The 473509-nt window shown below is 49.4% G+C and overlaps 4 protein-coding genes, 6 long non-coding RNA genes, 1 other non-coding gene and 1 pseudogene across 27 annotated transcripts; 8 read left to right on the top strand and 4 right to left on the bottom strand.

Annotated features, from left to right (window-relative positions):
* Window positions 1-14365: 14365 nt before the first annotated feature.
* Window positions 14366-26294, top strand: LOC105073354 (uncharacterized). Of its 8 annotated transcripts, none has more exons than XR_012503402.1 (4): window positions 14366-14767; window positions 16980-23233; window positions 23338-24178; window positions 24909-26294. It is a non-coding gene; the product is annotated as an uncharacterized LOC105073354 (long non-coding RNA). The 8 variants fall into 8 exon arrangements; XR_012503403.1 differs by having other exon boundaries at window positions 16980-23830; window positions 23997-24178; XR_012503401.1 differs by having other exon boundaries at window positions 14367-14767; window positions 16980-17171; window positions 18512-24178.
* A 13485-nt stretch (window positions 26295-39779) lies between these two features.
* Window positions 39780-56782, top strand: CBR4 (carbonyl reductase 4). Its single transcript, XM_074355804.1, has 5 exons — window positions 39780-40103; window positions 42123-42243; window positions 43519-43655; window positions 45870-46004; window positions 54869-56782. Exons 1-5 carry the CDS (start codon window positions 39962-39964, stop codon window positions 55045-55047), a joined length of 714 nt encoding a protein of 237 aa, XP_074211905.1. The 5' UTR covers window positions 39780-39961; the 3' UTR covers window positions 55048-56782.
* A 2302-nt stretch (window positions 56783-59084) lies between these two features.
* On the top strand, window positions 59085-93261 carry LOC123618457 (uncharacterized). 4 transcript variants are annotated; one of them, XR_006726888.2, is made up of 4 exons: window positions 87280-87650; window positions 88837-89033; window positions 90177-90384; window positions 92398-93261. It is a non-coding gene; the product is annotated as an uncharacterized LOC123618457 (long non-coding RNA). The 4 variants fall into 4 exon arrangements; XR_012503481.1 differs by lacking the exons at window positions 87280-87650; window positions 88837-89033 and adding an exon at window positions 59085-59277; XR_006726887.2 differs by lacking the exon at window positions 88837-89033.
* LOC105073364 (heterogeneous nuclear ribonucleoprotein A3 pseudogene) lies at window positions 59284-64248 on the bottom strand (annotated as a pseudogene).
* Window positions 75820-359077, bottom strand: PALLD (palladin, cytoskeletal associated protein). 6 transcript variants are annotated; one of them, XM_074355727.1, is made up of 23 exons: window positions 358845-359077; window positions 354376-355344; window positions 239514-239692; window positions 234999-235065; window positions 233638-233743; window positions 231229-231303; window positions 228507-228648; window positions 227991-228014; window positions 217740-217859; window positions 215666-216002; window positions 106525-107070; window positions 102168-102303; window positions 99287-99385; window positions 98505-98555; window positions 97233-97454; window positions 94007-94156; window positions 86559-86653; window positions 83846-83978; window positions 81167-81374; window positions 79445-79610; window positions 78839-78972; window positions 78640-78684; window positions 77644-77783 (listed from the first exon to the last, which is right to left on the bottom strand). In XM_074355727.1, exons 2-22 carry the CDS (start codon window positions 355284-355286, stop codon window positions 78671-78673), a joined length of 3915 nt encoding a protein of 1304 aa, XP_074211828.1. In that variant the 5' UTR covers window positions 355287-355344; window positions 358845-359077; the 3' UTR covers window positions 77644-77783; window positions 78640-78670. The 6 variants fall into 6 exon arrangements, with proteins under 6 accessions (XP_074211825.1, XP_074211826.1, XP_074211829.1 ...); XM_074355724.1 differs by lacking the exon at window positions 78640-78684 and having other exon boundaries at window positions 75820-77783; window positions 358845-359060; XM_074355725.1 differs by lacking the exons at window positions 78640-78684; window positions 98505-98555 and having other exon boundaries at window positions 75820-77783; window positions 358845-359056.
* Window positions 121839-121911, top strand: TRNAC-ACA (transfer RNA cysteine (anticodon ACA)). Its single transcript has one exon. It is a non-coding gene; the product is annotated as a tRNA-Cys (tRNA).
* On the top strand, window positions 147797-149404 carry LOC141575726 (uncharacterized). Its single transcript, XR_012503483.1, has 2 exons — window positions 147797-147915; window positions 149087-149404. It is a non-coding gene; the product is annotated as an uncharacterized LOC141575726 (long non-coding RNA).
* Window positions 270198-273271, top strand: LOC141575725 (uncharacterized). The gene is made up of 3 exons (XR_012503482.1): window positions 270198-270503; window positions 272349-272454; window positions 272919-273271. It is a non-coding gene; the product is annotated as an uncharacterized LOC141575725 (long non-coding RNA).
* Window positions 359078-362625: 3548 nt separating the features above from the next.
* LOC123618463 (uncharacterized) lies at window positions 362626-368827 on the bottom strand. Its single transcript, XR_006726898.2, has 3 exons — window positions 366322-368827; window positions 365794-365853; window positions 362626-363568 (listed from the first exon to the last, which is right to left on the bottom strand). It is a non-coding gene; the product is annotated as an uncharacterized LOC123618463 (long non-coding RNA).
* Window positions 368828-377427: 8600 nt separating this feature from the next.
* On the top strand, window positions 377428-400300 carry DDX60 (DExD/H-box helicase 60). The gene is given in 14 exon segments (XM_074355552.1): window positions 377428-377442; window positions 381725-381883; window positions 385905-386046; window positions 387025-387180; window positions 390618-390723; window positions 391178-391242; window positions 391245-391292; window positions 393809-393831; window positions 394179-394298; window positions 395358-395454; window positions 398390-398504; window positions 399340-399482; window positions 399579-399689; window positions 400215-400300. Coding segments are annotated over 14 exon segments (1386 nt in total).
* Window positions 400301-402470: 2170 nt separating this feature from the next.
* ANXA10 (annexin A10) lies at window positions 402471-453825 on the bottom strand. 2 transcript variants are annotated; one of them, XM_010960585.3, is made up of 12 exons: window positions 453495-453825; window positions 434209-434290; window positions 428842-428936; window positions 418761-418874; window positions 417295-417385; window positions 416082-416161; window positions 409943-409996; window positions 409764-409857; window positions 409013-409108; window positions 407104-407162; window positions 404702-404824; window positions 402471-402758 (listed from the first exon to the last, which is right to left on the bottom strand). In XM_010960585.3, exons 1-12 carry the CDS (start codon window positions 453510-453512, stop codon window positions 402690-402692), a joined length of 975 nt encoding a protein of 324 aa, XP_010958887.3. In that variant the 5' UTR covers window positions 453513-453825; the 3' UTR covers window positions 402471-402689. The 2 variants fall into 2 exon arrangements, with proteins under 2 accessions (XP_010958887.3, XP_045376760.2); XM_045520804.2 differs by lacking the exon at window positions 434209-434290 and having other exon boundaries at window positions 453495-453824.
* Window positions 405643-437506, top strand: LOC141575699 (uncharacterized). The gene is made up of 7 exons (XR_012503412.1): window positions 405643-405988; window positions 415265-415430; window positions 421295-421394; window positions 423663-423845; window positions 424969-425525; window positions 426910-427027; window positions 433159-437506. It is a non-coding gene; the product is annotated as an uncharacterized LOC141575699 (long non-coding RNA).
* Window positions 453826-473509: the final 19684 nt, after the last annotated feature.

Here is a 473509-nt window from a genome sequence, read left to right as displayed (position 1 = left end):
GTCAGTTTAAATACAATGCTCGTATGTAGCTAATGGCTATCACATTCGTGCAGTTTAAGAGAACAAAACTCTATTTTTAAATGACCATTCCAAAAACAGGGAGAAAACCTGCCACACTGTGTCCAGCTTCTCGCACGCGGCACCAGCACGTTAGGCGCGGACTGGATTAGAAACCCTCCCGAGATGTGTGACGTCTTTGTCACTTTGAGCCACAGAGATGGTTCCTTCAACTTGGCTCTTCCTCCCCGGCCCTCGAAGAGTTGGATGGCGTGAGACTCGACCCCAGCAGGGGCCGGGGGACCTACTGAAGGCTTTGGCTATTGGCGGGGACGCTGCTTCCCTGCAGGTGGGGTCTGTGATGCCTCCAAGGTCAGGAGCCCCGTCTTCCAAGCCACGTCTTGTGACCCAGAGTCCACGATGGGCCGTCAGTCATGGTCGAGGCGATGGTCAGAGGCTCTGCCTTCTGTGAACTCGTGAACATCTTCTCAGCAGGTTGGGGTTGGGATTTATAGAGCGAGAAACAGAATTCTAGCCTCTAAGTCAATGAGAGACGACCTCCAGGCTTCCTCCCCGACCCCCAAGCAGGTCTGTTCCTCGAAGGCCAGAACCCTATCTTTCCAACACCGGTCCCCGTCTTCTGTGGACAAAAACTGAAAGCTTAATGAAATTACCTTTTCCCTTTTTCTAAGTGCTCCAGGGTGCTCCAAGACGTAAAGCAAAAACATCCTTTTCCTTCTAACTGCGGTCCCAAGAGCACGCTCAGTAAACTCCCTAGAGGCAGCTGGGAGGGAAGACGCGGCCCCGGCGCCCGCTCAGCAGCCTCGCCACGCCCGGCACCGCCGTTCCCGCGGGGGTAGCAGTTGTGGGCCAGCTCTGATGTGGTGCCGGCTGCCGGGATCAAAGCTGGGCTCGGGTTTCTCCCCTTTGAGCTGAAATGCTCTAGCCTGTGATTTGTTCACCCGCTGAGACAGATGTGGGCGCCTGGCCTGCTGTCATCGGCCCTGTAATCTTGCCGGAGTGAGGGGTGCTCCCAGGAGGGTGTCGCGGTGGAAGCGCCCCACGTCAGCAGAGCTACAGCGGCCTCCCCACCAGCCGGCGCCTGGGGCCTGAGGCACGACGGGAGCAGATGCAGAGCTTTCAGTCAGACTCAGCCTTTGATCCCAAACTACTCCTATGCCAGGGAGTGCGTTTTTATCTTTCCTTAAAAAAAAAAATCCTCTTTTGTATTACTTCTCCTGTCTCACCGTCTCCATCTCTGCCTGCCGTACTCCTTCCCCCCTCGGTGTGGGTGTGGGGTCCCCTCGGTGTGGGTGTGGGCCCCCTCGGTGTGGGTGTGGGGCCCCCTCGGTGTGGGTGTGGGGTCCCCCCTCACTGTAGGTGTGGGGTCATGGAGCTTGGTGTGAGGAGGAATGCCCCGTTAACAGGTGTCCCACCATAGCTGGTCTGAACAACTGTCCTTAAATTTCCATCCGAAGAGCCACTGAGTTTTTTGCTGTCTTTTCTCTTTTCAGCCCGTTGTATTAAGTCATTGCCAGAGTCCTGGGATATAATAAAAGCACAGCTGGACCAGAGTGGGGAAGGAGGCTTAAATGATGCCACTGAAACTCGGGTTCTTAAGGGGTGAGATACACCTGTTAGTTGCCTGAGGCGAAGACACTTACGCCCTCCTGGATCTCAGTGACAGCTTCCCGCTCACAGCGTGGGTCTCCCAGGCCGCTGTGTGTTTAGCCAGCACAGTGACAGGTGTGGTGAAAGACACAGAAGAAGTTATTCTTTCCTCCTGCAAAGGTTTGGAGATCGCTTACCAGGACATACACAATAAAAATGGTAAAAGTGAAAACAGGTGAAACACGGGATCAGGGAAAACAAGTAAGAGGGGTAATTGGAAGAAAGAAACACAAGCCACTGCCCTGCCTCCAGGAGAGCGCGGTCTGGGTGAGGGGAAACGCGCTGATGGGTACGAGGAACGTTGGGAAACAGGGCCTCCCTGTAGTAGTAACTGTGAGGCGGAGACGCTGAGCACAACGCGGGCGGGGAGGAGAGGGAGGCTGCGGGCAGGCGTGAGTCTCAGATGAAAGGGGCTGGGATCCGGGCCTCGAGGTTGGAGGCATTCCCACCACATGTCCGAGTTAGGCCAGGACCACGGCACCACGGCGCAGCGGGAGACGCGAGGCAGCTCCTCTCCAGGAGACGGAGCCCCGGGCTCACGCAGGAAACGTGGGATTTGCTGGGAGCCCAGGGCCAGGTGCCGGCAAGTCGGGAAAGGCAAGCAGGAGGCTCGCCTCGATCCCGCTGGGGGCTTCCTGGTGCGGAGGGCGTGGAGAGGAGCCCCCACCCCCTGGCAGTCGTGTGTGAGATTGGAGTGGGAGCCGGGCGGGGGGCAGAGGGGGTGAAGAGGGACGCCCGGTGGAAGAGACAGGAGAAAGCGCCCATCGGAACTAATGACTGAAGAATATGGAGATGCTGACTATACTTCAATTTACAAAAAGAAAAAAAATACAGAGATGGAGGTCACAGGACAAAAACCACGTGTAAGATCTGTGTCGGGGTGACCCTGGCAGGAATGGAGCCTCTTGGGTGTGCAGAACTCGGGGAGGCAAGCGGTTCCAGGTCTTGATGGGAAGTTTTATTTTGGAAATGTTGAGTTGGAAATGCTAAGTTGGAAATGATGGCAGGCGTTTAAACTAAATTTCTTGCTGAAAACAGGACATTTAAGTTCAAGTAGGGTGACAGTGAGAAAGCCACCAGCCGGATGACTTTGACCTCCTTCAAGGAGAGGGCTGGGTGGGCAGGACCAGCCAGGACCAAGGGCAGTGGTTTGGGAAGGCTCACAGGGACCGTGCTTCCCTCTGGTGATGAGGGCGGGAGGAGGGTCAGGACATGTCCCGGTCACAGCAGCCAGGAGGGCGCTTCCAGTAGGAGAGGCCAAGCGGGAGCCATGGCAGTGGACGGGGTGCCGAGGAGGCGCTCGGTGCTCCCCGGTCTCCCATCTCACGGAGCCCCTGAGTGGGATGCTACATGTGACCTCCTGGGACCTTCTGCTCACAAGGCTTTGGAACCAAACCAAGAAGTTCTTGGCAGCCATCCTGACCCTCTTCCTCCCTCTGTTTAAAAATAAAAAAAAGAAAAAAAGCAATTTCTCTTTGAGAAAAGAACGCAAAGACCTTGTAGACATGATAAAGTCGAGCTGAAATAAATTCCTGTGTTCTTGCTATAATTAGTTGTGCAGTGATGTGTAATTCTGCTGGCGTACAGGGATTGACATACAAAAAGTGTGTCTTTAAAATCGTACAGAAATCTCACTGAACAAAGCCCAAAATCTGATATGCAAATATGACAGTTTCCTTCCATTTTTTTTTTTGTGTTGTGTGCAAAGAAAGAACAGAGCGTTTATGAAACAGTCACCAACCCCACTGTCCACCTTGCTGTTTGTATGATTGCAGAAAGCCCATGTCCCTGGTACAAGTAGCAGTTTGGACTTGCCTCTGTGAACACCTGCAAGCATCCCACTTGCTGTTGGACCCGCTCCATGGCCAGGTGTTCCCTTCGTGGGATTTCTGTCTGTCCGTAATCCTGTTCTCTGCTTCTTGTTACACCTCTCCCTCTGGGTGTGTGGCCACGGAAGAAACACGTTATTGTGGATTCTGTCTGTTAACTCACGATCAAGGACACGGGGTGACGTGAAGATGTGTTTCCTTCGTGACGGGACAGAATGGAGGAGAAGTACCCAGAACTGCGTGTTTCTCCTTCAAGGGAAGGAGATGTCCTGGGACCCAGACCATCCCGCTGATCCTCACAGACCCAGTCCGGACAGTGGGTCCCTGGGCCTCAGACGGCAAAAACGGGCCTGGGGCGTGGTCGCCAGATGCAGTGGGAGACCCTCCGGTGCTTTACAGGCCCCCGTCCTCCTGCCCTGGGCTAACAGGCTCGCACAGAACCCTGACGTGGAAACGGGGAGGGGCAGTCAGATGTCACGGGCCCTGGGCCCCGAGGTGGGGATGGTGGGGATGGTGGGGAGGGGAGGCCAGACAGGCCGGCGGTGATGCCAGGGTCTGGGGGGAAAGCGGCGGGGGCTGAGGGGGCCCTGGAGCGCCTGCTTCTGTGATGACTCCTCAGGAATTCGAGCGGCTCCCTGGCTCTGGGCCGTGCTCTCTGAACGGGCCTGGCTCTGGAAGCAGGCTGACCTCCTGTGCGCTGCACCACCTCTTCCAAGGCCTGGTGACGCTTGTCTGCTATTTTGCTCACACTTGGGGGTGGGGGTGCGTCCTGTGTGTCTCTGACAATGGGAGTTAAGGTGTGTTCTTCTAGACGGGGTGGATTCCGCTGCGAACCTTTGGGAGAAGGAAAACATTTAGATTTGCTGTAGCTTTTATTGGACTTCTTGCAGACAAGGATGAGAGGAGGTGCAGGGTTGTCGGTACCAAAGGCTGCATCTTTGGGGTCTGAAGACTTCTCGTGAGAGTAACAGGACCTGCTCCGTCCCCACGGAGCCAGAGTCCAAGTGCCTGTCACAGGGAGGAATCCAAGCATCAGTGCTCCTGAGACACCCTGCCCCCCATCCCTGACCGTGAGCCTCTGGCCCTGTGGGTGCGGGGATAGGGCCAGGGGGCTGGGTCCCGTGTCACTAAGTTACTGGGGCAGAGAGTTGCTAGTGGCCGAGTGGGGCCTGGAAGTGGCAAGTCACGTGCTGTGGACAAAGCCCTGAGCCGGCCTGGCCAAGCGCGTCAGGAGGAGGCAGGATGGGCCCCAGAGCTCATCACATCTCTCCTCTCACTGGCCCTCAGGTCACCTTCATCTCAGTGAAGGGGGGTCCCAGCCAAACCGACCCAGGGAGTTGGAATTGAATCCCCAATCCCCCCGCAGCTCCTGGGCATAGGGTGTGTGGGGGCAGTGGGCATGCAGCTGAGGGATTGGGGTGTCTTCTCGGTAGAAAGGAGCAGAGTAGGGATTGACTCTGTCCCTGCGTTTCCTGTCCTCTGCCCCCACTGCTCCACCAGCGAGAACAGAGTCCTTTGTAGAAGTTCAAAAAATGGGCAGGAAACCTAAACAGACAGTTCTCCAATGGAGACATACAGGTGGCCAACAGGCACATGAAAAATGCTCAGTATCACTAATTACCAGAGAAATGCAAATCAAAATTACAATGAGGTATAACTTCACATCAGCCAGAATGGCCATCATCAAAAGTCCACAAGTGACAAATGCTGGAGAGGGTGTGGAGAAAAGGGAACCCTCCTACACTGCTGATGGGAATGCAGTTTGGTGCAGCCACTGTGGAAAACAGTATGGAGATTCCTCAAAAAACTAAAAATAGACTTACCATATGACTCAGGAATCCCACTCCTAGGCATGTATCTGGAGAAAAATATAATTTGAAAAGACATTTGCACCCCAATGTTCATAGCAGCACTATTTACAATAGCCAAGACATGGAAACAGCCTAAATGTCCATTGACAGATGACTGGATAAAGAAGCTGTGGTATATTTATACAATGCAACATTACTCAGCCATAAAAAAGAATAAGATAATGCCATTTGCAGCAACATGGTTGGACCTGGAGATCATCATTCTAAGTGCAGTAAGCCAGAAAGAGAAAGAAATACCATTTGATACCACTCATGTGGAATCTTTAAAAAATATATATATATATAAAGGAATGTTTATTTACAAAACAGAAAAAGACTCACAGACAGAAAACAAACTTATGGTTACCAATGGGGAACAGGGTGGGGAGGGATAAATTGGGAGTTCGGGATTAGCAGACACTAACTACTATATATAAAATAGATAAACAACAAGATCCTACTATACAGCACAGGGAGCTATATTCAATATCTTGCAATGGCCTATAATGAAAAATATGAAAAGGAATACACACACACACATACACACACATAACTGAATCACTTTGCTGTACACCTGAAACTAACACAATATTGTAAATCAACTGTACTTCAATTAAAAAATTAAATTTAAATAAAAAATAGAAGTTCCAGAAGCAATGACTCTCTGGGGCCAGGCGTGGTGGTGAGGCCCTCACCAAGCACAGGTCATTCCAGCCCCACGGGGCCCCGGTGGGGACAAAGCCCCCCACTGTGACAACCCCCACCCGCTACCCACGGGAGGCAGATTCTCCTTAAACCCTCGGCGCACAAGGCCTCCTAGGTTGGCTCCTGGCCTCAGGGCCACGGCCTGGGTCCTTGACCCACCCTGCTCTCCTGGGTCAGGCGGGCAGCTGCCCTGCCCTCTCTGGCTCCCGAATCAAAGTTGAGCCTGACGCCCAGGTCAAGTGGCTGGACATGCGCTGCAAAGGACTCTGGGAAACCAGCAGCCGGCATCTTCCCCCTTTCTCTCCCAGAGGTGGTCTTGTCTCCTGAAAGACTCACAAGGTAGGTAATTGCTCCAAATGGGACAGGGGCTTGGATGATGCTGGCCGTGAAGAATGGCTCACTGGGGGAGGGGCGGGTGACTGGGCAGGTTTATAGATGCCGGAAGGATCAGACCAACCGGCTGCTAATTAATGGGTCCTTTTCCATCTGAAAGAAGGCTGTTACAGGCATACCTCGCCACTCTGCATTTTTGTGTGACAGGAGATTTTTTTTTCAATCAGTGGCTTATTTTATCTGCAGGTGACACAGAAGTAGAGGGGACGCTAATACATTCAGGGGCAAAATCAGAATCACAAAAGCTCTCTGAAAGTCCAGATCAGACAGCCCGAATCACAAGACAGAGTCTATCTGTAAGTAAATGGCAGCTCTGTGTTCAGGTTTTCAAAACCCAACCACTCAAATATGTCGTTGCTGCGAAGAAACAAGCCATCGTTTAATGTGGTTCCCAGGACAGCTCATTAAACCCTGGACTGCGTGAATGGACGCATAGTGCTCAGAACAAAGCCGTCTGCCCCGCACGCAGCAGCCACAGCTGAGCCCCAAGCCAGACCCCCCAGCACCACGGTCCTCCAGGGGCCGGCCTATCAGAGATGCTCAGGGAACCTCGGGCAGCGGGCAGCTCAGCGCCTGGGAGGAGGAGGGACCTCGGAGGGAGGGCCAGGGTGTGGTCACCGGCTACCCAAACAGCCTGCACCTGGAGAAGGTGCGGTTTAGCCCACAAGTGTCGAGAGGCAAAACTGAGGCCGATCCAGCGAACTCAGGGCATCCTCAACAGCAGGAGGGCTTCTGCCTCCTCCATCCAGAGCTGGAGGAGCCTGGGGGTGGGGTAGAGGTCACAGGTACCTATCCCTGAAGCTGTTCAGGGGAGAGGTCGCAGCCAGCACACGGGGCACTGTGTTGGGGCCCCAAGCTAAGCTTAGATTAGATTAAGAGTAAGTGAACTTCTAACCTTTTTCTTTAGTGAGATACAGTTGGCACAGGACACCATATTCGTGTCAGGTGTGTGACCTAGTAACTCGTGTGTGTTGTGACCTCGTCACCACATTGTCTAGTTAACATCCTTTCCCACACGGTGGAATTTTTGTCTTGGGATAAGAACTTTTAAGATCCTCTCTCTGAACCACTTTTGAATATGTAAGGATCATTAAAACAGTCCTCACGCAGTGCATCACATCTCAGGACTTACATATTTTATAACTGGAAGTTTGACCCCCTGTCCACTGCCCCTCCACACTGTTGGCACCACCAATCTGTTCTCTGTATCCAAGAGCTGACGGTTTTGTTTGTTTGTTTTTAGATTCCACATGTAAGTGAGATCATATGATATTTGTCTTTCTCTGACTTACTTCACTTAGTATAATAATCTCCAGGTCCACCCATGGTGCTGCAAATGGCATTTCATTCCTTTTTATGGCTGAGTAGTATTCCATTGTATAAATACACCACATCTTTATCCAATCATCTGTGGATGGACACTTAGGTTGTTCCCATGTCTTGGCTATTGTAAATAGTGCTGCTGTGAACACTGGGGTGCATGTGTCTTTTCAAATTAGAGTTTTTATTTCTTCCAAATAAATACCTAGGTGTGGAATTCCTGGGTCACATGGTAGTTTTATTTTTAGTGTTTGAAGGAACCTGCATACTGTTGTCCACAGTGGCTGCAACAATTTACATTCTCACCAGCAGTGTAGGAGGCTCCCTTTTCTCCACACCTCTGCCAACCCTAGCTACTTCTTATCTTTTTGATGATAACCATCTGGCAGACGGGAGAGGATACCTCCTTATTGCTTTGACTTGCGTTTCCCTGCCGATCAGTAATACTGGCCATCTTTTCCTGTGCCTGTTGGCCATCTGTGTGTCTTCTTTGGAAAAATGTCTGTTCAGATCTTCTGCCCGTGTATTCCTTGGGTTGTTTGTTTTTGCTGTTCAGTTGTATGAGTTCTTTATACATCTTGGATAGTAACCCCTTATCTCCCTCATCTTACAGATGTAAAATCTGCAGGTGTTCTCTCCCACTAAGTAGGCTGCCTTTTCATCGTGTTGATGGTTCCCTTTGCTGGGCAGAACCTTTTCGTTTGAGGTATTCCCACTTGTTGATTTTTGTTTATAACTTTCAAGTTTAAGGTTCTACTTTTTACGAAAATATCAGACATTACAAAGGTAATACGACCAGCTCTAATGCACATGTAAGCATTTTAAAAGTTTTTTTAATATAAAAAAAAATGCAGAGATGCTTTGTGGCTGACCCAAGGAAGACAAAGGTTGCTCAGGAGTGTGGGTGGGAGTGGAGCTGCTGCGGGCGGGTTGATGGGGGCTCCTCGCTCAAGGATTCAGGACGGAGCCAAGGCTGTGGCCCCAGGGGCTGCGTGTTTTTCTGGCCGCCACACCAGCCATCAAGCTGTTCCCCAAAACAACCAAAGCAGACGGCCGGCCACCTCTGACTGGCCCTGTGGGACCCGTGGGCCGCGCCAGCTTCCAGTGCGGCCGGGAGAGCGGCCTCATTTCACCTGCGGCGTCGGCCACGCTTTGATGTCAGTGACGCAGGAACCATTCCGGCCACGCAGGCCTGGGAGCCCGGCTTCCCTGGTGGGGCGGGGCCGCGCTGCAGTTTCCCAGAGAAAGAAAACAAGGACGTTTTGCTCCAGGGCACTTGGGGAACGGCGGGCTGGGCCTCTCACCCACACGGAGGCCTAGCTCGGGAGCCAGGCGCCAGCGGAGCACGGGGTGGGCGGAGGCCCCTGCCGGCAGGGGTGGGTCCCGCGGGGGGGCGCCGCAGGACTGGACGGGTGTAGCGCGGTTACGTTGTAGTTTTCTGCTTCCAAGGTGACAGGTGAGGGGGGCGGAATAAAGAAGCAGAGGCTGCACTACTTGCATCATCTCTCATCAGGACACACCGTGGGGACTACCACTGTTAGGATGACGTTGGCGGGCAGTGTTCGTGTCTCCGTGACCCGCAGAAGAGACCGGTGGTTTCTCCCTCCCGAATGTGTCCCCAAAGCGTTCAGGGAGGCCAGAGAAGCACGCCGATGAGGGCGGGTTCCTGGAAGTTCAGAGTACTCGTGTGTGTCTGGGGCAGGTGCCCCGAACCACGCCCCAGCAGGCAGGCGCATCCTCAGCCTGCGAGGCAGCCTCGTGGTCGGCACCTTGCGGGTCGGGGCGGGGGGGGGGGGGTCCGATGTGCACTTGCGCTTCAAACCTATGGAAATTAAGCCCTTGTCGGTCGCATCATTTGCAAATACTTTCTCCCATTCCATAGGTTGCCTTTTTGTTTTTTTGGATGGTTTCCTTTGCTGTGCAAAAGCTTCTAAGTTTAACTGGGTCCCATTTGTTTATTTTTGCTTTCATTTCTTTTGCCGTGGGAGACTGACCTGGGGGAGCGGCGCTGAGATTTAAGTGAGAGAGTTTTGCCTGTGTTTTCTTCTGAGAAGTTATGGTTGGTGTCTTGTCTATTGAGATGATTGTGTCATTTTTTTGTCCTTTCTCTTGTGGGTGTGGTGTCTCACATTGTTGATTTGCGTATGTTGAACCGTCCTTGTGACTCTGGAATGAATCCAACTTGATCACAATGTATGATCCTTTTCATGTGTTGTTGAATGTAGTTTGCTAATATTTTGTTGAGAATTTTTGCATCTGTGTTCATCAAAGATGTCGGCCTATAATATTTTTTCTGGTAGTATCTTTGTCTGGTTTTGGTATCAGGATGATGGTGGCTTCATAGAATGAATTTGGGAGTGTTTCCTCCTCTTTAATCTGTTGGAAGAGTTTGAGGATCTTTGTACTCTTGGTGGACTTCCCCAGCAAAGCCATTGGTCCTGGACTTTTGTTTGAGGGATTTTTTTTATTATTACAGATTCTGTTTCACTTCTAGTGATTGATTTATTCAAATTATCTGCTTCTTCTTGACTCACCTTTGGCAGGCTGTGTGTTTCTAGAAACGTGTCCATTTCTTTTCGGTTGCAGTACGACCTTAAAAATCTCTCTCTGGTCGAGTCTTCCCCCACAGTAAAGCCTGGGACTCCTATGCTTTGATGGAAGGACGTTAGGAGGTCTGGCTTTGGGGTGCTTCGAGAGCCGAATGTTCAGTCTTATTTGTTCCAAAAGTCCTGGCAGCTTGGTACCATGAACTCATTGGCACATTGGCCCAGTCTGTCTCAGGGCTGGCACCGCGTGGTGAGGGTGGCAGGGACAGGCGGTGGGGTGGCGTGGGGACCTGCAGGCACGGGAAGGACTCTCGCAGACTGTCCCTGATGATGCAGCGGGAGGAGGGGGTGCTCCTGACGAAGGGGGAACTGTTGGGGGCCCTCAGACAGCACAGCCCCAGGGAGAGTGGGCTCATTTCTCCCACAGAGAAGTGGGTGGGAGCCATTCCCAAGGGCCTGCGCCGTGGACTGGCTGCTGACCGATTTCAGAGGCTCGAACATCAGAGGCGGGTTTGCTTCGGTTTGTTGAAAGGTGCTTTATTGGGAGGATTTCCACTTCGGGTCTGGCTGCAGGGCAGCGTCCCGTCTTTCCCCGTCTCCTTGCAGAGTCTAAAGCCCACAGGTTCCCAGGCCCTGTCCTTTCAGCGGGATTGCCCGTGTATCTGGTCTTGAGAGCTGGTGCAGCGCAGCATTGCTGTGTGGTGGCTGACACTGTGTTTCCAACATGGGTCTGAGTGCAGGATGTGGCAGGGGGCAGAGGAGATGTCCGTCAGCTTTGGGAAATGCTGGGTTTCCCAGAGCATAAGTCGTAAACAGACTGTCATGAGCTCTCAGAAGGAGGCTCTCGTTGGCTTGTCCGAAGGAGGGGACAGGAAACTGGAAAGCTCTGGGGAGCCGGGAGGGACTGTCACTGGGGACTCTTTCCCACCTCCCTCGGTCCCACAGCCCTGAAGGAGCTGGTGGTGCCCAAGATGCACAGCTGTGGTGTGTTTGCTCGGAAAGGCACCATGGGGTAAGTGACATGGTGGCCCCGTCCTCGGAACCAAGCCAGGCTCAGAGGCACGATGTGGGCTGGATGTGGAGGAGATTCCTCTGTCACCGTGCTGGGTTACACTTCATCGTCGACACGGGAGCGCGTCTGGTGGGCCTGCGGCTTCCCAGGCTGGCGGTGGCCTTGCGAGGACTGTTATAGACACACGGGACCCATATCCTGCAGAGAGAATGCCTACCTCCCCCTCTGTCCCATGACCTCGAACATTCCAGTCACCACCATGGCCTTTTGTTCTTGGAGGAGACTGGAACTTTGGAAAGTGGGGTCACTCCATTGCTTCTTGAAGGTCATCTTCCCAGACTTGCCTGACCCTCAGAATCTCAGTCGTGTTTTGCACATCTGTTTTTTGAAGTTTGTTTTTTTAATTATAAGCTACTGTGTTTCAAGCTTACAGAGTGCAGAAAATAACATAATAGGTCACCAAGTACCCACCATCCAGATTTAACCAATACTAACATTTTGCCCCATCTGTACTGAACATTTTTTAAGATTGCAGGTGGAATTAAAACCCCTGCATATCTGCTTTTGGTAGATGGCAAAGTGTAGTAAGTAAGTTCAATTCTAGTAGGTTGCTGGTTTCACACATCAGCTTCCTCTGAGCCTCCAGGGGATGGACTGCGTGGATCTGCGCAGAGCAGCGAAGCGCAGGGGTGAAGCACTCGCCTTGGTACGGATCCTCTCAGACTTCCATCATGTACGTTCTCCCACCAGCTTGTCGGATGTCTGCACGACAGCGCCCATCCCAAAGGCAGGACCCCCCTGAGTCCAGGAGTTCCAGGGGTAAAAGAATACACCGAGCTGCTCGCAGTGTTGCCCCATTTAATAAAAAGGTCACTAAATATTTTCGGAAAATTAAACAACTCTTTAAACGATGTTCAAAAACTTTCCATGTCCACATCAGCTGAAGTCCTGGAAAGCCAGGGTTCACCTGCCTCTTCTTATGGCCACTGCAGGATCCAGGCTTCACAGGGAGACAGTGCTTCTCGATGCTAGTCCTGGATTTCCTGTTCGATTCATTTCCACCAGGCTGTCCGGGGCATGTTTCAAGCTCCAAAGTTCTGGAGGAAGCTCATGCTCTTCCTGACTAATTGCACCATCTTTGCAGTTTCTCTGTTTTTCCATGGAAGTCATTGCCGTTCTTGCAGCCATGTGACCCGGCCTCAGGTGCCGCCTTTGTCCTCCACATCCGGGTTCTCCCCTCAAAGTGTTTCTCACTTCTCTTTGCTCCTTTCCAGTCCCTCAGCCGCTGTTCAGATTGGGTGTTTCTCACTGTCTGGTGCGGCCACTGCAGCCCGTTTTGCCTTTTCTCCTCCTCCTCCTTTCAACCTGCTTCCAGCGCCAGATTATCCTCCAAAAGAAGCATCCTGGGCCATTCTGCTCAAAATAATTCAGTGGTTCCCCCAGCTTACCAAAGATCAGCTTTCTACCCAGGGCCCCCCGTGTTTGCCATAGTCTTCTGTATCTGCTTGTACATTTCTGTATGTGATGCCTCACAGAAACCTCGGTCCCGGGTGCACAGCACACTTGCCCTCTCTGATCCCCTGAGTCCTCTTCACCCATTTTGTTTGCCTGAGTCTTCCTTTCCCTCCATCATTAAACTAACCATCCTTCATTGGGTACCGACTGTGAACCCAACTCTGTGTCAGGCTCAAAGTACAGCAGTGAACAAGACAGAAATGACCCCTGCCTGTACAAACCTTACAACCCAGTGGAGAAAACAAAAGAATAAATGAAATCTAGAAATCCCACTCCTGGGCATAGATCTGGAGAAAATTCTAATTAGAAAAGACACCTGCACCCCAATGTTCACAGCAGCACTATTTACAGTAGTCAAGACACGGAAACAACCTAAATGTCCATTGACAGATGACTGGATAAAGAGGTTGTGGTATATTTTACAATGGAATACTACTCAGCCATAAAAAAGAATGGGATTTTTGCCATGTGCAGCAACATGGAAGGACCTAGAGATTATCATACCAAGTGAATCAGACAAAGACAAGTTTTGTCACTTACATGATGTCACTTACATATAGACTCTTAAAGAAATGACACAAATGAACTTATTTACAAACCAGAAATAGACTCTCAGACATAGAAAACAAAGTTATGGTCACCAAAGGGGAAAGTAGGGAATGGATAAATTCGGAGTTTAGGATTTGCAGACACTCACTACTGTATATAAAACAGATAAATAACAGGGTCCCCCTGTAGAGCACAGGAACTGTATTCAATACCTTGTAATAACCTATCATGGAAGAATCTGAAGAAAAACACTCATGACTGAATCACTTTGCAATAAGCTGAAACTAATGCAACATTGTAAATCAACTCAACTTCAATCATTTAAGTTATTTACTTAATTTAAAAAGAATCCGCAGGCAGTCAGCTCGCCAGGCCATGCAAGAGGGACCGTGGTGAGGAAGGTGGGGACCCCAGACCCAGACTCCCTCGGGAAGAGGCGCACAGACAGGCTCTGGCTGTTGTTTATGACAGATAGCAGGGGCCGGGGCAGAGGACAGGAGGGTCTGCAGCCCAGAGAGCCGTCCTGCTCGGCCCCACCCGGCCTCTGCTCCCAGGCCTCCTTGTGCAGATGGGCGGTGCACTGTGCCAGCACAGACCCAAATTCTGACCCCGGTCCTGCTCACACGAGTGTGTAAATGACCACACTTTAACTCCCCCGGTCTTGCTAAGCGTCCACCTGGTACTCTGCGCAAACATTAACTCTGCACGAGAGATCACTCACTCAGTGGGTGTTTATTAAGTGTAAGACCCAAGTGCCCTTCTCGGCAATAAGGATGCGAGTGTGAGTGTGGTGGAAGTCCTGGCTCGTAAGGTCTAGTCAGGAAAGGCGGGCCGCCAGCGAAGTGAGTATGTAAACTGTGCACGATACTGTGGGGCGGGGGTGGTGAAGGTCAATCCTACAGAGAAAATAGATCAGAGAGGAGATAGTGTGGAGGGATTATAATTTTATTTATTTTTGTTCACTCTTTAACTCAACTCATGGATTAAGCAGCTTTGCAGGCCCCAGGGATGCGGCAGAGCAGCCTCCTCCATGGAGCTGCGTTCCAGGAGGCAGAGGGACAAGAAACAAGGTGAAAATCGAAAGACAGAGAGATGCCAGTGCAAAGAGGGAGTGATGGGGAAAAGGAGGGGTGTCCAGAGACTAGACAGGAGGCCACTGAGGAGCGACAGCTGGTTAGAGACGGGGGAGATGAGGAAGCAGGCGGTGGGGACACAGCGAGGGAGAGGATTCCAAGAAGCGAAGCTCACAGGCGCCCCCGTGGGACTGCCCGGCTGTGCTGGGGGAGGGAGGGGCAGCCGGGACATAGTGGGCTCTCACCAGGGCTCGGGCTGTCATTTGGAGTGATGCAGAGAGCCGGCTTGGAGCAGAGACGTGACCGGGTCAGACTTTGATTTGAACAGGGTGGCTCTGGTGCTGTGTGGAGAGCAATCTGAGGGGGGCTGGGGCAGAAGCTGGGGCGCCATGGGGAGGGGGCGGCTGCCACTCCAGGCACAGCATTGGGGCTTGGAGGAGCAGAGGGCTCTGGGTACGCCTTGGAGCAGGGCCCGTGGTGGGTCAGGGGTCCGGTGCCAGAGGGAGGGGAGCAGCTAGAAGCAGAGATCTGCTATTCCGGGGCTGGGGGGCACTCTGGGGAACCCAGGAGTTCCTGGGTTCGTGTGAGTTTAATGTAGGGTGATCCAGTGAGGTTTCCATGAAAGGAGTTGCCCAGTAGAGACTTGAAGGAGATGAAGAAAGAAGCTCGGGTGTTTGAGCAGCAGACGCAGTCAGGCGGGCTCAGCACAGCCAAGCCCGCTGTCGTCCTGAGGTCTTCTGCCTCCAGGGCCCGTGGCTGGCGCACACACGTCCTTACCTCCGGTAAGGCGGACCTCCGGTCCTGAGACTTATCCGTTGCTAAATGGTATTTGCTGAACGTATGAGAGAAAGGAAGAAACTTAACCAGTAACGGACTGCTCCAACCACCATCCCTTCCAAGGGGAGCTCCCGGCCAAGACGCTTGGGATCTGGGGGAGGGGCTGGAGGTCTGGGGGCGGTGGGTCTCCAAGGATGGTGCCCCCTGCAGCAGAATCAGCGGGGACGGTGGTAAAATGCGCCTTCCTGGACCCTTCCCCAGACCTCAGTCTGGGTTTCTAGGGGAGAAGCTGGGACCTCTCGGTTACAGACTCATCGAGGATCCTTCTGACGCTGAAATGTAAGAGCTACTGACGCTAAAGGAGATGACACGATGGACACTTTTCCCTGGAGCCGGGTCGTGTCCAGCCGTGAGGTGGGGAGTGACAGCCGCTCGGCGATTCTGTGATCACGCGTGCTCACCACCTAATCAAGTCGCCACGGTTGAGTTAGAACCTGGTGGTTCGCGTCCACACGCGTCGTCCCCACGGTGACAGCATCAGCAGGACGGGCCCCTTGCCGGACACCTCACAGCTGAGCTCTGCAGCTGGGGAAGAGACGGAGGGCACAGAAAGGCCAAGTCCCGTTACTCCCGGGGTTTTCACACTGTGACCACGAGCCCATCCCACTCTCGGCTATAATGGAGGAAAAGCACTTTCTCTTCACACTGTGTTGTAAGCAGGACTGAAAGTCACACGCTAACCTTGGACTCTGTATTTCGTGAGCCTTTATGGCCTGTCTTCCAAGGCCAGGAAACCATCAACCCCAGGAGGGCAGTGCTGGGTGGCTCATGGCTCCCCCCAGTGCCTTCGATGCCCGGCACGCAGTAGTCACTTAAAAGATAACTGGGGATGGACGAATGACCCCACTCCGCCTCCTGACGTGAAGGACCCAGCGTGCACACATCCTGTCTGCCGGCTGTCACTGTTTCCGTGGTTTCCTCCCACCAGGGGGCCACCCCCCAGATAAGTCCATGCAGTTTCCACTTACGATGTAACTTTCTGGTGACCCCATAAAGAATTGGCAGGAATTCTCGGAAAGGAAGATACAGTAATTGTTCTTGTGGGGATCGCGGAAGGATCCGTTTCACATTCTTCATCCTTCCAGATGGGCTTTTGTCCCCAGGGCGGTCATTCCAGAACCGTTCTCAGCCTTAAGTTTGCTCCAAGAAATAAAAATAGTGATTTAGGGCTCGATCGCTCCCACAAGAGACTCCCCTGTTTCAGGGGGCAGAGTGGGGAGGAGGCAGAGGAGAAGGCCACTGGGAAGCAGGGGGCTGCTGCCCACAGGGCCCTTCGGGTCAGTGAGACGCTGTCTGCCGGGTCTCTCTGGAGGGTGAGGGCGTGGAGGGCCGGGGGCCGGGCCGGAGATGGAACCGTCCGCGTGGTCAGGCAGCTCAGGACACTTTGAGCAGCCCCGGATGCTGGATGCCGGCACACTGAGGTTGGAGTGGGTGTGGGCCCATCCCACCCTTCTACCAGGATGGCCTTCAGATGCCAAGGCTCGTGTCCAGGGCTGCTTTGTGAGCTGGTTGGGGCACTGTACTCCTGAGGTTTGATTGTATTTCTTGAGCTTTTACTGGGCTAACATATGAATGCTTTCAGCAAATAGCTACGTGTCTGCCTCTGTGCTGGGTGCTGGAGATGCGGCCGTGAGCACGGGTGGGAAGGAAGGACCACTAATCAGTGGAATCTTGTTTTGCAGCCTCGGATTCCAGACCTGCTGGTCTGTTTCTCCCAGGCCTGTTGTTGTGTTCAAAGCGGGTGCTTTCACGGTCACTGGATCAGAGTGAATTCTTCAGGACGGCTCAGGGCAGCCCCTGTTCTAAGGATGTAATGACCTAACATGCGATTGAAAACCAGCCTGTCAGGCGCACACCAAGCTCACGGATTCCAGGTGAGCTGACGGGATGGGCCCTCCTGTGCAGAGTGATCAGAGTGGCCTGGCCCTTTGTCCCTGCTCTGCGGCCAGGGCCCCACCATGACCCGGCGGGACATCCGCCCTTGGCTCCCACCACGGATGGAGTGAGACCCAGTGCCGCCCCCCAGGGCGCCCGCCTGGGATCCGCTCCTGCTCCGAGTCCTGCCGGCTCCTCTAGACGCTTGTTCTGGCCTCAGAGTCGGCCTGGGACCTGCGCCGACCACGTGGCTGAGGGAGCCCGTTCTCATCCCGCTGGCTGGGGTCCTGCTCTCCAGAGCAGGTGCTGGGAGCGGCTCAGCTCATTGTTCGTTCGATGACAGATTGTTATGCATCTCCCCTGCCAGAATGTCAGTCCCTTGAGACTAGGAAAGGGGTGGCGTCGGTAAATACTCGTGGGGTGAATTAATATGCCCTCTTCCCTAGACACCTGCGGGCTCTCTGGGGCTTCGGCCACTCTTGCCAGGTTGCCAAGGGTCGGACAGCTCTTCTGAGATCCTACCCAGAAACGCGGTCTGGACACAGAGACCAGCACCCAGTCGTAATATTTTATTTAATATTCTTTTGTTAAATTGACTTGAAGGAAATCGGCCCCAGACCAGTAACTGGGAAGATTGCATGTGACCCATGTAATTGAGGGGGCCAGACAGCGGGCCAGGGAGATGCGGTCTCAGCGGCTGCCTCCTGGAAGAGCAGTGTCACCCAGGTCCCCTTTCCTGGGACGGAGGGCTGCGGCGGAGCCCGGGAGCTGCTGGCACCCGGACAACAAGTGTCACGGGCAGGCTGGTGGAGCATGGTGGAGGGACAGCCCGATGACATCGTGCTGAGACAGGATGCCGGCAGCGCTGGGTCCCCCTGCTGTGCGCGTAGTAGCTACACTGGCTCGAGTGACAGCCCCTCTGTTTAAAACTGACAAGGAGAAAACACAAGTTTGTTTTCTGTGCCACACATGACCCCAATGCTTGGCAGCTGGTTAAAATTCCTGTTTCCCTGGTCCAGATTTAGCGCCTGTGAGGATGCGGTGGATAGAAGTCTCTCCACCTCTGCCCTCCGGCTGCTGGCCCTGCTTGCGTTTCTTTTTGTACAGTCTTTCTCTTCTGTCCCTCTGACGCACAGCGTCAGTGACATGTCATTGTCCCTGATGCTCCGAGCTGGAAAGCGTTCGCTCTTCTGTAGCACAGAGACATGAAGGGCCCTTCTGCCTGAGTCCAGTCCTTTTAATGACTTAAGGCTGAAGAGTGTTTTTTCTCTGTGGAATGACCCTCAACAAAAAAGGATTGTCCACGACCAGGAATTTGAGAGCTTTCTAATCCTGCCAGAATGGGGAAATTCTACGTGAGTTTTACATCCGGAGAGAGTCTCTGACGGACACTGAGCTGAACGGTCCTGTCGCCGGCCCATGGGAAGAAGACTGACTGCACTGTGAGAGTGTTTTTCACACGAGTGACACCCCAGTGACAGCGCCCTTCCCCCCGCCCGGGAGAGTGGTCCAGCCCTGCTCTCACCCTCTCCCGCGTCTCTTCCTGATCCACATGGACAGCGACCAGCGGCTGAGCATCCCTGCTGGGCGGCTGTGGCCTCAGAGCCTCTCGCTCGTGCTGAGAAATTGCCTGGAGGGGAACTCAGGGCCACCTGGCTGCTCAGATGCTGCCGTCACCCCGCTCAGGGGTCAGCACCCCAGGCAGGGTGTGAACTTCTCTCACGCCCAACAAACCCCAGAGACACCCCTCCTACGGGTCGTAGGAAAGCTGTTTCTGACCCAAGGGTCACAAAATTACTGTGAATTTTAATTGGCTGCCAAGTCACTGCTAATTCATCCGACTTTGGCAGAAAAAAATTAAGTGTTAAAGAAATGAATTTAGCAGGAAGAATTTTCTTTTTTAACATGAGCACAGTCAATCCTCGGCAGCTGAAAGTCTCACAGAGGGGGTGGTTCTGAAACATGGGGGGTAGGGTGCGTTCATTTCCAGAACCTTCTGCTTGAGGAAGGGTCTGGAAAACTGCAGGATTCATTCTGGATTATCCATCTTTTTTGCTAACAGAGGGGTTATCTACTACTGCCCAAAACAGGCAAAAACAAATTCATGATGCAGTGAGACAAGGCAGAGGGACAGGGCACATAGGCCTGACACCCATTGCACATCCAATGAAACCAACACCAACCTGACCTGGGGCTGAGAAACTGAACCTCAGGTCCCTGACCTTGCTTCTATCCTGCAGTGTCCCTGACCTCCCCTCCTGTCCTGTGGGGTCCCAAACTTCCCTTCCCATCCTCCTGGGGTCCCCAGCCTCCCCTCTGTCCTGTGGGGCCCCCGATCTCCCCTCCTGTCCTCCTGGGGTACCTTCCCTCCCCTCCTGTTGTCCTGGGGTCCCTCCCCTCCTCTCCCATCCTCCTGGGGTCCCTCCCTCCCATCCTCCTGGGCTTCAGAGGAGCCATCTTTGTCCCTGCCCATTCCTCTCATTTCCTCCTTCCCCGGTTTTTCCCTGGCTTTCTCTTCTCATACTCACATTTTCTCTCTTTCTTTTCCTTGATGTCTATTACATATACACATTAGAATATGTTTAAAAATTCACAGTTGCATCATAAACGTCCACATATCTATCATGAAGTCGAGCATCCTTTCTGGGAATTTACGCTGTTTGACAGGTAATGTTGCTCTGTTCCCTCAACATACATTCCGGCCCCTGTACCCCTGTCTTCTTTTATTGTAGAGGTTAGAGAAAAAAATTCTCAGCTTTCCAGCCTCTGCAGTAGCGAGGTGGGGCCTGAGGAGTCCGGCTCCTGGTTGAAAACCTGCCTGCGGTTTCTCTGGCACAACAAGGCCATTTGAAAGGCTTTCCCTGGGAGACCTCGGGTGGGAGCCTCCCAGAGCTTGGTGCACGGCAGGGCTGCAGGCTCTCAGGGAGCCTGGTGCCTCAATTCCTAGGTCTCCTCCAGGGGGAACCTTGAAGACGCTTCCTCTCCAGGACTCAGCACTTCTGCATATCTGGCCCTTCTCCTGCACCTGGCCCCCTCCCTGCCCCATTCCCCAAGTCCTTAACTCCAGCCTCCTGAGTGTGGTAGGTGCTTTCTGCACATCGCCTTGCGCTGGTGTCATTGCACTGGGTGATTGGAGGCTTCACTGTTACTCCTTGTGGCTTTCTTCGGCTGCTCTTTAACCCCTGACTGCTCAGTGCTCTCTCCCAGCCCAGCTGAGCTCCTGGCAGCCATGCCACACAATCTGGGGCCATTAAATCTAAGAGGAAGTCAGCTGAACGGCTTATGAGAAAGCTTTTGCTTTCCCGCTCAAGCAGGGAGTTGGGCATGGGAGACAAACCGCATTCAGCCTTCATCCTGCCTGGATGACAGATGTGATGGCTGGAGAGGCAGCAGCCATTGTGTGAACATAACATGAGAAGCCAACTCCTTAAAGATGCTAAGAAGAAAGGAGGCGAAGGAGCCTGGGTTTTGATCACACAGTTGAGCCACTCAGGTGCCTCTGCTTGTGCTTCTTCTTGTGCAAAGGCCAGAAACGTCTACAGTGATTTGAAAACATACCCACAAACTCTTTGACTCTTTCCCCATCAAAAGGTAAGGTCTAATTCTCCTAATTCACCGCCTTTAGCTTGTTGCTCCTAATAGAATACAGCAAACAGGATGTGGAGGCCAGGCTGTAGGCATGTTATAGCTCCTCTCTCTCTGTCTCTGTGTGTTTTGTGTGTGTGTGTGTGTGTCTCTGTGTCTCTCTGTGTGTGTATGTCTCTCCCTGCCTCTCTGTCTCTGTCTCTCTCCCTCTCTGTGTCTGTATCTGTCTCTCGCCCGCTCTCTCTTTCTCACACACACACACACAGCTGACACAGAAGAAGTCCAGAGACACTGCAGCCTCCTTGCTAGAGAGACTGTTGCAGAAAAAACGTGTTATAGCTCAGCTGTGACAGCAACCTGGATCCAGGGGAGAAACCAAGCAGCACTCAAGAGAGTTGGAGAACTCAGGTTTATTACGCCAGCAGGCACAGAGGAGTTAACACTCCACGCTCTAAAACCCATACATAGCTTTACACAGGCTTTTATAGGCTGCCAGTTTACACTTAGCAACATCATATGCAAATAAGTTATAACAAAAGTTGACTAATTAGGAACAAACTTTGTAGAAATGGACCAATCAAGAGGGAGAGAAATAACCAATCAGGAGTGAGCTCCATGCAAATAAAGTACTACAAATGGACCAATCAGAAGTTAGGGAAATGGGCCAATCAGGAGGAAGAGAAATAACCAATCAGGAGTGAAGGAAATAACCAGTCAGAAGTGAGCTCAGGGAACCAATAGAATTTTAGGGGTAAGTAAGCCGGTTCAGAGGCAAAAAGTGAGATAGAGTCTGTGGGCCAGGGAACCAGATGGTGTTGGCAGGAGAGTAGTGGCCCTGCCTGGGGGTCCTGCGGGTCTTTTTATGGGGCTTCCCGCGTCAAGACCACAGGCTTCCCCAGAGCAGGATGCTGCAGCTGCTGACCGTCTAACGGCGCGGCGGGGCGGGGCGGGGGAGTCGGGGGCACGCACGGGCTGGGGAGAGACGGCGGAATGCTGAGCGCTGGGATTTGGATTACTCGGGATCTAGCATGAAGCACTCTCGTGGGACGGGGGAGAGCAATGAACGCTGCTAATCGGCTCGCTCAGCGTCCTCCGTGACTGCAGGGTGCGGGCTCAGCTAGAAGGCAGAGTTGGTGATCTCTTTATTATGCATGAACCTATTTTTCTGACTCACGTGGGCATCTGTGACCGGTTGGCCCGATGCCCGGACGTCCAGGGCGATGGCGCAGCGCGGGGTCTGGCTCTGCTCTCTCCTGTGCAGTGGGCTCCACCCCTTTTGGGACGCGGTGGCACCAGGTCTGGAAACACCAGTGAAATTATTTCATCATGGAATATTAAACCTTGTATCAGGTATTCATCTGTGTTTCCAGAATTGGGTGGCCACCCTGCAGACGTGCTTTGGGAGCCTCTTTACCAAAACACAGCAACTCCAGCTTTCAGCCCATCCGCCGCCGCTGAGACGTGCCCGCCCCACGTGGGTGGGCTCCCAGGGACGCTGTTGTGTGACCGGCCCGCTGGCCTTGTTGGCTGAGCAGGAGGTGGACACTGGGTTCGTGTAGGATACTTCTCAGTGTCCTGTAGACAAGGATGAATCCGCTGTCACAAGGGGGACACGATCGACAAGCGCCTCCAGGCTGGCGCTAACAGCAGCACTGCCAGAGACACAGGGCGGCGCGTCCGTCCTGGCCAGCAGGCAGACTCCTCCTTCTGCTCCAAAGCTGGCCTTTTTTCTAATAGAAAAGCACTTCCCTGCGATACTGAGAAGAATCAGCTCGTTGAAACATGATTTCAAATCCACACACCCCAGCTGGTCTTCACTAAATGAAAAGCTGTCCTCCGGTGCCACAAGGATGTCGTCATCGGCTGTCCTTTGCCAAAACCAGCACCACCGAGTGTAAGCACGCAGGACGGCTTCCCCCCGCTGGCTCTGGGTACAGAGCCCCCCGACGGCTTTTTATCTGATGTTGTTCCTGGCATTTTCCGTGGCGAGCAGAAGGGGGCAAAACGTGGCTTCTGACTTCCTGTACCTTATTAATGTCCTTTCTTGTTTATAGCTGGTAACTTCATAAAGCTGGGCGAAAAGTAGGAAAAAACGGCAAAAGACTTTAAATCTAAACATTTAAGGAAAGAATGATGGAAAGAGAGAGATTCACAAGAAGAAGAGATTGGGGAGCAGGCGGATGAGCGAGTTCCCTCAGGGTGAGAGAGACCACTTACCCTGGAGCCGAGCCCGCCCCCTAGAATAGAGCAGGAAGCGGAGGGAGCCTGTGGGGCTGATGGAGCCAGGGAACGATGGATTGAAAGGATTTGACGAAACGAAGGCCGGAAAACTGGATTGCCCACTGCGAATGGGACCCGGATCTGCTTCTGTCGAATGTGAAGTATTAAACCTTCCTGGCTGTGTTGGCTCCGTTTGGAATCTGATGCAGCCTCTGGGTATAAAGACCAAAATTCTAAACGCTCGTCGTGTGCCACCGTTAGTGCTCATAATCTATTATAGTTTATTGTGTTTAATAAGGATTGTGTAATACATAACTATAACCGAATTATAGCTCATCCTGTAATCTGTTTTGAACACAGATGTAAGCCGCAACCCTGCCCCCCACCGTATATCTGGGGGGGTCCTTGCACCTCCAGGTAAGTCCTCTCTGAGTGACTACCTCGTGGTCTGACGTTCTGACTCGGGGCCGGCCGCTCGAAAGTCAACTCCTGAGAGGCAAGTGTTGGTGGAAAGGAAAGTTGCTTTTAATCAGAATGCTGGCCATCTGGGGAGAAGGCAGACGTGTGTCCCCAGAAACCGTCCCGAAGGGTCTGCTTGACCATGAAGGGTTTTAAAGGGAAAATGGGAGGCAACCTCAGGTAATCGTGGAGATGGGGGTCAGGCCCGTCGCCACCCCCCACCACATGCAGACTTGTCGACGTCTTGTAATCTTTCCTCAGATGCCCTTTCGTTCATGCAGTCTGTCCGCAAGACCACGAAGGGGAAGCGTAGAAGCGACGTGGTCATCTGTTAAGTACGTACTCTCCATTCCTTCTTCTTTGATCCATGGAAAGAACCAACAGATGAGGCAAGGTATTGTGTGATCAAAGGGCCTGAGAGGTGTGTTTGTGCCCAGCTGAGCAGAGCATGGGGGTGCCTGGTTTAAATGTGGTGACAATGTTGCTGAAGCGACAAGACTGCTGAGGGCGGTTTTCCGCAAAGAGCTGCTGCCACTAATGTCTGCTCTATGGGCCCCCAGGTCTGCGAGGACGGCAGTGGGGGAAGCACCTCTGACCTGGTCTCCAGTGTGGTGCCAGCCCCATCTCGGCCCCGGGAGCCACTGCCACCCCTTCAGTCACCGCCTCTGCGGGGAGAGGCTGAGCTGCACGCCCGCCCCCATCTTCCATCCGCAGAAAGACAGCTTCCTTCGTCTTATTAACGGTAACGCATCCCAGCACTCCATGAACTACAGACCTCATCCTGAAGCAGTCACGTTGCTTATCTGAATGAAAGACTGTTTCCTCCCCCTAATGAATGTGAACAGGGCCCCAGAGCCGTGGGCGAAATGTGGGAGTCCCGCTGGACTGCGCAGGGCGACCGTAGACAGATGACACGGTGACTCTTTTCTCGGGAATCTCCCGTGATCAGTGTGACAGGCGGGCACAGAGGTGGGACTCAGGAGATTTTGGTTTAATTATTCTGCCCGGAGCAGCAGAATACTTTGTTCTTTGCCAGCACCACCGCACGCTGATGCTTAAAGAGGCTTGAAAACGGGACCCTACCCGTGCTTCTCAACCTGTGGCAAACACAGCCTCCCTCATTTTACTTTATTTCTTATTAATTTGTTTTTATGGAAGCATAGTTGATTTACAGCATTGTGTTAGTTCCCGGTGTGCAGTATACTGATTCAATTACACATAGATAAATATTCTTTTTCAGATTCTTTTCCATTATAGGCCATTACAAGATATTGAATATAGGTCCCTGTGCTGCACAGCAGGACCTTGTTTTTTTATCTATTTTGTATGTAGTAGTTTGTATCTGCTAATCTCAAACTCCCAATTTATCCCTCCCCACCTTTCCTCCTTTGGTAACCATAAGTCTGTTTTCTGTGTCTGTGAGTCTGTTTCTGTTTTGTAAATAAGCTCATTTACGTCTTCTTGTTTTTTAGATTCCACATATGAGTGCTGTCCCATATTTGGCCTTCTCTGAGTTACTTCACTGAGTGTGATCCTCTCTGAGTCCATCCCTGTTGCTGCAAATGGCATGATTTCATTCTTTTTTATCAGCTGCCTTCATTTTGCGGGCGGGAAACAGAGACCTAGACAGACGATTGCTCTCAGCAGGCACTCTGAAGGCTCGCACCTCATCACAACTGATAGACCTTCATGTCTCTCCCTCCTCGACTGCTCTGATCATTGTATTTGAAAATCCACCATAAAGGGGAGAAATTCTCAGGAGGCTTTGAAGAAGGGGCCAACATCTTTAAGTTACAGTGAGGAGTGCATGCGTATGTGTGTATGTGCATGTGTGGACGTGAGTTTGAGGTCTGCATGGTTCGGGGTTTGGAGACCTAGGCTTGCAAAGACGGAGGCAGGGAGCATCCATTGCAGGTGCTGGCCCCAGTCAGGTGCCCTGCAAGCTGCAGGCACGTGAGCTGAGCGGCAGAGAGGGGAGCTGGAGGGGGATGGAAGAAAAATCACCTAGAACACAGCTCTGCCTTCCAAGATGCGCTCGGAATATAATCTTTTCAAAGTTAAGGAAAAAGCCTGGCTCCTGGCTGATACAGGGCCCCTGTCTGAGTCCAGCCATTGCCCAGAGTGGCAGTTGAGAGCAAACTTTTCGTTTGGGGGTTTACCGCCAGGAAGCCCTCTGAGACCACAAGGAGGGTCCATGTGTGCCCCTTTGCACTTTCTAAAAAACTAAATTGAGTCCCTTTGAAATCTGTAGATATGAGTCTGCTGAACTCCCCACAGGAAGAACTGAAAATTCTCAGGATTCTGGTTATTTATAGCCCGCTTTCCGTGCCTGCAGCACCAGGTTATCAGCGCTTCCCCGACGGGTGCTGGGTCCTGGACGACGTGCCTTACACTGTTTCTGCACGACTCAGCCACGTGACATCACCAGACTTTGCAGAATCCCCCAAAGTTCAGAGGAGAAAGGGAGGGAGCACCAAAATAACCAGGGAGAGTTCCTGGAATCAAGCTGTCAGTAAGAGTTGATCGTTTTAAGGGAATCCACTTAATTCCCTTAAATCATTTTGACTAACTCACTAGCTAGTTCAGCAAAGCAAGCAGCTTAACCCATTGACGATCGAATTGATTAACTGCTTTTGTTTGCGTTTCTTGTTTTTGTTTTTGTTTTTGACATAGTGTAGGCACAGCTCAAGTTAAGCAAACCCGACCATCTTTTCAATGCTTCCGGAATAGAAGCAAAAATGATTTACGAATGTGACAGTCCATGTGGAAAACAGAGCTTCATTAAAGAATTAGGTGGGATTAAATGGGTTAAGCTCACCAGAAAAAAGTTAAAATAAAAGGCTATTCTTGCCAGGGAATGAAGTCTCTGCAGAAGTGGTGTGGAGGGTCCCTCAGGGCCTCGGAACAATTAGCTCGCAGAAAATTAGAGGCAGCCTCGGTGCTTCTGGGGATTGAGACGTAACAGGTGTCTCCCGTCCCCCGGGAACCCGGTCACCCCTCCAGCCTCTCCGTTGCGGGATGCTTGCCCCTGCAGGCTGAACCCAAACCCTTGGGAGTTAAAGACTTCATGTCAGAGAGAATCTGAGTAATTGGATTCTTGGAAGACATCACCTTTGTAAGATTCTGCTCCAGATGTAATTCCTGAGGTGTTTTCTGTCAACAAAAAAAAAATCCTAAAATAAACTCCCTTCTCCTGACTGAGGAAAGGCAGGAAGGAAGGGGCTGGAGTTGAGGGAGGGGAGACACCTCACTGTCCCTTTTCCTGCGTCGTGCTCGGGACAGAGAGAGCCGGTGAGCAGGCCTTGAGGGCAGCTCCGGGGAAGAGGGAGGCGTGACGGTCCAGGGAGGAGCGGTGTCTCTGCGTCTGGAGGAAGTGGGGGTGAGGGGGGCGGGCCAGGTGGGAGAGCGATGCTCTCCCCGGACCTGCCCGTGTTAGGCCGGTGGGCATCCTGGGCCTGACAGAGGGTGGCCTGACGAGGGCACAGGGGGTGCGGAGTGTGCAGAGCTGGGAGGGAGGACCTGGGGGGCGACAGCCTCCCCACAAGGAGACGGTTCATTCCTCATCCGGGTCGAACACCAGACGTATCCTGGAGCGAGGTTCAGAGCGTGGTCTGCTGGACCAGCTGGTATGACGATTTGTCGTAGGGCGAGCCCCATCTTTGGGGAAATTGTCTCCATAAGCCCCCAGGAGGACCAGAGCCAGGGCCCGGTTGCAGAGGCCGAGCGGGCCGCCTTGTCTCCAGAGGACCAGGCCGGGGCTTCGGGAGAGGCTAGAATGGACCCCACGTGGGGGAGCGGATTTTGTTTTCTTTCTTGGAAATCAGTGAAGGTGGTCCCCAGGTGTGGGACCGGGAGGGCGTGGTTGTGGGGTCAGAAGGCAGGGGGTCCTCTGAGCTGGGAGGCCGAGGTCCGGCCCCCGCAGGACCCCTGAGGCCGGCCTGGTGCCCAGCTTCAGGATGGAGTAGAGCCGGGCATGGAGCGGGTGTGCCTGTTCCATCTTTTATTTCACTGGGACCCGACATCAGCTACACTGCGGAGAAAGCGCCCCACAGGCCCAGTTTCCACGCGTGGTATTTCGGGTTTTCACACGTGGCTAGAGACCACTCACAGCCTCCGGCCTCCCCAGGAGAGAGAACTTTGCAGGATAGAAGCCAGCTTCCTGGGTGACCTTCAGTCCCCAGTGTGCATCCTCTTGAAGGGAGGTTGGGCATCGCCATCAGAGTGGGCACACCTACCCTCGGTAACTTCGCTCCAGGCCTCCCTTAGAAGTGCCTGTGCAGTCAAGGGAGTGCAGGGAGGTTGTTCTGAAGCACGATTTACAGTCACAGAGACTCAGAAACAAGCTGGCTGTCCACAAGTGGAGTTAAAGTCGCGTGGAAAGGTCTCCAAGGTACTGACAACTGATTTTTTTTAATCTGGATGTAAAATTCACATAACAGAACATCAACCATCAGCCGTTTAAAAGCGCCCAGTTCAGTGGCGCCCAGGACACTTGCTGTGCCGTCCGCCAGCTGGTCTAGGTACAGATGGACGCTGCCATCACTGTGGAAGGAAACGCCTTCCCAGTCACAGTCCCTCCCACCACCTGAGAAATGACTTAAATGTCAGCGCAGTACGTGTAGGATTATCCCACGGATGTATAAACCTACCCCACCCCCACCCCTGCCGCCCCAAGCTCTGTCCCGTGAGCCCAGGGCACACAGAGTCATGGTGACCACTCCATGGTTCAGGTCCCACCCCGGCTGGCCGTTCATCTCTGCGCCCCTGTTCCCAGGGTCGGGAAGGGGGAGACAGTGGTCCCTGCAGAGAGGGAGGAACGTCTACTTCTGTGCTATTTGATTTATTTATTTTCTTGGCCACAATCGTGAGCAAATATTCTGCTTCCCCCTCAGGGAGCAGGTGTGCTGAGCACACATCCCAGATTAATGGCTGCCCCATCCCGGGCTCACTGATTCTTCACGCAGAGGCTGTCGGGCGATGCGGGGTCTTGGGCAAACACCCTGACAGTCAGTCCTTTCAGCCTCCTCGTGGGCACAGCAGAAAGGTGGGCCTTAGTAGCAACCAGATTCCGACTATCAAGGCCCATGTGAATATCTGTTTTTGAATGACATCGAAATCAAGGCCCAGGAGGCAATGTGAGAGCAAGACAAGGGTGTCTGCAGAGCTGGGAGACCCACGGGGGAGGGAGGGGAAGGAGGGAGGGACGGGAGGGGGAGGGGGAGGAGAGAGGGAGGAGGAAGGAGGAGAGGAGGAAGGGGAAAGAGGGAGGGGGAGGGAGGGGGAGGGAGGGGAGGAGGGGGAGGGAAGAATGAAGAAAAGAAGAAAGAGACCAGGATAGGGTAAATGGGGACAAAGAAGAAAGGTTGGTGAGGGCGTGCAAAGAGCGGGCAGCGGCGGGGAGACCAGCTTGGGCTTCAGCTCTAAACAGTCCAAGTTCAAACAGAGTGAGTGTAAGGCATTTCAGCCAACAATTAGAAAGAGGAAATTAGGACACTGTGTGTCCCTGTTTCTATGGGGTCCTACTGGCCGTGCCCTCATCTGGGGCTCCTTCTGTGTCCCCATGCAGCCAGCACGGCGGTCCATCCCCATGTCCCTGCAGAGACCCTGAACCACAGCCCCCAGGGAACCTCAGCTTTATTTCTGCATCTGAGCCAGCCCTGAGCAGACCCGGCTGCTGGCCGTCTGTCCAGTTTGGGAAGATTTATTGGGTGTGGAGATGGGAAACAGAGAGCTCTTGTCCAAGCTCCCGATCAGGAGAGGGGGCACCGCAGGCCTTGCAGGACGAGAGGCCAGGATCGCACTGGCACTGCCGTTTCAAAGGGAATATTTTACACCTCAAACGCGGCAGAGCCACCGGAAAACGAGGTCGCTACACTGCATCTCGCGAGCACGGATTTGCACATATTTAAAGAATGTTTTGTAGGCTTCTGTGGCTTTAGTGAAGTGATTCAAAAGGGTTACGCAGGGCTTGGCGTCTTCAAAATGACGGTTCTGCTTCTGATAACTCCCCCGAAAAATTAAATGTGTTGTGAAGGATAAATTACAGCTTGATGTGAGTTGTCTCGTTAAAATGTCATTCCTCTTCCCCAGCAACCTCCTTCCCGTCTCATTAACCCAGCTGACTGGGTCTCTCCAGACAATTATGATGGTGATTTACCACCTTTCTGCTCAGTTGTTCCTGGGAGCTGGGGCGGGGTTGGGAGGGCGGTCCCCTGGTCCACATCTGGTGGAGGGACCGTCAAGTCGCAGCTGCAGCGTTAAACGCAGCAGGCGACGGCAGAGCCAGGAAAGCGTTTGCACTGCTGTTACGCGCGGAGATATAAAACAAGATTTATTTGCCACAATCTGACAGAGAAAATTGAGTCCTGGGAGTCGATGTCCCAGAAGACCTTTCAAGTCAGCCAGGAGTTACCGCGGGACGTGACTCACGGCAGAAGAGGAAGGAATCGGAGGAGAAAAAAACAGCTTTGACAGTTTCTGTGGCCACCGTCAGGATAAAGGGGTGGACCGGTTTGTACAACATGTCTCCCCGGTCCGCTGCTCCGAACAGTTGGATACCTTGGGGTCTTATATTGATGCATGATTCAATTTTTTGCCTTTTTTAAAGATGCACAGATTTGATGCCAGGTAAACAAAACCACCCAGTGGCTCTTTCTTTTTCCCGGAAGGTTTAATCCTAATAAATGATTTCAAATAACTGGGATGGTTCTTCTACAGTTTCACATTTTATTTCTTTGATTTTCTGAAAATTACTACTGAAATTTGAATTTGACGACACAGCCCTTCCCCAGCTGATACTTTAAAATTAGAGCGGAAATTAGAAGTTTCCCCTCAATTCCATTTACTTGGGTGTTGGTTCAGCAGCCAGTGTGTGTCGCCGTTTTCCTGTGCGTCTGGCGTTGCTGTGCTACGTTCAGAGAGATGCTTGTTACTCTCAGCTGGTGCAGCTTGTTCCCACAATACTTCAAGTCTATACATGTTTACAAACTACCAGAGACTGCAGGTAAAGCTTAAAAAAAAAAAAAGTGAAGGTTCATGAATATACGAGGACTTTGCAGAATCAGAGGAGCCCTTTCGCTGCAGGGCTAACTTCTGGGCTTTGAAGAAGCCAGGATCTGAGCCCAGGACGCCAGGGGAGGGAAACCGCACTCCTCCAGGGTCCTCTATGCTCCGCCCAAGATGCTCCCACACCTGCTTCCGCCACTTGGCTGAGAGTGATTTTATTTCGAAAAGTTCTAGCCATCCGGACTCCCTGTTTTGCTCTTGAGATTTTTGTCCCTAATCTACGGCCACTCCCAGGAATAACCAGATGACAACTTTGAGAGGGAAAACTTCTGACAGCTTTACTGCCCGCTCCAGGCAGAAATGAGGGGTGGCCATGGTGCCGAGGGTAGCGGGCACTTAAGTCACCGCCTTGTCTACAGCAACCGAGTGCCTCCCTCCCCTGGAAGAGTTTGTGCAGAATTTTGTGAGCATCTCTTGTCTGCTTGCTGTGAGGTTGTACAACTTATTTTTCTGGAAAAAGCGCATACGGCTTTCGTGTAACTTGCTTAATAGTCACCGTGTGGTAATTTCATCTTTGTTTTCTCAAGAGAGGTGGGAAAAAATGATTGTGTGGCAGATGTCAGAGTCCTTCGTTGCCCCATCAAGGGTAACTGGATTGAGAATTTCTCAAAACAATGGCATTGACTTAACAATTCCCATCTGCACTCTGTTTACATTTTATCTTATTTTTTGACCCATTGCTCTGCTTGAACCAGACTCTCAAGTTCGTTTCTAACTAAAATTCTGAAGATGTTTTCATTGTCAAGTCCGGAGGAGATGTGTTGACAGATTGTTCTCTGCTTCCTCCTCTGCACCCCGAACTCGCCCCCCAAACTCCCCCCCCCCTTTCTGTGGTTGTGCCACCTCGACTTTAATAAGGCAAAGTTTCTGTCCAGCTTAACCCGAATGAGAAATTGTAAGGAAGATGACTGTAGAGTCCATTCAGGAAAAATATCCAGAGAGTCAGTCAATTGTCTCTTTTTCTTTTTATTACGACTGATTTTTTAAGAAGCTTTTATTTTGAAATCATTGTAGGTTCACAGAAAGTACGGAAACTAACACAGAGGCTCCCATGCCCTCCTCCCCCATGTTACCCCGACGGTGACACCTCAGGGAGCCACAGCCCAGCGCCAAGCCGGTGGGCGCTTCATGCGCTGGGAGCCTTACTTGGTTTCCGCCAGTTTGCACAGGCGCTGGTGCACGTGTGTGTGTGTCTACATGTGAGAATGGCCTTTTCACTCAGCCCAGCGTCCTGGGGTCCATCCCATGGAAGTTCCAGAGTCTGGTAACCGCTCACTCTCAGAAAGACGTGTGGGTTGCTTCCAGGTGTTCGCAATTACAAATTGAGCTGCTGTGAACATAGGTTTTTGTGTACGTATTTGGCCACGTCCGGAGATGTCACTGGTTGTCACAACTGGGGGTGTGTGTGCTACCGGCATCCAGCCCAGCACTCTGCGATGCCTGGGGTGGACTGGTACGGGGAGTTACCCCGCCATAACGTCAGCACCACGGTGGAGAATCCCGTCTTGGGGACGGGTCTCCGCAAAGCCCTAGTCCCCTGCGTGCACGCACATGGCCTGCAGCCTGCGTGACGTCATCCCGCAGACAGCATCCTTGTGGCTCGGTCGTAGGAAAGGACAGCGTGAATGGTCCTGCTGTATGGTCAGCTGGGGCTGCCGGGACAGGATCCCACAGATTTGGGGGCTTAAACCACAGAAATGTATTTCCTCGGAGTTCTGGAGCCTAGGGGCATGAGATCCAGGTGCCTTCCCTGGGCTTGGGGACGGCGGCCTCCTCTCTGTGTCACACGGCCTTTCCACCCTGTGTGCCCAGGGGAGGGAGGGAGAGACTGACAGGAGGCTGGCGTCTCTCCTTCTTCTAAAAGGACGCCAGTCCTGTGGGATGAGGGCCACACCCTTGCTGTAGACTGAAGTCTGTCCCCTCCACATTCATGTGGAGAAATCCCAACCCCCCGAGGGATGTTGTGAGGAGGGGCCTCTGGAGATGCTCAGGTCTGGAGAGCAGAGCCCCTGGGGGTGGGATTAGTGCCCTGACACAAGAGACGACAGACAGCCTCCTGCCCCCACGACTGTCTGTGAACTGGAAGTGGATTCTCAGCGGACACTGAATCTGCCTGGATCTCGCTGGCCTACAGAGCTGTGAGAAACACCTCTCTGTGGTTTACAAGACAACTGGTCTGCGATGTTCTCTTGCCGCGGCCCCCACGGACTCCGGCAGCTCTGGTGGCCTGTTTTCACCCTGGTTACCTCCCAAAAGGCCCTGCTCCGAAGACAGCCCCGTGGAAGGCCAGGGCGTCAGCATCTGAACCCAGGGACACAGTTCAGTCCATGCGCCCCTCCACGTTGGAGGCCGGTTCGAGTTCAGAGTTGTGTGTCTGCGAGGTAAGTGCCCAGGGTGGTCCCTGACGCCTGCGGATGAGGGACCACAGGCCGGGACCATTCAAAGAGGTCCGCAGTCACATGGCGCAACCCGGAAATGCAGGAGGCGTGACTTAAGCCCATTGCGGGTGTGGATGCACAGGGTGGAGTCTGCCTGTCCCGGAGCACGTGGAGTCCCCGCGAGTCAGGGCTGCCAGCCGGAGTCCACCAGGGAGGGGGAGCGAGCCACAGACCTGTCAGCCTGAGAAGCGGGGACCAGGCAGGGAAGCTCAGGGGAGTCTGGGAAACTAGGCAGGTGAGCTGAGTCTCCAGCCCGAGGGCGGAGGAAGAAACAGCCTCCAGGCGGAGGGGTCAGAGGACTGAGGCCGGCCTCGGAGCTCCTTCTGGGACACTGAGCTCCGTTCGTGTGGCCTGGCCCTGGGGGCTTAATCTTAAGTATCCAGAGCTGGCCTTACACCATCAGAAAACTCGGAGCAGATTAAAGAAAAACGAATTTCATGAAACTTCAGACATTATACTGTCTCGTGGTACTTCTGGGTGAAACGGCTGAGCTAAGTGATCTCATGGAGGAGAAATACCAACTCTGTCTTCAGTAATGACCTCCTCCATCCATTACAGGGAACTCTGAGACTAGGATTTATATCCTCCAGGTAGAAACAAAGCTGCCTCTTCGTTGACCCCGCAGCACACTGATGGGTGGTAGCTATAGTTAAGCACTTTGTCACATTTCTTCGTCTTTATTCTTTCACTTTATGAACATGTGTCCTCAGAGGAGACTTCTCTGGGCTCAGACCCCCAACACTGGGTCCAAGCCCCCCCTCCCCAGCAGCCTGGACTCCCCTTTGCATGCCTTCCCACTGTTGCAATGAAATAGCAATTGCATGATTCGTGGTTTAATGCCCGTCTTCCTTGCCAGAGTGTTTCCCCAGTGAAAGCAGCCACCAGGTCTGTTTTAACCATAGCTACATCTAACTCTGGTTCTGGCCCACAGCAATAAATTCTTTTTAAGTGAGTTATTTCACTCCCTTGTTTATTCCTCCATTAGCTAATACCCCTAGTGTTCACGAGCCCTAGGAATTGTGCTACTGACAGGGAAACCAAACTCAATGTGATCGTGTCTGCAAAGAGCTCACAGCTGAGTGCAGAGGGTTCTTCGCCCGAGCAGGTGAAACTTCCCCTCGAGAGCCTGATGAGAGAAGCGGTCCCTCTCCCCGGGAACTACTCATTTTAAACGGAGGCAAGATTTCATATGTGGCTTGTGATGGACACAGACCCCTGCAAGTCTATTCACTGTCTTCCTAAAGTTCCCTGAATTCCGAGGTCGGGATCCCTCCAGGCAGCACAGACTTAAAGACACATGCAGGTTAAGGAGAGGGATGAAGGAGGATGTCAGCGGGCCCCGCTGTGTCATGACAGGCGTCCCGTGAGAGATGCTTGAGCCACGTGGTCACCAGAAGTGTGAGCACCGGGGTGGTGCCGACGGCGTCTGGGAAAGCAAGGAGGTGGGGGGCGGACGTGTCTCCATGAAGCTGCGGCACCTTGTCCGCTAGGAAGGCGTGATGGGCAGAGCAGGCGGGCGAGGGGACAGGAGGCTGCGCGGCGGCCGGGTCGGGGGGAGGGGGGGGGGGGACTCGGCTCTGCCCTGCGCTGGGAGGAGCTGCTGCACAGAGAGCCTCGCTCGCGGAGGGAGAGGTCGGGCTCGACTTCCGACGGCGCCCTCTGGCGGGGGCGCGGGGACAGGCTGGAGGGCGTACGGGTCGTTCCGGCCCGGGGCCTGGACGCAGGTCCGGCTGCGGGGCCCAGGAGAGGGCTCAAGCTCAGCGGGGCTTCGGACCGGCTGGTGGCGGAGGGCGTGCGGGAGGGGGAGCAACTCAAGTGTTTGCCCAGAGCGGCAGTGTCCACGGGCGCAGGGTCACACGTCTCCGGGGCGACTGCAGTTCAGCACAAGTGCCCGCAGGACGCACTCCTTTCCCTCAGAAATAAGATAAGCCTTTGCGAGTGATGCAAGCACACTCCTTGCAGCTTGGATGACGCGGCAGATTGGACAGAAGAATGTCAAGAGAAAACCAGCTCGGCTTTTAATCACGAAAGTCGTATCTGCGGCCTCGCCGAGGCCGCCCGCTGACCCTCCTCCCTGACAGCGCGCGGGCTGAGCCGGGAGCCAGGCTGTGCGCGCGCGTCCGGCGCTGCCGGTCCCGCCGCTGCTGACGGCCTGGGAGAAGCTGGGGAGCGGCTGGTTGGAGACGCTTAGTGCAGTGTTGTCATGTAAAGAGGGCTCCCCCAGATATCAAGTCGTTAACTATGAATTTCTTACAAATAAACTTACATAGCTTAGGAATCTCGGGTACTATAAATCTTGACTTACAGTAAAAATACCCATGAAAGAAACCCACTTACAATCAGCTACAGTTTCAAGCTTCATATTCCGGACAGTGGGCTTTCAATGAATTTTTTAAATAACAGCTTTATTGAGATGTAACTCACACACGATATAATTCACCCGTGTGAAGTGTGCGCAGTACTTCCAATTAATTTTTACTTACTTTAAAAAACTATTTTTTTCTAAAATTCTTTTTGCAATGAAAAGGCATTCCTTTTGTAACAAGAGGAAATAATGCAAATTATGTATATTTTAAAAATGTGTAAAATAGTCATTATACACAAGGAATTTTCTCGGGTGTCTCCAATTATTGGAGTCAAGAGAATATACATTCTTATGTTGGTTTAAAGCATAAAATATGGTCAGTATGTTATTACAAAAGTGACAAGTGGGGTGATGACAACAGTCTAGATGAAGGTGTCTCATCCTGGTGGCTTTCTTCCCTGTCCAGCTGCGGAAGGAGACCCGGTTTAATTTACAGACCCTCACTCCCCGGAGGGGAGGGTAGAGTGCGTGCCTAGCATGCACGAGGTCCAGGGTTCAATCCCCAGCACCTCCTCTAAAAAAATAAACAAACCTAATTACCTACCCCACCCCTGCCAAAATAAAATAATTTTTAAAAATACATCCTGAACCTCACTCTACTCTCAAGGGGTCAGGGAGGACCTTTCCCTGCCGCAGCCCTCCCGGCCGATGGTGGATATGCTGCATGAGCCCCTCCCCTGGGACAGAGGAGGCATTGCACTAAGAGGCGGAGGAACTGTCCTGGGGTTTCAGTTGAAGCAGGTGGCAAAAGAAAAGCTCCCACTCCCATGAGTGTGTACACGCACTGAGGAACACTGGAAGGCTTTGAGAATTTGGTTGTCACCTCACATCCTATGTTCGTAATCTTTGTGGTAGATGCAATAGATCTAAAAACTGTGATTTTTGCTAAAACAATGCGGAGAAGAAATATGACCCTTTTCCTACTGAAACTGACAGAAATCTTTACGAGGAAGGAACTTTTCTGGTTTGCCCTACGGTGCTGGATGCCAGGGATATGAGCGGCATTTAGACGGACCCATAGATTGGTAACTTGTCTAAAACAGGTTTTCTAAGATTGCACATGTGTGTATAGAGGCAGAGTGGCTTAGACAATGTGGTCTAACCCATCTGATGTCACTACTAAAGCGTGTTCTTAAATTCAGCTTTTATCTTGTGATTTCTGGGGCTGCAGTCCCTTCCTATTTAATGCCTGCATCTGGTTTTAAAGTCTCTGTAATCCAGCACCATCCCAACTTTCCTGCAATCAGGCATATCTCATCATTGTTTCAAATATACAAAGACCCAATCTCGCACCTGTTTGCTTGTATTGTTTAAATTCCTATTGCGTTCCCTTCTGTTGAAGTCCGTTTTGGTGTTGTGTCCTCTAGATGCTATAAAACAGCCTTACAATGTTTTTTCATGAGGAGTAAAGCCCACTCTAATGCTCAGTGCGACTTTTATGAGGGTCCAGGAGGAGGAATCAGAACTCAGACCTCTTTGTGGTACAACCAGTATACTCATTTCTTATAGAATTACTACATGTAATTAATCGTTTCCTTATTTGCTTTGGCCACTAGGAAACTCGGAATCATATATACATCTCTTCTTTAGTACTAAACAGATTCTTATAACATAGCTTGATTTTTATAACTTGTCCACTGACCCTATGCCATTGTTCTTGCCTGGACGGGTGAGGGTGGTGCCCTTTGCCTTTTAAAATTTACCCACTTTTTTTTTTAAGAGATCACACATTTGTTAATCTGACAGTCCCTGTGGGTCAGGAATCCTCGTGTGTCGCTTGGTTTCTGTGTGTGTCTGGTGCTGAATTCTCATCCAAGGATTGGGTCCTCTTCCAATCTCACTGTTGGCAGAAACCACTTCCTTGCCTCTGTGGAACTGGAGTCCTTGTTCTCTTGCTGATTCTAAGCTGGGGCTTGCTCTCAGCCTCCAATTAGCTGTTCACAGCGTAGCTGTCGGCTTTCTTCCTTGAGGCCAGCAGGAACACAGCTCAGACCCTGGGTCCCCCTCATGCCTCAACGTCTTTGACTTCCTTCTCTGCCACCAGAGAAAATGCCCTGCCTTAATGGCATCGCCTGATTAGAATAGGCTCATCCGGATAATCTATGCATTTTAAAATTAATTGAATTGGGATTTAGTTACATCTTCAAATTCCTCCAGTGGTTCCTAGGTGATTGTTGGATTGAATAGCTGGGCTGGAGGAGGAGGGTCATCTCTAGGATTCCGCTAATCACAACCCCCAGTAGGAGGACGGTCCAGCAGGGGAAGGGAACCAGGAGGGTCTCTGTACACAGCCATGGGGTGATATCCAAGATTTATTATTATCCTGAAAAGAGCAAGGTGTGGAACAATATTTAAATAGTGTCCAAACTTTGTATAACAAAGAGGGTGAAGCAGGAAAGACATGTGCATTTTCCAGTATTTTTTAAAAGAAAGACTGGAAGGATAAATAAATAATTAACCAAAATGACATTTTATAGGGATGGGAAGAGAACAGGAAACAGAGACAAGGGTGAAAGCTATGCTTCACTGAACATATCTACTTTCTTGTTTATACTTAGGAACCATGCAAATGTTTTATATAATTAAAAGACAAAAGCAAATAAAAAGCATAAAGCAATTTCTAAAAATTAAAAACAACCTGGTATAACTTCTCAGAGTAGAAATATTTAAAGTGCTCTTAAGTCACAGTATTTTGACAGTATTGCTATCTACTTTAGGGACAAAAACAACTCCATTTAGAAACCTTAAACTGCATTCTTGTTGTCAATGTTATTACATGTATTGCTGGCATTGTTTTTTCCCCAATTTTAGAAATCGTGGTAAAATACACATAGAATTTACTATCCTAATCAATTTTCCTTTTTTTAAAAAAAAATTGCAGTATAGTCAGTTTACAGTGTTGCGTGAATTCTCTGTTGTGTCAATTTCTGGTGTATAGCTAATCTTAACCATTTTTAAGCCTGCAGCTCAGGAGAATTAACACTCCTATCGTAAAATCCATCATCACCATGCCTCTCTTGAATACTTCTTCTCTTGCAAAACTGAAACATTAGCCCCTTTAAACTCTGCATTCGTCCTCCTCCTCAGCCTCTGGCAATCACCATTCCATTTTGTCTGTATTAAGTCTGTATGACCGACCACTCTGAGTACCTCACATAGGTGGAATCATACAGTATTTGTCATTTCGTGACTGGGCTTATTTCATTTAGCGTAACTTCTGCAAGGTTCATCCATGTTGCAGCACAATGCAGAATCTCCTTTTTAAGGCTGAGTAGTATTCGTGTGTGTGTGTGTGTGTGTGTGTGTGTGTGTGTGTGTACTACATTTTGCTTATCTATCACCCATCAATGGTCCCTTGGGTTGCTTCCACGTTCTAGCTATTATGAATAATGCTGTTATAAACATGGATTTACAAATACTCTTTTTTTACAAATACTATTTTGAGAACCTGCTTTCAGTCCTTTTAAGCATATACCCAGGAGTGGAATTCCTGGATTGTACGGTAATATTTTTGAGGAACCACCATACTGTTTCCAGAGCTACTGTACCAGTTTATATTCCCACCAACAGTGCACAAGGATTCTAGTTTCCCCACATCCTTGTCAACCCTTATTGTTCTTTTAACAGTAGCCATCCAAAGGGGTGTAAGATTTTACCATGTATTTTTGCAGCCATTTTAAATCCCTTTTGGATCTAGGTGGGACAGAAATGATGTTCAATTTGCTTATGTGTTTCGTTTTTTTCCCGTGGCTCTTCCCCTGCCTTCTTTCAGTCTGCAATCCAGTTTCTCTTTGCATTTCTTCATTCTTCCTTGACCTCCCTGTCCTCCGAGCTGTTAATTCTGTTTCAGGTGTAGTTGCCCTGTTTCCCCAGGTGGTCTACGATTTACACTTTTCTGAAACATTTAACATAATGATATGGTATCAAGCAGACTTGTCACAAGCGCTGACCTTCGGCTTGTTGACTCCGAGGGCACGCAGCACATCCTTTTTCATAACTGCAGGAGCCTATCTGTGTGTCTGCAGCAGCCGGCAACGTTCGTGCTGTGGATCCGGCAAGGCTCGTCGCTCAGCTGCCATCCTCGAGCTCCTTCTGTTCTTGACGGAGCACCTGCCTCTGCAACGGCAGCCTTCGAGGTGAACGGTGGGCCCGGGGGGGCGGAGAGGGGCAGGTAGGACGGGCCCGGTCAGCCTTATCTGGTACCCCTCCCTCACGGGGGGGTACCTCGGGTCTCAGGTAGACAGTTTGGAGAGTACGCTGGATACAAATGCGGTGATTGACGTGTCCCGCCTGGCAGGGTCCAGCAGGACGCCCGTGACCCAGGCTACAGGGGCGCCCTCACGGCCTCAAGGGGCTCACCCGGCGGGCACCGCGCCCACGCCGCTTCCGCCCGCGCCGAGACCACAAGTCCCAGCATGCAGCGCAGCCCCTTCCGGCCCAACTGTCACATCGGGTCTCTCAGGCGGGTGCTCGCGTCCGCGGAGGGCGGGGCGCCCAGAGCCCGGCGCGCGCTGACGTCGACTCGCCGACGCGATACTGAGCGCCTTTGTCCGCCCTCGCGGCAGTCCGCGGCGGCGTTGCGGCTGCTTGGAGCCGCGGTGGTGTGAAAGCGCGAGGCCGCTGGAAAGGGCCGCCCCTTGCACGCTCCCCGTCCCAGATGGACAAGGTGTGCGCCGTGTTCGGAGGCTCCCGAGGCATCGGCAGGGCGGTGGCCCGCCTGATGGCCCAGAGAGGCTACCAACTGGCCATCGTCGCCCGGAACCTGCAGGGGGCCAGAGCCGCGGCCGGGGACCTGGGCGGTGGGTACCAACCGGGGACGCCCCGCCCCCTCGCGGCGAGTGTGGGCCGCGGCCGGTGCTGGTCCGAGGGGCGGCCGCCAACGGCCCCTCCAGGAAGCGGCCAGGTCCACCTTGTGGGACAAACGTCGGCGCACGGCCCATGGCGCAGGTGCACTGTGGTCTCGCGAGGCTGCTCGGCCCGCGAGCAAGTGTCCTTGCGCGATGGCGGTGTGCGCACGCGCAGGCGGCATCCGATCCGCTCCCGTGCGTGCGAAGCGCTTACGTCACCACGTTGTCCCGGTGACTCTGGCAGAGGCCTTGAGCTTCGTCCGACCAGGTTCCCTGCTGCTGCACGTGAACACCATCTGTTCCTGTTGTTAGTGACCTCGGGGCAGGGAGGACGGGACGTTTGAGGCCGCGAGCGGCTGCGCTCAGCGAGGAGGGTGGCTGGGGCGCCCGCGGCTGCTGGCGGGCGCCGTGACGGAGCGCCGCCCACGCGGCCCCGAGGGGGTGTGTGTGTGTGTGTGTGTGCGCGCGCGCGCGCGCGCGCGCGGGGCGCGGTGGCGCCTCCGGAGGAAAGTACGCGGGCTCCAGGCCCGGGAGGCGCCCGGGGTGCTCCGTGCCGCTCGGGTGTGCTGCCTCCCGTCGCCCGGACGGAGGTGGAGACGTGGTGGCCCTGTGGGTGACGCCGGGCCGTCGCAGTGGTGGGCCAGATGAGAACTGTCGGGTGGGTGTCTGGGGTCTGGGGCCCAGCACCGCTTCAGGTGGAAGCCAAGAGTGAGGAGGTGCTTGGGGGCCTTGAATTCCCTTGTATTACGTGGTCCAAGAGTGATTGGTTTTCACCCCAACAGTGTCACTTCTTGCATGACTTTACTGTCTCAGGGGTTTGAGGAGTTAATTTTTTTTTCTTTCTCAGGTTTATTAGGTAGAATGACTGCAGTTTGCACATATACATTATATTGCATGTAAATAAATACAATATACTGCATGAATTTTTTTTACTTTACGTATATGATCATTGTTTCTAAGAACAGATTAGAGCTTTAGCTTTTTAAACTTAACATAGTTATCTAAGGAATAAAGCCAGCCACAAAATAAGAATCAACAGAATGCGGTAATCCAATCATAAATGACAAGCACGTGTGCTTACACATATTCAAGAAATCAGTCATCTAAGTTATAAATAATAAGTTCATTTGTCTTTTTTTTTTAAGGTTCCACATGTAAGTGATATCATGTGGCTTTTTTCTTTTGAGGAGGTGATTTTAATGTTAATGTATTAGGCAAGGTTAGCCAGAAGATAAAACAATTGTTTTTTTTTTTTAAATTTCCATTTTAGAGTATTAAAAAAATATATTAAGTTGAGAATGTGAGTAGAGAATGTACACTTTCTTTGAAGTGTAGTTTTTTGGGTATTTAAACATTTCAAAAAAGTGGACATTAAAAAAAACAGTTTTTAGTAAAACAAGTTGTTTTTTTCATGGTTTGTAGTTTTAGCATTTTGTTTTTACAGCTTCCTCCTTTGTCTCATGTCTCCTAATGGTCAGGCTTGAATAATAGTCATTATAATATACATACCACTGTTCAGACACACAAACAAAAAAATCCTAGAGTTTATCTCAGGGCCAGGAAACCAATTCAACAAAAACCTAGCTGAGTTAGACACTAAGTTATGAAAAAAGGAGCAGAAAACCATTGACACTGGGTGGCATGGGGGTCAGTGTCAAAACTATAAATATTATTAGATGACTCAGAGTATTACATAAAAAAGGTCCTCCCCTCACTTTTTGTTGGTTAAAACAAGTTTCAGGATTTACATTCTGTTGGATTGCTTTATTTCTTCTTGTTCCTTTCTCACACTGGTCCAGTTTATTACACTGAGCTCCTTGAAGTCAGGAGTCCGTACCATCATCATCATCTTTCATCTCTAGGTTCCAGATTGAACTGATCTAGTTCATAGCAGATGCTTAACAAACGTGTTTGAATAGTTTTAAAATTCAAGTTAGAACTCATTAGTACTTCGAATCTAATCTTGTGCAGGAGATCATTTGGCATTTAGCTGTGATGTCTCCAAAGAGCATGATGTCCAACGTACATTTGAAGAGATAGAGAAAACTCTAGGTCACGTTAATTTCCTGGTCAATGCAGCTGGAATTAACAGGTTGGTCACAAATTTAAGTACATGTCTAATGTCTTTATTTTCCCCTCATACATCTTTGAAAGTTAACATATTAACTAGTTTTACTTCTAATTGGAAGAAAAACTTTTAAAACCTGCTCTGTCAACCCACACACTCTTTTCATTCTTTTCTTTTATATGGAGATTAGGATCAGGGTGCAGTTTGATTTTAATATCATGGTCAACGTACATATTTAGCTGCAGAACTTTTCCCGAGCTCCAGAAAGCTCCCTCTGTTTCTTCCCAGTTAGAACTTCCTGTAGGCAACCAAGATTGCTGATTTCTGTCCTCATTTCTGTCACCCATGTTTTCTCAGTTAATACTAATGGAATCAAGAGTGGGTATTTTTTTTTTTAAATAAATTTAGGGCAATATTTGGAGTGGTGTAAAACTTTTTTTTCTAAGCACGACCCAGTGTGGCAGTCTCAGTTCACTGGAGCTGTTTTGGCTTTGTGGAGTGGTTTTAGCAGTTAGGGGTACTTGTGGCTCCACCTGAAGGGGTGTCCAGTCCTCCAGATGGACCCTTTCTGGCCTGTCAGTGGTGAGTTCAGTGCCTCCAAGGCTGTGTTTAACACGGGTTCTCTAGGTGTCCCAGCTCACAGTAAGCACTTCTGATACTGTGCTTGCAGGGAAAAGGGCGTATGTTTCTTGATTTTTAAATTTTTTTTTTAAATTCAAGGTTAACTTCTTTTTTTTTAAAGCAGCTAAGTGCCACTGCTTTTTTTTTTTTTTTAATTTTATTTTGTGGAGGGGAGACTTTTTTTTTTTTTAATTTACTTTTCTAACAGAGGTATTGGGGATGGAACCCAGGACCTTGTGCATGGTGAGCATGCACTCCAGTGCAGAGCTGCACCCTCCCCCCCACCAAAGTCAGCTTCTTAACAGATGGAGGGTTGTGTTACCTGCTTCATCTCGAATGAACTTGGTCGTTTATGTCTTTCAGGGAGTTTGTCTATTTCATCTAAGTGGTTGAATTTATTAGCATAAGTTAGTTTGTAATACAGGATCTTCTCATTATTCACTTACTGTCTGTAGAAGTCAGTGGTGATGTCACCTCTTTCTTTTTGTTGTATTTTTATTGTTGCTTTTTTTCTGGGGAGGTAGGGTAATACTTGTTTAATGGCAGCGCTGGGACTGACCCCAGGACCCCGTGCATGCTAGGCATGTGCTCCACCACTGAGCTGTACCCTCCCCCCTTTAGTTTGTTTTGCTTAATCCCATTTTTAAATTTTTTGCTTTTTGGGGTTTTTTTTGGCAGGGATAGCCTCTTAGTAAGGACAAACACTGAAGATATGCTGTCTCAGCTGCACACCAACCTCTTGGGCTCCATGCTGACCTGTAAAGCTGCCGTGAAGACCATGATTAAACAGCAGAGAGGGTCCATCGTGAATGTCGGTGAGTCTTCACCTGCGTGAGTTTGTCATTATCTTGTGGTACCATACAGATGCTTAGTCAGCTAATGTGGAATTTATTTACTTGTGTAACTTGGGTGGGATGTGTCTTCATTATCTATGGTTAACTGAGTAATGGGTAACACAGGAGTCACCAGTCCACATCCTTCCTGTGGTTGGGCAGGTGTCATGTGAGTGACACCGCCAGGTATCAGGGAATTGACAGCCAGTCAGGTGACACGTGGCCAGAGGCGCCCGGCTTTGGTGTCCTGAGGCCGTGTGGCGGACCCGTCCAGCAGGTTGCTGCTGTGCACAGATATGGTCCAGGTTGGCCAGCTGTTTTGATTTTTTAAGAGAAATTGAATATGCTGATTTTTATGTGAAACTGGATTTTCAAAATATGGCCAAGGAGTTGGAAGCTTGTAGACAGTGGGGGCTGAAGAATGATTTCTTCAGCGGCTGCAGGGGTCACTGATAAACCCAGCACCGGGGCCTGAGAGGAAGTCTTCTTGAGAGAGCAAGCTTTTCAGTTCTTCAGGATGGATGTGAGTAGCTCTTGGTCTGCAGTTCATCTGGCCTGTGGGGCACACAGACCGTGGAGTATGAGCCTGTAGACCTTAACACGCAAAATTACCTGCAGTTTCACTGCAGTTTGGTGCCTGGAAGATAGCAGCGTGCTGCCTGCCTTTTAAGTGGTGATACCTTAGAAGGCCACACAAGGGGGAAGCTATTCTGTTGAAGTCAACGACTATCCTCCGTAATACAGGGGGTGTCTTTCCAAGCCAGGATACAGCATTTTCTTTTTTGAAAATGAGACTCGGAAAGAATACCTTGCTAATAAGAATTAGAGCATTTTTGACATTTACCCTTAAAAATGCAAGAGATGAGTTTTCTTGCAAAAGATGGTTGAATGAGTTGACCTTTGGCTGCTAATGTCACAGCCTGGCAATGACTTGGGGTTCTTGTAAGCTGGCAGCTGGCCTGTGTATGTCACCTGATAGAGTGGCATGTGTTTAACTCTAAAATAGCCCCTTTTTAGATACATGTGAAAAACCCACGTCAGTCCTTTGTATACATGCAAGCTGTGAGAATTGTGCCGAAAGTAAATAAAATAGACGATTGAAAATCAAGTCGGAGAATCTCATTACAGAAGGGATTCCTTTAAACTGCTAGAAAGGTCATTGATATTTTGGAAGTTATCACTTTGACTAGGTGGACAGTTGTGTGTGGCGTGCCCCACACTGCCCCAGCTTCCTACCTGGCCATTCCTCAGGCCTGTATTTTTCTTTCTTTTTGTGTCTCTCGTGTTTCTCTGTCCACCTGCGTTTCCTCTGTCTGACGTCTCTTTCCTCTTTCTGTGCTCCACACCTCTGTTCCTACGTCATTAACTGGCTGGTGACATCTAGTGTGGTTAAATATTTCATATTGGACTTGCTGATTATAATATAAAAAATACTCGGAATGTCTTCTCTTTCTAAAGTAAAATTATTTTTGCAATAATTTTGTGAGATTCTAGATTAATTTTTATATCATAATTATAGGTCACTTGTGGAGGAAAATAACTTCCCCGAATTCTGTTCTGCAGGAATTTATTTGCTTATAGTTGATATTTGAATTGTAGTTTATTCTTTCATATTTGTATAGATGAGGCCAGCCAGGAATCTTTGTAGTAGGCGGCCCAAGTTAATACATCACTGAAGGTAGCTCAGTTGCAGTTTTACAGTTTACAGTGGGAGGTTTGGTAGTTTAGATCGATAGTAATTGGGATTCAGTAAGGTTTGTCTTCAGATGGACTGGTTCTTTAGGCGGGATTAAGCACCTCCTTATGTCTGTGTTACAGAATCATGAATCAGCCTTTATCTGACTTTCTTTTCTGGTTTTGACCTCGTCCTACTGGAGGCTTTTATAAATAGTGCAGAGTTTTCATTGTCTTCCTCAGAGAGGGGAGTGGGTTCCTCTTACTTGCTAGAGTGGCTCTCAAGCCCCCGCCTGGCTTCGGGGTTTCACACACGCTTCTTTTGGATATGTTTTCTCTGTGTGTCTGAAGCGGACTCAGACCCCAAATCTTACTACTCAAATGGCAATGGTTAGAATTTCTCATTTTAGCAGAGGACAAGGGAAAATGGTTTGTAGCTCGTTTGTTTACTGTAGATTATCTGGAAATTCGGAATCATAGCCCCATTAATTGGTTTGGATTTGCTTTCCTTTCTTTTTCTAGGAAGCGTCATTGGTTTGAAAGGCAACGCTGGCCAGTCTGTGTACAGCGCCACTAAAGGAGGGTTGGTTGGATTTTCACGGGCTCTCGCTAAAGAAGTAGCCAGAAAGAAAATCAGAGTGAATGTAGTTGCTCCAGGTCAGTGACGACTTCTTGTTTCTTTTAATTTATGTACATCTCTGGCTTTATACCGTGACAGCAGACTCCTCTCGTGTCTGTGAGTACTTCAGCATCGTCAGGCACCTCTCAGAGGGTTGTGGGGCAGGGACACAGGACCTGCAGTGTCACTCAGCTCTGGAGTGGTGCAGCCCAGGACGGCGTGGCTGCGGAGGCTGTGCCCCAGCTCAGGGAGGGGCTGGGACAGTGCCGGGTACCCTGCGTCTTCGCTGAACAATGTTCCTGAACTAAAACCACGTGAAATGCTGCTCATTCAGAAGTCACCTCTCAGTGAAGAACTCTCAGGAGCTGAATGTAAGAATTTCAGTAAGTGGGGTGGGTGGGGAGTGTTGGTAACACGTATCCAGTAGTTGAGAAAGTCCAGATTGTAGACCTTTGGACAACTGTTTCCACTGTCACTGCCTTTCTCCTCTTCTCGGGATCTTTCATCAGTTTGCTGCTCGCTGGGACACAGTACTTGTTCATTAGTTTAGACTTCATCACTGTATCAAAGCAAAATTTTCCGAGTAATGCATCTCTTTCCTGAACCTTTTGGTTTCCGGTGCATGTAAAAGGTACGTTTGCACTCTACTGTAGTCTAGTAAGTGTCCAGTGGCACTGTACCTTAAAAAACAGTGTTCATACCTTAATTAAAAATACTTTATTGCTAAAAAAAAATGCTAGCCGTCACCGGAGCCTTCAGTGAGATGCAGCAGTGACGTCAAAGATCACTGATCATAGACGCCATGACCAACACAGTAATAATGAAGAAGTCACAGTGTGACCCAGAGACACAAGGGAGCGAATGCTATTGGGAAAATGGCGCCGGTAGACCTGCTCAGGGCAGGGCTGCCACAGACCTTCCACTTGTAAAAAACGCAGGACCAGCAAAGTGCAGCGAAGTGGGTCCGGCTGTGCTCCAGAGGGTCAGTACTGCCACAGAGAAGGGGCCACCAGAGGTCACATAGTGTGTGTTCTCACAACGGACGAGATGCTTTTCATTGACTTCACTGTGCCCCAGGCGCTACCCGGCGTTCATGTTAGAATGTCTTCTGGAGTGACCGACCACGGGAGAGGAGGACGTTTAATGAGTTTTCAAAAGAATAGACGTCTCAGTGGGAAGCTGACAGCCTCCTGTGGGAAATCTGTCAGGAACACTTGTGTTCCGGTTAAACGTGTGGGAAAACCAGCCCAGCTGAGGTGCCGCTCACCCGTGAGACAAAGCAGGTCTGACCTGGACTCAGAACCACAGAAGTCAGAGCCTCCTGCAGAGGCAAGGGGGACGTTTTTTAAGGTGCACCTGTTCCTGCTACTGTGCCGACTGGGCGTCCACAGGACTTGAAAATCTTGAGGGGTTAAATGGGACGCAAAGCCAGTGAGCTTGGTTTGTGAGTTACAAGCCATTGGGGAGGACTGAAACGTAGTGATCGAGATTACAGTCCAGGCTGCTCCAGGCTAAAGAAAGCCTCCAATGGTCATGCGAAGGCTCTTAAAATAAATTCGAATGTACAGCCTGCAGCCGGTTTGTTGGTTTTCTGGTTGGTCACCTCAGTTGTTACACAAGACTGTTCCACCACGTGGCAGCCCTCTGCACCTGTGAACACACAGCATTCTGCAAATGATCGGAGTCCCATTTTAAGTGGGACTTTCCGCAGTACACCAAGTAATCTGCAGGGCAGAGGGAGGGGCTGAGTGTGTGTGGACGTCATCCTTCAGGGCAAAGCCGCAGAACCAGCCTCCCCTGGACCGGGGTGGGAGGGAGACCTCTGCTGAAGCTCAGCTCGAAAAGGTTAAGCTGCTCCCAGGCCCAGGTTGAGAGGGGAGCACTGTCTTACACGCAGGCTCCCTCTCTGATCTGCTGACGTTCCGCAGCTCCCTGAGTAAGTGGAACAGCGAGCTCATGGGCCCCAGAAGACAGCGCTGGGGGTGTGCCGAGTCCACAGGACAGCGGCAGGTGGAGTTGCTTCAGAGTACTGACATGGAAACACATCACGTGCTCCCACATGAGATGCAGCATCTCCGTAACCATCCTGTGGCTGTCCTGTCAGAGGAGGGCAGACACATGCTAACACTGGTCAGCAACAAGCAGGTAGCCTCCCAGAGGGTACAAGCCAGCTGAGCACATGCAAAGTTAGTGCTCGTCCAGTTAGGAACAAAACGGAGGTTGGGTTGCTGCCTCGACTGTCTGGGATTCCACGATTACAAGCAGACAAAGTAGATGCCAGTTTTAAGAAAACATGGCAGTTTAGTGTTCCAGACACAATCTCAGGTCCCAGCAGTGACATCAGAAATCACTTATCTGGAAATTAGAACCGTGTACATGTTTGTAAAGTTTGCAAATAACAAACCAAGAAAAGAAAGAAAAGACCTGTCCATGGCTGACGTTTAATTGTAAGTTTTTTCCAAAAGTTGAGCAGGTTGATAGCAGGCTGTTGGTTCTGGCAGGAGTTGGGCGGCACTGACCGTCCAGGGCTGTATGACGACCTGTAGCCCCGCGAGCCAGGGCCGTGCAGCACGAGGCAGGTGGGACAGGTGGCTGACCAAGGCCAGCGACGTGACAGTAGTAAAGATGCCGAGACTTTCCTTCCCCAAATGCATATTTAAAGATCAAAGACACACAAGTCCAGTTCTGGTTGTACTTGTTAAAGACATACACATGTTTATATGTTTATCTAGGACTTCTTATTAAAATATTTATGATTTTTGATTTATGGAGAAGGAAGCCATTAATTGGCCTGTAAGTGGTACTCACAGATGGCTGTCTGGGTAGAATGCTTCCAAAACGATTGCGAAAAGAATCGAGTCATGAACTGGTGATGAGGAAAAAGTTCCTCGCCCCTTAGGTTTTACTTACAACCTTTCTTTTTAAATTCTGCACTAACTGTGGAACAGCATAACGTGGACGGGGTCTTAGCGACCCTGTGCTGCAGTCATTTTTCCAGCGGGCAGACCAGGACCCGGAGACAGTGATCTGTCGAAGGTCCGCAGCTTGCTGATGGCGACACTTCCTAAAAGCGTTACCTTTTGATTTCCCGCCGAGCAAAGCGTGAAAATACAGCCTGTTGGATTTCTGGTATATCATGACGAGCTTTAGGTCTCTCTGTCTTTTTGCTAATACGGTCTGCCTAAAATATCTGGAATCTTCCAGTTTTATAGCTTTTACCTTTACGTTGCTTTTCTTTTGCCAAATTACTCATTGATAAAATTGCCATGATTAGTTAAGAGGCCAGAACAAAGGTGCTAAACCCAGGTCTGCGTTCTCTCTCGTGAGCTGGTGTGATGGGAGGCTGGGTTACTGGATTTTTGAATAAAATGAGTGTCCTCCTGTACCCCTGCCCGTGATCATGGGACCCTTGTCCTGGCAACTGTGGTGCGGGGATGGGTCCCCTGGGGTCAGTAAGGAGGGGCTGACGTCGACCTTTCACGGCACTCGGCACCAGCGTGGACCCTGGAGTTGGGGTTTCGTTTGGCACTGATGTCGAAGCAGCAGGAATCAGGGGCCGTCAGACGTCCCGGTGGCCCCCTGCTTTCTTGTGGGCCTTCGTCCCGGTGCACTGCTGAGTCCCAGAGACTCGCTGAATTCTAGCACTCCGGATCCACAACCACTTGATGAATGCCTAGGTTTAGATACATTCGTTTTTGGGGGGAGAAAAGGAGAAAAAGATAATCCAGAAGCTGCACCATGGTCTTGGCACTGCCTTCTCCATGCATGCTTTGTGCAGCCTGCCTGACTTCGCTGTGAGCCGAGTCTGACGTGTAAAGTGTGTGGTTTGTGGTTAGGGATGGCATGTGTGTGTGTGTGCGCGCCCCTCCCTCCGGACTGCAGCAGCGTGAGTAATGAAGAGTTAATTCTAGGTCACGATGGTCTAAAAGCTGGAGGGTTTAACTTAATGCAAGTGCTCCTTACTCATGGAGACTCGCTCAGCAGACTTCCCGAGCATGTGCGGGCTGGCTGCGTTCCAGAATTACAAACCTGAATGAGGTATTTCTTCCCCAAGGAGCGAGCACAGTGGGAAAGACAGCACGTGAACAGCTAATTACACTGCCGCCTGACGAATGTAAACTAGGTACGCGTGCAACGCAGTGGAGATGCTGGAGCAGGAAGGCTTAATTCCGTCAGCGTGAAGTCGTTGTCAAGACAGCAGGCCAAATAGTGTGAATCCAGTCTGTCCACAAAGGGAGGTTGTATGAGTGAGGGCGGTGTGTGTACGGCCTTTCCTGAGGGGCTTACTTTGCAGTGCAGTGTGCACTACAGGCAGAAACCTGTTGCTGAGAATGTGGGCGCTCATCAGGGTGACCTTGATCATACTAACCCTGGCTACAGTATGACGTGTTACCCTGGCTCTGCTGTAAGTGTCGTATGAATGCACATCATGAAAGTCCAAGTGCGGTGGTAGCTTTAAATCGATTCTGTGCGTCATTTACTAACCTTATTCTCCGTAGTAATTTCAACCAGATTCTTCATCACATCTTTTAACGGAGTTGAGAAACATCAGAATTAATATGTTTCTTTTCAAAGTGAGTTTTCCTGGTCACCTTCAAAAGGAGTTTCCAATTAAGGAAAAATAGTTAAAAAGCAAATCATAATAGGAACAACAAGAACAAGTGAAATAATAAATTAGGTATCATTTGCTGCCTAATATTATTAACTTTTTGAAGACAAATTAGTTGCTAAGCTTTAGTATTATTTATTTTTGTGTGTTAATTAAAATAGATTTTTTTGAATGATGGCCATTCTGACTGGTGTGAGGTGATCCCTCATTGCAGTTTTGATTTGCGTTTCTCTGATAATTAGTGATATTGAGCATTTTTTTTCACGTGCCTGTTGGCCATCTGTTTGTCTTCACTGGTGAAATATTTGTTTAGGTTTTTTGCCCATTTTTGGATTGGGTTGTTTGTTTTTTGTTACTGAGTTTTATGAGCTGTTTGTATATTTTGGGACTTAAGCCCTTGTCAGTTGCCTTGTTTGTAAATATTTTCTCCCATTCCATAAGTTTCTTTTCATTTTGTTTATAGTTTGCTGTGCAAAAGCTTGTAAGTTTAATTATGTCACATGTGTTTATTTTTGCTTTTATTTCTATCGCCCGGGTAGACTGCCCTAGGAAAACATTGTTGAGATGTGTGTCAGAGAATGTTATGCTTATGTTTTCTTCCAGGAGGTTTATAATGTCTTGACTTACGTTTAAGTCTTTAAGCTATTTTGAGTTTGTGTGTGGAGTGAGGGAATGTTCTAACTTCACTGAGTCACATGCTGCCGTCCCGTTATCCCAGCACCACTTGCTGAAGAGACGGTCTCTTCTCCCTTGTGTATTCTTGTCTCCTTTGTTGAAGATTAATTGACCGCAAGTGTGTGGGTTTATTTCTGGACTTTCTATCCTGTTCCACTGATCTGTGTGTCTGTTTTTGTAAACCATCTATGCTGTTTTGATTACTGTAGCTCTGTAGTGTCGTCTGAAATCTGGAAGGGTTATTCCTTCAGCTTCATTCTTTTTCTTCAGTATTGCTTTGGCTATTCTAGATCTTTTGTGGTTCCATATAAATTTTAGGATTCTTTGTTCTAGTTCTGTGAAAATGTCCTGGGTAATTTGAATAGGGATGGTGCTAAGTCTGTAGATTGCTCTGGGTAGTATGGCCATTTTAACAAAATTAATTCTTTCAATCCAAGAGCATGGGATATCTTTCCATTTCTTTAAGTCATCTTTAATCTCCTTAATCAGTGATCTTTATGTAGTTCTCTGCGTATAAGTCTTTTACCTCCTTGGTTAGGTTTATTCCTAAGTATTTTATTTTTTTGGATGTGATTTTAAAAGGGATTGTGTCTTTATTTTTCTGAGCTTTCATTGTTAGTGTAAAGAAATGCCGCTGATTCTGAATGTTGCTCCTGTACCTGCTGCCTTGCCGAATTCTTTTATCAGCTCCAGTGGTTTTTGTGTGGAGCCTTTTGGTTTTTCTATATATAGTAACATGTCATCTGCACATAGTGACAGGTTTACCTCTTCTCATCTGGCTTGGATCCCTTTTCTTTTTCTGGTCCGACTGCTGTGGGACAACACTCAATACTATGTGGAACAGAAGTGGTGAGAGTGGCTTCCTTGTCTTGTTCCAGATTTTAGCAGGAAGACTTACAGCCTTTCACTGTTGAGTGTCACCTGTGTTGGTCAGGGGCTGTCGCGTGCAGTGATGCTGAAATTTGGTAAAGCCTGGACTAATTCATCACTTCATGTTTTTAATTTGATTTCTGTTGAGTTGAGGGAAGGTACATGTGAATTTGGAGAAGCTGCAGAGAGTGTTTCGGGGCAGTGAGAACTGAGGGCCCGGGCAGGGGGGGCTCCCTCTGCTGAACATCAGGTGCAGCAAGGAGTCAGACCACACTGACACCTGTTCATCTTTGAGTCCTGGTTTTGCGGAGCTGAAGTCTGTCCCCTCCAGTCTACTCGCTGACTCCAGCCGTAGAGCGTAGATGGCGTGTGACTGGCCAGGTCTTTGCTGGCAGGTGTCGGCAGAGCAGAGGCGGGACCCAGCGGGACATGTCCTAGCCCAGGGGTCTCCTTCCCACAGAGTGCTGCCTGCGAGGAAAGTCACCAGGGCCGGTTAGAAGTTGCGCCTGGGATTTGCTAACCCAGAGTCAGAGGTCTTTCTGGCAGAATGGCAGAATGTTTTTACCGAAGTTTACTGAGGTTTCATTTTGTTTTGTAAGGTTAAAGAGCATCACTGATTTTCTGCTGAGGGTTGAGAGTTAGTGGGGAAATATCTTATGCCAGTTTGGCTAGAATTGAAAAGGACCTTAAAGTAATTCTATTCTGAACTCTTTGAGAAGACAGCGTGAATGTTTAAGTGTTGAGATTTGTGATTTACTCACTCGGCGTTGCTAACCTGTGAGGTGACTTTTCCTCCTGATGCACTTTCTGAGGCCCCTTTGGAAGTTGTGTCCAGAACCTGGGTGTCCCGAGGCCCTGTGGTCGCTCGTCCAGGTGGCGGGGTTGCCAGGGCCGTGGGTGACTTCAGTGGGTGGAGCGTCACTTGTGTCCACATGTCTCTGCGGGGCTGCTCACGGTCGCAGCATCGCTCCGCCAGCCGCTGCTCCTTCCTTTCGTCCTCGCCCTCCTTCTGGTCACCTCGCTGTCCCCACGGCGAAGGGGGTGAAGGCCAGTTGCTGACTTTGAAAATACAAGTGGCACCGTTTTACAGCAGATGACACGTATTGCACAGTGTAACCTCACAGGAAGCACACAGGTGGACGAGACTGGCTGTTCCAGGCCCTCGTCACAGACGGTCTGAGCTCAGTGCTGTCAGTCTTCTTTCAATTACTTTTTATCTGAATGCAAAGCTAGTAGCTGTTTTAGACAGTGTGGAAACTGCAGACGAGCACAGAGAAGAGAGCAAAGCAAACGTGAGCACTTGTCTTTCCAGTATCTGTTTCTCATCGCCGTTAACACTTTGGTAGGTATTTTTTCAATCATTAGCATATATTCTTTTTTTTCTGTCTCCTTGTAAAAGTGGTATCATTCATTTGTAACCTACTTTGAATTCATCTATAACCTGCTTTTTTAAATATGCAAATGTTGGTTGTCCCTTTTAAATGGGTCTTTCTGCAGCAGCATCCTTCATACCTGCCTGTTGTTCTGTGGTGTGGATGGGCCACGATTTATTTAACCAGCTCTTTAGGAAAGACATGCAGCTTGTTTACAGTTTTTCCCCAACAGTCAGGCTGTCACTGTCATAGGCTTCATGATGGAAAACCTATGATTTCTCACAGGCTTTTGAGAAGCTCTTTGGATTATGTCTAAGTAAAAACCTAAGGCAAAGAAAACTTTAAAGATTACACAGTGTTGCATAACCAACCAGGCCTATGCTGACCCTTACTCGGGTGTGTGTCATGGAACTTCAAATGGAAGTGTATTTAGGTGGGTTTACAGTTTGAGCCATAAATGATTCAATTATAACACAAGCCAATTTGAAAGCTGTATATTTGAGATCGCACATTTAGCTTTCACATTACAGGTCGTGTCTAACTTTTAGTTCATGTATTTTTCATGACCTTAACATTAAAAATTTTTTTTCTAATTATTAATTTCATGAGGATTAATTGTTTGCCTTTTTAAAAAAAGTCTAAATGATTGAGGGTTGTACAGAATACTGATTACTAAGTTAAGTATTTTATAGGTAAGTATTCCTGTGTCTCAGACTGACCTCACAAGATTTGCTTAATAAAATCTGCAGTTCCTCTGGCATATATGTCTGTAGTGTGAATCTTTTAGAATCGGGTGCACACACCACTGCCATGTTAATATTCTAATTTTCTGTGCATGCTTGCATCAGGGTTGGATCATCCCAGAAGGTTTTTTCTTAGACGGATATTGGAAATACAGTCATCTGCCATCTCAGCTGTGGCAGGTGGAACCAATCTTTGTCAGAACTGTTTGTGAAGCCTGCCTTCCCTCTGCGCCGCAACCCTCCCCAGCCCCTAACAGAGGGAAGTTCATCCTTTCTGTTGTTCCGCTGTGTTTGCCTCCATGAGGGCACTCACCAGAGTGCCTTCTGTTGTAATTCAGGGTGCAAGTGAGGGTTTCCGCCGTAGGGTGTATGTTCCTGTTTGCGTCTACCCACTTACATTGTGTTACGAGGTGGCCTGGATACTTGGGGGCCGAGTGCTTTAGTGTTCACTGAATGTTCCCTGAGCTAAATTGAGTAAAAGGTGAGGACTTGGTTACTTGATTGTGAGCACAACTCTGTAATTTCCTAAACAAGGTTTATTAATAGTCTCAAATTTTCAGCAGCAAATTCTTTTTTCCTGTGAAACTGAGCAATGTCATTTTCACCTACTCGAGCAAACGTTTCTCTTTCAGGGTTTGTGCACACGGATATGACGAAAGACTTGAAAGAAGAACACTTAAAGAAAAGCATCCCTCTCGAGAGGTTTGGAGAACCTGAGGACGTGGCCCGAGCGGTCGTGTTCCTTCTGGAGTCTCCGTACGTCACCGGGCACGTGCTGGTGGTGGACGGGGGGCTCCAGCTCACCATGTAGCTGACGCCCACCGGGTGGAGTCGGGCACACTCTGCTTGGCTGTGATGAGACAGTCACGCCTCCGTCTGCTGATCAGACCTGCTGTTCCCCGCGTGCTGATGTCCAGCTTTACACGAGCAGTCTGCGAGAACAGAGCGTGGCGTTGTGCGTTCTGACTGATGGCACCTTACAGGCTGCAGCGGCTTTAGTGTGCTGTCACCCCTCGGTGTCCGTGGGAACCCCAGGTCTTCAGATGTTCCCCTTCCTCGTATAAAATGGCATACATGGTATTTGCATATGACCTACGTATACTTTAAATCATCTTTAGATTACGTATAATATCTAACACCACGTAAATGCTGAGTAATTGACATACAGTGTAAATGCTGTGTAACTAGTTGCCATTTGGAACGTTCTGAACTTTCTAATATTTTCTATCCATGGTTGGTTGAATCCCTGAATGTGGAGCTCCTGGATTTGGAGGGCCAACTGTACAGACAGTTTTCAAGTGATATAAACGGGTAGTATCTTAATTTATATATTTTGTCACAAATCTGGAAAAATTATATAGTCTAATTGTCATTAGTTATTTCATTGTATTGGGCTGAATCCTCTAGAAGTTAACCTTGTGGGCTATTGCCAAAGAGTAAAAGTAATTTACAGGGAAAAAAATTAAATTTAAAAATGAGTGGGAGGGTATAGCTCAGTGGTAGAGCGCATGCTTAGCATGCACAAGATCCTGAGTTCAATCCCTAGTACTTCCACTAAAAATAAAAAGTAATTTACAGGGCATTTGGTTAGTTGTCAGTATGTTAGCAACCCTGCTAATGTTAAACACTATTGGGGTTAGGGAGGGTACAGCTCAGTGGTAGAGCGTGTGCTCAGCATGCATGAGGTCCTAGGTTCGATCCCCAGTACCTCCACTAAAAAAAATTGTACTCATTTCACACGTGCTTGGACAAGCAGTTGTTGCACAGGTTGAAGAAAACAGATACAGACGTGAGTGTAGAGCCTGGTTTCTCTGAGTGGGATTACTCCTCCTCTGAGCTGCGAGGCACAGTAATCTGTAAATACCAGTGTGGTCCAGTTGACCCATCCTGGAGGAGTTCTCGAAGGTGAGCAGGACTAACCCTGGATGGTCTGATTCTGGTGCAGGTCTGAGCCGCACAGATCTCATCGACCTGGAAAGTAGAAGAGGTGTCCTCTGTGTTTTTAAGTCCACAAAACGCTCAGTTTAGCAGGCTACTTAAAAACAGCATTAAGAAGTCATGATACTTGTTGGAAAATTAGAATGTTTTGCGTTAACGAACATAATAATGATTCTTAGCAGAAATTTTAGAAAAATACTTAATTACTTATGAACAATCCTAAATGACTTAATAAAATATGCACTAAAAGTGAATTTAAATGTCTTTAAAGGTAAGTCATTAGTCTTAAAGTATTTGTCTGAGATTCGAGATAAAGACACAAACTGAATGAAAATATCAGACGTCTTTTGCATTCATTGAACTCTTGTGGGGAAGAGCGTGATAATTTTAAATGTCACTGGAGTCAGGTTGATTTTTATTATCTATCATTTTTAAGTGTTTTAAAAATTTACTGCATTTTAAAAAGTAATCTTTTCATAGTTTTATTGGAGCTGAACATTATTTCTTGCAAAATGATTTACTTTTACATTGAAAGTGCAAAAGTATGAACTGGATATATTAAATAAATGCAGAGTAATAAAAATAAATAGTAAAGTCTGTGTTCTAAATGAGGATTCTTAAAAAATTATTTTAAATTTATCTTTGAAATAGTCGTCTTTACTTGGAGAAGTCTGTTGAGGATGTGAGAATGCCAGGGAACTGTGAGTTAGTATCACCAATCAGATTGTCTGCCGAGTGCAGACCCGGTAACACACAGAATGTGCGGGGTGGGGGGTGGCAGTTGGGGTAGCCGTGAGCCTGGGAGCTCCTGCTGAGCCGGAGGTTGGAGGTCGTGCGGACAGAGGAGCCGTGTCCCTGGCATTGCCTCCCTGCAGGCCTTCATCCTGGCCCCTTCCTTTCTCCGACATCTGGGGTCAGGAAGGCAGTGGGGTGTTCTGCTGAGATGGAGGTTACAGATTTGAGCCTTCAGTGTGTGTATTTACACGTTAAGACATAGCCCTTTGTAGCCGGCCCGGCCCTTCCCCGGGCCCACGTCACACTTGTGGGATACGGCGCCACCCTTCCCCTGCAGGGAGGTCTCCACCCTCCCACTGGCCCCGGAGGACTGGGCACCACACGCTGTCATCCACTTGCTGACATCCACTGTGTCATCCACAGCTGCCTTTCATTTTCAGAGATTCTAGAACTTCAGTGAATTAGCAACACTCACCCTCAGCTGTTATCTGACTCTCGTGAGCCAACAATCCCCCTGTACTGAGTACCCTTTGGGAAATGGTTTATGGTTAAAGCCAATGTGTTAACATTTTTGCATGGAAGGTTTTAAAATTTGTGCTTCTTTACATACTTTTTTCATATTCAGTTTATAAGAGGGTTTTAAACTGCTTTCTCAGAAAATTGTATATTATAGATATGGGGGCAATAATTTGTGCAAAGATGATTTAATGTAAATTCTTCTGTTATCTAGAATAAAGGGAGATGACTGGGTATTCAAGAGTTATGCCTTACCGTGCTGAAACAGTTTTCTAAGCTTTCAAAGTGGAAATATATGTAAATTGAAAAGTCGAACGTCTGCCCTCACTTGACAAACATACTTAAAGTATTTAATAATTTTTAAGTTTCTTTATTGTAATTGTATCTTTCAACTCCATGGTTAGCTCCTGAGGGTAGAAGCCACTTTAGGTACTTAAGTCACTCTGTAAATGTTGGCTGAACACCTGCTAAGTCTCTTGCACGTCTTTTGATGCCTCCTCCTTCCTGCTCATCTCAGAGCATGGGGATCGCTCCCGAAATGCACTGATAAATCCTATGGACGTGTTGATTCAGCGTCACTGGTCCTTACTTGTGCTGTCGTGGGGGGTGGGTGTCGAAATATGACTGTTCTCTCAGCCCATATCCTGGAATATTCTTTTTTGATCAGATCTCTGTGACTCACTCCCATTTTTGGCCATTTACCTATGACTTTGAGGCTTGCTTTTAATGTATAACTGAATTTGAAATATAAAGCCAAGCAACTGTTTTCTCTTAGGCAACGTGACTAACTTTGAGTAATTACCACCAATTTCATTTGGAATCCTTGGACTAACAAACCAAATGGGGGCGGTGTCAGCATCGCCTGGAGAATTTTTTTTCCCGAAATTTTAAACACCTGCCAGGAGCCCTGTCCCTGGGAATTTTGTTATGGGCAGGGCAGGGTGAAAACAGATGGAGATGCTTCTAGGAAAAGCTTTCAGTGGTTCATAGTTCATTACTTCTTTAAATAAGAATCTACTCGTACCTACCGGGTACCAGACACAGCTGGTCACGGGAGGTACGGTGGTGGGAAAAAGGAACCCTGGTTCCCTGGAGCCCACAGACCAGTTGGGGTGGGGTCTTGGGCAGCAGACCGTAAAGCATCATCAAATGGAAAGTCACAGCTGAGGCGAACCCAGCAAGAGAGAGAAGCTCTTGTTACCGTTGAACCTCGTGCTGGGGGATTTGGCCTCTTCAGGGAGGTCGGAGGTCAGGAGTGGCTTCTCGGAGGGGGTGTTGCACCAGAAGGGGAGCCTTCACTCAGCCGGAACTGCGGTACAGAAATGGGGTGGGGGAGGCCTGGTGAATTAGGCTTGAGGGGGTGTTACCAGGAGGGCAGAGCAGAGGGGAGGGGTGTGCTGTGAGCCTGGGTCTTTGTGGGTCACGGGAGCGTTTCAAGGACGAGGGAGATGCGATGCATTTTGAAAAGATGGCTCTGGCCTGCGTGTGGGGAGAGGTCAGGGCGGGGCGCGTGCAGGAGGACCTCCCTCGCGGGAAGCCCAACGAGAGGCGCGGAAGGCCGAGTCCAGGGTGGAGGGAAGAGAAACGGAGGTAGGTGGTCAGAAGGGAGACTGAGAAGGTGGAGTCAGCGGTGCGTGCTCGCGGGTTGGATGCAGCGAACAGGTGCGTGTGATTCACGCCGCCGTGGCGGTGCGTGCTCAGAGGGTGTCGGGGAGGGAGCGGGGAGGTCGTGAGAGCAGGTTTAAACCGGCTGAGGTCGAGCCCTGGAGACACCCAAGAAGAGACCTTCAGTAAAGAGGAGCCGAGTGAGGAAGGAGGTGCAGTCTGGGCAGGGGGCGCGCGGAAACGCCAGGTAAGGGGTGACGCGCGTGCCGGGCGGAGGTTTCAGAGGGAGGGGCTGATGAGGACGATTGCGGAGCCCCGTGCGCGCTGCTGCGGGCAGTGCGTTCTCAGGGAGGGGACCAGAGGCCGGCGTCTCCTGGCTGCCTGCCGGGAGGAAGGGGCCTGGGGCGGGCCTGGCGGCGTCCGGGAACCGGCGGGAGGCAGGAGGGCCCGTCCGGGCGCCGCGACAGCCGCCTTTGCTGCAGGAAGGGGTCCTGGCCCTCAGCGCTGCCGGACGCTGCGAGTCACGGGGTGCTCGTGTCCCTGGGCGCACTGGTGACGGGGAGATCTTGGGTCACTTACCCCAGAGTGATTTTTGTGAATTGGCAGGGGGTTGGGGTGAGCAAAAGGCAAACCCGTGGGAGAAAAATTAGGTCTTCACGTTACACACACACATACATTCGGGGTGGAAAAGTGATATAAAGGTCAAAACGCTCAGTGGAAAATACAGTTGACCCTTGAACACAGGGGGAGAGGGTCAACCCACGTAAGTCTGCATCCCCCGTTCCTCCGAATCCGCGGCTTTAACCAACCGTGGGCCGCGTGGAGTGACCTGTGCACTGTTCGCTGCTGAAACGCGCGTGTGTACGCGGGCCTGCGGGGTTCAAAGCCGCGCTGTTCACCGGCCGACTGTCTAGAAGTGGACGTTGTTCAAACTCTGGGATGTGCATTCTTAAACGTAAAAAGAAAGTATGGGTTTAACTGTTAAAACCAACACCTGTTTCCCAGAAAACACCTTAAAAATAGCAAAAAGGCTGATTACAAACAGGTTTATGCAGCAGATAGCTAACAGTATCAAGAGTGTGTAATGAGTATTAAGTCAGTAATAACGCGGTAGGAAAATGGGCAAAGGTACAGAACAGGCGTTTTACAGCCGAGGAAAAACACAGCCAACGTATGTGGAACGTATATTCAAACTAATGAGGGGTGTGCAAATCAGGACCACCACGAGGCTCCATCTGACATTCGAGTGGCACAAACTGCCGAATCTGGTCATTCGGGGGGGGGGGGGGACAGAGCAGGGCCCCTCAAGCTTTAAGGAGAACCACGTAAAGACCTTTCACAGCTGCGGCTTGTCCTGGAGGCGATGTGGAGGGGGCCTGGGGTGCCGCGTGGCTAACGGGTTGCTAGTTTGATGCTCCTGGTGTGCGGACCACAATCTCAGTTGCAAGGTTGTGAAGGATGTCGGTCAATAGGGTCTCTTACGTGTAGCGTTGCTGCCGGGAGTATAGATCGGTACACGGCTGGGAAAATGGGTAGACAACGTGTAAAGGTGAGCACACGTGTTCTCTGCAACCTACTTACCCAAGTCAGGTCTGGCTGCTCTGCCAGGAGACGTGTGTGTAGCAGAACCAGCCTTCCTTGTTTATTTAGATGTTTTTAAGCAAGTTTTGTGGTTTCAGCATACACATCTTTCATCTATTTGTTAATTTTATTCTTAAGTATTTTGTGGTTTTTTTTTTTTAAAAAGATGTAATAGATACTCGTATGTATTACAAGGCCACTACAGTAAGTTAACATCCATCACCATGCAGTTACACAATTTTTTCCTTGTGATGAGAACTTTGAAAGCTGCTAAACAAGTAGATATTAAAACATGCAGTGCAGGATTAACGGCAGTCACCGTGCTGTACATCACACCCCAGATCTTCCGCATCTGGTGACTGTAAGTTGGTACCTACTGAGCACTTTCACTAGCTCACCGCCACACCCTACTCTTGCCTCTGGCACCAACCGATCTGCTCTCTGGAGCAATGAGCTGGGGGTTTTTTGCTTTTTTTTTTTTAAAGGGTTCAACAATGCCTAACTTTTATTCTCTTGGTCTGAGAGCTTGTATCAGAAAGATATTAAACCAAGGAAAACAACTGAAGATTTGTGGGCCTTTTGGGCTTTAAAAAGGGAAAAAAAAAGCCACTTATTTGCTCAGATACAGCAAGCTTGTGGTCCTGTGTCTTAAAGATTTTAAGAATGTTTCTTCAGGTAGGAGGAAAGGGAAGACATTCACTACCCCCTTCCAGAATTCAAACAGAGTGCAGTAGACAGTCTTCACACCCAGGTAGACGGTTTCCAGGTGACTGAAGTGAGTATAGAAGGGAGATGTTCTAAACACAGCCGGGTCTCTCAGCAGAGCTCCTGCACTGAAACCATGTGATTACATTTTGAAAGAAAATGCACAAAACCAAACAGAAATCTTGAGATTTTTCATTTGAAGGTAAATCTTAATGCTGTTAAATTAAAAAATATGCTCATTTAATACCAGTTCTATTATCTAAAAGACACATTGCAAACATACAAATATCTATCATCTCCACGTGTCAGAGCCCATTCATTCCATGGTTTGGAAACGAGAATAGATTCCCCTCAGCAGGTGTTTCTTTACAGTTAAACTTCAGCAAAATTCATACAAAATAGTAATTAACTGTAATCTTTGCTTGTTAACTCACAAGGAAACACCTTCAAAACTGCATTTTGTTAAAGTTTCTGTACTAAAATGTGGAAAAACTGAGCTACACAAATATTGGAAAGTTAAAAATTCCTTTTTTCCTTTTTTTATTCAGTTTGATTGGGTAGAATTGTTACAATTTGACTGCCCATATACAATATATTGCATGTAAATACATATACACAATATACTGAGGTGGGAAGCCCCATGAAAAAGACAGCAGGATCCCTAGGCAGGGCCATTACTCTCCTGCCAGCACCATTCGGTTCCCTGGCCCAGCGGCATTATTTCACTTTTTAAACTCTGAGATGGCTTACTTCTAGGAAAGTGGAACTTACCCTTAAGATTCTATTGGTTCCCTGAGCTAACTCCTGATTGGTCCATTTGTAGTGCTTCATTTGTATGGAGCTCCCTCCTGATTGGTCTGTTTTCCTCACTCCTGATTGGCCCATTTCCCTTACTCCTAATTGGTCCATTTCCTTCATTCCTGATTGGTCTATTTCCCTCACTCCTGATTGGTCGATTTCTACAAAGTTTGTTCCTAATTAGTCAACTTTTGTTATTATTTGCATATGATGTTGCAAAGTGTAAACTGGCAGCCTGTAAAAGCCTGTGTGAACCTACAGACGGGGTCCAGAGCTCGGAGTGTTAATACCTCTGGGCCCGCTGGCGTAGTAAACCTGAGTTCTCCAACTCTCCTAGTGCTGCTTGGTCTCTCAGCCGGATCCAGGTTGCTGTCACAACTGACCTGTAACACTGAGCTGTCACACACTTTCCTGCAACAATACTATACATATTTTTTAAATTTACATATATGTACTGTTCATTGTTTCTAAGAACGTTTAGAGCTTTAGCTTTTTAAACTTATGTAGTTATCAAAGGAATAAAGCCAACCACAAAACAAGAATTAATTTGAAAAGATACATACACCCTGCTATTAACAGCAGTATTACTTATAATTGCCAAGATATGGAAGCACCCTAGATGCACATCAACAGATGAACAGATAAAGAATTTGCAGCATACATATTTAATGAAATACAACTCACCCATAAGAAAGAAGTGTATTTTGCCTTTTGTGGTCCTTCATTCACTTTTTTTTTCACTTCAAAAACTAGAAAAAAAATTCCTTTATTTTTTATTCCTGGTACCACAAGCACAATTTATAGGGCAATGTACCTGATGTAATGAAAAGACAAAGCTATACCAGGTAAACGACCACAGGAGTGTACCTCTAACTGACACTACATCGCGTCAATCTATAGCTGCACTTTTTGCAGACTGTGGCTGTGACACTGTGACAGTCCTGAACAAGAAGGGTGTCCTGTTTAAGCTGCAGTAAGTCTTCTGACTGTGGATCATTACTCCTCCTGTGGCAGGTTTTTACAGTTCCTCTAATGCACTGGGGACGAAGCAACCTGCAGCTTTCCTGCTAAGAGCTGTAGCCCTTTTCTGCTGAGTTGTTAGAACCTTCTGCTACCACATGCACCACTTCCACCACTGGATCGATAACCACCACCATAAGGACTGCCCCCCTTCATGGGTCCATAATTTGATTGCTGTTGTCCAGAAGCATTATAGCTCCCACCACAACCATAGTCAACGCCTCCAGAACCTCCTCCATTGTAACCATTATATCTTCCACCTTGGCTTCCACATCCTGGTCCACCACCACCATAGCCTCCTCTGCTACTCTGACCGGGACCACTGCCACCTCCAAACCCATTACATCCACCATCACCTCCTCCGTAGCCACCTCTGCTGCCTCCACCTCCACCACCAGAGCCTCCCCTTCCACCAGAGTTCCCACCATGGCCAGAGTGACCTCCAGCACCTCCAGAGTTTCCTCCATGACCCATAAAGTTGCCAGATCCACCTCCATGACCACTTTGTGACCTAGCAGACTACATTTCTTGTTCAGAAAGGGCCTTTTTCACTTCACAGTTATGCCCATTAATAGTGTGGTATTTCTGAACAACAAGTTTATCAACTGTATCATGATCATCAAAAGTTACAAAAGCAAATCCCCTCTTTCCCACTCTGCCTGTCTTCCATAACTTCTGTGGTTTCAGTCTTGCATACTCCTCATGTAGTCCCTCAAATTACATTCTTCTGTATCTTCTTTAAAACAGAAGTTTTCCTCACTGTTAAATGGTCAGCAGGTTTTACAGAGTCCTCTCTAGAAACAGCTGCTGGCTCCACCACATGCGCATCAACCTTGTGAGGTCGAGCACACATCACTGCATCCACCTCTCAGCACAAGAGTCAGTCACAAGACCAAAGCCCCTGGAACATTCTGTTTGGGGTCTCATCGCCACACGATCTGTAGGAGTGCCCAGTTCTGAGAATGTTCTCTTAAGCTATCATCTGTAGTTTCAAAGCTCAGGCCACCAATAGTTTTCTCAACTGCTGTGGTTCCTTTGGATCGTGGCCCTCCCCCTGGCAGTAGTGATGACCGGAGTTGGGCTGGGGGCAACTGGGCAGCTGTTTTACCTCCATTTTGAGACCAGACTCGCCTCTTCCAACTCGAGTTCAATATGGGGCCCAGAGGAAGAGGCCTGTTTTGTTTTAGATTCAACATACACGCAAGATCATACAGTATTTGTCTTTCTCTGTCTGACTTACTTCACTCAGCATAATGCCCTCAAGGTCCATTGATGTAGCAAGTGGCAGAATTTCCTTTTCTTAATGGTTGAGCAGTATTTCATTGGCATTTTGTGTCTGCGTGTGTGATTTAGTTGTATATACACGTATGTACGTGTGTATGTATCACATTTTCTTTCTCTGTTACGTCCATCAGTGGACACTGAGGTTGCTTCCGCATCTTGGCTGTTGTACATAACGCTGCAATGAGCATGCGTCTTTTCTAGTTAGTGCTTTCATTTTCTTTCAGTAAATACCCAGGAGTGCAGTTGCTGCATCACATGGTGGTTCTGTTTTAAGTGTTTGAGGGGAACCCTCACAGTTTCCACAGGGGCTGCACCAATTAACATTTCCACCAACAGTGTGCAAGGGCTCCATTTTCTCCACGTCCTTCCCAACACTTTTTTTTTTTATGCCAGCCATTCTGACAGGTGTCAGGTGATGTCTCACGGTGGTTTTGATTTGCATCTCTCTGATGATTAGTTATGGTGTGAGTGTTTTTCCATGTGCCTGTTGACCAGCTGTATGTCTTCTTTGGAAAAATGTCTACTCAGATCCTCTGCCTATTTTTCAATCAAGTTGTTTGGGTTTTTTGCCGTTGAACTGTATTTTTTTTTTTTTAATAGTTTTGGGGTATTAACCTTTTATCAGAAGATTTGCACATATTTTACCTCATTTGGTAGTTTGCTTTTTCACTTTGATGATGGTTTCCTTAACTGTGCAGAAGCTTTTTAGTTTGATATAGTCCCACTTGTGTATTTTTGCTTTTGTTGCCAAATCCAAGAAGTCATCGCCAAGACCAACATCAAGGGGTTAACCGCTTATATTTTCTACGAGGAGTTTTATTATTTCAGTTCTTATTTTCAAGTCTTTAATCCATTTGGGGTTTTTGTGAGTGGTCTAGTTTCATTCTTTTGCATGTGGCTGTCCAATTTTTCCATTTATTGAAGAGACTGTCCTTTCTTCATGGTATATTTTTTGACTTGTGAATTAACTGTATATCTTTGGGGGTGTTTTAGTGGGCTCTGTATTCTGTACTATTGCACCAAGTGTAGGTTTTTATGCCAATAACGTACTGTTTTGATGACTATAACTTTTGCAATATAGTTTGTAATAAGGGAGTGTGGTGCTTGGAGGTACATTCTTTTTCAAGATCGACTGGCTATTGAGGGTCTTTTGTGGTTCCATATCAATTTTAGGATTGTTTGTTTTGTTTGGGTGAAAAAATGCCATTAAAATTTTAATAGGAATTACACTGAATCTGTGGATTTCTTTGGGTAGTAATTTTTAACAACATTTTTTTTAAGAATACAAGAACTGTTCTTTATTTCAACAGTTGGGTTAAAAGGGTTGCGTTGTTGTCTGAGGTATGAACGGCCAGATGAGGAAATTGTAAAGTTCTTAATGCAGTGCATCTTTTCTGTTCTTTCTACTTCGGTATTTTTGCATATAAATTCTCCAAGTTACCTCAAGTGTGTCACCTTCAAACCCCACCTCGATCTCTCTCCCTCTTTTCCTCTCCCTCCCTCCCCTCTCTTCCCATCTCTTCAAACACTGGTTCTCCTAAGGGGTTTCCTGTCCCAGCAAACAGTGCCAGCCTGCATCTAATCGCTCCTGTCAAAGAGAGCATGACTCTCCTCGACTGAAAATGCAGTCTGTCCTTAGATTTCTTTGTTACCACTAACTTGTAAATGTCTATCACACCTGGACACTTTTCTGCACTGCCACTGTGACCACCCTCACTGGCCAGGGCTACTGTCACCTTTTACGTGAGTGATTACAAACACCCCTTAACTGGCTGCAGTGTGGAAAGGACACTGGAAGGCCAGATTTCATTTTCTCTGATTTCCCTAGAATTGATCCTATTACTCAACCTACAGCTTAAAATATTTCAATGGCTTCCTGGTGATGTTAGGACAAAGATCTTGGTACTTTAAATGGCCTACAAATCCAAAGATGGCTAGCTTCTGCCTACCCTGACTCTCCCTCCTGCCTCTCTGCTTCAGCTGGACTGTATTTTTTTCACCTTTTTTTTTTTTTTAAATTTCTGAGGAGCAGTTTTTTTTTTTAAATTTACATATATGTACTGTTCATTGTTTCTGAGAACAGTTTAGAGCTTTAGCTTTTTTTTTTTTTTGACTATATATTGAAGTACAGTCAGTTTACAATGTTGTGTCAGTTTCTGGTGTACAGCACAGTACTGCAGTCAAATAGGAGCATACATATATTTGTTTTCATATTCTTTTTCACCATAATTTACAAGATATTGAATACAGCTCCCTGTGCTGTACAGTATGAACTTGTTTATCTATTTTGTATGTGGTAGTTAGTATCTGCAAATCCCGAACTCCCAGTTTATCCCTTCCCACCCTCCTCCCCTCCTGGTAACCACAAGTTTGTTCTCTATATCTATGAGTCTGTTTCTGTTTTGTAAATAAGTTCATTTGTCCTTCTTTTTTTTTTTTTTTTTTTTTTTTTAAGATTCTACATATGAGTGATATTATATGGTATTTTTCTTTTTCTTTTCTGGCTTGCTTCACTTAGTGTGATGATCTCTAGGTTCATCAATGTTGCCACAAGTGGCGTTATTTTATTCCTTTTTATGGCTGAGTAGTATTCCATTGTATAAATATACCACATCTTCTTTATCCAATCATCTGTCAGTAGACATTTAGGTTGCTTCCATGTCTTGGCTGTTGTAAATAGTGCTGCTGTGAACACTGGGGTGCAAGTGTCTTTTCAAACTTTAGTTTTCTCTGGATATATGCCCAGGAGGGGGATTGCTGGATTGTATGGTAGCTCTATTTTGGTCTTTTGAGGAATCTCCATACTGTTTTCCACAGTGGCTGCACAGAACTACATTCCCACCAGCAGTGTAGGAGGGTTCCCTTTTATCCACACCCTCTCCAGCATTTATCATTGTGGACTTTTGAATGATGGCCATCCTGACTGATGTGAGGTGATACCTCATTGTAGTTTTGATTTGCATTTCTCTGATAATTAGCAATACTGCATTTTTTTATGTGCCTGTTGGCCATGTGTATGTCTTCACTGGAGAATTGCTTGTTTAGGTCTTCTGCCCATTTTTGGATTGGGTTGTTTGTTCTTTTTTATTAAGTTGTATGAGCTGCTTATATATTCTTGAAATTAAGCCCTTGTCAGTCTCATGTTTTGCAAATATTTTCTCCCATTTTGTAGGTTGTCTTTTTGTTTTGCTTATGGTTTCCTTTGCTGTGCAAAAACTTGTAAGTTTAGTTAGCTCACATTTGTTTATTTTTGCTTTTATGTCTATTGCCTGGGTAGATTGCCCTTGGAGAACATTGCTAAGATTTATGTCAGATAATGGTTTGCCTGTGTTTTCTTCTAAGAGGTTCATAGTGTCTTGTCTTATGTTTAAGTCTTTTAAGCCATTTTGAGTTTATTTTTGTGTATGGTGTAAGGGAGTGTTCTAGCTTCATTGATTTACATGCTGCTGTCCAGTTTTCCCAACACCATTTGCTGAAAAGATTGTGTTTACTCCATTGTATGTTCTTGCCTCCTTTGTCAAAGATTATTTGACCAAAAGTTTGTGGATTTGTTTCTGGGCTCTCTAGTCTGTTTCATTGATTGATATGTATGTTTTTATGCCAATACCACACTGTTTTGATTACTGTAGCTCTGTTGTATTATTTGAAGTCTGGGAGGGTTAGTCCTCTAGCTTTGTTCTTTTTCTGCAGTAATGCTTTGGCAACTCTGGGTCTTTTGTGATTCCATGTAACTTTTAGGATTATTTGTTCTAGTTCTGTGAAAAATGCCCTGGGTAATTTGAATAAGGATGGCATTAAATCTGTAGATTGCTCTGGATAGTATGGCCATTTTAACAATATTAATTCTTCCAATGCAAGAGCATGGGATATCTTTCCATTTCTTTAAGTCATCTTTAATTTCCTCAGACAGCGTTTTGTAGTTCTCCACATAAGTCTTTCACTTCCTTGATCAGATTTATTCCTAAGTATTTTATTTTTTTGGATGCAATTTTAAAAGGGATTGTTTCTTTACTTTCCTTTTCTGATATTTCATTGTACAGTGTAAAGGAATGCCATTGATTTCTGTATGTTAATCTTGTATCCTGCTACCTTGCTGAATTCTTTTTCAGCTCTAGTAGTTTTTGTGTGGGGCCTTTAGGGTTTTCTATATATAGTATCATGTCATCCACATATAATGACAATTTTACCTCTTCTCTTCCAATTTGGATCCTATTTATTTATTGTCTAAGGACTATGGCTGGGACTTCGAATACTATATTGAATAGAAATGGTAAGAGTGGACATCCATGTCTCGTTCCAGATTTTAGAGAAAAGGCTTTCAGCTTGTCACCATTGATTATTATGCTGGCTGCGGGTTTGTCATAAATAGCTTTTATTATGTTGAGATATGTTCCCTCTATACCCAGTTTGGTAAGAGTGTTGTTTTTAATCATAAATGGGTGTTGAATTTTATCAAATGCCTTTTCTGCATCTATGGAGATGATCGTGTAACTTTTCCCCTTTCTCTTGTGGATGTGTTGTATCATGTTGATTGATTTACATATGTTGAACCATCCTTGTGCCCTATGATGAACCCAACTTGGTGTATAATCTTTTCTGTGTGTTGTTGGATTCTGTTTGCTAATATTTCGTTGAGGATTTTTTTTTACATGTGATTTTATTTTATCTTTTTAAATTGAGTTATAGTCAGTTTACAATGTTGTGTCAATTTCTGGTGTACAGCACAATTTTTCAGTCATACATGAATATACACATTGTTGCAGATTTTTGCAACTATGTTCATCAAAAATACTGGCCTGCAATTCTCTTTTTTGGTAGTGTCTTTGTCTGGCTTTGGTATCAGGGTGATGGTGGCTTCATAGAATGAGTTTGGGAGTGTTCCCTCCTCATCTGTCTTTTGGAAAAGTTTGAGAAGGATCCATATGAGCTCTTCTTGGTATGTTTGGTGAATTCCCCAGTGAAGCCATCTGGTCCTGGACTTCTATGTGCAGGGAGCTTTTTGTTGCTAATTCTATTTCACTTCTAGTGATTGGTTTATGGGATCTATTTCTTCTTGATTCAGTTTCGGTGGACTGTATGTTTCCAGAAACTTGTCCATTTTTCCCAAGTTGTCCAGTTTAGTGCCATACGTGGTATTGGTGTTCATGGTATTCTCTTATGATTCTTTATGTTTCTGTGGCATTGGTCGTGATCTCTGCAGTTTTATTTCTTATTTTGTTTATTTGTGCGCTCCTTTTTCTTCCTGGTGAGCCTGGCCAGAGGCTCTTTACTTAGAATGACGATCTCCAGGTCCATCCATGTGGCTGCAAATGGCATTGTTTTATTCTTTTTTATGGCTGAGTGAGTGGACCATCTTGAGGGTTTGGTAAATGAAACCCTGACCTCAGCCCATGAAAGACCCCAAACAAAAACCACCCATCGAGCCCCATCAACCCACAGAACCATGAAAGATAATCAGTTGTGCTTTAAGCCCCTCAGTTTTGGGGCGTGCACATCCCAGCAGCAGACAACCAAAACCGAGCCTGTGCGTGTGTGTGGGTGTACGCGAATCCACACGCGCGTGCGCGAGGGGCGGAGAAAGAGCAAATGTGGGAAAACAGTCACAACTGGTCAACATTCTGGGTATTTAGGGGTGTTCTGTGTTGTCACCTTTAACATTTCTGTGGATTTGAAATTTTTTTAATTAAAAATTTAAGGAAAAAAATACAGAAATACAGAAAAACCATCTTATATGTGATATGGATATGAATTTAAACTGTCTGATAAAAGCAGAGAAAAGAACAAAGCCTTTTTGTTGTGTTGGTGACCAAACGAGAGAAGTGTCCCCTCCGTGGGTGAAGCCTGAGTGACCAGAGGCCTGACTTCTCTGCTCACCTGCAAGAGAGAAAAGAGGTTCTGTGAAATAGAAGCAGCGTGGGGATGCTGCCAGACCTGAGAACACTCCCACATTAGGCTGCTTCCAGGGCTGTGGGAATTCTTGTCTCCTCCCAGCAAATCTTTGAGAAAAAAAAAGGTGTTCTTCCATTCTGATAATCGCAAAATAAAAATGCCTCTAGCTTTCAGAAAACTAAAGACACTTGAGGAGCTCATTTAACTGAGAAGTCCAGAGGTGGGTGAGGCTTCATAGAAAGCTGACCGTAATTTCTCAGATGTGGTCACAAGGCTCTGGTTTTCCCCATCTCTTCCCTCTGCCTTCCTGGTGCTGGTTGATCTTTAAGTTTGACTCCAGCACAGCAGTGAACACATCCCAACGCTACCTTCACTCTTGTTCCTTCGGGAAAGAGGGGTGTCTTTTAAAAATCTGGGGTTCACTGAGACCACATGCTTGCTATGGTCTCAGGACCCCAGGCCATCATCCCGTCCAGAAGCTGGATGGTGATCAGCCCCGCCTTGGTCACGTGGTTTGCTCCACAAGACAGGAGGGATCCCACGTGAAGACAACGTGGCCGTGCTGGTCATGCAGGGCGAGAATCGCTGTCCTGCGGGCAGCCGGCCGGTGACCGCCATGGGGCGCGTCTTCTCCAGTTCGCACTGATCTCTGTACAGCGCCTCGTTTAACTCCTTCGTGGTGCGGGGACGGCTGGCTGCCGTATCTGCGTCTGGACTGCCTCCTTTCTGGAGGACACCCAGGCTGACTTGGGAACTGCTTGTCCCAAGGCAGGTGTCCAGGAAACAGACGCTGCCTGCCTAGTCCGAGTCACGTGACCAGGTGACCGCGGTCCCGGCCCTGAGTCAGTGCCAGTGAGCGGGAGGCATCTGCTGCGCCACCTCGTTTGTGGCTCTTGGATGGATGCCACCAAGAAAGGAGGTTCGTGGGAGGGCTGTGTAGTCAGCCCAAAGTTGTCCACTCCAAGTTTATCCACAGGTGAGGTGTTGACTGTTGGTTTAAGATGGCGAGCTAGCCAGGCTCCGAGAGGGCCCGCCATCCTTCAGTGTTGGTACTCACACCCTTGTGCACCCTCTCCCGCAGGAAGCAGTAAGATAGAACTGTGTTCCTGCAGTGAGATACAGTACAACAGAGCCGAGTCCCTGCCGCTGGTGTCCCGGGCCCAGGCAGACAGAGGTCAGAGAGAAGCATAATTCTATTTTAACTTGATAACACCTTACGTTTAAATGCACTTTAAAGCTGAGTATTTTTCACTCTTTCCCACCCATTTTATGTTTTTGATGTCACAATTTAAAGCCTTTTGTCTTGGCTAATTTTTGTAATTAGTTATTTTTATTCCTTTTGTCTTTTAACTTTCCTACTAGCTTTATAAGTGATTAACCCACCACCTTTACTATATACTTACTTTTATCAGTGAGATTGACTTTCAGGTTTCTTTGTTACTAATCAGCACCCTTTCTTTTCACCTAATGTCCCTTTAACATTTCTTGTAAGGCTGATTTTGTGATAAGTCTGTTAGCTTTTGCTTGTCTGGAAGCCTCTTTGTCTCTCCTTTAATTCTGAATGACAACTTGGCCAGGTAGAGGACTGCTGGTTGGAGTTTTTACATTTCTTTCAGCACTTTTTACATATCATGCCACCCCCTTCTGGCCTACAAAGTTTCTGCTGAAAAACAGGTTAATAGTCTTATGGGGGTTCCCTGGTAAATAACAAGTTGTTTTTCTGTTGTTGCTTTTAAGATAATCTGTCTTTAAGTTTTTTTTTTTAATTGAAGTATTGTCGGTTACAGTGTGTCAATTCCTGGTGTCCAGCACAATGTCCCAGTCATGCACATACAGACATATATCCATTTTCATATTCTTTTTCATTAAAGGTTATTGCAAGTTATTGAACATAGTTCCCTGTACTACACAGAGAAATTTTTTTAAAAAATTTATTTTTATATATAGTGGTTAATTCTTGCAAATCTCAAGCTCCCAAACTTATCCCTTCCACCCCCTTTCCTTGGTAACCATAAGATTGTTTACTGTCTGCAAGTCTGTATCTATTTTGTAGATGAGTTCATAGTGTCCTTTCTTTTTTCTTTTAGATTCCACAGATGAGTGATATCATATGGTATTTTTCTTTCTCTTTCTGACTTACTTCATTTAGAGTGAAGATCTCTAGGTCCATCCGTGTTGCTGCAAATGGCATTATTTTTTATGGCAGAGTAGTATTCCACTGTATAAATACACCACATCTTCTTTATCCAGTCACCTGTTGATGGACATTTAGGCTGTTTCCATGTTTTGGCTATTGTAAATAGTGCTGCTGTGAACATTGGGGTGTAGGTATCTTTTCAAATTAGAGTTCCCTCTGGATATATGCCCAGGAGTGGGATTGCTGGGTCATGTGGTAGCTCCATTTTTGGCATTTTATTTATAACGTTTCTTGATGTGGGCTCTTTGAGTTCATTGTATTTGGGACTCTGTGCTTCCTGGACCGGGATGTCTGTTTCCTCCTCCAGATGAGGGACATTTTCGCCATTATTGCTTCAAATAAACTTTGTCTCTCTCCTCTTTCTTCTTTTTCTCCCTACGGTGCACGTGTTGGTCCATGGTGTGTCGTCCCCTACGCCGTCCTCACTCTTTTCCGTTCTCTTTCCTCTTTGTTGTTAGTTGGATGAGTTCTCCGCCCGGTCGAGGTCGCCAGTCCTTCCTTCTGCTTCATCCGTAGTGTCTCTCGGTTCAGCTGCGTCTTCAGCCCTGTGACTTCCCCTTGGTACTTTCTGACACTTTCTCTTTGCGGAAACTCTCACTTTGCTCATTCATGGCTCCCCAAGATGGGAGCCTTTTGAGGGTCATTAGTATGAACACTTCACCAGGTTAATAATCACTTACCTCTGTTTCATGAGGATCTTTTTTTCCCGAGATTTTATTTTTTTGTTTGGAACGTATTCCTGTTTCTCCACTTTCCTTGACTCTATGTTGGTTTCTGTGTCTTAGATAAAGTACTCACCTCTCCCCGTCTGGAAGGAGCGGCCTCTCACAGGAGATAACAGACACGGTTCAGCCCTGCCGTAGTTCTGCGCTGTGTCAAACCTCCATGGCTGGCCGGCAGCCTTCCTCACTCTTGGTGGCTCTGAGGAGTGGAGTGTGTGCCGAGACCCTCGGCGTCCCAGAGGGGAGCATCTCAGTCAGCAGCGAGATCCAGGCTGCTGGGAAGGCAGGGTCTGAGGCCACAGCCATCCACATGCACAGAAAACCCTCGTCGGGGGCAGACTGGCCCAGGGCACTGCCGTCTGCTGCCTCTGCCCTGAGCCCTGGGTTCACAGCTAGTTAAGAGCTCTTTGTGGCTGTCCTGTTGAGTCTGTGAATACAGGCCTGTCGACCACCAAGGTGAGGCCATCAAGGGACGTGTCCCCTGGTGGTGCCAGACATGTGTGCTGGGAAACAAGCCACTGGGAAATGAGCAGCTGGAAAAGGAGCTGCACGTAAATTTCCATGAGCTTAAAATATTATATTCACACTTGCTTAAAACGCACATGCTTGCTTTGTTTTAATGTTTTGTGCAGCAGATGACCTGTAACACGTATTATGCTAAAGAAAATGTGTGGCGGGCAATCCTGAGATTGACCATAAGGTCACGAAGAAGGGCGGATATTTCCTTAGGGTCAATGGATGGTCCTGGAAAGCCAGATCATCCATTAGCAAAACTTGGTTCTGGCATGAAAGCATGCGGGTAAGCCCAGGGGGAGTATCTGCTATCTTGAGATGTCCCGGAGCCAATGACAGGGTAGACTCAGAAATTTTGCATGCCCCGAGGCAGGTGACTGTTCCTGGAAGGGATGGGCCTGAAATTAATCAGTTAAACAGCAAGCAGAACTTAGTGCGTACTGCATGGAATGTCTAAAGCCTCCCCCCTTTGATAGCGTTTTTTTCTGCTCTGTGTACTCCTAATACACATGATGTCGACCCGAGTTTTGGGGCTCGGGAGCCACGAGATCTTGAGGCCCCTGGTCCCATCTTTGCTCTTCACATTGTCTCTTTGTTTCTTAAGGCTTCCGTCGCCCGTCCTCAGACACGGTCCCAAGCTGCGCTGGACGCAGCACATGTGCCCAGCTCCTGAGACACCAGTGACCTGGGACAGGGCAGAGGGAGCCACCAGCTACTGCCCGCCGGCCTCCCTCCGGAGACCATGGTTGGGGCCCTAGACGCATGTTACGGAGAAGCCTGGCCTGAGGCCACAGCTGTGAAGACAGCTGTCCCCCTCACACAGCCTGGGCTGCTTCAGCCTGCGGTCTGTGTGCTGTGCCCGGGGTAGCCAGTGAAGAACTGTTACTCCGTTACAGTGTTATGCATCTTACAAATATATGCTCTGCTGGCCACCAGTGCCAGGCCATTAAGGTGTGTCCCTTGGGCTGCAGCTGCAAACACCTGGGCCCCAGACCAGTGCACAGGCTACTCTCCGGGTGACACTGGTGACCTGGAGTGAGGCAGCGTGAAGGCTTCTGGAGGGGATTACAGGCGGCCCTGAGATGCACATTAGGCTAGATGTCGGTTCCCCAGGCAGGACGTAAGGCTTCACCACAAGCAAATGAGCCTTTCAGTTGCTGCTTCTGTGCTGGGCTGTGGGGCGGGCGGGTCCGCCGGGGCCCCGTAAGGACCATTTCTCAGTGCACAGCCCTGTGGGTCTTGTGGCTGGAAACCCCATTGGCTTTCAAAGCTGCATGTGTTGGGGACTGGCCTCTGGGGCAAGTCTTTAAAGCTGGGGTCCTGATGTGGGGTTCAAACCCCTCACTCCTCAGGGCGAAGCCCAGGGTGTGAGTCCCCTCCTTGTGACAGGGGCACTGTGCTGGGGTGGGGTTTACGGCGAGGCTGGGCCACAGGCTCTCCCACCCGTGTTGTTTTTCCTCATTGACCTGGCATGGAGGAGCCCCTCAGCTGGCTGCCGGCTCACTGTGAGATCGGACTGTGTGTAGTGGTGGATTTGGCGTGTCTGTGTTCAGGGCCTTGCACTGACATCGTGGGCTGGACCCCATACACCTCATTTGTAAGAGGGGATATGGTGTTTGGTCACAGAACACCCTCCCGTGGCCGGATCCCAGGAACCACGGTTACTTACACGTCCAGCAAGCTGGTGAGGCAGGTGGCGTTCCGAGACTGCTCCCAGCATGCCCGCCTTCTGGTGTACACACCCTCTGGCACCCAGTGGAAGGGACTTTGCAGATCCCAAGTCAGGCGAGGCCTTAAAAGGGACGAGGGTCCTTGTGACAAGAGTCCAAGTGTGGGAAGGCTCTGTCCCGAGGGAGAACCGTTCTCACTGCTGGTGTCGATGGTGCAGGGGATGTGGCGGCCAGGATGGCAGGTGGCCTGTGGGGACGGAGGGCCCGTCGCTGCGGACCACGTGAGCCCTGGGCCCCCAGCCGTGAGGAGCGGCTTCTGCCCAACCACAGGGGCTTGGGGGTTGGTTGGTACCGATTTATTACAGCAGCCATAGAAAACAAAAACGACTCAGTATTTTGCTCCACGGAACTGCAGGTGTTATTTGTTAAATATTTATTGATGTTAAGTCCACATTACACCAGCACAACAACCCAAAGAAGTAAGATAGTACTTATTTTTTTTTTTATAAATACAACATGAAAGGTGGCAAAAATGCTACTTAACCCCAAACCCAGCAAATTAGCAAAAAGTCACATTCAGAAAAATTTGGCAAGTAAGATACGATGTAAGTCATGATTCTACCGTGGAGAAAGGTCCACGAGAGACTGCCCGGTATCGTAAACCCACGTGAGCAGTGTACGTCCGCGTGGTCAGACGCCTGGACTGCTCTGCACGGAGCGTGTATGGCCCCGGTGCCCAAGCCGGTCACTGAAGACTCGGCTGGCTGGTGTCCTTACGAGGAAGCAGGAAGCTGCACACGTGAAGCAGAAGCATGAGCTATATGGGTGGTACAGATACAAAATTATTTAAAAAATACTACGTACTGAACTGAGTAACTGAGCTAAGAGTTCACCATTTTTTTCTTATAAATAATGAAAGATACATGTGTTCTGCAGGAGTACAGTGTGTTCTTCTCATAGCAAAGTACCGTTAACACCTCACGTTTTACAGTATCAGGCCACATTGTTTTTTTCTCCCTTTCAAAGTTTATTGGTTCCGACTTAAAGCCATCAAGTCTGGTCAGATCCACGCCACTGAGCTGGTGCCGAACCACAGGCATTCAGAGATCAGTCTTTGGCCAAGACGCCTTAACAAGTGACTCGGAACCCAGCACCTTCTTAGGCCAGAAAGGTCTCCTGGCAGCAGGGGCGTGAACTCAGTCTCCAGCCACGTATCTCAGAGCCTTCGAGAAAATGCATCCTGGCACCGACCTGTTTTGTTTCCCTCAGTCTCCGATCCCCCCAGCAGACTAGAGCCCACAGGCTGTCTCTGTGACAATCTCGCAGCCTCGGTCCACATGCAACTTGCTCTGTGCACCTAAATCTTCAGCGCCGCTCCGAGCTCAGACACCGCGGTGTCCGGAGCACAGGTGTCCTCCCGCTGACCCTTAGGTCCCCGACTTGTGAAAGGCAGTGATTCTCACCTCTGTCTTAGATTAGATGAATTTTGGAGAAAACCAAAGAAAAGCTTGGCCTTTCCCGCCTCCTGCCCCCTCCTGCCATCTGTGCGAACAGCCTGGCGGGCTGTCCCTCCCTCTCCTCAGCCCAGGCCCCGCCCCCTGGCCCTCAGGGCGCCCTGGCCCTCTGTGGAATGGACTGTGACGCAGCTCTGCTTTGTTCAGGGAACTCCAGACTATCTGTACTTAAATCAGCCTTTTCACAGGGTTTCTGAGTGAGCTTCCTACCCAGGCAACATGAAAAGAAAACACTACACGTTAAGAAGAAAAGGTTAGGAACCAAGGCGTCAACCTTGTGAGAAGACTCCCCAGGTAAGTAAAATCGGAGGCAGTCGTCCCTCCTGGACGCTCTGGGAGACGACCATCTACAGGACCAGGCGCCGACCTGTGTCTCCGCCCGCTCCCTGCACCCTCGCTCCCTGCCCGGCAGAGCCCGGCACGTGACGGGGGTCTGGTGGCACCTACGCCAGAGTCCAAGGCACTGTGGGTGACACGGGTGGTGGCAGTTACCTCTTCTCGAGCACTTTCATCACTGCCATTCCCAGGGTTTTGAAGCTGGCTGGTGATGGAGTCCTCGGTGCAGGGGCGGTCTGCTCACACTGCCGCCCCAGGAAGGGAAGCACGGCTTTGGTGTCTCTAGTTCTTACAGTTCAGGGTGTGTCTGCCTCCGACGGGGCGGCAGAGGGGTGGGGCGGGACGGCTGGGCTACAGGTCCTCGCTCTCCACCAGGCCGGGGCTCAGCGCCAGGTGCGACGGGCTGGCTTCGGGCTGGAAGGCAGCCCTGATGTCCAGGCCCTGGTCCGAAAGGGCGGCGTAGCGGCTGGCCGAGGGCCGCACCCGCTTGGGCTTGGTGCTCTGCGCCGGCTGCTGCCACTGGGCTGCAAGACACAAGGCGAGACGGTGACACTGAGAGTTGCGGGGACCAGGCGGGAGGTCTGCTGGGATGGCGCGGGAGGAGTTCTGACCTAGGAAGCGCCTTGTGTCTCACCCGTGTGCGCGGGCAGGGGGCTGCAGCAGCGCAGTTGCACAGACTAAGTGGGGTTCCTCTTTACTGAGGCAGTGCTAGCTGCAGCACAGGGAATCCTCCGAACCAGCTGCTAAGCTCCCTAACCCTCACTTCTCTCTTTAAAAAAAACCAAACAAACTTAAAAGCGCTAAATGTGTAAATGCCACAGTAACTAGAGTGGTCAGGCATTCCGGACGGATGTTCCGACAGGAACCGGGGGAAAGGAACTGGGCAGTGGGGGAAGGCCGAGGCCAGGCAATTCTCAAAGAGTCGCATGGTTATTTCTCATCTTGGAAATCGGCTCTTGATTTTCCCTAGTGGCTTTCTTTAGTCACGAGACCACATGATGCTGTTGGGCTGGCGTGGAAACGCACGAGGAACGGTTTTCTCTAGATCTCGTATGCATGAGCACTAACAGACAGACGTGACACTCAGACCTACTGCTCAGCTGCTTAAGATGAATTAACGAAAAGCACTAAGCTACAAAAAGTACGCATTCCAGGACCATACGTTTAGAGCGAGTTCAGACGCCGTGGCATGATCATAACTGGGGAGGGAACGTTAAAGGCGGTCAGTCACGGGCACAGGAGCAGAGGGACAAGGATGGGGTTATGCCTTCGCCGCATGTTAACGTCTAAGGAGGCTCAGGTAAGGAAGCCGCAGCGGAGGGGCCAAGGTGAGAGACCAACATGCGCGTTTTGCTAAAAATGGAAAGTTCTACGTGATACTTGGGCTCTGTGCTCCTGGCGCGGCTCGCTATTAATGTTGAGAAACTACAAACAGAAAGAGAAACAGCAACGTGAAACTTCCGGCAAATGAAACACTACAGTTGTTTCTAAGATGGTCTAAAAGGGATGTGATTGGCGGGGCCGACGCCTACTTTCTCATGAGTGAGTGGAGGCGGCGCTGGGGTGGGGGGGCACTCACTGTACACGTCCAGCCGGGCTGTGCAGGACACAATCCCTGCCTCGTTCTTGGCTGACACCGTGTACCAGCCCGCGTCGTCCTTGGTGGCTCCCTGGATGAGCAGGCAGACGTAGCCATGGGGGTCCTGGTGCATGCTGGAGGTGGGGGCGACGGCGAGAGAATGCCATGATTTTAAAGAGCAGTTTTGGACTCAAAGCATCATTTTGTTTTTCTTTGGTGGAGAGAGGCAATTAGGTCTATTTATATTTATTTGTTTTAACAGAGGAGCTGGAGATTGAACCCAGGACTTTGTGTACGCTAAGCATGTGCTGTACCAGTGAGCTATATATCCAACCCCCAACCATCGTTTTTAATTATTAAATCACTGGAAACAGAAATATGCAAGCCGGGATCCCAGGGTCCACCCTGTCCTGGAGAGGCCGCCAGTCTGTCATCGTTAACAGGGGAGGCGAGAGGGGCGCCAGGGGACTGAACGCGTCTGGGGACTTAAATCCTAGCAGGGGACCCTCCCCAGAGCTCTGCAACCGACCCCCCCCCAACACTGCAGCTTCCCGTCTCAAAGAAGAGCTGACACCGGAGCCCCCGGGGGGTGGGGGCGAGGCTCACCTCACGCGGTCCGTGCTGTGCGTCAGCGACTCGTTCTCCTTCTTCCAGAATATCTGCGGGGGCGGTGCCCCGGACACGCGGCACTCCAGCCGCACTGGGTACCCGTCAGCCACCCCCGTGTTCTGCAGCTTCTCCAGGAACACAGGGGCCTTGTACGCCTCCTTGGCTACGAAAGCACGAGACAGGTTATCCACCCAGGACCCGGGCGAGGGGCCCCATGGAGAGCTCGGGAACAGAGCTCAAGCCACTGCTGATGCTCTGACACCGTCTTCCACCTCTCGCCAAGTCACTCCTCTCCCGAGACGGGTCCCTGTGTTCCACAGGGTCTGCTGGCCACCTGCTCAGGGCCCGTCTGACGTCTGGTCACGCCGGCCTCTGGGAAGGCTCAAGGGTAATTACAGTCCCCGTCCCAACCCAGCCCTGCCACTCAGGGACGCGGATGATGAGGATTCAGGAGTCGGATCCGCTAGGCTCCCGCCCAGCTGCAGTGATTCAGAAGGGTTCTGAGTCCTGGCTGAAGGGAGACACCCCAGGATTTGATAGGGGATGAGGCAGCCGGGACCGTATATCCCTCAAACTGCATCCTGTGAAGGAAGCTCTTAGAAAGACAACCTCATTACTCAGTCTGAAAAAAACCTGGGCTGTTCTGTTAGTAACACTGGGTATTGCTGTTGGTGGGAAAGTATTTCTTGGATCTGCGGTGGAGACAATTTCAGGGAAAGAACAAGACTTAGTCATCACTTTCTGAGCTGCCAACAAAGAATCTGAGGGTGCGGCCTCCTCCGCCTTCTGCTGTGACAAATACAGCAACAGAGGTTAAAGAAAAAAAAGTCCTACTTGAAACTTTAAAGTCCTGAGACTGAGACCTTGAATCTCAGACGTGGTTACCCGGCCTGGGCGATTCTGGGGCGCTTGGAAACAGACCTCACTGAGTATTCTTTCTGGGCCCCAGTCTTCAAAAGAGCATAAGACGTGTAAACTGGGCCCCACATCCCGGCAGCCACCCAGGAGGAAAAGCAGGTCCCGACTGGGGCCTGGGGGATGCAGAGGTCACGGGACTCAGTTCTTAGGAAATGACTGAGTCCTGCGACACCAGCTGTGATGGTCCCCGTCTGACACGTGGGGACGTGGACGAGCCAAGATATAAAGGCTCTGCCCAGGGCACGGCCAGGAGACCAGCGCTGCAGGGGACAGGGTGCAGACTCCCTACCAGCCTTTCCCTAAACGCAGCCTCCTTCCCCAGGGGTGGGGCTTTATTCTGGTAGGTAAGTCTTGTGAAGTGTTCTCATACAATCAAGAGCAGATCTGAGCTCAGTCTGTCTAGGACACAGGGGTGGATGAGAACGTTTCAGACTTGCGGATTCTGGTGTCCCTGCACGTGACCTGACAACCTCGGTACACGGGCAGGACTTCGTGTGCCAGGAAGTTCTCATCCACCAAGTGTGGCTCCCGAGCCGGGCTGCTGTGCCCTCCCTGTGAACACTGGGAGTCATGAGAAGGAGAGTCACCCAGAAAAACTGCTCAGGCTGAGCAGGGAAGGGGAGACACCGCCATGGCTACGCTGAAGACAAAGTCTGCGGTTCTACCTGCCAGGTCTCGCCTACTGTCCTAACTATGGGGACGGCCCAGGTGGTGTTCTCCATGGTGAGGTACGTCCCACACGGGTTAGTTTGTTTCTGACCTGGACGGTCCCTCCAGAAGAGACGCGACCCGCGGACCTACCAGCGACCACGAGCTCCAGGCTGAAGGCGTTCTGTCCCGCCCGGTTGGTGGCCACGCACGTGTAGATGCCGGCGTCGCGGGCGGTGACGGGCTCTATGACCAGCGAGTGCACCCCGTTCTCCCGCACCAGCATCCTGTGGGCGCTGTCCGGGCGGACGGGCCTCCCGTCCAGCTGCCAGGTGAGGTCCGGGGTCGGCAGCCCGCTGACCTGAGCCGGGAAGCACACACGTGTGACTTGTGGCATGAGAACAGAGTGAGGTCGCCAGCAGCTAAGACACCAGCACAGACCCCTCCCTCCATCTAAGATGGGGCTTTTAACATCACGTCCTGTTTCTCTTTTGCTTAAAACCTTTCAGTGGCTTCTCAGCACACACAGGCTTACTTCAGAACGCTTCTTACACAGCAACCCAGAGAAAGTGAAACGGAGGCTGAATACATTTCTGCCCTCGTCCTCCCTCACCCGGGGTTACAGAGACCACGGGATGACGCCAGCACAGGGCTCCAAGGCCTCCGAAAAGATGTCCGCCCGTAACAGCAGGAACCCATCCTCTGCTGGCAGAGAAAGGATCAGTCCTGGCACCAAAGCCAAGACCCGGCGATGCTACTTAACCGTGTCCATCAACCCTCAGGACGGTCATTACTGTACAACCCCTGAAGCTAAGGAACAGGCGAAATACGAAATCCCACAGAAAGCCATCTCAGCAAATCCGCATCACGTGGACATGTCACGAACCCCCCAGACCAGGACAGCTGTGTGACCAGACAGCGACCAAAGCAGCACGTTCAGCTGCTAACCGCATGTTGTGCTGTGCAGGGTGAGGACGGCCACCACCTGCCTGCTCTTGACGGCTGGGCCCTGCACTGAGCAAGTGAAGAAGGCCTTTTCACCCCCACCCCAAATTCAGAAAGATGCCATTGGGAACTGTAACCCAGTTCTTTAGAAGAACCAGCTGGAGAGCTCGAGATTCCAGCCCTGCTGTGTGACACTCACTGATTCTGCCCTCCAGCTGCCTCCCCCACACAGACAGCAGAGGGATGAAGAAGTCAGGGAGGAAAATTAGGTCAACTTACAGCACTGCTGAAAGGAGGGCCTGGAGCCCGGTTCTCCCATCTGTCCACCTCCCCCCCCACCAACCAGCTCCTGCTCTGCCTGTCCAGGGGTCACCCGAGGCGTGCAGCTGGGGGTGGGTAGACAGCCCTGCTCAGGCTGCACCCCGTCCCACTCAGACCCCAGACGCATGGGGCCCTGTACCGGCTGAGGACACGGTGCGTGGAGGAGGGAGACGCCCACGTGGTCTCAGCCTACCTGAACCGCCGGCTCCAGGCCAGCAGACAGAGCTCTGCCCGGTCAGGTGAAGGGACAGGCCGATGCGTCTGTCCTTCCTAAGCCCGGGAAAGCAAGCCTGAGCTCAGGAATTTAAGATCGCCATGAGCAGGCCGCAACCTGGACAGGTGGGTGCTCCTGGCTGCCATGGAAAGAGGAGGAGGGAGGAGCCCACTGCTGTAAGAGAGAGAGGGGACTCTCCCTCAGGACTGAGAACCAAGTCGAGGGCAGCCAGTCAGTGTCCGGGAAGGGGCACAGGGGTGACCGGGGGGCTCTGTGTGGGGAACCTAGCTGCTGCCTTTGTGGCGTATTTTCACAATTTTTTCCCACTGAAAGCATAGAGACGCTGGGCTTTTTTTCCCCTGAACCGGGTAACATGCCATCTGTCCAGGTGACAAGATTTCCACATTTTATTGGCAAAATCAGAGATTACTTTGTTTCTGATATACTTTTAAAGACAGGCATGTCAAGGACAGCTGTGTCACTCGCAGTAAAATAAAGGGCTATAATTTCTTTTCGTAAAAATGATGAGAAGCAGAGCCAGCAGTGCGGTGAACCTCTAAACAGCCGTCGCCTAGACGCACTCTTTACAGGTGGTCTGCACGAGTTCTTAAATTACAGACCCAAAATAAATACATGTGCATAAATACACAGACACTGACACTCAGTCTGTGTGCCTTCACTGCACAGAGCTCTGCTGGAAAGTAAAACACCTTTGTTAAGACTGCACTGACTTTTTCACGTATCTGCACAAACCCAGAGCTGATCCTGCAAGTGCCCTACACCTGTGTCCTGCAATCCCAGAGAGAGCCAGCAGGGGGAGCCCAAGGAACCGTCTAGAACCTCACCCGATTTAAGAGCTAAAATTTTAACTTAAGGTCAGTAAGTCTCCTATGCGATTCCAGGCCTGTGCACCTGCTGAGACCCGCCTGGAAGCCCTGCTGTAAAGAAGGGGCCACTCTGACTTCTCGCAGGAGCAGGAGACGGGAGAACCGAGGGAGCAGGCACGTGGATACAACACTTGTATGAGAACAGGGTGACTTTCGACTAATTAAGGATCAGGACTTGGGACAGCTTCAGCGCAGTTATTACTTCAACAAAAAGGAAACCTTGCAGGGCCACAACCTCCCAGGACTTTCTGGGGCAAGGGGTGTAGGGTTCCAGGGAAAACACAGGAAACAAAAATGTTACAGGAAAAGAATGACTCGAAACTATGTCTATACAAACATTGAGTGCGTTGCCCTCACTTTTCCTCTGCTGCTGGAGGTTTTAAAGGAGTTTCGCTTCACAGACTTTTCCCAAAAGGAGCTAAGGGCCAGCGGTGAGGAGGGGAAGGGACGGGGCGCCAGCCTCACCTTGCAGTCCATCCTGCACAGCCTCCCCTCCTGGACGGTCAGGTCCCCAGGGGCCTGCAGGAAGTGAGGCCTGAAGAAGCGCTCCTGAATCGGCTCGCTCTCGTCCGCGCTGTCCCTGGACCGGGACCGAGGCCTTAGGACAAGACAGACAGTCAGCAGACAGACAGATGGGGGCTGGGGGCAGAAGGATAGGAGGTGCGGGGGCAGGTGGGCAGGCAGCAGGTGTTCTTGGTCCTCCGGTTTCTACAATACACGGGGTAACCACGTAACTCCCTTACCTGCTTACCTGGTTCCTAGTCCCAAGGTTTACAACATAAAAAAAGCCAGTAAAGCAAAACCTTGCTTCATATGCAAGTTTATTATAATAAACTTCGTCGTCTAGCTGCAGACCTTAAACCCGCTGCCCTGACCCTCACAGCTGTATAGACACCACCAAAAGGAAGCGGGGAAAACGGGGTGCTTGTATTAACCTGTTTTTTCCCTAAATACATATTTTTAAAGCTGTATGAGAAGTACCAGCTATTGCTCATTTATTACCAAAGTTTTTCAACACAAGTTACTGTTAACTTTCCACTGTGACTGTAAATTTGTAGGAAATTAAAAGTTCTTTTTATTTTGCAAAAAAATATTGAATACAAGTTCCTTTTCATACTAACCAGGAAAACAGATTATATTTTTAGGCAAGTTTTCTTCTGCATCAGTTATCCATGTACCTAAAGACACTATTTTTATTTTTTAAAATTGAAGTAGAGTTGATTTATAATGTTTCAGGTGCACAGCAAAGTGATCTAGTTTTACATATATACACACACACACCTGGGCGTGTGTATACATACATATATTCTTTTTCAGATTCTTGTCCATTATAGGTTATTACAGGATATTGAATATAGTTTCCTGTGCTAGACAAGGTCCTTGTTATATATTTATTTTACACACAGGAATTTGTATCTGCTAATCCCCAATTCCTACTTTATACCTCCCACCTCTCCTCCTTGGTTTGTCTTCCATATCTGCAAGTCTATTTCTATTGCATAAATAAGTTCATTTGTATCATTGTTTTAGATCCCACGTATAAATGATACCATATTTGTCTTTCTCTGACTTACGGTATGATCGGTTCTAGGTCCATCCGTGTTGCAGCAAATGACACTATTTTATTTCTTTTTACGGCTGAGTAATATTCTATTATATATACACACCACATCTTTATCCAGTCATCTGCTGATGGACATTTTAGGTTCTTCCCTGTCTTGGCTACTGTATACGGTGCTGCTATGAACATTGGGGAGCATGTATCTTTGAATTAAGGTTCCCTCTGGATCTATGCCCAGGAGTGGGGTCACTGGATCATATGATAAGTCTATTTTTAGTTTTTTAAGGAGCCTCCACAGTGGCTGCACCAATTTTCACTCCCACCAGCAGTGTGGGAGGGTTCCCTTTTCTCCACACCCTCTCTGGCATTTATCGTTTGTGGACTTTTGAGTGATGGCCATACTGGCTGGTGTGAGGCGAAACCTCATTGTAGCTTTGATTTGCATTTCTCTAATAAGTAGTGATACTGAGCATTTTTTCACGTGCCCATGGGCCATCTGTGTGTCTCCACTGGAGAAATGTCTGTTTAGGTCTCCTGCCCATTTTTGGATTGGGTTTTGTTTTTTTGACATTGAGCTGAATGAGCTACTTGTATGTTTTGGAAATTAATCCCCTGAAGACACTTTTTTTTTTTTTTTTTTGCTTTAAAATTGTGCATCTCCCAGATTCCATGCATCTCTCTGGCTTTTGCACATGTTGCCAGAGGCCCCTTTAAGAGCAATTTAATTTAAAGTGATTTCAGGGAAGGCTCAGGAGCAGGGTGAACACAAACTCAGTTGATGATCATGGAGGACGGGTGAGAAACACTTAACCAGGAAAAGGAAGAGCAAAGCAAGTGACTGACAAGGGTGCCAGCCCAGTAACTGCCCTCCCTCTCACAGTTCACTGTGTCTGCAGCACAGACGGAGTCTGTGCATGGGCTCTTCTAGGACATGGGGACCCACGAGATGAGTGAATGTACTGAAGACCCCGAGAAACACAGGAGGCAACGCCGCAGGACGAGCGGGCCCGTGCGAGCGTGCACGCAGGCTGGACGCCAAGGGGCCCACCCCCAGCGCCGGTGCTAACTCTGCGAGGGCTCCGTGCTCAGAGCTGCTCCCCGGACGCTGACCTCTGGCCGAGGACACAGGCCCACGAGGGCAGGACACGCTCTGCAGTGCCCCGTGTCCGCCCCATACCCAGCAGCTCCTTCTGGAGCCCAGTGAGCTCCCGAGAAATGACACCCCTGCTCCCGTCCTCACATCGACTCGGGGTGGCCAGACATGGGGGGCACCCACACACAACAGGCCTGACCCACGAAGTCATGGTCTGAAATAAACTGCTGGGGCCAAGTGACTGGACAAGGGACCTTTGCAAACTAGCTCATCTGGAGAAAGCGAGGGGCCAGCCCACAGGCTACGGGGGTGGGTGTGTGGTCTGGGCGGGGGTGACCCCTCACCTGAGGGTCTGAGGGCACAGCCCTCCGGACAGCATGTACCCCAATGAGGACCGCAGCCAGCACACCCCTCCCAGCCTGTTCCCAGATGTCCCCGGGCACGCTCCCTCCTGCTGTCGCCCAGGTCCTGACAGTGTGGATTCGCTGTCATGATAAAACCACAGTAACAGATGCGAGAAGTACCTTCTGCCATGCGGGTGGCCCGAGGACGGGCGGGGGCTGCGGCCTCTCTGGTTCACCGCCTGCACCATCAGCCGCCCGGTGCAGCTGACGCGGCCCTGTGGGGACAGAGGGACAGATGTGATGACCGGCCCCTGAGCACCTTCCCTCGTCCGTCCTGTGCTCCTGAGACTTGGTTCCTGGACCAGATCAACATCCGTCCGAGGAAGGACACCAGCCCGTCTCAGAATCCTCCCTCCCAGCCCAGCTCCTCCGCAGAGCCCTGGGTGAAGAGCTCGGGAGACGAGGCCGCCCCGAGCTCTCAGCAAGCCTGGGGGGGAGGTTAAGGTGACAGCCCTTGACGAATGCGCTGTGACCTGCTGCGGCCCGCCGGCCCGGGCGTGGGTCGTGGGAGTCCTGTGGTGACTCCACTTTCCTGTCAAACAGCTGCTGCTTGAAGCCACATGACCTTAGTTTTCCTTTCAGTTGTCTTTTTAAAAAATGTTAGTGGTGCCCCTTCCAAAAGCCATACATTAACAGAGCTGCTGGCAGGAAAAAAGGGCGTTACGTACGCAGCAGGCCGGGGTGAGGGGGCGCTCAGTGACCACGCACACACGCGAGGTTCAAAAACCAGACGCCGTGCAATGCCTGAAACAGAGGGCACGTGACAAGGGCCCATCCAACGAAAAGCTGTATTTTATCTCCCTCTTAAATTTTTATCTGAAGTACCCTGACTCATCTGTGGCCACCCCACCCTGAACACACCCGCACTCGTCTGAAGTAACAGGATGACGTCAGCGGCATGTGTAAACCCAGCGATTCTGTACTGAGTCACCACAGAACGTGGCTGCATCCTGCACCTTCTCCCTTAAATTTGTCCGCTGAAAGCCTGATCAGCGCTCACTCAGGGGCAGAGACAGCAGCGCCTGGAGCACCCAGACGATGTGCCCAGGGGCTGTGGGTCCCCGGCTTTCTCCGCCCCGTCACTGCAGGGCAGCCAAGTGGAAGATTCTCTCCTCTGTCCACTCCTCCCACGGCCGGACACCGAACAGACGGAAGCCTGGATTCCCACCACGGCCAATGACGTGGCAGACGGACCACTGACACCTGTCCCAGGTGAGCGCCAGGTATGGGCGGCCTCGCGGGCACCCACGGTCAAGGAGGCACTGACCGCTGACCCCGCGGTCATTCCCAGTGGCCAATACAGATAGGACTGGGCTGAGGGATCATGGAGAGAGACTCCCCAGCAGAATTCAGGGAGGGCAGGGGCCCTCCAGGTCCCCCCAAAGCCCAGAGTCTAGGCCACAGTCACCCAGAAAAGGCAGAGCCACACGGGAATGCGGCACAGACGGGAGAAGAGCGAGGAATGACCCGCAGGGAGAGGAGGTTGTGAACACACAGGCAGTCCCGTGAGCTGCACACCGGACGTCCTCCATTAAGTCCAAGCCTGCCTTTCCTGAAAACGTCCAGGTGTCACCTCACGAGGGGAACTACCTCCAACCTGGGTCATATTTGATGCACCACACGACAGAAATTCACGCTGATCTTGGCAAACACGTGGGGTTCCCTAAACTGGCTTGAAATCTGAAAATAACTTCATCAAAGACCGCCCAAATCTCCACCCGCTAGAAAACCTAGGCGTGACTTGCTTAGAAGACCCCCTTGGAAATCACACAGCTCACGTCTAACGGCTCCTTTAAGAGACGCAGTGTGAGATCCGTGACTCTCCTTGGAGCTGGAGGACAAGGAGTGAGCGGTCTGTGTCGTTTTGCACCAGCAGTTCCGACGGCACTGGTGATTCGGGGCAGGGCTTCAGCACACAGCTTTCATTTGGAGAGATTAAAATAGACGTACATGGTTGGGTAGATTTTTCCTTGTGGTGTAAAACCCAGAGGGTCCACAAAGGAAGTTAATATTAACTAGTAATTCATATGGTTAAAAAAAGATGTGTGTTAAATTCAACCTTTAACTCTAATTTTGGGGAAGCAGCTATTTGCTAAAAAAGAAAAAAATTTCTCTAACCTGGATTCAGGTTTTGATTTTTTTCCCTAAAACTTTGGGTCAATCCCCCAATTTGTTCGTGTCTTTCTCTGTAAAAGGGGGGGGGCACCGTATCTCACAAGGGTTCTGTGATGTCACCACCACTGTTAACCCTCCCAGTGCTGGTACCGCGTTTCTGCGGGTCTGGGACCTCGGGGGCACACAGCAAGATGCTCCTTAGGGGCCCGCGCTCGGCTGGCTCCAGGGCCATCTGCCAAGTAGACATTTCACTTGGTCTGCTCTTACTTTGACTCCTTCAAAGGCCTCTTCTGACCAGCGCCCCCCACTGCTCAATCCTGGGATGGGCCCCAGACACCTGCCCCTGGCTCCCAAGCCCTGGAATCAGCCTGGGCTCTGTCCGCCAGGACGGAGTGACGGCAGGCAGGTCCCCAACTCCTTCAGAGGAACAGGACCCCACCCGCCACCCTGCAGGGAGAGGCTCTCAGGATGACCGAACAGGTGAAGTGTTTGGTACTGTGCACAGAACAGATGCTCAGAATGTTCCATTTTCATAGCACTGGATGTGGGTATAACAACCGCCAGACGGATAGGAGCTGTTTTGTTCAATGCAATTGTTTTCACATGTAGTGGAGTTTTTCCCCCTCCCTCCCCCTTTTGGTATTAGGGTGTAATTTACTCCAGTGGAAAAGCAACACGCTCAGCACAGGCGGTGGGACATGTGGACTCAGGTGGTGCTGGGACGTGCCACGTACGCAGGTACATCCCACGTGCCCGCTACGTGGCGGCTGCATCTGCAGTAGAGGGAAGGCGACCCAACCACCGTCTGTCTGTGCTTGGGACAGACCCTGCCCCCAGACCAGGGTCCACGGTTGGCATGCTTCTCCGTAAACACGCATTTCTACCGTGCTTCCAAGACTTCTCACTGCTGCTGCTCAGACCCACACAGACAAACACGGTCACAGGATGTTTCCTTAACTTCCCTGATTTAAGAAAAAGGGATACGCTCTCATTTGTCACCTTTTCTTCCTACACCACCCTTCACTGCTGAGCAGAAAGGGGAAAGCCTGGAACTCAGGGGGTGGAACTGTCAGTCTGATAACACGCTGGTACTGGTTACACACACGGCCAATCAGTAAGTGAAAAGGAATGTTTAAAAACACCCACTCAAACAAGGGGGACAATTCTGACATTTTTTTAGTCCAGAATTGAGTGACGCGGTTTTGAAAAGCTACCTCTAAGGTGCACCACTGGAAGTTCAGATTTTTTAAGTCTAACGTTTTCTGAGGTCCGAGGACCACGCGGAATGAGGCTTCCGTGGTTTTAACCGTGCAAATGTGCCGGTTAACCTGGTTGTTGTCCTAACTACAGGCTCCGGGCACACGGACGCTGTTAAATGCTTTTCACTGTCGCATCTCTTCCTGCTTTATTATTGACACACGAAGCAGGAACGGATGTGAGTGTTGACCGTGGAGCCTAGCGGGGCTGGCAACCTGGCAACACCGGACCAACCCCCCACCAACAATCCGGCTTCTGCAGTTTAACCCAGCTGCCCTGCCCACCCCCCGCCCCGTTTTCTCCTCCAAACAAGTCCACGCAGTTAAGGCTCTAACACCAGTGACAGGTTCTGTGCTGAATACCCAGGTCAAAGCAAGTGCTCCAGGCCGGTGATTTACGCGAAGGAGAGCATGGACTCCCCCGTTCACGGAACCTCCCTTGTGGCGCATGGATCTTCAGGAAAGCTGGCACGCGTCCACACAGTGCAGCTTGGGGACACATCAGATGCACCCCAGCCCTCCCACGCCTGAGCACAAGATGGGCCGCCCAGCAACACAGCACAACAAACAAAAGCGTGAGTGTTGAGACTCAACCGTGTCTCAGAGCCGGGCTGGGGCTGTGTGCGGTGCTGCGCACTCATGGGTGATGGCACCAAACGGTGCGGCTCCCGGGACCTCAGGCAGGGGATGGACCTCAGCCCGAGGCTGGCTCAGAGCCACCTGCTCCGTCCCAAGTTGGAACTGGGCGCAGTCAGCACGACTGAACATGTCTCTTAGTCCCTGAAGACGGACCCAGGTGGAAACAGAGGCCATAAAGCAATCTGCTGGCCATGGCGTTTCCCTCCCTCCTCGCCCTCCCCCTCCTCCCGGCCGCGCTCGGTAGTTCTGTCCCGCTGCAGAGCCGGGCGTCTGTGTTTCATGACCAAGCTCTTTCCCACTCGGCCCTTTTCTCTTTCCCTCGGTCCCTTCACACCGCAGAGGCCACAGCATCTCCAAACACAGAGATGTTCCCTTTCAAACCCAAATCCTTCTGTAATGTGAAACACGATGAAGGGACCACAGGGCACCAAGGAGGCGGGGAGGAACCCGCAGTGATGCCGCGAACGCTTCCCGGAGTCCCGTGTCTTGGAAAACTCGGCTTTTACTTCTCAGATTGTTTCCAGTGCCTACCTACAGGATGCTGCTTGTAAACCGTGTCTCAGTTCAGATTACAAGGCAAAATCCTCTCGTATACAACAGCTGTCTGTGAAGCTGAGATTACGAAGGCCGCTGCGTTCCCACACCTGCAAGTGATGACCGACACCAGACTCAGGTCGGAAACGCTCTGCCGCTGGCCACAGTCTGACTGCCACCTGGTTCTCTGAACACACAGGAAGTTCGCTTCAGCTTCTGGGTGCTGCCTCGTGAAACCCACACCCAGAACGCGTGGACGTCCTGCTCCTGAGGACCCAGCAGGGAGGAGGGGCTTCACTCCTGAACTGACACCAACCAGGTCACACCCAGGAGCTTGGAACAGCCCCTGCACCCCAGGCTCTCTCCTCAGTGTCCGGTGGGCCCCCAACACCCTCCCTGGGCTGTCCTCACTCTTGATGGGGTCTCCCTTCCTAGGCTCAACTTCGAGCCATCCAGGGAGGAAAGCAGACGTTCAGCCTCACCCCTGTAATGAGGATCCTGCTGGATCCTGACCCCGAGACAGTGGGATTCTCGCCATCAGGACTTGCGCTGGCTCCCGCGGCCCTGGGGGTTGTTGGACCCAGAGCAGTCGCCTCACCGTCTCCTAAGCCACAGTGGGGACAGAGGTTCTGTGAGACCAGCTGGGCTCGAGGGAGCCTGACATAAACCGTCCACGGCTCAGTTCTTTGTCTTCTCTTCATACAGAAGAGGCCAAGACCCACGAGGGGGAACCATGGCAACGCGGCAGCACTCACGGGCCTGGTGTGAGGGCAGCGCCTGCTGTCAGGGCCTCCCCTGGCCCCGCGTGTGCTTCCCGAGTGGCTCCTGCTGTGCTAGCAGGGTGGGGCGGGGGGGGGGGCCTCCGGCTCAGAGCCCCCCACCCATGCCGGCGGACACAGCCATGAACGCCTGTGTCCACCCCTCTCCCACGGCCAGGGTGTCCCGAGCACCACACACCAGCAACACGCTGCAGAGAAATTCCAGCCCCAGCTGACATGCAGTCTGATGATGCAGGGAGTGGGGACACCCCACGGGGCGGGGAGCCCATGGCTCCCCCCCAGCCCAGGTGCTGCCCGGAAACAGGGCTACCAGCGTCTGCAAATTAAAACAGCGACAGCAACTACCATCCACTGAGAGCACGTCACCTGCCAGGTGGACCCCACACATCACTGGTCCACGTGACTCCTCTCACTGCTGGGGGAGAAGCAGGTGCAGAGGTAAGGGCCTGCTCAGGGCCACGCAGGTCCCAAGCAGCAGGGCTGGACTGCCAGCTCCCACCCACCCAATGCCCGGCTGGCACTCTGAGCCCTGAACCGCGTGTCTGCTCTTCCGTATCGTCACCACCGCCCACAATCCTGGGCTCTGCTAGGTCACTTCTGTCTTTTGATTTGTCCCCTCCTCTGCTCTTGGCACAGGCATCCTCAGCCCTCCTTCCCCTGGCTGGTGCAGGGTGTAAACACGCAGAGACCATCGCCCCTGCTGCACACGGCCACCTGCCTGGTCCGCCCCCGTCAGAACCTTCCCACGTGTGAAGTGCATCATCGGGAAGAAACGAGACTCAGACTCAAAACGTGCGTCCTCCTGTCCCACAAACCACCTGCTCCTGCGACAGTTCCCAGCATCCACCGGGAAAACGCCTCGCCATGAACCGCGGGCTCCGGGACGGCCGAGCCGGTGAGGACACGGTGAGTCCCAGCTCTGCCCTACCCGGGCTCCCCAGAGCGCGAGCTTGCTGAGGTCCCCACTGTGTTCTTAAAAGGCAGAAAACTGAAAATTGGAATGTGTCAATAATAGTCAAGGACACACACTAAAAATACAATAAAAAGAGAACGTTCCACATTTGTTCCCTCAGATACACCAAACATGAGCACAAATACTCATATTAAAATGTAACTTTTTAGCAAAGGTGGTGATTTTGACTTTTTCAAGATGACGGTCCTGTATTCACTGACTGAAGGAGCATCAGCATGGAAACTGTTCCCCGTCAGTGGTCTGCGGTGCTGGACCACGACCCGACTCGTGGGTAAGGCTGTTTCCATCTCGTCTTAGTGTCTTTGCAGAAACGTAACTTTACGTGACCATGTGACCTTAGGATAAACACTGTACAAACTTCTGCAAGTTTGTAAGCTTTGCTAAAATTACCTGTATCATTTTCTAACACAGTATTTCCTTCAAAAGAAATTTTAAAATATGGAATGATAAATAGATTGGAGATTTTTAAAATGATGACTCCTGAACAATCTTCACTCGTGAATAATAAAATCGTTAGCTTGGCTTTCCTTTTCTGAAAAGTGTTACTTACATGACCTCTGCAGGCTTCGCACAGTACCCTGCCACATGGCAAGCCATTAACGCACAAAATCACTTCTCACTCACTTTGGTGTGTCCCCCGTACACAGCAAAGCACAGAAAAGCTACGAGATCCTCAATAAAAAAAAATCTGCGGCTTGAACTGGGAACACGGCGTCCAGGAGCCGCCTGTTCAATTCTAAGCGTTCACTTGATTTTTTGACCGTAAATCTCTGGTTGAAAATGAGACAAAACATTTGGATGTAAACAAACAAGAGTCCTGAATGCTACACACAGGCCCTACTGAAGTTATGACTCATCTACACTTCCACGCCGCTGAAATCCCACGGAACTAGGAGTGTGTATTTAAGGGCTGTGGTTTGTGAGTTTTTCTACCACAGCTTTTACGTCCCACTCATTCCTTTCTCCGTAGGACTCAGCCGATCTGGAATTACACAGTGTAGGTATGTTTACCGCCCTCTCTTGTCTTAGGCCAGCCCTCGTCCCCCAGAGCGGCAGCCCCGCCACCCACAGGCTAGTGTCCGCAGCTGCCCCTTGGCGACACTCACACAGAGCACGCTCTTGTGCACCCGTGCTGCTCACGGAGACAGACGCTAACCTAACAGAACACACCGTCTCCGCCCTGGGAACCGAGCTGGGCGGCAGTTCAAGCCAGAGCAGCAGGACCCCCGCAAGCACCGCTCCCCACCACCCCCTGCCCTGCACGCCCCCCACCTGCGGGTTGGCGGCCAGGACCGTGTAGTTGCCGTCGTCCTCCAGCGTGGCAGCAGCGGCACGCAGCGAGCAGGTGCCGTCGGGGTCGCTCTGCAGGCTGTAGTGCTGGTTCCTGGGGGAGATCTGCTTCCCGTCCTTGAACCAGTAGATCTGAGGGAGGAAGCAGACGCCGGTCAGGGCGGGGCCCTGGGGCCACATGCTGGTTCTGAGCGGCCAGCCAGGGAGCTGACCCCAGGCCGTGTCCTGCTGCGCTTCACAAGCTACTCATCCTCTTCTGGTGTCTAAAAAGACGCTCATCAGGAGGCTGGTGACATCACCGCAGTTCTCCTGCTGCTGCTGGTCTCCCGTGTCCCTAACGAAAACGTGTTACTTGTGAGGTCAAGGTAAAAAGGTTATTTTAGACAATGAAACCAGGCCCCAAACGCCAGTCTCTCCTCCGAACTGTCAGACACGCAGGACATGGTGTGTGTGTGTGTGTGGGGCGGTCAGACACTGCTGCTTTACTTCCGGGCCCAGGAGCAAAGGTTACGGCCGGTCAGCTCTCCCCACTGTGTCAAAGGAAACACAGAAGTACTTAAACATAATAATTTTCAAATAATATCTTACCTTTGAGTGATAGAAAATTAAATGTGAAAAATAAAAATAAATCATGATTAAACAAAAAAAATTCCAAGTGGCCCAGTGTCCCTCCCTCACCTGTGGACAAGGCCCCAGGTCCCTGGGCCTCTCACGGCTTAGCGGTTGCTGCCGACCTGGCCTTGAACTGCGCGGTGGGTGAAGGTCACAGAGCCGGCAGCCCTGTCTCTCCGGGAAGGCTTCTGCACCTCCTTTCCCACCTCGGGAGGGAAATACACCCAGCTTCACTGTGGTCAGTTCTGTCCCTTGCGACTAAAAGCAGTTCTCACTGGTTCCCAACAGAAGGAACTCAGCTCAGAGCCTACAGGTTTTTAAGAACTTCCTGAGTGTAGATCAAGACACAAGCTGAGACCACAGCTGGCGTGCAAGGTCCGCTCCCTGTCAAAGCCTAGAAATAGCACAGACAAAACACACACGACCGGGACCTGCCACCATAGCTCTTCCTGCCCTTAGTTTTCAGTCAGCTCCACATTTACAGAAACTACAGCATTCATGTCCGGAACCTAAAAAATTAACCACCCAACAGACGAGTGACTTTTGGCTCTAGAGTGACGTTCTGTAAAGTGTGATACTTTGTAACTATCACACTCTGAGCGGCTGGATTATTTCCGATGCAACAGAGAAGCCATGACGAGCCTGCAGCTTCTCCCTTCTGCACTCCTGCCCCTAGGCCACTCCTCAGAACCATGTCTTCTCTTAATCTGCACCTCTAGTACTCTTGGAGTTCAACTTTCAAGTGAAAATTAGGAGGCAGTGCCGATGTTTTACAGAGTCTGCGGATGGACAGGGAGGTACGAGAAATGAAAACGAGGGGAACCAGATTCCTTCCGATCTTCTCAAGTCTCCGTGGAACAAGACGTCAAGGGCAGAACAAGAAATTCTTTAAAAACAAGCTAAAAAAAGATGTGTATTTTTAACCACGATGACTATTCCAGACTCTAACAATCCCAAGGTAGCTTCTTGAGCATGTGCAGGAGAAACAGTTTGCACTAAACCAGGGAGGGCAGAAAAAGGCAGGCGGCCAGGAAAAGAGGAGGACGGAAAGGAGGGAAGAAGCAAACCTGCCGATACGACATCCTGGAAAACCAGCCTGGGACCCACAGCCTTGTGAAGGCTGCCGCCCGCCCAGCAGGAATCAGCGACTCTAGAACCGGACCGCTGATCCTGTCCTGAGTAAGGCTTACAGAGAACGTGGGCCTTTCTGTGAGGATTCTGGGCAGGTAGGTTCCCACCGAGGTCCATTCCTTAGCTGAGAGTTGGTCCCCGTGTGGGCGCCTGCCCCATCTGTGAACAGGCCCCCGCGGGCGCGTCCAGACACCAGCAGCCTCCTCTAACTCCGGGTTACGCTCCAAGCCTCGCTTTACTGGGGGGAAGACGGGTCTGAACACCTATGGCTGCTCTATTTTGGTCTCTCTCTCTTTCCATGGGGTTGGAATTTGGTTTTAGGGTAAGAGTTCGGTGGTAAAACTTACTTGCCGCAAAAACAAAACAAAGGTTGGAGCCACAGACAGAGCACGTGGGAGTCATGGGCGCAGCGGCCCCCCCAACGGGGCTCCTGACGCCCCCCAAGCCCCAGCGATGCCCTTCCCGCAGGGGCTGCGTTCCTCGCCCCTGTGTGCTTCCTTCACACGCTCCTGTCCCATCATAACGTTTCTCTTCCTCTTGAAACTGTTGCCATCATTTCCGCCACCATCTGAGTTTTCCCTGGGGACACACCTCTCCTCCCTCCGACCCTGTGGGCGGAGGACAGGCCCCAGTGGGGAATGCTCCAGGGGCAATTTTTTGCTGGCTTCTGCAAGAAACCTTAGAATTTTTACCATCCTGGACTAAACTCTGTATTAATGTCTCGGCTATTAGCTGTGTCCTGTGATGGTGTAAACCTGGAGTTTCCATCTCTCACGGTGTCGCTTCCGTTCTCTTGAGCTCTAGGGAAAAGCATCGTCCACCCTGCTGCTCTGTGGGGCCAGCGAGCGGTGACTCTGGTCTCTGTCTGAAGACAGGGCCCCTCCACCCAGCACCCCGACATGCCTGCAGGGCACGCCTCGTCCGAGGACCAGAGGGTCCTCCAGTCACCCTCCCGCACCTGGATCCCCCCCACCCCCGCCTCTGCAAACACAGGAAACCCTTGTCTTGGAGACTAAAGGTCTGGCGTTCCCCTCAGCAGCGGCAGCACTGCTCCTCTGTGCAGTGCAGGCACAGGGTTCCAGTCCCAGCCTGGCCGCTCACAGCTCCCTGGCCTGGGGGAGGTGGTGGAGCTGCTCACGTGGATCTGGGTGTGACAAGGATGACACCTTGAGTGAATGATGGGCGTGTGAAAAGCTCCTTGTCAGTCACCTGACAGTTACTGTTCTCCTGTTCTATTCCGTTCCATTCCTGTTCCCAATCTATTCTATTCCCTTTTCTTTTCCGTCCTGTCCCAGCCTATCCCTCCACCCTTGCTGGTTTCTGACACCTCGTGACACAGCCCTGACCTTGCTCGGCTTCCCGAGGAGGGTTCTGCACTCCTGCTGCCACACGTGCTGGGCGCCGGAAGCCCAGCTCCCCCCTCCCCCCGGAAACAAGACAGTTGGGAGGCTGCGCGTCAGCTCACCTTCGGTTTTGGGCTCCCGGTCACCTTGCACGTGAAGGTCACCGGCATCCCCTCAAAGATCTTGTAGTGTCTCAGCTTCACCTGGAAGAGCGGGGCCACGCCATCCTCCGTGGCCACGTCCCCCCAGGGGGCCTCCTCTTCTGGGTCCTCCACGGGGCACCTCTCCAGCCGGTACTCGATCTCACTGATGAGCCTCTGCTCGCAGCTGGACACCTTGTACTCCTGCGTCGGACAGAGAAGGGGCGCGTCACCACCCCCGTCCCTCACGGTACCAAGTGCCCCTGAGCCTGGTCCCCGGAGGCAGGCCCCCAGGACAGTGACGTCTGCACCGTGGAAACAAACAAGTGCAGGCCCAGCTCAACTCCATGCGAAACAGAACACCTGGAAGTTAGTGTATCTGATGCTGCAAATTGTCCTCAAGTCTTACGGTCCAGAAAAAAACCAACTATGAAGATGAATTTCTGTCTTGTTCCCCTTGGGGCGGTGAGAAGAAAGGAAAAGGCAGCAGTAACCCCAAAAACTGTTCCCAAAAGTGCACACAACGGCACATGGGCCCTTCTGTCGGGGGAGGGGGGGACCGCGGTGCGGCCTGTCCCATCAGACGAGTAACAGAGAAGTGGCGGCAGCTCCCCTCCTCCCAACGCCCCCCAAGCCTCTGCCTCCTCTCTGCAGCGAGGACCCCTTCTCTCCACCCTTTCACAGAAAAAGTGGGTCGACTGTCAAAGGTTTGGTTAAAAAACACAGCAGCAAAGAGCCGGTCACACCCACAGCCGAGTAAGGTGGGCCCTGAAGGTCTGCTTACAAAGTCCAGGGGAGACAGGGCAGCCCGTGGTGAAACAGTCTCTGCTGAACAGTAAATAAAAGATAGTTTTAACGAGGTTTTCTCAGAAGCCACTCAGCCTTTAAAAACCAGTCTGCTGGCTTTAGGGAAAAAATACAACAATATGAATAAAACGGCAGAAAAAAACAAGCTTTTTTTGTCTCATAACTATGAAATTAATCAGTTTAAGAATTAGCTCTTTTTCCCCTAGGAAGATTTATCAAATGAGAAACTTTCCATGATTTAAAACTCAGAATATCTACGAATGACAGGCTCCAATTCAAGCTTGTAAATAAATGACATGAAAACCACACTGTGGTGCTTCTGTCCCCCAGGCAGTAAACGTAACGGATGCGGCTCAGTGGCGGTAAGCGCGGAAGCAGGCAAAGAGGGAGAAGCGGCGAGAACAGACACAGGGAAAGACCGGGACAGAAGGAAGGTGGAGGCGCGACCTTCTGACCGTCCAGAGGACTCCCTACAGAAGCGTGAGGGGACCCGGGGTCCTGCAACGACAGAAGGGAACAGGTGAAGAATTAGAACAGAACAGCGAGAACCTAGCAAGATTCCTAGTCTCTAAGGGAAGTGTCCGTGGTGGCTGTGTTTAACAGGAAAACGCTCAGATTTGGAAGGCTGGGCCCCTTCTCAACAGACCCGAGGCAGAGTTCACTTGATCCTTTAAGCCTGTGTTAAAAAGCTCTCTTTCCTCTTAGAACGACATCTGGGGACTCCAAGCAGGAGCAGTGGAGATTACACAACAGCTCACGTCAAAGCCACAAGGTGACTCTGCTCGGTGTCAGCAGGGGAACAAAACAGCATTTTAGGTTTCCTGCTGATCTGTGATTTGTAACTACACACGTGGAGGAATATAGAGGCTTTTCTGCACAGTCACCTGGACGACATGGGAAATACTAGCTATTCCAGACAATTTCAGTGAAGACCTGTTCCTTCACACAAACCCATTCTGCACTGAAGCACAGGACAGGAAAAATGGAAAGACACTTGAAAGGAGGGAAATGGGTCAGTAGGAAGATGAAAGGACCAGGTGTCACAAGCGAAGTGACCCCATGAATCACGCGATGAACAGCTGGGAGGTGACCGGTGCCACCCACGCCCCGCTCTCTGACCCACCCTCGGCCTTCCACGGAGCTAGCTGGCCCCAGGGCTGTGTCCCCAGGAGCGTGGGCAGAGGGGACAGGACCATCTGCTTTCCGAAAAAGCCTGGGGCGCAGGGTACCTGGCTGGCCGCCTCCTCTTCTGGCTCCGGAGCGCTGAGGACGGTGGCGCTGCCGGCCCCCAGCAGGCGGCGGGCCATCCTTTCCTCGTAGGTCAGCCTCTGGGAGGAGCAAGGACAGAAGACGCGGAATCAGAGATCTCACGACTACACAGCAGCCCAGAGAAAGGACGACAACCACACGGTGCGAGGTTCTCTGTGACGGCTCCCTCTCCCCCTCCGGACGCCCGCACACCCAGCAGCCCTTCCTTCCCTGGTTCGCCTCCTCCTGCTGCCCTCCGGTCCTGCCAGCAGACCCAGGGCCGGGGGCCGGGTGACCCACGTGAGCACCACTCACTGACGGGCACAGACCAAAGGTAACTTCCGTAAAGACAGACACGTGTCGTGTACTTACCCCTAACGATAAACACAGAGAAAAAAGACTTAAACAGCAAAAACAATTTTTTAAAGGGAATGTTATTTTCATAGCCATCCACAGGCTTCAGAGGAGCCTCGTCAGGTCCGAGCCTGATAAGAGAGTTTTAGACCAGCAGGCGGAGATGGTCCTCTTTGCTCTGGGGGGGTCGCCCCGTTTGAGCGCACCTCCCAGGGGCTAGGGGACTGGAGGGGCCGTAGGCAAAGGTAAACACAATAATCCATGAAGGCCGCCTGCTCAGCTGAGACCCTCCGCTCATGACCCGACTCGGGGCGGGCTGCCTGTGAAGGAGGCCGTATAACTTCTGCATGTGGCGACTGGCGCTTGGCCCCCAAACGCTGAGGAAGTGGCCACGTTTGTGTTCTGTCTGCGGGGCTGACTGCTGCTCCTGAGGGCGGGCTCTGAAATGACCACGGGCCCACTGGGAGCATTTAAAAAATAAGCGTTTGATTCAAAACAGAGAATAACTGGTAAGGCAGAATTTAAAAAAAAAAGGCAAAACAAAACAGATGTTGCTTCAGATAAGCGTCCAAACTTCTGAATACAGACAGATTCTTTTGGAAACTCTCTAATCAGGAAAATACGCTGGGAAAATTCCCAACTTCCAGTCATTGCTGGTTGCAGTCCCAGCTGAATCCCAGGAGAAAAACAAGACGCGTGCCAGCGACAAACGAACCCCAGTCCAGTTACTCCCCTCGGTAAAGAAGGGCTGAGGATGAGGACAGGTGGATGTGGGTGCCTCAGTCCAGCAGGTTATTATTTCAATTCATTTTCTCGCGTGTTAAAAAAAACCATGAATTTAACTTTCAGAGTTTTAAATACCTGCTCTCCTCAAAACCTTCCAAATTTTCACAGAGAACTATACTCATGCACCAGCAAAGAGGGTGGGAGGGACGGCCACCCTGCTCGTCCGATGCAGAAACATCAATCCCATGTCCAGGATGTCCCCAGAACGCAATTGCTACCCTCAGAGGCCAAATCTGCTTCCTAGCTCTGTGTGTAAACCACTATGCCGTGTAGATTTACAGGCTCCGTATAAGAAGCCAGAGTAAGTACAGAATGATATGTAACATCAGGAAAAAGCTGTCTGACGGTCTCATTTTCTAAAACAGGAAACCTCACTTTTCTTGTCTTTCTAAACTCTCAAGTGTGGAAATCTACGGAAGTTACTGGAAATGCCATCCACCACTAAAAAAGACAAATGCAAATATGTATTTATATTAAAAAATGTGATATATATATAACATAAATATAAATACACATAGTATAACAGAATAGCTTACAGAAGTCTTAGTCCACAAGGAATACTTACTTAATCAAGGAGAAAAAGCTGGAGAGATGCATTTACCTGGCTTGAAAAAGTTCCCATAAGTATTTGTTTTAATCTTTCAAAAGCTCTGCTTGACAGAGCCAGGGAAAACTTCCAGAGTATGTACATTTGTACATGCAATCGCTTATTTCAGGCAGAAGGTATCTCCCCTTTGTGAAATCTTCTCTTCCCAGTGAAAGGAGTAACTAACACAAGATCTCATTAGCATTTTCAACCTCCGGAGCTCAAGTGAGGGTGCCGCCTAATTAAACGGAGCGTCCCCTCTGCGCCCCGCCTTTGCGTCACGCGTGGTCTGTGCTCACTGCCATCTGTCAACCCCTGACACTTAAAATCCCTAGAAAACAAGAAGCAGAGAGACCTGCCCTTCTGCGAAAAGCTTCAGAGGGAGATTTTATACACAGAGAAGTTTTCCCATATGAAGCACAAAAGGCCCCCTTCCCTACCGGAGAAATCGTATTCACTAGGCGCGCCTTTCCTGGCTCCTTCGGCTGTGACGAGCCAGTAAAACCAAAACACAAGCAGAACCACCGACGAGGAAGCACCTCATGCTCACACTTTAACTTGACCTCCTTATCTACTTTACACGTCTGCAGCCTTGAAACAGATTATTTTCTCCTTGAATCTGGCTGTTCGGCAGCAGCCTCTCCCATCCAGATCACGGAACCGGCACCTCCTAAGAGGCTGCACTTCAGCACTGGCCCCGAAATAAAGATGCTTTCTGTGCAGAAGCGGTGCCCAGTGCAGCATCCAAATTCTGCTCTCGGTCCCCAGTCCAGTCCACCGCTTCCTGTGCTCCCTCCCGCCCACCCCTCCCGCGGGATCTGTTCCTTTTCCCATAAGGAGCAGTTCCTCGCTTGCTCCACGCCCAGCCTCGGCCTCAGCGCTTCCTCCTCGCTCATCTCCCAACTCACAACTTTTACTCCAAGAGTGGTCCATCAATAGGGGTGGGGGGGGGGAGGGCGGTGAAGGCAGGCAGAGAGGACGTCCCCTCCCCCTCCCCAGGTTCAGGCTCCACCGGCAGCCCCGCCCCCGGTACCGTCTGCCTGCCCCCCCAGAACCAACAGCCCCACCCCCACAGCGCAACCCCGCCCCCCCAGGACCAACAGCCCCACCCCCACACCGCAGCCCCGCCCCCGTACCGGCTGCCCGTTGTTCAGCAGGTCCTCCTTGAAGCGGAGCTTCCGTTCCAGGTCCTGAATGACAGCATCCTTGGAGCCCTGGATCTCCTCGTCCGAGGCGACCCTGGCGGGCCTGCCGGCCTTCTTGGGGTAGCCCCTGCGGGACGGAGCACGCAGGTCAGTCGTGGGCGCCCCAGGCCCGCCGGGACCTCGTGACACCGCGCCGCCCACCCCCGAGAGCGGTCCTGGGCCCCAGTGACACGTAAAGTCCATGCCGCGGGGCGCGCCTGGGCTGAGTTGGGGGCCCCGGCGGGGGCAGTGATGTAAAGTGAGAACGAGGCGCACGTGTAACGACCTGGGTTTCCGCCCGGGTCAGGTGCGCGACCCTGGGCCGCTGCCTGAGACCCCGAGAGGGTGTCCGGGAGGACGGATTCCTCGACTGTCCCCCTGGTCCTTGGGCGTCAGTTTGCCCAGCATCGGCGCCCCGCCCACCCGGCACAGGTGCAGCCTGCGCCTCCCCTCAGTCCCCCATCCTGATCTGGGGCCAGGGCTGGAGGTGGACAGGGGTCTGGAGGTGGACGGGGGACCCGAGTGACTTCCTTCCCACTTTCCCTCCTCTCCCTCACGGGGCTGCGTGCGTCCACGTGAAAGAGAAACGGAGCCCCCAGACCACAGGGAAATGAAGGACCAAAGCTGCCTGTCAACGACGTCATGTCAAGGTTAAAAAAAAGCAAGTTAGGAAGGCCACACACAGTGCACTCCCATTAACAAACAGGCAAAGTGCAAGCCTCCCACGGCAAAGGGGTCCCTGGACCCGCCACATCGCCCCAGAAACTGAGAAATGCAGATTTCTGTCCCCCCGCCCGACCCACTGAATCAGAAACTCTGGGTGGGAGTTCAGCGATGTGCATGGAACAAGCCGACCAGGTGATTCTGATGCAGATGAAAGTTTGAGAAACAAACGCAGGAAAATTCACACACGTAAAGTGTAAAGATTAAGTAAGAGGGTGCCTGACTCAGAAATTTACGGTGGTGGTTCCCTGGGGTGGGGGGGAGTAGGGGGGACATGCATGCCGGGGTGGTGTGGGAGGGTCACACAGGGAGCTTGAGACGCACTAGAAACAGGTGAGACCTTCACTTTACTGCTATCCTGTACATTCTACCAACACCTGCACGCACTTCCTTCTCTGTACTCTATTTTATGAGCCGTTTCTCAGGGGAAAAGGTTACTTTGCTGCCAAAGTGCCAACGCATCCAGGCCTGAGACCTCTTTGCGGGCATGAAGTAAGGGTGTGCGTGTGAGGTCGGAGCGAAACCAAGATGGAGCATTTGTAAAGGCAGCACCAGGGCAGAGAGGGGTCACAAGCTTTTGAGGCAAATTTCTGGCAACTGATGCTTTTCTATAAAATGAGTCCCACGCTTGTTGTCTGACGTGGAGCAGCCGGGGTGTGATCCCCCAAGTGGCACCTACTTCTGAGGAACAGAATAACTGGTGACAAAGAGATGCCTTCCCTGCATGATGCTTTGTACAATTACAGAAATAAAATGCACACTCCAAGTAAACTGTTACCCCAACCAGAACTCATCAGAGAACCCTCCCCAGCACACGGGGACCACTGGACGACCACACTCGCCCTGTGCAGGGACACGCTCTGCTCAACTGTGCAGAAGCAACACCACCCGTCCACTCCGGCTTTAACGTGATGCCACCGACTGTTTTAAATAACGTTCTGGTGTCTGGGGGTAAAAACAGCCCAAACTTGCACACTGGCGTCTGGAAGGTTGAATCTTCCAGAATGAACGATTCCAAATCTCAGGAAGTCTCTTCTTCCCTTGGCTACTGAGTGAGCCTGAAAGCACCCCTTGATGGACTGTCCCAGGTGGACATGGTCAGCACATCTCAGAGACGCAGCTCAGGGCACGACGTGACGTAGGAGGTGGTGGGTCTGTCTGGCGAGCAGGTAATTTTCTAACCCAAGAGTCCATTTCCTCCTCCTCATCCCACATTCAGCGAAATCGAACAGAAACTAAATTCCACACAGTTGCAGAGTCAGCAGAATCATCAGCACGTAGGTATCCCTCCTCGTCAGTTCTCTGCTGGTGACCCCACCAGCCCGGGGGAAGAAAGAAAGGCCCCAGGGGACCTGGGTGGGCAGAGGCTCCTGAACCTCGTCAACCTCCAAGGGCACTGCCGTGGGGACAGGCCGCTGCCCTGCTCCTTCCCAACCGTGAGGGTCATCACTGCGTCCCCGGCCCCTGCCCCCTGCCGCCCAGACGTGAGAAACAGAGCCTCACCTCCACACACACCTACTCCTCTACAGATAAAAACAGGACAATGCAAACCTACAAACGATACAACAGCCACTTCTGCATCTGATGATTAAGAAAATGGAGGTATATGAAACTCAGATTTAAGACTTACACAGACGAGAAAAAGCCCGACTAATGTATTTCTACTTCATTGAGTCACATGAAGTCAGTCCACTTACTGGCACGTGACATACAAAAAAAAACCATCCTACTAGGAAATAACTAACGTGCAAGTGAAACTGAGTTTGCCGTCACCACATGTGCCCGATATATGAGTAAGTTATTGAAAAGATTCCCCTGACAACAGTTTGGCAGTTTCTACAAGTTCAAGGATGCCAGCTGGTCACGGCAACCCTGAAAAGGACACTCAGTCTCTGGCAAATTATCTGAATTATCATGATGGATAAACAGCTACTTTTTCATTTTTAATTCAGGACACAAATGAGTGATCCCACAGTATGCTAGAGGAAAAGTATTTCCAAAATTAAACGTATCAAACCAATGGAATGAATGCTTCAAGTGTGTGTGGGTGACCGTAGATGAGTGGCCTCTGGGCTGGAGCTGCCACTGGACTCTGGCGTCACGGGGCCTAACCATCTCTGGGCGCGGACACAAAATCAGCCCCACTGCCACCAAGTTCTAAGAAACGGCAGGAGCAACTGGCCGCTTCTGGGGTAACAATCATAAAATGTTCTGACTCCATAACTTAAGTCACTGTCATACATACGGATAAGAAGCAAGTGATTCTATTTCTTAAGATAAAGCCCTTAAAACTGCTTGAAAGAATTTCAAAGGCGAAGAGCAGATTAAACTACCCTTTCTATTTAAGAAGATAGTAGGTACATCCCCCCGGCCTCAGGCTGACTCATGTCTGACCAGATTCCAAATGAGGACTATTAGCACGATGGTTTATTGAGTACGCATCTTCCCGAGAAGCAAGATTCCCTGCCGTTCGTAGCAAGAGAGGACACAAAGTATTGCTAAACACACTCCCACTTTCTGAACCTAACAGTTGGCTTCTTTGTAGCAAGATAATGCTCATCTCCTCCCCACCAAATAAAGCTCAGAAGAGGAGACCAGGCTTCCTCAGGCAACTTCTAACCAAAGCCCGTTGTGACATCACTGTTACCCAGACTCCCCTTCCTTAAGTGACTTCTTTATGTTTTCCTTTGACTGAGCTTTCTCCAGTAAAAGATCAGAGAAGAAGCCAGACTTGAAACAGAATTCATGCCATCAACACTCAGAAAGTGCCTGATAAAACAGGACACTGCTAACCCAGGCTCCAGGACACACCAGGTCATGATCCAGTGCCCCCCTATTCTCGAAGGCGGGGCACACCCCCGACCGGGAAACTCTCGCAGGAATGAAAGTATCCGGAGTGCCAAGGTCTTCTCACTTTCCTCCCAGTACTCAGCCCTCCTCCGGGTTTCCTTCTTTTCTCTCTGAACAATATTGGGATTCTGGCAAGCTCTGGGGCCGGGTTTCAACAGGAAGGGTTGAGATAAGGGAACTGGCTGACCTCTGCCAGCGCTTATTTCTCATCCCTTCAGGGACATGGGCACGCGCTAGCTCGGAATCTTTTACACTTCAACAGAACGTGCCAAACCCCTGTATTAAGGTTTCCTGAGGCTTTCCTGCGGATGTCACCGTACTTCTAGAGTTTCTACGTGAAGGTTGTGGAGAACTGCCGCGTCATCGCTGTGACGTAATGAAAGACTTGGACTGGGACATGGGACCCTCAATCCCTGCAGACAGCACGGCTGGGGACAGGGCTAACTGCACCATGCTGGCTGGGGACACGGCTGGGGAAGTGGGCACAGGGCCTCACTTCTCTGCACCAACGTGAAGCCACTTGTCCCCTTCCAGTCAATCACTACACATTCGAGCTAAAGTGTGTGACTTGCAGGTGTCGAGCAGACTTCGTGATTCCTGTAAGGGGGAGATTTCACACCCCGTCCGTGTCCCTCCTGGGGTGCGCTCTCAGCCCCGCGGCCCCCTCCCCAGCCCGAGGACCGCTCTGCGCCGATGCGGGGGTGCAGGGACCGGACGGGGCGGGACAGACACTCACGCGGCCGGGGCAGCCCGGGGCAGGCCGAGCGGAGAGACGGAGGTGGTGACGGAGGGGGTGCCGGTGGCGGGCGGCGAGGGCAGCAGGGCGCGGAGCAGCGCGGCGGGCGCGGGGCTCGGGCCGGGGCGGGCAGAGGCGCGGGGCCCGGGGCCGGGGGGCGGTGGCGGCGGCGGTGGCGGGAAGACGTCGGACCCAGGGCTGCCCGGCGGAGGGCTGAGTGGCGGGGGCGGCGGCGGGAGCGCGCCCCACGGGTGCTCGGGCTCGGGCAGCGGCGCACGGCCGGCGGGGGGCCCGGGGGCGCCGGGGCCGGGGTGGGGCGCGCCGGGGCCCAGGCTCTGCGCCGCGATGAACTGCTTGGGGCGCGCGTAGCTGAAGGAGCCGGAGGCCTGCATGGCGGGCGCGGGGCGGGCGGCGAGCGCGCTCATGGGCTCCGGGCGCGCCGGCCCCGGGGACGCGGGCTCCGGGGACGCGGGCGGCGAGGGGCGCGCGCGGGCCTCGCGCTCCAGGCGGATCTGGTGCTGCAGCTGCTGGATCCTCAGGGCGTCCCTGCGGGGAGAAAACGGACACCTTCAGCAGGGACCGACGGCGCGGGTTGCGAAGCCCTCCCCTCCCCGCGCCCCCAGCCCCACGCGGGAGACCCGAGTGCCCTGACCCAACGTCTGATTCAACGCTGACCCCGGAGAGCCACACGGGTTTACAATTTCCGGGGACGGAGAGTCCGCCTGGCCTCCAGGAGCCGTATTTAGTTTTACCAGAACTAGAAACACTAGGAGAAAAATACTTCTGACATGAGTTCTCCATCCTCTCATCTGCGGCCAGTTTTTGGAAAAATTCTATCACAATGGGAAAGTTAAAAGAAAGGAACACTCGATTTAAGTTATTTTTCTGGCAGATTTGGGTCAATCCAGCTTGCTTACTTCATAGCTGTCAACTCTGAGCTCACTAACTACAGCTGACTTTGGGGGGAGACCCACTTCAGTTTCTGCCTTTATTCCCTGAAGAACATGTGCGAAATTTACCCCGAATTTTGGTAGTAAACTCTGAACTGCCAATTATGTGTATAAATCTTTATGCGTACTGACATTTGGTGCCAAATCTCAAACACACGCAAACACCTACCACATGCACATGTTCAATAAGCAGTAACATTACTAACTTTACAATAATGCAGTTTTAATTCCCTCAGTATTTTCCACCAAGAAAAGGTCTGAATTTTAATTTTTGACAAATAAGTTAGTAAGCAGCTAGCAGTTAGCTAAAATCTTACTCTTACTTCATTCAAAAGCTTTCCCGTCCAGCTGAATTTTACACCCAAGATGTTTCCCTTCATTCATATGAGAGAGTGACCCACGGTGGAAGGTGGCACTCTGGGAACAATCCAGAAAGAGGCAAAGCTACGCTCCTAACCTCAAGTCTTTTAAAACTAACAAGAAAACCCCCACGACGTCCTTATTCAAAGAAAGTTAATCTTCAAACTCAAAGCAATAAAAGGAATTGAAGCTGCTGATAAAAAGTTTAAAAAAAAGAGAAAGATTTAGATGTTATCAAACTGTCATCAAGTATCATTAGACATTAGCTCAAGAACTCCAAATTCCTCCCCAGCCTTCATTCCCTGCTGTAATTACCCACTGAAGGGACTGCATTTACATCCCGAAAAGACAGCAGGAGAGGCTTTGCTGGCAAGTGAACAGCACAGGGAGAAGATGGTTGTGCATAAACGCCTGATCTGCGCACAGCACCCACCATTCCAACAGTGAGGCCCCACGGGCTGAACGCGAGTGCTTTGAAAGCAGCTGTGCCACTGCTCGGACTTACCAGACACTGACGTGCGAGCCCTCGGTGTGGTCTGAGCAGATGGCCCAGCACATGTGCTTCCTGCACTCAGACCTGGCCCACGAGCAGAGCTCACAGAAACCGCTCTCCAGCTCTAAACTCCGCATCCATCCCCAAGTGCCCCTTTCTGACCTCCCTGCCTTTCCTCCTTCTCGTTTCCCACCCATAGCAAAATGCTCCCTATTCCTGGCACGTTTATCCCAGCATTCTGTGCACCAGGATGGAGAGTGATCTGTGCGGCCTCCGGGCCAGCCCGGGCTCACGAGGCCAGAGCCTCAGCTGTCCTTCAAGGTATTTGAAGCTTGGCCTGGCGTCGGCGACAGCTGCATGGAGTGGCTCTGGCAAGGGTGCCACAGACGTCACCTCCTGCCCTGCATCTGTGTGGGGCCTCCTCTGCCCCTGGGGGTCAGGGGCCCTGAGGGGCCAGTCTCCAAGAACCAGGACAGGAACGCTCAGACCACCACTGTTCTGGCCCTGACCTTCTCCATGGAGTCAAGCCGACTCGTCTGGGCATTAAAACCCACCACGTGTGCTAACCCAAGAGGGCTTAAAACTGCCGACGTGCTGCTTTTACTCATTTTTATTTTTCAGCTGAAGTATAGCCGGTTTGCGGTGCTGTATTAGTTTCTGGTGTGCAGCATAGCGATTCAGTCATACAAATCTGTCTTGATATATATTCTTTTCCATTACAGGTTCCACAAGCTATTGAGATACAGTTCCCTGTGCTCCACATGGGATCTTGCTGTTCATCTGTTCTGCACACAGTGGTTTGTATCTGCCAGTCCCAAACTCCGAATTTATCACCCGCCTCCACTTCTGGTGTAAGTGACCGTTTAGGAAATGAGTGGGCATTCTAGCGTTTTGTTACCGGTATATGTTTCAGAAGAACAGAGCTAGGAGCTGCAGTTTCCCCATTTGGGGAGGGGGTGAGGAAGGTAACACGCAGGGAACCGGGGGGGGGGGCACAGCAGTTACGTTGAACCCTAAAGTGTCTGACTTGATTTCTGTGCAAATCCTAAGATTTAAAAAAATACCTGAGTTACATGGGTCTAACACCTGGATTCTGAGGTGGTGAAAGGCGCAGTTCCGGTCCCCTTCTCAGACCTCACTGTGTTACTGTTAGAAAATTCGACTTTCCCAGAGATAAAAAAGCAAAGGGAATGAAAGGTCCCAGAAAGGGAAGATCACTCCAGGGTACCTGCTGCACCGACATGGGTCTTAGAGACATTCTCTTGCATCAGCTCCAGAGCGAAGGAAGCAAGAAAAACCAACAGTGGTCATCAAGGAACCATCATCAAAACGAAAAGGCAGCCTGCTGAGTGTGGAAGGCATTTGCAAATCATCTATCCCATGGGGAGTTAATGCCAAAATATATACAGAACTCAGACAACTCAACAAGAAAAAAACCACCAATTAAAACAGAGGCAGAAGCTCTGAGTAGACATTTTCCCAAAGACGGCATGCAGATGCCAGCAGACACATGAAAGGACACTCAACCTCACTCGTCATCAGGAAATGCCAATCAAAACCACAGTGAGGCACCACCTCACACCTGCTGGGATGGCCATCAGCAAAAAGACCACAATGACACACACTGGCAAGGATGCAGAGAAAAGGGAATCCTTGTACACTGCTTGTGGAGTATAAACTGGTGCAGCCACTGTGGAAAACAATGTGAAGTTTCCTCAAAAAATTAAAAACAGAGCCGCCCTATGATCCAGCAATTCCACTTCTGATTGTTTATCTGAAGAAAATGAAAACCCTAAATTGGAAAGGTGTCAGCACCCCCATGTTCACGGCAGCGCATTTACAACAGCCAAGACACAGAATCAACCCAAGTGTCTAGCAGCAGATGAACGGACACAGATGTGCTCAATACAATGGAGTTATCATTCAGCCGTAAAAACAAAAAGAAATCCTGCCATTTGTGAGGACATGGAGGAACCTGTAGGGTAGTGTGCTCAGGCAGAGAAGGACAAATACCATGAGATTTTACTCCTATGTGGAATCCAACAAAACCAAACCAAAGGATCAAACGAAACCAAACACACAGACTGCACTACCGGTTACTAGAGGGGAGGGGCTCTGGGGTGAGGGAAACGGGTGAAGGGGTCAGCTGGGTGGTGAGGGTAGTAACTAGCTGGGTGGTGGGGATCCCGCTGCAGTGTGCACGAAGGCCTCCAACGCTTTGCACCTGAAACTCATGTAACGGGAATAAAGCACTTAGTGTTTATAAAGGTTGAGTATTTGGTTTCCCCATTTTTTCCGCCGCCCTTTCTCTGAAATGAAGGAAGGGCGTGAAGCTGACCTGAACATCTCGGCAACGGCGTACAGCCTGAAAGGTCAGGTGCAGCGTCTGGCCTCAGGCAGGACAACGAGGTCACCTTGTTGACGTGGCCCCCACCAGCCCCTCCCAGCTGCTTCCTTCCCCAGCCTCTCCATGTCCCCAATTCAGAAAGTCCAAGACCCTCCCTACTCTCACCCCTCCTTCATTCTGCCGGTTTCAGTACTTCAGGAAATGAGCTGGCGAGACTGACGCACCTGTCACGGTCCCTTCACAGAAGGGAACTTGCCCCAGGTCACACAGCCAGTACCTGCAGAACCAGGCCGGTAGGCACAAAGGACCCTGACCTTCAACGGCATTTTTAAAGTCTGCGGTCACGCTGCCCCCCTGGGGACAGTCCACTCTCACGCCTCCTTGGGCCACAGCAGCCAGGCCTGGGGGACCTAAGCCATCAGTCCAGGCTTTCACTCTCTACACGTTTAAGCATAGATTTATGATATCTGACTTCAACCTTGGTTCTTTCGAGAAGATCATGGCAGCTAAGGCAGGGGACCCCCTTCCCTGTCCCCAGTGGTCTGGGCACAGATTTCAGCAAGAACAGTTTTATAGACACCTGGGAGAGGAAGATTCAGATGTGGAAGGGATAAACAGAGCTGTAGAAACCGTTTGACTTTCCAGTCCAGTCACCTTTCCTGCCATTCAAAGCAGCCTTGGAGAAACCAGCCAGCTAGGTGGCAGGGTGGGGCCGGAGCAGAGGCCAGCCTGGCAGCAGCGGGCTGCTGGTGGCCCCGTGAGGACTGGAGGGGCAGGGTGCCGGGTCCCCAGGACGAGCTGGGTAAACGTCCCACAGAAAGCACAGCCACCCCCACCCCGGCTCCCGTGCAGAGCGGACCTTAAACAGCAGCGGAGAGCAGCTCCTTCCTGCCAGGCCTCTGTCACCTGTCCCCCTGCGGAGCTGCAGAGGGGGGCCTGGAGATGGGGCTGCCCTCTCACAAAGCCACCTGGGAGGGAGGCGCGGGGCAGACACCCCGCTCGCCTGGACTGCGCTGTCACACGACAAAAGTCCTGGAGGTTGGCTGAAAAGTTCCCCGTGGGTCAGGGAGGTCGGAGAGGTCAAGGCGGAGCCGGGACGTTGGGAGCATATAGCTCGAAGGCCCGGAACTACATACACCATCCTGTTCAGAGTGCTCAGCCCACAGAAGGCTCTATTAAAATGCGAGTTATTATTACCACAGATCACTTTTTCTCTGGGGAACACAGCCCGAGCTCAAAATAAATGATGTGAAAGTCTACTTCTGGAGAACAACTTTCCAGCGCCCTGGAGACCCCCGGCATGGCCCGCGGGAGCAGGGTGTGACCGCAAGTGCTCGCACTAACCCCGACGGGGCAACCGCAAGTGTCTGGAGGGACTCTCGGGACCAAGAAGCCAGAGAGCACTCGTGCTTTCAGAATAAACATGCCGTGGGGTTACCTACTTTCTAGCACTTCTTTGCGCAAAAAGGCAGAAGCACGAACGATGCTCCGCGCCCTCAGAACCGGGCCCCGTGGCGCACGGGTGCGCTGAAGGCAGGGCCGTGGGTGGCGGCGTCCTCACGAAAGCCACGCAACACGACACAGGGCACACGTCCCAGACAAGGACAACTTGGCGATTCTTGGCGACAACTGGTGTCCCTTGCTGGGCTCACGGAGCTTGTTCAGGGAGGCAGTCCCACAACCCTGGCCCCACCCTCAGCTGGGCAAGTCCAAGAATCTTCCAGGGAAGGCAGATCAGTGAGTTAGCGATACGCGGCTGGGTGCTCCCACAACGGAGTCCTCTCTGGCTGGGATCGGCTCAGTATTGTGTTACGAGAGCTCAGCACACTAACCCTCAGAGCTTATGAAACAGACGCAACACAAAACTCCCGCCAGGGTTCCGTTCAGGGCGGGCTGATTGAGTTCCCTCGATAAATTTATTACATCAGTAGTTCAACTGCCTTTTCTGCTGCTTGTGCTTCCGTGTGTGTCTTCAGGTCACAGAAACTACGCCCACATGGTGAGGGCTGACAGTTCACAACTTCTCACTGCTCCTCGGTAAAAGGCGTACAGACCACGGTCTGGAGAACCACCTTTCACACGGTACAAATGAGTCAACAGGGGCCAAGTGAGACTGCTCTGCACTGCGTTTAGGGGAAGTTCTAAGTGCAAAAATAACCATGAATGTAAATACAGTTCCCCTAAGGCTGGGGGAGACAGCAGGGAGAAACATTTGGAGTTTCTACAAAGTCCATAAAGAAGACAATGCTGAAGTCAAATTAAAACTGACCGCTGCTTGCAAGTGTGTGTTTAACATGCACTGCTAAGTGATGTAGGTTTTTTTTTTGTTTTGTTTTGTTTTACAAAAGCCTCATTCTTTGATCTAACGCACCCTGAGCTTTTGCAAATCACACTGACTCCAGACAGAGTCAGGATGCAGCACAGTTAGTGACACGGGGATCCAGGTGGACTTGACCTGAGACCAGCACGTGACCCGAGTCTCTGCTGGGAGGCGTCCTTCCTGCTGAGAGGAAGGGCTGCATCGGATTCCGAACCAGAACAACAGAGACCCTCACATCAATCACACAGAAGGCGGGTCTCCGCCTGAGCTCACGCCAGGCACCTGAGGGGGCAGTGACTACTGACCACCCCCAACCCCAGGAGCATCTCCAGACATCACAGGATCGATGGCTGGTCTCTCTGCGGTGCCAGGAATGGAGGGGCTGAGAGATGCTGTCAGACAGGGTCTGGTCCTCAGCAGGGGATGCTGCAGCTGGCCTCCTAGACGCAGAGGGTCCCCACAGGGGAGGTCCACGCAGCTCCAGCTCTCGGGGTTACAGGGCCACAAACTGTGTGAAGGAGGCAGGACGTGGTCCACAGCAGAGAGGGCACCACAGCCGGGAATGGCCCGTGATTAGGGTGTCAATGCCGTGGACGTGGGTGCCGAGGCTGGGCCACTCCTCAGGGTAGAGGAGGAGGAGGAGAGCAAAGCCGGGTTCTCAAGCATCCCCTACAGCCACTGAGATGCCCCAACCCTTCCCGTTTCTCTCGCCGCGGCACAGGCCAGGGAAAAGGGCAGTGAGGGACTGGCTGTTGATTCTTATAAAAACGGGGCTAATGGGAATGAATGGATCGTCCCTACCGAAAATGTGTGCTATTAAGTCAAAGAACATTTTTGAAGAGAAATCTGCCCTCCAACCTTCCTGGTCAACGCTTGAGGCAAAATTGGTGATCTTATTTCTAACAGAAACACCAGGGAGAAGCTTCCTGGGGCACAGGGGCTGAGGGGCTCCAGGACCTTCCTGGAGATGCCGAAGAGCTGGGGGAAGGACGGACGGATGCTTAACGCTCAGTCTTACAGTGGAATAAAGTGTTTGGCACATTTTAAGATTTCATGTGGTCAACGTCTCCTCGAATTTCCATCTGGTGTCGCACAGGTTTGAGCCACTGTGTCATCTTCATTTCAGCTGCTTTGCGGACTTGAGCGTCTAACAAATTATTACCAAGGGCCAAGCGTCCTGCCTTTCGAAAGAAACCACCATGACCTCATCAAATTGCTTCACGGGAGAAACTGTAAGAATATATGAAACACCTTGAAGGCGTTAATTCTGAAACAAATTAACCTGGTCTCGGAATTTCTCGTTTCTGTATTTGCATCATCCACCAGCCTCTGCTCCGTCTCCACCAACCTGACAGCATCTGCTTACATCTGCACACAAAGTCCCAGCGCAGCACAGGAAGGCGGGACAGACGGATGAAGGTTCTCGGGCACATTTTACAAGATGAGAGTGAACCCCTGTGCTCCATGGAAGAAACTTGTTGTTTATCTGTTTTATACCTGGCAGTTACTATTTGCAAATCTCCAACTCCCAATTTATCCCTTCCCACCCCCTACACCAGAAATTGACACATGATAAACTGACTGCATTTCAATTAAAAAATTATTGGTGATATTAAATAATTTGATTTTGGGAAAAGAAGTGAATCCAAATTTCTGAGACGATTCAAGAGACATGCAGCACAGCAGCGACACATCCTGCCGGGAGGCCCACGGCGCAGAGGGCCTGCACGCTCTGAGTCCTGCCTTCACTGCTGTCTGAAGAAGATGCCCGTCGCAGGAAAAATAAGGAAGCACGAGAAGAATGATGTCAGCAGTGGGAATGGAGCCCTTAAGACAGCTCTTTTTTGGCTGGTTGGGGTTCTCCATGTCAGTGGCTGCACCACCAGTGATCCCTGTGGCCTTGACTACGAGAGGTCTGCCTTCTGATTTGTGAACCAAAGCTGGACTATTTTTAAATCGTCCCTTTAAATATGCTGTGAAGTTCCTCCAACTATAAGATGTACTCTCTGGTCTTTTGAGATTGGACATCTGAATATTGCTAATTTGTCATGTTACTGCATCTCTTGAGAGCCTGCATCACTAAGGATGCAGGAATTTTTAAAAACCTGTCTCTTCATGTGCTGATGAAGAACAGTGACTGATACAGATGACTTTCCACAGGCCCATCACTGCAGAACTAAACAGCATTTCTGAATAAATAACAACCTGCCAACAACACTATACGGATTCCAGCCTCCAAGGGAACATCAATAAAAGGAATGAGCAGCGGGACCTGGGTCCTCAGACTGACTGAGTTATCATACTTTATCACTAGTTTAAATGCTAACGGCCGAAGGTTCACGGCATGGACAAAGCCTCGCCTGATTGCCAGGCTCCAGTCCCAACCTCTCATCCAACAGGGAACACATTCCTGAAAAAACTAAAAAACGCACGTTGGCAAGCTCAGGAGAATGTGGCTTGGCAGCAGGAATCAGGAGCCTCCTGTCCATGGAAAGAATCGCCAATTTTCTGTGGCTCTGACCCTCCCTCCTGAGACCAGCTGCCCCAACACTCCTGAGAAGCCGTGGTGGGGGGCACAGGGAGCTGACGGTGCCCCTGGACCTTCCCCTCGAGAGGCCGGTCCAACCCCCACCCCAGCAGGAAATGACTTTTATCCGAACGTGTCCGGGGAAGAACTCCAACAAATGAAGCTCCCTCCCAGAGAAACAACTAAAACCACTCAAATAATCCTTAAATAAAACCCCAATTATTTACTGTAATTACGCTTAAGAGAAAAGGGAAGTTTATCACGGCTGCTCGAAGTTCCCCCGGGGCTCCCTGTGACTGTGCGCAGCCCGGATTCATTCACCTGGTATCCTGCCCACGGGGTTTTCTGTAACAGGCATTTAGCACCATCTCTGACACAGCAAGATCCCTGCAGCATCTTGAGACACCTTCTGAGAGAAGAAAACGGTGCAGCTGCCGCGTGGCGCTTACCTGACTCTAGTTTATCAATAATCTTGTCCAAAACGCGCAGATGACGGAGTCCGCGCCCACGATGGGGCTATCTATGATTGTACTGTAACGTTTTACACGTTGGGTGGCCCTTCATTTAGGGAAACAGTATACACACCCGAATGTGCTATTCTTTCTAAAGTGCAAAATACATGACGGGGAAAGCCACCTGAGCGAGCAACTCTCCGGTGCTGACGTGCCCAGGAGCGTACAGATGGAGGACCTGGTGCCCTTGTCCGGGGACGGGGGTGTGGACTGAGACAGTAACCGGGTTTTCTCCCTCTCGGCCTCGGGTGAAGACGCCAAGGTGTGAACTTCTGTCACTAACAATTAAACCCAACCAAACAAGAATATAGAAAAACATTCCAAAAAACAAAGGAGACATGGCCCAGTTCAGTCCCACTCCATCAAGGGCGACCTCTTCCCTGACGAGCGAGGAGTGAGCCCTGCTCAGGAACAGCGCAGAGCTGCGTGTCCGGGGTTCTGTGCCCCAGGAACACAGCCCCCCACCTACCATCTGTGCAGGTAGAGCACTACCAGCATCACGCACGTTTTCAGGTTTAAATATAACATTACTGTCTGAAGACTAGACTCTCGAGTAACAATGATGCATAAAATATTTAATTACACTTTTCTTCCTAATCTGATCTTTTAAGTACAATCTTCTATCCTGACTGCAGCTACCAGTTTAAAAAAAAAAAAGTGTCTGTAATCTTAGAAGCACAAGCAGATCACACTAGGGACCCAAGATCAGTATGTATTTTTGTTGTTAATGCCTTCTGAATAAACTCGGATGAACGTAACGGTTGTAAACACAGAAACATGAATGAATTTACTAGTGGTGTTTTTCTTGCTGTGCACATCTGTTCATCTATAAAATGCGTCATGACAGTAAAGAGCTGCAGAATTTACAAAAATGTCAAAATAGGCCAGAAGACATTACACTTACGATGCGTGATAATGACCCAAGAGACCCAACTTTAGCAACATGCTATCATCTTTTAAAAACTGTTACTAAAAGAAATTCAGGAAGCAATTCCATTTACCATCGCATCAAAAAGAACAAAATACCTAGGAATAAACCTACATAATGCAAAGAAAGGACCTGTTCTCTGAAAACTAAGATACTGATGAATGAAACTGAAGACGACATAGATAGATGGAAAGATACACTGTGTTCTTAGATGGGAAAACTCAATGTGGTTAAAATGGTCACACTACCCAAGGCAATCTACAGATGAAATGCAATCCCTATCAAATTCCCAAGGACATTTTTCACTGAAGTGGAACAAAAAAATTTTTTAATTTGTATGGAAACACAAAACACCCTGAACAGCCAAAACAATCTTCAGAAAGAAGAATGGAGCTGGGGAAGCACACTCCCTGACTTCAGACAATGCTACAAAGCTACAGTAATGAAAACAGCACAGGACTGGCACAGAAACAGACACACAGGTCAACGGGACAGGACAGAGAGCCCCAAAATAAACCCACACACTTACGGTCAACTGACCTATGACAAAGGAGACAAGAATACACAGCGGAGAAAAGACAGTCTCTTCAACAAGTTGTGCTAGGAAACTGGACAGCTGCCTGTAAAAGACTGAAATCAGAACATTCCCTAACACCACGTACAAAAATAAACTCAAAGTGGATTAAAGACCTAAATGCAAGACGAGTTCCCATAAAACTCCCAGAGGAAAACACAGGCAGACACTCTAAGACATAAATCACAGCAAGATTTTTTTTTCACACCAGCTCAGAGTAATGGAAATAAAAGCAAAATAAACAAATGGGACCTAATTAGAAGCTTCTGCACAGCTAAGGATACCATCAACAAAATGAAAAGATAACCCACAGAATGGGAGAAAATATTTGCAAGTGATGTTACCGACAAAAGACTAATTTCCAACATATACAAGCAGCTCATACACCTTAATATCAAAAAACCAAGCAACTCAATCAAAAAATGGGCAGAAGACCTAAACAGACATCTCTCCAGAGAAGACATCTGGGTGAAAAAACAGGCACATGAAAAGATGCTCAACATTGCTAATTGTCAGAGAAATGCAGATCAAAACTACACTGAGGAATCATCTCACACCAGTCAGAGTGGCCATTGTTCTAAAGTCCACAAATGACAAATGCTGGGGAGGGTGTGGGGAAAAAGGAACCCTCCTGCACTGTTTGGGGGAATGTAAATTGGTGCAGCCACTATGGAGGACAGTGTGGAGCTTCCTAAAAAAACTAAAAATAGACTTACCATATGATCCAGCAATCCCACTCCTGGGCATAGATCCAGAGAAAACTCTAATTGGCAAAGACGCCTGCACCCCAGTGTTCACAGCAGCACTGCTTACAACAGCCAGGATGCAGAAGCAGCCCACATGCCCATCCACAGATGCCTGGATACAGAAGCTGTGGTGTATTCATACAATGGAATACTACTCGGCCATGAAAAATAAAATAATGCCACTTGCAGCAACATGGATGGACCTAGAGATTGCCATATTAAGTGAACTAAGCCTGACAGAGAAAGCCAAATATCACATGTTATCACCTATATGTGGAATCTAAGAAAATATGATACAAATTTCATTTACAAACAGAAACAGACTCACAGACATAGAAAACAAACTTATGGTTACCAATGGGGAAAGGGGGAGGAATAAATTAAGGGTTTGGGATTAACAGGTACACACTACTAGATATAAAATGGATAAACAAGGACCTACTGTACAGCACAGGGAACTACATTCAGTATTTTGTAATAACCTATAATGGAAAAGAATCTGAAAAAAAAATGTATGCAACATGTATAACTGAATTGCTTTGCTGTACACCTGAAACTAACACTGCAAATCAACTACACTTCAATTAAAAGTAAAATTTAAAAAGAACCCCATTACTATGAAGTATCACTAGACCACTGGGACACAGAAGGAGCGGGCACTCCATCCTGTTTCCGGGGGAGCCCTCCTGCCTGCATCCTCGCCCCCACGTTCGGCAAGTGAGCGAGGTGGGTCTGGGCTGCCCAGACCAGTCCCTCCCTCCCCTTCCCACTCTGCACCTGCCGCTGGCAGGCGGAGTGCCCTCCGCTCCCTCCTGAGAGGTGGAGTCTGCCCGTGGGACGGGATGATGCCACCTGTGAACAGGCAGGTGAGCCGCTCAAGTTGGGTGAAGTATGAGCCAGTCCCCGGGGACCAGAGACACACCTGTGTCCTCAGGTCCCAGCACAGATCTGAGGCTTGGGTCTCCCTCACCCCTCAGTTCGTCACTCAAATGGTCCCAAACTTGAACAGGGAGGAGGGACAGCACCCCCCACCCCCAATATACACCCATCATTCACACATGTTAATGGTCTGAAGGAACCCTGGACACACGGGCTCCCTTGCTAATGAATCAGTGCATCCTCAAGCCAACAGTCATCATTTGCTCGGTTCTACCTAAAGGGCTCACCCCAACTCGGGGAAGGGGCAGAGGCGGCGGGGGTGGCCTCAGAGCGACTCTCTGCAACAACACAAAGGTGCTGAGGAGACCCGCTCCCTCGGGTAAGGCAACCGGAGGCCCCTCTACTGAGAATTCAACACGTGCCACCCTCACCTGAGGGCTGCAGAAGGGCAGCTCTGCGTCACACTCTCCCTAAGGGACTCTGCCAAACCCAGGTCCTCCCACATCCTGTCAGTTCTGGTGATGGGTTGCTGCCCCCACCCTGCCCTGAGGACAGTCTGCCTTCATCGCCCCTTTTAATCCAGCTGATCTAAATACTTTACATTTACCCGCAAATGGCTTGCAACACTTCTACTGTCTCGTCCCCTACAGAATGCTGCCATCAAGTTTGGATTAGGAACCTGGTGCAAAAACAAGGCATCAACCTCGTCTTTTTAACCAACAGAACCTCACTTCTGCGGCCCTGAGAAGTAAAGCCCAGTGACAGGTTCCAAAACCCGACACAGTGGTCTCAACAAAACTGAACTCATAACGAAGAACCACAGACAGTACACAGTATTTCTTTTTATCTCTCAAAATTAAATCCTGTTTCTTCAAGTGCACATGATAAACAAATGCAAAACAAAAATCCTACTTAGTTTCCATATGTAAAAAAGAATGACTCTCTCTCTGAAACATGACGCTTACTGTACACCAGAAACTAACACAGCTCTGTAAATTGACTTGAATGCAATTAAAAAAAGGAGAAAAATTCTTGACCCGCAATTCACACTTTACACAAAAATTAACTCAGATGAATCTTCGACTTAAATATGAACCTAAAACTATAAAATTTCAAGAAAACATAGGAAAATCTTTGTGACCCTACTTTTAGGCAAAGATTTCTTAGGTAAGACTCCAAATGTGAGATCCACACAGTAAAAAAAAAAAAAAAAAGGGTAACTTGGACTTTTTAAGATTGAAAACTGTTGCCCCTCAAAATGCAAAATACGAAAAGGACACCACGAGAAAGTCGCTTCTGCTCACCCCAGTTTCCGCCCCCAGCGCCCAGGACCAGATCCGGAGAAGAGGCAGGTCTGCAGGACCCGAGAAACGAACCTTCACGTTCGACACGTTGACCAGCTCCTCGCCCGCACTGCCTCACTCGGGCAGCCCTCCCCGGTCAGACCCAGAATGCAGACCAAATTCTTTGGAAGTAATTAGTTTCAAAGTTTACTTAAGCAGATATGGAAAAGGAACAGATAAAAAATTTTAATTTGTTTGCCTCAGTTAAAACAAACAAAATCTTTCCCAAATTATCCGTCTCACTGCGGGATTCAGGCCATCCCTCGGATTCCAGCTGTGTCAGCAGCTGCGTCCTGGGGGGGGGGGGTGCCGTCATCCGGGGCCTGGTGCCAAAATACGATCCGAAGTCCACAGAAACCAGCTTCTTCAGTTGCTTCCAATTCTTTGGGCGTTGGTGCCCCTGAACAAAGAAATCCTCTTTCAAAGAAAAATGAGAATCTCTTCGGTCACTTGGATAATTAGAGAAAGTACGTGCATGAGGCCGAACCAAAACCACGCGGCAGGACACAGGTGACCCGTCTGTGACCTGCGTGGACACGGAGCGTGTTCCCACCCCTGCACTCACTGCCCTGTGCTACTTTCTCCAGTGCCTCACCGCCCAAGTCACCGTGCTGACGTGTCTTCCTACACTTTCTGCCTGAATGCTGCCCCCTGCCCTGGGGGGCCAGGGCCGGAGGGAGGAGTCTTGTCCCCTCCGTGCACACGGCTGTGGGTCGGGATGCAGGGGCTCTGACGCACAGAAGGCACTCAGCACACCTCTCCACTGCTGGGACGGGCTGTCACCTGCTCTGTAAGGTCAGCAGCAGCTTCCAGGTGTGAAAAGATGGGGATTTAGAATATTTAACCTTGTCCTGCTACAATGATTTGATGGTAAGGCGCCAACCAAACACGGTGGCCCCCGTCACACGTGGCTGGTCCGGCGTGAGATGTGCTGTGAGTGTAAACCCACACTCGGCTCCGAAGATTCTGTTCAGAGTGTGAACATGACCTCACCAGTAATGTATATATGACACGTTGAAATAAGAACACCCACGAATGTGTTAAACCTGTGCGCGGCCCTCATCTGTAGTCTGCATCCAACTCCTGGACTTTGCTCCTGGACGCCTGGGTTTAAACGTTCCCCACACCTGCTCACAAGGGGACTGTCTCTCCATCCACTCAGATCCCATCGGGGCCATACCATTGACTGGGGCTCACACCGCAGGGCCCTGGGGTCTGAGGGCTTGGCCTCTGCGGCACCTAGACCCTGGGCAGTGCAGGCGGAGCTGTCACTGACGGCAACAGAGCGTCCTCCGACTCCTCACTCCCTGTCTAACTTGTTTGCGGACTTCTGCAGGAGAGTATAGCTCAGTGGTAGAGCGTGTGCTTACAAGGCACGAGGTCCTGGGCTCAATCCCCAGTCCCTCCATTAAAATAAATGAAAAAATAAACCTAATTATCCCCTTCACTCAAAAAAAAAACCCAAACATATAAATAAATCTAACTACCTCCCCCACACAAAATAAAAATACTTCATTAAAAACACATTAAAAATAAAAAAAAGAAATTATTTTGTTCCTCGGCCTGCCCGCTCCTCTAACGATGAGGCTCGCCTGTTTGGGGCCCTCGGCGGGACGGTGGGGCCCCCGTCACCTCTGTGAGCGGCCATCCCCTGCTAAGGCCACACTGCGGGGCCACAGTGATGGGGGGACCCGCCAGCCGCAGGGAGCGTGGACCCAGCCCATCGTGGGAAGGAGCTGTGGGGCTCAAGGCCACAGGCTCGGGGGTGAAACACTAAGGGAACCCTGGACCAGGTAACAGAGCAAAAGCAAAAGCGGGGTCACACGTCACCAAGAGAGGGCATGACTGAGTCACAGAGCCGAGCTGTCAGGTTTAAGTAAGGCCACAAATTTGACTTTTCCCTCCAGTTTGTGAACATGTTTAAATGAACATCTAAATCCAAAACGTATAGATACAGCCTACTGTCTTAAAATGCAGAGGCTTCTTGAACGTGGAGTCAGCTTCGGGGGCCGGGGAGGATCCAGACTGAGCACCGCTGGCAGCAGGCGTCGCAGGGCTCTCAAGGCCGCCTGGCTTCCGCGAGACCCCCCCGCGAGTCTCCCCGCTCAGGTCCTCCTGAAGAGTCAATACAGTCCTCTCAGCCACGGCATTAATTCCACCTGTTGACCCGAAAATCTCTGTCTCAGAGAAAACCTCCAAGTGACAGACGTGGCTACGTGTACCTTCTCTACCCTCTGAGCAAAGGGTAAAATGTTAATAAAAGTAGTATCCATGCTCGATCAAACTTTACGAAAACAAGACGCCCGGAAGAACGTCTTACCACACGCTGGGGAGTGTGCCCCTTGGAAAAACTGCCTCCTGGTGCTCCTGACGCAGGCTGGCTAAATACAGTTAGCAGGCCTCACGCTTGGGAGCACAGTTCGCCCTGGAATTTGGCTAATGTAAACACGACACTCAGGGAGGGACCGGCCCCCCGCCACGAGCATTACATCACTCTTCCTTATCAGGAGGACTTCTTCAAATCTGCCTCTGTGCTCTAAACAACCCGAGTTTAATTCTCTGTGAGCAGTTACCCACGGAGCGCTGGTCCATCAGAAGGGCTGGACGTCGGGAGACGGGACCACTTCCACCACGGATTTTACCCTCCCCACAGCAGCACTGGGAGGGGAGCGCTGAGGAGATACACCTTTAAGAAAGCACATTTACTGTTCCCCAATTTCTGCTTTCTACACACTTTCTGATAGATGCATGTGTACGGTGAACAGAGAGAAGAAATCAGAAATCCTCAGATTCTTGATTTATTACAATTCCAGTACTGGGTCTCACCAAAGATTCTCACATCTGATTGATCTTAAGATAATGACATGGAAGTTAAGAAGCTAAGAGAGACCTCTTTCCTCTCCCCTGAAACATCCCTCAGTGTTCCGTCTGATTTGCTGGACAACTTCAGGTTAACCTCTCTGCTCTGAGACACGACCATATTAACATGTTAACCTGGCACCAACAGCAAAAACAAACCGGTGGGACTACATCGAACTAAAAAGCTTCTGCAGCAAAGGAAACCATCAACAAGATGAAAGGGTAACTTACGGAATGAAAGAAAATGTTTGTAAATCATGTATCTGGTAAGGGGTTAATATCCAAACTGCAAAAAACCAAACAGTCCAATTAAAAATGGTAGAGTAATTAAACAGTCATTTTTCCAAAGAAGACATTCAAACAGCCAACAGGCACATGAAAAGATGGCCAACATTTCTAACCATCGGGGAAATGCAAATCAAAATCAGAATGGGGTATCGCCTCCCACCTCCCAGGATGGCTGTCATCAAAAAGACCACAAATAACACGTGCTGGAGAGGATGTGCAGAAGGAGAGCCCACATACGCTGCTGGGGGAGTCTAAACTGGTGCAGACACTATGGAGAACAGTACAGAGGGGCCTCAAAAAATTAAAAATAGAACTGCCATATGATCCAGCAGTCCTACTCCTGGGTATTTATGCAAAGGAAAATTTACTATCTTTAAGAGTTATCTGCACCCTCGTGCTTACTGCAGCACTGTTATAACAGCCAAGACACAGAAACAACCTAAATGTCCATTAATGGATAAAGAAGATGTGGTATATATACATACATACATACATACATATACACACATACATATACATACAGTGGAATACTTCTCAGCCATGAAAAAGAATGAAAAGTTGCCATTTGCAGCAACATGGATGGACCTGGAGGATATTATGCTTAGTGAAATACATCAGACAGAGGAAGACAAATACTGTGTGTTATCAAACAAAAAACACGTCATGGGAATGTCATTCTAAGTGAAGCAAGCCAGAAAGAGAAAGGAAAATACCATATGAGATCACTCATACGTGGAAACTCAAAAAAAAAGGCAAATGAACTTAAATATAAAACAGAAACAGACTCATAGACATAGAATACAAACTTGTGGTTGCTGGGGGGAGGCAGGTGGGAACGGACAGACTGGGAGTTCGAGGTTTTTAGATACTGACAGGTATATGCAGAATAGATAAACAAGTTTCTACTGTACAGCACAGGGAACTATATTCAAGATCTTGTAGTAGCTTATGGTGAAAAAGTATGAGAATGAATATATGTATGTTCATGTATGACTGAAAGATTGTGCTGTATGCCAAAAATTGACACAACATTGTAAACTGACTAGAACTCAATATAAAAAAAAAAAAAATCTCATGGAAACAGAGAACAGACTGGTGGCTGCCAGGGGAGGGGGTATGGGAAATGGGTCAAGGTGTTCACAGGGTAGAAACTTCCGGTTATAAGATAAATAAGGCATGAAGGTGTAATGCACACAGATGGGATAGTGACCACAGTTAATGATGCTGTGTTGCGCACCTGAAAGCTGCGAGGAGGACCCCTTAAAAGCTTTCATCACAAGGAAGAAAATGTGTAACATGTGAGGTGATGGATGTGAAACTTACCGTGGAGATCACCTCACATTATATACGTGTATTAAACCATCACGCTGTGCACCTAAAACTAACACAGTGTTATGTCTATCATATCTTAGTAAAACTGGGAATATTTTAAAATGCTATATAATACACTTGCTTGCAAAAAAAAGTTAGCTGATCTAGACGTCTTGTTACAAAAGGTAAGATTTATGAAGCTAAGATGTACGTGTAAATTGATGCAGCCAAACCTCTTCCTTAAACAGTTACCTTTTCATAAATATAAGCAGGGCTATCCATCAGTTTGCTAATTCCACCTGCTATCTGACTTCTTTTCATCTTGACATAAAGAATATCTTCATCAGAAATGAGAAAGGGCTCAAAAGAGGTTCTGAGTCTCAAGTCTACTATGATGTGATGGTGCTGACAAAGCTAACACTCTGTGCTACAGTGATTAATTTAGAAGCATGCAATCCTGAGAAGGGAGGGTCCGGGGAACAAGCCGGGGGCCAGTGTCGACAGTCCCTCCTCACTTCCCACTGTGGTTCTAACAAAATCTCATCCGCCAGGCACTCGTGGAAACATGCAGGCAGGATGGCTTTCAGAGGAGGCTGCGGGGAGATGGGCCTGGAGGTTGGTTCTGACAGGTCCAGGCTGGTACTTCCACGTCCAGCTTGGCACTGAGCTTTTCTCTCCTGACTTGCATGTTTCCAAAGGAAAGAAAAATATACCCAAATCTCCTCTACTCAGGATCCAGAGGGTCCTCACTGTCTCCATTACCGGCCGGGCACTGGGAAAGCAATTCCATTTAAGAACTCAAAGTGCGTTCTGTCTCCGGGGAGCTTTCCCCGCAGACTTCCTACTGACTTGAGGACTAAAGGTGATGTGTGTTTCTCAGGAGCAGGGCCCTGGAGTTGGACTGCCTGGGTAAATCACTGATGCAGTGTCCTGGATCTGTGTCCCCATCCTTACACGGGGTTCTAATGACATTTCTCTCCTGGGCTGCGAAGGTCAAATGAGTTATTACATATGGAATGTTTAGAGCAAATTCCAAGCAGACCTTCAGTAAGTGTTAGCCATTAACATTCAGGATAACCATATAGTTTAGTGTCCAAACGTGGACCCCATGGTCCAGGAAATACATGAACTGGACACAGGTCTCTCCCACAACAGGCAGACCGACAGTCCTAGGGAAAATGGAACCTACAGACACGGTACCATGTAATGCCGAGGTTGCACACTGCAGAGATAAATGATGTAGAAAACTAACCAAACGTGTGCATCGCTGGTGCAGAGGGTGCGAGATGAGTGGGCAGAATGCCTTAGTAAAGCAAAAAAAAAAAAAAAAAAAAAAATCACCAACTGTAATTTAAAGTCTTCATCTTACAACACACCTAACAGTTACACGTTAATCACCCATTTTGCTGAGCTCAGAACATTCCTTTCAACATTATCCCAAATACACTGTAAAGATACGTTTCAATCACTGAATGATGCCGTGACTCCTCAGAGACCGTCTCTGGGGACAGAAGGGAGCCTGGGTGCCGGCGCGGGAGCAGCTCCCGAGAAAGAGGTAAACAGAGCACAGCTTCGTGTCCGGGCCCAGGTGTGCTCAGCACCCGTGCAGCTCCAGGTACCCGGGCTGCCTCCCTCCCACCTGGGGAACTGCCACGGTAGACACGGGGAAGACGCACCTTAAACACCAGCTCTCGTGGGACACGTTCAGCTGGCGGGCCCCTTGCTCTCTGCGTCTCGCTACATACAGCAGAGTGCGGGGCTGGGACCTGACCCGCACTTGCGAGATGGGCAGCCGGCCCCGACACCCGTGCTCCCCTGGACCACGAAACCACCGTGCCGTCCCCTCTGCGGCCTCCAGCTTCCCCACCTACAAAACTGGCACCAGGCCCACTCGTGACCTAACTCACTGGGGCTGCCTGTGCACCCTCAGGGAACATCTGGGAAACATCCTTCTGGCTCACGCAACAGCGTGTCCCCCCCGGCCCCGCCCACACATGCATCCAAGGCCTAAACAAGGGCTGCAACTCCAGCGTTTCCATCTCAGGGTCCCAGACCGCCATCCACCCTGGACAGCCGGTCCCAGCAGGATGGCTGCTTGTTCAGGCTCTGCCCATGTCCTGCACTGGTTCTCTGGGCAGGGTCCCTGTCTGTGTCATTCCTCAGTGTATTTATTACCCAATGCTTGGCACACAGCTCGTGACTGAACCAGTGTGCCAGGAGAGGCAGGAGGCGCTGACATTCACTGAATTCTAAACGAATGCCAGACACTGACCTGCTTCAGGCCTGCGCTCCCCTGCTCACCCCCCCATGCATCTGTACCCCCACAGAGACTGCATGCGGCCCGTGGGTGCACGCAGACATACATGTGTTCTCTCCAGCACCCTGAGCTGCACAGACTTGGACCAGGTCATGTTTCTGCTCCTCAGTGTCTCACCCGTGAAGGGGAGGGCAGGAGAACCGATGTAACAGGTCTGCTGTGAAGGATGGGGTGGGGCACGCACAGCTGTGCTGGGAGCTGCTGCCGCCTCCCCACTCCCCCCGCCCAGGATCTCAGGTGCCGTCCTCACACCTGCCTGGGGAGTCGCCCTGCCTGACCCACCCCAGCAGTCCCCGCCCCTTGCCCCTCGACCACCTCCCACACAGCGTCCTCTCCCTGCAGCCCAGGGGGTTTTAGCTGCACATCTAATCGTGTGGCTCTCTGACCTCCAGCCCCCAGTCACTACGGCCTGCTTTCAGGACAAACCCCCAGTTTCTCCGCCTGGGCCACCTGCCCTGCCCTCGGCGTGAGGCCTCCTGAATCCACCCCGAACCTCGGGAAGGGAGAGGGCCACCCTCCTTGTGCCTCTGACATGGGGGGGGGACTCTCAGCGTCCTGCCCTCATGCCCCTGGCACCCTGCCCACACCATCCCTCTCCAGGCGTCCTTCGTCTGGTCTCAAGGACTCTGACAGCTCCTCTCACCCGGACCCTAGGGCTCCTCACCTCCGGAGGCAGGTGATGGCAGACAGAGAAACGAGGGCGGGTCCAGGGACATCTTGGGGTGGTGGGGAGGCCCCAGGGTGGCCCTGTCTTGACTTCGTCCCCGGTCAGTGACAACCGGTACCAGACTTTAAGGCCAAATTTTCTACTGGAAAAAAAACCTCTGCACACACGTGAGAAAAGTGAGCACTTATGCTCATAAGAGAGGTGACAGTGAGGGGCGCGTGTGCCAAGTCCCGTCCCAGCTGCTGTCCCTCCGCCACCTGTCCCACCACTAATCCGCTGCTGGGGTGGACTGTTCTCGTCCACACAGCGGTGTGGTCTCTTCTCTTTTCCCCCAAAGACTAGAATTATGAAAACTAATTTTTATGAATCCTAAAAAGCAAGTGGCATCTTTTCTACAGTTTAACAATGAGTAAATGATCAATATTACCAAATCAACTTAAAAGTGATTCTGAAGGAGAATTAATAAAATGGCTGCACTTGGGCTAACACATGGCTTACTCTTACGCTTGCCCTTAAGACGGTCAGCTGAGCTGACTGACCGTTACTACTCACAGCTCCAGGCCTGCTGTTAAAATGAAGCTGTTCATTCGACTGTTTCTGCTTTATTCCAGTAAATCGAAAGTAACAGTCATTCTTGGTCTCGGAGTCGTCGTCCAGGGAGAAGGTCATGGAACTGCAGCCTTACAAAACAGCCTGAATTACCAAGAAGACCACGCCTGGGGCACTTACGAGATAAAGAGGTCCAAACAGTGACAACCAGAACTGGTCGCCCGGAGGCACCCCGACGCCACTCTGAATCTCGTGACAGAAAATGATTCTGTTGGTCGTCTATCGTTGGAGCTACGGCTAAATCATCACCCTGCCCGTCCCCAAGGTGGGCTCACAGCTCCGGAGGCACCAGCCTGCAGTGAGTCCCCTTTGTCCAGCAAAGTAACAGAGTTGCCTCTTTTCTTCTCTGCTCTCAGACCCTGCCTCTGAGTTTCAATTTGGTTCGTAGAGACAAGGCCGATCTTCTGGCAACAATTCCAGCTCAAAGTTCTCTATCCATTAGTATCAATGGGTCAGTCGTAAATATTCTAAGTACAGAACGTAGACTTCCTGATACCCACATCCAGGAAGCAGCACAGGAAATTCGGAGACGTGGGGGGCACTTAATTCATTTTAAAAATCCACAAAGCAGAATAAATCTATCAAGCTCAAGGCCAAACAGCCCAAAAGTCAAGCTCACACCTCTTGACCCCCTTCATTCATTTCGTCGGAAGCCACAAACTTCCAGCCATAAAGTGAGAAAGACGGGGGTGCACCGCACAGCACTGGGACTGTGGTTAGTACCACCGTGCCGTACACGCGGACGTCGCTGAGACTGGGTCTTAGACGTTCTAACACAAGAAAACATAGTTTTGTAACTGTGTGTGGTGACAGATGTGGGCGACCAGACTCACCGCGGTGACCCCCTCACAAGGCGTACACACGGATACCGAGCTGGGCTGCCGCTCACCCGAAAGCAAGATAATGCCACACGTCGCTCACGTCCAGCCCAACGAGAGATACCAGCTCCCGCCCGCACCGCTGACCGTGGGCCCGTCCTTCCCGCCCCACCCGGCCTCCCGCCAAGCTCCTCCTGCACCACGCAGGGCCCCGGGCCTGGTAACGGCAGAACAGACACGGATGAGCACCAGAAACTAACCAACACTACAGGGCAACTGAACTTCAATTATTAAAAAAAAAAAAAGAGCAGACACACACTCGCCTTCACCAGCAGGCACGGGGTGGCCCTGACAGAAGCGTGTGCTGACCTGCGCTACAGCCACATGCCTCTCTCTGGGCACAGCCTGGACCCCCTCGCAAGGCAGTCTGGTTTACGTCTGGGCAGCGCCACACGTCTCGTGTAAATCCCTGTGGCCCTCCTGCCCAGATGGCAGGGGGTCGGGGGGCTACATCCTTGGGCCCCCGGGTTCCCAGCCCAGCTGGAAGCTCCTGCATCCGACTCACTCAGGAGGGCACTGGTTTCCCAACCAGCCCTGCCCTCAGCAGGAGCTCAGTTCTGGCGGAAAACATCACAGGACCTCGAGTTCCAGGCTCCTGTTCTCTGCCCTGAAGAGCAAGTGCAATTCCCTGGAGAACCTGCCCCAGTCCCAGGAGACAGGACTGTGCTGGACTGGGCTACTATTTAGGGTTTCCGTTAATGTCCCTATGTGCTTACCCAACAGGGACAAAGAAGCTACAGTTTTTTGTTTTTTTCTAAACTTCTAACATTAAAGGTTTTTGATACATTACTTAAGTGCTAAGGTACAAGTCTTTCAGTAGAAACAGGTTTGGGAAGGACACGAAAAATCACAGAGATTTTTTTCAATTTAATTCAAGAGACTGGACAACTGGCCTACTAACTTATCAAACAGAGTTTTTCCGTGGCTCTGTCTTCTGTTTTCCGAACGTAGGTCAGTTCTGATTTATGGGAATGGAAGGGAAAGGTGTGCTCTGGGGACAGAGGGGTCAGTGGCCCCTGCAGTAGAGAATAATGCTGCTACGACCAGAGGGAAGAGACGCTGGGGACGGAGGGCAGAGAGGACAGAGCTGAGACAGGACAAGGGGAGAGATGCGGGCCTTGGCGATGCGGGCAGGTGCCCAGGCACCGGGGGGCTGGGCTGGACTGGAGGAGGTGGTCTGCTGTGCGCAACACTCTGCTGCCCCGGCTGGACCAGGAGAACGTGTTGTAAATGACAGAAGTGACACCCTCAGATTCCACACCAGGCACGGAAGGAGCCCAACATTTCCAGCCGTGGACTGAGTTTTCCAGGCTTTTCAAACAGGCCTGGAGTGGGGACAACTGTCCTCGTTTAGAGGACGTTTGTCCGGGGTTTAGAGGTGCAGACGGCTTACAGTCAGAAAGACGTCTCCCTCTTATCTTCAGAATTCCTGGTGGGCAGGGGGGCAAAGTCTTGCCCCCCTCACCCTGGCCCAGGAGCCAGGCCGGCCTCACAAGCACCCCCCACGCAGGTTCCGGCAGATCCCTGCAGTTTCGGGGACCTGGCAAACGAGGTTTCCAGCTCTGTGGTCAGACAGGATGCTTTCTGCCTCAAGTCAGACCCTCCATTTCTTACAATCCTCAAGTCGGAGGAGGATGACGCAGTGTATTAAACAAGCACACTGGACACCTGGGTGGGAGTCCACGCCTTGTATCTTACAGTATCAAGTGTCAGCAAATCCATTCCTAGGTGCATGAGGAGCAGGGCTGCACACACTCTGGGTCTCTTTTTTTTGGGGGGGGGTGAAGAGGGGATGGAGCTGAGGGGTCTGCATCCTCGTCTTCCTGTGTGCACCGGGACACGCCAGCTACATGGGGATGACATGCACCGGGACACGCCAGCTACATGGGGACGACGTGCACATGGACGTGCCAGCCACACGTGGTCTGAATCTCACTGTCGCTGACTTAACTGCAGGCTTCAGCGTCCTCTTTAAAACAGGGATAATAACCCTTCCTGTCAGGTTTAAGTGAGGTCATGGATGTAAAATACGACGTCAAATTGTAGCTTCTGTCCACTTTCCTTCCATATTCAGGAAATGTGAACAGTAAGTTTGTTTGCACCAAAATTCCTTCTCAGGCCTCGGAGTCCAGTGGAGAATTTAAGGCAGACGTTTAAAAGCAGACACCAGTTCTCCACGGGCTTGTCAACTGATCTGTCGTGACCACAGAAACCGTCAGGTTCCGGGACAGTCCCTCCCTGTCCCCGTCCCTGCCATACCTAAGTCTGTCTGAGCAGGACAGAGACCGTAAATGTGTCCTCTTCTCCACCGGAGCTTCTACCGTGAACACACCTCATCTACCTCCTCAAAGAGCGAGCAACACAGGGTCTCAGGCACGTCACGGGAGCCGCGCAGGGCGGCGGAGGCCAGGACAGCTCACACCCCGGACGTTCCCAGCTGCCGAGGACAGATGCACACAGAGGTTGGTGCTCTGCGACGTGGCGACATGCTGCTCCCCACTCCCGGGTGCAGATGCAGGGGACTGAACCCACACATTATGCGTTGAAGAGAAGCCCCTCACACCTGCAGGGAGGGCTGCAAAACCGCCTCCCGTCTCTCCCCCCGTGCGGGGTGGTCCGCGCTGCACGCAGGAGGAGAACGTGTCTCAGTGAACTCAGACGTGAACCAGACTGCGGACCAGGGCGCGGGATGGGTGACTTCACACGACTTCTTTCCTGGATTCAGAGCTCCCAGAAGCTTCCACACTGATGAAGTCCAAAAATGAAACACACTCACAACACTGAATCTTTGATTTCTTTGCTCAAGACTAGGATTCAGGACATTTCACAACATCAGACAACTTCTCACGCAGGGTACTTCAGTGTGAAATCCATTTGCGCATCCCAGACTTTCCTTCCCACTATTTAGGGCACAGAGTGAAAGCACTGTCGGCGTGACAGTGTGAGCTCTAGCAGAGCTCAGAATGCAAACGAACATAGTTCTAAGTTTGACAACTGCCCTGATGTTGTCAGTACTGTCTCCTTCCATATCCGGAGTGTGGTTACATTTTCTGCAAAACATCTTATGGCCGGTTATGGGGTGAGAAGCCTTTTAAGAAAGACAGGCAGAGAGACAGACAGAGACACAGAGCAGCTGTTCCCAAGCTGCACGGCATCCTTGCTGGGCTGGAAGGCAGCGAGCACTGTCCCTGCTCAACAGCCCTGCTTCCAGTCTGACCACAAGGATGAGCATGTCCAGCCTCCGACCTCTACAAACATCCGGCTCTCGTTTCAGGCTCAGAACCCGCTTGGCTGGGCCCTCAGACAAAGTGGCCTCTCGCAGCGGCAGGGCGGATCCTGGATGGACAATTTATATCCCGAAGCTCCTTCAGCGCGGCCCCCCCTCACTCTTGGGGGGCTCCCTTCTCCCCCCGGCACAGTCTGGGGGCCTCTCTGCTCAGCTCCCTCACCCACAGGATGAGCAGCTGAGACGGTGTTTCTGCTCTTAACGTTCGGGGCAGCTCTGCTACGGGGAGTGACAGTGACCGGGAAAGAGATCGGGGTCCCAAGTCAGCGCCACTCGCAACAGTCCTGGGACTTGGTTTTCTTCCACTTGTTTTCAAAAGGAGTAAGTATTCATCACTGAAAACCCAGGTCTCAGGAAGTACAAGCCCCGGTCAGTAAAGGAAGAGTGAAGGTTCTTCCCCAGCCCCCCCAGCCTCAGAGCCCCCCAGCCCCCCAGCCTCAGAGTCCCGCCCAGCACCCCCCCGAGAAGCACCGTTAGCGTCCCCGCACCTCTGGGTGCAGGCGCCTGCACACAACACGTGTAACACGCCTGTTTACAGAGTGCACAGGCTGCAGCCTTATTTTGAGTTTTCTGTGGGAAAAACCTCTAGAAAATGTCGGGTCAAAGGGTGTGTGAATTTCACATCTAATGAGTGCGGCCCGAGTGCCCTGGAGAACAGCTTAGGGCCTTGTCTTCAGCTGGAAAAGGAACAGAGGGCGCTGCTCCAATCTTTTTCCAACTGAATCTTCCACTCAACTCAGTTAAGAAGCTTTTAAAGCCAGAGTGGAAGACGGGGCAGCTCTGAGATCCAGACTCTTTTAGAAAGTCTGCAGTTTCGAGTTCTGTCTTCAGCAGCAAGTATTAAAATATTCTCATCAGCCTGTGAACGAATCCCTCAGACAAAGAGCTATTCGCACCTTTTCCAAGACTCTCTGGGTGTGACCGCCTGGCCAGGCCTTCCTCACCCGCTTCCTGCGGGCCCCTCTCTGGCCATGAAGCTGGACGCCCACCATCCTGCATACACGTGTCCTTCTGTCCCCTGGACGAGTGGCCTGGTGGCTCCTCCCCCAGCTCCCCTCCAACTGACTTCTCTGTCAGGCCCTGCTCACAGCCTCCCCCAGCTCCCCCTGCCCCCTGGAGGGCCGGCCACCCCTCCCCCGGGGTCTTTGCATCCGTCTGCTCCCACCGCAGGCCTCCCCCCACCCCCCCACTCGTTCAGGGACGCGTGCCTGTCCTCTGAGTCAGCGAGGGCCAGCCTGAGTGTCTGCTGAGCCAATGAGTGATTGTCTGCCCACTTTCTGAAGCACAAGGAGAGGTTCCCAAGTGTGTCCTACTCCACCTGTAACTTTTCAACATTCGGAAATCATCCTTTATCAGGAAGCTGGCAGAGAAGACAGGCTGTGGGATGTCACAGTTCAACTTCCTGAGGCCCAACCTTCTCTCCTTCATATATTCTAATAAATCTTAGAAAAAACTAAATTTTCACAGGTTAAAGAACACGGGGCATCATGGGCCCCACCGGGTGGGGGCACCCGGTTTTAAGGGGAGGTAAGCCCAGAGCAAGAAAAGCTCGGGTCAGCTGAGCTCCGGCCACCTGGGAGGCCCCTCACCTCGTCCAGGTGCGCTTTCTTCCTTCCGGAAAAAGGATGTAGTATATATATTGAGAGAGAAATAATGTTTACAAGGACAGACAGGGGCCTCACAGGGCTGTTGAAAGAGTCAGTAAAGAATGTACGTAAAACACTTTGAAAATTAACAGTGCTATGAAATATTTATTGACTAAACGGAAAAGCAATTCACCTGGACGAGGGCACAGGAGGGGCCAGCCAGCCGCAGCCTCCACTTCCAGACGTGTTGGAGCCTGACAGGTAATTTCTGAAGGTGCCCTGGGCCTGGATTTCTGGAGGAACCATGGCTTGAGACACAACAAAACAAGAAGCTGGAAAGCAGAGCTCCCCGGTCTGCACAGCCAGGGCCACCGTCCCCTCCAGGACGATGCCTCCTCTGTGCCCATGTCGGCCCCTCTGGTCCGTCCACATCAGATGCCCCGCTGGTCGGGCCATCAGCTACCACCACCCCCGAGCCCACAGGGGAGGAACCGAGCTTGGCACACGGAGGGTGCAGGTCTGGCAGGAACACCACGTCCAGCCAGGAGGTGGCTCAGGTGCCCGGCTGGGCCAGCTGCCCCGGGGGACATCATCTCATCTGTCTGTCCCCAGAAGCCTCTGCATGAGGTGAGTCCCATGTCCCAACCTCGGCCGAGTCCTCCGACATCTGACAGGGAGGGGCTCGGGATCAAGGGACGACCTCCTCGGTGGTGAAACGGCAAACGCTGGGAAACCAGGCCCGACAGGGAGACGCCCCACCCAGCACCCCTCCTGCCTGGAAGGACGGCTGCAGGCCGGAGCACAGACAGCCTCCCGCCAACCCGGCCCTCGCGGCACGCAGGCACCACGTTCACCGTGCCCGCCACAGGTCTCCAGTGTCAGTTCGCTGAAAACCAGACCTAACCCTGAAACGTGCTTTCAGTCCAGGTGGACTTCCCCTTGCTTGAGCTGGATGGGCGCGGTCAACCGCTGGGCAGGTGGGTGCAGCGACCTCTGCAGACTTTCTCCTGTGACCCAGCTGAGGGTGACACCAGCTCATGAACGATCCTGTGTCGCTCAAACTATACTGTAGCCAGAGGGGACGATGTCCTGAAACAGAGGTGAGCGCGAAACATTCCAAAAGTGCTGGCAGCAAGTCCTTTATTTTTGCACCAACGGTAAACTCCCGCCCGGCAAAGCCGCGGGGGCACCCTCTGGAGCGGAGCTCCACTGGAGGGCACGGCGCAGCTCCCCGTGTGCGTGCACCCTGGCACATCACACGGCCGCCAACCACACCCCCATCATCATTTTGTGGGTAATGGACACTTGGGATTTCCATGAGCTTTCACTCCTGGTACAGGTTTGCTGATGATGCACAAGCTTATCATCTGAGCTAGAACGTGGCACTTGCAGTCTGAGATCCATCGTTTACTTCTCCAAGACTCAGCAACCGCCCGACTGCTGAAACCACCTCCCGGGGGAGCAGAGCCGGGTGGGCCGCCCTCTCTGCCCGGACCTTCAGCTCAGCCCCGGACAGCACGGCAGGCCGGCAGAGACCTGGGGGGACAGCGGCCGTGCGCAGCCTGGGCCAGAAGCACCAGCCACCGGAAGGCGGTCTTGGGAGGATGGCCTTTCCTCTGCTGGTTCAGAAAATGAAGGAAGGCGGCGGACAGTGACAGGCTGGCAAGACCTGACCCCATCGCCAACCCGAGAGACCTACACCAACCCGTGGGTCCCCGGGGGGGGCAGGCCAACGCTGGGAGCGGAGTGGGGTGGTCAGCCTCGCCAGACGGCCCAGAGGTCCAGTCAGACCCTGCGGTTTCATAAACCCACAGCCTCCCATCCGGGAGCTACACTGCCCTCAGACTTCCCCGAATCAGAATTTCAGTTGATACCTGTTGCCAATAAAAGTCTTTTCTTTTCTTTCTTTCTTTTTTTTTTTAGTGACAACTGCAGAAGGGATGCTGTACTTGAAACCAGACTTAATGACAGTGACAAAAACATGAACTGACGATCTCAAAGTCAGAACAGAACCCAAAAGCCATTTCACAAAAGAGACTCAAACCCAAGGTTCAGAACAGAGCTGCCCGTGCGACCAAACCTCGTTCCCAGACGATCAGTCTTTGTCACACCCTCTGCTGCTCAGGTGCGAATCACCAGTGTGGCTGTGCGACTTACTGCACGTAATCACTCTGCTCACTTCACACACGGTGAACAAGCACCCCTGCACCACACAGGCTACGATACGACTCACTGTCAGCGTGACTGCCACACACCCTCGTCACAGACTTTTAAGAAGAACGCCGCGGACGCTGAAGCTCCTGGCAGGCAAGAACACTCAGCCGATGTCCAGGACTCCAGCTGGATCATCCTCTTTCATTTTAGGATTGGCGTTTGGCTTAGTAAGTAGACAAAACGAAAAGGACAGGGTGACCAAAGAAAACACGCACAGGTGGAGAGAGCTCCGAGCGGAGGTGCGGGAGCCCTGGCCTCAGGCACACATGGACGGCCGGGACGGAGCGGCCTGCACACAGCGAGCGCCCTGCAGTGCGTGACTGTGCCCACGGCCCCGCCAGGCAGGCGGCCCCGGCTACCCAGCCAGACCCTCCCACTGGGGTCACTGCCCCATGGAGCCAAGTTCCAGGATTTTACACGCTTTCCTCTGGAACCTGGAGCCCGCGTTCTCAACGACTTGGCCAGATTTTCTGTCTGTGCTGAAGCCATGGGAAAGGCCCGTGGTTGTCTGGTCCGGGGGAGGGGGTGTGTGTGTGCACATTTGCAAGGGTAACATCACCCTGCACTCGGAGAGGACGCACCGAGTGCTGCAAAGGAAAACCAGCAGGAGCCAGGAGACCCTGCCCACCCCCCGTAACTGCCCCTCCCCGCCCTGTACTGACAGTCTGTCCGAGGAGGTCAGGGCACCCGCCCTGCCCAGCTCCCTACTGGGACCCGCAAGTGTCCTGCACTGACCAAGAGCCTGGCCTCACACCCTGGGGCTTCTCTAAACCTTCAAATATAAAATAACTCCAAGTAAGCCTTACTCATCTGTGCCCTGAAGCAAGGACGCCGACCTGGGCAGAGACAAGTGCAGCAGCCTCACATGGTGGGGGGTTCTGAGCACCCACTGCAGCCGCTGAGACGTGCTGGAAGAGCAGAAACCGAACTGAGGGTGGACGGGGCCCTCCTGTGCGCCTACAGACGGACCAGCGCTGCTGGCTGTGCAGGAAGGAGCACGGCCTCCGTCTCACCCCCACGACGCGTCTGCCTCCCAAGAGATCCACAGTCTCAGGTACCAGTCCCTTGTGCAAGTAGGAGCTCCCCTCTGGAGAGGTGACGTCCAGCCCCTCACCCCGGCCCTGCGGGACCCTGCGGTCACCTCCTGGACAGATCTGTAGCTGCTGGTGTGGACAGTGCGTGCCCAGCCTGCTACGTGACACGACGCTGTGGACGTGGGGAAGGCTGGAGTGCGTCTGAGTTCATTTTCTTTCTTGGTAGTTGCCTAAAACAGGTCTCTCTACAAAGCCACGTACACCTTCTGCACAGATATATCCACTGAGGGTTATGAAGACAGGTGGGAAAAGAGGCTTTACCAAGAAAAGCCACCAATTTCTCCAACTGGGTTTTATCCAGTTCTGAATTACGTCCTCTGTGGCTTTATGGGATGTGCTTTACTTGAATCTTCTGTCACTGGGCAGGTTTTCAGACTGTAACTTAGTCAAATGACAGGCTCCTTAAGCCACCTTCAAACACTCCTTCACTCCCCAGTCTCCTCGGGGGCAAAGTCACCTTCTCCCAAGGCTTCAACTGCTGCCTGTGGTGACAACTCCCAAGTCACTGTCTCCTGCTTGGACCTCCCAGAACCTCAGATGCAGGTGTCCCCTTGTGTGCTGGACACCTCCCCATGGTGTGTCCAAAACCCAGCTGCCCCCTCCTCGGGGCCACTCCAGCTCTGATCCCGTCTGCAGCCTGGTAGGACCCTGGGGACACCCCCTCCTTCACCATCACCGCCAAGGGCCGAGTCCCCCTTCTGACCCCTGGAACCCGACCACCTCTGTTGGCTCCTCCTCTACCAGCTGAGCCGAGATCAGCGCCGTCTGGTTCCTGCATTATTCTAACCGCCCCACGTGCTGATGGCCCCCACGTGCCCCAGCAGCGGTCAGCCAGGAGGAGAAGGCACCTTGTGCCCTCAACCAGGAAGCCTCCTCTGCAGGCAGGAGGTCCAACTCGGGCGGCTGCTGGGGAGGGACACTAGTGCCCACGGCGGGGAGGCCCTCCAGCGCCTAGGACTCCGTCTCAACACTGGAGACAGGAGACGAATGCAGCGAGACCAGCAGCAGCAGAAGGGGCCGCCGTGTGAGGGGCTGCATGTGCCAGGGCTTCTCAGGGTGGGGAGACATGGACGTGACGACCAGCGCAGAAAAGTTCAACGAAGTTTCCGGGTCCGTGCATAGGAGGGTCACTGTCATCATCACTCAGCAAGCACCTGCCATCGTCAGAGAGCAGGCTCTGCCCCGGGTAAGACACACAGGACAGTGTCCTGGGGAAGCAGACCGAGGGCAGGATTCTGGGCTCCCGCACTGGGGGGCGAGGTCAGAACTCAACCTCAGGCAGCACCAGATGCAGGTGTCTCCTCTCCCAGGTGAGGGTCACACCTTCTCTCCTCAAACGCCGGCCCCTCTCTCTCAGCCCATGGCCTGCTTCCTGCTTCACAGGGGACACGGGGACAGCAGCAGGGCCCTGACCTCCAGCAGCCCTGCATGCACCCTGGCCTGCAGACTCGGCCTCCTTCGTCCTCTGCTGCGCTCAGACCCCAGCCCGCCCCTCTGTCTGTCCTGACCTTCATCTGTGTCCGTGGACACCTAGCCCGCCAACTGCTGGAGTGTCTGCAGTGGCCAGTGAAGACGCATCCACTGAACAATTGTGCTTCGAAAGAAAGCGGCTTGCCCAAGAAGCGATGGAGGCGGCGCCGGCCCCGCTCTGCCCACTCGTGGCCCGTTTTCTGTCTCAGGGAACTGCGACCCCGGCCTCATCGCTCCTTCTCCTGCCCAGCTTCACGGTCCCCGAGCACACGGCTCGGTCCACATGCTGGACATTTTGTTTATTATTCTGTTTACAGTTCGTCTTCTCTCACAAGGACACAGGCTAAGGGAGGGCGAAGATTTCTGCATACTCGTCCACTGGGGTCACGACCTCATTCTCCCGAGTCCAGCCAGGGCCCAGGGCTCGGGAGTGGTTCCAGCGTCCTCGCCCGGCCCCGCCATGTCAGATCCCTGCGGCCCTGGGCAAACCGCTCACCCTCGCCAAGCCTCACTCTCATTACCAGGGAGGTGGCAGCACTGATGGTACCTACCACGTGGGGCCGCAGGGAGGACTTCAGGGCGGAGAGTGTGCTAAACACTGTAGCACGTCTCCCGGTATGGGCTAAGTGCTATTTATCCCATGGTTTTCTATCCTATGTATTTATCCTACGGTTACTCAGATGACTGCAACGATTCATCAGCACCCGAGTTTATGTCTATCCAGTCCCCAAAAGTTACCTCTCTGAAAATTTACTGCACTGGCATCAAAAAAAGGAAAATAAAACGCCTGAAAATCTGCTTTCCTCCTATTACTAAAGATTCCACTTAAAACTAACCCTGACTTAAAAAACACTGGACGTACAACTTCGTAGAGCTGGTGTCTGGGTCCTAGAGTAGAGATGACGTTCGGTAAGGACGTAATGTCAGCCAGGCAGTCCAGGCCCGCCGGCCACCCAGAGCAGGCCCCTGGCCCGGCTGGTGGGGCAGTGGCCCCACCTCTGCCCCGTTCCTGGTTCGGTGTGGCTGCTGCTGGCCACCCCCCAACCCCCAGCTCTCCGATAGCACACGGGAGTGTGAAGGACTCCTGTCTCTGTGTGCCTGCATCTTCCCTTTGGGGTCTAAATGGAAAAAGAGAAGGTGGGGTCCTTTTTTTTTTTGCCACCGTTGCTGGGATTAAAAGCTGTTAAAAACCAAACATCAAGCTGGAGCTCTGAGTGCATTTCCCCACACACAGCATGTCGTTACCTAACGGCTCTGCCCTAGGGAACTATTAACAGGGCAGAACGTTTCAGCTACGATTCCTGGGCTGTCCTGGGAACCCTACTACCACGGGTGACACCGTTTCACAGAGCCATGGACTGACAGATGCACATCCAGAGTCCCCCACCCAAGCATGGAGAGTGCTGATTCCCAGTGGGTCTGAGGGGCTCATGGAGGCAGCACACACGTCTCCAAGAGGAGGGTGGTGCCCGTCCATGCACGAAGTCCAGGGTACCTCCTTCCCACGTGCATGGGCACCTGATCCCTGTTCCACCATGGCAGGAGTGCCCCCTGGGGCCCCATTAGTGACAGTTACTTAACAGAGGTCCCTTCTTCCTGCCCTGCCCGTTGGTAGAACATCAGCGCCTGTTCCTTTCACTTGGTTTTGTGCGTTTTCTTATGAATCCGCCTTTAACGCTTCTATATGGAAAAAAATTGCAAAGTTTTGCCAAAGAAGGAAAAAAGTGGTTATCTGCTCATTCCTTCTGGCTGACACGTTCTGTCTGCAAATGGCAGCTTCTCCCTCAGGAGGAAATCTTTTCCATCACATAAGCCTCTCCGCCTTCCAAAAGTCCAAGCCAAACTGAAAAGCACCGTCTTTGCTCCCAGCAGCAGGGAGCCTTTGAGACTCAGAACTGCCCTGAACGAACCACCCACGTTCCCAGTTGTCCCTGGTCCTCCTTGTCCAAAGTACACAAGTAATGGAGGCTCACGTGACCAACTGCGACTGGATGGTGGTGTGACCCTGGCTGAAGCGCACTGCCAGGAAGCAGCCAGGAGTCACTGCTCTGGAAGAAACGGGCCTTCCTTGGTCAATGGGGCTGGGGGCATTGGTCTCTGATGGCGTTTCTCCCTCCTGACACCCCAGGCCCTCCTCACTTCCCCTTAACCTCCACACCCTTCCTGCAAGCATGGGCTCCTGCTCTCCATTCATAAAATCTCCTTGGGTGAAGCCTTTCTCATCCACCACCTCTAATCAGACATCCTCTGACCACACCCAAGACAGAGCTTCCCTTGAATGCCTGCAAACTCCCCGGCATTTTCTAGAGCCAGCACCCCGGGAGACAGTGAGAGGCAGAACCGGGTGCCTCACTCCACCCCTGGGTGGGACGATTCTGGGTAAGACACCTTTAAAATCTGGAAGAGCCCCACCTCCCCTGTGTCTCAGAAGACCATGACCGGGACGAGCTAACGTGTGAGAAAGCTAGCACACTTTCAGAGGGGAGAGCAGTGCTTGGCAGCAAACCACGCGTTAAGTGAATACTCAGCGTCCGTCTCCTTCATTTACTTGAAAAAGAGAATTCTCTCGCCAGATAATAAACAGTAGGCAATCGGAGATGTATAGTGAATTCCATCACCTAATATTTATCTGCATCTTCTGAAATTAGTGCTGAAAAAGTACACCCGGATATTTAGTTGACGTGGAAACGCACACAGAAAAGACAAGGTCTAATACAGGTTTTTACAGCTCCCAATGATTGTGACAGAAATCTGGAAAGCAGGGGAAGAAAACGAACAACTGTCTGGACAATCAATAGTTATGTGAACAAATCAGTAACTTCCTCTTGAAAGAATGTCTTTATCACCTTGAGCAGTGCTAATGTTCCTTGATAATTTCCAGGAAATGCTTCCTACTTCATATGCTTTTAATGTAGCAAAGTATAACATTTACTATAATCTAGGGGAAATATTTTCGGGGGAAAGAAGCAACTATTCTCAAAAGCAGTAAAACACTACAGCTCTTGAGAAGACAGCACAGTGCTTAGGATCAACCACAATGGAATGCAAGTGGCATTCAAGGTTTACCATCATCCTGAAAAGTTTAAAGAGCCAACTGAAAACCAGAGTCCCCCGCCTCACGCCCCGCCACACACACACACACACACACACACGCTGTAACGAAGCACCCCAGGGCTCCTCTTAACTAGGACACCTACTTACTGTTTCTCAAGTCAGTACCCTCACCTGGACACACAGGTGTGCGCAGATAATACACCATTTCAAGCAGGTAGGCCACTGAACCGTGCTGGCTGTCAGGTGTTACGAGTCATGGGTTTCATAGCCACGGAAAACAAAGCTGTTATTTTCAACCACCTACCCCTGCTCTGCACTCAGAGCGCCCAGTGTCCACACAGCAGGAGCGGCTAGGAGCTGGCAGCCTACGTTATTGGCTGTACCTGCCTTGCTTATTACTGAATGTGGTGAGGGCACTGAGTACCCCATCCCACCCCTGACCCTAAAGACAAAAAGTAGAATAAGTACCAAATAAATCCTTTTTAATATAAACTAAAGAGAAAAATTCATAGCTTAGGAATTAGCAGGAAACCCTCGATCACACAGCTCCCCTGTCTGGGACATATTCACCGTCGGAGGCGGCACCGCCCGCTGAACAGCTGCCTCCCTTCTCAGGCAGGACCTTTTCAATTACTCCGCCACTTCACACTCTCACCGACAGCAACCCACACGGGCAGAACACGGGGGAAAAAATGCACTTAAACCTCTTATCGCTCAAAGTCGGACAAGGCTAGAGGGAAAGAAAAACCTCTCTCGGTGGGTGGGGGTGAGAAGATTGCAAAAAGCTGCGTTTGCACGCCAGCTCAGAAGCAACCCGCCCCCAACTCCCCGAGCCATCCCCGCGCATTTCTTCCTTAGATGGTGGCCTTCAACGTCAACCGAGAAAATGTCCTCCGAGGCCGAAGTGGGCAGCTTCCGAGGTCGGGGGACCACTGCTGCGCCCGGCGGCGGCTTTCCGAGCACAGCTCCCTAGTCTTCCAGCCCCCCAAGCGGGGGTCTGTCCGCTCCGCCACGCCGTGGGCCCTCGGGACCGCAGGGCACCACGCTCGCCGCCCCAAATGGGAACCCGACCCAGGCCCCGGGTCGCCCGTTTTCGCGCTCTGGGCTCCGAGCGCACGGCCTCCCCGAACGAGCGGCCCGGAGAGGAGGCCCACGGGCGGACAGGCGGGGGCGCAGCGCTGCGGGCCCGGGATGGACGGACACCCACCCTCCGCCGGCGGCACGATGAGGTCATCCCCGCCACCCCTCCGCCCTCCCACGCAGCCCCCCACCCCTACCCCAGCGCGGCCGCCGGCCGGGGAAGGCGGGCTCGTCCGCGGCCGCCCAGCCTCTCCAGCCCCGACCCGCTCCGAGGCGCCGAAGTCGGCTCTCCCTGGAGCTGAGCCCCGCGCGCCGCGCTCCGACGGCAGGGCCAGGAGGGCTCCACCAGGGGCCCCGGCGGGGCGGAAACGCGGGCCTGCGCCCCGGCCCCACGCCGCCCTACCTGCCGTCCAAGCCGCTCCCGGACCCTCGGCGCGCCGGCTGGACCCGCCGAGGACCGCAGGCCGTGCACCCCGCTCGGTGGCTGGGCGACTGCGGAGGCCGGACGCCCCTCCCGCGCGCCTGGGCATTAAGAGGCCGCGGGCCGCGGGGGCGGGGGCGCGGAGGGCGGGGCTGGGGAGGGGGCGGGCCGGGAAAGGAGCTGGGGAGGGGGCGGGCCGGGAAAGGGGCTGGGGATGGGGAGGGGAGGGGTGGGGGAAGGGGAGGGGAGGGGTGGGGGAAGGGGAGGGGAGGGGTGGGGGAAGGGGAGGGGAGGGGTGGGGGAAGGGGAGGGGAGGGGTGGGGGAAGGGGAGGGGGAGGGAGATCAGGGAGGGAGGAGGAGAGGGGCGGGCTGCCGCCAGCGGGTTAGTCCCGCGACCCGCCCCGCCCCGGCCTCCGGGGTCGCAGCCCCTGCCCCGGGCAGCTCAGGGACCAATGGGTTTTCCCGGAATTTCCAGGAAGAATGGATAACGGGAAAGAACTTAACTTTTAACTTTTTTTCTAAGCCAGTAGGAATGTTGGCTGCCTGTTCGGTGATTTGCCCCCGGTTTCGAGTTTTCTCCTTTACAGACTAGGAAGGAGCGCCCAGGACCTCTGCTTCAGGGCAGCATTCCAGGGGGACGAGTGAAACCGGGCGGAGGGCGGGGGCAGCCCCGAGGAAGAGGCTGCGGGCGGGGGCTGGGGGCGGGGGGCCGCCCAGTTCCTGTGCGCTCAGCCTCAGCTAGGCCTGCGGGTAGCAGGTACCGACAGAGATTGTGCAGCATTTAAATCCGAAGGCACAAGTAAGCGTGTGGAATGCTTCTATTTTAAGAGAAGAGAGAGCGTAATTTCTAGGTTTCCATTAATAAGGACAATCCCCAGATTTCCATTCATTCGTGTACTCTGTTCCCGTGTCAATGGATAACTAAATTCAGGAGCCCTTAGGGTAAGAGGTGTAATGCGTTCCGGTTCAGCAACCTCCCAGGAACGCGGTCCCTCCTGCGTTCTGTCATAAACTACACCAGGCCCTGAGTCACTTGTTTTAACCTGCTGCCTGGGATTTCTGTAGAACTGTTTTCAAGGAGGAAATGAACTCAGTAGTTAACTTCGAACGTAAAGTGTGTGACTTACTGTGGCCTCGGCCCTTTTTTCAGACCAGCAGCTTCCTTCACATCTCAGGTCGGGTCACCGTTGGCTCTGTGCAAATCCTGCGACAGTTGGGTCCCCAGTTCTTTCTTGCCTGTTCCTCCTACAGAGTGTGTGCTCCTTGACTGTCAAGGCCAAATTCCCTGTACACACGACAGACTGTCACGAAGATGAGTGAATGAATGCTAACAGTTCACATGTACTGAACACCCTTCGCTGTGGCCTTTTCTGTAAAATGGTCCCCAAGTCCAGGGTGACGAATGCCATTAGGTCTGGGAGCCAGTGGACCATGTTAGATGGTTGGTCTGGTGGTGCTTCCCTGTCTTCATTGCTAGTATCCGACACCAGGGCTTCTGCGTTCACAGCCCTGAGACAGGCACTCCGCTTCTCTCTCTCTCTCCCTGAAACATCTTTAACGACTTTAAATCAAAAATGATGTCTGTAAAATACTCAACAGTAAACCTGAAGTGGCTGTTTCCCTGTAACTCAGCCCTCAGAGATTAACGCTGTTCACACCCTACAGGGTGCTCTTGCAGACTTTCCGTGTGTGCGTGTAAACACACAGTCAGCACAGGGGCGAGACCATCGTTTGCCCACGGGGTCTCACCCATGTTTTGGCTGTGTGCTTCATATTAGCAGTCCAGAATGCAGACCGAAAGCAGGCCTATAACCCACTTCTTTTTTAACCTACAATATGCTGTAGTCATCTTTCTGGGACTAGTATAAGGCATTATTCCCTTTTCAGCTTCTGAGAGCGAGACAGGTGGAAGTCTCAGCAGGTCACTGTTTAACTTTGCCTTCATTGAGTTTCTGGTGTGCTCATTCCTCTGTCCAATGGCCATGGGGGCTGCAGGAATGACATCGCTGGTGCCTCCCAGGGTTTTCCCAAAGGCTGCAGGTGACGATCTGAGAGGGGAGTTGGGACTTAATGGGCTGTGCCATCAACTGTGAAAGTCTGGGGCTTTTTAATTTTTCATGATATTGGGATTAATTGGATGACTTTTAAAGCTGTGGCTCTTCATTGTTGTGGGTTTATGATTTAGGAGTCTGTTCTCCACACAAGCACAGAGAGAACAGAGTGGGTAAGTGCAAGTACCAGCACCGGAGCGTTTACCCAGTGCGGGAGGGGGTGGGGTGGACCAGACTGAGATGCTCACTGAGCCGAAAACATAACCGATTCATTTACTCCCAAGAGGCAGCAAAGGAGGGCTGGCCCCTTAGACCTGCCATCCCTACCTTATTCCTACTTGGGAGCCCAGAAGTGAGGACCAGTTTCCACTCCTCAGAGCTCATATCCAGCAGGATTTAGGAACTGATGCAGAAGACTGAATATTTGATGCTTCCAACATTCTCTGTTCTGATGCATGGAGTTGGGGAGGCGTGGATACCTCTGAACGACCACTTTGGCAAGCCCCAGATTTGTGAAAACTGTTATCAGTACTGATAGGAATTCCTGCCTAGCCTGACAAAGGACACTCGCCCTCTTGGGCACACTGAAGATTCTGACCAGCAATCCTTAGCTTGTCTCCTCATTCTTCCTTAGCTAAAACTTAGAGCTCTGTGGTTCCAAGACTACATGAAAGGGGTGGAGAACAGATACGCCCCCACGGTCACTCCCAGGGGCTGCACGCTGGGACCCCTACCCCCTGAGGAGCATCTGCTTTAGGGTTCCTGTCTCCAGGGTCATCTGGGCACACTTTGGCTCAAAGACCTGCGGCTTCGAACATGCAAATTTAATTTGAGATGAAGTAATTTGCTCAACTTTCTGTTTGGGAAGGAACGTGGAGGGGGTGAAGTTAATCCTTCAATAATTCCTTTTTTTCTCCTTTTCATATTCTTGTGAAAAAAAGTGAAATATAGGTGGTTAAAAACTAAAACAGCCAAAGATGACTAAAAAGAACTGGTGTTCACTGAACAGATGAAATCTTGGCCATGAACCTGACTCGCAGATGTTCTACAAACGTAGCCATGAGGCTGTGACTGCTGCCAGCTACGATCAGAACTTTTTTTAATGGAGGTGCTGGGATTGAACCCAGGACCTCGAGCATGCTAAGCACATGCTCTACCGCTGAGCTCTAACCCCACTCCCGTGATATTTTATAAAGTGGACACAACTGGCAAGTCAAATCAGCGACTTTTCACCAAGTGTCCCCTAGAAGAACCGCCACCGCGCGTCTTTTCTAACATGTAAATTAAAGCCCAAATCTGTATTTCCCTTCCTTTTACTCACATATAGCCGTAAAAGAATGTTAGCATGTACCAGGCATTTTGCTGAAAATAATATGTTAATGCAAAATGCCAAAACCTTGAGATTTTCTCGGAAGATCCCTGGCCTCTGGGCTGGAAGCTTTGCCATGTGTTGTTTCCTTGAGTGATGGATGGTGCCCAGGACCGATGTCTTGAGCAGCTCAGCCGCAGGTCTGTCTCCACTCACTTCCGGTGCTTTGATGCTACTTTTAAAAACCTGCTGACTTAGCTCTTGCTGTGTCTTTAAAAGGTACAAAATCCTGGCTGCATGGCCCATGTCTTCAGTTGTAGAGATTATTTTGCAAGGCATTCCAACCACATTCAGCAAACAAGAACAGGACTAGGAAAACAGTAGAGCTGTGATCGGTTCTGCCCGGTATTGGTTCCGACTAGTATTATTCTGAAGAAAATGTTTCTGAGAGTAAAACTCTGAGGATCAACCTTCATCCTATTCACATTTAAAATGAGCCCCTGACCTCCTTGAATCTTGACTCTTTGCAGTGAATTGCAGCATTTTATAAGAAACACGTCTATTTCTGTATCAACAGCTACCAGATTATTTTAACGAAAGTGAGAAATCTTTACAGTAAAGGCATAGGTCTTCCAAGAGGCTAAGCCCGATGCGTTATTGGACCATGAGGACAGACTATGCAGGGAGGAGGGGAGGGAAGGGCTCCAAGGACAATTCATACTTTCAGCATAAACACAAATTAGTCCACCAGCCAGGATAACTTTCTGGTTCTTTGGTTTGTACTTTTTTCTTAAGGGCAGGGAGGAAGGCTAACGGAAAAGTAATGGGGCTGTTTGTGCAAACGTGACTCCAACCCAGTGGACCTGAAACACTGAGTGAGAGGAACACGGCCACCAGGAGGGCTGCAGTCCTGGAATGTAAGGAAAGGTCATGAACTTGGAAGCAGAAGAGCAGGTGGAGTTTGCGAGAGCAAAATAGGTCTGGAACCTGCCACGACTCTGGCGAGTCACAGACTCAGACCAGCAGGGCCTGGGGAGACGGGGTGGAGGAGGATGCTGAAAGGCACTGGCTCGGGAGCCAGGCAGCTGGGCTCCATCGCAGGCTGTCCCCATGACCTTGAACTCACAAGTACAGTGGCGGGAAAGGCATTGCCCTTGGACTGCCCTTGAGAAGATAAACAAGATGCTGACACCGAGTTCACGATGTGGCGGGTGGGGTGGCTTTTTCCCCCCTTTCACGTATATGTTTATATCCTTATGGGATCGTAGGAATTTTTTCTTTTTTTACAAGACACAGAATTTAGTTAGGGACAGAGCAAAAAGTAATAACCGGCACTTTGCCTTGTGTTGACACGATACTGGTCATTTCACACACACCCTCCATTTCATCTGCCTGCACAACCCATGGGAAGGATGGCTATTACTGTTGTGGAGGGGGACAGTGAGCACAGAGAGGTTAGGGAACCTGCCCAAGGACACACAGCTGGCTGTGGAGAAGCAGCAGCATCAGTGAGTAACTCCAGAACCCAGACTCCAGGGACTCTAACTTGGGAGTGAAAAGTACGCACGTATGGAAAGTCCACGAGCAACCCCAGGACACTAAGGTCCTCATGAGTAAATCATTAATTTATTCTCGCCAAGTTTCATCATGCACAGCAACGTCTGCTTGACCTGAAATAGTTAAGGCAGCTCTAAACAAGTCCTGCTTCCTCCACAGAAGAATCTGACTCATTACCGAGCATCCTTTTCCAAAGCAAATGAGTTATGCTGGCTCCGATGGAATCATTCACAGAGTCCATGTGGATTGCTGAAAAGGCAGAGTTAAAAGCAAGAATGTGCCTTTTTCTGTGATTCTGTGACTAAATGGTGAAATACTGCTATCAGTTGGCTGGTTAGTTTGATTCCATCCTGCATCAGAGAAACCTTAAGCCGTGCCCTATAAGTGTAGTGGCCGACAACAGACACATGATATAGGGTCACATTTTCTGTTCACCCCAATGGCAGTTCATGAAGTTAGGGTGAGATTTCTCTTAGTACTATGACCTCTGAGGATACCCTAATAAGGATTCTCCTGTTGCTTTTTGTGCAGATTCCTTTGGACGCTTCCAAAAAAAAACACATGTGGACAAGCCATCACTCCACTGTTGCTCCTGGAACTTCACTATGTCGGACAACCTGTAACAGTGCTGCTGGGCTTTCTCAGAACAGTGATGTCAGTGCAGAGGGGACCACAGACTCCCACAGGGTACAGACCGGGGACCCTGCTTACAGGGAGGGAATCGCACCTTCTTCCCTAACCCTGAAACCTTCCCTCCACCAAACCCTTCACCTCCTAACCCAAGTGTGCACCCCCTTGAGTGAATAAACTAATCCTCCGGTTCAAATTAACGGGATTATGTTATCTGAAGCACTTGATTTTCTTCCTCAGGGAAATACATTGGGATTTGCTAGGGTGCTGCAAGGAACGGTTTTCCTGCAAAGGTATCCAGCGACTAAGAGATTATTCTAAGGGGTAGATCTTTGCCACAGTGAAACATGCAAACTAGACTCTGGAACAGAAAGGGAATGAGGAGAGAGTGAGGACGAGAGGAAGTCAAATATTCCAGTTAAACTTCTTTTAAAAACAGAAATTTAATGGATGCATTTTATACTGGAAAATCCCCTGACTGTAAATCCTGAGATACACAGAGGAAATATTTGGTCACATCAGTAACTGGGGGGAGGGTACAGCTCCGTGGTAGAGGGCGTGCTTAGCACACAGGAGGTCTGGGTTCAATCCCCAGTTCCTCCATTAAAAGAATAAAAAAAAGACCTAATTACCCCCCACCCCACAAAAGATAAATAAAACATAAAAATTAAAAAAATCAGTAATTAAAGAAATTAATTTATCTGATATATAGTTCATGTACTTAATTGTTTAAAAAATTGACTTAATAATATTGATACTGGGTGGGAGGGTGTAGCTCAAATGGTAGAGCACGTGTTTAGCATGCAGGAGGTCCTGGGTTCAGTCCCCAGTACCTCCTCTGAGAATAAATAAATAAGTAAACTTAATTACCTACCCCCACCCAAAAAAATACTGACACTGCCTGTTACGGGCTATTAAGTGAATCAAACCCCAACATCCCTGATACAGCAAAGTACTAGATTTCAAGAGAAAAAAATCAAAACTGTTACCTAAGATCCCATTAGATGTAAAGAACATTCCCATTGTTAAGTAGGTGGGAGTGTGAACTGGAGCAGCCACCCGGAGAGCAGTACAGAGGGGCCTTAAAAAACTAAAACTAGACTCACCCTGTGACCCAGCACTCCCACTCCTGGGCATGTACCCAGAGAAAACTCTAATTCAAATAGAAAAATGCACCCCAGAGTTCAGAGCAGCACTATTTACAACAGCCAAGACATGGAAGCAACCTTAGTGTCCATCCACAGAGGACTGGATAAAGAAGCTGTGGTATATTTACACAATGAATAAACAAGAATGAAAACTTGCCATTTGCAGCTACATGGATGGACCCGGAGATGATCCTTAATACTTAATTAGTATTAAGTGAAATAAGTCAGACAGAGGAAGACAAATTAATGTGGAATCTAAAAAAAAATGACACAAATGAACTTACAATACAGAAACAGACTCACAGATAAAGAAAACAGACTTATGGTTACCCCTGGGGGAGCTGAGGGGGGAGGCATAAATTAGGAGTTTGGGATTAGCAGACACACACTACTATATACAAAACAGATAAACAACAAGGTCCGACTGGAGAGCACAGGGAACTATATTGAATTTCCTGTAATAAACTACAATAGAAAAGAATGAAAAATAGACACATACATATACACTTATAACCAAGTCACTTTGCTGTACACCTGAAACTAACACAATATTGCAAATCAACTGTACTTCAATTTTTTAAAGGGAATATTTCCCTCGTTCCAAGGAGCTGAGGTCATTATTCTCACCTCAGTGTGCCGCATCTGTCTCTTTGTTTATGGTGACCTTACAAAGAGTGAACCGATTCTGAGGCAGTCTGGCCACTTTCTGGGATGACAGCAAGAGACTCGGCAGGTCAAACTGCAGGTGCAGCGATGTGGGTGAAGGGCGGCCCGCGAGGGGCCGGGAGAAGGTGGCGCTGAGCGAAGCCAGGGTTCAGGGCCCCGGCGTTAAAGTCATAATTTCTGAGCAAAGTTGACAAAGTGAGATTCAGGAAGTGCAGTTTTCAATGCAAGGAGAAAAGGAGCAGGGCAACCTCCAGCGAAGTCTAACCTCAGTCCTGCCTCTTCGCGCTGAGCCCTCCGCAGGGCATGACCTCACTCGGAACACAGCCTCCCTGGGGCTGGGTTTCTCAGCGATGGGTCTGTACCTGTGTGGCCGTGTTGCTCTCAGCTGGTCAGCGGGGGCGGCAGCGCGAGACTCCACCTTCCTTGTGGGCGGCGGGGCAGGAGCCTGGCCTAACCTTGCTGTCACTGTCCCCTCGCTCGCTGCGTGACACTGAACAAAGCCTGTGTCCCAGCAGTGGCTGAACCAGCCTGACAGTTCTCCTCTCAAAGAGGCTCCATTTCCTTCCGGCATCACAGGGGTGAATGTTGGATGGGGTCACCTGCCTTGTGGTCACTAGACTAGGGCTGAGTGAGCCACCCAGCAGAGCGTGCGGGCTGGGCCGAGAGGTGGCGCTTAGGGGAAAAGGGCTCGCCCATCCTCGAGCCTCGCTAGACAGAAGCGTCGGGAGAAAGAGAAGTTGGGGATTTGCAGACACACACTGCTACGCGTAAAACAGATGAACAGCAAGGCCTTACTGCACAGCACAGGGAACTACATTCAATACCTCGTTACAGCCTATAATGAAAAAGTATGTGAAAAGGAGTGTGTGTGTGTATGACTGATTCACTGTGCTGTCCACCAGAAATGAACACAACATTGTAAACCAACTACACTTCAATAAAAATAAATTAATTAATTTTTAAAAAGAGAAATAGAGGAAAAGTTCGAGGAGGCTGGTTCTGCATCACAACCAGGGTGGCCGTGATTATGACGTGTCTCTGTCCATCACCTTGGGCGGGGGCCAGCTCACCCAGTAGGGACAGTTTTGGCACAATTGTTAAATTTTAAATATTTTTAAACTCAGAAGGGAAAAAAATGAATAGAAGTAACTTGTAACGGTGACATCCTGGGCGACATCCATCTTCGTTCCAATGATGTTATAAAACAGAATTCTAATTTTTTCACGGAGAAGGGGTCTCACAAAGGCAGGTGTGTCTGGGGCCCGTGAAAACCCCAGCTCAGCCCTCCCCGTAGGTGGCGGGTGTCTGCCTGCACCCCGGACACTGGCCATAAAGCAAGTCTGCCTGCTGGTTCTGCCCTCAGGGTCATATTCTGCATGAACCTGAGGCAGTGGGTGTCACACAGGGCTCTGCATTCTCCAGCTCTTTGTCACCCAAGCGAGGAGAGGACAGAACCTGCTGTTAACAGCAGGTGCTTTGCAGGGGCCCATTCATTTGGACGTTTCTTTTATGAGCTGATTACTCACAACTCCCTCGTGAACCAGATGCACATCTGGGAAAACAAAACTGTCCCCTGAAAGAGTTAGTGGCACGCAGGTGTGCACACAATCGTCAGCTCACTGGGACGCCCGTGACAGGCCTGGCGGAAACCCTGACGCAAGCGGAAGCGGGACTTGGTGTCTGGAGGACTGGAGGCCAGGCTGAGGGCGGCACATGGAGGGGCTCCTGACCTGCGCGTGGTCCCCCCAGCTCATGCGGACGCCACGTCTCCCGGGCCTTCTACTGACCCGGGGTTTCCACCGCGTCTCCCGAATGCTCTGCTTTTCAGTTTTAAAATTCCTAAGAGTCTCTTTCCAACTCCACCTTGTTTGTGGCCACGAGAGGCCACTTCTGTTACCCAAGACCCCTCTATCGCGTAAGACAATTCCAAGCTTGGCTCACTGTTACCACGTACCTACTCAGACTGTATTTTCTAGACTGATTTATTTTGACCTTAGCTGTATGAAACCGTGATTGACAAATGAAACATTGTACGTGCTTCAGGGCACAACGTGATGTAGGGCCCCCTGTGGGATCAATGACGACCATGGTCACGCGAATTAGCACTCCATCACCTCACCCAGCTACCATTGGTGCATGTGTGATGTGGGCTCTTAGCAAACGAGGTCTTTAGGCAAAAGTCTCTGAATCTCATGGTCTCCTCATCTACTCAGTGGTGGGGCTGGAAGGTGTGATCACCAAGGTTCTCTTCAGCAGGACGGCTCTGGGATCAGGGCCCAGGGCAGCCTGCTCTGGCCCGGGTGCAGGCTTTTTGAGCGACTCCTGCAGTGGGTGTTGGGTTACTACACAGGGTAAGGGTCTTCAACGATAATCCACTGAGAAGTGAGGAAAAATACTAAAACCTCTCCTTGCGTATCTCTTATCCTTTACATTTCTGTACCTTTGTGTATATTTCAATATATGCAATAACACATAATACATGCATGTATTTTTCAGATACACACGTGTAAATATACACACACTCACGGACAGACACGAATACACGGGCAGACCTCGGAGAAACTGCGGGTTCCATTCCAAACACTGCAATAAAGTGACTGTCACAACAAAGTGAGCCACGTGACCTTTTTGGTTTCCAGTGCTTATAAAAGTGACGTTTACACTATACTGCCGTCTAATAAGTGTGCAACACCATTATGTCTAAAAAACAATCTTACTTAAAAAATACTCAATTGCTAAAAAATGCTAACCATCATCTGACACAGGAGGGTTGCCACAAACCTTCCATTTGTGAAAAATACAGCATCTGAGCAGCACAATGAAACGAGGTCTGCCTGTGTGTACAAAACAGTTTACTAACGGGGATCCACGACCCCAAGGGTTTAAGGTGCAAACAAATATGTACTCAATGCTTTCACCAGACGACGTGTGGCAGAGGGTCGACTATGGGGCTTCCATCTGCAGGGCCAAGTGCAGCACCATTTGGCTCAAATACACAAGTTTAATCTGAGATGAAGCCACGTGGTCCATCTCCCACTAGTTTGGGGAGGGGATGGAATGAGTGCTGGTAATTCCTTCAGACTGTTTCTTCGTATGGAGATTCCACTAACTGCCTCAGACAGCCAGAGACTTAAAGCCCCTGCAGAGGCCAGAGCCTGCCCTCCAGACACCCACCCCGTCCTGTAAGTTGCAGAGTGGATGCTCATGGGTGCAGCTCTGTGTCTGCCATGTTTGCACCTGGAGGACGTGGACAAGCAGAACATTTGACCCGCCACTCCTCTGCTCCTCCTGACGTGGAAGGACCCGTAATCCCAGGAAACACAGAGACGTGCTCTCCCCCACTATTTTAACTGAGACCCTTGCTTAACACATATGTGTAGCAGCCTCAGAGTCCTTCCCCAATCACAGATTTAATGCTTTGAGATATATACGTATGTCTCCCAGATTTTTCTTTTTGCAGGTAATTTTTGGAGCTGTTTCTGTAATTAGCCTCCCCATATTCAACTGGGAAATTGCCCCTTAGAAACCTGGCTTCCTGAAACCATCATTTTATTTTCTCAATCAAAGTGGAAGTTCCCTTTCATCCCCTTGGACACTCACACGAGAACTGTCGTCCACTTGTGGCACTGAGGTGTGTCCCACAAAGCTGTCACTGCACACCTGTGAAGTGATGCACTTTCACGCTGAGGAGCTCATGCTCCGGCTCTGAACCCGACTTTGCCGCCGGCGAGGGACGTCTTTGGGCAAGTTGCATGATCTCTCTGAGCCTCAGTTTCCTCCTCTGTGAAATGGGAACAGCAGTACTGCCCACACCAGGGGGCGCAGTGAGGGTGCGGGGGATGCCATCCGTCACTGGGCAGCGGGCACCAGGCACCGCTGCCATCGCGAGCAGTGGTTCCCACTGCTACTCCTGAGAACCAGGGCCGCGCGGAGCATCAGGGAGCTGGTGTCCTAGGTAAGAAGTGAGACAAAGCCAACTGCTAAGGCATCACCTCGGCTGAGACACAGACGCAGATTAAAGCTCCTTTAACCTCTCAGTCTATCAAAACAAAGTTGGCAGAGGTGCTGTTTAAGTCACCCCAAAGAGGGCAAGAAGGGACGGGGGCAAGGGAAGCCTTGACAGAGGAACAGCCACTGGGGACTGAAACACATTCCCCCGAGGAGCTGGCTCCACCCTGAGGGACCTCGCACAGGTCGCTTCCAGTCCCGCGTCTCAGCGTTCGGGTCTGCGCTGTCGGGGGCGGGTGAGGTCACAGCCAACGTCTATCACTATTAACGAGATGTGCTCAGTCATCACAGGAAGCCCCACGCGGACGTGTCTCTTTCTTGGCCTCTCTGCTCTCTGAGGCCAGGGCGTGTGAGCAATCTGTGCATGGCTCTGTCTCGGTCGGCTCTTCCCTGCACCCGTAGTAACTCCCGTCCGCTGACTCTCTGGAGCCCCGGGAAGCCTTCACAGCTGCTTTCAGTAGCAGAGGGGTCACCAAACCGAAAGACCGAGCGACCTGCTTGGGCTGAGAGCAGAGGTGTGTGAGCAGAGGCTGTTCGGTGCCGTGGGCAGTTCCTGGGTGGGGGTCCTGAGAGCTTCTCCTCTTAACTCGAAGCTGCTGGTCCCCCCCGCCCCCGGCGCCCAGATCACAGAGCAATGACCCGGGTCTCTGCAGTCACATTCCACTTGTTCTTCTCTTGGAGAACTGCAGCTAGCTTCGTTTTGCTTTGTTTTTGCAAACAACTGACAGATTATCGACGAGTAGAAATCATAGTTCTCAAAATCCCGGAGTCTAGTACAACACCCCGAAGGGCACAAACAGAACTCTGTGACTTGTGTTCCCCTCAGACAACGTCTGCAGACAAACCCGGAAGCCTCGGTTCTTTCTTGCTCTGGAAACCACTTCTTAGTTGTTGTTAATTTGAAAGGTGTTCATTGTGAAAACACACAACAAATAAAGGCAAGAAAAAAAGTGTCCACGTTCATGACACGCTGACACTAGTATTTTCGGTGTGTCCTTTTCTTGTCTCCAAAACACGGCTGCAGGAACAGGGTGCAATTCTGTAAACTCTTCAGCATCATCACGTCATTCACGACAAACGTTCTCGCCACCCTCGCCTCACTCACCGTCAGGCTCGGCGGCTGCACAGCATTCCAGCAGCTGAGACGAGAGGCAACGTTCTGTGTTCTTGGCTGCAGTCTCTTTCTTTTGAAATTGTAAAAGGGAAAAAAACAAAGCTCCTACACTGGGTGTTTTCAGGCTTGTCCATTTATTCCTCTTTTGAATTATTTCCTCAAGGCAAACCCTGAAAAGTATTTTTGAGGTCAAATACTGTTTGTATAACTCTTAAATTTATTGTTAAATTGCTTTCTTTAAAAAATTCAATTCTTTGTTAGTGACAGTAAACATTTTTTTTCACAAGGCTGACATCCTCCTGAAGAGGGTAGGAAAGGCGGCTCACTAAACAGGGTTGAGACCTGAGTGTGGGGCGGGTCTTTCTGAGACCAGCTGGACCCAGTGGTCAGTCTCCTGGGCTCTGGGGTCCTCATCCCTTGCCCTCTGGCCAGCTCTCTCCTCAGTCTCTTCTGTTTAACAGGAGGCAGTGTTCTGGAAGGTTCAGAACCCAGCGTGGGCTCCAGGTGTGTATCTGGGGTGAGAGCAGAAGAGGGATTCAGTCCCCACCTACCTTAAAGGTACCAACAATTCAAGTTATTGGGGACCCAGGATCAACGCCCTGTGTCTGTCTCTTCCCAGCTTTGAAAGTAAATATGTCCATTGCTAGGGGAACAGAAGTCGTTCTTCCATGTTGGTTTTGTGGCACAAAAAGGCCTTTCACACTCTGTTCAGGAGATTCCTGAAATTCTCCCAAACCTCTGTCCTCCTCACTCACACTGCAAAAAAGGATCAAAATCAAGTCAATGTTAATCTGAGTTACTAAGGAACAAATATTCCCCACTTTGGAGAGTTTGGGGGACGAGATCGAGAAGATTAAACGCTCTGACAGTTTCTCTACATAATCTCCTTCTCTGACGTCTTCGTCAGGAACGAGCAACATGCTCCAATCAGACGTGTCTAACGGAGCTGCACTCATTTGCTAAGAGGTTCGCTTTCTCCCAGAGGACACAACTACGGCTCAGTGTTCAGGGCACGTGTGAAAATGGCCGTCAAGACATCTTGTGACTTCTGGGAAGCTCTCACTTCATCTTCAGCTAAAAGCTGCACCAAGTACGCGTAAAAGGGGTGCCCAGGGCTTTGATGCACAGCTCACATTTCTCCACCTTCACCCAGAGAGTGCCGATTATTTCAGCTGCTCAAAGCCTCTCTAAACGTGACTTCCGACGCTGGTCTGCCAAGGGGACAGACACAACATGCCATTCTCACCCCTGCTGAGGGACCAGAGATGCTGCTCCCCCTCTGTATTTTGTGCAAGAAGTGAAACCGAACTCCGTTGACATTTTCCTTTGCTTATTTCCACTCTGCCAGGCAGCCCGAGATCTCTGACTTGCTTCTCTGAAAGCCTGCAGCAGCGACTTCCTTATTTGGTTGCTGGCGCTGCTCTTTGTCTTGGTCAAAGATTCTGCTAAGCTTGCAGCCTCCCTTCACCGCCGCCCACGGCTCCCCCTCCCAGGGCGAGCGCGCGCGCGCGCGCGCGCCCACACACACACACACAGACGTGCACGCCAGGCTGGCTCCGGCAGGTCACTCTGACTCAGCCTCCTTGCCTTCACTCGCCGATCACCCATCACTTATGCCCATTTAAGGAGCGCCTTTTGGAAATCAGAAGGGGTCGGACAGCTCGCAGCTGTTTGGAAAGGCGTGCTGTTGCGCACACTCAGAGTCACCGCAAAGCCCGTGTTTCACAAAACGCCCTCCTCCTGGGGCAGGGCCCAGACCTGAAAAGAACAAAACCCCCAAACAACTCCAGGCTCTCCCGGCAACTCCTGGCTCTCCCGCTCGGCTGGGAGGTAGAGTGGTTTGGTTTGGTTTTCAACTTTCTCCAGTCGCTGGTGCCCACCGCACGCGCCCATCTAATGTCTTCAGGAACATGGAGCACCAGCCCAGATGGGCCTGGGGGGCACTGTGTCCCTCGGTAAATGGCACAGGCCTTCCAGTAACCAGCATCTGCTCTGCTCTCTGGGGCTGAAAACAGCCAGCATTTTGGGTGCAGAAGGGCATTTTCCGGTTTCTGGGCTCAGACATGGGCAGGGAATGCACAGCTCTCCGAATTCCCTATTTAAGAAAGGAGCTGCTGGGGCCCATCCCATAAAACACAGCAGGGCTTCCTCACATGTAAACAACAGAGAAATTCCTTGGGCGAGCACACAGCCTTTTGGTTCCTGGAACACAGCGGATGGTGGTATTTATTATGTCAAATAAACACATCATCCCACACTCCAAAAGGAAACCTGAAACAATACGCTGAACACAGCAGTTTTCAAGGGCTTTGCCCTGTTGTAATTAGCGCCTCTCCAGCCCGACTGAGAAATTAACACGGAGCTCTTTTCCCAGACGAAGGAGCCAGGGTGATGAGACAGTGGCTCCTCACGCTTGCTCAGAAAGGGAATCAGAGCTTGTTCCCAAAGGCAAGTGATATAAACATACAGGATATCCTATCACTTAAGATGATTTCACATTTAGCACCGAAAATAGCCTGTCCTTCCCTTTGTCGGTTGTGCTGATCACGGGAGCCCAGCTTTTGTCAGGCAGCGGACTGGATGCTGCAACCAGCCCTCGCGCTCACCATCCTGATCCCTGAGCATCACAAGGAGGGGATCCAATTCCACAGGAAGCACACGGCCTCCCGGCCAGTTACCACACAGCCCTGCTTATGCTGGTCACCATGGTGACCGGTGTGGAAACAGCAGGCAGCTTCACGGAATTCCCAAAGCGCATTCCCCCTTCTGTTCAGGGTGGCCTCAGACTGGCTGGGGGGAGTTCTGTGGGTCTCGGTCTCATCCTCCCGGGAGGCGGGCAGAGTCTGGATTAGACACAGACTTGCAGCCATCGCCATTGGTTGCAACCACAAGGAGTCGGACGTGCCTTGAACATGACTTTGTGAGTCCAGACTTGTCCAGAGTTTAGAGCACATGAAAGTCATGACACTGTTACACCAAATTCTACCACAGAAATACCCCAATTCTACTGAAAGAAAGTGGGATCGTATGCCTACCAGAGCAAATCTGTCACAAGAACTCATCCAGGAAAAAGAAATCTGTGAAAGCCTGCTTCTGAGTTTTTTAAATTAATATTTCCATGTGTACATTCATCTTTTTGAGAGGAAAGGCAGCAGTTGTTACTGAAAGATTAAGAAATGCATTGCTGTATGGGAGAACATTTAAACAGAGAACACTCGACCATGGTTTGGGAACCCAGCTCTGCCCACTCGCAGCCCTGCGTCCCGGGAAGCAGCGAGAGAGGCACTGGCCTCAGTAAACTCGCCCAGACCTGTTCTCTCTCCAGCTTTGCTGCAAAGCAGCTGGGTCACTGGTCCCTATAAACCTTACTTCCCACGTCTCTGAAATGCAGACATCATTTAAAATCAGAGTTCCCAGTGCGGGTATAATTCCACATTCCCCTGAAGCCTGGCAGAAACGGTCTATTTGCTCAAGCCTGACCTTCTGGGCTATTACGTAATCGAGTCCCACCCCCGCTGCCCCTGCTCCGCTGGTAGACGAATTTGGTAAATCAGCTGAGGAATCTGAAATATGAGTTCTTAGTGAAAAAAAAATTCAGAACTTTTAGATTAAAATAATTTCAAATAATTTCCCTGAACCTAAACCCCTAAACTTTTAGAAGGAGAAAGGCTATTGGTTCTTAAGTTTTTAATCTGTGGTCCTCACACCCAAACGCAGCCTGACTCCCACCCAACTTCTCTCAGCACTCCCGGGATCACGTCCTTTCTGAGGATGGTTTGCAACATCTCAGAAATGCTGGCGACACTGATTATTGACAGATTCTAAATACATTTTTCTGTGGTTGCCTCGTCCCACACTCTTCTGACCGAATCGAGGACTGCCGGTAGCTGGTTCCCTCTGGGCCGCATCCCCGGGCCTCCCGGACCCCTCATCTCCACGGGGTCCGGACACCACCAGGGACGCCACGGGCTCCACGGCGAGGCAGGGCTCGGAGACAGGGGCCTCGGCTGACGTGAAGGCGTTCCATCCTAACAGCAGCTTTAGCAAGCCGAGAGGACGATGCGGTTTTGCCCCGAGGAGTCAAATGTTATAATAGCAGGTTCACCAGTTAAGAATGTATCTGATTATGCCATTAACTTCTTCATTCTAAGTAGACCGTAACTGCCTTGCCCTGAGGCAGGGGAGGGCTCTCCAAGACTTTCTTGTAGGTCCCTGTGCCTAGGACAGTGCTGGAAGCCAGACGCGGGAAGCGGAGCAGTTACTTGGGAGGAGAAGACAGAGTTTATGACTCCAGTAAAACCGACACATTTTCACACCACCCCTTTCCACGGGCTGGAATCTTGGAGTCATCATCATCTTGAGGAAAAAAATGCATCATTTGGACCTTCAAACACGAGGCAGAAAATAGATTCCAATTTATTATCTTTTTCTCCAAAATGATTACCTCTTTCAAAAGAAAAGAAACCCACACTTAACGAGCTCCGGGGACAATGAGCCTTTCCGGACAGCATTCCCTCCGCGGCCGGCCGTGCTGGGGAGGCTCCCCCCCCCCCCCCCGCCGGGCCCAGCATTCCTTCCGAGGCCTGGCACTGGCACTGTGAGGGGAGGGGCGGGAGCCCGGCGGCTCTCGGCAGGCCCTAGTTCCCACGCCCAGGTCTGGGCTGCAGGTTTCGGTGGAAGAAGAAAGACAGTTGCCACGTGTCCCCTCACTTGTTTCAGATGTGCAAAGACACACCCCCCACCCTCCACGGCACAGGCACAGGTATGACTGTTCGCCAAGTACCAGCACAGAGGCCTGACGGCGGCTGCCCAGGGCTCCGAACACAACTCCTCACTTTCCAGCACGACAGGCGGGAGAGCGGCCGGCAGCTGTCTCCCCCGAAGTGGAACAAGTCTCCAAACCAGCAGGCGGTGGACGAGAGCTGGGGCCTGAATCCATCATGGAGGCGTCTGGACTTCTGTTCTCCCGACGTCTGGCCATGACTCAGGCTGCCACCCGGACACGGCCCTGCCAGAATCCCTGTCAAGCCCTGTTTCACAGACGCTGCCCCCTACCCCATCGGTCTATCCACGCGCTTGGCCCTCTGTGCGAAGGCCTGGGACTGATCACACCTGCCCAGGGGCCACACTCCTGCTGGCGCTGGGTCCTGGCAAGCCAGCTGCAGCTGCCCACCATCGGGACCCTCAACAAGGCCACTGCTCCCTGGGGCAGGGCAGCCCTGCCACGTTCCCAGGGAGGCTAGGTTTGGACAAGATGGTCAGAAGCAACCCTTGCTTGGCTGGTAACTGGCTTCAGGCCACAGTCTGAGGTTGGTTTATCTGAGCCGAAGTCCCGGCTCTGCACCAACAGTCCAAGAACGAGAGAGGTCCAGGAAGGCCTGACAGTGTGTGTCTTATCCGTCGTCAGGCCCCTTTCTCCTCACGCGCACCCTCCTCCTCGTGCGGACACTCGCTGCTTTTCCACACTCTGGTGTCCCTCTTCAAACCTCTGGCCTGTTCAATGTCGTGCAATAAACCTCCCAGAGCAGCTCCTCGGCACTCGCCTTTCTGTGCTCACAGGAGCACTTCAGGAGCGATTGGGGAACTGTCACCTCTATGCCCGCGTCTCTCGGGTTTTCGGGCGGCCGCCTCCCACCCAGACAGCAGACTAAACGCGTTCTCCACATCCTGCTTCTCTCCTGTGCGGTGAACTTTTTCTGAAAACCCACTGGTTAAAAAACCCATCTACCGATGACAACAGAGGACCCAGGTGCTTATCTCTGCCTCCAAGCAGACACGGCCACAAGCCCAGGAGACAGACCAGGGCCGCGGGTGGAGGCAAGGGCCCCGCAGAGCCATGAGAACTGGAAGACGAGCAGAAGGTCTGAGGGGACACGTGCAGAGCGCGCTGGGGTCACATTCCTTCTCACAGTAGCTGAGCCTCAAATCCGGGCAGTTCTTTCTCTTTTGGTTACTCTTACTTTTTGGATGGGGCGGGGGGCACAAAGTTGACTCCCTGAAAGTTTCCCCGTAATAAGGGTCACTGCCTTTCCCACCCTCCTGGAGCCCCCAGACCTGTCCTCGTCTCTCACCACCTCTTCTGCCCCTGAGATCATGGTCGTCTGACCTGCGATCATGCAGGGTCTGTCCTCAGCCTCTGACTCCAGGGGAGCGGGGGGCGGGGGGCATGCTGCCATTGTCTTGAAATACTCTCCAAGCCCCGACGTGAGTCCCAGATCCACTCCCTCCAGGCTTCTCCAGGGCCCACACCCCACTACCGGACGTGTGCTGTCCCCAGCTTCCAGTCCTTGGCTCTCCTCCTCCTGTCCCCGGGCCCCTGGCAAACTTCTCCAGACCTAAGACCCTCTCGACGCCCTTCCTTGAGCACCAAGGCTCCACTTTGTCTCCCTCCTTTCGTCACCGAACGCTGTAACATCAGGGCCTCCATGCCTGCCGTCTTCACCATCTCCTCTTCTGTTTCCTTCTCAACCCTTCACAGTCCGGCTTTGTCCTCACACTGGCCTGGAGATGCCCTTAGGAGTCACCAAAACACCAGACCCGAGAGCCCCTTCCCCTCACTCCCAGCCCCCAGCCTCCAGCCCTGCCCTTCCCGGGCACATGGCCACCAGGCTGCTCTTCCAGGCTCCTGTCTGGCTCTCTGGCCACTCCCCAGCTTTGCCCACCGGCCTTCCTTGTCCCTGCGTCTGATCCTCAAATGCAGGCACGGCTCTGGTGTCTGTCTCTCCCGCTCTGGTCCACGGGCTCTCACTGGGGGGTTTCTCACACCCCACTGTGTGCAGGTGGTGGCGAGAACGTGCCTTCAGTCTCAACCTGTCTTCTCATTCCAGAAGCGCCCTTCCAGCCTTGCATGATGGTGCCAGCACGTCGAGCACAAGCCCCACACGGCCCTTCTCCTCCCCTGGATCCACTCCAAGCTCAGACTCCCATCACTCTGCACCTGTCCTGTTACAATCACCTCTAACTTTCTTCTCCAATACACCCTCTGCGCAGCTGGTGCCCTAAAGCACAAATCTTATTTTAAAACCTCTGTTCCACACGATAGGCCTGATCTGTCACTGAAAACAATAAAATGTGTGATAAATCATAAAGGTCCTTTTCTAACCCACAGAAACCTCATCAAGAAGCAAGGATTTACCAAGGTGGGAACGCAGAGTGGTGAGCAGAGCTCCTACCCTGAGGGAATCTTCCAGCAGCTAGAGAATGTGCGCCCGTTTCCACAGCCTCGTGGAAACCAGAGACGGGAGGAGAAGCTGCAGGATGGTTTACGGTGAAAGGCTGGATAAACACGGCCCTTCTCCGAAAGCTGAGACCCCTCAGCGCAAGGCCCTGGGTGTAAGCGTGGCCCGGACGTTAAACCAGCCGCTGGACGTGTGCGGCCAGGTCACCGTGAAGGATGTCCCCTCAGTTTCAGAAAAGCAGGCGAGAAAAGCAGTTCAGAGAAGTGGAAGCCACAAGTGACCTTCTCTGCAGATTTACAGCCCAGAGTGCCGCCATCAGGCTGATTGGGAGAAAAAAGAAGAAAACAAAAAGCAACTCCCAGGCCTTGAATTCAGTTTGCAACAGCCCCAGACTGGTGGTGATTTCCTTGGACGCCTGGCCAGGGAGACTCTGGAAGAAGCCACCTTCATCACAGGCCTCCAGGAATTCTTGCAAATTGCTCCCCAAGGAAGACCAGCAGCTTACAGCAACAAACGGTGCGTAAATAAAATCCCATAGGGCCATGGAAACTAGGTATCAGGAGTGAGAACCAGTAGAAATAACAGAAGATATAGACCCACAAACCCTTCTACATTGGACATATTCGATGTAGGATATATAAAAATAATATTGTGTTTAAAGAAATGAGACACATTACAAAGAAACTCCTTGTCCAAAGTCCTGAGGCGCTCCCCGTTCGTTGCAAGTGCTTCCAACCCTCCAACCTTCTTTACACTAACCTCCTCCGGTGCTTCCTCCCACGCACCTATTGGACGGACATTCAACTCCCGGCTCAAAACCACACCTCCTCCATGAAGTCCTCTCTGATCAGCCCAGAAGGAATTAGTGTATTTTCTCCTCTAGTCTCAGAGACGTACCGCAGTAGAGCACAGTCAGGTCTTATTACAGAATGTTCTGTTTTCCTCACTGGACTGAAAGCTCTTGAAAAGCTAAAGCTTTCCTTAAAAAAAAATCTCGGAATGTGTCACAGCCCCTGGGCTGGCACCTTCTATACAGTTGAAGCCTAGGAGGGTTTGCTGAATTTGATTCAATCGAAAATCACTCACTGCTGAAGTCTTTGTGGCTCTCAAATTCTCACAGTGCAAAGCAACATTTTGGTACCCAGGCTCCGTACCGGCCCCCAAGTCTCACTGTGAACCTTCGGTCTCCTCACTGCCCTGGGTGAACCCATGTCATTTTGTAACTTCTAACTCGGACTCATTCGCTCTTCCCTCCCGAGAGCTCGTCCGCTTCCCTCTGCTCCTGGGAATGTTACCCCTTACTTTGTTTCTGGGTCGCATCACGCACTGCGTGGTGGTTCCATGTGGAAGTCAGGTGCCTCGGTGGGGAGTCCTGATGCCCAGGGCCCCGCACGGCTCAGGGGCTTGTTCAACCTGCACGGGTGAGAGTCAGCAAAACCGCGCGGCCACTCCGGAGAGAAGTGTGGAGGGTCCCTGAGAAACTAACAAGAGACTTAAACCATATGGTCCAGCAATCCCACTGCTGGGCATATATCCAGAAAAGATGAAAATTCTAATTTAAAAAGACACCTGCACCCCAATGTTCACAGCAGCACTATTTACAACAGCCAAGACATGGAAAGAATCCAAATGTCCATTAGCAGATGACTGGATAAAGAAGATGTGGTGTATTTATACAATGGAATACTACTCAGCCATAAAAAGAAAACAATAATGCCATTTGAAGCAACATGGATGGACCTGGAGAATGTCATTCTAAGTGAAGTAAGCCAGAAAGAGAAAGAAAAATACCGTATGAGATCACTCACAGGTGGAATCTAAAAAAAAAAAAGACAAACGAACTTATTTACAAAACAGAAACAGACTCATAGACATAGAAAGCAAACTTACAGTAACTGAAAGGGAAGAGGGGAGAGATAAATTAGATGTTTGGGATTTGCAGATACTCACTACTGTATATAAAACAGATAAACAGCAAGGACCTACTGTACAACACAGGGCGCTATATTCAATAGCTTGTAATAGCCTGTAATGAAAAAAGGACGAAAAAAGAATATATATGTAAATACATGCAAATGTGTGTAAGTATGTACCAGAGTCCCTGTGCTGCACACCAGAAACTAACACAACATCACGCAACATGGTGAATCAGCTGCACGTCAATAAAAAGGTTAACTGTTCTGGAAAAAAAGAATAAGTGAACCGTGCATGTCTGCAGGGATGGATGTGTGTGTGCACACACATGTACGTGCATGTGAACACACACACGCATTTGTCAACTCAAATGAGTTGTGAGCTCCAGGAAAATGAGAACAAACAAATATCTTATTGCTCCTTCTTTATTCCTCAGATCTCACCGCTGGCTGGTAAAGCCCCTCATGCTAAATGCCCAGTCCTCCCAGTCAGAGGGAGCCCCCTACCCTGGATTTTCACTCAGGAGCAAAGGGTGGTAAGTGCCCTGCAGCCCGAGTCTGTCTTTCCGTCGAGGAGCCTGGCTCTCTAAGGGCCACAGCTAATGTTGCTGGGAACCTGCTCGGCTGTGCTGGGCCCTGGGCGGGTGCAGGAGACGCATACACAGCAGAGGAGGTAAAATCCCTGACTCCGGAGATCGCACGTTGCAGCAGGAGCCAGAGACACGCCAGACCTATAATTATGAGCACGAAATGCTGTGACTTCCCAGGAGGGGTGGCAGGTAAGGCCACGGCGGGGACGGTGACCTGATGGTAGGGGCGGCTTCCGGGGTCACAAGGCCCCTTTCCAGCTGTCCCGGGGATGAGTCAGCAGGAGTTCAGGGGGCAGTGGGGGAAAGCACCCCGAGCTGCGGAAACACCACGCACAGAGGCACGCAGTTGTGCAAGAGCCTGCAGACCCGGGGGCGTCAGCTCCCAACAGCAGCCGGGGACGCAGGCAAGTCCCAGCACCGGCCAGACCGACCAGCACCCCCATGAACATTCCCTGGATAGTTCTGCTTTCCCAGCTCGTCCATGCTTCCTTGCAGATGGTTACCATCCTCAAGCCTCCCCTCCCTGGGTGCAGAGCTACCTCCCACCTCTCCCTGTTGGAGGGAGAGGCCACCTGTGTGTGACACCCCAGGGCGGGTGCGCCGGCCCCGAGCACTCACCCTGTATGCGCAGCACGGTGAGGTCAGCCTCCCGCCTCAAAGTTCTGGCCAATGTTCCCACCTGGGAAGCTCCGCAGACAACAGGAGCCGCTCCAGGCCCTTCTCCTTCCCGGAGAAGATGCACGTCTTCCCCACATTGTCACCCTGGATACGTCACTCTCACCGTGAAAAGAGAGCTCACCTTGGGACACACACGGACCTGATGTCGGGGAGCACACAACAGAGTGTTTACCTGTCACAGCCAGCAGGGAGCTAAGCTATGTGCCTATTTAGTAAGAGGAGAGGTGCAGGTAAGAGCCTCGGAAGTCAGGGGTTGTCACTGTTTAACCCCTGCTGCCCCCCATAAAGTGGGGACACCTGGTCACGTGGCTCCAGGCCACGTCTGTCATCACTGTGGACCAGAATGACCGCACGCAACCAGAGCCGTGGAATCTCACAAGGAGGGCCTTCATCACCACTGGAGAATTTTTTAACGCTGCTATAAACTGAAAGATCACGGTCTTGAAATTCCAAATATTGTCTTGAAAACCATACATTTGCGGAATCTCAGCTTGTGTCCAGACAGCAGCAGACAGGAGACGGACCAGCTGGTTTCTGGGTCACACCGACTTTTGGACAAATCAAGGGGAAACGTCCCAAGCACTTCACTCCTGAGCTGTCAATATGGTGCGTTCGTTTCTAAGTTAACGTATTTCCCGTTTTCTTCACTACGAGGCAACCTACTTCCTTCTGCACTTTTATCGGAAACCTAAGATCTGCAAGGGTGAATTTTCCGCCCGGTGCCGTCTGGGGCGTGATCTCAGGAGAGATCTGTGTGTCACTGACAATCCCCTGCGCACTGAGGAACAATCAAGAAGCTGAGTGCATTCAATACTGTAAACGGAGGAGAGGGTGACAGTGCATCCCCAGCAGGGACGTGTCCCCACCGCACTCCCGGGCACCCTGCAGCCTTGGGAGAAACAGCTCCAAACCAGCGGCCCGTGGCCCGCACGCGCTGTCCACCCAGTGCCAAAGCCTTCCCACCCGGCCAAGGTCAGCGGAGGCCCCTCCCACCCGGCCAAGGTCAGCAGAGGCCCCACATCGCTCCCACAACACAAGTCCTGAAGCTGATCTGTGAGCCCCCAGCCATAGCCCCTGATTGATGCAAAAAGGAAACCTGAAAACCTCCTGGAACAACTCTGACCCCCATGTGAGGAAGCTGGTGTCGCGGGAGGAGAGGGCTGGCTGGTCTCTGGGTTCACGTGTCGGACCCCCTCCTCATGGACCCTCACCGTTGAGTAGCTTCTGCTGTTTGTGTTGCCTGCACAATGAACTCTTGCTACATGAGAACCTGGAATTTGGACCAGGCAATGTTTACTACACGGACAAGGGGTTCCCCCCGTGAACTCCCCACTTCGTGAGCCGTCAAACACTTCCCAAAGGTGAGCGGATGAGGCGACGCAGGGGTCGAGCCGAGGCTGCTGGCTGGCGGCCACGGACCTCGATTGCGTCGCTACTGCTTTTGCGGGTAGAACTCCTGCAAATCCGCAAGACAAAGGCAGAGCCGGGCATCCCCACGACCCGCCGGGGCTGCTCCTGCCTCCACTCGAAGGAGAGGCACCACCCGCACAAAGGGTGGGGCTCACGGGGTGGCCACAGAGGGCCTGCGGGAGGGACAGCGGGCGCCTCTCGACCCCACGACGGGTGTGGAACCTGGGTCGCTTTCCTCGGGGTGCAAGGGCTCTGTGCGGCCTACTTCACCTGAGAGGCTTGGGGGCAGCTGTCTCTCTCCTTGTGTCTTCCAGATAATGAAAGAAATGTATTTTTCAACAAACCATTTACAGCTCAATCCAGAGTTACAAGGCCAACCCTCCTGTTACCACCGCCCAGGTCAGAGCCGGAGCAGGACAGGCCCCGCAGGGGTTCCCTAGCCCCCGAGTGCACCTCTGAACAGCATGCCCCCAGCCTCGGCAGGATTTAGGGGAGCTGTGCCCTAGGCGCCCTCTGTCTTGCTTCCCCTGTTCTGCATCCGTGGCTGAGACCCATCCCTGTCACGTCCAGCGACTGTCACTCATTCTAGCTGCTGAATGACACGTAGCCAAGTGGCCAGACCCCGATTCCCACACGTGCTCTCCCGTCGATGGACCTGTGAGATGCTTCCGGCTCGGCGCTGGTGCGGGCCACCTCCATGTGTGCTCTGGTGCCTGTCCAGGTGCGGGCGTCAGTGAGTACTTCTCCGAGGAACACACCCGGGAGTGGGACTGCCAGGTCACGGGGCCTGTGTGACACTGGGTTCTCAGAGGACGCCGCGCTCTCTGCCAACGTGGTTTCACCCTCGGGACTCCCACCCGCAGCGCACGGAATAGCCTGCCTCTTCAGTCCTCGCCAGAACTGGCGATCGTGAGCCTTTAAATCGTCCTGCCAACCAGGTGGGAGGGTGATGGTATCTCCTTGTTGTTTTAATTCATATTTTCCTTATTACTCATGGGGATGAGTAACTTTTCATGCTCACTGGCAATCTGAATTCCCTCTTTGGTGAACTGGCTGCTCAAGCGTTTCATCTACTTTTTTTTTTTTAGTTTTATAGTGAATGAGACAATCCTTTTACTTTATTGTATTTTTTTGGTGGTGGGGGAGAGGTAATTAGGTTTATTGTTATTTCTTTAATGCAAGCACTGGGGAATGACCCCAGGACCTTGTGCATGCGAAGGACACACTCGGCCACTGAGCTGTGCCCTCCCTCCTCACCTATTTGTTTAAGATTTGCCTCTTTCTTACCGATTTGCAGGGGTTCTTTGCTTCTTTGCAGGAGCCCTTTGCTTTGTGGTCTGTGTGCTCTGCAGAGGCCCAGGGCTCTGCGGGAGCTGGAAATGCTCTCCGCCCTGCAGCTCGTCCTCTTACTCTCCTCCCGGTGCCTTTTGATGGTCAGAAATTTTCTTATTTTAATGAATTTAAATTTATCAGACTTTTCCTTTTATGTCTTGCTTAATCCATCAGGGATTATGTTTTGTATATCGGGCAAGGAAGAAATTCATGCTGGTTTTTAATTCATGTGTGCTTTTTCCAGAGACACAAAATAGTGGTTACTTAGGAAGAACAGGGAACTACACTGAATTACAACGTGCTTCAGTCTTCCTTGAATTCCAAACACTATTCCCAAATTCATCATCTGAATAAAAGACAGGCGAGCACAGGGAGCAGGAATTTGCTTATAAATTTAAGGTGGGTGGATAGCATGGTTCACAGATTTGTGTTAGAAGTTTTTTGACGTTAAGAGGCTTTGGTTAGCCTTCAATCAGCTAACTCCCCTGATTTAAGCAAAGAGCGAGTGTTCTCTGTTCTTCCTCCTTCTGCATTTTCTGATGAACAATTTAGCTGCACAAGGAACTTACTGTGACTTCCCTCACGGTTTAACAAATGGGCCAGTTTATTTCAAGTTTAAACAATGAACGGCAAGGAGTAATCTAAGTATTATAGTTGCAGTAAATAAATCAGAATATATACATGTTTTAAAAGTTTAAGACATTTCAGCAGACATTTGCAACGTGTGATTTAGCAGTGTATACAGTATGGTCCCACCCTTAAAATACGTATTTTCACGCATATAAAAACTTCAGGGATCACCTCTATAGACGTAGGTTATGGGACACTTGTAATATCCTCTTTGTGCTTCTCAGTTTCCTCATGTCTTCACGACTATCTGCAGGTAGATACCGTAGCAGAAGCTACATGAAAATGGTAGCAAACGCTTTAGTTCTACTCATGAGAAGCTTTTGTTTCTAATATTCTTTTAAGAAATGGGTGATTCTTACCGCCTTACTGAATTTTGGCAGTTCAGAAGGTGGCACTGCAAATTTGTAAGTTCTAAGCCAACTTTCCAAAAAGGAAAAGCTTCATTTTCAAGCTGTCATTCCTTTAAATGTAACTTAAATTTCTTCGAATGGCATCTTAATTCAGAGAAGTGTAGCAATTAGCAGCCCTACCTTTCACCCGGGGCAGTTTAGACAAGGAAAGTTTCCCTGTCTGGGAAGAAGACATTTAGGAGTCTACCATCAAAATCCATTAACGATAGAGATTATTCCAGAACACAGCCCACATCACCTTGATTTGCAGACGCTTGACCTCTGACTCTACTAGGGCCGTGACCGAGCGGGTGACCAGGCAGCCTTCTCACAGAAATATGGTGGGTTTGTCTGTACGACTCTGAACCTGCACCCTTTACCAAAGTGTCTTTGGTCCTGATTTTATGAGATTGAACTCAAGAAAAACGGGCAGACAGATTGGAATCAGAAGGGAAGTTCCTTGTCTAATTCAACACGTTGCAAAGTTCCATGAGGGATTTACTGACGGTGGGATTAACACACAGGGGACCATGCTCTGTGGTTGGAGGCGCGCCTGTGTGGGTGTGGAGGCGGGGCATACGTGAATACAGCTGTCAGCGAAACAGTAGCCACAAGACACAGATCCAATGGCAGCTATGTCTAGATTTTGGCCGTGTGTCCGATTGTTAATTTGGTCTGATTTTGTAACAGGGAAGGAAAAAATCTCACTCCATATTAGATCTGGTCCTTTGGCTCTAACCTTGTGCTCAGTCATGCTGGTTCTGCACATTTTTTAAAGGATGATTCCTGGAGCCTGAAACATACAGGAGAGCTCGTTCTCCAGGCTCTGACCTTTACGGGTAGAACACTTCCCCATTTGTACAGAGATAAAAAGTTGCAGAACAGGGAATAAAATTTGTCTTGGAGGTTTACAGGGACACCAAGACCTCAGCTACCTGGACAGCTGCAAGAACAAAGGATTCCAACACCAAGAAGTTTGCAACAACCAAACACCCCCCTCACCTTTTTAGTATAAAAGGAGCCTGGAGAACTGTATTCAATATCTTGTAGTAACTTATGTAACTTATGGTGAACGAGAATATGAAAATGAATATATATGAATGTTCATGTATGACTGAAGCATTATGGTATACACCAGAAGTTGACACAACATTGCAAACTGACTATACTTCAATTAAAAAAATATATATATATTTACAAAATAAATTAAGGAAAAAACAAGAAGAAAAAAAGGAGTCTGAATTCTGACTTGGGGAAGATGTTTCTCTAGGACGCTAGTCCCCCATCTTCTGCTGTCTTTCCGAATAAAGCCGTGTTTCCTTGCCCCAACACCTCCTCTCCCAATTTACTGCCCTGTTGTGAGGTGAGCAGGACAAGTTTGGACTCGGTAGCATTTTATTTGATGAACTTTTTCCCTGTGTGTAACAGGAGGAGTGGGTTCCCTCACATGGAAACTGGCAGGTCTGTCTGTATCTGGCGCCTCCACCGAGCCCTCTCTTCAGGGTCAAGCTGAGACACACCCACCCAGTTCTCACACCTCTGGTTTCTTTTCCTTAAGGCACCCACTCTCTTCCAGGGTGAAAATGCCCATCACTCCTTGGTTGTGAAGTTCTCTCACAGCAACAGAACTCAGGGGGGTCTGATAAAGTCCTTAGCGAGGAATTCAACAACCCCTGGAAAGGGTGACGCTGCATAGACAGATGAGTGGTGCTGTGTATCCTGTTCCGTTCTCTGCTGGTCTGCATGTACTGAACTCTCGGCTGAGTCACACATTTGCTACATAGTACTTGGTAAGACAGGATCAGTGGGGTGTAGAGACGGGGATTTCAAAACAAGCACACGTCCTTCCAAAACACCTGAAAGTCATTTGATTACTTCATTTTTCTGTGCTCATCCAACGATGGCTTTGTCAAGATAAGTAATTTCTCAGAGAAAATGTTAAAAATCTTCACAGATTTGACCAGGTTAAAACACAAGCAAACTGACATCGTACTCTCCTAGTAACAGGAAAGAACAACTCTGACTCCATGTGAGGCCTGTTCCTTTTGGCTCTAACCCTGGGCTCTGTTTCTGGGCTGAGTCTTGTTGGTTCTGTACCTTTTATAAAAGAATGTTGCCTAGAGCCTGAAACACACGAGAGCCCGTTCTCCAGGATCTAACTTTAAAGGACATTAACACTTTTCTATTCATATATAGACAACAAGTTGCAGAATAGAAAATAACATTTGTCTTGCCGGAGGTTTACAGGGGCACCACGATCTGACCCACGTGGACGGTTGCAAGAACAAAGGATTCTGACGTCAAGAAGTTTGCAACAACCAAACGCCCCCCACCCCTTCCCCTTTAGTATAAAAGGAGCCTGAATCCTGACTCGGGGAAGATGGTTCTCCGGGACTTCAGTCCCCCATCGTCTCTGTCTGCTGGCTTTCCAAATAAAGCCATGATTCCTGCCCCAACACCTCATCTCTGGATTCTGTGTGGTAAGTAGAATGATCCTGGATTCAGTAATTTCCTGAGTCACCTGTCTGTGAGGAGAGAGAAGACACATCCTAGTGGGTTTCTTGGGAAGCAAAGTTCCTCCTCGAGGTGACCCCATCTAGCCGGGCCAGCATGTCTACTAGAGAGGCTCATGCAGAACAAGGCAGACTCTGCTCCTCGAGTCCCACGATGGGGAAGGTAGCCTGTTTTCTGTAACAGAGTTCCTGTCCCACCCAAGGTGACAGGGTGTCCTCTCCACTCGGCCAAACTGCATTTTTACGAGAAATTCTGTGATCTCATTTCCAGGCATTCGATAGTTTTGAAACTTCTCTTCAAGGTCCAGATTGCATTCTTTAACATACACAGGAGATAAGCCGCTGGAAACCCATCAGCCACCAGTGGTTTTCACTGCGTAGATGGAATCTCGACTCACTGAGTCCACAGATGTTTACTGAGCAGAAGCCACAGTTCAGGCCCATGGAATCCGTCCGGCCTGGCGTGTGTCTTGATAACCACGAATAGTGCAAATTGTGTGTCTAACGTGACATCAGGACTCCTGCCAAAGCCGTGAAGGACAAGCAGACAGCCGCGCCCCATCACATGTGCAGCCTCACACGTGCAGCGACGCCCTCCCCCATCCGCCCTCCCCCATCCGGGAGGAGACCTCAGCGCACAGAGCGCGAGCTCTGCCCCTCCCGGGCCTCGGGCTACGCGCGGCCCCAGAAGCCATTGGGGAAAGCGCGAAACAGCCCAGCGCTGTCGGCAGACTGACCGCACCCACCGCAGCGACTGTGCAGGCCAAGTGCCGCCCATTCCCGAGAGCTCACTCAGCCACACACACCGGCTCAGCAGCTCACGTCCATGCACAGGGTCACCGCCACAGAGGAAGACTCGGACGGCTGCTGGGGCCTAGCGGCTCCCCGGGCCTGGCGGCTCCCCAGTTTCTTGACAGTAACCAATAATAAATACATTTTTAACCACACACAAAACATACCTACTTATTTGTTTTAAAACAAGAATTTCCCACCCTTTTGCCTTTGGAAGGAAAGGTTGGGAATGAACAGTCACACACTACTTACTATACATAAAATAGATGAACAACAAGGTCCTACTTTGTAGCACAAGGAACTATATTCCATACCTTGTAATAACCTATATGGAAAAGAAAGTGAAAAAGAATACATATATATGTATGTTTATGTATAACTGAATCACTTTGCTGTACACCTGAAACTAATGTGGTAAATCAACTACACTTCACTAAAAATTTTTTACAAAAATAAAACAATTTTTAGAAAAGAAAAAAAAATGAAATTATACTTAAAAAAACCCAAGAATTTCCCAACACAATACCTGTTTTGAGACATGCATTCTTGATTCTTCTAGTCTTTTCTCTATGCTTTGATTTCATTTAAAAATTGCCACTTAAGAAAGGAGTGTGTAGCTCAGGTGGTAGAGCGCATGCTTAGCACGCATGAGGTCCTGGGTTCAATCACCAGACCGTCCTCTAAGAATTAGTCAGTCAATCAATCTAATTACCTACCCATCTCAACAAAAAATAAGCTAAAAAAGTAACTGCCCCTTGAGGACCTTTAAACTGATTGCACAATAAACAGAGGCTACAAAGATCAGGCCCACAGACTTCACTCCTGCAGCTAGGATGCTGCTACGTGAGCCTTCACGAGACCCCAGGAAAAACTGACTTCTCCAGCGGCTGCTAAGACAGAAGGTGGCATGTACTGCGCGTTTACTACCTGCCACACGGGGTCACGTGCCCTCACGCCTGTCACAGGAGGTGAAATGGCAGATATCTGGCCTCAGTCTGGACTGAGGCCTTGCAGGCTCTGAACAACAGAATAGGCACCAGGGTCGCCACATGCCCTCTGGGAAGTGCTAAGCCCCATGCCCAGGGACCAAAAAGGGACAGAAAGCCCAGAAATCTGCTTCCCTCCCCACGATTACCCCTCCAGCTAAGAAAGGGGCCGGGCTGGAGGCCAGAGGGGTGTCCTCAGACCCCTACCCTGGGGAGGACTGGAGGAAGCCCCCCAGGGTTTCAGGCTGCAGACTCCTGGCCCAGCGTGGGTGAGGTCCCCTCAGGTCACGAGGGCCTGGGCGGGGGCCTGCCTGGGTCTCCAGGAGAGGAACCCCCTCAGTGAAGGAGGCCCCCCGAGAAGGTGGCCCAGGGGAGAGGGACCACTCACACCCAGGGGAAGGGAGAGGGGAGAGCCCGGGGGAGGCAAAGCCCCTGCCTCCCGCCTGCAGGTGCTCAGGCAGGACGGCCTTACCTGCGACAAGATTGCAAGAGACAGGATTCTAATCACGCGAATGAGGTGCTCCAGTTTCTGATGAGAAAACTGTCTAAAAGCTCCCGGAAAGCTGTGGGTCTCCTGGAATTTGACCCAGTGCCCAGGAAGAGCAGGACCGCAGAGAAAGGCCTGCTGGTGCGGAGGGGCAGGTCAGGTATGTCCCTGCAGGGAACCAGGTTCCACCCCACACGTCCCTCGGTCACCCCTTTGACGATACTGCGACTTCAGTGCTTTGCCGCTCACTTTTTACAGACCGGGAAGCGGATCTCAGAGAAAGGTTCACAGACCTCTCACCCAAGGTGCACGCTGGTGAGTGGGCCGGGTTCTGACCCGCAGCCTCTCTGAACACCTGTGCCTTCCTCTGACCCAACACGCGAGGGCGGGAGGGGCAGGAAGGCGGAGTCAGTGAGTGGCCCAGTGCATTGTTACAGTGCTGGTCTCCACTCTATGTATTTATTGACTTACAAATCACACACACGTATTCCAGAACTAGCCTGTGCATTTAAAAACAGCCTCCCAGCCGAGTATAAATTTGAAATAACAAGATTAAATAGGTTTTTTTCTGCTGGGAACACACACCCAACCTCCCCTAGAACAGGTGCATTGTGGGATAGGACTCCGTGATTGCGACACCACCTTCAATTCTGTCCCCAGAGTTCCCGGGGTGTAAGGGATTCCCCTCCTCTCTCTGGATGACGTTTGTGGGAAAGTTTGACGCCCGGGAGGTTTGAGTGAAAGGGGGAGGGAAGCGTTCCTGGTGTGGCGAGGACTCGGGTGGACCTAAGGGACCCCGACATGGGGTGGGGGGCGGTGGGAAACAAACGCCCCGCTCAGAAGAGAGACCCAGGGATGGGTAGAGGGGGCTGCCGAGCACCGACTTCTTCCACTTGGCGCCATTCCCAGGTGAGCTCCCGTGGTTTCCCCCAGCTCACCAGGTATCATGTGCACATACTCTTATCTGATTCGCACATTGTTTTCAGTTATCCTGTTTTGAAGGAATCTGCATTCTAAAACAGGAGGGTGGTAACTTTAGGGAGTCGGGCCCTGAACGGCAGCCTCTGCTCCGTGAGGTGACCTGAGATGTGACCAGGGAGCTGAAAGCACCAGAACCTGCAGAGACCCCATCCCGCTGCCGTACCCGGCCCACGCCCCCCAGCCACGAAAAGAGCTGTGCCATGTGCACACGCGCATTTCAGGGGAAAGGACCCACCGATTTCACCAAATTTCTGCAGATTCCTTAACCCCAAAAGATAAGGATCCCTGCACTCAGCATTCATCGGAAGTTCCTCCCTAAAAACAGAGCTCGCCGTGGGGGGAGGGGTAAGAGCAATACCCACTGGGAGGAAAATGAAAACAACAGCCACCTGCCCGAGACCGCACCCAGCACCGGGGCCGTCGCAGGAGCCAAAGGCAAGCCAGCAAGAGTCTGCGGCTGCTTTTCTGGGTGAGTTTCATCATGCGGACATTTACACTTCTGAATGTTTTCAACTGCAGACTCTTGTCTACGGCTCTTTTTGGAGCAGTACACGTGCATATATGTGTGTGTACACGCACACGTGTGTGGGTACACGTCACACACGTGATCTCCGGCACTGGCCCGTGGGAGATTCTCAGAGCTGACCAGCCGGTTGTCCACGGCCAGTCCCTGCACAACAACCCCTACAGGAGGGGAAGGGCGCGGTCAGGTGGGAGGGCCAGTGGACAACGTGTGTGGGAAAACCCCGGAACAGTAAGACAGATACTGACATTCAAGTAACAGAAACCCTAACAAGAAATAGCTAAACAGCTGCAATATTTAGTCTCTGGTATTCCGAAAGGGCAGCGAAGAACAGGAGAGCTGGGTGAAGGTCTTCAGAGGGCCAGTTGGCAGACCCCAGACTGCATCTTCCCGCCAGTGCCCACCTGCGGTGTCCGGAGACAGTGGGCACAAGAAGGCTCTGCTCTGCACAGCCGGGGAGGGGACACTGGACAGGCTCACGGAACCACGCTGAGAGTTCACAGAAACGAAGAAAAGGAGGCAGAGCAGAATTCACACCAAATTAAAGAACTGTAGAAGAAGTTCAAAGGGAAAGTGATAAAGGTATTAAAAGAGGAAACTGATCTCCCAAGAGTCAAGTCATGACACAGCGGACGTCACGGGAAGCGTGTGACTCCAAGTCCTGGGTTACAGATGTGGCCGCAGCTCCCACAAACGTGGAGGCTCCGACGAGTGGGTGGGAAACAGAAAATACAACGGGGTGGCAAGAGTGCCCCTGTGTGCTGCCTGAGACACCGGAGAAATCACAAAACCTCATCACACGTGTCCGTGGCCAGCCCAGAATCCAGGAGACACGAGAAGCGGGGTGCGTGGATCAGACACTGAAGTGCAGTGCGTCCTTCCAAACTGTAAAGCCGGGCGAGGTTCCCTGACCAAGACAAAGGGATGTTTTCTCCCGAACATTCTTTATGCTGGAGAGTTTGGAACGAGCAGCTCCCGAAGGAAAAGGGGTGGCGACTTCAGGTTTGTAATGCAGCACACGAGGGGGAACAACATGGCGACGGGCTCCTTTACTTCCAGGCAGGAGGGAAAGCCGCGGTGCTCGTTAACCCCAGAGGTCATCTGGGGTCAGGGCTACACTGCTCTGCATACACGACTCCTGGTGGGTCATCCAGCTGAGGTCTACACACAGCAGGTGACTCAGGAAGAGAAGGTACGGTCTGACGTCCGGTGCTTAACCCTCTTAGATCAACAAAACCCTGAAACGACCCCATTCTCCTTGCTGGATCACTGCACGATCCCACAGGCGTCTGTAAGGTTAATGATCAGGCCTCCAGGGTCAACATACTCACTCTCAGCGAGTGTCAGAGCCAGTCTGCCTGGGTTCCAATGCGGGCTCCTCCCTTTTCCCCTGTAAAACACTCTTCACGACTCACGGAAACATAAACCACTTAGGAATAAATCTCACAAAAGACGTGCAGGACCTGTACCCTGAAAACCACAGGCACAGCTCAGAGGCATGAAAGGCGCCCTGGTACCTGGGGAGCGGCACGTGGCTCCTAAGTCAGAGGACTCAGTGTCCGAAAGACGTCGATTCTCCTCAAATCGATCCGTACACTCAGCACAATCTCAATTCAAGTCCCAGCAGGCTTTCTGATAGAGATGGACAAGCTGACTCTAAAATTCACATGGGAATGCAAAGCACCTTGAGCAGCCAAAGCAGCTGCGAAGCAGACAAGGTGGCAGGACTTCAGATGTGCTGAAGCGTCAGCCATCAAAGCAGTGGATGGCCTACAGAAAAAGACCGACGGGGCAGGAGGGCCGGGAACACACCCATGCACCTGTGGACAACTGATTTTCGACAGTTGGGAAGGCAACTTAGGGGAGAGAGGGTAGTCTTTTCAACAGACGGTGCTGGGTATCCACGCGCAAGAGATAAAAAAGAACTTCAGTCTACACCTCAAACCATAGCTCGCAGGTCTAAACTCACCCCACAAAACTGTAACATGTACGCCTGGGAGAACACGTAAAAGAAAATCTTTGTGAGCTTGGATCAGGCAAGATTTTCTTAGATACAACACCAAAAGCGTGATCCACGAAAGAAGCTGATAAATTCGATTTCATCCAGATTAAAAGCTTCAGCTGTCACTGTTGAGAGGATTAAAAGACAATCCACAGGCGAGGAGAAAACACTTTGCAGAGCACATATCTGATAAAGGACTTGCGTCTAGAATATATACATCATACAACAAGAAACTCAGTAACAAGAAAACAATCCAGTTAGCAAATGAGCAGATACTTCACTAAGGAAGATGCACAGACAGCAGATACACATGTGCGAAGATGCTCTAATCACTAGTCACTAGGGGGTGCAAACCAAACCCACAGTGAAGCACCACTGCACACCCATCAAAATGGTTAGAATTAGGAAAAACTGATGATACCAAACTCTGGCCAGGATGTGGGAGTGGAACTCTTACCAGTCGTGGGAAAATAAAACTATGTGCCATTTTGAGGAACAACTGCGTAGTTTTGCAAAAAGTTAAACGTTCACCTGTCACATAACCTAGCTACTCCCCTCCTAGGCTTTTGTCCAAGATTCGTGCACAAGCAATTCTGCTTTAACAATAAAAAAACTGGAAACAATTTAAATGTCTATCAACACCTGCATGCATGAACACATTGTGATACACACACACACACAAGTATATGACACGTAGAGCTGTATCACATGTGTGTGTGTAGGTACGTTCCACTACATATGTAAGTATATATACAAAATCCAATTCGTCAGTAAAAGGAAATGAGCTGTTGTATATGCGATATGAGTGAGTTTTAAAATAATTATGCTGAGTGAGAGGAGCCAGACGAGAAAAGAGCACACACTGTGTTACTGCATTTACACGGATCTCTAGACCACAGCTGAGTGCATGGCGGTTTTCGGGGAGGAGCGGGAGGCGGTGGGTAGGGGGCTCCCCGGGGTGGGAAGACACCTTGGAGAAGGATGGGTGTGTCTGCAGCCTCGATAGCGCTGATGGTCGGCACTCACGTGGCTGCAGCCATCACACACGCGCTACCTACCTTGCGCCATCGAAATCTAAACAGCGCCAGCAGTTGTCTGAGTAGAGAACACTCCACCAGGACGTGAACGCTGTGAGTCAGAGCAAGGCGGCTGCTCTGCGGGGGCGGGGAGGTGGGTGAGTACAGGGCAAGAGCTCTCGACCTGAGAGGTGAGACCAGGGTGCCCGTGTTAGTCACCCACCGTCTAGGAATTAAATACGTGTTCAAATTAGATGTGACTGCTTTTATAATCATTAAGCCATATATATATTTGTTTTGTGTGGTTTTCTGTATCTGTGTTTTATTTTTACAATAAAAAGATTTTTTTTTAAAAAGACACAAATAAACTTTATCTACAAACCAGAAACAGACTCACAGATAGAAAACCTATGGTTACCGGTGGGGGAAAAGGATGGGGGGAGGGGTAAACGGCAAGTCTGAGATCTACTACATATAAAATAGATAAACAAGGTCCTGCTGTGCAGCACAGGGAGCTACATTCAACATCCTGCAATAACCTATAATGGAAAAGAATCTGAAAAAGAATCTGTATGTACAACTGAATTGCTTTGCCGTGCACGTGAAACTAACACAACACTGGAAACCAACTCTACTTCAATAAAAAATTAACTTTTTAAACAGATTTTTTTTAATCCTAAAAAAAAGTTAAGAAAATAGTGGCTTGAGAGGAAGGACACATAAAATGTGACCTCGTTTATGAGAGGCGCGTTTCCAGCTTTTATTCCCAAGGCTCCACGGCGCTGAGGAAAAGGAAATTGAGATGATGTTAAATAGACTTGGTCCAGCGCCGAGCATTTCAGGGCCATTTCCGAAGTGGGAGGGCAGCCCCGTAATCGCCATCTGATGCGGGCGTGGGCCTGTGACCTCCCCGACCTGCGTGGGGGCGGGCGGCGGGTGGGGCTCCGCAGGGACCGTCACAAGAAGAGGGCCAAGGGGCAAAGGTGAGCATGAATCCCCCATGGTCACGGCCAATGCCACCCCCAACCCCGACACGCCGTGTCTGCCTCACTCCCCCACTCAGAACGCGGTGGCCCCAAGTGACAGTTTGTGACAACAAGGGAGAAACGTCTGTCCAGCCCTGAGAGGTGGCGCCTGGTGTGCGGACAGCAGGGCACCAGGATCAGAAGTGGATTTTTAAACTCACCAAGTGCAAATTTTAGGGGCTAAACAGAGACACGTGGTTGAAGAAGACCCCACTGCAGCCCAGCCCGTGTCGGGGGCTCCCTGTGATAGGAACCTGCTAGAAGTGTCTGCCGGGGGGGTCCCCTGGGGTGCGCCATCTCCGGCTTCTCCGTACACGAGGGCTCTCAGAGATGGGGCCAGCGGGGTGTGCACCTCACACTTCCAGTCACATTTGTCACTGCCATCCTCTCTTCCTTTTTTTGTAAGAACATTTTTTAAACTGAAGCATAGCTGACGCAGCACAGCATACAAGTCACAGGTGTACAACACGGACATTTTCAGGTGCTGTGAAATCCTGGCGTATTCTCCGTGCTGTGCGGGGCGTCCTGGTCCTCTCAGTCTCCCGCCCCGTGCTGCCCTCTCCCTTCTATTACTGCTGTTATGGTCACCGCTACCTTGTTTTATTTTTTAAAAAATTTGTTTCTATTTTATTTTGTTGGAGGGGAAGTAATTAGGTTCATTTTAAGGCTAATTTATGATTAGGCTGATTTTTGTTCTATTTATTGTCAGTGGAGGTACCCAGGATTGAACCCAGGGCCCACTGCATGCCAAGCACGCACGGCACCGCTGAGCCCTGCCCCGCCCGCACTGCTGTTGTCACATGATCCTCTCAGCCTGCACTCCTGGTCACAGGCAGAAGAGACCAGGCAGCATGGAGCCCTGGGAGACGGCAAGCGTCCTTCAGAAACACGACCATCGAGGAAGAACAGGAGCCCACGTGCCCTCTGGCAGCGGAGGACCCCCCGCCCAGGAGCACACACGCCCCCCGCCCCCCAGGCTCTCCTGCCAGCCGCTCCCCTCCTTCCTGTGTTGTTGGTACGGTCCTTATTCGACTTCTGTGAATTCCCGTGTTCATTCATCCCGTACAGTTAACGGGACCTGAAGGACTGAGCCCGGGAAACACAGGGACGGCGGGACAGGACGCATGATTCGAGGCCTCCCCGGGGTGGGGGTTCAGCGGGTCTCAACAGGAGGACGCGTGGGGCTGCAGGGAGGCCAGGCTGAGCTGCGTGTGCATCGCCCAGACCACTGGGACTCTGTCTCCAGGCTTCATACCCAGCTCCGCGTCACCTCCTGGGAGCCAGCCTCCGGTGTCGCCCCCTCCTGTCTGCGGCTCCGCCTGCTTTCCGGGAAGGACTCTCACCACCCGCAACCCCGCTCTGCCGGGCGGGAGGCTTGCCACATCCACGTAAGGAGGGCTGTGTCATCAAGAGGAAACAAAGGCAGAGCCGATGTGAGACTTGCAGGAGTGGGAGATGGCAGGTGTCGCTGGGGTGGGACGGCCCTGCCCAGCGGTGCGCGGTGGCGGGAGCCGGGGTTCAGCCCCCAGCCCTGGTCCCCACCGCAGTGCACGCCTGCCCTCGTCTCTGCCCCGTTAGCGGTGGGATGGGAGTGCGGGGGGCTGACCACAGGCCAGGGCTGTGTGCTGGACACTCACTAGGTGTCAGCGACAGCACCGTCCAGGAGAAGAGGTTCCACGCAGCCGAGCACAGAAGGATGGAGCACGCCGCGCCGGCGCTTCTGCTGTCGGCGAAACGGGCTGGCTGTCGGTGGGAAACGTCTCTGTTTACAGTGGACAGTCCCCTCCTGCCCCCTCCCTCTAGACAAAACGCCACTCTGGGGCTTCACTGACTGGCAGGCGGAGTGACCATGAGGGCTGCCTCGCCTGCCTTCCCCGCTCCCAGGGCGCCGGGCGTGGGTCTGGGGATGGACGACACCAGACTTTAACTGGGAGTTTAGGATTTGCAGACACACACGGCTGTGTATAAGAGAGATAAACAACAGGGTCCTACCGTGCAGCACAGGGAGCTACATTTAGTGTCTTGTAGTGACCTGTGATGACAAAGAACATGGAAAGGAACATGCGTGTGTGTGTGTATAACTGAATCACTATGCTGCACACCAGAGACTAACACAACTCTGTAAATCAGCCATATTTCAATTAAAAAAGTAAAATAAAAATTTAAAAAACATCCAAAGACAGTCCTATGTGGGCAGAGGCTGCCAAGGGGACACACGCCAGGGGAGCTGGCCGAGGGGAGGAGAGTGGGGTGATGGAAGCAGAAGGTGAGGAATCTGGCTGGGTGTGTCTGGGGGTGAGGTGGTGTAGGCGGGGCCTCACACGCGTGTGCCCCCAGAGTCAGGAACGACCCGGCTGCACCGCACGGGTGCCTGGCCACTGCGGACCACTCCTGGAGGATGAGGTGGTGTCTGTCATGTGGGATGGGGTGTGTGGTGCCCCATGTTCTCTGGGAAGAGACGGTTGGGTCACCTTGAAGGCAAATGGCTGCACAGAGGCTTGTTGAGCAAACACGTGTCTGAAGTTCAGGCCGAGAGGACAGCCCTTCACATCCTCACTCTGCCCATAAACTGTGCCATGATGTTTAGGGTCACACTCGGAGCGCTGGGCTCGAACACCTCTACAGTGGGAGAGACACGCATTTCCACATTTCCTGCACTTTCCATACTTCTGTCTGGGGAGCCGCACAAAGGCATCCCCGAGGGGTGTGCTAACCGCCTCTTTCCATGGAATGAAACAGGCGTTTCCGAGGTAAGGACTCAGCGGGTTATCCATCTGCATTACTGGCTTCAGAGACTACATCGTCGTGGTCTGTAGGAGCGTGTTAACGGGTTGCATCTAAGTTTACAGAAAACAGGGCTACAGTGGGACTTGGGACGCATTCGTGGACAGTCGGGGGGACCCCTGATTAGGGCTGGGGTGAAGAGCAGAAAGATCTCCCCCAGCCCAAAGAGAAGTCAGACGAGCAGGGAGAAGACCTTGTGCTCCACGAAAACCTTCTCCCGGGAAGGCTGGGGCCGAGCTGAGGACCCAGCCTGCACGGGGTCCGCTCGGAGGGTCCGGGGGCAGCCCAGCTCTGCGTTCTGATCGGGGGGACGCGGCCCTGCCTGACGGGGCACAGACGTCCCTCTTTGAACATCCGAAACTGTCCCAAATCCTTGAACTAAGTTCGCGGGCACCCAAGTCTGAACATTCCCTGACTCTAAACCACGGCTCATGAGTACTGGCCGCGGTGATGGAAGGAGCCAACCGCTGGGGCTGGTGGCCCTCGACCCTCCCCGGCCCCCACCCCGTCTCCCACAGACCACAGAGGGAGCAGCAGCCCGCCTGTGTCTGCAAGACGTCCCAGAGAGCCCTGCACGTAGAAGGAAACGTGTGCGGGGCCTCATGTGGGAGGCGAAGGACGCTCACAGACTGTTCATGGTCTCTGTCTGCAGATAACGGAAAGCCAGCAGGGCTCCAGATCAGGCTCTGAGATGAGAATAATCACCCACTCGTGGGAACACTGCCCCCCTCAGCGCTCTCAGAGCCCCTTCCCCGACTTTCCTGCCCCCCTGGCTTTGTGAGTCACTGCGGACGGAGGGAGCCCCGTCGGACAGCACAACAGGCCAAGATTTGCAGGTTTAACCTTCTTGAGAAAAGCAGACAGAAAGGCTTCCTTTTGGGTCCCCTAGGCTCTGCAGACAGTCTGGAGCGGGAGCTGGCTGGGGGCCCGGGAGGGGTCCGAGCAGGGTTGGAGCAGGCAGGGCGGGCGTTCAGAGGGGACCCCGGCCCACCTGAGCTCCAGGCAGCGGCGTGGAGACCAGCCCGGGGGCCTCTCAGCCCCGGGGGCCTCCCCAGACTCCACGCTCAGCCTTAACCTTTGTGAAGGGTCAGGGCTGCAATCCCCAGGGCTCCCCCGCCACCCCCGAAGACAGCATTTCACACGGACAAAGCCCATCATGCACTGTCGCCACGAGGACCGTTTATACCGACGTCGCTGGATTCGTGCCGGCTCATGGGCAGTCACGTGCACACCCACATGCTTCCTGGACTAAGTGTGCTTGAACATCTGACTTACATAAGCAAAAAAAAATAAAAAAGCTTTTTAAAAAAATAATTGGGTTAAAATGGATTCTATTCCCTGGAAAAGTTACACTGCACATTCACTCAAAACACACACCATTCAAACCCGCGGCCTTGGCTGCATTTATTTTTACATTAGTTTAGTCTGCACTCTCCAAAAACAAACTGAGTCTATGTTACACGTTCCTAATGAAAACAATGTTAATAAACAGAACGTATGCACGTGAATCATGAGCACACACGTGTGTAAACGTCTGGAAGAAACTTCTGAAACTCCGTGTCCTGAGTCTATTGAACGCTTTCTTCCATTCTTAACCTCGACTTTTACTCCAACATCCAACCTGTCCCACCTTAGCACAGAGTCCCAGGTCCAGGGTGAGTAACGTGAGCATCAGAGAGGAGCCCCGCCGGTATGGGAGCGTCTCAGTGCCTCCTTTTTGGGCAGGGGTTTCTGATGCTGCAGTTTGGCACTAGGCTGTCCCCTGATGTGCGTTTCCTGGGGCAGGACGCCACCGCCGTCGGGCACCTCCAGCTACCTAGTCTCGTGTGTTGCGAATGATCGGTGTCAAAGATCAGCAGAGACACGGACAAGGAGAGTTCTGACGGGATGGGGATGGGAGAGGAAGTCAGGCCAGCTTCGCGGAGGAGGTAATATTTGACGTGTTTTGGAGGGTGAGTAGGAGCTTTCTGAAAGGACAAATGAGGGGGTGGGAAAGATCCCGGGAATGGAAGTTTGAACCTCGGTGGGGACGGGTAACAGCTGGGCTGCCGCAGGATGGAAGCCAGCCGTGGACTGAGGCCTGCGGCTGTGGGCACAGGGTGTTCGGAAGGGAGGTGACACCATAACACCAGCGTGTAGGGTAAACCACCCATGTCGATGTTTTTTGTAAGAAATAATTTGCATGAAGTGACAGAAGACAAGTTAACCACGTTCTCTCTGGGGGCTGCAACTTTGGGAGCCGTTTCAGTTTTTCACTTTACCGGGAGCCTGCAGTGCCTCGGCGGCTGAGACACTGGAAGTAAGTGCAGACTCACCTGCAGGCAGCACGGGTCCAGGCTACAGCCCCAGCCCTTCTCTCGCCCATCACATCAGCTCCCCAGACCACACCCCGTTCCGCGGACCACAATTTAAAGAGCTGAAATGGAGCTTGTCCGGAAGAGGGCTGTCAGAATGCAGAGGATGTGGGAAAGTCAAGTCACAGAAGGAAGATGTGTGAGACCTCGGGATGCTTGTCCTGAGGAAGGGAGAGCCGATGGGGGTCACGGCCACACTCAAATCCAGATGAGCTGGCCCGGCAATGAGAGAGAAGCCTCATCCACTATCAGGACTGACACCAAAGCTGCACGTTAGAGGGAGGCCGGTTTTGGCCGGACGTAGGAAAAGCGATTTTAAATCACCATGTCACAGTGAGGGGAGACTGAGAGCACTCCAGCAGCCTTGTCGCCAACGAAAGGGACTCATTCTGGGTCCCAGTGATGTGTCCCCAAGACCCTTCATCTGGTCACTAGGAAAACAAGGGCCAAACCAACTCCCCTGCCTCCAAGTCCAGCCGTCTCCCCTCAGCCCCCATCACGCTGCCTCCCAGCCACTGCTGACGCGCGAGAAACACCGGGGCTCCCTCAGGAAGTGGCCCCCAGGCTCCAGACATGCCCAAGCACAACGGGGGTGGGGACCACCTGCCAAGGGCACCCCAGGGATGTCTGTGATGGGGAAGGGGTAACCTCTGAGACTGCTTCCAAGTGTGAATTTTGTGAATAAGCCACACCGAGGGTTGTGTTCCACAGACAGAGCTCTGACATCCACCAAGACACCTGGGAATTCAGGACGAAGAAGGCAGAGGAAACGCCTGAGGGTTGGTTCCCGGTGTCTGGTGTCTCAGCAGGACCCATCGCAGTCACGATTACAGGGTGACCCTGGTGCCTCACTCCCACTTCTCACATCTGTCGCTGGGTGGGGAGAAAACTGTCCTTCTGATGTGGTCCCCACCCTGCCAACTAGAATGTGTGAGGTCCCTACAGAGAGGGACTGAGTCCACATGGGGATGCCCCGTGAGAGAGCAGGGAGCCCCCAGGAAATCGTCACAGAGCTGATCATCAAAACCGTCCAAGCACGTCCATCCCCTCTGGCCAACGCCAAGAAAAGAGCCGCCCTCCTGTCCCCCACCCCACCCCACACCCAGACCACCCACACCCCCGTCAGTGATTCAGCCGTGCATCTGGCTCACAGTCTCAGGAAGCCAGCTGAGCGGCTTCCCCCACCGGCTGCATTTCCAGACCCTGACTCTCCTCCTGACAGAGCCTGCAGCTCAGGGTCTCCCTCATTTCCAGGGAACTGGAGGCAACAGATTTGTCAGTTACAGCCATTTCCTGGCCTCTGGTTATGCCTGTTCTCCGGGAAGGAGATTGAGGTCTGTGGTGCAGACTGGACAGGCTCCTGCAGTGTCAGCTGCCCCGCACTGAGCTGGCGGCCTCATCACCCCGAGGCCGGTCATTGACTAGGTGCTATTTGAGATGATGGGGCCTTCACTCCGGGTCACCCCATGGCCCCAGGAGCCATCCTTATGTGAACTGAACTGAGCGCCTCCCCTGCCCCAGCCCAGATGTTCCGCATCTCCCTTCCGGGGCCGTGCTCAGGCCACTGGGGGCTCTGGTTCCTGAAGTCCACCTCCCCTCCCTCTCCACCTGTCCCATGGCTCCCATCACCGAGCACCCTCCGGGTCAGACACCGTCTGCGGGTTCTACACACAGCATCTCGTGGCTCATTGCCCTGTGTCCTCGTGTTCAGATGACTGAAATTACTCAGGCGTTAAGCACTGGACATGGAATTCAAACCAGTGTTTTCTGACTCCCAGGCCTGTTTCTGTAACCGAGGACCAGGAGGGAGCCGCCCGCCAGGAAGGACAGTCTTCTTCCCAGTTACATTGGACTCCATCACGGACAGTGTATGAACTGTTGCTTCAAATGAGGAAGAGCTGTCAGACGGGAAAGCTTGGCTGCGTGTGAACTCAGAAGCTCTGCGTCTGCTCCGCCGTGGGGAGGGCCGTGGGAAGATGTGGCAGAACGGGGTGGTTCCTAAGCTGGAGGATGGGAGAGATGTGGGGGCTCAGGGGCAGGCTGGAGAGAAAGGGGCCTGGATTCAGGGCACGCAGGCGTCGAAAGCCCGGAGGGGTCTCCCTCCCCGACGTGTGGACATCAGCTTCCCAGCACGGGGAACCCATGCTGAGGGGCATTTTTAATCCGGAGAAAACGTATAAAATGGTCCTAAGAGCCAAGGTACAGAGGGAGGCCTATGGCCTGGAACTGACAGATTGGTAACACGTGTTTTATCTTGAATAGTGTCTGTAACACTGATAAATTAGCTGCAGGAAGAGGAGAGAAAGAGCCAGTCTCACGCTAAATCACGATGCTCTCGGTCCAGGCAGGGCAGCCGGGCCCTCACTCCCCCATCATTCACTCGTCCGCCGTCCCCCAGCAGCTTCTGTCAGCATGTGATTCGATTAAAATGTCCTCCATCCACCTCAAACTATTCGGACATTCTGGAGTCAGACGGCCTTCCCACCTCCCTCCCTCCCCTTCCCCATGCGTGGCCGGGGCCGCGCAATGGCCCTGAACCTCAGTTTCCTCGCGGGTGAAAAGGAGGTGAATCGTCTGCTTTGCAGAAAGAGATGACAGCAGGATGGAGGCCCCCACGTAAGCGCCTGCAGGTGACGGGTTCCCCACAGAGTCTGCACACTGGGTCTAAATTCCACGGAAAGACACTGGAGTAACTGTTCAAATTGAGTTAGTAACGGATTTCAAGCTGAGATTAAATGTGCATCAAAATCTCTGCGTGAAGAAAGTCATTTTTCTGTCTTAAGTTCAAAACGTGTAAATGCTCAATAAATCTTAGCATTTGTAACAGGAAGCAATTTAAAGAATCAGAATGTTAAGTCCTAAATGATCTCACGGTGTTTACAATTATTATGAAATAAGTCTTTAAGGACCCTTCAAAAACAGCCTGCCCTTCTCTCTTTTTCAAAAAACAAAAGCCACAGGGAAAGTTCGGAGACCGGGCTAGAGAGCAACAAAGTTATGAAGTCTAACCACGGCTCCTTAGCAAAGACTGTCTAGGGGTGTGACCTTCGCAGGTCCAGGACAACGGGAGAAACAGAGAGAAAGCTGCGACCCCTGCGGACGTGAGGGCAGGGTGTTTACCTCCTCAGGCTGCTCCCCAGGCTCCCCACGAGAACGGGGCCACACGTGACCCTGTGCTTCACGAGAATCCGTGACCATGATCTCAACCAGGAAGAACGAATCTCAGCGTCACACAGACGGACAAGGCGGGGACTCCAGGCGTCCCTGTGGGGGAGCACAGCCCGGGGACCTTCCGGCGGGAGGCCAGCTGCCGCTGAGAGCCAAGGCAGAGTCTCCGGAAGACTCCGTGGGGAAGCCAGGTCCACAACGCCTGCGCCCCAAAGCTCTTCCTGTGAAAGAGGGAGGACACTTCTCCGTCTGCACAGGGCTCTGGGGCAGATGAGCTCAAGGACAAGAGGGAGGACCCGCAGAGGGTTTCAGGTCCAGCTCAGGGCCACCCTTCTGACCCCGGACTTCCCATCTGCCCTCTGGTTGGGAGGACAATGAGTGTGGAAACGCGTCCCACGTGTCCTACGCGTGACACCGCATGCACCACCTCCCCCTACCCAGTGAGCCCTGCAGCCCCATCCACGTGGAGCCAGTCGGGCATCTCAGGAAGCGCAGACTCGGCGGGTAGCAAGGAAATCATTTAACATTGTAAGAAAAGTGACGCCTGTGTGTTCTAGGTTCAGTTTCCCGAGGAGCCAGGTGCCCGAGGGGGGACACAGAAGAGCCTTCTCCCGGCTCCAACGGCTGAGCAGGGGGTGTGCAGCCCTGGTCGTGGGGCAGCAAAGAGCTTCCCAGCATGCTCCAGAGTGAGGCATCATCTCCCCCGCGGCTGCCACGTCCCCCAGCCGCGCAGGGTGGGTGGGGTCCTTTGAGATTGAGCATTTACCCAAGAGACGGAACCAACCTGGAAAAGCCTACATTTGCAGCAGAGAGTCAGTTACCTGGAACAGGTGAGCAGAGGTCACACGCAGAGCACATTGTGTTCACATGCTGTAAATAAAGGTGTTTTCCTCCACATGCACCATGGTGCGGTTTATGAACTCGACCTGGCAAGGGATGGACGACCCAGAGCCCCACGCCCTAGGGATGAGGCTGGTGGGTCCGCGTAACCCAGCCGGCAGTTTTACACTCTGAATCCAAGAAACGCATCTGCAGAGGCTTAGCCCGCGGATCCGCGGTCCTGCATTTATTTTTGGTGACAGAAACTAGGGATTGAAACTATGCACAAGGAGGGGATGTGGGAGGGGGAAGAACCATTTTAAATCCTTTTAAATTGATTGTTGGTGGTTACAAGTTTCCTTAGGAGACATAACATTTCTTTTCTCTCATCTAAAAAAAAAATGCTTTGGACTGACCTCAGAAAGCTGGGCTTAATGTTTCTCATGCCGTTTCCAAGCAGACTGAAATACCAACAAGTTCAAGTCCACAGGGAGAGGTTTCTGGTTCACCGCGTCTGCATGATTCACACTGCAGAGCTTCCACGCCTGATGCATGACGTGTCTGTGGGGCGTGGGGGGGAACATGCACCCGGATGGGGCTCCCCCCATGGCTGCCCGGCCTGGGGTCGCCTGGAGAAAGAGGGGTCCCGGGAGGAAGACCAGGGCCGGGACGCCGGGCCCCCATCTACTCCGGGTCTGCACGGCACAGCGTCCGGGAGCAGCTTCAGAGGTGCCTGTCTGGCCAGCATCCGAACGACACCCCGAGGCTCATTCAGACCCTCCCCAAAGCAGCAGCTCTTGAGCCTGAAAACATGAGTTGCAAACACTTTTCAAAACAAGATGAAGACAGGAAGGCGTCATCGGGAGAGCCAGGCCAAGCTCAAAACCAGTGACTGATTTAATGTGAAAGAGAGCATTTTAAACGGTCCATAAATTTTAAAATAAATTTTTTTGAAAAGGCTTTCTAAGTTCTAAAGCAGCGAGATAACCCGGTCATTCTTGCCGACGTTCTTGGGTGTCTGCCGGTCATCACGGCCGACAGTGGCCAGACGGGCCCGAGGCGGTGGGTTCCACCCGCCGCCAGGGAGGGCGCCGGGGCGTGGAGGTCTGAGTAGGACCCACCGCATCGTCCCAAGACTGACTTCCTTCCATGAGAAGATGAAAACGGTGCTCATGTGAACCACCAACGTGGCTACAAGTAAACCAAGGAGTGAAGCTGTTCTCGTAACAAAACATGCAAGGAGTTTCTCCAAGTGTCTGTTATTATCCTAAATCACCACACAGGGACCTGATGCCACCGATGCCGACGCAGCCCTGGGCGGTGAGGACGTCACAGCCCAGCCACCAGCGCTGGGATGGCCCCTCACCGGCAGGTGGGCCCTTCAGACTTTTCCCCAGGACATTTCTTTGAGTTGGAAACACAGACGCTCTGAAACCTCTGACCTCGCAGATAAGACAGCGATGAAGAAGCAGTCTGGCCAGGCATTCCGTCGCTGCTCTGTTGTCTATGAAGCAGACAGACCCCTTGTGAGCCGTGTCCGTGTCTCTGTGCCGGCCCTCCTGCAGCCCACTCCCTCCCTCACATGGTCACACGTGTTCGTCTCCACGATTCCGAGAGCTTCTCTCACTAAGGACAAGCCCCTCCTGCCACACCCAGTCCCCACGTCTCAGCAGCTCTGACGGGACGCGCGCACCCTGGTCCGCCTCTCCCTAAGCCCCCCGCCCCCCCCCACCTCCAGCTGCTTCTCACCCAGGCCTTTAACCTGCGTCCTTCTCTGCTGCGAACATTCTTCCCCGAGATCTTTGCAGGGTTTGCTTCTTTTCTGTCCCTGAAGCCTCTGCTCAAATGTCACGTCCCTGACCCTCGTTCTCAAGGAAACCTCTCCATCTCAGTGTCCTTATCTCTCTCCCCCGTTACCTGCCTCTTTCTTCTTGGTACTCGTCGATGCTCAGAATACACTGTTCAGTAATTATTAACCTGTCGACCGTCCCCCAGACAGGAGCACACGCTTCCTGAGGGCAGAGCCCTGTCCGTCACGGTTCCCTCCCTCATGCAGGGGGTGCTGATGCCACGGGAGCCGTGAGTCGAGGGCCACAGGCTCACGGGACATCTGTGCGGAGCTCCTGGGCGAGGGACGGATGACCCGGAGCCCCACGCCCAACAGAGGGATGGGGCACAGCTGACACAGGGGTACGTACGCCAAGATAGTCTGGGTTTTGATTCCATCTAAAATCGCACAATTATTTTTCTTCAGCCTGTTTCCATGTAAAAATCATCACCATGTAATAAACTGAAGCGGCATCAGAATGGAAAATAACAGTCAGCATAATTTAACAGGATTTGGAAAACCACAATTACGATCTTATCTCAGATTTGTTCTGGAAGACATTAATAGTAATTTTATTTTTATTGCAAAACACGGAGGAATTTGCATTCAACGCATCTGAGTGAGCGTAAAACCCATCGTCACTTTGGGCCTAGGGAAGAGGCCGTCGGACCTGAGGAAGTGAACCAAGAGGTGTGCTCACGCAGTCTTCGCTGAGCAAGGATGGCAGGCATGTCAGAAACACTGACCGGGGCCACGCTGGTCACTGGCCCACAAGCGCTAGGGGTCGATGCGGTTCCCAGACGTGGATCAGCGGTGACTTCTTTTGAGTTCTGGTCTACTTCTCAGCTTCCCCTAAACCACTGGGAAGAGAGCCACCGGGACCTCCTTGTGTCTACACTGGGGCAGCTCCTCCAGGCTCCAAGCCTCAAGGAAGGTCAAATTCTTATTAAACAAAAAAAAACTTTGGACTCTCTAGTCCCTAAGTTTCTGAGTTGTTGTCCTGTCCAGTATCTGCATGATGGTTCACTAGAGCGTGCGTACTGTGTAGGATGTACTGGCTGCACACCACGCTTCCCCAAAACTCACTGGCTTAAAGCAACCACAAACACTGATTACCTCATGGTTCCCGCGGGGCCAGGGCCTGGCAGCAGTCCTGCTGGTGGGTCCCATTTCACGAGGCTGCAGTCATGATGCTAGCGGGGCTGTGGTCACCCGGCTGGACTGTGGCTGGAGGGGCCACTGCCAAGATGGCTCGCTCCCATGGCCAGCAGATCCATCCTGGGTTGTGGTGGGAGGCCCACAAGCCTGTACACATGGCCTCAGCACAGGTCTGGTGAGCATCCTTGAAAGACAGAGCTGGGTACTGAGGGGCCAGGCAGGAAGCCACGACACCCTGTCCAAGTCAGCCTTGGAAGTGGTGCATTGTCACTTGCACTAGGCTGCTGGTGACATAGGGTGACACCGGCCAGCAATGAGTAGACATGGGAGAGGACAGAAAACCTAGGACCCAGGGTTCCTGGGGGGCATCCTGAACGCTCGTGTGAGTTCATGGCTCCCCAATCCCTCCCAAGTGGAAAGGAAGGAAACACAGGAACAGAAGGGGGGAGGGGGAGAGAGAGAAGGAGGAGGGGGAAGGGGAGGGAGGGAGGGAGAGGGGGAAGAAGGCGGGGAGAGGGAGAGAGAAAGAGGAGGAGGAGGAGGGAGGGGGAAGAACAGCAATGGGGGAGATGGATACGGGGGAGGGGAAAGGGGGAGTGAGAGGGGGAGAGAGAAGGAGGAGGGCGAGGGGAAGAGCAGTACGGGAGGAGGGAGATAGATATGGGGGAGGGGGGACAGCAGGAGAGAGGCAGGGGAAGGAGGGGGAGGGGAGATGGATATGAGGGGGAGGGGGAGCGAGGGAGGGAGGGAGAGAGGAGGTTACTGGTAGAAATGTTGAGGTATCCGAATTTGGGGCAAAATGCACTTTCAGATGCTCAGAATTAATTATACGGACATGCCCGACGCCCTCCTTCCACTTAAAATGGACGACAACTTGGGGGCCTGGTTGCTGACACCAAAATGGGAAGTCTGAAGAACCCTCAGCTGAGCTTTGTCATCAGGCAGAAGCCGTACGTCCTCCGAGGATGTGATGAGAAGATTCTCAGCGTCGACCGTTAGTCAAACCTCTCGCTACCTGCTCGCTTTTCTCACTGCGCGAACACACTATAGACATGCTTTGGGGTTTTTGTCCCCAGCAGAAGCCTCAGTCCCAGGTTTGGCTGCCTCCTCCTCTTTCCCCTTCCCTCTTCTTCCACTTCCTCCCCTCCCGCTCTAAACTCCTCCTGAGCCTCGTTCTGTAGCTACTACACTACGAGTCCTAAAAGAGTCTGGACGCTGACAGCCATAACCACCAAAATGCACTAGGAGTTTAAGCAGGTTCTCTGGTCATTAAGAACCAGCCCTGGGTTGTGAACGTCACCAACAGACATAAATGGCCACACAGACACACACACAAAATCACCACATTGTCACAGCATCCAGGTGTGATGCCGACACGGTCACTGACCGCCATCAGGGATGCTGTGCGAGTGTCTGAACAGGCCTTCACATCAGGTGAAGGCGGGCGACAGGAAGGGCACCACAGCCCCACCTGATCTCAGAGCCCAGAACCGCACGGCAGACCTGTGCCACCTGGACGGGAGGACGCCTCCCTTCCAGGCAGAAGCACGGGAGCAGGAGCTGGTTAGTTCACCGCAAAAGGCCCGACAACAACTCCAGCATGGAACCCAAGCATCGGGCCGCTCGGTCTGAGGCTGACTTTGTAAATTCCTGCACTCGGCTGGGCTGTCAGGGACGCGGGGGCTCAGGGTCCAGCTGGGAACACTCCAGCCCTGACTCAGCTCTGGGTTCACCTCTGAGCACCATCGAGGAGCCCGCTGAGAGCAGAGTCCCCGGGTCCTGTCCCCACCCCCTGCCCCGCTGCTCTCCGACCACGGGGGCACCACCAGAGAGGGACGGTGTCTGCAGACAGCGCAGGCTGTGTGCCAGCCGCTCCCCAGCCCCTCAGAACGTGCCCTCCTTCCAGGCTGAGCCAGGATCCCCGTCCTCCCCCTCCCCCGTGAACCGGGCTGCTACTGCCTCCACCCTGAAGTGAACAGTGGCTTGGTGACCTGTTCATTAACGGCTGTACTAAGGAAAGCCAGGTTTGAAGACATTAAGTATTGTGCCCTAGGCCACACACAGCCGCCACCAGGAGGAGCCAGGGTGGAACTTGGGGCGTACGACCCCAAAGCCATCCCTGCATGATGTCCCCACGTGGTAATTTACAGCCACTCAACACTCAACACACTTACGATTAGCTGATCGCTTATATAATCCAACAAACCTTAATATTAGCATGTAATAAGGTGCCTGAGTTCTGCCAGGTTCTTTCATGGCTCAACAGCTCATTTCTTTTTAGCACTGAATAATATTCCATTGTCACGATGGGCCATCGTTTATTAATTCTGGATTTCATGTCTAAGCCACTAAAATAATCACTTTCATGGGATCCGTAGGTTCACTGTGTCTTTCTGCCCTGGGACAAGAATCGCTGCAAGACGCATAAACCGACTGGAGAGAGAAAGACTTGTTACTCACTCAAGTATCTAGTGAGACGCGCTCCGAGCGAGGACTAAGGCACGGCGCTGCCCCTAGGCTCCAACTCTTTGCCACGGGGTTTTCTGTCTCAGGTTTGACTGTAAATGCTGGAGTTTCAAGCCCTTCCTCTCGCTGGAGGGAGGGTGTGATTAGGGTAACCTGATCACCCAAGCAGGCGTTTTAGAATTCGCCTGTGCAAACTTTGTACTTCAAGGGGGAGAGAAAGAAAAGCAGGGAGCCGCGTCAGAGTAAAAGACTAGATGCAAGCTGGCAAAAGAGGGGAGAAGTGTGATGAGAACAGGGACGTTTACTGGCAGGAACGAGCTGGGGACACAAACCTGATTTTATTTTGGACCCACTGTGACACAAAAGAACAAATCTGACTCCAGATGAGACCTGGTCCCTGGCTCTCACCCTGGGCCCTAGGTTCCTGGGCTGGTTCTGCAGCTTCTGTGAAAGAATGCAGCCTAGAGCCTGAAATGCAAGGGCAGTCCCTTCGCAAGGCTCTGCTCTTTAAGGGGCTAACACTTTCCTGTTCACACAGAGATAAAAAGCTGCAGAACAGAGAGTAACATGTGTCACGATGGAGGTTCACAGGGACACCACGGCCTGCCCCACGCGAACAGCTGCAAGAACAAGGAAGGAGCCCGAGTTCTGACTCTAGGAGGATGGTCCCCCGTCTTCCCGGTCTGCTGGCTTTCTGAGTAAAGTCGTGATTCCTGCCCCAACACCTGGTCTCCCGATTTACCGGCCTGTCCTGCGGCCGACAGAACGAGTCTGGACTCAGCGACACCATGACTCCCTGGCCTTAGTGTGGTTGTGATAAAACTTAATGAAGGAACCTTAGGGATCAGACTCAACATTCCGGAGCACAGAGAGCAGGAAAAAATTTAATTGGGGGAAACCTTCACTCAAACCCCTCTTTTGCACACAGGACTTGGCCTCTCCCCGAAGGTACCCTGGTCCTTGGACTGTTTGCATCACATGCGAATCAGCCTGGGGAGTTTTTACCGCAATAACGCTCCCGCCAACAACCGAAGCGATCACTTGGGATTTTGAAAGGAGAGCGTATTCAATTTAAAAAGTTGACTATGACAATATTGGAATGAGGAAGAAATGCAAATAGTTAGCAGGAGAGAACTCTGTTTTCAATACACATTAGAAAATACGCTCTTAAAAGGAAACAGTATCAAAACATACACACAGGAATGCAACTGTATAGAAACATAATCCAAAACAAAACAGGGCTGTGAGATGATCTCCATCCTGGGGGGGCCATGAGGCTGGAGTCCTGCCTCCCACAGGCCGTCTCGGCTCTGTTTTGTTCTGTTCCACACCCGTGAGGAATTTGGGGAGCATATCTGTTACCCCGAGACGGTGGTGACCACGGGTGGACAGGACGCGGTGCAGAGGAAGGAGGGTGCCATGATGGGGGCGCCCTGGTCTCCCTGGCCCGGGTCCCTGAACAGGCGCACCCAGTGCAGTAAAGGGACGCAGAGAGGACAGGGTCTCTAGGCGCCAGCCCACAGCACCCTCTTTTCCTGGGTGTGCAGGGCTCTCCAACTTTAATCAGAGCCACTGTCACCCCCAGCGTGGTCTTCCCAGGTCATGCTGGGAGGGGACCGCTGGTTGTAGGCAAATACCCGACCGAGGCCACTGCCTCCAGGGTGGTCCTCTGGGCCCAGGGCTTTCACAGGGTGGTGGGGGCCTTGCTGGCTTGTGACATCTGGCTGCCCCCTCCACCACTTTGCCAGGCAGAGACCACCGCAGAGCTTCCAGACTAGTATCGCCCCCCATCTTTCTCAAAGGAAGCAACAGCCCATCTGCCGCACCTGGAAATTCCCGAATTCCCTCTGTTTATGCCGTGCGTGTTTTGGAGACTCCAGGCAATGTCCATAGACACGCGGAGGTCTCCTGCAGGGGGTTTCGAAAGGACTGCAAAACAGAGCTACAGCGGTCGAGCTGACGCGAGCTTTGATTTTTGGGCCCCCAGCTGGGCCTGAGCAAACAAAACAAGGGGAAAACAAACCAGAGCTGCAAGTCAAAGGTCCCGTCAGCAACCTGGGTCCAGCTTTCTGTACAGCAGAGGCGGGGCAGGGTGGGGGCAGCTCCTGCAACCAAAGCTCCCAGTTTAACCTGAAGCTCCTTGCAGACCTAAGACTACGCACTGCTCACTTGCTAGGAGTTGAATGAAACAACAGACTCTTTCATGACAAACTGAGTGGAATTCTGGGCAAAGGAGAGACTTCTCACCATGTCAGGACAGGAAACAGCATTATTAACGTCTTTACCCAAATCTATAAAGTCCTCATTTAAAAAAATCTCACATATAATTGAACTAAGTTAGATTTCTGTCTGAGACACCGTGCAATGGCTGAGGCTCCACAGACGAGCTCTTCCTCCAGAATATGACAGCCTAGTGATGCGACTGGCACCAAGTGGAAAACGCACTCGGTGTGGCAGTGACTATGATTCATCCATTACACCCATAGACATTTATTTCGTGTTTATTGTGTGCCAGGCACTGGGGCAGGCCGGAGCAAAGCGAGCAAGACAGACACAGCCTGGCGTCGGAGACCCTGTCATCCTGTCGGGATAAGCACGTGAGGGTCCTCAGGGAGGAAGTCCACGGTGCCGAGGGGAGGGGGACAGAGGGCGACCCAAGCCAGTCTGTGCTCCTGGAGGGGTTTACGGGGGAGCTGGTCAGGCAGCTAGAGAGGGGAGGAGAGACCGCAGGAGCGAGGGTGGGGAGCCCAGAGGGCGCACCTGATGACTGAGGACAGGAAGGAAGGAGTGAGGCTGTTCCACGTGCTTTCCAGTTCAAAGGAAACCCAGCAACATTACACCAATGACTGAAATTGCTCATTTGGTCCTAAACAGGGACGATGTAACTACCAACCTGAGCTGACGATCAGCGTGTGGAACGTTGCCGTGGTGAGCCAGCAGGATTGCAGCTAAACGCAAATAAGTCAGTCATTTCAGTTCGCCTGTGCGCCCACCAGGTCCTTCGATCACTAAAGACCGTTCAAAACCTCCTCTCCCTGGTCTTCCTGGACTGTCGCTGGGAGACACTGTCCCAGGGCATCAGTGTCTGGAGCATCTGAGCAGCACCGGAGGAGGAACGCCTGGCCAGGTGTGTTCCCGGAGCTGGTCCCCGACCCACCGTGCACGTGGTCCTCCGGACGAATGAACTATTTACAACATGGAACATCTTGATGCTTTCGCGATGCTTTCAACACACATTCTCCCCCGGGTGACTTCTTCCTTCTCCAGGACAGATATGGCCTCAGTACTGAGCCAGAGGTCAGGGAGCTAAGGGCACCTCTGAGGGGTAAGCCAGAGCAGGAGCTGGGAAAGTGGATGCAGCCAGGCTCAGATGAAGAGAGATACCAGGTAGGGGCGTCGAGGGGGAGGGGGACCAGCGAGATGGCCAAGCTGACAGGGCAGGCACATATGACCCATGTGTAATGAACCCGTGGACTCCGCGGACAGCAGAGTCAGGTCCAGCACAACCACGCGGCTCTCCAGCTCCCCTGGAACAGCCGTGAGAGCCCCGGGGGTCCACCCGCTGCTCAGACCCACTGAGGGAGAGGGGCCTGGAGGCTTTTCTAGGGGGCCAGGCCAGCACTTGCTGACACACAGCCACTCCCCACGGCGTCCCCGTCTCGGGCCCTGGCTTCCACGTGCTCTGGCAAACAGGAAAACAGTCAGCTGTTGACTAAGTCTCTTATCCCTACTCATCTTCTGCTGCACAGAGTTCCGGTTTGCCCCCCAAGGTTTGTCCAATCTGAGCTTTTTGGGACCACTGAGCCTCAACAGAAGAGGCACCCATGTTCCAGGTTTTCACAGGGTGCATTGGTGCAGCCACTATGGAGGACATTGTGGAGGGTCCTTAAAAAACTAAAACTTGACTTACCTTATGACCCAGCAATCCCACTCCTGGGAAGATACATGGAGAAAACTCCAATTCAAAAAGACACCTGCACCCCAATGTTCACAGCAGCAGTATTTACAACAGCCAGGACATGGAAACAAACTAATGTCCATCAACAGATGACTGGATAATAAGATGTGGTATTGGTGCATATATATACATATATACACACATATACATACAGATCAAAATATTATATATATAATGCAATATTATATATAATAGAATATTACATATATAACGAAATATTACTCACCCATGAAAAAGAATAAAATAATGCCATTTGCAGCTACATGGATGGACCTGGAGATTGTCATTCTAAGTGAAGTTAAGTCAGAAAGAAAAAGAAAAATGCCACACGAGACAACTTTTCTTATCAAAGGCCACACGCCCACCACAGGCGCAGGGAAGGAGTCTTCTCCAGAACCTGACGTCCTCACTAGCTCAGAAGCTGGCAACCTTTAAAACAGACATGAAGACAAACAAGAACCATTTTCTGAAGTGTCTCTCCTCTCTTTAAACTTTCTTCGATTTTTGGTATCTCAGAAACAGGACAGTGGCACTGAGTGGCAGGGACCTCTTCTCTGCCGCCCAGAGTCTGATCTGTGTGGACATGAGCCGCACAGACCCTGAAGCCAACGGGAAACATTTAAAACTCGGGATGAGGTTAGCGGAGCCCATGTTACACTTAACATTCCTCTCCATTAAATAAAGGTCATTTCCTTCAAGATACTATTTTGAGCAAATAAGCTTTCTGCAATCCTGCGAGACTGAAGCTAATTAAACAGCAAAGCAAAATGGAGAACAGATGTCACGGAATGCCTTAAAAATGTCAGTGACACTCCGCCCGTTTCCTTAAACTCATCTGCAGTTGCTACCACTGCCTGCCCTCAAGGTCACGGCTGTCGGAAGGGGAGCCTCGGATCGGCCTCAGCAGCTGGCGGCAGGAAGGCCGTTCAGAGGGAGGGGAGGCTGGCGGGGAGAGGGCGTCTGGCAGAGCTCTCTCCGCACAGCCTGACCAGCTCTTTTGGTTTCAACTCTTGAACTCTTTTAAATGAACATTTTCTGTCTTTCAGAAGAACTTTCCACCCCGACAACTCCGACACCAGCTCGTTTACAATCCTTTCCGGTCCCCTCATGCTCAGTTATCCCAAACGCACCTGCTGGGGTGACAGAGAGCCTCAGTATCTGCCAGTTCCAGCTCAGGAACAAACGCACAGCATGACGACCCTTCTTGGAGACAGAAGTCAGAGTTGACAAGGACAGACCCCCACGGTTAGAATTAGACTTTGAATGCAGTTTTTCATTACTGTATCCACAGTTCAGAATTACAAAGTGTTCCTGAAACAATCTCAAAATTTCAAATGAGACTGAAGGGCTGAAGCAGGTTTCAAAGGTGCTTTAGGAGAAGGGAAACAGATGGGCAGGGATGCCCCACCAGGGGTGCCCGACCAGGGGTGCCGGAGAGACTGCCGACTGTTTTTCTTCAATAATTCATCTTTTAAGACCTCTCCTGGGGTGTCTCCCAGGGGCTGAGACCCTCTGATGACCATGGACACCTATTCCCGGCGGCACCACTCACAGATGCTCCCGGCGCAGGAGTGCAGCCACGTCTCGGGAGCAGCCTGGACCGTTTTCTCACACCCTTCTGACGCGGCACTTAGGAGGAAGCAAGGCAGGATGATGCCGCCTGCTGGTGATGGAAGCTTCCCCGAGGTCAGTGCTGCAAAGGGACAAGGGAGGGGCTGTGGTTCCCCTGGCACGAATGCAGACCCGAGACAAGCTCCCACGGTGGGCGGGACACTTGCCCCGCGTCCCGGGCAAGGGCTAGCTTCTGCCAATGCGGCTAACATGGGTGGAGGGCAGGCCGGCGGCTTCTGGGGTCCTGTCATCAAAACGCACATTTTCCCTGCCTGGACTTCATGCTTGAAAGCCCTCTATTCACTTTCCAGGAAAGCTTGATAACTGAAATGACTCTTTCAATAGAGATTTTACTTATTCACCTGCCAATTGCAACGTGTAACAGTCTCAGCGTCACATGTGAAAGCAGAACGGCAAGCTGATGAAAAGAAGGGGGAGCGCCCTGCTGTCAGCCGGGGCAGCGTGAACGGCCGGGGTGAGGGAGGAGGGGCGGGGGGCTGGACGCAGGGCCCACAGCGTGGATGGGGCCGCGTCAGGGGGGCAGCAGGAATGGCACGTGGGGGAGGTGTATCTTAAAGAAACAAGACTGAAGTGACCAGTGGCTGCGGACTGCACGCGACCCCCCCACCCCCGGTCACGTCCTGGCTCTAAGCGTCGTCTTCCCAGAGTCAGATCGTCGTCATGGGAGACGGCTCCCGATGTGTGACTGATACCAAATCCGGACGCTAAAAGGCCGCAAGCTCTCCTTCTCCCCAGCAGTCTCTGGCCACAGATCAGTGAAAAGCACAAAAGGAAAGGGCCTTGCAGGTCGAGGACTAGGAGGAAGGAAACGTGGCTTAGAACTGAGAGCGAGCGGTCGGACTCCTCCTGTGCCTGGAACTCACGATGCTGCCGTGGCCCAGAACATCGCGCCGGCCTTGGGGTTGAGGGGGGACACTGGACTTCCAGCAGGCCGTGTTCTGAAGCAGCAGGGCTGGGGGGGGGTCCTTCTTTCAGTCAGTCCTGGTCAGTGTCACTCACGGGGAAGCCATGGGCTCGGGACACAGAGAGTCCCCACAGCAGGCTCCTGTGAATCAAGGGGAACCCAAGGACCTAGGCTCCCCCACGTTAGTGCCGAGACCCAGAACGTCACCAAGGAGAACAGGGACAGGTCAGGGCAGGCGTCCACCTTACCACAGAGCACCCTGCCAGGAGGAATTCCGTCTAGAAAAAAGGGTGGCATCCGCCACTTGCGTGACCCACCAGGACAGTGAACATGCCGCACAGACAGAGAATCTCCCCAAAGTCCTCGTTACCATCGAGCCAACAGTTTCCTCCCGACGGGCTGAACGTCGCCCGCGTGTTTTGTCTGGTTTCTCACCCTGCGTATGTCTTCTCCATCTGGTGCTCAAAAATACTGTGACTCACATGCAAGTTGATTTATTTTTTTTTCAAAGCAGGCTCCAAATACGTTTGCCACCAGCCATCCCTGAGTTACATGAGATGTGAGCACCTCGTCAATTAGTCTCCGGGCCGCGACCCTGAGGGCTGGTGGTAAGCACGCCTGCCCTCTGCCCCCTCGGGTGGGGTGGATGAGATCTGATGTCTGAGAGAGAAGGGGACGGATACTGGAACCCGCTCTGTGTGGGAGGAAGACACGGGCTGGGGGCATACAGCCCTGCGTGTGAAACTGTACCATCTCCTCGACAGGTAACAGGCTCCAGCTCTGAGGTCCACGAAGATGACCCTGACCTCCGGGAAGAACTTCAGTGATGACGTCGAGGGGTGGACGTTTCAGGACATTTCCGACGTGACCCACCCCTTCTCCAGTCCAGCCGCCTTCTCTCTCTCTTCTTTCCTCTTTTAAACCTTGGTGCTGAGAGGAATAGCGTGAGTTTTCTGGAACGTTCACTTTTGAAGAACACTGCATTCCTTCAGGCTGAGTTTTATAAACCGCTGCAGTAGCTTATCTGTCATCAAGGCCAGTGGTGACGGAAGACAGACAGGACCTGACATGACAAGGTGGGTCCCGGAGCTGAAAGAGGTTTGGACCGGAAGCACGTTCCGATGAGACAACAGAGGACGGGCAACTGTGTGCACCCTCAGGCTGCAGCACCTCTGCCCACCGCCTGCTGCGACGGTAACAGCGCGGGGGCGCCCAGCGTGGCTGCGTGACCGGGGCCGGCAGGCTGCGCAGCAGCTCTGTGTCAGCAGAGGGCCCAAGGGCACTCCTACTGAACGCAGACGGCGTTCTCAGCCCCTCACCTCACACCACACACAGACAGCAAACCACAGTGGATCAAAGACCTAAATTTAAGAGCTAAAATGAGAAAGAAACATTGAAGTAAATCCTCACCATTTTGGATTTGGCAAACGTTTCTTAGATATGACACCAAAAGCACAAGCCACAAAAGGAAAAAAATATGTAAACCGGGCTGCTTCAAAAGGTAAAACTTCTCTGCATCAAAGGACACTATCAAGAGAGTGAAAAGACAGGCCCCAAAATTAGAAAAATATTTGCGATCACAGATCTGACAGGGCTGACCACCCAGAACACGTGACGAACACCTAAGTGCAACAGCTGATTAAAAGGGGGGCAAAGGACTTGAAAAGGCATTTCTCCTACGAAGACACACAGACGGCCGTCAACAGCTGAACGGATAAGCAAAGCGCGGTGTATTGTTCACACAATGAGATGTTACTATTCAGCCATACAGAGGAACGAATACTGACACCGGCTACACCGTGGATGAACACTGGAAACATGCTGCTCGGTGAGAGAAGCCAGACAGAGGCCACGTATTGTCTGATTGCATTTACATCAAGTCCCCAGAAAAGGCAAATCTGCAGAGACAGAAAGAAACTAGTGCTTGCTTAGGGGTGGGAGGCGGGGGTCGAAGGAAGGGCATGACCTTGAAGGTCAGTGTTGGTTTCTTTCTGTCTTTATTGAAGCATAGTTGATTTGCAACATTGTGTTAGTTCCAGGTGTGCAGCACAGTGACTCAGTCATGCATGCAGACACATCTTTATATGTTACACAGTAAGTCCCCATTGCTTACCTATTTCATGTGCAGTAGTGTGTTTCTGTTAATCCCAAACTCCCTAATTTCTTCCACCGCTCCCCATTTCCCTTTCCCTTTGGTGACCATAGATTTGTTTTCTCTGTCTGTGAGTCAGGGTTTCTTCTATGGTGATGCAAATGTTCTAAGAAAGGGGACCATGGGAACGGCCGGGCCTGCCTGTGCCTGCACTAAAAACCATAGGATTGTGCACTTTAAATGAGTAAAGTGTATACTATGCGAATCCTATCTCAATAAAGCTGCTAAAAAAAGAGAAAATGAAATAGTCAAATAGTTCACAAAAGCTAGCTGAATTTCGGCCCCTGTCAACGTAAAAGGAAGAGAAAACAGTAATCATTCCTAAGAGGTAAATTTATAGTTTTAAGATCAGGAAGGAGAACATTCTGTATTTAAGAGGTGAATTAAGAATATCAAGAATTCATGTCTAACGAGGTGTTAAGCACCCTTCTGACCATGGGTGTCCAGCGTCCACGACCGACGGGCACAGTGTCGCTGCCGTCCTGTAAGAGTGAGGGACACCTCCACACCTGGAAAACGGCGCTGCGGGTTACGCGGTGACGTCCCAGTTTGGTCTCCTTTTGTGTGAAGCAGTTTCGGTGGAGAAAACATGAGTTGTGGAGAATGAACTGTCAGATGATGTAAGACAAACCTGTCATCAGTATTTTAACGTTTCTGATGAACAGTCCTGCATCCCTTTAACGCTTTGATGACCCCAGCTGGGCCAGGACCGGAATCACTTTAAGACAAGAAAAGGGAAGAATTGCACTTTGAGCTCAGGCCTCCTTTCGGAGCCACTTTAAACACCCTACGCTTTTCTGAAGCTTTTGGTCACGTTCCTTGGCCTTAAACAACATTTCCAATCTACCCTGAACTCGCAGACGAGGATGTGGCAGTGACTGGCTTCTTCCAGGAAAAGCCACCAGACTCCTCAACGTCAGTCAGGCTGTTCCAGGCTGAGCCCGAACACATTTCCTCTGCCCATCGCGACTGAAGCCTTCTCCAAATCATTTCCTGTTTGATTCTCAAATTATTTACTACTTGACACTGACGCTAAGTCAATCAATTCCACGGTAACAGGAGAGGAAAAGGGAAGAGGGGCTCCGGGAGAACTGACAGACACGTGCCCCAAGCTCTTCAGAAACCCCTGTCCCCGTCCTAGTGCGGGAGGGGCTCTCCGAGGCCAGGGACTCGGGAGCAAGCCGAGGCTGCGTCTACTTCACACAGGAGGAGATGCGGACAGGCCTTGGTCAACTCAGAATCAGCTTCCTCCAACATCACAGCTGGTTGTTAGAACAAGATGCTCTGAGGACCCCAGTGTTTCAAAGCAGAAGCGGGACAGGTAAGTCTGGACCTCCATCCTTCAGCAGCAGTGAGGACGCGTCTCCTGCTGGTCTGTCAGCAGTGCCTCTGGCAGGACACGGGTCTAGCCTCCCCAAAGAACAAGCAGTCTGTCGACGTCCTGCCACCTGACCTCCCACCGTCCCCAGTTCTGACACCCAGTGCGCTCAAGCTCATACGTGTAATTTGCAGGGACTCATTCCACCCACATCCAGACGTGTAGGTCCGGGGCCTCAGCTGGGCAGGTCTCTGGGGAGGAGGGGGGCCGTGTCAGGTGCAGAAGGAAGGGGGCGGGCCAGGGGGCTCCGGGCTCTGAGTCCCACTTGGTGGCGCCCTCCATCGTCTGGACTGAAAGGACCCAGAGCAGAGATGGCGTTGAAAAGACACACCCTCCTCTTTCCGCCTTAATTCCAGCTGCAGGAGGGACCTGGTCTACTCAGGCTGCATCCCACCGGCACCAAGAGTGCACGGAAGACCCCGCTGTGTAAAAGTGGGCTTTGGTCCCTTGTTACCATGCAAAGTAACAAACACCGCACACTTCTCTCTGGCTGGCACCAGGGGAACCCGGGCCCATGGTCCCCAGCACAAGCCAGCTTTTCGAGTAACGGGACGTTCGGGAGCCACCTAACTACTCTTTGAAACCTCTCTCTGCCGGGCTTCGGTGAACGTAAAACATCCTTTATTCTGTTTCTCTCCAGGAAGGCAGCTGTTAGGTGTCAGACGCTCACAACACGACAAAGCCCAATACAATCCTGCCTTTTAAAGGGAGGACGCTTAAAGCCAACACGAGGCGACTCTGCAAAGCGTCATCATGACACCCCTCCTCTCTGCACAGGGTTGCTTGTGACGGAGTAAGAGGAGACGTGACCATCTCACATCTGATTCAGAGGACACACTCCGCAGGAAGCCACAGCTCGAGGGAGAGGGCAGCTTCCGACAGAAAACACCATCCTTGGAGCAAGAACTCACCCCCGAGGCCAAAGCTGTTGGGAAGCCAAGCTACAGACTCCATTTTAGAAACTACAGAGAACAAAAGATGTTTTTACTTTGCACTGCACTGAACTTAAGACCATATTTTATGGCTCTTTTTTTTTTTTTTTTTGCTACAAACATTATTGCACATAATGATACATCTCTGAAACCAGATGGCATATCAGCTGGTTTTCAACAAAGAAACAAGGACAAGAAAATATTTGTGGTGTTTCCAGAAAACTTTCACAACCTTCACATTTAATGGCAATTACCAGGAGAGAAGAAAGTCTGGAATTACAGCCGAGGCACATCATGACCCCTACGTGACCGATTTATAAACTCCGCTGGGGAAAAGGAACCCCGGGGAGCTGCGCTGCTGCTCTGGGTTCCTGACGCACGTGGTGAAGCACACACATCTGGAGACTGTGTGCACGAGCCCACTGCTTCACCAGCTTCCCATCAGGAGGCTCACAGCTGGAGCCCCTCGAACGCCACCTACCACAGATACACATGTTGCTCGGCTGAAATAAAGCACTAGACCTACAGGACGCCGTGAAACAGGGCACAAGGCAACACGCTGACAAGGTTTCTGAGTTGAGCCGGGGCAGAGACAGGAGCTCCAGCAAACGTGGGAACGGAGACCGAGAAACTCACCAAGGCATCTCCCCGAGCATCCTCACGTCCTTGACGAAAGGGGGAGCCCGTGCTCTCCTCGGGGGCACCTCCACACCCACAGGTCAGAGGATGCAGCCCCTGCACAGCGAAGTGGGAAGTCCTTTTTTTTTTTTTAACTGAAGTACAGTCAGTTACAATGTGTCAGTCTCTGGTGCACAGCACAGTGTCCCAGTCATGCATATGCACACACATATTCGTCTTCATATTCTTTCTCATTATAGGTGACTACAAGACATTGAATACAGTTCCCTGTGCTACACAGTTCAAAACTGCTGTTTATCTATTTTATAAACAGTAAGGTTCTGATTGCAATTAATGTACAGTTTCCCTTTGAACAATGGAGCAAATGTGTGTGTCAGTCTACACATTGTGGTCAACCAGCCAACTTGTTTCGTGAAAATCTACACATTTTATCCAATCAGTTTAATATGCGTATTATTCTGAAAACCAGATGAAACAATATCTAATCCTTGCCACATATGGAAAAGGTTTTCAAAACCCGACATTGATTCTGGTGCTGTCCCCACAGCTTGTGTGGTCATAACTTCAGCAAGTAAGGAAATGGTCCTTCTTAGGTTTGCTGAGAAAACGAACAGTCCGCTTTCATGCACGTGAGAGAAACCAACTCAAACAAACCTCCCTGCTTCTAATGTTCTCACCTCGAGGTGACTGTATTCGTTTGAATGAAAAACTGACACATTCACAGAAAAAGTAAATCAGTGGTAGGAAGCTGGCAACCTAATGTATGTCTGCCCGCAGCGGACTGCAAGCAATGCTCTGGCAGTGGAAACTGCAGACACAAACTGAAGCCCAGTACACACGGACTGGAGGCTCGTGAGCTGGGAACGAGTGTTCTAGAACACCTAAGCCTGGGAAACAGGCTTGTTCAATACAAACCCAACTCAAGGTCCTCCCTGGACGGGAGAAGCTAGTGACGGCCTGGACCACAGGGAGAAAGTGTGAATGAAATAAGGAGGGGCTGAAAAGAAGTGCGAATTGCCCTGGAAACGGCTCTATCTGCTTCCAACTACAAATGACCTGGGTGGCTCCTGGTGAAACACCAGCAGGTGACCCTCAGGATGCTATGACATCCGTGCGGCCCCACCTACTTCGTCAGATGCAAAGCTGTCGCCTCAGAGCTCTTGCTCCCGGTCCCACCACGGTCCCTTGTCTATGGGATTATCTGTGGGGTTCTTCGTTTCTACACAACATCCCTCGAACATTTTGATGGGAAATGCTTCTGTCTGGACTGAAACCTGCTTTCCTGGTGGACTTGCTAAACTCACCGTGCTCTCCTGCGCACAAGGAGGGCCCTGCGTGGTCCTGGCTTCCCAAAGCCACTTTGGGACCCATTCGCCGTCATCACCGGGCATCTCCGATCTCTTGAAGTCTCGGTGTCCCACCCGCTGTCACCCCCTCTTCCCTGCTCGTCCCCAGTGACCGTGGCCATTTCCTCCCTTCCCTTGATGGCTTCACTCCTCTGCATTAATTTCCTGCCATCGCCCTTGGCCGCTGTCCATGGAAACGTTCCCTGAGACGTCTCCACTTTGTGGCTCCCTGACCACTCCCTCCACTCCTGTGACCTTAACTCCACTAAAACCATCCGGCTCAGACGTAACTGAAATCCCTCTGTCGCTTGGAAGTTTGTTCTTTGTAAAGTCCTGGAACGTTCAGAGTCGTGTCTCTGGTCCCAACTCCTGCTCCCTTTGCGTGTTTTCCCACCTCATGCCCCCGAGTCGCTGTCATTCTCGGTGTAACTTCCATTTTCCTGAGTCCTTTTCCCCTGAAGCCCTGATCAGGCTTCATCTGCTTCCCTCTCTGACCCCCCAGCACGTTGGAGCCGGTGGGGCTGGCACGCTGGGGGCGCCGTGGTCCGCTCGCCCTTCAGAGTCGGGCTACGCTGACACAGTCCTGAAACCACGCTCACCGAAGCCTGCTCACTCCCCTTGACCTCCCCTTCCTCTGCCGGTGGACGCCCCCACCACGGACTGACTGACGGTTCTGCTATGTGACTCGGAACTCCCTTCCTCCTCCACTTTCCCCCCATCACCACCGTTTCTAAGGGGACGTCTCATCCGACTTCCGGAGGTCCTCGTATGGACGACACAGCAAATGCTGGCCTCTGAAGTATTTGGCTTATTTTTGGCTTTAAAATGACAGCTCATCTTACTCCTATGACTTTCATCCCAGCCCCTGAGATGTGCATAGGAGGAGCGGGGGCTTTGGGGAGAAGACGGTGTGTGCGGAGGAGTAGAGTCACTTTGGACAACGGGGTGTTTTCTGGGGCGGGCTTTCCTGGCTGGGCTGTAAAACCAGATGGAGCCCCGAGGCCCCCGGCTTCTCGGAGATGAGAGGAGCTCCCAGAAGGGAGGCGAGAGCTTTCAGGGCTCGGGCGTCCCACCCCCGGCCGTGCTCAGAACCGACTGTGGTCCCCGAGCTGGGAGCTCCTTCCAGGAAGCCCGAAGCTGAGGCTGAACAGAGGACGGAGGGAGGGAGAGGCCTGATCAAAAGGACTTACTCCTTTGAACATCACACTTCGTAACCATCGAAGTCAGAAACCTCACTGTCGACAAGCTGGAAAAACAAGTCAACCAGAAAACACAGTCCGCCCAGCATCCCACCGCCCAGGGAGCCGCGGGGGCACCCTGGTGTGCCTCCTTCAGTTGCAGGATACACATCTTAGTGGATTAAAATCTCTTACTGATTATTTTCATGAAATTAGCATTAAGCCATGTGTGTATCATTTTGTTTCTGGTATTTTTTGGCTTCACACCTGTTGTTACCACTTTGACAGCAGATTCACAGCATCACCTCTGCGCGAACAGTTCACACACAGCCCCACCTCTTCTGAGCTGAGGTCTCTCCCCAGCAGGGACGGCCTCCTCCTGCTCACTTCATAGTCACCAAAGGGCCCCTCACACAAACTCGGGGGAGATACCGGCGGACGCGCGAGGAAACACGGCGTGACCGTGTGCCCTTTCACGGGAGGCAGCTCGTAGCCGAGACGTGCGGGCGGTGTTTCTTATGGACGGTCAAGTACGACTTCAGATGGACAGCGGGCATCTGCAAGTGTCTCCACTGCATTTTAGACACCAAATCGGACTACCGGCCACTAAAACAAGGACTCAACCCTCTTCTGGAAACGCAACGAGAAATGACACTCACCGAGAGACCAGCACAGCAGAGCCCCAACCTCCTCACATCCAAGGCTTCTAGTCTGCGTCAGCGCCAACGTTTATGTGAAAAAACTGCGAGGAAGGATACATCAAAGTGTTGAAAGTCTGAAACTTCAGGAAGTTCCGTGGTTGGACTTTCCACTACAGGGAGGGGTCGCCTCAAAGAGATTGAACATCAACACCGACCCCGCGAAGTCATCACCACGTGTATTTACCAAGAGGCCACGTCCGTGCTCAGAGTTAGGACCGCAGTCCTGTACGCACTGCTGGGCGCCCGCCTGGGATTTTGCGATAACAGAACCCATCTCGTTCCGTACGCTGTGCCTTCCCTGCAACTGAATTGCTACTTGACAGGGCTCATAGGACGACGAAAATCATTCGACCAGAAATGGAGCTGCCGCCTGCCACGCGTTCAGAATCAAAAGCAGAAGGGCTCATCTTCCAGACACTCCCCTGGGCGAGAAGGCGTCTGGACTGCGTGGAGTCTCACTGCTGGCTCGGTGGCTCCACACCCCCACATAAAGACACGGGACGCGCGGCTCTGACCGCGAGCGGTCTCGCCAGGAGGGTCCCTTTGAGCTTTGTTGCCTATTCTGCCCCAGACTGCTCCGCTTACCTTCTCTTTGCCGCGTGTGTGTGTGCGTACGTGTGTGCATGTGTGTGTGTTTTGATCTCGCTGGTAGGGCTCACACTAGACTACAACCTCGGAGACTGCTTGTGTCCTAACGCCGAACAGGAGCACAGTGAGACCCTGAGCCCTAAGCCCCAGAGGTTAGAGCGTGGACAACGTCCACCTTTCCAGTTACGCCGACCGAGCGCCCACCGAGGCTTGAGTCGCGCCCAACACAAAGGGGACGGGGAAGGCGGACGCAGAGGCCCCCAGCCCCCCTCCCTTGGAAGCCACCTCTGACGGGGTGTTCCCGTGGCAAGCACGCACACCCTGAAACTGCTGTCTGACTGCACTCCGGCCAGCGGACGGCGTGAGGGTGTCCTTGGCAGTGAAAATGTCCCCTGTTCTTCCAAACGTCTCATTTTCCCTGTTTTCAAGTAAGATGTTAATAAAATGAGAACACAGAAGAAATGAGGGAGGAATTGACAGGCTCGCAAATTAAGGAACCTGGAGGTGCTCTGCCAGCGTGCCTCCATCCAGCGAGATTCTTCCTTAAGCCTTCATAGTCATTCAGCTAGAAGACGAATGACGTCTGGGAAGGCGCTGTGAAGTGGGGGCGTCTGGGACGGGGTCGCGGGGAGCAGAGCCATGGTACACCCGGGCCAGGGGTCAGCACAGCAGAGGGGCTGCTCTGAGCTCGGGGGGCTCTCTGTCCACCTGCTCTTGCTTCATCCATGCAGAACTATTTCCGAGCACGGCTGCTGTCAGGCCCTGGTCCTGGAGCTGGGGGACAGCACTGAAGACAGTCAAGGTCTGTCGTCACCCTCGTGTGGAAAAGCACCACAAACCAACAAGCACGTGAATGAGACCCTGTCAGCAACGATTCCAGGCCGGGCCGACATCAGAGAGCATGGGGGCGTCGCTGGGAGGGGCCGGGGAGCTTCTCTAGGCTGTGGGCTCAGGCAGGGCGGCAACATTAGGCTGTGACTGGGAAGACAAGATGGACTTAGCCGGCAGCAGCCGGCAGAACTTTCCAGGGAGTGGACGTTCCACGCGAGGGGACACCCTGTGCCCACTTCATGCCTAGGATGGGGGGGGAGCCACATGGAACCCCCGGGTGCAGCCAGCCTGGCTCCTCTGATGAGGAGGGTGGTCCGCTGCCACCTCCTGGCCTCTCATCTCTGCAGCACAGCGTGCCTCACCTCCCTCTTCTCGGCACACTTCTCTGGCCTCATACGGGGCTCGTCACTGCTTATTTTTTAAGTAGCTGTCAGTCCCGAATTGGACTGAGGAGTCACCTTAGTGGGAGCGAGGTTACGGGACGTGCCTCTCTCGGAGACAGCACTGCAGGGACACTCGGGTACCGAGGGAAGGAGTGGGGAAAGGAGAGGCCAAGGTAGTGAGACGCAGCTATTCTGAGCAGCCTGATTCAGCCTGAAGTCACTTCACCCTTTTCAGACACGAAATCATGACACCTCCGTCTTCTATTTGGGGGCTGGAGGAACTGAAGGTGCTGAGACCAGGGGCATAGACAGCTAAAGACAAGCCTTGCCTGCCCCTGATCGAGGAGGTGCGCATGTGAGCATCCTGCCCTCCCTCTCCTGGTCCAGGGCAAGGGCACGTCCCCGGCACCGGCTTCTCTCCGCTGAACCGTCCTATGTCCAGTTCAGGGACCTGCCCACCGCCTCCCCCTCGGGGTCCCCTCTTTGACGCCTCATTTTGCTTCTTCCACAAGGCAAAGGAAGAAGAAATAAATGGGGCTTGAAAACAGCACATTGCTATTTGCACCCTGTTTGGCCTAATTTCAGAGAGGAGCTCCGTGGGAGAACAGGACTCCGCAAACCATCTTCTCTGTCTGGCTCCTAAGGTGTCCGTCCAGGGTTCAGTCCTGGAGACCCCATGCACACTGTGCCTTCCAGGGACTGCATTTTGGCAAGAATGAGGATGCCTGGGATTTTATTTCCTGGGAACCAGCTGAGTCGTACGTTTGTTTTGAATCCTTGGGCATCATTTGCAGAGAGTGGGTGGCCGCAGGTTGACTCGGTGCCCTCTGAACAAGGGATGCTCCACAAATGGCTCACAAGTCAGGTTTATGTCCCCTCCCTCTCTCTCTCTCTGATAACAGCTATGACATGGGCAGCGTGTTGCTGCTTCTCCCGGCAGTGGAAGACAGGGTCAGCCACCACAGCCCACATACGACCCCACTCGTGCATCCTCTCGTGTGGGATCTACGTGCATCTCGGGCCCACAGCACCTGGAACTCACTGAACGGCCCATGTTCAAGCATTAACTCACACCTGAGGGGCAGCGGCGGAGCCAAAGGCACCGAGGGTCGCAGAAACGGGAGTGGACGCATCCCCGACCCTGACCCGCCCCAGGGCAGGTGCACAGACGCAGCTGGAGGCTGGTGGGGGGGACGGCGGCAAGACTGCTGGGAGGGTTTCTGCCGGAGAACACAGGGGCTCGGCTGGACCTTGCTGGAGGACAGAATTCAGGACGTTTCTGTCTTTTCATTTTAGTCTTTGATTTGTTTCCTTCTCAATCAGGACTGAGCGATTCAAGAGAAAAAAATGCGAAGAGACTTGCCTTTGGACAATGATACTTTTTCAGGATTCTGACAAATCAAACACCATTTTCAGGTTAACTTATTGCAAGAGTAAATACTTACATTCCTATTTATTTGCCCCTCCTAATTATTCCCCATTTGTTTGCAAATGATTCAGATGAACGCAGTGCCATAAAGTCACCCAAACAGAAGCCTCTCCTTTTATGAAAAGGAGTCAAACCCTGGGCTGATGAGAAAAGATTCGGGTGAATCCCAGTTTTTCCACTGCCCAATGTAAGACACAAAACTTCATTTTTCCCAATGTGTGAAAATAAACAGATGTGCGTAAGGACGTCATCAGCAACTTCAGTGCCCTTCCACATCATTTGCAGATGTCACTCAACAGCATTCCTACCAATGGAGCCAACTTTTAAAACAATGAGCAAATCTTTCCAGAAGAGACGGTGGTAACAGGAGGGGTGGAGGACCTCACTCCAAACCACGACTCTGGTTACCGCAAGAGGGCGGCTTGGAGACGGGGAATGAGAGGATTCTTTTCTTTCATCACTTCTGTGCTGTTTGAATTGTCACGTCAAGCACGCATGTGCTTTGTAATTAAAACAAAACCCAAAAAAGTATTAACACTGAAGAAAATTTTAAATGCACATCTATTTTGAAATGCACATCTCATATTATTTCCTACGGAGTAACTGGCAGGGAATTACACAATAAGAAAATCATTAAGTGACGCTCTAAGGATACATTTAAACACAGGAAGACTTGAAACAAGAAGGCCGTAGCAAAACCCGGGACCAGCAAGGGTCACGTCGAAGCTACCAGGTTTCCCTGCGTTTCCTCGAGAAGGGAACGTAAGCACTGAAGTCCACTTGCCCTGGCCTGGACTTTGCACTGGAAGTCTGACTAGTAAGCAAACACGACGTCACTCTTCGACCCTGTGCTTGAGCCACGCTCCCTCTCAGCAACCACAGAAGTGCTTCGTCTGCCTTTTGCAGACGTCCCCCACCCCCAACACGGATGTCGTCGCCTGAAGCAGAGCTCAGGGCTGGGGAGCTCCCGGGAGGGGTTGTCAGTGCCTGTGAACAGCGCCTCCTGTTTGCTCTCCCATGACTCAGACTCCACTCAGGGGCCAGGTACGCCTCACTCAGAGCGCGGCCAGGGGACACCCCCGCTCTGCCCCAGGAGGGCAGGTCCCTCATTCCATCAAAAGCACTGCAAATGCACATTCAAGACGCACAGACAAAAGCAGTCAGCAGAGCAATGAATTCTAGGGGTTGGAGCCACAAGCGTATAAACCTCGTTTAAGGCTGCCTCTTGTGACCTTATTTCACCTGCCTGGCACCTCGAGGTGGGGCTGGGGTTCGCGTATGAAACATTCGCTGCTGTAACCTGCCGGCCTGGAAGAGGAGCCTCCCTGGGCTGATACAGGGTGAAGCGCCGGGCAGTGAAAGAGAGATTTTTGAAACTGTGGCCCAGGATTGCCCAGAAGTTTATTTCTTATAAAACTGTCTGCCCATCTGCCTTAAGGCATTTGTCTGGCTCATCCGTTATTTGATTTGTCTAATATTGTTTATGAAATTGCCTAGTAAACAATACGGCAATGTCTCGGTGTAAGACTCTATCCTAATGTCTACGATCCAGCAGATGAGCTGAGGGCAGGCTGAGGAAAGCAGGCTGCTCCAACCAGCGACGCAGAGCAAACTCCTGTCCGAGAGCCACCCTTCCTGCCCCAGATCAAAACCTGCAGACACCACGGGGGATGCAAGGGGCACCCCAGGTCCCGGCGGGTTCATTCTCCAGGAAACGTGACCTCGCAGAGAACATCCGCCTTTTATGTGACTGACCCCATCGGGGCAGGAATTCAAGGTCTGCTCTGCAACCATGGAACCTTGTGAGTTCCCTGATCTCGGCCTCCCTGGCACTGTCACGCTCCATTCACAACCACTCTCCCCGCCTGGGGCCACGGGAAACAGCACACACACAGTCATCATCCTAACGAGACAACGGAAGCCAAGTGCGAAGGCGGCGCCCGCGGAAGAGCCCCAGAGCCAGGCGGGCTGGGCTGTGAGGGACGCTCTTCTCTGTGACCAGACCAGCCGCCCCAGCCGGGTTCCCCGCCACCCCAGCGTCTGCACAGCAGGTCTCCCCCCTCAGCTGTCAGGCTCCCGTGCTTGTCTATATCAGATTTCCTCACTGATTCTCACATTTAAATCATTTGGAAATGCTTAGCAGGGAGGTGGAAGTGGGTCCCTTTCCCAGCCTCTGGGGGTGGCTGCAGCCTCGACGTCCGCTGGGGGCCACGCCGGGCACAGACATTGTCACAGCTGAAACCAACCATAGCGTTTACAGAAAGCAGATTTAACCAAACTGCCAAACTTCTCATTTACCTTCTTATCTTGGGGTCTCTGTTATGATTTTGAAGGACCCCACCTGGTGGCAAGGTCACACCAGCCCGTGACAACTTGCCACATAGTTGAGTCCAGGCAACCGTCCTTCCTGACCAGAGAGGCAGTCTAGTGCCGGAGCGGAGAGAACTGTAAAGCCACGCACAAGTACTCACAGTTTGGGTCTGGCGAGCACGGGCGGGGGCTCCTTCGCGGGTGACGGCAGCCCGGCTGGGGCCGGTGGAGACACGCTGCCGTCAGCCTTGCCGTTGATCAGGCCGTTCACTCCGTGGCCAGGGTGGACGCCGCGGGCTTCCCTGTCGGGGGAGCTGGGCTGAAGGGCTGCTGTGCTGAGTCCTATCTCAGGGCTGTTCACCTGCTGGAGCTCAGCTGGTTTCTTTGAGGCCAACTCGAAGGGACCCGTCTCCCAGACGGGAGGCGGGGGTGGGAGGTGCTGGAAGTGGTCACTGCCGGCCTCTCCCGCAGAGTCGTAGCCGCAGTTTTCCATGTTGGCTGAGGAAGGGGAGAGAAGGGAGAGACTGAGATGCTGCCAGCCCAGCAGCTCCTGTCCCTCCGTCCGGGTCGACCTGGGAACCCTGGGCCCTGCCCAAAGCTGGCCGAGGGCCTGGCTCTCCCAGACTTGTCACCACCACTGATTCATTCCTCCCGTGGCCCCAGGAGGGAGACCAGCTGCCAATTCATTAACAAGGTCAAATAGGAGCTGAAGATAGAACTTAGTTGAAAAAGACAAAGAGAACACCAACAGCATTAACTAAGGCTGCTTCACCCACGCCCATTTCAGCCCCGCATCCAACTGAGCTCCCTGCCTGCTTCACGGAGGCGCACACAGGCTGAGGAGGGTCTACGTGCCGGGCAGTGGGCACCCCCTCCCTCCCTCCCTCCCTCATCGTGAAGCTAAGTGACACTCTGAGGGAAACGTCTCAGGATCATACGGATGATCCCCCCCTTCAGATAATGGCCACAGCGTCACTCAGCACAGAAGGCACGTCTGTGCGTCACCCTCAACAGACTGAAGCAGTCTGAGACGAGAGAGTGTGTCCTCCCTGGACTGCTCACCCCGTCCAGTGCCCAGCAGAGTCCTGGGATGCACTGAGCGTGCTCATCCAGGTAAACTGAGCTCAAAAACAGCTCTCGATGACGCTAGAGCAGATTCATGCCAGGTGAAGATGGGAAGCACCACGTGCCAGCCGTCGTCACCCAGACTCCAGGCCCAGAGCTGTGGACGCAGGACTGAGGCATCGCTCTCTTGCTGTGCCATTTGGTGGGACCGTCTGCAGCTCAGAACCAAAGCACTGGGCCCCTCCCTCTTCCAGGGGTCCAGTCACGACCCCCAGCCTCCTCTCAATGCTCAAGTCCTCGTTCGTATCCGGTGGTTCCCCGTTAAGGTGAACTTCACAGTTCTTTTCTTAATGAAGATGGAAAAGGATTTACAGTTCCCTGCAACAGCCGGAAACGGGCCTCGCTTGTCTCTCTGCTGCCCCCTGGCTGCAAGGTCTGATCTCGCCCTCCTAGAGAAATCCGGGCGCAACTCGGGCTCCTCCACGCCCGCCTCATTCACGTTCACGGAGGAGCCGCCGACCCCCCGCCCCAACCACAGGCTACAGGCCAGGCTTGGCCAAAGAGGTGTTTTAAAAACCATTGTAAGATAAACAACAGAGACACGGCCATGAAGACAAAGTGAATCAAGTTAACAGCAGAGAAGAGTCGCTGAAGGTAGCAGAAACCGGGGGGAAGAGCTGCTTCACATCGCTTTCTGAGCGGTAAGCTTCTCTGTCTAAACACGTCCAGTTTTGAACGTCGGCTTTCACCATGTAACACATTTAGTTTTTCAGGGGTCCACCCTCAACCAAGTCTGATTTCTAAGACCATCACAGCTTCCCCGAATCACACAGCTTCTCCCACGGGTTAAACAATGCCTGAGTGTCCCAGGGTCTCCAGACCTCCGGTCGGCCCTGCTGAGGACGGCTGCTGCCCCGCCACTGACAGGAGCGCGATTCTGGGGCAGAGTGAGGACCGGGGGCGCCAGCTCCACTGCTCCCGAGCCCAGGACGCACGCCTGAAACCCGGCCCCACGTGCCCTGCTGCTGCGTCATCGTCACCTTTGTGTCCTCATCTTCACCCCCCCCCATCCAGCCTTGTGAAGAGACCCTGATGGTTAGGGCGAGTCCCGGACCCGTGAGCATTCCTGGAGGTGTTGTCCCCCCGAGTCAGCCCTCCCCCACCACGTACCTGAGGTGACCACCAGCTGGGCAGTGCTGGTGACTGACCCGTAGTCATTGCTGGCCGAGCATGTGAAGATGCCCGCGTCTTCGGGGAAGGTCTCTGCGATGACCAGGGTGCAGATCTCCTCTGGAAGGGAAGCGGGGGACAACTCGTCAGAGTCACTCAGAAGAAGCGGGCCCTCTGCCTCTCTGAACAAGCAAACAGGTAACAACGATCACAGGGCCACTTTGGGACATCTTCACAGTAGAATCTCTTCACACCTAACTCAGCAGTTCAGCCTAGCGGCAAATGCTTAGCGGTAAACGCTTTGCAGTCAGACTCGTTCCCTGTGAGGGCGGACACGCTCAGCCTCGACCGCCCTCAGTGTCCTCGTCTGCAAGGTGGGGACGACATGCACCTCGTGGGGGTGTCTGTGAAGACGCTACGGGATGTCTGCAGAGGGTGCACCTCTGCACGCAGCGCACGGGAGATGCCAGCCCGTCCCGCTCCCGCCCACTTTAGCTGTCGGTAATGGAAGGTCTTTCAATGAAAATGACGCTGAAAAGCAACTTGCAGGGAAAATCAAGCGTCTCTGAAAAGCCGACAGTGGGAGAAAGGAGCATGACATGTAAATATTTGGCTGCAGACAATGATCTGGAAGCCACTGTCACACAGGGCGGCAGTGCTCAGCAGCACGGGAAGGCCGGACTCCGGGATCAGCTTCCAGGGCTTGGAGGAGGATCCCGCCACACGGTGCCTTTGAGACTCTGGTCAGCCTCCCTGAAGGTCAACGCTCCCGCCTGTAACGTGGAGCCCATTACAGAACCTTATAGGGTTTGTATGAACCAGGACTCGTAAGTCAGCCGTCATGGGGTTATGGTGAGGGGCGGCGATGGCAACCGTGACAACAGCTCCATGAGCCCTCATGGGGCTCCGGGTACCGTGACCAGCACTGAAGATGGATTAACCTAGATTTAACCCCCACGTCAGCCTCGCGAGTAACGTTTATCATGAGTAACTCATTTTACAGACAGAAAGCGGACGCACAGTACGTCTAAGTGATGTATCCAAGGTCACACGGCTAGTAAGTGTAAAACGAGAACTCAAACCATGTCGGCCCCAGACTCCACCCTCCTCACAACCACCTGTTCCTGGGCTGTGACACACGTCGTGCAGAGGACGCCGCCTGGAACCTGGTAGACACTCTGTCAACGGTGACCGACGGCTCCTCCAGGAAGAGGAGACCCGTCTCAAGTGTGACGGCTGCTTCTGTTTAAGTCATTCATTGATCACGTCTGGATGTGTTTCTTATTTTGGGAGCATATTAACTATTTTTAAACTGAATGACTGAATGATCTTGTACCAGGAAAGTAAAGATGATTGTGTTGGTAAATGTGAAGAAAAGCCACGTATTTCCGATTTCCACAGAGGCTCTGTGGGCTGTTCACACGAGCGTGGGCCATGCAGGACTCCGTGCTGGGGCTGTTCTGTAGCTCCTGCCTCCTCCACTTCCAGGGGGCACGATCCACGGTTTAAAAACACTGCCCTGGAGGACTCACCACACTTCCTGACTCAAAAAGCATCAATGAACCTGCTAGAGGTGCCTGGCACATTAAGAGAAGGGTTTTCAGGAAAAGGCTTGGGAGACGCTTAAAAGTCCACAATTGTCACTGATGAAAAGGTTCACTGAGCAGAAGGAAAACAGGAGCAGCAGCATGCGGAGGGGCCTGTGGGGCACACAGTCCCCAGCTCCCCACTGAGGAGGAGGATGGAGAGGGCCCGGATGAGTCAAGTCAGAGCTTCACGTAAGACGGAGCATTCGGCGAGTGAGACGTCCCGGGAAGGGAACAGAGACTGGGAATTTGTGAATGGAATACACGCAGTTATGGAATGAATTAAGAGTCCTGAAATAAAACCCACCGCGTTAGTGCTGTCAGAGACGCTGGACGGACTGGCCCAAATCCCGAGCTTCTTTAGGGTCCAAAGTGCGCCTCTCAAGGCCAAGGCTACTTAATGTGGAAGCCAGAATGCCGAAGGTCATGCCCTGCCCCTCACCCTCCCCACAAACTCTTGCTTCCTCGAGCACAAGGTCTCTCAGCTGTTCTGCACTGCTTCCCAGCCAGGACACAGGGAACCCCACGAGCAGCGAGGTAACGGCAGACTTGGGATGTGAGACAAGGAGCTGCCTGGGTCTGACACCGTAATCCTCTCACCACCCAGGACACTCCCTGGAAACTCACCCGCACGAGCAGGCGGGCTGTGTGTCCTCTAAGACATGAGATGCTCAGGAAGGACGTACGCCCCGTTGAGAGGACCGTGTAACGTGGACGTGCTGAGATGAGGAGAAATGAACGGCCCACCTGCAGGTCCGGGGCAAGGACCCCGGTACCGGCCGTCCTCTGGTGCGGCCCTCGTAGTGGGTGCTGCTGAGACCGAGGGCTCTGGGCCCCCAGCAGACACGCCTCACCCCCGCTCTGTCCCCCAGGGCTGGCGCTCCCAGGACGGTCGTCCCTCAGCCTGGGAAGATGGGGTTTCTGGAGGCACAGAGAAATGCCGTCGTTCTCAATCCCTGAGAAGGCTTCCCCCATAAACATTCTGTTTCCAGTCAGTATAATCCTGTGCCCTGAAAGCTACATTTTAAATCAGGGTAACATCTCGTCCAGCAGGGATGGCAGCAAGCGGCTTGGGGGTGGTCTTGCCAGCTCTGAAGAGTGCCTTCTGATGTCACCTACAGTCTTGTGATTAAAAAAAAAGTTATACCATTTTAAGAAAACCTGAGCTTGTTCCTATAGGTGCGCCTTCTGAGGATGAGATTTTATGTCCTCCCCCCGCAGCCCTGGGCGCCCTCCTGCTCAGCCCCACATCTCCACCTCATGTCACCTTCCAGGAACCCTTTCGGCTACGTCTGGTCAGACCCACCACCAGCTGTGGTGTCAGGACTGTGGACACCCTTGCGGCAGCGTCACAACGTAACAACTGACGAGATGCGCTCCGTGTGTGTCCGGTTCCGACACTGCGCGGACCCCGGCGGGTGCAGAAGGACGTCCTGTCCGGGCGGAGCGCTCAGCATCCCCCTCGGCAGGTGCCCCGTGAGCCCTTCTGAATAAATGTATGGATACGACTTCGGTTGAGGGGATAAAAGAGAACACTGGCTTTCTGAAAAGACCGCATGTTTCCAATGTGATTGAGCAAAATCCATTTTCTACCAACTTTCAGGAACACTTCTGTCCCATCATTGGGGCATATTCCTACCCAGAGGCGAGGACCGACTAAACATACAGTTTACATACAAAACAGGAAAACAAGGAATAAAAAACCCCCCGCGTGTGCTTCCGGGCTCTTCTAGGCTGACACGTCTCCGTGACTGGACACAATTTTAGCCCCAAGCCCCCCAGTCTGTTCAGCTTTGCTCCTCTGGGGCACTTCACCCAAAAGCGACAGTGGGCTCAGGTTGCATCGAGAGGGGGCCCCTCCGTTTGTCTGCTTCTGACATCACGCAGATGAAGCAGCCATGCAGAAACGGGACGAGCCCACTGTGGGACTGAACTTCGTCTGGGAGTGTCTCATTTGAACAAAGCCCTTTGAGACATCTGTAAAATACATTCTGGGGAGGACGGGAATCAGGAAATGACTGCCTGCATCAAATACAGGGAGTCAGAGGCTAAGTTACTTGAATTAAAAACTGTCCATTTTAAAAAACGGAAAAATTTAAAGTTACTAATAGTGCTAATTATGATCCATTTTAATCCAATTTTCCTAAGTGGACAGTTGTCATTGAAGGGCATTTAATAAATTACTAAGTCGGAAACTATTTTTTGCTGACAATAAATTCTCTTTTATGCAGTTACCTAAAAAAAACTAATCACATAACTGTCTGTCAGAGGTTAATCCTGAACTTCATTCAAGTTTTTGGACACGCTTAACTCTTGGTTAAGTACAAACAAAACCATTTTGTTTGCAGAAACATAAAACGATGAAACAGCAAAGGGTAATATTACTAGGTCCTCTGGGACGTTTTCATAAATGTCTTCCTTTACAGCTTTTTTCCCCCACTTCTGGGGTCCAGCCTAGCTAAAAAAAATCCAGCTTTTACCTTCCAAACCACATGGTTTGGCTAACATGACGAATAAAAAAGGCCTCTGGGCTGAAATCAGCAAGATGAGACTCAGTGTGGGGAACTGAAATGCTTGTATAAATTTTTATAAGGGATTTAAAAAATGGCAAAGTGTATCATACACAGAGAAGGATATTTACGATGCAATTTATGGAGTGACAACGAAGCAAACCCGTATCCCCAGCAATCAGTCTAAGAAATAAAATGTTGCTGACACTTCAGAAACGCCCCCTCTGCCCTCCCCAGCGAGTCTTCCCTCCCTCAGAGGCAATCCACCCTCTGAATTTCTTTATATGTTACCAAATACGTGTGGACCCCTCAAAGACGTTCTTTAGTTTTAAAAGTTGACTAACAAGCACACGTCTTGTGTAAAGAAGAGGCAGCCCTGGCACCACTAGAGAGAAGTTCAGCTCCCCGTGTGTTTGCAGCGGCCCTTCGGGGCCCAGGCGCCGGCCCACGAAGCCTCCTGGGAACCCGAGCCCCTGGGTGGGAACCTGGGCGGGCGAAGCTGGGCCGGAAGCGGACGCTGCAGGGACGGCTGGTGGCCGGGGTGTCTCCACACCTTCTGGTTTTGAGTTCACTGTGGCCAACTTCCAGATCTCAGCACCGGATCAAACCAAGAGTGCTTCTGTGGGCAGCGAAACGCGTGTTCTGGACGGACTCCGGGGCGGGGCACGGAGGGGAGGGGGGCCGGGCCAGGCAGAGGTGCCCCGTGGGGTCAGGCTTCCCAGCCGCTGTCTGCCCGCAGGACAGGAGGTGGGGCGGGGGCTGCTAGGCCCCAGCGGTGAAAGCCTCTCCCGTCCCCCGGGTCACACGGGCGGGCGGGGCCTCCAGCCCGGGCACCATGGTACCCACCCCGTGATGCCCCTGCCTCTCCCTGCGTCCGAGCTCTTCCTCCTGTTCCCACGTCTCGCCCTGGCCAGGTGAGCTGTCTCCTGCAGGGGAGCACATCCTACAGAAAGGTCACGGAGGGGAGTCTCTGTGACCTTCGAGTCTGAAACACCTTGATCGCTTCTTCACGTCGAAGGGGAGGCTTGGCTGGTTGTAGAGTTCTAAGCTGGAGGGCGTTTTACGCCAGAACTATGAGGACTTGGCTCCGTCCCGGTGTCCAGCGCGCCTGCTGAGCAGCCCCAGGCGGCTCTGACCTCGCCTGTCTGTATGTGACCGGGCGTCTCCTCCTGGACACGGGGAGAAGCGTCTCCCTGTCTCGGATGCTCAGAATTTCACGGCGACGCTCGGTGCTGCGGGCTTGTTTTCACACCCTGCGCACTCCACAGGCCCCTCAGTCTGGGGAATTGGTGCGAGCACTTCATGGACCGTCTTTCCCCGTTGCCCTCTTCCCCTGGAATCCCTCTTACACACATGAGGCCCACCTGGGCGGGCTGTCCACTGCCTGATGTTCTGACCTCATCTCTCTCATGTCCCTTCTCTTTGTCCTTCTGACTGACTTTGTGGGTTATTTCCTCACCTTTTATTTCTGCCACCAACCCTTTCATTCCAGGAACTCCTTGTTCTCCGAATGCTCCTCCCCCCACCTCCTCGTACTTTTCATTCTCACTTCTCGGTGCACTGATTTTCTTCTCTGGCTGATGGAAGCGTGGCCTTGTTTTCACACCTCCTTCCTTGTGCAGGTCTCTCCCCTCCAAGCGGCCTTCGGGGGCATCTCTTGTGTTCTGTCTCACCCCCGGGGGGAGGCTCTTTCCCATGGCTCCAGCCTCTCCGTGTCTGACTGGTGCTGCGGGCTCTGGGCAGCAGAGAGCCCCGGTCACCTGCGCCTTCCCGCCGGGGTCATCTCGGGGCCTCCATGTTGGAGAAACTGCTGCTTCGTCAAGGATGGACTCTTTCTTTTCTCTTGGGACGTTCACGCTGCCCAGAAAGGAGCCCCTCAGTGCCCGCCAGGCCAGCCCTCTCGGGGGTCTGTGCAGGATGGGGTGGGGCGGGGCACTCAGCTCTTGGCGAAAGAGTCGCCCACTTTCATTTTGGGTGCACATCAGATGTGTCCCCAGCCGTCCCTTCTCCCCAGAGACCACACCTGACTTTCTCGGTTCATGAGACCTTAAGTGTCTCAGGAATTTTTCACTGTGTTCCTAAGCCCCAAGCTAGACTGAACAGCCTCATTTGTTCAGCAGTTATCTCCAAGAACTTAATAATATTGAGATCCTAACAAGTTAGTTATGCTTAAAAAATACGTACACATTGAAGGAAAAATACCAACATTTGATTCTTAAATCACCCCGATGACTCAGTCAGGGCCGTGAGCATCGCTGGGCACCGCACACCCTTCCTGGGACCAGCCTGGACACAGCCTCCCTCCTCTCAGGTTCCACACTGATGCTCGCATGACACGTGCTTTTTATCACACACACCAAAAGCTCAGGTTTGCAAAGATACCCACTTCCCGCTGAGGCCACAGAGCGATCTAACGCGGGGACTCGAGCTGCCTCAGGCCACAGTAGTATCTATCAGATGTCAAGTCTCCTCGTGTTTGTCAAAAGTTTCTGACACCGCTGGCCCCTTCGCCGGCCAGGTGCCTGGCCATACAGTTTGGGAGCCGCAGGGTTTAGGCGGCCCACTGTCGTCTAACCCACCATCCTGACCTGGAATCGCACTCAAACACCCTCACCGTGGCCGTCTGACGAATCAGCACCTGAGTATATTTAACAAAACGTCATTTGCTTCACTTCGTGACTCACGGAATCAAACCAGAGTCCAGTGTCCAAGGTCCAGGAGGCCCTGGTCAGCAGAGGTGCAACCTGAAAGTCAGAGGCACCGTTTTTACACGGATGGTTCCCTAGCCAGTAAGACGCGTGTCTGCCTTTTTAATTTCGCATGCCATTCGGCAGGGCCATGGAAGTAACTCGATACGGTTTGTGGCTGTTCCCAGACAGCTGAGTCCGGCCTGAGGTCTCCCAGCTGTGCCCCCACCCCGCCTGTCTCTGAAGGACCCAGTCAGGCTGAGGTCAGAACGTCAAAGAAGGAGGCCCAAGCAGGCCACTCGACAGACGGATGTTGGCCATGAGTCAGCGGACCAGCGGCATGTTCACAGAAGAGTCTGAGAAGACGTGAGACGCGAGCTGACTTCTGTCTAGACGGCGGAGGGGGCGTGAACACGTGAGACAGACGCAGCTCAGGGCACAGGAAAACCTGGCACAGTCGCACAGATGCCCAGGAGGGAACCTGCTACTTCCTCCTTTTGCAGAATATCTAATCCCAGTGGGGCCGTGTCTCGGCACCAGGGAATTTCCATTTGATTTTCAGAGCTTTAGAACATCTCACATGTGAACAAGAAAAAAGGACACAGAGTGAAGAGAAGAAAAAAATAGATAAAAAGAATGACGGGCAGAGAGGGATGGTAGCCAGAGGAAGGGGACAGAGGGCGGTAAAATCCGAATGCTCGAATGCGTTTCCGAATTTCAAAGGCTACGTGTGTTTCAGCATTTGGAGAACGTCACCGACCAAGTCCTGTGACATTTATTTCCTGCCTTAGACAGACCGCAGCTCTGTTTTTCTCTTTTCCACGTACCAGCGGCTAAAGCAGCCCCGAGGGAAGGCCCTACGTGCACTTCATAAGGCTGAGCAGATTGGAGGTCCACTGACGGGATGCAGTAGTCACTCAGGTCATTTAAGGAGCGGAAATGGTTCACGGCACGTTTTATTTTCCCCCGACAACACCAACGGGCAACTTCAAGGTCAGTGTTAGAAAACATTCGTCCACTAGTAAAGGAATCGTACTCACACCTGGCTTTGCCACGAGCGTGTTTACCGGCAAACGTGCTCTGGCGTTTGCTTGTGCTGGAGTCACACTCATCACACCCACAGGAGCTGTCACCTGAACGGTCGTCCGTGTGTGGATTTACTCAGCGCTACACGGCGCCAAGTGCAGACTCCCTGAAACAGAGCGTCTGAACGCGCCTCCCGGAAAGAAAGGAGCCTTTCCAGCCGTTTGTGGAGAGTACCAGAGGTCGGGCAAAACTAGCTGTGTTTTGCTTTTAACAGCCCCTGACCATATATGCGTTTTCCCTCGTATTGACAGGTTTGCTGGAAACGTCGCTGCACCAAGACATCTTGTGGCTGGAATGGAGGGTCTGTTTTCTTAAACGCCTTCAGCTCTAACTGAAGGGAAAAGAAAAACAAGAAAACCTGGCGAGCGTGGCCAGGGTGGACTGGTTTATACATTGCTAGGATGCGCAGCTTAAAGGACGGCCTTCCATCTCTTACTCGTTTCTTCATGATTTTGTCATATTATTGCCCCAAAGGCATTTAAGAACGTTCCAGAGGTCAGATGACCCCAGGAAGCTGCCGAGGACTGGTTTCATTAAATAATTCCTGATCAAAGCCGTATTCTAGAAGCAAAACAGCAAACATGGCCGAGACCAGAGAACATGTGGTGTGTGTAGGGGGGTGGGTTTCTAGCCTCCCTCCTCACCACAATCTATTCCTTCGTGGTTGGCACACTGACTGTTTTCAGTTTTCAACACATACAGTCAAAAACTAACCGCTGCAGTTTCTAACGTGCTTTGACTTCTCAGATGATGGTTGGTTTATGATCTTCCAACACAGGTCATGGGGGAGACATTTAATGAACCGTCATCACCTACGTAGGTGGCGACAGCGGATGAAACACGACGCAGAAGGAGCTGCACAAATTCAAACAGAATCCAACACGTAGCGTCAAAAGCAGTCAGTCCCTTCCACGAGGGACGATGCTCTGAGAGTCTGTGGCCCAAGATTTCAGTTTCATTTGTACACAAAGCATCAAGAGATAACCTGCTCCATACATCTGTTCACATAAACTTTCTTGTAGATCAAAGAGATACTTGGTTCCTACTTTTCTTCCTATCTGTCTGTCTATCTATCTGTCGAGTCTATTTAACACACTAGGTGTCAAAGACGCACCCTAACTCTCTGTTGGGCATCCACGTTAGCTCAGGCAGTAGACTGAGCCTCAGAAGGGCCAGGTATCAGGACCCAGCGCAGTGCACTTCCACACAGACATGCCACAGACAGACTGTGCAGGTGTGCATTTCCACGCGTGGGAAGCAGGCGCTGTATCTGATGCGCTGCCGGGTAGGTGGGGCACGGTGCTCCCGCTGTAACTGGCCGCAGGAAGGCGGTGGATCAGTTCCAGCGTCCCCGAGGGACGCTCAGCATCCCTTCACCCTTGGGTCCTAACAGGGTCGCCCTGCTGCCCAGGACCTGGTGCTCAGAATCGAGAGGTCCAGGCCTGACCACAGTCCTCGGACCTGCAGGAGCCCCTGGGGAGACTTCCAGCTCCCCAAGATGGACCGGAGCTCAGTTCCGGCCCCTGAGAGCCTGCGGCCGGGTCTGCCCGACTGGACCGGAGCTCAGTCCCGGCCCCTGAGAGCCTGCAGCTGGGTCTGCCCGACTGGACCGGAGGCACACGCTCTCCACCCTTTGGCAAGAAGTGAAACCGGTGACTCTGCTGATGGGAAAACACCGAGAAAGTCATCTTTGAGGAGGCGGTACTGTGAAATACCTAGACAAAAAGTCGTTTCTTTTAGAAACATCGTTTTAGTCCATGAAGTGCCATAAATACACAAGAAGTCTGAGGCGGGGGTGGGGCAGGGGGAGGCAGCGGGACCTGTGTTTCTGGACAGCATGGCTCTGATGAGGCCGGGGCCACATCTGGAGAGAGCCGAGGGCAAGATGCCTTTCTTCCTGCTGGTCGCAAAGTAGAAGTTTACAGCTGAGGGCACATAAATGGGACACGCCTGGTGGTCCTCTCTGCTGACATCTTCCGGCTGCTGTCCTGGGAGACGCATTTCCAGGCTGGTGTCTCATTGTGGGTGGGTCTTGAAAGATGCAGCCGACAGCTCTGTTCTGCTGTTATTTCAGCAGAATGTTTTTTCATCTTTAGCTTAGTTTGCTTTCTGAGCATAAAAGACTGTATTTTTAAAAGCCTTAAGTCACCAAGCTTGACCTTCTGGTCTGAATGGAACGTAATGTTTTACTAATAAAGAAGTTGATGTAAAATGCAGTGCGCAGCCCCGGCAATAAAGAAGATCTTGTCTGTGAGGGGTGTCACATTTCCAGGGAACTGCAAAAACACTGTTCTGCTTATGGCTTCAAAACAGAAACAAAGAACTATTGAAACCGAAGAGATACATTACCAGAGAGAGAGAAAAAAAGAAAACGCTTCTTACCAGGCTCAGCTGTGGATCTCGGTTCTGTTTTCCATAGGAGAAAAAAAGAGACCAAAACAGAGCGTTAGGGTGGGTCCCATTACTGCCCAACCTAAACCCACCTTTTTCTGTTACTTAGTCTGGGACCTGCTTGCAGAAATGCTGCAGACAAACTCCTTTGTACAGAAGAGACAGACTGATGGTAGAGTAATTCACATCCCTGTAAATAAACTCAAATTCCAGGAACAACCCACACTAGGAAGTTGCTAAACTGCGGTTGCTAGAGGACGTACAGGAGGCTCTAAGCCTCCTAAGATCCTGGTCCAACTTTGGATTCACCTGTCCACGTGCAGGTTTTCTGAAGGAAGAATAAATATACAACTTCCATCAGAGGGTCTAAGGGGGCCTCAGCGAGCCCGGGACCCTGCACGTGCTCCCCGCTCTGAGAACAGAGATCCATCCGTCTGAGTGACTTGGTTCTCCAGGAGTGGAGGCAGGGTCATGGTGGGAGCCAGGGGAGCAGGCACCTCTCCTTACTTTTCTGTAGGATGCGGAAGTCTGGAGAGTCCTGGATCTCACTGCCTTGTCGGAACCACCTGACCTGCAGCGGGGGCGCGCCTCGGACCCGGCACTCCAGCACCACCACTTGGCCCTCGGACGCCGCGATGTTCTGCAGTTCCTGAAATCCAAGGACAAGCTCCAGTGAGACTGCGGTGCGACCTGCCCCAGCAGAGGGCAAAACCTCCCGACCGCTAAGAACAAGCACACTTGTTCTACCACTAACTCGTGGGCCAGGAGAGACGCCTGTAACCCACGCAGTGAAGTTAGCGAGGCCGACCGGGGCTGCAGAAACGCTGGGCCCGTCCTGCAAATGCATGGGCCCTAGAGCTTATGGAATTTTAATGTTCTCTACGTTGAGGAGGGAGCCGGTGGAATGAAGACGTCTTAAAGCAACTACACCCCATCTGAAGGTGGGTTCCTGGGACAACCGGACAGGAAGGGAGGGAGACTTGTCTCCCGAGCTCCGACCTTTCCACGTGGTCCCCCCTCCGCCCACCGCCTCCCGGGTCAGGCTGCCGAGGACAAGGGGTGAGCTTCTGCGTGAGACACCGAACCAGGAGCATCCCTGCCGAGCTTCCCTTCCTCCTCCCACGTGGCACCCCTCCCACCCGACTCCAACTCCAGACCATGCAGCCCAGCAGACCAGACATTAACTCGGCTTCAAAGACGCAAAGAGGTGAAGCTCATAAACTTGCTGTTAAACCTCAAAACTGTAACAGACCCCCTCTCTGCCCTTCTCCTCCAGAATCACTCGGTGAGAGGCCTGCTTCAACTTTCTGACTGTTCAAAATTAAAAAAAAATTTACTTTACACGTTGACTATAGAGCACTGCACCTGCTGAAGGACACGTAGGACCCACTTTACAATAAATCAGCCGTGATAAAGCAGCGCACCTCTGCGTAGACCAGGAGCAAGTGGATTCACACTAGGGTGTGTGTGTGTGTGTGTGTGTGTGTGTGTGTGTGTCTGTGTGTGTGTGTTTTCTGTTTCTCTTTTTGCTTTTTGTTTTATATTTTCTGAAGAGACAACAAATGCTGTGCTGGGGAAAACAGATCCTGGAGCAACTGGCCTGCAGTGCGTGTCTGCAGCTCCAGGGAAATCCTCGAGGCTGACAGTGTGGGCGGAACCAGGAAAGTCTAACGCAAGTCTGAGAAGGCTTTGGATAAGAATTGTGGTGGTTAAGGTCTTTTTTTAAATAAAAAGTTAAGATTATTAGCTATTTCTGAGTGTGTTCTCGCTCCACTTTTATTATTATTATTAGTTTTCTGGGGGGGTTAATTAGGTTTATTTATTTATTTTTAAAGATAAATTAGGTTTATTTTTAAATTTTATTTTAGAGGAGGTGCTGGGGACTGAACCCAGGACCTTGTGCATGCTAAGCACACGCTCTACCACTGAGCTGTACCCTCTCCACCTCCACCCTTAATTTTAAATGTAGAAACATCTCTGGTTTTAAACGGACTTTTACTTTCTGATTGGTCCAGAAAGAGCTGGCTTAGTGGGCCAGCAGGACAGTGCTGCTTGAATGGCTGGATTCTCTGACCCTCCAGGCTGGTGCAGGAAGTAGCCACCCCCCACAACCGGCCATTACAAACGGTGCACCACTGTTCTCCCTGTTACAGCTTCCTGACACCAAGGGCACTCTGCTTATTCCTAGGGTTATGCATTTTGTTCAAACACTGGGAAACCAGGGAGGCAGGAAGTGGGCTGCTGCCCAGGACTTTACGCAGACTAAACACCGTGGTCACCTCAGGACCGCCATCTGGCTTCTCCCAGAGTGGACTTCTTATTTCAGCAGAAGCCACCGTAACTGTGGTTCTCTGGTGGAAGCCATGGCACAGGACCCAGTGTGGAGCCCGAGGGCGGCTGGGAGCCACCTCTGCGGGCTGGGTTGTCCACTTGGGAGAGCTTGGGGCCCCTGGATGTTTCAGGGTCTGAAGGGCATCTCATGCTGGCAGGTCACCTGGTGCCGTGATTCCTTGGGGGTCTATTTGGGGAGAAACACCACACAGGGCAGGCAGCTCCTGCAGCCCCACGTGTGTCCCTCTGACCCACGTCCCACTGTCCCCACCAGCTCTGCAGCCCCCGCTCAGTGCTAGGCTCTGCCTCTGGTGGCATGAAACCTGGGACTTGCCCAGAGTCATGGGGTGACACAGACGGAGGCGCCCTGTGGACGGGCAAAGCCTGGGCCACCTGCTGTCACCACCCTCTCCTCCAGAAGCAGAGCCCCGGAAGGACCGTGCAGAGCAGGGGAGAGGTGCCGGCGTGTGTGAGGAGGGAGAAGACCACCCGGAGGCTCGTGAAAAGCACGAAACGCTGGTTATCAGCTTGGCAGCGCAGAGCACCAACTCAGACAAACTGAAGCTTGGTTTTTAGAAACATTTCTGTAAAGCCTGCTGGCTCCCCCAGTGTCCTATACAGCATTTTGTGTTGTTTTTCTCTCTAGCTGCCTTGGCTTTCCCACTCTGTTTGGCGCTCTAACAGGTCCAGTGTGACCACACCTTCATTTCTCAGACCCATCACAAGATCCCAGTCACACAGCAGCTACTCAGTGAACGGCCATTTAGCCTCCAGGTGACCATGGCCATGAGCCTGCTGTCCACTTGTTCTAATTGTTAAAGACACCTACAGACACCACCTGTGAGTACAACATAAGGACCAGACCAAACCCAGAGCATGAGGCTCACGGACGTCAGACCTTCGTGAAAACCGGAGGGAAGCTGGCGGCTGGGGGTCCGTCTGGCCGGCAGAGGCACGAGGCGGGGCTGGGAGCCTGGAAGACAGAGGCACAGGGGTGGAACTCCAAACAGACAGAAGGCTGAACATCGGGGCTCAAGCGACCCTGCGGTACTGGGACGGCACCAGGGACACTGGCGGGTGGGACCACGGCGCCTCCTCCCCAGCACCGGCTCTGTCCTCCCCTTCCCTCACATCTGCTCCAAGGAGAAAGCCCCCAGGTCCGCAGGGACCCATGAGTTTTAAATGCTATTAAATGCGTTTCTGTGTGGGGGACGTCCCACAGGGGTCTGTGTAAAAACTCTACAGCCATTCTGTTTTGTTTTTAACCAGTCTGGGTTCACCGACTAAAAAGCACATGTTTACTGGTAATCGAGCATAAGGAGAATTATCAAACATCGACCTCTCATTTTTTTTTAACTTGAAGACTTTTTTGATGTATGGATTACAGAAAACGAGGGAAAAAGAAATAGTTTTCTCTCTTGATATGCAGAAGACTAAGGTGCTGGGACACTGGCCCCTCGCTGGGGAAACAGGACTTCAGAGCAGCGCATGGAGAGTGTTTCACTGTGTACGATCATTCGCTTTCAAGCAGTCTGGATTTATTCGCTTCAAGGTAAGAACTGTTAGCGTCTTAACCCAAATGATGGTGACCTTACAGCGTGTGTGTGAATACAGTCGTCCCTTGGTTTCTGCGGGGGTCCTGGGACCAGTGCCCCATGGGGACCAAACCCGCGGGTGCGGGAGGCTGCGGACGGCAGGGCGCCGCGGGGACGCAGAGTGGCCCTGGGCCCTCCTCACCCTGCCTGTAACACTCCACACTGGCCTGTGGGTCGGGGGCCTGGTCCCGCTGTCTTTTAGGTCTGAAGGATGGACGAGCCCATATCACACGGACTCCACGTCAGGCGCAGTGCTGGGTGTCACATGGAGGGTAGCGCGCTGGTCCTTGTGACCGCCCCGTGTGGCACGTGGTGGTGTTCTCTCCGCTTCACAGATGGAGAAACTGGGCCCAGATAGAGTGTGTCACCTGCTCCAGGCCCTGAGGGAGTCAGCGGTGAAGCCGGAACTCACACGGGCAGCTGGCCCAGGGCCACCACCAGCTGTCACGCTGCCTGGAGCACTGGAGCCAGTGGTCTCCCTGAGCGCTTCACTGTCCCGACGAATGGGATCCCTGGCCTCCCCTTCACTGTTCCTGACGAGCTCGAGCCAGTTTCACAGGGACGTTCACATTCCTGGGGTGTCTACCTCCTGAGAGGCACGTGGGCCTCCGCCCTGGGCTGCTGTGTCACCTCCCTGCACTGTCAGCTCAGGAAGTGCTGTGTGGCGTTTCTGTTTCCCACGCTCAGTGTCTGCGCTGGGGGAACGAGCCAGGCAGTGCCCAGCACAGGCCAGAGTGGTGGCTAAATACTCCCCAGTGCTTACCCATCAGCACCAGTCCACCAGTCTGGTCACTCTTTCTGTAAATTCTGCTCTGGTTGAAGGGTTTCAAGGCCACACCCACCACACGTCACCTCTGAGTGGTTTATACTGGCTGCTTCTTTTCAAGTTGATGGTCTCAGATACAATTTCTGTGTAATTCTTTTCAGTTCATGGTCTCCTGTTTGTGCCCTCTGCATGTCATGGAGCAAACGTCCCACACGACGGGGACTCGGGACCCAGATGGCACACTGATGTTCCCCAGACAAGTGCAGGAGTCAGGACGGAGTCTGCGTTTCGATTGTGCTGGGGGAGCCGTAGGCGACTGTTGTGTTTGAAGACACGCATCACAGCACAAGTGCAAAGTAACATACTTGATTTCAAGGCATTTAGACGTTAATTTTTTACTTAAAAAAAATTCACGTTGTTTTGTGTTTGCAAAGTAAACTTAACTACAATTGCCTTCCAGTAGTTGGTACTGCTGTCCTGTCTTGGATAAGGCAGCCTGACAATGAAATAAAAGCTAGATAAAAGTGCATAGAGAAGTGAAGGAGTGTGAATTTTTTCCCGTCTTAGCCGTTCTGCTCTTCGGGGACGTGTACACTTTTTGTCCGTACGTGAGCTAATGAATTTGGCTAATAGAGGAGGGCACATATGTGGAGATGATCAAATCGTAATGGCTCAAACAGATGCCGCTTGATCAGATTACTGGCTGCTAGAAAGACAAGTTCCCAGAGGAAACGCAGGCGCTGATTCATTCGGTGCGTCTTTGAGTCAAGATTACTTTCAGCAGATTAAAAGGAAGAACCTTACCCACCATTTTCTTTTCTCCCAGTTGTGTTCCCACTTAGAAAATATTTCAAGGGAGAAGTCGCTAGAATCAAAGCTCTGTCATTAAGCCGGGAAGTCTGCTCATGAGCTCCCCACCCCGGGCTGTGGTCCAGGGCACACGTACCTGCTGAACCGGGACAGACAGCGGCTGAATCACGGCTGTGGTCACGCCCGTCTTTGGGGACGAGGACCCGATAGTCAAGGAAACGGACGTGGTTTTCTTCTGAGCTCTGGAAAACAAGGAGCCAAGTGTACAGTCAGAAGTTTCAAAGCCGGGATTTTTCCTCGAGACATTTCCACAGAACAGCCCGGTTTCCTGGGGTAACCCAACCCACTCTGACTGTGCGTGCCTCCGAGACGGGAACCCGCAGCCTGCGGTTAGGAGAGCGGTGGCGGGCGTGTGCACAGACCGCGGATGCTAACCACGCACACACACGGATAAGAGAAAAACGCACAGGGAGCAACGCGGCACCTCAGCTGCCATCAGAGACCCTCAGGTATTGAACTTAAAGCCCCAGACGAGGAAACACCTGGAAGAAGTCCAGCCCCTGGGACTCAGCAGATACTCGAGTTGTTCAGGGTTGGGGCCTATATTTAATTCACAGTTTTGCTTGTCTGTTGTAAGTCCACCTCTGTGCTCTGCTCTGGGTCCTCACTGGGTAAAGTTGAGAGTGTCTTGGATCTTTTATCTTTTCTTAGTGCACAAAAGTCAGTGAGGTGTGGAGAAAGGCTAAAGAAAGTTGGTTTCCAGGCCTGGCTTTGCTTAGTTGAGGGCCAGGTCATTTCACGTGAGTCACGTAACTGCACTAAACGGGAGACCCTCACCTGAGAGCAGAGGCGGAGAGGTTTACCATCTCATTGGGGTCCCTTCAACATGCATGTTCAGTGATTATTCGATGCTAGGTGGAGGTGACTGTCATGTGTATACCAGCCAATCAAAGAAATTTATTAGCACAATCTCGATATTCATGGAATTTTCTACAAAAATCTGTTAGGTTTTATTTTATTTCTGCAAAATAATTAAGATACTAACATTTCACTACCAATCCATATGTCTCTGTAGCAAGAACTAAATTGTGAGACTTTCATGACACGATCTAAGTGGAAACAGAATTTTTTACCTAGATGGAAACCCATTTTTGGCCTGACTGGGCATTTTCTGGTTGGTATGCATAAATGGCTTGTCACGATGTTAGTAATGGTTTAATTAATTTGCTCTCAATGTGACTGTTCTTCTCACTCATTTATGACCGGTCAGTTGTCCTTGGAGCTAACATGGCACATGGTCAGACAGCGTCACACTGATGACGACATGCAGACTTCCAAGCTCAAAGCCCCAACTTAAAAGCTGTGTTCCAAGGTCAAGTGTTTGACCTTTGACTGACATCAGCTGCCCTCTTCCTTCCGCACACAACCCGAGTGCGTCACGCACCGCGGTTCTGCTGACACGCTCTGCTGCTCACCGGCGCGGTCGGAGGCACTTACTGTGGCATGGCTCCAGGTCTTGCTCTGAAAGCCGAACTTTCACTGTCAGAGTCTGTTGAACTGGCACCTGAGTTAAAAATAATAATAAAGATGTGAAATATCTGTAGTTGCTTCAAAGGGCAACGATCTTTACTTTTAAACACAAACGTCCCAAGTCTTATTTTGAGATAGATAACGGTTCAGACCGTTTTCACTTGGACTGTGTTTCCAGACAATCATTTTTAAAAAAGAACTACCAAGAAAAGCTTTCTTCAAAATGTTTAGCGTCAGATTTATTATTAATTTCATTTTCATCACTTTGGCCATCACCACACATTTAAATGACATATAAACTATTAAAAAAAAGTGTGCGTGTCTGTGTGTAAAAATCCACGGCTCAACGCTTCAACTCCTTCCCAGGAAATTGCATGGTGTGGATTATCAGTATCTCCATCATCCACTGATCAGGATACACTGGCTCTTTGACAAGTCAGAACCTGACGGTGGCTTCATTCCTGGATCAGATGGTCTCTCACTGTGGATTCTACCTTCCCTAATTCATTTGCTACATTACTGTTTTTAAGTTAGGGGTCACCTTATTGGATTTCTAGTCCAAATGCAGACTGTACGTACACTTTAACACTCGTGTATTTTGTCATAAGAGATTTTAGGCGACACTGGAAGTAGCTGTGAGGTCAGAAGCATGTTCTTGATTCTTCTTTTATGAGACATATTTAGCTTGAGTTATTTAAATTATCTTTAAAAATATTTTAGTATAAAATAGCAAATGCTTGTACAGAAGAGAAACCCCAAAGAGCACAGAATTGTGAACACGATGCTGAAGACAGCAGGACCTTCCCTGATGCTGCTCTGCACATGCTAACAGTCTGGCCGCACTTTTCAGATAAACTGAATGTATTAACAAACATACAGTGGTTCCCGTTTGACCCCAGGTGGATGCCTGACACCCTGGATAGTACCAAACCCCACGAATAGTACTTTTCTTATACATACGTATTTAAGATAAAGTTTAATTTATAAATTAGGCACAGTAAGAGTTTAACAACAACTAATAATAAGAACAAACACAACGTAATTAACAAAGTCATGTGACCATGATCTCTCCCGCTCAAAATACCTCACTTATGAATTCAACGCCTTTCCTGCCCTAACTAAGCACGCACCACGCCCTGCGGTGGTAATTTTTTGCAGAGTTTGAGGTGAGACACCAGAACGATCACAAATTTCTTTTTCCTTCTTCCCAACTTCATGGAGAGAAGGTCTGTTCTCACAGTGACCTGAGCCGCCGCAGCGCCTGGTTCTTCACTTTCCTCACTAACGTCCCCCCTCCCCCGAGAGGAAGCCTCTCACTGCTTCTCGTAGGCGCATCCGAACCGCCAGCCTCCCTCCTCTGGGGCTTCAGGGCCATTTTCAGTGAAACACAGGGCACCTGACGGCCAGCCTGACCCCCGAGATGCCGCCCGGTGACAACCAGGCGGGGCACGCGGGACAGAGGGCTGGTTCACGTCCCGGGCGGGTCAGAGCCACAGGTGACAGATTGCATCACGCTGCTCAGGACGGCGCCAACTTTAAACTTTATGTATTGTTTATTTCTGGGATTTTCTATTTAGTATTTTCGGACGGCAGTTGACCTCGGATGGCTGGGGCTGAGGGTGTGACTGTATATTTATGCCCATGTTTGTACAAACGGGCCCACACTACATGCTTTCTTTGCAATTCGTTCCTATTGATACGTTGAGAATTCACACACATCTACTTAATTCCCTTGGCTGGCTGCCTAGTGTCTGTAACGACACGCTGCCGTGGAGTTCCAGCTTTTGCTGATGTTGAGACGGTCCTGTGTGGGATGTCTGCAGTCCTTCCTGTGCATTTCTGCAACCACCACCTCGTCCGGACCATCACAACATAACAGGCCTGTCGAGTCTCTCCAACTTCCTCTCATCTTTGTCTGCATCTATGTCAGGTTAATTTTCCTATAATACAACTTTCCCGTTTAAAGAACAAACAAAAAACCCCACTTAGATGACCTCTGAGTAAATTAAAAGTCTGCAATTTCCTGGCTTTCGTGATTTCCAACCCGATTTTCTGCTGTACCCACAGTGTGTCCTGCAGCCGCAGCCCAGAGTGTTGAACAAGCTGCTGGTGCACATCCCACGGGGTGGGGGGGACCCACAGAGAATGCACACCCCTCCCTGCCCCTGGGGAGCCACGGCTCCTGGGAGACACAGGTGGAGACAAACACGACATACGGTGAGTGACACGGGACAGCACAAAGTGGGGTGGGCTCCGGGCGGGGTGGGGGCACAGGGTGCTGGGAGGCTCCAAGGGGGCTGTGGACACAGATCCAAAGGGACTGTGAGCCCCCTCCCCGCCTTTCCCGTGTTTGAACCTTCAGTAATCATCCAGTCTCCCGGGACGCTCCTGCCCCATCCTCTCTTGGTCTCTGTCTGTGACCGCCCGCCCGGGCCTGCTCCGCACTGTCCTCCTGGAGCTGCCACTGCTCAGTCATCACGACAGCACACCCCAAGGATTAAGGTGGGGCCAGGAAGGGAGCCGCCCAATGGTGTGCCCAGCAGTCTGCAAGGCTCTTGACAGCATTTAGTTATTTATTAATTTTTTTTAAATATATTTTTGTTTTTATTTATTTGGGTTTTTTTGGGGGGTAGGTAATTAGGTTTATTTATTTATTTTTTTGATAGAGGTCCTGGGGATGGAACCCAGGACCTCGTGAACGCTAGGCACACGCTCTACCACTGAGCTACACCCTCCCCTCCCCGGGGCTTCCCTGGACAGCAGGGACTGTCTTCCTCACGTCTGCACCCACACCATCGGGCACATAGTAAGGCCTCGATCAATGTTGGCTGAATCGAGCTGACAGACTATCACTTAACCCTGACATGATGTAAGATCTGCAGTACAGAAATGGTCCACACGAAAGTTTGCCGAGTTTCTAGCAACCCTGAAGGCAAATAAAAGCATTTAACTTTAAGTGGCTCTATCTGAACTTGATTTTGGGAGTCAAATCTGATCATCATTAGCAAACAGGTTTTTGGGTTTTTTTTTAATGTAAGTATAACTTTCCTGCACTGTATTCTAAACTCCTTCAAGAAGTTTGCCCCACAGCCCGCACGTGACTAATGCTTGCTGCTCACATATGAGTTAAATGTTAAAACTCGCTTTGCCGCACTCTTCCTGTTTAGCACTTTGAAACACGTATGCACAGCAGAATAGAGGCCCGGGAGCCTGCCCGTCTGGCTCAAAGCCTGGACTGACTTGGAACGAGTCCCTGCCACCATTCGGGGCTCAGTGTCCCCGTAGGTAAAAGGGACCCTGATAACATGTCGCAGGCTTCCAGCAGGGCTCGGACGACACACATGCACACGTGTGCACTCTAAGTGCCCCCAGAACCAGCTGTCACACAGAAGGTTTGCTCACTCTTATTAACACGACGAGCTCACAGAGGCTTTCACAGACAACACAGGGACTATTTCACTGACAGTAAAGGCACGTACTTTTAGTCTGCAGTAAACAGTTCTACTAAAACTAAATTCTCCTTGTCAGTTCTTGCAAAGGCTATGAATAATGCTTCACATCTTGCTTTTTCTACTTTAAATCATAAAGAAATTCAGTGCTATTAAACGGTAAAAAAAATCAGTAAAAAGATGAAGGGGATGGGGATGGGGACTTCAAGCATTTTCATTTTCTTTCTACATTCTAACTATTACTTTGAAATGCAAGCGATTAATAGGGTCCTCATCAATTTTTAGCTTTAGGGACAAAGGAACACTGTGGTACTTAAGACACTGGTAACTTAATTATCGGTACTGATGGAAATGCAGTGATAATGTAAGCAGTAGACTCTGGTATCAAGTTTTCCAGTTCCCTGTGGGCTGAGTCATGTCAAAAAACGAAGTGTTAGAACAACAGGAATATTCTGCTCTGAGTCTACCCTCTTGTGGTTCCTTGGGGGAAGCGGGGGAGGGATAAATTGGAAGTTCAAGATTTGCAACATTGATTCCAGAAGGTTTTTCCCCTAGTGATTGCAAGTTCATGGTCCATGTAGCAGGAATCACAGAGTCACAACAAAAGAGGAAAAATGCTAGAATTGCAAAAAAAATGAGACTATAAGATATATTCAATCATCTAACATTTCCATGAATGGTTTCCTAAATCACTGAGTGTGTAACTTTGGTTGATGGATGTAGTATTTCAACATCTGCCCATTCTTCATCCACCAGAGAAACCCAAAGCAAGCTGGATACTTAATACAGTATCATAAATCAGTTTAAATTAACGTGGCTGAAATGTTTTAAATTAAAAGGAACAAATGTTGATATTAGACATTCTTGATGCATGTGGACGTGTCAGACTTGGTCAGTTTACTTACAAAGCTTCCCGGACAAATGAGGTCTGGCTCATGAGGGAGATGCCATCTGGGCTGGGAAGCGGGTCCCTGGGAGCCCCGGGTTCCCGAGCGATGGGCCGGCCCCCCGCTCCCCCTGCACCTCCACGCACCTTCAATGAACACCTCGGCGGAGGTAGTGTCGGAGCCGCTGGGGTTCGTGGCCAGGCAGGTGTAGCGGCCGGTGTCGTCCTCGAAGGCCTCGGCTATGACCAGCGTGTGGAGGTCGCCGCCTGCACAGCGGATCTGGATGTCGGGACTGTCGTGAAGCTCTCTCCCCTCACAGAACCATCTGCCGCCGGGGGTCGCAGCACAGGAGAGAGGAAGGAAAGGGAGACGTGTAAGGTAACAAAGCAGGAGTGAAAGATGAGACACTGGGGAGTAAGAGGCTTCTATGATAAAAACGATCTGTGTCAGTGTTATTGACGGAACCCCCACATTTTTAGACCCTGAAATTAATGGCTAGACAATTCCCACAGGCTTCCTAAAGCATCTTGGACATTTTATCAACCTGGAGATAACAGACATCACCAAACTTGGAAAGACCATGACAGTTACAAAATGAAAGGGACAGAAATCCAAAGTGTCCTACAAAAATGTTTTATCATATGACTGGATAAAGAAGCTGTAGTATATTTATTCAATGGAATACTACTCAGCCATAAAAAAGAATGAAATAATGCCATTTGCAGCCACATGGATGGAACTAAAGACCACCATTCTAAGTGAAGTAAGCCAGAAAAAGAAAGAAAAATACCATATGAGATCACTCATATGTGGAATCTAAACAAAGAAAACAAGGAGACAGTAATGAACTCATTTTCAAAAAAGAAACAGACTCTCAGACGTAGTAAACAATCTTACGGTTACTGGAGGGGAGAGGGTGGGAAGGGATATTTAGGAGTTCGATATTTGCAAATACTATATGCAAAATAGATAAACAATAAGTTTCTACTGTATAGCAGAGGGAACTATATTCAATATCTTGTAATAACCTATAATGAAAAAATATGAAGAAGAACACATGTATATGTATGACTGAGACATGCTGCCGTGCACCAGAAATCGACAGACACCACTTGTAAACTGACTATACTTCAATAAATTAAAATAAACAGATAAAATAAAATCAATGTTTTATTATAACTGCCTCCTGCATCTGTTACAGTTTTATCTATTATTCTCACCTAAATGGAAATATAAATGTAACAGAAGAATCACGCTCAAAACACCTGATGTCTTGAGGGAGACGGAGCGTCAGGGTGGAGACTGCCGGCGGCAGTGTGCTTGCTGATCGGGTCAGCCGGGCGGGAGCAGACTGACGGCCTCCAACATCTCTGATATTCAGAGACTCCCCCAGCAGTGCACCCGGCCTCCCCGACGCGGAGGGGCAGCTGTAACTCACTGCTGGTCAGCCCGCTCTTTCCCAGAGGATCATACCTCGCAGGGGAGGTGGCGGGCAGCCAGACTCTCCACCCCAAGGTTCCTTCTCACACGCTTTCCTTCTGCCCCGAGCACCTCAAACTCTCAACAGGATTTTTACAAAAAAAAATATGAAGCTGGCCCAGCACCCCTCACCCTCCTGCCTGGGTGTGATTTCATCTTAAAGCGGTATAAAGGAACGCGCCACTGACACCTGAAAGGACTGACGCCTCTGGGACAGAACCGCCCATTTAGCCCTTAATCTGCACTCAGAGGTTTTCTCTGAGTCTGATCCACCACAAAATTCTTTGGACTTGGCAACCTTTTTTGAAAATGCAGCACCGAAGACTAACCTTGTCTGCATTTAGGCAGCATGATACAGGGATGTGTCTATATTTAGTCTGAAAATAAGGTTAATAAAACAAACCAGTCTGCTAATACTCAGTGTGGTAATCCAGAAACTGTATTAAAGAATAAGTTTGGGACACTTGGAAAAGAGCAGATATGACTTTGGGAATTAAAAAACTTTTGAAACACCAGCCACCTGAGCATCTACTCAGTGTAATGTGCGTCACTTCTAAGACAATGAAGGGCAGTATTTCCTGATTCTGCACATTCTGTGGTTTCCCTTGTTTTCACAAAGTCTTGGAGAACATTCTGGCCAAGGCTGTCTTTCAGTCCCTTCTCCGCTCATCCCTCTGCATGGTCCAGAGCCTCCCCCCAAGAGCTGACTGTGGCTTAAGTTTTACTTGCTCCCAAATTTTTGAATGGATCAGTTCCTCTCCAGCAACCCGGATTCTCTCCGGACTCTGGTCCAGGTCAAAGCTCCTGAAAGGCTCCCTATGGGAACCAGTCCCTACGCATCAGGGCTGTGTGGTCTGGTTCCTACAACGTGGCCCTGATTTATGCTCTATCGTGTTCCTGTACAAACACTTGTGGGGGTTTACTGCTGCATCGACGGCCCTCACGTTCTGCCTGCCTGCCCCCCATCCCAGGAATTCTCCCCGAGGAGAGAATGCCACCTGCACTGACCCATCCTGCCTGCTCTCTTCCCACAGCCAAGCCAGGGCTCCTTCACCAGATTAAATTCAACCGCACACACACACCTGCCGGGCGTCCTCCGAGCGGAGGGCATCGCCTTGCAAACTGGAGGCCATGGAAAGAACAACACCTGCACAACTCTAGGGCCAGCAGAGGGGTCTGTCTGTCTGCACTGCCACTTAGAGTGTTACAATCTTCCATTAAAAAGATACGAACCCACTATCGAGGGAACATGCAGCAGGGGAGAGTGCGGGGAAGGTGTAAGGGAGAGGACAGCGACTCGCCCTCTTCGGGGACCTCTGCCAGCCCTCCCAGGGCGGGGACACCGCGAACTCCGGCTCCCAGTTGCACACACAGCCGGCAGGCCCACCTGCTTCCCTGTGGGCCTGAGCTGACAATATTTTTTAATGTTTTTAAAGGTTACAGGAAAAAATTAGAAGAGTAATATTCTGTAACACATAAAAATTATACAGAGGTCAGATTTCAGGGCCTATAAATGAAGGTTTTGGGGGCACAAGCACACCCTTCCACTTACACAGTGTCTGTGGCCGCCTCTGCCGCAGAGACAGACCGCCCGGTCCCCAACCTGCAGCAGTCACATCCTGGACTTCGCAGGAAAGATGTGACCCTGGGACCAGCAGCCTCAGCCTCACAGGAGCTTGTTAGAAATGCAGGCTCTCCACCCTCATCCCAAACCCACCGCGTCGGCTCCGATCCCCGGGGAGTCACGTGCACGCACGGGTGAGGGAGCTCTGGTCTGTCGCGTGTGGACCCCAGGGCCCCGGCTCTCCATCGAGGGGATGTGCTTCCCGAACGCAGAAACTGGAGTTTATGAGTTTTGTGTCTCTGTCCCTTTGCACACAAGTGCCCGTGGAAGTGTGTTCTGTTTGTTCCTCTCTCCTCTGTGCTCAAAAACATTAGCTTCATTCACCTGAAACTCATGACAGAGCACTTCCTATCTCTTGTGCCATTTCTTTATACCATTATTTGAGGCCTGATGCCTCTAAGCCTTATTTCCCCGTCCAGGACACAGACGGTCTTTAATTGGCCCAGAGTGAACTGCCCTTAGTTGGTGCCTTACAGATACTTACTATCTGCCACTCACTACTTTAGAATATGCTTCCCATGAAAAACCAGATGGTGAAGGGTCCAAATAGACTTGGAAGATGCTACCTAGGACATATATCACTCCTTGATGCAATTCACTTTTTTTTAAATTAAAGGCCCTGAGAAGTCCTGCAGAAAAAAAAAATGTTTTTTTCTCTAACTTGTCTGACCTAGCATTCATTCATCTTCTCTGACCCTGCAATTCTTTCTCAATTGACATCCGCCGACATCCCATGATGCTTTTTTGGCATATTTATCCTGCAGTTTTTAAAAAATGAATTAAGGCCGACTATAATCTGAGCAATGACGCTAAGTGCCAGCCTGGGGACAATCATAGGAAGCCTAAGAAAACCCTGGAACCACATTTAATACGAGACTCCAGCAGCAAACGCGTTTCCCGATGAAGTCCAAACGTGCATCTGGTCCTCGAGACGGCGCCTCACGATCCCCACAAGGGTGAAGGTGGGCCGCACGGTGCTGCCAGCCCCCAGGGATGACCTGCTCTTTGCTTTTTAAACACTTATGCTTTTCCATGAATCAAATTGTAGAAGCATCGCAGACTGTAGCACGTGGGAGGAACAGCGCAGAGACAAGACAGGCAGCTCGAGCAACACGTAACGTGAGTCGTTGCACTGCTTGGACGCTGTCGGGGCAAGTCCATGGTTACGGTGGCCAGGTCTCTGTTGTCAAGAAGGGTAGGAAAGGGGGTGACCGGGGAGGCGGGGAGAGACTGCAGGCACTTAGAGGGGAGCTCCCTGAGGCAGCAGAAAGGGCCGCGTGGTTCCCGGCGCAACGCAGACAGACGTGTGCTGGAGCCGCGCCTGCAGCCACTTTGCACATGGGAGCCAGCAGCGGCCCAGCAGGACGCTCAGCTGTGACCGCGGGAGAGTCACTCAGTCTTCCTGGCCCAGGCTCTTCATCTGAGGAGAGGAGGCCTTCTCGCTATACAGTTTCATAATTCTGAGGTTCTTGGAGAAATGAGAAGGCATATTTCGTTACTGCATTAAAAATATTTCAAGAAGTCCTGTAGAAAATTATTTGATGAAAGGCACAAGCGATGAAAAGCTTTGCTTCTTTGAAACACACTAGGTGCCGGGCGTTTGTGCAGTTACACATCTGCGCTGGGCCCTGAGCCGTCGGTGGATTTAGCACCGGGTCTCCATCCCCACCGTGTCCTTAACTCATCACATTCTGTGGAAACTGGCTCTGCACATGCGTTTCTCCCCCATGAGGATAGTTTTGCAGGTGGAGGACTGGCCCTGTGACCAGATACACACAGTGAAGCGGGGCTGTGAGCTCCAGCCCCAAGTCTGCACAGGGAACTACTCAGCACGCCTGGGTTCCTGACGCTGTCACGTCTGGGCCTGGCTGACCCTGGGGACACTGACACCCCCGCCCCGGGCAGGTAGGTTCCCAGAAACAGTAAGTGACTCTGTCACACTCCTTTCCCGTGAAACTAATTGGTCCAGAGCCAGTCCTTGCGCCCTGCAACAGGCCCTCACACTTAGGGCCACGGCCCACCTGTCCTAATCTCTCAGGGCCAGGCAGTGACCACTGGGACCACCCTGAGTCCCAGGGCCGCTGACGTCAGGGCCGCGGGTCCAGGTGTGCTCACTGCCTCACACAGTGAGGGCCCCGCCCACATCTCCCTCCTCCCTCTGCCTCCGGACCCACCCGGGCTTCCCTGCATCCCCTCGCCCCACGTGCAGCAAGCTCCCTGCTCCTGGGACCTGTGAGGAACAGTGTCTTTTCCGTAGCGGTCACCTCCTGATCTGCTGGCCTCACTGCACCTGAGTAACGTTGACGCACTGAACTAATAAAGAAGAATAAGCTTACAATGAAGAGAGGACGGAACAGGCAGACAGTTCAATGCCCTGAGCAGTTTCTGCTTTAGGATGTACGTCGGTGGACACTTACCCACTCTCAGCTACTCAAACTGAGCGCATTTAAAAGGCATCCCATGAAACTCAGAGTCACCTTCTCGGTGCACACCTCGGACGGGGAAACCAGCCCTGCCCACCCTTTGTGCAGCAGGGCAAAGACACATCACCTTGTCAACTGACCTGAGAAATCCCGGCGGTCTGGCGTTCTGACGCCATGAGGTAGGTGGCTGGGAGGAGCTCAAGTCACTTTGTTTCCTTAAATTTCTTAAAGGCCATAATTCCATCTGCTTCTGGGCAAGGGACTCAAAACATCTAGTGTTCTTTAAAGAAGACATAAAAGTCAGGTCTGTTGACTCAACATGGATCTGAAATTTTTCCTCCATTCAGTTCTCGCTGCTAGAGCAGCTGAAGACAAGCCGCAGCATAAGCCCACGGAACAGACACAGCACAGGTGCGGGGGGGCCCGGCACGTGCGACACGCCATCCCCTCCTCGTTCTGGGCGGACGTCACCGACTGGTCAGAACGTCGCCGGGGAAACCGAGGGCCTCGGAGCGGCAGGCTTTGCAAAGCACCCCGTGCGGGAGTCTGCCAGTAAACGCAGGCCCATCCTCCACCCAGTCTCTTTCTAGACAGTACACTCCACTCCGCTGCGGCTCCCGAAGGCTGTGTCTGTCTGTTCCTCGGTAAGAGGAGAGGGAGGGCTTGGCTGAGACGGCGGTGAAAGCACGTCACGCGGAGGACAGTCTACTCAGGTAGGACTCTGCCTCAGGACACCTGGACACCTTTGTTTATTCCGTTTCCAATACCCCGCAGCCGTTTACTCAGTGGGCAGGACACTGGGCCGGAAAATCAAAATACCCGCTGTGCACCTCTGACGAATCTCAGCTTCCGTCCCAGTTCTAATTTGCTGCCATAAAATGCTTAGAACACATGATCACACTCTCACAGCTGGAATGCAGAGATGAGACGCATTTGGGAACAGCCAGAGTTCTTAAGGACCTATTTAATTCAAATTAAGGGACAGAGGATTAATGTTTACAGAACGCCTCTTACACGCTATTTGCCTTGCAAATATGGAGTCGTCCTCTCTTCTGACAACCTTGTGCAGCAGCGTCACTGTACCTAAAATTCAGGCATGGCCACGTATGGACAGAAATGAAAAAGAACCCAGACAATTAAACCCAGACAACGTCAGACTTTCACCTCCCTCAACACTTTCAGTCTCGTCTTTCATCAGACTTGTCACCGGGGACATAAACAAGCTGTGACACAGTTTACTGGTTCTTCCTTTCATCTCTGGTGGAGCCGCCAAGCACCTGTGTGCCTGACACGGGGCGGCAGTTGAGAAGCAAACTGGAAAATCCGGGGTGCGGGGTAAACCCCCATCAAAAGAATCAAGAGCTTCTTATGTAGGAGTAAGAGACTGGTTGTCAGAGTTCGAGGCCATAAACAGGCCGTGAAGACAGCCTTGTACTAGTTAGGAACACAACGTAAAGGAGCTGGGAGAGGTGGTCACATTCATCCACTCATTCACTGACAGGCTCACTGCACTTAAACCCCAGCTGTGGACTGCCCGGGGTGCAGACGCCGGCGACGCGGGGTTTCCCATCTCACGAGACTCGTAGGAGGAGGAAACAGAGAAGAAAATCCAATGATAGCCATAAGGAAATGCTGACTTCGCTTCATCTAATGAAATTAGGTTCTTCCACTACAGGGAAGCACCTACTGCTTCAAAAATCTTTAAAGACTGGTTATAGCTTCACACGCAGAGATTCAGCTCACTCTGGACAGAATACTTAGGTGGAGACAAATTTGTGAGAGAGGGGAAAGTGTTGATGGACTTCATGAGTCAGACTTTTCCTTTTTATTCATAGAGGATTATAACACACAGGGGGAAAGTCCGTGGCATTTAAAGCTCTGCAGGACAGCACATTTCTTTATATTACCCTCTGCTGGGACTGTGAAATCAACATTGTTTTACTATAGATATATTTCTTTTGGTTGCATAAGGTCTCTTTTTCTTCCCCTCAGGATTTTTCAACATTCCAGCCTAAAAATGAAGCAGTGCCAGAAATTCGAGTTCGTATTTGGGCACCAGCAGGATGTGGCAGGACTGAAACTGAAGAAGGTGTTTCACACAGAAAAGTGCAGTATTTAACTGTTCACTTTCTACCTTTCGAGGTGAGGTTATGTGCAACTGCTGACCTGGTCTGGGTCCGAATGCTGGGGGCAAGGCGGCCGCAGCCGGCTGCAGGGCTGGGGGCTGCTGCCTGGGGGTCACGGGGGTCAGGAGACAACTGCCATCGGGGGGCACAGCTGCTTCTGAGCAAGTGGCCGTCTGGGAAAGCCACGACGGTTTCCATTCTGGGCAGCGTGAGACAGTTCTAGAGTGTAGCTCCCGGACGCGGCCTTCCTGGTCTCCTGCCCCTGTGACCCTGGCACCTGGCAGCCGGGCTCAACACTGCGTCCCGGAGCTGGGATCTGCGTCCCGGAGAGCTGAGAACGCTCTGGTTCTCCAGGTCCCGGGAATGCTGTTAACTTGTATGAGAATAAATTCAACTGCTAAATGAGGGAAACTGGTAAATCCATCGGATAAGTAGAGCATCTACTTCCCAGCACAGGACACGGGCAGTTTACGCTAAAAACCCAGGTACTAACGGCTGCACAGCTCAGGGGACTATGTTCAATATCTCGTAATAACCTACAATGAGAGACAATATGGAAAAGTATGTATGTGCACATATGATTGCATCACTTTGCCGTGCACCAGAAATTAGCACAGACTGTAAACTGACTATATGTCAAAACACACACACACACACACACACACACACACACAGCGCCACTAAGGTTGCCAGCCGACGAGTGACCTCCCTTCCAACACTGTCACTTGAAAGGAAGTGCATATTTTAGGACTCACAGTTTCTTTTGGTATCTTTCTTTCTTTGAACCACAACCATGTGTCGTGGACATTTTCTGTGCCCTGTACTTTAAATGTGTGGCTTTTAAAACGCACAGACCTGACTTATAAAGCTGAATCCACTGGTGAATCTTAGCTTCTAGTCTCCAACTGTGCTAAGGAAAATGGTAGCTCTCGGAAGTCAGTTAACTGAAGCAGTGAGGTCTTACTGAAACTTTAGCCACAGCTGAGTTTTCTCATCCTCCCATGAGGCGGTTTCCTTAGGCTCATGGGGAACCGAGTTACGTTCAAAGATTTCCCTTTCGGTTCTTGAGACCACCGATTCATACTTCCCAGAGGAAGTCATCCTAAAGGGACGGCACGATGTCAAATCCAGCCCGCAGCCGCCCCTTTCCCCAAGTGCAACCTGCAGCCGCCCCTTCCCAAGTGCAAGCAGTCCTGAGGCTTCTCGACGTGGGTGCTCGGAGAATACAAAGGAACTGGTTTCTTCAGTGCTTTTATAACGGAAATAAAGGGTAAGGACAAGTCCCTGGGACATCAGTGGTTCAGCAGTGGTGACATTTTCCAGGTGCTCCCTCCTCCTGGAGGAAGGGCCGCGCTGTGCTGGGAGCCACAGAACCCCCGACACGAAATTGGCAACCTCCACCCGAGATGAGTCCTGTTTATGTCTAAGCTCCCGTCAGGCCGTCTGCAAATATCGCATTTCATACATCCTCAATTAAACACCAATTAAGTTTTACAGAGAATTTTTTGTCTTGTCACCAAAGATTTCTTAATTCTTTACATGTGTTCACATGAACCGCAAGACACACCATGTTTATCCTGTCGAGTGGATTTATAGGCAGACCAAAGTGAAATTAGTCCTTGGCTAAATTCACTATGGCTATAATTTCATGACCGCCTAGCTCGAGGGCCAATAGCTCAATTTGTGTGGACAACAGATGTACTGTAACCTTATGGCCCAGAAGAGACCAATAAATAGACTGGCTTTTTGAAATTCAAAGCCCAGGAAATGATCAAATAGATTCTGAAACGAAACCAGACTCGCATCCAGCAGTCTGACCCCTAATCATCACTTTATCTCCCAAGACAGGGACAGAACATGGTGGGGAGCAAAGTAGCCCAGACGCAACCCAACTTCCAAAACCATCTGACCTTGTCCTGCTCCAGCCGAGGGAGGCAGCCCCCGTCCGGACGCGAGGAGCACGCAGATCTTTAATCACTGTCCCTAAGAAATGACGATAAAATACTCAGGGGAACCTACACCACGCCCGCGCGCTGCGGGAGCTGTTAACACTTAGGGTGCATCTAACCGCTCCCACATCTGGGGTGCAGCAGGGAGGATGAGCATGAGGACGTGGCGTCTGCAGTCGGGTCCCGGTGCTGCCTGGTCCAGAGACCAGTCCTCTCTCTGGGGTTGAGCCTCCCCGTTTGCGAGAGATAAACCAGATCGGCATCTTCTCAAACGTTTCCCGGAAAACTGTTCACAGCCAGTGGGCAGATCCCACTGAAAAGGGTTCCAGGGCCAAAGGGGTTTACAAAGCGCCAGGTTGAACAAAGCCAAGCACCCACCTGTACTGCAGAACTCTCTGGAACTTGGGCTGCACCAGCGTGCACTGCATTTCCGAGACGGGCTGGCGGTGGGCATTGCTCTCAGTCTTGCTTGACTGTAGAACACATGCCCCGAGAACCCTGCTGAAGGATGAGCGTGGTGTGGAGCATCCCCCGGGCTGGACGAGCGCCGAGATCCTAGCTAACCTGATGAGACACTTACTGAAGCAGTGGCTGCTAACTTTTCACAAGTGCCTCTTCTAGTGCTGCCGGGACGTCGGGAAGATGCCTCCCCTCCCGGCGGCCCCAGACCTGGTGTCGGAGTCCCACTCGGCACCTGAGCTGAGACATGCTAGTCGTGCTGGATTTTAGCAGGCTACGTTTAAACACTGTTTGCTTAGGAGTCAACGTGAAATGCTGATCGCTAACCTCTCAACTCTCCTTGACTGTGAACTCTTAAGATTTTTCTTTTCTTTCCTTTTTTTTTTTTTTTTTTGGCCATGACACAGTAAGTTACTGGGTTCCCCACCCTCTTTGGAAAACGCTCAAGGTGACCACAGAATTCCACACTGGGGCATTTCTGAGAGTGAGGCTCCATTAACAATGACGGTAACATGCAGGGACTGTGCCAGGAAACCAGGATGTGCAGACATCCCCGCGAAAGCAACCTGGACGTGTGGCTTTAGTGGGCTTCATCCCTGAGAGTGGACGAGAGTGAATTTCCCAGCCCGTGAAGGAGAAGAGCCCTCCTGTTACGCAGGCACAAACCCTCACGCCGTCCGTGCAAGGACACAAGTCCTCCCGCACAGCCTCTCAGTCACTCCAGAGCTGCCTGCCCAGGAAGAGTGTGCTGAGCGTCTGCAAGCCTTCAAGGCGCCGGGGGAAGGGCCTGGGCAGGAGGCAGGGCTGGAAACGGTGAGGGCGCGCCTTCGGCGGTTTGGTTGCCAGGCGACAGCAGGTAATTATGGGCTACGCTGGTGACCGGGCTACATTCCGAGGGGAGAAGCGGGAGCGGTCCGTCAGAGCCTGTGGTTTTCGACACTTTTGGAAGCTGCCCACTCAGCACAGCGACGACATCAGGGTTGGGAAACACACAAGGACCAAAGCCACGGCGGGGACGGGTGGCAGGTCCCCTGCCTCCTCGACTCCATGGGATGAAACCTGCCCTCGGGAGCCTGGGCGGGGACTCCAGGAACCCATCCCCCCAAAGTCAAGTTCCAAAGGCCATCTCCCACTTTCCCGGTTTATCCGCCAGCCCCTCAGTTTGGTTTCTTGCCTGGATGCTGCTGAGGGGCCCCTTCAGGGAAAAGCTGAACCTTGAGGGGGAAAGGGCTTCCCTCTCGGGCTCCCACGTCCTCCCCTGCCCTCCCCGAGGAGCTGCAGCAGCATCAGGCAGAGGCTGGGGGACTCGGGGCCTCCTCCATGTGCACCTGGCTGGCCCAGTCCCGAGCGCCACGCGGCGGCTGCTGCGGTCCCCAGGGACCACCGACACTCAGGGGCAGAGCGAGCGTGTGCAAAGTTCACGTGCACACCAGTCCGGCCCCGAGCCTGTCAGACGCAGGTTTGCAAGGTACAGGGTCCCAGACACCACATCAGAGCCGCCCCCCACCCCTACTCGTCCCTTTTCTTATTTTGTCTTCCTCCCAGCGGCCAGTTCAGAGGGCGGCCTCCCAAGGAGACAGCATTCCATCTTGAGACGTTAGGTGTAGAAGGAAGTTTACTGCCGGCGGGCAGCGCTCAGGGGCCTGCACCTGCCACCCTGTCAGTGAAACAGCAGCCCTTTCCTCACGCTGTGTGCACACAACCACACACACACGTGCACACAACCACACACACACACACACACAAAACCACACACACACACCATATGTACACACAAAACCACACACACAACCGCACCGCACCCCAGACTCTCACACACACACACACCTGGATTAACCGTCTTGACACGCTGGAGTCAATTTCCGGGGACAGCGAACAGTCTCGGTCTCAAACACCCGGAGATGCTGCTTTGTGATGACCTTTCCGATGCCAGTCCCGCAAGTTATTCTCAAAATAGCGTCTGCCCCTCCTCCCAACAATCCGGAGCAAATACATACGTTTGAATCTGCAGAAAAGCGAGCCATTTTCCAGGAAAGCTGTGTCCCCTGCCCGGTCCTGGAGCTGCCTGGGGCCGGGCGGGGCGGCGGGCGTGGGAGCAGGAAGCCGGGCGAGTCACACCTCGTGCCATTTGGCCACTGAACAAGGTGCACAGTGGCGCTTTCCAGCGCACTCAGGTTTTCAGAGCAAGTTACCTGCCGCTGGCATTTCATTCCAACAGGCTGCCTTTTTTTTAAGTGTTAAAATTAATGTTATGATCGGACACACACTTAAATCCTTTTCTTTGAAAAGTACGGACTTTGATGATGAAAAAGCAGCCTTTCTGATGCCAGCGCCCCCACCTGCCACGCACCACCATTTAGCGCTTACATCCCGCAGGCTCCCAAGCTCCCGGGGTCGCACAACACAGGGCTTGTGGAAGCTGGCTTCAGAGTCCCTTAAAGACTTGGCAGAAGACAAAACAAAACAAAAAACTCTTAAAACCATTATGCAGTGTGTGTGTGGGGGGAGGCTTTAGCATACGGTATTTACTAGTGACAGGAAATGCTAACAGGCCCTTTGCTTGCACAGCAAATAAAAGCATGTGTTTTTGTATCTAAAAAATGTCACTGCTGATAACGGCTCCATGTTTGTGCTGTGCGGGGAGGAAGAGGCTGCTCACGATTTGCCTTGGGAGGGGTCTAACTCCCAGAGTCCAACGTGTGTAGTGGGGTGTCCAGAACACACGACCTCCGCCCCGGCCGCCCCTCACTGGGGCTCCTAAGAATTGCCTGTGACAAGGGAGAGTGACCGTCAGCTCTCTCTGGCCTGATCTCACAGTCTCCCCTTCACCTTAATGTTCCATTGGTCCAGTTTTTCCAGGTTATTTGAAGCTGGGCTTAAAAACACTTGCCCATGTACTAGGTTTGGTCAATTTTGAGAGAACTTTAAAAAAAAAAAAACAACCCTGAGGTTTCTTATGGCTAAAATTATTCCATGTGCCCAAAGATAAAATGGATAGAAGTGAGTTAGTGAGTTCCTTGTCACGAGATCTGCTGAAGATGGAGAACAGTGGGCAGGATCTTGCAGACAGAATCCGAGGGCGAGATGGGTGATTGGCTGGGAGAGTATGAGGACGGGGGCTGTGACAGCCTTTCTTTTAGGAAACGATTGACAGCTGATGAATGAAAATGGAACAGAAGATCTAAGCCTGGTCGCTGGACACTGAAGAACAGCACAATCCTCTTAATCATGGCGCATTTACGAGATCAGCCTAATTTAAACAAGATAACAAGATTTCCAGGGGATTTTCAACTAGGATGGTCTATCTGGGGTGCACTGGCTGTTCAACGGAACTTCCCTTCGGCACACAAAATGCTACAACGTTTCCGTGTTTATGATCAGTTTGCATCACATGATACACTTTAAAGAACTGTTTCACACTTTGTACAAAAACCCAGGTCAAGGTGACACTAGGGCATTTCCTCTAAAAGAAATGCTTCCTAAATTTAGCCACATTCTTTTCTTTTTTTCCCCTCCACTTTTTCTTAAAGCAGAGTCAGTAGTCACATTCATTATTAATTTGACTTGTACTAAAGTTTCCTTTTTTTCTTTGCTGAAGTTCACGTTAGCCTCACTTCATTGAAGTAGAGCCTCTCATTTTAAAAATATTCGTCAGGAAATCACACGCTCAAATTCAAATCCAATGAGGTGTGATTTAATTTTGCAAAAGCTCCTTTGAGGGTTTGGAAGAGATTATTTAAAATTCTGTCATTTAACTAAAGGATGATTGTCATAAACTTTATTTTGCAAATGGATTGATACTTTTTGGAATATCCTGCCCTTGCCCCCAATTTTTTACATCATTCTTATTTTCCAATGCTCTCCTTGGAGAAGAATCCTACCACCCAAAAAATGAAGACAAATCCTGACTTCTGCTTGGGATTGGAACACCGGCAGGCATGTCTGCATTCTCTGCAGAAGCGTCTCAGTGCCGGGGTCCCGCCCGCTGTGTGGGTCCTCACAAGCTATCCCTCCTCAACACCGCCACACCCCCCACCTTCCAGTGTCTATGCAGAGGGTCCCATCAGGTGTTGTCCGTTCTCAGAGGGAAAACAGCCAAACTAACAGAAAACCAGGCCTTGGGGTGGTCATGCAGAACAACTATTTTAAACTGTGCACTTCAGTCCAAAAGCACCTCTCCTGAAAAAGAGGCAAAAGGCGTGTTTTTTGCTCAATATACACAATATACGGACATTCTTAATCAGGACCTCTCATCTTTTGAACTTACCCTCGTGTCACTGAGGAGAGGGGTAGACCTTCCTCCTCTCCCTCATCTCTTCTTCCTGTACAGCATCACTGTGACTTCCATCATTACGATTAGGTATTTCCTAGCTCTAAAATTCTGGTAGGAAGAGAAAGATGTTTTCTGGCCAGTGACTAAAGAGTTAACCTTAGACATTACAAAGAAAATGTTAAATCTGCTGCCAGGTTCTTTATGGCAACGTTAAAAGCTAAAAGAGTCTGCCCAACACTCTGGAGCCTAATAACGTAATTGTAACTAGTACACCGAGGAGACGGAACGGTTCTAACACAGCTTTAGGAGTGATTTATCGACCCCTGCACAGTAATTCTTCAGCAGTTCATAGAACCGGGATTTATAGATTTATTCCTAACTTCAGGAAAAATTACCTCCGCTCTTGAACCCTATGCCTTCTTGCATCCATCTCTGAACTGCAATTAGCTAATTAGATCGTGACCCCGGGATGGCATTCCCCGCCTCCCATCGCCCCCCAGGGGACAGAATCTGGTTTTCAAGTCTGGACTGCATCACTTCATCTTTGGAAAGCTGTTTGTAGGGACGTTGTTATCTTTATTTAGCAAAGATCATCGTCAGAACGTACACCCTTTACGTGAAGGAAGAGGTGTTGCTCTTCATAACATTATATGCCTGGGATATGTGCAGGGGGGCAGGTTTCTAAGTGGAGGGGGTGGCAGAGGCTGGGGGCAGAGGTTTTCCAATTGAGAGCTGAGTATCTGAAAGCAAACGCATACATTTAAAACATAAGCTAACACTCCCATACACTGAAAATTACTGTTACTACCATGGGAACGGGGGTGGGGGTGGCATGGCTCAGTGGAGAGCCTGTGCTCAGCATGCGCGAGGCCCTGGCCCCAATCCCCAGCACCTCTATTAAAAAACTGTAGCAGAACTAACGTGAGAATAGGAGTGGGTGTAACCTTTTAAGAAGAGAATTTGGCAACACTAACATTTAGACACATAGGCATCTGACCCAGTGGTTTCACGCCTGGAAATTTCGGCTCACACAAGGGCACAGGACACATGAAACCTACATGTACACAGATGTTCATTTTAGTGTTTCTTCTCCAGTAACAGGGAAATACATTTATCTTGTCCTAAATGTCCTTGAGACAGGAAAGGGCACCTCAGTTACAGTGCCCACACAACGCAGATTTTAAAAGTACTGTTAGAAGCAGCTGTCAAAAACACACTGTCCAGCAAAGCCACAGCAGCAGGGAATCCCCCACAGCCACATCTGGGGGATCAGACAAGAAATTTCCAGTTTTTCAGTTACACTGAGCAGAGGGGCTGAGGCGCAGGGAAGACGGGGAACTTTCACTCTTCATTTTGGAACTTCCTGTGTGATTTCTTTTCTTTCAAGAAATATTCTAAGCAATATTCTTTGCACAGGTTAAACTTATTAAAAGTGAACAAGATTTTTTTTAAAAGTGAACAAAAAGGGCAACCTCAAGAAAAAAAAAAACCATGATATTATTAGAATACCCAACCTATGCGGCATTTTAAAAAGCTGAATTCTACAGACTTTTTAGGGCAATTGTCCTATGAAAGAGGCCTGCATTATCGTTTCACCATTTAACTCCTACGGCCTTTAACCCATATTTTATTTGTTTCTACCCCGTACAGCTGTTAGAATGATTCGACAAGGCGGCGCACGTCCACCCTTTGTTGAGGCTGGTGCCTTTGACTAGAAAAAGTTAGCGGGCTGTTACAGCCTCTTAAGAAGCTAAGGGAACAGTTCGCTGTGGGGGCAGGAGGCACATTAAGAAGAGTCTCAGACTCCAGGTGGACAAAACCTCTGCTCCCTTGGAGAGCACCCCCCTCCACCTGCCTCGCACGCTGATGTGCTTGAAATAGCTGCCTTTACTCTCGTGGGCCCGGGGAGCTTCCCGCTGCAGGGAGGGCCGGCGCACGCTTCCTGAAGACGTGGTCCCAGCAAGAACGGAAGGGGCTGGATTGGAGAAAACTGCTGTGAGCGTGCGGTCCCCTACGCTTAAGGGGACACACCTGGAACTGGACCCACTGAGGCAAAGAGATGTGACGGAGGTTCACAGCAGCCCGGGGACTCTCTCATCTGGGCTCAGCCAGTGGGCGCGGGCATCGCGGGGCGGCAGAAACGAGTGTGTGGAATGTGGCACGTTCGGGCTGAGTTCTGTTGTGTTTCCTTAACGACCAAGCAACGGTTTACGGGACAGTGCTTGGCTCTGCTGAGTCAGCGTCCCAGGAACAGGACGCTTTTGACTGTGGAGCGATGCTCGCAGAGGCCAGAGGACCACGCCCTGGCGAGGATCTTGAAGATCCAGCCGGGAGAAGGGGTGGCTGGTGACGGAGCAGGTGCAGACACGGGCGTGAGAGCGTGACGCACCCGCTCACACCGGATTCGCTCCCGGGGCAGCGGGCGGGCAGGCGGGGGCCGCGAGCGCGCACACTCATACGGTATTTCCAGATAGGTCCGAGAGGAGGGCGGATGTGGGCGAGTAGGGTCACTCCCTGCCACAACCATGTTTATCCCAAGTCTGTGTGAGAAGAATGACAGGCGCCAGCACGAAGGGAACACGGACGAGGGGCCCAGGAGCAGCTGCCTGGCGCAGGGTTCACCCCGAGGGGTTCCGCAGTGATTCTCCCAGGGGCTCTTCCCCTCCTTGGATGTATTAGGACCCACCTGGCAAGTCTCCCACCTTCCGGGCAAGCACGATTTACATGCTCTTTCTTGAGGGCATCCTCTCCTGTTAATTCACACCCAGAAGGACCAAAGAAGCTTTCGCTCAGGACTCTGGAGAATTTGAGTCCATCTGTGTGAAATGGCCCGTTGTCTCCCTCCATTCTGCCAGAGTCCTAGTTTTTGTCCCTCAAGAGGCAAAATAGCTGTTTCCAATGAACACAGACAGGTCTCAATGTCGAAGCTGCTGTTACCAACTGGGAGCATTTTCCCAGCGGCCGCTGCAAACTGTGGGGTGTGGTTCTCTGTCTGGAACACCGGGGTCTCTGGTGGGTAAGGGAGGAAAAGCCGCTTATGGGACTGCTGGGCAAGAGCTGTGTCTGGACCTCTCTGGAGGTTACTAGGTCTCTAGAGGAAGCAGACAAACCAGCAAACAGCAGAGACTTCATGTCAAGTCACCCTCAGAAGCCGTGAGCAACCCCAGAGAATGGCCTGAGCGGACTGACGGGGCGGGGGGGGAAGAAACAGGAAGGGCCCAGCCATGTTCTAAGCGTGCACTTCGGATAAACCAGGAAAATGGGCGATTCTGCCGCAAAGACAAACGTTCAGTGCGCGGGCGGGGGCTCTCCACCCTGGGGGGGCACGGTACTGGGCGGTTATGTTGGGGGCTCTCGCTGCAGACCCGTGGGGCTTTTCTGCAAATACTTTTGGGTGCATGTCCCCCTCCCACCCCCCTGTCTGTTCAGCAAGATCTCTCTCATGCAGGCTTATTATTACTGGGGTCTGCTGTTGGGGTTTGTCTTGTTAGCAGCCTTAGAAACATCCTTTTCTGTAAAATTTTAATGATCAATCCTGCACTCTGAAAATAATAAGCGAATAAACACATTCCACTGTAAAAAGAAAGCCAGAGAACCTCATTTGCACTGCAGTCCGCGGTCAGCCAAGCCTTCGTGAAGAATTTACCCCGTGTCTGCGGGGGTATTTTCATTCTAACCTTCACCCTCTCCCAGGCCTTCTTCTTGGTGTAAAGGCTCCTGCGATGTTGACAGGGGAGCCTCTCTGAAGCTGGCTGAGGAAAGGAGGGTCAGCAAGACAGGAGTGACACCACGTGCCCTTGAGCGGGGGACTGCCAGCGTTGCTTTTTCTTTCCCAAACGATTTTCGCTATGAAAATTGAGACTCAGACTACGTTTCCACAATACTTTCTGCACAAGTACCCTTTTATGTGCTATTAACCTAAATATCTTCATTTTTTAGTAGTTTTGAGGACTGAGATCCTACCGTATTTACACCATTACGTGGGGACGTTAGCTGTGTTTTTAAATTGTATTGTTACGCGGGACGCGGTGCTATATTCCTGAGTGATGAGGCTTACACAGTGTCCCTACCCTCTGAGACTCCGTAATGGAAGCATCGGGGCTAAGATGCCATTTATTCTGTGGCTGTTTCTATGGTCATTGCTCAGAGCTACGGAAATTAATCTTATGCCACTGATTCGAGGGGAAAGCAGAGGTTTAAGCAGAGGTTTAAGCCAAGTGGTGGCCACAGGCCAGGTCTTGATTCATGCTTGGAAGGCTCGGGGACACCAAGTCACCATCGAGGCCTGGAGGCCACTTTAGTTGGATGTCGGGTTGGTGTTAGGACTGTTTCGGGAGAGGAGTATTTCAGGGTGGGTGGTGAAGCTGCAGGAACGGACAGGCTGCTGTCTCAGATGCAGAGCCCCGAGCACTGCACACGCTGCTCAAAGTCTGGGACAAAGCCCGGGGCCGGAGTCCTGCATGGAGACCACCGCGGTGGCTCTGATGTGGTCTGCGCTGGGACCAGAGGGAGGGGCTCTGACTCAGACCCCCCAGCTCTCCACAAGGGAGCCTCTCAGCGTCACAGCGGGCGCCTGCCCTGGGCCCTGGCCTGCCCTCCTCCGAATGCTGTGCAGGCAAGTCGGGCCCAGGTCTGCTGAGGTGAAGCCACATAGTCCTTCCTGTCCCTTGAGCCCCTCTGTCACCTGGTGATGAAGTTGCCCCCAACCTTCTCAGAGCAGCAGGTAATACTTAAGGCTCAGCGTCCTCATGAAGTCACTTCCTAGTTTTTAATACCTCTTTGTGTCTGTTCAGGGCCTTTTTCCTCTTCCAAGAGCTAAATGTAAGAGTTTGCCATACGTTATTCCAAAAATCCTCATCACAGCCCCGTGCCAGGGCTGGCTGGAGGGCCATGCTCACGGGTCAAGGTCAGCCCCGTGACAGCCCTGCTCACACCGGGAAAGGCTCCCTCTCTCTGTGCAGCTCGCCAGAGCCAGTTATTTTAAAACGCTTCCAAGAGGCCACAAAGATAATAGATAATAGATAATAGTAATAGTAATAGTAATAAGCAACCTAAATGTCCATTGACAGATGACTGGATAAAGAAGCTGTGTTGTATTTATACAATGGAATACTACTCAGCCATGAAAAAGAGTAAAATAATGCCATTTGCAGCAACTGGATGGACCTTGAGATTGTCATTCTAAGTGAAGTAAGCCAGAAAGAGAAAGAAAAATGCCACATGATATCACTTACATGTGGAATCTAAACAAAAAATTGACACAAATGAACTTATTTACAAAAGAGAAATAGACTCACAGACGTAGAAAACAAACTTATGGTTACTGAGGGGGAAGAGGGGGGAAGGATAAATTAGGAGTTGGGGATTAACAGACACACACCACTATAGATAGATAAACAACAAGGTCCTACTGTAGAGCACAGAGAACTGTATTCAAAATCTTGTAATAACCTATAATGGAAAATAATCTGAAAAAGAACGTATGTACATATGTAGAACTGAATCACTTTGCTGTACACCTAAATCATTGTAAATCAACTCTATTTCAGCAAGAAATGCAAAAAAATTTTACAAAAGTAAAAACAGTAACAATAATGGCCCTAACATCTAAGGAGCGTTGACTCTGCAGGTGTTTTCTGCGTGTTCATCACATGTCACTAATTCAGCTCCCCAAAGACCCCAGGAGAGAAGGCAGCTGTTAGACCCATTTTAAAGAAGAGGACACAGAGGTGGTGGGAGGTGAGGCGATGGGCCCGTCACACAGGAGGTGGCCCAGCAGGGATTCCAACTCCCTCATTTGCTTAAAGGGATCAAACTCTTACCCAGGATTCTGCCCCGCCCTCCCTCACGAGCAAGGTTGCAGATGGTGCAACCGAGGACACAGGTCTCTGTGTCTGCACACTGAGCACAGCTTACTAACATGGAGCCGGGCGGGGCCGAGCACAGGGACACGGGTAGCGTTCAAGGGCAGTGCGGAGAATGCCGGTCAGGCTGGGGGCCGCCCGCACCGCAGGCGTCCTCTCCTCACCCCCACGGGGACTTCGCTCCACAGGCCGGGTGCTCAGTGCTGGGGTCACTGCCATTCAGCGGAAGAGCCCCAGTTACAAACAGGTCTGCCCCTGATGCAGGTGCCACTCCTATCACACTGCAGGGGAGGCTCCTACTTCAGATGAAGGAAACACTGCCTCTGAGAAAGAGCAACAGAGATTTGGAGGTGGGGAGGAGTTACCACGAGCAGCAAGGTCCCCGCCCCAGGCCCCATTCCAAGTTCCCTCTGTGCCCTCTGTCCCTGCCACCAAGGGCCGTGTCCGGTAGCCCTTGCCCTGCATGGCCATCAGACAGAAGACAAGTCACCCCGTGGCCCAGAGGCCCTGCTGCGTGATGGGAGAGAACAGGCTGGTCCAGGGAGACAGGGAGCCTGGAAGCCCCCTTGTTTGCACGTGGAGAGGATTTGAGGACACCACCTGCTAAACCCGGGGCAGACTTGGGGCTCCACCAGGGCTCCACCCACATTGGGGAACCCCTGCCTGTCTCCCAGAGCAAAGGGCTGTCCTGATGTAACCGGGCACCCTCTGGGGACACCGCAGGGCTCTGAAAGAAGAGTGGCTTCCAGAAAGCACGGCTCTGTGTCACCCCCAGGGGAGCACGCTGGCTCAGTCCTGCCATCCACAGACTCGGGCAAGCTCGGAGCATCATCTCTGACCCAGACGACGGGGATAAAATGGTGCCTCTGTCACGGGAGCAGCAGATGAAAGGAGAAAGTGGAAGGAGGGAGGGAGGTGCCCACCAGACCTCAGGGGACACTGCTGCCCTTAGAGTGCAGATCTTCAGGAGAAGCCCAGATGCAGGCCTCGGCCACACGGCCCCAGCCTGTGAGGTCACCCGGGCCCACACGTGTGAGCGCGTGGCCTCGTGCCGTCACACTGCTGCTTTGCACACCCCTCAGTGGGCTGCCCTCCTCAGAGCACTTGTGCAGAGGGAAACTGCTTTCTCAGCAGACGGAGTTTCAGACTGCACTGGTGGGTTCTCCGGACACACTCAGGTCGGTGGTAACAAGCAGCCTCGTGCCCTGGAGATTGGGGGCCCACCGTGCACCCCCACAGATGAACAGCAAGATCTAGAGCAGGGACCGGCAGCCAGTGCACCACGACCACTGCTAATACCGCAAGTGCCACTTTCTGGGCTGCAAGCTCCTAGCAGCTTAAATATCAAAACCAAAAGGGAAAAAAAAAAAGAAACCAAATTGTTTCCTGTGTATTATCCTCAAGTCAGACAATCTGGGGATGAATTCCCCCCAGAAGCAATCCTTCCACTGTGGTTAGCAAACCAGACGGCCTTCCCCTTTCAGTTTAACTTGACCTGATTAAGGAGACGGCGGAGGACTTGGCCACCAAGCTCCAAGACCCTCCAATGAGCACTCTTCCCTGACTACCAAGTTACAACATAAAAGGTGACTGCTTACTTCAGCAAAACTGCAGCTTTCAGATAATATTCTAAGGCTCTCAGGCGGGGTTCCAAGCACCCCTCCTCCTGCAGCCCCAAGTTCTCCGCTGTCCCCTCAACGAGCCCTCCCACCTGCTCAGGACAAGGCCAGGCACACACCTGACTGTCACTCTGGAGGCTTCTGTTTGGAAATCTCTCTCCCAGATGTCACAATACAACCGCCACCGCGGTGGGGGAGAACAGGGCCTCCACACCGCGCCCTGTGTTGTCAAAGCGTGTTTCTGTTTCCAGCCACTGTCACAACCTGGACATGTTTCTTCAGGAGCGCGGGGAGGGGGCGCCCGTCGTGCCGAGGACACCAGCACTCGGAGAGGGACTACGGAAGGGGCGGCGAGTGGAACACGCCCCCGAGCCTGGGAGGCCACTGGGGTCCCGGTCAACTTGCAGCCACTCTGTTGGAAGGCTTTGACCCCAGAGACGGCTCTCCAGGACGGCACTGCCCCGTCAGTGACAGATGCATGGAGCAGTCTTGGCGGGACCCCTGACAGACACGTGGAGCCCGCCGGACTCCAGGGACGCGGATGTAGAAGGGCCCGTGCTGTGAGCAGAGAGCACGGGCTCAGTGCCTGGAGACGGGGGCCTGGGCACCACGTGGGGCCACCCGGACGTGCTTCTGGTCAGTGAAGCATCACAGGACACAAGGCAGGGAAGGAGCCAGTGCGATGCCTGGTCTGCTGGGAGGCCCCGGTTCACGCTGACCATGCTGCCCCTGCCCTGGGGTCCCCAGGGTTTCAAAGATCAAGGTGGCGTGAGCTTTGCTGAGCGCAGGACGGCAGAACCAAGAAGTCTCTTCCTGAGGGAGTTGGCGGGGAGCTGTCCTCAGCGTGGTCTGAGTGATGCCCGGCGGGGGCGCAGGGCTGGACGGGTCCCCAGACGAGCCTGCTGGCGGGAGAGCGATCAGATGCCCTCTCGTGACCAGGGTTCAGGTCCATCGTGCGACTGCACCTGAAAGGCTTCGGAGAGACAGGCTTTCTGATCCGGAGCCGTGGACCCTGATAAAATCCGGGGCCAAAGCTCACCCCAGGGCTGAGTGGGGGGCTGGGCAGGGTTCTCAAAAGAGAGAAATCAGACAGGCAAAGTGAGGGACCAAACACACGATGGAACCAGGGCCGGGTGGGCGTCCCGGGTGGGCAGGGATCCCTCCGAGGCCATAGTCTGGGCGAGGAGAGGTCTGCGGCTGGTGTTTCCACGCCAGCTTTGTCATAGGGCAGAGCAGATCACCTACATTCAGACAGTCTGCTCCAGAAAGGGCAGTTTAAGGGAGGGTTTCTTCAAGTCTGGTCTCCTGACGCTGCAGAAGCCTCGGGGATGCTTGTAAAAATGCAGATTCCAAGGCTACACTCAGGCTTCACAAATCAACATGACTTGGAGCCAGGGCCTCGGAATCTGTATTTTTGACGAAAGACCTCCCAGCCATGCTTCAATCTTGGGATTTTTAGAAATTCTAAGCTTTTAAATCCACTGAAAGATGGTAAAGTGTAAAGAATTTAAAGACAGGAAACTCGAGTTCTAACTGTGGGTATGTGGCCTTGGGAGTCACTGGACCTCACTGAGCCTTCGTCCCTTGGTGTGTACAAGGGGACAACACACTGTCTTCACCAGGGCTGTGCACGCAGCTGGAGGTCAGTGTCATCCATAAACACAAAGGTCTGTGATTAGCAAGAACTGACCAGCGGGGCAGCCCTTAGCTGGACAACTCCTGGAAGGCTGGCCAGCCCGCTCTCACTTCATCACTCTGCCCAGTGGTCGGTATGAGAGCCCCAAGTGGCCAGGTGGACGTGATGCTCTGCAAATCCTGGAGTCAGAGGGAGAGGAGCCGTGAGGGGCCAGCCGTCTGAGGGGTCTGCTCCTGCCTGGGTGAAGCCAGGTGCATTTAAAGGGCCAAGCCCCTGGGGGTCCCGGAGACAGTCCTGGGGTTAATTAAGGGGGAAGAGGTGGAGGAGCTGGACGGGGGACCCGTGGAGGTGACGGGCTGGAGGGGCTTGGGAACAAAGGAGAAAATTGTTCAACAGGAGATGTTCTGGATGATACACGGAGGAAACGGTCATTATCACAAACACGGCTACACGACGTCCAGCCAGGAGGGGATGGTAAGGTCAGAATGCCCACCGCGATCCGGCTGGGGCTCAGAGAGGAGTGTGGACGCCAGCCACGCGGCCAGGAGCGGGCCCCGGGAGGCTGAGAGCACTGCCTCACCGCACCCTTCCCAGCTCGGGGCTTCACGGCTGGAGGGGCAGAGCCCCTGGACATGGCTCAACAGACAGAAACAAGGACGATGAAGCTGCTGGGGAGCAGGCCTGCGGGGACAGCGGGGGGGGGGGGCTCTCCTGGCCCGGGGGTGGGAGGTGCCAGGGACCAGGCCCCCACCCTGCGGAGGAGGCAGCCCGGCAGGAGGGCTAAGGGAAGGGAAGCAGGGCTTGTGGTGGCTGTTCAGGGTCCCAGTGGGCTCCTGTGACAAAGGACAGACTCCTCTCTGAACCCTGGCCCGGGGCCACACCAGCCTGGGGAGGTGGGTGTGATAAAACGCCGATTCAGAGTGTTTTGACAACTGGACGGAAAGGCAACGTGCGTGGGTCTGGAATCGGCCCGGCTCTGCTCCAGAGCTGTGACCCAGGACAAGCAGGTATCTCCTCCTGACCTCAGTCTCTGCACCAGTGAAATAAAGGTCGTGGTCTAGACGCCCCGAATAGCCACATGCTGCCGGGTTCCGGAGTCACAGGGTGGGTGCCTGTTACATGTTCAAGTTCGCCTTCCGAGGTTGTGAAAACAGGAAAGGATCAGTGGGGTGGTGGGCACGGATCTGGGCCTGGAGGGCTGGTGCCACGCAGTGGGGGACAGGCCAGCTGTGGGGGACAGGCCAGCTGCGGAGGACAGGCTCCTGCCTACCGGCAGCATCTGCTTCTGAGCAGAAGGTGGAGAGAAGGTGGGGTTCCCACGGGAGGCCGACAGGCCAGCTGGGAGCCAGGAGAGTGGGCAGGACGGCTGTGGTCCAGTGCCCGGCAAAGAGGAGGCCCTGTAAGCCTGGACCCGGGGTGGACTCGGCCGCTCCTGCGGCCACGCAGGGGGCCGGGGCCGAACACGGCAGGGAAGGCCCGGATCTTCAGGATCTGGGGAGGCGGGCCGGGCTTCCCTCTTGTCTCCGCTACCTCTGAGCCTCGAGATCTTGGGCAAGACATTCATCCTCGTTAGAACGTGATTGCCAGGTGATGAAACGGGGGTCACAGATCTACCCAATATTTTTGTGAGGATTGGACATGATTACATGCCTGACACATGGCAAGGATGGAAAAACTGCTGTAATTCTGCTCCGGGCCTGGGAACAGAATGAGGGTGGAACAAAAAGAACCTCAGTGGCTCAGGGTTTATAGGAAGGACCTGAAACTGGACTGGCCTCCTAGCAGGTCACCCACGTTCCTCCCTCGGACCCTCGGGGATCCTGAACTTTGAGGGAGCTATTTTTACTACTCCATTTCAGAGATGAGAAATCGAGGCTCAGAGTAGCAAATGCCTTACCCAGGCTCAGCGCGTAAGCCGTCGAGATGCGATCACTACTCAAGCCTTCCAGCTTCACAGTTGTTCCTTTTGTCCTGACACGCACTCCATGGGGGAGAGACGGTGCGGAGCATGGGAGACGGATCAGGGTGTTACAGTAACAACCACATTAGCAGAAGGACTTGAGAGGGTGAGACTGAACTTCTAATCCGGTCTGAGGCCGGAAAGCCCCTCATCCTTGGGAGGCGACCAGAGCCCACTCGGCCGCAGCCCAGGGAGGGGCACTGGGGCAGGCTCTCACCCTGTGGTCCCGCAGCCAAGGGAGGGGCACTGGGGTGGGCTCTCACCCTGTGGCCCCGGCGCCAACCCAGGACGAGCCTGTGCTCCATCCCCGTCTGCCGCCCACCCAGCCGCACAGGCAAGCGCAGGGCTAGCACAGCAGAGCTCTCTGTCTGTCGCACTTAGTGGGTGAAGAAGATTCTTCTGCTGTGTCCCCCCACCCACCAGCCGCCACATCTCTCCCTCCAGGAGCCTGTCCTGCACTTCAGGGTCAGTCCTGAGTCACTCCATGCTCTTCCCTCTCAGCAGACTAACCACCTCGGACCACTCCTTCCAGAACTCCCTCCCAAGCACAAAGCGTGCCTGGGACCCTTCCCTCCTGCTCCAGGGATCCCGGGACTGGACACCCACGTCCGGTGAGGCAGCTCCTGAGCCTCGAGGGTGGACTGCGGCCCCTCCCTCGCCTTTTCTCACCCCAGAATGCACTTGCACGCCCCCTGCCCCTGACTGTAAAAAAGGGTGACATTTTCTTCTCAAAATAGTTTAGATAGAGTCCTGCTGGAACCGAGGAGTATGACTAAATGATTTCTTAACGTCCCTTCCAGGCAGTGATTCATCAGACACAGAATTTTAAGCTGGAATGGACTGTTCTCTTCTGGGCCAAATGTCTCAGTTTTGCATATAAGGAAAGCGAGGTCTGTGGGGGTTGAGAGCTGTGCAGGCCGCCTGCGACCATGGGGGGAATGTGGGATCTGAAGTGAGAAGCTCTGTGTCTGAGGCTGGAATCAACGAGCCACAGGCTGTGTGACCTGGAGCAAGTGCAGTGGAAGGGAAGCCACCTCTTCCCTCTGTGTGCTGTTCTGAGGACCGTGCGACGTCACATTCCTGGAGTTAACAGCGGCTTTGTCAGCATGCCGCACGGTGGACCAGCCCGTTCGAGGTCACTGCCGCAAGTCCAGGGCAGTTCGGTTTCCGTCAGAGGATGCTGCCTTCTTGACGCTTCGTCAGTTCCACGGCTGTAAGGTTTTCTTGTAAACCACGCCCATTTGATCGCGGTGTGCTTCCCTTGAAAGCCCTAGTTCACAGCCTCAAACTGTGGGACTCCTGACTGGCTCACATGGACTTGTTGGGGTCCCCCCAGCAGCCTTCCAGGATGTCACAGTCACGGCCCTCAGACCCGGACTAACAGCTTCCCAGGGACTGGGGGCGTGCCCAGGTGAGTTTCCCCGCAGCTTCTCCAGCCAGTGTCAGGGCACCAAAGTGGACCTTGGAGATGCTACTTAATGGCTTTTAGCGGCCTGTTCGGCTATAGCTTGTACCTCCGAGACCGGAATACTCAGGTGATAACAGACACTCCAAGTTCACAATGGACAGACCTCTGGGAACTCCTTCAGCCGCAAGAGGTGCTTCACCTGCCAGTCTGTGGTCCACAGGGGAGAGGCGGGACTTGGCATTTGAACCTCGCTGGACTCTGAGCCCGGCCACCACCACTGGTGCACTGAAAGGGCTGACTGCGTTTCACCTGCCCCAGTGTTAATCCCAGGGCACACTGAGGCCTCACAGGTGGACCACCACCAGTCTCCACCCACCCAGAGATGCCAAAATGCTGGCCAGGCTGATGGTCCCGCCTCTGGTACCCTGTCCCCTGGGGCCGACTGGCTCTTGCCTCTTTCATAGCTGACGGCTGCCCATGCCTCCTGTCGCGCTGCGGAGAGCCCCGCGGCTCTCCCCCAACAATGGTCTTTGTCCCTTGAAGAACACAACTGAGAAGTCCCATTTTCCCTGTTTTCTTAAGCATAAAAAATGTTTTCAATTTCAGAAGGAATGGTGAGGTCAAGCCTACAACAAAAGGAGAGTATAGCTCTTTGCTCTAAGCAATAAAAAAGAGAAAAAGAAGGAAAATCCTATGAGCCAGTCCAGCCAACAATTTCCATGCAGGAAAAAAAGTTCAAGTTGGAGCCATGTGGTCTCAATAAAGCAGTAAAATATATTTTCTTTACCCTACACTTCATGTGCCCGTAACCCTCCCCGTAAATCATCTCCAGGCAGCCCCAAATCACCCTGACCGCAAATCACTTGGTGGCTCTGGTCTGGGGCGGTGGAATGTGCTGGAGTCGACGGGGCGGCTACCCAGCGCCCAGAGCCCCGCAAACCCGCCCGCCGGGCTGAGCTCGCACATGACATCATAGCTCAGCCATTCGGGAAAGAACTGCAGGGCCGCGGAGCAGCACACACCGCCGCAAACCACAGAGGGCAGATAAAGCGAGGAACAGCCTTGCTTGTGAAAACACTCGCCCATACCACGGGCAGCTGGCAGAGACGCGTTTAATTACATTCACAGAAACCCACTGCATCCTCAGCCCCACCGTCCTGGGAGCTGACCAGCACATGGGAAGGTCACTGGAGCCCGTCCTGCAGACGCCAGGAAAGCTCCAGGCTTGTCCCGCATCTCACAGCCTGTGCTCCAACTGGAGCTGTCCCAGCTGTGAAACCGTATGATCGGCTTTGAAGGTGGTTCCAAGTGAACTCCACCTTGATCGGGACCCACCTTTAAGTTGATAGCTGGAGGTGCAGAGCAGCCCAGGGGTGAGACATCAATTATTCACTCCATGATTAATTTAGGAGACACCGAGCTTGTCCTGGGCACAGACGGAGCTGGGGCGACCGCCACCTGTCAGCACATCAGAGGACCCGGAGCTGTGTTTTGAAAGTGCCACTGGAGCGTCTGTGTGTCTGTTTTTTCAAAAGGGGCTGTTCAAAGAGTGAGTCTATAGACTTTGGACAGTAGATGTACTGGGTGGGCCTGTAGGCACCTCAGAGAAAACAGGTTCAACAGGCGTTGGTAAAGGATGATAAAAGCTCAAGGGGAAACGCGGTCCGAGTAAAACCACTACTCCGAAGGGCACGTAGGCATCGTCTTACAGCAGCCGCTGAAGTGGGAATTTGAAAAGAGACGGCAGACTCTTCTATGAGACAAGACAGATGTGCCTGAAAACGCCCGCTGACTTGTCTAACTCTGACTCCAGGGAGGATGGTTGCTGCTAACTGTGGTCTGTGATTTTATCTCAGTGGAGTTTTCACTAGCAGAAAGCGAAAACAAGGGCCAGCAAATCCACACAACGAACACACAAACGACAAATGAAAACACCGTGGTAGGGAAAGCAGGTCTTGTCCCCCGAGGAACAGCGAAAACATCACACAGTTGGCGAGCAGCACACAAGTCTAGTGGTCACAGACTTTTCAGGAACGTGCTACTTTACAGCCTGGTACCATGTCTGGCAGCACTCTTCACCAGATGCCCAAGGACTCCTGCCCGTTTCAGGTGGGGGTGAGGGGAGAGCCCAAATGCACGCTCATAATATTTCACGGAAGCTCTAAAACAATGGCTGGAGAAAATGGAAGGCTCTCGGATTACTGGAAACAACCTACTGCCACTATGTGGGCAATTACGAGCTAGGACCTACGTTTTGAAATCGCTGGGTTCAGCAGAGCTTTCCCGGGGATCTATCCACACAGAAGTAAACAAGCGTCCCACTGAGCTCCACCTGGAAGTGTGAGCAGGACTATGCAAAGTCCTTCCCACCACGTGGACAGGACTCAACATAACCCACCAGGATGCTAAGCTGCATCCCAGGGCCTGGATCATCCTCGTCTTCATCCAAAGTTGAAAACCAACTCCAGCCCCCTTCTCAGGTGGTCCTCCTTCCTGGCCCTTGTCACATGCCTCGTCACCCATTTCATCAACTGCCTACCTGCCTGCCAAGCGAGAGGTGACGTCCACACCCCTGGGAAGCCCAGGTGTCAGGGTCCTAATGCTCATGGTGCAGGTGGATTGGGGGAAACCCCTCTTTAAAAGCTATGCAGGTTACTTCTGGACTAGCTAATTCCAAGAATTCACCAACACGAAGTATTTACAGAACTGTGCCGGCAGCGCTTTCCATGAAAACTAACGGGGGATGTCAGCTTTCCGGCTTGGTCTTTCCAGGGCAGACGAGTCGTCAGGAATGCATTCTTCCCTGTTGCATTCTGCCAGCCGCCTGCTTCCCCGAGAACACAGCCAGCTGAAGGCCGCCCCTCCAGAGGGCTTCCAGGAGGACCGGCGAGCGGGAGTGCCCCTTCTGACCTCGTCAGACAAAGGACTGCACTCGAGGGAAACCCAAGAAAACAAACGTGCCAGCAAACAACTTTCAGGCAACCGAAGAGCAACAAGAGTAGAAACACCCAGATTTCTCACGGGAAACACCATGAAACCCTCCCTTAGAGTGTTTGCAGCCCCGCTCCATTCAGCGGCGGGCGCAGCCAGGCTGTCAGAGGCCGCCGCCCTGGGAAAGCCTCCTTCCACTTCGGCCAGGGATGGGGCAGATGACAAAGGACCTGGACTACAGACACACCCGGTGCAAACCGCTCCAGGCGCAGAGACGCCTGCAAGAGAAGCTTCTCTCCAAGTGTCACTTTTTAATGGAGAAAAAGGAGAAATTCAGCCTCGTGCCTCTCTCCCCTCCCCTCCCCCAGCCGTAACCGCCGAGAAGCTGCGGGAGCAGGAGCCCCCACGCCCCCCAGAGAGGCGCGGGGAGAGCTGGGGACCACCTCGGGCCGCCGCCGAGAGCGCGCCTGGCCCCGGGCACCTGCGTCCCTGCGGGGACCGCGGCGCAGTGTGGCCCCCGCGCCCCGCGCAGCTCGGACGCCGTCACTCACCAGCCGAGCGGCGAACACCCTCTGGCCCGAAGCCGTCTCCTCCCGGGGTCTTTCGGAGGGAGCTCAGCTCTTCCCCGCTCGCCACGCCGGGCTCTGGATCCGCTGGAGGAGGCGGGACGCCGCGGAGAAAGCGGGCGCGCAGCGCAGCCGCCAGCAGCCCGGCGCGCAGGCGGCGGGAAGACGTCTCGGCGTCGCCGGCCCCGCGGCCTCTCCGGCGGAGGGGGGCCTGCGTGTCAGAGGGGGGCCGGGGAGGGGAGGGGTGTGTCCTGGGGCCGGTGGAGGGGGCGGGGATGTGTCCCAGAGCTTTTGGGGAGGAGAGGGGGTGTGTCCCTGGGCTGCTGGGGAGGGGGTGGGGACGCGTCCTGGGGCCGGGGAGGGGGTGGGGACATGTCCTACGGCCGCGGAAGGAGAGGGTGTGTCCCCGGACTGCTGGGGAGGGGAGGGGGTGTGTCCTGGGGCCGGGGAGGGGGAGAGGGTGTGTCCTGGGGCCGGGGAGGGAGGGGGTGTGTCCCTGGGCTGTTGGGGAGGGGGTGAGGACGTGTCCTGGGGCCAGGGAGGGGGTGGGGGTGTGTCCTGGGGGTCGGGGAAGGGGAGGGGGTAAGTCCTGAGGCTGCTTGGGAGGAGGCGGGGATGTGTCCTGGGACCAGGGGAGGGGGAGAGGGTGTGTCCAGGCGGCTGCTGGAGACGGGGAGGGGGTGTCCCAGAGAGCAGAGCCACTAACTTTCAGAAATGAGGCTGAGAGGAAGGGAAGGCGCTCCGTCCCCGTCACTGCAGGCCCTGCGCACACAGAGCAGCGCTCTTCCGCAGGCCGACGGAGCAGCCGCCCGGGAGCAGGTAATAAGCAAGTTGCCCCCTCGGTTCCTGAAGCCTTTCCCTAAGACCCGGTTCAGTCAACCTCGCGTCTCTCAAGACAGCTTGGGAGGAAATCCGGGTAGTAGCTAGCAGTGGGTTTGTATTGGTTTTAACAGAGATCAGCTTCCATCCTGATCTCCCTCCCTACCCTCCCACGGGGGGTATCCTCAGTGACACTCTCCATCTGCCTTCCTTCTCATGAATTAAATGGCTTCTCTGATGTTGCCTCACTGCAAAGCTATAAATTAATTACCACATCACCCACCAAGCCCCTAGGAAGAGGAATGCCAAGAATAAATCTGAGCTTTGTTCTTTTGTATGTTGAACAAGTCTGTCATTAATCAAGCCTCTCCACCCACATGTAGGGAACAGACCCAAGGCTGGGACTCACTGTGAGATGTGTGTCTGGTCGCCCTACTGTCTTTCTGTGCATTGTGTCAGAGTGACTCAGCCACAACACAGATATTCTGGGGAAACAGGAGAGACAGGACCAACTGTTCAATAAAGACCTGCTTACTCGCCAGCTAGACCTGACTGGCAGACGGGGCGCAGTTTTAAACATTTTAAAAGGTTATTTCACAACTTGCAGTGTTCCCCATCTTTGAGTCACAGAACTGCTGGTTGTTGGTCAGTCTGAGAAACGGAAAACCAGGACTGCATTTGGAAATTTAACGAAGAAATTCATAAGGGGCCACGAAGCTATTAACTTTGGTGTAGCATATAAAAAGTTAGTGGCACGACAGACTCTTGAAGTCAATTAGAAGCCGTATCAGAAAGTGTCTTCCAGAAATAAATTCATCTTGAAAGGTCCAAAACAGGGATGGTACAAAAAAAATTTTTTTTTTGGAATGAAAGTAAAACGTTGAGCTTAGTGCCCATCTTTATTTTATTATCCTGAGGAAGTGATGGGTCATGAAATATTCCATTTTTTTCTCCCTTAGGTAATTTCTCTCTCTCTTTGGGAACCAATGTAAAGTTAATAAAGGATGAGTTGAGTTTGCTTTTCAAATATTCTGGTAGGGGATATGTCCTTTTCTTTTTTCTCTACCCTTATAACTGGAGTCACTGAATAACAGTCAGGGGCTGGGGTTCCCCCGAAAGTCATCACAGTGATGCTGGAAGCGGGGAGTCTCTCTAACACACATTTCAGGTCCTCACCACCTCCTCTTCTCCAGGAAGGGCTTAGAACAACCTTTCCTCTGTGAATCAGGAGGAATACTTCACTGATGACAACGCCCAGGCAAAGGCGGGAGAATAGTTGGGGACGAGGGGGTGGCATCGCTCAGGATGTAGTCACCGTGATCTCAGCTCTCAGACACCCAGGCAGCCCTCTTCAGCAAATCTGCTCACCTTGTGGACGGTGGAGGGGTCTGAAATGGCTTTTGTCCAAATGCTTTTTTATTTTTAGTATCTTTAGAAATGATCATATGATTTTTCTCCTTAGCTCTATTAATTTGATGGAATAGAATGAATTTCCTAGTAATGAACTATTCTTGCATTCCTGTAATAAACTCCACTGAGTCATGGTCATTATTATTTAATGTTCTGATAGGTGTTACTTGCTAATATTTTATTTACAATTTTTTCATTGGCATTCATAATTGAGATTTTGACCTTTTTTGTGTCATGGCATTGTGATCAAAGAATATTATCTGTAATATTTCTGTCTTTAGGGATTGATTGACTTTCTTTGTGGCCTGATTTATGGACAATTTTTATGTCTGTTCCTTGGTCACCTGGGAGAACAGGGTTGCCTGTATGTTCAGGATAAACTTGAATAATGTATATCTTATTAATGATGTTATTTATGTCTTCTCTGAACTGCAGGTATTTTGACTTGATCTGTAATAGACTGAGAGAGTTTTCTCTTAGATATATTTCTCTTGACATCTTCTGCAAAGTCTGCTTTATAAGGTGCATGCTGTGTTACTTGGTGAGTATGTGTTCATAGTTGTTACAGCCTCATTTTGAGTTTTGTCAGCTCGGCATCACAAAGTGCCCTTCTCCTTGGTATATTTACATGTTGGCTTGCATCCTGCCTTATCTGGCAGTAAGGGCCCAGCCTTGCTCTGTCTGCAGTTCCCTCAGCCTGGCGTGTCTCTGCTTCCTCCTCCACGCTGACTCCTGAGCCACTCTGATCCGTGTGTGTCTCTCATGGACAGGATTTCAGTCTGCGATGCCGTGTGCTGCCTGCACCCTGCTCCCTGTCCTGCACCTCCTGTCCCCAAACAGTGGGTGTAGCTTCTGCAACTGCTCTTCAGCTGATCCCTCATCTTCAGGGACAGAATTGTGTTCTACCTGAGGCTTTGCTTACCTGAGTACCTATGCGCTGTTTCATGAGCAAAACATGTTTGTATTTTTCCTTTAGGCTTGTATTTACAGTGTTTTTATTTTCAGGGTTCCCCAATATTTCTACAATGGAGTAAATTCAAACAACTGCTTTCAGATTCAGCTTAGAATGGCCATTGTGTTGGTGGTGCGAATGACATCTCACTTGGACAGCCTGACACAGTATCCCCTTTGACGCTCCTGGTCATGCCGAGTTTAGGAGAGCAGGGCTCCCCGTCACATAGATGGGGTGAGCGTCTCCAAATTTTATGTCCTCATCATTTCTTACACAAGTACTCAGACAATTCAGCTTTCAGGTAAACTACAGAAAGGCCCTGACGTGAGCAGAGCTGTGTTCCAGGGCCTTGAAGGCAGAGCTTCAGATCATAAGAAGTAAAGTGATCAGAGGTTTTGCTCTCAATACTAACACTGTTGAACACTGGAGGGTCTTCTTATTGGAATCCACTTTTCAGGGGAAACTTTGAAATAAAAGAGGCCCTCATCTCTTGAGGACAGTTTGAGTGTGGTCCTACCCCAGGGCCCCTCCCTCCAAAAGCTCAGATAGAACATCACAGGGTCCCTGTGAGTCATTTTCAAACTTAGGCCCTGGAGGCATGCTCTGTCAGGAGAGTCCGGTCAATTATTTTCAGATTTAAAAGCATATGGTGGTCCATCCACATTGCTGCAAATGGCATTATTTTATTATTTTCTATGGCTTATTTATTCAGTCCTCAACAACTATATGTACATATATGTGTGACTGGGACATTATGCTGTACTCCAGACACTGACACGTTGTAACTGATTATACTTCAATTTAAAGTAAAGAAAGAAGCATACAGTGGTCATGTAACAAGATGCTAACAAGATCCTGAAGTCAGGACCCAGTTCAGCCCAGTGATGCCCCTTCCCTTCTGGGGCTGGGGACAGGGAGGTCACAGTCAGCTTAACACAGCCTCACATTAAAGGAAACATAGGCATGTCCACAGGCTTTTTCTGGGGAGCGGAGGAAACACATGGCAATCTTTCACATCGAGGTACTTCAGGATTATGTTTTCTTCTAACCGGAAATTCCCGAGTTGTCCCAGGATTGCATATCTGAACCATGCTGACGAGGGAGACCCTGCTTGAGCAAGACTGGAATTCTGAACATTCTGAGAAGCCTCATAAAAATCCCACAGGGATGGACAAATGCTTATGCTGTGGTCATGCAAAGGAAAGCCCCCTCGTGATCCGGGGTGGAGTCTGCGCCTTTTATACCCACAGCGTCTACAGCAAAGGAATGCAGAGCTGGGGTGTGGGGAGGAAGGGCCTGGGGATGGGCGAGGGACGAAGGCCAGGTGTCAGCCACCTGGGGGTGGGGCTGCGTGTCTGTTGACCGAGGGCCTGTGTATGGGTGGGGGCAGTGTCTGGTGGTTGGGTTTTTTTTCCCTTTTAAAAAATTTTTTTTTTTATTTTATTGAAGTGTAGTTGATTTACAGTGTTAGTTTCAGATGTACAGCAAAGTGATTCAGTTATACACATACATAACATATTTTTTTTCAGATTCTTTTCCATTATATGTTATTACAAGAAATTGAATATAGTTCCCTGTGCTGTAGAGTAGGACCTGTTTATCTATTTTATATATAGTAGTTGGTATCTGCAAATCCTGAACTCCCAGTTTATCCCTCTCCACCCCCTTCCCCCACCCAGTAGCCACAAGTTTGTTTTCTATGTCTGTGAGTCTTTCTGTTTCTGTTTTTGTTTTTGTTTTTGTTTTTGTTTTTAAAGAATAAAAAACCCTCTAGTCTGAGAATCACTGGTCTGGAGCGTTGTATTAGTTGATAAAAATAAAGAGGTGGGAGGGAAATAACACTGGTGGAGTCCTGACTACCTGTGGTCTCTTCACACGTGTATCATTTAATTCTGACCGAGATTTGGAGGCAGGTGTCCACAGTGCAGCTGGGAAGCTAGGCGGGGTCTGCACGTGAAGTCTGGACTTTTCTCCTGACACGTATGTTCTCTTCCTGGGGTGGGAGCCAGGCTGGGTGAGCGGGGAGGTAGCACTGCTGGGGGGCAAGGCTGTCCAGGCTGCCTCCCCCAAGCCAACCTCCACTTGGCCCCAGAGTTGCCCAGCAGACACAGATCTGACCTCAGCATAACACGATGCCTCTCCATGACTCTGAGGCTTACTCTTTTCCTGGAGCAGTGTAATTTAGACATCTTTCTGGTTAGGTTCCCTGATTTTTTTTTTTTTTTTTTTTTTTTTGCCGGTTGGAGGACAATTGTTTTGTAATCTCCATTAACGCAAAAAAGAACAGAAGTATAATTAATCATGTGTGCTGACTGCATGGTTAGCTGGGGTGGTTTGTGGCTTGGATTCCACTGATTCTGTCCTGTTTCGGGGCAGCTGTGTGTTTCCCCCTGTCCCCCTGAATGTTCTCACTGGGAGTCAGGGATGTGTGTGGACGGGTCTGCAGGACTTCGTCACCTCTGTTCATCCTTGGTTAGGACCCCAACAATCCTCTTCATTGCAAAACCCCTTGGTCTTGTTTACAACTGAGTTTGGTTACAGTTGAGAGCGCCGTGCAGGAGAGGCCGGGGTGGGACCAGACTCTGGATTCTGTTCTTCTAAGGAATCCACTAGCAGAGAGGAGTTTCAGAAATGTCTGTTTGACCCTGATTAGAGCTCTAGAACATGGTTTGCATAAGGTAACCCTGGAGCTAGTCATAAATTATGAAGACAGACTCCTTAGTCACTCCCGTCCCGACAGTTCAGGCCCCAGTGATCCGATATGTCTTATCGGAAGGTGCCTGAGGCAGGGTGAGAGGTATCAGGCCCCTAAAGTCTCCACCCATCCTCTCTGCCCCCAGTCTCTCCAGCCAGACGACCTCCTGTCTGTCTCTGCCCACACAGCCGGGGTCACCATCCTGCCTCCTAGGTGGGGTTGGGTCATAATCGGTGATGACAAGGAAGCGGCCGGCCGTCATCGCGACTGGGCTGATAGCAAAGCCCTTTCAGTGCTCCAGGGCGGGCAGGCCACGCGGGCTTCTCCCCGCCCCATCTCCTTCCTCATCCCAGCCTGGTCCCTCTCGGCCCCTTCCCATCCTGGCCTCTGCACCCCTTCTCCCTAGCCCTTCAGTCACCTGTCTGCTTAGAAAGCGGACCCTGCTTTCCCACCACGGGGCAAAGATGCCTGTAGTGTCCAGGTGAGGACCACGCTCCCCCCGAGGCTCCCACCCAGCGTGGCCCTGGCCCCAGCCCATGCTCCCAGGGGAAGGGCAGTCAGGGCTTGGCCACGTCCGGGCTCCCACTTCCCTGAGGACCGCATTCAGGGCACCGGCCATCCGGGTAGGTTGGGTGTTGAATTAAGGGTGTGATCAACATCAGCATTCCTTCCAGAAGCTGAGTGCAGGAGGGTGTCCAGCGTGTAAAGGACATTTTACAAAACGATTTACAAAGACCTAGCAGGTGGTGCCACTGAGGCGTAAGCAGGAGTGAAGCCTGTGAGTGAACACGTGTTCATATCTCCCCGTGTGTTCCTCGCAGGGAAGAGCTCTCTCGGGGCTGGGCCGAGGCTGCAGGTAGCATCCGTCGCCCCTAATGTTACCTGGAGACTCAACCGCGGTGTGGGGAGGACAGCCCCTGCCCACCCCCCGCTGTATTCAGAAGACATTTCCGCCTCTCCCCCAATATTCAAATGTGGCCGCCTGTCAATTTTCTTTTTGCACAATGAAAGGAGCTAAAAAGCGACATCGCTGGCGTGAGACGAAATGTTTGAGATGCACTGACGTTATTTGCTGGACGTCCTGTAAGGACGTGGCTGGTGCAGCCTTGGAAAGGAGGGTGCCCTAAGTCTCCCTTTCCCGTCCTGCTGGGGGGGGGGAGGGTCACCGGCACCAGTGGACATACTAGGGACTTCCTGCTACCCCAGGAGTGTCGCCTGGGGTCTGGATGTGCAACAAAACCATGCACGGAGCGGCTCGTTTCGACTCACGCAGCTCGGGACGCGATGATCTCACTCACTGCTCCGAACCAACATCCTGTGAGGCAGATGCTACGACCTCATCAAACTGGCTAGGGGGCTCCCTCCTTTCTGCCGCTGCCTCTCACCATCCCCACGCCCCGCAAGCCCCCTGCACTCCTTAGAATCTCTTTCCTTCCTGAAGAACAACGAAACAATGAAACAATGTAGGACTTTCCATGACTCCGCATTGCAGTCCTGGGGCTTCAGAACCCTTCCGAGGGGAGGCTGAAGCTCAGGGACAGAGCGCACGCCTAGCCCCCACGATGTCCTGGGTTCAGCCCTCGGTGCCTCCATTAAAATAAGTAAATAAGTAAACCTAATAAGCTGCCCCCCCCCGAAAAAACCAACAACAAAAATGCAACCAAAAAAAAGTGACATCACCACTGATCCTACAGACAGTAAGTGAATAATGAGAAGGTCCTGTGTATTATGAACAATACAAACTTATGCTAATAAATTCAACCACTTAACTCGTTCATTCGAGATGAAACAGGTAACACAACCTTACATCTGTTAAGAAGCTGACTTTGGGGAGGAGGGTGCAGCTCCGGGGTAGAGCACGTGCTTAGCATGCACAAGGTCCTGGGTTCCATCCCCAGCACTCCACTGAAAAAAATAACCCAGAAAGAACTAAAATAAAAATACACAACCTATTGAAACATCTCTCTCTCCCTCCAAACCCCAGCCCCTGACAGCATTTACCTCCCAGGCTGGAAGAAGGTCGCTCGCGGTGGGTGGTGGAGGGGCTCCATGGCTGCCCTCCCTAGTGACTGCCTTCCCTTCTTCCTGCCGTTTCCAAAACCAACACTCACATGCGTTACCGTCTATTGAGATAAATTATTATTGCCATGGCGGGCTTTATATGCAGCACTTCGTTCTCATAGTGACCTTGTATGACCTTGCAAGGGTGGTTTGACGTGTGCAGGACACTGAGGTCCAAAGGCACTGGGTCACCTGCTGAGGTATGGGGGCAGGGCCAGAACTCAGACGGCGGTCTGGCTCCACGGCAATCACCCTGCTGCCCCTTTCTCGAGTGCTGACCATCACACGAGGCTGCCGGGCCCCCACACCCTGATGAGCCCCGTCCCCGCTCTGCTGACCCCAAGGCTGCAGGTCCAGACTGAGAAATTCTCTCCAAACCTCATTCCTCACGAGGACCACTTGGCTTTAAGAAACCAGCTTATTGGTAACAGGCAGGTTCTGGGGCTGTGGAGGGGAAGGAGCCTGCGTTTCTTGGGGTCTAGATCATTTAGGATTAGGGTCACCTGCACGTAGCACCTCCCACCTGAAGACAACACCAAACACAAACGTGGGTGACTTATGATGGAACCAGACAGACATATTCATTCCTCTATCACGTAAGAGAGATGTAAAGTTAGGATGCTATGTTGGCATCATGACTGTCGTGGCCTCATTTCTAAGGTGGACGTTTGAGTGTCGGTTCCTACTCCAGGAAGAAGGGAGAGGCAGCGGGCATGTGTCTGCTGTCTTTCACTTCTGCCCACAGCTCCGCGGAGGCCTGGACTCAGTCAGACAGTTGCAGCCCGTGGTCAGAGAGCTGAGAACACAGAAGAGACGGGGTTTCTGTCCCTTGAGGATGGGGGAGTCGTGGTTTTGGGGTAAGCCGCCTGCAAGGCTGTCAGCCTCCCTTCCAGATTCACTAGGGAATCCCAGGCAGTCATTCTCCAGATTTAGCATCTTAAGAATCTCCCGGGAAGCTTGGTAAAAATTCAGATTCTTGGAGCCACTGTCAGAGATTCTGATTTGGTAGATTTGGGATGGGACCCAGGAATTGTCAAATCTTTCCAGCCACCTCCTCCTCATTCAGGTGACTTTGGTGCAAATGGATAGGGACCCACCTGCCTCGTGGGAAATACCTGATGGGCTCCAAACAGAAACCAGGTGGAGAGAGTAGAGGGTCTGATGAAACCTAGGAACTCACTTAAAATGAACCCCATCTGTTCCTCCTCTCATGAAACGATATATGTATCAAACCCGCTGCTCTGGTGGCTGCAGTGGGGTCTGTGGAGTGAAAGAAAAGCAAGTCCTTTCTCTTGGTAAGAAGAGAGGGTGCATGTGTCCAGAGAAAACTCTAACTTGAAAAGGCACCTGCACCCCAATGTTCAGAGCAGCACTATTTACAATAGCCAAGACATGGAAGCAACCTAAATGTCCATCAACAGGTGACTGGAAAAGAAGCTGTGGTGTATTTATACAATGGAATACTACTCAGCCATAAAAAAGAATGAAATAACGCCATTTGTAGTAACATGGATGAACCTGGAGATGATCATATTAAGTGAAGAAAGACAGACAGAGAAAGACAGATATCATATGGTATCATTTACATGTGGGAAAAAAGTGATAAAAATCTTATTTATAAACCGAAAATAGACTCATGGACATAGAAAGCAAACTATGGTTACCAAAGGGGAAAGGGCAGGGAGGAATAAATTAGGGGTTGAGGATTTACAGACACACATCACTGTATATAAAATAGGTAAACAACAAGGACCTACCATAGAGCACAGGGAACTATATTCAATCTCTTGTAATAACATATAATGGAAAAGAATCTGAAAAGAAAATATATATGTATGTATATGTATAGCTGAATCACTTTTGTACACCTGAGGCTAACATTGTAAATCAACTACACTTCAATAAAAAAAAAAGAAGAGACAACGAGATCAACAAAATATTCTTTAAATTCTGTGAATTAATTTTTGGATATTTTTTAAATCTAGGATTCATTCTTTAAAAAATAGCTAATGTACATTTTTTTTACAGTTAATGTCTGAAATGAGAAAAGGTTTAACCACCTCAAAAGAATTACACAGCCTCAGAATTCCTTCTCCCCATGAGTTTAAATAAAACAAGTTGGAAAGAAGACAGAGTGGGGAGCGTACCACATGAGGCAGGGTGTCTATGGTTACAGACTTTTGGTCACAAAATTCAGGTTGACTCCTTGAAATACAGCCCAGTTCAAATTCACAGCCAAAAAGAGGATGCGAAGAATAGGCAAAAAATACTGTAGCGGTCCTCGAAAACCAAGGACTGTTTTAAAAAAAAAAGAGTGAAAAATGGTAACACTATCATTCCTTCTTTAACAATCACATCATAAATAGCTTTCCCCAGCCGGCAACAAGGCCTTTTTGTCCACAGTCTGAAGGCAGAGACCTCGTAAATTGGCTGAGGCAGTTGTCCCCCGTCTGACCACAAGGCAGGGATTATTCACAAATGGGTCTCCTGCTGGTAGGCTCCTCAGCGCGTGTCCCTGCTGGGTTCAGAACGTCTGACGCTCACGGCTTGGGTGACTGACACATCGCAGATACAGCGAGAGGAGTCACAAGCCCCCGGCCTTGAGATGCCGCCGCCGTCAGCCGTGAGGACCTCCCTGGGGACGAGGTCTAGGCCCCCCCACCCGGTGGAGCCCTGAGGACCTCCCTGGGCACAAGGTCCAGGCCCTCCACCTGGTGGGGCCCTGAGGGTCTCCCTGGGGACGAGGTCCAGGCCCCCCACCCGGTGGGGCCAGCGACATGTGGTCCTGATCCCCTGGAGACTGAACATAAGCACGACCTCACCCGGGGAGGACGCAGACCCTGCCTCCGTGCCCTGCTGAAAGGCAGCGTCAGGAATTCCTGCTGCCACCCAAGGGCACGGGCCGGACACCGGCCTCGGAGCCCACGTCTGCTGCTTCCCTTTGAATCTGTGAGGAGACTGTCTTCGTGACCCCAGACTGTGTGTGGCTAGATTTTAATGGAGACGAAGCGTGTTCTTTTTGCCTGGTGCCCCATCCCTCGGGGTACAGGCCGCAGCTTGGCTTTAAGAGAATCAAAATCATGTGTCTATTTTCATGATGTTTGGACAGAAAGTGTGCAGAACTGAAGCATGAATGTATCTATTCTCCATATTTTTATATGAAGTTAAAAAAGTAATGTTTTATAAAAGTGTGTTTGTGTGTGTACGTGTGTGTGTGTGTGTATGTGTGAATTTAGCATCCTCTCTAGGAATTAGGGCAAAAGCACCCAAAAGAATTGGGAGTTTGGGATGAGCAGATACACACTACCATATATAAAGCAGATAAACACAAGGCCCTACTGCACAGCACAGGGAACTGTTCAATACCTTGTAACAGCTTGTAACGAAAAAGACTGTGAAAAAGAATATACATGTATAACTGAGTCACTGTGCTGTGCACCAGAAACCAACACGACGCTATAAACCGACTCTACTTCAATTAAGAAAAAATAAATAAAAAGATGCCTTGCAAGAAGTCTGCCCCCCGCCCCGAGTTCTCTCTCTCTCTCAGCATCTCCTTTAATCACGTGACCCCAGTCCCTCAGCCTCTTCCTGTCGCAGGTCTTACGCATTTGCAGCCTGTTGCTATGGCTGCTGCAGCCTTCCCCTCCTGGGTTCAGCTCCAGAGGATTCAGACAGCTCCCGGGAAAGGCCCTGCCCTCAAGGCTGTCACTGCAGGGCAGGGGGAGGACGGGCTTGGGGAAGACACAGGCATGGTTAACGGGGATAGACTTCATCTCGTGGTGCTCCCAGCTCCTTTCCCAGCATGAGGCCCTTTTCTTACGAACTCTCAGAAAAAATAATGACACGTGAGCGATTTCCCCCAGCCAGTGACCGGAGGGGCCCGGCCACATCTGGAAGGGTGGTTTAGCGCGAGGGTTCTGTCCCCAAAAACACAGGCAACATGAGCCCCTTTAATAAGCGCTTGTAAAGGCGTGCGTGGGGCCTGTAAAGCTGCTCTTTGCCAACGTTCCATTTGTTTATTGAGGCTTCATGGTTTTCCAAATTGGAGAAAGTTATTTCAAACATGTATGATACACACATGAGCAGTTTCCAGAGAAGAATAGACCTCTGGCAGAAACCCCCTCCAGCCCAGGGCAGCTGCCCTGCCTCCCCAGTGCCCCTCCAGCACCACCATCCCTGCCCTGGGCTTCCCACTAACTTACTGCTAGTATTACTTTTTAAACACGAGTGACAGAGTCCACAGTGTCTTTTGCAATAATAGTAAAGTCCAGGACTTTTAAGAAAGAAACAATGAAGACCAATGTGGTGGCCATGTGATGGCAAAACAAACAAACAAACAAACAAAACAGACAGACCACAAGAGGCAAAAACCAAACCAAGAGATAGACACTTTTCATTTTCTTCACGAGACTGGAGAGTCTGCTAGCCCACGCCGGGCACCATCTTTGAATGAATTCCCGGCTACAAACCAGAAGACTCACGCTGTGGGGTCTTCAGTGCAGCTGGCTCTGCGCTGCACGGCTCAGCTTTTCTGCACAAGGCTGGCACAACTTAGTGGGATCCATGGGATCCACCTGGTATTAAGGTGGGGCTGCTCCCGTGGTTTAAAATAATTATTGGCCCTTTGCCGACAGATTCGTTCAAGTCTCCCGCCTTTATCCACAATGAATTCTAGTCTCCGGAGCCAGCAGGAGCGGGGACACTTCGGCTTCTCCTGGGAGACTCGGGGTCACAACAGATGCTCGTTATTTCTTATCACTTCACATCTACACATGCAGCGCTGCGCTCACGCCTCAAACCCGCCAAGGGAGGGACGGGTCCTCTCCATCACTTTCCTCCCGAACACAAATACGTATGTGTCACAACCAGACCCTGGCAACCCAGACCGAAAACCTGCCTCCATTCCTGGCACTGTTGCCTGGGATTCAGGATGCAGCACAGTCAAGGCTGGAGAGGGTGGACACACATCCAAAGAGGAGGAAGAGGCCCTGTGGACAGGCGAAGAGGAGGCTGGGCAGGATGCCGGGCTGCGGGCTCGGAAAGAATTGCGGTGGATGCTCCCTGAGCATCCCAGCCGTCAAAAACACCTGCCGCCTCATTCAAGACCTTGATCTCAGTGATGCTGCAACATCTCTGTTCATCTTGGGTGTAAACTAGGGCCACCACCTTGGCTGGGCTTGCCCAGGACTTTCTTGGTTTTGGCATTGAATCTCCCATGTTCCAGGAAAGCCCCCAGTCCCAGTCAGAGGACTAGGTCACCCCACAAGGACCACAGACACAGGCATTTGAGAGATGTAAAGGCATGCCATGCATTTCAAAGAGTGACACTAGAAACTAGCTTTTCTCTTGTGCCTTCTCCAGAGCACTTGCATTACTCTTCACTTGTTACTGAAGGATGCTGGCAGGGACCAGGCATTGGAGAAGTGGAAACTTCAGCCATTAAACTAGCAAGACGGACTTCCCCAAGGAGTGAGCCTGTGGTTCTGAGCAGACAGCGCAGAGAGCTTCATCCATAAAAAGGAATAAAAAATGCCATTTGCCGCAACATGGATGGACCTAGAGACTATCATACTAAGTGAAGTAAGTCAGAAAGAGAAAGAAAAATACCATATGATAGCACTCATATGTGGAATCTAAAAAAAAAAAAAAAAAAAAAAAAGACACAAATGAACTTATTTACAAAACAGAGACAGACTCACAGACATAGAAAGCAAATTTATGGTTGCCAGGGTGGAAAGGAGGTGGGAAGAGATAAGTTGGGAGTTCAAGATTTGCAGTTACTAACTACTATATATAAAATAGATAAAGAACAAGGTCCTACTGTACTGCACAGGGAACTATATTCAATATCTTACAGTAACCTGTAATGAAAATGAATATGAAAAGGAACATCTGTATGTGTATGAGTGAGTGATCCATAATGCTGTGCACCAGAAATTGACACAACACTGTAAACTGACTATAGTTCAACTTAAAAAAAAGACCCAAGAAATCTGAATTTAAGTTTAATACCAAATCTTTAGGGAAAAAAAAAAATCACTGAATGCCTCGAATGTCAATTTATCCATCCATTAAATGGTAGTAAACTTTCTCTCCTAATTAAGAAATTCTTATGAAAATCAAAAGCTCTAAAAACTGTGATGGACCCACCTCCACTGTGCATTGAGACTCACCCCCTGTCACTAAAGCCACGGCCGACTGGGTTTTCTGTTGTTCACGTGGGAACAAGATTCTGGCTAATTCGCATCTCACCACGAGATACAGCTCCTCCTGCTGCCGAGTGTTCAACCTCGGGGTCATGCTAGACCCCCAGCTCGTGGAGAGACACGGCTCCCCGGTGCCTTGGAAGGAACTGGACTCGCCTCCGCAGAAGACAGGAAGGACGTGGGGTGGGCGTCAGGACAGGACCGAGGAACTCAGGGCCCTGTGGGGACGGCCCCTGCTTCGTGCAGAACTGCAACGACTCAGGAAAGACGACGCTCGGTAAGGCTTTCCCTTCCCTCATCTTCTAGTGTCTGTGACATGGGTCAGAGTAGCGGGACGGGAAAAATGAAAGAAACCAAGAAGTGTCGGAGTGAGTCATACACGCTGGGGCACAGGAGTAAGTCTGAATAAAGCAAACTCCAGGAAACCGCAGAGCCAGCCCTGGGTGAGGGAGAAGGACTGCGAGAGCAGGGGCCGGGGGGCGGGCGGGACACCGGGGGAGGGTTTGTAAGAAGCGCTGACGTGCGCTGGGTGACGTCACCCTCCCCGAGCGGCTTCAGGAAGCCTCAGCGAGCCCGGGCGCTGTGCGCCAGAAGTCTCGGTGATGGGTCTGTGCTTCTGCGGGAGGCAGGATCCTGCCGACCGGCACAGGTCACGACGTCTCGGTCTCACGAAGGCGAACACTGTAACAGTTCGAGGAACGCTAGGTACAGTGTTTGAGAGGAGACTAAGCCAGCCTGAGATGGAGACTAGTCAGGTGAGGGCCGCGGGCGTGCTTCCGACTTGCGTCTCCGTGAGGTTTCAGGTCACTTTTGTTGCACAGCACGCAGACCCCCTGGAGGGGCTCTCCGTCCAGACCACATGCTGACGGGTGCTGCTCGGATGCCATCCTGCTCTGGTTGGGCACCTGGCCAGGTGGGCCAGCCAGAGTCTCCCTGGAATTGTGGGGGAGACCTGCGGAGAAGGCACTGCCTCTTACTGACCACATGCACACCTGGGAGCCGCGGGTGGCTGCGTTCTCACCCCGTGGACCAGGAGATGGTCGGAGACATCAGCAAGTGGGGGAGGCAGAAAGAGGAGCAGAGTCCTGGGGGTGCAGCTTTTGCCCCTAGGCCCCTTACATCCCTGTCCCTGGGCTCTCTGACTCTAATAATTATCTTTTATTGTGTTAGCTTAAGTTGATTTTGTGTTTCTTGTAACCAAAAGGGTCCTCTTAAATCCCTTAGAAATAGAGAAGTGGGATCAAGATGGTGGCAGAGGAGGACCCGGAGCTCCCCTCCTCCTGTCCTCGGACACAGCAGAACCACAGCTGCACACAGAACAACCCTGGGAACGACCTGTGGACGAGGACAGCGGCTCTTCCACGATGAAGCATGAAAAGGGAAGACCGCACCGAGATGGGTCGGAGGGGTGGAGATGTGGGCCACTCAGGACCCACACCCCGGGAACACGACCCACAAGCAGGGGGGACATCCCAAACGTGGAGTCCTCCCTAAGGAGCAAGGGAGTCGAGCTCCATGTTGGGCACCCAGCCCTGGACAGGAAGGGCCCCTTTAACTGGGTTTGAAAACCAGTGGGGCTTATGACCAGGAGAGCCAGAGGGCTCCGCTCTTAAAGGGGTGCACACAAACTCACTTGCTCCAAGTCAGCAATCACACAAGAAAAGCAAACACAGTAAAAGGCACCCAAGTTGGATGGGAAGGCGTAAGCGGTCACTGTTCACAGATGTTGCTCTGCTGTACACGGAAGCCCTGAAGACTCCACCCAAAGCCGTTAGAACTGACAATGAACAAACGAATTGAGTACAGGTGAAGGGTACGCACTTAACATGCAGCAATCTGCTGCTTTTCTTTTTTTTTAATTTTCTTTCTTTTTTTTTTAAATTGAAGAACAGTCACAATGTATCAGTGTGTGCAGCACAATGTCCCAGCCATGCATATACAAACATGTATTTGTTTTCAGTAACCAGGTAACCATGAATGTCCCAGCCATGCATATACAAACATGTATTTGTTTTCACATTCTTTTTCATTGAAGGTTATTATAAGATATTGAATATAGTTCCCTGTGCTTCACAGAAGAAATTTCCTAAAATCTATTTTTATATATAGTGGCTAACATTTGCAAACTCCCGAGTTTATTCCTTCCCACCCCCTTCCTGCGGTAACCATGAGATTGTTTACTCTGCCTGCGAGTCTGTTTCTGTTTTGTGGATAAGTTCATAGTGTTCCTTTTTTTTTTTTTTTTCAGATTCCACATTGTTGCATTTCTATACACTAATAATGAACTATCAGAAAGAGAAATTCAGAATACAATCCCATTTACAATTGCATCAAAAAGAATACAACACCTGGGAATAAACTTAACAAAGGATGTAAAAGACTTGTACTCAGAACTTAAGACACTGAAGCTGACACGAAGAGACAGAAAGTAAGCCATGGTCATGGGGTGGAAGAATTAATATTGTTAGAACGACCACACTACTCAAGGTAATCTACAGACTCAGTGCAACCCCCATCAAAATACCCACGGCAATTTTCAAAGAACGGAACAAATAATCCTAAAATTTGTATGGAATGTGGAAAGGCTCTGAATAGCCAAACAATCTTAAGAAAGAAGATCAAAGCTGGAGGCATCACGCTCCCTGATGTCAGACGCACTACAAAGTAATCAGAACAGTGTGGTGCTGGCATAAACGTACACATAGAGGTCAGTGGAACAGAACAGAGAGCCTTGAAATAAACTCATGCACATACGGTCAATTAATCTATGACAGAGGCAAGAAAATACAATGGGGGAAAGACTGTCTCTTCAGTAAGTGGTGCTGGGACACTGGACAGCTGCCTATAAAGGAATCAGACTAGACCGCTGTCTCACATCCTGCAAAAAATAAACTTGAAATGGATTTGAGACTTAAATGTAAGACCTGAAACCATGAAACTCCTAGAAGGAAGCAGGCAGGATGCTCTTTGACATCAGGCTTGGCAACGTCTATTTGGATCTGTCTCCTCAGGCACGGGAAACAAAAGCAAAAACAAACAAGTGGGACCAAATCAAGCCAAAAAGCGTTTGCAGAGCAAAAGAAACTATCAACAAAATGAACAGGCCTCCTACAGAATGGGGGGAGATATTCACAAACGACACATCTGATAAGGGGTTAATATCAAACATACACAAAGAACTCAAGATGCTCAACAGTACAAAACCCCAAACAACCCCATTAAAACATGGGCAGAGGCCCTGAGTAGACTCTTCCAGAGAGGAAATGCAGATGCCTACAGGCACATGAAAAGATGCTCATCATCACTCAACATCAGGGAAATGCAAATCAAAACCCCAGTGAGACATCACCTCACACCTGTCAGAATGGCCGTCAACAAAAAGACAAGAAATAACAAGTGTGGTTGAGGGCGTGGGGAAAAGAGAGCCTCCTGCACTGCTGATGGGAATGCAGTTTGGAGCAGCCACTGTGAGGACAGTATGGAGGCTCCTCAGAAAACTAAAAGTAGATTTACGGTAGAATCTAGCAGTCCCACTCCTGGGTATTTATCTGAAGAAAATGAAAATACTAAGAAAAGACACTTGCACCCCAATGTTCATAGCAGCACTATTCACAACAGCCAAGACAGGGAAGCAACCTAAGTGTTCATCCACAGATGCCTGGATAAAGAAGATGTGGTATATTTACACAATGGAATACTACTCAGCCATAAAAAAGAATAAAGTATTGCCATTTGCAGCAACCTGGATAGACTTGGAGATCATCATTCTAAGTGAAGTAAGCCAGAAAGAGAAAGAAAAATGCCATATGATATCACTTATATATGGAATCTAAAAACTGACACAAATGAACTCATTTATAAAACAGAAACAGAATCACAGACATAGAAAACAAACTTCTGATTACCAAAGGGGGAAAAGGGGGGAGGAATAAATTAGGAGTCTGGGATTAGCAGATACAAACCACTACATATAAAATAGATAAACAACAAGGACCTACTGTACAGCACAGGGAGCTATATTCATAACATAGTAATAATGAGCTATAATGAAATAATAAACTATAATGGAAAAGAATTTGAAAAAGAATGTCTATGTGTATAACTGAATCACTTTGCTTTGCACCTGGAATTAACACAGCATTGTAAATCAACTCTACTCCAATTAAAAAAAGAGAAAAAAGCAAAGGGTCACTGCTCTGTACAGCGCCTGGCCTGAGCTAGTGCCCTGGGGACGTTCTGATCCAAAGTGACCAACAACCAGCCTCACTGACCTGGGGGCACTTGTGCCCAAACAGTTCTGCTCTGGGACCAGCCATTCAGTCCCCTTCATTCTGTCAGGCTGTAGACATATTATGTGTTGGATCTTTTTTCTTTTTAAATAATTAATTTGTCAAAAAGCTGAATTTCTGGATTTCTGTTGTAATGAGCTAAGAATATTAAAAAAAAAAAAAAAAGGTCCAAGCAAATCCAGACTTGCAGAAGGGAAAACAATGGGACAGAAGGTAAGAGCGATAAATTGTTGATTTCTCAATATCCTTGCGTCATTGGGAACAGTCTGCGAAGGACGCTCGCTGCAAGCCTGCCGGCCCGCCCCCAGGCAAAGCTGCCATTGCATCCCGGGTGTCACACCCTTTTTCTGGAGTTCCTTTCTCTTGTTAAGGAAGACATTCTTGCAAATATTCCAGAATACACCCATTCCTCTCTCTGAGAGGACTTGAAGTCTTCCAGCCTCCTGTTCCCCGTGGGTCCCCACGTACAGGTGAGGACTTCCTTGTATCCCCTGCTCGACCACAATGCCCACCCCTCAATGTAATAACCATTCCAGTTTCAGAACAAAGTACTTTAGGTAGTTCTGATCATGGCATTTTGTCCTACTAAGGCATTATTCCAGAAACCCTGGCGAATCCTGGGTTTACCTTTGTCCTGCAGTTTGGTCGCAACATTGAGAAGAATGCAGACCCATCAGAAACAAAACCCCGAATAAGAGAGATCAGTTAGAAGTGGGGTCGGCTGTTGGCGAGGCAGGGGGCCCCTCGGTGGTGCCTTTTTATTTAATGTTTTTAAAAGATGCATCTAAAGGGGGGAAGTAGTAATTTATGCAGGAGAAGTCACAGACGTAGGCATTGAACAGCGACTCTAAATATTTGTATTATAAAAATAAATGTTCTGTTTTAAAAAGGGAGGACATAGTATAAAAATATACAAATACTTATAAGTAGACGTCCTCTGTCCTCTTAGTCCAACCCCCAGGAGAAGCCACAACGAACAGTGCGATTCGTGCTCACACAGCAATTTTCTGCATAAATGTGATTGTATGTAAACTCCATTGAGGCTGAACTACATACACTGTTACAATTTACTTTTTTGGGTGTCTACCTTATCTGTCTATCTGTCTATCTATCCATCCATCCATCCATCTCTCTCTCTCTTACATATCCATCCACCCATCATCCATCTCTCCATCCATCCATCTGTCATCCCTCCATCTCTCTTTTACTTATCCATCCATCCATCTGTGTATCTGTCTGTCTATACTGATATGTCCGTATACATGTATGTATATACAACTTCGTCTTATCATGGTATAGGTACCCATAACTGATTTTACTGGTCCTCTGTCGGTAGCCGGAGCGTGTCCACTTTCCCTCTGTTCCATTCTTGTACCATAACGTTCTGCTCATCTGCAGAGTGAACTACTGGAAGTGGAAATGTGGCCCCAAGAAGATGTGGTTCTAAATTTTGGCAGATGCCGCCAAACTGCCCTCTGAGAGTGTGACTGTATCTACAGTGAGCTCATTAATCTTCAGCTCCAGACCCCTTCACTTCCACAGGCTTCTTTCAAGACCTGGAAGCTTGAAACATGTAGCTGTTTCTAATATTTTTGTAAAATTGGCAAAGTAAGTATTTTAGCTGTAACCAGTCGTGAGGACGGCCTCTGTGCTCTGACTCCTGCTGTCACAACCCTCACCTGCCAGGTGGAGTTAGCGCGACCGCTGGGCATCTGGGGGGTCAGGCTGAGAGGACACTGAGGTGGGAATATGCCATTTTACTGGAAATTGGTAAAGACTTTGGAGAAAGTTTCAATCAGTAAGTAAGAAATACAGATTTCTAATATAGAAGTATATGCTGAATCTTTTTTTGGTCATCTTTAAAGTTATTAATTAAAGAAATAAAGTTAAATTCAGATTAAAAAGTAGTGGAATAGGAAACCCAAGCAATAAAGTTGCATGCTGAAATCAACAGAATTTATTTCAGAATAAAGAAATGAATTGTGGAAGCAAAGTTCAAATTAATCCCAAAGCAGTAATTCATTAAAAGGACGCAGTAAACTCAGCCATAAAAAAGAATAAAATAATGGCATTTGCAGCAACATGGATGGATCTGGAGATTGTCGTTCTAAGTGAAGTAAGCCAGAAAGAGAAAGAAAAACACCATATGATATCACTCATATGTGGACTCTAAAAAAAAGACAAATGAACTTATTTGCAAAACAGAAACAGACACGCAAACATAGAAAACAAACTTATGGTTACAGGGGGAAGGGGGTGGGAAGGGGTAAATTGGGAGTTGGGGATTTGCAGATACTAACTACTATACATAAGATAGATAAACAACAAGTTTAGCACGGGGACCTCTATTCAATATCTTGCAGTAACCTATAATGAAAAAGAATATAAAAAGGAGTGTATGTATGTATACGTATGAATGAAACATTATGCTGGACACCAGAAACTGACACAGTATTGTACACTGACTATATTTCAATTAAAAGAAAACAGACAGTAAATTTCAAGTCAAAGTAGTAAATAGGCTCTTGGCTTCTTTGATAATCAAATTTATGAAGAGGAGTAAATCACATAACTACGTTAAAAATGACTCAGCTTGTCGTTGATCTCACAGGATGCAGATACACCACGATGGGGACACCACAAGGACATCGGCTATCAAAGAAGCGCCATCCACTCGGGCTTTAAGCCTGACGAGCAGTCAGTATCTGACAACATCTGGAGTTCCTTGAAATATAACATACATGAAAGAAGCTTTTTAAAGCTTTCCACATTTGACAGCTATCATAAAAACGTACATGGCATTTCCAAAACGTTGTGGGTCTGAAAGAAACCCTCCTGAACTGTCAAAAGTGGAAAAAAAAAATCACGATCAACTGTCACTTGCGTTTCTATTCTCTCTCTAGAGACTATTATAAAATTGTCACGTGAAGTGACAATCAGAAAGCACACAATAAAAATGTGGGCAAAAGCGGGTGGCGGTCGTACCCCAGGAGGTAAGCTCAACCAATGTTGTTTCTGGATTTTGCAACGTGTGTAGCATTGGTCATCTTAACAAAATTTACAGTTCATTGGAATTTTTCTCATTCTAAATAAAAATTCAAGGTTGCACTTAATGGTGTATTATTTTTCTTAAAGGTTATGTGAGTTTCAGGCGTAAATGTTGGGTCTGCCCCTGAGCTTATGAGAGCTCCCATTTTCCCACACTCTTACCAGCACCAGGCGGTATTAACCTTTCTGTACTTGCCAATCTGATAAGTAATATATGGTGCATTGAAATTCCAATTTATGTTTCTTTCATGCACATACATACAGATACTCATTTTCATATTGTTTTTCACTAAAGGTTATTACAAGATATTGCATAGAGTTTCCTGTGCTACACAGGAGAAATTTGTTGGTTTTTTCTTTATCTATTTTTATATACAGTGGCTAACATCTGCAAACCTCAAAATCCCAAAGTTACCCCTTCTCACCCTCTTTCCCCGGTGACCATAAGATTGTTTACGGTGTCTGCGAGTCTGTTTCTGTTTTGTAAATGAGCTCATTAGTGTCCTTTTTTCCAAAAATTTTCCCCTAAACTTTTGATTACCCCTGGGCTTCTCTGCATCATGTTCTTTTTCTCTCTTGCCTGGTGACTGATAGTACCTCCCTTAAACAGTGTCCTTTTCTTGGCTGAGTGGGCATATCCTGAGCCAACTCCCTGCCTCCGTTTTCTCAGAACAGACCCAGTGAGGAGCTGGAGGGAGGAGCCCACTGGGTTTGAAATAGTCCAGGAACCTTTAACTGTAGCTGGAAAAAAGCTTAGTTAAAAGAGATGAGAATTCATCAGAGTGCAGAGGGAAAACCTTATGAAGGTATTGGATTAAACTAACCATAAACATTAAAAAAATGTACATCATGATTGTTAAAACCCAGCAGAGCCTACAAAGTAAACTTCATAGAGAAGATGCTTGGAGTCAGGCATTTCACTGTGTGCTGCACTTCAGCGAGTCTCTCAGTGAGGTGCGCGTTAGTCGACTTCCTTTCAAAGGAAGGTCAGCGATACTGCATTTCACGGTGAGCCTCAGCAGTAAAGCCTTAATTCACGTGGCTGTTTGGCTGGGTCTAGACATGGGGTGTCTTCTGAATTTTAAAGCTCAGCTCTGTCAGGACAATGACCTAGATTCCTGTTCAGGTTTGGTCCTGTTGGGCGCTACACCAGCAAGACATTTTATCCATTGGCTTCGAGACAGATTGGACCAAGTTAGAAAAGACACATTCTGATTTGGATAAAAAAGAACTTCAAAAAATGACCTCAAACTGCTACCTCTACAACCGTGAGTTGATGTCTAAGGAGTAAGCCAAGATAAAACACTAAAACAATGGCAAAATCAAGTAAGATATTTTAACTTGTTTTTTTTTTTTTTTTTTTTTTTTTGCTGCAACCTGGCCATCTCCATGCAGTGGAGTCCCTGGATTTTGGAACAGATCAGTTTGTTAAACTGGGTACTTCTTTTCCAACACTTGGTTTTTGATGCACATCTCAGCATGACTCAGCAGTTTTGAGGTCTCCAAATAAAAACACTTCCAGATACTGAGGTTCTGAGCATTTTCTCTTGTGTTTAGAACGGTGCCGGCATTTCCCTGAAATCTGAGTTCTCCTACACTCATTTCCCTTGGTGTTTGGGAACATCTCCTCACAGCCTCTTCAGGTCTATAACCATCCACGGTAGTATTACAGACAGTGTTATTTCCATGGCTTATTTCATTCATTTGTATTTTGGAAATCACTTCTCCAATCAACAGATGACTTTTTTGGAGGATATTTGTATTACTTTAAAATCTGTCTCTTTTCCCCTTCTCATTCCCTGAAGGAAACGTTCAACACTGCTTTAGGGCTAAATTAAGAATGGCGTGTTCAGTCATTAACATAAGAAAGCTTTAATTATATTCTTTTAGGAGTGAAGATGTAATACCATTTCAGGCCGGGAATTTTACACCAAAAATCATACCATACTTTGGATTTTCTTAAAATGCTGTTTAAAAAGATACATCAGTATCATACAGAAATGGAAATAATCGTACGTAAGTGTAGAGCTGACATGATGGAGTGCATTTCCCAGGTTGTATATACTCAGGGTTGGAGGTCAGTTTTTGTGAAAGGCTGTTTGTACTGGTGATGCGAAAGAATCTAGACCTGTAAAAATTGTGACTCCCTCCCACGGACTGTCCCCCTCTAACGAAGTGTCCCCAAGCTGCACTTGCATACCTGTATTGCTAATTCTCAGTCTGACTTTGTAGGGAGATAGTATGATCTCCCTCTTTGCAAACTGGGAAGTCCAGGCTGAGAGTGGATAAGGACCCACTTAGAATTAAATACTGAGTATCTGGCTCACTGGGATTTGAACTCATCACCTGACTCCGAAGCCCTGTGTTCTAAAATTTTATTTTATTAAAAATTTTTTTGTTTTATTTATTTTTATTGATGTACAATAAGTTGCAGTGTTGTGTCAATTTCTGATGTATGGTATAACGTTTCATACATACATATATACTCATTTTCATATTCTTTTTTATTCTTTTTCATTTTAGGTTACTATAAGATATTGAATATAGTTCCCTGTGCTCTAAAGCAGGACCTTGTTGTTCGTCTATTTTATATATAGTATCTGCAAATCTCGAGCTCCCAATTTATCCCTTCCCACCCCCTTTCCCCTCTAGTAACCATAAGTTTGTTCTCTGTGTCTGTGAGTCTGTTTCTGTTTTGCAAATAAGTTTGTTTGTCTTTTTTTTTTTTTTTTCAAGATTCCACATATAAGTGATATCATATGAAATTTTTCTTTCTCTTTCTGGCTCACTTCACTTAGAATGATGACCTCCAGGTCCATCCACGTTGCTGCAAACGGCCCTGTGTTCTTTGCACCCTGACGCAAACTCAGAGCACTGCTGAAATCTCCCCAGGGCTGTTGTGTGGAGGGGTGCAGACCACGATGTGATAGAAGGAGCTCACTTTCCAGACCCCCTTCTGGGTGAAGAGACCGTGCTCTTGACCACCCACCTCGCCCCACTCCTGTTTCCATGACGTGCTGTCCTTCTTCACTCAAGCTGGGTGTGCTTAGTCCCTAGACAGATCAATTGTCACTAACACTACGATGTGTTACAAATATGTCCCGAAAGCCCAGCCGGTCCCCTGCACGTCCTGTGCTGGTGGTCTGGGGTGGTCACTGGGGGTCCTTCCTCCCTCCTCCTGGGAAAATAATTCAAAGCCATTCGCCCTGATGCTTGGAAGGCACTAATATTTGGTTGTTAAGTAGATGACATGGGTTAGCGTTACGTCACTACTGCCATCCTTGGCCTCGGAATTTCTCTGAGGAGTGTTATCTGTTGGAAAAACTTGAACTATACACCAGAGACCAGCTGACGTGAAGACTGTGTGGAGGTTGTTAAGACTTCTGGTCCACCTGGGGAAGACCGTGGAGCCAAGTGTGCCAGCCCCAGAGGACTAAGGAAGTTCTATCCTCAGGTGGCACCTGGTGCGAACGGACTTCCTTGTAAACTAGTGAAAGGTTGGGGTTTACACACAGGTTGACGTGGGGCCAAAGAAAGGCGGTGGGCGTGTATGCGGAACAGCAGCCAAGGAGAGAATCCTAGGAGAAACGCTGGGAGAAAAAGCAGTCGGGATTCCAGGAGACCGTCAAGGGGCTATGTCACCCAGGCCGGGCACCGGAGGTGGGCGCTCTGAGCCAAGGGGAGGCTCAGCTAACACCTGGGCTGCAGGGCAGCTGGCCAGCAGGCCTCTCCTCTTTGCTCGCTCCCAGAGCAGCTCCGTCCTGCATTGCACACGCAGCGTCAATCCTGAATAGCAACTCCGACCCGTCACCATCACTCTTGAGCTTTCTGGCTTCAGAAGAGACTGTCTCAGCACCGTCCTAGTGGTGGGGCAGGGACAGCGAACTGGGCGAGCCCCGGGAAGATGGCGCGGCCACAGAACCCATGCTCCCAGGAGGAAGTGAGCAAGCAATCGCCTTTAAAACTGTGACGCAGAGTTCTAACTCAGAGCAACCTGGGCCAACCTGTGATCTCACCCTGGAGCTTCCGAAAGCACCTGGGCCCTCCCTGGGGTCTCACCTAGATGGGGGCGTAGGGCCGTAGGGCACATATGACGGGCCCTGAGGGCGTGAGCTGGCGAGAACCCTGCCCACTGCGGGACTCGGCTGTTCCCGTCAGATCAGACCGGATGACCAGTTTTCTCGGAGCGTAACTTACCACATACTCCCATTGTGAGTGACCCCAGCGGCCCAGGAGAGCACCGTAACAAGGGTGCGCGCCCTGAGGTGGGGAGAACTAGTCAGGGTGTTTGACCAGGGCTGGCTTCACTCTGGAAAGGTCCTGTTATTTATTTAGGGCTTCACAGGAGCCCTTGCTGAAGTTCAAGTTTTGATCCAAGCATGAAAACTCACTGTCAGTGAACAGAGGAAGGATTCCCCAACTGAGAAATTAACTTCATCTCAGGTTGAAAGGGATCCTTGAAAGGTGAAATCAGCTGAAGGAAAAGGGCTTTGCTTGGAGGGGCTTCTGATGGAGACTGAACAAGGCTACTCATCAAAATATCTTGCTCTTTCTGCATTAAAATTTGTCTAATTTAGTGAAGTAACTGGAGAAGAATTATGAACCAAAGTCAGCTGGAAAAGTATCTGAAACTAGTTCCTCTTCTCCACAAATATCTGCAACGGCCATCCGGGAGGCGAGGTGAGCTCACAGCTTTCTTGTCCTGTATCTCTTCCACCTTTGAGGAGTCTCGGAATAACTAGCCAGTTTCACAGCTTGAGAGGTCTCACAAATCCACCCCCAGGGCTCCCAGCAAGCCTGACAGGAGACCGGGAATGGGATCAGGGAGAAAAAAGACAACTAGCGACTCAGAGCTGCACAGACTCACGGTGTCCCCGCGACGGGAACGGACCCGCCACAGAGCCATCAGACCACCCCCAGGACTGACCAGGCTTACCTTATGAACGACTCAGCCAAGTTTCTGGCTAAATGAGTGTGGTTCTGGAGAAAGACAGAGGTCCAGGACTCCCTGAGATGGTGCTCTCTGGTCCTTCCCCCCTCCTCTCCCACCTGCAGGCTCACCACCCTCTTTGACTCTCCCCACACCTTTACCTGCTCTCCACCCCCTTTAATGAGTCACCTGGGGGCAGAGGGGACTCTGTGCTGCTGAACGGCAGTGGAGTTGCCTGACTCGGGACAGCAGACTCCCGTGTGGGGCACGTGGGGAGGCAGTGGTCCCCTTGGCCCTGCGCAGGCTGGTGGAGAGCTGGCCCGCCAGGGGAGATGTACAGAGGGAAGGGGAGGGTTAACCTCAGCCATGCACAAGGCAATCTGAGGTTTGAGGAACAAGCAGAAAAGAGGGGAGTTCCCGGCAGAACCGTCCGGAGACGACCCCAGTACAACTGCTTGGTGCTCTTGAGCGTTCCTGGACAGTCCTTCCCCGGAAATCTGCCCCTTCAGCCCAGCAGAGATGCTACTGGACCATGGGAGCTGGTTCCTTTCCTCATGGAAAGTGGGTGTGTTCTAGCAAGGCAAATAAGAGGCAGAGATTGTTTCATCTGACCAGACGCTACCTTCCAAAGACTTTTCTCCTTTTGTGATGCACTTTTGTGACTCCAGGAATTTCCAAACTCCCGGGCTCTCGAAGACCTTTCCAGCTGCTGTCACTTGAAGGCTGTTTATCTCTCCACCCCAGGTTCTGGACACTGCTGGCGCTGGGGGCGGATCCTTCTGTTTTTTGGTGGGGGGCTTCCCAGGGCATTACGGGTTGCTTAGCGGTACCTCTGACCTCCCAGTTCCGACGACCAGTCTCTCCAGACACTGACAAGCGTTTTCTGGGGCAAAACCCCCCAACTGTTGAGAAGAACCGTGTTCCCCAGACACTGGCCAGGAGGCTGCACTTGTCCTTGTCACCAGGTGCTCTGGGCGGGGGAGCTCTCATTAGCTACCTCCACGTACCCCTCGGCTGACGACCCGAAAATGACAAGTTGCCCTCAGACTGGCCCCGAGTCCTCAGGGTTAAGATGCCTGGGACACGCACGGCGCCTGTGCTGGGCCTCCTCCCAAAGCGGGGTTCCCGGCAGCCACCACCACACAGGCGACCGCGGGATGGCTCCGGGCCCTGCTTCCTGGCAGCTGGTGGAGGTGCTGGGTTGGAGGAGAGAAGGGAGGGAGGGAGGGAGCCCAGGTGGTTCCAGTCCCCTCTCTGGGGCCCACCCCTACAAGTGTTGCCACACGCCTGCCGTCCTCACTGCCACATGGGCTGGCAGAGTCACACACCCATCACAGGACGTGGGGAGAAATGAACCACAAACGGGTCATGGACCCACCCGGAGAACTGCAGTGTGGCATTGTGTTCATGGCGTTGTGAACTCATTATTTTCCTATTTTATTTTTTAGATTTTTTTAAAACTGAAGTATAGTCAGTTACAACGTGTCAATTTCTAGTGTGGCACGTTACATTCACTCTGCATCACGGACAGTATGTCCTGGGGTCCTTACATCTTCAAGGGGCTTCTCCACACACTGGCGATGCTGTTACCTCTGCGATCAAATAGACATTTTTTTAAAAAACAAATATGTCTATCTTCTTGTCAGTTAGGATTTCTATCTTATGAGCTAATTAGAATTTTCATCATAAAAACTTAGTAGTTTTATCAGAATTGATATAAAATAGCTGATAAAGAGGGAAAAAAGACTCCAGTAGATTCCAAATAAATGCACTCTCTGTGTGCACACACATGTGCACACGGTGGGTGTGCATGGTGCTTTGCAGAGGGGATATTTTGCTCACTAGGATACCAAGTACTCCCAGGACCTGGTTCAGAATAATCGGTTGTTAAATAAATGCATGAAAATATACAACTTTCCATCGAACAATCCCTCTCAAGTCTATCCGCGTTCTCAGCCATCAGAGACGTTTCCATCACACATGGTCCACATTTGGGTGCCTGTATCCAGAGATACGGAGGGATGGCCCTAAGGTGGACTCATTTTTGGACCGCAGAAACAAACCAGATTAAAGTAGAAGACGTTTAAACCACATCTCTGACATGCTTAAGACAAAACCACCCTTTAGATGCTTTAAAAGTGACTTTCGTATTTCCCACTTTTCATTAAGCAAATGAAGAGTGTGAACACATATTTTAATGAAGGATTCAGTTGAAACCTAAATGAAAAGATGACAAAAACCAAAATAATTAGTTTTGGTTGAGATCCAAGAAAGAGGATTCACACGCACGTTTCTCTATAACCGTGTGTGTCGAACCCAAGACGCGGTAAGGAGACCGCCGTCATGACCGCGTTAGAGCCGCGTGGGGGCCTTGCGCGTCGCCAGGCCCGTAACGTCACGGTGGGTGGGGCAGCGGGGATGCTCACAGGGGAGGGTCAGAACCTACTCCTATTCACGGCTCTTGAAGTTGAACCCAAAGAACCTTGAGGGTCCAATTTACCGGGTTGAGGTCCAGGGCTGGATTTCACACGTTGTCTCCACGCAGTGGTTTCAGATGATGCCAAACCACGTGGGGATTATTAGTTTTAGTTTTCAAATTAACAGGTTGTTGGCGACTATTCCAGCCACCGTGTCTCCGCCCGTGCTGCCCCCAAGGAGTCACACGTTACGTTCAAAGAGCTTGGAAAGCGGCTTCGCGATCTTCGGAGACGCTTCTCCAGGAAGTACCGGGCCTCCACCCACGGCTCCGCCCCCAGCTCAAGCCCCTCCCCAGGGCTCCACCCACGGCCCCGCCCCACTCCAGCCCCTCCCCAGGGCTCCACCCACGGCCCCGCCCCCACTTCAGCCCCTCCCCAGGCTCCACACGGCTTCCAGCCCTCGCTTCCTCTGTCTCGGTCCAGGCCGTCCGAGGGTGTCTCCTTCTGTAAACATCAACTTTGCCTCTTTCTTTTCCCACGTTGCCCACCCCCGTCCACTCCTGTCCCTCCCTCAACAAACACCCTCTTCCGTGGAAAGAGAAGGGAAATCGCAAATGCTTCTGACACGTTTCCAAACTTCACATAATGCAAGTCTGAGTTAAACGGTACCAAAAAGTACTGACGTGTCGTGAAAGAGGCCTTTTGTTTTTCTTCAAATCATCTCAAATTAATATACTGAATTTCATAGAAAGTAAGAACCTCCATAATTTGTCTACTAACCATTTTACATACTGGAGAGAAATAAAATGCTGCCAGTTATTGCTGTAAACACCGCTGGTTGCTGGAGGTCTTCTGATCCTAGAGATCTCAAAATATGAAAAAAGCGCATCTTGGAAAATGAAATATAACAGTATTTTCTTATATATTCTATAAGTAGCCTGTATATTTTAGATCATTATATTTATAAAAAGTAAAAAGACAGTTATATTTAAATAAAATATATAAAAATATGTTTATATTTCTTTCAATTATGTAAAATATTAAAATGATTCTGTTCTTTCTAGATCAGTTTTCCTTCAAAGATGGACCTTAATAGAGCCCTCTGGGGTTTCTCACTAAAAATGCAGATTTATGGGCCCCAGTGCAGGTCTATTACAGCAGAAGCTTGTGGCAGGATCCGGGCGGCATCATTTTCTAACCCTTTTCAGATGATTCTAATAATCAGTCGGACAGGAGAACGTAAAAGTCGTCCCAGACCGACAGCAGTGACAGCCCTCGGGTGCTTCTTACAAACACAGAACCTCAACCCCCAGCATGGACCCACTGCAGCAAATCTAATGTTTACTGGGTGCCCAGGTGACTCGCAGGCGCAGCAGTTAGGGGCACATCGAGCCCCGGGGTCCAGAGTGTGGTCTCTGGACCAGCAGAAGCATCGCCAGGAACTTGTTAGAAATGCAGATTCTTAAGCCTCATCCCAGATCTCGTCACCCAGAAACGTGGGGGATGGGTGGGATGGAGCCCACGTCACCCGTGTTTAAACGAGCTTAATGGTGATTCTCATGCACAAAAAGTGGGGGAGCCCTGCTGTGACCTACCCTTTTCTTGAACACACCTGATGACAGGTCCTCATCAGGTAACTCACGGCAGAGACCCAGCCAGGGGCAGAGACCAGCCTTACGGTCCTCCTGATGAAGAGGCGTTAACCAGTGTCTCAAGGGCGGAGTAAGCCTTTAATCCCAGATGTTAAAATAATAGCAGGTAAAACAATTGGGAAAAGGCAGTTAATCACATACAGCGAGCGTTCATCTCTCAGTTTTAAGTGAGTCGAGAGGGATAAACACCCCCTAGGCCTGAGGGATCTTCCTGGCTTTAATCTTTTATTTTAGCATTTTTCTTTCCTGACTCTTCAGAGCATCTGTTGACAAAGCCATTGTATTATGAGCTCTCTGTTGAATCTGTAAGTCCTCCTTTCAAATGCTGCCAGCCTCCAACTCCAGTTCGGCACTGAACACGTCTTCCTCATTTAGAGGAAGGGGAGCATTGCTAGTGTGAAGGGTGGGGAATGACCATCACGGGGCCGCAATTCAGGACCCACGTAAGAGTCAGGTGCTCCCGGGAACTGAGAGTCCAGGATGAAAGGGCAGCTCTGTCCCTCCAGGACCACATAGTCCACTGGGGACACCAACGTAGCCAATAAACGATCTCACGACAATACGATGCCTTGTACCCTGGAGGCAGGAAGTGGTCACTTAGTACAACCACTGGCCAGACAGCCGTCTGAAGACGGATTTGAGGAGGCTGAAAGCAGCAAGGAGGAAGAGCAGCAAAAAGCTACTGTAAGAGTTTACGGCAGGAGGCTGACAAAACGCAGATGGGACTTCACCAGCATCTTTCCAAACACAATTATTTACAACCAGCCATTTATCCACTGCTCTGTCCCGGGGTAAGAAGTGCCTCGGGTGATTCAAAGTACTTTTTAAAAAATGCCTGACTTTGGGAAAAATCATATTTTAAACTAGCCAGTGAACGTCTGATGCCTCCCAACATGCCCTATTTATTATCTCCCGCATTCCGTGACTGCGCCGTTTACGCCAGCATTATGCTTAATTAAGCGCCATGACAGTTCCAATCAGAGTCGGGGAGGTCGACAGGGCACAGAGCATCCAAAAATGCAGCTCTCTTGGCAAGCGAAGGATAAACCTTACACAAGAGCAATGTTTCCCAGAAACAGTTTTCCCTTCTACTAAAATATCCAAGAGCAAGAGGTTCTGGTCCAAGGACAAATGCGCATAGTGACCGGGGGTCCAGCGTTTGTTCAGAGACACGCATCAGGGCTTACAGTCCACCACCACGACCGACACCACTTCACACGTTTTAAGAAGAGCGTTCTCACGCCTCCTCTCTCTCTCCCTTTTCCATCAAGGACTGTGCGTTCGTACGTATTTGATATGTTTCAGCCATGGGGTCGTTGTGTTTTACGCCCATGTTGTCCCACCTTAGCGCAGTGGGGCCTTTCCAGAGGACGCCTTTGGTCTTCGACGGCTTCCCTCCTTTCTGGCAGAAAGATGTCCTAAGCCTGACCTGCACGGTTCTTGCCCCAGAACTAAAAGCAGTCATTTCTCCAAAGGGCTGGACTCCTCCTTTGGCAACTGGTGTCTAGAAACCTTACCCTGACATACCCGGGGTGCCTACTGCTTCTGGGCTGCTGTTGCTTCCAGGGCTTTGAAGTGGGCAGAACTAGGAAATACGGCAATTTTACAAGAGAAAGAATATGATGAGGTTTTTTTTTTCTAGTTGGAACTTCAGTGTATGGAGTTTTCACACAACTCTGACTGTGTACATTTTCTCTTACACAGAAAATCTTGGTTTAAAGGGCACAATTATTTGCTTTTCCTACGATGTAACAGTAACAGTTTCAAAATCACAGTGCTTGCGTCACTACCAGCAATGAAACTGCTAAAGGAACCTCAAGATTTCTTTGTGACCTTTTAAACTGAGGTGTAATTGACAAGCACCTTTATACTAGTTTCAGGCACCCAACACCATGACTCGGTGTTTGTGCATATTGTGACATGATCACAGCATTAAGTCCAGTTGCCATCCATCACCTCACCTGAGTACAATTTTTTTCCCTTCTGATGAGAAATTTAAAGATCTGTCTTAGCAACTTTAAAATTTACAGCAAAGTCCCGACAGCCACGGGCACATGGTGCACTTTACGTCCCAGAATGTATCTTATAACTGGAAGTCTGTGCCTTTGATCCCTTCCACCCATTTCTCCTTCCTTCCCCCAACCCCCACCTCCGACAACCACCAACCTGTTCTCTGTACCTGTGAGTTTGGGATTTTTCCCCTTAGATTCCACACATAAGCGATACCGTGTGGTGTTTGTCTCTGTCTGACTACAAAGTAACAGACCTTAGGCGGAGGGCCTCCTGTGAGTAGGACTTTCTCCAGTGGTTCCCCACCGACGTCCCACGTCCTCTGAGACCTCTCTGTACCCGTCCATCACAGCACCCAGCCTTCTAAACACCAGTTACTGACCTGGTGTCTTTCCCACTGACGAAGGTCAGCAGGGTGTTTGGGTTACAGTCACTCTCGTGACCCCAGTCTTCCCAGCCATTCACTCATCACATGGATTTCAGGCGCCGCTGCAGGCACTGGGGTACAGCACTGGAAGAGACACACAAACCCCCAGGAACACAGGAGCTCAAGGACTAGATGGTGGAGACGGATAAACTCATACGTGGGGAAAAAAACAAATCGTTTCCGAGAGCGATGAGTGACGCGAGTTAGCAGAGGGAGGCAGTGAGACAAGAAGGAAGGGGGTGGCGCGGGGGCTCCAGCTAGAGCGTTCCAAGCAAGCCTCCTGACACGGTGACTGTCGGGCTGAGACCCCTGAGCGTGAGGAGTGGCAGGCTTCCGAGGGCATTTCAGGCAGAGGAGCTGCACCAGCCCCCTGTGCCTGGAAATCTTGAGAAGGGAGGGAAGGTCACTTCACTCGGAGCCCAGCCACCACTGGGCGAGAGGTGGGGAACGGGGCTGGAGGGGCTGGAGAGGGGGGCTGTAGCTGGCTTTCCCTGCAGCCCATCGTAAGGAGCACGGGTTTCCTGCCAAGGCAGTGAAGGCCTCAGACGGGTGACAGCAGGCAGCGTCAAGGTCAGATTTACGTGTCAAAGCCCGCTCTGCTGGCACAGGGAAGACACAGAGGTGGGGGACGTCCTTCCGGGAGGGTGAGAAGGCGGCCGGGGCCGAGCAGCGGGTAGCGGGGAAGCTACCCCTTCATCCATCAGTGGACGCGTGGGCAGCTTCTGCCTTGCGGTGACCGCGAGTCATGCTGGCCTGAAAGTGGCTGTGCTGTGCTGGAGGTTTTATGAAACACTGCAAATCTCGCTGCCCATTAACTCATTTACTCACGCTCTCCCTCAGCAATCATTTCCCAACCACGTACTCACACAGCCCCGACAGCGCTGATCCACGGGAGTCTCCACCCCTGTCTGTGTTGGCAGGTCTCTCGAGAGGCAGGAGACTCGTTGAGAACACCAGCTTCTCTCCAGGCTTAAAACCCACGGAGGAAACCTGAAGCCCCTTCGGTCCACTTGGCAAGCAGGCTCTGAAGGCTGATGTGTCCGTGGCGTGTGTCCTCGCGGTCTGTCCCGCAACACTGTGCTGCTGGGAATGCTGACTTGTCCACGGATAAGGACAGTACAGAGAACAGAGCGGCACGTGTAGTTTTCAAAATTCTGGGTCTGTGACAAGCATCTTTCATCTTAAAGGACAACTGGAATGTAAGTGAAGTCAAGGATTGTCCGTAAAAGTTTCCCCTTAGATGGACCTTATGCTACGAATTGATCGGTTGAGAAATTATATAGATATTATGAAGCTTATGCTTAGGGCAGCAAACCAACTATTCAAGTGGATGAATTTGGTGGATGACTTGGAGACTGTGCATAGACTGAGAGAAGGGAGAAGGGCTCTGAGTCACAGAGTGGATCCGGGAAGAACCTCCCACTTGGAGTTGGCAGGACGTCACCCGGCGGGCGGCCCGGCTGGGACATGCGGGGCCTGTGCTACAGAATGAACGAGGGAAGGGAGGACACGTGGTGGTGATGCGGGAGGAGCAGGGAAGATGGAGAGGGGGCAGGGGCTACGGGGATGGTCTGTGCTTCACCTTCCAACAAGAACCCCATTATTTTAAAAGAACAAAAAATCAGCTCCAGAGAATGAAAATCAGGATGACAACACAGACCCAGGCATAGAGGCTCAAGGCTGCTCCAGAAGGCCTACATCACAGTCACCTCCTTGTTGTCCCTAAAATGCGATAGGGGAGACTCTTCCATTTTTAGGTACGTGGTTGGGAAAGTGCTGATCTATATTCCAGAATTAAGGAGAGTGTCAGCCCAGCACAGACGCGACTGTGAACAGCTGTGCCCTGCAGTCTGACCTCAGGACATCGGCTCTTTAGTATTTCCATAACATGACTGCAAAAAGTATGTCCCTCCAGTCTGATTTGCTTTTCTTTGGATAACGCTTCTGGCTTGGATCTTCGTGTGGAAAAAAGGATCTTTTGTCTCATAAAATGTTGCAGATGCTGCTACGGTAACACACTTGAATTTTATTCCTATCTCAGAAGATAAACATGGAAAAAGTCAATTGGCAATTTCATCTAATGCTAAAGACCAGCTTCAGGGCCACAGAGCACCCCGGGCTTTGTCCTGAAGGAGCGCTGGCGCTCCTGTTAACTGGCTCACTCAGTCCGAGCAGAGCCCCCAACCCCGCCTGAAAGGCATTCCTCTGCCAGCCGAGGAGCACTGCATGGCCACGTTTCAGAGTGCTTCTACGACAGAATTCTGGGGTGGCCGGAACGGGTTTGCAACTGTGGGCTTTTCTCCTGGCTCCACACAGAAACCCAGCCTCCCAGCCTTCGCAAAGACCGCGTCAGCTTGGTTTGAAATTAAAACCCATCTACTAAACAGAGAGGCACTTACGGAAGGTTTTCCCTGTTAGCAACCCCCGCGACCAGCGCGCGTTAAAGCTCCCATGCTGAGTAAGGTGTTTACTCTGCACTCAGGAAATGACCGAGTCCGTGCAGCCTCAGGAGGTAACAAGGAGGTAACATGAAGCCCTGAAGCCCCGACTCCCTGTCGAGCAGCAGGACACACATTTAGGCAGGAGGGAGAGGCGTGCGCTTGCCAGCATTCAAAACAAGGTGCAAAGCCCAAGCAGGGGACAGACACAGGAAACAGGGCTGACGTTGCAGGGCGGGGATCAAATCGGGGCATTTCCTTGGGAGTCGCAGGGAGAAGCCAGCCCCGGGGCTCCTCTCCGAGTCCCTCTCACTTTACCACTTTATGAGTTTTCCTCTTCTGCGACCCAGAGGCTTGGCTGCAGCAGAGGCAGCGAGGGGTGCGGTCTCCACACACCTGGCTCCAGTTCCAGCGGGCCCCCCCCCCCCACCTCCTGGGACACGAGCAAGGTGCCAGTCTGTCCATCAGGGACCAGGAGCAGGTGGTCCGCTTCACGTCACCGGTTCTCGATCTTTCCTGAGTAATGAAAGCTGCCCCTGAGGGACACCCTGACTTTCACAAACACCCACGAAGAACATACGACACCACACAGGTACACGCTGCCAGTGATTAAACTGCATGCCTGCCCGGCTTGTTCTTGAAGCATGCTGCAGCAGCGTGTAATAGTTTCCCTTCATAAAAGTCCCCAGGAATTTACAGTCCGCAGATGAGATCATATCTTAAAGTGGTGAAGATCAGACAAGAGGCCGAGGAGAGCGGGAGGTGTTCACACCAACACCCTTTGTACGGAACAGACCCACCGGCCCCGCCAGCCCCGCCAGCCACTCACTGGTCCCTCCGCGGCTGCAACAATATTTGCCCGGTTGCTATGTGGACAGGGCGGCTGCCAACTCTCTTCTCTAATAAGCCTGAACCTGGCCTCTGCAGATAAGAGCATTTATTGTTCAGCTGGATGTGTTTGCTGATAAGATGCTTGCCAATGAAGGTAAAAGGGATTTTTCTTTGGTGACAAACCCTGGAACTACTTTGGACATTTCTTTGCCACTCTCTGAATCCTAACAGCTGTGGCAAAAAGTAAACCAAGAGATGACTTCTTCCTCTTCTTTTTTTAATTAGATTTCTCCCTTTCATGAATGCACATCTAAAAAGATCACACCTAAATTCTTTCTTAAGAAGGACATTGCGCCTGAAATACAGAAGGATGATTTACCCACCCCACCTCGGGGAACCCATTAGAACATGATGAAAGCATTCCATGGTGCCTTTGTGTATGTATAAAATATGCACGTTTTATTTACTATTATTATTTTTAGTGGAGATTTACATCGGGAAAATTTTCCCAGGTTTTCAAATGAAGTAGTTTGGACTTGACAGGTACATACACACACACCCCATCACCCACCTGTGTGAAAACGCACAGTGCACGCACCTGTGCAAGGCTGAAACACAGGATGCAGACCAAAGCACATACCAGGTGAGGCAGGAATTACAGAAAAATTCAAAGGCAGATGGTTTTCTTGTATTTTGAGAAACACCCTACTTTATTTTTAGCTGACACTAAGTGTGAGTGGGTTTTTGTGGGACTGTGGGAAGACTGTTTAGACCCTGAATTCAAGACCAGAGTCACGTGGAAACAGGTTAGTTATGCTTTTAACAGATCATTTTTAGTAATGATCTTAGTGTGGCAGATACTAAGAGAAAAAAGGAATTGATTATTTATCGTAACAAGCAGGAAGCTTTTTCAGTGTTCTGCTGTAGAATTCCCCAAGGTGATTCACTGAGACGTAGCTGTCATGTACCTCTAATTTGTTCATCACTAGGTAAGTAAAGCACAATGGTTTTTTTGCTGTATGTTTGCTTAGTGACTATTAATGGAAATAAAAACGAATAAAGTAATAGGTTCCTAACCATTAATCAATAAAACTTCTCACCGAAGCAGAAAGGATTGTGGAAGTTTAAGCTCTGCACCGGAATACTGAGGCATGTCAACTGTCATTCTGAGTATCTTTCAAAATTAAAAGGAAAATGTTTTCAGACCATTAAAAAGAACCTCAGTGGACAACCTGACAGGTGAAGTTTCTGGCATTAAAAAAAATAAGGTCTTGAGCTCAAACAGATGAGGACACAGGTGTGCTACTGAGACGTGCCTATTTCTAAATCAGAGCTGCAGGGACAACAGACGGGGCCAGAAGTCACTAACGCGCTCAGCTGGAGAGGGGGCTGTGCAGTCGTTTTCCCAGTTACGGTAAGATGTTTGCAAGGGACGGTTGGGCACTGGGTGTCTGTGAGACCCTTCCTCCTGTGCCCAAGGCAAACACACCCGTGAACCATCCCAAGCTTTGCATCTATGGACGACTCCTCTGATCAGCATCCCCTGCAACCTGGTTAAGACTGAAGTGAGAAGAAAAGAATGAGGTCGGCCATCCCCGTGCCCCAGGGAAGAGCTGTGCCAAGCACTCAGAACACGTTTATATTTCCATGGGCTGAAAACATTCTCTGACATAAATTTTAGCAATGTTCACCTAGGGCAGTCTACCCAGGCAATGGAAATAAAAACAAAAATTAACAAATGAGACCTGGTTAAACTTAAAAGCTTTTGCACGGTAAAGGAAACCATAAGTAAAACAAAAAGACAACCTACGGAATGGGAGAAAATATTTGCAAACGATGCAACTCTCAAGGGCTTAATTTCCAGAATATATAAACAGCTCATACAGCTTAATAACAAAAAAACCCAAACAACCCAATCCAATAATGGGCTGAAGACCTAAACAAGCAATTCTCCCATGAAGACATACAAATGGCCAATAGGTGCATGAAAAAATGCTCAATATCCCTAATTATCTGAGAAATGCAAATCAAAACTACAATGAGGCATCACCTCACACCAGTCAGAATGGCCGTCATTCAAAAGTCCACAAACGATAAATGCTGGAGAGAGTGTGGATAAAAGGGAGCCCTCCTACACTGCTGGTGGGAATGCAGTTGGGTGCAGCCATTATGGAAAATGGTATGGAGATTCCTCAGAAAACTAACACACTTCTCCTATGATCCAGCAATCCCACTCCTGGGCATATATCTGGAAAGAACTCTAATTTGAAAAGACACCTGCACCCCAATGTTCATAGCAGCACTATTTACAACAGCCAAGACATGGATACAACCCAAATGTCCATCGACAGATGACTGGATAAAGAAGATGTGGTATATTTATACAACAGAATACTACTCAGCCATAAAAAAAATAGTAAAATAATGCCATTTTCAGTGACATGGATGGACCTAGAAATTGTCATTCTAAGTGAAGTAAGCCAGAAAGAGAAAGAAAAATACCATATGATATCACTTAAATATAGAGTCTAAAAAAAAAGAGACACAAATGAACTCATCTACAAAACAGAAACAGACTCACAGACATAGTAAATAAATTTATGGTTACTGGGGGGAAAGAGGGTGGGAAGGGACAAATTTGGGAGTTTGAGATTAGCAAATGTTAGCTTCTATATATATATTTCCATGGCCTCGTGGATCAGTACGACTTCCAAAATACAGGCACGTAGAACTGGTCACTCTAGGTAAGTGTCTCCTGATAAAAACGGGAAGAACTTTATTCTTTATAACAAGGTCTAAACCTAGAAAAGTCTGTGAACTGAGGTCAGTGTCTCTAAAAATCTACGACTTCTTAGTACCCGACCCTCAGTCACTCCCGGAGAAAATCTTCTGCTGGATGACGGACGGCCAAGGAGATGAGCTCTCACACTGTCTCTGGTCTGTTTCACACTATTGTCATCACAACACCTGATCTGTGCCCAGAATTTGGTCACAGGACGGGCCAAAAGTTCTACAGGTGTTTCATGGAAGAGAGAAAAAAGCACTCGGCAACGTCAGTCACCATGATCCTGCAGCAGACACCGGCCTGATCTGGCGCCACTGAGAAGACGGAACCTCCTCAAAGTTACCAGCTTTCGTGGAGCACATGAAAATATGACAAGGAGTCAGCTTTTCGATTATGACAGCTTCTCCTTTCAGTTCAAGACAGAGTCTCTTCTAGGAGCTTTTCTGCTTTTCCCTGGAGCGGGGTGACAGTGACTAAGTGAAATCCACTGTTAGGTGACAGCCCGAGAGGCTCTGAAACAGGAGAAGCCCACGTCCAGGAGCAGTCTTTTCAGAGCGCACGTCTGACCAAGCACTTTCCTGCTGGAGGCCCAGGGCCTCCTTGCCCTTCCGTGACCTTGGGACAGGCCGCCACCCTCTCCGGTCTCACCCTGTCCCTCTCTGGAGCTGGCCTGCCTAGGGCAGGCGGACTGGTTTGGTGGAATGAACGCTCAGCGTTCCTTCTCACGCTTGCTGTCACACACGTGACCCTCTTGGCCTGAACATCTGCCTTCCAGCTTCTCTCCCTGACTCACCGCGAGGCCTCCAGTCTCAGCCGGGTGTGCGGTCTCCTGTCCCTCAGGTTTTCCTCTTCGTAGCGCATGTCATGTGGGCAGTTACTTGCTTGGAAAGAGCAGACATGGGCTCTGAGTGTCCCCCCACGTCCTCAGAGCCCGTGACAACGTCCAACTGGCGTATAGGAAGCACTCTGCAGACACTTGTTCGAGGAACGTGAGTTTGAACAGGAACAGATGTTACGTTGGTGGCACTGGTTGGAAAAAAGTGAAGGACTGGAGCTTTCTCCTGGGAGACAGACGGCTGACCTCAGGAAAACACGTGGCTTCTTTGGGGAGCACAGATAACAAAACTGGATCTGCTTCTGATCAACCTGGAGACCTGATTCTAATCGGGAGTGATTTTCTCTAAAAACCCGAAGGTGCAGACCCCGGGTTAACACTTCCCTAATCCCCGGGGACTCTCGGAGAGCCGGGTCTGGGCCTGGACTAGATAAGGCTCTCCAGTCTGGTGTTTCCATTCGCGTCCATTCCTCAGGTTCCCCCCAGACTTCAGGCTCCTCCGTGACTCTGTCATGAACCTCAGCACGGATGTTGTAGGCGTTGTCTATTCCTCTTGGGCCACATGCAGACAACGTCTTGTTGGGTCTGTCCACAATCTCAGATTTCATCTTTTTTCTTTAAGTTTGAGATGTTTACTTTTGAGGAACAATTTCCATGTGGTAAAATGCACTTTTTCTGTGGACAGTGCTTCGAATTTGGACAAACATGTACAGTCCTAAAACCACTACCAGAATGAAGGACGGAAGAGTCCCATCACCCCAAAGCTTCCTCCTCCCAGTCCCTGGAAACCGGGGACCAGTCTTCTGCCCGTATGTCTGACTGTTCCAGAAAGTCAGGAAAACAGAATCGTTTTGTCTGTAACCTTTTGAATCCGGCTTTTTTACGTAGAGGGATGCGTTTGAGATCTGGCCACGCTGTGTGGACTGAGATTCCTTCTTTTCTCAGGAGCTCTTGACCACCAGTGTATTTCATTGTATTTCCATCTGTGTCCAACACAGTGTGATGTACAGAGACTCCCCAGGTCCCGGCAAAGCAAAAAGACAAACGAATGACGAACAAGCAAGGAAATTTCTACAGGAAGAGTTATGAGGAGACAGTTAAGACGCAGAGCAGGCGGAGGTGGGCCGGGCCACCTCACTCGGGACACCAGCTGTGCTGCGACCTGTGAGGCCTTATCTAATCTCACTGCAGGGAGAACCACGGCTGCACTGACATTTGGACCAGAGGCCCAGGAATGCTGGCGCGGGTGTCTCGGCCACAGTGAACCCTGCTAGTCACCTTTGAAGGGTGTGGGCTCAGACACCATCCTGGGAAGCACAGCTTTACCCTCTGGTCCTGGTGAAGCCCACCCCAGCCTCCTCTCAAGGCACGTTTAGAACTGCCTCCCAATTCGTTGGCTGCCCCAGGACATGGGTGGAAAATCAGCATCTTGGGAAAGAGATGTGGTAACCGGGGAGCAGCCTGGTTCCTGGGAGGTCTTAGTTTGTAAATCCAGTCACACGAGGCAAAACATTCATCACGTATTAATCTGTACACGGGGGACCCACCACTTCCTCACAAGCATTTTAACTGAGGAAGAATGGACTTGCTAAAACCTCAGCTCAAAATCTATGCTCATTTAACAGACACATTTATTAAAGTCACTGTGATAAAGAGGAGAAAACAAACAAGTGGTTTAGATGTAGTGTTTGGGCTTTCTCAGCGCGCCTGGTGGGGACGGGGTGGAAGGTGTCCGGCGTGTCACGACGTCTGGGCATGAGATCCGTGCGTCCTGCGAGGACAGAGGCCTCTGGGGCTGCTGGGTTTCAGCTCCTAGGAGGTGGATGCCTGTGGTCCCACAGCTTCAGATGCCCTCATCCCACCTCCCGCCTCCCCTCTGGCTCCGACCTTCACCCTGAGCTGCAGGGTCTTCCGTCCACCGTCCCGAGGTCTCTGCTCAGGTGACTGACAGGATGCTCCCACATCCCATCTGAACAGAAGCCCCGATCCCCGATCCCAGCCCCTCCTGGGTCACCAACCTGTGAAACCTGTCACCTGCCGTGGGCCCATTCCCGCCCCCAGGCCCTCCAGCCGGCCGCTGCGCTGAGGGCCCTGCCCTTCCTGTGACCCTGCGACCCTGCCTCCGCCAGACCCCACAGCCAGTCCGTCAGGAAGCTCTCCCAGCTCTGCCTCCACGAGGACGGGGCCACAGGCCTCTGCTGAGAGCAGAGCTCAGCTCACCTTTCTCCCTTAGGGCCGTCCAGGGGCTTCCTGGCGAAACTAAAAGAAGAGCCGACCCCTCCCTGCAGTGTAGGTCCACGTGGGCCCGGCCCCACCCTGCGCAGCCCCGTCTAGGGCCCTCCTCGCCCCTTCCCCTCTGCTGGGCTGCCGCCCTCGGAAGGAGCCCTGCCCTGTCGCCCCCTCGGCGTGGGCACCACGTGGAACTGCTCACATATCTGTGCATTTAATGTGAATGCTGTCAGTTCAGAAGTGACCTGTCAAATCGCCCTGCGCGGTGCCAGATACATAAAAGACCCTGAAGAGACGTGTGTGGCTGTGGGAAGATGCCCCGTCCTCAGCACGCCCCAGGGGCCCGGGCACAGGGAGGGGGACCCAGAGTGGGAGGTATGGGGTCTGAGGTCCTGTTGTTCTTGTCTCCGCTGCCCAGGAGCCACTCTTCAGCCCTCCCAGGCTCCGTTCCTTCGTCTACAAAACAAGACCCCGGCTGTTATGAGGACAGAAGGTCTGCGATGTTGAAGTGCTGGGCGGTGAAATACTGTGATTACTGTGGTTTACGTGGGGCCATCTGTTGACCCTTACGGGGTCAGGGTGGGGCTGGGGGGTCAGACCCTTTCCACCGACTTTTCTCTTGAAACCATTCAGTGTACGTGTGTTGAATCTCAAAGCGGATCCCAATTCAGATGGACTGGTCTGCGTAGATGGACAGACGGGTGTCTTGCCAGTGAAGGAGAGAGGTTTGGGAATCCTTCCTCGGCCTTTCTGTCCTGTATGGGCGGGCCTCAAGACTGGATGCTGCCGCCCACACTGGGGAAGGCGGGTCCTCTACCGAGCCCACTGACTCGAACGCTCATCTCTCCTGGAAGCACCTTCAGGGGCCACACCCAGAAACGATGCTCTGCCCCTCTCTGGGCCTCCCTTAGCCCAGCCAAGCCGACGCAAAAACTAGCCACGATGAGAATATCTGTGTGTGTGCATGCATTTTCCAGCAGAATAAAGTCTTGTTCCTTTTTGAGCATGGCTATCCCAGTGGCAAATTGTGTGAAAGTGTATCTAAGGGTAAATTTCCTGAGGATGGGATGGGGCCTCCCTCCCACGATGCAGATGCACCTGGTGCTCAGGACCTGCCTGGACTTAGCAGATGCTCAGTAAGTGGTGACTGGATGGACATCTGAATGGCTTAATGAGATTCTTCCCTCACCCCCGACGGCTGGACCACAGAAACCGGGGTCATGAGAACACTTACGACCTGCAAGGTGCTACGACTCACATCGCCTTAGTGTTTGTAATTTATGGTGATCACTGAGAGCACTTTCTGTGCTGATGAGTGTACTCTGTGTCTTCCACTGTAAGTAGAACCTCTCAGAGAAAGTTTCAGAAGAAATGTGTCTGTTTCGGATTATTTGTGAGCCTGGTCCTGGACGCTGCTGGTGGCTTCAGGTCACAGCACGCACACAGGGTGCGGATCTGGCACCTTCCGCGGTCTTCCAGCCGCAGGGAGACTGGCTGGGAAGGACCTCATCTCGCCAGATTGTGTTGGGTGACGGGTGTCACGGCGGAGAGTGAGTGAACGGCGTCAGAGGATGAGAGGAGACCTTTCAGAGGTCATTTAGGGTCCCTGAACCACCCTGTTTCAAAGCCAGCTGCACGTCTTAGTACTGGTCTCCACAAAGAGTGCCGTCTGGTCTATGTCGGCGCACGCCTGTCTGGACGTCCCTGCAGGGACAGCCACGCTCCTCCAAACCCCACCTGATGTTCTAGTGTGGGGTATCAGGTATGAACGTCCACAAAACGTGTGCTAAAACTTATAAAAGGTGCCATTTAAAATTCATATGGACTCTACTATTTTTAAAATAAAGACCAGATAAAATGTTCATATATTGTTTCCTTTGAGCGACTCAAAATTCCCTGCAAGGTATCACCACAGTAAAGCTCCTTCATTAGAAACGTGCATGTTTAACCACGTTCTCTTAAAACATTTCAGCTCTGTTTGAATTTTGATATAATACTATCTTCTAGTGATCAAAATCCGGGGTCAAGGTGGGGCCATAGTTGACCCAGTTCAAAAGCACATCATTTTTGCCTCTTTTGTCAGAATGGTTGGGTCACCACCCCAAGCTCTGAACCCGTCTGACCTCTGTTTTCAGAGAAACTGTCCCGAACATCTCCGCTTTCTTGTCATCTTGCTGTGGCATTGGTGGGGCTCACTTGTCAAATTAATTTGAGTTTTTAGAGATTAAAGAGTCAAGCATGAAAAAGCATGAAGGCAGGTACCTTGTGGGAAACTACAAAGCGTGTGAAAAACTCGTTATGGCTAAAAATCCGGGGTTTCTCTCGCACTTTACTGTGTCCTTCTGGAGAAAGCATGTCTGCTTTTGCTGTCACTGGCATTTGTGGTTCAGGGTGAGTCAAAGGGGGGCTTTCTAGCACGTGCTGGACCAGAGGAGTGATTTTAGAGTAAATCAAAGCCCACAGGAAGCCCCTCCACCCTGGGGCAGCCTCTCCGTCTCTGATTCAATGGCCGTGTGGAAGGTCCCAGGACATGTGAACCTTGCAGTTTCACAGACACAGAACGAGGACACACCCAGGGCGGTTTCCCACACACGCCGACCAGCACTGCTGCCTCCAGTGTTTCCTCCGTGGCACTGATTTTGATGAGCTCCTGGCACCACGATAGTAAATACCATTCCAGAGAAATTCCATCTTCACTTACGTAACAGGATGCAAGATGGGGGCTTCCGGCCTCGGCATCAAGTGAAACACAAGTGCGGCGGACAACAGGTCCCCGTGTGCGTGTGACATGGATCCACACATGTGGGTTTTCAAAGAAAAGCATGAAGAGCCAGCTTCAATTTCCTTTTCAGATTCCCTTCCATTACAGGTTATTACAAGACATTGAACATAGTTCACTGTGCTGCACAGTAGGACCTGCTGTTGGAATCTGAAGAGGAACATACATGCACAGTGGAATCACTCTGCTGCAGCCCTGAAACTAACATGACACTGAAAATCAACCCCACTTCAGTCAGTCAATCAAAAAGCAAAATCCAGCTTCAGGCCTCTCGGGCCCTCCGGGTGGTGATCAGAGTCTGGAGACAGGAAAGCCCAGGCAGGAGGCTGAGTGGAACAGGACTGTGGCCGCGTGTGTCCCCCTTCGTGAAAGGGGTGAGCGGAGCTGCCCCAGCTCAGCTCCTCTGGTGATGGGGACAGAGTTGCCTCCAGGGTTTTGCAAGGTGCACCTTGACGCAGAGCCTGACCTGTGCCCGGAGGTGTACGTGGACTGGGGTCTTTCTGTCCTGGAACATTTTATGGTCTAAGTCCTGTGGATGAGGGGGCTGGGGAAGCATGGATACATCCTCACTCCCAGCTGCGGGGCAGGGAAGCCAGGCGTGTGCAGGCGGGACGTGAAGCTGGGAGCTGCGGGGCTCAGCAGGGCAGCTGGGAGGGTCAGAGGGGACCTGGTCCATCAGGGCTGGTGATGCATGTCTGACCTGCAGGCTGCAGGGGCCGGGCAGGCAGCCGTGGGAGGGGAACACACCAGCCAGGTGTCTGGAGCTGGAGGAGGGGCCTCCGCAGAAGGGCCGGGAAAGCTCACCCGAGTCCCAGTGAGAAAAAGAGCAGTCAGGGGCCAGAGTCAGCCAGGCCCCGCCCGCCTGCCCCGCCCCGCCCCGCAGGAGGACCAGCGGAGATGGTGGAGCAGGTGGCCAGCCCCACTGCCCACTCAGGCCGGAAGTGCCCGGGGAGGCGCTGACTTCATAGCAGAGCTGAGTGTGAGGACCTCACGGGACTGGGCTTCTCATTGACGGTGAAACCATGTCTGTCTGTCCAGGGAGGCAGAGAGGACAGAGCCTGGATGCCCACCAAGGGGCGGGCTCAAAGGGGTGGAGGAGGGAAGGACAGGCTGCTGCGTGTGCTCGCGGAGCTGGACGGTTTCAGGATGAACCGGGTGACGTGACTCAATGGCTGGGCTCTCAGTCAGCACCCACAGGGAGAACCCAAATCCCGAGTTTCAGAGAGACTGTGTTTCGGAAGGGACTTGGGTCTGCTGGAACATTCCAGGTGACACAGCTCTCCAGGCAGCACAGACTGAGCACACAGCAGTGGGGACCAGTTCTGCTGCCCCCACATCCAAAGCCAGGCTGCGACCCACCAGCAAAGTGGCCCCTTTCTCTAGGCTGTCCCCGCGGTCATGGGAGAGGGCAGGGCGCCCTGTCCTTTAGGGGCGAGAGAGCATGAGGGCAGCCCCTCACCACTCTCTCTCCAGCACTGATTTCCGTATTTCCTGTTTTCTCAGAGTCCTTGCTGTTGAACTTCTCTGAATTAGGACATGATGACGTGAAGACTGGTGTCCCTAACACTGCTCCTGTCAGAAAGGACCCATAGGGCGCACAGGACACTGCGCACGCCTGGGCTCAGGATGGGCATTCTTGGCTTTTCCAGCTCAGGCTACCCAGGGGCTCCTCCGTGCACACTGGAAGCAGCCTGCAGTGCTCCGCCCACTGCCCTCTGGGAACCCTCCCTCCAGAAAGCCCACTTTTCAGAAATGGAAGATATATTGGAAGAGGAAAGTCCCTCTCTTTAAGTGAGAAGTTCCCTCCTTTAAGACAGTGTTCATAGCAGCACTACATACAGTAGCCAAGAATATAAACAACCTAAATGTCCATACACAGATGACTGGATGAAGAAGATGTGGTGTATTTTCACAATGGGATACTACTCAGCCATAAAAAAGAATAAAATAGTTAAAAAAAAAAAAGAATAAAATAATGCTATTTGCAGCAACATGGATGGACCTGGAGATCGTTATTCTAAGTGAAGTAAGCCAGAAAGAGAAAGAAAAATACCACATGAGATCACTCATGTGTGCAATCAAAAAAGAAAGAAAAAAGAGGACACCAGTGAACTCATCTACAAAAGACACTCGCAGACATAGTAAAGAATCTTATGATTACCAGGGAAAGGGGGTGGGAAGGGATAAATTTGGGAGTTTGAGATTTGCAAAGGTTAACCACTATATACAAAAATAGATCAAAAAAACAAATTTCTTCTGGACAGCACAGGGAACTATATTCAATATCTTGCAGTAACCTATAATGAAAAAGAATGTGAAAACGAATATATGTATGTGTATGCATGACTGGGACATGATGCTGTAACTAGAAACTGACACATTGTAACTGACTGTATTTCAAAAAAATTACTAAAAAAGAGGCACTTATAATACGAGCTACTATTGATGAGGACAACATCAGCGTGGGCGAGTGTGCCAAGAGGTGGAAGTGCTTTCTCTCACTATGTTCCTGATCTCAGGGGTGTTCCATCTACATCTTACCAAGGAGAAAATGAAGGTTTAAGAGGTTAGATAGTGCCCTACGTCACTTGACCAGCTTTCACCTGGAGTGTGTCCTGTCTTCTTGGCTGGATCTCTACCTCTTAACGGCCATGCTGAGCAAAGCTAAGCTTTGGAATAAATGACTAATAAGGCGTCAAGACAGGCCGTGATGCTGAGCACAGATGGATAACGAGGGATGAAATCAGCTGCCTCAGGATGAGTCGGGTTTTGTTCCCCTGTGTGTTATTCTTGGCAGGTCTGCTGAGAAACGGAGCAGCTGGCCGGCTTGCTCTGGGGTGACGGGCCTCGCCCTGCTCTGCTGCGTAACAGAAAGCAGAGAAAGGGACGATTGATGGAACATTGGTTGCTCCTTCTAACACTCAGATCCAGCATCAGAACCACGAGGACGGAGCCTGGGCGGGTCCAGAGCAAACCCAGGGAGAAGCAAGTGACCCCCGCAGGCGGTCAACAGCAGGCAGCTCGCGCTCCAGCCCCACAGACCAGCCTGCCCACCGCCCACCGCCCACCGGGTGCGACCCGGCATCTCCCCAAGGTGGGAAGGGCAGCAGCCTGTGACTCAACGCCCTGGGGCAGTTTGGGGTTTACTCTCTCCTCTGTGTTCCTGACCTGCACTGACTTACATCCACCGGCCTAAGTCATTCCGGTCTTACTAACAAGCTCAGCTCACTGAGGAAAAACGGGGCGGTCCCTAACCATGCAGACTCAGGCGCACACCCTCATCCTTCACACCTCGTTAGGAGAGGACGAGGCTCCCTTCAAATAAACTCAACATTTCTATTGTTTATGTTTGCCCACACGATGAATGTATCTCATCGCCTGTCATTTAAAAATTCTGAAACATATGCAGAAAAATCACTCAATGTCCTGCTACCTAGAGGCACAAACCGTGCGTCTGGACGCACTTCCTCCCAGTCTGCTGTTTCCATTCTACTTGATGGACATCCTACTGCATAAACAGGTGACCCCTGTGACAGGCGTGTCCTTGTCACTGTGCTCTTGAGAGAACTTGCAAGCTGATGATTTATTTTGAGCAGCTCCAGGATGAAATTCTGGTACTTTATGAAATCAGGATAATCATCAGAAAAATATAAGTGCAAAATATGAACACGTTTTCTTTACGTGTAGAATACTGAGGGCTCTCAGGTTGCCTCCTGATGCAAATCTTTAAAAAGTAGCTAAGGGCTTAGCCTTGAAGATGTCAGTCTATTGTACCCCCACCCCAAACATGGAGAAGAGGGTGTGGGCAGAATTGTAATAACAGATCCTCAAGTCTGTGTTACGGCTTGCTAAATAATAATGGTTATTTTTATTTTAAAAAATTCTAGATACAGGTCACACTCATGACAAAGGGCCCTGCGTGTCTGCGGGGACAGCAGGGTGGGGGACACAGAGCCTCTGAGTCTCCTGCTGCGGTTCCGCACCTGGACAGCGTCCCCACGCTGAGCTGGGGGGACTGTCCTCACTGCCTGGTGGACGGTGTCCCCGCTGACAGTGACGTGAACAGTAAGAGGGAGGCCCTGGAGAGAGAGGGACGAGAACCAGCTCCAGAAGCAACCCTCGCTGGTAGAGAGGAGGAAGGCAGCAAACGGGGACGAGGTGCCAGGGGCGACCCAATCTCTGGTTCACACGCCAGGTATTTCATAGCGGACGGTGACCAGCTGTGTCCCGTCCCCTAAAGCAGAGCCAGTTGGCCTCATCTGCAATCTGGAGGGTTTCTCGCTTTGAACAGGGACCTGGGGGCAGTGCTCTGTGTGCGGGCCGGGCCAGGCCCCGCGGACTCTGCAGTCACGGGAGACACGTTACATCAACGGTTTTAAAAATCACCGTCGTCATAAGTGCCAGAAGGAGAAATACACACAACAGATTCTTCCCAGGATTCAGGGTCGCCTGGCTTAGCAAATAAAGGTAGAGGGTGCCCTTCTTCCCAGCGGCCTTTCCACGGCGGGGCGCTGGGCAGGGAGAGGGGAACATCCAGGCAGAGGGAAACGCACCTCCCAGCCCCCGCCCGGGAGGGCCTTCCTGCACACGGAGTCTACGACAGACACGAGGAAACCCAAACCCACACCAGGTACACGAGGCTGTGCCCAGAAGTGGACACACTGTGAAGCCACTACACATCAATTCAGAAAACAAAAAACAAACACAAAGCCAGGCCAAGTGGAAACAGTTGAATAAACATACCCAGTGAAAAGTTTTAACAGCAGAGCTGAAGGTTCGTCCCCCGGAAATCAGCCTGACTCACCGGGTCCTTTTCTCCTGATGGTTACAGCAGGGTCCTGCTGCAGGCAGACACCCTCCTGGCTCCTAGCATCGATCCAGGCCCAGAATGTTCTCCCAGGTCATCCAGTTCTCCTCCAAGCACTGACTGCAGATACACTCCTTATCAGTCCCCCGAACACCTGCATTTTCAGTATTTTAGGTTGTGAGTCCCTGGCAGTGAGGACCCCCATCCAGGGAGCAACATCTGTTGGAGTCGGTAACTTTACTGGCCTTGACTTTACCCAGCCCCACCCACCTTCCTCACAGCCCTCCAGGCCCCTCCTTCGGTCGTATCTGGGGGCAGGAAAGGGCAGGCTCTCGGTCAGACGGGGCCAGCTTGGCTGACTGACCTAACAGAACACCTGCGAGGCTGCTCTCACACCTTTAAAACAGACCAAGGATGCTAGCTTTAATAAATTCCACACAATTTGCAACGTTTTAGCACGATGCCTAATGCATATTAAATATCACAGCGACCATTCGCTTTCCAAACGTCCCTTAAGATGTCCACAGCTTTCTTACTAGAGTGTGTTGTGATTTTGTACCAGTTAGGAAAACGCTGGTCATTGGGTTCCAAACAGGAAAACTTAGCTGCTGACCTGGACTGAACTTCGCTGGCCGGGGAGTGCTCAGAGCACCTGCAGACTCTGAGGGGTGAGGGCCAGGGACAGTGAGAGCTCAGACAGCTGCTGGGGTCTGGGGACTCAGCCCCTTGCAGGATTACACTTCCTCCAACCTCTAAGCTCACACTCATCCGCATTTAAATCCGTCTGCCTCTTGCCTGCCAACCTGAAAAACCAAACCAACCCAGTTTCCCATCTCTTAATGTGAAGAGATTAACATTAAACTCCCAGCGGCTTAATGTTATTTGCGTGTTGGACATGTCACCGTGCACTTCCTCTTCGAAGCGTCCCTACCGCGTTAAAATCGCCCCTTCCCAGCGCTGGTCGTAAGGGGACACTGCTGTTTCACTCTCCTTCGTTTAAAAGAGCTCTGTCCTTGGCTGCCTGCTCCAAACCAGCCCGCTCTCCGTGGAAGGGCTACTCTCAGCCCATGATTCATACTGGCCACTTTTCAGCAAGTTACGAAACACGGATGGCGACTTCCTGGTCCAATTAACAGACAAGGAAACAAAGCTGTGCCAGATGGAGCAACACCATTGTTATTCTGAACTGCTGTCCGGGCTCCTGAGAGGCTTGGTATGTTTGTCTTCAGCTGTGGGTGTCTCCTCCCTCGAAGAGCGTGTCGTCCTTCAGTCAGGTACTGTTTCTGAGATTTCACTGCGGTATTTCTCTTAGTAACGAGTGTGCAAAGCACTGGAGAATTCTATGACTTACACACAAAAATCTGTGACTCCTGAGTTTACAGTTTGAAATAACCATGGAATCCTTAGGAGTGAGGTCCTGGTGCCAGTTCTTACGCAAGTTAATAAAAGGTAGCTAACAGCTCCCTAATTTCAGCCTTGAGTTTCTTTAAATTACTGACACAGGACCCGAGTGAACAGCCCACAGAAGAGAGGCATAAAAATGTGCACTGTGTCATAAAGCCACAAGTTGCAGTGCGGCGATAACTCTAAACTTCAGTCACTAAGTTTATAAAATGTAAAACTTTCTGAAGCACCTGAAGACTTTGTGGCAGCTGCACACCAGTGTTGGCAAGTTCTCCAGTAATTCAAAATGTGCAATTTACTGGGGGCAGGGGGAGGGGTAAATTAGGAGTCTGGGATTAGCAGATACAAACTACTATATACAAAACAGATAAACAAAAAGGCCCTACTGTGCAGCACAGGGAACTGTATTTGATAGCTTGCAATAACCTATAATAAAAAAGAATATGAAAAAGAATACATATGTATAACTGAATCACTGTGCTGTACACCTGAAACCAGCACAACACTGTAAATCAACAAGACTTCAATTTTAAAAAAATGTGCACTTCAGCACTAGTAACAAGACACATGGTTAGAAACAAAGTAACGGTGGCGTATAAGTGATACATTAGAGTTCAATGAAAGAACATGAATTTGGGACAGGATATCAAACTGGAAAATGGCTAAATGAATAATCAAAGAATTCCTGACGTGAGCCTCCAAGCAGCCAGAACTAAATAGTGACCGCCTCCTGTAAGTGAGAATAATTTGCACAGCAAGGATTTGACTTTGGGAGCCCAGCGTGTGACCAGAGTGCTTAGCCCTTCGCCTTTTCTTCCTTTTCTATTTTGATGACAATTTTGTGGTTTGACACCGACTCAGACAAGGGAGAGTCACCCCTTTTAGGTTAGGATCTGCCTTGGCCTCCTGCTTCCCTTTATGACCTGCGCCCCTCCCCAGCCCCTCTGGGGTCCTGGCCCTGCGTCTGTCCTGGGCGTTGAACCAGGTGTCTTGTACCAGGGAACTGAGCCAGTGTCAGGGAAACGAATCTGAGTTTTAATCCCTCCTGTGTTCTGTGTCCTCTGTGGGTAACAGGTAAGTTATTTCATTATTCACATTTGTTTTCTCTAACTATGAAGTGATTACACAAGGTTGTCGGGAGGAATACACGTATGAAATGTTCTTAGGTAACATAGTTCTCCAAACACGAACTACAATCAGCGTCTCTGCCACCTTCTTCATTTTGGGGATACGATTTCTTTGTCTTTTGCCAAATGCGGCTATAAAATAAGATCTTTAAAAATCTCTTGGTTTTCTGAGGCTTGGAGAGTTGTATTTTTGAATTCTAGCTCTCATTTTTTCCCCTTGAACAAATGGCCACAAATGTCTAAGAGTTACTGTCTCTGAAGTTGAATAGCCATTTGATGGATACGTTTGGCTCTGCTTCTCTCACCAGAATGTGGAAATGAATTGTGGGCCATACTTTCCCTAGAAATAGGACATCTCCCCTTTTTTGGAAATCGTTGGGTGAAGTCTGAAGAGGGAGGGATTGGACTGGATTAAAAGTGTCAAGATGCAGAGGTCCCAGGTGTTTGGGAAAAACCCACAGGAGAAGGGGAGAAAAGACCGGTTTCACCAAGCAGTTGATTTCAACAAGACGTTGTTTACCTACTTGACGTCATATCAGCAGGCAAGCATTTAGGTGCCTCAGCTGTGAGCTCGAGTCTGCATTCCAAGAGCGCACGGACACGTGTGTGGAGATGCCGGCTGAAAATCGGTGCGCACACCCCCCGGGGCACGTCTGGTCCCCACAGGCCGGCCTGGCTCAGGTGCTGCCACCACGACTTTTTAAAAAATGGTGTGACTTCGCAGTAACTTACCATTTATTACAGGAATACCTTTGTAAAAGAAAAAAGTCACTTGAAAAGCGCAGTATGTGGCGGTTTAATTAAACAGCGGGTGACAATCACGTGGTTTAAATCATTGGTGGGTGGTTTTTTCTGAGACAGTTTTTTTTCCTCAAGCTTTAATAATAACTTTCACATTATTTACCACCTTCCACAAACTATACTCAAATAGTTAACGTTAAGAATAAAAGTATTTAAGTTAATGATTTTTAAGAAACTTTAAAAGGAACCGTTGTGGAAGAGAGTGTTCTGTGACGACCTTAGTTCGCGATGTCGTCCTGTGTTACCTTGTAGGCCTCTCCTCCACGGAGTTTCCACCCTAGGCTTCTGGCGCGTTTCCTCTCTCCTACAGCGACTCCCACCTGGGACCACACCCTGGGTCCCCCCCGTGATGCGAGCTCCCACCCAGACCGTTTCCATCGGGAACCACACAGCCGCCTGCCCTAAGACTCAGCTCAGTGAATCTCTTTCGATCCCACACTCCACTGGGAAGACCTCAGTCTCCAAAAATCACCTCAGAGATCGCCTCTTTTCTCTGGAAGCACCGGAAGCCAAGTAGAGGACAGACTGGAACAGGATCGGCTGAGAGCATTAGTTTTTCCCTGTTTTTTTGTTTTTTTCTTGAGTCAGAGGGAAATGATCCCTCCCCCCAACTCCCGCTTCTGTTTTTTTTTTTTTAACCTGATTAAGAGCTGAGACATAGCCCTTTCCCTCCGTGAATCAGAGCAACAGTAGGAAACGCCAACTCTTGGTGCCTGAACGCCCCCTTCCATTTTCATCTTTTAGAACTTTCCATCCACGCTTGAGGTATGATCCTCGAGTCTCGCTGGTCTTTGTACGTCGAGCGACTACTGCAGATGGTCTGGTGGAATGGGTGCCGGGTGACTGTGTGCAGAGGGCTGGTCCAAAGGAGACATTTCTGGGCCCCCCACCACGGCCTCATCACAGTGTGACCTTGTTCTCCCAGAATGCAGGGCTTCCGGGCTTGCCAGCAACACTTATATTTACATGAGAGTTATTTTAGCGTAAGAAGCTGATTCTGCAAGTGTGCGTACACACACACATCCCACTTGAGTTTCATAATAATCTGACGTCAATTTACTGGAGATTGGTTTTTCTATTTCATGAATGGGGAAACTGAGGCTCAGAGGGTTCAGTGAGTGTCCCAGAGTGTGGACATCAGCTTGTGGTGAATGTGGGTCCACGATCCGGGCTTGAGGGCCCTGTTCCTCTCCCGTCCGACACCTGACAACCCCTTGCCGGGTGAGGCTGGCTGAGGGATGGCAGAATCAGAACTCTGAAGTATTTCAACAGGTTGGAATACTAGCCAAGAAAACCCAAAAGATGAAATTTAATGGGGAAAAATACAAGGTCTTAAGTTTAGATTATTCAAAAAAAAATCTGATAAACTATAGTTACCAGAGGGGAAAAGGCAGGGGAGGGATAAATGAGGAGTTTGGGATTAGCAGATACTAACTACTATGTATAAAATAGATAAACAACAACTTTATACTGTACAGCACAGGGAACTATATTCAATATCTTGTAATGAGTCAAAATGGAAAAGAAACTGAAAAAATAAATGTATGTATGTGTATGTATAACTGAATCGCTTTTCTGTCCACCTGAAACTAACTAACTAAATCGACTACACTTCGATAGGAAATAAGAATTTAAAAAACCCCCCAAAACAAAAACAAACAACCAAAAAAATTCTTAAGTGCAGATGTGGGAGGGCAGGAGGGGCCCTCACTTGTTCACGTGGAAGAATGTAGGACCGAGGGGTGAGCCTATGATGGACGGAAACACTCAGTGCAAACGGACGACGCTTCCACAGCATCGATGGGAGCAGAGTTCATTCCAGGAAGTGAGAAGGATGCCTCTCGGTGCTGGCGGTGAACCGCCGGGAACCTGCCCTCCATTTTAGCCACTGCATTTGAGCAGGACAGCGACAAACTGGTGTTTGTGTGGAGCGGAGTGACCACGGCCACCACAGAGCAGCTGGCAGCCTCAGAGCTAGGTCCCACTGGACCAGCCCTCCCATCCCCGCGTCCACGGAACCTCTGTGAGTGTGCAGGGGCTTAAATTCTCTTGGTAACTTCTGGCTCTAAGCTCCTCTCCAGTCGAATCCCAGCATCCTGAGGGCCTGTTTCTAGTGTCCTCTCCATGGACCCAGCCAGCCCGGCCTCCTGTTCCGATTTCCAGAGTCCCACGTGCACCACGTGTTTGGGACTAAGAGACTTGACTGATAATCTGGGGAGACGAGGAAGGTTTAGGGAGTGGGGACAATAAAAAATTCAAACTGAAAAGCAGGCGTCCTCCTTCCTGAAACTCCTTCCTCGGCCGTCCCGCCTCTGGGGATTTCTTCTGTCTGCTGGTGCACTCCCAGCACCCGGTCCCCGGGGCTGCTCTCCACCCTCCCCCCCTTCCTCCCGACTTCCTGCGGGGACCCCGCGTGTCATCGTCGTCGTTGTCTCTCCGCGGTCAGGCCAGCACCCCGCTCTCAGAGCAGTTCCCGCCCACCTGTGCACACACAGAGCTGTCTGGTGCTCAGCCACACAAACGTGCCACCCCAGGGGCTCATCCTCGACAGAAGCCACTTTTTCTAGAACGGACTCGTGCATTTCAGTAGCATTTTATTCCTGTTATATGGAAAACGAAGGGTTTGAAAACGGCAGCTTCCTAGCACCTATTTTAACTCATTTAAAGCAATCAGCTCATTTAAAATTGCTATGTGAGGGAACCCGCACCTTCTCCATCGTCCTCATGTACGATAAATAGAAACTTCCACATTTTGACCATAGAAAATGCATTTTGTGTAAACGCAGTTGTTTTGTCATTGTAAGTGAATTCTGCTGGTCACAACACAGGCTTTGAGGTCGGGAAAGAGCAGTGTGACGCTGTCCATATGGAACGGGTCTGGGGCACATTTGGGGACGGGAGTCACGAAAGGCTGAGACTAAATGGAGAGGACGGCGCAGTTCGCTTGTGCACAGTTTGCTCCACATTCATGGAAGGAGGCAGGAGAGACGGAGAAACGGACAATCCCGAGTTCAGTCCACAGGAAGGAGGGGCAGTCGTCACATCCAGCCGGGCTCGGGCCGTGGGGAGGCGCTCAGGCAGGAACCCGAGATCTGGGAGCCAGAGAGGGTGGGAAGCAGAAACAGCCTCTGGGAGGAACAGTTCCAGTCGGAGCTGCGGGTTGTTTCTGGAAACCACCGTTCGCGTCGCTTTCAGAGTCCGAGGCAAACAGCCGAATCGGCTGTGGCTGAGAGCTGAGACTGGTGTTCCCGGGAACAGTGGGGGAACAGTGGGCGCTGCCGGCCGAGCGGCGGCCGTTCACAGGACACAGCAGTGTCCGTGCCCGCAGGGCCCGAAGACACGAACTCGCTCCTCCCCACCCGCGGCCCCCTGGGGGGGGAGGCCCGGAGGTCCTGATGGGCCCGTGAGAGCACAAGTCTTGAGGGGGCGTCAGCCGTGAAGCCCCACTTGCAGATTCAGGATTTGTCTGCACGTCCCGCAAGGTTGGAGGACCCCGGGGACCAACAGAGTGTGAGCGGCCGGCGGCCTGTCCCCAGCTCTGCCGGGTGGGGAGACGCCCTTCAGGCCGGGGCTCCTGTTCCTGAGACGGGGGCCAGAGGTGCCACGTCGGTGGTGAGCAAGGCACCACGTGGGCCCACCTCGTGCCCCTCCTGGTGCTGGAAGGGCCTGCTCCTGTGACAGCCGCAGAGGCGGGAGGAAACCTTGCAGAAACCGTGTTTTCTCCATGAAACGTCATGTCCCACCAGGAGCACACCTTGCCCCTTCAGTCTGGTCACACTCAAGCCCGGGCCCTGGACAAGGGACACAGGAGGGCATGAAGACGGAGAAGAAATGTGACCACACAGCTCCTGCTGTGAATCAGGACCCACTTACTCTCTCGACAATGCTGGCGCCTCCACGTGACACAGGGAGACCAGCACAGACTGCGCTCGGCCACTTTCCGGGTGCCACACAGGGGGCGTGTGGGGCTGGGCCGAGTTCTCGGTGCCCTGCGCACTTCACTGTCCTTGAACAGCAGACGAGGCGGTGCTGGTTCCCGGGGACTGAAGACGACTGAGGTGACGTGCCACAGTGTCTCCGTGTGACCGAGGACAGCATTGTCACTGTGTCACAGGGAGATGGTGGAGGCAAGAGCTCAGGGGCGGGCGCGACGATTCTCCGAGCGGTGGGAGGGACGCTGGGGTGGGTGTCTCGTCCACCGCCCTCCCCATCCCCCCGCAGCGGAGCCGGCAGCCCCGAGGCCGAGACTCTGGCCATTCTCTTCAGGGCTGTATTCCAGCCTCCCTGACGCACGTCACACCAGCGGTTGCTCCACACGCGTCTGCCTCAGGAAGGCGCACTTTTCAACATTTTTGCAGCAAATGCATCAGGTAATCCAACTGCTGGTATTTCCTGAAAGACTGTCTCTCCAGGGAAACGTGGGACAGAGCAAAACAAAACCCGGTTCCTGGGTGCTTCTCATTTACAGCAAAATCTGTACCACAACTAGTAAAACGATGAAGAGAGAACATTTTTCTAGGACAGAACTTGGGATTTTGTTGTCGGAAATGTTGTTGTTTGAACAGTTCACAGATGAGAGAAAAGCAAAAATAGGGGGGGAAAACCCCCAAACGACAGACGCGCTGACTAAGAACGGAGGCGTCCCGGCCTCAGCTGCTGGACTAGGGGCCGCGGCTCTGCGCCCCCGATGGCAGTGAGGCAGCGTCTGCACGCACCCTGCTGTGTGTGCGTTCCTCAGGGCCCACTAAGCAGAAACTGCACTGACATGCACTGCGCTCGTCGGGGGGGGAGACTGTGCGACCTGCTCTGCCCCCAGGGGGTCCTGACACACCTGGGGTCCCCAAGAAGGATCAGATAAACCAGCAAATTCCAGGACGCTTGCAGCCCTTTCACAGAAGTGCACTGGAGGAGGCAGGCTGGGTGGGCAGGGGGCAAAGTCAAACATGAACTCCAGCTCCTGGCCGTGGATTCGACGTTACTCTGGTGCAGTGGCCTCCATCCTCCCAGCAGGGACACGGCAGGGCCTGCTGCTCCCGTGGGGCGTCTCAGCCAGGGAGGGTTTGCCACCTTTCCACCCTCATGTGGAGGTACAAGGAGAGACAAGAAGACAGAAAATACAACACTCTTCTCTTAAAAGGCACAGACTAGGGGAGGACTGAGACTCACTTTAAATAATTCTTGTGTCTTCAGCCAGAACTCAGAACTGTCACCCCCTGAAAGGCCCTTCCGTCCGCAAGCCCACCCAGGACGGAGACACCATTGGCGCCACTCTAAGCCCAGGAGGGACGCCGTCTGCAGGTCTGTGTTCGCGGAGCAGAGAGGGGAGCCTGGAGAAAGGCAAATCACCACACAGACACAGATCAAACTTCACCACCCGCTCCGAGAACAGGGAGCCTCTGGCCTTCTCAGCTCGCCCTCATCTATCTTGGGCGCCTCCGCCTGGGAATGTGTAGCGATGGGAGGAGCTGGGGAGGAGCAGCCTGGGGCGTCCTGACTTCGTGGAACTGCTGGACCAGCTGCGGAAGGGACCTCACGAGGGCTCGAGGTCCAGCCCGCAGACTGGACGGGCCTGGTCACAGCAGCGTCACGAGCGATTGCTGTTTTAGCTTCAGTGGGCTCCGAGGCTCCTGGAGTGCAACGTGGTTTCCTTCATAAAGAGTCTGACAACTCGGAGTATGTGCAGCTGCGCTTCAGTTCAGGAGACCCGACGGGGAGTCAGAAGGACACAGCTGGTCTCCAGCCTGAGTGACCACGACCCATCAGTACCGGGGACCGGAGGGCGTGACAGCCGGTCTCCAGCCTGAGTGACCACGACCCGCCAGCAGCGGGGACCGGAGGGCGTGAGAGGCTCAGGAGCAACTCCAGGTCTCCCAGCAAAGCCTAATTTGAACTGGAGCAGTGAGACGACAGATCTGATCACTTTCTAGCTGACAGAAGTTGGGGGGAATTCCTTATTTCTCTGAGCCTGGGTTTTCCTCATTTGCAAAATGGGAGCACGTAGCAGCGGTGAGGAATAAATGAAAGAAATTATGCCAGTAAAATCCACTCCCCATGCAGAAGGGCCTCAGAACATTTAAAAAATGAACCCCCCCAAAAAGAATCCCAAATTGCAATTCTGGAAGCTAGCTTTATTGTGCACTCTACATACACCCTGATCTGTGGGAAATGTCTGTTTTTCACAGCCTGTGAGAGGAGCCCTTTCTGGGGCTGGAGGGGAGGCTCCTTCCTGGAAGCGGGAGATGAAATCGTGGCCCCCGAAGCCCAGGAGCTGCTGCAGAGGCGGTGGGGAGACGTTCGAGGCAGGAAGCTTTTTTCCCCAAAGGACTGGAATTATTCCAAAAGCATTCCTAGTGTAATTTGAAATTCAAAGGAAATCAAGGCTTATTTTCGTTCAGCTTCGTGTGACGGCCTCTGTTCTGCGGAGTGAGGCCGGGCCACAGCCGAACCAGGCAGGTAGGACGGAAACACGGGCCGACTGGAAACCAGCGTCTAGAGCTGACATCAACTCGACTTCGTATTTTTATTGGAGTTTAAAATAAATCTGACCCGAACTTGGGATGTGATCTGTTCAGCGACTTCTCCCCCTGTTGGGTCTTCAGAGCCTGTCTGATGCTCGCCTCCCCATTTTACGGGGGGATGTGTTCACCCCCGGAACACATTTCCCTGAATTCCAGGGGGACAGGAGGGCGGGGACTCGGGGTAGCTGGCTCTGTCCTTCCGACCAGGAGGCACGTCCTAGAATTGTGTCCGTTATCCGCAGTCATCCCTGTTTCATTTCAACTCACGTTTATTCTTGATTTTACTTAATACCGTACTTGTCTAAGTAAATACTTCACTACGTGCTTACTTATGTGTCTACACGTTAGAACAATTCAAACCAAACGCCGCTACTCTTGGTCTTGCCACTCCTGTGTGTTCAGACGTGGAAGGGAGCCAGGCATCTCTCACGGAAAGTGTCTTGAACGGTATTCCTACCTTCAGGGGGAGGGACCCCAATGGCCGTAGTAACAGGTTACACGTGAATGTGGCAATAAGTATAAATGCTGCTGCACTGGTTTTAAAGAAAACAAGCTTTTCCTTCTCATGAACCTTTGCCCACTTCGAAGCTTGGAAATACTGAGATGACAACGTTCTCTGTCATTTTCATCTGCCGTCGCAGTCTGACTTTGAGCCAGGACTTGAAGCAGACATACTGGGCTCTTGCAAGAAAGCTCGTTCCCACAAGACTGCCAGCCACGTTCTGCAGACTCAAGATGTTTGGAGAGTTTGGACAGTCATCACAATTTCTGGACGCCTGTCTGGGGTGAACAGAGATCTGAGCCCTGAGTATTAATCTGGTTCAGCAGGAGGTACCTCTGTTCATGGCTGGTTGATAGAATTACCCTGTTTCTTCACGGAAACTTAACTGGAAATACCAAGTAATACGTGTTGGTTTATGAAGCATCTGAGCTAAACAATTTGCTCCATGTGCAGGGTGCGCAGACAGGAACGAGCACATTCTCAGGGCTAAGTGACAATTATGTGGAGTAATTGCTCCAATGTCTGGAAAGATTTGCATGGATTGATTGAGCCAAACATTTACTGCTGTCACAGCTAACACTGAGGGCTGTAGGCGAGGGCTGCTTTTTTGTGCCTTAAATGTTCCTTCAGTTTTGCATTCTCCACCCACGAACATCCCAAAGGCATCTCATGCTAAGAAGTGTCTGCCGTCGGGACAATTTGTAGACACTAAAGTCTAGGAAATCTCTTTCAACGCTAAGTATTTGAGAATCTGACACAGGGGGGTGAAAATGGGAGAGGGAATAAGGTGGGTGGTTTCACGCCGTCAACGCCAAGAGGCCTTGTCTGAACGGGGACAACTCGCCACAGAGTTTGCTGCAACCGAGGACTTGCAGGGGTGTTTTGTGAAAATCCCCAGAAGTAGGAGAGAGGCATTACGTTGGGGAAATTCTATGATTAAACTTAATACTCAAAGAAAGAGGAGCAGAAAGCTTCCAACTTTCAGAAAAGGTTCAGGGCAGCTCTACCTAATTCTCCCTTTATTTGAGACAAGTCAGGAGGGATGGACAAGTGATGGTGGTTAAGTGAGGACTCTCACTGGGCCCGAGGCGCTTAGAGCCCTTTCAGTCCCGTAAATTACACACCGTGCCGAGCATGGGATTATTCACGGGGTGATGCAATGGCTGTGTGTCTCTGCAGAACGAACACGAGCCTGATGTGCTGAGTCCCTGCTTCCGCTCAGTCACCTCCTGCAACTCACTGACGTCCTGCAGTTCTGCTCTCTGGACCCCTGACTTTCGTACATTTACCATCTTTTTAAGAAGAATGGCTAACGGGGTTGGACGATTCATATAGATTATTGGCACAGATAAAATCAGGGGAGATTATGTAGCAGACATTTGAGGGGTGACTTAACACTCTTTGCTTGCCTGACCTTGTTGTGCTCCTCAAACTGGGACAATCAGCACCGAGATGGTGGTTCTCACTGTGCAGAATCCAGAACTGCAAGGTGCTTCACACACACTAGCAGACATGCCACAGACATCTTCTGTCCCTGTGATGACCACGCCCATCTCCACCCTCTCCTGGCAGGGCCCCACACACACACTCCCACACCGCCACCACCTGGGAACCACCAACAGCAAGACGCAGGTTTAGTTCCCTGAGTCTCAATGATTACAGAGAATAAACAGCAGCTCGAAGAGTAGAAGGAGAACCCAATTAAGACTCAAGAAATCTGATGTGGAGAACAGGGAGCCCCAGCACTGCTGGTGGGAACGTAGTTCAGTGCAGCCACTATGGAAAACAGCATGGAGATTCCTCAAAAAACTGAAGACAGACTTACCCTATGATCCAGTAATCCCACTCCTGGGCATATATCCTGAGAAAACTCTAATTTGAAAAGACACATGCACCCCAAAGTTCACAGCAGCACTATTTACAATAGCTAAGACATGGAAACAACCAAAATGTCCAATGACAGATACTGGATAAAGAAGAATATATATATGATGGAATACTACTCAGCCATAAAAAAGAATAAAACCATGCTATTTGTAGCAACATGGTTGGACCTAGAGATCATTATACTAAGTGAAGTAAGTCAGAAAGAGAAAGAAAAATATCATATGATAGCACTCATATGTGGAGTCTAAAAAAAAAAAAAGACACAAATGAACTTATCTACAAAACAGAGACAGACTCACAGACATAGAAAACAAACTTATGGTTTCCAAGGAGGAAAGGGGATGGGAAGAGATAAATTGGTAGTTCAAGATTTGCAGATACACACTACTATATATAAAATAGATAAACAACAAGGTTCTACTGTACAGCACAGGGAACTATATTCAATATATTATAGTAACCTGTAATGAAAATGAATATGAAAAGGAACCTATGTATGTGTATGTGTGAGTGATCCGTGATGCTGTGCACCAGAAATTGACACAACACCATAAACTGACTATAGTTCAATTTAAAAAAAGATTCAAGAAATCTGAATTTAAGTTTAGTACCAAATCTTTAGGAAAAGAAAATCACTGAACGCCTCGAACGTCAGTTTACCCATCCGTTAAATGGCAGTAAACTTTCTCTCCTAATTAAGAAATTCTTGTGAAATCCACAGGCTCTTATGTACATTAACATGCTTTTAACACAGGCCTGAACACGTAGACAGGGAAGTACGATGACAGCTATTCCCAGCAGTCTCTCTGAGTAACGTGATGACCGACGGTCAGGCGGCAGGAAAGGCCCTGCTGTGTGTTAGGCCCCTCCCAGGGCTGGCAGGGAGTTAAAAGGAGGCTGAGGCACCGACCGTGTGTCCCACACTCGGGAGGGCAAGGTAAATGTGTGTGGTCAGAAGCAGGCAACACAAAGACGGTAAATGATCAGAACCAGATGTGCTGCTGGCCACACGTACCAGAGAAGTTCAGGAGAGAACATGTGTTCAGCGGAGATGCGACAAGCTAAAAACTGTGAAGGACCCACCTCCACTGCGCACTGTTTGAGATGCACCGTCCTCTTTCATCAACACACGCATTAGGGAAGTCTCAGTCTTCCACGTGTGAATTTTCACAGGTCACAGGTCTGGGGAGTGGGAGTGATTAAGGCTTTCCTCTGCGGGAAACCCCATGAGGGACACTCGCTCGCCTGTCAGTGTAGGAAGAAGCATCGCGTCCTCGGACGCTCAGACTCCGCGTCCTCTCCTGCCGGCTCTGGTCCCCGGGCCCCGGCACCATGCCCATCCTCCCCTCGCCCTGAGCACCTTGGATGCGCAGTGACCTCAGCTGGAAGCCCCGGAAACCCTCCCTGAAGGGTTTGCTCCAACTTCAGGTCTCCCCTGGAATTCTGGTGGACGTGCGAGCCGGAAGGAGCTTTCTACCCTTGTCTTTCTTTATACGTTGAAGGAGCCTCAGTGATGAGGAGATGCCCGTACTCCAGCAGCCTGATCAACCACTCAGTGTATAACACAAGATCATCTGACCATTCAAGTATGACCAACCCCAAATTTCTCATCATCAGGGGCCAAAACTCACATCTCTACTCCTCCTGATGTGGCAACCCTGTTGAACACGCCCCCCTGTAGATGTGACATTGAGCTCACTGGATTGGTGTCCCCGGCCACCCCTGGCACTGGCCCCTCTGCCCTGAGCATGGCTGCCCCCAGGGCCCCGACACCAGCCTCCGTCCCCTCTCCCCAGGCCCAGCTGTCTCTGCACCTGACACCCTCCAAGCTCCAGCCTCCATGTCAGAGCAGGCAGGACCTCTCGTGCCAACACTCTACCAGCAGCTCCAAGTCAAAGTAAACATGTTACTGCCTTTCCCCCTACAGCCACGGTGAGTCTGCCCCTCCTGTGGTCCTTCCTATCCAAATGGCGTGACCAGTCACTCTGCTGTTTGGACCAGGAATTCTACAATCATCTTTATTGCAGCTTTCTGTTTTATTCTTAATTCCAATAAATCACCAAGTCATCAAAAATGTCACCTAGATGCTCCTTGGACCTGGCCTCTCCTCTGTTTCTCTGGCTTTTTCCTCCCTCAGTTTCTTGCCGGCAACTCGTGAAGTAAACTTCTAATTGATTTATCAGCTTTTAGTCTCTTTCCCCAGCAATGATTTCTATTCACTGCTGCCAGTTAGTGTTTTCTTTTAAAATCATTTAATAATAAAAGTAATGAGATGACTGTAAAAATTAAAACAACAGCAGGGCAGGAGGAAAAAGTGAGTCTTTATTACAGTCCCTCCAACCTTGCTCTAAACATGTGCAGAAATACCGCTGCCCTCAGGGGTCAGTGCTTCTGCTGAGACGTCAGGTGTAGCCTGCTTCGTCCTTTGGGTAACTTGCTTTGATTCTTCAGATGCTTTCAGAATTTTCTCTTCATCTTGTAACTCCCTCAAGAGCTCTGCAAGTCTTTCAAGATTTATTCTGCCCAAATTCTGTCTGAAGGCGCCTACATTTCTTCAGCCAAGACTGATTTTCTTCTATTACTTCTCTCAGTGATTTTTTCCCCCAACTCAACTCTGCTTTCTCCTTACAGAATCCTCCTGGACGGACCCTGGCTTTCTTACTCTCCCTCCAGTCTCTGTCCTTTCTCCACATTTATCATCTCTTTTTCTTCCGAGGAGGGGCATGTTGCCCCATCTATTGGAGGAAAAATAATTTGGAGCTTCCATTACTACCCAGGAGAGAAGGGAAGGTTGGTACATGGAGGCTGGGTGGGGAGACGCCAGGACGAGGCAGGTGTGCTAGGAGCCCATGACGGCTTGGTGAGCGGTGGGGGTTACTGGTGGACACGAATGTCTCTGGGTGACGTTCCGTCCCCAGATTCTCTGCCCCCTGAGTTTGCAGATACTATGGTGTTCCTGTGATCTCTCCTCTCTCGTCTGTTTCCCTTCACGTCACTCTTTGTGAAGATTCAGGCTCATGAATGAAAATGTTTTAAAATGGAACTTACAGAGGTGCTGAACTATCAGTTGGTGCAACTTAGAGAGAAGCAGCAGGGGCAGAAGCAGGAGCCCAGGGGTGAGGAGAGAAATGGAGGAAGTCCCAGGGCATCTTCTGAACTTTCACAAACCGTACAACTGGCAACAGCAGGAGACAATTCTGTCTGTATCTCGAGAGGCAAGGACTCCCAATTACAAACAGCTACATTGTCTGCCTCCTTCCTGCAAGTCTAGGTTTCCTGGAGTGACGGACCAAGTCCTTGCACCTCTGACACAGGACAGAATTTACCCTCGGGGCGTGTTTGTAAATGTCCGTCACCTGAACAGCACATTCCAGCCCACCCCAAATCCCTGCAGGAGACACCAGCAGCCACAGGAGAGTGGAAGGCAGGGCCCGACCTGCAACGAAGTGCTTACTTAGGGAGAGCTGGAGACTGTCGGTGACACTCGGGGCCGCCAGTCTCTGACATCTCAGTGAGCGATCTTCCTCCGTTGCCGACTGCAGGGGATGAATTAGCTATTGTCGTCCAATCTCTGTCAAATTATATTCATCTACAACTCTGCAGAGTAAACTGTGATCAGGGATTTCATCCAATTCTTTCAATGTGTAATTATTCTTACACAGAACCAGGACCACAGCAGGTTGGTGAAATAAAGTATTTTTTAAATGTCCCTTCCAGAGCAGTTGAGGAACATGAACCTAGTTTGAAAAGCACACATACTGTACAGAGGCCAGGTTTTATTAAAACAAAAGTAAAGATTTGGGCCAATATTTTAGGTGAAGAAGGTATATGTTTTGCTTGGACTTCTTTAAGCATTTATTTTCATTTATTTAGTCTGGCTTTTATTTTGAAAACCAAAAGTGCCAACACTCAGTGGTGTAGCCTGCACTTAGTTGACTTAAAGTTGCACCTGCTTCCTTCGGTTTTGTGACTGTCTTCGACTGTCCCCCGAGACCCCCCACCAGCGACGTCGTAGGTAGTTTTTGAACATGAAGTGTCTCAATTTCTTTTTTCCGTATTAAATGATAGTTCTCTGGTTTTAGTAAATCAGACACAAGTTGACTGCAGCAACTTATCAGGTTAATTTTCTGGAGGCAGAACGAGCCCTTGCCTTTCCATCCATGTCCCGGTGACGCCGGTCCCCAGAGTCTGAGGGGCCGGCCCCTTGTAGCTGTGGGGTGTCCTGCCCTCCTGGCCCCACGGCTGCACTCGGGCTGTGCTGCAGGTCACAGATGGAGGACGGGGTCAAGGTCAGAAGGGCAGGGCGCAGTTCTCCAAGGTGAGCCTGGTCCTTGTTCCCCGCACCTGCTCCTCACCATTCATTCACCTAAACCCTCTTCGTCCCACGCTCATCACCCCACCCCACCCCACCCCGTGGTATCCATGTCCTGCCCTCTCACTGGTATCCGCTTCGTCCAGGATAACAGACGCAGAAATCATGGCTAAGAGCACACCTGTGGTGACTGCTCTTCAAGTGGACTAGTAAGTGCAAGGAAATAGTAAACGTTTTATGCACCTAAGTTGTGGAGTGGTCTGCTCTACACCACTAAGTACGCAAAACACCACTTCAGACACACAAGCCACCACCTATCAGCCAGGCTGCCAAAGAGCCACCTAGTGGCATCGGTGATCCCAGAGCACCGCTAACCAGGCGCGTGTCCTGGGGTGACGCCTCACCTCTGGGAGCCTCTGTTTCCTCCCGAGGAAGTGGCGATGCCGTAACCGCGGCGCCCTCCGCGTGGAGCCCTTGTGAGAACCGGACGGCAGACGGATGTCACATCCTCAGAGACAGGACGTGTGTGACGCTCAGGTGTTACTCATTATCTTCCTCACTGACCGAGAACGTACGAATAAGGAAATTCCACGAATGACAGAGAATGTGTCCTGCGCCTTCACGTCAACGTGATTCTTTCGCCAAATATCAGAACTGGAGCTGCCGTTTAAAAGCCCAGAACGGTGAGAAGTGAAAGGGGCAAAGAGCTGGGAGACTTGCCCGCGAGGAACCCAGACTCCACCTTAGCAACTTCAGGGCGGAGGGCTTCAGGAGCCGGTCACGCTGCCATCTCAGGGTCACAAGGACCGTGGGCCATCTTCTAACAAAGGAGGACACACCGGTGTGGTCCTGGCTCGGGAGACAGGATGCACCACATCCCGGGTTACACAGGAGGGAGGAGACGCGAGGGGTCTCGGGAAACCCCTGGGGTGACCCGTCAGATGGTCTCCGGCCCTCAGCCTGCAGGGAGGGCGGCTCCTGGGCCCGGCCGTCAGGCTGACCCAGACCTTCCCTGGGTGGAGGCAGCCGGGGCAAACCACGAGGGGGAGGCCTTGGCTCCCCTCCTCTTTCCTCTGCCAGGGCCCCCGGGGGCTGCCCCCGCCAGGGCCTGGAGGAGGCTGTTGTGGTCCACGCAGCTCACATCCTGGGGCAGGAGAGTGGGTGGGGTGGGGAAGGAGGGTCCCCAGGGGCCCATGAGAGATAACCAGTCAGCGATACGGGGCCAAGGTGCCAGGGCAGGCTCACGGAGCCTCACGATTAAATACTCGCATTTTCACAGCCTCCGTGCAACCTCACGGCAGCCTGCACCAGAGGGATACTGGCAGGTTCTTCTCTGAACCATGAAGAGACTCTGTAATGGTGCAGGGACCCCAGGGGGTGTGTCTCCATGGCCCCGTGTCCCTCAGCTCCGGGTCACAAGGACCAATTGTGGGCACTGCTCGGTCCCTCGGGAAGGGCTGTGGTCAGTGTCGTGGGGACAGAGCAGCCACCAAAGCCACACCTGGCCGGCGAGGAGGTGACGTCCCTGCAGGTCTGACCCGGACACACCAGGGGTCGGGCTGCCCTGACGGTCCCCGCGCTCCTCTCCCCAGCTCTGCCTCCTCTCCTTTCCTCCTGGGGCAGCTGCCGGTGCCTCAGCGGCCTCTGTGAGGTTTTACCCTGACTTCCAGCTTGCTTACATGCCTCGGGTCCTGTGTCCGGTGGACTCCGCAGCCGTGCGGGTGAGGGTCCGAGGACCACCGTCCACGCCGGAGCCCCGGCTGGTCTCTAAGACCCGTCACCCACCACTGCGCGTTGAGTAGAGGTGCTGAATGCAGGTGTGGCGCTGTCTGAATGCTGGGAGGCAAATGAGGTCCTGTTTCTGTAAATTCACCCGAGGGGCCGGCCAGCCTCCCAGACACACACAGCCAAGTGGACGAAAGACTACGCTGATCTGCAACATGGGTGCAAGAGAAGGTGGACCCGAGTCCTGCTTCAGTTTGGGCCATAATTTACTCTAATTCCATGGCTGCCAGAAAATGGAACATTTCAAACAAACTGTAATGAAAGACAGGTCTTGCCTGGGTTTGATCTCTTTCTAACTTGTCAAAATCCGAAAGCCAGGAAACCATCTGAAGGGGAAGAGAAACACCTGTGTGACAGCTGGGCCCTGGAGGAGGACCCGGTGGGGTCAGGGACCACTGAGACCCCAGGGCACCGGGAAGGCAGTGGCCAAAAGTGGGTCTGTTTTTGAGAAAAGCGGGTCTGGGGAGCCCAGGGTAAGGGGGCGGCGAGGAGGGAGCTGGACTCTGAGCTGAGACAGGCCTCGTTAGAAGCCACACCTTTAAATTCCAGAGAGCTAAAGCCATGTGCCAAGCACTCTGGATGGATGCATGTTAAGATTTGAAGGTTACAGATGAAAGGGGCTGGGGAAGGATGTGACTCTTCAATTGGCAGCAGCTGTGTTACAGGCACACAGTGTCTATTATCCGCTGGCAGTGAAGTCACTTTGATTCCGGGCAGGAGAGACACACCTTGTTGGTGGACTCACCCTTCTACCTGCATTGGCCTGTTAGGAACTGGAAAGAAACACGATCCAGACACCATAATTCTCGGATGAGAGCGGTTCTGCGGGCTGTTTTCTGGGGCACAGCCGCTGTTTAAACTGAGATGACGCCGTCTCTGATCTGAGGCAGCATGTTGCCGGCTTCCCTTAACAGACAGCAGAACCAATGGGGTCCTTAGAACAGATGCTCCAGTCTCCTCCAGCTACACTTTTTCTCAAATACTAGGACCTGGGAGAGAAGGGTGTTGGTCCAGACGTCTGCGAAAGGAGTGTGTGCAACAGGGCAGCACACACTTCCCGTAAACGGAAGTGACCCAAACCTGAGGTAAGGTGCATTTTCCCAGAGTGTCCGGCTGCACGGGTAACACCTGCCCCCTGGGTCCCCGCACCACGTGGCCCCTGGGGGACTCTGTGCTGGGCTGGGGCTTACCCGCCTCAGTCTGGTTGTTCACGTGGACGTCAGTGCTGTCAGCACCCTCGTCCCGCAGGCTGACTGCCCAGAAGTCAATTTCATCTCCTCAGTGAGGATATTTCCCTCTTAATAGCTGCTGTTCAAACTTAAAATGATTTATTCTGTAAAAAGTTAGCTTACTTTGCCTTTTTTAGAAAAGGTCTATCTGAGGGGAGGGTGCAGCTCAGGGGTAGAGAGTGTGTTTAGCAGGCACGAGGTCCTGGGTTCAACCCCCAGTACCTCCATTAAGTAAGTAAGTAATAAATACACCTAATTGCCTCCTCCCCCCAAAACAAACAAAAACCATAATAATAATAATAATAATAATAATAATAATAATAATAATAATAATAATAATAATAATAAATTTAAGAAAAGGTCGGTCCGAAATCAAGCTCACAGGCTACTGTTCCTGGGGTGCGCTGCCCCTTATCCCGGGCAGTGAGGGTCCCTGCTCTCGGAGCCGAGGGGATTCTGGCCAATGTGTGCCAACACATTCTTAACTAAAATGCTGGCCACTAGACAGAAGAATTAAATAGGACCACATGGATGACAAGGCATCGCTGTGTGTCCTGCTGGGACCCCTGCTCTGTGGGCCGGAGGGACGGGTCTGAGTGGATTTGCGGGCGGGTCATGGCCCTCCCTCCCAAGCTGCATCGGCGGGAAGATGCGGCCCCTCCTGTCCACACCATGTTGGGCTGGGAGAGGACACCGTGCAAGACTCCCTCTCCCGGTGTCCTCGCCTTGTCTGCGGCGACAGCAGAAGCCAGCCACGGGCATTTTGCTTTTAGAGAAACGGCGCCTCCTGCGCTGGGCGTTTGTGATGGAAACTGGGGCGCACCTCTCTCTGCTGGGCACCATTCTGAAGGTCGGGCCGTGCGCCCCGCTCTGCTTTGTCTGGCAGAACAGTGTAGCGGACAGTTGGGCTCTTTCCCTGAACTATTCATGTCCCAGTTCTTTGTTCTGAAAATGAAGATAATAATATTACAGTTCACTGACTCTAGCAGGTCACTCTGTAAAGCACCATTATTTCATCAGCCGTGAGGAAGACAAAAACAGCCCCGAGGAGCCACGAGATGCAAACAACTCAACTACGACGACAAGACAAACAGCTCTGACCTCATGTGTGTGCACGGGCAGCGCTCATGACAGTGGTTATACAGTGCCCTTTGCTGTAAGATGCGTTCTGATTACAGGGACGTGTGATCACGACAAAATATGTGTCTTAGACTCCAAGAAATACGGTAGGATCCACCTCATAGGAGCAAGCGAGTTTCCAAGTGAAAAGCTCTTGGAAGTGCCTGGCACACGCTAAGTACTCAGGAAAGGCTGGCTGCTAATATTATTCTGTTTATTATTATCACTAGGAGAACGACACGACTCTCATGAGGCTTCAACCTCGGGAGCTCTGTGAGGACAAGAAAGAGGAATTACTTTAACTAATGACTTTAGAAGGAAAGGCAAAGGGCCGAGAAGAATGCAGGTGGCCTCACAGCACCAGCTTCCTGCTCCTGGGAGGCGGGGAGTTCTGCACAGGCGCACGAGGCGCTGGTCCCTCACCACCGTCGGTCTCAGGGTTAACTTTCAGGGCCTCCTGCTCAGGGTGAGAGACGCCTGACCCTTGACCCAGTCCCGGTGTCTGTGAAGAACCCCTTCTCAATGCTGTCATTGCAGAAAGCCCGCGGGTCCGTGTTGGTTCCTTCATCAGGACCAAATTCATGTAATCCTGTGGCGAATTCTTAATCTCTGTCGGTGGTGATTCAAAATCCAAAACTGAAGCAGAAGCATCTGCCACCTCGCCGCCCCAACTTCACGGCCGATGTCTCCACTGCCCTCTCTACGCAGGAGCACAAGCCAACATTCCCTAATCAGGCAACTGGGCCTCGGTAACTTCTGTGATGGTAAAAATGACCTTAAAGATCCTTCTGGCTTTTAAAACAAGAACCAATTATCTTCAAATGTGAATGTCTCCGCCCCCTCACCTCTCTCCTCCTCCTCCTTCTTCAGAGATGCTCTTCCAGCACTCGGAAACCCTTATTTTCAATTTTCTCGTTAGAAAACACTTCTCCAATTCCAGCGATCAAGGCTAAAAGCTGTCACCTTGGGGGGAACCTCATTCCCGAGGGCAGAGGGCTTCTGGCCCACATGTGGCTTATATAACCCGTGATGGGACACTTGTTTCTGCGTCCTGCTTCACCACATGCTGGTACACAGACCCAGACTCACTGCTGGAACTCATGACCAACTTTCCACTTGCAAGCATGCATTCTTCTGCCAGGAGACGCCTTTGATTGTGTTACCCTCTCGATGCTCAGGTGACTGGCAGCTTACTCCTTTTCCAGTAGATGGTAAATATGACACTCTTTCTTGGCTCCAAGAAACTAAAATTAAACAGGAAAGAATCATTTCTATTGCTACACGTCCTCTGAACACACCAGCTGGTACAGCGTTTTGCATCCTGGCCAGCACAGTGAGCTGGGTCTAGTTTCAGACTTACCATTGTATTTGCTGCAGTTGTGTTTATAAAGTGATGCGTTCTAATCATCAAAGAATGCAGGCTCAGAGCAGAGTTCGTGAACTGCTGTAATCACAGCTAAACAGACTCGGGAGATCTGCCCCAGGCAAAGGGAGAAACTGCGCAGAGGTGCTTAGAGCGGCTCTGCAGAAGGGATTTGAGACTCCTGACCGTGAAACCATCTGAAAGTTCAGAGTCAAATGCTTTCACAATGGTTTCTCAGTAGTTTGCATAAGAGTAAATTAAACTTCCCAGAAGCACATTCCTTCCCTTTTGAGAGATTTGCTGTCTGGTAGAACACTTAGCCAGAAGAAAGTTCAGAAATGAAGCCAGCGTATCTAGCTGGGGCACAACCCTGCACGTGTGACTCCAATTGTGTTCAGTGTTTTCTTCCTGCTGAAATGATCGAAGTCCAAGGACAGGGTGCGGCTCGATTGTTGGGGAACCACTTTCAATCGGCTTTAGCAAATATTTAACGAGGACCCACAAAGTAAACTCAGGAAAATTGTTAAACAGCTTTAAAAGCAGCAAGAAAACAGTAGTCAAAGAGATGGGATTTTTGGAAGGTGTTCCACGCGGACTGTGACGCACAAGAAGGCTGGTGTTCAGGAAGAGAGGATGGGGAGCCAATCACTGCAGGAGGGAGGGTGGAGGTTGGAAGGAAGCACCCTCCTTGGCCAGGGTCCTGTCCCGCAGCAGTGAAGGAACAGTCACCTGAGGAGGAAGCGCTGGAAAGTGGCAGCAGAGACCAGGGGAAAGGATTTCACCGTCCCGGAGGCCTGGGTGGGTGGGGGTTCCGCGCTCTAGACACTGCTTGGGACTCACTGTCCACACAGGCTCAGGAGCACCTCCCAGACATGTCGTGTCCCCCACAACTGTCTGTTCAGCCTGTAAGGTTGGAATTCCACCTTTCCACAAGCCCTGTACCACTGTGACTACTTGGCAGGAAAGAGACCTCTAGGAGGAAGATTTTAAAGGAATGAAAAGGACTGAACGATTTTTGAGAAGGTAGCATAGGGGGAGTTGGCACCAAATCAATGACAATAAACAAACCAGTGAAGGCTTCATAATAATAATAAAAAATAACTTCATAATAATGCTGTGGTATCTACTGAGATGCTACCATGTGTCTGGCACACTTCTAAACTCTTTCCCCTGTGTTCATCGACTCAAAGCTCATAATAACCCCAGAGTGACTTAACACTCATAAAATAGTCCCATTTACCCACAAGGAGACTGAGGCGCAGGAAGGGGAAGCGACTTGCCAAGGGGACCCCAGACCCACGCTCCTGCTCCAGAATCTGCGTCAGCCGCCAAGCACTTCCGTCATCCGTCCCACGAGCGACATGCCTGCATACGTAAAATGCATCAGCAGCCTTTTAATTCTAAACCGATGCTCTGTGACTACGTTTATTTCGCAGGGAATTTATGTTGGTGTCTGTTTCCTGGTTGATCTCCTTGCCCATTGAGTTGGGCACCGACATGACGGCATCGAACTTTTAGGACAGATGCTACCGTCCAGTTCGGCTGCTGCTGCTTCACAGCCAGGTCCCCATGACTTAGAGGCACGTCACATTTCTGACTACAGCAACGCCCGCACTTGCCTTGAATATCAAGTGTGCTTCTTGGTTCTTTGAGGTGTCTGTGTGTGCAGGGTCATCAGGGCAGTGGAGTGGGTCCGTTGCAGCATCGTGGGTCACCTGTTGACCGTGAAGAGGTGACAGGCAGTTCCTGTCACTCTGTCACATTCAAACCATGCAACAGGGGCAGTGTTTTCTGGGTTGATACTGGTCCCACTGCACGCACTCGGCTGTGGAAGCATCATTACTGATGGTCTTGGGAAGTGTTGTACAGATGTGCCTAATTTTTCAAGTGAGAATTACAAGGGGGCAGATACCAAGGGAAATGGGGGTTGAGAAAGAATGTGAGGGGTAGGAGGGAGGACAGACAGCTGGAGAGGCCACATCCCGTTAACTCGTTAACTCGCAGAAAGCATCCTTGAGGCAGAATCGGACACACGGCTGTACCTTCATTTCAGTGGAAGTGAAGGTGACACCCTGTAGTTCCATCTCTTCTGGTTTCTGGCTCAATGGATATTTAATGTCTAAGGGGACATTTACTGTCCTCTGTCAAATATGAAAGACTTAGTTTTCCAATTCAGGACATATGTACGGAGAAAGAAGAAAATTTAAATGAATTAAAGAAAATGATAAAAGAATGAAAAAATAGGAAACTCTAAAATTAAGTGGTGCCATTTCTCTTGGATTCTGCCCCCCTTTCCTTGCTCCTTTCACCCAAATATGATGACGTGAGGAGAGGCATTTGGCTTGGTGAGATGGTGATGTGTGACTCTCATTGATCTTCAGAGTTTTGGCTAAGTCTACATAGGTACCCGCTCAGCCATTAAAAAAGAATAAAATAATGCCATTTGCAGCAGCATGGATGGACCTGGAGATTGTCGTTCTAAGTGAAGTAAGCCAGAAAGAGAAAGAAAAATACCATATGAGATCACTTATATATGGAACCTAAAAACACACACACACACAGAAAAACAGGACACTATGAACTCATCTACAAAACAGAAACAGACTCGCAGACATAGTAAACAATCTTATGGTTACCGGGGAAGTGGGTGGGAAGGGATAAATTTGGGAGTTTAAGATTTGCAAATGTTGGCCACTATATATAAAAATAGATTAAAAACAAAAAAGTTTCTTCTCTATAGTACAGGGAATTATATTCAATTTCTTGTAATAACCTTTAATGAAAAAGAATATGAAAATGAATATATGTATGTATATGCATGACTGGGACATTGTGCTGTGTACCAGAAATTAACACATTGTAACTGACTGTACTTCAATGAAAAATTAGGTTGGTACCGTGTATGTGTGTGTATTTGCGTTTGTGTCTAAATATAGACTTTTTTTCTTACGAATGAGAGGCTCATATACACGTTGGTGTACCCTGTACAGCTACTAAACCTGGTAGATTATGCCACAAAAGATATTTGGCCCAAGACCAAATGCATACAGTATTCTATGAAGAACACCAGGAATTCAAAATAAGAACATTTTTAAAAGCTCTGAAACATAATTAAAACAACCCAGAAGATTAATCAACTTCTAACTCATGAAGGCAAATGGATAAGCGCCAACCTCTAATTCTCACTGCTTAGCACCAGGAGGATTTCTGGATGGTGTTTATGGGTGAGTCACGCCATTCATTAGAAACACTGCTGCTCAAAGTACCAAAGACAGAACTGGGGCTGCAGAGTGAAACAGAAAGTCCGCATTGCTCAGTAAGCAAAGATAATTTCCACCCGTATGTCTGCTCCCCGCCCTACAATGTGAAGCTGCCAGCACAGCTGAGGCCCTCGGGGCCCTCCTTCCCGCTCATATTCTTTGGGACGTGAAAAACTGTGGAGAAATGAAAAATAGAACCACCATAAGCTCCAGCAACCCCGCCCCTGAAAGTTCCCCCGAAAGAAATGGAATCACCTTCTCACAGAGACGACTGTTTTGGGTCCTTCCTAGCCTTCTGAATCAACACTGCAATGAACACGCTTATCCACGCACGCCTGTCCCCACGCCCCTCCTCCAGGGACACACACCCCTGGGAGCAGGGCTCGCTCACTCGTTTATTCCGTGCATGCCCCTGAGCACCTGTTACGTGCCAGCAGGCATCACTCTCAGCGGACACAAGTGCAAGAATCATATGGATGTCCCTGTGCTCGAGGGGCTTCCTTGTAACTGAGGGAGACAATGAAACAAGTAAAATGGAGAGCGAATCAGACGTGGAGGAGAGGGGTGGTCTGCTGTTCTCCGGGTAGTTACTGAAGGCCGACTTTGCAGGGGACGTTCAGGAGAGAGGTGGAGGGTCTGGCCCTGCTGTGTCTGGAGGAACAGCATCCCAGTGGGGGGAGAGGCAGGTGCAGGGGCCCTGGGCACCCGGGGTCCTGCAGGGGCTGCACTGAGGCTGAAGTGGATGAGGCAGGGCTGAGGAGCAGGGGTGGCATCAGTGGGAAGGGGTCTTATCACTGTTTATAAGGGCTGAGGTTTCACTGAGTGAGACCACGAGGCACTGGGCAGCTCTGTGCTGTGGGGTGAACATGACTTCAGTAAAAAGAATCGCCCCAGGTACCAGGTAGACTGTGATGGGCAAAGGTGGACACAGGGGACAGCGAGGAAGAGGGTGCAGACACTCAGGAGGAAGATGGTGGCGGCTTGGAGCAGAGCATCCCCAGTGGAGGTGGTTGGACTTGGTGTGGAAGGCAGTGCCCACTGGCTTCACTGAGTGGACTGGGTGACAAGAGTGTGGGGAAGGTTCTGTTCTTGGACAGGGGGAAGGAGGGGGACCGTCACTTGTTGGTGAGGGGAGAGTTAGGGAGAGAGGCCTGGAGGACAGGAGAGGCAGGACTTCAGCTGTGGACACATCACATCGAATACAGAGGCTAGGTGTCCACGCAGAGACGCCAGGAGACAGCTAGGGATTCCACCAAGTCAGGGGACGCACAGCCTTCACTCACTGTGGTCACAGCACTGTCCCCGGGTTGCTGGCTCCCGGCCACACTGCGTGGTGCAGCCACATCACTTGTGTTCATCCCAGGGTACAGCCTGGTGTCTCCCTGCAGGCAACGGTCTTCCACAGAAGCAGTACCCCTGGGCTAGGCCTACTCACCACATTGTCCTGAACCAAAGCTGCCAATAAATGGAACGCATCACACTCTGATCCACTTTGTGAGAAAAGCGAGATGGCGGCTCCTTTCAAGGAGACAGACGTGTCCACAGATGGTGCTGCGTGGGCTTGGTGTGGCTGGTCCTCTTGCTTTGGCTTTTGATGATGATCAAAGTCTCATTACTGTAAACTAATTGGAGGCATTGTAGATGCTGGGTTTTGATTATAAAATGAAAGAATTTAAGTACTTTTAATTACAGATATTAATTGAAACTTTACTGGGCTAACAGTCATGACCCATAGGCCTCTTACGATTATGACCAGGTATGAGTAACGGTACCAGAAGATTAAATCTGCCTGGACTATTGCTGGATTCCACTTTCACTGCAGTAAGCGGGTGTTTACAAGTGTTTTTTTTTTTCCCTCTGGAGAATGCACACAATTGCCTCACAATGTAACTTGAACGTGAGGATGGTTTGGACTGCTGCTCACAAACTGGGAATAATTGGCTTTGTTTGTGGTTATTTGACAGAGAATCTCCACCTCCCCCATCTTTAAAGATTTCCTGATTTATGCTGGTTGACTTAACTGGCAGCATTAACTTACTGCGAAAAAACAAACAAACAAACAAACAAAAAACCCAGGAACGGCGATGTTTTTTAACGTTGAAAAATATTGTGGAAATTGTCAGGACACCATTTCCTTTAAGGATACTTGGAGTATGAAATCCAAAGCAGAGGACTCTCGAGGCGCTGGTTCCCCTTGTCTGGAACTGTGAGAAACCCCCACACAACAAGCAAACAGCAGGCACAGAGGCCAGACTGTCCCACGAGCCCTCGTGGTGTGTGCCCGGAACCAGGAACCTGAGCTCTGCTCCCGCCTCTACGACTAATGAATTACTTTTCTGTTACGATGAAACAATTTCCTAGTTCTCTTAGTTTCCTTATATTTAAATTGTTCAAAAATCTGCTTTTGCCATAATGAGAGATTTTTAAAGCAGAAAGTGAAAATTTAAGGCCTCATTTTGATAATACTAGAGATACTTCTGAACTAAAATTCCGCATGCATTTTTTGCTAACTCACGAAAATGGAGAGTCGAGGGAAGAGAGAAGGTGAGCAGGGGAGGAAACACGTCTTAATCCTGTTGTCAAGTAGAGCAGGGGAAGCAGGGAACATCAGATTTGATTTGATTTGATTTGATTTGATTTGATGTAATAATTCAAGTTATTAACAAATAACATGCACGTGATTTGCGTTGTATCTAAATTGTACATAACTTCAATTATTGTCCAGAGGCTTCGGTTCTGCCCACTTGCCTCTCTTTGGCTGGGGTTTTGTTGGAAGCACGCGAGAGGGAAAACAGGATTTGTTCAGTCCTGCTGGTGGCTGTACATGGCATCTGTGCCTGTTACACTCGCGGGGTGAGGTGAGGCTGTGCGGAGCAGAAACGCCTTGCACTGTCTCCATCAGCTCTCCCTTTGTCTGCCTCCGTGAGTCCCCCTGCCCCGGTTCCCAGCCACACGGTCCTACCTGGGCCGTATGTGAAGCTCCAAGCCCACGTCTCAGTCTGGTCACTCGTGTCCCTGTCTGGACCCCACTTGCGTCCATTCCAAGTGTGCGCCTCACTTAGTCCCATCTGGGTCTCTTTTTCTGTAGCTCACATCAGGAAGGTAGACGTGCTCCCCGGGCACCGTCCCTGCGTCTGGACTCTGGTACCTGCCTCCTGCTCTCCTGGGGTGCAGTCCTTTACGTGCGCCTGGCTGTCCCCGCACCTCCTCACCTCCTGCCCCACCCAGCTGCTCGCTTCCCAGCACGGCGTGTCCCCTCTGCTGGTGCTTGTCCCAGGCTCCCCCCACCCCTGCTCTCCACCAGTTCTGCCACCTGCTCCTGGGGCCCAAGGAGGTGCCCCTCATCCCCAGTCCTGCCCCAGCTCCTGGTTCTGAGCCCCGCAGACTGATTTGGGGCAGCCAGGCTCTGGAATGCCTGGTGCAGGGAACTCTTCATTAAAGGGTTTCTCCCTTGTACAAAGCTCCCCGAAGAGGCTTCCTCTTTTGGTTCTTCTACGTAACTGTGGGAGCGGAGCACGGAGTTCTTAGGCATTCGGTGCATTTACAAATGCGGGGCACAGGGACCGAGATCAAGAAAACTCAACGTACATTACACTCTTCCCCTAAGAAAACCCTCAGAGTTTGCAAACATAGCCAGCTAACTTTAAACAATGGTGCATTCTCATCAGAAATGGAATTATCCCAGAAGGGCACGATTTGCTGTGACAAGGGTACACTGCTCAGGGCTTTGGTGGAACGCGGATGACAAGAGAATACTAGTTAGTAATTCTGTAGCTACTAACTAAAGTGGTGACCCCTCCCCCAGTAAAAAGAAAAGAGGCAGAACATGAACTTGACGGCCCCCAAATTAGAAAATGGTTACACGAACTCCAACACAGCCGTTACGGTCCGCTCACCTGAATTAACACTTTGACGTGAGATGGGCCGCTTTTTGTAGTTTTGAGGGGGTGTGTGTGCAGACCACATTTGCAATAAACATGAGGGAGCCGCTGCAGTTGAGAACCAGCGAAACTCTTTTGAGTGACATGTGGATCTATTTCAAATGAAGAACTATTTGTCCCCAGGGCTAGTGGGTCAAAAAAAAAAATCTAAATAGAATCCAAAAGAAATGCTCGATTTCACTTCTATCCCAGGCAAAATGATGAGGAAAATCCTTTATGGAAAAGATCCGAAAACGCAGGATTTCAGATGATGTGTTTAATTAAATGAACTCATTAGGAAGTTTTTCACTGCCCCCTGCTGTCAGGTTCTAAAAGAAACATGGTCAATTTACTGTAACAACTGACTTGAGTTAGTTGAAAGACTGGTTTGAAAAATAATTTTCTGCCTCTAATTCCACTACCTTCCAGCCAGTGATGCAGACGCTCACTTCATGTTTGTGAGCCGTGGTTTGTCAGCCCCAGGAAGCAACTCCAGCAAAGCGTGTGTCTGTGGCTGGAGGGTGGGGGTCACTGTGTGTGATCTGAGACGCCACAGTCACAAGAAAGTACCGGCAACATGTTGCCCGGGCTGTTTATTTCACCTTTTTGCCGACTTTCATAATTTTGAATTGACTTTTTTGTATTTCCATATTTTAGGTAAGACACTCTTCATTAATAGAAGCACAGCCTTCCAAAAAAATGAGTGAATGGCTTATTTTTCGCAGAGTAATCCCGACTCGAGGTGTTATGTTCGTTTTGCCGTATGACGTGAAGAAATGAGGAATAATAACAGTCGGAGGTAACAGAGCAGCGGTCACCAGGGGCAAGGCACTGTTTTCTCGCTTCCACATGCGATTTTACTTAGACGTGAACTGGAGTGGGGTAGGTATAGTGCTGCTATAATCCCCATTTCACAGACGAAGAAACTGAGTCACCATCTCGCACCATGTTTGGTGACAGATGGAGCCGTGATGGGAAACCCTGCAGCCTGACCCCATCTCCCCTCTTAACCTCTCTGCACAGCAGGCACAAGCCCCGTGGTGACGGGGGAGCAACGCATAGGCCTGACCATGGCCGTAGTGGCGTCAGCGCGTAGTGACCCCCTCTAACTGCACACTCCCGGCTCTGCTGGCCCGGGAACCACAGGCCTGTCCACGCTCAGCTTGGTCTTTCTGTCTTGGGGAGAAAGTTCCAGTGCATGAGGGGGGTGGTGCGCTCACCTTGAGTGAGCCTGTGCCTCAGACAGACACCCGTCGGGCTCGTCCAGGGGCCCCGCACACCCAGCCCTGCCTCTTGTCTCTGTGCTGTCAGACGCCTTCGGGTTTTAGCCACACTTTCCACCACCTTCAGCACCCCGTCTTCAAAGTATGCACACAGCCTTCATAGGACTTGAGTCCACTGGGTGTGCACCCTGAGTTTCCCTGTCTGTTCCAGCCTGGGGTCCCCTATATATAGCACCAGGCTAGTGCCCCCGTATGCCCACCTGGTCCTGCATCCCCCCACAGTCAGCAGCCCTGGGTCAGGACAGCAGATTCACTGCGGGGGACAGCAGGCCCAGCTGGGACCTGTGATCCTGGGAGGCCTTTGCCCGCAGGTCTTTGGAGACACCAGCTCAGGCTCCCGAGAGCTAATTGTACAGGAAAGGAAACAGCATGTCAACCGCTGACCGGCTTAAACCACTTCTCCTCCTTAAACAGGTGGATTGAGCAAACCTGGAGTTATCTTACAGTGACAGCCCTGCACACGTACAGGATGGGGCGACCCTGAGCCCAGCCTCTGCAGCCTTGCAGGACTCCGAGGGTAGAAATGTCATCACTGGAGCATGTATGGGGCGCCTTCCTGTAGGCAGTGCCCAGGGTCCCAGCAGCCCTCCTTGGCCGCTGGCCCAGCTCCGTCACCCCCTCACCAAATGGTCCCAGAGCAATGCTCTCCCCTCCCTGCACCACCAGGCACTCAATGTGGCCCAGGGACACTGCCCACAGTGGGGCATTTCTGTAAAGGCAGGTCCAGCAGCTCAGATGACCAAGGCCAGACAGGGGATGTGGCCTACATCCCCCTGGGTCAGCCATGGGTCTGTGTTATTGCAGAGATAATCTAAGAAAATGGAGACTCTCTTTATATGCATTTTCCCTCCCGTCCTGACTGGGCTGACATTTGGACCCCATGAACGCCCCCGTCGGGAGGAATGCAGGATGGCATCAGAGAAGGCCACTAGGAAGCTGAGATCAAATCATCCCATCAGAACTAGGGCCTCCCTGAAGCTGAGCCTTGAGGGGGCCTGGTGACCTGGGGTGGAGCTGGGCTGAAAGGCTTCAAAAGGGGGCCCCAAACCAAAAAGCCTGAATAAGACGGCCCGGGGGAACTCATCCACCCTCCTGGGGAGGGTTCCTGAGGCTTACAGGCGGCACCCCAACACTGCTCCGAATGCCCGGGGGGACATGCCTAAATGCTCCAGCCCCGCGTGAGGGCAAGACCCTCTGACAGAATGAAATGCCCTCCCAGGCCAAGCTTCCACCCTCCAAGCTGCAGCATGCCCACGGGGGCCGCCGGCCCCACCCAGAAGTCCCTGAAGACATTCTGCAAAATGAGGGCGGACGTTTGGGCTGACAGGAGGCCTGGGAGAGCCCGATGGCTGGCCCAATGGCAGTGAAACTGTCCAGGGGCCTGGGCTCCAATTTAGAGCAGCAGCCACTAACGAGGCATTGGAAGGCAGGTATAAAGCCCACTGCCACCTTCTTGAATGCCAGTTACCCCAACCTTGTCAGCCCCCATGTAACACTCCATTCTATCAGCACAAAAACCCAAGACCAGAGACGACTGTTCTATACAGGGTCTGAGGGCTGTTAACCAAGTTGTAGAGGATATACACCTGGTGGTGCCAAATCCTACTTTGCTTACAGCTTTGTCTGGAGACTAGGGCTGGTTTAAAGTTGTGGGCTTAAAAGATGCCTTTTACTGCTTGCCTCTAAGTCCTGAGCCCCTAGGTTGCCTTTGGAAGGGACGGCCCTGAGACTGATGTGAAACAACCATATTGCTGGCTGGGACCCCCAGAGGATTTAAGTACGCACCCACCACCTTCGGAGAAGCCTTAGGCAAGGACTGAGGGCATCTCCATTTAGATGAGGGCGTCTCACTTCCTCCAGGCTGTGGGTGACACACACTGAGAGCAGGACTGAGGAAGCTCGAGACCAAACTACAATCACAGCAAGTCTCCGAGGGGAAAGCACGAATTCCTCAACCAGCTGCAGGAATTTAAGATTCGAGTTATCAAAGGGCAAAGACACTTCCTGCAGGACCAAAGGGAAGCACTAGTGAGGGTGGCTGCACCCCCCGCCAGAGGGAAGGAAGAGGATTCTTAGGAACAACTGGGTTTTGTCCCATTGGGAGTCCTGACTTTGGACTCATAGCCAAACCCCTAAATGAGGCTCTCTAAGGGAAAACCAGTGAGCCACCAAGCGGGACTCCAGGATGCTGTAAGGCCTTCCACACCATCAAGGAGGAACTTACAACAGCCCAGCACTTGGTCTCCCAGACATTTTGTGCATAAAAGACAGGGCGTGAGTCTTGGAGGCTAACTCGGAATTTAGGTTCCTCCAGAAGACCGGTAGGTTACTTTTCCAAACAACTGGACATATAACTCAAGGATGGTCAGTTTGCTCAGGGCTGTGGCCACAACCTGTGACCTTTTAGAAGAGGCTGAAAAATTGACCCTAGGCCGCCTACACGGTGCTCACCCCAGTTCGTGTGCAACCTTTCCTGGAACGAAAGGGCAGATATTGGCTGATGAGGGTGGGGGTGGTGCTGGGCAAATCCCAGGCCTTACTAGTTGACAATCCGGATTCAACGCTGAAGGCGGAGGCATCCCCTCAAACTGAGCAGGGGTCCGAGAAGCAGACGCCTTCCTCCAGGTGCGCCTGCCCAGAGGGCGGGGCTCGCAGCCCTCCCAGAGCCCTGCGCCTTGAAGCTGAGGGAAAGGAACCACCGACACTGATTCCAAGTTTCCCTTGTCTGTCACAGGTGCACACGGGGCCACGTGGAGAGAGAGAGGTCTACTGACGTCAGGGTGGAAAGAATTAAGCAGTCAGAGAAGATGCCGGCTTATCAGGCAGTCATGATGTGGGAGAAGGACCCTAGCACGTTGCCGAGCCGCCCAGACTGAGTTATGTAAGTAAAGGACATACTTGGCCATCAGGTGGCAAAAAGGGCGGCCAGAACAGAAGACCCTAACACTCATTCCGAGTATGGACCTGCCGTCCCTGTATCTGCCTCGGATTTGGACATGGATCTCGAGAGAGCAGACAGGTGGGGGTTCACGCTGACGCTCAAGACTCGGGGAATGATCAGCGCCCAGCGGCCACGAGGCTGGACGGCGGAGGGTCGGGGAGCATGGGCTGGGAGGAGCTGTCACTTACCTCCACTGAGGGGCCTGTTTTGGGGGGATGCAGCCTGCCACCTGTTACACACTTTTGCTGCCAGTTCACAAAGGCATGGGACCACCAGGAAGGGAAGACAAAGTTGCCTGATCTGAGCCAGAGACAACCCTAAGGCCGGCCCACCTCCAGCCACAAAAGGGGTGCAGACCCGAGGGACAGAGCCAGGGGACGGTGGGTAAACAGACGTGACTGTGGGCCCAGAGCTGTGGGACTCTGCAGACGATGGCTGGTGCTCGTGGTCACCTTCGTAGGACGGAGCGAAGCTTTTCCGGGAGGAGGCCCCTCGGGAACAAAGGTCCTCCTCAAATGTGGAAAAACCAACACCCCGAGGACCCTGCACCCCACGTGGAACGGACCCTATGAATTCCTCTGTTACACACTCTGCAGTAAAGCTAGAAGAGGCGACAGCACTCCCAGAGACCTTAAGCCACTTCAAAAGGGAACAGGACAGCTAACACTCCACCTGGCCAGGACGAGAGGGCGGGGACATCTCGAGAGCCTGCTTCCACCCAGGAGTCCAGACCAGACCCACATAAATCCAAATTCAATCACTGAAAGGTTAAAAATGGCATGATTTCATGGATCCCCAAAGGAATAAGGTCTGTTTTTGAAGGGTTGTTAAAATAAGGAGGCACCATGCTGTGCATCTTGGGGGTAACCCTTTCACCCATCACATTTGGTACTTAATGTCTAGCCTGCGTATTTAAAAAGGCCTCCTCCACTCACATGATGACTGCCCGAGACTTCAGAGTTCAAGGTGGGACTCACGAGTATCTACAAATATGGGCAAAATGATTTCATTCCTCTTGTAAAAATCCTCGCTCCTGATCAGCAGGAAGCAGCCAGCTGTGGGTGCCCAGCTTCCTCAGGACTGAGGAACGCACAGAGAAAAAGCAGGTGGAACTCTGACCAGCTCAAGCTCGTTTTCCTCCTCAAACAGGTGGATTGAGCAAAACCTGGAGTTATTTTACAGCGACAGCCCTGTGCATATGCAGGGATGACCCTGAGCCCAGCCTCTGCGGCTGCGGGACTCCGAGAACAGAAACATTGCCACTGGAGCCCTTTAAGAAGCAAGAAGTCCTTCAACAAGGAAACCCTGGCTTCCAGCGGCCCCAGGAGCTCATATGGACTGGTCAGCAAATCAGCTTCCGGACTGGACGTTCTGCTAATACTGTAAATTCCGCCCTGAACCCTGGGTCGGGAGACGGGTTGGAGCCATGCCTCCAGTCTCCCTGATGTTTGACCCCGCAAGCAAGCTCTTTCCTTTCTCAAAGCTGGTGCCGTGGTGCTGGCTGCTGCACACTCTGGACAGGGGCCCTTGCTCCCTAATGGACACCTCTGCTGTGACATTCAAGTCCAACCAAAAGTCGACGCCAATCATCTGATCTTGAGAGTGAAAGGTTCTTACCTGACTCGGGGAGGTGGGTGTCCTGCAACCCTGCACTCCAAGTAGACTCTACTGCCTTCGGCCACCTCCTGGCTCCGCAGCTTCTGGGTGAACCTCGGAGCTGTGGGGAGGCTGCGAGCGCTGGGGGGTGGCGGGGGCGAGCGGCCGCAGGGCTGGACCGCATCCCGGGCGGGAGGGCTGGTCCGCATCCTGGGCTCCGGGAGCCTGGCCGCTTCCTCCTCCTGCCCGTCTCCGTTGGGGCTCCGGCTGGCCGAGGTGCTCTCCAGGGCCAAGGGCTGGTTTTTAGGAGACAGGTACCCGCTGTCTGGGGATGACTCCCCGTTGGGGCTGCTGTTCCTCGGCCTTGCGGCTTCTCTGAAAATGGACGTCAGCTCCTGGATGAAGCTAGCTGCCTTGTCGCACAGCTGGCTCTGGGGCCCGGCCCGGCCGGGGTGCGGGGCCCTGGGCGTGGCACTGGGGTCCGGGGGCTGGGCCCGGTGCTTGCCGGCCCTCCGGAGGCTGCGGATGTAGCTGGGGCTGGCCAGCAGGGGTGAGGCGGCCGCCCTCCTGCGGGGCCCAGGGGAGGCGACGTGCCCGGCCCGCTCTGCTGGTGGGGGCTGGCCCCGGGTGGGCCTAGGGTCCAGAGGTCTTCCTGGGGCAGTGGGCTCCCCGGATCCTCCGCCCTCCTGATGGGACGGCCTCCCGCACAGGCTTCCCGGGGAGCGGCTGACAACCTGTGGGATCTCCGTTTCCGAGGCGCAGTCTTCAGCCTCCGAGTTGGCGATAGCTCTCCGGGCCAGGTCAAGGCTCCTGTGGATCTCCTCCTGGCTGAGGAAGGCGGACAGCCCGGGGAAGAAGGCTGCGTCCCGGTCGTCCTCCTGCACGTCCGACAGGGAGTCATAGAAGGAGTCCGGGGAGGACGTCTCCGACATGCTTGTGGAGGTGCATGCACTCTCCTGCTTCCCACAGGGGCCGGGGCTGGAACCAGCTCTGGAGATGACAAAGGCATGGCTACTTTAGGACCACAACCAGCACACAGTAAACGTGGACGAGTGTGGGGAGGAGCTGCCCCACTGTGGGTGGGAGTGTGATTAGTGCAGCCACATGGAGGGCAGTATGGAGGGTCCTCAAAAAACTAAAACTAGAGCAATCCAGCAATCCCTGGCACATATGCCCAGTATCCTGGGCATATATCTGGAGAAAACTCTTAATTCATAAGGATAGATGCGCCCCAATGTTCACAGCAGCACTATTTACAACAGTCAAGACATGGATGCAACCTAAATGCCCATCAACAGACGACTGATGAAAAAGACTTGGTGTATACACAAAATGGAATATTACTCAGCCATAAAAAGAATGAAATTCTGCCATTTGCAGCCACATGGCTGGACTTGGAGGGCACTACACTGAGTGAAATAAATCAGACAGAGGAAGGCAAATACTGTATGATATCACTCACATGTGGAATCTAAAAAACACAACAAACTGAATATAACAAAAAAGAAGCAGACTCACAGACACGGAGAACAAAGCAGAGGTTACCAGTGGGGGGCAGTGGGATGTACAAAGCACTGGGAGTAAGACCGGCTCAAGGATGAACGGTATAACACGGGATGGAGCTAATGCTTTGTAATAACGGTAAATGGAGCACAACCTTTAAAAATTGTACAAAAAATTAAAAAATAAATTTAAAAAATTTAAGTTATAAAAGCTGTTGGTACAAAGATTCAGGTACTAAAAATACTTTAAAATAAACCTAAGCTATGAAAATTCAACTTGAAAAAGCTTTCAAACATTTTTTTCCTTCTTCTGGAATCACACGCCCTCCTGGCCTAATTTCTTCCTTCTGTTGAAATAACTTTCTAAGTCAGCAAACCAAACCGTAGATGATTTTGTGTCCCTGTAAGTGGCATCCTGGACCAGAAACACATACATCCACTGAGTGGTGCAGCGCCAGTGCCCACCAGCCTCCCTGCTTACTCCAAGTATTGACTCTGTGGCCCCCGCCAATCATAGTTCCTACTTTTCTCTTCCTTGTCCTTTATCCTGTAAAAGCTTCCTGCCTTCCACCTCATATGTAGTTCTTTGAAAAGAGACTGTACACTTCATATAGGGTTGAATATCTTGTGTTTGTATCACCTAAACTGTCTTCTTTAATCATCACTTTTTAATCCTTCATCCCTCCCTGCCTCCCTCCTTTTCTTTTTTCTTCCTTCTTTCCCCTTTTCTCTCTTTTTTGTAGTGTTATCTTCATCAAGGGCCCTATATGACAAAAGTCCAATAAGATAAATTCATTAAACCCTGTTAGAGGCAAAAAACGCACAACCAGTTTATAATCTATGTCTCAGTAGAGATGTGTATTCCTTTCTTTCCAAATCTTTAAATCATCATTACAGGAAGGCACAGAATATTTATTCTACAGTTTTAAATACTCCCCGAGCTACTATATATAAATAAACAACAAGGTGCTCTGTGCAGCACAGGGAACTATATTCAAAACTTTATAGTAACCTATATATGAAAAGAAATATATCTATATGTGTTTGTGTACAACTGAATCACTATGCTGTACACCAGAAGTAACACAGCATTGTAAGCCGACTGTACTTCAATGAAAAATAAATAAATAAATAAGTAAATACTCCCAGACAGTGTATTTTATCTCAACCTCAGAGGCATAACTGCTAGCTCCTCTACTGTCCACAGCGGCCATGAGAGCGCCCATAGAGAGAGGGTCTGGGGTCCTCGCTGGCGCCCTCTTCCTGGCGCTTCCTGATCTGCCGTATTGAATCACCCGTGTCCTCTGCCCTTCTCCTTCCTCAGGCGATCACATCACTCGCCGAAATTCAAAGCCTAGTCACCAGATGTGTCTGTATTCCCTCAAATACTTTAACAGACAAAGCTTAGCGTCAGAGCTGCTCTGCTCAGCCTCTGCTTCCTGTGCTGGAATTTACCCGGGGCACAGCCGTTGCCTCCGGATGCCTGAGTGACCAAGTGCAGGCTCTTGTCGGGGCCTGGAGACTGCAGGTGGCTTCTCTTTAAGAACGTGTCAGCTTTACTTTGAAACCTGACTAACGTCACCCTCTACAATTTCTTTTCTGAAAATGAGATAAGGAAATCAGAGTGAGTGTAAGTGTCCAGTGTGCCCAGGTCCCCGCTCTACGGTAAATCAGAGTGAGTGTAAGTGTCCAGTGTGCCCAGGTCCCCGCTCTACGGTAAATCAGACTGAGTGTAAGTCTCCAGTGTGCCCCAGGTCCCCGCTCTACGGTAAATCAGAGTGAGTGTAAGTGTCCAGTGTGCCCCAGGTCCCCACTCTACAGTAAATCAGAGTGAGTGTAACTGTCCAGTGTGCCCAGGTCCCCGCTCTATGGGAGAATCTGCTGTGATCTCAGATTTCACTTTCAACAACAAACAGAAGCCCAGAGAACTGACGTGGGCCCCTCGCATGAGACCCTCACCCATCCCGGACGCCAGGACGCGGAGACTGACTTGTACTTGAGGCATGAGGACACATTTACTCCTGGAGCACTTGTGGGCTTGATAAATCTCTTAGGACTTGTCTACTCTTAACAATAATTTGCCAAATAGACTCTGATTTTAAACATCTGGATTGCTAAATTTCAAAAATTCTTTCTTTGAGGAAACAGTAGATTGGCTTATCTGTTTATCCTGTGATGAGGATTTAATTTCTGCACATTCACGACGCAGTGGGACTTGGTTAGTGTTGAATCGTCAGGCGGCGGGCTCCGGATGGGGCCACATTATTCATACTAGAAGGCAATCAGTATTTTTAGCAAATGTTAAAAGTGTAACATGAGCCTGACATCATTCTGTATCAGCCTCATCTATTGGACTCAAGACAATTTCATGTGTAACTTACAACGTCATGATACAAAATGATACTGTAGTGTTTCAGTTTGACTGGGCTGTAGTTTCTCTTAATAAGCTTAGCTTTTAAAAAATATTCAAATTTTATGCATAGATGTGATTTAAAATGTCTCCTGTTACTATCTCAACTGATTCAAAAAGTTCTTTGAAAGTGTAATTAACAATTGAAAATGTTACTAAGACCTGAAGTGTATCATTTTAAGCCATCAGTGTTTAGCTTAAGTACAGGCAGGGTTCAGATTAACTGCTTCTTATTTTCTATAAAACAAAACACGTACACAATCACGACAAATGTTGGCTCTGTCAGTACACTTAATCCTTTTGGAATTAATAGCACCAGCTTAGTTTAAGGTTATAATAGATAATGCAGCTCTGACCGCAGAGGTAGAAGTAAAGCCTGCGGATAAAACCTCTGTGTTCTGGTTTTGGACAGACCACAGAGCTCCCATTGCTTTCCTCTCCAAATAAGAGAAATATCAAGACCTCTAAATAGTGCTACATCTTCTGGAAAACTACTAGTACATTTTTAGTTTTTTTTTATGAGGAGTTTTAAAAATGTTGCCCTGCCAGCTAGTATATTAAAGACGCATTGTACAGACCTTTCCAATCCTTGGTTAGTCGGAAGACTCCAGAAAGGAGATGGACTTGCGGTGAGCGTTTCTTCTTTTCTGGGGGAGTGGAGGTTGGCCTTCCTTGTCTATTCATGAAACACTGCTCAGTCCGTGGTCACTTTGAGGCGACTGTGGCCTCGGGCTCCCATCTGTCCTCTTGCTCCGCTCAACTATATTTGGAAAGTGAGCTCATGTTTCCGCAGCCGGCCACGACCAGGGATGCCAGCGGCCCCGGCCTGAGGGCTGGGTTCTTAGAAACTCAAGGCGCGTAGTGCAGAGGGAACTGTATCTACGGGTCGCATAGACATGGGGTTCACGTGTGCTCCTCTGCTCTCCCGCCTTGTGCCTGGAGGTCACCACCTGTCTTTTAAACATACTCTCAGTCAGGTAAAAGTGCGGCATGTGACGCCAAGTAGAAAAAGTGAGACTCACAAGGAGTGCCCTTCTCACTGTAGTCTTCTGTCCATGCACGTGACTCAGTCACGCGGTGCATTAGCCCAAAGTATCCAGTAACTATTTAAAAATTCAGCCACCTGTCAAATCGAGTGGAGAGTCCCACTGATCTTACTTCAATTTGTTAATTAAACATTATGATATGACTTTGTGTGCATTGAGGACATGGTCCACCATGGGGTTAAACAGACAAACACCCAGGGACTGAGTCTCACACACACAGTGACACTGAGATCTTAGCCCAAAGCCCAGCTCACCCCCAGTGCCCAGCAAATGTCTGTGGGTGAAATAAATGTTGAACGAATCCTGTTCAGGATGAGTATGAACCTTCTCAATTTGTAACAATCATCTCACGACCGTTTCATTACTTATTCTGTAGCACCTTGGTGTCACATACCCTAATATTTTGAACTTCCAAATAACAAGAAACAGCTCTTCTGTTCCAAGGTCAGAGAGCAGAGCCGCACATAAGGGGCAAAAAATAGTCACACGAAACCTCCTGGCTCAGTTAATCTGGATGTGAAGTACCTAGTTCTCCTTCACACGGACAACACTGATAATACCGTTATCAATCCAGCTTCTTGTCTGAAGAAGTTTTTTCTTGATGGCGGAACACAGGAAGGTCTGACCTCATCCTTTCCTTACAGGCAACACTGGGCCTTCTTGAAAACACACTTGAAGGTACACTTGTGGGCTGTTCCAAAGCTAACGGGGAAAACCCCCTCTGGATGATAAAACACAGGTGTTTCTGTAACCAGGCAGGTTCCCGTAGACCTTCTGGGAGCAGACCCCTCCCCCATGTCTTCTGCGGCAGCTCCTCCTGAAAAACCCAGATCATAGTCTCTCATGTGTATTTCCTGAGTTTTTCAGATGCTAAAGCCACCGAAGAAATGAACTATTTGATGGTCGAGAGCACGTGGCCCCCAGCCCTTCTGGTGCCTGGGGGTTGATAGTGTTGATAGTGTTGATGCCCTGTTACCTGGACATCGGAGAACTGTGCACCAGCAAACCATGCACCTGCGACCCCCTCCCTCACCTGGCCTTTAAATAAGCTTTGCTGAAACTCTTCCGGGAGTTCGGGGTTTTCTTGGGCGTGAGCCACCCCAGCCTCCTTGCTTGGCCTGCAATAAAACTTTCTCTGATCCAAACTCCAATGTTTCGGTTTGCTTGTCCTCACGGTGCAGTGGGCACACAAACTTGCCTTCCGTAACATTCATGTCTTCTCACTAAAACCTGTAAGACAATAGTAAAAACCCAAAAAGATACAAATTGGGAAAGAAGATGGTAGATGATTCTAGAACTGGACAAAATGGCTGGAACATGGTTAATAGAAAGCTGAGTGGTCTAATTAAACTAGAAAAGGTGAATCCCTGGCGGGGGGGGGGGGCACGAGGAGCAGTGACCCCCTAGGGTCACGGAGAGGCTGGGACTGGAGGCACTGGCCCTGCCTGAAACTGACTGTAATTGGCAGCTCCGGGTGCTGCTGGGAGCACAGCAGGCGCCGAGACGGGAGCTCCCGACCCGCGGTTAGACCAGCTGGCCCTGCCCACGTCCAGACCACCCGCCAGCCCTGGGGAGCGTGGGAGGTCTGCTCTGGGGAGTGTATGAAGCAGCCTCCAGCACCAGGGGCATGGACGCAGAAGAGGAAAGGACGAGGCCCGGAAAGAATCTTCTGGGAGTGGGACCGGAGAAGGGAAGAGAGGCTTCCACTGTGTCTGGAGACAGTTCTAGAAAATAGGAATGCTTGATACATCTTGGTATTGTTGTGAGTGTCTGTTACACTAATAGCTGTAATTCTGGTGTTTAAGAACATCATAATCAAAAACGAAACAAAGACCTCTGTTGTGTCCTTATGCAAAATGATTGTGGAGGACATTATAGGAGCCAAAATGTGTAACCTCTCTGTGATGTCACCTCAGTGAAAGAAAGAGCCGCTGAGATCAAGTGGGCAAGTGGTCATCAGAGCCACTCATGCGATGAAGGTGGGAACAGTGCCCTCCCCTCTCCCCCTTCCCCTCCCCTCCCCCTCTTTCCCCTCCCCTCCCCTTCCCCCTCCCCTCCCCCTTACCCTCTCCCTTTTCCCTCCCCTCCCCTCCCTTACTCTCCCTTCCCCCTCCCCTCCCTCCCCTCCCCTCCCCCCCTTTTCCCTCCCCTCCCCTCCCCCTCTTTCCCCCTCCCCTCCCCCTTTTCCCTCCCCTCCCCCTCCCCTCTTTCCCCTCCTAGATGCCAACCACATGACCCAAGCCTCATCTCAATGTTTTAAAAGACTTTACTGTATTAATAGTAGATTGTGCAGGAACCACCAGGTACTTTCCCCTCTGCACCAGACTGCACCCAGGCAATAGCTTTCACGCACCCCGGCTCCATTTTCCAACCCCACCTGGAGTGTGTGCTGATGACATGCACACAAATGCTAATATTTTTCTCTTACTGAGACATTACCAGGAAGACCCACATTCCTGCAGCTTCTGGGAAGAGGAGAGATGGGGCTGCAATCTGGCAGGTGTCCACTGCACAGAGTAACAGCCGTCGTAACGCATTGTTGATGAATTAGACTCACGCTTTCTTGAGGTAGTGGGGACATTCCCAGACAAATGAAAATACATTTCCTCTCTTTCCAGGGAGTACAGCCAAGTTGTAATATGTTTAATGTTACTTTGTCACCGGAGAAAAGTCACACCTTTTTATAGAAATAAAGTCAAAAGCTGCAGGTGTAAGAACTCTCACAGGGACAGTGATTGGCAGGTCTGATTGGAACAATACTGAGTCTCTTTTAAGGAAAGGAATTTGTTTCTCAGATTCTTACAATATTTGTTAAACAACATGGTGTGCTGGGTGCTCATATTATTCAAGGAAAGTCACATTTCTTTGCCTTTTCGAATAAAATTGTATCTACCTTTGAGGCGTCTCAGGACCACAAGCCATCTTTTTTTCTTCTTACAGCTTCATCCCTTCCTCGGTGTTACACCTGGATTCAGGAACCAGGTGCTCCAGGGACTGTGGGTGAGGCTCCCCTCTACTCCACAGACTAGTGTGCTCACACCCAGACTCGTGGTGAGATTTGCCCCATGGCTCCACCCCTCTCCCTCAGTTCCCCGGCCCGCGAGGCTTCATGCTCAGCGTCCAGGCGTCTATAGCCCGCTCCGATGCGCCCCTGTTCCACTCTGCACAAGCATCCTGGTCCATCACAGCGCCCCACCCCTCTGCCCTTCCAGGCTCTGAGCACCCTGCTCTCTCCTGGGCTGGACCCGCATCTTCCCCAGGAGCACCAGCCCCGTCTCCCTGCAGATAACCCAACAGCGTTGTTCCAGTCATTTCAAAAGTAGGTTTTATAGAATTTAAGCAAAATAAGTTTGACATTTCTTTACAAAGAATAACATGGGTATCAAGCTGACTAAAGAAAGAAAAGTACAAATTGGTGTTTGGAATAATATGAAATCCAGAAAAGTTATTAGTAAATAGAAGTCAATATTTAAAAGAAGAATATTGTATATTAAAAGAGGACTACACCATGGACAATAGTGTTTTATCCAAGTCAGAAAGGTTGGTTTACTTAACACCCAAAGATCTAATATTTAATTCTCCATATTGATAAGTCAAAAGAAAAAAGCTGTGTGGCCGTCTCTACAGATTATTAATCAGTCTTTGGACAAAATTTAACATCCACTCTCAGTTAAAATAGACCTCAGTGGGATGGGAAGAGAAGGGCTCTGCGTAACATGGTACATGAAGCCTATTGAAGTGTGCGCACTGTAGCAGCACAGAGGGCGACAAGGTAAAGCCGCAAGGAGATCTGACAGTAAAACGCACGTCTTAACCTCCTCGGAAGGAAAGGAGGGAATGGAGCAAGGGGACCCGTGGGAAGCTGGGGGAGGAACTGACTTTGTAACATAAACAACACTCCATAAAAATGTTCTGCAAATGTTACATAACCTCAATTAAACAGGGTTTAATTTTTTTTAAGTGGCACTAGAAGAACTGATGGGTTTGTCTAGAGGAATTAGCACGGTGAAATGTCCGGGAAGACTGGGAGAAAAGGAACAGTGCCGGGGGCAGAGCAGCCCTTCCAGGCAGCGGGAGTGCCCGCCTGCGCGGCAAGGATGAAGGTAGGGACGGGTGAGGGAGTGAAGGGCGTGGCAGGTCGCGTTCCTGAGTGGGGAGAACCTTACTCCTTCAGTAACGATATCGGCTCCGGGGCCCTGGTCAGTCAGGGACCCGGTCCTCATCACTTGTGAAGAGCTGGGTTCCCACATCACCTCCTGCAGCAAAAGGAAAGATCATGACGTTCACACAGATTGGACAAATAAAGGATGCAGAGTGAGTGAGGAAGGCCACATCGGGGACAGGATGAGGATAAAACGGTGCAGGCAGCATCACACGGGTGAGGGCACCCCAGCATCTACACCGCTGCCTGTCACTTCTCTCTCTCTTCTGTACATGAACAGAACGTCTTTAAGTTCTCCTGGAGGGAGACAGGGGTCCCCCTCTGACCGGGTGCGAGCAGGATTGGGTGAGACCTGACTCCAACGTGGTCACTTTTAAACGTGCCGTTACTTTTACAAATGACATCAGAGATTATTGTGGGTATGACTGTTCTTACTACCCAGGCTTCACCGCATTAATAAGTTTTAAAAATGTATCTCCTAATACACCAAGGAGTGAAATAGAAGAGATACTCCAAATATACCACTAAGTGAAACAAGCACATTGTGGCCTAGTGACTCTACCCGGAAGGTCAGATTAAAGGACACTCTCAATTCCTTGTTTTCCTTTTTATAGTTGGAATTTGTATGTGCTGGCATGACACCGACCATCAGAAAAAATGAAGACAAGTTAACCACAGCGGGGAGGGCACAGCTCAGTGGCAGAGCAGGTGCTCAGCATGCACGAGGTCCTGGGCTTAATCCCCGGTGCCTCCATTAAAAACAATAAATAAATAAGTAAGTAAATATACAAACACCCCGCCCCCCAAAAAAGTTAACCCCGCAATGTACCAAAAGCCATTTTAGCTTTTTAAAATCCTCTCTTGACCTGATGAATCTGTTAGAGAGGTTGTTTGGATAAAAGATAGTGAAAAAATTAATTCAGGAAATTCTGAATTCAGTAGGTTTCAATTCAGAGAATTAAAAATAAGCCTCAGTGATTTACACACCTGAAACAAGAGGCCCTCTCCTGCGGGGCAGCCCTGGCCCACTATTTGCTGTCATCCGATTCGTTCACAAAAGTGGGCCGGGTTCTGCATTTATAAACCGTCCTCTCCTGGCTGACTTCGAAATGGCACATCCTCTGACCCACTCAATCCCAGGTCAGCTCCGAGGACATCCTCTCAGTTACAGGAAGAGCGTTACGTAAGAACACGTTCAGTTCCACACCGATTATCATAGCAGAAAACCAAAGTGACTGAAAAATGGCTTACGGACTGGCTTAGTAAACTCGTGGGATTCAGAAGTGGCCCTAGAAGCTGCTTTGTTGGTGTTTCTATCAGCACCGAGAAAAGGGAAACAGGCAGGCAGCCACCAGCTTTACAGCTTGACTGTGACTGAAATGAAACTTAGGAATCTCTGCATGATGGTTTCAATTGAATTGGCTGGATATTTTTTTGAAATGCAAAGACTTCACTAAACTGTATGAGGCCATTTGGTTTTTTTTCCTCCATTAGAAGGGAGAGGCCAGTCCACCAAGGTAATTCGATATTTAGAAATGGCTTTGAGACGTATGTGGCCTAAATTAAAACTGACAGCCTCTGTTTCTCTTAAAGGCTTCATTTTCTCCTCCTCCTGGAGACACTTGGCGAGGTGACATCACCCGTGCACTTGCACGTGGAGGGTTTGCTCCGGGACAAGTGGGGACAGCGGCCCCACGGCCCCAGAGGACCCCCCCCCCACCAGGACGGATGCAGGGACACTCCCAGGAGAGCAGAGAGGAGGGAGGAGTGTGATGAATGGGGAAATCAGCTGTCGGATCAAAGAGGGATTTAGACGCTGAAAAAAGGCCCCCGTGGGAGACTGTGGCTCTGCCGCAGGAACCCTGAGGTCTGCCCCGCGCCAGCCTTGCTATTTGCTCAGCAGTATTGCTATTTTGGGAAGGAATTTCTACCGAGCTGGCAGATTTTCAGCCCTGAGGTTTCCTCTGATCAGCAGGTGCTGGAACAGCCTGTGGCAGAAATATCACAGAGCCGGGTGCTGATCCGACCCCTGTAACCCGGACCGGAGCTTCGCTGGACATGCGGTTTCTTATCAAGCAGACTTGAGAAAAGCTAAGCAGACAGACTCCTCACAGCACAGATGGGTAATCACTGTCCATCCATAAAGCATATGCCTGTGTCAACACCACGTTTACTTACAATCTATAAATTGAATCTTTTACGCATGATCACACAATCGAAACCTAAAAGAGTCTGATCCAGAATGACCTTTTCAAAGAAAGGTTGCTGACATCACTGCCCTAAAAGGTATTATGCTATCTTCCCCTGATTTCTTCTCACCAGAAAATTGTCAAAAGCCATCAGAGTCCTGGCCGTGTTGGTGTTCGAGGGAACAGGCACCTGTAGAGAGTTAGGTGGTCAAACACTAGAGGAGGGCGTTTGTTACCCCATTTTGATACTGAATTTCACTCTTTGGTTTAAAAAAAAATTATCCAAAATGAAAAAAAATGTGTATATGAATGACTCAGATTTTCAATCAAAATAAGAAAATTAAGGCAAAATGTTCAATGTGCTGTGCCTTCCTGTCATGTTCCTTCCCCCTCCTCCTCCCCCTCCTCCCCTTCCCCTCATCTTCCTCATCCCCTTCCCCTCCCCCTCCTCAGTCTCTTCCCCCTCCTCCCTTTCTCCCCCCCCCATCAGTATCGTCCTCATCTTCATCCTCATGCTCATCGTCATCCCTGCACCCTGCTGCTTTGTACTTGGCCTCTTTACAAAAACCAGTCTGTTTACTGCTCGGACAGCTCCGTGAGATAGGCCACATTGTCCCGATTTCGCAGATGAAGTGCTGAGGCTAGTTCACTAACGTACCCACTATCTTGGAGCTAATCTGTGGTGGAATTCGTATGAGAGAGGTCATCTGAATCAAAATACTTGCGTGTCACCGTGGAGCTATGGCGTTTGGGAGATCTAAAAGGAGATGAAATCTGAACAGGCAGACCTAACAGGAGAGGAATGAAGAAATGTTAATGGAGCTTAAACCGGGGAGTGACCTAAGCAGGCTGATACGGCAGGGAATCACTCTGGCGGCAGAGTGGACGAAGGCGGGGAGAGAACAGGCCACAAACCAGACGACAGCACGGGAAGCCCATTCCCGGCAGGGGACGAGGCGACCAGGACGGAGTGCAGCATCGGCTGTGCACGAGCTGGCACCCACTGGGGCGGAGGGACCCAGGCCCCAACAGTGGCTGCCAGGTTCCTGACACGAGCAGCTGGAGGTACATGTCGGCGCCGTGAACCCCAACTAGGAATGTAAGAAGAAAAGCGGACTCGGAGGAGAAGAGTGTAGCTGAAATCCAGGAAGGAGAGGCCCTTCCCAAAGAAGAGACGGCATAAATGTCAAATATTGCCAAGAGGTGGATCAGTCAAGAGCCAAACACTGCGGACCCACTGTTTGCCCTTGGCGGCCAGCAGAGCGTCACTGGTGACGTCTGGCAGACGGGCTGCAGCGCAGACTCTGGTCTAGAGGCGGACCTGCTTGGGCATCTCTAGGAGTTTCCGGGGGAGGAGATGGAGGTGATGTGTGTGGCCCTGCAGGATTCCGTTCTGAAAGAAAAGACATGAATAGGGCAGGGGCTCATTCTCACCTTCGTTCTAAAGACGGAAGTGACTTGATTATTTTGATGGCATCGATGGTGAATGTCAGGTGTACTGGATTCTTGGCTCTGCTGTAACAAATTACCACAAACACATTGGCTTAAACCACACAAATTTGTTCTTTTAGAATTCTGGAAGTCAAGCGTCTAAAATCAAGGCGCTGGCGGGGCTGTGTTACATCTGGCGGCTTCACTGGGGAAGCTCGGTTTCCCCGTCTTTTCCAGCTTGTAGAAGTGCCTGCTTCACCTGTCTTGAGGTCGCGCCTCCATCTATAAGCCAAACACACAGTGTCTTCTCTCCCCTCTGACCCACTGCCTCTCCTTTATAAGAATTCTTGTGATTACATGGGGCTGCCTGGGTAACCCAGAATAATCTCCCATCTCAAAATCCTCAATCATTTATGCAAATTTCTTTTGGCTATATAAGGTGATATTTACAGGTTCTGGCGATTAGGACGTGGACATCATTGGGGGTGTTCCCTTGTCTGCCAGAGTCCACTCTCTGCCCCCAGAGACTCACATCTAATTCATATGCAAAATGTAGTCACCCCATTCCAAAGAGTCCCAAAGCCTCAGCCTGCTACTGGGTCACCTCAAGTCCAAAATTTCATCTGAATCTTATCAGCTCAAAAGATCCAAATCCCATCACCTAAATTATTTACGGCAGGTCTGGTGAGACTGCATATGAACCATCCTGAGACAGAATTTCTCTCCATCAGTGTGCCTTGGAAGAGAGAAAGCAAGTTATCTGCTCCTGAAATACAACAGTGGGACAGGGGTAGGGTACCAGTTATAAACATCCCTGTTCAAAAAGGAAGAAAATGGAAGGAAAAAAATCCATCACTGGTTGGCCTCAACACATTTCAAAATCCAGTAAGGCAAACCCCATTAGATTCAAGGCTCAGAGCAACCCTCTGTGGCTCGGCTCGGCTCAGCTCTGCCCTTGGAGACACCCTTCCTTTTTCATGAAACATGGCACAAGCTTGAGCTGAGTAGTTTCCTGCAGACTGTCTTCTGCCTGCAGGGTTTTGGGAGTCCTACAGCTTCTTTCAGTTCTCTTTGCCCCTTTCAGTCCAAGCTGGCGGTGTTTCTGCTGACATAACATCCTTAGGTCACTTGTGGACCTCCTGTACCGTCACAGGGATTCACGCCATTGAGCACGTCTCTCCTGGAAAATCCCATTTACACCCTGACTTTTACTGAGAAGGCTGAAGGGATCCAGGGGCCACATGGCTAATCTCTTCACAAGCACAGACATCAGCCCAAGCGTTACATCTTTAGGGAAGCCCTCTTGATCTCTGTACCATTTGTCCTACTTATGATTTGAATTTTTTTGTATAATTATTTGATTAAGGTCTGTCTTGTCCACTAGATTGCTTGGCCCATGAAGTTTGTGACCATAGGTATTTTTGTTCATTCTCTTTGTCATAGGAATAAATGCATTTCTTATTTTTCTTCTTTTATTCCAAGGATGTCATTTACATCAAGTATAGTCATCTTAGAGGTGCCAAAATAAAAGATATTAGCCATATTTAATAATTGTCTCTTCTATTCTAAGGCCCAAGTAGTAGCAACAATGGGGAGTTTTTAATCTTTGACATTTATAGTTTATGAACCACAGTCTAGTAATATACTCAGATTCAACAGTATTAAAAATAATTGGATTGCCATCTCTCCTTTCCCTAATGATAACTAAATTACGTGTTTATTAAAAAAAAGTATTGGTGGTTCAAAATAAATCTTTTTTTAGGATTAGAGGATCATGCAGTATTTTTCAGGAAAATGGCCAAGTTAATTTTGAGTGAAATGCCAAAAGCTAGATAAGTACTTTTGAAATAAAAGATAAAGAGCTGTGAAATTTTCTGCTGTGTGTCCCCACATCTATGAAGTGACATCCATGTAAATGGTCACTCAGCACACTTATCTGGAGCAACTTGATGACTGTGGGAAAAATATTTTCTCTATAGTTGTCAACAGGTGTCACTGACGAGATTGTTTCCTAAACCAATCAGATTTCTGAAGCATGGAGATGTATTTATTACATATGTTTGTATCCAGAATAATAGCCTGAGAATCAGGTATTCTCAAGTTCGAATCCTGGCTCTGCCATTTAGCACGGGATGTGCTGCTTTGCCTCTCCGAGCCCAGCTTTCCTTGTAAAATAGTAAATGCACTAGCTTCTTAGGAAGGACAGTTGTGATGCCAAAATGAGATTTTGTGTGAAAGTCACAGCAGACTGCCTGGTGTGAAATGAGTACTCAACATGGATTAAAGACTTACATGTAAGACACGAAACCATAAAACTCCCAGAAGCAAACAAAGACAGTGTGTTCTTTGATGTGGATTTTAGCAATGTGTTTTTGGAGATGTCTCCTCAGGCAAAGAAAACAAAAGCAAAAATAAACGAGTGGGACCACCTCAAACTAAAAGGCTTTTGCACATCAAAGGAAACTATCAGGAAAACAAAAAGACAATCTACTGAATGGGAGAAGATTTCTGCAAATAATGTATCTGATAAGGGATTAATATCCAAAGTATATGAAGAACTCACACAACTCAATACCAACCCCTCCCCCAAACAATCCAATTTAAAATATGGGCAGAGTAACTAAATAGACATTTTCCCAAAGAAGACATACAGATGGCCAACAGGCACATGAAAAGATGCTCAACATCACTGATCATTAGGAAAATGCAAACCAAAACAACAGTGAGTTATCACCTCCCGCCTGTGAGGATGGCCGTCATCAAAAAGCCCAGTGATGACAAGTGTGGGCCAGGCTGTGGATAAAAGGGACCCCTCATGCACTGTTAGTAAATTGATACAGCCACTGTGGAAAACAGTATGGGTATCCTTAAAAAAATTAAAAATAGGAAAAACAGAACTAGTATAAGATCCAGCAATTGCACTTCTGGGTATTTATTTAAAGAAAACAAAAATTTGAAAAGATATATGCATGCCTATGTTCACTGCAGTATTATTTTCAGTAGCCAAGATACGGAAGCAACATAAGGGTTGACAAATAAACGGACAAAGAATATATGGTGTATATATATGTGTGTGTGTGTGTATGTGTGTGTACATCTCATGGCTGAGTAATGTGCATTATGTATGAATAATGGAATATTACTCAGCCACAAAAGTAATGAAATATTTGGTGACAGATGGTAACTGGACTTATTATGGGCATCATTTTGTAATGTATAAAAATATTGAATTACTGTGTTGTACACACAAAACTAATGTCATATTGTAAGTCAATTGTACTTCAAAAAAACCTTCCCAAAACACAGACCAAAAAGTTTCATTACCTTCTCTAATTTAATGAGAAAAAATTCCAACATAAATTAAAAGAAAACATGACCTACTCCCATCATATTAAGAGTCACTTATCTTTTCGTTTTGTTTTTATTTTCTCTTTTTAAATAGAATAAGGAGTCAGAAAACTGGAAGAGGAGTGGGGACCCTGAACACAGGACTGCTCCCAGGTCAGTTGAGAGCAGAGGGCGCAGGTGAGGCCACTTGGCTTTGATTACATGTGAAAGGGGAGCCCACTGTCCAACAACAACAGTAATGAAAGGCAAGGGACTTATAACTGAAAAAATGCACTAATGATCTATGAGTAAATCTTGTTTTCTTTTAAATTTCAGATTTTAAAATAAATTCTGAGGTGGAAGACATTCAATATTTCATCAAAAGTTATCTTTTATGACTGTATAAAGATGTGGTGTATTTATACAATGGAATACTACTCAGCCATAAAAAGAATAAAATAATGCCATTTGCAGCAACATGGATGGACCTGGAGATTATCATTCTAAGCGAATTAAATTAGAGAAAGACAAATACCATATGATATTGCTTAAACGTGGCACCTAAAAAGAAAAAAGACACACGTGAAGTTACTTACAAAACAGAAACAGACTCACAGACATAAAGAACAAACCTATGGTTACCAGAGGGGAAAGGAGGTGTGAAGGGATAAATTGGGAATTTGAGATTTGCAGATACTAACTACTATATATAAAATAGATAAACAACAAGTTTCTACTGTACAGCACAGGGGACTATATTCAATATCTTGTAGCAACCTATAATGAAAAAGAATATGGAAAGGAACAGATGTGTACATGTATGATGGAGTCATTGTGCTGTCCACCAGAAATTGACTCGACACTGTGAACTGACTAGACTGCAACAAAACAAACACAATGTAAACAAGGTTATCTTTTAATGTAATTCATATTTTTTACTTAGTTGCAACAAATCTTTGCCCTTTTGGAATTAACCCCGCATTTTTTTTTTGTCTGAGTTTGAAAACCACCTTCCAAATGCACAGTATAGCAATAAAAATCAATTAAAACTCACTGTATTTTGAGGTACAGCCTTCATGACAGCTGGAGCCATGCATATGGTTGTCATGGTTTTAGATTAGTTATTTGCTTTAGTTTTATCTCTTACTAAAAATTTTCTCAGGTTTTTAAAGAACTTTAGAGTTTATGCTCATGTTGGGAGAAGGTACTGCTCTTTGTAAATCTTTATTTTGTCTGAGAAATACTAGACTCAGCCTCTTAAAAAGGCAGCATTAATACCCTGCTTGGTGTCTCCTTAAGAATTACCCTTTTTTAAGTTGAGGGCTTTATTTCCTGTAAAATTACTTCCTGACACATTGACTATAGCCACTTCCCTGGAAGAAGTTATCTTAGTCATCACCCTTTGGACTGTTGGTCTATGAATGAACATTAAATGGCATTATGTGTTGATAATCATTGAGGCTGGGGGCTGAGTATACGGGCGGAGGTCATACTATTTTCTGTATTTTTGAAAACTTAATAATCCAAAACAACCCATTATATTCTTAAACAAAAATTAATTTGGCAAAGAGAAAATATGCATCTTTGTCAGAGCTTAAACAGCATTGTCCCACAGACACACAGAAGTGGTTTTACTTAGTGTACTTTGTAACACATATAGAATTTAAACATCTCATTTTTTTTTGGTAGTTGGAAAACCAAATTATTCAAAGCCACAATTTTAGAGGAATCTACACAGCTAAGATTTAATCTATTACACACTAATTAGAAATACTGGGATGCCCTGTCTCTTAGTTTAAAAAGCCTATGGCACAGTAGTTCAGAACCTGGGCTCCAGGGTTGGCTGCAAATCTAGATTTTCCCTTTGTGACTCTGGCTCCAGCCAAGACATTTGAAGAGTCAGTTCTCTTATGTGGTCGTAACCGTTTGCTTTCTCAGAGGGTTTTTGTGAAAAGTAAACGCGATCACAGCTGCAATGGAGCTGGACTGCACTCAGCATAGAGTAAGACTTTGATAAATGTGATCCGTTATTAGCTGTTTCTTCATAATGTCCCAGCTCTGTGTGCCGAAAGCAGGCAGTTAGCACACGTTAGACACTCCATACGTACCAGCTGATTCAATGAGTAACTGTGAATTTTCAATCAACAGCGAAAGTGCAACTCAGCTGAGTCTAAACACAGGAAAGCACTGAGAAGCAAGAAGCACAAAAACTCACTGTGTTTCTCCTCTCCTGTCCGCGGTACCTTGAGCCTCCGTGTTGTTTGCTTCCTTAGAAGGATGGTGCTGCCTTTTATCTCCCCACTGGGGAAGGTGGGGAAGCACCAAGTTTGAGGCGTCTTAAATTTGAGATGTCTGCTATGCACCCAAGTGGAAATGCTGGTCGGCAATCGGATACGTGTCCGGAGTTCTAGTAACTTCAGAGACATTAACACTGCCTCCCAAGGTCTGCGTGATCGGCTGGGTAGACAGTGTGTCCATTTCTCCTCCATCCCCACACGGTGAAACACATCACCAAGAGCAAAGCAAATGCCCAGTGAAAACACGCCGATAGACTGAAAAGTTGACACCCCTCCCCCACGAATACTAACTCCTTGAACCCACTGCAGTCACTTTTTTTTTTAACTGAATTTTTATTTTTTTAGCCCATATCCAGGCAGAGACTGCATACAAGTTCTACCCTGAGTATGTGTGTGCGCGTGTGTGCACATGTGTTGGGGGGTGTGTGTGCACATTCAAGTATGGATGCTTATTTTATTAAAGAGAAAATCCATGTTCATCAATGGATTCTTAAAGGGTCCTATGAGTCAAAAATAATTTTTAAAATTCAGGATTCCTCCAGCCTGGATGACAGGAAAACATGACAGGAATGTTTTCTTTCTTTCTTTTGTTAAATTTTTTATTGAAGTCTAGTCGATTTACAATGCTAATTTCAGATGTACAGCAAAGCAATTCAGTTACATATACATAGATATTTTCTTTTTGGATTCTTTTCCATTATAGGTTATGACAAGAAGGGGACTATAGTTCCCTGTGCTGTGCAGTAGATCCTTGTTGTTTATCTGTTTTAAACACCGTGATGTGTACCTGCTAGCCCCCAGCCATGCTCTGTTAAAAAGGCAGTTTGATACAGTGGAGCCGTCACCAGTGTTCAGGCAGCCCTCCCAGCAGAATCCGAGTGACTCCAGTTACGTTACCACCGTCTCAGGGTCTCCACAACCGAAGGGACAGAGGAGGTGGCAACACCCTCTGAGAACCTGCTACAGAGGAAAGAGCCAGCGGCACAGGAAGAGCCCGGAGCACGGGGACCAGTGGTCCCCGCACGTTCCTCCCCTTTCTGTGGCTCCCTCCCTTCCTCTGCTGGTCGCAGGGTTAGGCAGGTTAAGTGCTAAGCGGAACATCTGTGCCTTGTTCTCTGAGAAAAACATTTATTATTCGTTAGTGTCATTTCTTTTCAGCTTAATGGGGTCCACGCAATATTTCTCGTAGGGCCGGGTTAGTGGTGGTGAATTCCTTCAGCTCTTGCTGGGTCTCCCCTTCAGTGCTGAGGGACAACCTGCTGGCAGAGGCTTCTTCGCTGGAGGGTTTCTTCTCTCCGCGTTTTGAATGTGTCATACACTCTCTTCTGGCCTGGAAGTGTTCTAATGAAAGCTTCGCTGATAGTCTTACGGGGGTTCCCTGGTCTGAACAAGTTGTTCTTCCCTTGCTGCATTTAGGATTCTCTCTTTATCGTTAACTTTTACCATCTTAATTACCATGTGTCTTGACATGGTCTCTCTGGATTCATCTTATTCGGAACTCTCTGGGCTTCCTGGACCTGGATGTCTGTTTCCTTCCCTGGATTAGGGAAGCTGTCATTCACTAATTCCTCTAATAATTTTTCCCGGCCCTTTAAAAAAAAATCTCTTCTGCTGCTGGAACCCCCGTAATGCAGATACCATCCTGCTCAATGTTGTCTCAGAGGCCCCTGAAGTTGTCTTCACTTTTTACAATTTCTTTTTCATTTCTTTTTGCTCCTCTGTCTGGGTGAGCTCCATTGCTTTGTCTTCCAGCTCACTGGTCTGTCCTTCTCCCTCATTCAGTCTGCTGTTGAACCTCTAAGAGGCGTTTTTCAGTTCAGCACGTAACCATTGTTTAGTGTTCTCTTATGTTTTCTGTCTCTTTGTTGACGCTCCCCCTGTGTTCATCCACCCTTCCCCTGAGCTCTCCGAGCACCTGCATGACTGTTACTTTGAGCCCTTTATGAGTTAGGGTGCTTATCTCCATTTCATTCAGTTCTTCTGAGGTTTTTGTCTTGTTCTCTTGATTGGAACGTATTCCCGGGTCTTCTCATTTTGCCTGATTCTCTGTCTGTTTCTACATACTACGTAGATCAGCTATCCCTCCCCATCTTGAAGGAGAGGCCTTTTGGGGGAGATTCCCTGTGGGTTCACAAGCACAGCCCCACCTGAAGACCAGCGCCAGGCGCTCTGGGGCGCAGCTATGCGGGGCTGTGTGGTGGGCAGGGCTGGCCCTGGACCAGCTGCGGCAGCTGCTGGCTCTGGTGAGCATGGGATCGTTTTTAACAGGTGGCTTTGACCCAGTTTTGAGGCACCATCTAGAAGCTGCTCGTTTCCCTTCCTAGTGCATTCCCTTAAGCCCACACCCCAACCACCTCCCATGTGGGGCTCTCGCACTCCAGGCCACTGTACACCTGCCCTAACTGCCCGGGGCCAGGTCCCGGACAACCAGGAGCTGCCCTGTGCCCCAGAGCCTATCAAACTGAATCAGATCAGCCGTTCCCAGGCCTGCCTACCCTGCCACCCCGCTTCCTTTGACAGAAACCGCAGTAAAGGTGTGTCCACCGCTGTTCCTCTCTTGCGGTGCGTTGACCGACCCTGGGCCTCCTCTCCCCTGGGGGCTGGGCTCACAAAGCTGTCAGACTCCTTCCTGTCTCTGCTCTTGAACTGCTTCTGGCCTCACCATGCCTCACCTGAGGTGACTTGTCTGACCTAAGTCAAAACCGACAGCCTCTGTTTCTCTTAAAGTCTGTGTTTTCTCCACGTCCCGGAGACATTCGGTGAGGGGACATCACACGTGCACATGCACGTGGAGGGTTTGCTCCAGGACAAGCGGGGACAGCAGCCCCCCAGCCCCAGAGCCCCCCCCCCAGGGCAATGCGGGAACAATCCTGGGAGAGCAGAGAGGAGGGAGGAGTGTGACGCAGGGGGAAACCGGCTGTCGGAGCAAAGAGGGATTTAGACGCTGAAAAAAGGCCACCGTGGGAGACAGTTGCTCTGCCGCAGGAACCCTGAGGTCTGCCCCGCGCCAGCCTCGCTATTTGCTCAGCACTATTTTGGGAAGGAATTCGTACAGAACTGGCTTATCTTCAGCCCTGAGGTTTCCTCTGATTGACTGAACAGCAGGTGCTGGAACAGCCTGTGGCAGAAATATCACAGAGCCGGGTGCTCATCTTAATTTTATATCTGAGTCTGTGATTTTTGCTTGAATGTTTTATTTGTTTCTGCATGATAAAGAGGTAAGCACATTTTCCATAGGTACACATATGAATTTATTAATCCCACGTTTATCTGTGATTTGTAAATTTAATATTGAGGTTACGATTACATAATTGAAACAAAAACAAATTTAGTAGAGAACTCTATAATAAAAGGTGTTGGCATTGTAATTTTAAGAAAGCATGCAGCTGTCTTGGCTTTTTAAAAAATCTATTATATCTGAAAAAAGTAAGAAGTCTTGAAATTCCTTACAATGCCACATGTTAGGTGAGCTCCTGAACCAACCATCACATCCTAATCAGAGGAAAAGTAACAAAACATGAAAGTATCAAATTAAATTGTTGCACTTTTTTTTTTTTTTTAACAGAGGTACTGGGGATGGAACCCCAACCTCTTTCATGCTAAGCACACACTACCACTGAGCTATAGCCTCCCCCTAAATTGTTACACTCTTGACAAATAACTTTCAGGAATTTAACCATAAGGCCTAATGAACGAAGGTCTGGTTATCCTCACTTCTTCTCTAGGTACCAACCCACTTTGGTGTGTTCTCAACTGGAGGAGAGTGAACAGCCCCCACGGTGGATTCCAGCCCCTCCACACCGTGGTACCCAGCGCTCCACCACCAGCGCGTTCGGAAGTCATTGTTACAGAAATGGCACATCTGTTCTGTGTGGCCTAGGTGTGCCTTTGTCTCTGGAGGGACTCCACGTGCCTCTGCCAGGATCCCCAGGGGACACACGCTCTGCAGGGGAGGTCTCAACCCCCATCCCCCCACCTTCCTCCAGAGCCCAGGGGTGACGCTGCACAGGTAACATCGTCTTCTGAGCAGCTCCATGTGTTCACGTAAGTGCTTGTTCTGGACACATGGATGCTGGCAATGTGCCTGGTCCAGAGGAGGCCGTTGCCCCACAGACAGTGTGGTCCCTAACCCCGACGCGGGTGAAATCCCCAAGGATTGTTGGGTGAACTGAGGACCGCTCCACTGCTGACAACGTCAAGACCTAGCTGTTGTTCCCACAGCGTCCAAACTATTGATGCAAGTCTGACAGCTTTTAGTTCTCTTTGGGTTCTGGAGACAACATATTCTGCATTTACTGAGGCTTGTGTTGAAATCCAAACTGCACACATCAACAGGCAGAAATTAACTGAAAATAACATCAACTAAAGTCAGAAATAAAAGTGAAAATGTTGCACTTTCAATTTGGAAAAAAAAAAAAAAAGATATTTCTTGGCCCATGAAAGTTCCAAACACAGTTGACACAGGACAGTCATCAGCTGCTCACTGCAGAAATGCCACGTTCGTCTGTTCTTAACTGTTTTCGTTTTTCTTTTTGCATGAAGGTGGAGTGGAGACCCTGCACCTCAGGGTAGAAATTCAAGTTCCACAGATCCTACATGTCATGTTTCTAATTCTGCCTCTTCTTGATCTTACCTTGTTTAGACGTCCCGGATTTCTCCGCCTCATTTCCTTCTATTTTTATGTTCAAATCCCAAGGTCCGTGTTACCGATGTTTTTCCAGAAGGTAATTTGCATCTCAGAGACAGGCTTCTAGAATGTCACAGAATTTTCCAAATTATTTAACTCAGTCCTATTTCTGTCTCTTCTCTGGGAATTATCATCAGTCATACAGAGAGGTATAGAAAAGTAACAATAATGCTGATTATAACTGTACAAATGCAGCCCTTTTTGAGGCACGTGTGGCCATGACAGGAGTTAGCGTGGTCCTTCCAGAATCATTTTATTTACCGTTTGCAGCAGCCCCGTGAGGGAGGGTCAGGGTCACAGGTGAGTAGTCTGCTCTCTGTCAACACACAGTGGGTCTGAGGAGAGGCCTCTGACCCCCCTGCCCACATACGCTCCCCCACAGTGTGGGGTTCTGCAGCCACAGATGAGTGAAATGATGGTTAACCCGGCAGCTTTTCATGAGAAAACCATGGAGAGAGTTGAGGAGGAAGGAAAAGAAACAAAGTATGTTTATTTCTTAATATTAAATCATTAATAGAGTTTTCAAAGTATTGAGAATTTTAATTCCGTGATCTTACTGTTTTGCTGTATCAGTATAATTGCTGATTACTGTACTGAACTTTTGGGAGTCAAAAATGCTCACCAGTTTTATAAATAAATCCAGTTTCTGTTTAATTTTCACTGCTTACAATGAATTTAGAATGTGAGGATGACTCTATTTCATCAGAATGATTTTTGACTCAGTTAACACTTTTCACTTTTCAAGTTTAGAGTCACACCCCTCATGGTATTGGGGACATCCGGATGGTTGTCACGAAGTGTAAGATAGTTTATTTTGCTTTCATTAGAACTCCAATCATTAAACCATTTCCAACTCGAGTTGCCCCCTGTGAGCAGAAACAGCCCTGGGACTTGTTTCTGTATTGAGAGGAGGTCCCGTAATCCACTCACCCCTCTTTATTCTGTGAGAGTGATTTCTGAATCTGAGTTTGAAATGTCCCTACAAACTTCTTTCCCATCTATCCTTCAGAAAAACTTTTTTTTAAATGGAGAGATTTATTTCCTAATTTACTGAACTCTCACCCTGGAGGGGATCCTTCAGTTTCATTCTCAGGACCATGTGAAATGCAGATGGAAGACTCCGTGTGTGTTGATAATGGTAGTTACAGGGGAGGGCGGAGTGTTATGCTTTTCTCTGTGTGTATGTTTGAAATTATTCCCAGTAAGATACAGTGCATTACACGAGTACAGTGTTTCTTTTTGAGATGTTGAAAATGTTCTAAAATTACATTGTGGTGATGATTGTGCAACTCTGTAAATTTACCAAAAGCCATTGATTTGTACCCTTAAAGTGAGCAAATTTTTTGTTATGTTAATTATACCCTCATAAAGCTGTTAAAAAAATAAAATGGACCAAATTCCCAGACAAAAATTAATTCGGCAAAGACAGAATAGTGCTGTTTGGAAGACTTGAAAAGCACTGTTGATGATGTATATTTACTTTAATGTACTTTTTTTTACTTACAAATATATTGTAAGAACTATATCTTTAATAGATGATTATCTATAGTTGGAAAGTAACGCGGTATTTTATTTAGGAGTTTATGTGACTTGCCTATCTTTTACACAGTAAGAAAAACATTGAGAATGCTTATAAGACCCTGATTAAGAAATTGGAAGAATGTAGAGTTTCAGCATTGGGACATCTTTTTGGAAATTTTAAATGGGAAAATATGATGGATGAGGTACTGAAACTTTTTTAAAAACTCTTGACTTGAACTGTTTAATTATAAAAAAGATGCAAAAGTTGTACAGAGCCCCCACGCACCCCTCCCCCAGCCTCCCTTCATGTTAGCACCTGGTGTGACCACGTGCACCTGTCCAGCCAGGAAGTTAGTGTCAGGGTAACAGTAGTAACTAAGCTCAGACATTATCTGAATTTCACTTACTTTTGCACTGTCCTTTTTAAAGACAAAATTGAGAAACATATTAGCAACAGACTTTAATAGATCACTTTTTCTGATTATCAAAAAATTCCTCATAAATTTTATTTTTACTGGGTGCATAATATTTCTCTAATGCCCAACATTTAAATTGTTTGAAAATTTGCTTTAACAAAGAACTCCACTATTACAAATATATGTATGTATGTGCGTAACTGGGACATTGTACTGTACACCAGAAATTGACACATTGTAACTGACTGTACTTCAATAAAAAAAAAAAGAACTCTGTGACAAACATTTTGATGCATAAATCTTGGTACACATTTTGTGGTATTTACCTAACCTAGGTACCTAGAACTTGAGTAGTCAATCAAAAGTATCAACATATTTAATGATAATCTTATGTTTTGCTAAATAGCTTTGCAGTAACTCTGTTCCTATTTATATTCTTATTAATAAAGTATAAGAGAAATGATATGTCATATGATTCCAGTGCTATTATCATTAAGATATACTTTGCAACTTTGGAAGTAAAAATATGCTAATTGTTCTTTTTGTTACTTAAGAGGTTAACATTTTTATTATTACTTGTATTTCTTTGGTGAATTACCTGCTCATATTAAAGGCTTAGATGTTTTCTTATTGATTTATAGGAACTTCTTACATATTGAAGCTTTTAACAATTTCACTGAAATAGTTACTATTTTCTCATTGTAAATTTTATTGTTTTAGATAGGAATAGTTATAGTTTTGTGTCATCAAATGTGTTCTCTGTATTTCTTCCAGTGAGATCACTTATGATTGAAAATGTTTTTCTGAACATCACGACATTTTACAATTTCTTTCTGTGACAGGCATGTGAAACGATTTCTCTGCTTAAGCAGCTGTGGCCGGAAGAGTGTGACATTTGACGAGTTCTTTGTGTCACTTCACGCTCGTTGTTCTTGAGTTTGTACACAATGTCTTAGAGAACAGGTCGCAGACTCCCGCTGCTCAGAAAACTAACACCCAACAGGTGCGATCATTATTTTACTGTGAAATACAACACCATGGCTCTCTGTGTTTGAAATTTTATTGATTGTCATTTCCCCAATTCATTTGATTGACTTTATTTCTCTAATTTATATGAACTTCCAAACAAGGGGTGGGGGAGGCGATAGAATTTGTTTCTAAGACTCATCGATTGTGCTGTGACACGATTTGGTGTTTTACTCTGCACGTTTCCCTTAGTCCACGTCTAGTCAAATCTGTCCAGTCCTCCCAGGAAGAAAGGAGCTGGCACTGGTGAGAGCGGGCTACCTTCCGAGGTTCGGGGCTCCTCACACCCCTTCTGCCCTTAAATCCTCACAGTAGCATTTTAGGGGGCGCTGTCATTCTTATTTCACGGATGGGCATGCTGAGGTTCAGAGGGTCCGGGGAGCAGTCCTCAAACGAAGTGTTAAATGCCGTGTGGCGTGAACCCAGGGCTGTCTCGTCCCGGTTCCGCTGGCCCACACGGCCCTGGAAGGGGCAGTCCTGCCTCCCATCCTCGCCGGGGAGACACGGAAGGGCCGAGCCTTCCCCGGCTGACGGGGGCCGCGCGGCTTCGCTGTCCCGCTGAGCAGCCGTCCCTGCGCTGCGCACACGCGCTCACACACGGGTCCCCCTGCTGCCGTGGAAAATTCTAAGAAAAAACGAAGTTTTGTCTCTTTCTTCCGCAGTTTCATAAATGAGCGGGGCTCACCGTGCTTCTCTTGCGTCCTTTGTGTGAGTCGTGTCCTGGTAGCGCATCCCCACGGGGCTAAGCGGGTCATCTCAGGTGACCACCCAAGTGACCTACACCCAGTGTCTCTCTGGAGCGGCTCATCCTTAGGCCCGTTTGGCTCCGGGGAGGCGCTGCACCCTCTGCGTCTGGGGCCGCGACACCCGCGGGCACGGGAGGTGGCCAGGTTACATCCGCCCCCTCCTTTCCTGCTCCCGGACGGGGACGCCTTCCCAGCCGCGCCGCGTTCAGCGCCAGCTGTACACACGAGGCCGGGTGAGCGGACAGCCTCCAGGGAGGGTCAGGGGTCCTGACTCCTGAGCCCGCGCCGCTCGGCAGCCGCGCGTCACCAGGACAGCCCGCCCCCGGGACGTGGGGAGACCGGCCTGCTCAGAACCGAGGTGTCAGTGCGTGACGGCCGCCCGCACGCGGGGAGCAGCTAGTGGGCTGCCCGGGCGTCGCGCAGCGTCACACAGGGTCACGCAGCCTCACGCAGCGTCCTTCAGCCTCACGCAGGCTCACGCAGCGTCCTGCAGCGCGTCCTTCAGCCTCACGCAGGGTCACGCAGCCCCACGCAGCCCCACGCAGCCCCACGCAGAGTTGCGAGGCGACGTGCGGCCGCCAGTCCCTGACGCTCTCTGGGGCTCGTGCAGGGGGAGCGCCGCGGCCGGGCCCTGGGGCAGGCGGAGGAAGTGTGCAGGCTGCGCTGTCTCGCTGCGGTTCTCCTGCTCCGCGCGCCTCTTCCCCAGAGAGCCCACGCCAGAGTCGTGGCTTCCCGCTGGACCGAGGGCATTCAGACCGCCTCACAGATGGTGAGTGGACGCTCGGCCAGGGGGCCTTGTCTCTGGTGTGTGGGAGCCACATCAGCACGGGCGCCTGAAAGGGTCAGTGGCCTGGTCAGTCCCTTCCGAACTCCAGCAGCTGTGTTTGCGGTAGGACCGGCCGCGCGACGTCTCCAGTCTGAGGGGACCGTCTCTTCTGCTCCGCCTGCGTCAGGGCCGGGGTCGGGTCAGGCCCAGGGTCAGGGCTGGGGCGGGGGTCAGGGCCGGGATCGGGATCGGAGTCAGGGTTGGGGTCAGGCCCAGGGTCAGAGCTGGGGCCGGGGTCGGGGGGTGGGGTCAGGTCAGGCCAGGCCCAGGGCCGGGGCCAGGGTCAGGGCTCGTGGCGCTGTCTCCTCTGCGCTGCGCAGCCCGCCTGTCTGCGGGGGCGTCTGCTGCTGCTGCTTCAGCCTGAACCCCCACCCGTGACCTTTCCCTCATTTTATGTCCCTGGAGTGTGCGTCTCGGAATAAATCTTCTTTCACTCAAAAAAAAAAAAAAAAAAAAAAAAAAAAAAAAAAAGAAAGAAAAAAAGAAAAAACAAAAACCAGGGTTTTGTGATGTCAACCGGGAGAGAACAGTGACCGTCGTGTTCTGTTCTTGAGAGCCATTGAGGAAAGCAGTCTGATTGCTTATTATTTTCATCCATTATTGAGGATATTTAGGGAAAAACACGTTGACTTAAAAAAACAGCAAAAGAAAGCCTTACCCAGAAGCCCACACAAATCAGTGCTGATCACTGTTGATATTTCGGTTTATTCTTTTTGGTGTAAATGCTTTTTCTCTGTTATGTGTAATTGCTTCTAACGTTGGGACTACACATAGTTATAGGTGAAGATATATATAATGTATGGTCTATTCCTTTTTCTTTCCACGTGTTTCCCCAGTTTCTCCCTCACTCTGGGTTAGCTTGTTCTGTGATGGCTATTGGCTGTTTTCGATGGGCACAGCGTGGTCTGGGAGTGAAGAGGGCGTTTGTTGTGTTATAGGTGCTGCTACTACCGGGTTCTTCGTGTGTGAGTGTTTCCCTTTGATCTGGGGACTCCATGCCCAGAAATGGGATTAGCAGACCTTTTTTACGGATCTTGACACTTAGAGTCCAAGTGCTCAGGGAGAATACTTTAAAACCAGTCAGTTAGGAAGCCAGTCCACAGGTGTTGACCCACCGCACACTCATTGTGTGAGTCCCAGGGAGGAAACTGAGAACCTAGTCCCCCCACCCGCAGCGCTGTCATAGAGCCATGTTTTGCAGGAGAGACAGATACTGAATTTTTTAAATTATTGTTAAGGAGGAACTGCAGGATGCTTTATTACCTGATAATGAGAAGACTCCACTCAGTCTGAGAAGGATGGCTTCTCCTAAGAAATAAAGAAGTCAGGAAACCCGAGTCTGTCGGTTTGGGCTGGTTTCACTGGTGGTGCCTCTGGGATGTCTGCTGTGGCAGCTTTTGGCATGTGCGGGCAGCACTTCTAGTCCAGGTGCAGAGGGGTGGGCCTGGGTCTGCAGCCGTGAGCGCTCCCAGGGGACACAGGATCATGTGCTTCTGCTGGTGTCCAGTGAAAGTACATTCCTGTGTCCCAGAGCCCACTGGAGAACTCTTCCCTCAGCATTTTTGGTATTCCATCAGGAAGAGGCAAACTGTGGTTCACTAAAGGGATGGAGATTCTGTCTTTAGCTCCTATTTAATTTACTTTAGGTATCTTAGTGTAAGTCATGCCAGGGCAATACACTGAGCCTAGGGATACTGTACGTCAGATACTGAAATAATACGATATAGCGTCAACAGTGTTGTGCTTTGAGTTTTGTTGTAAATTTACTTTTGAGAAATACTTAATTTTTGCCAACTTTGTGTAGGTTTAATTACATGTACTACTACTGAATGGTATGTATATATTATTTGTGATATTGATTTACAGATGCAAAGGAGTGCTCTGTATGTGCAATTTTCACATATCCGAGTTTCATAAACAATTTTTTAATGCACAGTGTGCATTAAATGAAAAGAATAGTACAGAGTCTTTCTAAATGATAGGATGTTCTTGGGTAACCCTGCAGGACATGCTCAGTGGTCTTGGCTGGTAGAAAACATCGTTCTTTAGCTAGGGTGGCGTGGATGGCCAGATGTGTGGGAAGAGCACTGTTTATTCCGTGCCTGTGTTAAGTGTGTCCTTGACCTCTGTTACCTCATTCAGACAACACTCCTCATATGTCCTCATTTTATGAATGAAAACCTGGGCTCAGGAAGGCCAAGTGGCCCCTTAGTGCAGCAAACAAATGACCATGTTGAGGTCCAGCTTCATCTCAAGCCTGTGCCACCCCCCGCCCTCTGCTCTCCCATGTTGGGAGTGGCTGATGACCCCTCAGCCCTCCTCTGGTCTCCCCCTTCTCTGAGCTTCACGTGGGTAGCACCGGCACCTGGAAGCGTAACTTCAGGGAGCCTAAGACATTTTGGCAGTAAATGGTACATTCTGAGGCCTCTGGAGAAACTGAGCAGCTCAGCAAACTGCAGGGGGTGTTTCGTGTTTGCTCCAGTCTTCACAGTTAGAGACCACCTGCGGTGCCTGTCGGATGGAGTGAGTAACGTGGGGGACTTCTGGTGTCCTGTTCTCACACATTACTGTTGACTCAGTGGTGTGATGGGGAAGAATCTGTGGCCTGGGGGTGGAGACAGACCTCATGTGCGTGGTTCCCAAAGTGAGGTCCCCTGGCAAATGGTATCAGCATCACCTGGGACCTTGATAGAAATGCAGATTCCTGGGTCCACCTAGACCCACAGGATCAATCTCTGTGGATGGTGCCCAGCAATCTGTCGTATTTAATAACCTTTCCAGGCAAGGCTTATGCTGCAGTTTGAGAATCACTGCTCTATGGCTTTAAGGAAATCTCCTCAGTGTTTTATTTGTAGAAAAAACTACAGTCAAGGTGAGAGGTCCCTGCTTCTTTGATATGTATGGTTTAATCAGGAACCATGGGCAGCCATCTTGAGTTACCTGGTTGGAGCTGAGCTGCCCAGCGCAGTAGCCAGCAGCCCCAAGTGGACAGTGGGCACTTGAGACGTGGATAAGTCTAAAAGACACCATATTTCAAAAACTTAGTGTGAGAAACATGTAAGCTGTTCTGTTAATATTTTTATATTGATTACGCATTGAAATGATAATATTTTGGATGTGTTGGGTTGAATGAAATAAAATGAATTTCAGCTTGTTTCTTTTTTAATGTGACATCCAGAAGATTTATACTAACATTTGCAGCTTGCCTGTGTTACACTTCTGTTGGGTTACTCTGGATTCAGTTCCACATCGATCCAGATGACAGGAGAGCCTGAGTGTTTTATCAGTGAGGGAGTGTGGGGCAGAGAGCCTGCTTTTTCCCCCTCTGAACCTAACTCTCCAGACTCTAACACTGATGAAAGGATGGCTCCACTCACTCACTGAAGTTACTGAACTCGTGTCTGCCTTGCTGTGTGCTAAGCATGCTCAGGGAGACATCCTGCCTGTGACTGGCGGGGACATAGATGCACTTTTGTTAACTTGGTGGCTGCACAATGATGTAAGCTAATGAGAATCTTTGAGTTTGAAGGTTTCAGCATCTTCTAGATCCCCGAATGAGCAAATGCTTCTTTTTCTTTAATGCTCTTTTGACCTGGAAATAAAATGGAAAACATTAAAGCCTAAGTAAAGAACAGATGCACATTTGAAAGCAGTATTTCGGTAGTCTTGGATCTGTGGGTTACAGTAGGAGAAAAAAATGTATTAAGCATGAAATACAGATTTCTGTGATTCAGAATACAGAACTATGAATTCATTTTTTGTTCAGTTTGATTTTATTTTAGCTTTAATCTTGCAAGGTATAAACACTCATCATTAACCAGCTCAGAAGGGCTCACATCAGTAAAAAAGGGAGGATCCTGTCTACCTTACCTTTCAGTTGGATAATTGGCGTGTTTGAGATCATGTTAGAGTTTATTGCTAACGTAGAAATTGTCAATAATTTGGTTTTATTTCCAATTTTCAGAAAAATTGGTGTGACTGTTTCATTCTAAGTAATATAAATGTTTTTGAATTTTGAAATCTGAATTTAACTCACCTTTCCAACTTAAGTGATGAGCTTTTGTTGAAAAATACAGCATTTTACTATGAAGAAGAAAATGTTCAAGGTATCACCTTAGTATATTATAATAATTATACTTTTATCCAGAGGTAGACCTTATAAAGGATTTAAAACTTCAAAATCATTTTTCTATACTTTCAACATATAACATAGCAGTCATTGTCTTTCCACTGTTTGTTTATATATGTATATAAGTTTTACTTAGTTGCAATCAGAGTGAATGTTGTATTTTAAAACATTTTTAACTTAATATTACTCTACAAGTATTGTTACAAAAATATGTTTGGGAAATTGGCATTTCTAGGTAATATTAACAGTTGAATTTTCCATTTAAATACATGCATAACATTTTTTCATAACATTTAATGTAATCATCCTACTACTATCAGATATTTAGGGAATTTTAAATTTTTTCCAAAGATAAAGCTGATATATATACATATATATATGTGTGTGTGTGTGTGTGTGTGTTATAGGTAATTAATTTTCCTTTCTTTGAATCATTTTATGAGAATAAATTTTCTGTTTATTAATAGTGGAAGAAAAATGACACATTTTAAGAGAAATATAATTGGGCATTATTGAAGCTTCTTTGACCACCAAGTTTTGGTTCCTACATAGTGCAAACATTGGAATGAATTAGCTTCAGATACATTTAGCAATTCTCCACAAACATTCTAATGTCTGAAAAATCATAGTTTTTGTTCTGTTTTATTGATTGTAAAGCTATGTGTGACATAACATTTCTTACTACCTTGAAGATAGGTGTTCACCATCTGTTATTGTTAGTTAAGATAGTTACAATTTTAAATACTTAGTTATCAAATAGGGAAACAAGATAAATTTTAAGGTCTGCAGTCTCACAGGCAACACTAGGGATCATTTTCCTTTAGGTTCAGTGTGGCACTCACTGAAAATGTCACTGTTTGACAAGTATTTCAGAGCTCTGTGACTTTGGTCAGAATAAGTGTGTCTGTGTATGTGTGAATGACTTTTAGTTCTTACCACTTTGACTCTTACATAGGCCTCCGTTTGAATTTGGGAAATGTCATTATGAAGGATTATGAACATCTCCGGGATACCGTATCAAAGTTGGTCTGAAAGTTTGATGTTGGAAAGCCATTTCCTCTGAGAACAACAAAACTTCCTTTTCTTAGAAAGGCTCCATCACTGATCAAAGGTAAGAAATCTCTAACTTAATTTGAAAGAAAAGCCTCATCCCTCTGAAAATGTTTTGAAACATTTGAACGTTGCTAACTAAATGTTGCAGGTGTAAGTATTTTCCTGGTGCTGTGCATTTTCACAATAAATTACGTACATTGTCTTATCCTTGGGGCAATAATACTTTGTAATTTTGAAGTTTTATGTTTTGCTTGTAACTAATGTTGTTGTCAATTTTTAAAAAAGCGAAATACATGTGATTTCCATTTCTGTCAGTATGGAAGTGTTAGTAAGTGAAATGCTGGATAAAAGACACCAAACATCTTTTTATAAAATCATAACTGAGCTCAAAACAATAGGAGGGAAATCTCAGGAGCCAACAAATGAGGGAAGAGACAGATCTGCAGGTCACTCTGAGAATTTCTAATTATAGGTCTGCTCTCCCAGGAATCTGGGTTTCGGTTTACTCTCTTATCAGGGTCAGGAGGATGCTAAGCCAGAAAATAACCTTAAAGTGATCAAAGGGACCTGGCACATTCTCCATAGAGCAACATGATAAACCCTGGTTTTACAGGATTCTCTGTCAGATATGAGTGTAAACAAAAATTTATAAAACAGCAGAAGAAATAAGTCCCAAGAGAAACAGGAAGTTACAGAAATGGAACTCTTCAAGTCCTTCAGGATTTGTAATCATCCAAAGTAGAATGTACTATATGTGTGTTTAAAGATGTCTAAAGAAATAAAATAGGAAATTTGAAACGTAAGAAAATAACAACATGATACAAAACATTTCATTCACTTCGTAAAGTAGCCGAAGTTGTGGAAATGAAAATACTGTCAGTGGATAGGTTTGAAGCTGACGGGATTTTGCCAAAGAGAGAGTTTGTGAACTAGGGATAGGTCACAAGAATTACACGTACAAGTAGAGATGACACAGTGTATGCCTTAAATTTACACAATGTTATATGTCAGTTATAGCCCAATAAAGCTGGAAAACATTTGAAAATAACCAAAACAAACAAAGGAAATAGAGATTAAAAATTATAAAATACATGTATGTCTTCCATGTCTTCATGGAATGAAGCACACTGATATTCGCATGACAGGGGTCCCGGAAAGAGAAGAGAGGGAGGAAGGACCTGAGAAAATTTTTGAAGAGATAACAACTGAAAACGTCCCCAACTTGGGAAAGGAAACAGTCACCCAAGTCCAGGAAGTGCAGAGAGTTCCACACAGGATCAGCCCAAAGAGGAGCACACCAAGGCACATAGTAATCAAATTGACAAAAGGAGAAAATATTAAAAGTAGAATCACTTAAGCTAAAAGATTGACCATAGCAAGTGTTGGCAAGCTGTGAAGCAGCACTACTAGTGGAATGCAGAATAACACAGTACCAGGCTTTTACCTAATAGAAATGGAAACATTTTGTCCAAAGACTTGTGCATGACTGTTTATGGTGGCTTTCTTTGTGATAGACATTATCAGCTTGGAATCATGTTTCTATAACCATGCAATGGAATATAACAACAATGAAAAGGAGTGAATACAGACCTAATAACTACATGAGTGAATTTCTAAATAATAATGCTGAGCGGAAGAAGCCAGAGAATAGATTATTCCATTTATATAAAGTTCTTGAAAATGCAAATTAATCTGTAGTTACAGAAATCATATCAGTGGTTTATTTCTGGACAGGGTCTAGATGTCAGGAAAGGAGGGAAGAGAGAGATTACAAAGACACACAAGAAACCCTTTGAGGATAATGTTTGTATTTGTTTTCTTGATTGTGGCAAAGGTTTCATAAATATATGCATATGTCAAAACATCAAATTGTACACTTTAGATATGTGATATTTGTCAGTTTAACCTCAATGAAGCTGTAATTTCAAATAAAAAAGATAAAACAAGAAATAAAAGACATGGAAGATAGCATGAAGATATGTAACCTTTTATTCATTTGGAGATTCAGAAGCAGAAAATGAGCCAAGGTGGAACAGGCAGTATTTGAAGAGATGATGGCAGGGCACTTGCCTGGATGATGAAAGACAAGAATGTACACATCGAGGGTGTACGGTGGGTCCCAAGTGGGTCAGTTAATACCTGCATATGCACATTCAGAAAAATACCCATGCTAGACACAATGCAACAGAATCATAGAATGTAAATGTAAGTATCTTAAAAGAATCAGAGTTACTTACAAAGGAAAAAATTAGTCTGATAATAGACTTTCCCAGTAATAGTGATAGAAATCAGAACTTAATGAAATTATATGTAATTCTTAACGTGTAATTTAAGAATGAAGGAGTAATGTGGACATTTTCAAAAGTACAAACACAGATTTATCTATCATCCTGTCACGGCTGAAGATAATTTATGCATCATGAATTTCAGGGAGAATAAAATGACCCCAGAAGGAATGTGAAGGAAAGCTAAGGGGAATTCAGGATGTAGTTACAAGTATGGTTTTCTGAGGACAGGGGAGGAGTATATATCCTCTGCCCTTATGTCAGGATGAGTCCCCCAGACAAAGACTCTTGAGTTCGAGGAGGTGGTTGACCCGGGAAAGTCAAATACCGGAGTGTTAGGTAACATCAGGGAGAAAACACAGTCCATGCAGGGTGTTAACGAGTAGGTTTCCATGTGGGCAACTGCAGGTAAGTTATACTAGGAATTTTCGAATGGTGTGCAAACCACTTGGGAGATATCTCACCCAAAGAGCAAGATAGCCAGGGTATTTACCCTGCAACTTCCATCCAGTCTTTGGGGCATGAAATCCTTAGGACGCTGGCAGCATCCACGGCTGTAAGAGGAAGATGCCCAGGTGGAGTTGTAGGGCTCATAGGAAGGTATCAGGCAGACACCGGAACAGTGAGCATCAGGGGAGTAATGGGCAGCCTACCTGGAATTAGGAGCTAGATACTGGATAAAAAGACATTCATTAGCTAGCTGTCATATATACAGTGTGCATGTGACATGTGTGAACACTAGTGTGTGTGTGTTTATCCGTGTTTGTAATATTCAGAAGGATGTAAGGGAAGACGCCAGTGAAACCCAGTAACTTCACTGACATCTGTATCTTCCCCTACTGCCTTTTCATTTTATGTTCGTGAAAGTACAATGTAAGAGATTTCTGAGTGAGACTTCCATGTTCAAATTCCTTGTCCCATAATAGGAAATAAGAAAAGAAATAAACATTTGAAAATAGGAAACAGGTGTTTTTCTATCTGTCCATCCACCTACCTACCTACCTGCCTGAGTGCTGCCCTTCTCATCCACTGCGGTGTTCCAGAGTGTTTTAATGTGGGAAGTAGCTTTATGGGATGGGCAGGAATTGATCAGTGTAAATAGGATCAATGAAAAATGTTTCTTTAATGTGAAATTTTAGAAAATGATGTATAATATGTCTGCATGAAAGTTTCACATTTGACCTTGTCTTAATTTTTTACTTGTGTATAGATACCTTCAAGGATAAGATGCCTAATTTGGGTTTTATTCCAGTGTCATGCCAGGTGGTTGATAAGTTTGTTGGAGACATTTTGAAAGATTTGCCTTTCCTGGTGAGGTATGGGGCTCAAAGAGCCTCAGTAAATACCTGGGTGGAATGAATGAATTACTCATTAAAGACTCTATGAAATGTGACATTATTTATAAATAGGGTATGTTAGATGTAATGTGTTTGTAACACATGAGTTTAATATCAAAGCTTTTTTGATCATAACTAGGTTAAAATCAACATGGTTTTAATCTTAGAGTAAAATCATTCCACCTGTGTGTTTTTAATTAATGAATGAATCGATGAATATTTGTTGATGTTGACCTCACTGTTAGAGACACACAGTGGAGTCTGGGTTCTTAAATCCCTAATGAACTGCTCTTTGGAGCCTACCACCCACATTCTATGACCAAAAGGAAAGGTGGCTGTGATTTTTAAAAATAAATTGTTAAAAAGATGAAATCTGTGCTGTGTTTGGAGGCATGTGGTTTAAAATAAGCGTGTAATTCCTTTCATCTCATAGTGATGACCCTGCTGTAGCTTTGCTGGTCAGACAGAAGGAATTTGATGAACTCGTGCACTGGCATCCTGCAGACCCCTCAGTGACGACTACGACAGGACAGAGTGTCAGTTCAATGGTCAGTGCTGCAACTCTGGTGAAATAAATTAAGATCAGTGTCACTCTCTTCCTGTTATTTTATAATGAAAAGTTGTCGTGTTATGAGCCAAGAGTTATACTTCTTGATTAATAACAGTGTACTAGATGTTTAAAGGTATGTCAGTGAGGCAGGTGAAGGACGAGCCCCCCTTGGTTGCTGACGGTCACGTGTCCATGGCACGTGGCTCTCTCAGGAGGAAGTGCATGGATAATGGCATTTGTCCCCACAGAAGTTAGAAGCTTTTTTAAGCAAAGACAGCTTGCAGTTTGACACCTGTGTGTTCCTTGACCTCAGAAATATTGAAGCCAAAGGCTTCTGAGCAGTTTCAGTAGCTTTCACGTCACTCAGTTGACTGCTCGTCACAAGTATAGTGGTTCACCGCCATGGTGCTCAGGTTGGAGGGGCTGTCACAGGAGGCTGGTGACACTGCTGCAGCCAGTATGTCAGTGAGACTGAGTTAGGGACCCTTCTCCCTGGCTCATCCCGTGTCTTCCTCTCATCCTGGTCTATCCCCCGCTCAGCCTTTCCTTCACGTGGACAAAACTTACCGTCAGAAAAATCTAGAAGTGCACTTGGTAAGCTCACTCATACACAGCACTCACCAGCCCTCTGATGAAAACAGCGACCAAGATCCAAAAAAATATGAGGGACTTTTTAGACTAATCCTAACATCCTTCCAAGTGGTTTGACTTGATATTGGCAGATATGGGTAGAAAAATCAACCCACTGAATTATCCTCTTTAAGTGAGGACTGTAGTTTTCTTTGGGGCTGGGAACAAGTCATACCTTTGTTGTTGGGGTTTCCTATGTCAATGGATTTTTCCACAGTGACAGGTTTTCTGAGCTGACAAGATCTTGGCTCTGTGGCCGTGGTCTGGAGTAAGGGTTTTTCTATCAAGTGTCGCAAGAAGGCCTAGATGGGTGTCTTCCTGATTCTGCCTCCACCTTCCCCTCATTAACCTCCTTCACAGAGTGCATGACAGAAGCACTACCCAGAAGCTGTCGTTCTCTGTGGCGTCTTGATGTTTGCTTTGCGAGGTAGATGATGAAAGAGTGTTCTGTCCCTTCCATCCTTTAAGGAGAGTAAGGAATGAGGCTACAGACAAGAGAGAGCTTGACTGAAGATTCCATCTTTAATGGAAGTAATCAGCCTAAATTACTGCTCCAAACTAAAAGGAGAAGTGCATGTGTGTGTGGGGTGGGGGTGTGTGAGAAGCATCAGTGAGAATGCTGTCAAAAAAATGTAGTTGTGTTGCATTTCAAGTCTTGTCTTTTTCAGAAAAATCTAGAGATCCTCATTATCTTGCTTGTATGGAGGGAAGCACCATTCTTTGCTGGGCAGTGTTGTGTGGCTAAGAACTCAGGGTCGCCTCTGTCCCTGGCGGGCAGGTTGTGTCCACTCTGCTCTTGGGCACTGGTGTCTGGCTTGTTTCTCAGGCCACATTGTTTTGCCATTTTTTTTTTTTATGGCCGGTACCACCTACTGTTGGACTTAAACAGCAAAAAGTCTGATCTTTGTCATTTAGGAGAAAGTTTTGTTTACAAAAAGTATAGATATCCTCATTTATGACCCTTTGTTTTTAATGTGATTACTCTTAAGAAAGGCAGATTTGGTTGGGATAACTCTAATTCTACAGATTAAAATGAATTCAGTCTCTGTTTTAGTTTCTAGGAAAAGGTGGCCTTGTGGGACGTGTACTCAGGGTCTGAACCCGATTGAACAACATAATTAGTTGAAAATAGTACTTTATTTTTGTATGCAGCTTTTTCATTTTCATAGTTGTGAAAGCAGGGAAATTAGTAAAATATATGAAGAGAAACTGAGCTTCCTGGAATTGGAATTGATGAAGTCAGCTTCACGCATGTTGCCAAGTTACTCTTCTAAAAGTTACATCCATTGTTATTCCCACTGACAGCACGCGGACATGTACTGTCTCTTATTTTTCCCAGCGTTCCTATGATCTTTTAAAAAGTTTTTCCATTCTGATAAATGAAAACTACTGTCTCATACTGAAGCGTGTGTTTCTGGATCCCTGGTGGTTTGGGGCTCTTTACATGTGCTTTCTGGGCAGTGGGATTTCTTTATTCACCAGTTCACTTGTAGGTGTATCTGCCTGTTTTCCTTTTTGTCTTTTTGTTGATTTGTCAGAATTTTGCGTGGTAAATGTATTACTTCTTCTCTATAAATTGTAACAGATATGCTTTTGTCATTTTGTCTTTTTGCTATATTGTGGTCATATTAATGATAATATATTGATGTCTTTGTACAGTCAGATCTACCAGTGTCTTTAGCATTTCCATGTGTGCTCAAATAGATGAAAGTCTTCACTTTCTAGTATCTTCATGCTTATGTCTTACAGTTTACACTTTAGTCACGGTGAAATTTTTTTTTTTTTTGGTATGAATTGTGGAATAGCTGTGTGTGGGTGTGCACACTCTCTGATTCCACTGGTGAGGCCACCTGCCTGGTCAGTGTTCTGCTCCTTGCAATATAGATGTCCAGGGAGATGACCCCAAGGTACAAGGATCCCCAGGCCACACTGGCCACCCCTCCCTCAGCCGTCCCACTCCAGTAGACTCACCTCTTCTCTCTATGCTGTCTTTGTCTGATGTGTGGGCTGCGTTTCCCATTTCTCCCTCTGATGAAACCATTTTTTCCCATTTTATTTGGGTTGAGACTCCTGTGAGGTGAGTCAAGCAGCAGGAAGGTGGCACATGGGTTAGTGGACGCAGAGCAGAGGCTGTGAGGGGTGTGGACCTCCCTGCGCTCCCCACAGTGCTTGTTTGTAGACAATCCATGTGGTTCTCTGAGGTTTCACCTGGACTTTATTATGTGATTAATGGAAGGCTTTCCTTATCAATCAGGCCCTTGTGAACCAAGTGGCAGCCACGGTTCAGAACCGTTTTAACAAAAATCTGCCCAGTGGAGAAGCTCTGTGTGGGGTGTTCACAAGGGACTATCGACACGACGCCCTCAACTCTCAGGTAGGATGCGTATTAATTAGTGCGTCTGTTACTGAATTATGTGATGGTACTTAGAAGTCTCTCTCACTAGAGATTCACTATGTTGGCAAGGCCTGTAGAAATAATTTTCTTGAATTTACAGAAGATGTCATGGCTTTAGAGAAAATTTAACATTGTTTCATTCCAGAGAGTGAGAAACAGCTCACCTTTCTCAGGGACACTTATATTTTGACTGTAGATTTCAGTTGTAGTTCATTGGCATCATCTTGGCTTATAAAGTAGATTTAGAATGGTCTGAAAAACCCAGTGTTATACAAATTAACAAACACTGCTTTCCAAGCACAGTAGCTTTTTCTTGACCTGCCTCGACACGTAGGATACTTACGGTAATTTCAAAAATGCTGTGTCATGGATAGACTGCAGGGCGTGAAATAGGTCACAGGTAGTGGTCCTCCTCATTGAACTCATAGACAGGCAGTTAAGACCAAACACAAAGGGAAACCGTGACCACAGAATGCTGCGTGGGAGACCGGGCTGTGCTGCCGAGGGCAGGGAGCGTGGTACCAGTGTCAGTCCCCCCAGTCCTACCTCCACAGCCTGCACCTGGAGCTGAGCAGGGCAGGGAGTAAACACCAGCTGTCTTGGCTGAACGTGGAGTGTCCCCAGCAACCACCGTTCGTGCCAGGATCTGAGCTGGGGGCCAGAGCATCACCAGGTGTGTCCTGCAGCTCAGCTCCTCCCTCTGCCCGGCCCCCTCCCAGCTGCCAAAGCTGCTAGTCTTCAATGAACATTTTTCAGTTTAAACTGTACCTCAGAATCAGATTTTGAGGAAATAAACCTGCAACAATGAACTCTGTTGTTATCACTTTGAATGCTCGTAAATAAGAATTCAAGCTGCGTAACCCATTTGACCTATAAAAACGGCAATTTCGCAGGGCTTAAAGTAATCTGTCACAGCTTTCCTGCAGCATTCTCAGAAGCAGCAGGTGCCTTCAGGAGCTACAGCTCTTTTGTGTTCTTGGAATGGGGTCTGCCAGCCCCGAGGGCTCACCACGTCTGTCTGCACGTGGTTTATTTCAGGTACTTGTCACCGTGCCTGCCTGCTTTGAAATCCTGCTGCTGGCTCCTCATCGCCAGGCGTGGGTGAAGAGGATCAGATACGTGATATTTGATGAGGTGGGTGGGGTATGATTTCTCCAGGTTGAGTTCCTCATTTGGCCACCTGAGGGTGTTTATCATTGGTGGGAGTTGGGGTTGGAGGTCCCCGGCTTCCCGGGTGAGTCACGCTCAGCCTTTTGGCTCCGTTTTCCTGTTTGGACTCAGGGAAGGGCGCCGGGTCTGCAGACCCTTGTCTTTGGTGACTTGGAGCAGAGTTAACCACCAGGGCATAGATTTTCCTGGACAGAGATTTCAAACTCCAATCTTGGACCCTTGCAGCAAAGATACAGGGCTCCGACAGTGATGTCAGTTACGTAAGTTACTTCATCAGTCCTGGTCCCGACAGAAAACAAATGACACTCAAAATAGAACAACTTGAGAACAGCCTTTTCCCCAGGTGTGCAGGGGATGCTGTCATCCAGAGAGAGCAGCTCCGCCTGGGGCTTAGAAGGACAAGCAGGGGGGCGACCACGGAGCCCCACAGGGAGACTGGGGCTGCACTGGCTGCTTGGGGAAGGCAGTGGTCTGAGCCCTGGGTCCTGCCGGGCTCATGGTAGCCTGTTAGGAGGACAGCATGGCCGAAAGACCCATCCTCTCTTCCGGTCTCCTGCCAAAGTCGCCTTTGGCCAGATCCGATGGAACCAGAGGGCGGAGCAGCCCTTTGCAGGAGCCGCTGTGTGTCAAGTTTCCCTGGGCAGAAAGGGCGGAATGGAAAATAATGGAATAGGGCAAATTAGTCTTTAGAAAACTTTTATAGCAGCCTTAAGAATATTTTTCCAGGGACTTAAAATGACCCATTTGCTCCAAGGAATTTTCAATTTAAAGTGGAAAATGGTGATAAGCCTGTGTCTAACTTAACTTTTCTCGTGTTGTAAACTTGGAGTGACCAAACACGGTGATGCTTTTCTTTGGTTTGAGTCTGATTTATTGTGTTTATTTTTGCTTGGTTTGTATAAACTGCATCTTGAAGCCTCGAATGTTCATGTTCAAAAAAAAAAAAAAAACCCCAACAACGTTGTCTTTGCGATCTAATCCCTTGAGTTCTGCTCTTATCTCTGAACTCTGAAATGGTGTGACGCTGGGGACCTGGTTCCCCAGTTTTAGGTCAGGGCAGAGCTGACGGGCTTTGAAGGCTCATGTCTGTTCTGGCAGTCGGGGAAAAGTGTCACCTGTGTGAAGCAAAAGGTCACTGCTCAGCGGAGGGGCATGTTGTCTGACTTGGGCAAAGCCAGATGGGCAGCGGGATGTTTTTTTAAAATGATCTGGCTCTGATGGGAAGTCTTTCCCAGTTTGTTGCCAGGTGTCATAACTTGATCTGTGAAAAGATCATCTGAGAATTTTCCCTAAACCTGGTTCAATTTGCTTTATTTGGTCAGAGGACATTTATTTGTTAGCCAGCATTTAAGGAGTATGTCCGCAGTGCCAGGCACAGTGGGTGCTGGGGGGCCCAGAGGTGAGTCAGAGTCAGAGTTGGACCATTAAGCATACACGGGACTCTGCAGCCCTCGTGGGTGCATCCTGGAGAGAAGGGGCAGCTGGTCTTGGTGGTGACAATGGCAGGGCAGCAAGAGGATCGCTCTGCAGGAGTCAGAGACGTCTTCTAGGGCAGTGACATTGAGCCCGGCTCCACAAGTGGAAAAGGAAAGGGGGCAAGAGCATTTTAATCCTAGGGAGCAATAGACATGGGCCTTCTGGGTAGAAAGTTGTGCTCTAAGAGCACAGCCAAGTCTGGTGTGTGGAGGGAGTGGTGAGGCAGGCGGGGCTGGGAGCTGCCCTGACAGCATCGCCTGGTTCAGGGGTCTATATTTTGTCCCACGTGCAGTGGGAGGATGGTGGAGACATTTGACTGGGAACGTGGCCTGATCTAGTTCATCCTTGAGACTCGTCTCTTGGTGGTGAGGTGAAGGACGCAGGGGCGGCAGGGAGTGGGGAGGGTACTGAGGTGTTGCAGCTGCAGTGTGATGCCGGTGTGGTGGGGAGCAGACTTGGAGGAACTGTAGAGATTTGAAAGACACTTTTGAGAGAAAGACCAAGAGGAATTATTGATGGAAGTTAAAGAAAATTTGTGTCAAGATTTTTTATTTCCTGAATTTGCCAGTATTTATGTAAACTTGGACTGATGGATTAGAGGTAATAGGAAACTATGTGTGACCTTCCAGGCTTCTGTGTCTTATTGTCATTTGGTATTTTTAAATTAACTTAAAATTTAAACTAAAACAAACCAACAAAAACAGTTCACCAGTTTCTCCCACCTCACCTCCACCTTTGCAACTACTTATGTGTTCTCTGTATCTTTCAGCTCTTTTCTTTCACAGGTCAAGCTTTTAGATTCACGTGTAAGTGAGATCGTTGTCTTTCTCTGATTTATCCCATGTAGCATAGTACCCTCGAGGTCCATCCGTGTTATCACAAATGGGAAGGTTTCATTCTTTTCTGTGGCTTTTTTGTGGAATAACATTGCATTCTGTATATACACACCACCATGTCTTTACCCCCTCACCCATCAGTGGACACTTAGGTTGCTTCATTTCTTGGCTGTTGTACATAATGTGGCAGGAAGCATGGGGGTGCATGTATTTTTTCGTGTTCTGTGGATAAACATCCAGGAGTGGGACTGCTGGATTATATGATAGTTCTCATTTTAATTGTTTGAGGACCCTCCATACTGTTTTCCACTGTGGCTGCACTGATTTATATTCCCACCAACAGGGATTGTGGGTTCCCTTCTTTCCACATCCTCGCCACCATTTGTTACTTGTGGTCTTCTTTATGATGGCCGTTCTGACAGGTGTGAGTGGTACCTCACTGTGGTCCTGATGTGCATTTCTCAACAGTGAGTGATAGTGAGCATCTTTCCATGTGCCTGTTGACCATCTGTGTGTCTCCTTTGGAAAAAAGGTCTGTTCAGACCTTCTGTCCATTTTTAATGGGGATCTTTGTCTTTCCACTGTCTCTCCACTGTCTTGCTGGAGAGATCAGAGCGGAAGTCTGGGAGCATCTTCTGGTCATGATCCGCTGTCCCTTCCTGGCTCTATCGGCCTCCATAAGCAACCCCCAGCATCTCACCGAGTAGGCATTGGCTTCCAGTCTGGAGAGAAGGCTGTTCTAGTTTGAATGTTTGGAAGTCACACTCTCTGTATGGGTTCTGGAGAGTTTCATAACTTCCTGGTGGATTTACTAGCTTATCTCTGGATTCAGGGATCAGGATCAGAGTCTCTGGGCCGCCTTGCTGGTGCTGAACAGGGACACACTCTTGAAGGGAAACCAAGGACGCCCCCAGCCAGGTCTACAGTTGAGCAGGAATTTCCCCCATTTCTCGAAAACTGTTGGCCAGAACTGATTGATTTGTGTCTTTTTCTTTGTCCTCTACTGAGAAATAAAATTAAAATGGTGTAAAATGCCACACTCTGCCGTGGACCTTGGCGCTTCTTACACTGTCCCACGTTGGAGATGTTCGGAAAGACAGTAAAGCCTAATTAGCTGGAAGCCCCACATCATTTTTAAATTGGGCTGGATTTTTGCCCACTAGCAGTCACAGTTACAGGGAAGACTCCTCTTTACCAGGCACTGTTCTAAGTGCTTCATGTACATCAATTTATTTTAAATGGCCAACAGCACTTACGATTGGCAATTCTCATTACTGCTCTTAGATAGGGTTTCTAATGCTATTATTATTATTTGCATTTTAAAATGTGGAAAATGAGGCACAGAGAGATTATGTGATTCATCCAAGAGACCCAGCCGTGTAAGGAGGCCGGGATTTGATCTGAGGCAGCCTAGCTCTGGGGCTTGTTCCCTTCAGTACAAACTTTAAGAAACATGTGATTTTCTCTGTTTAAAATATTTGATGTCACAGGAAATAGTTCCATGTTCTGCCTAAATAATATGCAGTCTTAATTCTGAGGTGGCCACAGTCAGTAAAACGGTGCTGGAGACAAGCAGACAGTACGATGGCAAAGAATGCTGCCTCTCAGAGACCCGCTGGTCCCCGCACCGGTGTGCACAGAGACTACGCACTACCGAAGCAGTCTTACAAAGTGAGACTTGGTAGGTTTGGCACATTCATAGGAGTTTTACCTTTTCCCTTGACGTTCTCCCAGCCCCTGTACGTCCACCTACTGGAACCCTTGCTCTCCTTCCCAGTGCTCTACAGGGAGAGGTACAATGATTTGGAGAAGCACGTATGTTCAGTTAGGGATGGTGGGATTCATTTCGACCATTTTCACCTGTGTGCTGTGCTGACCACGGACCACGAGAGTGAGGCTCCCGCCAAGCTTGTTCTGAAAGGTGTAAATTATTTGTGTCCTGTTGAAAAGCTGCCTGGTTGACACTTGGCAGAATTACAGAATAGACACAGTACGAGTTATGTCACCTTAGTTTGAAAAGTAACAGGAACAACTTCATAGCTGCACTGGTGGCTCACAGGGGTCTGGCTGGAGGATGGGAAGCCGGAGAGTACTGGTGTCCCAGCACTTCCCGGCCTTTCTGACCTGTTCCCCTGAGTTAAGCCTTGGACTGTTTCCCTCTGACAAAGTTGGTTCTGACAATTTTTACTGGATTTTTTCATGTTTCTGGGGAAGGATGGGCCCCTGGACCTGCCTTCTCTGCTGTTTTCAGTGACGTCACTCATGTTTGGCACAGTTTTAACACATGGAGAATAACCTGAGTAATAATAATGTGCTATTATATATGAGACTAAAAATCGGACTTTTTCAGCCAAACGATGAGCCTCTTTACTAGTTCAGTCGATTTAGGGCTACGTGGAGCTTAGGTGCTGGATGCAAAGGGTGGGGGTGTGTCCTGAAATCTCTCTGTCTCTGGTTTTATTTAGTCTCTGGGAAGGCCAGCAGTTCTGTGGTCATTAATCGTGTCTATTAACTGTAGATTGAGAGCACGTCCAAACACATTTATTCCTTCAAGTGTTATCTGTCTTTTTTCTCTAGGTTAAATACAGGAGACACATTTAATCTAATCCAAGATTTTGCACTTGTCACTCAGCCTCTAAGGTAAACATTCCTGTGCTAGAAGTTCTTAGAACCAGCTGTGTTGCATTAAATACAAGTATCATCAGTAGTGATTCAAACCCTTGGTCTTGGCCAGGATTTCACTCAGTGAATTATGCAACAATGAAGGTGACAGCGTTGTGTTGGCCTTTAAGCAACTAAGTGAAGCATTAAACAGAAAACTTGGGAAAGAAGGAAGGCCCCGACAATGTCCCACTTAACTGCACACCATGCACCTAGGAAGCAGAGGTGGCCAGAACCCCACCCTTCATGTCCTAGGACATGGGTCACTGCAGAGGACTACCCTTTCCTGTAGGACTAAGATAAGATTTGCAAATGACCCCTTGTTACCTGTCACCACCCTCAACACACCCTCCAAGTTCCCGTTCTCTGTCTCATAAAAGACTAGCTGAACTGATTTCCCCTGCTGACCAGCTGGGCAAGATCCTGCTCGCTTGACCAGACTTTAATCAGCCTTCTCCTGTCTGTCCCACAGGTCCCTGAACTGTAATCCACCCTAGACCCTTCCTGAAAGCTGCCTGGAGGCTTTTCCAGGTCACCTGTCCCCGATGGTGCCCAATCCCAGGTCACTGTGACTAGGAGGTTAACTGTGCAGTCACACCTCACACCCCCACCCTCACCACACTGGATTGATTCCAGCCTTTTGTACTATCCCCATAAAACAAGGGTTTTTCCTGGCTCACCTTGGCGACCCTGCAGATCTCGTAGTCAGTGTGTTTTCCCTCTTGCACTAGACAACTCCACTCAGTGCGAGGTCTTTTCGAGTAAAGTCTCTCCTTACCTAAGTCTGGATTTGTTTCTGATTTGATTTTCATGCTGCACCAAGGAAATAAAATGTACTACTTAGCTAAAGGATAGATTTCACCATGTATCGAACAACTTACAGAAAGATGTCCCCTGGCGGAAAGGTTTTAGTTGATTATCTAAGTTCTCATTCGGAATTCTGATATTTTTCATCCAACAACTTTAGCATGTATGATAGCCATGATAAACGTCTCAAATGATGACTCCTTTTAACTTGAAATGCTATGATCTTTTTAGACAGAAATGAAACCCAAGTTACAATTCTGTGACATCATCCACTGTAGCAGTGAGCTGAACTCTCAAAGGTAATTTCAGAAGTCTGGTTATTCTGAAATGTTTCTCAGTGTCCCACGACCTTCCCCCAGCCAGACCCGGTCCTGGGCACGTTTTCCTTCCTGAGACCAGTAGAAACGGGTCTACAGGGACTGGGCTACAAGCCATTGAAAGTGCTCCATGTTGAGTAGGGCGCACCCACCAGCATCACTGGTCTGTCTGGATCGCTCGCCTGTGTGTCCTCATGTCCCTTGACTTCCTTAACTGCTGTGTCCTGTGGTCTCGTCTGTGTTTCCCTGCTTGTCCCGGGAGTCCTCTGCTGTGGGCTCTCCCGTCTCTGTCCTAGCTCTTACTCCTAGCTAAATGGTGTCATTAAACTGGGTTCTCACTCAGATCTGACCTCGGCCAGTGTTTCTTCTTGGCTGCTCCTAACTTACCAACAGGACACAGGAGGGGCCAACCTCTGCCCATGGCACAAGCACATACTACTTCCAAGAGACTTTGATGCTGACCTTGAGGAATGAAGAGAAAAACGAGGTGCAAGGGCTTTTCTGACACGGCCGGGGTCAGCGGCTGGTTAGGCACTAACGCAAAAAAAGAAGTAACTGGAGGTTAAGCTGCCTTTACCAGAGTGGTTGTCAGACACACACACACACCACAAGTGCACACACGCCTAGATTTACATCTAAGTCCCTTACACACCTGACCTTGAGGAGCACATGTCTGGCTGTACTTTTCTGTTCTGTGTCTTTATTTTCCTTTAAAGGAGCTTTAGATGTTCACTTAGCTTTACTGCATTTGTGCTGAGTCTTGAAGTGTCTGCGTTCCCCTTGGTCTCCCACAGCACGCTGGGACCGCCGTAAGAAGACTCAGTCGTTATAGGAAACTGAAGGTTCCCATTTAAATAAAACATTTTTCAATGCAATAATTCCTTTTATTATCCCATTACATACAGTTTAACGATTAGATAGTATGTGCAAATCCAGTCTCATGTATTTTTATCAATAGGTTTTCTTTGGCTTAGAATAATTTTAAAGATAAGAAAACATGATTCCATAGTGTTGTTGTAATGCTGCCAACAGTGCAGATCAGGCACACAGTCTGCGTTTTGGTGTCTGTGGGAGTGTGGTCCTCCGGATCCTCCTCCCTGTGCTCAGTAGTCCTCGGCATCCCCAGCACAGAGGGCTAGGAGAGCTTTCTCGTAATGCCCAGAAGCGAAATTCTGAAAAGAAGAAAATATGATGCATTTGAAATACGGTGTCATAGTGTCTTTAAAAAGAAACATCATTCCTCCAGGCTGCAGTGTGAGAGACCACAGGCTGTCAGTGTTTCAGAAACTGTGTGTTTTTTCACCTAATGATTTAATGTGTCCTGAGAACTAGTTCCAGTGGAGGTTATTGGAAAACAATGAGAGTTGCGGTCAGTGGAATGGGTTTATATAAAGTTGATTAAACTCTGATGTGTATTTGTAAGAAGAATAACTTAACAGCAGAATTAAATTTTCTCCTCAACTTTGGAAAGAGGTGTCCTGATACTATTGTTATAGTCTGTGTGGTGTCTGGAGGGCAGATTGGACAGTATGCCTCAAATGGCTTAAAAATGTTTATACTCTTTAATGTGGTAATTCCACTTCAAGGAATCTAGCCTAAGGAAGTAGTTATCAGTTACTTATAAGCACGAGATTTATGCTCTAAAACATACACCATAATATTATATATAGTAGTGAAAAAGTAAAAATATGTAACATATGGGGGTAGTTTATGTACTTTACAACTTACACAGTGGGATACCATGATTTAATACAAATATTTCTTAAGTAGTAAAACATATTAATGTTTACATATATTTTTAAAAGGACAGAAAACACCTACAACAAAATTTTATTACAGGTTATCTGTGGTGGAGAATTAGGGAAATTTTAGTCTTTTTATGATTTTCTATAATCTGTAAGTTTTTCCAAAAATAATAGTAATACATAAAAGGAATTATAAAACCTATCTTTGTTAGAATTCAACTATCATATTAATGTTCTCTTACACAAAGCCGTGTAATTACAATTCCCTGCTTTAAATGCACATAGTAAAGTTGCATTAGTTACATGTAAATATTAGTAGATTTTGAGGTGGCTGTGGTTAATCACTGTATATGTATTAGACCTAGTTTATTCATTTAGAAAATGAGTTCTGACATGGATTTCTCAATGAGAAGTGTTTATCATCCCTGAAAGTTAAGGGTCTGAAGTGGATGTAAGGAGAGTTTTCTCAGAGACAAAGGAGTTACGCTTCTCTTCCCTGCTCCATCATTTCTTCCTCTTGGGAACTACTTCAGCTGCCTGAGGGCCTGCAGGGGGTTCTGGGTTTTGTGTTCTCTTGGTCCTTGGGTTATTGAGTTTCTTCTGGTTCTCTCAATAAACTAAAAAGCCATTTTATGCAAGTGAAAATTAACGGAAACAATGTGGACAGGGTCACCGGACTTGGCTCCGTGCAGAATGTGAGTTTAGGTCCAGTCCCAGGGCCCGTGCCTGGTTTCATGTGCTATGGGGACTGTCTTGAAGGTCTCCATACTTTTTTGAACAGGGGGTCAAACATTTTTGTTTTCCGTTGAGTGCCCAGAATTACATAGATGGTCCCCATATTTCTGATCATTTTTTGCTAAATTTGTCAAAATCCAGGGCAAAGTTTAGATGTGCCAGAATGAGGAAACTGGGCTGTTTTCTTCTGAGTTGTTGCTTCTTTGCCCTTCAAGGTGTGTGCAGAATTGCTATAAACCACTGATATGGGGGATCTGAGTGGCTGCCCTGTGTCTGCGACAGCAAGAAGGAGGGCTGCTCTCAGAAGCCCCTTCACAGTGAGTGTGGTCCTGCTGCAGAGCCCGTCCAGCCTGATGATGATCACACTTGGAATTTAGCTCGTAAAGCAGCATTACAAGATTGGGGGTGAGTATTCACATGACCGCATCGGTGACTTTTGCTTAAAACACGTCGAAGAGGACAAAGTTTGGTCACTGGGGCGAAGGGATTTCCTCACCTGGTCATGCACTAACGTAGGCAGTCCCCACCAGAATACTTGATAGAGTCCAACACGACGGTATTTAAGTTAAAGCTCTTATTTCAGTTTCAGAAAGGGTCAGACATAGGTGAAAATAAACCACGTGCAGGAGACTTACTTTGATATCATGAAAGAGGGACTTCCCGTATCTCTCTTTGTACCGTTTCCTTATGGTCATCAGGTCTATTTCACTTCTGGCGATTATAATCCTGATCACGGTTTTATTATGGAAACCAAAGTCCTAAGAGACGCAGCAAAGGCAAGAAAGACAGTGAGGAAACCATACTGTAATCTGTCTAAAATTGGCCCATCCCCTTTCCTGTGGCCTTTGCTCCTGTCCTTGTCCAGGGCCAGAGCTGTGGTGCTGGCCTCATCTGCAGGGACCTCCCCCTCACAGCCTTGTCAGCCTTCCCAGGGTCTCCTCGCCTCTGCCTTACAACACGCGAATCTGATGTGTGTTCCTTCTAGGTGCAGATTCTTCCTGTGACTTTGGGGATGGGTCCCAGCTCTGTCACAGGGACACTGATGTGTAAGTGAGACAGCAGTTGTTGCATATTGATTTTGTAGTCGGCTTAGTGTTGAAAATTGTACAAATAAGAATTCTGGGTACTTGAAATGTTTGCTGATTTAACCACAAACACTGAAAAATCAGTGTCTATGTACCAGCTCTGGAAAGAACACGGCTTCACAAACAAGTGCAAACTGTTCATAGGGAGTGAAGGTGACACCCGGTAGGAACCGGAAGCTGTTTTTTTTTTTTTTACAATTTTCTTTTTTTAATTGAGGTCTAGTCAGTTTACAGTGTTGCATCTATTTCTGGTGTACAGCATAATGTTTCAGTCATACATATACATACATATATTCCTTTTCATATTATTTTTCATTGTAGGTTGTTACAAGGTATTGAATATAGCTCCTTGTGCTAAATAGTAGGACCTTGTTGTTTGTCTGTTTTATATATAGTAGTTAGTGTCTGCTGATCCCAAACTCCTAATTTACCCCTTCCCACCCCTTTCCCCCAATAACCATAAGTTTGTTCTCTATGTCTCTGAGTCTGTTTCTGTTTTGTAAATGGGTTCATTTGTCATAAGCTAAGTTTTGATGTCTGAATGTTTGGGTGTAGACCTAACAAACTTTCCATAATTGGAAGTGACTAAAATGAATGATCTCACCAAGTGTCCGTATTTAAGTTGTGTATCATTTGCTAAGAGTGCACTAGAGGAAAACAGAGATTGTATTTGGTCAGGGCTGGCAAAGAGCTCTCGACTGATACTTGGTCCTGGTACGTGGACACTTTGATTCCTGGGGCACACAGGCCTCTGTACCTTCAGACCACTTGGGAGAACACAGACCTGCCTTTCTGCATTGATGCGCAGCAGGAGGACAGTTTTTATCTATTACCAGGGTAAGTGGCCCTAACTGTGGGCATAATTGGTTATGTGATTATTTTCCAAAGGTCCTTCACGAGTGAAGCTTTACTCTGTTGCTGGACAAGGAAACGGTTGAAGTCCTCCAACCACCTTGCCCAGTACACTTTTAAATAATGCATTTAATCAAATCAGCTTTTCCCTTGGAAACAGAATAAGAAGAAGCAGAGGACTGTGAGCACTGATCTTCTTCCTCTGTTCTGAGGACAGGTTCTTGCCCATAAATTAAAAATACTTGTACATAAATTTTAAAAACTACTTGTACATCAATTTAAAAAAATATATATATATATATAAAATATTCTTGACAATTAGCTTGTTATCCAAGCCTGGTGGCTCTCTGAGAAGTTGGTTTTAAAAATTACTTCGAGCATAAAGCACTCTAATATAATGACGGTCCTCCTGAATTGTTTTTAATGATTCTCACTGAGTTTTCAGGGCTGTGACATGTTTGATGATTTTCATCAGACCTTCTCTTTCTCTAAGTATGTTGGCTGCACATTATGGGAGATGCATGCTGGTCTCAGGCACCAAAGGATGTGTGATTGACTATCACCCAAAACTAGAAACGGTCTCACTTAATTACAAGAATAGCTTAGAGTTTACTGCTGTCTAGCTGTCGCTTTTTAAGTATTTTTTTAAAATAACACTTTAAAAATAACTGCTCATATTTTGTGTTTTTCAACTTGAGGAAGGTAGCTACTTCTTACTGAGAATCTGTAACATTTTGACAGTTTCTGCTGGAGACCATGTGTTTCGAAATTGCCTGAGTATGAGGTGGGGTCTTTGGAGAGCTATAGAAGTGTTTGGTTTTGAGTGCCTTCAGATGCTAAGAAACGCTGAAGCAGGTGGGGGAGACAGGCCCTGAGGAAGCACACTTCTGTGGTACCTCTGTTGGGTACAGAAAGCAGACCATTATTTTTATTTGATGGGTGTCATTTTTTCACTTGAGTGTATTTTCTTTAGAATTAATATATTTGCATCCAAGTTCAAACATGGGAGTCCCCATTTAAATGACTAAAGTAAAACTAGTACTTTGAGAAAGTAGACACGACTTCTGGAGAACTGTTTAAAATACGTGGGTCGTACTTACGTGGATTGCACTGTATAGTCTGTATGCAAAATAGGCTGGTTTGTCTCGGACACAGAGAACTAAGAAAAATCAGAGAGAAGAAGAAAGTTGGAGAGTGCCAGTACCTGTTTTCTTCAAAATCTGAGAAACAGGACACTTTTTTTTTCCGGTTACAATCCTGGAGGAGTGGTATTCTGTGAGTTGTTCGTGGGAGCCCTTACTGTACGTTGAATCAAAATGTCCACACTTAGAACAGTGGTAAGAGCATAACTCGTATCAAAATACAAAGCAACCACATTGTAAGGATTCGGTCAGGTTTTCACAGTCCAGCTCTGCCTCTCGGAACTCTCAGCTCCTTTCTGCAGCCCAGTGAAGGTGTCCTCTTCCTCTGAAAACTAAAAGGAGCTTCAAAGGGACCAGGTTACCACCACTATCATAGATTATCTTGGACTTCAATGTGTCTTAGTCCCGGGCAAATGTGTGTCTTCCCAGACAGTGTTTTTAGTCCCTTGTGGACTTGTGAGTAGACCTGAGGTCTCCCAAGGAGAAACTGCATGGACCATAAGCGGTCTGGCCCATGTCAGAAGTCATCTAATCCAACCACCACGGCGTTAGGACGGCTCGAGCCCGGTCGAGGGTTGATGGGGTTAGTTGGTGACTGGGGACATCCAGTGTTTATCGAGTAAGTACGTGAGTTAGTAAGTAATGTTTGCGAGGCTGGAACTTCCAGGCAGAACACAATCATCACGACAGTGATGTCCCTGCAGTGCAGAGGATGCCGGAGGAGGTGGGACCATGTCTGTGTGGTGGGATCTGTAGGTGGCGTGAGCCCCAAAGGCACCTCGAGGCCCCCTGAGGACATGGACTGGCCCCCGTGTTTGTTGTTGTTTCCCCTGTTCCATTTCAGTGACCCAAACAGCAGGTCCGTGGGAAACGTTTCCTGAATGAACAAGTGAGCAAGCAGATGGAAGTGCTCTGGTATTTCTGACGTCCAGCTCTCCTCTCTCTTGCCCACTGCCCTGTCCGTGGCCCTGGTCTGCACAGAAGGGGCTGTCTCGAGAGTCAGACGGTGTGGGTTCTCCTCGTATCTCGGCTGCCAACTAGTTTTGTACATTATTTTAGGGAGTTCACAGAGACCACCAAACCCTCTTTATGGAACCCTGGGTTAGAACTCCTTCAGGAGCTAAAGGACAGGTACTCTCATCTTGCCGCCTGCCCACATCTGTCCATGCTGTTTAAAGGATGGAAAGCCGCAATATTCATGTACGCAAAAAATACATGAGTGTTCTTAATCCGGGCGAAGTGAAGGCTACTCTGGGGAGACAGCACAAAGAGCCTGAGTCTACAGCCCCCGCAAGGCGTGCGGTCAGCCCCAGCATGAGGCGGAGCTTGGCACTGGATTTGTGGACCGCAGCCCCTGCCTTCCCTGCTTTGGAGGGTCCATCTTCCCACTTAGGAAGGATGGGAGGTTTGCCTTTCTCACAATAGCCTGCTGAAATCACTGCTAAGTAACAACGCAGTAAGTTTTTTACGGTAGGACTCACCCCTGCAGGCAAGTTTATTGAAGACGGTGACCAAAAACTTTTTGTCTTGGAGAAAAGGAAGCCGTATTGTTAGCATGTATCTGCTCTTTGACAGGGGAATGGAAGCTGGTAGATATAAATGAATTTAAAGGTGTGAGATCCCAACGACCTGAGAATTCTAGGTTTCCTAGTATGAAAGTTGGACCAGCTGTTAAAGGGCATTAGTTCAGGAAATTTATCAGCCTCCCAGTTGAGTGTAGTTGATGTATTTGTTCCTCTACAGAGTTAACATCCCTTCTAAATAATTAAATTCAGGGGAGTTTTGAGTGACTCAAGAGCTTATGCTTGCATCTCTAATTCAGTCAGCGCTAATCAATGTGTGTTCTGCCAAATAAATTACTACTTACCAATTGCCACCAGCAGCTCTTGAAAGTAGCCGTCATAACATTCATTTATAGCATCTACTATGTCTTGCCCAGAAATATTTTGAAATTCCTGGAAAACTTCAACAAATTGATATCAAAGGAGATTTTATAAGTAATATGAATTTAAAATACAAACATTGATTAGATTGTTCATACACGGTAAGGCAGATAAGGTATGGGGGGGTTGGTTGGAGTAGGTCATCTTTTAAAAATTTCTACAGACTTTTGTGTGTGATATAGAGTAGAGGAAAACAAAGTATTTTTAAAAATAAGGGAAGCAGAAAGGTACAGCAGTTTGGGGAAAGTCAGACAAAGCACTTATAAGACCAATAAGGCAACTTCGTGTAAATCGCAACCTCAGCGATCATGACTTGGCTTTTAGGGCTGGTTGCACTGTGTTTGCCGTGTTCTTCCTAAGACAACGTACAGCACAGCCAGTGGGGAAATAGCTGACACAGGGGAGTCGCTCTCCATCAAAAACAGAGATGGCTTTAGACGGTTTAGTGTTTAAAGGTCGTATAAATCAATTATTGGAAAAATACAATTACAGGGAAACTTCATTCCTTAGCAGTGCTATTAGATGAGGCATGTGTGTATAAACACAACTCAAAGCAAGCACCTCTGAGATGACTGGCTTTCCTCTGTTTATACATAGAACCTCCTTTTTTCCCCATTACCTACTCGCTTGTTATGCTATACTCAGGGGGCAGTTGAAAGGGACCGAGGCAGTTACCCAGCCACAGCTGTTGGTAGCTCTTGGTGCACAGAATCACTTGCAGCAGCGTCTTGTGCTCCCCGGTCCTCTGCTGACAGGCTTCCCACAGCACCTGGAAGGGCGCACAGCGTGAGGTGGCGTCCCGCCGCCCCTCTGGACGAGGTCTGGCAGTCACTCGCAGAGCGGGTTCTGTTTACCACGGCGTCCTGGGCAGCCACGGCGGGGTCGGCATATCCTTCCTCCCTGGTTCCCTGTGAAACAAGCACAGGGTTCCCTCTATGAGAGTCTCTAGTTGACAACCACGTGGGACTGTCGGGGCAGAATCCTTTGAAGCAAACACCCTGAAAGTTCCTAAGAAGGTTCCATCAGCAGTCAGGTTAGCCTGTGTTTCTTGAATACTTCATGAAATATAGGTCTTTAAAAAGTGAGGGTACTTTGGGTTTTATTTTTTCTTTGCAGCCCAGGTCATCTTTTAAAGGCAGTGACAGGTTTTTCACTTTTCCAGCTCCCTATGCTGTACTGTCCACTGCCTGGCCAGGTGGGAGAGACGGGGTTTAACGTGGTTAGAGAGAGAGTGTAGGGAGAAAGTGTGGGTTAATATTCCCCCTCTGACTTGTAACATCAGATACATGCAACAGTGAAATAATCATAAAATCCAGATTTTAGGGGGTGAGAGTGTTTTTTACATTTATTTCATTCCTGCTTCTTTATCATATGAAGGACCAACATGGCCAAGTTGACTTAAGAGATGTCATTTCAAAGAGGAGAGAAGGAGGGCTCGCTCATGCAGGACCCTCAGGCCCCTGAGGCATGAGGACAAAGCTGGGAGAAAGAGGTGAGAGAGACATGATCAGACAGTTCATTTAGCCTTCCTTTTGGGTCAAGAGCTGGAGGAAATGCTTTTTAAAAACAAATTTGTTGAAAGAACCCTGAGAGCACAGTGGGCCCTCCTCCTGTTGTCTTTTTAGACTCTGGAAATGAGCTGTGACACAGCAAGACCGGCCGAGGGAGCGCTGAATACTGCCCTCCTGAGTCATCTCAGCCAGAAGCAGCACGCACGGCCCAGACTGTTGGGGTAACGAGGCTGCTGGCTGAGCAGCTGGTGGGGAGCTTGACAGACGGAGTTGTTCCTGACCACAGTGGGCAGACTGGTCCAGCAGCTGAGGGCTATGTGATGGACCACGTTGGCTAGAATTGTGTGGGAGACACAGCTGGATGTTAGGGGGCTTCTTCAGCTCCAGTGAGTCCACAGGTGAGGCCAGACCACGAGGTTACTTGGTTCTGACCAAAAGGAGGCGGATAAAGGACTACGAATTAACCAGCTGCACATTTGGCAGCCAACACGGTTGTCATTCCATGGCCAGGATGAGCAAGGGTGTAGAAAGTATCTTGATGCTCTGAGGACACTGACACACACACACACAGAGACACACACACACAGACACACACACACAGAGACACACACACACACACAGAGACACACACACACACACACACCCTGTCCCCCAAGGATCCCCCTAGAGAGGAGGAGAGGGGAGAGCCAGAAGTCTCACTGTTGACAATTCAGCTCAGCAGGCACATAAATGAGATCGGACATGTTCTCACGCTGACTGTTCCAGTGATTGTATTGGTTCGATTTTCTGTATTGGATTAACTATTAAGGGGTTTTTTTACCCCTGCTGCCCACGACCTGGAGACGCTTCCTGTCACCACCAGGGCTGGCCTTTGGGGCCAGTGGACATTCTAGCGGCTTTCCTGCTGATTCAGCCCCCACACGGCCTGCTGCAGCCACCCCCCTCTCTAGTTTTTCCTCGTTGCGGCATCTCCTGCGAATATTTTAAAGCATCAGCTCACGTCACACCTTTCCGCAAAGCCCAGTGATGACCTCGCTCCCCAGCTCACACAGCGTGATAGCCAGGTCCTCATGATGGCTGCAGATTCCACCTAATTGCACCACCAGCTACTCTCCCACCCTCGTCTACCTGTACTGAGCATGGGCCCCCACAGGCCCAGCCGCTGGCCCCTCGCCTTGCACTTTTTCTCTAGCTCATCCCTTGGCTGGAAGGCCCTGCCACACCTGCTCATTTGCTGACTCACTGCTTAATCACATCCCTGCTTAAGTCTCTTCTCAGTGGGATTTGTCCTGAGCAGCCTGTATGCCGTTGTAACTGACCCATGAGGCCCAGACCAAGACCTCCTGACCCCGCGCCTGCCCTGCCGTACCCTCCGTCACCTTGTAGCATTCTCTGCCATGCACCTTTATTAGATTCCTCCTCAGTTGTTCATGTCCCCCCGCTAGAATGCAGGCTTCTTAAGACTGGGGCCGTTGTCTCTTCTGATGACTCCCAGTCATCCAGAACTGCCCTTGGCATGTTGTCACCTTTGGATAAACGCCCACTGAATCAAAACTAAATGAAGGAAAGTTAAAGAAGGAATTTTCAGATGGTAAGTTTAGATGTAAGTTTTAGGTCGTAACTTTAAAGATGAGTTAGTAGAAACAGGAAGATTTTCTGGATCATTGAATTTTTAGTGATTTCCAGTCAAGCTATATAGCTCAGTCAACATGTACCCCTGCAGAGTTTGTGAGATATTTAAGAATTTTCTGCAGTTCTGTGTATCGGAAATTTTGGGGAAAGATAGGCTTTTTGGATGTTTAACGTGAAATACTGCCCATCTCTACTTTTTTGTGCTGTTAATTGCCAAAAGCACTTGGAGCAGACCAGTAAATTGTAAAAAAAATGTGAATCGGTTAACTTGTGATTTTGTTTTCTCCACCAAGGCAGGGTCAGGCTGATCCCGTCATGTGAAAACCCTAAGACAGCGGCATGGTCCGTGTAACTGATGTGAATTCTGGAGAAATGGCACAGATGAGAGTTTGTGTCTGGGGCAAAATGAAAATATGAATGGAATAATTAATGGAATTAAGATGCATCTGAAACCATGTGGAGCAGATAAAGTGACTACGGATGACCCCTGCGGGTGGACAGACAGAAGGCTGTGACACTCGGAGGCCTCACTGCCTAAATCTAGGACGGTCAGAGGGAGACTCCTGACAGCCAGGCGGGGACAGTCTCTGTCGTTTCTATGAGAACACTTGTCATCCCCAGTGTGGTCTGCACACACGGATTAATTAATCTCTAAGTGACAGACTTCTCCTTAATGGACAGACAATGTGATCTCCTGTGAATCTGGTTGAATAAAAGCCCACAGGAAGTGTGGTTTGACTGCGGGCCTTAGTTTTCAAGAATGCATTCCAGTTCACTCATTTTCTCATTAGAAATAGCTCTGTTGGAAAACACTTTATAGATTAAGTAAAACCTCCTCTTTCCTGGAAAATATGACTAATTTAAACACTTCACATTTCATAAATACCCTAAAGCTTCCAATCCTCTCAGCCTCTGTGAATTCACAAAAAGAGGTGTGTCTGAACGTTCATGATGACAAAAAGAAGAAAGCTGGGGACAGTCTTTCCTTTGATTCTGAAAGAAGATGCAGAGGGGGGAGGAGGAGGATGTGAGTATAACTATGTACTGGGGGGGAACTGACAGAGAAATGGTCCACATCCCTGAATTTACAGAGTAAATCTCTGGAATCTCGAGAAAGCTGAATGATAACCCCAAGGACATACAAGTGACATATGACAGAGCCAAGAGGAAAAGATTTAAGGACATATACCTGTTTGTTTTACAGAGTATCTGTCTACATCTATCTATGTATCTATCTACCTACCTACCTACCTTCTGTCTGTCTGTCTGTCTGTCTATCTGTGTGTCTTCTTTCTATCTGTCATGTATCATCTGTTACCTATCACCGAGCCGTCATCTATAGGGAGGGACTAGGGCAGAAAGAAGAAGGATCTCAAAGAGAGGGTAGACTTGGGTGCCCGGCAGCACAGTGCCCTCAGTTATCTGATTGGAACCATCAACTCTAAAGTTTCACAACCCTGTAGTAAGGAATTCCACTTCCTTTTTTTGAGATTTCTGGACAGATTCTCTGAAATGGTGCACACCACAGGTAGTAGTCTGGAGAAGTGATGGACCTCTTCAGTTCCCTAATTCACTTTACATCTTTTTCCAGTCTTCTAAATTCACTGATCCAGATCCTAAACCAGCAGTTCTAAAATGAAGAGCCATTAATGCAGAAGTCAGAAGTCAGTGGGAAATCTTCAAAATATTTAATATCTATGAGAAATTATACATTGTACCAAGCATTATATGGAACTTCTGATCTTCAAAAAAGATTATTATCAAAGGAGATTATACTAAGATATGTTCTTATAAGTTTACTTCCATTTTCTTTTACGGGTTAAATAATTTCTATGAAATATGTACTATTTTATACTCAGAAAGTGTGTTTTATATTTTAAGGGAAATATGCTGTGAAATCTTATAAATACATGATCTTTAAGTAAACTTTGTTAATTTCCTCGGCTCCTTATAAAGTCTAGATCTCTGTCCACCCTCATTTCTGGTGTTCTGTGTTGAAAGGGCAGCTTCACGGCACTGAAAAGCTATTTCAGGTTAAACACACACATGCACAAACATGCACATACTTAACACACAACTCCAGAAATTGAACTTAAGAAGTAACACTTTATCCTGTAAAGTCATGATCAAAATTAGGTAAAATCCAGTGATAAAACAAGTTGTTGTGTATTATTTTAAAATAATGTATGTCTATACAGATGACATTATCTATACAAATACACACCCTCCCATATACAATCTATCAAAAGTAAAGCATTATGGTCTAATTTCAGGAAAAAGGAACTGCAGTTGTAAGACTGATTGCTCTATTACATCAGGGGAAGATATTGTTCATGGATTTTTTTCTCCTTGTGATTTATTTTTTCCCATGTTTAATTTTCAGAGCTATGCTTTTCCCTAAAATATAAGAATGTCTGCTGTGTAAAAATGCACTGTGATCCTGATTCTAGGTGTCAGTTAGTTTTAGGTGGTTTGTAGCTCAGCGTTAAAGAGGTGCAGGGATTCTGAGAGGCTCTTTGAGTGCTGATCATTGGCTTTTTACCAAATGGAAGGAGAAGGGAGTGGAACCCAGTGGGGCTGGAGGTGACTGTACCAGGCTGATTTCACCATAGCCTCTCCTCCAGCAGACCTGGGATGTTGGGAGCCATGCAGCCTGCCTGAGCTGCGCAGGGAGGGGCAGCCCTGGGCTCCCTGGGGAGGCTGACTCTGAGATGGAGAACAGCAGGCATATTGCACCTAGGTGGGGGGAGAAACGAAGCCGAATTCGGTAGAAGGGGAGGCTGGACTGTGATGTCGTCCCAGTGAAATGCAAACTAGTCCTCGCAAAATATGCTTTTTGTCCTATTAGAAAACTTACATTTTCTTCAATCAATTGAAATAAGTTACTGTTTAGATACGAAGGAAATAAATACTTGTTTGATATTAAGATGCAGCACATGGATTTGTAATGGGGCTGTTGGCTTTCCTCTGAAGTTTTCTGTATTTTTTCCTGACCTGAATGTTCCCTTGTTTTCTTTTGTTCTATAACTTTAGCTGGTGCATCAAGAATTCCATCCACTGCTCTCCCTGCGGGAAGACGGCCAGTCAGACCGTCAGAGTGACGACAGAGGGCTGTTGCAGCTTTCCTCACCAAAACTCAGGCCCCTCCTCCTGCCAAGTGCTCTCCCTATTTCCTCCATCACTTCCGAAGATACTGAAGGTGCGTCAAGTTGACCTGATCAATGCAAATTCAAGGAGAAGAACGGAATGGTAGCAATAAAGATATCATAAGAAGGGAAAGCTAGTTTTATCTTTAATAAATTAGATTCTCTTAATGTAAAGCCATAAGGGAGGCTCCTGGCTTCCCGTGTCTTATACTTTCATCTGTAACTCTGACTGCTTAGCTGCGGTCCGGGGGTCTAGGGTCCTGGGGTCTGGGGTCCTGGGATCCGGGGTCCTGGGGTCTGGGGTCCGGGGTCCTGGGGTCCCGGAATCCCAGGGTCCTGGGGTTTGGGATTTGGGGTCCTGGGGCCTTAGAGATGCTTTTCTCACTCTGCCAACTGCAGCTGTAATGTTTTAAGTCTTAACTCCCTCTTGCTGTATAGTGATTTATGTGCTTGTCTCGAATTGGAATCATTTTACTGATAGCAGATTGTTTTGAGAGCAGAGATGGTGTCTTATATTTGCTTGTCTGTATTCAGCCCTCGTTTCTGTCATAGTGCCTTGAATGTAGCTGGCGTTCAGTAATTGTTAGTGTATGGAATTTACTGTTGAACTGGAGTAAAGTGGAGTTTTCTGCCCTGTGTTGTGAAAAAGAAGTATAGCTATTTTTAAATGGTGCAAAATTGGTGTAAATTCTGGAATTCCCTACCTGGACCAAGTTCACGAGCGTGTCTCTGAAGTGTCCTGAGGTCTCTGAGTAAATGTCCTCTTGAAGGTCACTGCTGTATTCTGGGGAAGAAAACGGCCATGTTGAAGGGATGATTTATTGCAGACCCACATCCCAGCGCGCCGGAAAAAGTCAGTGCTGCGTCCCCATTGTGCGAGCACAGTGAGGAGATACAGCCAATCTGCTGACATTTCCTTGTCTTTTACTGTCAGTGGTTCCTGAGGGGACGGTATAGCTCAAGTGGTGGAGCACATGCTTAACATGAGTGAGGTCCTGGGTTCAATCCCCAGTAAATACATAAATAAACCTAATTACCCCCACCACACACACAAAAACCCAAAAACTGTAATGAGAGACAAGGAAATGAAAACAAAAAACAGTCCACCCAAGAAATCTGACACCTAAAGGGTAACACAGGCCCTGGTCTCTTTTCTTTAAAAAAATTCTATCTTTATTCCAAAATGGAAAAACCTTGAGAATCATTTGACATTCTGTAATTGTTAAAATTCAGAATTACGCATTCTTTTCCTTGGACTGCTGCTCAGCCCTGCACTTTCCCAAGTCTTAGTGTCATCTTAACAGATTCCGTGAAGGGTCCTTTACTCTCCTTGGGAAAGTCTTGTTTTTGTTTGAGTTCAGTCGAGCTGATTGTCTGGAATGTTTTCTTGATATTCAGTGGTCACGTACGATGCAGTGGAACTTAAGGGATTAAACCTTTTTTGAAAATGGAAATAGTTAACCTTTCTACTTCCCAGCTGTTAAACGTCTGATTTTGAGGCAGGGCACAGTCACTGTAAGGTTTACCTGAAGGGAAGTTGCTGCCCATCTTTGTGGAATTTGCTGAGCCAGCACCACACTTGGCTTCATTCTGTCTGTAGACCTGGTCCCTCTGGGGTAAGAGATAAGCTGTCCCTCAGCCGTTGTGCTGGGCACTTGCTGTCCTAGTGAAACACTCACCGCCTAGAAACCTTTCCTGGAAAGTTCCCTTAACTTGCCTGTCTAGGCAGTGGTTTCACTTGAGTCCCCTAATCATCCGCTTTACTTAGTGACCTAGCTGGTCTGGAGTGAGTGATATTTCACACACACATGTCTTAGAAAGTTCTTTAAAATACATAAACTGGGATATTTTGTGTGTTATTTGAAAAATACAAAGTTTATCTGTGGATAAAACATATGAACACGTGTATTTCCTTACGCATATAGTAGGCTTCTCGCATCTGGAAGATTTCTCCGTTTGTTCTTGAAGCCAGTATATCAATGAGGCAGTTCTCCTCTGTGCCTGCGCCCTAGGAAGACAGCAAGAGGAGTGTCATGGCATCTGGGCTGGGGGTGACGGTGCCCCCAGCAGTGAAGGGGTACCGCACCCCTGGTGTTCTGAGAGAAGGTGGAGGAAAAGGTATTAACACAAATATTTACCTATAAATATTTCTGAATAATGTGGGAAAAGATGTTTAAACAATGCTCATGACACTGACTTACGGATTTTTTTCCTGCCAGGATATCAGTTCTTGGAAAAGCTGGAATTTGATTTTGGGTCTCCTGATTTCCCAGGTATGGTTCAGAGACCTCTCCCCGCCTCTCCCCAGCTGTGGAATTTCATACCATTTGCCTACATATTTGGACCGGGAACTTTCTATGGTTCTTCCTGCCATAGGCACATACTCTTCTCCGATAGTGATTTTAAAAACAATAGAGCTTTTTCAGAAAGCTTCAGAAATCCTTACCGTTCGATGAGACACTGGTAAAATTAAAGTCTCATCTAAACAGTAACATGACTTTCTTCTTCTAGTTTTTAGTCACATAATTTTGCAAGATGTAGGGATTGACGTATGCAACTTAAAAAAATGATTAGTTGACATTCATTTGACTTGTATACAATGCCAACTCTGATCCACAACTGTGATGGCCAGAATCCAGGTTCCCTAAATTTTTTGCCTTTCCCTTTTCTTGTCACACGTTGTTCACAGACTGGTAATCTGGTCATTGGCAGACAACGCAGTGGAACGATTTCAATAGCTCTGCAGGTGTTTAATGTCAGCATTTGGAAAGATGGAAAAAGCCTCTTGTCCCTCAGCCCTCGCCAACAAATCTCTAACAAATCTGCAGTCCATTTATTTCATGGAAATGAATTTCTGGTAAGAAAGAATTATTCTAATCCTTCAGAAGTAAAATTGTGTTACCTTTGAGCAGTAGTTTTTGTAAAGGGTGCCATCTTAGGGTGGCAGAGATAAACAGAGATGTCACCTGTACTTTGTCTCTGACTCAGTATTACCAACTCAGTCCTTAATGAGCCCAGTGTGTGTGCAATGATGTGAAGAGATTCACATGACTGACAACATTTCTCCCCTTGTGTTTGAAGCCCTCCTGGAGAGACAGATCTGCATAAATAATAATAAATAAGGAAGCTTACCTGCTCTTTCCTTCTGGGAGCCCAGAGTGGGTCTGAGTTTGTGCAGCAGGAGAACCAGCAGTTCCCACCCTGGACCCTGGAGGCCCCTTTCCTGACAACCACCCCCACCCCCAGCATTTTCTTCATTTCTTCTTTGCTCAGATCTCCCCTCCCCTCCGTGATCAAAGGTAGCACCATCACAGGGCAGGTCCCGCTCTACTGAGACATCAGCCTGCACCTGTTGCAGGTGTATTTTTGCATCTGACCTCTACCTTCATGGCGTGCCAGAGCTCGTGGGCATCATAGGACGGTGGGGGGTACATGAGGCCGACCATGACGTCCTTGAAGTGACCTGAAAGCTTCTCCTTCAGGTCACCAAGCAGATCCTGTGGAGAGAAAAACGAATACTTTCATTACATCACTTACCAATTTTGCAAGAGAAATGGGCTAATTGCACAAAGTTTTCTGGTAAGATTTCCTTTTCTGTGTCATTTTGCACAGTAGCAAGTCTGGTTTTGTTCACACATGTACACGTGGATCACACAAGAGGATGGACGTGAGATTTGCTCACATCTCTGCATGAGACGTCATCTGTATGGACTCTAGTCATACAGACATAGAACTAATTCCCACAATCCCAGCCCAGGCCCTCTTCTGCTCTCATTGTGAAAATAAATAAAAGTTAAACCCTGAAAGCATTTGAGTTGGGAATTCTTAGTTTCCTTGTGTGGAATTAATGAAGCATTAGTCCTCAAAGAAAGTATGCATCTTATTTTATTTTATCATTGTGGCAGTGCTTTTAGCAAAGACTTCCTGGCTACACTGCTGCCAAAAAGCTTCTATAAGTGAATTAAGTCATCTTAGAACTTTCTTCAAAGAGTCACATTAATGCATTTAGTGAAAATATTGAAAGTTAAACACCTAAAAAGAAAAAGAAGCATGCTGGATTTTAGTCCTTGAAATACACATGTAAAAGCAGGCTAAACATGCTAAATTTAGTTTTTGTAGGGTTACAGAGGTATCTGAAAGATGTTTAAAATTTACCATTTCTCGTCAAATGTATAGAGTACACTTTTTTTTTAACATTTTTTATTGATTTATAATCAGTTTACAATGTTGTGTCAAATTCCAGTGTTCAGCACAATTTTTCAGTTTTACATGAACATATATATATATATATATATTCATTGTCACATTTTTTTCTCTGTGAGCTACCATAAGATCTTGTATATATTTCCCTGTGTTATACAGTATAATCTTGTTTATCTATTCTACAATTTTGAAATCCCAGTCTATCTCTTCCCACCCCCCGCCCCCTTGGCAACCACAAGTTTGTATTCTATGTCTGTGAGTCTATTTCTGTTTTGTATTTATGCTTTTTTTTTTTTTCGATTCCACATATGAGTGATCTCATACGGTATTTTTCTTTCTCTTTCTGGCTTACTTCACTTAGAATGACATTCTCCAGGAGCATCCATGTTGCTGCAAATGGCGTTATGTTGTTGGTTTTTATGGCTGATTAGTATTCCATTGTATAAATATACCACCTCTTGTTTATCCAGTCATCTGTTGATGGACATTTAGGCTGTTTCCATGTCTTGGTTATTGTAAATAATGCTGCTATGAATATTGGGGTGCAGGTGTCATCCTGAAGTAGGGTTCCTTCTGGATATATGCCCAGGAGCGGGATTCCTGGGTCATACGGTAAGTCTATTCCTAGTCTTTTGAGGAATCTCCATACTGTTTTCCACAGTGGCTGCACCAAACTGCATTCCCACCAGCAGTGTAAGAGGGTTCCCTTTTCTCGACAACCTCTCCAGCATTTGTCATTTGTGGATTTTTGAATGATGGCCATTCTGACTGGTGTGAGGTGATATCTCATTGTAGTTCTGATTTGCATTTCTCTGATAATTAGTGATATTGAGCATTTTTTCGTGTGCCTATTGATCATTTGTATGTCTTCCTTGGAGAATTGCTTGTTTAGGTCTTCTGCCCATTTTTGGATTGGGTTGTTTATTTTTTCTTGTTAAGTTGTATGAGCTGCTTATATATTCTGGAGATTAAGCCTTTGTTGGTTTCATTTGCAAAAATTTCTCCCATTCCATAGGTTGTCTTTTTGTTTTACTTATGGTTTCCTTTGCTGTGCAGAAGCTTGTAAGTTTCATTAGGTCTCATTTGTTTATTCTTGCTTTTATTTCTATTGCTTGAGTAGACTGTTCTAGGAGAACATTTTTGAGATGTATGTCAGATAATATTTTGCCAATATTTTCCTCTAGGAGGTTTATTGCATCTTGTCTTATGTTGAAGTCTTTGATCCATTTTGAGTTTATTTTTGTGTATGGTGTAAGGGGGTGTTCTAGCTTCATTGTTTTACATGCTGCTGTCCAGTTTTCCCAACACCATTTGCTGAAGAGACTGGAGTACACTCAGTTTTGCTTAAAAATATGCAATGTTTTATTTCTGAAGTGGTTCTGTAATGTAATTCAAGTGAAAGATGCCAGTAAAAACAAAATAGTCCCAATTTTCATTTCATTTAGTATCATCTGACAGCTCCTTTCCTAGACTGTGGGTTTTCTTTTTTAGCAGATGCAAGCATTCATCCATGAAGTGGCAGCTGGTGACACAGAGAATCTGGAATTTTTGCCAGGTCAAGGCAGTTCATTTAATGAGTGGTTAATAGATGTCCAGAGTCGTGCAGATGCATCCAGTGTGTACAGGAAGCACATGGTCTTCTCTTCCTGGAGCTCGTGTTCCAGTTGCTTCCCTCCTCATTCACCACTGACCATTCCTGTTTCCTTTACCGCAGAGTCCTGGAGCTGCTATGACAAGACAGAGGCTCTTCCGGGCTTGGGGCAATTGCACCAATAAAGCAGACACAGACCCTTGAGCTGCGTTCTCCTGCACAGGTGAGTCAGTACCTCTTTTTGGACGCAAGGTGGCAATGATTCAACAGGTATTCTGCTGTTTCCCAGACCTGGTGGTGAGTGCTGGAGGAAAACAACACAAGATCTATGTTTTCAGGATTCCCATCTCATAGACCCGGACGTAACCTCAGTGAAAACATGAGCCAGTGCTTTCTAAGGATTTGAATGCCATTTTTTGCAGTATAATATCTTAAAGCAGTAGTTCAAGAGGGTTAGAAGGATTCAGATAAGAGACCAGAATGGACATAGAGGATTAGGTACTTGGGACGTGGTCGGACAAGGAAGGACATACAGTCTTGTGATGGGCATTCAGAAGCTATTCATGATGGTTAATTTCTGTGTCAATGGCTGGGTCAAGTACCCAGACACTTGGTCAAACATTCTTCTAAATATTTCTGTGAAGGTATTTTTTTTGGATGATTAACCCTGAGTAAAGCAAACTACCCTCCCCAATATAGGTGGGCCTCATCCAAACAGCTGAAGACTTTATTAGGCAAAAACTTTCCCTCCAGAATTCTGCCAGCAGATGGCCCTTGGAACCTCTCTGAGTCTCCAAACTGTGGCCTACTTGTGGATTTGGGCTTGTCAGTCTCCAAAATCTGTGATTAATTCCTCAAAATCTCTCTCTCTGGCTAGACACGCATTGACATTCTTGCCAACAGTGAGGACCTTGCAGAGTTGGAACAGCACGTGACTGAGACGTTTTCTTCATTAAGGCATGTCATGCACCTCTCTGTGAATTTATCCTTTTGCTACAACAAAACTAACTTCAAACTAATAATAAAAATACATCGGATGAATCCCAAATATTTGGAAATTTAAAAATGCACTTCTATATGATTCAAATCTCAAAGAATAAATCACGAGGGATTTAAAAAATACTTTTAATTTAATGAGGGTGAAAATACAAGTCTCAAAATTTGTTGTGAGATGCAGCTACAACATTGCTTGAAGATACATTTTAGTTTAAATGTGTATATTAGAAGAGAAACATAAAAATCAATGGTATGATCTTCCACCTCAAAAAACTAGAATAAGAAGAGTAAATTAAATCCCAGTATAAGAAGGAAATGAGGGTGGTATGATCAGATATCAGTGAAATAGAAAATTGATCAAAACCTGATTTTCTGAGAAGATGAGTAATGTTAACAAAATTCTAATCAGACTGATGAGAAAAAAGAGAGAAAGCACAAAATAGCAATACTGGACACGAACATGACACACACAGCTCCTGCAGACCTCAAAGGGAGCACGTGTGCTGCTGAGTCTGAAACTCCAGCTGGAATGGCTCGATTCCGTGACAGATGCAAATTAGCAACCGAGAAGTAAACTCAAGCAGAATTTCAAACTCAACCTCAATTTCTTTATATTAATTTTAAAAATTGAATTCATAATTAACCTACCCTCTTTAACCTCTAGACCCAGATGGAATCACTTGATAAAATCTATGAAACATTTAAAGCAGAAGTAAAGTCAGTGTTACACACAATCTTGTAGAAGATAGCAGATGAAAGACCTCCATTTTTTTTATGTGGCTAGCATTGTCCTGACACCAAAAAAAAAAGAAAAAAAAACTTCACAAGCAAAGAAAATTGCATGTGGATGTCCCTTGTGAACACAGATGCCTATATGCCTATACATATATATATATGTATATATTTTTTCAAATATCTGTAAATCAAATCCATCAATACTTAAAATTTGTTAAAAAGAATGGCACATAATGACCAAGGAGGATTTATTGCAGGAATGCAAGCAGTTTACACTTGAAAAATCAATGTAATTCCTCATTTTAGTCTTAGGAGAGAAGATCCACCAGCTTTCTAGGACAAGCCCTGATGGTTTGGTATTTGCTCATCTCACTGGGCGGGGCCTGGGGGAGTGAGTACTGCAAGCTGACTTCCCTGTCACTGTTGGAGTCCTTCAACTATTCAGTGCTGTGTGAGCCAATTTGATGGATTTGGCCTCAACTTTTGTGGGTCGGAATACTTGGAGGGGCTTAGGGATTGGTGCAGTCATAGAAGAAAGATTGTCAGGAGTGAAGGGGGCACAGGATGAGGGGTGATGTTGGGAGACACTCTGTGTGGGTCTCACGTTTCTGAAGGTGATGCAGAGCGAGGCGCCAACAGCATGTTTCCCAGGACGTCTGTCCAGTGACTAGTGTCAGAGGCAGGGCTGGTCCTCCACATGGGCACTGCCCTCTGCCCATGGTCTGTGTCACGTTTTCCACCTTGTGATTCTCTGCTGCAGAGCCACCCACTGCACGTGCAGGTCATCCAGTCATCTCTTCATCCACCTGTGGAGTTGAGGCTTGGAAAACAGGTGCAAAAGCTCTGACTCTCTGGCTGCCCCTGTCACTGAGTGGTAGACTGTCTTGTCTTTGCCCCGGAGTCTCCTGCTTTCCACAAGAACCACTGTCATCGTAGCTGTCTTGTAAGTGTATCAAAGTCTCACATCCTTCACGGCTCCTGACGCTGATGGTACAGCGTAGTATGAAATGAACCCATATATGTGGAGAAAACATTTTCACTCTATACGCAAGAAATGGTTAATGTCTAAATTATATTAAAAAAGAACCCTACAAATCAATAAGTGAATGACAAGGTACTGAAAGCAAAGTACACAAAGAATATAAAGGGTTATTTTCAAAGAAGAAGAAAATGAAATGTAAAACAATTACGAAAAGATGCTGTGTATTACATTGTTACTATCATTCATCTGTTACTGGTGCTGGGGACATGATAATTTTACAAGCAAATGAATAAAGTAATTCTCTAATCAGCCACTTCCTAGGCGTGTTAGTACTTCAGGACTGACGTGCTCAGAAGTACCACAAGGAGATTTCATTGACTTTCATAAGATTAGTCAAAACCTAAGAAGCATTATAAGGATTTAAGGGAAATGGGAACCATTAGTTATTGCAGATGGGAGTGGTTTAGAGAGGGGTTTGAAGCCTGGTGAGCCCTGGCTTCAGCAGTAATTGATTTCCTTTCTCCTCCTTACCTCTGTCCCCGGTATAGATTGTATGTTATTTCAAGGAGAAATAATTGTTGAAGCTGTAACAGACACAGGGGCTTTCTGAAGTTATAAAACTTTGCGTGATTCAATAGAAAATCTTTTTGAAATTATAAATTATTTTTCCTGGTGGTTAAGTTCCCAGTTTCACCCAAAGGAGTATATTTAAGTCATTTTACATTTGAAAGGTAAGGTAGGTGGTTGTACCATTTTACATTATTTAATCCATGCTTATAAAATCGACCTGTGATAAACTATAGTTAATTTCAGCTGTTGACATGAACACACCATCCACCCCCTCACTTCAAAACAAGTGAGGACTGAAGAGAAGAGAAAAAGTCTTTTCCTGGTGCTAGCGACATGGCAGTTCCATGTCTCACTAGGTAAGGCGGTTCCTAGCCTGCCTCTCCTAGATGTGCTCGTGTTTCAAGGTCACGAATTTTAACCATGAAGCTGATAGGTAATAGGAAAAAAAAGTGTTATGAAAACAAAATGTATGAAGAGTGAGCTTGAACTTCTCAATGTTCACATCTCTTTACAGAGTACCGGCCGAGTCGGTCTGCTGGGCCCCTGTGACAGAGCTCCGCCAACCACAGAGCACTGCTGACCACAGAACACCAACCAGACAGCACCACCGACCAGAGAGCACCACCGACCAGAAAGCACCACTGACCACAGAGCACCACGGACCACAGAGAACCGTCGACCACAGAGCACCACTGAGTACAGAACACTGACCAGAGAGCACCACTGACCACAGAGCACTGCCAACCACAGAGCACCATGGACCACAGAGCACTGCCAACCACAGAGCACCACTGACTGCAGAACACCACAGACCTCAGAGCACCACGGATCAGAAAATACCACCAACCACAGAGCACCACCGACCACAGAGCACCATCGACCAGAGAGCACTGCCAACCACAGAGCACCACTGACTGCAGAACACCACGGACCTCAGAGCACCACAGATTAGGAAATACCACCAACCACAGAGCACCGCCAACCAGAGCACCCAGACTGACTGGGATCTGAACAACAGAAACGTGGTTTCTCATAGCCTGGAACCAGGAGCCCGAGATCAGTTACTGGCAGGTGATTCCTAGTGAGGTATCTCTTCCGGGTAAAGAGGCCGCCCCCTACCTGTGTCCTCACGTGATCTCCTCTGTAAATACCCCCCTCCCCACCCTGAGCTCTCATCCTGTTCTTAGCAGGACCCTGGTCCTACTGGATCAGGGCCCCCTCTTGTGATCTCACTGAACTTTAATCCCTTCCATCAAGGCCCACCTCCAAACACAGTCCCACTGGGTGTTAGGGTGGTAACATGTACATCCTGGGGGACAGTTCAGCCTGCCACACCCAGCCCTGTGCCCACCCCAGTTGTGAGTGCTGGGACTGTGAGTGAACAGACCCCTCCCCTGTGGGGTCTGAGTTCTGGAGGAGGTGTGGGATTGAGTCATGGTTATCACCTGTGAGTGAATCATGTGAGCTGTGAGACGGCAGTGGCGTCAGGGAGAGAAGCAAGGGGAGTGGGTCCTGGAAGGAGCCCCGGGCAGGTGACACCTTGAACAGGGCAGTTGGATCCAGCCCCCCAGAGCTGACCCGGAACCAAGCCTGGCCGGTCACGCGGGGCCAGCAGAGCGGCCACTGCCCGGGTCAGCCTGGGGTTGCTCACTGTACAGCGGCCCACACTGAGGGGATGCTGGGAAGACGTGATTCAGGGTCAGATGGCCTCGTGCTGTGGGATTTGGGGCGCGTGGGCCTCGACGCTCCATCACGTAGCCAGCACCCAGGGCTTGATGAGCGGCAGCTGCTGGGGTGGCTCTGAGCTGGTCGTGCCTGCCCAGATGGGAGCTGAGGAGACGGGTTGCTTCAGTGTGAGTCTGTGCCTCACCGGCACTGACCGGGAGTCAGCCTGATCCCCCGCGCAGGGGTACGACAGCCCCTCTGCAGCCCGTCCTGCTGGGCTGGGAGGTCTGCACCACCTTGTTCCTTCCCCTGGTCAGTGTGTCGGCCCCAGGTGGTCCGAGGGCTTTCCCCTGAGTCTAGGGACAATTCCAGCTTCAGTTCAGGGAGGCTGCTGGTGGGATTCAGCAACTTTTCACTCACGTAAACTATTAAATAACGTATTTGTGGCGCGTGCTGGGAATTGTCCCTTACTCAGCGGTATAGAAAATAATGCCGTCTCATCTTGACTGTTCGTGTTCATAAGAGAGAAAGATCTCAGTGACCAACCTGCAGGGAATCTGCAGGCTCCCACACACAGGGAAGGGCAGCAGAAGCTACACCTTGCCCAGGTGGAAGGAATAACTGAACATGAGCAGTGGGGCGGTCAAGGAGCCCTCAGGAGTCAGGCAGGATGACCTGGGAGCGGCCTGGGCAAGGAGTGAGGGAAAAGGGAAATTTGGGCTATTTGTGAATATTCATTTTAACTATGAAGTGGATAATAAAGGGATTTTTTTCCTTTTTTTTTTTTAAGGTAGAGTAGAATTCTATAAATGCAGTGCTTCTCCGTGTCAGACCAGGGCTGGACTCTGGACAGATTGCAGTGGGTAACCTGGTCCTGCTTCCAGGAGGTGCTGGTCTAGGAGCAGGAGGTAAGACAAACCTGCACACCTGGCAGGGAGGGAGGTCAGCATGGTTACGGGGCGGGTGCCCCTGAGTGGACCTGCCCAGGGCGGCGGTGGGGGGGTGATGGGTCCACAGGGAGTCAGGAGAGGAGGAGGCAGCGGGAGAAGAGGGGGCAGCGGGAGAGGATGCGGAGTAGCAGGTGAGCATCGGGGGCCATGGTGCAGGGGGTGTGCATTGGGGTGGCCTGCGTGCACAGGTCCGGCCCTGAAGACCACAGAGCACCGGGCAGACTCTGGGTGTCAGCGGTGAGTTGGCAGAACTACCAGGCACCCCTTCCCCTGGGAGGCAGCGGATGGGGCGGGAAGTGGTGCGTGCTGGAGGTGCACCGAGGAGATGGACCGGGGACTGGGGGCACACGGGGCATGTGGGTTTCACTCGTGCACAGATGGGTGTCTGTGAGGGGAATCCAGATTAACACTTGGGGATTCAAGTGGGGACATGGGCCTTCAGATTTGGACTCATCTGGCTTCTGTGCGGGGGTCAGGGTACCCGAAAGGCAGGGACTGGGGCTGCATCCTGGGATGGGAGTTTCTGCGTCAATCTGGGCGCCACGTGGACTGAGTTGGGGAGGAGGGATGTTTCAGAGGACAGGGACCCCTACTTGGTACCACCGACCTCCCCAGGCTTCTCCCAGGCCTGGGTCACCCTCAAGGGGGAAATGACCACCTCCCAGACCCTAGCATGTGATGAAGGCCGCTTCCCTGGAGGGTCCATTGTGTCCTGGACGTCAGATTCCCTAGTGTTGAAATTGTCTCCGTCTGTTTTAGGGTAATTTTATGGAGACTGATAAAGTAAAGCTTTAACCTGAGTTAACCTAATTTATAAAAAGCCCAGGTGTATGTAATCCTTTGGGTTAAAAAGAGTACTGAAAATGACCTCTCAGAGCAGTATGCACAGTAAAACAGAATTAGACAGCTAGTGTTGCTACATTGATAGTTTTACGTTCTCTTTCGAAAGAAAACCAGTGCTGGTGCCCTAGGAATGTGAGAAGACATAGCAGTGTTACGTTACGTGGAGGAAAAAGCGCCTCAGCTTCCTTCTCTGGCTGAGGTCAGCTTGTCTCTCCAGCAGTGGGGCCTGTGGTTAGCAGTTCACTCTGGAGCAGAGGGCTGCATTTATTTCGGGTGTTGTGGTTGCTCAGAGGTTTAGAGATGGTGTAAGTGTCAGTGAGACCAATGCTGTAGAGAATGTTTTCTGACAGTGTTTTGTCCTAATGCTCGGTTGACAAATTGATTGCTGTTTCCAGTCATTTTGGCCCAGAGAGTCTTTGTTCTGAATCTGTGGTTTAAGCGCATGTCAAAAGAGAGAAATCTTGGATGGTTTGAAATTGGGGTGTAAACTCAGGATTGTTTAAAGGACTTTAAAGCACTCAGGATTGTTTTATTGCCGGGAACTGTTTTCACCCTGATTGTTTGAACTGTGTGTGGGAGAAGGAAAGCTGGTAGAGAGGTCGCGGTGGTTGAGGTGAGGACCTGAGGGAAACTGCAGGAAAAGATCCTCCTTTTTAGCCTAATTGGACGGCTGGGGGGTGCAGGGCCATAACTGTCACTTTATGAAGCGGGACGGCTTCTGAGAAAGGGCTGTGGCATCTCTGAGTGTGGACCACGCGTCACACGCAGACACTTGGGTGCACTACTTTCCCACCTTCCCTAACAGGCTAGGGGCACAGGAGCCGTTTCTGACACATGGTGCCATGGACATCTTTGCGATCTGAGGCTGAGAGGGTGGCGCCACCTGCTCCCAGGAGTTGGCCTGGAAGCGGGCGGGGCATGGCACTTACCCGGCCGCACATGCCCTGGTAGGCCTCGGCGATCACCTGCCTCTGCGCGCCGCTGCGCTGCGTCAGAATGTCCAGCAGCAGGTCCTTGTCACAGTCTGGAAAACAGCGTAATAGGAAAGTTGTAGGGGTGCTGCTCCGTAGCCAGGAAAGCCCGTCCTCTGTGGATCAGAACCAGCACGGGGGCGGTCCCGGTGATGCTGTAAAGCAGGGAGCGGTTCCAACTAAAAGGTGAATTGCAGGGCAGCCCCTGCTGGACTAAGCTTCCTCCCACCTCTCCTTGTGTCTACAGACTTCCCCTTTAAAAAGATCCAATAGAAACACAGGGTACCAACTAAGGCTTCCCTGGGCTTCAAGCTGATTTGTGTCTCAGTGGCCGTAGCATCCTTCTCACTTCACAGCAAGAGGGATGCAACTCAGCGGACTTTCAGACAAAAATCCCTGCTGTGGGTCACCCTCCAGGAGGAGGAAGAGTAGGGAGGGGGGCTGTGAAAGGATGGGGGTGTGCCCCTCCTGAGGGTGGGGGTGCCTCTCAGAACAGAGGCTCCCGCTGAGTGCACAAGTGATCCAGGTGAACCTAGCTGTAACTGTGGTCGTGGCCGACTGACCAGGAAGTCCTCAGCGCTTCCTGTGGCCCGGCCACCATGCAGACAGGCTTTCCTGGTGACAGGCTCTTGGGTTTTGTTTGTTTTTTGTTTTTCTTTTTTTTTTTTTTTCAGGGAGCATTTACTTTGGAAACCTTGCAGTGTGAATTCTCTTTACTCCTTTGAGATGTAAACCTTCTCTCAACCACCTGCCAGTTTTACAGCCCAGAAATGCCTTTCTTGAGGACTTGGGGTCAATTACTTGGAAATATAATCACCGATAAAGATAGACCCCCTGTCTCAGGGCTCTGTGCAGGGCCAGACCCTCCCTCCCCTAAGTACCTGTTAGCAAGCACGGACGTCCACGTCACCTTGACCGGCGACACCCCCAGTGTCCTCCAGAACTTTCCCCCTTGCTCACCCACTGCTCACACTGTTCCTTTTTCTGAGTTGAGCTCAGTCTCTCAAAGTCTTTAAGTCATTCCCTGCCTGTTTAATTCTGTGCGGCGCAGTTTTTCTTTGACAAAAGGAGCTGTTTTGTGTAGATGAGGAGACAGAGTTGAAGGGCTAGGATGGTAAGCAGACTATCTTTTTTGGAAACTGAAGGCATCCTGGACACGTGTGTTAGGGTCACAGGAAAGCTAAGACTCAGGTGCTGAAATGCCCAGCGAGAGAGAGAGCAGGGGACTTGGAACTACACAGATGACCGTGCCTGTGAGAACCAGCAGGCAGGTGTTTACGCAGCCGAGGGAAACCGTCTGGAAGCTGCAGAACGGAGGGAGGGAGGGAGGCGTAGAGTCAGCTTCGAAGGCTGAGGTTTACAGTTTGTGAGAAGCAAGGCAGCCGCTGTGGAGAGCACAGACGGCACCGCGCCCTGGGCTCCAGGTCAGCCCTGGACCCAGAGGACCTGAGTGGTTCTAGATGGGTCTGTTACCTGCAGGAGGGGCTGCCCCAAATGAACGTCTTTTTAGTAATAAATAGAAGGTTTTTAGTTATATCCACTGTCGTTTCTGCCATCATCACACTTACGTAATTAATAGGGTCTTCTGGTGTTTGTTGTTGTTCTGTTGAGATTATCCACAACCTGCCTTTCTGAATCACAATTCAGTTTTCAAAGTTCATAGCAATTCTTGCTCACTTATCCTTCTAGAGATATTTCAGAATAATTTCATGTGGAGCTCAAAAATTTTAATTAAAATAACCATAAACTTAGGGATCAGTTTAGACAGATTGTCTTTCTGTCCCTAACGTGACGTATCTGTTGAGTTATTTAGGTGTTTTTCTTTTCTAAAAGAGTCAAGATTTGTAGAGCTTTTTGCAAAGGACAAGAAACTTTATTTTGTTAAAATTCTTCATATTTGCACTTTTATTGATATTTCTAGTTATTTTTATTTTGTTTCTTAACACATAATTGCTTCATAAAATAAATGATACTGAATTTTATGTTGATCTTGTATCCAGAAAAATTATTGCACTCTCTTGACTTTTAATAATTTTTTACTTGACTACCTTGGATTTTAAGGTATATAATCATGTCCCCGCAAATACAATAATTTTTATTTCTTCTTTAGGATAATGGAATCTTTTTCTCTTTCTTGTCCTGTTGCATTAGGACAATGAGGTTTCTAGATAATTCTTATTTTATGATTTAACAGGAAAGCCTGGTGCAGTGAAACATGGCACTTTTGTAGGTGTTTATGATGTGCAGCTGTTTCTTATTACTCACAGTGGGCGTCTGCAAAGTCACCGTAAATGTGGGTTAGTAAATGCTGAACTATGGCTTCTAGGGGAAATAAAGGAAAACTCAGCAACTGGAAACAAAAGGGAACTTCCCCCCACTTTTATCAAGAACATCTACACGCACCCCACGGCTAAAATCATACTTGCGCGAAAGGTCAGGAACAAGGTGAGGGAATCTAGTCTAAATAGCACTGCGAGTTTCAGAAAGATTGGTTTTGACTTGTATGCAGTTTGGCCCTGATTTAGGCGTGTAGGTTAAAAACAGTTTCCATTATCCAGAATCTCACAGGGATGATCTGGAAATTATATACGTCACCTGAGGCAAAATGAGCACAGCTGTCCCCTGAGTGTACGCAGTGGGAGCTGGAAAGGGGGCCGTACCCTCAGAGGGGTCGTCGGAGAGGCAATGCTTTCCCGTCTCATTGGTGAATTGTACAACTTAAGAGGAGTTTTGTCAAAACCTCTCATTTTTATTTGCTTCAGAGTGAGTATATTTCTGCTTTCTGATTTCTGTAAGTAAGTCACAGTAGCCAAGTCAGAAATCAACAAGTGGGGCGATGTCCCACTCAAGAGCTTTGGCACAGCAGGAGTGAAGAAGCAGGCTGCAGACGGGAGAAATCTGATACGGAGTTGATATCAGGAACTCAAACAACTCAATAGCATGAAACAGTCTGATTGAAAAATGGGCAAAGGGCCTGAATAGACATTTTTCCCAAGCATAAATACAAATAGCCAAGAAGTACGTGATAAGATGTTCAGCATCACTAATCATGAGGGAAATGCAACTCAGAACCACAGGGAGGTGCCACCTCACACGTGTCAGAATGGCCATTACCCAGAAGATAAGAGAGAACCAGTGCTGGTGAGGATGTGCAGAAGAGGGAACCCATGTGCCCTGCTGGTGGGAATGTAAATTGGTGCACCCTCTATGGAACACATTATGGAGGTTCCTCAAAAAACTTAAAATAGAGCCCCCATAGGATTCAGCAGTTCCAGTTTTGAGTGTTCATCCAAAGAAATGAAGTCGCTATCTTGAAGCACCATCTCCACCCTCATGTTCCTTACAGCACCGTTCACAATAGCTGAGACCGGGAGACCACTTAGGTGTCCATCCACAAAGCAGTGAATAAAGGAAATGTGCTAGACACACAAGGGAATGTCATTCAGCCATAAAAGGAGGAAAGCTTGCTGTTTGTGACAACATGGTTGAATCTGGAAGGTATTATGCTAAGTGAAATAAGGCAGAGAAATACAGATGTTGTGTGATCTCACTTATACGTGGAATCCCAAAAAGCTGAATTAACAGAAATAGCGAGGGGCTGGAAGGGTGGAGGAAATGGGGACCTGACAGTCAAAGGGTCCAAGCTTCCAGGTATGAGAGGAATACGTCCTGGGGTATGAGGGGCAGCGCAGGTTCTGCAGTAAACAGCACTTGAAGGTTGCTGAGAGTCCATGGTGAGCGTCTCACCATAATAACAGAAGTGTTCATTGTGTGCGAAGAAGGACCTGTGAACTAACCTTACTGTGTTCATCATTCAGCAGAACATGTGTGTATCAAATCATCACATTGTGCACCATAAACTCACACAATGTTATTTTTCAATTATGTCTCCACAAAGCTGGGGAAAACCCACAATGGCCAAGGGAAACATTAGCAATTCTCTCCTTTAATTGTACTCTGCTGGGGGTGGGCAGGCTTTTAAGGCATTTCGAGCTGTATTTTGCCCTGGCATGCAGGAATTGACATTCTGCCGTCAACACCAGAAAACCTCCTGAAATTCTTCAGCTCAGACCCTGACAAGCAGAAAATTCCCAGGGTCAAAATGAGTCAATATTATGACGCCAAAATTTCAATGACAAGAAAATTGAAACTAAAGTGAAGAAAAAATTTTTTTCAGTGAATAGATTTCTCTCATCTATAGTTTTAAAGCAAAAATTACTCTCTTAAAGAAAAAAATTAATCTAACTTTTCGTTATGTTGTCTCTGTATTTCTAGTGATGACTGATGTTTTAAAAGGCGTGGAATCATTGTGGACTCCTAAGTCGACTTCAGATCATGTTCAAAGTCATTTATTGTTTTCTCTCTGGGGTTCTGCTGGTGGACACACACACACACAAGCAGAGCAGAGCTGTCGTAAGGGCAACCTTGTCTTCAAAGTGAGGAGCTTTGCTTTCTTAGCTAAAGTCTTCACATATTTTATGCAAACGTTTCCTTTCTGTTTTCAGTGTTTATCTTCGTACTCACCAGAAGTTTTCTTAAAACAGATTGTACTAAGAAAAATAAATGGATCTTTAACACTCCGCATCACACCTTAAGGATGAAATCGTTTTTAGAAGAACACAGCAGGTCCCCCTTCTCTCTGTATTCCTTCCTAAACTCTGATCTCATCCACTCATAATCACCTGCACCCAGGGGGAGTCCACCGACCAGGTGGTAAGAGGCACGAAGGATGAGCCCAGTGGCAGTGGGGTCAAGGCCGGGAGAGTCTGGAAGCAGAGTGCCGGGCTTGCGCTGTGAGCTTGGAGGGCAAAGGAGGGTTCTAGCAGGAAGGCTCACTTGAATTGATTCTTGAAGGAGGAAAACTTGGATGCCAAGTAGGTGGAATTAGAAAACAGCCTTCCAGGCGGGGGACCCCGGGCCAGTTTGCAGGGATGTGGAGAAGCAGATTCCCTGGGGGAGCGGCAGGAACTTTGATTTGGCTGCACGAGGAAGTAGCAAAGGAAACAGGCTAGAAAACAACCAGAGCCAAAAGGCTGTTTATCCCAGATCAAGTGTTTTGGATTGGGATTTCATTCAGTAGTGATGAGATGTTTAAGAATTTAAGGCAAAAGCGTGTTGGGATCGGATTTGGAATTGCGATAGGGAAATCTCGTCACCACTGTCGTCCTTTTCTGTTATTTTTCTCATTCTGCTTCTTTGCCCAGCTTTTCATGTTAAGCTGTGTTGGCCTCTGTTAGACATCAGTTCTTTACTCCCACGTTACAGTCTTAGAACAGGCAGAGTGGGATGGTGACAGTGAGAGGCACTGGAAACCTCCCGGCTTACCAAATCCCTGGAGCGCTCCCTCCAGCACCTGGGCGTCCATCACAGGATTGAAATTGGGGGCGGGGAAGATGGTCCCCTGCACCTGGTAGGGGGAGTCAGAGAGAGGGGCTGCAGTAATTCACACCAGAGTTCAACAATTTTTTCCAGATAAATAAAAACAAAAGTATATTCTATGTTTTTAAATGACTCTAAGATACACACACAATTCCGTTAAACAGATGTGTTAATTGCATGTTCATTGCAGAGAACAGACTTGGTTGAATTCCTTTTAGTCCATTGGCCTCTCCTATGTTGGCATCTCTTATGCATCTAGGAAACTGAGAAACTAGGACTAACAATGGAAAAGTGTAAAAGTCAAATAAATACCCATCTTCTTAATAAACAGTGAGCATTTTCTCAGGAATTAGACCATTTATAGGGACTGAAAAGAAGTGTGCTGTGGGGATTCCTGCTGCTGACATGAATTAGAAGATGCACTTCCCATCATGGCTTTTTTTTTTTTTAAACGTATCAGGGGCCCGAAAATCATATTAGATAAAATTGAAATATTTGAATTTGGGTTATGGGGTTTGTAGAAATCCGGGTGGTTTAGACAGGGTGAAGATTTTTTTGGCGGAAGCTTGAGGCTACATAGGAAAACAAAACCCTGACTGACACTCATTTGAATTCTCCTTCTTGCCAATAATAAAAAGGCAGAACATGTGAGTTAGGCTTTGAGTCCACACGGTCTCTCATTCCAGCAGAACCAACCAGCACTGGGCTCTGTAGGGTGGCACTTAGCCGGGAGCTGCCAGTCAAGGTTTATAAAGATGAGGAGCTCTCCAGTTTGTTGTTAGTGCCCAGAAATACCGGGAAAATGCCTTCCCATAGCAGACGGGTCTCCCGGGCCTTGAGAACGCAGAAGTTCTCCAAGCTGTTCTGCAGCAGTAACATCTCGGCTGAAGAGGAAGTTTCCTGGAGCCCATTTGGTAACAGTGGAAAATTCCACTTGTCTCATTGATGCATTAATTAGTGAGAAAAAGACTGGACCATAATTTCTAGTCCAAGAAATAGGCATATGCCAAAACCAAAATTGTTATGAAAAGATTTTGGGGAGATTAAAACACTGTTCACTTGAGTTAAAACTAAGAATTGAACTCAGTTTGGATTCCACTTGATTGATGAGAAACACGAAGTTGTCTACATCTTACTATGCCAGTGCCTGCGTTTGCAAACGAATGTCCAGTTTGCTTCTGATACCTCCAGCTTGTTGGCAATGATCTAGGCCCCACGTTCCCTTGAGCCCACCCTCAGCTCTCGAAGCCACTGGTGGGGACACACGTGAGTTTTCTCTCTCATTCACGCACCAGCTCCCCTGGGTGAGGCTCTCAGAGGAAAACAGACTTTGGTTCTTCTTTTATTTTCTGAATTAAGTGCAGAGAGCAGATTCTAAAGCACATCCCCAGACTGAGTTCTCTTCACCTCAGTCATTTTCTTTTGACTCTAATCCTGGAGGAATTTAAAATTTAAACTTTAGAAAGAAGTGCTGTACCTTTAAATGTGAACTTATTTTTTTCTTTTCTGCTATTTCTCGCTGCCTTTTACCAAATCCTTTTTGTCTGTGTAGTTTGTTCTCAGTTTTTTCATCGGGAAAATTAAAGGTTTTCTGAGGCATGGGGAAGAGATACTTTCTTTCCCCTGTTTCAGGAGTTGGAAGACTTGACTTGTTTGGACAAGTCTTGTGGGGACAGTACCATTTATTGCCTTGTGACCTTAATCTGGCTGAGTGCTCTCAGCCAAAGGGCTGCTTTGAAACAGAAAAGAAAATGTGTTTGAAAAAATTGGGACATAGTGTTAAGTATGTGTAATTATCTAGGCCATTTTCAGCGCTGAGTGCACAAGTGTCCCCACAAAACAAAACATTTCATTACTGCCCAGACTAGGATCCCCCAGAATTTTCTACTGGAGTAAGTGCTATAAAATGCAACTGTCTTGTGAAAAAAAAAAAAAAAGAAAAAGGAAGAAAAAAAAAAGCTCTGCAAGTTATATATAAGGAAAGCTAGAAATGCCTACAGTGATTTATCAGACACAATCTGTAGGTGGAATTTAAAAGTCTGCAGTTTTTTCATAATCCTCATACAGACTATGAGTGCAATGTATTTTTATGATATGCAAAAATATTTTCTTTTTTCTCGTTGACAGCTCTTAATCTCCTTTGCCATCTAAAATGATCTCTTTATTAACTGGCCTTAAAATCATACATTAAAAATGTTTTGGAAAGAAATTCAACACTAAAAGTAAAAAAAAAAAAATTGGGAATTTTTAGTAATCCAAAAAACACAACTTTCTAGTAAATGTTTGTCATTCAAGCCGATTTATATAGCTAATTAAATCATTATATTCACTTTATGTCAATTATTATGCTTCAGTTAAGTTCATGTCAGCAACATTATTCCACATGAGGCACATACTTAGTGTTCCTTTTGTTTACTTTCTCGTTGGAGTGCTGCCTTTGTCTTTTAATGATCTTATTTTTCCAGTTTTCCTGGGATATAATTGACGTGTACCATTGTGTAAGTTTATGGTGCACAACGTGATAATGTGATACACATAGTATATATTGTGAAATGATCTCCACGGTAAGGTTAGTTCACACCCATCGCCTCACACAGTTCCCTTTTTTGTTTTTGTGAGGACATCTGAGACCTACTCTGAGTGACTTTCATGTGTACAACACAGCATTGTTGGCTGCAGTCACCGTGCTGAACGTCACACCCCAGGACCATTCACCTCACAACTGGGAGTTTGTACCCTTCACTGACATCCCCGGATTCCACCCCAACCTCCCACCAGCCCCTGACAACCACCAGTCTGCCACCAGTTTTGACTGATCTGATAGCTAAGCTATCAAAACAGTTCAACTAATAGTTTTAACTTTGTCCCCTGAATTAAACAATTGTTTGAAAAAAATTGTTTGATTAATTGCTTTGGGCTATAAAACTTTCTTCAAGTGCTCATGATATCCTTGTAGATTTATATTAATCTATTTTAAGGTAATCTGACCTTTCCAGTTTAGTTTTTTTTCAAATATTTGTGCTCAGCCACATTCTAAGAGTTCCTTCCACCGGACACCAGTCTCTCTGATGACATCAGTCTATGCTAAGAACTTTCTCAAACTCCCTGGCACATACTGCATTTTAATTTATCACTAGTACCTTATGTTCTGGGGAATTTGACTCTGTCAGTATATTACTGTTTTGTAATATGCTGCTGAACCAAGTAGTTATTCTGTGGCCGCAGTTCGTATCCTTCTAATTATATTTTACATCCCTTGTCTGCAGAAGGAACATCAAAACCAGACGTGATTTTCTGTGTAGTGAGACTTCTTTTTACAATGTTCTCATTTACTGGTGATGTCACTTAAGTTAAATGATTTCTTTAAAAAATTCATTCATGAAATTTTTGGCTGAATGACCCTGCTTTACATATAATTAATATGATGAAACTTGTTTTTAAACAAATATAGGACATGTATGAATTAAGCAGATTCCCGAAATCACTACTTGGGTCATACTTATTGTTTGTATTAGGAAAACTGAAGAGAGACAGCGCAGACAAATGGGGTTTGCCTGGAGTGGAGGGTGTAGGGGTGGAGACGGGGTCCTGAGTTGTTGGCACAGCTTCCCACCCCGCGTGTAAGCAGGTGAGGGCCCCGCATGAAGCGACTCAGCTGAGGCACAGAGGTGGAGGTGAGGAGTGAGCTGGTGGCCAAGGGACATACCATGTTTCTAAGCAGGAGAGTGATACCGTCTGACCTGAGTGCCAGTCTCCACCATGTAAAGGAAGAAACAAAAAGGGTGTCACAGGCTGGAGGGGTGACTTCTCAGGAGCCCCTCGCAGATAAAGGCAGAACTGAACTGCGGCAAGTGGCGTGTTCTCAGTGAATACCGGTTGCTTTCAGTGGAATGTAATTAACTCACTGGTGTTTGAGGTCTGTTCTCAGTTAACCTAGTCCAGCCGTTCAGCCTTTTCAGAGAGCGAGAGGTGCTGTGTCAGGAGTCTCTCAGCAGGCACACCCTTTAAAGCAAGTCCTTTTTTATGTACACGTTCCTAATTGTTTCATGTCTTAGCACAAACTGGAAATTTTGAAAAATCATGTATATATGGTAAAATGATTCTTTTTACCTTGAAAATGGACAGATTCAGAAGCAGTATCACTTGTCTGAGGCAAAGTCAGTTCCAGTGCCGGTCGTTTCAACTTGAATTCTTACCACAAGGACTCAAAGTATAGTCTTTGTTTCTAGTCATTTGTGAATTTAGATTTTGACAGAAGAATAAAAAATACTCCCTTTTTGAACGACAGAATAAACTGTCTCATAAACTCACTGTGCAGAAGATCACAAGTATTTCGTAGATTTAAAATTGGTTCTAGAATTTGCCCCTTGAGTAAATAATGAATGGATTTCTTTAACTAATAGAAAAATTTCAAAGTTATTATCTGGAACTGAAAAGAGACAGAAAAATCACATACATGTTGCTCATGAAGTTAATAAAATTATCCTCAGTGTCTCATACCAGTAGGAACATCAGTAAAGGCCTCACATTTCACTTATTCGTGGCCAATCTGGGGCTGGGGTCCATATACCCCTGTTCCTCCAAATTCAACTCTAATGCAGCATTTTAGTCCTTTCCCCATCTTTTGGTGTTTGAGTCACACTCAGGGACAACCTGAGAGGCTCAAGACTGTAGACTTTGAAGTAACAGCCTCGCGAGCGGACAGTTTGGCGCCTGCAAGCATGTAGGTTTCAACGGGTAACTCAGTGTGATTGAGATGGTTCGATCTCTAGTGAATGTAGGATTTGGGGAGCCCTCAGAGGAAGCCCTGCTGAAGTCTTGGCCTCCCTCTCTGTGGGGCATGCTCTTACCTTGGGGCACCGGTTTGTGGTTCTCCTTTGGCTCAGGTCCTAGTGCCCTCGACCCTCCTGAAGGACTTCAGTCACCCCAGCCAACTCTATCCTGTCTGACAACAGCTGTTCTGAACAGGTTTCAGGGCCTTAAGCACAGCCAGCTCTAAGGGATGGTTGCCCGACGTGTTAACCCATCCTCCCCTGCCCTTCCATCTAGGCCTGCCCATCCTCTCCCCACAGCGCCTTCCGTGTGGTCCCCTTGTTCCGGCCTCTGCCGCTACTACCTCACACACGCCTTTCCCACCTCCCTGTTCTCACAGCCAGGGTGACCCTTCCAAAGGTGAGACATGGCACATGTCTTTCTATGCCTCAAACCCTCCATGCCCAGAGCAGTGCTTCTCAGTGTGTTTCCTTCTCTGGCTCCCGGGGTGGATGGTCTTCACATGGAAGAGACAGCCGTGGGACCGCCGAGGTTATGAACACACCCCGGTGGGCCAGCCTTGAGGACATCCCACTGCTGTCCACGCAGCAGAACACACTGAAACACACCTGCGTGGGAATCTCATATTCAGGGCAAAGCAGGGAGTAGAGAGACATTCAGGCCTTGGCTCGTCAGTCTTGACGGGGACATTTTCAGTGCACACTGCCACTCACTCCTGTGACTGAGAACGGAGGACCTGGGATTCAGTCCAGATATTTTCGCGGTGTGAACAGTGCTCTCCGTGACTGTCCTTCGATGTCTGTGTGGCTCGTGTCTTAACTTTCTCTCTCCTGAACCTCTCCACTCCCACACGACAGCACACAGCCCTGTCCTCCAGCCAAAAGGGACCTCTGAGGCCTTGTCCCATCTGTTCTGTCTCTTTGGAACCTCCTCCCTGTCCCCACCTCCACTCACACCGCCATCTCCTGACTCCACCTGGATTCTGGTGAACGTCTATTCAAGGTTGCACTGTGACCTTCAGCCCCAGGGCTGTCTCGTGCAGGCAGTCCTTCCCGATGCCTCTCCTGGAACTGTCCGCTCTCTCCCTGGTGCCTCTGATGTGTCCTGGGCCAGAGCTGTAGGACCTCCTGCTAGAGCACCAGCCGCACAGCAGAGAATACTCGGTCCTCATTCTGCCTGGTTTCTGAGAGTGATGAGTCTTAGCAACTAGACTTCCTTTGATTTGACGGGATTGAACCTTAATGTGAGTGGTTGTGCAGGTTTGGAGACCGACCTGTTCTCATGAATCAAGGAAGAATACTTGGGTCACTCTAAGTGAAGTCAGCCAGAAAGGGAAAGAAAAATACCATATCAGATCACTCATATGTGGAATCTTAAAAAAAAAAAAAAAACATAAATACAAAACAGAAACAGACTCACAGACATAGAATACAAACTTGTGGTTGCCAAGGGGGCGGGGGATGGGAAGGGATTGACTGGGATTTTAAAATGCAGAATAGATAAACAAGATTATACTGTATAGCACAGGGAAATATATACAAGATCTTGTGGAAGCTCACAGCAAAAAAAAAAATGTGACAATGAATATATATATGTTCACATATAACTGAAAAAGTGTGCTCTACACCAGAATTTGACACAACATTGTAAAATGACTATTATTCAATTAAAAAAGGTAAAAAAAATTAAAAATTAAAAAGGAAGAATACTTGGATTCCAGGAGGCAGTCTGGGAAGAGAGACGACAAGTAACCAGAGTGGACAGTGAGGCAGAGCTGCTCTCACCCCCGACCCAGACTCTGGACCCGGCTCGAATTCCCCGTCTTGTGGAGACTTGACGGGTTTTGTCCAGTATCACTTTCTGCTTACTGTGCGTCTCTGTCAAACGTGGCCTTGCGTTTTTTCGCATTTGCCTTTTCCTCTAAATTTTAAATTCCTGGAGGGCAGGTACATTTTTTTCTTGCTCTTCAAAGCATTTAGGGCAGCACCTTAGATATACTGTGGGCTCTAAGAATGTTTATAAGATACTAAATATAAAAATATATGGACCACAGAGATCTCTCCATTTATCCGGCAGTTTAAGAAAGTCATTATTCAACAGGCAGGCTGTGCTCTGGCCATTATCTCCTGGGTAATCACCGCAGCAGTCTTGTGAGACTGCTGACGTTAAGCTGGTTTCACAGATGAGGAGGTGCTGAGGCTGAGGAAGTTGCTGAAAGCCATGCAGGTCATGTGTCATGAGGTCGACACTCAATCCAAATTTAACTTCATGGCTGGTGCCCTTTCCATTACAGCTGTAATTGATGTAAAATAAAATAGCATGCACTGCTGGGGCCTTGCTTTTATCCTTGCAAAAAAAAAAAACCAAACACAATTCTATTTGCAAAGGATCTTATGGGTAAACCCAAACTCTAAAAGCATTAAACTCTTACTCCTAAGCCAGTTCTAAGAGAACAAAGAAAGCGCTGTGTGTGTGTGAAGCAGGGACTGAGAAAATTTGAGAAAGACAGCCAAAAAGAGACTCCCATTGGCTGGATCACCAAAATGCATTTAAGAACAGTGTCTAACGTTTAATTTCAGGGTTTGGCAGAACCTCCCTGTGAGCCCCTCTGTTACCATGAACCCCCATATTGCGGGTCTTCCATGCCCTTACTGGGGACAGCAGTGGAGGGGGACAGGACCAGGCACAGCAGACACCCCAGCTCTACACTTGGCAGGGCCACTGGCACATCCAGCCCCAGCCTGACATCTGGTCTACCCAGACCATGTCCTTGAATGGGCTAGAGGCTGGCTGGCCAGTTTGTATGTGTGATCAGTCCCTCTGAGTGTCCACTACTGGGTCCCCATCCTCAATACATGGTGGGGGTGTTGGGAACACAGCGTGAAATCCCCAAGTTCCACCAGCTCAGTGCTGACCGTGGGGGACACCTGGGGCTGGACGGGCCGGGGCCAGGCACAGTGTTGGTGGGGATGGCTTTTTGTTGATGATACTTTGAAGGAAGGAGGGAATCAGGGTTGTTCCCAGGACAGGGTCACCAACCACTGAGAAGGGATAGCATATGGAGGCTGGCAGGATGTTTCCCAAACAAAGTGAAAGAAATGGAAACACAGCTAGAAGTGAGTGAGAGACCATGGGTTTTTATTCCCTGTGTTCCTCTAGCCTCAGACAAGAATCTTCAGGGAGAAATAGTCACTGGGATAAGAACTTTAATCTGCGTCTTTAAGGACACTGTGATTTCGGCTGACATCTGGGTTATGTTTGTAGAGGGAAGATGTATTTGCTATAAAATCAAAACAAGTCTGATGATCTGATGACTACCACAGCTGCTGATATTAAGACAGGCTTAGCTGTATTTTCAGATTGGTGCCGAAGTGTGTATAAATATGAACCAACTACTAAATTAGCTGCAGTGACGTCTACAGCATAGTAGGTGGATGTCTATGAAGAAAAGGATAGAGGAGGCCTGGATTCACCCACACGGACTCTTATGATTAGGATCCAGAGTGTCTTCACTAACAGGACTTTATGTTTTTAAGAAACAACTTTGTAGGAAGATGTGATTGAAAATGACTTTATCTTAATAACAGATACTGTAAACTTTATCTTAATAACACGTCGTGGAAGACTACAACACTCAACCTAGAGTAAAACTGACAGCATCAAATGAAGGCTCCCGATATCCACCTCCGAATCCCTGGGACTGTGAATGTTACATTACCTGGCAAAAGGGACTTTGCAAGGGTGACTAAGTTAAGGCTTTTGAGTGGAGAGATTATCCTGGGTTATCTGGGTGGGTCATAAACACAACCCCACACAACCTTATGTAGGAGACAGAGGGGCAGATGACTACAGAAGAAGGAGACATGATGAGGAGACTATGAGGCTGTCTTTCTGGCTGTGAAGATGAAGGGAAGGCACAGGGCCCAAGGGATGTGGGTGACTGACTTCTAGAAGCCAGAAGAGGTGAAGGAACCATTCTTCCCTGGAGCCTCCAAAAGGAACCAGCCTGACTGACACCTTCACTTTTGCCCAATTCCTGACCTCCAGAAGTGTGAGAGAATAATCTGCATTATTTTAAGCCACTAATGCTGTGGTAATTAGTTACAGTAGCAAGAGAAAATTAATACAGTCACCTTGAAACCCTTGTCTCCACATGTCCTCCAGTCCTAAACACTATGTCACAAACTTGCTCAATCCCAATCAAGCCCCTCATCCCCTCATCAAAAGATCCACCTTAAACCAAACCCCCCAAAACCTCATAAATAGCCTGCCTTCCCTCTGCTCTGAGATGCTGTTACGACTGTCAAGGCAGGACTCCGCTCAGGTCGGCTTCATCATCAGTGTTTTGGTGTTATTTTCAGAAGCCAGCAGGAATGGAATGAGGAAATTTGAAGTAAAATTCTGTCTTGATAAATACAGGGCAGTGATTTAGGGCTTTTATAGTCTGAAGTTACCAGAAGGAATCGGTTTAATAGTATAAAAGATCATAGAAGAATTTCAGGTGACCGATGCTGGGTAATGAGGCTTGTAAGGAGATTATTACTACTCAATTCTATCCAGAGTCTTTCAGAATAAACACAAAAAGACATAGTGATGAGATTCTGAATGATGGAAGAAACAATAAAACATGGAGACATAACTTAGGACATTATGTTTAATGTACATGCATCTGGGAGAGAGTGGAGCAATGGAAGAGAAACAATAATGAAGGAAAAACAGAAAAAATTCAGGCAACGGAAGAATCTCATCGTTAAATGATAAGGGACCATCACATATCAGGGAATATTAATGAAAAACTCAAAATCAACACTTAAGACACAACATTTATACATATTCAGGTTGCTTACAAGGGAAGTAATCAGAATGGAGTCAGAATTCTCTTCCACAAAATTTAATGTTAGAAGACATTTGATCAAGCTTTCCAGAATTCAGAGGAAAAGAGGAAACAGTCTAGAATTCCAAAGGTTTAAACCCAGCCAAACTATAACTTAAGAGCAAGGGTGGGAAAAAGAAAAAAAATACCATCCACGTACCCTTTCCAGAGCATAACCAGGATGATGCCAACCCAATGAAAGTGAATCAATGCAGGGAAGTCAAGTGAAGAAGAGAAGTGGTTCAATGCTGTTAATACCTCCGTCCAAAAAGAGCGGTCTACCCCCTCTGAGTTTCCAGTAAGTCCTGAGAGTTATGGAATTTACACTACCTGATTGAGCTCCCAGGAAGTAAACAAACAGCCAAAATACAAACAAGCCAGCTTGGTCCTGTTGCCCAGAGGAAGAAACAGGTTTCGAGAGGTCAGTGTCTGTTCGTAGGTCACATAGTGAGTGAGGGATGGTGCCCAGATTCAGACCCAGCACTTGTCTGATTCCAATGCCTGAGTTCCTACCTGCTTGGCAAGGCTCCCTTCCATATATGGAAGAGTTTCGGGCAGGAATTTCTTAGCATTAGGTGATGAGCGTACACTCAGTATCATCAAGTTGGCAGATAAAGACATCTCTGACAAAAACGTTAAGACACCGTTTGTGATCTCCTGTCTACAAATTATTGTTAAATACTTAATTGCTCTGACAAAAGGGAATACCTGCCAAGCCCTCTTCTTGTGCTTTTCATATCTTTACATGAATGGTGTTTTTCCAAATAGAGTCATATATTACATATTTGGTAATCTGTCTTCTCATAGAGTACTGCTCGACAGCAGTTATCTTAAAGTCTCTGCTCTTTTCTTATCTTTGAAGATAAAAATATCACTGCGGCAGATCTAAAAATATTACTCAACCTTACTTATAAATAGTCTAGTTGATAACAAGATCTTCTAACACTCTATTAATTTTCATCCATAATGTATTATTTAAGGAGACCTGGAATCATATTTAAATTTAATAAACATACCCATGCCCCAAATAAAATAATGTGTAAATGGATTTTACAAACCATGGTATTCTGGAGGTGAAGGAGACACAATACTTCTTACTCTCTGCATAGCTGCTACTTTGCAACTTAAACAGCGCCTTTATGTTCTTTGTTTAATTTGATGTTATCAACAGGGCTACATCTGGCAAGGAGAGTGTTCCCATTTCTACATCACATATAAAAATGACGCTCCATATCCATGTAGCGCCCTTGGCTGAATCACTGGCAGACCAGAGTAACAGTGCTCCAGCTTTAAACTCAGTGCTTCTCCCATATGTCTTACCTCTCAATCTCTTCTTCTTCTTCTTCTTTTTTTTTTTTTTTAACTCTTTGTTGATTAGTATTCTTATATTTCAACAAATTAATGCTACTTTCACATTTATGTCTCATAAAATGGTGAAAAAATCTTAATGCACATAAGATAATCTAGAGGAAATAAAACATACAATAACTTGAAATTGTTCAAGGTTAAGGAAGAAGCAAATTCAATATAGGGTCTCTTGCTCAAACTCAAGGAACACGTGCAGTCCTGAATTTCTCCCTTAAGATAGAGATTATATTGACATTTAATGTGTGAAAAATTGCACTTCATGGATTTACCAGAACAATTTCTACAATATGATGTTGCAGTGCTTAGATGAATGGTGATTTCAGCAACTCTCCTCTAATTTGATATTTTTAGAGAGGGTAATAACCACATTCTCAAAGCACAGTGATCTATTTCACAAATAAAACCAGCTTCCTGGTGATTGAAAATTCTTGAGCTTTCACTAACAGAAATCAGTGATAATGTTATCTAGTGAGCTGCATGTTCTCCAGTTGTTAATGACAAAAGAATGGTTTCTTTGACCTACCATTTTACTTCCTTTTCAAATGCTAGAAAAATCATGTGGAAAAAATCATGATGTTCTGTTCCCAACAGGAGTATTTTAGATGTGGGTAGTCATGGTCTTTACTGTGTGAAAAAAGAAGTTTTACATAATGGGGAGGGCTAAGATAAAATCCAGCAGAGGCTGGATTAGATTGGAGGTATCAATGTGAAGACAGATGATAAGAGACAGAGAGACAGACAGAGAGACAGAGATAGACAGAGATGGAGAGACAGAAAGACAGAGGCAGAGAGAGACAGAGAGATTGGGACAGAGAGACAGAGAGAGACAGATACAGGGAGACTCAGAGAGAGAACCATCCCCACAGATCACTATAACATGAACCAGGTGTGCAGATAGGAAGAAACCTTGCAGTCTTTTTGTTAAAATTCCTCTCTATGTCTCACTGTCTCAACTGGCCCAGCAAACATTTTGTTTTTCCCATCTCCATGTGAATTTCCTTCCACCCCATTGAAGTCCCAAACCACTACCTCACCATCCTCCTTTGTCTTTAGCTGAAGAAGGTACTTAAGGTAAGGGTTTGGGCCATTTTGGCGAGTGGCTTGGTTTCCTGGGTCCCTCCATGTGTACACGTTATTAAACTTTTGTGTGATTTTTTCCCGTGTGTCTGTCTCATGTCAATTTAATTCTTAGACCAGCCAGAAGAACCTAGAAGGGTCGAGGAAAATTTCTTCCTCCCTGACAGGTCTGTTATTTAACATTTACTTCCATCTGCTAAATGCCTGAAGTCACATTTTCTAAAACTATTTCCATCTCTGAAGCAGTCAGTTGACTCCAAACCAGCATTATACCTAAGAAAAAGACCAAGTCCACTGTGTCAGGAAATCAGAAGTTATTGAGTATCCTGAAGGAGGGCATGGTATGTCCATCCACAGTCATCCTACCGTGCACAGTGTCCAGAATAACACAAACAAGAACTGTGGGGAGTGACACCCCCAGAGCTTCTGTCAGCCATTAAGTTGCATTACGTTCAGTCATGACCTTGGTTGCACCAAAAAATTCCCACTTCAAAACCAGTAATGCACGTGTCACTGAGGGTTCACAAATCTGACCCTTTTTGCTTTGAAAAGACTCCCATACTCACTATGAATATTTGCTTTTTAAAATACGAGCTACCAGCTTAATTAAACACAGAATCAGTACAACAGGTGAGGGACGGTACACAGAAGGTGCATGGCCCCAGGCGCCAGTGCTTCTGTCTTCCAGCGCCCTTGTCTGCTTTTTTATTTACCCTTTAGAACAATGACATTTTGAGGCTGGCAAGTGAAGGGTTGCTTCAAAGAATGTGTACATATATTCAGTATCTCTAAACAACTTAACAATAATTCAGGATGATCGCTGCTGTAGTGGTAACAACACAAGTCATCCAACTATAAAATACAGTCTGATTCCTCTGTTTTTTAAACCATTACTAATACACATGACTTAGAATAACATGTTGCTGGGGTTAAAGTGCTTCTTTTAATAACATGGAAAAACATTCTACAATGCTTTCGATTTCTGCTGATTTAAAAATAAAATAGCATGAGTGTTGTAATTGAGAGATAGGATGATAAAATATATCGATATCCTGGTGCTTTGTTACAGATTGCCACAAAATAAGATGAAAAGGCAATCCACAGTAGCCTGCAAGTGTAGTTGATTCCCTCTGTACCCATAATAGGGCTATATAAACACATTATCTTCTGTACAAATAGCCTGGAATTACTTTTATATTTTGTATATGATACATGTCATGGTCCATTAGCATTTTATTTCCCTGCATCCTTCTAGCACAGTTCCCAGTGTCTGAAGGACATTCACAAAAGTGTCATTGAGAAAAGATGTTTTCATGACCAGGGGCTGTGGTGGGATGGGATGCTAACAAAAAGATGTGTCTTAAGAAGCAGTCTTTTCTGCTTCTTGGATGAGAAAGCATGTCCTCTAGCTACACGTGGAGTTTTATGAATTCTTGGAGACAATTCCAAAGAGGCTGAGGCATGAAGATGGACAGCATGAAGCCTGAAATACTTTAAAAAAATTCCCATAATCCCTTCCTTTTGGTGAATCATGCTGAGTACTTCTGATTACAAGGAATTTCTGCCGATAGCAGAAATCTGTGGCAGAAAGAGGGCTGGGTGTTGGTCTGGAGGTGGTGCTCCAGCCATGGGCATTCAGTAAGTAATGCCCTTTGGGTGCTGTCTCTCTGCTGCCTCCATGCCACCCAACCCCAGGGACACATGACTCATTAAAGTAACTGTGAGTCTCACTGCTCAAACATGATTTCTGAAGTCTAATCTTGTGACTTGACAGAAGTGTAGTTTTTGAAAGTGATTGGTGATGCTCTGATGATATACTTTCCTCTTGTACTGTTTGTTAAGTGGGTGGATTAATCAAAAAATAAAATAAAAATACTATTAACCATACTTTTCCTGTTTCCAGGGTTTTACAATTCCCAGTGCTGTTTAAATTCGAAGTGGGTTCTGGGTTTAACCTAAGGCTTATTTAAGCAAGCACAATGTATTAATGTTAATAGAAGTATAACGTCAAAATATCTTTCCAGATAGTTTTATGATCATCTGGAAACCTCTAGCATTCAAAACAAGTCATTGTATCCAAGAAGTGTGTTAGAAAGGTGTCTTGTCTTCTGCAGACCCTGGGATCTGTATCCTGTGAGCACTTTGGAAAATGGAATTTATTCTACAAATTTTAGCCTTAATTTTGTCCTTGCTATCGCAGTGAACACTCTGAGGACTTGTAAACCAAGACCAAAAGCTTGCTCACAATCTCCTCTTGAATGTTTTTACCTCCTATTCCATAACTTTATCTGTCTCTGCAATGGTGATTGTTCCTGTACCTGCATCAGTACACCAATGGAAGGCATCTTTCTGACAATCATCTCACTGTCGTGTCCCCAGGATCTAGAAACTAGAGCAAGATAAAAGCAGGGTCCCAGGTAGGAGGCTGTTGTGTGAAGTTGGCAAATGGTGGTGGTGGTGGTGATGATGGTGGTGGTGATGGTGGTGATGGTGGTGGTGGTGGTGGTGGTGATGACGACGGTGGTGGTGATGATGACGGTGGTGGTGGGGACTAGGTAGCTGTAGTGGGGTGCTCAGAGGTGGTGGTGTAATGAGTAGATTGTGAATGGAAGGTCCAGAAGTGTTGTTAATGGGTTGTTTGTAAGTAGGAGGCAAAGTGGAGTCAGAGGTAACTCTGATTTTTAAGTTTTTTTCCCCTCTGACCTAAAAAGAGGGTGGAGTTCTCAGTCACTGACTAGGCATCTGGTTATATGATTCTGGGGTTCAGGCATAGATGCTGGGTTAAGATACAAACTCAGATTCTGTGTATACATTGAAATTAAAACCATCATATTGGATGCAATGACCAAAGGAGGGGCCATAAGTAGGAGAGAGAAAAGTTTTGAGAATTTTTTTCTTTTGGCTTGTATATGTGTATTTTAAATTGAACTATAGTCAGTTCACAATGTTGTGTCAAAGTTTTGAGGATTTAGCCCTGGGGCTTTCCTGGCAAAGGAGACTGTGTCAGACCATGCTCATATAGCTAGCAAGGTGAGGCATGAGAATTGGACATGGAATCTGGACCGCTGGTGGCTGCTGCTCACCTCCAAAGGGCACTTTGGGTAGGGTGGGTTTGGGCGAAAGCCCAGTTAGGATGGACCCAGAGAGACTTGGGAGTGTAGTGAGTACCATACACTCATTACAGGACCCAGATTTAAGGGGAAGGGTGTGAGCCACCCGATTGGGGACTTTTGCCATAAAAAAGAGAATTTGGCAATGACTGGTGAGGCAGGTGGGAATGTGAAATGTTTTAGCATGGTAGAAGCTGTTTACAGATAAAGACTATGCTGAGTTTTAAGAGAATACATTTGTGTTTCCACCCATGAAACCTGGGATGTTACTCAATGTATTCATAAATGTTATGAATAATCACACAACTTTTTTTGTTTGCATATATGTTCAAACACCTTTAGTAGCAGATACACCCTCCACCTCATCTCCAGAAACCCTGCTTCACGCTGTGGAAAGCCAGGGCTTTGCATTAGTTGGGTTCAAGTCTGGCACTGCTACTTAATAAAACTGTCAATGCTAGCTCAGCTTTCCAGGTGCTGTTTATGCTCCAGGCCTTTCTAGTGCTCTACCTGACACGTAATTCTCCGCAGACTCCTGTAGCACAGGAGCTATTGTAACACCCATTTTCCGGGTAGGAAAACTGAGATGCAGAAATGTTAAGTGAACTGTCCTCAGTCCCAGAGGGTAAAGCTGACCCTGAGGGTTTGTTAAACTGCTGTCCTACAGTTCTGTTTGCCCAGCCCTGGTGCTAACAGCAATCTAGAGCTGTCAAAAGGGAGTTTAAAAAATTCAACAACACGCTTATCTATCTCTTCAAGGAAAAAGTTAAACGGTGTTTGATTTTCCAATCAAATACGTATTAGTTCAACAGAGGCTTCAGTAAAACCAGAGACCATAGCCAGCATGATTCATAACTTCCATGAAATCAGTGTGTAAAGTTTAGACGTCATTTTGTGATAGTGGAAAGCAAGCTAAGGTATGAGTAACCTTTTGTTAGTATTTGCTCAGTAAGTCATGCTGCAGATAAACACAATCAAATTCCTTGGCTGGAATTTCTCTCCCAGGAACCCCTTTCTGTAGGAATACCTGCTTTACAAATAGTCTTGCCTTATAAACAGCTTCTCCTGCCACCACCCCCACCCAGGGAGGACTTCTCAGCCTGCAGTCAGTCCTGCGCTGAATGCCAGGAACTTGCTTCTGATCCACGGAGCACCTTCGCTACCTGCACCGCTGGGCCGCGGTGCTGCACCCCCGGGCGCTGGGCTGGAACGCAGGGCGCCTGGTGCCCACAGTGGGCGGTGCCTGCCTTGCTGTGTGGGGCTTTGCTGCTCTTGACCCTTTGTGGGGCAGGTTTAAGGCGAAGAGCATCTTTGTGAAGATGCTGCTGCTAATTTCCTGTCTCTTCGTTGGGCTCACGAGGGACTTGCTCTTTGCTTCATCACATTAGTAATTATGTAGGTAATCCTACTGAGGCATGTTTAGTCTCTTTTTTTCATGGTAGAAATGTTTTTGGAGTTAGATCCTAGAGCGGCACTTGGCTTTTCACTCCTGGAAAAAGTATTTAACTTCTCTAAGCCTCATTATATTCATATGAAAAATGGGGCCAATAGTACTTTCCTTGAAGCTCGTGAAGACCCAAAATAATGTCTGCAGAACTCCTGAGCAGATTATCTGGAGTGTCTCCCAAGAAGACTGTCAAAAGCTTTGCACACTAAGTGGTGTTCTTGTAAAAAGGTTTGCTGTGACTGTTAAACTGGACAAAGTGTGCAAAGCTCCTGGTGCTTAGTAATTTCAATAATAATTGTTTCTCTGTGTGAAGCATACAACGTTAGTTCAGGCATGGAACATGCCTTCATTAAGTTACATGGCTTCTGATACTCTGATGAGTCACACTTTGCTGTTTGTCAATAAATATGGTAGAAAAAGGACAGTTGTCAAACGGAAAGTAAGAGAAATATGACTAAAGTTTCCTTCGATGCAAAAAGGAAGTGTAAAGAAATAAAGGAAATTGCAGTGAATAAAACATTACTATACAAAAAAGAGGGATCAGCTGATGACAAAGCAGGACAAAAGCAGCCAACAATTCCAGTAGAAGAATCAGGGCACCGTACTCAGAAGAGGCAGCAGATTTCAGTGGATGAGAGCTTGTATTGTAATAATATATGGATACCTGGCTTGGCAAGTATTTTTTATAGACACTGCAGTGAAATTTCCTCCATTCCAAGAGGTATATTTTAATAACATCTTCCTATCTAACTAGTTAATAAATCAAAACCAGTCCAGGCTTGCCAAAATCATTTAGTTAAATTTTACTTTCAATGGACAGTTTTACAGTCAAGCACGTAAGTAAAATGTTTTATGTGCATCAAAGGTCAATTACCTTCCTAATGTAACTAGTCCACTTAAATTAGCGTAGTCATTGATAGTCATCCAGCTCCATAATCCTAGAAAGTCATTTTAAGGGCTATTGTAAGCTTATTTCTTACAGGAATGTAACCACTTTTCTATGATTCTTACCTCTTGCTTGCTTTATACTTAAATTTTCTCTATTTTGTAACTGACGCTAATGAATTACGTTGGTGGCTCTTGAAAACAGTCACACAATTACCCCAAGCAGGTGGATTCAGGTGTCGTATATACTGAATCAGAACCTGGGTAGAGGGCCTGGGGTCTGTTTTCAACAAGCACCCAGTCGTGATCATCTGCACTGTGGTGTGATGAACTTCCGCTTTCTGGCCTACAGGAGAACTTGTCTTTTGCTAAAGGACACCAGACCCAAATGGAGATTAAACAAGTGAACTTGACCTCAAATATTGGCCTCTTTTATACCAAATTCTTACCAATTGGGCCATGTATCTTAAGAATATAAATAACTACTTTAAAATACAGGAACATCGATTATGTGAAAACATTTTATCATCAAAACTTGCTGAGGTAATACAAAACTGAACATTTATCTCTGCAATAGCTGATCAAAACACTTAAAATGAATTTTTAGGCATGCTCAAATCCAACTCTTTAATCTCTGATTTTATCTGCTCCAGAAACATAGCAAATCATCTCATTTCTTAAAAAGCTCCTTATCATTGGTAAGTTTTAATAATCCCTGAAATGTAATTTAAATGTTCTATAAATGTTTCTTTTGATAAATTGGCATGTTTTGAAAAATTGGCTTAAATTACCTAATAACTTTTTTTTCTGTAGTGAAATGTAACTCCCACACAATTAATAAAACAATAGTAATATTTCAACTGTAAATGAGATCCTGAAATCATTACGATTAAATTAAAAGTCTTAAACCGACGGTGATGGAAAGTAACCACATTTTAGGTCCTCATTCAGTATTTAATTTGAAAAACAATATAAGTAAATAAAATTTTCTAGGAATTAATACTTTGTAAGTAAGTAAATAACGTTATTTTTGTGCCAACATTTAACCAAATAATTATGTTGTTTTTTGCATTTTTTATAATACAGATTTTTCTAATCATCAACACACAACACATTTATATATAATTTCCAAGACTGTGTGAAATGGTTTCAAACAATGTTTGTTTAGGTAACTCAGAGTCTATGTTGGCTTTTCAAAACATTGTGGACTATTAGAGCGGTTGAATCAAAATGACTCAGACAAGGAAAAAGGTAAAATGACTAAATTGAGTTTTCCATTAAATTCAACAGATAATTATTCAAAAATTAACTGTATTTTCCAAAAAGATCACAAATTTAAAACAGAAATGAACAGTAAACTATTTTTAGTTGCTTATAGGGAGAAATAAATTTGGAGATAAAAAAATCTTGTTATGACTTCAGTTAGAATTCTGAGTCAGGTTACTTATGAAAGTTGGGGTCACTAAATTGCTTCTATAGAATAATACATTATTTCAGAATTAGCACCAATTTGACATTTAATCATAATATCTTTGTTTAATAGTTACAGTGAACACGTACTAATTCAAACTTTAAGGAAGATAAATTAAAACACCAATATATCCTGTTGAAAATGTCATGTACCATAAATGAAATGTTAAAAACAAGGTTCAAATCTCAAAAAACTAGAAAGTTTTACAGAAATAGCCATTATACTTACATAGTCTCCACAAAACATTCTGATGGTAGTTGTTAACTTCAGAGCAGAGGGGCCTTAGTAAGTGATCAGTTGGACAGACTTGTTTCACTATGTAGGTGGAAAGAATTGAAGTTCACTGTTGAGATTTAAATATATCTCGTTCACCTCAGTCTCTCAGGCAAGAAAACACAGGGTCAGTTCTGGATACAGCAAGTCTCGAGATACAGTATTTATACGGGGCTATCAGTCCTAGTGAGTAGGTGGAATTATTGCGCAAAACAAATAGAACCCGTAGTCTTAGCCTGGTCCCATGTTGATTCAAGAAAGATAAATTAGCAGACCTATGAAAGATGTATAATCTTTTGCGACAGCTGGTGACTCCTGGAAAGTAGGCTGATAGCCACAAGGGTAATGATTTCTTTTCTGCTTTATCATTTCTGCCAGCCAGACGCTGCGAGGTGCTCGAGCCCCTGGCTTCCTACTGCAGGTGGCTGGGCTCTGTGTGCGCTTCTGCCGTTCTCTGAGTATTGTCACTATCGTGTATCTGGTCTTATGTTAAGATAACATGTTTAGAGTGGAGTTGATTCCCCAGGAGGAAGTCTTTGGAGGAATCATATTCACTGTTATTTTCACACTTTCACACATCTATTTTATTTTAATATCTAACTTTAATACAGTTTAAGGAAATGAATTTTAAAAATACCTCCAACTCTACTTGTGGCCTCACCCTCCCCCAGCTCCCCCCCCCCCAACTCCTCTTTCCTCCTCCTTTAATTGCTTTGGCCCGGTAAGTTATTTCCATTATTTTTATGAGTTTTAAAACAGCTCATCAATTTCTTCAAAAAAGGCTTCTAGCAGCTGGATTGAAATTGCATTGAATTTATACTTTCCTTTGGAGGAAACATGAGTTCTCTAAAAATGTATAATCTTTTGATTTATTTCTCAATTGTTTAAAAGTCTTCTTTACTTTGCTTCATGAATGTTTGTTGTTTTCAGTGCATTTATTTTAATTTTATATGAAATAACTCACATTTTCCATGAAAATCATATTGTAGTTGTTATTTATTTTGCAGTTATTTAGTAATAATAAACAGGTATTCTGTGGATTTGTGTATTTTTACATTTAATTCTGTGACCTTACTAAGCTGACTTGTTAGTTTTTATAGCTTTTATAAATTTTTTAAAATTTATTTTTCTTACCTTATTTCACTGGCTAGGAACTTAGTACAGTGTAGAATAAATGTAGGAGCTGGTGTCCTAGCTGCTCATGAGTCCTGGAGGGAGGCACTCAGGTTTTCTTAGTAAGTGTACTATTAGCTGTTGGTCTTTAATAGATGTCTTTTCACTTTGGGAAAGTCCCCTTCTAGTCATAGATTACTGATAGGTTCTTTATTTAATCATGAATGATCAGTGGATTTTTAAAATTTCTTTCTCTGAAATTATTAAGATAATCAAATGAATTGTCTTCTTTATTTTATTAATATAGTGAGTTATATTCATTTATTTTGAATATTAAATTAACATATATTCCTGGAAAAAAATTCTGCTTGGCCATTATACATGGTATTTCTAATATATTGCTGAATATAATTTGCTAGTATTTTGTTTAAAAAATTGCATCTAATATTCATGAAGACTATGATACTTGTATTTTCTCTTTCATAATGTTTTGCCTGGCATTGTTATCAGAGTAATACTGGCCTCATAAAATGAGTCGAGGATTTCTTTTTATCTGTTTTGAACAGAATTTGAGTAATACTAATACCATTTGGGTGGTATTAGCATTATTTCTTTCTTTAATATTTGATTGATTTCATCAGTGAAGCCGAAACTGTCTGGAGTTCCTGGTAAAGTCTTTTTTTATGGATTTAATGTTAATGGATATTCAAACTTCTATTTTGTCTTATGTTCAAATATTTATAATAGGGGATTTGAAGTTGTTTCTCCTAAATTCACGTGTGGGCCCACTCAGAATGGTTTCTGTTGACTCTTGTCCTGGATTTGCAGAACACTTTGCTGTTTCTTAGAATGGCTATTAATTTTTGTTTTAAATTTCCAGCATCCCTTACAATTCTAAGCTCTCATTTCTGATACTTTGCCCATGTAACACTATGGTTCACTCTGCTGGTTTGCATCACTGTAGCTGTGGGGTTGAGAAGACCCATAACCCAAAGCTGCAAATTCACGCCTGAAAGCCCCAACTCACATCTCTGACTCTTTTAAGAGCTATTTCTTGAGAGCAAAATTGCCTATAGCCTCTGTCTGATTCTGAGTAATTTCTACTGCCTTTACATAATTGACATTTTATTTTATCCAGTTCAATAACTGCTATCTATCATAATTTTTATTTCTCTCAAATGGTTGAGTCTATACAACCATTTTACTTGGACACCATTACTGGAAGTTCTCCCTTTATTCGCTGAAATTTAATTATTAAAAATCCTGTGAACATGATCCTTTCAATATTGTTTCTTTTTTATTAAGATTTCCTTAGAGTAATAGTGCACAATTTGCCAAAAACATAACTATCTTTCAAATGTATTGTAATATAATGAGATAGATGAATTGTTTTCTCAGTTCCCCATGGACGAATGTTACTGGTGGCTAGAATGAGGGAGTGACAGCCTACATTCTGGTTTTACTTTTTTTTATAGGTGTAAGCTTTGAGAAGCATATTCAGATAAGTATTTTGGTAGGAATAGGAAAAAACTTTTTATAAGACTATAACTCAGTTCTGTGAAGCTCTGAGTGATATGAACATTGTTATGTATCATCAACATGTTTATCACTTTACTAGTTGACAAATAAATTTGGTTTAGAAGGACTTGCTGTTCAATCATTATAATCATTCATCTCAATGTCTAGTAAATGCACAAAAAAGAAGACCTCTCTCATGACTATTAATTTTGCTCTAATTATTTTCTTAGATACATCTTGTTGTCAGAGTTAAAATTAAACACTACTGGGGGAAGGGAGCTCTATAAATAGGATTTCTGTCACCTGATATCAGTGACCTATATATTTATACCAGTGTTTCATTTTCTTGGTTATCTCTAAGTGCCTTGAAAAGACCTGACCAGGGGACAAAAGTCAGACACTGCAGAAACATATAGATGTAGTAGTAATTAAATATCATATTTGGAAATAATGAAGTTTGTAATTTTGACTTTCACTGAATTAAAACAGCAATAAACAACTGAGGGGAAGTAATTCATCTTAATTCAATGAAGCTGGGGTTTTTTCCCTTTTTTATTGAAATATAGTCAGTTTACAATGTTGTGTTAATTTCTGGCGTACAGCACAATACTTCTGTCATACATGGACATACATACATTCATTTTCGTATTCTTTTTTTTCTGTAAGTGACTACAAGATATCGAATATAGTTCCCTGTGCTGTACAGTATAAACTTGTTTATCTATTTTATATATACCAGTCAGTATCTATAAGTCTGGAACTCCCAATTTTGCAAAGTCCTGGGCATGAGGTCCCAGACTGCAGGGAACGACACTTTGGTCTCTGTACATAAGTTTATGTTCTTAAAATACAGGTTTGTGTACTTTGCAGACATTGACAATGAAGAAGTGAGTAGCTGTTGGGCCATTAGAAAAAGCAGGGCTTACACATCACACTAATAAGTCCTGCAAGTGGATCGTTTACTTAAGGCTCCTGTGTTGCTGTTATGTTGACCTAAACCTAACAAGTGTGTGGTTGAAACTCAACCTGCGCAGAGTCACAGTGAACAAGGGAAACGTGCGCCCGCTAGAAGCACAGATTGACGGGGTGCGGTTTAAATGTGTGACGGCGAACACCAGGTGTGTGGCCATCTGCTCGGAAGATCCATTCAGCCTTCCCCTCTCTTGAAAGCCAATTCCACGTCTTCACTTCACGGACCCTCACACCCCCGCCCTCTCCACTCTTCTTACTGTTGCTTGCTAGGACTTCTGCTGTTGAGGAAACACCCATGAATGCAAACAGATAATCGTGTTTTCATCCACACCCCAGACCCACGGCCCCTGCGCCTGACGCAGGCCCTTTCCACACCTGTGCCCAAGCCCTTGACTTCTGCGTTCTCTCTCACTCACACGAGGTCTTAATCTTGAAATTATCCCATTTCTAATCATCATCTTACTCTTTTAATATTTCCATTAGCCCCAGAACACGTTATAGCAACTCTCATTTTAAAAAGCAACAGCAGAGGGGGCTATATTCAATATCTTATAATGACCTTTAATGAAAGAGTATGAAAATGAATATATATATATTCATGAATGAATATATATATATATATATATATATATATATATAAAACTGGGACACTGTGCTGTGCACCAGAAATTGACACACTGTAACTGACTGTACTTCAGTTAAAAAAAATAAAAAGCAACTACCAACCAGAAGACAGGTTCCCTTGGCTCCATGCTCTCCACCAGCTGCACCCCCGCTTTCCTTTCCCTGGTGGAGAGACAGCTCCTTTGCCCAGTCATCTACCCTCCACATGACCACTCACCTCCTATCCTTTCAGTCACCGCCTCCCCCCAACTCTGCTCTTGTCATGAACAAACTGTCATTTTGCAAATCTAGTGGCCACTTCTCCCTTATCCTGGCTCTGAAGGACCGTCCTCTTGGCTTCCCTCTGACCGTGCTGGTTTCACTCTCTCAGTCTGCTGTGCTGTGATCCCCTCCTCTTCCCACATTTGGAAATGTTCCAGGGATTAGTCTTTGGTCCTTTTCTGTTTCTGTGTCAACATTTGCCCTGAATTATCAAATTTAAATCCCGGAGCTTTAAAACCATCCATGTACTTACGGGTCTCCATTTTCTGTCTTGTCCCTGAGCCCCAAATGTTGATTCGACACCTTCATTTGATGCCTGAAAATGGATCCAAAAGAATGTACATTTTCCTCACACCACCACACAGCTGCCCTTCCTTGTCAGTCAGAGCCACCACAGTCCCCTGAGCAGATAGCCAAAAATCTAGGCCTCACCCTTCACTGCCCTTCCTTTCTAGTCCTTTTACCCTGGAACACACACACAGATTATTTGTTAGTTTAAAGACTAAAAGTTCTGTCATCTGAATCTGTGCACTTTAAAAAATTTTTTTCTTTTTCTAGAACTTTAAAAATGTTACTATTGGTTATTCTAGCCAGCAATCTCTGTAACCTCACTCTGTATACCTCAAGATTCTTTCTGAAACAAAATATGAAAAATTACCTTCCCTGAATCGTGTTATAAGAGTAGATTTTTATTGCATATGCCACACTTGTCCGACTCAAAATGCCATTGTCAATTTTACAGATTGACAGAGAGAATGGATATTGAAATCTAAAGCAATTTTTCAAGTAAATCCACATAGAATACTCAATAGTTATCCATGTCATGAATAAAGGAACAAAATGTGATTTTAAAAGGTATCTTTATCTCTGCCCTTTGGGCATAGACTGATATTCTAAAGTCCATTTAAGGCTCACTCTAATTGGAAATTTGCACTGGCCACTTCCATTTTGTAGCAATAGAATTCATGAATAAAAATAACCCATTTTAAATTATTTTTCAAATCAGATCTCCAAATCCCCATAAGAAGAAATTGAATTAGAAGTCAAAGAAAAAAGTAACATACTATAAAATTATTTTCATCACTTTGAAAATTAGATTCTAGCACATTAGTTATATATATTAATTTGAAACAGAGTTCACATTCCTGAAATAATTTCATCCAATTAGCAGAGATTAGAAGTCAGAGAATCATTACCATTAAAGAAATCTTTGGATGCTAAATTGGTCTCATTTGAAATTAATGTGAAAAGCAAGGCGTGTTGAAAAGCAGCATCAACTCTTTCTGGATTTTCTTTACCTTTTGGTTTATAAATACTTCTCCTTTTGTCTGGAAATACAAACACACGTTGCATCTTATTCATGTGTGGCAGGTGTGGCCTGGTCGTGGGAGGAGCACGTGGAGCACATGTGACCAGGGGAGCCGCGAGCTTGATTTCACTCTTCTCAAAATCGGCAAGTAAAGCTTGTATCGTAATACAAAAATACCCCGTTTTCAATGTAAATATATGCTAACCTTGCCCATCGAAATAGGAAATATGTTTTCAGTGAAATGAGAGATTTCATCTTGGTGTGTGACTTTGGAGTAACTCGCAGGTGGGCACGATGGACTGCCCTCTTCCAGGTGCACATGCTCCTTTATCCTCGGAGACTCTGCACGCACGCGGCAGTGACGCTGTTGTCTCCCTGATGACACAGGATGTTTCTGAGCACCGCACAGTACACCTTTGCTCTCAACACTTTAAATAATTTAATTTATTCCTTAAAACCATCCAACGAAGTAGGCATTGCTAGTACTCCGTAGTATAGTTGGGATTGAATAGATGGAAAGATGGATTCAGATCATTGAAAAGACCCACAGGACTGCCTGGGGTGTCCTCGCATAAGGCCCTGGATGAAGATAAGGTTGGAGGTGGGGAAGGGGCCGAGAGAGTCCAGGGAAACCAAAGGGCTGCTCGTCTGGGTCCTCCTCGTTCACCAGCATGACCCACCTCCGGGTGGAAACGTCATCTGTGCCGTGCGTCTTGCTCTGGGAGAATTTGCTGCAAGTTCCTGGTGGGATCTTTTATGTCTCTCTGGGGATGCAGGCAGGCCAGGCTGACTAACCAGTACCCGCTGTTCCTGGGGTTGCTGCGGGAGTTACTTGGGGATATTTTGGAAATGCTGCATTCTGATACCCACCTCCAGTTCTGTAAGGAATTTCATGATGCAGGGCCTCGCACTGGGCTTTTTTATCTTCCGTTTATCCCAGGCCCGTTTTCTGGACCATGTTGCAGCCCCCTGGCTGCTACCTAAGGGCTGATAAGCAATGCGATTCCTCTGATGCTGGGGGGAGTACCACTCAGTTCTGCCCATTGAACAGGTTCTTCTTCTACCTCTTTAGTTGATGTAACACCATCAACGCATCAACAATGCACCTGCTTTCTAGCGGAATGCAGGTCGGGTTGGTCCTCCACCGTTGATGACCACCTACAATCCATGCTGTTTGGCCTCCTTTGGTGATGTGTCACAGGGAGGGGACCTTCTGTTACATCCTTCTTGAGTCCACAGGGGGATGTCGGACCCATCGCGCATGTGATGAGGACCCTAGTGGTCCCGCCGATGTTTGCTCTTGAATCCACTATTTCGTCTAAAGATAATTAGTTTTGGTAAGTTCTTCTCTACATTTCCCCCCATGCAGGATGACAGGACCCACGACAAGGGGTCTCTCAAGTCTCAAAATAAATTCCTGTCCTTTGTAACAGGAACAGTTTCAGTCAAAGCCCCACTAGTGGTAACAAGCCTGGTCTCCACGCGGTGTGCCTGGAAGTCGCCTCAGGCACCTTCTAGTCCTAACGCCAGCAGCTCCCACTGTGGGGCAGTAACCGGCTTCTGCCGGACGCTCCAGTCGGCTTCTGAGGGACATCTCCCGGCCCATCTGAGCTTGAAGGTCGTAAGCGTGGGACGGGAGGGTCAGGAAGGGCGTGGTTGCGCTTGGTTCTTGAGTTTCCTTCTGAAAGAGAACAAAACTGCTGCTTCTCAAAGCCCCACCCAAATTTAGGGTTTTCCTGTGGAAATTTTAAGGATAGGGGCTGGGAAGTTTCTCAGGTGTTGCACATGATTTCTCTAGACACCAAGCCACGGCATCAGCCTTAGGAGCGCTTGCTTTGATTCTGGAGACGGCAGGACCACGACTCGTTCTGGGTCGTCTGCGGGGCCTGGTCGCCCTGTCCCAAAGGTGCCAGGGCCTCTCGCGGGCTTTGCCGAGCCCTGTGCTTTAGTTCGTGTCATCAGCATCTTACGGTGCCATGTGGCCGACAAGTGCTTACAGTTCAGTTTAGCTCGGGGTTCAGATTGCGAAGAGCCCATATTGATAATATAGTAACTAACTGTACTTTGCAATGGAATTATGTTTATCTCTAATATGCAAAAAATGTAAAGAACTCACACAACTCGGTGGAAGAAAAAACAGTCTGGTTAAAAAATGGGAAAAGGAACAGAACATTTTCCTGAAGACCTAATTATACAAACGGCCAAGAGGCCCATGAGAAGACTCTCAACATCTCTCATCATCAGGTAAATGCAAACTAGAGCCACACGGGGTGCCACCTCACACCTGTCGGAACGGCCATCGTCAGAAAGACTGGACATAACGAGTGTTGGTGAGGACGTGGAGAAAAGGGAGCCCTGGTGCACTGTTGGTGGGAATGTAAACGGCACAGCCCCTGTGGAAAACAGGATGGAGGGTCCTCAGAAAACTAAACGCAGAACTGCGACATGACCCAGCAGTCCCACTCCTGGGTGTTTACGTAAAGGAGATGAAAACGACACTGAAGAGCTGTCTGCAGTCTCGTGTTCACAGCAGCATTACTCACAGCAGTCAGAATACGGAGACAACCTAAGCGCCTGTCACTAGTGGACGCGATGAAGAGGGTGTGGTACGGAGTATTATGATGGGTGTCACCCAGCCGTGCCGAAGAAGGCCACCTGCCGTTGTGGCAGCATGGGTGGACCTTGAGGGGATTATGCTAAGTGAGATACGTCGGAGAAAGACAAATACTGTGTAATCTCGAATGTGGAGTCCAAAAAAGCCAAGCTCACCAAAACAAGTAGAACGAGAGCTGGGGGGGGGGGGGAGGTGATGGTCACAGGGGCCAAACCTCCAGCTGTAAGATGAATGAGTCCTGGCACACACAGGAGAGTCTAAACACCTTTGTGCAAACACAGTGAAAGTGTGTTTTTCCATCCAGTTCACATAAATGCAAAGTGGCTTTGAATTTCTTCATGAGGAGAAACGGAGAGAAAGCATTAGCCACACAGCCCCCTTAGCTTGTCGCACAATTTGAACATTCACTGTCACTTGGGTGCTGCCGGTGGCCCAGGGCTGTTATTTCCCAGGATTTGGACAATCCACATTGTCTCCAGGTTCCCTCCGCTTTCCTCACAGGCCGTTAAACCAGGAATTTGTGGGTGTGGATACACCTGCATCTACAAGAACTTTAATTAAAATTTCTTCATGCGCTTCAGGGGTCCAACCCTGGTCTATCCTAATTGTTTTAAATTAGCCACTTGAGTGGGCTTAGAACATTTTAAAGGCTTCTGTTTGCTATGCCCCATTAAAAGGGAGCGGAGAACAGTTTTGCAGGACATTCCCCATCAGCTGTGTGAGATGAGACCTTCCACTTGAACGTCGTGTGCAGCCCAGGAACACACGCCGCAGGGCGAGACGACACTTCTCCCGACAAAGCCCTGCTTTAAGGCCCTGTTTGCCCTGCGTCCCGACAGTGGCTCAGCGAGTCTCTGGATGTGCTGACTGCAGCCGGCGCCAGGGCACCAGATTTGTGTGTGGGAAACACTTCCAGAATCCTCATCCTCAGGCCGCTCCCAGGTCACGTCACCGCTTTGGGCCCTCGCTGGGGCTGCGCCAAGTGGCCTTGGCCCTCCTGTCATCCAGGGTCACTCTTTACCTTTGTAGTTGGCCCTGACTCAGAGACGGTAAATTCCTTTCTGTGTAATAATCAGCTTTTTTAAGTTGCATTAGGGCTGGGTAGCCTGAGCAAATCCCAGTCTTGCAGAGGGTGAAGGCTGGAGAGGCAGGCAGGGCGCCTCACCGTGTTCAGTGATCCTCTGACACTTTCATGCTCATGCCATCTGTGTGTCCTTTTTAATGCTATTTTTTATCCACCTTCTGAATACTTAAGGCTCAGTTTAATTTTTCTGAGACTTTTTTTACTCCTTTTATTCTTATTTCCTTCCTTTTGAATAATCCTGATCTTTCCCCATCATTCGCCCCCGCAGTTTCCCACACCCGATCCTGTCCTAACAGCAGTCAGGCCCTACAGGGAGTCCTCATGTCACAGCACGGGCTGTGACGTTGACCCAAAGCACCGAGATAGGAGACAGTTTAGAATTATCGCGATGTGTTTTGGCAAAGCAGTTATGGTCCCGGTCTCCCTGGGCTTTACAGGCTGAGCCACGGGCCACAGTCTGTGGCCCCAGAGGCCACCAGCTGCTCCTCTTTACTGTCACCTTCTCCCCAAGAGTCTCATTAGCCAAGGTGCAGGGCTGTGTAATTTACACGGCTGCACCGAACACTTCTGTTGTAGGAGAGTTGCTAGTGAGTGAAGTGTTCGCTGTTGCCCTTGGCCCCCCAGCAAGCGTGGGGAGTGCAGCTGGGTTTGGGGTTGGGGGCCAGGAGAGAGCCCTGGGTAGGCTCTTAGTAATCGTGGCGTTTAGCCCTATTAAATGGCAAGGAAAGCCTCTCTTTTCCACGATGACAACAGTTCAGCACCTTGGTGGTGAGGATTTTCCATTGGTCCACACGTGGACTTGAGATGGTGAGAAGGTGTGTTACACTGTGATTGAAATAGGACATCGCTGTAAAGCTTTCCTGTTAACTTCTTAATTTTCTACTTTGGCTCACATGGAGATACAGCCCTAGTAACCAGCCTCAAGTTTATGTCAGTTGTTGAAACAAATTGGGTGTGATTTTGTGTTTTCTCTCTCCATAAAATAATTCCTTTCTCCTGTATTTATTTTATGATCAGGTATAAGTTTATGAGCATAGCCCTTACCATTAATCACTGTAATTTGATTAACTTTTGAACCTGTATCTATTATAAGGAAAGTTATCTTAGTACAGTTTTTGGGGGTGTGTGTTTTTAAAGCCCATGAGGTCAAGACATTGAGCCATTTAAAGTGGGTACACAGGCACAGTCTTAATAGCTTTATTATCTGAATGTGTGGTCAAGTCTATTTTCCCAGCACTTTCCAGCTCTGCTGGTATCTAACTTCATAAGAGAATTTAGAAAGTGTGCAGCAGCTAAGCACAAGTGACAGGCATGCCTTCATCTCTGGCCCAGGGCATGTTCAAATTGTGCTGTAAGATGCACCAGAGCCACCCAGATGACTCGCCCGCTCCACCTGAAACTAACGTGAGTCAACTCCACTTCAGTAAAACATAGAACTTAAATAAGAAACGCAGGAAAGAGATGAAATGGACGTTCAGTAAAACAAGAGAATGATGGTGATAAAACGCAGCGCACAGCACGGGCAGCTGCTCCGTGAGCGCACGGCGGGGGGCCCTGTGGCTCCGAATCGCTCTGAGTCCTGAGTCCTGAACTGTCCCCAAACGTGCGTTTGTGACTCTGCCTCTTACTCCTTAGACATAGCAAGATGTTTGCGATTGCAGGTTGGTGGTTTGCAGCGGCTACGCTTTGCAAACTGAAGGTGGCGTTCTTACTGCGGCGGGGTGCACTGTCCATCCTAAAGTGAGCAGAAGGGAGACAGCGATGAAGACTAGCGCGCTGTCGTGACTCACCGTCGCCAGAAGTGGGGGGGCTTTCTTCGTGTGTCATTTTTATTTAATTTTTTCCTGTGGATGTACAGACTCTAGGTGTTTTTCATTTTTTCCCTAAACTGCTGTAGGTCTGAAATACTTTAAAATGCAGTAAATACTACATATTGCAGTATGTTTTTTAAACTGTGTACATATTGCTGACACAGTTTGATTTGATTTGACAGCAATTTGATTATGACGCCTTAATGTTTTCTCTGTATTTATTTTGCGTGGGGTTTGTGGAGCTTTCTTGGATCTGTGGCTCTGTAATTTTTATTTATTTGGAGAAATTTGGCCTCTCTTCTCTGCATATTTCCTCTCTCCTGGAGCGCCAGCTGTGTTTGGTGAACAGGTGGCTGTAACCCCCGAACCTGCTCAGAGTACTTGTTAGCTGCCGTCTCCCCTTCCTGTGCTCCAGTTTGTGCAGTTGGTACTGCTTTGTCCTCAAGTGCGTCTTTCTTCAGGGTTTAATTTGCTTTTAGTTTCAGCTAGCACGTTTTCCATTTCATGTTGTGCTCTTCAGGTTTCCTTGTCTGCACATTGGTGTGTATATGTCTGCGTATTTTCTCCTGTCTTTTCCCTCTTTGTTTTCATTACTACTTTTCAATTTCCTGAGTATTTCTGCAGCACCTTTTTAAGGGATTGTCTGCTAATTTCAGGATTTATACCATTTTTGGTCTGTTTTTATGAACTAATTTCTATCCAGTTTATAGATCACATTTTCTGTTTGTTTTTATAAGGGGGCGATTTACAGGACTGTTTTTCATTAGATGATGGCATTGCAGTTATTATTTTGTTGAGTATCTATATTTTTGGGTCTTTCGCTGTACATTTTGGACTTTGACTTGGCAGGTAGTTGAGCCAGGACAATCTCCCCCGGCAGGACATCACCCCCGCAGCCACTGCGAAGTCCAGGCCTGCCTTTTGGTAAGTTTCCTTCTTGGTTGTAAGCTTTGCTCATGAGATTTTCACATGTTTCATGATTCCCAGTGCAGTTCTAAACAGTAATAGGCGTTCCGTAGACGTTTTCATCTTAATGAATGAGTATTTTAATGGATGTACGTTCATTTAACTCTCAGTAGGTGATTTCTGCTTTCTCAGCACATGCGGCACTATTTTAGGGCAAAAGAGCGAGAGCCATGCAGCAAAATCCAAGCGGCAGCGAGCCCCAGTTATTTCCGTGTTTGCCCCCGCATCGACGTGATGCTGCTTTGGGGCAAAGCTCACTTCTTGTCATGCACGGGAGAAAGGGCACAGGACAGAGCCCGGGAGCAGGGCTGAGCTGAGTACAGGCAAGGACACTGAGCCTGAAGGTCCTTTACAAATCCTTATTTTGAGTGGATTCTGCCTCTGGTGCAGAATCTCCATTGTGAGAAAAGGTGGTAGAGGGGCTGGGGGCCTAACCCGGAGCTTTGAAATGACCCCACATGAGGAGGGGCTCAGGCTGCTCCCTGGGAAATCCTTGCACCTTCTTCATCACGCCTGAGGGTCTCTGGCTGCTCTAAGTGCCCACCTGTCATTTTAGGAAAAAAGTGTGAAAATCACAGGCAGTCCTTCTTAGGACTGTGGTGGCCTGAACTGTGCCTTCCCCAGGTCCTGAGCTGACGTACCTGCCTGGCACCTCAGGGTGTGACTGTATTTGGAGACGGGGTCTTTGCAGAGGTGACTGGATTGAAACGAGGCTGCAGGGTGGGCCCTGACCCCAAGACTGGTGTCCCCATAGGAAGAGGAGACTGGGCCCCATGGAGAGACACTGGGGCCATGCGCCCAGAGGAGAGGCCACGTGAGGACACGGCAGAGGTGGCCCCCGGGCTTCAGGAGGAGCAGGACCTGCCTGTCCCTTGTTCTGAGCTTCTCAAGTCCAGACCGTGAGGAAACAAGTCCCTGCTGTTTGTCAGCCAGTCTGAGATGTTCTGTTACGGCCCCTGAGCCAATAAATACACGGGTCCTCTGCCAACTCCACGAGGGCTGGCTATCATGCCTCCAGGCCCGGCCCATGAAGAAGCAATGGAAAAACAAGCACAGCTGAGAGCTCTTAGTCCTGGCGCCTGCGGGAAGCGGTTCCCCCGGACGTCTTACACCCCTGACACGGCAGAGCTGCGGCGTCCAGGAGGTGAGACCTGAGGATCCTCACTCCTGGGGTCTGGCCGCCTGGCGCTGGTGGAGGCTTCCAGGAGGAATTACACGGGGGTGTACTTGTGTCTCAGAGAAGGTGGGGTGTCTTCAGTGACCCCCCACCCCGCCTCCTCCACGCCCAGGACTCGGTGCTCCGGTGCTGCTCCTGGCTTTGCTGGACGTCAAACGTAAATGATTAAGAACAGGTTTACGATTCTGTTTACTATTTTACTCGTGGTAGCTTAAGATCCAGGAAAAATTGAACTTTTAATGAGAGTATCTGGGAAATAGGAATAATCTGCTCTTTGTGGAACTTCTTGAGTCTGTGGAAGAGGGATTTTTCTGTGGGAGACATTTCAGAACTCTTCCATTCGGAGCACCTGTGCGAAGCAGCAGGTGGGTGGTGTCAGGAGTGGACGCGTTGCGGGAGTTTGATCCCCTCTCTGGCCTTACTTTGGTAGAGATGGCGAATGGAAACAAGCAAAATAAAACCCACATAGAGCAATGAAGCACAGGGATTGTGAAATTTGCCCAACTAATTCCTGAGTTTGTGCAATATATATGTGAGCTCCCCTCAAAAAGAAGTCAAGCCTTGGAGTGTGTTGTGGTTTTAGGCAGATCTGTCGTGTTATATGGTAAATCAGCACTGCTGAGTGACCCATAGCTTACTTTTGTCAGCCTGGGGCTGGATGCACACAGGGCTGCAGCGAGCACTGCTGTCTGATTGTAGCAAAGCTGAGTTAATCCTGAGAGTCCTCATCACAAGGAGAACTGTTTTTCTTTATTCTTTTCTTCTTTCTTTTCTTTTTATCCTGTCTGTATGTCATGATGGTGTTGGCTGAACCTGCTATGATAATCATCTCACAGTGTCTGTACATCAAGCCATCATGCTGTACACATTAAACTTAGAGTGATGTGTGTCAAGTTTTTCTCAGTAAAACTGGGAGAAAAACCCAGATTTTAATATATATTTGGTTAATTTTCATGAATGTATCTAATATTCAGTGTAGCTAGACCTCAGGTGAAATTTTGTATGCTCCCTGCTAAGGGTTAAAAAAGGCATTTCCTGTGAATTCTGTGTTCTTTGTGGCACAATGTGCAGGAAGAGGGGGTTTATCTAAAGGAAGACACAGCAGGAACTGAAGTGCGGGGTGCTGGGTCTCCACGCAGTTGTAGACCCCCCGCCCCCGTCTCGGTCTCTGGCCCAGCCCTGCCTGGTCCACAGGGACTTGCTCACCCGTTACCCTTTCTCCTGATCAACTCCGTTTCTCACTGTACATATCACTCATCATGTCTACTCTTGGTGTTTCTAGAACCTATCAAACTGTGTGCCTTGAAATCATGTCCTGCCATCCGTGGTCCTGGGGAGAACATGATGGTACAGTGGCACTGGGTCGCAGGGACAGAGGTGTGGGGCTCCGTCCTGCTCTAGTGTAGTTACGTATTGACTTAGGGAAGCCCTTCATCTCGCTGGGTCAGTTTTACATCTACAAATCAAAAGCCTTGATCTTGGCTGTGGTTTACCCACCACCAACCCAGTAGCTGTCCCATCCTCCCAACACAAAAGAAATACTAAGAATGAATACATAGTTGCTGACTTAGCTTTGCTAAGAAGACCTAAAAAGAGACTTGCTATCACCATTGTCTTCATAAAGAGAGCTTACCCTAGTACCAGAAAGTTCCAATAAGATATCATATTTAAGTGAAATAATTTCTAAGGAGTTGCTGCTGGTTGTAACTTTCCCCCTGACAGGTATGATTTGTCCATCAGCTCACTGGGCTAGTCCGCTGGTTCTCACGTTTACACATGACTCAGCATAACCAGAAGTGCTAGTTCAAAGGGAATGCTGAGATCCACCTACCATAGGTCTGATAGCAGTGGTCTAGGTGGGGCCCTGAGAATTTGCGTTTCTAACATGTTTGTTACCTGGTGATGTGAATGCACCTTGGCCAAGGACCATCCTTAGAGAACCAGAGGTCTAGGTAATTTCTAATACCCTTACTTTACAACCTCGATGGCTGTCCTGATTCTTCTGTGACTAATTGTAAACGAGTCATAGAGACATAGCCAACATTGCTATGAGTAAATATATCTTCCACCTACTAAAGAGTTTTAGACATCAAGATTTTAAGAGCCAATTTGCATAATTATATAGTTAACATAAGAAAATTTGAGCTTAAATACTACTTTTTGGTATGCAAGTGCTACAGTGTGCAGTATTTACACAGTCAAAGTTTAAGATTCTACAGATGAAACAACACCAGATAAAGAAAGTAGGTTGCACAAAATTCTTTCATAAATGTATTTTTGAAGTGTAGAAAATCACAAATCAGAAAAACACCATAAAGTGATTCTTTTAAGGTCTTATGTATAGCATTAGTGGTGACTTTTAAAGTTTTGCACGTGATTCACATGGAAGTGAAGTGGATATATAAAGGCTTTTACAATTTTTAAACAAAGTGACTTCTTTTGGAAGGAGGAGGAATCTCACAGTATTGGAGAGCATATTTTTTCTAATTGGTAATAGAGGAATGATTCTGGATATGAATACTCTGTAATTATTTGCTTGAAAAGCTTGACAAGGAGGCAGTGAAGCGTGGTTAATGGTGTCACAGTAAAACTTAATGGTAGCGTGTGATGCGGAGGGAAGCGCGTCTGAACTCAGCGATGTGATCTCACACATGTCTGCCCCACCCAGGAAGCAGACTGTAGAAGCCAAAGGAGCAAAACAGCTACCTTTTAGTATTCCGCCATTGCCTTGACAACTGGTAATTGGTATCAACTTTTGTCTCATTTGTAAAGTGAACGGATTTTCTTTTTAAACAGGCGCTTTTATTAACAGCAGTTAGTTTAAATATATAATTGTGGGCAGCTCAGTACAACTGGCATTGTACATGCAGATGGCTGAAAATGTCACTGTAATTGCTCTTATGATTTTAACTACAATATCCAATCATCCAGCAAATGTGTTGCACTTGGCTTTCTGAGGGTTAGGGGTATGAAAATAATGTCTTTTTATTTGTCATATTTCTCTTTTCCCCCCAGTTGTATCATATATATGTGTTCTTGGTGCTTCAATTTTTCTTTTAAAATTAGTTTTTGCAAATTATATTAGATTTTAGGAAAATGGTAAGAGCAGACATTCAAATGAACAAATTAAAGAACATTTTCTTGCAATAAGGTTGTTCACAGTTATGATTCTGACACTGATAGACACCTGATAACGTTCCTGTGGATCTGAGGCTTTGGATGAAAAAAGCCTTACATTTTATACCACAGTTGCAGGAAGTAACTAAGGAGAGGATACATTCTTAGTGGAGAAAAGCTCAGTGTTGACCCTAGGCAGAGCTTTTACATTCTCAAGGGATAAGGGGGAAAAGTGTAATGAACACCAGCAGGATGCCTGCGTCTATTCCTTGTGACTGTAACACTGGGGGCTGTAGAAACCAGGTGGCTTTGGAGGGTGCTGCCTTTCTATTGATTAAAGATTTTGCCTAGAAATTAAGGGACATTCCAGTTACATCCTTTAATATTCCAAGTGATGCTTCTGGGCTAAAACACGTAACTCAAAGTGGCCTCAGCAGGAGCAGAGGAAGCAGTTGAGAGAATAGTTTGATCCAAATGAGAGAGAATGACTGTGTCCAGGGAGCGTGAGTGAAGAAAAGCTGAAGAGATGCTTTGAAAACCATGTGTGTGAGACGTGGTGCTCGTTGGACATGCGGTGGTGGAAAGCAGGTGCGGGGGAGGCTACGATTCAGAGTGCAAATAGGTAGGTGGCTTTTGTGCCACTAACGAAGGACGATTGGGTATTTGAATCGCCAGTGAGCATTTAGATGCAAACAGCCGGTAGGCAGTTGGAAACAGAAATAGACAACTCGAGAGGGAAATCTGCAGCCTGTGTGTGGTGAGCTGATGGTGTGTTGTCAGATGATTGACAGATGGCGTATGAAACAATGGGAGAATGGAATTGGACCAGATCCCTGGGGAACAGCAGTACTGGAGGGGAATTAAAAAAGAAGCCATTCTGTCAAATATTTTAAAAAATATCAGAACCTCACAAAATGTTCCCCAAAACAGGAGAAACCACTCTCAACTTACTTCATGAGGCCAGTAATTCCAGTGCCAAAGATACCATAAGAAACCTATGGACCAACATCATTCATGAGTATAGATGCAAAATTTCTTAACAAAACGTCAGCAAACCAAATTAAGCAACATATAAAAATGATTATACACCATGGCCAAACAGGATCTATTTCAGAAATTTGAGATTGGTTTCTCATCAGATCATCAGTTACTCTGATACGCCATATTAGTACAATAAAGGACAAAACCACATGATCATGTCAGGAGAAATGGATGAATAAGCTGACAGTATCCAACACCTGTTCATGATAAAAACTCTCAGCTAGGAACACAAAGGACACGTCTCAGCCTAACAATAGGCACCTGTGAAAAACTGCAGTTACACTCACACTTGGGGGAGGGTGTGGCTCAGTGGTAGAGCGCATGCCTGGCATGCGTGAGGTCCTGGGTTCAAATTGCGTTATATCTTGGGGAACCATGGACACTCACACATTCAAAGCATTTTAAAAACATAAGCTAACACAGATGCGCTAAGCAATAAAGTCACTGCACATGTCATTCTGGGGGGAGTGTGATGAAGCTGGGAGATGAAAAGGGCCATGCCTGCCGAGGCAAAATGCTGTTTTACACAGATTTCCACTTTCAACAAAGCAACCTGTGTGGTGGCCACTGGCTTTGCCCCAGTGTCCAGATTCTGTTCCTTTTAAGAAGGTCACACCATCAGAAAAATTTGACATTTGCTAAAAATAAACATAAGGTTGATAACTGCTAATACTTACACCCTATGTGTCCAGGGTCGCACAGCCGGGCAGTGACAGAACGGGGGGTGGTGGGGTGGAACAGCTCGACTAGTTCTAGAGTTTTTGTTTCAGTTGAGGAGCAAAAATGACTCACACAGACACACAAATGGGTAAACGGCATAACGGCTCTGCCTCCTGTCTCTCAGGATTAATGAGGACGGATGCCTTTGGCTCGGGTATCGATGACCTGGTACCCATGTCCTGCATCAGGAGACAAACCCGGAGGCAGTGGAAGGTTCTCAGACATGCAGCTTCCCTGAGTGGTGGCCCTGTGCAGCGGGCACGTGGCCGCAGGGACGCAGCAGCGGGAACGTGGAGACTGACGAGGGCTCGTCTAGGGGTGGAAGCACAAGCTTTCTGTTGTTACGGACTCAGGAGCAGAAACCCACATTTTCTGTTTACGGAGTTCTTCCACTTCTGGCTTTTCTGAACTGCAGTAAAGCCCTCATCTCAGGATTTCTCCCAGGTCCCTGAAAGTCGGGGCGGCTAGGCCACTTCACAAGGTTGTGGGTTGGTAAATGAAAACAGCTGAAAAGCACTTAATCTCCGTGCCAGATATGTTTGCCATATTTGCATTTTGCCAAATGTTTCTCCACACCATCATCTCCTTCCTTTTTTTTTTTAAGTAAAGGTCCACGTTCTGAGGTTGCAATGAAAGCAGTTTCGTGGGGGGCCCTGCTGTCAGCCAGCCTCTGAAATCTGCTCCTCTGCAGGTGAGCTTACTGCCGGACAGACAGTATTCCTAGTGCTCTGCCTCCAGTGGTGGACATGGCCTGAGCAGCGGCCTTGCGCCTCCGATGCCACCAGCACTGTCCCCGTTGTCCCTGTGGCGATCCGCAGGCTTCGGTTATCGTCGGCTGCTGTCTCCAGTTACTGGACGTCCGTGCGCAAAGGGAAGAAGGCCTGTCTTACCTTGTAGCTCCTAAAGACCTGTGCTTTTCCTGCTTAGAGTCTTTGATGTTTCTAAAGCTTGTATGGTTGGCCTGCTCTTTCCAGCTTTACTGAGAGGATAGTTACTTGTTTCTGCTCTTTGCCTGCACGTTGGTGGTCCTGCCTGTTAATGTGGTCTGCACATACAGATGTACTGAATTTAAAGAGTAGAATTGTATTAATTGAATGGATATTAACTAAGAACATATTAGGACCCAGACGTTCTGCTTGAATCAAGGTAAACAGATCATAAAATGCTGTATGAACCCTTCTCGAATGGGTCCTCGTGTGATGGTGAAAGTAAACATTAATCAGATTATCATAAACGAGTCACTTGGCAAGTGTGAGAACAGTACATGATGCAGGCGTCAGAGACCAGTTCTCTTTAGGGCCCTGGGAGGCTTCTGTGCAAAACACACACCTGAAGTTTGTGCAAGACCCTGGTGCGGAGCTCAGAGGGAAGGAAAGTGTTTCAGTTTAGAGGGAACAAAGCTTTCCAGTTCCTTGGTGAGGAGGACACATAGAACTTTCAAGAAATGATGGGTGAAATTCCAGAAATGATGGAGCCGAGGAAGTAAGGAGCGGGAAGGACCAGAGAGGTAGACGAAGGCCAGATGTGGGCTTTTAGATTTATTGAAGATTTTGGTCCTTTTGTTAAGAATTAAGGCATACCACTCATGTGTTTTAAAGAGAGAATTTATTTGTCAGGCATATATTTTTTATTTTTAATAGCAG

The sequence above is a fragment of the Camelus bactrianus genome, chromosome 31, assembly GCF_048773025.1.
Source record: "Camelus bactrianus isolate YW-2024 breed Bactrian camel chromosome 31, ASM4877302v1, whole genome shotgun sequence".
Lineage (NCBI taxonomy): Eukaryota > Metazoa > Chordata > Mammalia > Artiodactyla > Camelidae > Camelus > Camelus bactrianus.
The sequence above is the reverse complement of the archived record's forward strand: the minus strand, read 5'-3'. Positions and strand labels throughout refer to the sequence as shown.

What these genes read in the sequence shown, in the direction of transcription:
- CBR4 (XM_074355804.1), top strand. Translation starts at nt 39,962, where the DNA reads ATGGACAAGGTGTGCGCCGTGTTCGGAGGCTCCCGAGGCATCGGCAGG. An exon ending in AATGCAGCTGGAATTAACAG is followed by an intron (nt 42,244 to 43,518) that starts GTTGGTCACAAA and finishes TTTTTTTGGCAG; the next exon opens with GGATAGCCTCTTAGTAAGGA. An exon ending in AGTGAATGTAGTTGCTCCAG is followed by an intron (nt 46,005 to 54,868) that starts GTCAGTGACGAC and finishes TTTCTCTTTCAG; the next exon opens with GGTTTGTGCACACGGATATG.
- PALLD (XM_074355724.1), bottom strand. Translation starts at nt 355,286, where the DNA reads ATGTCGGAGACGTCCTCCCCGGACTCCTTCTATGACTCCCTGTCGGAC. An exon ending in CGCCGAGGTGTTCATTGAAG is followed by an intron (nt 235,066 to 239,513) that starts GTGCGTGGAGGT and finishes TTTTTAACTCAG; the next exon opens with GTGCCAGTTCAACAGACTCT. An exon ending in GAGATCCACAGCTGAGCCTG is followed by an intron (nt 217,860 to 227,990) that starts GTAAGAAGCGTT and finishes CTTCCCTTCCAG; the next exon opens with AGGAGATCTGCACCCTGGTC.
- ANXA10 (XM_010960585.3), bottom strand. An exon ending in ACCAGGGCATGTGCGGCCGG is followed by an intron (nt 418,875 to 428,841) that starts GTAAGTGCCATG and finishes TTCTCTCCACAG; the next exon opens with GATCTGCTTGGTGACCTGAA. An exon ending in AGAGCTGCTGGTGGCAATTG is followed by an intron (nt 407,163 to 409,012) that starts GTAAGTAGTAAT and finishes GATTTTTCTTAG; the next exon opens with TTCTCTGTGTCCGAGACAAA.